Below are 576716 nucleotides of genomic sequence, written 5' to 3'. Positions count from 1 at the left end.
TCTTTTTTGTTCTTTTTCTAATTCATTTAGGTGGAGGATTAAGTTGTCAATTTGGGATCTTTCTTCTTTTTTGAGAAAGGCCTGTATTGCAATAAATTTCCCTCTGAGCACTGCTTTCACAGCATCCCATAGATATTGAGAGGTTTTGTCTTCATTATCATTTGTTTCAAGGTAGTTTTTAATTTCCTTCTTGATTTCCTCATTGACCCATTGGTTTTTTAGTAGCATGTTGTTTAGTCTCCATGCAGTAGGTTTTTTCTCTTTCCTTTTCCCATGGTTGAGTTCTAATTTCATGGCATTGTGGTCAGAGAAGATACTTGAGATAATTTCTATACTCCTAAATTTATTGAGGTTAGCTTTGTGTCCCAAGATGTGGTCGATTCTTGAGAATGTTCCATGAGCATTTGAGAAGAATGTGTATTCTGCTTTTTTTGGATGTAGTGTCCTGAAGATATCAATTAAGTCTAACTTTTCTATTGTTTCCTTTAGGATCTCTGCTGCTTTATTGGTTTTCTGTCTAGAGGATCTGTCCATTGATGTGAGGGGCATATTAAGGTCTCCTACTATGATTGTATTCTCATCCATATCTCCCTTTCTGTCTGTTAATATTTGTTGTATGTATCTGGGTGCTCCTATATTTGGGGCATATATGTTGATGATAGTAACATCCTCTCCTTGGATGGATCCCTTAATCATTAAGTAGTGTCCTTCTTTGTCTTTCTTTATGTATTTTGTTTTAAAGTCTATTTTGTCTGATATGAGCGTTGCAACTCCTGCTTTTCTGTCTTGTCTATTGGCATGAAATATTTTTCCCCACCCTTTCACTTTCAATCTATATGTATCTTTTGCCCTAAGGTGAGTTTCCTGTAGGCAGCATATTGAAGGTTTTTGCCTTTTTATCCACTCAGCCACTCTGTGTCTTTTGATTGGGACATTCAGTCCATTGACATTTAAGGTGATAATTGATAGATGATTATTTATTGCCATTTTGAACTTTGTGTTCCAGTTGATTCTATGGTTCTCCATTCTTCCTTTCTTTTTTTTTTTTTTTTTTGGTTGTATGGTCTCCTGTTATTATCTGCTTGAGTATTTTTTTTTTCATTTTTTGCAAATGCAATATTTGGTTTTGGCTTGTGGTTGCCTTGTTTTTTAAGTATGCTAACCCCTTCCCATAATTGTGTGTTTTAGCCTGATGGTCCTGTAAGTTCAAACACTTCATTACTATATTAAAATTAAGAAGAGAAACATACAAACAAACAAACAAAAAGGGTTATTTATTTCCTAACATCCCTTGCCCACATTTTATGGTTTTGATGACTCTTTTTTATTTTTTTCTTTTTAATTTTATTTTGTTTGAAGCATGTTCATGATTAAATCTGTATGCTGGCTTATTTGAGTGACTGCTCTCTGATTGCGGTTTCCTCAGTCCTAGTTCTTCCTCTTCTTTTTTTTTTCTTTTCTTTTTTCTTCCCTTTCCTTCCTTTCTTTTTGGTTTAGAGAAGCCCTTTCAATATTTCCTTTAACCTGGGTTTTGTGTTGCTGTATTCTTTAAGTTTTTGTTTGTTGGAAAAAATTTTTATTTCCCCTTCTATTTTAAATGATAGAGTATTCTAGGTTGCATATTTTTTCCTTTGAGCACTTTAAATATCTCTTGCCATTCCCTCCTGGCCTGTAGTGTTTCTGTAGAGAAATCAGCTGATAATCTTATGGGGGTTCCCTTGTAGGTAACATTCTGCTTTTCTCTTGCTGCCTTTAGGATCCTCTCTTTATCACTAACTTTTGCCATTTTTATTATGATGTGTCTTGGTGTGGGTCTATTTGGATTCAGTTTGTTTGGGGCCCTCTGTGCTTCTTGTATCTTGAACCCAGTATCCTTTAGATTTGGGAAGTTTCCATCGATAATGTCTTCAAATATATTTTCCACTCCCTTATCTTTTTCTACTCCTTCTGGAATTCCTATTATGTGTAGATTGGCCCACTTTATATTATCCCATAGGTCTCTTATATTGCTTTCCTGTTTTTTGATTCGGTTTTCTGTCTGCTGACCTGATTGGGTGATTTCCATTATTCTATCTTCCATATCACTGATTCATTCTTCTGCATTATTCATTCTGGTTTTTACTGCCCTTAGTTCAGTTTGCATCTCTGCAAATGAATGTTCTAGTTTTTCTTGGCTCCTCCTTATATTTTCTAGTTCCTTTCTGAGGGTATCTGCATTACTGTTCATATCTTCTCTTAATTCCTTCAGTATTTTCACTATTTCTCTTGAACTCCAGGTCTGTCAGACTGCAGAGATCTGTTTCATTGTTGACTGCTTTAGGTGAGTTCTCCTGTTGGTTTGACTGGGGGTAGTTTCTCAGCTTCTTCATCTTGCTTGTTGTTTTCTCTCTCCTGAGGGAGTTGTACTCTCCGTTATTGGGCAGTGTTTGCCTTGTCACTGCCATGGAATATTTCCTGAGGGCTGGCGTTGTTGGTCAGTCTTTTTTGAGGCAGTGTGGCTTTTATGGAGTGTTGATGGGGCTAACAGTGTTTCTTTGAAGCAAAGGAGGACTTCCTGAGGGCAGACAAGACTGGGAGGTCCACACCACGATGGTAGCAGCTTTCACTTGGTCAGGCAGAGCTTGCTCTGGTGTTTTTAGGCTGTGGGGCTCTTGCAGGGGGTTGGCGGTGTTGGGCAGCTGTTCCTCAGGAGTGCAGCACCCCCTGGGGGCTGGAGCAGCTATCTGGGTCACTGAGACCCTAAGAGGCTCTTCCCTAGGGCAGCCCAACTCAGAAGGACGGCCTGCGAATGTAGTGGATCTTTTCACAGTCTGGCCAAGCTTGTTGCAGCTTTTCTTGGGCTGCAGGGGCTCCTCCAGGGGGCTGGTGGTGCTGAGCAGCTATTCTGCGGGAGTGGGGCACCCCCTGAGGGCTTGGGTGGCTAGCAGGGCCGCTGAAAACCCAAGAGGCTCCTCCCCAGGGCAGCCTGACTCAGAAAGACCGTCTGAGATCTTTTCACAGCTCGGCCAGGCTTGTTGCAGCTTTTCTGGGCTGCAGGGGGTCCTGCCTGGAGCTGGCAGTCCTATGCAGCTGATCCACTAGGTCTCGGCACCCCCTGGGGGCTTGGGTGGGTAGCAGGGCCTCTGAAAACCCAAGAGGCTCCTCCCCAGGGCAGCCCGACTCAGAAAAACCATCGGAGAGTTAGGCAGATCTATTCACTGGCCTGGCTAGGCTTGTTCTAGCTTTTCTGGGCTGCAGGCCTTTTCTCAGGGGCTGGTGGTGTTTGGTGCTGCTCTGTGGAAGTGTAGCCCCTCCAAAGGGCAAGCAGGCCTTTGCAGGGACAGCCCCTGCGGTGGTAGGCTTCAGGCAATTGTTGAAGCCAGCCCTCCTGGATGGCAGGCAGCCCCAGGTTCTGCGAGAGCGTAGGGGGTGGTGGGGGTGGGGGGGAGGGGATTCACTGGGAAGCACAGCTTTCTGCTAGCTAGCCGGCCTGTAAGCTTGCTGTGGCATGGGGAGTATTCTGTGGGGACCCACCCCTTCTTCTCTCCTCTCCCCAGCACAGGCGCAGTCCAGGCTCTTCTCTCAGGTTCCCTCTGATGCGGCTTTCCACTTCCCCGCCCCTAGAGTATTGCTCCCTTCCTCTGTGACAGCTTTGTTTTCTAGTCTCCCAGGCAGTCTCTGCCCCGTCAAACTTGACAGACCGGTTTCTAGACCTCCCAAGCAGTCTCCACTCCGCCCTGCCCCCCAAGCCCTTTCCCGGGGACTAACCTTCAGGAGCCGAGGTCTCAGTGCCCAGCCCCCACCCAGGCGTCTCAATTTTTGGTGACTGTGCCCGTAGTTCAGATGGTCCGTTCAGTTCTTGATCGGCTTTTCCGTACTCCAACTTACTGCTACACTCTTCTCTGCATCTGGAGATTCCTCCGGTTCGTTTGATCTTTCCCCAGAGTAGGTGACTTTCCAGGGTGCGGGATCCCTTTCTCCTCCTCAGTTCCCTTTTGGGAGCGCCCGTCCCACTCGGATTCACCTGTCACTCTCCTCTTTTCTCCCGTTCTGCCCAGTAATGTCACGAACTTCTTGCCGTTATTGGAGTTTAGGTTCCTCTGCCAGCGATTGGTTGCTGTTCTGTGCGAGTCATTTATTCTGTAGATGTGCTTTTTTTGTTGTGTTTGTGGGAGAGGGCGAGCGTGTCCCCCTACTCCTCCGCCATCTTGTCCTCCCCTCTATTGCCATTTTAAAACTTGTTTTCCAGTTGATTCTATATTTCTTAGTTCCTTTCTTTCTCTGGTTGGATGATTTCTTTTTATTTTATGCTTATACCCTCTTTTTGTTTTTTGTGAATGTATTGTTTTTTATTTGTGGTTGCCCTGTTTTTCAAGTATGTCAACCTTTTCCTATATCTGCTTCCTTTAGCCTGATAGTCATATAGGCTCAAACACCTTCTTTTTTTTTTTTTTTTTGTCTTTCTGCCTTTTCTGGGGCCACTCCCATGGCATATGGAGGTTCCCAGGCTAGGGGTCAAATCGGAGCTGTATCTGCCAGCCTACACCAGAGCCAGAGCAACGCAGGAACTGAGCTGCATCTGCAACCTACACCACAGCTCATGGCAATGCCGGATCCTTAACCCACTGAGCAAGGCCAGGGATCGAACCCATGACCTCATGGTTCCTAGTCTTATTTGTTAACCACTGCGCCATGATGGGAACTCCTCAAATACATTCTTAAAAAAAAGAGCGTAGATTTTCTTACTCTCCTTCTTCCCCACATTTTATAATTTTGATGTCCTTTTTTATATCTTTATATTTATCCTTTTACCGTTCCTTGTGTTTATCATCACTTTTACAAATAGGTTTTTTTTCTTTCTTTTTGATCTGTATACTGGCTTTTTAAGTAACTACTTTACAATTGTGATTTCCTCCATCCTCTATCTTCTTACTTCTTTCCTATTTAGAGGACATCTTTTAGTATTTCTTTTAGAATGGGTTTAGTATTGCTGTATTCATTTAGTTTTGATTTGAGAAATTCTTTACTTTTCCTATTTTAAATGATAATCTCATTGGGTAGAATATTTTAGGCTGCATGTTTTTCCCTTTTAGAACTTTGAATATATCTTTCCACTTTCCTCTAGCCTGTAGTATTTCTGTAGAGAAATCAGCTGATAGCCTTATATGGGTTCCCTTATAATTTAACCCTTTGTTTTTCTCTTGCTGCCTTTAGAACCCTCTCCTTATGTTTAACTTTTGCCATTTTTCTTATAATATATTTTCATGTGGGTCTGTTTGGGTTCAGTTTATTTGGGGCCCTCTGTTTTTCCTGTATCTTAATACCTGTTTCCTTCATGTTTGGAAAGTTTTCAGCCATAATTTCTTCAAATATGTTTTCAATCCCTTTTCTTTTTCTTCTTCTGGAATCCCAATTATGCATAAGATTGTCCTGCTTTATGTTATCCCATAGATCTCTTATATTGCTTTCATGTTTTTTCATTTGGTTTTCTGTGTGCTATCCAGATTGGGTGATTTCCATTATTCTATCTTCCAAATCACTTATTTGTTACTCTACATTATTCATTCTGCTCTTCAGTGCCTTTAACTCAGCTTTCTTCTCTGCAAATGAATTTACTAGTTTTTCTTGGCTCCTCCGTATAGTTTCTAGCTCCTCTTTAAAGTAATCTTCATTACTGTTGATATCCATTCTTAATTCCTTTCGTATTTGCATTCTTTCCTTTTTGAACTCAGAGTCTATTAGACTGCAGTGTTCTGATTCATTGTTTGCTCTTTCAGGGGAATTCTGTTCTTTTTACTGGGGATGGTTCTTGTGCTTCTTCATTTTGCTTATATTTTTCTTATTGTGTGAGTTTAGGGCAAACAATTATCTACTGTAGTCTTGGAGAGCTATTTATATGCAGGAGCATTCCTGGGCAGCTTGTGATGGCTTACTTTTTTTGTAAGCTCCTTACTTTTTTTGATGGCTCCTCCTGCACTCTCGGGATGGTGGTGTTTCACTCCCCAGCCCATGGTACACCACTCCCTAGCCCCCTCAGGCTGTCCCCACACATTCAACCCTAGTCTTTTCCCTAGAACTGACTTCTGAAAGCTGAGTCTCACCGCCTAGCCCCTGCCTGAGTATCTCAGGCTGTGGTATCCCAGGCAGTGGTACTGATGGTCTCTGCAGCTCTCTCTGCTTTGCCCTCCTCAGTCCAGCTGCTGTACTTTTCTCCGAGACCTTGAGGTTTCCCCCTTCACCTCAGCTGATCTAGCTAGTTAGGTGACCTCCCAGCATGTAGATATTTTTTCCCTCTCAGCTCCCTCTCAGGAATGCTGGTCCCATCCTGGTTCCCCTTTCCCCACTCTCCTTTTTCTTTTCCCTTTTGTTCTGCCCAGTCGTGTGGAGGGTTTCTTGCCCTTTTTAGAAGTTTGAGGTCTTCTGCTAGCTTTCAATAGGTGTTCTGTGTGAATCATTCTACATGTAGATTTTTTTTTTATGCATTTGTGGGAGAAGGTGAGTGCCATCTTGATCCCACTCACCACACTGTTGACTGCTGCAGTTTTGTAATATGTTGAGCCCTAACTGGTAAAATATTCTTTTTTCTTAAGCTTTCTGAGTCACTTTAATTCTGTCATTTATATCCCAACAGAGTTGGGTTTTGCTTTACAAGTTACCTTGAATATCTTTTCTTTAAATAGATTAATCGAGCCCACTCATGTTTATTGGTATGTCTGATGTTAGTGTTCAGTTGTCATATTGTTATAATTACAGTATTTACTATGTTATCCCTTTGGGGTTTTTATTCTCTTGGTATAAAAAGATTGGAAGTTTTTTCTCCCTCAAGATATCATTATAATACTTTTTATAAAGGTGGTGTTGGACATCTTTCTCCTGTTTACAACTTGATTTTGTTAAGTTTAAGTGATATCTTTGACTCCTTTTTGAGTCAATGAAATTCTCCCTTTTTTCTCTTATTTTAGAAAATTGCATTGTTTTTACTTTGTCAAAATACACAAATTCTACAAATTATTCTTCTACCATTGTTTCTACTTTTGTCATAGTCTTGGATAGACAGTAAAAATATATTTAGAGGAGTTCCCATCGTGGCGCAGTGGTTAACGAATCCGACTAGGAACCATGAGGTTGAGGGTTCGGTCCCTGCCCTTGCTCAGTGGGTTAATGATCCGGCGTTGCCGTGAGCTGTAGTGTAGGTTGCAGACACGGCTCGGATCCTGCGTTGCTGTGGCTCTGGCGTAGGCCGGCAGCTACAGCTCCGATTTGACCCCTAGCCTGGGAACCTCCATATGCCGCGGAAGCGGTCCAAGAAATAGCAAAATAAATAAATAAATAAATAAAATAAAAAATAAATATATATATATTTAGAGCCCTGATATATAGTTTTCCATTGTCTCTTAGTTGAACAAAACTCATCTTTTCAGATTTTTCAGGAAGCACTTTTAACTACCATATTCCCCGAGTTCTCATATGCCTAAAAACATTTTCAATAGGTTTTTTTGTTTTATAATGTTTGCTGCACTTATGGCATATGGAGGTTCCCAGACTAGGGGTCAAATTGTGGCTGTACCTGCTGGCCTGCACCAGAGCCACAGCAATGCCAGATCTGAGTTGTATCTGCGATGTACACCACAGCTCACAGCAATGCCGGATCCTTAACCCACTGAGCAAGGCCAGGGATCGAACCCTCAACCTCATGGTTCCTAGTCGGATTTGTTTCTGCTGAGCCACGATGGGAACTCCTGCTTTTTTTTCTTTTAGTGATTTTTATTTTTTCCATCATAGCTGGTTTACAGTATTCTGTTAATTTTCTACTGCAGCAAGGTGACCCAGTCACACATACATTTATACATTCTTTTTATCATGCTCCATCATAAATGACTAGATTCTTAAAGTATAGGTTGGCTCAATATAAAATCTTTGGCTTATACTTTTCTTGAAAGTGTTGTCCTCCTGTCTTACTTTGTATGTTTTTGTGGAATTCTAATGGCAACGCAATTTTAAGTGACTTTTTGCCTAGAAGCCCTGAGGATTTTATTTCCCTTCTTCATAGTTAAATTCTAATGGTTTTAACTAGGATATATCTTGGAATTGACGAATCTGGAAACATTTCCACTTGACATTCTTTTATTTTGGAAACATTTCTCAGATTATAGGTTTAAATATTAGTCCTGATTCACTATTTTTTCTTCCTCAGGGAGTCCAGTTATTAGCTCTTCTCTGAGTGTCCTCTATGTCTATCACTTTCTCACCGATCCTTTTGCTTACTATTTTTATTTTCACTCTTGGCCTTTCATGCTTTTCTTCAGTGTTCTTTAATCTTCAGTTGAACCTGTTCTCCCTGAGTATCTTGTAATTTCATCTTCAAGATGATTTTGTCTTTATTCCCCAAATTCCTTCCTGAGTTAGTTCAACTCTTTTCTACCTTCCCGTTCTATTTTTAGTCTATTCCTGTTCAGAGTTTTGTAATTTTCATTTGAGGTGTTTTTCCATGTTATTTATGGAAGTTTTTGTTTAAAGGTATATTATTCTTTTTGGAATGTGTCTTGGAGTTTTCTTGTGTGTAATGTTTCATTTATTGGGGGGTAACTTTCATCATTTAAAATATTTTGATTCTTATTTTTACAGATTTGCATGGATACTACCTTCTATTTTCTATTTATTTTGTGCTTTTAAAGTTTTTAAAAATAGGAGTTCCTGCCGTGGCACAGCGGAAACGAATCCGACGAGGAACCATGAGGCCTCACTCAGTGAGTTAAGGATCTGGCATTGCTGTGACTCTGGCGTAGGCTTCAATTAGACCCCTAGCCTGAGAACCTCCATATGCCGCACGTGCAGCCCTAAAAAGACAAAAAAAAGGTTAACTTCAAACTTAGGTTTTCAGTCTTTTAGTTCCTCTATAAGGGCTATATTTTTCAAAAGAATATACTTATTTTGTAGAATATGCCTCAATTTTAAAGTTTGCTTGGAGTTCCCTGGTGGCCTAATAGTTAAGGATCAGGCCTTGTCACTGTTGTGACTTAGGTCACTGGTATGGCATGGGGTCCATCCCCAGTCTGGGAACTTAAACGTGTTGCAGGTGCAGCAAAAAAAAAGTTTGCCTGATGCTTCCTCATAATTAGATTCAGGTTGTGCTTTTTGGGTTTTGTTTTGTTTTGTTTTTGGGGTTTTTTGGGGTTTTTTTTGTCTTTTTGTCTTTTTCTAGGGCCACACCCATGGCATATGGCGGTTCCCAGGCTAGGGGTCTAATCGGAGCTATAGCCGCCAGCCTGCGCCAGAGCCACAGCAACACCAGATCCAAGCCATGTCTGCAACCTACAACACAGCTCACAGCAACACAGGATCCTTAACCCACTGAGGGAGGCCAGGGATCGAACCTGCAATCTCATGGTTCCTAGTCGGATTTGTTAACCACGAGCCATGATGGGAACTCCTGTTTTTGCAAAATGCCACAAAAGTAATGCTTTGTTTTCAGTGGATCCTATCAGAAGGCACATGATGTTGATTATGTTCCATTACCACTAATGTCAATGATGTCTGGATAAGGTGGTATCTACCAAGTTCCTTCACTGTAAAATTTGTTTTCCCCTTTGTAACTAAGTATCTTATACAAAGATACACTGAGAGGGATATGTTTTTGCTTACATACTTGCCATTTTTAGCATCCACTGACAGTGACTCCCTAGGTCAGTTATTACTGTGAATATTACCAAACAGTGACTTGCTATATTTCATAGTTGGAAAGAAGGAGCTTTCCCTTTTCTCTCATTGATTTATTTATATCCATACATAGTGAATAAGCAGTATGTATACTATATACTCCTAATTCTTGGAAGATATCTGTGAAGTATTTAGGTGGAAAGGTCACAATGTCTGCAGCTTACTCTTAAATGTTTCAGCTTAATAACAGTAATGATACTCAACATACACACTCAAGAATGTTAAAACAAATGTGAAAAAAGGTTATACAAGGGAGCCCACTGTACTGTGTTGCAGAACCTTTGCAGATCTGCATTTTTTCTAAATATAAGGTCCAAATATACACAGCAATTTTAATTAAGACACTCCTAAAACCTTCACAGATATTTGAAAAAAATTAGTCTATAGATTTAATTTACTGCATTTGAATGTATTCAAATTTTATTACCATTGTCTATAGAAATTTAACACTAGCAACAGTCCTCTAAGGCAGAGGGAAAATGTGACACACAAATCTTATACACTAAGATAATAGTACCATGTTCAACAAGACTGTTTCTTGACTTAGTAAACCAAACCTGACAAAGCAACCAACTCAAGATAAATGATTCCAGTCTTAGGACATAGGTGAACTTACCGCTTAAGGAAACATTACAAATAATATTAAAATGTTACATAGACTTAACAAAAGTTCAGAATTTTCCCCTACATGTAGACAGGTTCATAATATAGAAACCTGTATGTTACAGCACTCTGAGCATACATTATAGACGCATTTGCCACACAGGGCAATTTTATTGTATAAGACATGAATAATAGTGCACTTAAATCCAAGAGTCACATTCAGATATATCAAGAGTACATCCAAATACCTGGCTACTGAAGAAATACATACTTTTTTTTTTTTTCATAACTAAGTTGTGCAATTACAACCTTTTCAGTGTAGATGGTAAAAGATATACAAGGATGTCTAAACTACGGAACTCAGGGTATATTTGTGTAGAATAATCAATCCACCTCTCCAAGGATATGTACATTTGAAAAGTGAAGCAAATGTCTTGAGCAGACAAACACAGGCAGTGTTGCACAACTTTTTATTTCAAATCCCAAATATATAATCTGTATAATCACAGAGGGTTAAACAAATTGGCTCTGGAAGTCAGTAAGCTCTCATCGACAATTATTTTCCAGGACAATGTAGTGTCTAAAGTGAGCCCCATTATCTTTCACTAAATTAAGTACAAACTACAGTTCTGGACTATAGTTCAAAATAGGACATTAGGTTTATTAAAGGGACTTTAGATAACAAGTTCAGACCGTCTAAAAACCTAGCCCTGGAGTCTCAGAGGCCTCTTCTGGGCTATTGGTTTAAAGGAAGAAAATTCTGTGGACACTAGATTATACAGACTGAGTGAAGGCAGAAGTAGTTTTATTCACAGAAACGAAAATTAGCATTTCATATCATCTGAGAATAAATATTCATGTAGAAATTAGTCTTTTAATGTTTTTTGTTAAGATGGTGAATTACACAAAAAATACTACCTAGTAGTAAACTTAGGATACCAGCTGTCGGGGGTGGAAAAGAGATCTAAGTCACATTAAAGAATAAGAAATAACTAATCTGTTTTCCTGAGGTATAGGATAAACCTGTTTCAGAGGTACTGAATGACTTCATTCTCTGGTTAATTTCAAAGCTTCCAGAACAAAGGATTAGCTATTCTAAATATTGCCCCCCCCCTTTTTGTACAGGAATACCTCTCTGATAAAAGAGTGCTAATAATACTTATGTAGTTTTCATACATTAAATCTGAATATGGGTAAATATCAAAACTGTGCCTTAGGTTAAGGTCTGATAGTAGGTGAACCTGATGACTTAGTTAAGACTGACAATTAAAATAGTTAATCTTGAAACCAGGTAACTCCAGGAATTACATCTCTAAGCAGATTTTTTTTTCTTTAAATGCAGCAAATGTTGCTCCTATTTTATCCTTCAAGAGATAATTACTGGTCTTTTCCATGATATTGATTTTTTTTAACATTAAATACTGACTGAATCAAAGACTAAAATCTCACTAAATTTCATCCTTTAAAATTTAAAGCAATGACATCACCTCTACAAAATCAGGCTTCAAAGAAGTTTTAAAATTCTCCATACAGATCTTAAATGACTATTGTCTTCCAAAGCTTTCCAAAAATCTCTTCCAAAAACTTGCTTCAAAGGCCTAATTTTTCTTAGGAATAAAATTCATTTACAGGTTGTCTTAAGCCTATCAGGTTTTATAATTTCTGCTTGTTTTCTTCTCATATTAATGAAATCAAAATGAACATTTTTGAACAATTACTGAAGTCTACCACCCAAAGAGTTTCAACATTTGTATACAATCAACAAACTATTAATTTAAATCTAAGGATCCCTGTACTGATGATAGAGGACTGTAAGCAATCCTTTGTATTTTTACAATATTCTTTGTGGGGCCCCCTTTTTTGCATCCGCAAAATGTAAACCCAGCCTTCACTATAAATAAAGGCAGAAGATGCCTAATGTACATGAATTTGATTATATCTCACTCGATTATTACTGGCTTGTATGGGGCAATCTGCATGCTCACTAATTCAGCCACCATTCTCTTCATTAGAGTTTTTAAAGCCATATTTATCAAAGACAATTCTCCAAATAACCTTTAATAAATATCTCCTCATGATATTATCCATTGTATTTATTCTTTTCATCCAATAGATGAGCAACTTCATAGTATTACTAAAAACCCTCTTCAAGTTATATTGCTTTTAAAGCATTTGTCTTTGACAGAGTTCTCAAGTTTGGGTAAACTTTAGTATTTGCATCATTAGATGACCCCTTTGAAACTGCGCTGATACTATAGTTTGTTTTTACTCCCTATAAACAGCACTGAGGTTGGACAATCCCTAATTATAAATTAACACTAAAACTCATCTTGTCCAACAGTTTATGATTGCTGTCTCAATAAGAGAAAGAAGAACTGAAACACTATGCTATTGTTGTACTCTGGCTCACAAAGAAAATGTTCATCAGGAAGACAGGTATAAAAATGATAGCATACAGTTTCTCCATGACCAAGCTTAATAAAAACTCCCTCCAAAGTTTCCACCCACAGAAGAGTTATGGCCACATAATATCACCAGTGAGAGTCACTTCTAAAGCATCACTTTAAAAAAAATCTCTAGATGGTTTTCTTTATGGGCCCATTAAATGAGGGGAAAAAAGGCTCCTTCAATTTTGAGGGTCCATAAAAAAGCTAGACTGTTTCTTCTTTTAAAAAATTAATACAGGTGTTCCCTTATGTTATATCAGGTTAAGGACTCAGGCTTGTTGCTGCAGCAGCTCTGGTTGCTGCTGTGGCACAGGTTTTATACCTGGCCTGGGAACAATTCACATGCTGTGAGTGTGGCCAAATAATAATAATAATAATAATAATAATAATATAGACATTTCATATAGTACACAGATATCTATAGCCAGAAAGCCCATCTTCTTTGCGCCTTGTCTTAGCCTACAGATGAGGGCTTTAATGCCTCAAGATTCATAACTATAGCCAAGAAAATAGGTCAGGAATAAAACTGAGCTTAGAGGAGAAAGCATATAAGTTTACTAGAAAAGAGCTCTGACTATGGATCCGTTGTCCAGCCTTTTGCTACAAGTCTGAGGAAACAGAAAAAAGACCAAGCTTGGGCAACTAGAGATAGAAACCTTTCTAAGGTTTCTGAATGTGGCCATAGCTTTTGCTAGAGTTGATTTTGAAGAACTGTATTTTTAACTCAATATATAGCTCTAAAGCAGAGTTCAGTTTTACTGTTTTACAATGAAATGGTTATATACAGATGGGATGGAAATGGTATTAAAGATTATTCTTCAACTACTCTTTTAAAAGAAAACATAATTGATAGTATTTGTTAAAACGAGCAGTGCCACAAAACAGAAATGTATATGGAAAGCACCAAACCACAAACTTTTTATAGTTGCAGGCATATACCAACCAGCATAGCATCAACATAGTCATCGATGTTTCTGTAGCACTGAAGCATTTCGAATTGGCTTCTGAAGTTTAAAACATAGCTCTGTCATGTTCATAAACTTTCCCCTCCACTTAAATTATATTTGCCTAACATATAACGGACAAATCAACAGTCAAGACAAATTTTCAAAAGGCTCAAGCCAACATGAAAAATTTAAACTCCTAGAATATTTAAAAATAAAACACAATGAAACACACACATACATACACCAGTGCAATAAGAACTTTAGACAAGGGCAGTGCATCTCTGGTTTAAGGAAACCACATTTGTTGCTTAATTATAACAACCTCTATTCTAAATGGTGGTTTAATGTTACATCCAGCATTTGATACACATTTAATACGTATGGTCAAAACCCTGAAAAACCAATTCAACAGTAATATGATATCTTATCAGTAACAAATTCCTACTTTATTTCTATATTGCACATACTCTTAGTGTCTACTGTTAAAATAAATTTATCTTCTTAATGTAAATATCTGAGAATTATACCTGTTGCCCTTGTAAAAATAATTTACCTTGAGTAAATATTCAGATTTTACTTTCTTGATAAACTAGAATGAAGATGATTTCAGCTTTGTCAGTCCAAAACTGTTTTAAAGAGAATGGCTCTTTATGTGGCCAAGATATTGGAAATGGCATGTTAAACACAAAATTCTTGGTTTACTATCCATTTCAGGTTTGAAAAATATTTCTATATTTGGAGTGTTTAAAAGTCTGACCCTTTTTTAAACTAACGAATACTCCCTAAAGAGATCAATCATATCCTTGACTGGTCTGGAGCACTGTTTGGAAAAGGAGACACAGAGAAAAAGCTTATGTGTGATGAAATGGCATATAACACAAATAGCATTAAATGGGTCACCTGTTTCACATAAAATAACATGACTAGCACCTCCTTCCTGCTCCCAAAGCGTAGAGGCCTAACAGGCCACGTGAAACATGAGTAAGTACAGTAAGCGTCATTCATAAAGTATTGAGGAATCCGTTACATCAGAAGGTCCTCACATCTAAAGCCTTAAGTTCAAGGCTACTGTGTGAGGGTGAACTGAAGGGCAAGGGAGAGAGGGGGGACACTGGACGGATGGTCCTTAGAGGCCTGCAGGAATCTGGAATCAGGGACTTTCCTGCATCCCGTCCTCAGTCTCCAGTTCTGCCAACTGCCTCCTAAGGATGTTTACTTTTGCTTGTAATTCCTTGTTATATTCAATGATATTAACCATCTCCTCATATGCTTCATCCAGATATTTGGAGGATCTGTTCCAACGCAGGAAAATACCTATTGAATCCATGAAAGGAAAACAGAAAGGGAAAAGATACACACAATGGATTGGCATTATAATTGCGGATAATAATATAATCGCATGCATTATAATTTTTTTTCACAATTCATATCTGTTGTATTGTACTCTAAAATATATGGGAATCTTAAGGTACTGAAAGAGTACAAATGAAGTATTCAAGAAGTCACTGTACACTTCTAAAAAACCCACAAAATTATGAAATAGATTGAAATACTGATCTCTGATATATTCAGGAAAACAAGCTGAGCTTTTGTCTTTTGTCCTTTTAGGGCCACTCCCGTGACATATGGAGGTTACCAGGCTAGGGGTCGAATCAGAGCTGTAGCCGCCGGCCTACACCACAGCCACAGCAACTCCAGATCTGAGCCGCATCTGTGACCTACACCACAGCTCACGGCAACACCAGATCCTTAACCCACTGAGCGAGGCAAGGGATAGAACCCACAACCTCCTGGTTCCTAGTTGGATTCATTAACCACTGAGCCACGACGGGAACTCCAAAGCTGAGCATTTATAATGCCATAAACTTTCCAGTTTCACAATACAAATTTTTTTACAATTAGAGAATTCACCAGGCCGTAAGACCTCCTACATGTGTGAAATCACCTTTCACTGGAAAAGAGGCAGTTATAATAAAGGCAGAACTACACATACACAGACTGTTATTTCACAGCCTAAACTTCAGCACTCTCTCCCCCTCTCTGTTACTTAAGCCTTCCAATTCTGCAGGCAATTGCTTCTTCCCCCAAATAACAATAATTATCCTTTTATTATGGAGTAAAAAACATTTTCTCCTCTATATAGATCTAAGTTAATGATATCATCCCAAAATAATGGCTTAAAGATACTCAACTCAGGAAGGAAAACACTTTCCAGGTTGCAACATGTCAGCAGTTGGCAAGTTCACAAAGGTTTTATGATTTATTGAAACACTTTCTATAAACCAAACTGCCATGGACCCTAGAGAGTCCTATGTGTCCAGATGCTACTTATTCTGTATCAAAGATGGATGACAGAAACACAGCCTAAAGACTGACCCACCTGTGTTGATTTTTCTATTAAATTAGCCTATTTTTAAAATCCTGTTCTTCAATACAGGAATTACGTAATATTGATTGTTAACTATGATGTAAATATAAACAGCAGAGAAATGTTTTAAGGCCAGAGTAGTGTCATTACACAATCCATATACCTACCATAAGACTATTTTACCTAACACAGAATTTCTTCCAGTTCTAAGTTGAAGCGGCACTAAACATACAGGGAAACCACGTTCTTAATGGAGTAGCAGGAATTTACTCATATAACAACAGAAATTTTCTTCTATCACATAATTCCTAAACTCTCAATGAAGTTTAGTGAAAACTAGTAAAATAGGTCTTCAGGCTCTCCAACTCCCAAATCTGGCTTTCTTCCCAGGTAGCTAGTCTTTCATCTCAGTTATTAAACGTGACGGTGGCTTTAAGGTACACTGTCCCAAAAGTCTCAAGCAAGAAGCACAGCTGTAATCTCTCATTTAGATAGCATGTGCCCTGCACCTGTGACTGTCTAAACACTCAAGAAAGCAAGAAGTTCTGAGCATCTGCAAAGTAATAAAACTCTGACTCAGAGACCCTTAAGGCTGTCAGGGGCCATTTCCCCACAATTCCAATGAGGGGACCCCTCAACAGAGATGATTAGAAGCATAAACAGATATGCCAAGCAGAATAACCTATGACAGCTGACAACCAGAGAAGTGACAGAAACAGGCCAAGAAAACAAAACCAAGGAAGCAAAACAACTTGAGACCCTTTAACACATGCAGGGCAAACAGTTTCCACACCAAAACTGCCCTCAGGAGTAACATATTAGAACACGGTATATGGAGTTCCCATTGTGGCTCAGTGGTTAACAAATCTGACTAGGAACCATGAGGTTGCGGGTTCCATCCCTGGCCTTGCTCAGTGGGTTAACGATCCGGTGTTGCCGTGAGCTGTGGTGTAGTTTGCAGACGCGGCTCGGATCCCATGTTGCTGTGGCTCTGGCGTAGGCCGGTGGCAACAGCTCCGATTCGACCCCTAGCCTGGGAAACTCCATATGCCGAGGGAGCGGCCCAAGAAAATGGCAAAAAGACAAAAAAAAAAAAAAAGAACACAGTATAATAACTGCCACATATGGTAGTTCAGTTCAGTTTACCAAACAGCCACCATTCCTGTGTGCATGCCTTCTGTTTAATATAAAGATGAATAAAGATGTACTTACTACCTTCAAATTGATTAAAAAGAAAGTAAATGGTACTTTATAGGCTGTGTAATGAATGGATAATATACTTCAGATAAATTTTGGTTAATTTTTAAAATACAAGCTTTAGTATTAATAAAGGAGATAAGCTTCAGGAATTTGAACAATTAATGAAGGTAAAACACCCTCTTTAGAATAGATATGGGAGTTCCCATCATGGCGCAGTGGAAACGAATCTGACTAGGAACCATGTGGTTGCGGGTTCGATCCCTGGCCTGGCTCAATGGGTCAAGGATCTGGAGTTGTCGTGAGCTGTGGTATAGGTCACAGGTGTGGCTCGGATCTGGCATTGCTGTGGCCCCAGCATAGGCCAGCGGCTGCAACTCTGACTCAACCCCTAGCCTGGGAAGCTCCGTATGCCATAGGTGTGGCCCTAAAAAGAGACAAAGACAAAAAAAAAAAAAAAAGAGAGAGAATAGATACAGCAATTAAGCCTGGATTATTGTTCCACACAAACAGTGAGATATCTACGTTACTATATTGATGGATGGCACTCACGTACATTTATGGACCCTTACTAGAATGACTAGCTCATTGTAATAAAGGAACAAATTATCTCCTAAGAGCTTACAGTTTATTCTTGTCCTGATTATCTACCAGTTTCTTACACAGAAAGTAATATATTTCCTCTCACACCCATTAGGATGGCCACTACCAAAGGCAGGAAATACCCAGAAAATTAACAAGTATTAGCAAATATGTAAAGAAACTGGAACCCTTCTGCACTGTTAGTGTGAGCTTATAAAATGATGCAATCATTATGGAAAACAGTATAACAGGTCCTCAAAATATTAAACATATAATTAGCATATGATCTAGCAATTCCACTTCCACATGGAAAGCAGGATCTCAAAGAGGTATCTGCACCCTTATGCACCAAAATGTGGAAGCCACCCAAGTGGCCACTGACACAGGAACAGATGAACAAAATGTAGTATATACACACAAGGGAAATTACTCAGCCTTGAAAAAGGAAATTCTGTCAGATGCTACTACATGGATGAGTCTTAAGAACATTAATTATGTTACGTGAAATAAGCCAATCACGAAAGAATACTGTATGGTTCCACATATATAAGGCACCCAGAGTTGTCAAATCCAGAGACAGAAAGCAGGGTGGTGGTTGCCTGAGGCTAGAGGGGGACAATGAGAAGTTGGCGTTTAATGAGCGTAGAGTTTGCAAGATGCAAAGTTCTGGAGACTTGACAACAACAATGTGATATACTTAACAATACTGAACTGCACACTTAAAATTTACCAACTTAACCATCTTTATGTTTTTGTCACAAGAAAAAAAAGTAATGTGCCTTTCTATCTGGAGAAAATATCCAATATAGACAGCAGTATCAATTAAATAATCATGGTTCATTTCTCAAATAGGGACTGAAAAAAAAAAGTGTGACAAGATGACTGATTTGAAAGAGAACAAAGCCTACAGTGAACAAAAAATGACAATTACACACAGGTTTGAGGGACAGATCTTGCCATCTTCCAGTATTGGCAGTATATACTCAAAAGCAGCTAGAGAACATCCTAGACTATTAATAAAAGGTTTGCAAAGATGCACAACTTACCCTCCCACAGCTGAAGACTCTGTGGAGCAACCGAAGGCCAGATGACAAGATTGTTTGCTTCAAAGAGAGGGTTGGTGAACTTACTCAGTTCACTGGGTCTGTTGACCCAGGACCACAGAGACATCGTTTTCTGCTGTAGCTTCAACTTACATCTGATCAAGAAGGAAAATTTCCATTAAAGCAATTATTTTATGACAACCACTTCTTTTTAAGATTTTTTTTATTAGAGTTGATACAACCACTATTAAATGCTCGAAAAGGACAATTTCTTCTCTCTGTTATGTTAGAAAGCAGAACACAAGACTTTTAGCAGCAGAACAAAGTGTTGTAAGATAAAAATATTTGTCAGAGAACCAATCGGCATTCTGTTGTTGTTTGCTGCACCCACAGCATATGGAAGTTCCCAGGCCAAGGATCAAATCCAAGCTGCAGCTACTACAACCTACACCACGGCTGTGGCAACACCAGATCCTTAACCCACTGTGCTAAGCCAGGAATCCAACCTGCATGGGCCACAGAGACAATGTGGAATCCTTAACCCACTGCACCACAGTGGGAACTCTTCAATCAGCATTTTTAACTATCAATAACAACAAAAACAAAGACTGTTTTGCAGGCTTCCAAAGCTGGCAACAATGAGTTAATCCATCAAGAAGATATAATAATTACATGTATGTATATTGCACTTGAGCCACAAAATATATGAAGCCAAAACTGACATAGTGGAACAGAGAAATAGACACTTCTATAATACATTTGAGGACCTCACTATCCCAATAACATATAGAACAACTAGACAGAAGATAAACATGGAAATATAAGACTTGACCAAAATGTAAGGTAACTATAGAATACTCTACCCAGCAACAGCAGAAAACACATTCTTCTCAAGGGCACATGAAACAGTCTCCAGGCTAGAAAACGCATTAGGCCGCAAAACAAATCTAACTCCATACTGTTATCAAAGAAAATTTTCAGAGAAAATACCCTTGAGGGCACAGAAAAAACAGCATAAACACATCCATTAAATTAGACTGATCACACTAAACACATATAGCTGCAGTAACTAGAACCAAAGCACAATGAGAAAAATATGGTGGATGGAGAACTTTCTAGAGCAAATAGTTCTAAATTTTCCCCTACTTCTGAAGAATCTATAAGAAAATCTAATGTTGAAAAATTTGCCAATTCAGCTTTAAGTAAAAAGCATGTATTGCTGTAGACGCTTAATTTTTTTTTTTTTTAAGGCCACACCCACAGCAAATGGAATTTCCCAGGCTAGGGGTCTAATCAGAACTCCAGCTGCCGGCTACACCACAGCCACAGCCACAGTGGATCCAAGTCATGTCTGCAACCTACGACAGGTCACGGTAACACTGGATCCTTAACCCACTGAGCAAAGCCAGGGATTGGATCCACAACCTCTTGGTTCCTAGTCAGATTCATTTCTGTTGCACCATGATGGAAACTCCTCTAGGTGCCAAATATTAAACTGGTAAAAATACATTAATTCCAGCCTTTTGTGAAAGCTGTTATTTGTTTAAATTTATTATTCAATTAAATAATGCCAACCTAGCCACCAAGCCAAAGGACAAACCTTGCCTCCCATGCAAAGGAAGCCTTTTGATTGTACCCAAAAGAGAAAATTACCAGTTAAGCACCTTTAATGATCATTCTGATACGAATTTTCTAATTAACCCTATAAACTTGATGGTGTTTGGGTTGAGAAGTGAAATTATCATTCTGGGCCTTAAGACAATTTCTCGGTATAACAAAATCTAGAGCAGGAACAGGAAAACTTGTACTACAGCCACACTTCTTTTTTTTTTTTTTTTTGTCTTCTCTAGGGCTGAGAAGGGATTTGTTAGATTCATTAACCACTGAGCCACGATGGTAACTCCCTACAACCACACTTCTTCTTCTTCTTTTTTTTTGTCTTTTTTGCCATTTCTTGGGCCGCCCCCTCGGCATATGGAGGTTCCCAGGCTAGGGGTTGAATTGGAGCTGTAGCCACTGGCCTATGCAAGAGCCACAGCAACGCTGGATCCGAGCCATGTCTGCAACCTACACCACAGCTCACGGCAACGCCTGATCGTTAACCCACTGAGCAAGGCCAGGGATCGAACCCACAACCTCATGGTTCTTAGTCGGTTTCGTTAACCACTGCGCCACGACGGGAACTCCTACAGCCACACTTCTGATGATCACCTGGCTGTGTGTCCCTGGACAAGTCATTAAATTCTCTGGCTATTACCTTCCTAATCTATAAAACTAGATAGAGGACAGAGTTGCACTGTATGTTAAAGCTTCCAGATGTAAGATACTATGCTCTTATATAAGGAAATTAACATTTAAAATGGTTGCCCAATTCACAAAAAGGTTTTTAACCAGTGTATGGAGTAAATTTTTTTGTTTTTGGCCGCGCCCAAAGCACATGGAAATTCCCAGGTATTGAACCCGTGCCACAGCAGCTACCAGAGCCACTGCAGTGACAATACCAGATCCTTAAACTTCTGTGCCACAGGAGCACTCCAGTAAGGAGTAATTTAATCTAATAGAACTAAATCTAGGATATGCGCTCGCCTAGCATGTGATGGGCTCATAATAAAGAATACATTTCATGTAATTTAATTTATACTACTGTAACCTCTACTGTCTTATAAATAAGACCAATGTAGAACCAAATCCTGGTCTCCTTTAGGAAGTAACCAAAACTACTAAAAATAAAATGGCTCCCTGTGAGCAGTGTACCCACCTTTCGCTTTCATTGTTGCCCAGAAATGTTCCAAATTGTGAGGCGTAAGCATGCTCAAAGAGCATGATGAGGAAATTCTCATTAAATTCAAAAGAACAAGGGAACTGACGAAGTATCTGCCACACACAGTCCAAGAAGAGAAGAAATACAGGTGACTCCCACTTCTGCCTGCTGTTACAATAGGCTGACTGTGCACAGCGCTGCTGGAATGGGTGACCAGCCTAAGAGGAGAGATGGAAATGCGACAGTCATGTCCTGGTGGGATCACAGTATAGCACATTCTGTTAACACATTTCACACAGCTGCATCAAAACTATTATTAAATGGAACATCACATATTTTTGGTGGCTGCTCTTTAATGATTTCGTAGTTTAAGACAATCTTCAGCACCTAAGGGAAAAGACATTAATTTCCAAATACCTTACTAGCCTATGCAGTTAGCCATGAGAACTGCAGTTGTTCTTGGAATATCAAATAGAAGGACAATGAACTTCAGCGATATTAAACATAAATCTTTCGAGGTCTGTGAAATCTGGAGCAAAGTCAAAGAACATGAGCTCTTGCGGTATGAAACAGAGGACAGCTATCCTCTTCTGTCCAGCCAAAGCACTGCAGATCATTGTGAGCTGTGTAAGCCTCACCACTAAATGGAGATAAACAAGGGGTTCTCACAGACAAATTTAACAGGTCACTCCTGATATTGAACCTTTAATTACATGCAAGAAAAAGTTATGTCATGGAGACATCTGTGTGAATACTTTTATATTACAGACCAAGCTGTCCTTAGTTTTCCTCTCCTTCTAAAAGGACCTGGAAGAGGCTGCCATCTACTGACCAAAGGAAATTTAAGAACCATTAGGCTCCCTGGCCCACCTAGAACCCGAGTTTATCCCAAGAGTCACACCCTTCTGGGTTTTAAACAGGCCTGCTTTATCTTTGGGTCCTCATACCACTTTATCTGATAAAGCTAATAGCATGAATGTGAATGGGATTTTGATACCCATGAAAATGGTAATATGTTAATAAGTAAATCATACTTATTTGTCTGCTGTGCATCACATGGAATGTAGCTGAATAAGATTTGCATGAAATATTTAGGACGGTCTGACTTAGACATAAAGGTTAGTTGTCAGGGTGGGTAGACTCAGTAAACATAACAGTATTAATACATAATAAACCCAAACTGTAACCAGAAGGGCCAGAAATGATTTTTCTCCAAAGGTACTTCTACTTTCAAGATATATCTAAACATTATTTTCAATCACAATATATATAGTAAGTTACACAGTATATATACATCTATAAGTTAAACTCCAGCTTGGAAGATTTAAATCTATTTTATGACACCTTTATTTTAGCTGTTCTTCAGCATTAAATATGACAGCACTGTGTGGTATCCTAGGGATAAACAGCTGAATTGGGCAAGGCTCCCTGACTTCTCTGCCACTGTGTCTGGGTATAGTTCAGGAAACAAGGTGTGAGGAAAATGGGTCAATTTTATCCATGAAGGAAGTCAAGGTCCCAAAGACTTCATGAAAGCAGCGACATTTAGCTGGATCTTAAAGGATGAGAAGGATTTCACCTGGCTGGGGAAGACAACGGGATTGAGCCAGACAGGCAGAAGGTAGAAAGTGCTAAAGCACATGCTGCCGCCGCATATTTACAAGTCCCCACTCCTCCTCCCCACCTCATTTATGACTTTTATCTCTAGCAAGACAAGACTATGTTACCTACAGGGGAAACACAAAGAATGTAAAAGTACAACTGATACAGGTTTCTTAGGGGAATGAATGAAGCGCCAAGTGAACAATGTGAGCAAAGAGGGAGGCAAAAAGATTAGACACTAACTAAGAGGAAGATGAACTGTCCCCCAGAAAATTAAGCATACAATTTAAACATCTGAATCAATCAGAATTCCATATATTATGTCCTTTCCCACAAACCAGATCAAACATCAATTGTGAGCAAGCCATTTTTCTCACCTGCAGCCACTCTCTTTCTATCAAGGCCTCAAAGCCATGGATGGTCCTGCTTCTTGGCTCCAAGATGATCTGGGCCAGGGAGGTAACCTGAAGTGTGGAATCAGTTCCTTCTGTTCCATGAATCAATATGGATGCTCCTTCCCTGATAGGAAAACCCAGAGTACAGATGGGACATTCCCAACATGGTCAACAACTCTTGTTAATAACATGTTTGAGCCCAATATTTCACAGTCTTGCATTCTGCTCTGTCCAGTAGGGCTTAGAGGCTAAATAAGGAATATGAGGAGAGTGTCCCTTGGGGAAAATACGAAACTATAATAAGTCCCAAATTTCACATGGCGAGAACCTGTTTATTTGTAACAAATTTCATAGAACCATTTAGCTTAATTTTTTCTTTCTTTACAAAACCAGAAAGCAGACCTTATCAAACTCAGTAGGCACTGACATTTTCTGCTTTAATAGTTGACTAAAGCCTTTTCTCATCAAACTGAGAAACAATTATTTTTCTGTATCTCTCTGACCTTGCTTCTACCTTTCTGCCATCAGCTTACTGTAAAGACTGCCTTCATAAACTGTAATGAATCTGGAAAACAAGTCCTGAAACACACTTTGAAAAACATGAAAATAGGAAGAAAAATTTTTTTACATATATATATAAAACTGCCAATCTAGAAAGTCAGTGGCAATGATACTATCACAACACGCTGTATGAAGTGTCTGGGACTCCATTATTCTAAAGAATGAAAGGAAACACCGAAAACTAAATTAACTACATCTTCTCCCCTCTCCTTCTTTTTTTATTTTTATTTTTTTTAATTTTTTTTTGTCTTTGTGTTGTTGTTGTTGTTGTTGTTGTTGTTGCTATTTCTTGGGCCGCTCCCGTGGCATATGGAGGTTCCCAGGCTAGGGGTTGAATCGGAGCTGTAGCCACCGGCCTACGCCAGAGCCACAGCAACGCAGGATCCGAGCCGCGTCTACAACCTACACCACTGCTCACGGCAACGCCGGATCGTTAACCCACTGAGCAAGGGCAGGGACCGAACCCGCAACCTCATGGTTCCTAGTCGGATTTGTAAACCACTGCGCCACGACGGGAACTCCCTCCTTCTCTTTTTATTGAAGTGACAGTGAAGGAAATTGTGGGAAAAAGGAAAATAAGCTCACTACTATCCTGTAAGTTTCATGTTTGTCTACTACTATTAATTCCTTCCCGGGGTTCCTGTCGTGGCGCAGTGGTTAAAGAATCTGACTAGGAACCATGAGGCTGCAGGTTCGATCCCTGGCCTTGCTCAGTGGGTTAAGGATCCAGCGTGGCTGTGAGCTATGGTGTAGGTCACAGATGCCTCTTGGATCTGGTGTTGCTGTGGCTCTGGCCTAGGCCGGTGGCTACAGCTCCGATTAGACCCCTAGCCTGGGAACCTCCATATTGCCAAGGGAGCAGCCCTAGAAAAGGCAAAAGGCGGGGGGGGGGGGGGGAATTCCTTCCCCATGTACAGATATACTTTATACTTTAGCACAGCTATAACGAAAGGTAACTTCTTATTTCCATTTTTATTATAAACATTTTCCCATGTTTCTATGTCATCTATAGAAGTACTGTATTAATAGTTACATAATATTCTATTAAGTAATAAACTACAACATACTTAATCCTATAGTTGGACATTTAGGTCACTGCGAATTTTTCCTACATTGTAGGTGGTATACTTAGCTTTTTGTCTTCTGCTGAATTATTCTAGAGTTCTTAATTTGAAAACAAGACTCCCTGATGTTCACTTCTGGTTAACAATCCCATTCTTAGGATGAAATCTAATGAAATCTAGACTAAAGGGTATGGGCAAATATTGTAGGGCTTCTGATATATATTGGATATATAGCCTACTTATCTGTAGTATGCTCTAATTTTAATTCAGCTAACCTAAGGTCTGTTTTTACATTTTGAGTAATTATTTATAAAGAAAGATTTTTATGGAACAGTAAGTAATGAGCCAATAACGTGTCAGAAAAGGGAACCCAAACATGGTAAATTAAACGGAAACTTTCAATTCTCTAAGAGTGTGGAAGTCCCTGTTTGTTTCAGGTGGCCCAGACTAAACAAAGGTGGAGATAACAAATGCTGTTCTGCCCCCACTACCTTCATCTGCATCACCTCTCATTACGGCTGGCAACTTAGACAACATGGTTATAAGGGTCTATTACAATCCATGTTTCATAAGCAAACAGAAGCCTCTGTACTCATCATGTAATGGGAAATATTTTTAACTTAGGTGAAAAAAAAAAAACCACCCAAACCCTTATTATTAATATCTCATCATTCTGTAATATTTATTTCTCCCATATTTTATTAGATGAAAAAGTTTCACTTTCTAAAACAAAGAACAGTGACAGCCTGGGAATCCTGATACCAAGAGCCTGCCCATTTGGGATTCATGGTCCCCACTGGTAAATCGCTAAATCACCACACGATCTTAAGCAACCTCTTCCATTACCAATTTCTCACTAACCAGAAAAAAAATTACCTATATATTTCCCTAATTTAGAAGCATCAAGAAAACAAAACAAAGTCTCAAAGAAAAGTGCCATCCAACTATGTGGAGGCCACGCTTATACCTACCTACTGTTTCAGTGGGAATCCCCTTCTTAAAAAGGGCATTCTAAGCTTCTGCCATAACTTACACCAGTCCTTCTGCCTCTGTTCAAGTCTTCTGTCTCAAGGATTAGCAACCTTCAACTGAGTGAATAAACTAAAATCACTTCACATACTCCACATCACTACCATCAGGTTTTCTCAACTTGAGATCCAAATATAACTACACACTTCAAGTAACTTGCACCCAGCTAGCTGAGACATTATAAAGGATCATGTGCGGTGTGACAAAATTACATGTGTCCTTTCATTGATATTTCAAAAATTCCTAGAAGACCAAGTTAGGCCCTCTGAGGAGAAATAATAAAACTGCTTTTCATTCTTTTTCACAGTTTAATTAAAAAAAAAAATTGGCAGATTCATAATTTGAGGATTTTAGAGGGAGAAAAAAAGGTTCTTGTAGTGCTTAAAAATTTGTGTCATTGAGGACATGTTTATGTACATAGCTCATATTCACTCAAACATTATCAATTAAATGCCTGACTCTAAGCACACACTTAACTGATAACTAAGTGACACTGACTTCTATAGTTCTTCTACAGTTACGTATAAAATGATATGAACATCAGATACAGAACAGGCACAAACTATAACATAATACACAACCACAGGTGCAGATGGAAGCAAAGTCTAGCTGGCGTAGGTGCCCCACTCAGGAGCCCTGAGCTGCACATTACCTGTCGAGACACTGAGCCGCCAGACAGGCAGTTGTCAGAATCTCTTTGATGTGAGTCAGCCAGTTGGAGGCCTCCAATTTACTGAGCCATCGGTCCATGTTATGTGTTTGGTCATTACAAGCTTCCACGAGTTTGATTAAGCTATCCTGAAGAATGTGATACCTTTCAAAAACAAGAAAAGTAAAAAATACTAACAGAAAATAGAATAATGAAGAAACCAAACCAAAAACTCAGTCTCCAATATGGATAAGAGCAAACACAGCTCAAAATACTATAAAAATATTTAACTTGCTATATAATAATTTGAAGGTTAAAGATTGAAAGACTAATATTAAGCATGATTGCAAAAATGCTTAAAATGCCTATGATGGTTAAGCTGTTCCTCTCTGGATAGATGAAACCCAGGTTGCATAACTGAATTATCTGACTGGAGAGAGGGCCAGAGTATTGCATCTTGTGAGAGGTCAAAAGACAGCACCACTGACAACTGCAGTCCTGTTCCCAGGGACTCATGGCTGGACAAGCACAGCCAGCAGGTTTACCCAAGAAAGGCCAACCCACACCCCACTGTTACTAGCTCTACCTCCCACCCACCCACCCAGGAGGAGTTATAAACCACCAATCACAAGCATAAGCAAGAGACAGTATCAGAGGAGGTGCAAAAATGAAGGGTACGGGGGAAATAAAATCCCTTTAGGTCTTTTTGAATTAGGAAAACAATTATCTGTAGTGTATCTTTTTAGTAAATTTGGTGACAGCTGATCTACAAGTAGAGAAGCAGACCTCCTGGTGATGAAATTTCAGAGCAAACCTAAGAGGAAAAATACTTATTAAAACACACTTGTGGGCCTCCACAGTAAGTTTTCTGCTTACCTTTAAAAACACAAGGTAATCCAGCCAATTTTTGACTCTAAAATGCAATTTTCATTTGGAAACCTGGTATTTTTGAACAGCTAAGGGCTCACCCACACTAGCTTCAGATAAGAGTCTATTACTGTCTGCTGAATTTTTTACCTCTCAATGGACTTATGAATCCTCCTCCACTGGGGATAATGAGCTTCTTGTTCAAAGCCGCCTCCTTTGGCTCTAGCTTGCTGAGCTACGTTTAGAGGCCGCGTGTCAATGATGTAGCCACGCTTTCCTGCCCTGAGGGTTGCATTTATCAGCTTCTCATCTTCTTTGCATCGTCTGCCATTTGTGCCAGTGAGTGGCTGACCACTTCGCATAATTACCTACAAGCACAATACAGTCTAAAATTTAATAGTAGCTGCTTTTAAAGTTTCTGAAAACAAATGAATTAGCTACATTAAGAGTGTTTTGAAAAAACAATTGTGCGTCACTTTGGAGATGGATCTGATCCTAAAACGAAGAAATATCTCTATGTATTGACAATAGTTAATAATTGCAAGACAAAGGTAAGACTTGCACTTTTACACAATTTTCCTTCCTACTATCTCAACATAAATTACTACTACTATTACTTCTATGACAAAATAAACTATAGTTCCCCTTTAAGATCAAATATTACAATTCATTTAGTCAATGAATTAATTATTCAGTAGGTCTGGACCTATAATTAAGATAATAATAATTGTTTGGAGGGTGGGGGGATGTGCCTGGGCTGTGGGATGGAAATCCTGTGAAATCAGATTATGATCATTATACAACTACAGATGTGATAAATTCATTTGAGTAATAAAAAAAATAAAAATTAAAAAAATAAAATAAAACCTAGGGACAACCACTGTTACCAGTTTGGTACATACCTTTCTAGTCTTTTTTCATACTTAAATATGTACATATGTTCTGTTTAGAAGGGAAAGGAACATTCTGTGCTTTCTGCTTTAGAGCCTGTTGTCACATAATGACAAATCACGCACATATTGGCATCATCGGGAAATTTAAGTTAAATTGTTTCCTTTTCAGAGTTTTATCTATATTGTACATAACATATTAGTCAACCTCCCTTTAACATCTTGAAAAAATTTAGGAAAAAACCACCAGGAATCAACTTCAAAAAATTTGTAAGGAAACAAACGAATGAACTGATGTTGGGATGGGGAAAGATAATAATAATAATGGGGAGCTCCCACTGTGGCGCAGTGGAAACAAATTCCACTAGGAACCACGAGGTTGTGGGTTCGATCCCTGGCCTCGCTTAGTGGGCTAAGGATCTGGCATTGCCATGGGCTGTGGTGTAGGTCACAGACATGGCTTGGATCTGGCACTGCTGTGACTGCAGCAAAGGCTGGTAGCTACAGTTCCGATTAGATCCCTAACCTGGGAACTTCTATACACCATGAGTGCAGCACTAAAAAGACAAAAGACAAAAAAAAAGACAGTAATAATAGCCTATGTACAGTAAACTTTTGCTTCAACTACATAAACTTAGAATTGGCAGGTTTTATCAAGAAAAGGCATCAATGGCAAAATTTTTTTAAAGTTCATGCACTATTTAATTTTTGAAATTTTTATTGGAGTACAGTTGACTTAAAAAGTTGTGTTAGTTTCAGGTATATAGCAAAGTAAATCAGTTAAAATTTCCATTCCTTTTCAGATTCTTTTCTCATATAGGTTATTACACAGTATTGAGTAGATTTCCCTGTGGTACATAGTAGGCCCTTGTGTTCTCTTTTATGTATAGTAGTGTGTATATGTCAAGTTCATGCACTGTTATTCTTGTTTTGGGAATCGTTTTCAATATCTTGAAAGCTATTTACATTTTATTTATTCTCCAGAGGGCTCCCATTCAGGATTCTAGAATAACCACTTGTCTCCAAAGTCCACCAACCATAGATTTTGAAAGGTTTGCTTTTGAAACTTTTCTCAAGAAATCAGTATCTATTATACTGATCTCTTCCGAGTGAATGGTTTAGAATTATTTCAGCCTCACCTCATAATGTATACTGTTATCTTAACTACCTTGAATTTTTTTTTTTTTCTTTTTCTTTAAGGCTGCACCTGCAGCATATGGAGGTTCCCAGGCTAGAGGTCAAAATGTAGCTGCAGCTGCTGGCCTATACCACAGTCACAGCAATGCCAGATCCCAGCCTTACCTGCCACCTGTGCCATAGCTTGTGGCAATGCCAGATCCTTAACCCACTGAGTGAAGCTGGGGATGAAACCTGCATCCTCACAGACACTGTGCCAGGTTCTTAACCTGCTGAGCCACAACTCAAACTCCTACCTTGAAATTTAATATGATCAAGGAAGGTCTTCCAGAGGATGATAATGGCTAACTCAAACTGCACTTACCACGTAAATGGGCACAATAAGATATTTTAGATCAGTTATTAAAATGCTTTATGGTGAACTCCAGTGAAGAGAGATATTACTGTGCAAGCAGGATAGATGATCTGATTTTTAGAAATCTCTTTATTCTAAATATCTATGTTTGACTCACTACAGGGGGAAAGGAAGATGGAAGAAAGCTATAACTTATCTGCTAATTTACTATCAGATTCAAAATGAGAAGCAGAATTCACTGACAGAAAATAAGGGAAGAGAAACACATTTAAGAAATAAATACACAGAATGCACTTGCCTATTCAATTCCTTACTCCCCTGTTTACTTAAAGTGTGACTAACGACATATGTCACTCTGCTCCCTTTTGAAAATAAAAACAGCTGCTCAATTTACCTTCCACAGGAAAATGTGGTGAGAATAATTAAACTATCATACAATTATTCTGGTCAGAGAAATTTATTTTTATTCCTAAGACTGTTATTTTAAGTATCAAATGAATATTAGTTCCCTTGGTACAGAGTCCTGAAGATAAACCTGTCTGGGCTCTTCTAAGATTAAGCAGCATCATGGAAAGAATTCAAAGTCATAATCCTGATCACAGAAAACACCCTACTCCTGATTCCCTAAAGTTTAAATAAAAGTAAGTCCTAGCAGGAGAAACTAAACACTTCAATGAACAGGCACACACAAAGGGTGAACACAGACCCTCAAACCAAGTCTTTCAGTAGATCCAGCAGCAGTTGTTATTGTTCACTCACCATTCCATTTTTTTTATGATAATAGCTGAGCACTGGGAAGCGTCCTCCATGCCGAAACGTAGCTACCTTCCGAAGAGCTTCATCATCGATGGCTTTGGGCACTATGACAATTGGTGGGTAAGAGGGGCAGACAGCAAATTCCTTATTGACGTAGCTTAACCTCCATTCACTGGTCTGAAAAACACAAAATACTTCAAAGCTAAGCAAGTATCGCAATATTACAAAAAAATCTGAAAAATTTTAAAGGACTTTAGAGATTGATTTTCCTACAATGAAGAAGCCATCTCACAGGAATTTTAATAAGATACCTACCCATACTTAAACACTTCCAGAGAAAAGGAGCTACATTCTTCAGTGCCTACAGTGCTAGGTGTCCCTAGTTCCTAGAAAGTTCTTCCTCGGATTGAGCAAAATTTACTGCTCTGTAACTTCCCTATTGTTTTTCACTGTGATTTTAGCACAACTTCCCTATTTCACACATAATCCTATGGAATATATGAAAGACAGTTGCTTCTCCCTTAGTCTTCTATTTTCCAAGTTAAATATATTAAGTTACTTACGAATATCGGGGCCAACATCATCTCATTCATCCTTTTCTGGGTACCATTTATGTTGTTAATGGTACTCTTAAGGTACAGCAACAGGAAGACCAAATATGCCAGGTAATGCTTAATCAGAACAGAACTACTACCTACATAAAATCCCTTATTTACTTTTATTATTTAAAAAAGGAGAAAAACGTAGAAAGATTGCTAACATCTTTCCTAAAGCTGTAACAACTTAAGACCATGAGTCAATGAAATAATTTCACTCAGTATGGTAAGGACCAAAAGTATACAATATAAAATTACTGAATGTTTATTTCTAATATCAAAAATAAAAACCGGGGTAGTTCCCGTCGTGGCGCAGTGGTTAATGAATCCGACTAGGAACCATGAAGTTGCAGGTTCGGTCCCTGCCCTTGCTCAGTGGGTTAAGGATCCGGCGTTGCCGTGAGCTGTGGTGTAGGTTACAGACGCGGCTCGGATCCCGCATTGCTGTGGCTCTGGCGTAGGCCGGTGGCTACAGCTCCGATTCGACCCCTAGCCTGGGAACCTCCATATGCCGCGGGAGCGACCCAAAGAAATAGCAAAAAGCCAAAATAAATAAATAAATAAATAAAAACCGGAGTTCCCGTCATGGCTCAGTGGTTAACGAATCTGACTAGGAACCATGAGGTTGTGGGTTCGATCCCTGGCCTTGCTCAGTGGGTTAAGGATCGGTGTTGCTGTGAGCTGTGGTGTAGGTTGCAGAAGCAGCTCAGATCCCACGTTGCTGTGGCGTAGGCCAGCAGCTACAGCTCCAGTTAGACCCCAGCCTGGGAACCTCCATATGCCATGGGAGCAGCCCTAGAAATGGCAAAAAGACAAAAAATAAATAAATAAATAAAAACCACGTGAAGACTATAAAAAGCTTTGCATAGCGATTAAAAAAATAATGTGTGCGTAAATTTCAGTTATGTTCCTGAAAATCAGAGTTGGCCTAACATTACTGTCCATGGGTTGTACTGCCAGGAGGATAAACCAAAGGATGTTTGATATACTACAAGGAGTATTTAAAAAAAAAAAAAAAAAGCCCTTTAACAAGATACAATATCATGCTTTTTAAATTTTTTCCACCAAAGTTATTCACATCATTAAAAGAGTTTCTAAAAAGATCCATTATTTTTTTAAAAAGGAAGCTACCTTGTTCCCTGATCAACCATGATCTCATTCCCTTTCCCCAGAAACAATCATTTTCAACTCTTGGCTATTTTTAAATTTTGCGTGTTTTTCACTATTAGGTATTACTTACTGATTTCCTAGAGAATGCTACAATTCTTCACAGACCTGCATTGTCACTTCTGTCATATATTAAGTGTTCACACATGTTGGGCTTTCCATTCCACCCACTGGTGTACGGTAAGTCCATAGCTTTTAGAAAAAGTTTGGTATTTAGTACGCCAAGTCTCCTACTCTCCTCTTCCCTCCTATTGTTCTTCAAGAGAAACTTGGTTCCTCTTGGTCCTTTGCTCTTTTATAAAACTTTTAATCAAATTCCATGTAAAAATCCACTGACGGTAATGACATAGATTGATTTGAAGACAATTAAATTTTATAATGTTTAATCTCCTTGTTTATGAGCCATGTCCCTCCACATTTAAAGCTTTCTTAATTTTTTCAGTAAAGTTCTAAAATTCTCTCAATAAACATCTTGCATATCTTTTCTTATATATACTCTTAGAAACCTTACATTTTTACTGCATTTCAGTTGTATGTCTTCAAAATTGTGGTTGGTATAAAGAAATGCCTACAATTTTACGATTCTTTTAGTTTCCTATATAGACAAGCATATTATCAACAGCTAACAGCAACTGTGCTTCTTTCAATTTCAGTCCTTTATTTTTCCTTCTCGTCTTACTGAGATAGCTAGGAGTAGTGGGCATCTCTGTCTCACTCTTAAAGGGAACAATGAAAGATTAGTTTTTGTTTCTGTAGCTACCCTTTATCAAGATTAAACAAATTCCCTTCAAATCCAACCCTGCTAAGAACTTTTATCTATCCAAATTCTCAACCATTACCTATTTCAATATTGTCTTTTTCTCTATTATCTTTTTCTTATTTAATAAATATTGGCTCTTCTCCCGTTACCAGCCACGCATGTATCTAACTTCTCTACCATTTTTTCCAACTTGTTTCTCTGTTCTCTGTCCTGAGTAATTACTTCAGATCTATATTCCAGATCACTAATTGTCTTTAGTTGTCTCTATCAGCTACTTAACCTTTACATCAAGTTATTCTTTTCCTTTTGGCTTTTTGTCTTTTTAGGGCTACACCCACGGCATATGGAGGTTCCCAGGCTAGGGGTCTAATCAGAGCTGTAGCTGCCAGCCTACGTCACAGCCACAGCAATGTCAGATCCAAGCCGTGTCTGCGACCTCGACCACAGCTCACAGCAACGCCAGATACTTAACCCACTGAGGGAGGCCAGGGATCGAACCTGGAACCTCATGGTTCCTAGTCAGATTCGTTTCCACTGTGCCACAACAGGAACTCCAAGTTATTCTTTTCTTTTTAATCAACTTAATTGAGATTTTGTTATTTATATGAAAAACAAACTAGATCCATTTAGAGTACATGATTTCATGAGTAGTGACAGTTGTATACACCTCTGAAACAACACAATCAAAATAAACATTTCAATCACCTCCCACAAAAATCCCTTGTGTATTTTTGCAGTCCATACCTTCCTCTCCACACCCAACACTAGGAAATCACTAATCTGCTTTCGGCCACTTTTAGTGTCTTATCTAAGAAATCTTTGCCTAATCAAAGGTCATAAAGATTTCTTCCTGTGTTTTAAGAAGTTGTACACCTTTAGCTCTTATGCTTTGGTCTATAACACATTTTGGGTTAATTTTTATGGACTGTAGGAAGAAAAGATCTAGATCTTCAGTTGTTCCAATGCCATTAGTTGAAACTCTGGTTGAATCGCCAAGGTACCATTGGCATAAAGCGACCCCAAATGGGAAAGTTTCTTTCTTTCTGTTTGGTCTTTTTTGTCTTTTTCGGGCCACACCTGCAGCATTGGAGGTTCCCAGGCTAGGAGTCAAATCAGAGCTACAGCTGCCGGCCTATGCCACAGGCATAACAACGCCAGATCCGAGCCATGTCTGCGACCTACACCACAGCTCATGGCAACACCGAATCCTTAACCCGCTAAGCAAGGCCAGGGATCAAACTGCAACCTCATGGTTCCTAGTTGGATTCGTTTCCGCTGCGCCACGACGGGAACTGGGAGAGTTTATTTCTAGACCTTCTATTCTGTTCCATGAATACATATGTGTACCCATATCCCAATGCCACATTCTCTTGATTACTGTAGCCTGATAGTAAGTTTTGAAATCAAGCAATGTAAATCCTTCAGCTATTTTTTTTTTTCAGAGTTGCTTTGGCTATTTTAGTAACTTTACAGTTCCATGTAACTTTTAGTATAATCTTGACAATTTCTACAAAAACATCTATTGGGCTTTTGATAGGAGTTGCACTGAATCAATAAATCAATTGGAAAGAATTAGCATCTTAAGGCAAGGTCAGCAAAACAAGCCAAGTTCAGGCCCCTGCTTGTTTTTGTAAATTCAAGCATATCTTGGAACTATTGCAAGTTGGTTCCAGACCACTGCAATGACGTGGTAATTGCAATAAAGTGAGACAAATATTTTGGTTTCCCAGTGCATATAAATGTTTATACTACTAAGTGTGTAACAGCATTATGTCTTAAAAAATAAAAACATACATACCTTAATTTTAAAATATTTAAACAGTAAAAAAGGCCAACCATCATCTGAGCCTTTAGCAAGTCATAATCTTTCTACTGTGGAGGATGTGAAATATTGTGAGAATTACTAAAATGTGACACAGAGCCATGAAGAAATAAGCAAATGCTGTTGGGAAAAAAGGCACTGGAAGACTTGCTTGATGTTGGTTTGGCACAGACTTTCAATTTGTAAATAACGCAGCATCTGTGAAGCACTATAAGGTAAAGTGCAATATAGCAAGGTATGTCTATAAAATAATATTGAAACACAATACCACCCATTTACTGATGTATTATCTATTGCTGTTTTCATGCTGCAATAGCAGAATGGAGAGGCTGTAACAAAGACTTCATGACCCACGAAGCATAAAATATTTACTATCTGGTCCTTTACATAAGTCAGCCCTTTGCTTATCTTAACCATATTCTTTCAAACCATGAACATGGTATATCTCCCCATTTATTTAGATGTCCTTTAACTTCTCTCAGCAATGTTTTGTGTTTTCCAGTGTACAGATTCTGTCCTTCTAAGTATTTTATTCATTTTAGGATTGCTTGTGGCCAATACAATTAGTTTTTGTATACTTATTTCATTCTTTCAAGTTATTCTGCTCACTTTTTCCCCTAGCTTAAGTTGGACCTTAGGTTGATGATTTTAGATCTTTTTTATATTAATATGAGCACTTTACAAGTTGTACGTTTCTCTCTAAACATTGTTTTAGTTGTATTTTACAAATTTTGATATTATCATTCAGTTCAAAATATTTTCTAATTTCCTTTCTGATTTCATCTGATTCAGAGATTATTTACAAGTGTTTTGTTTAATTTAGAAATACTCTGGGTAGGAGTTCCCATCATGGTACAGTGGAAACGAATCCAACTAGGAACCATAAGGTTGCGGGTTTGATCCCTGGCCTTGCTCACTTGGTTAAGGATCTGGCGTTGCCATGAGCTGTGGTGTAGGTCACAGACGCGGCTTGGATCCTATGTTGCTGTGGCTCTGGTATAAGCCAGCGGCTACAGCTCTGGGAACCTCCATATGCCATGGGTGCGGCCCTAAAAGGACAACAGACCAAAAAAAAAGAAAAATACTCTGGGTAGTCCTCCATAGCTTAGTGTTATTGCTCTCTAATATAATTCCTTTGTGGTCAGAGATCATATTCCACATGGCTTTAATCCTTTTAAAGTTGAGATTTATTTAACACCCCAGCATATGTTCTCTCTTGGAAAACATACCATGTGCTGTGTTATATTGTCCCAAACTTTATTATTATGGAATGATGCTCTTTATTTGATAATATTCTACGTCTTGAAGTCTTTTTTTTAAATCCAGATTTAGTAAAAACTACTTCTGCTTTTTTTTATACTTATTTTCACGGCACATTTTCCCTACCCATTTATTTTCAATCAGATCCTGCATTATGGTTGTGGCGAAGGCTGGCAGCTGTAGCTCCGATTTGACCCCTTGCCTGGGAACTCCCACATGCCACAGATGCTGCCTAAAAAGCAAAAAAAAAAAAAAAAAAAAAAAAGAACAATGGTGGACCATTTCTCAATGACTATAGGCAACTGCAGGTGAGGGAAAAGAATGCTCCTGGCATCTAGCAGCATGCCAGGGATACTGCCAAATATCCTAACATGCACAGGACAGCTTCTCACAACAAAGAATTATCCAGCCCAAACATCAGTAGTGCCAAACTGAGGAACCCTGCTTCAGGCGCTGAGTTCAGTGTTATGAGAAAAGGCTGACAATTAATCTACAGAAAAGAAAACTTGATGGGGACCTAAAAGTTCTAATTTGAAGAATAGTTCATGGTAGAGGAATAAGACAATCTGAATAACGTAAGGCTATAACAGAAACATGGAGCCTAAGTATAGGTGAACTTCAGCTCAGTATTAGGACTGTCCCCACCTGGGACTTTATTGTGTGATTTTGCAAATTCTCTTGCACTACAGATTTCAAGCAGAAGCTGGACGACCACATCATGGACATGTTAGCACAGGGGGTTTCTGCACAGAATAGGAGACTGATTTGAATGCTGGCTTGTCAAATGTATATTTAGACTGGTTCACCAGTGGTACTTAGCTGTAAGATAAATCATGGACAAGTCATCTGTACAGACATTTTGGGGTAACCAAGAAAGTCATCCAGACAGCTCCCTTCCTGATCAAATTCTGACTGCCATTTTCCACCTAGGAAGTAACTAAGGATTCCTCTAAGAGAGCCATGACACAGAAAAAAGCATCATGCATTTGAGAATATTTACTACACAGTTTTTAATGCTATAAAAACCTGAATATAAATGTAAACTCACAAACTGTAAAAATTCTCCATACACAAGAATGTAAAATTCTTTCTTATTTACTTTGCTGCTATGGAAATCTCTGTTCTTTAAATTGCATGGCACCCTAGCCCCTACTTCTTAATCCTCCCAGGACATATTTACAGTATTTACAGATGATGGAAGAAAAAAGCAGCAAAAAAATGAAGAACAACAGCATCTATTTACTGGACAATTAGAAGTTCTTTCCTAGTAAGACACAGCCCATTGCTTTATTCAGGTATTTGTACTTTCCAGCCAGTTAGGAAAGAACAGGAAGGAACACTCAAAGAAAGAAACAGATGTTTCTTTTTTAAAGCAAAGAAAAACCTTTACAATCGTCCCAATCATAAGTAAAAGTGAGATAGAGAAAACTTGACTTTTTTAATCTGGCATTGATTATATCTTATTTCATATGTACTTAACAGTACAAATAAATATCAGGAAGGAAAAAAATATTAATGAAAACTAAAAAAAACAAACAAAAAAATGGCTTCAGGAGGATGGGACAGTTGCCCACAGGCACCAAGCCAGGACAGTCAGTAGAAGGAGACAGTATGCAAAAAGTCCTGCTGCCTTTCAGATCCAGAAAGAACATCTGGATAGAGTAAACTGGTCTCAGTAACCCAAATTATAAAAACACAAAAATCACCTCTGGAAACAATTTGATACATAGTTCTCTAGTGCTCTCCTAGGTACACAGTGTATTCAGCACTTTTTTAGGATGGTCGGAACCTAATTACTATATATAAAGTTGTTTCTATGGGCATTTAAAACACCCCCAAATTAAAACATGTCAGGACTATCTTTATGAAGATCTTAAGTGTTACCAGTAACTCCACTAGAAGAAAAGTCACTCAAGCTGCAGCACTAGAACAAACTATGTAAATCTCTGAATGGCAGAGGCTTCAGCACTGAGAGCTATCTTTTAGGCATGGATAAGTCAAATGCACCTTATTACTTATCAGAAGGAAGTTATCATTTTCACAAGTAAAGTATTGGGTTATTTCTTATTACCCATAGTCTCTCGAAAGTTACTTACAGCTGAAGAGTAGAGTTCAAACTCTTGCTCAGGAAGGAAAGAATGCCAGCCATCTTCTATCACTTCAAACATGGGCCGGTAAAAGAAAGGGTACATAAGAGTGATGGAGTCCAGGGTAGACAATGCCTGGGGGGAAAAGGAAATAAAGGAAAAAGGAACATACCACAGTTTTAAACACCTTCTAACTGCCAAATTGGTATTAAACAAACATGCTCTAATAGTGATGGACACCCAATATATTTCTCTAACATTGCATTTATCACTAAATACAGTTATACCTTCCTGAGGCTAATTCCTATGCCTTCAGCATCTAACAAAGTATCTGGCACATAACATACACTCAATGAACATGTGCTGAATGAACAAAAGAACAAAACTATGTGCACACCTATTAATGAAAGAACTCCTCAGAGACTGGTTTTTGTTTTTGTTTTGTCTTTTTTGTATTTTCTAGGGCCGCACCTGTGGTATATGGAGATTCCCAGGCTAGGGGTCTAATCAGAGCTGTAGTTGCTGGCCTTCGCCAGAGCCATAGCAATGCGGGATCTGAGCTGCATCTGTGACCTACACCACAGCTCATGGCAACGCTGGATCCTTAACCCACTGAGCAAGGCTAGGGATCGAACCCGCAACCTGATGGTTCCTAGTCGGATTCGTTAACCACTGAGCCACAACGGGAACTCTGAGACTTATTTAATAAAGCCTAATAAAAAGGTCCAAATATTTCTAGGGATCAGAGAACAGATTTTAGTTAGTTGGTAAGGCCTTGGCTCAAAATCCAGTTATTAACTATATAAACATATGTAAGTTATTTAATATGAGTATTTGTTAGCTGTAAGAGGTGATACAGCTGAGTAGCCAGAATCAGACTGGAGTCAGAATGCTGGACTCAAATTCCAGCTGCCAGTGCAAGGGTGCATAAGTAATGTAAGCACTCCACACCTCACTTTCCTCATCTGTAAAATGGTAGAAATAACAGTATGTACTTCATAAGGCTGTTGGGGCCATTAAGAGAGAAAATGTATGCAACAGGGCTAGAACAGTGTCTGGACATAATAAACTCTAAAATAATTTTAGCTACTATATGCTCCACATATAGTCCATGAATGTTAAATCTCCTCCCTTGCTAGAGTGATATGCTTAGTATCACCATACCTTTATGCTACACTGACCCATTCTCAAGCCAAGGCAATAACCCTGTGGTCCCAAAATGAGCCTGTATTCATCTGAAGCACTTAAATTCTGGGTAACAACACCAGGTAAACCTGACTAGATGGAGGAACAGAGAAATGGAACATCCCCTGTCACCTGGCAAGTTTCATCCTTCTGACAGGAGAGTTTTAGAAAGTATTTCCATGGCTAGAAAAAAAGGCACCAAAATCAATTAGCATAATTCAAGTTGCAGTAATTATGGAGACATTCAGCTGGAGCGGGAAGGGGCCCAATATGCTAATATCCCTAAACTCTCAGAATACAGCTACCTCCTTCTCAGTCACAGACAGATCAGGCTCACAAAAAACACACTGGACATGTAGTTTTTAGCAGTTTAACAAAAACATCCCCATCCAAAGTTATTCTTCCACCTATCCATAAATCATAAGCACAAAAAAGAAAACATGGAGAAGCATGGCTATATAGTCCATTACTCACTTCTCTATTGTCTCTGGCTGTTAAATGCACCAAACAGAAGCAGAAAGGCCAGCGTCCATGTCTGATCTAGGCCAGAGCTGTCACTGGTCAACAGAACCTTTATTTTATTTAATTTTTAAATATTACTTTATTTATTTAAAAGATACTCTTTGCAGTGTTAAATTTTTTCATCTTTACTGTGTTATAAATTGACAAAACTGCAAGATATTTCAAGTGTATAATGTGATGACTTGATACACATACACAGGGTGAAAGGTTTTCCCCCATTGAGTTAATGAATACATCCATCACCTCACATATTTACCTTTCGTTTTGTTCATAAGAACATCTAAGTTCAACTCTCAACAAATTTCAATTGTATAATAGAGTGTTACAGACCACAGTCCACGTTATACATTAAATTCTCAGACGTTATTTTATAAGTGAATGTCTGTAACATTTATCGACCTCTCCCTATTTCACCCACCCACGCTTGGTAACCATTTTTCTACTCCCTGTGAGTTTGCTTTAAAAAAAAAAAAAAAATTCCACACATAAGTGATACCATTCAGTATTTGTCTTTCTTTACCTAGCTTATTTTACTTATTACAATGCTTTCCAGTTTTATCCATGCTGTTGTAAATGGAAGAATTGCTTTTTTACAGCTGAATAATATTCCCATGTATGTGTGTGTTCTGTGTATAAATATCCTTTTCTTTATCCATTCCTCCATCAGCAGACATAGCTTCTTTCTATACCTTGGCTATTATGAATAATGCTGCAATGAGCATGACAGTACAGATATCTCTCTACGGCAATGATTTTGTTTCCTTTGGATATAAACACAGAAGTGGGATTGCTGCATCATATGGTAGTTCTATTTTTAACTTCTTGAGGAACCTCTATACTGTTTCCCCTAGTGGCTGGTACAACCATTTTTTTTTTAATTGAAGTATAGATGATTTACAGTATTGTATTAGTTTCAGATGTACGGCAAAGTGAATCAGTTATACTATACATATATCTATTCTTTTCCAGATTCTTTTCTCTTATAAGTTATTATAAAATATTGAGTATAGTTCCCTGCACTATACAGTAGGTCTTCATTGGTACAACCATCATTTTAAATGCAAGTCAGCAGCATTCTGGCAGGCAATACACATTGAGATTTAAGACTTGTCATGAGTATATTTCATGTCACTAGAGACAGAACTTTTCCTTTAAACACACTTGTGCTCAAAGACCTGAAATCATTTCAACCCTAAAAGGCAAATGAAACTACACACACAAAAAAAATAGTTCATCAGACTTCTTGCTATAATTAGAAAACTGAGGACTTGCCAGTTACTCTTCCAATGGGATTCTATTTATGGCGGCAGAATACATTTGGGTATATGAACTCCTAATGACAAAGAATAGCTCAACTACACTTGATAAGAAATTCACTTTTTATCTTTTTTTTGTTTAATTTTGCTTTAGGGTATATGGAGGTTCCCAGGCTAGGGGTCAAATCAAAGCTACAGGGGCCTGCCTATGCCATAGCTACAGTAAAACCAGATCCGAGCCGCGTCTGCAACCTACACCACAGCTCACGGCAACACCAGATCCTTAACCCAGTGAGCGAGGCCAGGGATCGAACCCACAACCTCATGATTCCTAGTCAGATTCCTTTCTGCTGCACCACAACAGGAACTCCAAGAAATTCACTTATTACTCCCAAAATATAACAAGCTATATAGAGGGAGGGAGGAAACCTGGATGCCAGGAAAAGGCTAGAGACCAAGTTCACTATGTGTATTTACTTTGCTGTTTAAAAAAAAAAAAAAATCAATAGAGCATTCACTTTCTAAGGTCAAATTACAAGAATGGCTCAGAATTTACAGCTTCTTTTCAGCCATAAGGGCTTCTATACAATCAGTCAGTTCCTATAGAGTTTTAGGTACTGTGTATAGCTAAGTAAACAACTGATTCCCGTCAGATGCTAACAAAGCTAAGTAAGTGCAATCAGAAAGTGGGGTAATAGGCTTTGCCTTGTGTCCTCACCACAGGCAACTTCAACTAATACCCACCAACCATCTTAAAGTTATGAAAGGGATAAGAAAAAAAATGTGGGCAGGTCAGTGAAGATCCAACCCCACAACCTGGGGTGGGGGGAACAAAACATGTCAACTGAAGTGGGTGAGTGGGCTTCCCTGCCCAAAGAGCAGGACAGCAGTTCCATTTAGCAGCCTAGAAGCCACACTGCGTTTCTTACTCACGTCAGTAAATTTGGCCAAATCAACATTACTGTTATTTCCAAATGATGAATTTATATGACAAACAGTTCAGCTCATCTTCTCATTTCCTTAAGTAAAATTCAGCAAAGGCAGAAAGAAAAGTGCTACATGCTATTTTCTCAGTACCGTAACGGTTGTTCCTCTATGTCTTTTTTGGGGGGTCTGTTTAAAAGCCAAACAAAATCCTAGTTTCAGATTTACACCTTTCTGCCCCCTTTTAATAGTTAAGCCAATAGCATTTATTTATATACAAAGCCCAGATAAGTCTCTCAAAGAAGGAAAAAAAAAAATCAGTTTGTCTCTACAATTATCTAGGAACTACTATAAACATAAAGTTAACTGCTATAATTTAGTGGCAATGATTTAAAATAAGGCAATTTAAAATCTGAGAGTACACCAGAATAGTTGTTTAGAATGGGAAAGAAATGGTGTGAACTCCTCAATTTAAATATTAAATTAGGAGTTCCCATTGTTGCTCAGTGGTAATGGACCCAACTAGAATTCATGAGCATGTGGGTTTGATCCCTGGCCTCGCTCAGTAGGTTAAGGGTCCGGCACTGCCATGAGCTGTGGTATAGGTCGCCGATGAAGCTTGGATCCTTCGTTGCTGTGGCAGAGACACAGGCCTCACCTGCAGCTCCAACTCGACCCCTAGCCTGGGAACCTCCATATGTCATGGGTGCGGACCAAAAAAGCCATAAGTAAATAAATATATCAAATTATCCAAGTAAAATTTCTATTATTTGTAATCCGAACAGATATTCAATATTGTCTATGTAAATATAAAACAAACATCCTGTCTCAAGCAACTGTGATATATGAAAATTCAGATTAAAAACAAACAAAAGACTAAAAACATTGGTGATAATTACTTACTTTACAAAAGAAGTAACTTTTTTAAAAGTCTTACCATTTATATACACACAATGAAATATTATTCAGCCTTAAAAGGGAAGGAAAACCTTCAACACAGATGAACCCAGAAGCATAAGTAACATACAAAACTGTTATAAGTCAATAAAATCCTATTACAATCCTGTAACAATGACTCAGGTAATGCTTTTCCTTTTAGTCTTCAGCGTTTGAGTTGAACATGACCAGTCACCTAACAAAGAAACATAAGAGCTACACGGAATCTGGATATAAGTTTCTTCTTACGATTATTTATTTTCATCAGATTTTGCCTCCAAAATACTTACCTCAATGGAACTGGCTATATTCAAACATTCCTCCATTCCAGGAATATCCAACTGAATAATTCGAAAATCCTTACATTTTATGATGATGGTACCCAGTGGTCCCACAAACCTGTAAAAAAAATTACAATTTATGCTTAGGAACATACATATTACACTCCCAACTCAAAGTATATGATTATTTCTTCAAGAAAAGGAGTTTAGTTGTAATCACCACCGATACAGGCAGACCTAGTTTTACCACACTTTATTGAACTTTGCAGATATTTAGTTTTTTGGGGGTTTTGTCTGTTTTTGCTTTTTGCTTTTTAGGGCCGCACCCGTGGCATATGGAGGTTCCCAGGATAGGGGGCCAATCAGAGCTACAGCTGCCGGCCTACGCCACAGCCACGCCAGACCCGAACTGCATCTGCGACCTACACCACAGCTCACGGCAACGCTGGATGCTTACTTAACCCATTGGGCAAGGCCAGGGATCGAACCTGCAACCTCATGGTTCCTGCGCCACTTCAGGAACTCCTGTGTTTTGGTTTTTTTTGTTTTTTGTTTTTTTTGTTTGTTTGTTTTTTTTAAAGATAAAGCATCTGTGTCGACCCTGTGTCCAGCAAGTCTACTGGTGCCATTTTTCCAACAGCATTTGCTCACTTCATCTCTGTTACATTTTGGTAATTCTTGCAGTATTTCAAAGTTTAATTATTATTATTATTATATTTGTTATGATGATCTGTATAAGTGACCTTTGATGTTACTATTGTAATTGTTTTGGGGCACCAGTAACTACACCATATAAGACAGCAAATTTAATTGATAAATGTGTGTCTTCTGACTGCTTCACCAACTAGCCATTTCCCCATCTCTCTCCCTCTCCCCAAGCCTCCCTATTCCCTTAGATACAACAATATTGAAATTAAGCCAATTAATCACTCTATAATGCCCTTGAAGAGCTCAAGTGAAAAGAAGAGTCACACATCTCACTTTAAAATCAAAACCTGGGGAGTTCCCGTCCTGGCCCAGCAGTTAACAAACCCAATTAGCATCCATGAGGACACGGGTTCAATCCCTGGCCTCACTCAGTGGGTTAAGGATCCTGAATTGCTGTGGCTGTGGTATAGGCCGGCAGCTGCAGCTCCGATTCAACCCCTAGCCTGGGAACCTCCATATGCTGTGGGTGCAGCCCTAAAAATACAAAAAGGCAAAAAAAAAAAAAACTAGAAATGATTAAGCATAGCGACAAGGCATGTCATAAGTGGAAAGAGGCCAAAAATTAGGCCTCAGATGCCAAATAGTTAACAAGTTGTGAATACAAAGGAAAAGTACTTGAAGGAACATGCTACTCCAGTGGACACGTGAATAAGGAAGCAAAACAGCCTAATTAGATAATGGAGAAAGATGTAGTGGCCTGGATGGAAGACCAACTGGCTACAACATTCCCTTAAGTCAAAGCCTAATACAGAGCAAGGCTCCAACTCCCTAATTCTCTGAAGGCGGAAAGAGCTAAGAAAGCCATGAAAGAAAAGTTTGAAGCTAGCAGAGGTTAGTTCATGAGATTTAAGGAAGAGGCCATCTCCATAACATAAAAGTAAATGTGAAGCATTGAGTGGTAATGTAGAAGATACACAAGTTATCCAAGAGATCTACCTAAGATAATTCATGAAGGTAGCTACACAAGCAACACATATTAGCAAATTAAATCCAACAATATATAAAAAGGATAATGAGGGGTTTCTGTTGTGGCTCAGCAGAAACAAACCCAAGTAGTATGAGGATGCGAGTTCAATCCCTGGCCTTGCTCAGTGGGTTAAAGATCTGGTGATGCCATGAGCTGTGGTATAAGTTGCAGATGTAGCTTGGATTCTTTGTGCTGTGTGCTGTTCCTGTAGCTGTAGCTCCAATGTGACCCCTAGCCTGGGAACTTCCATATGCTGTGGGCATGCTCCTAAAAACCAAAAAAAAAAAAAAAAAGAAAGAAAGAAAAAAAGAAATGCAAGGTTGGTTTAACCCTGGAAAATCAAAGTTATTCCCCATATTAACAAACTAAAAAAGGAAAACCATATGCTCATCTCAACAGATATAGAAAACGCATCTGACAAAATCCAAAAGCTATTCATGATTTTAAAATAAAACAACCCAACTCGTACCAAACTAGGAACAGAAGGGAATTTCTGATAAAAGTATTTACAAAAACAAAACAAAACACAAAACCCTAATAGCATACTTAATGGTGAAAGACTGAATGCTTTCTAAGATCAAGAGTAAGCAGGGAATTCCCATCATGGTGCAGCGGAAACAAATCCAACTAGGAACCATGAGGTTTCAGGTTCGATCCCCGGCCTCGCTCAGTGGGTTAAGGAGTCGACGTTGCCATGAGCTGTGGTGTAGGTCTCAGACACGGCTCGGATCCCATATTGCTGTGGCTCTGGTGTAGGCTGGTGGCTACAGCTCCAATTAGACCCCTAGCCTAGGAACCTTCATATGCCACGGGTGCCGGCCCTAAAAGGACAGAAGACCAAAAAAAAAAAAAGGAGTAACCAAAGATGTTCACTCTCACCACTTCTTTTCAACTCTGTATTAACAATTACAGTCAGTGCTATAAGGCAGGAAAAAGAAATGAGTGTCATTCAGACTGAAACAGAAGTAGTGACACTGTCTTCAGTTGCAGATGACAGGACTGTCTATTTAGCCAATGAACATTACCAAAAAAAAAAAGCAACTATTAGAATAAGTAAATTTAGTAAGGATGCAGTATACAAGGTCAATATACAAAAATCAATACCATTTCTTACACTATTGCAATGATCTTTAAAATATCAAGGATTTTGTTTTTATTCAGCAACAGTGAGCCCAGCAGGAGATGACTGTCATTAAAAGATGGTTTGTTACTCATGGTTCCCAAGAGAGGGTGTAGCACACCATGTAGAACCAATGGGGAAATATCAGGGTCAGTTGGGAGGCAAAAGGAGCAAGGGGAAAGCATGAGCCAGAACCCTTATTGAGATAGTCTATGGAAAAGAATGAGCAAGACAAGGTAGGCAAGATTAGCAAGTTTAGGATTGGATAGTTTGAATAATTTTGTCAGATTCTGGTCTGTACAGGAAGTCTTGAGCATCCAGTACCTGGTCCTGAGGTGACTCAGGGCAAAGGAATAGTGGCCCTGACTACAGGAGCCTGAGAAAAGGAGGCAGATGAGAGGAATGGATTTAGGACTGGGTGGTTTGCATACCAAAGGCACACTTACAGGCAAATTATTTGTTATCTCTAGAAATTAGCTAACCTTAAGAGGGGCATTCCCTCCCCAGGTCTGCAAGCCCTAAGATGACAATGCATCAAAAAACACAAAAAGTAAAAAAAAAAATATTAAAACAGTAAGCAATTAAAAATTGAAATTTTTAAAATATCACTTGAAAGAGCATCAAAAAATATAAACTATATGGGAGAAATTCTGACAAAAGATGTGAAAGAGCTATAAGCAAAAACTGTAACACAAAGCTGAAAGAAATTTTAGACCTGATAAGATAAATGGAGAGAGATTTGTTCATGAGTCAGAAGACTCAAGATATGAGATATCAGAGTTCCCTGGTAGTTTGGCAGGTTAAGGATCCATAATTGTCATTGCTGAGAGTGGGTTCAATCCCCGGCCCAGGGACTGGGAACTTCTGTATGCAGTGGGCATGGCAAAGGAAGGAAGGAAGGAAGGAGGGAGGGAGGGAGGGGGGAGAGAGAGGGAAAGCAAGAAAGAGGAAGGAAGGAAGGAAGAGGGAGAGCGAAAGGAAGAAAGGAAGCAAGCAAGCATAGGAGAAAATCTTTGTGATCTTTGGTTAGGTAAAGATTTCTTAGATAAGATATCACAACCCCAATCTATAAAAGAACTAACAAATTGTACATCTTAAAAATTTTATAGGTTTGTTCTCTGAAAGACACAGTTAATGAAAAGACAAGCCACAGACAGAGAACATTTTCAAATCTTATATTCGATAAAGGACTTGTATCAGAATATACATTAAAAAAAAAACTCAATAAGAGAAAGAATTCTGGAAGATAGTGGAATAGGAAGTACTAGGAGTGTCTTCCCACCTAGACAACAACTGCACCGGCAGAATCTCTCTGATGTAACTATTTTGGAACTCCGAAGTCTATTAAAGGCTTTGCAACCTCAAGGGAAAGACGGATGATAAATTGTAGTTAATTTTGGATAAAGCCAGCAATTCAACTCTTAGCAAAATAGCAGCTACCTGTACCCCACTCCCAGTCATGTGGCAGGCAGCTGTGTACATGTTCCTGGAGCATCGTGCACACAGCTTATAGAGCCAGGGTGTGCAAAAAGGACCCTATCCTCCAAATATCAGGGATCTGTGCTGTGATTGTTGACTGCTGATTCTGATCACAGAGGTGCAAAACGGTAGGCAGCCAGTGTTGCTGCAATTCCTCCCACGGTTGCAATCCACCTCCTCTTCTACAACCAGTGACTTCCAGTGGATTTTAAACACCAACTCTCTCCCCACTCCTCTTCATTTTTCACTTTCCCTTTACAGGACACAGACATAAAAGATCAGGACACACAAAAACAGCTTCAGGAGTTCCCATCATGGCTCAGTAGAAACAAATCTGACTAGCACCCCTGGCCTCACTCAATGGATTAAGGCTCCAACATTGCCATGAGCTATGGTGTAGGCCACAGACATGGCTGAGATCATGCATTGCTATGGCTGTGGCATACACCAGCAGCTGTAGCTCTGATTCGACCCCTGGGGACCTTCATATGCCATGGGTGTGGCCCTAAAAAAAAAAAAAAAAAAAACTTGCATACATAGGGAAAATTAGTAAGTGACTGAGTACACACACCCAGGGAAAGGCTCAGAAAAGACCTGAGAAAACCTTTAATTTACACCTCAGGCTGATGACTGGCACAGAGATATCCTACAACAATCAAAAAATCAAAAATACTTAACAAAATAATGCCCCCAAAACAAACCAAAAAACCGAGAAAATCCTGGAGATGGGAGAGAATCTGATTTCTAGAGTTACCACATCATTAGATTGAAATGTCCAGTGTTGAACAACAAAAATCACAAGGCAGAGAAATAAATAGGAAATTATGATCCAATCAAAAGGTAAAAATAAATCAACAGAAACTGTCCCTGAAAAAGATCTAATGGCAGATGATATACTAGACAAAGACTTATTTAAAATAAGTCTTAAAGATGCTCAAAGAATGAAAGGAAGATTTGGAAAAAGTCAAGAATAATGTGGGAACAAAAGAGAAATATCAATAAAGAGATAGAAAACCTAAAAAGAAACCAAAAAGAAATTCTGGAGCTGAGCAGTATTAAGAAGTGAAATGAAAAATTTACATGAAGGATTCAAAGGCAGATTTGAGTAGGCAGAAGAAAGAATCAGCAAACTTGAAGATAGGACAATGGATATTATCAAGCCTGAGGAACAGAAGAAAAATGATTAAAGAAAAGTGAACAGAGCCTAAGGGACCTGTGAGGTACCAACAAGCTGACTAAGACATACATAGTGGGAGTCCCCAGAAAGAGAAAAGCGAAAAGAACACAGATATTTGAAAAAATGACAGCTGACAATTTCTCAAATTTGATGAAAGATATGAATATAAACATCCAAGAAGTTCAATGAACTCCAAGTAAGATGAACTCAAAGAGACCCACAGTAAGACACATTGTAATCAAACTTTCCGAAGACAAAGACAAAGAGAAAATCTTTAAAGCAGCAAGAGAGAAGCAAATTGTCACATACGAGGGCTCCACAAGGTAACAGGCAGATTTCTCATCAAAAACTTTGGAGGCCAAAAAGCAGTGGGCTGATATATTCAAAGTGCTAAAAGGAAAACCTGTCAACTAAAAATCCAATATCCAGCAAAACTGTCATTCGGAAGTGAGGGGGAAATTAAGACAATCCCAGATAAACAAAGGCTGAGGGAGTTTGTGACCACTAGACCTGCTCTGCAAGAAATGCTCAAGAGAGCATTCGCCTACAAGGTGAAATGAAAGGACACTAGACAGTAACTTGAAGCTGTACGAAGACATAAAGGTCTCAGAAAAGGTAAATTCCTGTACAGTATAGTGGGTTCAGCCCTAGCCTGGGAGCTCCACATGCCACAGGAACAAGCAAAAAAAAACAAAAAAAATCTCCAAAAGGTAAATACATGGGAAAATATAAAAGCTAGTATTACTGTAAGAATGGTTTGTAACCACATTTTATTTTCTATATGATTTAAGAGGCTGATACATTTAACAGAATTATTAGATTATGTTTTCAGGCACAAACGCATAATAATGTAATTTTATGACATCAGTGGACAGGTGTGGGGACAGCTGAAAGGAGAAAAGTTTTTTATGTTTTTGAAGTTAATCTGGTATAAATTCAAATTAGAATGTTATAATTTTAGGATGTTATATTTAATCCCCATGGTAACCACAAAGAAAATATATACACAACAGTAAATGAGAAAAAAAATTAAACATTTCATTACAATAAAATTAAGTATGCACAAAAAAGACAATAATGCAGGAAATTAAGGACAGAGAATAGCACAAAGACCCAAGTTCCCCCTTATTAATAGTTACTTTAAATGTAAATAGATTAAACTCTCCAATCAAAAGACAGACATTGGTAGAATGAGTAAAAATATATGATCCAACTATATGCTATCTCACAAGAGATGCACTTGAGATACAAAGATGTAAACAGGTTCAAACTGAAGGAATGTAAAAAGATTTTTCAAGCAAATAGTAACCAAAAGACAGCAAGGACAGCTATACTAATATCAGACAAAATAGTCTATAAATCAAAAATGGTTATAAGAGACAAAGAAGGACATGATCTATTAATAGAAGATTCCAACAGCAAGAAGGTATAATAATTATAAACATTTACATACCTAATGACAATCAAAATATATGAAGCAAAGCCTGGCAGAAGTGAAAGGAAAAAAGACAATTCTACAATAACAGTCGGAGACTTTAATACCCCAGTTACATAATGGATAGAACAACCAGACAGATTTAAGTAAGCAAACAGAGGACATAACCAATACAATAAACTAACTAGATCTAACCAACATATACATGCTACCCAACAATAACAGAATACACATTCTTCTCAAGGGCATACGGAACACTTTCCAGGATAAAAAAATCAAGTCTCAATAGATTTTAAAAGATATCATACCAAGTATCTTCTCTGAACACAGGATAAAATTAGAAATCAGTAACAAAAGGAAAAACTGAAAAATTCACCAAACTGTGGAAATTCATACACTTTTAAACAACCTGTGGATCAAAGAAGAAATCACAAGGGAAATTATAAAATAAAGACAAACAAATGAAAACGAAAACACATAGCAAAGAAAAAGAAAAAGAAAAAAGCACAAACCATAAAGAACTGATGAATTTTGCATTAAAATTAAGGACTCCTGTTCAACAAGAGTTAACAAATAGGTGAGAGATGAGGAGAAGGTATTTGCAATGTCCAAATGAAGAATTAAAACCTAGAGAGTATACAAAGAACTGGAGCAAATCAACACCAGAAGGACAGCAAACTCAGTTCTTAAAAGTGGGCCAAGCAAATTCACAGGCACTTACGGATTTGCTAACAAGTAAGAGATACTTAAACTCACTGGTAATTAGAGAAATGTAAGTTAAAACAAAGGGATATCAGTTCACAATCATCAGATTGGCAAAAATTAAAAGGACAGTAATACCAAATGTTGGTAAGAATATGTTGGAATTAAGGATCGTGTGGGAGGGCAAAGTGGAACAGCCTTTTTGGAGCACCAATTGGCATTACTTTGTGAACTGTGCATTTGTTTTCTGGCTCAATCCCATCTTAGGCACAATCTCAGAGAAACTCCTGCACAAGACTAATGGGACCTGAATGAGTATATTTACTAGCGATGTTTGTTTGTGATTGCAAGTAGTCAGAGTTACCTAAAGGGTCAGATAAGTAAACTGCTGCAGGCACTCGGGAATTCCATACTGCAGTCAGAAGCAGGGAAATAGATGTACATTCAGCAAGGTGAAGAGATCTTAGAGAAAGAGTACTGAGTTAAACCGCTGAGAAAGAGAACAAGATCTATGACATAATCCTACTTGGGTAAATTAAACTCACATGCTCATGTGTATACACCTACACACAACAGGACTATGTATTTTACAGTGATATACATAACATCCAAGGACAAACAGCAGCACTTAACACAGGTGCCTGCGGGGATGGAAACAAACTGGAAAATGGGAGTGAAAACTAGGGCTGAAGAAGAATAAACTGAGAAAACCTTGTAATGAATCAACCACGAAAATGATGTCATCACCTTCTTTCTACCGTAAGAAGAAAAAGTAAATACAACCGTAAAACTTGTGTACAACCTTGTCTGCTGAAAGGATGGAGTGAAATTATGTGTGCAGTGTACATGAAAATATTCTCCAGGCTTGGAAAACACTATTCAAATCTAAGTTACTACTAGATATGTGAGGGGGGTGTCTCCCTCATGTGACAGAATTGGGGTTGAGGGAGGTTAAGCAGCTCACCCAAGGGCACCTATCTCAGAAGAGGCAGAACTGAAGGAATCACCTTTAACACTGCTCTTCCTCTCCGACCCACTTAGAGTTCACCAGCAAGCATGAAAACCATATCCCAAACCTAACTGCTGCTGAACACACTACTACTGCTTCCACTCTAAGCTGCTACCACCTTTCATCTGAACTACTTGACAGTCTCCTAACTGGGTGTGCAGCTTCCACTATTGCCCCCCTACAATCCATTTTCTGCTGGCGACCAGAATCCTCTAAAAGTCTACCGACTGCTACTTCCTTGCTTTCAACTCTTCAGGGCTTCCCACGAAAACCATCGCAATGGCATATAAGGCCCTCCACCCAGTTTCTGCTGTGCCCCTAGCCTCCCTGCACACTGGCCTCTTTGTTCTTCCTCATACACGCCTAGCAAGCTCCTGTCTCAAGTTTCGGCATTCACATGCCCTTTGGCTGAAATGCTCCTTCCTCCAATATTTGATATTCACGTTGCAGGCTTCCTCTCTCCATTCATTCAAAAGTCAGTGTCTTCTTGGACATTCTTTCTAAATACATGCTGCCTCCAGGCATTCTGTATCCTCACATCTTCCTTTATTTTCCTTCCTGGCACTTATTACCCGACACCATTAGATATTTGTTGATTTATTTGAATATCCATCTCCTCCACTAGTACATCAGTTCCTCATCTGTCTCAGTCACCACTACATCTGCACAGCCCAGACAGTGCTCAGTACACAAAAACACACAGAAGTAACTCTTTTCAGAAATGGACACTTCAACAAACTCCGATCTGACCACCTAGCTCATGCTATTTCCATTACATCATGCTGCTTCCCAGGAAAAAGATAAATGTGTATTTTGTCATTTCTCCCCTAACAGAATAAAAGGTCCTTGTCTTACACATTTTTTTAAGCCCTACCAGGCCCAGCATGTAGTAAATGCTAGGTAAATACGATGAAACGAGAGAGTGAAAAGGCCTCATAAGAGGTAAAGAAGAAAGAAAAGAGTGGATGGCATGAAGCTCTAATATGTATTCTATAGCACCGCTGACCATTCAGTGGTTATTAATCTTTTTAATTTCCTATATGCCTATCTGCCCAAGCCACAGTTAGGAGTTTTGAAGGAGATGAAAATTAACCAAATTTGAAGTCCCAGCCTCAAAGAGCTAACATATATGTAACTATCAAAATGTAAATTGTAATATATACTTTTGAAAGAGATATAATTAAGGAGCTATGGATTTCAAGGAAAGGGAAATTACTTCTAGATGTGGGATTAACAGAAGAACCTGTGAAGAGGTGGCACCTGAAACGGTTAAAATGAATATTGAAAGATGAGTAACAGCTGGATGATAGCCTATAAACCTCCTGAAAGACAAGAGCTATAGTTTATTCATTTTGGTGTCCTTAATGCCTCAAAAAATGTCTGAAATGTAACAACATTCAATAAATGTTTAACAAATTTGGGAGGAGCAAGGCATTCCAGGCAGAAGGAAGAGAATGTCAGTAAAATACAGACATCAGAGAATGCAGGACAACGATGAGCAAATAAATAAATAGTGAGGACTGGCTGGTAAAAAGAGTTCAGGAAAGGGAATGGCAAGAAGTAGGTAGGGCCAGAATAAGGAGTACCAGCAAGACAGAGTAAGGGGTGTCGACTTTATATGCAGGCAAGGAGAGAATATTAAAAACTTTTACACAGGAGAATGTGATTTCAGGAGTTCAGCAGGATCCCTCTGTTTGAAACCATAACTCTATCACCACTTCCTCATATAGTGTTTAACTTCTATTGTTAGATAGTATTTTCCCTTAAGGTGTACCCTCTCTAGGAATCTTAATATCCTAATTCTCCTGAGAGGTAACTGAAAAAGCTGATGTCAATCATTTATATCTTAGTGTAAATTGGATAACCAATTGACCTTCTTTGGGCTACACTAAGTACACAGAGCTTCTGGGAATTGTGATGATGAAAGATAACTTTATGACTCTGAGACACTACCCTGGAAGGACAGAGTTTGGGATGCAAAAAAGAGGTTAATTAATGCCTTGGTTTAAGAACCAATTGTGTTCTTTCCAAAAGCAGATCAAAGATTAATAGAAGACGTTATAATCTCCCATAATGGGAAGTGTTAAGTTGATGACTTGGAAAATAAAAGTAAGGAGAAATATGATAAACTGAAGATTTTTAAGAGGGGGGAAAGGTTTTGTGGCATTTATACTGAGTTGAGTTTTGCTCAGAAGTGGCAAGTAAAGATTTCACCTAAATCACATCAATCACAACTTCATGAACTATGATGGACAATTAATATTCAAGGAATATGATGGTGAAGAAGAAATTTAAAAAGAAAACGTTGCAAATCCACCCAAATAGTGGTATATACCAAAAATGGCAATCAGGATTTAAAAAAACCACGTGATACCCCTGGGAATTCCAGTTAGATTTAATAGAAACCACGTATCTCATTTGGATGGTTTTCTGCTTTCTAAAACTCAAATCCTCAATCTGGACTGGAGGGGGCTCGTTCTGCTGGCTGGCTGGGCGACAGGAGGCGAAGAAAACACTGGGGCACATTCTCGCAGACGTGCACCTGATGACCCCACTTTCCCTGCAGAATAGGGAGGGGGTGGGGTAGGCACTCACCGCTTGTCGATGGCGTCGATGTTTGAATGGAGGAGCCACAGCTCCTCCGTGTTGTCCTGCCTGGACGACAGGATCAGGTGGTGACCAGTCAGACACAAGGTCCCCTCGACGGCCGGGTAGAAAGGCCGGTGCAGCACCACGTTGTCCACCCGCGGCGTCTTAATCAGCTCCGCAAACTCCATGTTCCCCAGCGGCCGGAGCCAGGGGACTGCCGAGTCCGGGAGGTGCGAGAAGGTTACACCGCCGCAGGGCTGAAGGGAACGACCCGGCACTGGGCAGGCCGGAGGGGCGGGAGCCGGGGCGGGGTGGCCGCGCCCCGCCCCAAGCCGGGGTAGGCGCGGCGAGGCCCCTGGCCACCGTCACTGGCCAGTGAAAGATCTGGGCTGGGCCAGGCCGAGCGTCTCTACCACACCGCTCAGTCCCCGCCCCAGGCCGAGGACTCGTGTAGTGAGGACGCTCCGCGACAGACCCAACAGCTACCGCCGCACTTGGGACCCGGCCTCGGGTGGGAAGGATGCAAGGAGAAGGAGGAGGCCGCCCTAGGATCAGAGTCTAAAACCGAGACCCTAAGGACTCCTGGCGGAAGTAGCTGCTCGCAGCGGGAGCCTAGAGCAACTCCGGGCGGAAGCGGCGAGCTTGAAATTCATATGACAGGAAGTCAGACTCGGACGTCCGACCCCGCCTACGTCCTATGAAAATGCCTCCGGATATACAGCCGGAACTGAAGATTTGTGTTCCTAGTAGGAAAAAGCTCTTTGCCCGTACGCCCCCCACTGCATCCGCCACCCGCACAAATATTTCGTAGGAGAAAAGGCCGAGGGAAAAGGGACGGTAAGAAGAGGTCCCTGATCTGCCTTCTTCCACTTGAGTAGTAATTCTTCAAGTAATCGTCTTCAGAGCGGGAGGCTGCTGTTAATTGTGACGATTTTCATCCATTCGCGGTGAAAAGGCGGCAGGTGGGATCGAACCGGTGATTGTGATTCCAGAGACGCTCTGGGTGTAAGGGAGGGGCAAGGCCGGATGCCGCAGATTCCCAGCGGGCGCCGCGCCAAGGGGCTGTGACCTTGAACAAACACCTGTGAGAGGGGGGACCTAGGAAGAAATACATACAATGCACAGAAAAGGAAGCGATGTCCTGTACGGAAGCTCCAGTGACTTCCAAAACACAGCTAATCTGTAGCGGCTCTTTCAATCTAGGTCTATGAAATCCAAGGCACTGGGCATTGTTCACCACTGCACAGTTTCGCCATTGAATACGATCCAACGAAACTACTTCCAGACGCCTAAATTATGCCAGGAAGCAACAGAGAAGGGAGACCGAGGAGAAATGATTTATAAAGCTTTTTTTTTTTTTTCCTTGACTTGGAATTTTTGTTGTTTTTCCACTGTGTAGTTCATAATAGCAGTTACCAGTTGTGGACGGGAAAATTTACTTCCAAAATGAAAAATTAGGGAAAGTGTTATGGAGAAGTTAGAGTAACATTTACAACCCGTATGAAGTGTAGCCAAGATAGCTGACGAGTTTGATGATGCCTACTAGAACTAAGGAAAAATTCTTTAGAAATTTCGTGACTTCTTCCTGAAAAAGAGCCTATGGAAAGAATATAATATCATTAATTTTCTTTTTCTTTTTTTTTTTGGTCTTTTTTTGCTATTTCTTGGGCCGCTCCCGCGGCATCTGGAGGTTCCCAGGCTAGGGGTCGAATCGGAGCTGTAGCCTCCGACCTACGCCAGAGCCACAGCAACGCGGGATCCGAGCCGCGTCTGCAACCTACACCACAGCTCACAGCAACGCAGGATCCTTAACCCACGGAGCAAGGGCAGGGACCGAACCAGCAACCTCATGGTTCCTAGTCGGATTCGTTAACCACTGCGCCACGACGGGAACTCCGTAAATTTTTAAATGTTTAATATTCCATTAAGGCATAAACTCTTTTTGCCCACGAGAGAAAACTGTCAATATTATGCTGGGCTGTAATAATGAAATACCGGAAACTATTAGAAAATGACATCTTCTCTGGGTTGAAACTTCAAGCATAGAAAGCCCTTGTGATCTGAAGAAAACATTCAATAATAGAGACTAAAGGAGGTAGGGAGCAAAATAGGTTAACTTACTATATGAACAGTAGATGGCAGAGTTCAACAGTAATGGGATAGGCGTTCGCTCTTAATTAAGTGAAGCTGTAGTCAAGTAAGTTACAATCTGAACTCCCGGGTATAAGGGTCTCAGAGGATTCTTGATAAACCAAATAAGATGATGGCATTTATAATGTACAGAAAACAGTCGACACCTTACAGATATGATTGTTATCATTTTATCTGATAATAAATGGCACTCATATTTACGTAAACATTGAGGTGTTAACTAGCATGTCTTAAGTGCCAACTTGATCATCACCACTGTGGGGAATGGAGCATCTCAGCTGGAAAAGGCACTGCCTCTGTGCGCCATTGATGAGCAGCTGTTCTCCTTGAGCTTTGTAATATATGTTGACTGTACCCAGCTGAAAGGAACTGATAACCTTGTTCCTTGCCTTTCTTGTGTTCTCCATCCTCTTCCTCCTCCAAGCAAATCAATCACTGAAATGTTGATCTTCTAACAGGTCTTGAATTCCCCCACTTCTCTCCATCCCCGAGGTCACTGCCATAGTTTGTACCATCATTTCTCACCTACTGTTACTTAACAGGAAAGCCTCTCAGCTGGTCACTTTTCCTGGAGTAGGGTTCTCCTCCAACTCACATTCCACTTGGGAGCTAAAGCCCTCTTTTGCCGCTCTAAATTTCTCTTTTCTTAACTCCAAATCCCTTTGTGATTTAGTTCCTTAGGCAGTGATCAGCATGGCAGACCTCACCTCTCCTACCAAGTAGAAGCGTAGAATAGGGACCAGCATCATCACTATTGCCCAGGAACTTTGTCAGAATTCAGAGCTACTGAATCAGAACCTACATTTTAACAAGTTTCCTAGATGATTTTTGTGCACATGAGAGTTTGAGAAACCACTCAAATCTGACTATTCTTTCTGTTTGGTATATACTTATCTCACTCCCAGTACCTTGTCCCTTGACCTGCTAATGCCTATAATCCTTCAGGTTTCATCTCAGGTGTCACTACCTTTGAGAAGCCTTCCCTGATTCCCCTCCAAAACTATGAGCTCCGCGCCATACAGGTTCCACAGCACCACATCAGAGTAATAATAATTGTTCACACTTGTGTTTACTCTGTGTTCCAGACATTATGTTAAATATTTTATGTGCATTGGCTCATGTAGTCCTTCCACAGGTCTCTGAGATTGGTTATTATTCTCGGTTTACTGATGAGGAAAGTGAGGCAGAGATCTTAATGTTTCCAAGGCCAGACTGCAATATTGCAGTGGAATGAGGATTCGGACCCCAGCATTCAAGTGCAAACTCTGTGCTCTTCACCACCATGCTTCATGGCCACCCATCAGATCTGAGGCCATTTTGGTTACTCTCTCAGTTTTCCCCTCTTAATAAACTGAATTGAAATAGACTCTTTATGTGTCCATAACATTCCACTAGACAGTAAGCTCCTTAAGAGTGAGGACCATTTTTTGATTTCAGTATGCCCATCATCTAACTTAGCACCAATACATAGTAGCCACTCAAGATGTATTTTTCTAATAGAAACCCTATGTTGGAGTCCCCATCGTGGCGCAGTGGTTAACGAATCCGACTAGGAACCATGAGGTTGTGGGTTCGATCCCTGCCCTTGCTCAGTGGGTTAACGATCCGGCGTTGCCGTGAGCTGTGGTGTAGGTTGCAGACGCAGCTCGGATCCCGAGTTGCTGTGGCTCTGGCGTAGGTCGGTGGCTACAGCTCCAATTGGACCCCTAGCCTGGGAACCTCCATATGCCACAGGAGCAGCCCAAGAAATGGCAAAAAAAAAAGACAAAAAAAAAAACAAAAAAACGCTATGTTATTTAACTATTCCACCCCAACATCTCTTCCACCCCACAATCTGAGTGATTGTGGATATTGCAGATGTTCCTAGCAGCATTTTTATGAGGGTAGAAGAAAGATGGCATTATATTGTTCCCACCTTTCAGATGAGGAAGTTAAAGCAGATGAATAACTTCCCAGTGATAATGATATTGATCATTCTTTAGTTACTGTTTTGCAAATCACAAAATGTTTTCAAATAGGCTGTCACATAGAGCTTTCTCAATGACATGGTGAAACAGATAGGAGAGGTCCTGGTCCCTGCTCACAGAAAAACGGAGACTCAAAGGATGCTGCTGTTAGCTTTTTTTTTTTTTTAAAGTTTGCACCTTTGGCATATAGACGTTCCCAGGCTAGGGGTCAAATCAGATCTGCAGCTGCTGGCCTACACCACAGCCATAGCCACAGCAAAGCCAGATTCAAGCCATGTCTGCAACCTATCCCACAGCTTGCAACAATGCTAGATCCTTAACCCACTGAGCAAGGCCAGGTGCAAACCTGCATCCTCATGGATACTATGTCAGGTTTCTAACCCACTGAGCCACAATGGGAACTCCTGATGTCCTTTCAATGACAAACCCAGCAGGGAAGCAGAAATTCAAAAGCAAAACTTCTAAGTCCAAAACCCAGTCCTTTGCCACTCTGCTAATTTGGATTAGATTTACTTTGCACTGCATTTTTCTGTTAAGATTCTGAGCTACGGGTGTCAGGAGACGATAGCCATTCTTGAGTAAGCAAAGGAGGGCTAAGATTTCACTGCACACAGCAACAAAAGGAAAGCTCTGGGGACAATGATGTGGTTAGTGGGTCTGTGTTCAGATGCTACATTCTTTTTTTTTTTTTTTTTTTTCAGATGCTACATTCTAATAGCCACCTCCCTGTGTCTGTCACTGGTCGACTTCATTTTTTTGAGAGTAATCAGAAGAACAGGAACCCAGAACTTTAGAAAAAAAGGAACAAACTGGAAGGAAGACTCCTGCTGTTGCACATAAAATAAATCAACCCAAACATAATTGCTTAAAACTACATCTGGATGTTGAGAGCTAGAGCTGGAGGAGTGGGAGGAGGAGAGGCTGGTGCAGTGGGCGCTGCCCAGGCCTCTGCTTCTGCGCCTCACACTCTCTTCTTGGGAGTTAGTTCCATGTTCCTGCCAGTACAGTTGTTACAGGAAAGAACAAATCTGACTCCATATTGGGATCTGTTTCTTTTACTTTAACCTTTGTAGTCTATTGCTTTTGCTACAAGTTAAGAATGCTGCCTATAGCCTGAAATATACAGGAAAACCCATTCTCAAGGCTCTAGCCTTTAAAGGCATAACACTTTTCCATTCATATAGAGGTAAAAGGTTGCAGAAAAGCAAATAACATTTGCTTGATGGAAACAAACATTAAGCAACACACATTTAAGCTGATAGAGTGTTGTAGTCGAAGTGTGCTGGGTCCATAACCCAGAGGTTGATAGAATAAAACCACCCTCTGCTATCAGGTTTTATACTTGCTTCCTTTTTGCTAAACTTTCTTCCAACTAGGCTACAAGTACACAAACCAAATTGATTTCTAGATCTTCCAAGGTGATACACACACACACACACACACACACACACACACACGAGTATTACTCAGCTATGAAAAGAATGAAATAATGCCATTTGCATCAACATGAGTGGACCTAGAGATTATCACACCAAGTGAAGTAAATCAAAGACAAAGACAGATATCAGGAGTACCCACTGTGGTACAGTGGGTTAAGAATTCAACTGTAGCAGCTCAGGTAGCTGAGAAGGTGTGGGTTCAATCCCCAGCCTGGTGTGGTGGGTTAAAAGATCTGGTGGTGCTGCAGCTGTAGTGTAGGTCACAGCTGTGGCTCAAATTCAGTCCCTGGCCCAGGAACTGTGGATGGGAACATAAATTAAAAAAAAAAAAAGACGGAGTTCCTGTCATGGCGCAGTGGTTAACGAATTCGACTAGGAACCATGAGGTTGCGGGTTCGGTCCCTGCCCTTGCTCAGTGGGTTAACGATCCGGCGTTTCCGTGAGCTGTGGTGTAGGTTGCAGACGCGGCTTGGATCCCGCGTTGCTGTGGCTCTGGCGTAGGCCGGTGGCTACAGCTCTGATTCGACCCCTAGCCTGGGAACCGCCATGTGCCTTCGGAGCGGCCCGAGAAATGGCAAAAAAAAAAAAAAAAAGACAAACATCATATGACATCACTTATGTGTGGAATCTAAAATATGAACAAATGAACTTATTTACAAAACAGAAACAGGCTCATAGACATAGAACACAAACTTATGATAACCAAAAGAGCAAGTGGGGAGAGGGATAAATTAGGAGTTTGGGATTAACAGATACACACCACTATACATAAAATAGACAAACAACAAAGACCTACTATAGCACATGGTATATTATATCTTGTAATAACCTATAATGGAAAATAATCTGAAAAACTATACATATACACAAATGTATATATAACTAAATCACCTTGAAACATTGTAAATCCAACTATACTTCAATTTTTAAAAATTTCAAGAGCGTCCATATTTAACCACTCTAAAAACACACATGCACATATACACACAGATTTATTCTCTTACAGTTCTGGAAGTCAGACATCTGAAACCATTTTCACTGGGCTGAAATCAAGGTATTTGCTGGCAGGGCCATACTCTCTCCAAGGCTCTGGGAGGGGGGGAGGTTTCCTTGCCTTTCCATCTTTTGGGGCTGTGCTTCTTGGCTCGTGGACCCTACCATCATCTTCAAAGCATCTTGCACAGTAGCCACATTGCCTTCTTCCTCTGGAGTCAACACTTTCTCTGCCCCTCTTAAAAGGATCTTACCCCCCTTTGGTCTTCTTAGGCCCATACCCATGGCATATGGAAGTTCCCAGGCTACAGGTCAAATCAGAGATGCAGCTGAGGCCAATGCCACAGCCACAGCAACACCAGATTCGAGCTGCTTTCACAGCCTATGCCACAGCTTGCGTCAACATGTGGATCCTTAACCCACTGAGCAAGGCCAGGGATCAAACCCACATCTTCATGAATACTAGTTGGGTTCTTAACCTGATGAGCCACAATAGGAACTCCTTATGAGGATATTTATGATTGATTTTAGGGCCCACCCAGATAAGCCAGGATAATTTCCTCATCTCAAGATCTTTAGCATTGATTAATGTAGGTTCAAAATTGGCCCCCATACACAGAGGGCAAGGAGAGACCAAAGAAGAGGCAGACCATCCCAGACTGGAGGGTGGCAGGTGTAATAAGCAAAGGAACTTACATAGGAGGCTGTCTTGGGCAACCACAGAGGAGCAGATCTTTGCATCCACTTGCCAGGTAAAGTTCACATAGAAGACTTACCTGGCTTCAGTCATGTATACCATTCAGATGGTCTCACAAACATGTCACTCTCTCTCAAGGCTCCATCCTTGAAGATGGCACCCACTGAGGGAATGACAGGCAGAACTACATGCCAAGGACAGGGGAGAGGGTGAAACGCATCCAATTGGCTGGGTCCAGCTTCAGAGGTCCTGGTGGCCGTGTCCTCTTCATGACTTCCTCCAACAATCACATCTGCAGTCTCTTTCACCATATAAGGTAACATTTGCCAGAACCTGGGGTGAGGAGCTGATTTCTTTGGATCCATTATTCAGCCTACTACACACATCATTTTCTCTAATCCTCAAAACAAGATTGCAAGATGATTTGTATTCGCCCCGTTTTTCAGATAAAGGAACCGAGACTCAAAGAGGTTCAAATGATTTGTTACAGACCACGCAGCTGGTCAAGGAGTTAGGATTTGAACCCAAGACCATCTGATTCTCTTTCCCCTTCATCAGATTAAACTATAATGCCTGTCAAAGAAAGCCTGCTGGTCACAGCTCACAAAACGTCCATGTGAAGCCATTCTTAGTTCCTTTCCCAGATGCAGGTGAGAAGTCCAGCCTCTGAATATGAGAGGGTTATTTGGAAGACAGAATATAAACAGAGATTAAGTCAGGTCCTTGTCAAATTCTTGGAACACCTTGAGTAGACATAGATGATTACAAACAGCACTCCAGGCCCATTCTTTTTTTTTTTTGTCTTTTTTTTGCCTTTTTTTATGGCCGCTCCCGCAGCATATGGAGGTTCCCAGGCTAGGAGTCGAATCAGAGCTGTAGCCACCGGCCTACGCCAGAGCCACAGCAACGCAGGATCCGAGCCGCGTCTGCAACCCCCACCACAGCTCACGGCAACGCCGGATCAGTTAACCCACTGAGCAAGGGATTGAACCCCCAGCCTCATGGTTCCTAGTCAGATTCGTTAACCACTGCGCCACGACTGGAACTCCATCCAGCCCCATTCTTAAGATAAGAGCAACTACTTAAACTTGGAGCCCTCACTGTGGTTCTTTTTAAGTCAAAAAGATTATTTAGGAACAACGTCTAGGCAAGGTCTTGAAGATGGCCTTAAAAAGCCATTTCCTGGGGCTGTTAACTAACCTTATTCTGGCAGTCATCTCCCAGTATAGACATGCATCAAATCGCCACATTGTACATAAACTTCCATATGTTATATGTCAATACTATCTCAATAAAACTGAGGGTGAAGCCATCTCCTTGTAAGATGAAGTCTCTGAAGCTGCTATTACTCTGGGTACTCAGCCAAGCACAGAAATGGGAAAGGGAGGGAGAGCAAAGAACTAATGTAAATGTGACTATAAAAGCCGTCAGAAGTATGTAGTTATTGGAATGTCTCTAAGTTAGAACTATGGAAACACTATGACAAATGGTCTGTGATATCAGCAAGGTAAAGGTAAATAAACACGGGAATCTTTTGTAGAGAGAGGCAGACAATAAGGAATATCCAGGCTCCAGTGCAGGAAAAAAGGAAAAATAGAATACTGAACTCCTATCACATGGATATAACTTACTTATGATATTTAGGTTGTAATTAAATAGTGTTCTAAAAAGGATAGAGGGTAAACTTTTCTATTCCAATCCAAGGGTAAGAAGGGCTTTCAAGGTTGGCTATTTTGGGAGTTCCCTTCGTGGTGCAGCAGAAATGAATCCCATTAGGAGCCATGAGGTTGCAGGTTCAATCCCTGGCCTCTCTCAGTGGGTTAAGGATCTGGACTTGCTGTGAGCTGTGGTGCAGGTCATAGACGCGGCTCAGATCTGGTGTTGCTATGGCTGTGCTGTAGGTCAGCAGCTATAGCTCCGATTCGACCCCTAGCCTGGGACCCTCCATGTGCTGCGGTTGCAGCCCTAAAAAAAAAAGTTTGGATATTTTAACCTTTACATAGATGATAATCTTCATTTAGTGTTTTCTCATTTCTAAAAAGTTTATGCATTGTAATTTAACTCTTTCTATAACAAAATAACCCCTGAGTTCCAGAAAATGGCTTATTTATTTTTATACTTACATATATTTATATATTTGATAATTCAAAGAATTAGGACAACTCAAAACTGGTAGGAATGGGATTCATTCCAGCTTCTGAGTTTCTGTGTTATTAGATGGGGTTGCCCATACTCAGTCCAAAACCCTAAAATCTATCCATCATCCTAATCGCCCATCTTTATTCAGGCTCCACCTTCCTGGAAGAGTCAGGCATAAAATAGTGAAGAGCAAAAAGTAGATCCTCACTGATGAAGCTTCATTAAATGAAAAGCACATTAAATGCACAGAGTAAAGCACTATTAAAAAAAGAATAAAGGTCATTTAGAACCATTTGTATCAAAAAGAATCAGGATGGGGTAGGTAGCAGACATTAACCAAAACTATGAAAACCATCTGTTATTTACTTGATATTTGCTTTTGTGTATCATTTCATCCCCAAAGCTGAACTTACAAACTTCCTGAAACACTCAGTGCCATTTTCCATTGTTCTTTTCCTTTCATGTTGTTTGAATCTACAGAAAAAAATGTTACCTTACCTCAAACTAATCACAAACATAACTTCTGGCTGAAATAAAGCTCTAAGTGTAAAAGCAAAACAAAATAAAACTATCACCTTCCATTTTTAGCAGTATGGCAGACTACAAGTCCAAATAACACTTTTTGTGTAAAATGCCTGTTAATTATTTTTAAAACCACAAATATTTTAAAATATTTTTTAAAAAACCCAACATGTTATTAAATGCATAGCTGGCCTGGCAAAAAAAGTAAAGGAAGATTCTTAAAGACCAAAAATAACAGGAATCATGAGTTCAGAATGTGAGCAAGGATACAGAAGCAGTTACTGCCCAAGGAATGTCTTTGCGTTCCATGGTGGCTCAGTGGGTTAAAGATCTGGCATTGTCACTGCTGTGGCTCTGGTTACCACAGTGGCACAGGTTTGATCCCCAGGAACTTAAGCATGCTGCAGCGTGGCCAAAAATTAAAACAAAGAAGCAAAGGACAATCTGGGACCTGGAGTTCCCATTTAATAGTTCAGTGCCCCACATGTGGGCAGTCTACCACCTGAAGACATTTGTTATGTGGGACCTTAAAAGCTGCGCTTTAGGAGTTCCCGTCATGGCGCAGTGGTTAATGAATCCAACTAGGAACCATGAGGTTGCGGGTTCGATCCCTGCCCTTTCTCCGTGGGGTAAGGATCTCGCGTTGCCGTGAGCTGTGGTGTAGGTTGCAGACGCAGCTCGGATCCTGAGTTGCTTCAGCTCCAATTGGACCCCTGACCTGGGAACCTCCATATGCCATGGGAGCAGACAAAGAAATGGCAAAAAGACAAAAAAAAAAAAAAAAAAAAGAAAGAAAAGCTGAGCTTTATTGGGTAACCCAGGAAAAAATATCCTTCCTTTCATAAGGAGATAGTAAGGAAACTTGTCTCTCTTGACCTAACCACTGAATGAAGGGGAGGCAAATATATTAAAGAATTTGCACTTCACCCTCACACAGGTTTAGGGCCAGAATATATACTGAGAATCCTGGGAAAAACAAACTGATAAATAAGACATTCTGGATTGCTCCTATAACAGGTACCTGCAAAAGCAAATGTAAATATTTGCTCACAGAACACACTTCAGACTGAATTCAAGGAATAGTTAGAGATGGTTCCATGAGACACAGTCTCACAATACAATTTATAAGACACAAGAGGAAAGCAAGTCACAATAGCAGAAGTGAGGAGAAAGAAGAAATAGTAGACACATTCAAGAAAGACTGAAGGTATTGCAAAAGAAAGTAAAACAAATATTTTAATACATTTACAGAAATAAAAGGAAGTGTTAGAAGTAGGACTTTGGAATATCAAATAAGAGAATTTTTCAAGCCTTATCGACAATAACTTAGATCTGCTGTAATCTGTGTTTAACAAGTAGCGCCTAGAAAACTACAGAGCATCTACTCAGTTGACTGCAAAGGCATGCTAAGATCTGTCCACAAAGTCTTAATTAATACTCAGACCAATATAACATTTTACATGCAATCACTTTTGCAAACAACCTAATGTAAACAACTTAATTCTGCCTTAAAAATCCCTCTCCCAAGAGCCTCAGGTAATCTGTTATTTGACCGTCTACTACACATACCACAAAATTTTAACAAGGCTCAATTCTGTTGCTCCTTCGTTTTTAACATATTTGGAAGTCCGACAGAGATCAACCAATATTCAGAGCCTGACTCTCTGGACAATTCTGGACTAGGGGACATTTTGGCAGCATGACAGAAGGTCTTTGTGCCTTTGACTTTCTTACCTGAGAGGCCATTACAAACCAGAGTCCAAGTTATTGCAGTGATCAGGAACCACTGAGTTACCACTTGTCAAAACTCCTACAGGTGGCCATGAGATTGTCGAAGCTGAAGATGAGTAGATGACAGTTCATCATATGCTGCTGCTACTTTTTATGCATTTGATAAAGACTTTAAAAATAGATTCTGCTGCATCTATAGAACACTTCTCTCAACAACATACTGTACATTCTTCCCAAAGGCACATAGAATATTCTCCAGAAAAGACTAAAGATTAGACCATAAAACAGACCTTAATAAATTTAAAACGATTGAGGTAAATATGTTCTCGGACCAAAATGGAATTAAATTAGAAATCAATAACAGAAAGAAATTTGGGAAACTCATAAAAGATGTGAAAATTAAACTACACAATCCTAAATAACCAATAGGTCAAAGTATAAATAAAAATAAAAATTTTTAAATATTTTGATACAAAATGAAAATGAAAAATCCATGGAAAATGGATTTTGAGATGCATGAAAACTCATGCAGCTAAAGCAGTACCTGAAGGAAAATATATAGCTGTAAATACCTGTGTGAATAAAGAACAGATCTCAAGTCAATAACCTAACCTTCCATTCTAAGACAATGGTGAAAAAGGCAAATTCAATACAGCCCCTATTTTGATGGTTTCTGAGAGTTACAAAGAACATAAATAAGATAAAGAATCTCAAAGACACCCCAAACAGCGAAAAAGTTTTAGAAATTATGCCAAAACAACTAATGCTTTAAACATGCTGGCCCTGTAAGAAAAACTCTTTGGCCACAGTAAATAAAATATGCAATTTGCCTGAGAGTCTGCAAATTGTATACTGTAACCACCTATATGCATATTTCAAATAGTTTAAAGAAGTCAATCTTCTAGAGACTGAAGCATCCAATAGTCTCTTTTTTGGAAAGGATGATTTCCAAAGAGAAGATTTTTAAAAAGTTAACATAGGCGTTCCCGTCGTGGCGCAGTGGTTAGCGAATCCGACTAGGAACCATGAGGTTGCGGGTTCGATCCCTGCCCTTGCTCAGTGGGTTAACGATCCGGCGTTGCCGTGAGCTGTGGTGTAGGTTGCAGACGCGGCTCAGATCCCGTGTTGCTGTGGCTCTGGCGTAGGCCGGTGGCTACGGCTCCGATTTGACCCCCTAGCCTGGGAACCTCCATATGCCGCGGGAGCCGCCCAAGAAATAGCAAAGACAAAAAAAAAAAAAAAAAGTTAACATAGTTGGAATTCCCGTCGTGGCACAGTGGTTAACGAATCCAACTAGGAACCATGAGGTTGCGGGTTCGGTCCCTGGCCTTGCTCAGTGGGTTAAGGATCCAGCGTTGCCATGAGCTGTGGTGTAGGTTGCAGATGTGGCTCGGTTCCTGCGTTGCTGTGGCTCTGGCGTAGGCCGGCGGCTACAGTTCCGATTCCTGGGAACCTCCATATGCCACGGGACCGACCCTAGAAAAAAGGCAAAAGGACAAAAAATAAATAAATAAATAAATAAAATTAAAAGTTAACAGTTATTAAACATGGATCAAAAAATATTTCTCAAAACAATGAGAAATATTTAACATTGATAGCTGTATACTTAGAAATGGTTACAATGTTTTTTTAAAAGACATATTACCTAATTAGTAAAAAAAATTTAAAACAATGTCTAAATAATTCATTAATAAAAATGTACTAATCCTTGACAAAGGAGGCAAGAATATAAAATGGGGAAAAAAAAGCCTCTTCAGCAAGCAGTGTTGATGAAACAAGACAGCTGCATGTATATTAATGAAACTGGAGCACCCTTACACCATGCACAAAAATAAACTCAAAATGGCTTAAAGACAAACATAAGACGAGACACCATAAAACTCCTAGAAAAGAAGATAAGCAAAACATTTGCTGACATCAACCCTACAAACATTTTCTTAGGCCAGTCTCCAAAGGCAATAGAAATAAAAACAGAAATAAACAAATGGGACATAATCAAACTTACAATCTTTTGCATAGCAAAGGAAACCATTAAAAAAAAAACAACCTTTGGAATAGGAGAAAATAGTTGCAAATAATGCAACTGACAAAGGTTTAATCTCCAAAATATACTAACAATTCATACAACTCAACGACAACAACAAAAAACCCAATCAAAAAATGGGCAGAATACCTAAACAGATATTTCTCCAAAGAAGACATACCGATGGCCAATAGGTACATGAAAAAATGCTCAACATCACTGATTATTAGAGAAATGCAAATCAAAACTATGAGGTACCACCTCACACCGGTCAAAATCACTGTCATTAATAAGTCTACAATTAACAAACGCTAAAAAGGGTATGGAGAAAAGGGAACTCTCTACTGTTGGTGGGAATAGAAATTGTACAACTACTGTGGAGAAAGTATGGAGGATCTTCAGAAAACTTGATCTAGAACTACCACATGATCCAGCAGTCCCACTCCTGGGCATATTATCTGGACAAAACTACAATTCAAAAAGACACGTGTGGAGTTCCCGTTGTGGCACAGTGGTTAACGAATCCAACTAGGAACCATGAGGTTGCGGGTTTGGTCCCTGCCCTTGCTCCGTGGGTTCACGATCCGGCGTTGCCGTGAGCTGTGGTGTAGGTTGCAGACACGGCTCGGATCCCGCGTTGCTATGGCTCTGGCGTAGGCTGGCAGCTACAGCTCCGATTAGACCCCTAGCCTGGGAACCTCCATATGCCTCCGGAGCAGCCCTAGAAAAGTCAAAAAAGACCAAAAAAAAGACAAAAGAAAATGGAATAAAAAGAATATCAATACCTACATATATATGTACAATCAATTCACATTGCTGTACACCTGAAGCTAACATAATATTGTAACCATACTTCAGTAAAACTATAGTTCAATAAAATTTTTTAAAACTATAGAATAAAATGAAAAAACACTAATAAATCTTTCAGTCCATTAACAGAATATCTTTCATTTATTTGTGTTCTCTTTAAGTTCTTTCATCGCTGTTTTAGTTTTCAGTGTACAAGTCTTCCCCCTTCTTGGTTAAGTTTATTTCTAGGGTTTTTAATTGTGATTTTTTTTTTTTTTGGTTTTTGTTATTTCTTGGGCCGCTCCCGCGGCATATGGAGGTTCCCAGGATAGGGGTCCAATCGGAGCTGTAGCCACCGGCCTACGCCAGAGCCACAGCAACGTAGGAACCGAGCCGCGTCTTCCACCTACACCACAGCTCGCTGCAACGCCGGATCGTTAACCCACTGAGCAAGGGGCAGGGACCGAACCCGAAACCTCATGGTTCCTAGTCGGATTCGCTAACCACTACGCCACGACGGGAACTCCTATTTCTAGGGTTTTTAAAAATGCTATTGTATGAGTTCCTGTTATGGCTCAGCAGTAATAAAGCCAACTAGAATCCATAACCATAAGGATGCGGGTTTGATCCCTGGCCTCACCCAGTGGGTTAAGAATCAGGCGTTGCCGTGAGCTGTGATGTAGGTTGAAGACGCAGCTCAGATGCTGCATTACTGTGGCTGTGGCATAGGCCGACGGCTACAGCTCTGATTAGACCCCTAGCCTGGGAACCTCCATATGCCTTGGGTGCAGCCCTTAAAAAAAAAAAAAGCTAATGCAAATGGGATTGTTTATTAAAGAGAAGCAGAGCTGCTTCAGTCTGCGGATGGATGCAAAAACCAGGACTCTAGGGGGAGGGCTCCCTGCTCTCATATAATCCATCTGCAGGTAGCCACAGACTAATCAGACTGCAATCTACAAGGTCTGGGCCCAAATTCCCTTCTGCCTTTACAAGGACTTCTCTCCACTTGTTCCAACATCAAGGCCCCCACTCTCAGGCTTCTGGAAAGGGTCATAGCAGAAGCCCTTGGAAGCAGAGTGCTGTCAGATGTCCCAAGGCTGCAGGGTGGGTAAGCCCTGGGCTCTGGAGTCAGACTGTCCAGTTCCAATCAAGCTCTGCCACCTGTGATCTGGGCAAGTTACTGAATCTCTCCAGACCAGGGTTTCTTCATCTGTAAAGTGGGGCTGGTAGTAATAACAGTCTCTGCCTTTTAAGATTGAGGGGAAGTGAGGAGGAAAGGCTGGGGAGTTATCATTTCAAGGGTACAGAGTTTCCGTTTCGCAAGATGAGAAAGTTCTGGAGAAGCAAGGTGGTGATGGCTGGAGGACAATGTGAGTGTACTTACTGCCATGGAACCAGACACTTGCAAATGGCTCAGCTGGCAGGTTCTATGTTATGCATATATTGCTACAGTTTAACATAATTTATAAAAAAGAAAAAAGCTGGGGGGAGATCTCAAGAGTTCTCACGCTGTGTTTTAAAATTTTTTGCCGAGATACAATTGAATATGAGATTGTACTAGCTTTAGATGTACAGTAAAATGATTTTATTATGTGTATATATTATGAAATGATCACAAGAAGACAAGTTAACACCCATTACCAGAGTTACAAGTTTTTTTCTTGTGATGAGAACCTTTCAGTTCTACTCTCTTAGCAACTTTCAAATGTGAAAAAGAGTACTGTTAACCACAGTCACGCTGCTATAGCTCACATGCCCAGTACTTATTTATCCTATAACTGGAACTGTTTTAAAGTTTGAACACAACCAAAACCCCCAAGCTTGTATCATGTAGAATGACACAGGGGGCGTTAACTCAAGACCCACTCCTCTGTCTCTGCCATCACAGGTTATCATGGTTTATTTTGAATCTGCTCTTTCAGCAAGTGTTGGAAACAGGTGCTGCATAAGAACAAAACTCCCAGCTCTCAGTGTTTCTGAGTCAAATGGAACTAACCCTGGAAGGAAAAGGCAAGAACCTAAGTCCACAAAGCAGGAACTTTTGCACAAGGAGTTCTCTACACACCCTTCCAGATAGAATGCTATTATTAGCGGATAAATAACAAAGTGCACCAAAGTGAAGCTCACCTGTGCATTAATAAAACACAGTCATATTTGCCAGAAGCTGTTTAGATCGGCCAACAGCAAGATGTTACTTAACGGAGTATTTGTCACTGACGTTATTCAGAATGGCTGGCACGTGGTGATCTAACAAAATGAAGTGACTTTTAGTCAGTATTACTGTGTTGAATTCTCTACAAACCGCGGGTCTCCTACTGTCTGCACCAGGGCAGGCTGCTCCCACACCTCTGCCCTTTGTTTGCAGCTGGTCACAGTTTTGCAAAGGTACCCATTTGAATTCATTTAAACGAACGGTATGGAAGTTAAGTGTTTTTATTTTAGGTAAAGGGCCTCTCACGGGGAAGGGGTAAGAGACTGGAAAGTCGGCTAACTCCCTTTTCTCAGAAGGAGTTTTGAATTTGTAGAGCATGTTTTACAAACGGAGAATTGGGTGGGAATCACTGACAACAGCCTTTTCAGGTTCCAGGAGAGTGTTTGGCGCGCCCTCTGGTGGACATCGTGAAAAGAGAATGATCAGCTCCTAGATCATTACTAGAAATCACTAGTAGCTTACCTTTACTGGTTTATTAAGGGCCTCTAAGCTTCCGTCTAAGCCTTTTGGGTTCACAATGTCATCCTTACAACTGACCTAAATTAGCCATCTGATTCCAGTTTTACTGGCTATGGAACTAGCTCCTAGAGAGGCTAATTAACCACAGCTACTCAGCTCTCAAGAGGCAAAGCTGGGATTGAACCTGGTTGGTCTCATCCCATAGCCCAAGCTCTTGTTCACCATGGACTGACTCACTACCAGCTTCACATCTGAGAGCCTGGGGGCTTGAGGAGTGCCTACCGCAAACTGTGCTTCCAGAACGATAGTTACTTGCACAAACTGTGGTAGTTTTTGATGTACACTTCAAGGTTGTTATTTGCTCTCAGAAAATCACTGTGGGAGTACCCGTTGTGGCCCAGAGGGTTAAGAACTCGACTAATATCTATGAGGATGCGGGTTTGATCCCTTGCCTAACTCAGTGGGTTAAGGATGTAGCGTTGATGCAAGCTTCAGGGTAGGTCGCAGATGCAGCTCAGATATGGTGTTGCTGTAATTGTGGCCAGTCAGCAGCTGCAGCTCAGATTCTGCCCCTGACCCAGGAACTTCTATATGCCACAGGTGCGTCTCTAAAAAAATAAAAGAAAAAAAATAGAGCATGTTTTAGAAACCGAGAATGGGGTGGGAATACTGACAACAGCCTTTTCAGGTTCCAGAAGAGTGTTTGGCGCGCCCTCTGGCGGACATTGTGAAAATAGAACGATCAGCTCCAGTATAAATTAGTATAACAGCTTACTCCACCGGTTTATTAAAGGCCCTGCTTCGGCTAAGCCTTTTGTGTGCACAATCTCATCCTCACAACTGACCTAAATTAGACATCTGATTCCAGTTTTACCAGATATAGAACTAACTCCTAGAGAGGCTAAGTAAATTGACAACAGCTACTCAGCTCTCAAGAGGCAAAGCTGGGATTGAACCTGGTTGGTCTCATCCCACAGCCCAAGCTCTTTCTCTCCATGGACTGACTCACTACCACCTTCACATCTGAGAGCCTGGAGGCTTGAGGAGTGCCCACCCCAAACTGTGCTTCCAGAACTATAGTTACCTGCACAACTGTGGTACTATTTGATGTACACTTCAAGGTTGTCATTTGTTCTCAGAAAATCACTGTGGGAGTTCCCCTTATGGCTCAGCACCTTAAGGACCCAATGTTCTCTTCCTGAGGACTGGAGTTGCCAAGATGTGGGGAGGGAGGGGATGGACGGGGAGTTTGAGGTTAGAAGATGCAAACTATTACATTTAGAATGATAAGCAGTGGGGTCCGTACAACACAGGGAACTATATCCAGTCACTTGGGAGAGAACATGATGGAAGATGAATAAGAAAGGGAATGTGTATATATGTGTGACTGGGTCAATTTTTGCTGGGTCACAGCAGAAATTGGCACAACACTGGAAATCGACAATACTTGAATAAACGTTTTAAAAATAAAAGAAATTATACTTTTCCCTGAAGCAAGTGTGCAGATGTAGCAGGACGCCAGAACACACTCACCCCAGGGCTTTCAGGGGGTCTTGGCTCAGGTGCCTGCCCCGCCAGCTGTCGAGGAAGCTGCTGTTTGTCAGGTGCTCTGACAGCGTCTCAAACGGGGCCTCCTTAAATGAAGGAAAGGCACCTGAAGGGGATGGGCTTGGCCTTAGACCCACATTAGGAAAGTAGAACCTGGTCTCCTCTGGCAGGAGGGCAGGAGGGGGGGGGGCGCATCCTTGGAGCTGCTCCTCGCAGCCCAGCTCTGCTCTTCCAGCTTTCCCAGAGCAGCATGCACTTTCCTCACAGAAAAGCCTGGCTTTCTTTCCTGAATGGCTCTCGGCAGCTGGAACCTCCCAGAAAGGGAGGTGGAAAGCTAGTTATTTGGGATTTAAGACCCAGGCGGACCTGCTCTCATTGACACCTGGAGTGGATGCTTTTTTAACACTTTCCCTCTCATACGCAACAAAATTACTTTTAGTAACAATCATGTAATATTCAGCAGTTATTCAATTTTAGAACATATTTCATGGATGTGCTAAATTTGACTTGCCCTTAGAAAATATTGGATCTCACGATTCTCTGTTTCAAAAATAATTGAGATATAATTACATCACATTGTCTGTTCAAACAGGCATCTGAGTTCACATAGCGGGAATTTTTGCACAACAAGGAGTTCTCTGCACCCACATCCAGAAAGAACATAATTATTAAGGGATCAATAAGGAAGTGCACCAAATCGAAGCAGACATATGTATTAACAAAACAGTGTCACCTGCCAGAAGCTGCTTAGAACTTCCAACAAGGAGAGGCTTTTTGTTTGCTTGTTTGTTTGTTTTGGGTGGAGTATTTGTCACTGACGTTATTCAGAATGGCTGGCACGTGGTGATCTAACTATATGAAGTGACTTTTAGTCAGTATTACTGTGTTGAATTCTCTACAAACCGCGGGTCTCCTACTGTCTGCACCAGGGCAGGCTGCTCCCACACCTCTGCCCTTTGTTTGCAGCTGTTTCAGCAAAGCTGCTCTAGTGCTGCAAAGTTACCCATGTGACTTCATTTAGATTAAGAGTCTGAAAGTTGAGCGTTTTTATTTTAGGTAAAGGACCTCTCACGGGGAAGGTGTAAAAGAATGGAAAGTCTCCCAACTCCATTGTCTCAGATATCCATTAGTGCTTCGAATTTTAGAGCATGTTTTATAAATTGAGAATGAGGTGGGAACACTGACAACAGCTTTTTCAAGTTCCAGGAGAGTGTTTGGCGCACCCTTTGGTGGACATCGTGAAAAGAGAACAATCAACTCCAGTTGATATTACTCATAGTTTACCTTAGCATTTTATTAAGGGCACTGCTTCCCTCTAAGCCTTTTGTGTGCATAACCTCATCCTTAAAACTAACATAAACTAGGCATCTGTTTCCAGTTTTACTGGCTATGGAACTAGCTCCTAGAGAGGCTAAGTAAATTAACCACAGCTACTCAGCTCTCAAGCAGCAAAGCTGGAATTAAACCTAGTTGGTCTCATCCCACAGCCCGAGCTGTTACTTACCATGGACTGACTCACTACCAGCTTCACATCTGAGAGCCTGGGGGCTTGAGGAGTGCCTACCCCAAACTGCTTCCAGGACTATTGTTACTTGCACAAATGTGATAGTTTTTGATGTTGCTTGAAAGTTGCAATTTGTTCTCAGAAAATCACTGTGGGAGTACCCATTATGGCTCAGCAGGTTAAGGATCCAGTGTTGTCTCCATAAGGATTGGAGTTAGATCCCTGGCCTTTGCACAGTGAATTAAGGATCTGGTGTTGTGGCAACCTGCAGCATAGGTTGCAGGTGCAGCTCTGATCTGGTGTGGCCATGGCTGTGGCAGAGGCCCCACCTGCAGCTCTGCTTTGAACCCTGCTCAGGAACTTCCGTATGCTGCAGGTGTGACAGTAAAAAAAAACAAACAAAAAAAACAAAAAAACAAAAACCTCAACATAAAACTACCATATAATCCTGCAAACCCACCCCAGGGCATATATCCAGACAAATCTACAATTCAAAAAGATACATGCATCCCTATGAGCACTGCAACACTATTCACATTAGCCAAGACCTGGAAACAACATAAATGTCCATTGATGATGAATGGATTAAGAAGATGTGGTCCATATATACAATGGAATATTACTCAGCCATAAAAAAAGAATGAAATGTCATTTGCAGCAACATGGATGGACCTAGATAGTCTCATACTAAGTGAAGTGAGACAGAGAAAGATAAATACCACATGATGTCACTTATATATGGAATCTAAAATATGGCACAAATGAACCTATCTATAGAACAGAAGCAGACTCGCAGACATAGAGAATGACTTGGGGTTGCCAAAGGGGAGAGGGAGGGAGGGAGTGGGATGGACTGGGAGTTTGTGATTAGCAGATGCGAACTATTACGTTTAGAATGGATAAGCAGGAGTTTCCATCTTGGCGCAGTGGTTAACGAATCCGACTAGGAACCATGAGGTTGCGGGTTCGGTCCCTGCCCTTGCTCAGTGGGTTAACGATCCGGCGTGGCCGTGAGCTGTGGTGTAGGTTGCACACGCGGCTCAGATCCCGTGTTACTGTGGCTCTGGCGTAGGCCAGTGGCTACAGCTCCGATCCAACCCCTAGCCTGGGAACCTCCATATGCCGCGGGAGCGGCCCAAAGAAATAGCAAAAAGACAAAAAGACAAAAAAAAAAAAAGAATGGATAAGCAATGAGGTCCTACTATATAGCACAGGGAACTATATCCAGTCTCTTAGGACAGAACACCATGGAAGCTAACATACAAAAGGAAATGGGTCACTTTCCTATAAAGCAGATATTGGCACAACATTGTAAATCAACTATAGTCTAATAAAAAATTTAAAAATAAAGAAAGAAAGAAGAAAGAAACTATTCTTGAAGCAAGAGTGCAAAGGTAACAGGGCACCAGATCTCACTCATCCTGGGATTTTCAATGGGACTTCCCTTGGCAGCCTGTCCCGCCGGCTCCAGGAGGAAGCTGCTGTTTGTCGGGTGCTCTGACATCTTCCCAAATAGGGCCTCTTTAAAGGAAGGGAAGAGCCCGAGGTCATGGGCTTGGCCTGGAAAGTGATCATGGTCTTCCCTGGCCTGAGGGCAGGCGGGGGGGGGGGGATGTAGGGGGTGGGAGGGGGCAGAGAGTGGAGCATCCTCGGAGCTGCTCCCCCTCCCCTCCACCTCTGAGCTACTCCTCCCAGCCCAGCTCTGCTCTCCCAGCTTCCCCAGAGCAGCATCCACTTTCCTCACAGAAAAGCCTGCCTTCCTTTCCTGAATGGCTCTCAGCAGCTGGAACCTCCGGGAAACAGAAGTGGAAAGCTAGTTATTTGGGATTTAAGACCCAGGTAGACCTGCTCTCATTGACACCTGGAGTGGATGCTTTTTAACACTTGCCTTCCCATATGCAACAAAATTACTTTTTGAAACAATCATGTAGTATTCAGCAGTTATTCAAATTTAGAACATATTTCATGGATGAGCTAAATTTGCTCTTAGAAAATATTAGATCTCACAGTTCTCACTCTATTTTACTCTTTTAAAATTTTTTTCTTGCGATGTAGTTGAATATATTGTATTGCCTTTAGTTGTACATCATAATGATGCATAGATGGATATATTTTGAAGTGATCCCCACAATAAGACTAGTTAACGCCCATTACCAGACAGAGTTACAAGGTTTTTTCTTGTGATGAGAACTTTTCAGTTCTACTCTCTTAGCAACTGTCAAACATGCAAAAGAGTATTGTTAACCAGTCACCCTGCTGTAGCTCACACACCCAGGACTTCTTTATCCTATAAATGGAACTGCATTTTTTTAAAAGATTTTTTATTTTTTTCTATTGTAGTTGATTTGCAATGTTCTGTCAGTTTCTGCTGTACAGCAGCGTGACCCCATCTTTTTCTCACATTATCATCCATCATGTTCCATCACAAGTGACTAGATAGAGTTCCCTGTGCTATACAGCTGGTAGAACTGTTTTAAAGTTTAAACACAACCAAAACCCCCAAGCTTGTATCATGTAGAATGACACAGGGGGCGTTAACTCAAGACCCACTCCTCTGTCTCTGCCATCACAGTGTTTTCACGGTTTATTTTAAATCTGCTCTTTCAGCAAGTGTTGGCAGCAGGTGCTGCTCAAGAACCAAACCTCTAGCTCTCAGTGTTTCTGAGTCAAATGGAACTAACCCTGGAAGGAAAAGGCAAGAACCTAAGTCCACAAAGCAGGAACTTTTGCACAACAAGGAGTTCTCTACACACACACTTGCAGCTAGAATGCAACTGTTAAGGGATAAGTAACAAAGTGCACCAAAGCGAAGCTCACCTGTGCATTAATAAAACACAGTCATATTTGCCAGAAGCTGTTTAGATCGGCCAACAGCAAGATGTTACTTAACGGAGTATTTGTCACTGACGTTATTCAGAATGGCTGGCACGTGGTGATCTAACAAAATGAAGTGACTTTTAGTCAGTATTACTGTGTTGAATTCTCTGCAAACCGCGGGTCTCCTACTGTCTGCACCAGGGCAGGCTGCTCCCACACCTCTGCCCTTTGTTTGCAGCTGGTCACAGTTTTGCAAAGGTACCCATTTGAATTCATTTAAACTAACGGTATGGAAGTTAAGTGTTTTTATTTTAGGTAAAGGACCTCTCACGGGGAAGGGGTAAGAGACTGGAAAGTCGGCTAACTCCCTTTTCTCAGAAGGAGTTTTGAATTTGTAGAGCATGTTTTACAAACGGAGAATTGGGTGGGAATCACTGACAACAGCCTTTTCAGGTTCCAGGAGAGTGTTTGGCGCGCCCTCTGGTGGACATCGTGAGAATAGAACGATCAGCTCCTGCAGAAATCTCTAAAAGTTTACCTTTACTGGATTACTAAGGGCGATGCTTCCGGCTAAACCTTTTGTGTGCATTATCACACCTTTAAAACTGACCTAAATTAGACATCTGATTCCAGTTTTACTGGCTATGGAACTAACTCCTAGAGAGTTAGTTAACCACAGCTATTCAGCTCTCAAGAGGCATAGCTGGGATTGAACCTGGTTGGTCTCATCCCATAGCCCAAGCTCTTGTTCACCATGGACTGACTCACTACCACCTTCACATCTGAGAGTCTGGGAGCTTGAGAAGTCCTTACCCCAAACTGTGCTTCCAGAATTATAGTTACTTGCACAATTGTGGTAGTTTCTGAAGCTTGCGTCAAGGTTGTTATTTGCTTTCAGAAAATCACTGTGGGAGTACCCGTTGTGGCTCAGAGGGTTAAGAACCCGACTAATATCCATGGGGATGTGGGTTCAATCCCAGGCTTTTGCTCACTGGGTTACGAATCCTGTTGCCATAAGCTGCAGTGTAGGTTGCAGATGCTCTTGGGATCTGATGTTTTTGTGGCTGTGTCATAGGTCAGCAGCTGCAGCTCTGATTCTACTCGACCTAGGAACTTCCATATTCCACAGGTTCATCCCTTAAAAAAAAGGAGAAAAAGAAAAAGTAATATAATATGTTTTGTAAACTGAGAATTGGGGGAGAACACTAACACCTTTTTAAAGTTCCAGGAGAGTGTTTGGTACGCCCTCTAGTGGACCTCGTGAAATTAGAATGATCAGCTGCAGCATAAATTAATAACAGCTTATTTTACTGGTTTATTAAGTACCCTGCTTCTGGCTAAGCCTTTTGCGTGCACAGTCTCATCCTCACAACTGACATAAATTAGACATCTGACTCCTACTTTATTGGCTATAGAATTAACTCCAAGTTAGGCTAAGTAAATTGATCACAACTACTCAGGTCTCAAGTGGCAAGGCTGGGATTGAACCGGCTTTGTCTCATCTCAAAGCCCGAGCTCTTAACCACCAAGGACTGACCCACTGCCCTTCACATCTGAGACCCTGCAGGCTTGAGGAGTGCCTACCCCAAACTGTTCTTCCAGAGCTATAGTTACTTACACTCCTGTGGTAGTTTTTGATGTTGCTTAAAAGTTCTAATTTTTTCTCAAAAAATCACTGTGGGAGCCCCCATTGTGGCTCAGAGGTTTAAGAACCCAACATAGTGTCTGTGAGGATGCTGGTTCTATCTGTGGCCTCAGTCAGTGAGTTAAGGATCTGGCATTGCTGCAAGCTGTGGCACGGATCGCAGATGCAGTTAGGATCTCGTGATGCTTGGCTATGGTGTAAGCCAGCAGCTGCAGCTCTGATTCACCCCCTAGCTTGAGAACTTCCATATGCCTCAGGAGCAACCTTTAAAAATCCTCGTAGATCAGTTAGTCATTCTTTTCTTCTTGTATTTTTCTGGCTTTCGTGTCGTAACATGTGCTGGCCAAGTCATGGCAATGTGCTTGGACATCTAGCAATTGTTGACTCTCAAACTTTACAGAACAGTAGACCTCTACCTCCTTTGTGAGGCCCCGGCAATCTTAGAACCACAGAACTGAAGAAAGCTAGTTCTGGGGCATCTTGGCATCATCCAGTTTATTGGTTTCACAAGGTGGGTTTCTTGAACACCTATGGAGGAGACTTTGGTGATGGAGGATGCAATGATTGCAGGGTGCTAAGTGGGAGGCACACTGTAGGTCCTGCAATGTCCAGAGAGGTCACACAGGGAAGAGTTTACCCGGGTCCCAGAAGACTTTCTGGTGTCCTGCCGATATTCTGAAATAGAACATCTGCTTCAACCTCTGATGGGACTTCAAGATCTGAGATGTCTTCTTGGTGCTATTTCATCCCTCCCACATCCCATATCATCACTAGGAATGATTTTGTCACTGCACTTACACATAAAGCCCAGATGACTTGCCAGGAAGCCTTTCTTCTTTTTCTCTACAAACTATAACTCAGCTTGGCATCTTATCCCTACTTAAGGTATTTTCCTCTTTCTCCTGCCATGTACAGTTTGTTCTGTTAATACTTGGCACTAACTCTTCTTATTCATTTGTCTAGCTGTTCTTCAGCTTTCTCATTCTCTGTCCTTCTAGGAAATGGCTCCTGGTCTTTGATTGTTCTTAAATCTCAGCTTATTTGTTATGAGCAGGGACAATAAACTATTTCCTAATGTCTTGCAGCATAGTTCTGTTCTTTAAATATAGTGTATATTTAATAAAAAATCTGAGGGCCATTAAGGCCAACAGGACAAGAGACAACTGCTATTGAAGGGATCATTTGTCACTCACAGTTCCCAAGGGGAGGGGGGAAGGCCACACCATGGGGGTGGGCACAGGGAGGCACCAGGATGGGTCTAGAGGCAGAAGAATTGAGGGGAAAATGTGGGAAAGGGTTTTATTGTGTTTTCTGTGGGAAAGAGTGACTGAGACAGGGGAAGCAGGTGTAGGATTGCCTAGTCCGAGTAATTCCAGCTGGCTCTGGCCTTCAGTTGTCCCTAGTGCTCTGGTACCTTGCCCTGGGGAGACAGGGACAGGAAAATAGTGGCCTATGAGGAACGTGAGAGCCTGATAAAGGAAGCTCTTGGGCTGTGGGTCTGGACTGGTTTGAATGTTAAAAGCCTGCTCTTGAGCAAGGTGCTTCCTCTCTCCAGGAACAGGCTCACGGCCCTGGGAGGGGCACTCTGTCCAGGGTCAGCAAGACCCCAGATGTCAGAATACAGACAGTAGAAGACATAGTTAGTGCACTGCCGAAGTCTTTACAGACTAAAATACATGTTAGTACAACCACTGTGGAGAACAGTATGGAGGTTCCTTAGAAAACTGAAAATGGAACTACCATATGATGCAGCAATCCCCCTCCTGGGCATCTATCCAGACCAACCCATAATTGGAAAAGAGACCTGCACCCCAATGTTCATAGCAGCACTATCCACAATAGCGAAGACATAGAAGCAACCTAAATGTCCATCAACAGAGGGATGGATAAAGAACATGTCATGCATATATGCAATGGAATAGTACTCATCCATAAAAAAGAACAAAGTAATGCCATTTGCAGCAACATGGATGGACCTAGAGATGATCACACCAAGGGAAGTAAATCAGACAAAGATGAATATCATATGATATCACATATGTGTGGAATCTAATAAGAAATGATACAAATGAACCTATTTACACAATGGAAAGAGACTAATTTTGAAAACAAACTCGTGGTTACCCAAAAGGAAACATTGGGGGAGGGATAAATTAGGAGTTTGGCATTAACATATATACACTACTATGTATAAAATAGATAACCAACAAGGACCTACTGTGCAGCACAGGGAACTCTACTTAATACACCGTAATAACCTATACGGGAAAAGAAACTGAAAAAGAATGGATATATCTGTATGTATAACTGAATCATTTTGCTGTATCCCTGAAACTAACACATTATAAATCAACTCTAGTAAAAGTTGGGTTTTTTTTTTTTTTTGGTCTTTTTGCCTTTTGAGGGCTGCTCCCATGGCATATGGAGGTTTCCAGGCTAGGGATTGAATCGGAGCTGTAGCCACCGGCCTACACCAGAGACACAGCAACGCAGGATCCGAGCCGCGTCTACAACCTACACCACAGCTCACGCCAACGCTGGATCCTTAATCCACTGAGCAAGGGCAGGGACCGAACCCGCAACCTCATGGTTCCTAGTCGGATTCGTCAACCACTGAGCCACGACGGGAACTCCGTAAAAGTTTTAAAATATATATTATTTTGTTAAAATCTACTGACTTGAATTTCCCACTTAAATTACAGTAAGGGCATCAGAGCAGTTTTTAGAAATTATATTTGTAAGTTATTATAGCTCTAATTTTCATTTTAGAACAGCAAAGGAGATGCAAATGTTTATTTCAAAATGGGATGTAGGGTCTGATGAGACTGGGAGCCACAGATGCTTTACAGATGAGGAAACACTCCAGGGACCCCATGTGCTCTCCCAGGGCCCACGGTGGGTTTAGAGGAAGATTTGGTCCCAGGTCCAAACCCCTAGTCCTCCAGGGCTTTCTTTGGTAAGAAGCAGCCACGATTAAGTAAAAGCTCTTAAAAGGTAGTGTTAGCGTGCTCTGCAAAGACCCTCCATGAACACCTAGGATAAGGCTAGCGTGGGAAGGCCAACCATGAATGATGAATTACAGCAAAAATGGGCCAACCAAATTGAGTCTGTGTTTCATCTCTGGGTGAGCCTGGGGTCGGGGGGCAGCTGTGTTCCACAAGCTGCCTCCTCTCTGCCTTTCTCTTCTTCCTCTGCTTCTGTGTCGGTCAAATTGAAACAGCGGTATGCTCTGCCTTTAGACCCTCTTACAGCCCAGGTTCTCCACAGTCTTTCCTGACAGTGAGACCCTCAAGGTCTCCCCAGGATTTCCTGGGCCTGGAAATGCTCCATACTGGTGCTTCTCAAACTTTCTTGTCAAGCCTGTCTGGGAATCCTGGGAAGATGCAGGATAGCTGTTTCTCACAAGTTCCCTGGTGATGCTGAGGCCGCTGGCCCAGGAACACACACAGGAAGACAGGACTCTCAACTGTGCTTCATCGCAGGCCTCTGAGCAACTTTTGAAAATTACAGCTTCCCAGGCCCACTGCTATCTGAAGCACGAAACCCACAGCCTGGAATCTGAATTTATAAAACAGTCCCCAGATCACTTGATGAACTGATCGGATTTGGAAACCCTTTCTCCACAACCACCACCATAAAGTGTTGACCTAATGTCTATGGCTACTGCACTGACGTTATAACTGAATCTGAAATTGACTTTCGGAAGTAAGCACCTTGCAGGCTGCTGCAAAGCTGGAGTGACCCTGTTGTGTTTTCAGGCCAGATTTCAAGAACTATACCTTCTTGCGTGACTACAGGACCAAACCAGATGGGGAGATGGTCTGAAACAATCTTGCCATGATAATACCTTATTTACATGTATTTATACATCTCTTAAGATGATCAGAGTAGTTGCCAGAACTCAAATTGAAACATTTTACTGCATTAGAATTTTAAAACTTTTGCACAGCAAAGGAAACCATTTTTAAAAAACACAAAAAGACAACATGTGGAATGGGAGAAAATAGTTTCAAACGATGCAACTGACAAGGGCTTAATCTCTAAAATATACAAACAACTTATACAACTCAACAGCAAAAAAGCTAACAACCCAATGGAAAAATGGGCAAAAGACCTGCATAGCTATTTCTCCAAAGAAGATATACAGATGGCCAACAAGCACATGAAAAAAGGCTCAACATCACTGATTATTGGAAGAATGCAAATCAAAACTACTATGAGATACCATCTCACACCAGTCAGAATGGCCATCATTAATAAGTGCATGAATAGGAGTTCCCTTTGTGGCTCAGCAGTTAATCAACCTGACTAGGATCTATGAGGACATGGGTTCGATCCCTGGCCTTGCTCAGTGGGTTAAGGATCTGGTGTTGCTGTGGCTATGGTGTAGGCTAGCAGCTGTAGCTCCGATTCGACCCCTAGCCTGGGAACTTCCATATGCTGTGGGTGTGTCCCTAAAAAGAGAAAAAAAGTACACAAATAAACGCTGGAGAGAGTGTAGAGAAAAGAGAACCTGCCTACCCTGTTGGTGGGAATGTAAATTGGTACAACCACTGTGGAAAACAGTATGGAGGTACCTTAGAAAACTATATGTAGAACTACCATATGACCCAGCAATCCCACTCTTGGGCATATATCCAGACAAAACTTTCCTTTAAAAAGACACATGAACCCCTAAGTTCATTGCAGCACTATTCACAATAGCCGAGACATGGAAACAACCTAAATGTCCATCCATACATGAATGGATTAAGAAGATATGGTACATATACACAATGGAATACTACTCAGCCATAAAAAAGAATAAAATAATGCCATTTCCAGGAACATGAATGGAACTAGAGACTCTCATAGTAAGTGAAGTAAGTCAGAAAGATAAAGACAAATACCATATGATATCACAAATCTGGAATCTAATATATGGCACAAATGAATCTTTCCCTAGAAAAGAAACTCATGGACTCAGAGAACAGACTTGTGGTTGCCAAGGGGGAGGGAGTGGGATGGATTGGGAACTTGGGGTTAATAAATGCAATATTGCGTTTGGAATGGATAAGCTATGAGATCCTGCTGTGTAGCACTGGGAACTATAGTCATTTGTGATGAAGTGTGATGGAGGATAATGTGAGAAAAAAATGTATTATATATATATATGTGTGTGTGTGACTGGGTCATTTTGCTGTACAGTAGAAAACTGACAGAATGCTGTGTACCAACTGTAATAGACAAAATAAATATCATTATAAAAATTTTAAAAAATTAAAAACAAAGGCATTGTTGTGTATTTCACCAGAAGCTCATGTTTGCATAATTATGGGTGGCCTGCATTTCTTGGGCCCATCTCTGTGTCTTAGTCAAACACTTGAAGCCCTCCTGGTCTTGGTCCAATCTAAAGGAGCACAATATTTTTCCTTCCAGAAACATTAACTGGACACTTACTTATTTGGCTGATAGTATACTAGGTCCTAAAGATTAATAATAAATGAGGCACAGCCCCAACTATATGACTCTTACTAGTCCAGTGCAGGGCTCAGCAAACTACAACCCATGGACCACATCAGCTTAATTTTGTAAATAAATTTCCAGTGGAACATGGCCACACCCACTTATCTACATATTATTTAAGACTATTTTTTTTGGTTCCCTGGACAAGGATTAAACCACGCCACAGCAGCAACCCAATGCCGGATCCCTAACCCACTGTGTCACAAGGGAACTCCCATCACAGAGGAAAATTCTTAAAACAGTCTCTTCACCACCTCTAGAGAAGGAGTGAAAACAGTGGAGAAAACCCCCAAAGGAACATGCTGCTAAAGACTGAATGTTTGTGTTCCCCTAAAATTTGTATGTAAAAGCCCAATCCCCAGTGTATTTGGAGATGGGACGTCTGGGAGGTGACTAGATCTCGAGGTTGGCACCCTCTACCTTTCCTCCACATGAGGACACAGTGAGAAGTCAGCCATCTCTGCACCAGGAAGCCTGTCTCCCCCAGCCCCCAGATCTGCTGGCGCCCTTGATCTTGGGCTTCCCAGCCTCCAGAACAGTGGGAAATAAATGTCTGTTCTTAATAAGCCACCCCTTCTATGGTATTTTGTTACAGCAGCTCAAGTGGACTGAGACAAATGTTCTTCCAAGCTATGGAAACACTTAAAAATTTTTTTTCTTTTCCAAAAGAGCACAGCAGAGAACTGCAGTGATGGACTCTGCCAGCTGCTGACAGAATTTATGCAACTGGATAAAGAAATGACGTGGAAGCCTGGTGGGAGGATTCAGACAGGTCCTCGGGGCTGTGGGGGAAAAAAACTTTGGAAATGACTCTGGTGGGGACAAGGAGCTCCAAAGGGCAGGGTCTCCCTTCCTGCCCAGCAGCTATGTCATCAGAGGTATGTATGCAATGTCTTCAGGCCCAAATGTTCCCCACAGAAATGCACATCCAGTTTCAAGTGGCAAATGAATATTCTGGGAAGGGGGGTGGGAGGGGGTTGTTATGCTCCACAGGCAGACATTCAGGACTTCACAGAGCCGGTCCCGCATGGGCTCCACCCCAGGCTCCTTGGGGCATGGCTGAGTCTCTTTGGTTCACCCCAGCATCCAGCACAGTGACAGGTACCCAAGGAACACTTAGGACTGACTTGAGAGCCAAATGCTTTTTAGTTCCAGAGGTGTCTTAGCTGATACACCGCCTCAATTCCCTGTTCTTCTAGAGCTGCCTTCAAAGTGAGATGTTGCTTTTATTTGACTTTGTCTTAAGTAAGTCTTTTTATTCTGATGGTTTGGCATCCAGGGCCTTGCTGACCCTGAAGAGACAGCCTCTCCCAGAACCAGCCAGCTCTTGTATATAGCAAAGGACTGGGCTGGGAGCATGCCACTCCAGTGCAAATCAACCAGTTCCAGCCCACTCCCCCAGCCACCTCCTTTACCCAGCTCTCACATGCTCAGCCACCATCCACCTGGCCTACTCACCACAGGCTCAGGTGTCAGACAGCTAGAGGCAGGCTTATGCCCCAAAACCCGCTGAAATTATTTAGACTACCCCTCCTTAGCCTGCCTCCCCTGCCTTGCCTGCTCTCTCCTGTGGAAACAACGATTTCCCCTCATACCCTCTGCTTCCTGACAGACCTGGTGCTTCCCCATGTGCCTCCCTCGTATGGAAACTCTGAGTCATAAACTATTATTTCAGTGTCGGGCTGCTCCTGGTCTGTTAGTCTTAACATACCTGAATCATAATAAAACCCACACTTGAAAAAGTAGACAAATTGTGAAGTTGCACAACATCAGACCCATGTACATTCAAGTATAGGTTCCAGGACAATTTCCATGATCTAGAAGGAATGTCTACTCTGGATGCTAAATAGCATACCTTATTGAAACCGTGCAGGGGTCCAGCCCAGGCAGGGTTCAATCAGAGCAGTAGAGGCACTAGAAGTTATAACTCACTGTACCAGGGTGTTTTTATGGCAAACCGCATAGGGAGCGAGTAGGATGTGCCCTCTGCAGCCAAGGGCAGGTGTTTACTGTCTAATGTGAGAGAGATAATGCTCCCCCCACGGCCCCCCCACCCCTGCCATGGAGCAGAATTCAGACAAGCTTCCTGTCCATTGTAAACCACTTGGGCTCTCAGAGCTTCTTCCCTGTAAAGCCACCCTGTGACTTTGCAGGTAGACCCGGCTCCCATCACATTACCCCCTGGGAATTAGGTTGGGGGAGACAAGCACAGATGCTGATCCCCTGGGTCCTGCTGTAATAGGATCCTTTGTCTCTGAAGTCTCACATCCTCTGACCACAAGTGGGAGACTGTCAGGCTAACCCCCTGGTTTGCGGGTAAAGTAAATCTTAGACCCCCTTCCCCAGCTGTTGGCCTTCCCTACCCAATAGCATCTCCCGAGCGGGTGGAATGTGGTCTCGCTCCTCCCTTTGTCACAGGTCAGTGAGGACAGTCTCCTTGAGAATGGCTCTGTACCCACTCTGGGGGCACAGGCATCAGGAGGAAACAGAGCCAGGCTGGCTGTGCTGACCCAAGGGAAGTATCACGGACCGCTGGGCCACAGAGGCCCACAGTGACCAAGATGGGTGACCAGGTAACAGAAGGAACTCCCTTCAGGAAAGCCCCTCTATCAGTTGGCTCGGGCTTCCATCACAAAACACTGGAGACTGCGTGGTTTAAACTACAGAAATGTGTTTTCTGGAGTTCCCGTCGTGGCGCAGTGGTTAACGAATCCAACTAGAAACCATGAGGTTTCGGGTTCGGTCCCTGCCCTTGCTCAGTGGGTTAAGGATCCGGCGTTGCCGTGAGCTGTGGTGTAGGTTGCAGACGCGGCTCGGATCCCGCGTTGCTGTGGCTCTGGCGTAGGCCGGTGGCTACAGCTCCCATTCAACCCCTAGCCTGGGAACCTCCATATGCCGCGGGAGCGGCCCAAGAAATAGCAACAACAACAGCAATAACAACAACAACAAAAGACAAAAAAAAAAAAAGAAATGTGTTTTCTCAGTATGGAGCGGGAAGTCCCAGGGCAAGGTGCTGGCCGCTTTGGGTCCTGATGGGAGCATGCTTCCTGGCTTGCTGATGGTCACCTTCTTGACAGTCCTCTCGTGGCCTCTGCTCTGTGTGTGTGCATGGGAAGAGAGTGAGCCAGTGCCTCTTTCTCTTTTTATAAGGACACCAGCCTCATCGGATTAGGGCCCCATCCTTATGACCTCTTTTAACCCCCACTTCAAACACAAGTACCTTGGGGTTTAGGGCTTCAACATATAAATGGGGGGGGCACAATCCAGTCCATAGCAGTGGCCAAATACCTGCGAGGTAATTCAGCCACATTTACACTCATCTTAAAACATGACCAAGCCCCTTAAACCATCTACCTGGGGGAGGAGGAGCAAAGGTAAATAGGGCCATAGGCACTTTACTGTGTTTGTTTTTACTTCATTCTTAAATTGTGGCTAGATAGATGGACATAAAATTTACCATAATAATCATTTTTAAGTGTACAGTTCAAGGCCACTAAGTGCAGTCACTCTGTTACACAACCATCACCCATCTGTCCACAGAACTCCTTTCATTGTCCCAAATGGAGACTCTGTGCCCCTTAAAACGAACTCCCCATTTCCCCTCCATCCAGCTCCTGGCAACCTCCATTCTCCTCTCCGTCTCTGTGAATCTGACTCCTCTAGGAACCTCACGTAAGGGGGAGTATACAGTATTTGTCCTTTTGTGACTGGCTTCTTTCATTGAGTATAAAGTCCTCAAGGTTCTTTTATGTTGTGGGCTGTGTCAGAATGTCCTTCCTTTTTAAGATAGTGGGTTTTTATTTCTCATAGCAGCATGGCCCTGACTATAGTCTAGGAAGAAGACAAGGAGACAGTAAAGAAAGACAGGAGATGAGAAGGGTGAGGGTCTTGAGGGAAGGCTGGGCAGAGCAGAGGGAGGATGTGCTTTGGAGCTCAGGAGGCCTGGGTTCAAATTCTGATCTTCCTGGGGTTCCTGTTGTGGCTCAGCAGAAACAAATCCAACTAGGAACCATGAGGTTGTGGGTTTGATCCCTGGCCTTGTGCAGTGGGTTAAGGATCCAGCATTGCAATGAGCTGTGGTGTAGGTCGCAGACGCAGCTCGGATCTGGCATTGCCGTGGCTGTGGTGTAGGCCGGCAGCTGTGGCTCCGATTGGACCCCTAGCCTGGGAACCTCCATATGCCACAGGTGTGGCCCTAAGAAGCAAAAAAAAAAAAAAAAAAAAAAGAACAAAAGCCCAAAAAAACCCAAAAAACTTCTGATCTTTCTGATTCTGAGTAACTCATGTTACCTCCACCCAAACCCGCTTCCTTCTATGTGAAATACAGTCAGTGATGCCCTTCACTGGGATCACTGTGTATATAAAGCATCCCACAAAAGGGAACCGACATCTGACTGTGCCCTCCGTGGCTGGATCCTTGCAAGGAATGTCTTATTTAAGGGAGTTTTGGCCTCATTTTACACAGGAAGAAACAGAGGGGGAGAGAGGGTATGTGACTTTCCAAGGGTCCCCCAAATGAGGAGAGAAGGAGCTGCCATTAGAGCCCCACATGTTCCTGGTTCCCAGCTCCACTCCTAGGACACCTGCCTGCCCTGCACACCACCCTGTGCAAAGCAGGGATATCACCTGTGCTTTCTCCTGCTTTTCCTTTGGAGGGAAAAGCACCACTCACCTGTCAGAGGGAAAGGGGAGCAGGGGGCAGGGGAGTCAGCTTGGAGAAAGATGTAAGAATCCCATCACTATGGGGTGAGCAGCTTGGTAGGCGGGGAGGGGAGACAGGTAGCTGCCCCAGAACCTATGAGAGGTAGACAAGGGAGATGGGTACCTGGGATGCAGTCTTGATACCAGCAAGGCTTGTGAGACTTGGAGACAGCTCCAGAAGCCACTCAAAGATCCTTGGTTAGCTGGGCTCAGCCTTGTTTGGAGGTAACCAAATAGATGGAGTCAGTTAAGACCCTTCCAAATGCCAGTGAACAGAGGAATCTGAGTAACCACTATCCTATCTTGGGCTCATATTCTCATCAGAGAAGTCAGGGAAGAAAAGTACAGAGCCTCTTGCTGCATGTCTGGAGTGTTTTCTTCATGACAGCAGCAGGGAGCTAATGCACATGTGCTGTCTTTGCTTTCTTGCCTTTTTTTTTTTTTTCTTTTTGGGCCACATCCACAGCATATGGAAGTTCCCAGGCTAGGGGTCGAATCAGGGCTGTAGCTGCCGGCCTACGCCAGAGCCACAGCAACACTGGATCCAAGCCTCATCTGCAACCTACACTATAGCTCATGGCAAAGCTGGATCCTTAACCCACTGAGCAAGGCCAGCGATCGAGCCCACATCCTTGTGGATACTAGTCAGATTCTTACTGAGCCACAACAGGTATTCCTTAGATGCATTTCTTAAATAAGTGGAGGGTTTTTCTTCTGTTGCAAATCACTGAGCCACAAAAGCACAGATTCTTGCTGGGACTGCAGAACGCTGGCAGTGTTGGCCTGAGGCTGTTATCTAAGGAAAACATTCTGCCGAGGCCTTGTGGACAACCTGGCTTCACATGCTCATTTAATTCACACTCATGTTTTAAAATAATTCCTTTGGGCTGAAAATGTATTTTCACTTAAGATAATAGAGGGAAGTTGTGAGCTGGTTATGTTTCCCCAGTGACATTAGCATATGGTCCACATTTCCTCCGAATCCCACCCCCTCTTTCCATTCTGTTTCTCTGTCTTTTTCTGGCTCCAAGGAGGAACATTTGAAAAAGAGAACATTACCTGTATAATATACCTCTTACTCACTTCCCTTTCCCCGAAATTTCTACAGGAGAAACTTCATCCTCTGTCTTTACCCATCCCTGCCTCCCCATCCCCACAGCCTTTGCCTCAGCCAAGCCCTTGTCTTCTCCTGCCTAGATCATTACATCTCCTGCCCCACCACACCCCCACTTCTCCAAGTAGTCCTGCAAGCTTCAGTTTTGCCTTATAATCCACCACCCACACTGCAACCAGAGGATCTTTCTAAAATCGCACAGTAGTACTGCTACTCTCCTGTTTCACCCTTCACTGTATTCCCATTAGTTGCAGGATGCATCCAACCTCTTTACTGAGCCATTCACCTCTCGCCCTCCACACTTCTCCATCACTCCACCTGGTGTCAAGCTGTTGTCAGGTACATGGCTTTTCTGTCTTCCCAAAATGCTTTTCCCTTCCTTGCCTACCTGGAAAACTCCTAGTTTCTCTTTGGGATATGGCTCAGGTATCTTACCTTGGAAATATCTTGGGTCCACCCAAGCAGAGATAGTCGCTTCATCTGAGGCTCCTCCAACAAGTGTGGCATGTGGCCCAAGGAGCCTCCAATGTTGTCCCTACTTGACTGAGTACCTAGCTACAAGGACTGACCTTCCTCTTCTTTGCAACTCCAGGCCTAGTCCAGTGTCTAACTCAAAATAGATTCTTCAAAAATGTATATTGAATTGAAAAGCTACATTGAACAAGTTTGGCTCACTTGTAGCAATGGTAAATTCTACCCCCTAAGATTATCGGAAGGGTCATTCCAATTCAACAGATATTTATGGACTACTCACTGTGCCATGTGTTCACTGAAGACATCTAAGTGAATAAAACATCATACCTTTAATAATGAGCTCATAGTTGATCAGAGAATACCAGCAAGGAATATACCTAATATAAAATGGCTGTTACTATACCAGCAGTAGAAGTAAAATTCTATGCCAGAGGTCCTTAATGTGGCTGTACGGCAAACTCTAGGGAGTTTTTAAAACAATATGCATTATTCCACTTATATTAATTATCTAAACTAGTCAAACTCATAGAAGCAAAGAATAAAAAGGTAGTTGCCAATCCAAGAAGAAGATATAACAATTGTAAATTTATATGCACCCAGCATAGGAGCACGTCAATGTATAAGGCAAAAGATAACAGCCATAAAACAAGAAATTGACAGTAACACAATAATATTGGGTCACTTTAGCACACCACTTGCATAAATCAATGGCCAGATTATCCAGATAGAAAATCAATAAGAAAACACAGAACTTAAATGACACATTAGACCAAATGGACTTAACTTATATTTATAGAACACTCCATCTGAAAGCAGTAGTACACATTCTTCTCAAGTGCACATGGAACATTATCCAGGACAGATCACATGATGGGCCACAAAGCAAGCCTCTGTAAACTTAAGAAAATTGGAATCATATCAAGCATCTTTTCCAACCACTGTGCTATTGGATTAGAAATCAACTACAAGAAGAAAAGAAAAAAACTGCAAAAAAACACAAACAATATGTTACCAAACAATGAATGGATCACTGAAGAAATCAAAGAGGAAGTAAAAAAAAAATCCTAGAGGAGCTCCTGCTGTGGTGCAAGGGATCAGCATCTTGGGAGTCACAGGGATGCAGGTTTGATCCTGAGCCAGGCACAGTGGGTTAGGAATCCAGTGTTGCTGCAGCTGTAGCTTAGGTTGAGACTGTGGCTCCCATTTGATCCCTGGCCTGGGAGCTCCATATGCCACAGGGTGGCCAAAAATGACAAAAAAAAAAAAAAAAATCCTAGAGAGAAACAAAAATGAAAACCTGATGATCCATAACCTATAGGACATAGCAAAAGAAGTTGTAAGAGGGAATTTTATACCAATACAGTCTTACCTCAGGGAACAAGAAAAATCTCAAACAAATAGCATAACCTTACACCTAAAGCCATGAGAGAAAGAACAAACAAAACCCAAAGTTAGTAGAAGGAAAAAAAATCATAAAGATCAGAGCAGAAATAAATGAAATAGAAACGAAGAAAATAATAGAAAAGATCAATGAAACTAAAAGCTGGTTCTTTGAAAAGATCAATAAAATGGGTAAACTTTTAGCCAGACTCATCAAGAAAAAAAGGGAGCAGAATCAAATCAATAAAGTTAGAAATGAAAAAGGATGAGGCACAACTGACACTACAGAAATACAAAGGATTGTAAGAGACCACTACAAGCAACTATATGCCAATAAAACAGACAACCTAGAATAAATGGACAAATGCCTGGAAAGGTACAATTTTCCAAGACTGAACCAGGAAGAAATAGAAAATATGATCACGAGTATTGAAATTGAAAATGTGATTTTAATTAATTTATTTATTTGTTTATTAGTCTTTTTAGGGCTGTGCCTGAGGTATATGGAAATTCTCAGGCTAGGGAGTCAATCAGAGTTGCAGCCACTGGCCTACATCATAGCCACAGCAACACAGGATCTGAGCTGCATCTGTGACCTACTCCACAGCTCATGGCAACACCACAAAAATATCTAAATTCATTATAAATGGAAAATATCTAAGTAAATTATAAAAATATCTGAATAAATGTTCTTGAATAGAAATATTTTAACATTTAATGCAGTCCCAGTCAAAATTTCAGCAAGATGTATCTGTGTGTGTCTGTGTGTGTCTACATGTGAGACTGTGTGTGTCTGTGGGTAAAACTTGATAAACAGAATTTCTTTGGAAATGCAACGAGTCAAAAATATACAAGACAATCTTTCTTTTTCTTTTCTTTCTTTTCTTTTTTTTTTTTTGGTCTTTTCAGGGCTGCACCCCAGGCATATGGAGGTTCCCAGGCTAGGGGTCCAACTGGCACTGTAGCCTCCGACCTATACCACAGTCACAGCAGCTCAGGATCTGAGCCGCATCTGTGACCTACACCACAGCTCATGGCAACACTGGATCCTTAACCCTCTGAACGAGGCCAGGGATCGAACCTGCATCCTCATGGATGCTAGTGAGATTCCCTTCTGCTGAGCCATTATGGGAACTCCCGATAAGGTAATCTTGAAGCAGAGTTGTGTGTGTCTGTGTTTGTGTGTGTGTGAGTCAATCAGTGTATGTATAGGAGTTCTCCCAGCAGGGAGTAGAAAAATGGGAGAACTTCCCTCCCTCCAACAGAAAGAAAAAAAAAAAAAAGCTGGCATTGGAGAGTGAAAGGAAAGAGCTGGCCTAACATCATGGAAGTTAGAATGTGCGTAGCATTTTCCAGAAGCTTAAATAGCTTGTGGTGTTTGGAGCTTAGGTTTAGGTTTAGCACCATACAGTGAGAGATGAGATAGGAAACATAGATTGATAGCCTGGATGTTAAGGACCTTGAAGGTCATGGGGAATTCAGAATAAAATATATGCTTTATCTAATGTCATAAGTTGTCCACATGGTCTTTTTAAGCAAGCCTGCTTTGCACATAATAGTTCATAATATTTATGACCATCCCAAGAGGTAGGTACTATTATTATCCTGTTTTACCAGATGGGAAATTTAAGACAAAGAGAGGTGAAGTGACTTACCCAAACCAAAGATGCAGCTCATAGGAAGAGAGACTTAGAATTTGCTCTCAGCAAGTCTGGCTCTAGAGTCTAGCTAGATCCTACTTTTCGTTTCCATGCTATGCTGCTTCTCACTATTAGAGCTTCATTCAAAAGTTGAATTTGGCAGCAGCAGGAGGGCTGGTTTGAGCCTGTGATGGGAGAAAATTTGGTCAGAGAGAAGAGTTAGGAAGCCATCAGGGGCAAATTTCTGAAACAGAGCAATAGCAATGGGAATGGAAAAGAAGGGATGGGTTTGACCAACATGGCTGAACTAAGAGGACAAGACTTGACAATTCACTGTCAAGACAGGGATGGGAGCCCAAGGAACTATTATCTGATCACGTGTGACAGAACATGATGGAGATAATGTGAAAAAAATGTATATATGTGTGTGTGTGTGTAAATGGGTCACTTTGCTGTACAGCAGAATTTGACAGAACATTGTAAATCAACTATAATAATTTTTTTTAAAAAAAAGAGGGATGAGTGGAGGAAGAAAGGGCAGTTAGGGACTAAGCCCTACATCAAGGTTGCACTATTTTCTTACACACTTCTTTGCTGGGGAAAGGAAGCAAATGTATTTACACTTAGCTTTGCAAGTATGGGAGCCCTTGCCATGGGCTTGGAAAAACTGGGATTTGATTTGATTTGATTTGTCTTTTTAGGGCTGCACCCAGGGCATATAGAAGTTCCCAGGCTAGGGGTCAAATCAGAGCTACAGCTTTCACCACAGCCACAGAAATTTCAGATCTGAGCCACGTCAGAAACCTACACCACAGCTCACGGAAATGCCGGATCCTTAACCCACTGAACAAGGCCAGGGATCGAACCTGCATCCTCATGAATGCTAATCAGATTCATTTCCAAAGAGCCATGACGGGAACTTCAAGACAGGGATTTTAAGTTACAGCAATGAAAATGACTTGAAGTTCAAATTTATATTGTCCAGTTCCCCAAAAGTTCCTACGTTATTTCTACCCCATGGCTCCAGCCTCCGTCTCTGCTTCTCTGTAGCCCTGACCGTCATTCCTTCTCGTTTTCTTTCTCCCTTATTTGTTTTAAATGCCAAATAGTTAAGCAACTGCGTTTCTGTTTGTTTGCTTTGTTTTCTGGGTTTTGTTTTTATTTTTGGTGCCCTCTGCATATCAGTGTCCAGTGCCACCAGGCTTATCAAAAAAAATTTCCCTCTAAGAGGGAGTTCTGGTGTCAAGTGTTAGGATTTCAGATTTGTTACTTCACTACAGAATTTCTGGCCTCTCATTATATCATAAATTTGACTCTAGAGAAGTTCACCCTGGGGTCTGATGTCTTCAACTATGAACTGTTATATTCACATGTATTTTAATTTGTAAACTGAAGCATAAATACAGAGATCTTAAACACTAGTGCAGGTTAAACACACTTGGTGAGCTTGTTGCAGTGCCGTGTTCTAAGCGTCACTCTTTTTTTTTTGTCTTTTTTTGCTGTTTCTTTGGGCCACTCCCGTGGCATATGGAGGTTCCCAGGCTAGGGGTCGAATCGGAGCTGCAGCCACCGGCCTACGCCAGAGCCACAGCAACGCGGGATCCGAGCCGCGTCGGCAACCTACACCACAGCTCATGGCAACACCGGATCCTTAACCCACTGAGCAAGGGCAGGGACCGAACCCGCAACCTCATGGTTCCTAGTCAGATTTGTTAACCACTGCGCCACGACGGGAACTCCCCTAAGCGTCATTCTTTAAGTTTCTTTTAGTACGTTTTGAGTAAGGCCAAAAAATTCTCCCCTTCTGGCATCTTATACTTGGCCCTTATCCCAGGCAGTTTTGAAAAAGGTGGTTCTGACACAGCACTGAGAAGCAATGCTGTGGTGGGGATGGGAACACTATTTTACTCCACTCCCAGAGCAACAAGCCCGTTTCCGCCGCTCAAGAGCAGTTGGCCCTCGGTAAGTGCTCTGCACAGAGGTTCATGCTCCCAACAACCCTATGTAATAGATACTGTTATTATCCTTGTTTCACAGGTGGGGACACTGATGCTCAGAATCATTCACTTGCTCCAGGTTTCACAGCTAGTACTCAGCCATTCATTGATTCGATCCCTCATCTCTGCACCACTGTATGCCTGTACTGTTCTAGGGGCCAGTAGGTGGCAGAGCAAGAATGTGAACTTACAACTCCGAGGCCATGTTCTTCACATTCTGTCATCCTAAACATTGTTAAGACAGCTCAGAGGCTGTGGATGCTGCAGGCGATGTGGTGGAGGATACAGGTGGGAAGGAGGCTTCATCTGGCTGGGCTGGTGCCTTCATCCCAGAGGATGCTGACGGGGCCTGGCCTGCAGGGGGCATCTCGTGGGTGTGGAGGTGTGGGGAGGGACCACTCCGACCCCCAGAATGGCAACCGCCCGAGCTGGGAGTGTTAGGACTGGCGGGCAGGGGTTCCTGTTCAAACCCATCGGCCTTCCCCAAACTCCTCTTCCGTCCTCCTTCTCCCCTCCTGGCTCCTCCCTCCCCCCTCCACTTCCTCTTTCCTCTTCCTTCTTCAGCTCCATCCCTTTCCACTTTTTGCCTGAACTTCTTCTCTTCTCTGGCTCTCTTGCTCTGGTCCTGGGAGGTCTGGCTGGGTTCTTGAGAATACGTGTCCCTGTAGCTCCCTTCCCTGGGAGGGCTCTTCACAGATTCAGTCCCTCCCCGGGATGGGTTGTGACAAGAGATAGCGTGAAATTGCTCAACCATCCCTCACCTGAGCTCCATTTGGGTTTAAGGACTAGGCAGGGGGCTACAAGAGAGGAGGAAAATGAAGTCTCTGAGTCCAAGACATCAGGGACACAAAACATGGCAGAGGGGAGAGGGAGACATGGGCTGAGACATAATAGAACACGGGAAAACATCATAGAGTTGCAAAGGGATTCCTTCCAAATATCGTCTCCATCGATTGCTTTTTCTACATTCTTATCACTGCTGTGGTCCCCTGTTCACCTGGCTTCCTGCAGGGGCCTCCTGTAGACCTGGCTCTAACCAGCATTACCTGGAGGGCTTGCTAAAACTTGAGGGCTGGCTCCACCTCCAAAGTTTCTGATTCATCCAGTCAGGATGAGAGCCAGGGAACTGGCATTTCTAACAAGTTCCAGGTGGCCCTACTGCTGCCTCCCAAGCACCACTCTTAGAGAATCACTCATCTTCTCCATCTTCCCCAGCAGAACCACCTGCCCATCTGCTCTCTGCTGCCTCTGGGCCCCTGAGACTTGCTTCTCCCTGGGATGCCCTTTCCCACTTTCTGGCTACCTCCTAGCAGTCTTCAAAACTCCTTTTAGCTCTCCCCCTGCCAAAAAACACTTCTTCCTGTCTTCCTCCCCCAGGCACTTAGCACCATCTTCCTGCAGCCATCCATCACGGAATGTCTTCCCTACCCTTCTGTCTGCCCCCCCACCTAGACTGAAAGCTCTCGAAGGACAGGGAGGAGCAAAAGAGTGGGTGCTTCATACATATGCCCGGATTAGCTCTTTCCTATCCCATCTTTGTCTCCCGACTCCCACAGTGGGTGTACTCTTGTGCCTATCTGTTTATTCATGACATCAAGTAACCTACACAACCGGGTACTGTTCTCCTTCTGAAGCACCAGCCTCGAGCCATTTTTGGTCTAGTCTCACAAAGACATGGGCCCAGCATTTGAGTGTCTGCCTTCGTGTGAATTCTGCTCCCGGCCTCCTGCAGACCCCTTCTAGAAAAAGCCACAGCAGATATCTTAGAATGTGTGCCTATGCCTCTGATGCGGCAGCATTTCCAAAAGCAAAACATTTCCACTTTGTGAGCCCGCTCTACCAGGCCAGCTCAACTCAGTCCTGTGGCCCTAATGAGAACAGGAATTTCAAAGAGAGGGGACGAGAGGGGAGCTGCATGCATTTAAAAAAAAAAAAAAAGGAGTATCTTTTCGCGAACATTTTCTTCAGCACAATAGCAGCAGGCACTTTTATAAAGTCTTGGATAATTCGATCTTAATTATATGGTATGCAGAGGCAGTAGTAAGTTTACAAATCTGCCAGCAACACTAAACACATATGTCTTAGAAAATGCTACCCTTTTCCTTGCTTATTGCAGAATTAGGAACTTGGGTAATTGTGAGCAATTAAGAGGGAGTGACCAAATGGTGATTCAGAGGAATCTTCCAAGACAAGGACACCCGTGGAAGCAGCAACTCTGGCTAGGGGGAGCACCTGGGACTTTGGAGGCCCAAACTGTGGATTGATCCATCACAGCTGAGTATGATCAGAAAAGCAGGTCGTGAGAATCAGGAGGAATCACACGGATACGGAGAGGTCCAGGGCCGCTTTAAAAAGGAAGATGCTATGTGAGAAACACAAGAGCCTCCCAGTGGCTCATGCCTGGAGTGGACCTTAGTGGACCTTGGGATCCATCAGATGGCAGGGCTCCCAACCGAGGTCTCCACTCATTGGCCAGACCCCATTGTGAAAGTTACCACAGGCGTCCCTTGGCATCTTCCCTGGAGAACGGGGGAAATACCTCCCTCGTGGGAATCATGTTAGAAGTAGCTGACTGAGCACATGCACAACCTCAAGCTGGGGTTGGTATGCAATTAAAATCCATGTATTTCCTTCCCTGCCTCCTTTCTTCAGGAGAGGATAAAAATTCGTTTACTAAGGTCATGTGTGATCGGTACATTGCTGGCCCATGAAAGGTACTTCATCCATACTGGCTCCAGGAAGGAACAAATGACCATCATTGTTTCCTTCTGAAAAAAAAAAAAAAAAAAAGCACAGAGAGGCTAAGTAACTTGGCAAAAGCACCCTGGGCTTTAAGCATAACAGGGGTCCAAATTCTGCACAGCCAAATTCAACATGGGAAAACCAAACTGCAGGGTGAGGCTCTACTCCTTGATCTTTATTCTGAAGTTGCACTATTTTACAAGAATGTTTATTTCAAAGAGTATAAAAAAGAAACACCCAAAGAGCTGAAGAAGTGTGAATGCCTGATTACAGGCTTCTTTGGATAAAATAGACTTTGCTTCTGTGGTATGTGTGTTTAGGCAGATTAAATTCATGTTTGATTACAAACCCCAGGGTAGGAGGAAAATAAATATGTTCATGAAGACTAGGAGTTCCCAAAGGGAGGAAGAGAAAAAAAAAATAATTTGTCAATACTCTGATGGCAGCCTTCTCTAGAAGAGGCTAGCTAGAACTTACCACGGCACCCCTGTGTTCAGAGACCCTCCATGGGCAGCTCCCCTTCTCCCCAGAATGTTGTGCTCCCCAGCATGGAACTCACGACTCTCCAGCTGTCTGAATCCAAAATAGTTTCTGGCCTCATCTCTTCTGCCTTCTCCTCTTGCACCCTCTCCAAAGCCACACAGCAGAGGGTTTACTGTGCCCTGAACACCTACTGAGCTTTTCTGCCTGAGGGCCCTTGGCCCCTCCCCCTCTTTACCTGTTGGGAGATACTAATAAATCTTTAAAGCCCAACTGAAATGGCTAAATCCCCTCTAAGTCCTTCCCTGGCACCTTGGCAGGAAATGATTTCTTCCTTTGCAGCCCCAAAGCACTTGGTAGTTTTCTCATTCCATTCATCAAAATCTGCCTTTTATTAAAAGGACATTTATTTGTGTACATGTTTGACTTATCCTCTGAATCTGTAAACACCCTGTTGGTATCCCACCTACAAGGCCCTGCACGTAAAGTGTTCAAAGAGTGCTAATTGATGGAAAATGATTTAAATAGAGGCCCAGATGAATCGGGTATGGAACAGGCAGGGATGCTTTATGCAACCACTAAAATGTGATATGTGGGGAGTTCCTGTTGTGATGCAGAGAAATGAATCTGACTGCTATTCATGAGGATTCGGGTTTGACCCCTGGCCTCGATTGGTGGGTTAAGGACCTGGCATTGCTGTAAGCTGTGGTGTAGGTTGCAGATGTGGCTCAAACCCCACATTGCTGTGGCTGTGGCTGTGGTGGGCAGCTATGGTTCCAATTCGACCCCTAGCCTGGGAACTTCCATATGCTGTGAGTGTGGACCTAAAAAGAAAAAAAGGGGGGGGGGAGTGTATATGTGCATTTAAAAGATACAGAAGTATATCTATTGGCGTTTGTACTGCCCTGGTGTTGACTGCAGCTGCTTATAGAATATCCCATCTGCTTTCGCACATCTCCCTGCCCCCTTGAAGTGAGTTAGGTGGGGCCAGGGGAGTATTTAGCCAATGGAATGTGACCACAAGTGATTATATTAAAGCAATAGAAAGCTCACGTGTGACTGTCTCAGACTTTCTTTTAAAAAAATTTTTAACAGCTATTAATTTAATAGTTATTAATATTATCTTAATAGTATGAATATACTATTAAAGTATTTTATTTATCCATTTTAAATCATCTGCAGAATTAACAATTTCATTCTTTCAGACTTTTATAGCAACCACAGAATTCTAAAGAATAGGGCCAAGCCCTAGGCTTTCTTCTGCTGCTGTGGCGACCGACTTGGCCATGAGGTCCAGGCAGTGCAGCAGGAAACAGCATTGCCTCCATCACCTGGATGCCTGAGTGACTGTGTGGAACAGATCTATGATGAATAGGTTTCAAAAGTGAGAGAGGAAACAGTGGTGTTGAGCCACTGGGATTTTGAGCAAAATACAAAGATGTTGAAACCTCTTTTATAGGCTACAGTGTCCATGAGATGAGAGCACAGTACCTGACACAGGCTTGTTATACAGTAAGTACTTGCTAAACACTGGTCCTCTCTTCTATTCTCCCATGTGATAACCTTTAAACTGTCCACTAGTAAATCCAGTTATTTAGCAGATCAGAAGCTGTGACGGAGCCCAGAACATGTGGTGCTGCACCGCTCTAAGCGTGGCCAAGATGAGTTGTCTCTGAGGAAATTTCAGTAGGATCAGTGTGGAGGTTCTGAGCTTCCAGCATGGATGTGGAAATGGGGAGCTCTGAGGTGCCCCCTTTTGGTAGCTTGAGTTCTGGCTCGTTTGCCCTCTCTTATGTAATGGAAGCAATTAATCCTTGCGTGGGTAGCACAGAGTGTGAGGAAGACAGAGGCACTGCTGTGTGGCCACCGGGATAGCCAGGGCAGAGAGCTCAGGGCCTGTGTCTGGGGAAAACAGGTTGTGAAAAAGGGATGATGCTTACTTAGAAGGCTGCTGGAGAAAGAAAAGTGTCATGTTTAATCTTATTTTCCCTGTGGGAGGTTTTCAAAGCCAGACAAAGCACATCATATCTAACGCCTGGTCACACACACACACATCCAAGGCGGCCTTCATGTTCTCTCTTTTTTTTCCTTTTCGGCTGCCCCCGCAGCATATGGAGCTCCCGGGCTAGGTATTGAATCTGAGCTGAGGCTGCGACCTACGCGACAGCTGCTACAACTCGGGATCCTTAACCCACTGTGCTTGGTAGGGGATAGAACTGACACCTCCACAGAGATAAGCTGGATCATTAACCCACTGTGCCACGGCGGGAACTCCTTCATGTTCTTTTGATATTCTGCACACAGTTGGCTGCACAGATTTTAAGAAGGACAAAAGTTGTTTTAAGAGTGTGAATGGGGGTTGATGGGCGAATCATAATCTTATAACCTAAATGGTTCACTCATTTGTGTCAGCTATTGAAAGCATAGACTCTTTCGTTGGTAGAGAAGAAAAGGATTTGAAATTGCTCGCCACCTACCTCCTCCACAGGAGAGCTGTGTGCATTAATGAGAGAACATCTCAGTGCTGTGATCGCCCTGGAAAGTAGTTGCTTTGCCAGTTGCAAATATTATTGTGACTTGCTTAAGCAGAGCTGAAGAAATGATGGGGGCGGGAGGCTGGCTACTACACGGGGTGTTTTTCTTTGGGGCTCCCAAGTTGCTTCAGAAGCAGAAGGACCGCTGAGAAAGACTCCCAAGAGATCAGAGTCCACATTCTGGACTCTTTCCCCCACAGTACACTTGTCTTCTTGGGAAAGCCTGGTCTACCACTGATCCCTTGATGTGGCTTCATGTGGCTTCAACTGCTGGCTTTCAAACTTAGTTTTAGAGAGGCACATTCAGAACTTGCAAAAGCATGTTGGAAACATGGAGTTAAATAAATACTATCAGAGTAATAATGAAATGAAGGTAGAGCATACAAATTTTGTATCATCTTCTTTGCAAAGTAGCTTGCAATACTTCCAAATGAGGATTTCATTGGTGTAGCGCTGTGTGTATAACTATGGAAGTGAAGTTGGGTGACAGGAAATAATCACAGTGATAATAACTGCCTTGTATTTGCAAAGCAGATTGGAACTCACAAAGCACATTCCATGCACTTGATCTTTGCGACCCTACAGCACTGAGTTCAAGTCACCAGGTGAACACCATCATGATTGTTTCCATTTCATAGGTGGGAACAATGAAGCTCTCTAAGGTGCAAGTCTAGGCAAAATGACTAAGTAATATCTTCTGGTTTCAAATTCCTTTTTTCTTCCACCAAACAAAAAAAGAAACATACCAAAACAAAAAGCAAAATACAGTAAGAAGAATAACAAAGACACATACTCGATGATTTAAAAAAATGAAAATAAAAAAATATTAGAAGTGATGAGGAAATGCTTTACAGAGATTGAAACAGGGCTTTTAAAACAAATTTTGGTGGGATTTTTTTTGTGTTTTTTTAGGGGAGTTTTTTTGGTAAGAAAATTGTGGTGTATTTTAGTGGAAGACAGGGGAAAGCAGACTTTTTGTTTTTTGTTTTTTTCTTTTTTGGCTTCTCCGTGGCATATGGAGTTCCCTGGCCAGGAATCAGATCCAAGCTGCAGTTGTGGCAACACCAGATCCCTTAATCCACTGCACTGGGCTAGGGATTGAACCCCCGTCGTGGCACTGCAGAGACACCACCAATCCTGTTGCACCACAGCAGGAACTCCAAAAGCAGACTTCTTCTCACCTGGAAGAAGGAAGCATGGAGAGCTCTAGAGGGAGGAGGAAAGATAGCATTTTACTAATCTGAAAATACAGCAAAACCCAGAGTGGTGCCAAGAGAGGGCACTTAGATAAATTAGTAGGGAAAAAAAAAACAAAAAAAACCTTGAAGCCCATGATTAGTTTAAATTTGACTCAGAAATCAATTAGGTAAGTCTCTAAGAAGGGGTGAAACAGGAGAAAAATACTGGAGAGGGACAATTCTTGCAGCACATTAAGCCATGCAAAAGGGGGATGTAGGTATGTAACTGGGTGATGCCATGGAGGGAGATATGATAGGGCTCTGTGACCAAAACTCTCCAAGGATGTCACACTTGTCTTTAGAGCTGTACCTGGGGTGTTAAAGACTGACAATCAGAGTCAACTAAATACTCACCGAAATGACAAAAACCTCATTCTTTATCCCACACTCCCACTGGATTCAAGTAAAAGCCTGCAGGGGACCCCTAAGTACAAAGACCCTCTATGTCCCCTGAAGTCTCCCAGGTCTCCTTTAGTCACAAAAGAGCAGGCTCAAGCAGTTAATGATGAGGACAATAGAGTCACAGACTCAGTGTCTGATGCACATTCCTGAATTGCTTTACAGATACTCTAACTGCTCCCAGAGGGAAAAAACTAACTGCAGGATGACCAAACTGCAACCATGAGATAAGATGCTCCATCTTGAGCAGTACTGAGTCTGTGGCTAGCACAGTTTCAACAATTGGCCTTTAAGAGATTGGGATAAGCCTTATTGCTTATAATAATCAATATCTTTGTAAGCATCAAAGTAACTGTAGCTTGCTCTGCCCATACATGTTAATGGCACCTAAAACTGTCAGCAAAGAGATGCTTCAAACCTATGCCAATATCTTTCATTTTTAGACCTTGATGCCCTTGTGCAGCATGAAGTAGTTACAGAAGACGGACCTTCGTTCCTAATCCCATAGAAATGGAATGCTATCTGATGGGTAGATTTGTAAGCAACTCTTTGCAGGACACCATCCTCAGCAGGAAACCTCCCCTTTTTTGTCAGTTTAAGCAAAGCTACATTGTAACTAACTTTTAAACCAGACACCCCTATACTCTATTCATCTCTAGAGTACATCTTCCAGATCTTTGATCACATGATATCTTGCCTAACCTGCTGGTTCTTTCTGTACATCAAAGAGTTAGAAAGGAAGTATAAGTAATGAACAGATGAGCAGATCTCTTCCTTGTCAGTAATCTCACAAACTTTGAACAGACTGTGTAAACAAGACAGCATCTAAAGAAGGACCATAAGAAGTTGACAGGTACATAGCGGGGAATACTGATGACTCTGACCCCCTAGTGCAATGATTAACTGAGATTACGTCCCTTTTTCTCTTTATAAATTTTCATGGCAAGGCAGAACTTTGGAGTTGTTTTGGAGGACACACGAGTCCATTTTTTTCCCCAGATGGCCAGCATTCTTATTCAAAGAACTTTCCTTTCTACCAACAATTGCCTCTTGGTATTGATTTTTTAACAGTAAGAAGCCAGACCTGAATACAGTAATAGTATACCTACCTCGCAAGATTCCAGATAGATTTTCTGGAGGTTGGTTGTGTATTGGGAGAGTCTCCTCAGGTAATTCCAACAGGAGATACAAACAAGGATGAACAATAAGACCCCAGTCTCAGGAGAGCTGAGGTCTAACACAGGAATAAGTAGTGAACTGAAACTGCAATACACCATGCCACAGGGTGTGAAGGAAGTATGTAGAGAAAGCTCTGGATACTCATGGGAAGGAACAACCTATCCTATGTAGAGAAGAGAAGGGCCACAACAAGGTATAGATGAGTTGTTCTCAACCCTGGCTGCCCATGTTTTTAAAAACCACTTAAATCAGTCTTTCTGCAAGATGGGATTTGGGCAATAATTATTTTTACACCTCCCCTTCTCCCAAGAGATTCTAGAGCAACTAGGGTTGAGAACCTAGGTTGGAGATCAAAGTTATCCCAGTCTCGTAAGAAAAGACATTTTCTAGGCAAAAAGACTAATGGAACTGACAAAGACACAGAGACATGGAAGAAGCATGTCGTACCAGGGCTGCGTCATGAAGATGATGGTGATAGTACAGGAGGAGGAAAGAGGGAGGAGGATGGAGAAGATGGGGAGGGGAGGGGGAAGAGTGGGAGATCATCCTGAAAGTGGTAAGGTGGCATGTTTTTTATAAGAATAATAAGAGGAGTTCCATTGTGGCTCAGTGGTAATGAGCCCAACTAGTATCCGTGAGGATTTGGGTTTGATCGCTGGCCTCGCTCAGTGGGTTAAGGATCTGGAGTTGCTGTGAGCTGGGGTGTAGGCCAGCAGCTGTAGCTCTGATTCGACCCCTAGCCTGCAAACTTCCATATGTGGCCCTAAAAAGCAAGCAAAAAAAAAAAAAAAAAGCTTAATAAGAGAGATCAGTTTTGTAACAATTCTAGAGGATGAGTGAGGATCGACAAAAAGAGACAAAAGAATGTTCAACTCTGTCTTAATTTCTTTTTTGTCTATAGTTGTCATAAAACAATTGTCAGCGAATCTTGGAAAGGAATACGCTTGATAGATAGACAAAGATGATTGTCTTTATTCTCCACGAAATTATTTTTTAATAGAGTGAGAAACGTTAGGGCCCACTTCCCTTCCAAAGCACCACTGTGTGAAGTATTTCTCCCTTCCCCCTCTCTGAGGATTAAAAGTGGCTTCAAGATTGCCTGTCCTTTCAGAGTAGGTATTTAACCCCCCTGCCTCAACTTTTGGTAATAATTTCAGGCAATGCCACATCCTACACCTTTAAAGGCAAGCATTTCAAAGGCAGTCTTAGACAGTGAGGCAGCTCTTTGCCCCAGGGTTAAGGGAACACTTATACCATACAAACTTTTTTTTTTTTTTTTGTCTTTTTAGGGCTGTACCCAGATCCAAGCCGTGTCTGTGACCTACACCACAGCTCAAGACAATGCTGGATCCTTAACCCGCTGAGTGGGGCCAGGGATCGAACAGCAACCTCATGGCTCCTAGTTGGATTTGTTAACCACTGCGCTGCGATGGGAACTTCTTTCCCTGTCTTTCTTTTTTTTTTTTTTTTTTGTCTTTTTGCCTTTGCTAAGGCCACACCTGTGGTACATGGAGATTCCAAGGCTAGGGGTCCAATTGCAACTACATCTGCTGGCCTACACCACAGCCACAGCAACACCAGATCCGAGCTGCGTCTGAGACCTAAACCACAGCTCACAGCAATGCTGGATCCCCAACCCACTGGGCAAGGCCAGGGATCGAACCCGAAACCTCATAATTCCTAGTCGGGATTCATCAACCACTTCGCCACGATAGGAACTCCTCCCCTGTCTTCCTTAAACAACCTTAGTATTACACTGAAGTTTTAAAATTGTCCATAGCTTTTACTGAATAATTTTATTTCTGTTTTGAAATTTAAGAGGTGATGAATAAAAGTTTATTTTTAACCCTTGTTAAAAACTTTCAACTAAGTTGATTTTTACACCTATGTTCTTGGATTGTGTACTTCTTTCCTTCTTCTTCCATGACTCTTAGGTGTTAGGAAGAAGTAGACAAACACAAATCTGTTTTCCAATGGTAGTAAAAGCTTAGGACCTAAGGTTTACAGATGCTTGATTTTCTTTTTAGACACAGATGGATTTCCTTCTTCAATGCCTCCTTCAAGTGTTCACTGAACACCCACTGAATACCCACCATAGACCTGGCCCCCTTGGGGGTTTGGGGACAGAGAGGAACAGGCAATCATGTCCTTGATCCCATCTCATTTTCCTAATAACTTTAAGATATAAGCAGGGACAAGATTAGTTTTACCTAATGAAACTGGGGCCTGGAGGAGTTGAGGGCACAGATGAAGGCTAAAGAGAAGAGGATCCAAGATCCTTTCTCCTTGCAGTGGTGCTTAAGTCAAAGCCCAACATCATGTGACATGTTTCAATAGTAACCCGAGTTATTGCAGAGGCAGTGGCAACTGATAATTTAGTTACTATAATGAAAACATGGACATTTCTATTATGTGCTCTTGTTTTGAGGTTTTAAAACATGGACTGAAAAAAATGATAGGACATGGTGGGAGCAATTCTTTAGCATTGGGAGTCAAATACTTCATCCCTAACTGTTAATGTTTCCTGTTGGAAATGAACAAAATGTTTTAATAAGACATTTTAATAAATGTTTTTTAAAAAACAATGTTTTAATAGAACATTTTCCTCGAAATCCTTTTATAATTACAAATCCTTAAAAAGTATTAATTGAGCCAAGGACTATTAAATTCCATATGATTTGGGGTTTTTTTTTTTGTTTTTTTTTGTTTTTTGTCTTTTTAGGGCCATACCTTCCGTTTACAGAAGTACCCAGGCTAGGGGACGAATTGGAGCTGCAGCTGCCAGCCTGCACCACAGCCACAGCAAAGCCAGATCCATGCTGCATCTGCGGCCTACACCACAGCTCATGGCAACGCTGAATCCTTAACCCACTGGTGAGGCCAGGGATCGAACCTGCAACCTCATGGATACTAGTCTGGTTACTGCTGAGCCACAGTGGGAACTCTAGTACTTATATGTTTTATTTTTAAAATTAAAAAAAAAAATTATGGCCCCACCCTCAGCAAATGGAAGTTTCTGGGCCAGGGGTTGAATCTGAGAGGCAGCTGGAGCAATGCCAGGTCCTTTAACACATTGGGCCAGGCCTGGGATTGAACCTGAGCCACTACAGTCAGATTCTTAACCCAGTGCACCACAGTGGGAACTCCCTGTACTTAGGTTTTTAAAATTTTAAGTAAGAGCACTGATAATGTAACTGTGTACCAGACCCTAAATATGTATGTTTTCAAGCAAAAGACCTTTCCTTTTGCTTCCCAGGCCTCCCCTCAGTCTCAAAATGCTAATTCAAGAGATAATGACTAGGAAATACTGTTACAGCTAAAAACTAGTTAAAACAGTCTCCCTTATGTTTTAATTTTACCCGCAGGTGTAAATTACCAAATTGTTGTAAATCATAAGTAGCTCAAGGTGAAGCACTTTTCTATGTCTGACAAAGATTATAAGCCAGTAATATGCCACACAAAAAGTCATATAAATTTTAATCATATTTAGCAGTTTATTTAACCTCATTAATTTGGTTTTTGTTTTGAGTCCAATTTGTAATCATTCCTTTTATTTTCTTTTTACTGTGAGGACATCAACCCTATAGCCAAGGAAAGTTTTAACCCATCAGATAAAAGTGAGGTTTGTCAGGAGTCAGGAAAAGCCAGGAGGCCTTCTTGGATTTTTCATAGCCCTGATTGTTTTACAGCTATTTTTTACCCATTTCAAATTCTCTGGTTTAGGAATAAATTGTTGCCATGTTACAAGGACATCAGGATGGCAAAAGTCTGACAATAAGGAGTTAATTTTTGTTTTTCCTGAAAAGTGGAATGGGCTTTATCTATTTACATGTGTGTTAATTTTTATAGATCCTGTTGTTACCTTTTATTTGATTATGTTCCTCCTGTAATTTAATCTGTTAAATAATCCAAGTTATTTAAACATTTTTCTGAGATGCCTCAGGGTCCTTTTGAAGTACCTCAAAATTAGCTGGAGAAGAACTTTAATTAGAATTTGACACTTGGGGAGTTCCCCTTGTGGCTTGGTGGAAACTAATCTGACTAGTATCCATGAAGACACAGGTTGGATCTCTGGCCTGGCTCAGTCGGTTAAGGATCTGGCATTGCCATGAACTGTGGTGTAGGTTGAAGACACGCTCAAAAAAACAAACAAAAAATTTGACACTTGGAAAGTTTGTTAAAAATATCCCCCCCAATTTTTTTTTTGGTCTTTTTTAGGGCTGCACACTCAGCATATGGAGGCTACCAGGCTAGGGGTAGAATTGGAGCTGTAACCCCCAGCCTACTCCACAGCCACAGCAACAGCAACGCCAGATCGGAGCCTTGTCTTCGACCTACATCTCAGCTCATAGCAATGCCGGATCCTTGATCCACTGAGTGAGGCCAGGGATCGAACCTACGTCATCATGGATACTAGTCAGATTCATTTCTGCTGAGCCACAATGACAACTCCCCAAAATGTTTTAAAACATTTGATCAAATTGTGAAAGAATACTCACTTACTTAACCAAAGTAATGAAAGACTGTAAAGGCAAATAAGAATCCGGTAAAGACAAATTCACATAATTTGTTACCAAAGGCAGCAACCCAAGAAAACTTTCTTCTCTCAACAGAGAGGAAAACATTTTACTTGTTTCATATACTATTACTGAAAACATATATTACTTGTTTCACACACTGAAATGTTTCCCTTATTACTTTAGTAGTTTTAATTACATATTTTTAACCCTTACAAACTGTAACCTCAAGTGAAAAACAAAAACAAGCAAATGTGAACTATATGTCATATTAGCATTCTCTGATTAGCAAACTTAAGAAACATATTTTATAACTTTTAAAAATATGTATTTCCCAAAGGATAATTTTTTAATGTGGTACAAGAAGCATGGTTTTTTGTTTGTTTGTTTGTTTTTGTCTTTTTACCTTTTCTAGGGCCACTTCCCGTGGCATATGGAGGTTCCCAGGCTAGGGGTCTAATCGGAGCCATAGCCATAGCCACCGGCCTACACCAGAGACACTGAAACGTGGGATCTGAGCCGTGTCTGTGACCTACACCACAGCTCACCGAAACACCCGATCCTTAACCCACTGAGCAAGGCCAGGGATTGAACCTGCAACTTCATGGTTCCTAGTCAGATTGGTTAACCACTGCGCCACAACGAGAACTCCCAAGATGCATGTTTAATAAACCCAAATATCTTTAGTTTCCCTCTCACAAGAAAGCAAAAGTAGGTAAGTTTAGATTTGTTCAGCAATCAATGTTCCAGAATTCTATCTTAAAAATGATTTAGACATTTAATGAGTTTATTACCTGTTAATTTAATAAAACTTTTTAATAAATAAGTTTCAAGTTACCAAGAATCTGGAAAAACTATTTTAAGTACACATTTCTAAAACATAATTAGAGTGTTCATTTAAGAGCTTTTATCCCATTTATCTCTCTTTTATTACTTGACAATATAATCATACCAAATACATTTTCTTGTTGACAAATGTTGTAATAGATATGGTACGAACTTATGGACTTCCAGTTAACTTAGGTACAGCAAAGGTATAATGCTTAATGACTCTAAAGATGTGTCTGTACTAATTAACCTACTCAAACAACAAACTTTAGCCAGATATTAACATTGAATACTTTCCAGATCATGTGAACCTGGAATTTACTTAGTTTCTCTTGTATTTAGAATTATTTGATCTGTAAATGTTTATTTTTCATTAACACAAGTAAATAGAGCTCATTTATACCAAAAACAAAGACACATACTGAGACATAATATCACACAGACATACATATCCACATAGAGATCTCATGGTGATAGGGGTGGAGTAGGCACAGGTAGTTGTAGAAGTCCCAGTAGAGGATCATAGACAGAGAGGGAAATCTAGGGGACTTTGGGACATCACTGTTAAGTTTAGTAAATTGTTCAAAAAAGCCATCAGAATAAGATAGGCTTGCTCCACTAGTGGAGGCACAAGAATTGCCTCAGGTTGTTGGGTGGGGCATGGGAAGAGGCCTGCATTCAGATTCAGATTTAGGGCAGGAGTTTGAAGACTGCCCTTCTAATGATTTGAATACACACATTACTGGATACCTAGAAGGGAGCTAGTACTCCCAGAAAGGAAGAGGTGGTCTTTTCCGACCCTCACTCCCCTCTTGGATGATAAAACTGTAGCCCACCGGGTCCTCAGGGCAGAGCTTTCATGCCTGCCCACGTGCATTTCTCACAAGCGTCCTATCCTAATAAATCTTGCTTATCACTTTGTCTCTCACTGAATTCCTTCAGTGAGTCTTGAAGAATCTGAACTGAAATAGAGTTTTAACTAAAGAACAACCCCCCTTGGCTAAGAAGGCAGCTGCAAGCCTTTCCAGCTGTGCTCATCACTATGCCACCCTTCTTGTAATAATGTAACAACTGTGTGCTCTCTGTCCAAGCCAGCAGCCCTGCTAATCAGGTACCCAGCATTGCTGATCAGTTCTGCTTCTGTAACCTTGCCTGCTCAGTTTCTTAGGGAGGAAGACTGTCTGCTTGGGGATGGGGGGGGGGAGGTCCGGGATGCTTACATGGGAAAATCAAGACCTTGTAGTGTATAAAAGTTACTGAGAACAAAGACCTGGTGCTCAGACTCTGGAGGTGACTCCTCAGAGCCCGCACGGGTGCTGAATAAACCTTGCTTTTCCATATCTCCGAGTGCTGTTTGTCTCCTTCCACTGCAACGGTGTTTGCAGTTTCCGCAACAGAACTACAGTGAGTCCAGAGACAGGGTGAGTGATTCTAATTTAAAACTGTGGGTTCAAGTCCCAATCCAGGTTTTGGCCAGGTTCAAGTCCTGGCACGTGGGTTCAAGTTCCAGTCTGTGTTCTGGCTAGGTTCAGGCTGTTAGTGCTGTCAGTTTCAGTAGCTTATCTTAAAATTTGCCCTAGAGAATGTTAGGGCCAGGCCATATTACAAGGAAAAAAAAATATAAAATACACATATGTATATTTTTTACATTTTATTGGTTTGTAACTGGAAGCAGTTCAATTCTGGAGACTGCACCTCAAGGGACTGCATCCAGAAGCTGAATCTGAGTTTTCCATAGCCAGCACATACATGTACACATAAGTCAAATGTAAACATACTCACAAAGAACAAAATCTGATTCCTGCAGGAAAAAAGTAAAAAAGGGTGACATCTAACAATTTCCTCAACTTTTTTTTTAATAAAAGTTCCTTCTTTTAACAATAAGCAACATGTAAATGGAAAGATAGGGAATCATGATGTACCTGCATAGCAATTTGCTTGGCAAATGGAAAACCAAAAAATGGCTGTTGGAATGGTTAAATTTACTTACTTGAATTTAAAGCCTCTTCCCTCTCCTTTTCCTCTCTTTTTCTCTTCTGCTTTGAAGTTCCACTAATCAACTCAAAGCTGAAGTCTCAAGCAAAGTAGGCTGTATTTGTATACTAAGGACATGGTAAGAGTTAACTGCATGCTTTTTCATAGGCATATATTTGTTCTCTTAGGGTCAGAACTGTGAAAAAAAAAATGTCATCAGGCCAGGTTTCTCTAACTACATATGTAAAAAGAATGAATTGGAATTTCAGAAGAGTTTTACCTCAACAAATTTTCCCTGGAGTCTAAATAATATTGTGGCCATGAAAAGACAACCCATAGAATGGGAGAAAATCTTTGCAAATGAATCCAGTGACAAGGGATTCATCTCCAAAATTTACAAACACCTTCTGCAGCTCCATACCAAAAAAACAAACAACCCCATCAAAAAATGGGCAGAAGATCTAAACAGACAAGTCTCCAAAGAAGACATACAGATGGCCAAAAAACACATGCAAAGATGTTCACCATCACTCATGATTAGAGAAATGCAAATCAAAACCACCATGAGGTACCACCTTCCACCAGCCAAAATGGCCATCATCCAAAAGTCTACAAACAAGAAGTGCTGGAGAGGGGGTGGTGTGGAGAAAAAGGAACCCTAGGACACTGTTGGTGGGATTGTAAATTGGTGCAACCACTGTGGAAAGCAGTAAGGAGATTCCTCGGAAAACTAAAAATAGAACTATCATTTGATCCAGAGAAAACCACGACTCGCAAAGACGCATGTACTCCGATGTTCATTGCAGCACTGTTTGCAATAACCAAGACATGGAAACAACCTAAATGTCCATCAACAGAGAAGTGGATCCAGAAGATGTGGTACATATACCCAATGGAATATTACTCGGCCTTTAAAAGGAATGAAATACTGGCATTTTTAGCAACATGGATGGACCTAGAAATTATCATGCTAAGTGAAGTCAGCCATACAATGAGACACCAACATCCAATGCTTCCACTGACATGTGGAATCTGAAAAAAGGACAGATTGAACTTCTTTGCAGAACAGATGCTGACTCACAGACATTGAAAAACTTATGGTCTCTAGAGGAGACAGTTCGGGGGGTGGTGGGATGTGCTTGGGCTGTGGGATGGGAATCCTGTGAAATTGGGTTGTTATGATCATTATACAATTACAGATGTGGTAAATTCATTTGAGCAATAAAAAATAAAAATTGAAAAAAAGAATTTTGTGGCCAAATAGTTTAAAATTAATTTTTCATTATTCATAGATTTATAACTAGAGGTCGACCAATTTGCCAGAATTTTTCACAAGGGGGCTATCAGGTGGAATTGAAGAAGAAGCACTACTCATCAAAATTAACCCCAGAAAGAAAACCAGAATCAGAAGCCAGCCAACAGAAGCCTCTAATCAGAAAAACAGAATCAGACAGCACAAGGCTCAAATTGGCTTCCAAGTCCAACCAAATAAGCAATCTCCAGGTGGGAACTAAGAGTTCCCCAGATAGAGCCTAGTCAAGGGGCCTCAGAGTGCACACCAGGGGACTTTCCCAGATGCTAGCTGAGGCATCTCAACTTTCCAGATGCTATGTTTCTCCTTTCCCCAAATCAATTCCTTGGAGTGGGAATTCAGGCTGGTGTGGGTGGGAGGAAGAAAGGAAGGTTCTCAAGTTGAAGATCATCTTGGCAGCTGCTAGGGTGACCTCTCTTCCACCCTCCATCCCCACCTCCCCACCCTGGAATTCCCACTGATGGGATGGCAGACTAGATATGACTGGGGCCCTTGGGGGGGCTGCCTGCCTCTGAGTCAGATCCTGGGGGAGCCCCCAAACTTGTAGCCAAAAATTTGGCCTCTGTACCCCAGCACCAATTAAGTCTCCAAGACAGAGTTGAGGAAGAGAAAGAATAGTTTTATTGCTCTGCCAGGCAAAGGAGGACCCAGCAGACTAGTGCCTCAAAACTATGTCCTATCTTGGGAGGGGATAGCAAGGGGTTTTATAGGTTTAGCTCAGAAGACAGGGTTATTGATTAAGGTGTCTATATGATTCTTCATCCATAAATCATTTCAGAGTCATCAAATCTAGCATCAGTCAGTCCAATGATAGTTTCTGATTGTCTTTGGGGTTATTGCTCCTTGACCTTCTCTCTGGAATGAAGATTGCTTATGGGTAAAAGGTGTTAGGGGGTGTTCCAATTACAAAAGAAAACACTAAGTGCAATATAACTCTAGCTGAAAAATAACCATTTGTAAAAGAAAGCAATTAATCAAGGAAGAGATCATTTGTGAAAAGCCACATACTAGGTGCAATATAACTCTAACTAGAAAAGTAACATTAGTAATAAGTTAGTGGGCCAAGGCAGGACATAACATGATGGAGACTGTTTTAACTGGTTTTTAGCTTTAACAGTATTTCCTAATCATTATCTCCTGAATCAACCTTTTGAGATTGAGGGGAGGCCTTGGAGGCAAAAGAAAAGGGCTTTTACTTCAAAACACAAAGGTTTAGGGCCTGGTACATGGTTTCAATGATAGGAGATTTTGTATTTTCATATAACTATCCTAAAACTTTAAAGTACCTTGAAAATATGAGACTGTAAAATCTGAAAAGTCTAGGCTACAAGGAATCTTTCTGGCTTAACCCATACCAGTGTTTTTTACCTTAAAAATTTCCCCCCATATCCTAAGGGATCCTGTAGTTCTTCACATCTCCACTCAATTCTGAGGTTCATTTTTTCTTAATTTCCCCAAGATAATTATTTTTTTTTCTACTGTACAGCATGGTGACCCATTTACACATATATGTATACATCCTTTTTTCTTACATTATCATGCTCCATAGTAAGTGACTAGACATAGTTCCCAGTGCTACACAGCAGGATCTCATTGCCAATCCATTCCAAAGGCAATAGTTTGCATCTATTAACCCCAAGCTCCTAATCCACCCCACTCCCTCCCCCTCCCCTTCCCTTTTGGCAACCACAGGTCTATTCTCCAAGTCTATGATTTTCTTTTCTGTAGAAAGGTTTGTTTGTGCCATATATTAGATTCTAGATATAAGTGAGATCATGTGGTATTTGTCTTTCTCTTTCTGACTTACTTCACTCAGTATGAGGTTCATTTTTTAAAAAGGCAACAGCAAAATTTCTGACCTGTTGAATGAACACACAAAGAGTTATGTGTTCCTTTTTATTTTTATTTTTTGGCTTTTTGCCTTTTCTAGGGCCACTTCTGTGGCATATGGAGGTTCCCGAGCTAGGGGTCCAATCGGAGCTGTAGTCGCCGGCCTACGCCAGAGCCACAGCAATGAGGGATCCGAGCAGCGTCTGCAACCTACACCAGAGCTCACGACAACGCCGGATCGTTAACCCACTGAGCAAGGCCAGGGATCGAACCTGCAACCTCATGGTTCCTAGTCAGATTTGTTAACCACTGCGCCACGACGGGAACTCCAAGTGTTCCCTTTTTACTCACTGCTGTGTTCTTTTCCTTCCCCATGCAATGTCTTCTTTTTTCCATTGGATAGTAGCAGTGATTCTGATAATTTCCTTAAATAAATTGAAGTAGCTGAAGCATAAATCATTAACGTCCTTTTTTTTTTCTTTCTCTCTCTCTTTTTTTTTTTTTTTTAGGGCCACACCTGCGGCATATAGCAGTTCCTGGGCCTAGGGGTTGAATCGGAGCTGCAGCTGCTGGCCTATACCACAGCCACAGCAACACCAGATCTGAGTCACATCTGTGACCACAGCTTACTGCAACACCAAATCTTTAACCCACTGAGCGAGGCCAGGGATCGAACCAGCTTCCTTATGGATACTAATTGGGTTCATAACCCGCTGAGCCACAATAGGAATTCCATTAACTTTTTATTTTATGTTTCCAAAGTTGAATGTTTTCCCATGTTGTACTAAGGAACTCATCCCATTTTCTACCTTTTTTTACCCTAACTGAGACCAATTCTGTTATTTTTCTGCTTTGCCTGCTGGGTATACTGCAAAGACCATGAACTCTTGCAGCTGACTTTTGGATGAAATTTTTACCCAGCTTTACCACTTACTGGATATTAACTTGGGGAAATCACTTAACTTCTCTCCATCTAAATTTTCTCCTGGGCAAAATGGGGATAATTTCTTGACTTTAGGAGGGTAGTAAAAATTAAATAACAATGCATGTTAAACATCTGGCCTAATGCCTGGCACAGAGAAAAATTCTTAACTGAGGTGAGTTTTCCTGTGTCTGCTTCTGTAAGCAGATAAATAAAGAGACAGACAAAACCCTTCTTATCCATAAAACTGACAACACATGACTTGAACTTAATCAGAACTCAGACTAGGACTTGAACCCACTTTTTTTTTTTTTTTAAATTAGAATCCCTCACCTGGTTTCTGGACTTACTGAGGCTCATGTTCTCTGTGTCTCAGTGCAGAATGAATTCAGCAAGAGACAAAGTGATAGGCAAGAAAAAGATTTATTAAGATAGGACAATTTTGAGAGATGCAAGTGGCCAGGCAAAGAAGCACTGCCCTGAGGGTTGTGTCGGCTACATATTTATAATTCAAAAAAAATTGGGGAGAGGGAAAAGCCTGCCTTCTCCCTCTTTTTTTGAGTAGACATCAGGCTTCCATCATTAGCTCCTCCTTCATATCTGGTAAGAGAGTATTTGACCCTATAATGTTAAACTAGGACTGTCATGGTGATTATTCAAATTGAAACCAAGCAGGGTGCTGTGGGCTCCTGGGCACACAAGCCTTATCTGTGTCCCCCATTTCTTCTTTTTTGGGAATAAATTTCCGCCTCCATGACCTTCCCTGAGTTCCAAAGGGCAGGTTCAAACAGTTGCTAATCAGGAAGGGATGCAGAGACAGGAGAGTAGCTGTCAAGAAACAATAGTGCAGTTTTGGGGCAGGGTCCTGGTCCCTCCTCAAGGAATATGGATAACAACATCTTTGAGTTCTGCAGAAATAAAACCCCCAACAAATGGGAGATGTTAATGAAGCATTCTTTATTCCAGAAAGAAAACTGCCAGACCACTGGACACCAGGTTTGAAAATAATGCAAGCTTGCCTCTGCCCTGATCCTTATCTGCAGCCCTATTTTTCCCTCCCCAAACTATAAAACCACCTCCCAATATTTCCTAAGGGGTACATGGTCTTTGAGGCATTAGCCTGTTGTGACCTTTTTTGCATGGCAAAGCAATAAAGCTATTTTTTTATCCTTCACCCAAAACTCTGTCTTTGCATTTCTATTTGGCACTGGTGAGCAGAGGCCAAGTTCTGGCAAAAAAAAATCAGCAGAAGAGTGGTAACAGATGCTAAAATATGTTGAATCATCTCAGGTTTCCATAAAATGAGGGTCTCCTACTTTGGAATGTTATCTTTCCCTTAAATTCTTGTGTTTGGTTCTAAGGATCATTATTGTGCTGAACTTGAATGCAGGCCTTGTTTTATGTTTCACTTAATGACCTGAGGCATATCGAGTGCTTTGATTTATGGTTTATAATTAAGCAAGCCTACTTCATTCTGATGGCTTTCTTGAGTGATAATTAACTTGCAGTGGTCTCCCAATGTTCCCTAGGTTTCCCTCTCTGTTTCTGGTCCCCTACTGGGACTTCTATGACTACGTGTGTAACTGTCCTATTCCATTCCTATCATTTGGACACTTCTTTCCCAGCTCCTCTTTAAGTCACAAATCACATTCACAGACTCCTCATCCTGAATGAGACATTTTCAAATGCACATGCCATGAGAGCTGGCTCTTATTTCTTATTTCTCTGGAAAAAAAGAGCCGCTATCTTAATTCTCCTCTCCTTTGGGAAATGCTAGTTTTCATTTCAGAAATCAGAATCTTAGGAGGTTGAATTAAACATTTAAGAAGTCAGCTGGGTTGCAATTTTAAGCACATTTAAGTAAGTTAAAAATAAATTTTACTATTGTTTTCTAAAATAGTAAGTACTCAAGAAAGGTGCTCTTAGCTGGGCAACCAGCCATGGGTATAAATGATCAATCTGTTTGTTCTGGACTTTTCTGGGATTTCCCCTGCCTCTGGGAACTCACCCTTCCTGGGGCTTAGCCTGAAACGTTCCTCCTGGCTCACTCTGCCCTTTGGCCCAAACATGATTGATTGGCCCAGGAGAGGGGACTTGGAGGCAGAGCCAGTGAGTACTTTCTTGGGACTTTTTGGCCCCAGGACAAAAGAAGTCAATTAGCATTTCTCTAGTGGCACAAAGGATAAGATGTGAAACTTGAGAACCACAGTGGACATATTTCCTACCCACTGGGATAAATCTGGTCAAACAAGCAGGGAGTCCTGGCATGTGGGTTCAAGTCCCAATATGTGTTTGGGCTAGGTCCAGGATGTTGATATTGTCTGTTTCACTTTCAGGGAGGGAACACTGTTTTAGACCTGCTGCCATTATCTACCCCTGGTGGGTCATTGGCTTCAGTGTTTTTTGTTTGTTTGTTTGTTTTTGTCTTTCATCTTTTTTTTTCCAGGGCCGCACCTGCGGCATATGGAAGTTCCCAGGCTAGGGGTCCAATCGGAGTTACTGCTGCCGGCCTACACCACAGCCACAGCAACAGCAGATCCGAGACACTTCTGCCACCTACACCACAGCTTACAGCAACGCTGGATCCTTAACCCACTGAGTGAGGCCAGTGATTTAACACAAAACCTCACGGTTCCTAGTCGGATTCATTTCCGCTGTGCCACGGACAGGAACTCCTCAAGTATTTGTTTAATGACCACTATCTGGGGCTTCTTGGAACTACCCAAGTGGGGATCTAAATGGCATTAACCAACTCTGTTGTAAGAAATCCTGTATTTAGGGAGTTATCAGAAGAACTAGGATTTCCTTACATATAGTAAATGTCTAATACAGCATTGAAATAAACAAATGAGGAACAACTAGTTATAAAGATAAACAAAATGTATATTAGAGATCCAAAACTTAATAGCCAGTTCTGATTCTCACTCTACATTTTTCAAGTTTTTCTCCAAGAATGTATATCCTTTTTAAAATTTTTATTTATTTATTTGTTTGTTTGTTTTGCTTTTTAGAACTGCAGGTGTGGCATATGGAAGTTCCCAGGATAGGGCTCAAATCAGCTGCAGCTGCCGGCCTTTGCCACAGCCACAGCAACGCAGGATCCAAGCCACATCTGCAACCTACAACACAGCTCGTGACAACACTAGATCCTTAAGCCACTAAGCAAGGCCAGGGATCAAACCCACATCCTCATGGATACTAGTCAGGTTTGTTACTGCTGAGCCACAACGAGAACTCCTATATATCCTTTTTTTCAATCAGAAGGACCACTCCAGGATGACTGAGGCTGAGACCCTGCCAATCTTGTAGGATTAGGGCTTGGAATGGAAATTCAGTTGCTTAATGGAGAATAAAATGATATCTTCTTTCTTCCACATCTAAACTTGAGCTCTATGATTCCAACTGATTACTTATGCTGTTTTGTTTCATGTTGACTTTGCTGCATTATATTTTGAGGGATTTGTTTTTATTCTACTATTTATTATTCATTCTTTTTTTTTTTTCTTCTTTTTATGGCCATACCTGCAGCATATGAAAGTTCCCAGGCTAGGGGTTGAATCAGAGCTACAGCCATAGCAACACCAGATCCGAGCTGGGTCTGCAACTTATGTCGAAGTTTGCTACGACATCAGAACTTTATCCCACTGAGGGAGGTTAGGGATTGAACCCGCATTATCGTGGACAGTATGTTGAGTTTTTAACTCACTGAGCTGTAATGGGAACTCTACATTCATTCTTTTTTTTTTTTTTTTGTCTTCTTGCCTTTGTTGTTGTTGTTGTTGCTATTTCTTGGGCCGCTCCCGCGGCATATGGAGGTTCCCAGGCTAGGGGTCTAATCGGAGCTGTAGCCACCGGCCTACGCCAGAGCCACAGCCGCGCGGGATCCGAGCCGCGTCTGCAACCTACACCACAGCTCACGGCAACGCCGGATCGTTAACCCACTGAGCAAGGGCAGGAACCGAACCCGCAACCTCATGGTTCCTAGTCGGATTCGTTAACCACTGCGCCACGACGGGAACTCCTATATTCATTCTTTTTAATGTGTCTCTCTTAGAACTCAGTATTTTATAATCCATTGTAAGTTGTTCAAAATCACCTCATATATTTCTCTTTTTCCATGAAGATTGGTTATACTTAATTTTGTGTTAAGTATTCAAAATTACATTTCTATATATATAAATATATTTTCTCCACAGGAAATCTTCACAAAGAAATTCCACCACAGAGATGCGACTTGGGAGAAGGGATTGGAAATCAAACCCCCAGTTTGCAGCTGATTCAGGTGATAGTAGCTAGAATAAACCAGCAATAAATAGTGAGAGCAATGGAAAAGGCTTGGAGACTTTTGTGATTTTATCAGCAGATGGCAAGGGTAATTTAATGTAGACAAACTAATAATTAATTGGAAAGCAAGGAGGTCAGTCCAGGGATGTGCCTAGGCAGAAAATAATCCTCTAACACAGAGATCAAGAAAAGGATTTAGGGATTATTCTTGAAAAATCATTAAAACTATTGGTCTAGTGCATAGTTCTGGGAACAAAGGCAAACACAGTGTCAGCAAGGATAAAGCACAGACACTGGAGGTGGCACCTGTGAGTTTGAAAAGGACTTGTTTGATCTAGTCAGGAATATCACCATGTTGGCCATTATTATGCAAGAGTGTGGTAGAAAAATGATAAAAACTCAAGAATCAAATGTGTTCACTTGTAGAAGAGGGACACAAACTCAAATAACCTCCAAGGACCAAGCAGGTAAAGAAATGAGTGAGCTGTCTGGTAGACTCTGGGGAAGGGTGGGAACTGGGTCAGAATGGAGGGTGCTAAAAGGCTTTTAGATTCACACACACACACACACACACACACACACACACACACACACACGCAGAGTAGGTGCCAAAAAAAAAAAAAAAACCATGTGCGCCTGCCCAATACAGCTCTTTGGATCCCTGACTTAGAAAGTTTTATTTTGTGCCTCTTTTCTGACTTCTCCCTAATCTGAAGGTCCCTGGAGGATAGGGCTGTGTCTTACCTAACATTGTATCACTTTATCACTTTATTAAGCAGAGTACTTGGCTTCAGGAAGACTGGTTGAGGAGTTCCCGCTGTGACACAGCAGGTCTCTGCAGCAGCACAGGTTTGATCCCTGGCACAGCATAGAGGGTTAAGGATCTGGTGTTGCTGTACCTGTAGCATAGGTTGCAGATGTGGCCTGGATTCGATTCCTGACCTGGGAACTTCTGTATGCCATGGGTATGGCCAGAAACACACACACACACACACACACACAAAAACGGTTGAAAATTTTGCAACGAGGAAGGAACTCTATGATGTACACAGCAATAAATGTTACTGCCAATTGCTGTGTCTGTTCCTCAGTGGCTGCTGCCTGAAGCAGCGTATCTCAAAGAGCTTGTGAGTGGGCCCGAAAGCCCACTCTGCACTTGGCTCAGCCTCAGAACCTGATTTGCATTCGGTGTGTCAATTATTTCTGTCTCTGTTATGTATAATGATGCATTTTCTCTCTTCTGCCTGCTCCTTCCACCAAGCCCAGACTGTCTTCATCCCAGATTTTTCCTTTCCCTTTTTTAGCAACATAAAAATGAATTTCTCAGTTGTTTTTTCCTTTTCTGTCTTCTCATCCAGGTTTGTTTTGCTTTGTACTCTTTCCTTTTTCTTGTTAGACCTACACTACGAAAATGAGAAATAAAAACCCTCTCTGTAAATTCTGTCCTCAGGGAGTGTGATATCCTGGCTAGTAGAGTGAGTTTACCTGATATTCTACTCTTTCAAATAGCACAATCCTTTCATGGTAGGTAATAGAAATAAGTTAACAATTAAGAGGGATGTTAGGCCAATGTTAATGTTTACTTATATTTTATAATGGGCACTGGTATATAAAAAAACCTATATGACGTGTGTATGTAAATTATGAAGCATAATAATAAATGAATAAATGTGAAACCTACCTCTCAAGAACGGAAATGTTAAAAATACCATGGAAACTTCTGTGCTTTACTTGGTGTTTCTTTGATGCCTTCCATTCCTGCTTTGGGTCCATTATTATGAGCATCAGTTACAGCTGTACAATACTCTGGATGTACAGGGTAATGAGTTTGTCAAACTATAAAATGAGACTTTGACTTATTTCTTGCATCTATCTCCTCTTCCCCTTCCAGATGCCACTGCTGAAGCCCAGGCTTGAGATGTTCATCCAGACCACTACACAAGGCCCTCCACTTGTCTCTCTGTCCCCATGCTCACCTACCATTGAACCAGCAGCTGGATGAAGGGGTAAGTCAGTAAGGCAGTTGCTTGTGGAGGGATTTAATCTATAAGAGGCATGAATATATTTGAACAAATTAGAAATATGGTACCAGTTAATGGAATTTTTATACAACTCTAATTAGTGAAATGTGAATTGATTCTATCTACATGCTGTATTAGTTTTCTATTGTTCCATAACAAATCACCACAAACTGAGCAGCTAATCCACGTTTATCCTCTCCCAGTTTCTTGGGGCAGGAGTTGAGGCACAGGTTATGTTGGCAAAGGAGGGAGAATCTGCTGCCAAACTCAGGTTGCTGGCAGAATGCATTTCCCTGTGGTTTTATTTTTAAATTTTTAAAAATTTTTTGTCTTTTTGCCTTTTCTAGGGCTGCTTCCATGGCATATGGAAGTTCCCAGGCTAGGGGTTGAATCGGAGCTGTAGACGCCGGCCTGCACCAGAGCCACAGCAACGTGGGATCCAAGCAATGTCTTTGACCTACACCACAGCTCATGGCAACGCCGGATCCTTAACCCACTGAGCAAGGCCAGGAATTGAACCTACAACCTCATGGTTCCTAGTCGGATTCGTTAACCGCTGTGCTTCGACAGGAACTCCTTCCCTGTGGTTTTAACACTGAAGGCCCTAACTTCTTGCTGGCTTTGGCAGGAGGCTGCTTCCCCATCCTTGAGTCATCTTGCCACATCCATCCCAGCTCCAGCCTGCCGAGATGAGTGTTATGTAACGTAATATAATCCAGGAGAGTGACATCATGTCACTTCCACCATATTCCATGTGTTAGAAGCAAAACGCAGTTCTTGTCAACATTCAAAGGGAAGGTATCACACAAAGTTGTGAACACCAGGAGACAAATCCTGGAAGGTCATCTTAAGGTCTGTCCACTACATATGCTAAGTAGGCAGCAATTCGGAGTAGGACAAAAAAAATCTTAGGCACATATTTTTTATAGTTTCTTCCCAAAGATTATGTATGATTATAATTAACTAAAACTTGGCATTCTGCTGAAATTTTAAAACCAAATAATGCATTGCATAGTGCTACTATTTGGAAGGAGTGACTTATTTTTGTATCTAAAATGTAAATCCTTTAATGTGCTCCCCCAAAGTTCTTCAGTATAGGAAGTCAAAAATAGAACTGATGAGTGCAAGAAAATTGTATAAAGGAAGGAACTATTTTGCCAATTAAAAAAAAGACAATTGGGATGGACTGGGAGTTTGGGGTTAGATGTGAATTATTACATTTGGAGTGGATAAGCAATGAGATTCTGCTGTATAGCACGGGGAACCATATCTAATTACTTGTGATGGAACATGATGGAGGATAATGTGAGAAAAAGTATGTATGTATATGTATAACTGGGTCACTTTGCTGTACAGCAGAAATTGACAGGACACTGTAAATCAGCTATAATAAAAATTGTAAAAAATAAAAAAAATTAAAAAGAATTGATTCAGTTTGGGCTAGAAAAATTTTGTCTGTTTCTGAATATGATTTTTATCAAAAGGAATGTTAGTTTCTCCTTGCCTGCATTAATAAATGTTGAACCAAAAAATACTGGTTTAAAGGGATGCCAGTTAATTAATCCACTTAGGACACTCATGTGTTGTCACCTTCTGCTCTAACTTCTACACTTTCATCAAAGCTTTTTGTCTAAAACAAAAACTTAATTTTGTCACCTCTGAATCAAAGCCTTTGATGATCTTCCTTGGCCCATAGCATCAACTTTATTTTTTTTATTTTTTTGTCTTTTTTTTTTGCTATTTCTTGGGCCGCTCCCGCGGCATATAGAGGTTCCCAGGCTAGTGGTTGAATCGGAGCTGTAGCCACCGGCCTACGCCAGAGCCACAGCAACACGGGATCTGAGCCGTGTCTGCAACCTACACCACAGCTCACGGCAACGCCGGATCCTTAACCCACTAAGCAAGGGCAGGGACTGAACCTGCAACCTCATGGTTCCTAGTCGGATTCGTTAACCACTGCACCACGAAGGGAACTCCAACAACTTTAAAGTTAAGCCTGGCTTTTATGTATCTTCAAAAATTTGCCCCAGTCTACACTTCTCACTTTCCTCTCTGTTCACACTTCTCCCTGCATCTGATACCATGGACACGCTGAACAGTTTTGTGAGTCCCAGTGCTACTTCGCGATGCTGCCTCTGCACCAGTTATATCCTCAACTTGGCAGGTGTCCATCCTCTTCTCTGGGGGTTCTAGAGACTTTGCTTTTTTCACTACTAGATTCCTTGGACAAAGTGCTTAATACATAGTAAACACTCAATAAATATTTCTTGAATAAGTGAGCCTCAGATTCTGCTTATTAAAAATGAGAGAATGGTTGAAATGATGGTTTCTTATGGTTCTATTTCTTTTTTTAACCATTAAACAAACTTAGAGACAGTAAGACTGCCTATAAATAAATTAAAATTTGTGGTAGAGATTCTAAATGTTGCAGGATCTGAGGGGAAGGAGGTCTCATTCTGCACTGGAATAATCAATGGTGTTTTTGCTGAAGATGGTGGGATTTGAAAGAAGTCTTAAAAGATGAGAGTGATTCTGAGCCATCGCTAGCTTAGATCTTCTTCCTAGTAGGTCTTCATTTAAAGTTTAATTTAAATTTTTGAACTGAATGATAGACAAAGAAGAGGCCAATGAAATTTGTGAATGGAAATAAAAAACAACAAAACAAGATCAGAAGTTCTAAAACAGGAATGACCCAGATATGTGTGGGCAATGAGGAGTATTCCCTAATATTAGGATATGTTCAACAGTGATTATTTATTTATTTATTGTCCTTATAGGGTCGTACCCATGGCATGTGGAAGTTCCCAGGCTAAGGGTTGAATCAGAGCTGTAGCTGCTGGCCTACACCAAAGCCACAGCAATGCCAGATCTGAGCCATGTCTGAAACCTACACCACAGCTCACAGCAATGCTGGATCTTTTAACCCATTCAGAAAGGCCAGGGATTGAACTTGCATCCTCATGGATACTAGTCTGGTTCTTTACCACTGAGCTATGATGGGAACTGCATTTTTAAAAAATGAATTAATTAATTTTTTCAACATTGAAGATTAATTTTGACTGTGTAGGTTGGGAACAAAGTTATGGAAGATCTGTAATCTAAGGGGTATGGCTTGGATTTGGTATGGTAGTCAATAGCAAGCCATTGCATGTTTTCACAAGAGCATGACAGAACTTTAGGTTTGTTAGTCTACTGATGATTAGGAGGTTAAATGGGAAAACAGGAGAATAAAATCATGGAGATTATGGAGTTCCCATCATGGCTCAGTGGAAACAAATCTGACTAGTATACATGAGGATGGAGGTTCAATCCCTGGCCTCTCTCAGGGGGTTCAGGATCCGGTGTTGCTGTGAGCTGTGGTGTAAGTCACAGACACAGCTTGGATCCTGTGTTGCTGTAGCTGTGGCATAGGCTGGCAGCTGCAGCTCTGATTCAACCCCTAGCCTGGGAACCTCTATATGCTGTGGGTGTGAAAAAACAAAAGACAAAAAAAAAAATCATGGAGATTAGGTAGGAGGTCTCAGCTTGGACACAAGTCATTCCATTTATATTTTTTACATCTCTTTATTACTTAAAAAGCATCCAATAAACCTGTAAGAGTTCTCACAACAAGCCTAAGAGAAAGGTTTGGGAAATTAATATTTTTATTATATTCAACTGTTCTTATTGTATTCAATTCTTACATGAAAATTGAGATTCAATCTGGATTTGCCCAAAGTCATAGAACTGGTAAATGACATCACTGGAACTCAAAACTACTTTGCTCCTTTTTAATCTCTAAACCCAGGATACCTATCATTAAGAAATGCAAATGAAAGCAGAGAAATCAGAAATGAAAAATGAATGATCTATGCAACTTTATAAGGTATGTGAATCAGCATAATTCACAGTGTGTAGTAGTAATGGTTCTGGCCCGAATATCAGGAATTTAAGTTTTGTTTTGTTTTTTTTTTTTCCACACTCAAGGCATATGGAGGTTTCCAGGCTAGGGGTCAAATTGGAGCTGTAGCTGATGGCCTATGCCACAGCCACAGTAGCGTGGGATCCGAGCCATTTCTGTGACCTACACCACAGCTCATGGCAAGGCTGGATCCTTAACTGAGGATACTAGTCAGATTCTTAACCCACTGAGCCACAATGGGAACTCCCTGAACTCTCATGTTTAAGTAGATTCCCTACTTAAAAAATAAACACACAAACAAGCTCCTAACTTTTGGGCACTTTTAAAAGCTTTTATAAATACTTTCTTTCTCTCTTAATCTTTGGAATTATTTACTTGTTCACTCTCACACACAACTGTAAATTCCACGGGGGCTGGAACCAGGTCTGTTTTATTCTCAGAGTGTTTGCCTCATAAGATGTCTGATGTCTACCAGGCACTTAAATATTTGTTGATAAATGAATATATTGTCATATCTCTAATTGGTAATTATTTTATAAATTTTAGCATCACTTCATGACTTATTTATAATGCTGTTTTGTTAACTGATGTTTGTAGGTGTCTCTTTTCCATTTTCTAGTGGGCCTGCAGTTTCTAGAAATCACATCTCCTATTTCTTTGCATCAAAGGAAGTTAGATACATAGTAGGTTTTCAATAAATATTTGCTAAATTAATTTAGACTTAGTTTAATTTACCATCTGCCACATTCTGAAATACTGTAATCGGGAAACATGTCTAAAACTTGCAGGAAACACAACTTGTGGATTACATATTACTTGGGGTTTGGTGGTAATATTTAGACTCTGAGGTTAGAACTGAGTGTGAGAGCTGTGCATGCTCAAAATTTTCTTTGTATTGGAGACATCATATCAGTTTGCCAAAAGACCAACTCTGCAGGCTTTTCTTCCAGCATCAGGTCAAATCTTTTATCTTTGATCGAAGACCACAGAGAGGACTTGGCTCGAATTTAGGGGCCATGTAGTAGGACAAATACAATTCTTTAAATTCTAGAATCACACAAGGTCTGGCAAGACAATTGTATAAGAAACAAAGGGATGAAGGTCTACAGTGGAAATAGCATTTTTCCATTTGCTGTCTCATACTCAACTTGGAGCGTATATTCTTTCTGTAACATGGCCTATATGATTTGATTTGGTAAGACAAAATGTTCACTTTCCTTTGGTGGAGCATGAATATAGTTGATTTCACATACATTAAGGATATGCATGATAAACTTGCACTGAATTTTGCTCTTTGGGGATTTAACGCATGGCACTCTGATTATCCTTACTTAGACAATGTAGTAGATAAACATATAAGGAAGTTCAAGAAGGGTTCAAGTCAATTCACAGCTGTCAGAGTTGTTAAGCAATAAAAACCTTTACAAAATACTCCTCAGTGATGTTACTGTCCAGAAAAGAAATACAGATGTGCCTACCCCTTCTTTCCTATCTTTGCAAACCTGTGTGTGCACACTACCTATCCTCCCCCCCAGAAACTCCTCCCTCAGATATTTATTGTCTTTCTCCCAACCTTCCCATTTCTTTTCACCACTACCACCACCCCATAAGTGTCACTTTCATTTCTTTCTTTTTTTGGGGGAGGGGTAACCTTCCTCAGCTGCCCTATGCACAAACAAGCAAATTAGAATAGGTAACCTTATTCCTTCCACTTTCTTAAAGAAAACATAGCAGGCTGTATTGTTTTGCATCTTTTTTTGGATAACAAAGTATCCTGCAACTCTTTCTATATCACTAAAAAAAAAAGGTATAAATTTACAGTATCATTGCACATATTCTGTAGTGTACATATGCCACAAATTAATGAGTGTCCCTTTAGACTGACACTTCATTTTTTCCCTCCATTTTCCTTGCTATTATAAACAATGCTAAATGAATAACGTTGGCCACATTTAAGTTCTAACGTGTGCATATTTATCTGCAGGATAAAGTCCCACAAGAGGGACTGCTGTCTCAGAGGGTGATTGCACCTGTAATTTTGATAGGTAGTGCCAAATTCCCTTCCATAGAGATTGTACTATTTTGTAATACCAGTGGGAATGTATGAGAGTTCTTGTTAAAATTTCAATTCTCGGAGTTCCCGTCGTGCGCAGTGGTTAACGAATCCGACTAGGAATCATGAGGTTGCCGGGTTCGGTCCCTGCCCTTGCTCAGTGGGTTAACGATCTGGCGTTGCCGTGAGCTGCGGTGTAGGTTGCAGACGCGGCTCGGATCCTGCGTTGCTGTGGCTCTGGTGTAGGCCGGTGGCTACAGCTCCGATTAGACCCCTAGCCTGGGAACCTCCATATGCCGCGGAAGCGGCCCAAGAAATAACAAAAGAAACAAACAAACAAACAAAATTCAATTCTCAACATCAAATATAGAAATGGAGCTTCTCAGGAAAATGGGTTTAACATGCTTACTCTGCAGTGCTCAAAGAAGTTCTATTTCTATAGAAGACAATACAGTATAAGGAAAACAATTGACAAGGATGACATCAGCCTATTGGCTTTACCCAGGCTCAAATTAGGAAAATCTGTGAAGAATTTGTAGGGAAGCCCCTTCGTAATGCTTTTGTAGGGGCAAATCCTTATTTTGGAATTCAAGTGTCTGGTCTCCTGGATGTGCATCAGCATCTTAATAGGTAGGGTCCCTCCAGTGACTAAAACAGTTAACAACGACTTCATTTCAAAGGGCCAAAGTTACCTGGCCCAGGGCAACGGTAGAGTAAGTGGTTTGAGCTTTGGATTCTCATCCGCGGCTACCCTACCTCCCCTGGGTGTGACTCTGGGTGTCACTTGGCTGCTTCAAGGCTGTTTCCTACTCCATTAAAATGGGGATAGTAATGCCCCTGCCTTTTTGGACTGTTGTAAGATAAAGTGGAATAACATTCTGGACACTGACTAGTATACAATAGCATTCAATTCTAACTTTCCCCTCTTTGCCTTTCTGAAAATAACAGAGAATCAGGAAAAACCCAAAGTTCTTTCCAAACAGCCAAAATGTGTGCCACAATTTGCATATATTAAATGTCTTACTTTACTCATAGAAGAGACTCTAAAAATCTATTTCCTATAATTTTACATGATATTCTAACATCCTTTGTGGTTCAGCTTCCCCACCCACATTGAAGTGTTAATAACATGGGCCAAAGTTGTTAACTGGCTGAACTATGAAAAATAGAGCTTAAAAATTTGTTATTTAGAGATAAAAGTAAAAACAAAAGTGACTGGTAGGACTGGGGTCGTTCCTTCGCAGATCCATAGGTAGTCAGAGGCTCTAAGCATAAGGCTACCTGAGGTCAAGTCATCAGGAAAGGTTTAACTGAGGTGGTGATAAGAAAGCAGACCACTGGGCAAGGCATTCCTTTTATTCCCTTCCCCATCCCCCATTTTCTAGAGAATTGAGATATCTCTGTAAACATTGATTGAGTTTTACGAAGGTTTACATCATAAAATGTAAAATAACACAGTGGGGAGGACACTTGAAAGGCTAAATTTCAGTTACTAGGAAAATTAATTAATCCACTCATTCAATCGATATTTACTGAGTGCTCACTCTGTGTTCAGCACTGTGCTAAGTGCAGAAATTGCTTGGACACCTAATTGCCCAAAAATTCTATGCAAAAAAAAAAAAAGAAAAGAAAAAAAAGCACCATTCATAGCACTGTCCAAATTTATGTTAACTTTCAGTGAGTCTTCATGATAGGTTTTTCACTGTTACTGCTTAATTTTAGAACCTCCTGGGTTCTACAAATTATCCCTTACAAAGAAGGTAGAATGATACAATTGTTGAAATGGCAAATGTAAAGTTGAAATCACTCGACAGTCTGCACATCATATCTACTTGAACCTTCAATTGTGATAAACTCTTTTGACACAGTCTCATTTATTAGCCTTATATGCTGAGTGTAATTTAGTTAATTTCACTAGATTATGTTCTTTCAGGGCACAGGGAAATAGAAATCATAAATATGTCATTGTTGCCTGCTTTTGTATCTCATTTCATAGAAAACACATTTAAAAACTAATTATACTAAGGGTGGGGAAAAATGTAATTGTAATGTATACATGTAAGGATAACTTGATCCCCTTGCTGTACAGTGGGAAAAAAAAAAGCAAAAAAACAAAAAAAAACTAATTATACCTATTTCCTAGGAGTATTTGAAATGCTTTCATTTATTAGATAACAAATCTCCTGGATAGTAGAATTTAAGTAACTATATGTTGGCATATGTAAACATAACAACAATAAAAGCAATAATAATGATAATAATAGTTGTCATTCATCAGTGCTTATTACCTATCAGGTATTTTGTTGAGAGCTTTGAGTAGATTAGCATCTTTAACCTGCCCAAAAACTTTTCGAAGAAAACAGTTATATTGCCATTATGTAATGGAAGAAACTGGGGTTTAAAAAGGTTAAATATTTTGTTCACATTATTCATGTTGTTATTTTAGTGGATCTAGGATCTAAACCTGGGCAGTGATACTCCATACATATGCCAACTTTTAAAGGTATTACTTTTTCTTTTTCAGCTACCCCCACAGCATATTGAAGTTCCCATGCCAGGGATTAAATCCAAGCTGCAGCTGTAACTTATGCCACAGATGCAGCAACTCCAGATCCTTAACACACTGCATAGGAGCTGGGAGTTGAACCGGCACCTCCACAGAGACAAGCTAGATCATTAACCTACTGTATCACACTGGGAACTCCTAAAGGTGTTATTAATTCAAATTCAGCAAAGAAAGAAACAGAATCTCAATATATATGTAGAAATAATCCTTACCGCTGGCTATAAGTTTTACTCCCACAGGAATAAGGAGGCTTAAATCATAGTGTGAAATAAAAGGATACCCTTATGTGACTTGTTTTCAAAAGCACCCCCCTCAAATGGCTGAGGTAAAAATTCTGAGTACTTTTTGTAAAGTCTTTACAGGTTTTACCTTGGCATAAATACTCAAGAAAAGCTGTGTATTAAAATATAGAATCTTTATCTTGCCCCACCCCCCAAACTTAACTAGGAGTTATAGTGTTAAACATTATATATCTCAAAATAAGAATACTGAAAATTTCAAAGGCATTTTTCTTCCACAAAACCTCAATGCCATATAAACATTACCTAATTTGTCCTCGGTAGTCCAAAGAAAGTTCTTGGCAAGATTAGAAGGTTTTACTGAAGGGTGAAGTAGATAGACTCAGAAAAATTAGCACAAAAATCCAGAGAGGGAATGAGAAAATTCAGAGTTAGGAATTTCTTCTTTTTTTCTAACTTCAAAATGTTCCTTTCACCTGATCAGTAACAACTCTGACCACGTAGCTTGCTCTATCTGGTTTCAGATTCACTAGAACATCATTTAATTCAAATCCATTCAGTGCTGCTTCACTTTTGTAAATTGTTAGTTAAGATTAAATAGTGTACCCTGCACTTATTTTAAGGATATAGCACATTGATAACATTTTCACTTATTTAAAGCCATGTTTACTGACAGATTCTTAGCACCAAAAAAATTCTAAAAGGCAATTTTCACACATTCTCATAGCTTAAACAAGTAATTGACACAATTTAAACTTTGGCTAGTTCTGAATTTTCCAAATTAAGGTCAGAGAATTTAAAAAGTGTATACTTAAAAGTTGGTAGAAATACATTTTAGTGGTGAAGAAAATACACTCAAGGTCACAATATACTAATTCAATCTTCGCTCTAGTTTTCAAGAAGTAAACACGTTGATTTTAAAACTGGATTTTGCCAGGACTTTTCTCAAGGGAATGGTGGAAACTTTATTGCAAAAGATGGCAAAGTTGTCAGTGCCAAGAAAATCAGGGGGTCAACAGAGGTAAAAGAGGAGGGAGTTGTCTAAACAAAAGTGAGAAGCAGTAAGTTGTGCGTGGAATCTAAACTGATTTATGCAATTTCTGAAGACCCTCAAAATAAGAGACTATGAGCCACATTTAAAAGGAAAAAACAAAAAAGGAAAAGAAACAGCCAAAGAGGTGAGACACAGCCATTTTGATGGGGGGGTAGTTGTCTACACAATGAGGTCATCCTATCTCCCGGAAGTGACACGTAATCACCTGCTTTGCACTAGCTCCGCCCCTTCCCTCAGAGGTCCCGCCCCTCCGCCAGCAGCCGGGAGGGTGTTAGGGGGCGTTTCTCCAGGAGGAAAGCTGTGAGCTGCGACGCTGAGGAAGGGGACCCCAAAACGTCTGGCACTGCCCCCTCCAGAGATCACTTTGGAACGCCTCACTCGGCCCAGCGGGATTCAGAAACGCCGAGGGGTCAACCTGATGGGTTTCGGGGTCAACGGAAGAGGGGAAGGGGAGCCCTGGCGGGGTGAACCCCCCGGCCCCCCGCCCAGCAGCTGAGGCACAGGAGGGCGGCCATCTTGGCCGGGAGGGTAGGGCTGGGGAGCTGCGGGCGCCGTGCGATTGGGGGGCTCGCCCGGAAGTGACGCCAACTACCCGGAAGCGGAGGGGGTTCCCTGGCCCACTCCCCCCTCGTTCGTTTGCTCCCCCGCTTCCTCCCCGCCCCCCTTCCTCTCCATTCGTTTCCCCCCCCCTCCCCGTTCCCTGCCTTCTCCCCCCCACCCGTCCCTCCCCCCCCAACCTCCGGAGCTGGGAAGAGAGTCAAGATGGCGGCGAAATCCGATGGCGGTGGCGTGGGGGTGGGCTTCGCCCAGCTGCACAACCTGGACGAGGCGGTGGGCAGCGGCGGCGAGGAGGACGGGGAGCCCGGGGGAGGCGGCTGCGGCGGCGGCGGCGACGGCAGCGAGCCCGGCGAGAGCAGCTCGCTGCACATCTGCCACTGCTGCAACACCTCCTCGTGCTACTGGGGCTGCCGCTCCGCCTGCCTGCGCTCCCTCCTGGGCAAGAAGCCGCGCCGCAGCGCCGCCGCCGCCGACGGGGGGGACCAGCCGCTGCAGCCGCCCGCGGCCGATGGCCGCCGCCACCCGACGCCCTCGGACGCGCGGCCGCAGCCGCCGCAGGTGGAGCGGCCGTGGCTCGACTGCCTGTGGATCGTGCTGGCGCTGCTGGTCTTCTTCGGGGACGTGGGCACCGACCTGTGGCTGGCCCTCGACTACTACCGCAAGGGGGACTACGGCTACTTCGGGCTGACCCTCTTCTTCGTGCTGGTGCCGTCGCTGCTGGTGCAGAGCCTGAGCTTCCGCTGGTTCGTGCAGGACTACACGGGCGGCGGGCTGGGCGCCGTGGAGGGGCTCAGCAGCCGGGGCCCCCCCATGATGGGGGCTGGCTACGGCCACGGCGCGGGGCCCTCGGCCACGCCGGGGGCGCAGCGCCTGTGCCGCCTCTCCGTGTGGATCTGGCAGTCGGTCATCCACCTGCTGCAGATGGGGCAGGTGTGGAGGTAAGAGCACTGCGGGGGTGGGGGCGGGGGCCTGGCCAGTCGGCCCCGCAGAGGGCCCGGCGGGCGAGGCCGGAGCCCTCCCGAGTGCGCTCCGCCCTGGAGGTGCCTCGGAGGTGGGCCCCTCGGACGGGCCTGGCCCGGGGTCTTGAAGGAGGGGTTTGCCACGCACTTCCCCGGGCGTCTCTAAAAGGCCATCCTTCGGTCTGGATCTCTGGCCACGCCTTTTGGCCCAGGGAGGCCCATGTCCCACTGTTTGTCTGTCTTCATCCCTGGCTCGCACTTAGCCGAGGACCCTCCTTATCCTTTCCCTCCCCTCTATCTCTGTAGACCTCTGTATCCCAAGGTAACCAGCCTCTGGCGCTTTTTATCTGCACCCCAGCTCGCCCCCTGGGGGGAACCTTCCTTCTTCCAACCGGTTTGCACTCGGTTTTGTCCCCTGGTGAGACATCTTCCCCTCTTTCCCCCGTCTTCTCTCCGCAGTGGCCTGTATGGGGCCCTGTGCAAAACCCCTGGCTGCCTCTCCTTTTAGCACTCCTTTATTCCACGCCCCCTCCCCCCCTTCCTGCAATCCTATCCCCTGCAAATGACTCCAAACCGCTGCTCTCCTTGAAGGAAAAATGACTGTTTTGCTGGATTAGACGTGCCCTTTTCTTAGTGACAGGTAAAATGCTATAGTATGTCATGGGTGTAAGCGTTTGTTTTTAACTCTCACCTCCAGAAGATCACTTAACCACCTGGACATCTATTTTGGTGGAACGTTAATTTTGCCAGTGCCCAGGTGATTTATGTTTACACAAGCCCCAAGCTGGGCCCTGGGGCCCTTTCCTCTTTTGTAAATTTCTCCTGTGCCTGGTGAATCCCTCAAAAACCACTTGCAGATTTTGTTTTTTTTAAACAGCCTTAACTGGCTAACCTAAGGAGAAGATCCCATTAAAATCTTGGTAAATCTGTGCCTTCCAACTTAATTCAGCTTGAGTGTATTCTGGAAATACAGTAAGAGTATTTGCAAGAGAAAAAAACCTTACTGAAGGTAAATTGTAGGAGGCTCTTCAGGTACGTTGCTTCTGTGAGAAGACATTTTGCCTTGACTGCTCAGGCTCCTTATGCCTAGTAGGAGGTTTTAGGTGCTGAGAATTTCAGTTTACTGAGATGTACTCAGATTAACTGAAATAAAGTTCCTTGTCTTTTGAATTGTTTGTCTAGGGCTCTATACAGAATTTTAAATAAAATCATTTCAGAAAGCATGGGATTAAGTTGAATCATGAAAATGAATGCAAGAACTTTGTGCTGCAGAATTTACATGCAAATTCAGGATAGAGGACAAGTGAATGGTTCTTGATTTTCCTGGTCCTGTCAGGGTTATATACTGGTGTTCCTACCTTGAAGCAAAAAAACTTTTTTTTTTTTTCCCTAGCTCTATTTGTCTGCAGATAATTTGTTTCCTGCTAATAAGTTTTTAAGAAGAGGGAGAACAAAATAGAAAAAAAAAATGATGGTTGATTAACTTTTAGCTTTTATGAGCCAGTTTGAGGTCAAGGAAAAATTTGAAGTATGTTTTGATTTGAATTCTGAATCTGAAAACATCCCAAACCATATTGAACCAAAGATAGTTTGTTTGATAGAGGGGGATACCTGTTTTGGTTTCTTGCAGGTTGGTAAGATGCAAAGGAGTGAAGGTGAGAGGGACAAAAAGTATGGGGAAGAGAGAGATCCTGAAACTAGCAAAATTTAACAGCATGTAATTAATAAGTAGGCATCTCTTGAACCGGGGATAGCAGGTAAATGAGTCACGTCTCTCCATGCCTTAGACATGGAGATGTGGGTAATCAAAACCTTGGTGCCAGGTTAAAATTCCTGAGAGAATTGTTTCTAATGTAGTCCATCCTAGATATTTGTTAGTAGTAAACTTTTGGGACATACTGAAATTGGAGTGTTTCACAGATTTTTTAGGCAGAGTAATTTCCACCCTTAATTGTATTTGGCATAGTAGAAGTCCAGGTTGTGGACAAACTGAAAAGTACATTTAAGTATGAATTTAGTTTTTATAATTGTTTGAAGCAGGGTAATGTATTATTTTTCCAGATTTTTATTGAACTTTCAGTGTCTGCAAAGGTATATGCATATTTTGAAGAGATGCCTTTGATTTTACTATGTCTAAAGTTTTTGTCTTTTTTTTTTCAAGATTAAAATATATGTCTAAATATTTTGTAAAGTTAAGGTATTAAAAGACACGCTAATTCAGCATACTATTCTTCAAAAGAAATGTTTACTGAGGAAGGATTTTATTTTGTTTTAATTTTTTTCCGCAGTATGCTTGTTTTGTCTGAAATACTTCAGGAGCCTTTGCTCTTTGATATCTGCCAGGCATGTGGCTTGCATGGAGATTACAAGTAAAAGCTTCAGAGAAAATTGTTTATTGTTTTAGTCCGGTAGCAAACTTGTCACTGTGTATAAATATACATCATCTCAGTTTTTTCTGCAGATTTTTTTGGGGTTGCAGTTGTTCCTGTAATCGTATTTGCTACTTAAATTTTGTTATTTCATACGGTCATGTGACATAAAGGTTAAGGTCTATGGATTTGATTTGGGCCACATTTCTAGGAAAAGGTGTTTGTCAAAACTGATTGCATAAACTATGAAGTATGTCTCTTCACTTTTTCTTTTTTAATGTAAAATTATTTGACTCTTGCTTGGACAAGAGCACAGTGCTTATTTAAGAAAAATTTGTTACTCTTGACCATACGTAAGTGGTGAATTTCTATGCATGTTGCCTTTTCTGTCAAGATGAAAATACTTGACATCTCATTTCACCAAATGACTTCACAAAATATAAGGAAATATTTTTGACTGGGCCAAAAGTGGGGCATGGAAGAGTAGCTGCCTGTAGGATGATTTGTTTTCATGAATCTTGTTTTGCAGGGCACAACTTGGTAATTAAGGTCTGTTTAATGCATGCTGTACTAATCACTTAACATGGAACTTACTAACTTTCTGTGCTCTGTTCAGGTACTTTTCCCAGGGATAGCAGGTAAATGAGTCATTTATACCCAGAATAGGAGTCACACCAGGCTTCATTTTAGTACAATGTGTTGTTATTAGAAAGTGAGATCATTTTCCTGGAGGGTTAGAGCTTAGGAACAGGTTTGCATATTGCATTTTTGTGTGTGAGTTTTCTCCGCCAGTATATGGGCCTTTCTTTGCTTTTATGCTGCTTTTAGAGGTTGCTTAGTGTCTTGGCAGTTCCCTGCAGTCCAGAGCAACAGTTTTTTGACTAAAATTTCATGTAATGTCTTGATGTTGCAGCCAAATCATTAATATCGCTTTTTCTGTATTTATTTTTATGGGCATGTTTTAAAGATTTTTCTTAAAATCTTAATTCTATCTGCCATTTTAAAAGTGAACATCATCTGTTCTTTATTTTGGACTGTGAGGTGGAGTGGAGGGTTCCTTTCAAAGGAGAAAAAAGAAAACATTTCACGTACCATAATGGGGTCATCAGTCTGTGAACAAGCTAAGGCTTTGTTTAAGCATTTTTTTTTTTCTGTTTTAAGACTTTGATACAATATAGGGTCATAGCTGTCTATATAACTATCAGCATATGTTGCTGGGCTGGTGAAGATGCTTTTTTAAAAAAATTATTACTTTTGACCTCTGTTTCCCCCCCCCCGCCTCCTCCCCCATGTAGGGATACTTGGAATATTATGGGGCTTTGTTCTTCAGTATTTTAGAATAGTGGTTCTTAACTCTGACTGAGACTAGAACCTACTGTAGCTTTAAAAAATGCTTGAGCATTGCTGGACCTGTTGAGGAAGAATCCCAGGATGGGACCCAAAGCAATCTTATTTTTAGAAGCTCCACAGGTGATCAGATGGGCAGCCAGGTTTGAGAAGCACTTTAGAATTGGGTTTTAGGCTTATTTCATTTGGAGATTGTTACTGGATTTGTGTTCCTAATAAATACGATGGAACAATTGAGAGTGGAATGACTTGGTACTGTGAAGTTTGGTTCCTGGACAACACCATAACAAAACAATTTCACCTTGGAAACATGAGTGTCTAACTACAGTACTTGGGGTTGTCTCAAGTGTGGGCACTTACAGTACTCAGTTTTTTCCTTTTTTTTCCTTCGAGCCTAATTATGGATCTTATTCTAAAAGGCTTCCTAAACTCAAAACATTCTTCAGTAAATGTAGCCCACTTCTTTGCCTTTTATGTGATTCAGGTAGTACTTGTGTGATTGTGTTGCATGTAAAAGGAAAATTAATTTTGAAATGATTCTCTTAAGTGGGCTTGAGGTAAACATAATTGGAATTACAAGAGGTGTTGGACTAAGTGATCTGTATTGTCCCTCTAGCTCTAAGATTTTGTGATTTAGGGATGGAAATGTTACCTTATAAATAAGGAAATTGATTCTTCTGGGGCCAGGATACCAATCATAGTCATGTTAAAAGATTGTGTGTGTGTTTGTGTGTAGGGGGCTTTATGTAGTATCTGTTTATTATGGGGTGGGAATTTCTGTATTGTAAATATCTTTTTTTTCCCCATTTGATCCATAAATTTACTGGAATTCTGGTTCAAAAGAAACTCAATGGAGAGTTCTCATTGTGGCTCAGCAGGGATGAATCTGACTAGCATCCATGAGGACGCAGATTCGATCCCTGGCCTTGCTCATTGGATTAAGGATCCAGCGTTGGTGTGAGCTGTGGTGTAGGTTGTAGATGAGGTTTGGATCTGGCGTGGCTGTGGCTGTGGCATAGGCCAACAGCTACAGCTCCGATTTGACCCCTAGCCTGGGAACCTCCATATGCTGTAGGTGCACCCCTAAAAAGACTCCCCCCCCCAAAAAAACCCTCAATGGGATTTTTTTGAGGGGGAATGAGAAAAATTGATCTGAGAAAAGTAATGTGTTTGAGTAATGTGTTTCAAAAACCTTGAAAAACAAAAATGTTGAGACTTCCTCTGTAAAAAGTGAATGTGCTATAAAGTGTCAGTAATTAGATCGATGTGCCACTGGCATAGGAATTAGGCAAATATAGGTAGTGAATCCCAGTAAAGAGAGAAATTGAAAGGTTTGTGGGAATTTAGTAGATAGTAAAGGTGGCATTTTATTCAGTGAAGGAAAAAAATACTGTTTAAGGAGTGACATTGAGGCAGTTGACTACCCAGTTGGGGGAAAAATTGATCTCTATCTAAATAAAAATACTAGGAGTTCCTATTGTGGCTCAGTGGTTAATGAATCTGACTAGGAACCATGAGATTGCTGGTTTGATCCCTGGCCTCGCTCAGTGGGTTAAGGATCCAGCGTTGCCGTGAGCTGTGGTGTAGGTCACAGACATGGTTCAGATCCCAAGTTGCTGTGGCTGTGGTGTAGGCTGGTGGCTGCGGCTCCCATTAGACCCCTAGCCTGGGAACCTCCATATGCTGAGGGTACGTCCCTAGAAAAAACAAAAAAAAAAAAACCCCACAACTAATTAAAAGTATAAACATAAAATAGTAAACTATAAAAACAGTAGAAGAAAATGTAGGATAATAATTTTATAATCTTGCAGTGGGCAAAACACTTTGGTGCCATCAAGGAAAAAAGGGGCAAGTTTAACAACATAATGCCTCTTCTAGTTATTCCCTTTCTCCTCTTCCATAGAGATCATAGAAATAGATGCTTGGTTGTGAGGGGAGAAAAGTTATATTTAGACAAAGAGCTACTTCCTAAAGGAGACTGAAGCAAGCATCTCTGAAGATTATTTTTCGTTTGTGAGTGAACAGAAACAGTTAAAACTTGATACTATGGTTAATTTTCAAGAGAAAGTGATGAAAAAAATGGTACACTTTGAGTAAAGTTGCAGCCAGTGATGAAGGAAGGTATTTCCAGAGTGATCTATAAACAAAACATCAAAATTTGTATTATAGAAGTCTAGCATTCCGGAAACCTAGTAGATACATGTCAGACATCACAAGCAGTTCATTTTTGCCTTTAGACATCATTTGCTTTGATTTTACAAACTTTATCCATAAGGTCAATTAGTTAGGGTTATGTAATGGATAAATTCTAGAGTATTGGAAAGATTAGGTAGGGTCTGAAAAGAAATAAACCACGTGTCAATTGTTTCTATTTTCATCAAGGGCTGGTTTGATTTGCAGTGTGCTTTCTGTAGACAAGTTTGTGATTAAAATGAGTTTACTCCTGGTGATACTCTGTGTACCTAGTTACTTCTAGTCAGAAATTCTGAATTTCTTATTTGGTTTTGAAAGCATTGTATTTTTTTAATCATGAAGATATAGCCTCATTCAAAAAGTTCAGTGACTTGATTTTTACCTAAAAAGAGTCTGCTGTTTATCACTTTGGAGATACTAAAAAAGAAAAAAAAAAGGCACAGGACACAGCGTGGTATAAAGGGAACACTGGAGTTAAGAAATAAGGTTTATTATTCTACAAGTTACTAAAAATCTCTGCCCTCAATTTCTTCAGATTACATTTATCAAATGAGTTAAATTGATTGATCTTTAAGATCTATTGGTTTTAGAAAGTCTGTTATCCTATAGGTATTTGCACTCTGAAGTGTGTTTTGTTTAGCTGGGGCCAGGGGTTTAAGCTGCAACTTACGGGAACCCGGATGGGAACACTAAAAAAATTTTAGTGATAGCTTCCTTGTCAGTCGTGAGTTGTTTTAGGAAATGATTCTAAGTGATTTTTTTTTTTCCGTGTGTGTTGTATTTTTTTAGATTAACATATAGGTGCTTTTTTGATTTAAGTTGAATTTGGGGCAAAGATGGGATTGGCCTTAAGGATTCAGTAAATACAGTTAAAATGATAATGTACGTAAAATTCAACCATAGATTTTTCTTTCCTTTATGTCTAATATGGGTAGATCTTGGTATATTGGATTATTTTAAAATACTTTAAAACAAACCACAATATCCTAAGGTATTTTGCATATTGCTAACAGGAAGCTTCTTCATGTGTATTGCTTGTATCCTGAAGTATCAAACAGGTATTTTTAAAAATAACTTTTGTTTTGAATGCAATATTTTGGTCATTTTATTTGTGAGGAAGCTATTTCTACTTTATCTTGGTCATTAAATTACAGAGCATGGATTTTATGTTCATTGCTCACTTTTAGGACAGAATTTGAATATTCAGTTCACAGAAGGGTAAGCAAATCATTTTCTTCACAGTGGCCTTCGAAAAGAGGTAGAGTTGATAGTTATTGTTTCACCCAGGCCATGTGCTCTCAGAGGTACATGAAATAGAAAGTTTCTCCTTCACTATTTTGCCCCCTTTTTATTCTGTATTAAACATACTGCACACATGAAGAAAGATGGCAAAGGTGAGGAAGACACCAAATCCATGGCTTGGAAAGCCTGCCCATAAAATAGAGCTGAGAGGGTATTAGGAACTCACGTCCTTCCAGATAGCAGTCATGTCCCACTAGGCTGTGCTTCTTAAAAGTGGTCAGAGAACCTCTTGAATTAGGATAGCCCGGGGGCTTGTTAGAATGCTGAATTGAGGGTCTGCTGTGGGTTTAAGGAATCAGAACCTCAGGGAGTTGGACTACAGAATGTGTATTTTTGCTCAGTCCTTATGGAAACTTTTAAGCATACCGGGAGGTAGAGGAGTATATTGAGCATCTGTTACCATCTACCTGAATTCTGTATTTGACATAGATAGCTTTGTGTGTGTGTGTGTAAAGTATATCATGAGGTTGCACCTCTCCATACTTTACCTCAAAAACTGAATAATTAGAATAATTCTACCCAGCTACAATACTATTATCCCACCTAAAATTTAATGATGATCCCTTAATCCATAATTCTAAAAAATCATCTAATAACTGTTTCATATTCAGATTTGCTTTTTTTGTCCCCAACAAGGTCTTATATAGGTTTTACTTCCTCCCGACAGGGATTAATCAAAATTGCTTAATCAGCATTACTTTTACGTTTCTTTAATACTAAAACAATTTTTAAATTTTTTTCTTCATTATGTTGACTTTTGCAGAGTCTCTTATATTTTCCATATTTTAGGTTGCCTGATCATTTCCTCCAAGTGTTATCTGCCCTCTGTATTCTGGGTAAACTTGAAGATGCCTCTAGGGGCTTGATTATATTGAGACTACATATTTTTGTCAGAAATACTGCTTTCTACTTGATGTTTGCAGCATATCACATGATAACCTGATTCATCCCACTATTAGTGATGCTATTCTATCTCTTGGTTAGGGTTCTGACTGCCACATTTTTCTCTATAAAGGTTAATTTTCCCAGTAAGTAACTTGTGGGGTAAGACTTTTGGCAAAGGTGTCAATGGTCTGCTTCCTGACAACCTTTTTTTACCTAATAGTTGTAGTGGCCTTTGAGAATCTTTGCCTGAATCAGTTATGAAATTGTTGGTGGGAGGTGAGATTTGTATTTTAAACAAGATTCCTAGTAATTCTTAGCTCTCTGAGGGTTGGAGAGCCATTGCTTGACCAGAATGAGGATCTGAGAGTTAAAGAAAAAAAAAAAAAAATCTGTGCTGAAGAGGTTGCTATGAATCTAGGCATTGGTGGGTTTTCAACTGGTTGTTGTAGACAGAGTTTAAGTTAAGCTTCATGTTACTCTTGGAGGAACAAAATTAAAATATGCCTCATGTGTTCTCTGTGTGTAGTAGCAATAACCTGAGGTCAGGACTCAAGTATATACAACAGGTTAGAATGTGTGACTCAAAAGAGAGTGGAGGGGACATACAGGAATTACTAATGTGGAGAGGAAACTATTGGAAATTCTGTTTTTACAAAAATTGTCTCATGTAAATTTTCATAAATTTTATGCTCATTTTACAGACGAAGAAATGGGCTTAGAGAGATTAAATAATCTGATAAGTCACTGACAATTGGTGGAGGAAAGTCTTGAAACAAAATCTCACTGATGGCAAAATACATGCAGTTTTCTGCATCTTATTTTTCTTGAAATGATCAGGAGACACTTTTCACTAATGACTTTGCTTTTCTTTGGGACTTTGCTGTTCTGGGTTATTGAAAGTGAAGGAATGATATTCTTGAACCACTGGGGCCTCTTGATGTCAAACTGAGGTTCTCTGAGACCTCTGATTTCTATCCTAAGGTATTGAACCCTGCAGAGAAGATGCACAAATATGCTGATTCTCTGTTCACCTGTTGGAAACACCAAGAGTAGCAGCCCTTTCCTTAAGACTATAAAAGCAGATGTTTTCAAACTTGGCTGTGTGTTGGAATCACCTGGGGAGTCAGACATTTGAGTTCTATCATAATAGATTATGATCCAGTATGTCTGGGATGGGCCTTAGGATCTGTATATTTAAAGAGTGTGTGTTTTCAGAAAGTACTCCAAGCAGTGCACAGACAGGGATGAGAACCACATTTCTATAGGTTGACTTCTGCTAGTACTTACAGTGGTAGTTCTCAAGGAGAAATTTTTATTAGAATCATTTGGGATTTTTTTGGTGGTAAATTTGAGCATGAGACATATCAGATATAGCGGGGTGGAATGAGTAAAGGAAGCTCTGGGGAGTTCCCATTGTGGCTCAATGGCTAACGAATCTGACTAGGAACCATGAGGTTTCGGGTTCGATCCCTGGCCTTGCTCAGTGGGTTAAGGATCCGGCATTGCCGTGAGTTGTGGTGTAGGTCACAGATACGGCTTGGATCTGGTGTTGCTGTGGCTCTGGCGTAGGCCGGTGGCTACAGCTCCAATTCAACCCCTAACCTCCATATGCTGCGGGAGTGGCCCTAGAAATGGCAAAAAAAAAAAAAAATAAATAAAATAAATAAATAAAAATAAAAAAATGAAGCTCTGATGATGATTTTAATAGAACATCAGTATTTAAACAATCTCTGATTAGACCTTACTCTCAGCTGGAATGGGTTGGTGTAAGTGTGTATTAATCAAATGGTAGCCATATTTGCCACAAATATGGCATGTGGGGTTATACTTAAGATTTAAAATACTGTAAAGACATTTAACATTAAAACTGTACAGCATATAATTGAATATTCTTTTGATTCAAAGCTTCTTTGGAAATTTGAAGTGCTTCAAGGTCATTATTAATACAAATTATCACTGTTAGAAGTGCCAGGTTAGAGGCATTTTATTATGTTGGGAAAATTGATATCCAATCTAGAGTGAATTTCATGTCTCAGATGTTCAGAAATGTTATATTTGTTGAAATTGGTGCCAAGGATTGGATTCTTGAAAAGAAACTGGTGAATGAAAGGGGAGAAGTGTCCTAATAGGTATTAAATAGGTTTTATTAGAGACAGGAATGAAGAGAGCACCGAAGAAAAATGACATGACTACATTTTACTTGATGGCTTCATGGGCAGGAATAGCTAGGGGAGAGGTCGGGAAGGGGATATACAGTGTTTAATTCTACTACTCCTTGTTGGTAAGATATTAATTAGTATAGTGGGTCAATAAGGACACCTAAGAGCTACACACACCAAAATAATATCCCTTGAACTCCATCTAGGAATGTGGCAGTGGTGAAAAAACTCAAGCTGCTTCTACCTGGGAAGCTCAGGGTGGGAACTCCTAGGAGAGGCAACAGCTGGCAGTGAGGGATACAGAATGTGTGGGCAAGCACACTGTAGACTGGGTTGGATCCTCTGTGATTCTGAATCAAAATGAACAGAACTCCAAATCTGTCATTTTGCTTGGTTATAAAGAACAGCTTTTGAGTAGTAAACTAAATGGTAGGTATAAACAGCCCCATATATTTCGGATGCTGCCATTTTGCCTTCTGTAAGGCCGTTTTTATCAAAGCCGACTGTAAAGGAAAAGATGATGCCTTCCAACAAGGAGATTATATATTCAAAATTTAAGCAATCTCAGATGGTTTTGCACAGACCTAGTGGGGATGATGTGTTTTGGGGTTGAAAAAAATCAGAAGCTAAAGGACTTACTACTCTATCCACAAATTAAACAAAAGTTGTCCAAACAAAGCTGAAGTTAAAAGCAATTACATTGTAAATTTGCAAAAATAGAGAGTTAGAATATGTTGCATTTGTGGACTGTATTTGTGGTTTCCACCCAAATCTTAGCACTGTAGTATGTGTGACATTTGCACTCAGCATCATATTCAGATGATTCTGGCCCTTATTTTTATCCTGGGACATGTTTTTCCTTCTTTGATATGTAGATTCTCGAAGGTGTTAGCTTCTCCGGAGGCCAGTTTCACCAGAAGTAGAGCCCTGGTCCAGGGTTTAGCTTTCGTGTGTGCCCACAGCATCACTAGGTAGTGAAAGGCATAATGGATATGGAAGACTAAACCAGCCACCATCACTTGTACCAAAGGAAGGTACTTTGGTAGGATTCTTACCAGTTGTTTTTTTTTCCTCCCTAAGTCTTTTTTATTTGTGAAAAAATTTGCCCTTGATAGCTTCAGAACATTAACATGCTGGGAAGAATCACTCTTGAACCAACACTACTTCTCCATTACACTGTTGTCGGTCTCATTTTGCCAGTCAGGTGTGAAAGAATCCATGTTACAGAAGCATGCATTGTGGCATAACTGACGTGTTTTTGAATTTGTGATGGTGTCAAGATGCAGCTCTTGGAGATGTCTAGGTTCTGTTGTTTGGGGAAGTTCTAGTTTTGGAGATACTACTGTGTCTCAAGGTTACGTGAATCTTTTATTATTCGTCTCAAGCTTTGTTGGCCTTTATCTCCAATAAAGTAGTGAAGCGCGGGACTCTTTCAGTCCACGTTTACATTTTTGCGTATTTAACACAGTCATTGGTTGGGATGAGCTAATGTCTCAATGCCACATGAGCACTTGAACTACATATATGGAGAAGGAATGGGTTTAAAGTTCAGCTCTTTTGAAATGTAGTTACAGTGCGGTTTTAAATTAAAATTCATCTGAGCAAACAGTAAATTGAAAAAAGAACAACAGTAGCCAGTTGTCAAGGAAAAGACTGATGGGTAGAACAGGCGGCTTTCAGCAATATAAACAATCTGTTTTTGTAGTTGTTTTGTTTTTGTTTTAGGATGATTGGGAGAACTTCCACATTAAGTAGAAGTTAGTTAAATGTGAAAGGCAGCAACTATACAGTGTGTATGTTAGTAGCTGTTACAGCATGTTTCCTCGATAACATTTCAGTGGCTTAACACAAGAAATGTGTTGTCTACTGTGGGTGGTCCTGGCTGATCATGGCTTTGACATCCTTTAGGGATCAACACCCTCAGCATGCAGCCAGAGAAAGGAAAAAACTATGGAGAAAGAATAACTGCTTTTTAAAAGCCTTGGCTTTTTTTTTTTTTTTGTCTTTTAGCCTTTTCTAGGGCCGCTTCCCGCAGCATATGGAGGTTCCCAGGCTAGGGTTTTAATTGGAGCTGTAGCCACCGGCCTACGCCAGAGCCACAGCAATGGGGGATCTGAGCGGTGTCTGCAACCTACACCACAGCTCACGGCAACGCCGGAACCTTGACCTACTGAGCAAGGGCAGGGATCGAACCCGCAACCTCATGGTTCCTAGGCGGATTCGTTAACCACTGCGCCACGACGGGAACTCCTTTTTTTTTTTTTTGCTTTTCTTTTTGTTTTTTCTTTTTTATTCAATGAATTTTACTATATTTACAGTTGTACAAAGATCATCACAACCCAATTTTATAGCATTTCCATCCCAAACCCCCAGCACCCCCCCAACCTGTCACTTTTGGAAACTAAGTTTTTCAAAGTCTGTGAGTCAGTATCTGTTCTGCAAAGAAATTCATTGTGTCCTTTTTTTAGATTCCTCATATAAGTGATAGCATATGACACTGTCTCACCGTCTGACTGAAGTAGAACAGGCGGCTTCGCTTAGCATGATAATTTCTAGGTCTATCTATGTTGCTGCAAATGCTGTTATTTCTTTCCTTTTTATGGCTGAGTAGTATTCCATTGTGCATATGTACCACATCTTCTTTATCCACTCCTCTGTTAATGGACATTTAGGTTGCTTCTCTGTCTTGGATATTACATACAGTGCCGCAGTGAACATGGAGTGCATGTATCTTTTTGAGTCCTGGTTTTCTCTGGATAGATGCCCAAGAGTGGGATTGCTGGATCAAATGGTAATTCTATTTTTAGTTTCCTAAGGAATCTCCATACTGTTTGCCATAGTGGTTGTATCAATTTACATTCCCACCAACAGTGTAAGAGGATTCTCTTTTCTCCATACCCTCTCTAGCATTTATTGTTTGTAGACTTTTTGATGTGGCCATTCTGGCTGGTGTAAGGTGGTACCTCATAGTAGTTTTGATTTGTATTTCTCTAATAATTAGTGATATTGAACATCTTTTCATGTGTTTTTTTAGGCCATCTATATGTTTTCTTTGGAGAATTGTCCGTTTAGATCTTCTGCCCATTTTTTGTTAGGGTTGTTTGTTTTGTTTGTATTGAGCTGCAGGAGGTGTTTATAAATTTTGGATTAAAAGCCTTGGCTTGAAGTGACACAGATCACTGGTCCTAACATCCCTCGTGGATAACCACACCCACATCAAGGGAGGCCAGGAAATGTGGTCCTGTCCAGGGTACAGCTTTGTAGTGCAGAAGAGCAAGCTTCATGATCAGAGATTGAGATACAATTCTATACTTAGATCAGGTACCCTCCAGATTAGATTATGTGTGCGTGTGTAATGTAAACTGCTATTGATTGGTGTATAGAAGAGACAATTCCTTTTTTTTTTTTTTTTGGTCTTTTTGCCATTTCTTGGGCTACTCCTGTGGCATATGGAGGTTCCCAGGCTAGGGGTCGAATTGGAGCTGTAGCCGCCGGCCTATGCCACAGCCACAGCAACTCGGGATCCAAGCCGTGTCTGCAACCTACACCACAGCTCACAGCACCGCTGGATCCTTAACCCACGAGCAAGGTCAGGGATCGAACCCGCAACCTCATGGTTCCTAGTCGGATTCGTTAACCACTGAGCCATGATGGGAACTCCAAGACAATTTCTTTTTAAAACTTTGATTTATATTTAATATTTTAGAATTTGTTAGCTATGTCAGGCCTCTGTCTCATTTTACTCTTTAAAAATGTTAACACCATTCTTAGCCTGAGGGTCATACAAAAACAGGTCAACTTTTTTAATTGGTGAGGTGAAACAAGTTAAAATTCCCTCCTAAAAGTAACAACTGTGTTAATTAATTTTAAGTGTGATCCATGCTAAATAAACTAAGTTAAAGTATAATGAAGTAATAGAACTAGGGTTTTGAATAATTTTTCTTCAGATGAATTATCGTTGAGGTAAAAATGGCCTTCATAGACTAAATAAAAAGCATTGTAGCCCTATAGCTAAGCCTTGTCAATGTTTCAAGTCTTACAAACAAAAAATTCACATCTGGTTTAGAAGAGTTTGAATCTTGATATGTGACCATAGCAGTTGTAATTTTAACAAAACCATGTCCCATACTTGCTAGTCCCTAAATAACTGCCCCCAAGAGTCACTCCTTGTTTTTCATGTTAATTCTACAGGCCACCAAATATGTAACCTAAATGTATGTGTAAAATTTATACCTAAATTTAGAAATTTACCCTAAAGCTTTATATTACTAAAAGTGATTGGGTTGTATTTCATTTGTGTGTTGATTACCACTGGAAATGGGTTATAATCATCTAAAAATTCCTTAGAAAGGTGTCAGAGCATCTCAGTATAACAAACTATAATGCTTTTTATCAAAACATCAATATATTTTGTTAAGTTCTTCTAGAAATCATAAAATATTTAAAAAATAGAGACCTGTTGGTCTGGCGAAGGTTTAACAGTCAACTGTTTTAAGATACTTGTTCTTTTAATCCCAAATATGATTTAGGTTACATTTTCTGATATTCTTAACTGGCTTTTAAAAATTGGGTTATAAAGCATAAATATATTTATATAGGGACTATTTCACAATTAAAGTTTCTCTACATAATATCACCACCAGTTGAGACTATACCAGCATCTAGATGAAAATCCTTGTTTTTTTTCTTACAAAGCCAAAATCTGTGACCTCTATGGCTAATACATAATTAATATTTTCTCAGACTATTGTACTCGAGAGATAAAACTGCAAATTATAATTAGAATAAAAACTAGACACCGAAACCTTTAACAGAAGCTATATAGTATTGCAGGTCAGATACATACTACTTGAGATAAATTTTTTTCCCTGGTTGACCTTATTAATTTTATTACTTCTAATGTATTTTCTTATATTGATGCTGGCTTAGTCTTTCACTCCCACTATTGCATCTGTTGTATCCAGAGGATATCGCCCAGACTCCAAGCAGATCTGACTCTCCAGTGTTGTATGAAGGCAGTGGGTGACCCTGTCTGAGCTTGATCAAAATAAATACTGTTACATCCAGGGATTCCCGAACTTAATACTGCTGCAGATGTTAAAATGCTTACACTGTGTTTAAAACCTTATTAGTAAGCCTTTTCAACTTTCAATTCATAAGCCCACTTGGGTGGATTCTCCAAAATCTTACTTAGTGGCAGTGTAGTAATGTTAATCAGCATATATTGTAAGACTTCTCAAGACCAAAGAAAAAAATGAATTGCTTAACATGATAATTCCTCTTGGTTCACACACACACACACCCTTAAATAATAGTTTTTTTTATTTTAATCCAACAAATAGGAGTTCCCTGGTGATCTAGAGGTTAAAGATCCATCATTGTCACTGCTGTGGTGTGGGTTTGATCTCCAGCCTGGGAACTTCGGCATGCTGCAGGCGAGGCCAAAAAAAGAATCCAACCAATAATACTTCACACTTGTTAGGATGGCTCATAACTCTTGAAACTAACATAGTATTGTAAATCAATTTTACTTCAATTAAAAAAAAAGGATGACTCCTATCAAAAAAAAAAAAAAAAAACCCAGAAGATAACAAGTATTGATGAGGATGTGGAGAAATTAGGACCCTTGTGCACTGTTGCTGATACTGTAGCCATTGTGGAAAACAGAATGGTGGTTTCTCAAAAAACTAAATATAGAATTATATATAGTCCAGCAATTCACTACTGGGTATATACTCTAAAAACTGAAAACAGGGACTTGAAGAGATATTTGTACCACACGTTCATAACAGCATTATTCATAATAGCCAAAAAGTAGAATCCACTCTCCATAGACGGATGAATGGATAAACAAAATGTGTCATATATGTATAATAGAATATTATTCAGCCTTATAAAGGAAGGATGTTCTGACACATGATACAACATGGACGAACCTTGATGGCATTATACTAAGTGGTATAAGCCAGTAGAAAAAAAGGATGGCAGTTCCTGTCATGTCTCAGTAGAAATGAATCTAACTAGCAAACATGAGGACATAGGTTCAATCCCTGGCCTCGCTCAGTGGGTTAAGGATCTGGTGTTGCTGTGAGCTATGCTGTAGGTTGCAGATGCAGCTTGGATCCCGTGTTGCTGTGGTGTAGGCCAGCAGCTACAGCTCCAATTTGACCCCTAGTCTGGGAACCTCCATATGCTGTGGGTGCCACCCTAAAAAGACCAAAAAAAAAAGAAGGAAAGATAAAAGGACAAATACTGTATGATTCCACTTTTATGAAGTAAACCAAGGTAGTCACAGTCATAGAGACAGAAAAAATGGTGGTTGTCAAGGGTGGGATGGAGGGGTGTGTGGGAAGTTAGGTATCAGAGAAGATGGAAAGAGTTCTGTGGATGGATGCTGGTGATGCTTGCACAGCAATGTGAATGTACTTCATGCCTCTGAACTGGACACATAAAAATGGTTAAGGTAGTAAATTTTATATGTTTTATCAAAATTAAAAAAATTAAACTCTTCAGATGGTTTCATTTCTTCATAGCTCTCTACTCAAAATTAAACACACACAGAGAACAAATGAATGAACAGTCTTTTTCTCTTCCTTGCCTAGTACTGTTGTCAGTTTAAAAAACAAAAGCAGTACTAATTACGTACTCACAGCCAATCCTTCTGGATTAAGCCATATTTCTTATCAGTGTTCTAGCCCACACTGCCCAGCTGGGAACCAGCCTCAATTGTTATCTAAAAATATTCTTTTAAAATTGGTCACTTTGAAGTTCCCGTCATGACTCAGCAGTTAACGAATCTGACTAGTATCCATGAGGACACAGGTTCAATCTCTGGCCTCACTCAGTAGGTTGAGGATCTGGCCTTGTGAGTTGTGGTATAGGTCGCAGACACAGCTCAGATCTGACGTTGCTGTGGTGTAGGCCAGCCACTGTAGCTCCGATTTGACCCCTAGCCTGGGAACCTCCATAAGCTGCAGGTGCGGCCCTGAAAAACAAAAACAATAGCAAAAAAATTTGGTCACTTCCACAGCACAGTGTGACCATTGTCAGGTAAAAAGTCCTGGTGTTGTCCTCCACAATGATACCCATATTGTCAGATTTGAAAAAAAGGGCCCAAGTGTTACTAAATCTGAAATGACTTCAGTCGAGGATGGGTGGTATTTTAAATCAGAAGAGAGCTCTTCCAAATTCTCTTTACTGTAGCCTGGCCTACGGTGATGAGACATTGCCTATAAGGAGGGCAGGGAAGCCCTCCCTACAAGAGCATGCCCTCTGGAGCCTGAGGGTCCTGACCAGCTATTAACTTGTACAATTATTTAGCCTCTCTGCTTTTGGGGCTCCTCATAGGTAAAATAGTGCTTATTTGGGGTAGAAAGATCAGGGGCAGCTTGGATAGTAATATCCAGGGGAGGATATTACTATCTTATAGGATTGTTTGGAAAATTAAGAGTTAATGCATGTGAAAGTCTAAGAATAACGATACACAGTAAGTACTTACTAAATGTTAGATATCAATTAATAGCTTTTTCTAACTGGCCCATAATATTGAAAATTGTACCTGGCATTGATAAGGTTTTACCTGGCCACATTTTCCTCCTTTATTTAACTCTTATCCTCTTTCTACACATAGAAATATACCTTGCCTAGGTGTTCAAAGTAAATTTTCCAAGTAAAGATACAATATTGTTAAAGCAGTTATAAATAAATATGTATCTATTAAATGATTGTTTTCATTGTAAGTGAAACTAGGGAGAAAACTGTAGTCATTTTGTAATTTATTTACATATTGATAAATGTATAAAAAGTAGATTATCCATATCCAAGAGTAGATTAGGCAGGCTTGTCTTTTGAAATACAGTCTTATCGGAAAGTCAAAATGTATTAACCAGCACTAAAAAAAAAAATCTCAAAATTTTTTTTTTTTGGTCATTTTGCCATTTCTTGGGCCGCTCCTGCAGCATATGGAGGTTCCCAGGCTAGGGGTTGAATCGGAGCTGTAGCCACCGGCCTACGCCAGAGCCACAGCAATGGGGGATCTGAGCCGTGTCTGCAACCCACACCACAGCTCACGGCAACGCCAGATCCTTAACCCACTGAGCGAGGCCAGGGATCCGAACCCGCAACCTCATGGTTCCTAGTCAGATTCGTTAACCACTGCGCCACGACGGGAACTCCAAATCTCAAATGTTTATATGAGTTTTTTTAAGATAAATGTGATTATGAAATATTATCATGCATGTATAAACTGTTCACAGATAAAGAGCTCACCACCCTTTAGTTGATAAGAAAAATACTGAGTATAAATGGTTTAACTATGAAGCAGTTCTTTAAAATTTCCTTAGCAGTGAACCAGCCATCTTATACCCTTTCCAAATAGCGGTGACAGATATTTTAGTTCTCAGAACCTACCACCAGATCAGAGACCTTCATCAGTCCCTCTTTGTTCATACAGTACACTCCAAACTTCACACTTTTGGTTTATTACTATTAATTCTTGAAGTTGCTGCAGGTTGATCCCAGAGCTGATAAACTTTTGAAAGACTCTGTTAGAGTAGGCTAATTCTTGTTGAGCATAGAAATTACTGATTTGACTGGAATACGTATCTGTGGTCTGTTTTTGGTAATTTTGCCAGTAATGGTGTTTATTGGGATAACTTCTCTCTTCATAGGATGGTTTCCTGCTGCTTCCACCTGTTGGTTGGAAGACTTGTCTCCCACCTGGCCTCTATGGCTCAGTTCCCTGCCCTCAGCTTTAGTTAGCTCTTGCCTCTGTTATAAAACCAAGTATGGGAGTTCCTATTGTGGCTCACTGGAAACAAATCTGACCAGTATCCATGGGGACGCAGGTTTGATCCCTGGCCTTGCTCAGTGGGTTAAGGATCTGATGTTGCTGCGAGTTGTGGTGTAGGTTGCAGACACGACTTGGATCTGGCTTTGCTGGGGCTGTGGGTATAGGCCAGCGGCTACAGCTCCAATTCCACCCCTAACCTAGGAACTTCCATATGCTGTGGGTGCGGCCTAAAAAGCAAAAAAAAAAAAAAAAAAAAAAAGGCAAGCATGGTAGGATCAGTTCTGTGTAGCTTACACTTAAGAAGGACCTCAGACTAGGCTTTCTATGTCAGAGAGACCTTGGTTGGGTGGTACCTTGGAGTGTATTAGTTTCCTCCTAAGATTGCTGTGACAAAGTATCACAGACAGGGTGGCTTAAAACAACAGAAATTTATTCTCACAATTCTGGAGAGATCTGAAGCCAAGGTGCCAGAGGCCCATTGATCCCTCTGAGATCTTGGCTAGAGTCCTTCTTTGCCCCTTCCTAGCTCCTGGTGGTGGCCATCAGTCCATGCCGTTCCTTGGCTTGCAGCTGCACAACTTTATTATCTGCCTCTGTTGTCACATGGCGTTCCTCTCTCTGTGTCTGTGTCTAAATTTCCTTTTCTTCTAAGGACACCAGTTCTCTTGGACTAAGGCCCAGCCTGCTCTGCTAAGACTCCACCTTCACTTATTACCTCTGCAGTTACCCTATTTCCATATAAGGTCTGAGATACTAGGGGGTAGCACTTCTGTTTCATTTAGGAAGACACAATTCAAACCATGTAACATTCATGATTTTTATCCTTAGCATTGCAGGTTTTGAAATTCTCTTTTGTGGTTGACCCAATGTCAGTCTGACTAAAAATGAAGGCAGTCTGACTGGGTATAGTAACCCTTCAAACAAGAAAGTTATGTGAAAAATATGCTATAATGAAGGTTAATGACAACTTTGCATGGGATAAGCAAGGATCTTTGTAGCTGGACTAGTATGTGTGATGATGTGCAACCTGTTCCACCTAACTTCACGACGTAATAAGTGGGAGATATGGTGGGGCTTCCTTATCCCTGCAGATAATGCATTTTACTGAGTTTCCATAGTGCCATAGGCTTAGGCTTAGGAAGGATTGCTGAGTTCTCAGCGCCTTGGTTTGCCCCTCAGGGGAGTGAGCACTCTGCCTCCTAGTAGGGTGATTTGAGGTTGGGATGAGCCAACATTGGCATAGTGTCTGGCATACCTGGCATGCTTTGCCCTCGCCTTTTTGCCATCTTCTCTCAGTCTTGGCTGTGCCGAAAGTGGCTGTCACTGGAGCAGCTGGAGTCCATTGTGCTGCCAGCAGTAACATCTTGCTGCCAGTGGTGCCAGACTTTGCCCAGTGTTGAACTGCCTAAAAATAGTAACCAGGAAAATGGCCAGAGGAGGTCTCTCACTCTGATTTAGAGGCTTTGTGGGGTTTTAAGAAATATCTTCATGCTTTATTAAGATGCACTAATTGCTGAAGGTCTTAGTCCTAGTGGATACAGTGCTCTGGGTGCCACAGTATGCTGTGGGTCTTGGAGTGGACCTCATTTGTCTTCTCATCCAGATTTTTAATAGTCCTTGGATTTTGGGGTTGCAGGGAGTACTGTGGGGGCTGTATCTTGATGTTTTAGAAAACGTTTTGATAGAAAGTTTGGTTTGCCATAATTTTAAAAAATATATATACATTTACCTCATAAGTAAAGGGACATTATAGTAAAACACAAGTTTACCAGTATATTTGAAATCACTTTTTTCCTTTTGAAGCGTCAATGTTGTGCTTAAGTTTTCTTTTGGGGAAATTTATTTTTGACATAGTAAATATGTGTAATTCTTGCTTATCTGTTATTTTAGACCATTTACTCAGCTCACCCTCAGTTTCTGACTCTCTGTAAAATGGAAATGATAGTGCTCGTTTTACCAGTCTTAAAATGATGATAAGCGACAGAACAAGATATAGGCATGTGTTGGTCAACTGGACTAGATTATTTCCCAGTTTTATTTCAATTGTGAGACTCTTAAATTTTTTTGAAATCAGATAACTTGTAAAAGTGCTTTAAAGATGCTAATTGTAGGGAGTTCCCGTTGTGGCACAGCAGAAACGAATCTAACTAGGAACCATGAGGTTGTGGGTTTGATCCATGGCCTCGCTCATTAGGTTAAGGATCCGGCATTGCCGTGAGCTGTGGTGTAGGTCGCAGACAAGGCTTGGATCTGACGTTGCTGTGGTTCTGGCACAGGCTGGCCGCAAAAGCTCCTATTAGACCCCTAGCCTGGGAACCTCCATATGCCGCGTGTGCGGCCTTAAAAAGACAAAAAGACCAAAAAAAAAAAAAAGAAAAAAAGAAAAAAAAAAGATGCTAATTGTGTAGGGCTCTGATAATAATGTCAGTTTGGAAACTCTTGGCACACAAGTTGGGAACCTTATAAAATGTATTTTACAAGATCGTTTTATATTCACAGCGTAGTGTGTAAGGCAGTCTCACTCAGGTTAGAAATTAGTATTAATTTCTCAGGATTTAAATGTAAATCAGCATTCCTCTAATTCTTTGAGAAGGATAAAATTGCAGACCTGTATTTTTATACTTGCATTCGCTATTTGTACAGTCAAAAAAGATGATGCAAAATGCTTAGTAGCATCATTGGTACTGTTGACAGACCTTGGGAGGTCTAGTGATGAAGTTGAGGTGGCTTTGGTCTGGAAGGAGAAGCATAGTGAACAGTGTTTAAAAATCATAAATTGCTTTCACAGTAAAATAATTATTTTCAAATAGAAAATCAGAATAAAAACTTTTTTTTCTTCTTTTTTTTTAGGACTACTGCAGAGTGCTCTGAGGAATAGATCTTGCAAATTCTATTTCCTTTTTTCCCTCCTATATTTTTTTTGTAAAATAAATTTTCACTCACCTGTTTTAAAAAGGGGGTGGGAGGCCCTCATCATTCTAAATTACCTTGGAACTTTGGTTAGATATTCTCCTATCCAGAACGTGGCTTTGGGGCATTTGAGAAAGTGAAAAGATCCTTTGGTTGTCCTTCCTCTCTTGCTTTCCTGAATATTTGAGGGGTGAGTTACTGAAGAGAGCTGTAGGACTAGACAGGAGACCTCAGGTGAGAGCTCGATCTGGAGGAGTGCTCAGGACAGGGTCTCAACAACTAAATCAGTGTAACCTCTCAAAGGATTAATGAGCCACCAAAGGAAGGCATGTGTGTTCTTTGCTACAGTCACAACCACTTTGTTCTTTGAATCAAAGGAAAGAACAGAATGTCTAATTATAATAATCTTCTAATAATTACAATATTTTGCATTCGTTTTCTTTTAAAAATCTATTTGAGTAACTACTAGCCTTCAGAAGATGTTGGAAAATAGTATTTAGGCAGCAGCTGGCAGCTACCAGTGTTGGAGTCCGTGCAGTGCTCGCTTGTAAAAGATTTCATTAGTTGGACATACACTTTTGATTTCCTTATTGCTGCACAAGTACAGTCTCTTGAGCAGCTGCTTTGGAAAGGAATGTACAATAAACATTTCTACACTTGTTTTAAATATGTGGGTTTTGTTGGAGTGTCACTTGCCATCTGGTAGAGAGAGGAGTGGCTTCCTCGTAGAGAGGAAGTGTCTGGAATCTCTGCATGTGTTCCGAATGCAATTTCAGATCCCCTCTTTGTTTTTCATTCACTGGGAGGAGATAATTGACAGCTGTAATTATTTTGTTCTCTTAGATCTTTAGGAAGAACTACATGTAGGATAGAATTTATAGAAATGTTTTGAATTGTACCTGGTAAGTAGTTGTTTTAATTTGAAAGCAAATGTTTTTTATAGTATTTATTGAAACTTAGCACTTAAAAGAATTGTAGTTGATTTGCAATGTCATTTTAGTTTCAGGTGTACAGCATAATGATTCAGCTATATGTGTGTGTGTGTGTATATATATATACACACACACACACATATGCACAAACATATAGGTCCCTGCGCTATATACTGTAGGCCCTTGTTGGGGAAGTTAGCATTTTTTAAACAACATCAAAAAAATTATAAGCAAGTCAGACAGAAATGCTGATGTGTGTACAAAGAATATGTCCCTTCATCCCAAATCACCATCAGCCAGAAGGTGCCACAGTCATTCCCTGCCTCCTCCCCCAGTTTTTTTCTCTGTCCCATCAATTAACTAAATATCAGAGTGATACTTGAACAGACTTCTTCAGGTAGACTCTGGCTATGTCATAACCACATTGATCACTGCTGATAAGAGCAACCACATTGGTTCTCTGGAAGCAGAAGGGACTGGTGGGTGTGGGCTGAATAAAGGAAAGTTCTGGTTCAACAGGCAAATGTCCAGGAAGGGTCATTGTTCAGGAACTTACTCATATTTAGAATAACAGCCAACACAACGACTGACTGATACTGAGGGTCTCCCAGGGGTTGGGCATTAAGTGCTCCATGTACCTCTTACTGAGTCCTCACAGCACCCCTGTGAGGTAAGTACGGCTGTCCCCATTGTCCAGACATGAAAGCAAAAGTACAGAGAAGTAAGTTGCCCAGCATCAGATGGCTTAGTAACAGGTTCCAATATAACTAGTCCAGCTCCAGAATCACATTCTCACAATGTTGTGCCATCTTTTGAAAACATACTTCTGTTCTCTGGAAATATTTTTATATTTTAAAATCATACCTTTTGGTCCCAGAATGAGGGAGATGGGAATTATAGATAAGTTAATGACTTAAATAGAAGATAAGAAAGTTTATATGATTAATTGAATACATGACTTGTATAATTAATTAAATATATGTCTGTTGTGAAGACTTGCAAGACTCCTCCTCTGGTTTTGCTTGTTAAAGTGTTTTTCCCCATAAATCTTCTGTAGTGTTTTATTCTTGATATTTTTCTTTGGGGCCTGTATGCTTTCTGGTTTTTGCTCTTGCTGAGTAGGCAAACATATCTGGAGACAGCCATAACTGTCTGTGGTTCCAAAAAAAGGAAAAACCCCTTTCTACATTAATCATCCCCTGCTGCAATAAACCAAACTCATTTTTTTTGTTGGGGGTATGAGGCATGACAGTGTGAAAGCACTCAGAACAGGGGGGATCAATGCCACTATGAGGAAAGTGTGATTTCCATGAGAAGTTATTGTTGAGAAAATGTACTTGCGCAGATGCAAAATGTGAGGGAAAACCCTCCCGAAGATGGGTAAACTGACCTAAATGAAGTAAGTACCTTAGTAAAGGAATGGTATTTTGAAGGCTGCAGCCCTTAATCTCCAGTAATTAGTGATGAAACAGGCAATAAGTCCTGGGCTGATTTTTTTCCTCTACATACACAAAGACATTTTTTGAATAGGTTTTGTGTATGTACGTGTGTGTGTGTGCATGTACACATGTCCTTAATTCTAGCACCAAGAGACTTCTTAATGGCATTTTTTGTTCTGAGGTGCACCCTGTGTAGTTGATTTCTTTGGCGGCCCATACTCTAGCAGATCCTTTCTTCTTTATGCCATCCTGTCCCCTCACCTGACAAAAGTATGTGACCTTTATTATAAAGTAGACTTCAGGAACTCAAGGAACAGTGTGTGTAAAGAGGATAATTTTTTTTTTAATTTCTAAGTTAATAAGAGTCAAGAAATCAGGGTTGCTCATTTAACTATGTAAGTTGGAGTAGGCTTTGTGAAGGGTGGTAGACTAGAATACTATTTAAATTATTCAAATCTAGGAATATCTTCCAACATTGCTAAGACTTAAAAAATAAATGAGAGTTGAGTGTATTGTATGTTCAGATGCTGTTGTTTTTCCCCTCTGAGATTTTGCTTTAGCCCTTGAAATGATGATGATCAGAATGTGAAAGGGCGGTAATTAGTTTTAGCAGCGTAAGATATAATTGACATATCATAAAATTTACCCATTTAAAGTGTATGATTTCATGTTTTTAGTATATTCACAGAGTTGTACAACCATCACTACATCTAATTTTAGAACATTTTCATCCCTTTGTAAAGAAATCCTATACCCTTTCTACACTGATTCTCCCTTTCCTACAACCCCTGGGAACTGCTAACCTACTATCTGTCTCTCTCTAGAGTTGTTGCCTCTTCTGGACATTTCATATAAATGAAATCATATAAGATGTAGTTTTTTTCTGAGTGGTTTCTTTAACATTTACAAAATGTCTCAGGGTTCATCCATGATGTAGCCTGTATCAGTGCTCATTCCTTTTTATGGCTGAATAATCCAATTGTATAGATATACACCATTTTGTTTATCCATGTCATTAGTTGATAGAAATTTGGGTCGTTTCACTACTTGGCTGTTAATGAATAGTGCTCCTAAAATTCGTGTACAAGTTTTTGTGTGGGCTATGTTTTTCTGTTAGATATATACCTGGAAGTGGACTTGCGGATCCTGTGATAATTCTGTGGTTAACATTTTGAGAAACTGCATAGGGTATCAAGTTAGCACTGTAATTTATTTTTTGTTCAGTATAAGGCACTAGGTAATAATAAGGAGCTTGTTTAAGGCTACCCTGGGGTACTAGTCACTATCCAGAGCTCATATCAGATCCAGCTAGAAGTTGCAGACTTCATTTTTATGTCTATACAGGAAAAAAATTTTTTTCTTCACTTTTTAGGCCTGTTCCCATAACATATAGAAGTTCCCAGGCTAGGGGTCAAATCAGCTACAGCTGCCACCCTATGCCACAGCCACAGCAACGTGGGATCTGAGCCATGGCTGCGATTTACGCCACAGCTCACAACAACACTGGATCCCCGACCTACCAAGTGAAGCCGTGAATTGAACGAGCATCTTCATGGATACTAGTTCACTTTGTTTCTGCTGTGCCACAGCTGAAACTCCTGTACAGGAGAAATTTTATTATACATATCTGTGACACACATCATATAGACTTTGCTTTCTTTCTTCCCCTTTGTTTTATATTTAAAAAATTATAGTGGTAAAATATTTAATGTAAAATATACCATTTTGGCTATTTAAGGTTTTTATCATTGTGGTAGAATATGCATAACAAAATTTACCATTTTAACCATTTTTAAAGTGTGCAGTTTGGTGGCTTAAGTACATTCAGAATGTTCTGTCATGATCACCACCATCTGTTTCCATAACTTTTTCATCATCTGAAACAGAAACTGTACCTATTCAACAGTTACCCCCCATTACTTCCTCTCCAAGCCCCTTGTTATTTTCTGTTCTTAAGCTTTTGCCTATTTTAGATACCTCATGTAAGTGACCATAGATTTGTCCTTTTGTGTCTGGCTTATTAGTTCACTTAGCATGTTTTTGAGGTTCATGTGTCTTGTAGCATGTTTCAGAATTTCATTGCTTTTTAAAGCAGAAAAATAATTCCATTGTACTGATATATACCACATTTTGTTTATCTGTTCATCAGTTGATGGGCATTTGCATTGTTTCCACCATTTGGCATTTGTGAGTGATGCTGCTGTGAACACTGGTGTACAAATATCTGTTGGAGTCCCTGCTCTTACTTTTGGGTATATACTTAGGTGTGGAATTGCAGGGTCATGTGGTAATTCTGTATTTTAACCTGTTGGGTAACCACCAAACTATTTTCCGCCATAGCTGATGTACACGTGTTCCAAATTATCCAGAACTTCACCAGCACTTGTTACTTTGCTTTTCATCATAGTCATCTCGGTAGGTGTGGTTTTGATTTACATTTCCCTAAAAATTGATGATATTGAACATGCCTGTTGGCCATTTGTGTATCTTCTTTGGGGAAATGTCTATTCATCTATTTAATTGGCTTGCTTTCTTTATTTGTTGTTTAGATCTGGATATTAAACCCTTAATGATAAATGGGTTGCAAGTATTTTGTTCTATTTTATAGGTTGTCCTTTCATTTTCCTAATTATAGTCTTTGATGCACAAAGGTTTTTAATTTCAAGTCCAATTTAATCTAGTTTATCTTTTGTTGCTTGTGTTTTTTTGTGTCCTAAGACTCCATTACCAGATCCAGGATCAGGAAGATTTATCCCTGTGTTTTCTTCTAAGAGTTTTATGGTCTTAGCTCTTATATTTAGATCATTGATCCATTTTGAGTTTCTTTCTAAAATTTTTTAATTAAAGTATAGTTGATTTACTGTGACTCACAAGGGAAGTCCAAAAGTATAGTTGATTTTCAGTGTTGTGTTGAGTTCACTTTTTGTATAATGTGTGATGTAGAACCCAGTGTTGTTATTTTGCATATGGAAATCCATTGGTCCTGGCACTATTTGTTGAGGAGACTTTTCTTTCCACGTTGAATGGACTTGGCATACTTGTCGAAAATCAGTTGGTTATGGACGTATGGATTTCCGGACTCTGAATTCTATTCTATCCCATTGGTCTATATTAATCTGACCTTATGTCTCTGTCATAATGATTTGAGTATTATAGTTTGTAGTAAGTTTTGAAATTGGCAAGTGAGAGTCCTAAATTTTTTTTTTTTTTTTGCTTTTTCAGTATCGTTTGGCTGTTCAGGGTCCCTCGAAATTCATATGAATTGAAGGATAAGCTTTTCCATTTCTTAAAGAAAAGCCATTGGAGTTTTGGTAGGAATTGCATTGAATCTATATTTTCCTTTAGCTCTGTTAGCACATTTAAGACAGTTGTTTTAAAGTCTTTGTGCAGTAATTCCACTGTTAGGCCTCTTCAGGGACTTTTTTGTTCAATTAATTAATTAATTAATTTGTCTTTTGTCTTTTAAGGGCCACACCTGCCACATATGGAGGTTCCCAGGCTAGCGGTCTAATCAGAGCTGTTGCTGCCTGCCTACACCGAAGCCACAGCAACACCAGATCCAAGCTGTGCCTGCAACCTACACCACAGCTCACGGCAGTGCTGGATCCTTAACCCATTGAGCGAGGCCAGGGATTGAACCTGCAACCTCATGGCTCCCAATCAGATTTGTTTCTGCTGTGCCAAGATGGGAACTCCCATTTTATTTTTATTTATTTATTTATTTGAATGGACCATACTTTTTTTTATTTTTTATTTTTTTATTACTTAAGGAATTTTATTACATTTATAGGTGTACAACAATCATCACAACCAAATTTTACAGCATTTCCATCCCAAACCCTCAGTGCATCTCCCCACCCCTCAACCTGTCTCATTTGGAAACTGTAAGTTTTTCAAAGTCTCTGAGTTAGTGTCTGTTCTGCCAAGAAGTTCATTGTGTCTTTTTTTTGGATTCCACATGTCAGTGATAGCATTTGATGTTGGTGTCTCATTGTCTGACTGACTTCACTTAGCATGATAATTTCTAGTGGACCATACTTTCTTGTTTCTCTTTATGCATTGTATTTTTTGTGTGAAAACTAGACACATGAATATTATAATGTTGTATCTCTGGAAGTCAGATTCTCCCCTTTCCTTGAGATTTGCTGGGTTTTTGATTGTCGAAGGCAGTATCGACAATCCACTTAGTGGCTTTTCTCAACTATTTTTGCAGTGATTATATTTCTTTTCATATGTGGCCATTAAAACCTCTGTTTCTTAGCTTGTGTTCAGCTACTGTTTTCACAGAAATTTCCTCAATTCCTAGGTGCTAACAAACGTACCTCTTCTAGTCTTTGCAGGTTGGCTCTGTACTGGTGGCTGTTTTCAAAAGTTAGCCAGACTTGCAACTAGCCTAGCATTCAGCCAGCCCAAGGCGAAGCTTAAGGTTTTCTATGAGCATGCATTCTGTCCCGGGCATTCATGTGGCTTTCCAGATTCTTCCATATACACTTGAGGGCTTCTGACTTCTCTGATTTCCTAGAGAAACTCTCTTTTTTTACTTTTCCTCCTAGAACTTAGGTAGAATGTTGTATGTCTCAACTGTAATCTTTTACCTTGGGTGTCTGCAGGTTGTTTCTTCACCTTACACTGTTTACAAATGAGCAATGTCAGTTATTTGTCCAGCCTGGTTGGATCTGAGTTACAAGAAATGGACTGCACCTTGTGTCAGTCCTTCAGGTAGCCCCAGACAGGTTAGAACAGAATTACATGATAATTTGCAAACAAGGTTAACTGTACTTTTTCTGGAACTGGGGAGCAGGGTCCTGTTCTGTGAACTTAGGTTATGTTTCTAGAGATGGAGTTGGGTAAGGACAAGTAAAAATGCCCCAAAGCTTTCCTACCATTTAAAGTTGACTTTTCCTTGAGTCACTGTTCACTTGGTTACTGTAAGACTTTGTTTTCTAGAGTTCTGACAAAGTTGGTTCTGACAGTTGGTGCTTTTTTTTTTTTTTTTTTTGATATTATGCTGTGGTGGAGGGGTGGGGGTTGTCAGCTTGGAGTTGCCTACTTTGCTATTTTGCTGACATCACCCACAGAAATTGTTTTATTCTACAATCTCTCACATTTTGTAGGTAAGAGATGCCTTGATGCTTGTCAGACCCTCTTCCTTTATCTCCCTGGCAGTCACCACAGTTTCAGTATTGCTATTGCCTGAGTAGTAGTGTTAATGTTTTTTCATATTAAATATTAGATTAAATAAATATTAAATACTAAATATAAGATTTTAGTAAGGTTTGATGCTTTGTGGTCTTTATATCTTAAGGCCATATTAAGGGATTTCCTCCTCCCCCACCCCCATGTAAATACACCTTTGAACTAACCTAAGGCATTGGTAAATATGATTTGATTTATAGTTTTATAGTTATGCATTTACTGGCAAAACTGAGATATAGCTTAAAATGGTCTTTTTTCTGGTTGATGGATAGTAATGTATTTATAATCAGTTCGCAAAGATGGAAAGCTAGTGTCATTTGAAAAAGAGTTAGACAATGACCACTGCGTGAGGCTTTTTAAGACCTTAGTGCCCTCTTATATAACATGAAACAGTATAACGTAAAGTATATTCAGGAAGAGATAAATTCTAGCATTATACATAAACTAAAAAGGACCATTTAGAGAAAAGTTGGAGGGCCTTGGATGCAAGAATATGTAGCATTTTTCTGCTGTTCTTTGGCTGCTTTTGTCCATGATCAGTCATTTTGATACTGGATTGGACTTCATTATAAATTTTTCAGGAGTATGACCTAGGAGTTAACGCATTGCATTTATTCTGGAGACTTGAGGTGGGTAAAAAACAGAAAACAGTTGGCAATAAGTTGCTATTAAGTGAACCTGAGGCTGCTGTGACTGTAGATCACATGTTTTTTTTCCAAATGTACCTCATGGCCCCTCACTTTGCTTGTGCAGGCTTCAACTTGAAACATAATTTAGTTAAAATTTTCCACAAAAGCATAGGAGTTAGTGGATCTGCACTTCTCAGCTTAAAAATCATAATTACCAAGGGAAAGCTTGGATGCAGGGGATTTTCTTGGACTGAAGTTACGTCTCAACCCTTTTGGAGGTGAGACGGGTTAAGATGGCAGAATGGAAGGACTGGAGCTCAACTTCTCTCATAAACACAGCAAAATTACAACCAAATGCTGAGCGACCTTCAACCCTTTTGGCACCTCTAGTTCTTTGGTGTACTTAACAACACGTATTATCTCCTTTGAATCCCTCATTAGAGTGGTAAGCATAACCTGAATGACATTAAAATGCTTCATTATGGAGTTCCCCTGGTGGCACACTAGGTTAAGGATCTGGCATTGTCATTGCTATGGCTTAGGTTCGATCCCTGGCCCCAGAACTTCCACATGCCATGGGTACAGCCAAAAAGAAAAAAAATGCTTTGTAGGTAAATGATGGTGGTGTTCTAGGAGCCAGGACTCAGGTGTTCAAGGCTGACGTTCTTTCTCATATTTTATATCTGACAGGTGGATTTTGGGAAATAGTTGGTTATGTGTTTAGGGAAGAATCTTGTAATTAGAAATTGGTGGATAGAAGAAAAGGGAGACCATCCTAATAGTGGAAGACCCTGACTATTATGGCATATATGTGTATATTTATTAACTGTACTTGGACCATATATTCCTTGAGCTTTAATGCTTGGTTTATTTGAAAGGAACAAAGCCATATGACTGTTAAAACAATGACTTAAAACAAGAATCTCTTGAATTTTCATTTCATTTTATTATTTTTACTTTTCCTCTCAATTCTTTCATTTTCCCTATAGGAATGAATAGAGGAGAAGACTTAGGATAACATAAATGTAGGAGCAGTAAAACCAAGGGGAAAAGGCTAACGACAGCTCTGAATAAGTGCTGGGAAAAGAGCCTGAACACCAGGGGTGGAGAAAAGGGAAAAGTCTAGTGAGTGCCTAGAGTAATTGACCTCATTCTAGCATGGCTGCTATGACACACAATTGCAGAGTTTGAGATTGTAAAGGATCAGAGAACTGTTGGCTCTGCTTGAGGCACTTTCAAACCTCACTACTGTATCTGAATTGAAGCAGAAGCCTGCGGGACAGTTGGCTTTCTGGCTGTGAATAGGCCAACTTAGTAGTAAGTAGTGCTGGCCCCATCACGTCCATCCTTCCTGTTAGAGACAGGGAAGATGGTAAGGGTGGCACTAAGAAGATAGTGACTTCTCTAGACAGTTGTTACCACATTTTCATACAGAAACACGTGTCTGTAACTTACCAAGGTAGCTGGGTGAAGAAGGGTGGGTTTTTTGATGTCTGTTTATCCTTTTGTTTTGCATGCATTTTCAGTGAGGACTGGGCGTGAGTCAGCAGAGAAGATTTAGAATGAAGTAAAGTAACATTTAAACACTTCATTTAGCTCTGTGACTGTGGGTACCTTGAACATGTTATTGAACTGTCTGCCTCAGTTCCTCAGCTGTGACATGAGGTAACATAGAATAAGTGAGTTAATGTGTCTCAAGTGCCTAGGCACAAAATAAGTACTACAGAAGTGGTGGTGGTGTCAGAAACTGAAAAAATGAGTGACAGGCCATGAAGATAAGAAAATGGGTCTGTGTTCTGTCCCATCATCTGTATTCTATCCGTTTCTACCAAATTCGATATGTATTTTGTTACCCACTGTTTGATTTTGAATTTTTGCACTCAAATTTTATTACGGGACTGAATTTTATCATGGATGTCTATCTCCAGCAGATGCAGGACGTAGTTTATTATGCGACCAAGTTAAGATAAGGTATGTGCCAATTTGGGTGGATTTGGAGTTATTTATACTAGGTCAGAACTCAGAAAATGACAGTGGAGACAGAAAAAGGACAAAAGTCCCTTATGTGCCAGTCACATTTCCCCTGCAACAGAAATTATTTATTAGAATTTAGTGCATATGCAAGTAGACTTAGTAATATATTATCCTGGGTGATAAATGCTGCGCAGTGCTTATACTTTACATACCACTGTATTTTTTATTTGTATTTTTTGTCTTTTTAGGGCTGCACCTGCAGCATATGGAGGTTTCCAGGTTAGGGGTCCAAGCTGTAGCCATTGGCCTATGCTACAGAAACAGCAATGCCACATCTGAGCCGCGTCTGTGACCTACACCACAGCTCATGGCAATTCCAGATCCTCAGCCCTCCAGGGATCAAACCTGAATCCTCATGGATGCCAGTCAGATTTGTTTCTGCTGAGCCACGACGGGAACAAATATATATATATTTGTCTTTTCTATGGCCGCTCTCATGGCATATGGAGGTTCCCAGGCTAGGGGTCGAATCGGAGCTGTAGACACCGGCCTACGCCAGAGCCACAGCAACGCCGGATCCAAGCCGCATCTGCGACCCACACCACAGCTCATGGCAACACCAGATCCTTAACCCACTGAGCAAGGCCAGGGATCGATCCCGCAACCTCATGGTTCCTAGTCAGATTCGTTAATCACTGCGCCACGGACGGGAACTCCCACACCACTATATTTTTAAAAGCAGTTAATGTTTAAAAGAGTGACGATTATTAGGACTCATCCTCACAGAGTATAATTTAATGTTTTCTAATAATTTTTTATTATTTGTTGATTTTTGATCATTTTAAATGGCCTTCATTTTATTAGGAAATAATTTTAGGTTATGATCACTTGGTTTTGGTATGGTATTGTAATAGTAGTAAAGAGTTCTATTTTCCTTGTTTTCATGTAAGGAGAAACAGATTTGGTGAAATTATTGCTCTTGAAAGAAAAGGTGTTTTCTTTTTCCCAAAGTGGTATTTTTTGAGGTCCATGGTCCAAAAGGATTGCTGGTATGAGAACGAGAGAACCGATAGGTCTATGAAAATATCCGTGAGTCTTAAATGCTTGTTGTACTATGTGGTTCTGCTAGGATGGAACCATTGGATGTGACATGGAAGTAAATGGATAATGGTTTGTGGTTCATTACAGGCTTCTTTTTCTGGATCCCAAGTTTCAGCCAGACAGACCATCTTAAAACTTTGAAGTTCAGTACCTTACTGGGTTAATCAATAGACCTTTTTTTTTTTTTTTTTTTAAATAAATAATGTCTTAAAATTTTTAGCTAAGTCTAAAGTCACACTTTTATATAAGTCAAAGCCAACAAAAAAAAATGAGTTTCTTTTTTGTAGTTTATGGAGAAGAAAGTAAGTTCTATAATTTTTCAGTCACAGTGTCAGTGTAAATGAGTATAAGGTTCCTGTCTTAGAAGATCAAAAGGAGCTTTTTTGTTCTTGTTGTTAACCCTGGGCATATCACTTAATTTTTCTGGGTCACTGTTTTTATATATAAAATATAATGGGGTCAAGTTACTTTCCAGATACGACATTCTGTGAAGTAAGAGAAGATGAGATTGATCCTTCTGTAGACCTTCTTTTTGCTCTTTCATTTACTCAGTTCCATGTATTTGCCATGACCTGGACAACCAAGTATAGTTCCTTTGTACAAAGGCTCTTTGTTCTTCATTTTCCTTCGGTGTTCGTTAAGTCAACCAGAAATTTGAATTGCAGGTATTCGATGATATAGTTTAATATTTCACCATTATATAAATATATTAAATATTAAGCTCTTGGCTGAGAAAGACTTGATAGCTTCTAAAGTATTTGACTAATCAATAAGGTTTTTAAAGGGCTTAAAATGCTCCCAACATTCAAGAACTCTAGGAGTCCATGAACGTGTTTACATTATAATTAGAAAAATAAAAAAATCTGAAAGAAAGCATAGTCAGGGGCTAAATTTGCTCTTTGAGTAAGTGCAGTCTTGGTATAGAGGGAGATGTGTGTTATGTATTATGGTGATTGCTGGCAGATACGAACAGAAGAATAAAGGAGTCCATCCTAACCATGGAACTGGGTATTTTGGTTGCACTTTTCAAGATTTGCAAGTTTTAGATGGGCAGAAGAGTTATTGACACCTTAGGTTTGTAGGGACATCATGAACAAAGTTACTAGACAGGATTTAGGCTGGAGTGGGGATCAGGGAAGGTTATGGAGAGCTTTGGGATGTGGACACTTGAGTAGACTCCTTAAGAGTGGAAGCTATATTAAGGTAGGTCGTGATGGTGGAGAACTTTAAGTCCCAGCCACAGGAGTTTAGATTGGAGGTAGGTGGGTATTTTAAAGTCTTTGTTTTTAAAAATGAACATGAAGAAGGGACCTTCTTCTTTCTTCTAGCCTTTAGATGTTGTTGCTTGTTGTCTTGATGCTTAATTTAGAGCTGCTGCCCTCATCTTACAACCCTGTGAAGGTCATGAATTCCACCCTCAAAGATACCTTGATTTCTCAAATTTAATTTCTCCTAGGTTCTCTGACAGTTTTGATTTGATTGTATGTTTTAATGAATCTTAACTTTGCTGTATTCAAAGCTGGTCATAATATTTTAGAATCTTAAAGTTGAAAGGGTCCTTGGAGGTAATCATATCTACCTTCTCAACAATACAGGAATCATGCCTTTAGTTTTTGGAGTTATTGTTATGTTTCTGCTGGAATGCATGAACCATTTTTAAATACAGCTCTTCCATTGGTAAATTTCATTCCTTAGGTTAAAAGTCTGTCTTTCCTAGCTTTATCTGGGGCTGTATAGAGTTTAATCCTTTTTTAATGTTCTGGCCTTTCAGAAATTTGAGGACAGTTACAATGCCCTTTAAACTTCTTTTCTCAGTCTAAATATTTTACTTGGTCCTACTTTATATTTCAAGATTCCCCACTATTATTCTGGCCTATCTTTTTTGTATTCTGCATCTAGTGAAGACTCAGAATTGAAAGATTCCTTTTAAAGAATCAATTATGAAATTTTGGGGGGGGGCATGCCTGCAATATGCAGAAGTTTTCATATCAGGGATTGAACCTGTGCCACAGCAGTGACCCAAGCCATTGCAGTGACATCACCATATCCTTAACCTGCTGAGCCACACAGGAATTCCTATGATGTTTTTAGCAGTAGCAGTTCTCATCTGGCTTAAACAATAATCAGTTTACTGTTTTCAATAGGAAGATATACCTTTTCTTCATATCTGAACATTCTTGAAATTGAGACACAGGTGAATAATAGCATGTCAGTATAGTTGATAGCATTCCCCTCCCTTGATAATTCATAAAATCATGATGCTGTCTACCATTGCTGTGTCTTACAGTTGATGAAACAGGATATTATCTCAGTAGCAGGAGGTCTCATAGAAGAGTAGATCCATGATTAGTTATTCTTTTCACCATGATTATATCAGGGACCAGTGTGGTAGACTCTTGGCTTGACTTACCCTCTCAGAGTTATGAGAGGCTGCAGCAGTTCTAAGCATCAAATCTCCAGTCAATAATATCTAAAGAAGAGAGAAGTTCCCTTCTTTGTGTTCATTTTTAAGACTAAGCAAAATTTCCAGAAGTGCCCCTCCTAGGTCAGAATTGTCACATGCCATTCCTAAATCCATCACTGACATGAGTTACAGAATTACTACTATGAGCTCAGCAGTTCTTGGTCAGTGATTCTCAAACTCATGTATACCAGAATGACCTGGAAAACTTATTAAAACACAGATTGGTGGGCCCTAACCCTAGAATTTTTGATTTGGTATGTTTGAATTAGGTTCTGAGAATTTGCATCTCTTGCAAGTTCATGGGTGATGCCAGTGCTGCTGGTCCAGGGAGCGGAGATGGGTCCAGTCTCCCTTTAAGGGCATGGTCGACTGATATCCAAACAAAATCAGGGTTTTGTTAGCAAGAGGTGGTGGGGGGGTGCAGTGTGAGGTAGGCGACTGTCCATTTCTGTCACAGTCTAGATCAGTATTTCTGTAACACACTCAGGTGTAGTTATTGTGTTTTGTACAGAACATATTATTAGTAATAAACTAAGTTTTGAGAATGACTTACTTAAATCATATAGAGTAGATCAAGTTCAAGATAATGGTTATTTCTCTCTGACATGCTTTCTTGAGGGGGATCAGAAAAGGACGGCTATTCAGTGAAGGTACAGACAATATACACTTAAGTAGTATATAGTGCATGTTAATAATAGCTGATACTAATAGTTAATAGTGTGTAAACTCATTTAAAAATCAGGCTAAATTCATTGGATAGGTATTGGTATAATCCACATTTCACAAGGCAGGAAACCGAGGGACAAAGTGTCACACTCTAGTAAATCGTAGAGCTGGGTTTTAAAACCGTGTAGTTTGGCCTCACAGCTCATACTTTTAACCACATTGTTGTGTCAGATGGAGCCTCTGTTGCGGGAAGAGCAGGCTTGAGTAGTTCATTTTATATTTTTGGCTTCTTTCAGACAGTGTGCTGGGATTAGTGTTGTGGTAATTATTCTCTCCCTCCCTTCCTTCCTTTGCTCCTGGTTCAGCTCTATGTTTGGTATAATTGATACTTTTTTAAATTTATTTTTTATTGTTATTTCCCTCAACACTTTTTTTCCCCCACTGTACAGCATGGTGACCCAGTTACACATACATGTATACATATTTTTTTCTCCCATTGTTATAATTGATACTTTTAAACATAAGTGTTGAACTTAAAAACATTGTGTTAGCAATGTCTGCCTGCTTTTTGCCATCTATGCATTTCATAAACCTGCCTGCCTTGTCTTTTAGAAGGTACTGGGGTAGGGGAAGAAGATTGTGTAGGTGTATTGAGCACAGAGACCTATGATTTAACAGTTCAGATTTTTGTTGTTGAATATTCTGGTGTGAAGGCAAATTATCTTCATAAGAGCAGTTTTGTTGGTTGGTCTTTATGACCAATATAATAAACTAAATTCAGAGGTTCTTAATAGCTCCAGATTTGTTGGGAAAGCTAAAGAAACTCTGGGCTAAACTTGGAGGTACATCTCCCGAAAGCAGACTGAAAAATTGGGCTGCCTCATTTCTTGCTGTGCCCTGCTTAGCACTTGAGAATGTAGCCATCCTAAACAACTGGCCATGTTCTCTCACTTGTTGGTCTTTGTGTAGGCTCTGCCCATTGCCTGGTATATTAATTTGCCTCCTCTTAGCACATGCTTCCCATTCTTCAGATCTCATTGTAAATTTTACTTTTTTTTTTTTCTGACTCTTCCATCTTACTCTCCCTCAGAAACCTCCTGCTCTCTGCTCCCATTGCACCCTGTATCCCCCTGTCATAGTACCTAACTGTTTATTATTGCTTGTTGGTATGTCTGTCCCCACTCCACTGTGTTCTAGTGCCTAGCACATGGTGCTTGAATAGAAGGAATTGAATGGTTCAGATTTAAAAAGTCACTAATTACACATTTGAAGCCTCATTATCACGAAGTAGATGCCAATCACTAACTTCTAAATTGTAATTTTTAATTTTCATAATTATAATTGACTTGACAGATTTTGCTTTGGCTTACCCTTTATGGCATGTCTAATGTAACTTAATGAAGATTGGACAACTGATCTGTTAGCTAATATTCTTTGAAGTTTGGAAACTGAATCTGAGAAGTTTGTAGATGAAAGTAGACTCTTAAAGAATGAACTTTATTTGTGAATCATTTTTGGTTTACAGAAAAATTAAAAAGATAGCACAAAGAGTTCCCATATGCTCCTCACCCAGTTTTCTCCAATTTCCTCCACTGTTCACGTTTACATTATCATGGTACATTTGTCCAAACTAAGGAACCAATATTGGTACATTATTGTTAACTAAACCCCAGGCTTTGTTTGGATTTCACCAGTTTTCCCATTTGTATCTTCTCTCTGTTCCAGGATCCCGTCCAGGAAACCAAATTGCATTTTCTAATCACGTTTCCTTAGTCTCCTTTGGGCTGTGACGGTTTTGATGTTTTCTTGTGTATCATGACCCTGTTTGGGGAGTGCTGTCAGGCATTTTGTGGAATGTTTCCTCACTTTGGGTTGATCTGATTTTTTTTTTTTTTTTATGGTTAGACTGAAGGTATGGGTTTTGGGAAAGGATACTAGATTTTTGTCAAGAAGGGGTGAGATGCCCTTGACACACTGTATCAAGTGGCTGGTTGAGATTAACCTTCATCATTAAATTAAGGTGGTATTTGCCAGGTTTCTCCACAGGAGAGTTAACTGTTTTTCCCTTTTGCCGTTCTGTTCTTTGGAAGCAAGTCACTAAGTGGCCCGCCCTCAAGGACTGTGTGGGGATTAAGCTCTGCCTCCTGGAGGGGGCAGGAACAACCTGTTTAGAATTCTGTAAGTAAGATTTGTTTCTTCTCTCCCTCAAAATAAATATTTCATCACTGTGCAGTCACCTAGCAAGTATATTGATGACAATTTAATAGACACTTAATGGTCTCCACTATGTGACAGATATTGTGCTGATTTAGGGAGCAGTGGTTTTTAAATTCTTTGGAGTCATATGCCTTTTTGAGAAATTGATAACTGCCGTAGACTTTTCTCTCCAAAAACAAAAGATACGTGAAATTTTGCACATATCTTTTAGGGGGTTCACAGATCTTTGAAACTCATGATTTCAATTAGGACAATCTCTGTCTTCAAGAATTCAGTTCAGCTGAAGAGACAGGCAGGCAAGAAAATAGAATGTGATGTTGTACCTGGTATCAGGGAAGTTTGAGTAGTGTTATGAGAATGCAGTCAAAGGAGTAGTTTTATTTTGGGTGAGAGGAGATACCATTTGAATTTGGCATTGAATGAGAGAGTTAAATTAACTCTCTCATTTTTTTTGCTTTTTAGGGCTGCCCCTGTAGCCTATGGACGTTCCCAGGCTAGGTGTGGAACTGGAACTGCAGCTGCTGGTCTACACCACAACTCGCAGCAACGTCAAATCCTTATTAACCCACTGATCGAGGCCAGGGATCAAACCAGCATCCCCATGGATACTATTCGGGTTCTTAACCCGCTGAGCCACAAAGGGAACTCCATGGAAAAACATTCTAAACAGAGGGAACACAATGAACAAGATCTATGCAAAAATGCATGATGAGTGGTAGGAAAGATCTAGAGTGGAAAGAGACTTGGGTAAGTTTCTCAGTTTATAAATTTTGAAGTATTTAAATGACTAATGATTTTGTCCAAAAATTATCTTCATCTTAGTTTTATGGCTCAGTAATTTACTCCTTTACTTGCTTTGTTCATGTATAATTAAGGAGCAAGTAGGAGGTGAAGAAATGCAGACTGCTTTCTTACAAACTTTTCTATGAAGAGACTTGGGAAGGAAGTGAGCTGGAAGAGATTGTGGGGTCCAGAGAAGTTTTATTCAAGTGGAGAGACTTGAGTGTATTTGTATAAGAGGAAGGTGACAATAGAGAAGGAAAGAAGGTAATTGAAATAAGGCTCCTGAAAAGGTGAGAGGGTTGATCTAACACAAAATTGATACTTTACATCAGGAAAGAAATGAGGAAACAATCTAGTTTGTCATGAATTTTTTTGCATACATTGTATTTAGAACTATCAGACTTAAATAAGACTTAGATAAAGTTCCTGTGTGGCGCAGCGGGTTAGGGATCCAGTGTTTCCACAGCTAAGGTGAAGTTTGAAGCCAAGGCGTGTGTTTGATCCCTGGCCTGGAGACTTCACATGCCATGGGCGCCAGCCAAAAAAAAAAAGAACTTAGTTGGCTTATAGGTAAATTCAGGCTGTGGCCTGACCTTCCTTCAGTTTTGCTACACTGTATTTATTGCTCTTATGTAATTCCTTTTATCAGTATATTTAAGGGGAGTTCCCATTGTGCACAGTGGAAACAATCTGACTAGTATCCATGAGGATGTGGGTTTGATGCTTGGCCTCGCTCAGTGGGTTAAGGTTCTGGTGTTGCTGTGAGTTGTGTGTAGGTTGCAGATGCAGCTCAGATCCCGAGTTGCTATGGCTGTGGTGTAGGCCGGCAGCTGCAGCTCCGATTTGACCCCTAGCCTGAGAACTAATTATGCCATGGGTTCAGACCGAAAAAGCAAAAAAAAAAAAAAAAAGTCTTTGCTAAGTTCTGGTGATAGAAGAATGTATTAGAAGGTCCATGCCCTTCACAAACTTAATTGAGATCATTAAGGATATAGGAAGGATATGTGAAAGGATCAAAAATAAATACAGGAGTTCCCATCGAGGCTCGGCAGTTAATGAACCTGGCTAATATCCATGAGGACATGGGTTCGATCCCTGGCCTTGCTCAATGGGTTAAGGATCCGACATTGTCATGAGGTGTGGTGTAAGTCGCAGATGTTGCTCAGATGGGCGTTGCTGTGGTGTATGCCGGCTGCTGTAGCTCCGATTCAACCCCTAGCCTGGGAACTCCCATATGCCTCAAGGTGCAGCCCTAAAAAGACAAAAGACCAATGTATTTATTAAGTGAGAAGTTTGACAGTTTTTTCTCATGCTTTGGGCTGTAGACTTTTGCCAGGGCAGTCACTGTCTTTTATGTTTCTGGGTGTGGTGAAAATGAAGTTAGAGTTTGTCACGGGTTATCTTGTTCTGAATAGTTTCTTATTTAGAAGTGAATCCACCTGGTTCTTTGCTTGAATCCTTGCTGAGCATTTTTCTTTACTCTTAGATAATGTTAACTGCAACTATAAAGACTAATTTTTACGGTGACCTGTTTTCCTTCTTTTAACTTAGGCCACAATGTTAATCTCTAGTTTCTAATCTGATAGATACTATTTATAAAGGAATTGAACCTCTTATGAAGGAAATTATTCCTAAATAAAGCATTAAAACGTAGCATATGTTTGAACATAGATTTGACCCTATGCTTAACAAAAGGAGGTTTTTGGTCACATTATAATGCCCTTTGGGCATGGTATTAATTGACTTTAGAAATTAAAATGAAACTTCATTAGGCAGCCATTACTCTTGCATTTATATTTTCTGCTCTAAATCCTTGGTGAAAACATATGCTATTTAAATACTCAAAAATTGTGTACTGCTTTTATTGTTGAAAAGCTCTGCAGTATTATAATGATAGATAAACTTTGAAGAAGCATCTTTTGAGAGGGCTTTTTGAAAAGAAATCTTAATAAAACTGTATAATTAGTACTAATAATTGAAACTTTTAAGGTATGTTTTATGCTTCTATACTTACTCATTTAGCAGATATATGCAAAAACGCTGTACATATTGGCAAATAAAAGTCATGGTTTCTGTTATCAAGTGTCCAGTCTGGTGGAGACTGATCATGAGTTGTAGGTAGGTGCTGTGAGAGGTAGGGTGTCTGATGTGGGCATGTGTGGGTGTTTACTTCATTTGCATTAGCAAAGACCTCTTTAGTATTGCGAAATCTGCTATCTGAGGGATGCCTTTGAATCTAGCAGAAGAGTGGGAAAAGGATACATGAGGCAGAGGGCACAGTTAGGAGGGGGTGAGTGTGCCTGGGAAGAATGGAATCCCAGAGTTCCTGTCGTGGCTCAGTGGAGATGGATCTGACTGGTATCCATGAGGATGCAGTTTCGATCCCTGGCCTCACTCAGTGGGTTAAGGATCTGGTGTTGCCATGAGCTGTGGTGTAGGTTGCAGACGCAGCTCAGATCTGGTGTTGCTGTAGCTGTGGCTTAGGCTAGTGGCTACAGCTCTGATTTGACCCCCTAGCCTGGGAACTTCCATATGCTGCAGGTGTGGCCCTAAAAAGACAAAAAAAAAATAATAATAATAAAAGAATGGGGTCCTATGCAAGCCGACCCAGAAGGCTGAAGTGTACCTCTGCAGGGGGAGAGCAGGACATGGTGACAAGGGTCACATGGTGATGGTTTTGTAGGGATTTTGACTTAACCTAAAGACTCCAGAAAGCCATTGCTTGGAGAAGATCAGATTCTTTTTTTTTTTTTTTTTTTTTTTTTTTGAATTTTGGGGAAGATCATTCTGTACTAGAGTGGAGTGGAGTGAAGCAGATTGATAGGAGATTTGAGTAAATGTGGGGAGACCAGTTAGCCTTCTATAATAGTCTGCAAGGGGATGATAGGTGCTTTGTGAGAATTCAATATTAAACTCTCCATTCTGAGAGACCACTTAAATATGTGAAAACTGTGTAATTGTGTGAAACAGCACGTGCCTCCTTTAATAAGTGTGAAGCATTTGGAGCTGTCTGGTGGCCTGGCAGTTAGTGATTCAGTGTTGTCATTCCTGTGGCTTGGGTTCAGTCCCTGGCCTGGGAACTTCTGCATGCCATAGGCATGGCCAAAAATAAAGAAGTGTAAAGTTTTATATAGTGTGTATAGTTCTTCTCAGATCTCATTTAAGGATCCTGAATTCCCTCAAGGATCTGTATCATAAAGATAGCATGCAGCTCTTATGAAATCTTTATTCTTTTCCCCCTCTGGGTGGGGGAAGGTGTCCTTTATTTCTTTTAAATAAAACTTTTAATATTCAAATTATAAAGTCTTTGGTCATACTGATTTAAAAAGCAGATTTTTCTTTTCAGTTTTAAACACATCCAACTCCAACTCTAAAATACTTGACCCTTAATTAACTAGTAAGATAGGGAATTCAGTTTGCCTAAATGTTAAATACTGCCATTTAAAATTTGGAAGTCCAAAGCCAGAAAGGCTGAGGTGACCATAGTCAAGCCAAGTGAACTCTTTTCGAGAAATGAGATAAGCTTGTTAAATGAGCACAGTTCCAGGGAGTTTGTCATATCAAGACTGGAGAAGCAGGTGCCAGTGTTTGGGGGCCTCAGGATGAAAACTTGTGCCTGGCCAGAGGATTCTTAATTGTTTCCATCTCTCATGCAGCTCAGATGAATATGAAGTTGTGCTCATAAAAATCTTCTCTATTCCCTGTCTTTCTCTTCCAGGAGGAATAGAAACTTTATATAGCAGATTTACAAGAATATAAGAAAATTTTAGGGTTCAATTTTGAGTTTCTTTTACTGAGAAAATTTGAAGAGAAGGATAGAAGTAGTCAGTGGAGAGAAGAGAGAGGGAGTATCCTCTTGTTTTCCTTTAAAAGAATGGGAGTGTAGGCCATGTTTATCGGCAGAGAAGAAGCCAACAGAAAGGAAGAGCTTACCTGTATGATAGAAAGTCTGTCACTTTGCAAGAAAACTACAAAACCTCACTGATATACCTTCCCAAAGTTAGCCAGCTTCACGGTTTGAGAGCATAGTCCTCAAAACTACCTTCACTTCTGTCTGACACTTGTTGCAAGTTCATGAGGTTCCCAGAACTACCTTAATCATTTGCTAGAAGGACTCATAGAACTCACTGAGAGCTGTTATCCTCCTGGTTATGGTTATTACAGGAAAGGGATACAGATCAAAATCAGCCAAAGGAGGAGAGTCATAGGGCAGAGTTTAGAAAGTTCTAAATGCGTGTAGCTTCTCTCTTCTCCCCTGGAGTCAGGATGGGTTCCCCTGCCAGTATCTATGAGTGAGCAAGGAATATCACTGACCAGGGAACTCACTTTGAGTTCTGGTGTCCAGAGTTTTTATTGAGGCTTCATTAATGTAGACTGTCTCTAGGTCTGTTGATACTGTGTGACCTAAAGCCTCCACCTTAATTGGTTGTTTTGGCATGGCCATTCCCTACCCTAAGACTATTGGCCATGGCCAGCCTATCCTGAGATCCAGTGTAATCAGCTCCTGCCCTAAACAAGGATATTTCTATCAAATGTGACATAGATTACCTCCCAGAAGCTGAGGCAAAGGTCACATTTCTCTCTGGACAAGGCCAACTTTACAACATAGATTTTTAAAGGATTGCTTTGAGTTTTATGTTGAGATTGATCTTGAATAGGGGCAAGGGTGGAAAGAGACCCAGTTAGGAGTGTTTGCTGTAGTCCAGAGGGAATGCTGGCTTGACCTCAGCTGATAGCAGTAGGGTAAGGTAACAAGAGTGGTTCCAATCTGGAAATATTTTGATGGAAAGGGGCAACGAGATCTTTTGGTGTAGTTGATTTATGTATGCGAGAAAAGAAGGAGGACTCCATGATACCTTGTGAGGCTTTTGGCTTGAACAGCTGCAAGGATGGAGATGCCATTACTTGAGATATTGGAGAGCCAGTTGTTCATCATAAGAATTAGGTGGCTTCTACCACTACCACCAGTTAAGAGCATAGGCGAAATACTCTGTGACGTCAGCTGTACAAATGTTTTCTTAGGTCAGTCTCTCAAAGCAATAGAAACAAAAACAAAAATAAATAAATGGGACCTATTTAGATATTTAAAATTATTTCTGAAAAGCCATAGTAATAAACTTTCCGGACCTAAAGTTATTCAACTTAGTGAAACTGGTTAGATATTCAGAAATTCTTACTCTGTATATTATACATCTATGTGCATGAGTTATGTCATATTTCTTATTTCTAACAGGAGAAATAGTTTTTTGTTTGTTTGTTTGTTTGTCTTTTTTTGCTGTTTCTTTGGGCCACTCCCGTGGCATATGGAGGTTCCCAGGCTAGGGGTCGAATCAGAGCTGTAGCCGCTGGCCTACGCCAGAGCCACAGCAACGCGGGATCCGAGCCGCGTCTGCCACCTACATCACAGCTCACGGCAACGCCGGATTGTTAACCCACTGAGCAAGGGCAGGGACCGAACCCGCAACCTCATGGTTCCCAGTCGGATTCGTTAACCACTGCGCCACGACGGGAACTCCAGAAATAGTTTTTTTATGCTCTCTGCTGGCCTAGTAAATTGGTTTCTTTGGATCAATTGTGAGCCTTTATCTAAAGGAACTGTTAATACTGAACTCAGTTCCTTATCTTCATGTAGATTTCATCTACTTTGATGGTGGTTATTTTTATACAGTCTCAGTTCCTTTACTGAGTTTACCCTCGAATGTTGATAGTTATTCACTGGATAATAGGGAATAATTAACTGTACCCTAATTTTAATTTGAAAATCAGTAATTCAATTCTTCCAAATAGCAAACTTTGTTAGTTTTACTCTGTGTTGATATTATGATCAAAAGAAAATCAACCATGGAGTTCCTGTTGCGGCTCAGTGGAAACGAATCTGACTAGGATCCATGAAGATGCAGGTTTGATCCCTGGTCTTGCTCAGTGGGTCAAAGGATCCAGCGTTGCAGTGACCTGTGGTGTAGGTCACAGACGTGGCTCAGATCTGGTGTTCCTGTGGCTATGGTGTAGGCAGTGGCTACAGCTCTGATTTGACCCCTAGCTAGCCTGGGAACCTCCATATGCTGCAGGTGTGGCCCTAAAAAGACCAAAAACAAAAAAGCAAACAAAAAAACCCACACAAACCAACAAAAAACCCCCAAACCATTTGGGTATTCATCTATTTCAGCACGTAACTTATCACATCTGTCAGCTAGAGTTTTTGCTATTCTCAAGCCCCAGTGACCCAGTGATATCTTTGCTATATTATGAAAAGTAAAAAATTAGCTGAAAACTGCTTAGGAAATTTCTCATGATTGGAAATTGCGACTAGATGAACTTAATTCTGATTACATTTAAATTTGTTTATAACAGTTCAAAGGGTTAACTAGAAAAGAACTATACTGTTCAAAAGCAAGTTGATGAGACTGTCATATTCTTGGCAGTCTGCTCTGGCTTAGTTCTTTCTTTTGGGTACTATCTTAATTCTATTCCCTTGTTTTGGAAAGCAAACAAATTAGTGAAATGAAACAGATTGGTGTTACAGAAGTTAAAGAGAATGTGAATCTTTGGTCCCCAATAAAGATATATACTTTATTGGGGAAAAAGTTCAAGTAAAGTTGTTTAGGTGCAAGAAGTTTAATCCTCAAATTGACAAGTCATTCTTAAGTGATGGGGTGCATTGGCTTCTCTGTTTCTTCCTTCCTTTGTCCTTCTCTCCATTTCTCCCTCTAACCCTGTCCCACAATTTATTATATACCTAGAGTCAAGTCTTTTAAAAAAATTAATGTAATGTTAGCGAGCTTTAACAAAATGTATTTAACCTTGAATGCTGTGGATAAGACCAGCCGTGTTCCCAGAAATTTTATGGAATCATAGTCAAGAACCTTCTCCAGAATATTTTAGAGAGGACTGTTGTAGACAGAGCAGAGAGCCATACTCTCATTTAACCTTTTCAGGGAAAACAGTCCCCATTAAGATACTGTTTGAATTCTGTATGCTTCAGCAAAAGCATATGTTTGTTTTTAATGTACATTGAAAATTTAAAAAGGCCTCTTTCTTTCTAAAGTAATTTATTAATAAGTTTGGTTACAATTTTCTTCCTTTTTCCTGTAATCTTTCTGTCTCTAGGTTGCCCTGAAACTTCAGTTTAATATCCTGTTATTTCCTGCCAACCAGTATAAGAATGATCCCATTGCTTCTGTATAGCCAAAACTGTAACTCAAGTTTATTAATTATTTCCCCTGCTGGTGGGAGCTATTAGGAACTTTAAACACAGATTTGATTTGGTATTTTTAAAGTAGGAGAAAATGTGAGGCCAAAGGGAATATGAATGGATGTGTTGCAAAAGGTAGAGAAAATTGGAAACAAAATTCTTGCTGAGAGATTATCAAATCTTAGGTCTAGATCTTAGGTCTAGATTTTCTGAAACTAGAACTCAGATTTGTCTGATCTGAATTCACCATGCTTTTCAGACTGTTCTGTTGCTTCTGCTGTATAGTTTTTAACGTGAGATTTTAGGTAAATGTCACATCGTGTTTACACAGGTAGAATTATATTAGATTCTTCCCTTACTGATCATGAGCAAAGTTAAAGTCTTGCCATTCTGAACAAATCAAATGGTAGAAAATTACAGTAAATTGTGTTCATGTTCTTTGCTCTTGCACACTTGCCCACAGTCCTACAAAATACTTTTCCAAAATATAAGTATTTTGAAATATGGTGTCTTCTTTCATACACACATATTCTTGTGATATGTGGCTGTGTGTATGTTTTAATCAGCTTGAGTCAACTTGGGTGTAAGTTCAATAAACATGGTTTAAAATTAGGAAAGAAAAATCAAGACAATTTCAAGTTTGCTCACATTTACTAGTAGAAATTTTCTTTTTTTTTTTTTTTTGTCTTTTTGCTATTTCTTTGGGCCGCTCCCTCGGCATATGGAGGTTCCCAGGCTAGGGGTCTAATTGGAGCTGTAGCCACCGGCCTACGCCAGAGCCACAGCAACGCGGGATCCGAGCCGTGTTTGCAAACTACACCACAGCTCACGGCAACGCCGGATCATTAACCCACTGAGCAAGGCCAGGGACCGAACCCACAACTTAGTGGTTCCTAGTCGGATTCGTTAACCACTGCGCCACGACGGGAACTCCATACTAGTAGAAATTTTCAACCTTTTAGGTATTCTGGGGACCAAAAAATGTTTTGCAGATATGCAATGAATATTTATATCATTTGGGGAAAAAAACAGGAACTGGAAAAAGATCTCGAAGAGATTAGGGAATGTGCCTTTTCAGGGCTTCTCACAAGGAGTCCTCTACAAAGCAAACTAGTTTGGGTTTCTTTTTCCTTGGGAAAACTTCTAACATGATTTTAATTAAGGAAAGAGAACATAAAGCTCCATTCAGTGACTATAGGATTCCCCCCATATCCATGGTTTCGCAAACTGTGGTCAATCAAGAGCTGAAAACATTAGATGGAAATTCTGAAGTAAGCAGTTCGTGAGTTTTAGATTGCATGTCATTCTGAGTGATGGAATCTGGGGCAGTGCAGCCAGGGACATGAAGCACCCCTTTGTCTGGAATATCACATCCCTTAGTCATTTGGTAGCTATCTTGGTTTTCAGACCTGTTGTCATGGTATTCCAGTGATTGTTCTCAAGTGCCCCAAAGCTCAAGAGTGGTGATACTGGCAATCTGGATGTGCCAAAGAAAAGCCATAAAGTGCTTCTTTTAAGTGAAAAGGTAAAAGTGCTCAACTTAAGGAAGGAAAAAAAAATCATATGCTGAGGTTGCTAAGATCTTCAGTAAGAACAAATCTTCTGTTTCTGAAACTGTGAAGAAAGAAAAAACTTGTGCTGATTTTGCTGTTATACCTCAAATTGCAAAAGTTGTGGCTACAGTGCATGGTAAATACTTAGTTAAGATGGAAAAGGCATTAAATTTTTATAATATTTTGATAGAGACCACATCTGTGCAACTTTTATTACAGTATATTGTTATAATTGTTCTATTTTATTGTGTTATTGCTATTAACCCCTTACTGTACCAAATTTATAAATTAAACTTTATCATAGTATGTATGTATACATAGGATTTCACACTTTCGGGATTTCAGGAATCCACTGGGGCTCTTGGGATGTATCTCCTGTGCATAAGGATCACTGCATACAATGGACAGTGCGTATCTGCATTACTGTTAAAGGAGGTAGAGAGAAGAAAAAGGAAGGGCAAAAAAATGAAAGATTTCAAGGTTGGAAGGAATTTTGATGACCGATCATTCTATTAATTCCCCCTTTTCAGCTAGTCAGATGTTCCAGTTTAAGAAATGAGGTGGAATCAGGGAGGAAATAACCAAATATGGAGCATGTGGATGTGGAGAAGGAAGTCCTATCTAATCAAATTTATTTTCACCTTGTTTTCTACAAGTGTTTTTGCATAAAGGATGAAACAGCTGTGGGCTTTTAAAAGATTTAAGGCATAAGCCTTCTGGAAGTATTTTCATCTCATTCATTTTTTATGTAGTTTTTCAGATTACGCAAGTGCGTTACATACTTACCTCAAACATAGAAGCCATTCTGAACATGAAATGTAGAGAGCAAACATCCCCCATACTTTCACCCTCATGATAACAACACTATGAAAAGTTTGTTGAATGATCCTCTATCTTATTCACTTTTATAAGAATGGGAGTATATTATGCATTTTGTTACAATTTGGTATTTTAACTTAACATCTTGATGCCTTTCTGTATCAGAATATATTAGCTCTGATTATGTTAAATGTCCAGTAGGATTCTGTTGTGTCGTACATTGTGCCATAATTTGTTAGTAGAAAATAGTTGATTTCTATTTTTTATGAATACAAAAATTATGCATACAAATACAAAAAGTTCTTCAAGGAACTTCTTGATACATATTTACCTTCTGTATCAAGTTAGTATTTAGTAGTGTAAATTTTTCTGGATCCAATCAATCGCCTAGCCAAAGCTTATATGGTAATTCATTATTGAATTTGAGTGTCCTTTTTTATTTTTTAGCTCAGCGAATTTTGATAAAGTGAATACTCCCACATGACCAGCTCTAGATCAGGAATTAGAACCACAGAAATACCCTTGGTGACCCTTTAGTCACTAAATTGCTCTTCTGTGCCCCACCTGTCACCCCAAGGTAATCTCTGATCTTGACTTACAACACTGTAGAAGAGTTTTATCTTTGTGAGAGTTTTGTATGAGTGGTATATGGTATCATATACATTCTTTGGTATCTGACTTCCTCAGCTCAACATTGTTTTTGAGATTTGGTACTATCATTGTATATGGCTGTAGACCTGCTGTTTCTCACTGCTGTATAGTGTTCAGTTGTCTGAGTTTAAGTTTACTTATCTGTACTAATATTCCCTCAAAGGCATTTGGATTGTCCTGGTTTTGGGATATTAGGAAAAATGCTGCTGCGAATATGCTTCCATCTGTCTTTTGATGAACCTATGTACCCACTTCTGTTGGGTATTTCTATAGGAGTAAAATTGCTATGTTGTAGTTTTGTTGTTTTAATATAAATTTGCTTCACTTTAACCTTTTTGTGTTTGGTTTAGCTTTCTGTCATGTTATTTATTTTTATTAGGCTTTTTATTTCTTCTTTTCTTTCTATATATTTTCTCAACAGTTTTAGTAGATACAAACATTTTTATAAAGTGGTTGTTTCAATTTGCACTCCTGCTGGCAGTTTGCTTCATATCCTTGTTAATTCCTGGTATTGTTTGTTTTATTCTTTTGAGTATATAAAACTCCATACAGTATTAGTGTACCTTTATGTTTGTTATCGGATACTTTTCTTGTTTTAAAATTTTCTGATCAGGGAGTTCCCGTTGTGGCTCAGTGGTTAATGAACCTGACTAGGAACCAGGAGGTTATGGGTTCAATCCCTGGCCTTGCTCAGGGGGTTATGGATCCAGCATTGCCATGAGCTGTGGTGTAGGTTGCGGACATGGCTCAGATCCTGAGTTGCTGTGGCTGTGTCATAGGCCGGCAGCTACAGCTCTGATTCGACCCCTAGCCTAGGAACCTCCATATGCCGCAGGTGCAGCCCTAGAAAAAACAAAAAACAAAACAAAACAAAAATTTCCTGATAAGTCTTACTTCTTTATTCATCAAGGTGAACTTTAGGATCATTTTGAAATTTACAAAATATGTTGGGATTTTTATTTAGAATTTTATTGATTTGTGAGTTGTATTGATGTGAATTGATGGCTTGCAATACTGAATCTTCCAATTCAAAATAAGACATGATTTTCCAGTTAATTTGAGGCTTCTATTATGTCCCTCAGTTGAGTGATATGGTTTCTTTATATGGATCATCCTCATTTCTTAATAAGTGGTTGCCTCATTGTTTTATGCTTTTAAAAGGGTGAGCATGGAGTTCCCATTGTGGCTAAGCAGTAACAAATCTCACTAGTAATCCATGAGGATGTGGGTTTGATCCCTGGCCTTGCTCAGTGGGTTAAGGATCCGGCATTGCCATGAGCTGCAGTGTAGGTCGCAGATGCAGCTTGGATCCCTGTTGCTGTTGCTGTGGCTGTGGTATAGGCCGGCAGCTGCAGCTCTGATTTGACTCCTAGCCCGGGAGCTTCCATATGCTGTGGGTAAGGCCCTAAAAAGACAAAACCTTTTAATGTTTAGCTATATTCTTTCTATTTGAAATTGTTTTATTTGGGTATTACTCGGTTTTCAAATATATGAGATTAACATGTCTTTTTGTGTGTGATGTGTATTTATGTGTTTTAATATATTTTTTCTTGTCTTTTGTCTTTTTTAGAGCCTCACCTGAGGCATGTAGAAGTTCCCAGGCTAGGAGGTCGAATCAGAGCTGTAGCTGCCAACCTATACCACAGCCATAGCAACATGGGATCCCAGCCGTGTCTTCAACCTACACCACAGCACATGGCAACGCTGGATCCTTAACCCACTGAGCGGGGACAGGGATCAATCCTGTGTCCTCATGGATGCCAGTTGGGTTTGTTAACCATTGAGCCACGACAGAAACTCCCTATTTTTTTCATTAAATTGTATTGACATATAATTGATTTACAATATTGTGATAATTTCAGCTGTACAACAAAGTGATTCAGGCATACATGTACACACATCCATTCTGTTTCAGATTCTTTTCCCATATAGATTAGCTTTTTAGAACAACCTGTTTTCCTTGACTGTATATAAGATCACAAATGAAATATCTGGACTTGATTTTTATTTTTATTTAATTTATATTTTTGTCTTTTTAGGGGCCGCACCCATGGCATATAGAAGTTCCCAGGGTAGGGGTGTAATTGGAGCTGTAGCCACCAGCCTATGCCAGAGCCACAGCAACGCAGGATCTGAGGCGTGTCTGCAACTACACCACAGCTCATGGCAACGATGGATCCTTAACCCACTGAGCAAGGCCAGGGATTGAACCCGAAACCTCATGGTTCCTAGTCGGATTCATTAACCACTGAGCCACGATGGGAACTCCAGTTTTTTGGGGTTTTTTTTTTTTTTTGGTCTTTTTTGGACTTGATTTTTAGATAGCTTTTTGCTTTCTTAGTTTCATATAAGATATTGCCTGTTTAGCTTTATTATTCCCTGAATCAGTTTTACTGACTTTATTCATTGGACCTTATTCTCAGATTTATCAGCATTAAGATAATAATCTCCTATAATTCTTTTTACTTTCCTGGTTTTTTTTTTTTCTCATTTTCAGTTTTGTCTGTTTATGTTTTTTTCTCTTTAACTTTTGAAATAGGCTAATTAGTAATGTGTAGGTCATATTGAATTTTATCAGAGATCTAGACTTTATTTTGGGGCAGATTTCAGATGATATTAATTCCTCTTTGATTTCCTAGATTCATGTTATTTTTCTGACTTCATTTGTATGCTTATTAATTTATTTTATTGTTACTTAGTAAAAGACATTTATACTATGAGCTTTCTCATATTAAAGATTTGACACTGACCTATAGATTTTGAGGGGTTTTTTTTTTTTTTTTTTTTGGTCTTTTCTGTCCTTTTAGGGCTGCACCCACAGCATATGGAGGTTCCCAGGCTAGGGGTCTAATTGGAGCTGTAGCTGCCAGCCTACACCACAGCCACAGCTATGCCAAGTCTGCAACCTACGCCACAGCTCACAGCAATGCTGAATCCTTAACCCACTTGAGCAAGGCCAGGAATCAAACCCGAAACCTCATGGTTCCTAGTCGGATTTGTTTCGGCGGCGCCACGATGGGAACTCCTGGTGGGTTTTAATTTTACTTACCATTTTCTAGATAATCTATATTTGTGTCTTTGATTTCCCCCTTTGGCCTAACATTCAATTATATAGAGAGTATTTTAAATTCTGATAGGTTAGTGGCTTTTTTTGGGGTGTCTTTGTTGTTGTCAGGAATTTTCAGTTTTATTGTATCATGATTAGAATATTTGAATTGTTTTTTCTTTTTATAATTTGTTAAGATGTTCTTTACTGGTCGAATGTGTTCATTCACTCTTTGTGTAGCATTGTAAATCCTTGAATAGGAGAAATTCTCTTCTTGTAATGTAGAGTTACACTGTGAATATGCATTTATATTTTCCAACTTAATATTTTCCTGCATTCTTATTAGTTTTTTTTTGTTGTTGTTGTTTTGTTTTGTTTTTTGGTCTTTTGTCTTTTTTTTAGGGCCGCATCTGCGGCAAATGGGGGTTCCCAAGCTAGGGGTCTAATCAGAGCTACAGCTGCCGGCCTACACCAGAGCCACAGCAATGCCAGATCTGAGCTGCACCTGCAACCTACACCACAGCTTAAGGCAATGCCAGATCCTTAACCCCCTGAGTGAGGCGAGGGATTGAACCTGCAACTTCATGGTTCCTAGTCAGATTCGTTTCCGCTGCACCATGATGGGAACTCCCTGTATTCTTAATTTTTTACTTACTCCATCTGTCAAGGCCTGAAAGAAATTTGTTGGAAACCCTTATTCATTTATTTATTTTACTTTATTTTTCTTTTTTGGCCACTCTGTGGCATATGGAGTTCCCGGGCATGGATTGAATCTGAGCTGCAATTGTGACCTACACCACAACTGTGGCAATGTGCTGGGTCAGGGATTGAACCCACATCCCTGCTGCTGCAGACACCATCAATCCCATTGTGCCACAGTGGGAACTCCAGAAACCTTTATTGATGGATGATTTTGTGTCCATTTTTCCTTTGTAGTATTAAATGTATAATACACACATATGTAAGTTTTTAACAGCTTCATTGAAATATAATTGATGGGGTTCCCGTCATGGCGCAGTGGTTAACGAATCCGACTAGGAACCATGAGGTTGCGGGTTCCATCCCTGCCCTTGCTCAGTGGGTTAACGATCCGGCGTTGCCGTGAGCTGTGGTTTAGGTGGAAGACGCGGCTCAGATCCCACGTTGCTGTGGCTCTGGCGTAGGCTGGTGGCTACAGCTCCAATTAGACCCCTAGCCTGGGAATCTCCATATGCCGAGGGAGCGGCCCAAGAAAAATCGCAAAAAGCTGGGGAAAAAAAAAAAAAGGAAATATAATTGACTTACAGAAAACAACACACATTTGACGTATATAATTTCATGTCTTGAAGTATCTATCCCACCGTTGCAATCCACATCTATCTATCACTACAAAGCCCTTGTGCACCTTTATAACCCTTTCTTGTTATCCCTTGCTATCCCCAGGTAACCACTGATCTCCTCTTTCACTATAAATTAGTTTACCTTTTCTAGAATTATATGTTAATGAAATTATGCACTATATGCTCCATTCTGCTTAATTTCCTTTACTCAGCATAATTATTTTCAGATTCACCCTGTTGTGTGTATTCCATTAAAGAAACCCTAGTTTGTCTGTCTGTTCATCTGTTCATTGTAGAAACTCTAGTTGGGAACTACTAGAAATAAATATGCCTTAAACATTTGTGTATAGTCTTTGGGCTTTTTCTTTGAGGGAGGTGGTAAATACCCAGTTGTGGAATGGCTGGATCATATGGTAGGTATATTTTTAAGGTTTTTAAGACACCATTACTATTTTTCAGAGTGGTTACACCATTTGGCATTTCCATGAGCAGTATGAGAGTTAAAATAGTTTCTTCACATGCTTGCTGTATCAGTTTGCTAGCCTGCCATAATCAAGTATCATAGACTGCATGGTTTAAACAGCAGCAATTTGTTTCTTGTAGTTCTTGAGGGTGGACGTGCAGGATTAAGATTTTGGCAGGGTTGCCTTCTGCTGAGGCCTTTCTCCTTGACTTGTAGATGGCTGCTCTCTTGTTACCTCTGTGTGTGGTCTTTTCTTGGTAGTTTTTTTTTCTGAATTTCCTCTTATAAGGACACCCAGTCGTTAGATTTGGGCCCCTCATTTTAACTTAATCACCTCTTTAAAGACCCAGAGGTTCTAGCATTTCAACCTATGAAGTTGGGATACACAATTCAGACTCTGACACTTGTCAACACTTGTTATGATCAGTTGTGATTTTAGCTTTTCTCATAGATGTGGTATCTTGTGATTTTCAGTTTGCGTTTCTCTAATGACTAATAATATAGAGCATATTTTCATGTGCTTATTACCATTCATGTATCTTCTTTGGTAAAATATCTTGTTTCATGCCCATTTTTAGATTGGGGTTTAATTTCTTACTATCAAGTACTGGGAAATCTTTATTTTGGACTCGAGTATTTTATCACATACATGCTTTGAAAATATATTCTCCTAGTCTCTGTCTTGTCTTCATTCTTATAACAGTATCTTCTAATGAGCAGAAGTTTGTAATTTGATGAAGTTTATTTTATTGTTTTGTTTATTATTATTATTTTTCTGTTGTTGTTGTTGTTGTTGCTATTTCTTGGGCCGCACCTGCGGCATATGGAGGTTCCCAGGCTAGGGGTCGAATCGGAGCTGTAGCCACCGGCCTACGCCAGAGCCACAGCAATGCGGGATCCGAGCCGCGTCTGCAACCTACACCACAGCTCACGGCAACGCCAGATCCTTAACCCACGGAGCAAGGGCAGGGACCGAACCCGCAACCTCATGGTTCCTAGTCGGATTCGTTAACCACTGCGCCACAACGGGAACTCCTATTTATTATTTTTTTTAATGGATTGTGCTTTTGGTATTATATTTTAGAGCTCTTTGCCAAACCCCAAAACGTGAGGATTTTTATCTGTGTTTTCTTCTAGAAGTTTTATAGTTTTAGGTTTTACATTTAGGTCTATGAGCCATTTATTTTTTATATATAATATGAAGTATGGGTCAGTTCTTTTTTTTTTCTTTGTCTTTTTGTGTTTTTAGGGCTGCGCCCGTGGCATATGGAGGTTCCCAGGGCAGGGGTCTAATCGGAGCTTTTGCTGCTGGCCTAGGCCACAGCCACAGCAACATGGGATCCAAGCCGTGTCTGTGACCTACACCACAGCTCACAGCAATGCTGGATCCTTAACCCACTGTGTGAGGCCAGGGATCAAACCCGAGTCCTCATGGATTCTAGTGGGGTTCGTTAATCGCTGAGTGACGATGGGAACTCCAGGTCCTTTTTTTTTTTTTTTAAATATCAACAATCAGTTGTTCTTGTATCATTTGTTGACAAGGCTATTCTTTCTTTACTGAATTACCTTTGTACCTTGTTGAAAATCAGTTGACATACATGTGTGATTCTCTTTCTGAGCTCTATTTTCTTCCATTGATCTTTTTGTTTATCTTGATTCCAGTACCACACTATCTTGATTACTGTAACTTTAAAAATTAGTCTTGAAACCATGTACTCTTAAGTCCTCAAACATTCTTCTTCCTGAAAGTTGTTTTGGCTCTTATTGGTCTTTTGCATTTTCGTATGCATTTTGGAGCCAATTTGTCAGTTTCTACAAAATAGTGTATAGATGGATAGGGATCATGTTGAATTTGTCGATCAGTTTGGGTAGAACTGAAATCTTAACAATATTGAACATTCTGATCCAAGAACATGACATACTTCTCTATTTAAGTAGTCTTTAGTTTCTCTCAGCATTATTTTAGTTTTCAGTGTCAGTTTCTTATGTGTCTTTCGTCAGATTTATCCCTAAATATGTTATATTTTCTGATACTATTATTAATGGTATTTTATTAATTTCAATTTCTGTTGGTTTATAGAAATACAATTGATTTTTTTCTCTTTCTTCCCTTGTAGTATCAAATCTAGCTTATTAGTATTCTAGTGTATGAATAAGGAAGGGCTCTGGAGATAAGGGCTTTTATTTATCTTGTGGAGTCAGAATTAAAAGCCTTTTTTTTTTTTTTTTTTGGGTATAGGCTATTCCCAGTCTCCTGATTGCTTTTAATAGTTATACCGTGTCATCATGTTATATAGTCATTGACTATTATGATCTCTCTTTTAACACCCATTTAATCTTAGTTCTGCAAGTAACTGTATAGTTAGTTTTTGCTCATACCAGTCTTTCTATAGCCATTTTAGTTTTCTAATGCTTGACTTCTTTTTTTTTTTTGTCTTTTGTCCTTTTAGGACTGCACCTGCAGCATGTGGAGGTTCCCAGACTAGGGGTCTAATCAGAGCTGTTGCTGCCGGCTTATATCACAGCTCACAGCAACACCAGATCCTTAACCCACTGCGTGAGGCCAGGGATCGAACTTGCAACCTCATGGTTCCTAGTCAGATTCGTTAACCACTGAGCCGAGATGGGAATTCCTAGCTTGACTTTCTGTGTAGTGGTAGCTGTCCCCTTAATACTTGACACATGAAAGGTACTTTTTCTGGATATAAATTTTTTAACTTTCATTTTCTTTCCTTAAGTAGCTTTAATATGTTTCTAGGAGTTCCCAATGTGGCATAGCAGAAATGAATCCTACTAGAAAACATGAAGTTGTGGGTTCAATCCCTGGCCTTGCTCAGTGGATTAAGGATCTGGCGTTGCCGTGAGCTGTGGTGTAGGTTACAGATGTGGCTCAGATCTGGTGTTGCTGTGGCTCTGGTGTAGGCCAGCAGCTGTAGTTCCAATTAGACCTGTAGCCTGGGAACCTCCATATGTCGCGAGTGTGGCCCTAAAAAGCAAAAAAAAAAAAAAAAAAGTTCTTTGTCATATAAAAAAAACATTTCTGTCAAATGATATTTTCCTCTGTGAATCATGTACTCTCTTTGTGCTCTTGCCTAGAAGTCCAAAAGACTTTTCTTTCAAGTTCAGTAACTTTTTAAAGAATATGTTGTTCATTCAGGGTTGATAATCTCAGACAATGGTGTATTCCTTCCGTATGTAGCTTCAATTATTTTTCATTCAGGAAAACATTCTTGAATTGCAATTTTCAGTATTCTTTTCTATTGTTTTGTTGTTGTTTTAATCAGAGATTCCTATTTTCTGTTTTAGATTTTCCTTGCCTGCCTTTAATATTTGTTATTTTGTCTTGCATTCTTTTAATTTATATCTTCATTTTCCTTTATTTAAATATTTTTCTCCTTTTAACCATCTGTTTCTCTTAAAGCATGTTTATGTTTATTTACTCTTCTGAAATAATCTTCATTTTTCTCTCTCTCTCTCTCTTTTTTTTTTTTTGCCGTGCCTGTGGCATGCAAAGCTCCTGGGCCAGGGATTTAGCTTGAGCCACAGCAGTGACTCAGGCCATAGCAGTGACTCCAAATCCTCAACTGCTAGGCCACCATGGAACTCCATAATGTTCATTTCTAAAATGGTGCTTTCTTTTATTTGTCATTCTTTCTTGAGTTTCCTGAGTCACCTTTGAATCACATCTTTTGTGAATTAAAAATTTTTGAAATTTTTTCATGCCTGTGTCATTTAATATCTTTTATCTGGCTTCGAATTAGGGCATGCTTTTATTGTCTGTAGGGATATTAGCTGTTTAATAACTCTTCCTTATAGTAATTTTGTATGGTATCTGACATCCGTAGATTCTGTTGTTCGTTTTGTTGTTGTTGTTTTTTTTTTTTTTTTTTTTTTTTTTGCTTTTTAGGACCACACCCACAGCATATGGAGGTTCCCAGGCTAGGGGTCCAATTGGAGCTACAGCTGTTGGCCTATACCACAGCTCACGGCAACACTGGGTCCTTAACCCACTGAGCAAGGCCAGGGATAGAACCTGCAACCTCATGATTCCTAGTCAGATTTGTTTCTACTGTGCCACAGTGGAAACTCCCTTTTGTTCATTTTTATGTGAAGTTAATTTTCTTCATCTCTTCAAAGGAGGATTAATTTAATTTGCTCCTCCTCCCCCATAGTACTTCTTCTGTTGTACAGCTTCTATGGTGGTTTTTGCACAGACAGCTTGCTTTCTGGGGTTTCCTAATTCCTCTCTATCAGTTTTATCTAGACCTGCTCTTTCTTTCTTTGTGGTTCCTGTTTTGCCTAATTTTGATTCCACTCAAAGCATTTTCTCCTCATTGTGGGTCCGTGTCCTGGAAGGGGGTCCTGGAGGGTCAGTTTCTAGAGTCCATGGAGGCAGACTGCTGCAGCCCTTTCAGACGTGCACTCACCTACTATTGGACTGGGCAGAGCCCCTTTGAGTTTCAGTTGCTAACCTGAGATTGGTCCATTGTGCTTTCCACTGACTTTCCAGAGGGCTCTGGGAGTTCTCCTGTTCTGCCAGCCCTCAGGCATCCCATTGCTTTCTCTGCTTTCTTTGGCATAGTCGTTAGCAATACTGTCTTCTGGCTGCTGGTGGTTTGTCCTTGCCTGCCCTGTACTGTGGAGTATGTGAGGATTCTTGTCATTGAGTTATGTCATAAATGTTACCTGTGAGTTTTTGTTCCCTAAACTGTTTTAATAGTCTGTTTTTGTTTCATTTAGAGAAAGTTCTAGTTTTCTGTACAGAAAGTGAAGAATTTTAATCTTATTTCATGGAGAAAAGAGTTTGCTTTTATAAGATAACATTCTTGTCATGAAGGCCAAGAAGGTAAATTTTAGTCAGTTAAAATTTAACAGTTTATGTTTTAGTTAGTGGTTTTACTGTGAAATCACCATAGAATGGGTTAGAAGACTAATTACTTTTATTAATCATCAAGTAACTAAAAATTATCGAGAATGTGTTAACTAGCTGACTGTATATTAGTATGTTATTGAAAATTTCAGTGGGAGGCCAATTTTTTAGTATCAGCTAATAAGTAGTACAAATACTTCACTGTAAAGTACTTCTTACTGGGGACATAAATTATCTCTTTTATATGGTTGTTCCTATTTTGAGAATATAAAACACTTCAAATAAATCTAGTCATTTATGAAGATTCAGAGAACTGGGAATTTATCTAATTGTCCTTCCTGTTATATCAATCCCAATTTCCCTGTTTTCATCAACATGAAGACCCCCTTGGTTGTAAGAGCATTTTGATTTTGACTTTTTAAAAAACTGGCTACTTCATTTGTTATATATAGAGAGGGCCCAGAAGGGAGAGCTAAAATTAAATGAGATAATTCTGCTTCTTCATACCTTCTCAGTTTAATATAGAATGGAAAAGAAATGTAGGCAAACCTTCTGAGAACCAATAGTATAGTTCAGATATCAAATCATAGCATTCATTCAGTGCAATTCAGATACCTGTGACATTCTATGTTGAATGATAATTGTTAACAGTAGAAATTTGTTTTAAAAATGTAGTTTTCTTATGTTAGGTACACAGCCAGTGTTCTGTTCCTCAAATAAATTCTGATTCTAGGAGTTCCTCTTGTGGCTCAGTGGGCTAAGAACCCGACACAGTGTCTGTGAGGATGTGGGTTTGATCACTGGCCTCTTTCAGTGGGTTAAGGATCCAGTGTTGCTGTGAGCTGTGGTGTAGGTCAAATCTGGTTTTTCTGTGGCTGTGGCATAGGCCAGCAGCTGCAGCTCCAATTTGACCTCTAGCCTGGGAATTTCCATGTGCTGTGTGTGCAGCCCTAAAAAGACGAAGAAACAAATTCTGATTCTAATTGCTAGTTATTTACAGTAATCAGAGAAGATGATGGGAAAGCCATGCCTTCCAATGTTATTTTAAAATTTAAAAAAGTTTTTTGGCTGCACACACGGCATGTGGAGGTTCCAGGGCCAGGGATCAGATCCACACCACAGCAGTGACAACACCAGATCCCTAACCCACTGAGCCACCAGGGAACTCCAGTACCTGCCAATATTTAGACATAAGACTTAACATGGATCTTTCCTAAGTATAGGCGATTCATTGTGGCAAGTACCTGTAGGATCTCCTTATGATTCTTATATTTATAAATTTTTCTAGGATGGATTTTAAGAACAGAGTTTTAGCAAGTGTTCAGTTTCTAAGATGTTTTAAGAATGTTCTTTACATTGAATAAAGTGATGGGAAGATCCTCTCCTGTCTGAAGATGGAAAGGAGTTGCTGCCTGTTTCATATAGGGCAGTTAGAAAGAAGGGGCTTACTGTGGGTGAAGGGAGAGCTGTTTCACGAAGTAAGATTTTGGACTTACGTGTTATTTTTTTAAGTATGTTTTATTGTCAGTCCTGTTTCAGTGTTTCTTTCTTTTTTTTTTTAGAGATAGTATATTTTATTTTATGCTTCTAAAAATTTTTATTATAGTTGATTTAAAGTGTTCTGTTAGTTTCTGCTGTACAGCAGTGACCCAGTTATATATATACATTCGTTTTCTCACATTATCCTCCATCATGTTCTAACACAAGAGATTAGAGTTCCTGTGCTATACAGCAGGATCTCATTACTTGTATTTCTTTGTTTGTCTTAATTCTAAAGATCGATGCCAGGGCAATCCAAGATCTTCGAATCAGTTCAGAAAGCCTGAGGTTTAAGAGGAGATGATAAAGATGAAAGAAGGACTGGAAGGAGATTCAGAGCTAACCAGTTTTCCTACTTCTTATTTCAGTTCAGTAAAGATCTCTCTGCTTGTGCTTTATATTGCTCTCCTTATGAAATGGTACTTTTCAGTTTAGGAAAAATGTTTTGTTTCCTTATTCCATCTGATCTAGAAGAGCAAGTTTTAGATCTTCTCCCTGTTTTCATTTTCTTCAAGAAAACTGGGGGTGACTGAGGTATGGTGGCAGTTTGCCTGACCCTCCCCTGGAGTGACATAGTAGAGAACCTAGGCTCAGATAATGGCTTTAAAGAAATTCTTACAAAGCCTTGAGATGTGAGGCCTACTCTCTAGGTTTGAGAGCTACACATTTTAGCATGACCGTGGATTGACTGAGCTGGAGCTATAATGGCTAATTATGCCTTGCCCAGGTTTCAGAAATAGCAGAGAGGAAAGTGGAGACATTTTTAAAAAACTCATGTTTTGTATTTACGTGTTCTACTTACATATATATGTCCACTATAATATGGCCTTTTCACCATCTTATTCTTCTTAAGTATGAATATTTAGCAATATTCTATTTATATGCTAACCCCCTTTTTTAGAAGAATACATTTGGTCATTGTAGAAAACTCAGACAATTAACACATACACAAAAAAAGAAAAAGAAGTGATGAGGTCCACACTGTGCATAGATGTTCTCTGTGTGGGCTAGGAAATAACAGATGAAATCAGTGTTTAAGTTCTGTATGTAAATCTTTAAATTTTCTCCCTCCTTTTAAAAAAATGAGCCTCTTTCACTGGCTCTTAGATACTGTTTATTGTAGGCTATACTAAGGATGCACTGGGTTTTATGTTCTAACAAAAAATGACAGTTATGTGTAAGGTGCATCATCCATTGTAGGAAATAACCCAATTCCACACGTAAAAGAATGCCTTAGAATTACTGAGATGCTGGTGATTTTGTGTTATGTAAATATAAATATTTTTAAATTTATCAGTCTTTTTCTTTATGGTTTATGCATTTGGGGCTTAAAGATTTCTCATGTTTTAGAATGTACTTTTCTGTATTATCATTATTATTTTTTATCTTTTTGTCTTATTTTTAGGGCTGTACCCACGGCATATGGAGGTTCCCAGGCTAGGGGTCTAATTGGAGCTACAGCTGCTGCGCCACAGCCACAGCAATGCCAGATCTGAACCATGTCTGCGACCTACAGAACAGCTCACAGCAATGCCGGATCCTTAACCCACTGAGCGAGGCCAGGGATCGAACCCGCAACCTTATGGTTCCTAGTCAGATTCGTTTCCGCTGTGCCATGATGGGAACTCCTTTTTCTGTATTTTTGTCTAATTTAATGTTTCCTTTTTTCTTTTGTTCATTCTTTCAAGTGATTTAGATTTTGGTCCATGTGACACTTATTTTTTGTATCGTGGTCTTTTACTTCTTCTTTGAATTTTTTCTTTTCTAATTTGAAATCCCATCCCGTATTAACAATTATATATGTGAAAATACATGTTTTTAGGTTTCTTAGCCCGTAGATCCATCCATTAGTCTCTTCTTGTGTCGAGATCACACTGTTTTAGTTAATGTGATTTTAAAATTCAGTTTGAGGAGTTCCCGTTGTGGCGCAGTGGTTAACGGATCCGACTAGGAACCATGAGGTTGCGGGTTCCATCCCTGCCCTTGCTCAGTGGGTTAACGATCTGGCGTTGCCGTGAACTGTGGTGTAGGTCGCAGACGTGGTTCGGATCCTGCGTTGCTGTGGCTCTGGCGTAGGCTGGTGGCTACATCTCCAATTAGACCCCTAGCCTGGGAACCTCCATGTGCCTCGGGAGTGGCCCAAGAAAAGGCAAAAAGACAAAAAAAAAAATCAGTTTGATATCTGAAGGGCAAGTCCTTTGCAGCGTCAAATCCCAAGTGTTTTGTCCTGATATTAGAAGATATCAGTATTAAACTATATACATCATGAGTGTGTCCTTTGATTGCTAGTGTATCATTGGGAAGATTCTAAATAAAGGGATGGAAGTGTAATTTTTTTTTTTCAATTAAAACACTTAAATACTTTTCCTATGCATGTATTGACGTGTATACTTTGTTTTTTTATTTGTTTGTTGTTTTTTGTCTTTTTGCCTTTTCTAGGGCTGCTCCCATGGCACATGGAGGTTCCCAGGCTAGGGGTCCAGTTGGAGCTGCAGCTGCTGGCCTACGCCAGAGCCACAGCAATGTGGGATCCGAGCCACATCTGTGACTTACACCACAGCCAGCTCCTTAACCCACTGAACAAGGCCAGGGATTGAACCTGAAACCTCATGGTTTCTAGTCGGATTTGTTAACCACTGAGACACGACGGGAACTCCTACTTTGTTTTTTTAAACAGACAGAAAAAGCAATCAAATACTTTGTAGTCAGCCTTTAACAGTGTAATGGAAATATCTTTCTGTATCATTAAATCTCATTTTGCAGCATAAGTTTTCATAATTCTGTAGCTTTTTATTGTGATTATGCGTAGTTTAATTAGCTGATCTAGTAATGGTTATTTATGCCTCTTCCAATTTTTGCTATCATAAATAACATCACAGCAGATATTTTTCTGTATCTTTGTGTGCGTCCGTAATTATTTCCCTAGGCTAAACTGTGTTGGGGCAGAGAATATGGATACCCCCCTCCACACACGCAAATATGTGTTCATTTAAATACCCTTCATAAAAGATTTACCAATTACATTCACATTTGCAGTAAAAAGGACCATATAATCCTCTCTCTTCAAGAAATGTAAAAATATTCTGGGTGTAGATTCTCCAATGTTTTAGTTCCATAACAATCAAAGAAATGAAAGCACTAGCTAGGATGTTTTTTTGGATTTTGAGTGCCTCTTGTTATGCCTAGTATGCAGAAATAAGAGTTATAGGGCTTACAGTTTCACTTACAGTAGTCACTGCCAAATTGTCAAACATTATATAAGGCTACCAATTTCTTTACATCCTTGCTTATCTTTAATAGTTTCAGATGTCTCAATTTTTGCTCATGTTAGCCAAAGATAAATAAGACAAAAATCCTTTTCCTTGAGGCTCTTAAAAGTATTTTGGGGGTGGGGAGGGGTGTAATCCAGACAAAGGATAAGAGGCATTATGATAAGCTCTGTGAAGGAAGTGTGTGGGGAAGGTCCTTGGAGACACAGAGGAGTGGACCTCAGGATGGACGAGGAAGGCATCATAAAGGAAGCAATTCCTGGCTGTTTTGAATGTTGAGCGTAAGAGTGCTTAGACTCAGGAACCAGAGTTGTGATGAAGGACATCTGCATAGAACAGTGTGAGCAAAGGCCCAGAGGTATGAGCTTAAAGGATGCTTTTGGGGAAGTACAGGTGATTTGAGGATGAAGCTTTTTAATAGAAGATCAGGGCAAAAGGTTGGGGGCCAAGTCATACATGACCTCATAGTCAAAGTCAGGGTGTTTAGACTTCATTCTGTGAGTGAGGAAGAGTCATTGCTAGGCTTTAAAATAGGAGATGGCATGATCTGATTAGGTTCTTGATATAATGGAATACAGTGGAAGGCATAGAGTTAATTCTCTTTTGGGTGTAGGATGGTTGTTAGACTTGACATTTCCTTAGAAAATAACATAGTTAAAAGGAAACAACCTATTGGGGACAGTGAGAATAATGGTGTTTCAGCTGCCTCCCCCCTTCCAAAGGAGGACTTTCAGCCCTGCCAGAAATACTTTTCCCAGCAATTGTTAGTCTATTCTTCTGAACACAGTTCTTGTAGGAGTCAGGTCTTTGCTGAGTCTTAGCCTTTAATGTCTTAGCATTTGTTTCTTTTCATATCTCCTGGAGAGTTCTGAGGGAGGCTCCATTTCCTCCTCGGGGTCTGCTCTGCTTTATACTTCCATAAAATAAACTTGGCATCTTCAGTTCTTGCCCCCTCTCCAGGGGAATCTTAAGGACTTTTGGCCCAAAAATCTTGAGTTAGGTCCAGGGTTCAGAGTAATGATTTATTGCTCCAGTCCACCTCCAATTTGCCTCTCTCAAAGAGGTGCTTTGCATGAAGCTGGTATCATATTTTTGTAGATCTGTCAAAATGTGCTTCTGGCTTGTTACAAACATAGCAACGATCATACTTTAGTTCTGATGCTTGAAAGCAATAAAGTTTTCAATAAATATGCATTTAAATTTCAATTTTGGGACCCATTTGCACCCTCTCCCTTGTGTGCTTGTATTTAAAACCAGTTATGTTCATATGTTTGCAGTGTAACTTGCCATTCAGTATTTTCCTTCACTATAACATTAGATGTCAATTTTTCCCTCATTTTCCTTACAGAGGTTTTTTTTAATCTCAAAAATGAGTACATTTTCTTACAACCCTTCTTTTTAACTTGAATCACTTTAGTTTGACTTGAGCAGACTTCTTGGTCCTTGGGGCATTTATTTTTGGCATTTCCACTGGAAGTTTTTTTTTTGAGGGGGGGAATGTGGCACATTACCATTACAAGTGGAGAGAAGTATTAAGTGACAGAAACTAATAAAAAGTCTACCAAGCATGTATGTAGTACGGGAAAAAACAGTATGAAGAAAGTAAAAGTTGAAGATTAGGTGATTAGCAGTAGGTATGACAGAGAGGTTTGAATAAGAGGTTTAGTTGAGAGTAAATTATTACCATTGTAGAATGGAATTGCTTAAACAGTGGCTCTTGGAACCTACCACCTATGGCTGTGATGCACTGGCTTTGACTTTGAAGATGTCTGGTTTCTGTAATAGAGTATTTGGCTGTATTAGATCAGTACTTTTCAAAGCGTGGTTGTAGCACGGCAACATCCCATGACCTGGGTGCTTGTTAGGAATGCAAATTCTTTTTTTTTTTTTTGTCTTTTTAGGGCCATACCCGCCGCATATGGAGGTTCCTAGGCTAGGGGTCCAATTGGAGCTGCAACTGCCGGCCTACACTACAGCCACAGCAACACGTGGTCCAAGCTGTACCTGCAACCTACACCACAGCTCACAGCAACACTGGATCCTTAACCCACTGAGTGAGGCCAGGGATTGAACCTGCGTCCTCATGGATCCTAGTCAGATTCGTTTCTGCTGAGCCACAATGGGGATTCCAGGAATGCAAATTCTTTAGCCCACCCCAGACCTGGACCAGAACCTCTGCTGGTGGGCCCAGTCATGTTGAAGTTTAAGGCCCAAGTATTAGAGAAAATGTGGGTGGCTCTTTGGGTCAATAGTGCTAGGAAATAATGCTGGTTATATAACTAGTACTCTGTTTTCAAGATTCTTTCTCCCTGGGGACTTCCTTTTTGTTCTGGTAATCCTTATATGTAGCTGTAATTTCAATGAGAAAAAAAATTCCAAAGACTTGATGTTATATTGAATTGAGCATTTATGTGTTCTGGTTCCACTCAGCCAGTGTCTTTCATTTTCTGTATCTTTATAGCTCTCAGCCTTTCTGTGTATTTGTTATGCAGATGGTGTAACTGTAGCCTCTTTTTATTTCTTTTAGGTTCTTAATCTGGATTATGCCTGTTTAGATTCTGTGTGAAAATGTGTGTGTGGTTTTAGGAACTGAAGTTTACTTGAAAGATGTAAGTAGAAGAGAGCAGTAATTAGAATAGAGGATTGATAGAAAACATTTTTATTGAGTTTTTCTTTTAAATTTATGCATGAGAAAGGAAAATCCTTTAGAAACATAGTTCAGTTTCACGATCTAACTAAAGTTAATATTTAAAAACTTTTAAATGACGTAATAGTATAAAATACCTTCAAGAGGTAAACAGGTACACAGCCTTCATTCCATAATTTTCCCTCAGCCACTGATTTTCTTCCCATGAGGCAGCCAGTGTTATTTACCTGTCCTTTTATATGTACACACACAAACACTCATACATATATTACCATTAAAGTATATTTATTTGTTGCCATAAATAGTAGCATACTTTACCTTATGATGGGCAATTGGTTTTTGAAATCTTTTGCTGTTAATAGATACATTAACATATATAATATATAAAACTGAATCACTTTGCTATACACCTGTGTTTATATGTGTTACTATATCTGCAGAATAAGTTTCTAGACGTTTACTGGTTGTGTCAAAGAGTATATGTATGTGCAGTTTTGATAGCTGTTGTCAGATTGCCTCCATAATGGCTGTACCATTTTGAACTCCTGCCAGCAGTGTGAGAAGGTGCTTATTTCTCCACAGCTTCACCAACATACTGTTCTGAATATTTGCCAATCTGGTTGGTGAAAAGTAATTTCTCAGTATAGTTTTAATTATGTACAATGTGGATCATCTTTTTATTTGTATTTCTTTCCCATGAATTGCTGACAGCTTTTGAATATATCTCTCTAACTTTTCATTTACTCATCAGAATTCTTTGAGGAACTTGTGTCTTCTGAGACTTGGGAGATACCAGAATGAAAAATTTGCTGTAGGGTTAGTTTTTGTTTTTAAGATGGAAGGCATTTTAAAATGAAACATGCTGAAGAAAAGAAGTCAGGGAGTTCCCGTCGTGGCTCAGTGGTTAACAAATCTGACTAGGAACCATGAGGTTGCGGGTTTGATCCCTGGCCTTGCTCAGTGGGTTAAGGCTCCGGCGTTGCCGAGAGCTGTGGTGTAGGTCGCAGACGCGGCTCGGAGCCTGCGTTGCTGTGGCTCTGGTGTAGGCCGGCGGCTACAGCTCTGATTACACCCCTAGCCTGGGAACCTCCATATGCTGTGGGAAGCAGCCCTAGAAAAGGCAAAAAGACCAAAAAAAAAAAAAAAAAAAGAAAGAAAAAAGAAAAACAAAGAAAAGAACTCAGGAAAAGAGGGTGTGCTTGAAAATAGATGAAGCAAAACGACTGGTCGATAGATGATTTAGGGAAACAAGAAATACCTATTTAGTCAGAGATGCATGTATATTGTGTGTGATGTCATGACATCGTTTCTGGGTTTTCTGCTCAGAATTCAGATAGCTTGACCACAGAATCTACTATTTGGAAACACATTTGTGTTTCCACATGACTAGTGTTAATAACATTGTTGCTGTAAAGTGGAGTATTGAAAAAGACTGAAGGTTATGATGTTATGGTGATTCCGTGTACATATGTGGATCCAGTGTTCTTTATAAAGGCTCCCTAACTTTATTTTACTTCTCATTCCATTCCACTTTCACATTACTTCTCACTTTCTGGACATCCCATCGCTTGTGAGGGAAGGTCCAAAGCCTACTTTGTTCTGAAGGGGATGTATATAGTGTTTTATACAAGGTTCTCAGTGACCATCCTGTAGGCACAGTGCTGAGAGCAAAGCTAGGTAAGAGCAGATCCTAAGTAGGTAGGAATGAGAACGAGTTGCAGGATAGCCAATGAAAGTTTTCTTAAGGGCCAAGTATTAGCCATAGTGAGGAGACCCTAGTCATCTATTCTAAAGAATTTCAAGGAGACCACTTGGGTTCAGACTTAGAATGACCCTTTCCTTTGTATATTAGTGCCCTTGGCACTGTCTCTTACGTAATGTCCTGATCCTAGGTTTTCCCCAGATCCTGATGAATCCAAGGAGTATGAATGGATACTGTGAGGAGAGGAGAGAGGAACCCTGAATTTCCCTTTAAAGACCTGCAATATTACTACATTGCTGTAGAGTGTAATACCATTGTAAAACACTTGTTCTTTGGGAAACTTAATAACCTCAGATGCAGGTCTTGACTAGAAAGTGAAGAGGAACTGGATTTTAACTATTTCCTTTAAAATATGTCACTTGAGAAGCATTAAAAAAGTTAAGCTTTAAACTGAGAGTAAGCAGCATATAGCAACCCCAAAATAAATTAAAAAATGAAACCACCCAATAGTTACAAATACATAAAATAGATAAGCAACAAGGATTTACTGTACAGCACAAAATTATATATTCAGTATCTTGTAATAATCTATAATGGAAAATAATCTGAAGAATATATAAAACCGAATCACTTTGCTATACACCTGAAACCAACACAATATTGTAAATCAATTTATTTCAACAAGAACGAAATGAAACCAGCTGCTCACTAGTTTTACCTTACTTAAATGCTAAATGCTAGTCTAGTTCTAGAACTGAAAATGACTTTGTCTTTTTAGAAGTATATGTTTTGTATATGTAATGAGATTGTTTTTTCTGTGGCTTCGAAAAATTAGTTTTACTACTTTATTATCAGACCTTTCATGTAAGAAGAGTGATCAGGGATTTCTCATGCAATTGGGCACAAGAATTCAGATTGACACTAGAGCTTTGTATCTCACTTATTCCTTTTCCTTATCCCCTGCTATATATGAAATAGATGAGATTTTTTAAAGTGAAGATTGAACTGTATTCTCACATTTATTGTGAACTGGCAGGAAAATGGAAAGGATCATTCTTTGAGACAGTTGGCTTGGCTGGATAGAAAGTACTTCTGTTTTGTTTCTCTGCCCTCCTTTTTCACCATGATTTAAAACATCAGATGCACTTGCAAAATCCAAAACCAATAAATTTAGGATGAATTAAAATTCATATAGAATTAAGATATTTAGTTGCACTAACTGTATGTAATTTTTATTTTTTATTTTTTGTCTTTTCTAGGGCCCCACCTGCGGCATATGGAGGTTCCCAGGCTAGGGGTCTAATCAGAGATGTAGCCACCGGCCTGCGCCACAGCCATGCCAGATCCAAGCCACGTCTGCGACCTACACCACAGCTCACAGCAACGTTGGATCATTAACCCACTGAGCAGGGCTAGGAATCCAACCCACAACCTCATGGTTCCAAGTCGGATTCGTTAACCACAGTGCCACGATGGGAACGCCTGTAATCTTTTTAAAAATAGTATTTTAGGGTTATGTCCTGTGAATATTCTCATTTGGTTTCTAGAGTCAGTTATTAACTCTTGAAGGAGAGATGGTTTGGGCATCTAATGCTCTTCCTGTGGAAGTGGAAAGCAGACCTATATGCTTGGTAATATTTAAAGGCAAGATGAACCACTCAAGAAATATCTGATGATCAGGTTTTTCTTAAAGTCCCTTTGGTGGACTTTGAAAATCACTTAAATACTTGATTTTGCAAACATGATTGTAGTGATAATCCTTTTTAGCTTTTAACACTGGTGTTTTCCACAGAAAAGAGAATCTTCCCTCACCCTCCACCCCTGATAATCTATCTTGTTTCCAAATTGAGACATCACTTGGCAAATGAAAAGGAAGGCAGGAATTTATCTTATTCTCACTTTTGAATTGTGGTATCCAGGTCATTTAGGAAATACTCATTAGGGTGGTTGTTGTTAAGGAAAGGTTAATGTTAGTGCACTCTGCTGCAACATAGGGAAATGTGCACAAGCCAGGAGCTGGCTTTCAAGTAGGTTAACACAAAGAGCTTCTGCAATTAGGGTTATTTAATTCTGTAAGTTAGAAGAGGTCTCAGAGATCATCCAACCTAAATTATAGTTTATAGCCACAGAAACCAAGACGCAGAGCATTTAAATGGCCCATGCAGGACACTCAGCTAGTTACATAGTGGCAAAGCTGGCCTTGTATTCAGAGCTCCTCACTTGTAGTGCTGTTCAGTTCTTGAGGGCTAGGACTAACCGACACCCCCACCACCAGCCATTACCTGTGTGCATTTCACCTTGTAGCTGGAATCACCTCATAAAGCAATGTTGGCAAGAATAGAAATTTTAGGTAATAATAATATTTTTGAATCACTTGATGTGTTTACTGTAGATTGAACTTCTGAAAGACACCTACATTGTGGCTTTGACTACATTTCACGGTATTTGGTCTGTAATCATCTTTGCACTCTTCATTTCTAATTAATTGAAAATACTCAGTTTTATATCCTCTTGAATTAAAAAGGTGCTTTACATTTCCAAGTAAGGAGCTGTCCTTGAGTAACCTTTTTTTTTTTGGATTTTTTTTTTTTTTTTTAATTTTCCCACTGTACAGCAAGGGGGTCAGGTTATCCTTACATGTATACATTACAATTACATTTTTCCCCCAGCCTTTCTTCTGTTGCAACATGAGTATCTAGACAAAGTTCTCAATGCTACTCAGCAGGATCTCCTTGTAAATCTATTCTAAGTTGTGTCTGAGAAGCCCAAGCTCCCGATCCCTCCCACTCCCTCCCCCTCCCATCAGGCAGCCACAAGTCTCTTCTCCAAGTCCATGATTTTCTTTTCTAAGGAGATGTTCATTTGTGCTGGATATTAGATTCCAGTTATAAGTGATATCATATGGTACTTGTCTTTGTCTTTCTGGCTCATTTCACTCAGTATGAGATTCTCTAGTTCCATCCATGTTGCTGCAAATGGCATTATGTCATTCTTTTTTATGGCTGAGTAGGATTCCATTGTGTATATATACCACCTCTTCCGAATCCAATCCTCTGTTGATGGACATTTGGGTTGTTTCCATGTCTTGGCTATTGTGAATAGTGCTGCAATGAACATGTGGGTGCATGTGTCTCTTTTAAGTAGAGTTTTGTCCGGATAGATGCCCAAGAGTGGGATTGCAGGGTCATATGGAAGTTCTATGTATAGATTTCTAAGGTATCTCCAAACTGTTCTCCATAGTGGCTGTACCAGTTTACATTGCCACCAGCAGTGCAGGAGGGTTCCCTTTTCTCCACAGCTCCTCCAGCCCTTGTTATTTGTGGATTTCTTAATGATGGCCATGCTGACTGGTGTGAGGTGATATCTCATGGTAGTTTTGATTTGCATTTCTCTTATAATCAGCGATGTTGAGCATTTTTTCATGTGTTTGTTGGCCATCTGTATGTCCTTGAGTAACCTTTTGTTGTTAATTTCCAGTTCCCTTTCAGTTTGGCTAGCAGGTTTGGCTTGTGGTGGTGTTTTTTTTTTGGTTTTTTTTTTGGTGGGGGGGAATATGTTGAGATTTTCTTCCTGGCCTAATAATACATGATCAGTATTTGTTTATATTCAAATGTATGTTTGGAAAGAATGTGTATTCTCTGTTAGGTACAAATATATATATTTAGTGTCGCTTATTAATGAGTCTCTCAAATCCTTTACATCTTATCTTTTTGCCTGCTTGGTATTTTGATTTCTCAGAAACGTTTTGCTTTAGTCTGAATGTGTCCCTCTAAAATTCTTATGGTGAAACCTAGCCCCCAAAGTGATGATATTAGGAGGTGGATCCTTTGGGAGATGAGTAGGTCACAAGGGCAGGGCTTCTATGAATGGGATTAGCGCCCCTATAAAAGAGGCCCTAGAAAGCTTCCTTGCCCCCTTCTGCCATTTAACTATGCAGGATCTGCCAGCGGGAAGAGGGCCCTCACCCAACCATGCTGGCACCCTGATCTCAGACTTTCAGCCTCCAAGCTCTGGGAAATCCATTTCTGTTGTTTATAAGCTACCTATTTATCCAAAATGTCCATTGGTATTGTTACAGCAGCCCTAATGGACTAAGATTTGTTAAAGCCTCCCTCAGTGAATTTAATTTGCCAGTTTTCTGATTTTTAACCAGATTTATATTGGTGGGTAAATGAAATTTATTATTTTTATCTTTGGTGGTTAATTCCATGTATTATGAAATATCCCTTTTTGTCTTATTTATTGCTTTCTCAAGTTCTACTATGAGACTAATATGATACACGTATTTCTTCTGGTATATCTTTCTCCCCCAACAGTCTCCTGCACCCACAACCCCTGCTTAAGTCCCAGCCTCACAACCTTCTGCCCCTCTCTATCTACTCATTCCTGTAGTCTGCTGACATCTTGTCCTTCATTGCCTCTTAACGTCATATCACGCAAGTCTGTTTATGGTCTGCCTCCCACTTTAGAGTGTTCGATTCAAGAGCAAAGGTGATGCTTGGTCCCATCCCCCACCCCCATCTCTGTCTTAAATATCTTTCAGAGTCCTGGCATATAGTGGGCATTTCATGAATGTTGAATGAATTAATTGGGTAATGGTTAGCGTTAAAAAAAAAGCGGTTAGCAGAAGGCCTTGTTGAGGTTGGAGGGTCATTTGTGTGTTTAAAATCGTGATTTTGGAGGGAGTGCAGTTGTTGGTGATGGTGGGCTGTGCGCTGACCCGGCACTGGGTGTGGGGCAAAGTGTGGAAGGGATGACTAGAGCCATGAACTTGAAAGGCCTGATGGCTGGGAAGGGTTATTAGTTTGGGTGTAGAAACCCCTGAGAAAGATCACAGCTGTCATTTGGCTTCTGGCGCAAGGAAGGTGAAGGAAATGTTCACCTGCAGGTGCTGGGTCCCTGTGCTCCATGTGTTTCAAACTGTTTGTGGCCCTTAGCTTTGGAGGCGCTCTTGGAAAGTAGTTTTTAATGTTCTCAGTCATACTTTCTTCTTGTAACTAGAGAGATGTTGCTCTGTTGCCTTCTGGCTTGGAATGTGGCTATACAAAAGTCTGAGGCCTGACTGAGTTCTCTTCCTCCTTGTGGGAATTGCTTTCTGCTGCATGCTTGAAGAAGTCTTTATTTATAGCCTGTCTCTCCCTTTCTTTTGAATTGAGAGCAGTGTATGTGAAAAAAGACAAAATGCAGCTACATTAGGTAATTGACCTGTGAGCTCTCTTAATTAAATCTTGAAGTGACTTGAACTCTAGTGTTTCTGTATATTTATTCCTTTACTTGTATGAGGCTCCTGGCCATCTGCAGAGATTAAAATAATTATTTTAGGTGTGGGCTGCTTCTTCCTGCAGTGACTGAGCTCTCCCTTGAATGGGCTCTGATTGTGACCTGAAGCCCAGACCATCCTTGAACCAACAATTGTATTTCAACCAAGTGTAATCAACATGACTCCATTCTAGAATTAATCCCTGCAGTCTGTCTAATAGTGCACCCCAGTGTTAGAGTCTGATTTATCTTTACAGTATGACTTTTGGTTAATTGCATACCATCTGAAGTTGCACTCAGTTGGGTTTAGGATACAGGAGAACTTAGGACCCTAGAGTTTCTTTTGGGGCTTAGAAGCAGCCAGGTATGTATAGTGGATGGATGAAGGAGCTTTGAGGTCATCCTTGACTAAGGTCAAGTCCCAGAGGTGCCTCTGAGTAATTTGATTCAGCACAAGGTGCTTGGCAAAATGGTGATCTTACTTGGATGTTATGAAAAGTGCAGATAATATTTATAAACTATGTTGCATAGTACCTACCATAGAGTTGGTTAAGTGGGTGGTAATTTTCATCAGTATTTTGTTAATTTGCATAGTTGTATATTGAATTTTTAAAAATTACTCAATGGATTTTATTACATTTATAGTTGTACAATAATCATCACAACCAAATTTTATAGCATTTCCATCCTATGTTGTACATTGAATTTTAAGAACATTTAAATCAGGACATGTTAAATCTACTTAGTGCTACCTCTAGATGGCTAGTTTTATATGTTGGATTGTGTTATTCTTTGATATAAGCATATTACTATAGTCAGACTCTAGTTTTGTTACCCTCTGTTCATTGGGATTAAAGCTTGAGATGGCATAATAGTTGGCCAGCTTCCTGTTTTTGCTCTTGAGTACTTGGGGTTCTTAAGTTTATGACATCAGGAGAGTGGCCTCTTTTATCTCCTGTAATCTTTCTTTAGTCCCTCTCACTTTTCAAGCTATTCTTGAGTGCAATGTTAAATCATTGACTAGGGCAGTGGGGATAATTTTAAGTATGACTCTTGGCAAGTTAGGTCACCAGAGAAGCCAAAGGAGGACAGTTTGCAGGTGTGTCTTGACTTGGATTCCCCCTCTCTCCATCTGTACAAGACAAGCGATTGAAAATATTTTTCACTGCCTCCCGGAGACCCATATTCATCTTGGGCCTCCAGTCTGAGCATTTTCCCATTGGTACTAATATAAAAAAGATGGCTAATTTTTTATGCATAGCGCTTTACAAAGTATTTTTATTATCATTATCTCAGTTGCTTCTTACAACAATCCAGTGAAGGATCTTCATTTTACACCTGAGAAAACAAAAACAAAAACAACCAGAAACCTGCAGAGCTGAAGAGACTTGCTCCACATGGTTTAGTGGAATGACCTAATTCACCCACATGCAGTGGTTTTGACACAAGATTTTGTGTCGCCTGAGTGGGATTCTGTTTCGAATAATACAAAATAAAATCCTTTTGCGGAGGAGGGATGAACTTAACATAACATAAAATTAATCATTTCAAAGAGAACAATTCAGTGGTATGTCATACATCCACAGTGTTGAGCAACCATTACCTCTGTCCAATTCCAAAACATTTTCAAGGCCCTAAAAGAAAATCTGTACCCATTAGGCAATCACTCCCTATTTCCCCTTCCCCCAGCCCCTGGCAGCCACCAGTTTTCATTCTGTATCTATGAATTTACTTATTCTGAATATTTTATACAAATGTGATTTTTGTGTCTGGTGTCTTTGACTTAGCATAATGTTCATCCACATTGTAGTGTATATCAGTACTTCATTTTTTAACTAAATTATATTACATAGTATAGATTTACCATATTTTGTTTAACTATTTATCATCTATTGATGGACATTTAGGCTATTTCCACCTTTTGTCTGTCGTAACTAGTGCTGCTGTGAACATTCATGTACATATTTCTGCTCTTTTACACGGCACTTATGCGCTTAGGTATTTATTCAAGGAGACCATATGTCCATGAAAAGATTTGTGTAGGGATGTTTATAACAGCTTTATTCATAATACCCCAAAGTTGGAAGTATTCTGAATCTTGATTGGGGTCTTGGTTATATGGTTTATACACTCATTGACTTGAAACACAAGATGTTAATTTCACTGTACATGAATTTCACTTAATTTTTAAGGAGAAAGAGAATGGGACAAATGAAGAGCCTTAATTTAAAACAGAATTCTGGCTGCTTTATCTTAGTCTGCTCTGGCTGCTATATATCAAAGTACCACAGACTGGGTAGCTTATGAACAACAAAAGTTTGTTTCATACAGTTCTGTAGGTTAGAAGTCCAAGATCAAGGTGCCAGCATGGTTGTATTTTGATAAGGGTCACCTTCTTGGTTCATAGTGGGTGCTTTTTCCCTGTGTCCTCACATGATGGAAGGAGCAAGGGGAAATCACTGGGGTCTCCCCCTACCCCACCCCCGGCCATGTCTGTAGCATGCAGAGGTTTCTGGGCCAGGGATATAACTGAGCCACAGCCAGGACAATACCAGGTCATTAACCTCTGAGACACCGAGGAACTCCCCTTTTTTTTTTTTTTTTTTTGATCTTTTTGCATTTTCTAGGGCTGCACTGGAGGCATATGGAGGTTCCCAGGCTAGGAGTCCAATCGGAGCTGTAGCCGCCGGCCTACACCACAGCCACAGCAACTTGGGATTCGAGCTGCATCTGTGACCTACACCACAGCTCACAGCAACGCCAGATCCATAACCCACTGAACAAGGCCAGGAATCGAACCTGCAACCTCATGGTTCCTAGTCGGATTCGTTAACCGCTGCGCCACGACGGGAACTCCTCTGGGGTCTTTTTTGTAAGAGCACTCATCCCATTCATGAGAGAGTCACTTTCATGACCCAGTCACCTTCCAAAGGCCCCATCTGCTAAGACTGTCACCTTTAGGGGTTAGGATTTCAACATAATGAATCTGGGGGAAGATACAAACATTTAGACCATAGCATATATTAATCTAGGGGGCCAGGGGTGGAAGTGGATTGGTTAGCAGTATGGCCTGGCTCAAAATGGTCGGTGGAGCTGGTAAGTGTTCAGATTCTGGATATATTTTGAAGGTAGAGCTAATTTGATCTGCTGATGGATATAATGGTGGATATAAGGGGAAAAGTTGTCAGAGGTGATCCTGAGGTTTTTGATGAGGTGGAATTGCCATATGCTGAGCAGGGTTGTAGGGGAATCAGGAATTTGTTTGGGACATGCAGAGGTACCTGTTTGACATCTAAGAGAAGCTGTTGAGTAGGTAACTTGTGATCCAGGAGACTTCAGTTCAAGACCCTGATCCAGATTGGAATATAAAATTTGGAGTTGTCAGCACAGATGGTGATTATAAAGTCCTGAGACTAAATGACTTTTGCAAGGGAATCAATGTAAACAGTGAGGTCTGAGAACTGAAACTTGGGGGTACTTTAACTTTTAGTGTTAGGGAGATAAGAAGGATCCAGCAAAGGGCAGTGAGAAGGCCTGGCCAGTAGGGTAGAAGGAAAACCAGAATACTATGTTGTCTCGAAAGTCAAGTGTGGAAAATGTTTCATGGAAAAGAATTGATCATCTTGGTTAAGTAATATGAGGACCATGAATTGACCATTGAATTTAGCCACATAAAGATTGATGACCTTGATGAAAAGTTTCTGTGGTATGTTAAGGGTGAGCACTTGGTGTGTGGGCTCAGTAAAAGATGGGAGGAAGGTGATTGGAGGTGGGGAGTGTAATGGAGAAAATTATAGCCTGTTGGTGTGCTTATAGAAACAATCCACAGGGAGAAAGAATTTGTTGAAGCAGAAGAGAGGGGAGCTTAGAGAAGGGAAGAGGTCAAGGCTGAAGTGAAGAAATGGGATTGAATCCAGAGCAACAGGCAGGAGAGGAGAGTGCATGGGTGAGCTGCAAGTCAGTGGTACTTGATGACATGAGATCTGATGGGTTTATTGGTTTCTGTTTGCTGAGTGAAACAGGAAGCAGCAGCTCTTATCTGAGAGTGAGGATTGGGGGGAAAAAGACCTTCCGGGTTGCAGAGAGAGAGGGTGTAAGATAATTACCTGGGAAACTGGAATCAATGGATTAAGGAAATGTGGTTTGATTAGGGGACAGCTAAAGGCCCATTTGAGGTTAGTGGTGGAGGTTTTGCTCTTAGCATGTTAAACTCTTCTTGGGCTGGCATGAAGTAGGCAGAAAATTGGATATGAGAGTGTTGGGGTTTTTGTTGGCCAGGTACCCTGAGATGAGAGAGGAGGGGGGCAAGAGTATTTAAAAGGAGTGATTACGTGATGGACGGTGGGATCTACGCTGGGATGAAAGGATTAGGACAGGGTAAGATTAATGAAAAGGTGGTAGGGACAGTGATCTGAAGGCTCCATTAGGGTTGAGGAAGTGTTGGAGCAGGCATTTCCAGGAAGTAAGCAACAGTCGGGATGACTGTGGTAGAAGACTAGGTGGTGGGAGATTTTAGGGTGCTTGAAATTGAAAAGGTTGCAAGTGTTTGGTAATGACAGAGTTAGGGTGTGATTAATTAACTTAGTATGTTTCCAGTCCTTTGCATATCTCCTGCTTTTAACAGGAAAAACTCAATAAAACATTTAGATTTTCTTTTATATATTAACTTCAGTTTGGCTAATTTCTTATTTAATTTGTCCCATATTAATTGGTATAGTCTTTAGGGTTTTAATGATTGCTTAACTCATATTTTCTTTTCTCTTCTAGTGATAAGTCAGACACCTGCCATTTTGTGTGTAAAAACTGGAATAGAAAAATGCAATCTAATTTTAGTATGAACTATGCCTTGAAACAGCCTTAGTTAAGAGTATTGAAGTTTTAAGATAAATTGAATTTTTCCATCAAATTTAAAATGGTCAGGGGTAAGACTACAGTACAGTAGCTCTGTGGTAGGCAGATTCATGATCCTCCACTGATGTTACATCCTAATCTCCAGAAACTCTAAGTATGCTACTTCATGTTGCAGAATGGACTTCACAGACATGATTAAATTAAGGATTTGATGATGGTGTGATTGTCCTGGATTATCTAGGTGGGGTATCTAATCTAAGGGGGCCTGACAAGTCTGAGGGACTTGAAGATGCAGTGCTGTTGCTACTGGCTTTGAAGTTGAAACAAGAGGCCATGAGCTTGTGATGCAGTGTCTAGAAGCAGCCCTAGAGCCTCAGGAAGAGTTTGCTTTGAATTCCATCAGTATTACTCCAGAGCCTGTGAAACAGACTAACCTGCAAGCCAGCTGAACTTTGTCATAGCCTGGTGGGGTATATTGTATCTAAGAAGTGGGACTGTCAGTAAATTGAACAAATGTTTTCTTAGGTCAGTCTCCCAAAGCATAGAAATAAAAATGAAAATAAACGGGACCTAATCAAACTAACGAGATTTTGCACAGCAAAGGAAACCATTAAACAAATAAACGTGAAAAGACAACTTACCAATGGGAGAAAATATTTGCAAATGATGCAACTGACAAGGGCTTAATCTCCAAAATATACAAACAACTCATACAACTCAACAACAACAACAAAACCCAACAACCCAATGGAAAAGTGGGCAGAAGGCCTAAATGGACATTTCTCCAAAGAAGACGATACAGATGACCAGTAGGCACATGAAAAGATGCTCAACAGCTCTAATTATCAGATAAATGCAAATCAAAACTATAATGATGTTTCCCCTCACACCAGTCAGAATGACCATAAGTTTACAAATAACAAATGCTGGAGAGGGTGTGGAGAAATGAGAACCCTCTTACACTGTTGGTGGGAATGTAAATTGGTACAACCACTGTGGAAAACAGTGTGGAGGTTCCTCAGAAAACTATAATTATACCATATGAGCCAGCAATCCCACTCTTGGGAATATATCTGGATAGAACTATAATTCAAAAAGATACATGCACCCTATTGTCATTGCAGTACTACTCATGATAGCCAAGACATGGAAACAACCTAAATATCCATTGACAGATGAGTGGGTTGAGAAGATGTGGTACTTGTATACAATGGAATACTACTCAGCCATAAAAAAGAAGGAAACCATGCCATTTTCAGCAACTAGAGATTCTCACTCTAAAAGAAGTAAGTCAGAAAAGGAAAGACAGTTACCATATGACATCACTTATATGTGGCATCTAATAATAGAAAATGATACAAATGAACTTATTTACAAAACAGAAACAGACTCACAGACACAGAGAACACACTTATGGTTGCCGAGGGGGAGGAAGTGGGATAGACTGGGAATTTGGGGTTAGTATATGCAAACTATTAAATTTGGAGTGGATAGGAGTTCTCGTTGTGGCTCATTGGTAACAAGCCTGACTAGTATCCATGAGGATTTGGGTTTGATCCCTGGCCCTGCTTAATGGTTTAAAGATCCAGCATTGCTGTGGTTGTGGCATAGGCCAGCAGCTGTAGCTTTGATTCCACCCCTAGCCAGGGAATTTCCATATGCTACCACTGTGGCCCTAAGAAGACAAAAAAAAAGTAAAAGAAACAATTAGAGTGAATAAAAAAACAAGGTCCTGTTGTATAGCACAGGGAGCTATAATCTCCTGGGATAGGCCCATGATGGAAAATAATATTAAAAAAGTATATATGTATATGTGTATGACTGTGCCAATTTTTGCTGTACAGCAGAAATTGGCACAACAGTGTAAATCAACTGTAACTTCTCTAAAAAAGAAAAAAAAAGTGGGACTATCAGGAAGGGAGTTGGTTAATCAGGTAATTAAGGCATTTTTTTACACTGTTTATTCAAACACTATCCAGAGTACTCTGTCTAGTACTTAGTTGTACTAGTGGTAGAGAATGATATGTGAGACTGTTTACCCTGATGTTTTAAAATATATGTTAGATAACTAATTCTTTTGCTTAGGTTTCTGTGCTTACTGAACAAATGCTTGATTATAATTTGGCTTCCTATGTGGCATGTCATCATGGGAAGAGTTCATTGAGCAAATGATTTAATTATTTGGTTTCCTTTGATTATATATTGGTTTCCAATATGGTTTGTCTGTGGACAGGGGTAGGTGAAAATACATTGGCCAGGGGGCTCTGTTTCTCTTTGTCCTCTTGACTATTATAATTTTCACTTAACATTGCTGAATTGGCATTCTGGTTTTAGTTAGTCCATTGAAAGTCAGTCTGTCCCTGGGAGATGGCTCTCTTCAATACATTTAACTGATCATTTTGCTGACCCTATGAGGATTAGTCTCTGGATCTTGGAAATTCAACAAGCTAATATAACCCTTGAAGGCTTGTGAAACGTAAGATGTTTTACCCAGGCGACAGAGCCCTGTTTCTGCAAAGCTGACAAATAAGCATGAGTGAACTTTGCTTAAATTTGAATTTCTGTAATTAAAAACCAGGTGAGTGCAAACATATTAGTTTTCAGAATCAAAATAATTTTTTAACACCTGTGTAGGTTGGAAAACTAGGCCAAAAATAAAGTGAAACATAGCATAGTTAACTGTAGAGTTTTGTATTGTATCATTAAAAAAAAAATTGAAGTTTTGGTTTTAAGAAGATAAAATATATTAGCAGTCAGAAGGGTAGTACCAGAGAAGCAACATGGTGTTAGGATGGTATAGATTAAAGTATAGTGTTAAGAATATGGGAGGTAATTAGTTTTATTATACTGGTACTAAACATTTTAAGAGAGTGATAGGCATTTTCTGAGGGTCATTGGTAAAAAATGATCACGATGGTAAACATGTAGACATGATGTCATATGCAGTCCACCCTCTGTAAATTCTGTATCCACAGATTCAACCAATCTTGGTTTGAAAATAGTAGGGAAAAAATTTCCAGAAAAGATCCCCAAAGCAAAACTTGAATTTGCTGCCCACTGGCAGCTATTCACATAGCATTTATTATTGTATTAGGTGTTTAATTATTATTATTAATTATTATTATTGTATTAGGTATTTAATAGATTAGATGATTTAAGGTATGTGAGAGGATGTGCATAGGTTACATGCAAATACTATGCTGTTTATATAAGGGCTTTGAGCAAGTACTGATTTTGGTATCCATGGGGTGGGGTGGGGCGGGGGAGGGATCCTGGAAGCAGTCCCTATGGATACTGAGTAACGACTGTAGATAGAAATGGGAATATATAACCTAGAGAAGAATTTAGGCTTGAGGAAGAGCCAAACACAATAGTATTTTGCATATACAGAATTTGTTAAGTTACATGCAAAATACTATTGTGTTTTTCTTATTCTTATCCTTAAGAATAAGTTAAGGAACAGGGATTTCTCCAGTTAGATCTAGAGGTAAGAACTAGTACCAGTAGGTAGACATTAACTGAAAGACAAGATTTTGATGTCGTATAACCATAGTAAATACTGAACACTTACATACATATGCCTGCCCTTTCCCCCCTCCCTTTTTCCTAAGAGAACTTTGATTTTGTTTAAGTAATCCACCCTCTCTGTAGAGCACTGTCTTTCTAGAGAGGCAGACCCCTACTTCAGGGGGGCAAACATGATCAGTCTTAGCTAATCACAATAGACCCATTTTCCTTGTCAGTCACTGGCCACATGTAATAAGATGTGTGTCTGGGGACTTCAGACACAGGTATTCCTCTCTAATAAAAAGATCCAGAAGGGACACCGGACATTGTTATGTCTACCTGTGAAGCCAGGAATAATAGGAGCCCTAAGGAGAGCTAAACCGGCAGGCCAATGGCAGAGTGAAAAGAAGTAAGGAACCTAGCCTTTGATGATGATGGACCACCAAAATAACAAACCTTGGATAGACATGGCTTCAGGCCTTCTTATTATTGAACAATAAAAACAAATAGGTTAATAATATGTCCTGATATTGTTGGGTTTTTTCCCTCCTAAATTGTATGGGAACAAAATGATGTTCAACCAGAGTTGTTCTGAAATGAGAAAGGTTTTTTTCCAAGCAAACAGTCTTTTGTCTTTGGAGCTGTTAAATCAACATTTAAATGACTTGGGATTCCAGCATTGGTGAAAGGTTGGATTAGATGATTTTAGCTCCTTCCTTATTAAAAGATTCAGGCTTGACCATTCTAAAAACAATGTAAGGAAGCAATCCACTATTCAGACAGAAGTTGGGACCCACTTAGCTTCTTCATGTGGTGTCCTCTTAGCTCTCTTATGATCTCAGTCCTAGAGGGATGAATGTGGAGCATTGTGTCTCATCATCCTTGAATAATAGCCCATTTCCTTTCTTTGACTATGTTGTCTGCTGCTAGATAGTTTACGGAGGGAGGGAGATCGGACATAATTGTTTCAGTCTTAAAGACCTTTTCTGTAGGTAAATTGTAGTTAAATGCCCTGGTTTATGGAGAGAAGAAAGTATCTCAGAGTAGATATCAGAAGTTTTGTTTTACTGTAGTAATTTAAATAATCTGTTGAATTTAGGTTTTTCCTTTTGGAAAATGGACCAATTCTTTCAGTGTTGTTAATAGAGGATGTTGTAGGGACAAACTGAAATGATACTATGTTGGAAAATAGTAGTAGTGGTAGGCATTTATTAGAAATGTTTTGTGATATTTGAATAGCTTATAAGTTGGGAGTACACTTTTTATTAAATTGAGGCCAAAATAAATAGCTCATTTTTGAAGTGATGTCTCTTTGGATTTCAAGAGGATAGTAAGAAGCTAAGTAATTTTAAAAACAAAAATGAACAACAAACGAATTTACCTTTATTCATTGTGGACATGATCAGAAACATCAGATTTAAATCATTCTTAATTTTTAGTTGGAGTGACTTATTTTAGAAATAAAGGCAAAAAGTTTTAACTCAGGTTTCAATTTCTAATGTGATCAAAAAGGTGATATAGAAAGAGAATTGTCCACGTATTATTGTGAAGTTTCTTTTTGAATTTAGTTTTTATTTTCTCATAAAGCATATTTGGCTTAAGCTATCAGAAAAATAAACATTTATGGTTACAGTTTTAAAAAAATACAAATCTCATTACCACATTTCAGAAGTTATAAGATGGATTCAAAAGTAGACGGTTTGATATCTGGAATTTTAACATAACTAGTAGTTTTTGAACTTTTCCCCTTCTCATTTTAGACTTCTGTTTTGTTAACTTTCCCAGGAACCATTCTGATATTAAAACTTTTGTCTTGTCCAGTCCCAGATTCCTCCATCTCCTTGCCTAACAAGACTTTTTATTTTTTAATTAATTAATTTATTTTTGGGAACAATAGCTAACTCTGAGCAATTAGTCAGTAGGGAAAAGTTTGTCTTTGGCCTTTTCTGTCCCTCTTTGCTCCATATTTTAGGTAAAATGTACAGAGCTCTTGTCTTCTGCTCTCCAGCAGCCATATTGATCTTTCTTGGTGGTGATAGACTCCAGACCTTCCTCATCATGGCCTTCCCCAAAACTTAGCAGTTCTATATCTTCCTGCCTGCTGTCTGTCCTTTGGTGACTAATCTCATTTTCAGTCCTGGAATTGAGTTAATAGAGTTACTGTGTTTAACTCCCCACTCCTTTATTTAAAAAACAAATGAACCTGGGAATGCCTGAAGATACATTTTGGCCTTGATAAGGCCTGTAAATTGTGCCACGGGTGCCCCTGGCCTTGGAGTGCATGCTGCAATGACAGGTGGGGCCTCACCTGCCCTCCTCCACTCTGGCTACTTGGAGCAATCGTAGTTGTCTTGCCTCAATACACAGGACCAGCTTCGCGGGCCAGCAACCTGTGCAGTTGCACAGGGCCCTCATACTTGGTTTAACGTTTTCCTGTTGCCATCTGGGAATTCCTACATTTTTTTTTATAAGGCATCTGCATTTTCGTTATGCACTAGGCCCTGGAAATTACATAGCCATCTTATCAATAATCTTCGGTCTACTCTCTCTCCTCCATTTGCTCCCAGCTTTCCTTGTGGGCTTTCTGTGCTGCCTCATAATTTGCTGTCTTGGAGTTCCTGGAGTGGCACAGTGGAAAAGAATCTGACTAGTAACCATGAGGTTGTGGGTTTGATCCTTGGACTCACTCAGTGGGTTAAGGATCTGGCGTTGCCGTGAGCTGTGGTGTAGGCTGGCGGCTACAGCTCAGATTCAGCCCCTAGCTTGGGAACCTCCACGTGCCGTGGGTGTGGTCCTAAAAAAAAAAAAGTTGCTGTCTTCTGCTCATTCCCATTTCCCATATACCACTAGCTCATATAAGTAGAATCTATAGAAAACATCAAACCTGAATTATGTAGCAACTGTCTAGCTGGTATCTGTCAAGAGTGCCTGTTAAGATCATCCTGTTTTAGGGTTGTTTCCTTTGGGATCCACAAGCATCTTTCTATTATATTGACACTTTCATTTTAAGACCTGCACTATTAATATTTTTAGCATTTAGCTAGCTACATATATAATATTGTGTAATATAGTCTGTCTAAACCAAGCTGATTAGAAGAAAACATTTACTTGAAAATACAGAGTGATGACAGATTATTAAGAATATGGATACTTGCCAACAGGTCAGGACTCCCAGATAGTCAGCAGTGTTTGAAGGATTCTGAAATATAATGTATAGTTGACTTCATAAACTCTAAATTTTTGTCAAGTGCTAGTTTTCATAAACATAATTGCTTATCATCCTTGTCTACTGTGGATGGGAATGTAAACTAGTAGAACCACTGTAGAAAACAGTATGGTGGATCATCAGAAAATGAAAACTAAAATTAACATATGATCCAGCAATTCCTCTTCTGGGTGTATACACAAAAGAATTGAAAGAGCTTGAAGTGTATTACATGCATGTTCATAGCAGTGTTTTTCACAATAGCCAAAAGGTAGAATTAATGCAAGTGTCCGTCGATAGAGGAATGGATAAGCAAAATGTAGTCTGTACATAAAAATGAATATTATTAACTGTAACAAAGTATACAAAAAATAAGCACAAGAACCTGGAAGACATTATGCTAAGTGAAAGAAAATCAGACGCAAAAAGACAAATAGTGTGTGAGTCAGCTTACATGAGATGCTTATGGAGTAGTCAGATTCATGAAGACAGGAGAATGGCGAGTGCTGGGGAAGTGTGGGGAGTGGGGAGTTTAATTGCTGTTTAATGGCTTCAGAGTTTCAGTTTTGCAGTATGAAATGAATTATGGAGAGGGATGGTAGTGGTGGCATAATACTATTGAATGTACACTTAAAAGTGATTAAGGAGTTCCCATCGTGGTGCAGTGGAAACAAATCCCAATAGGAACCATGAGGTTGCGATTTTGATCCCTGGCCTCACTCAGTGGCTTAAGGATCCGCCGTTGCCATGAGCTGTGGTGTAGGTTGCAGATGCAGCTCATATCTGGTGTTGCTGTAGCTGTGGTGTAGGCTGGCAGCAAAAGCTCTGATTAGACCCCTAGCCTGGGAACCTCCATGTGCCTCTGGAGCGGCCCTTAGAGAAGGCAAAAAGATCAAAAAAAAAAAAAAAGAAGAAGAAACTGAGTGAGAGACATGACATTCATTGCACTAGTCTATTTACTTTGTATACATTTGAGATTTTCCATAATATTTTTTGAATGATTGTCTTCAGTTTAGAAGACTAAATTTATCCATTAGGGGATTCTAATGGCTGTGGCAACCCTCTGTAATGGTGGGCATTTTCAGTGGTGAGAGAGGGATGTGGCCAGTGAGGAATGGAACAAATTCTGAGGCTCTCTAGAAGAATGAGGTCGCTTTTCACCGAGAAGGACGTTGAAAGGGGTGTGGCTTCAGAGAGTGTCTTAAAGGAAGTTAAAGTACCTGAGTCCCTCTCTTTTGCTTTATTAGAACAGTTACTGACTGAGACCAGGAAAATCTAAATTTTTAAAATTGTGTATCAGTGTTCTTAGTTACTGTGTTATTTCTTCTGATGAGCCCAAAAAGTGTTGTACTTGTTGCCTGTGTTGTTGGGAACTAGAAAAAAAATGATACAATTACCTGACGCTGTCAAGTTACTGTTAGAAATATGAGTGGGCAAGGAGTTCCTTGGTGATTCAGTGGGTTGAGGACCTGGCACAGTCACTCCTATAGCTGGGGTCACTGCTGTGGTGTGGGTTTAATCCCTGGCCCAAGAACTAATGCATGCTGTGGGCATGGCCAAAAATATGAATGGCCTGCACTTCATGGACAATGAATTTATTGTAGACATCCCTATATCAAGACAGTGTCATTCTGTTTTCCAACACAGGCACTTTTTTCTATTTCTTTTTCAATTCCAAACACAGGCATTTTCTTTCCTATTATGGGCAGAGTGTCTACCTAGTTATAAGATGTTTGAAATATTTGTCTGATCATCTCTTGTAGGCAACACAGTCTCTGTTAGCAGGACTGAAGCATCTCAAAGGCCTGGAAACATCTTTTTTTTTGTTTTTGTCTTTTTTGCTATTTCTTGGGCCACTCCCGCGGCATATGGAGGTTCCCAGGATAGGGGTCAAATCAGAGCTGTAGCCGCTGGCCTACGCCAGAGCCACAGCAACGCGGGATCCGAGCCGCGTCTGCCACCTACATCACAGCTCACGGCAACGCTGGATCCTTAACCCACTGAGCAAGGGCAGGGACCGAACCCTCAACCTCATGGTTCCTAGTCAGATTCGTTAACCACTGCGCCACGACGGGAACTCCCCTGGAAACATCTTAATCTACTACTAAATAAACTAGGCATCAGAAAGCAGAAACATTCTGATATGTGTATACATTAAACTTCGAAATGTACAAAATCAGGTCTTCAAGCCATTTTAAGACAGGATGGAGAGGAGAATTTTTTTTTTATCAGTTACATTTAAATTTTATAGAGTTCTTTTGTTTATAAAAGATACATAATGTGGGGAATTTTGTATGAGAACAATGAAAGTACATTTTATTTGCTTTGTGTAAAAAATATCTAATTAAGCTTAATTGTATGATATGCCGATTCTAGGCACAATTCAGATCATTCTGTAGACATAAAGGCCTGTAAAGAGCTAAAACATCTACAGCTCATGTTAGAGGAAGTATAGAAATTTCTAAAATAAGCAAATCTTATGTTTCTTCCTAGATCTGTACCAATAGTTCTAATGGAATGTGGGCAGAGCCCTTAAATGTTGAATATAACGAATTTGACATCTTGCCCTGCCTACCAGAATAAGGTGAAAATACTGAGTGTTTATTTTCATTTACTAGAACATAAGTATGTTAATTTCCTGCTAAAATCTAAAAGTGTGGTGGCCCCTGACTTATATAGCATTTCCTAAAATTAAGAAAGGAAAGAATAGTATATTCTTTAAAGTTTCAAAATTAGTAATATTTGATAATAATATAAAGGGAACATACACATGATAATTTGCGGGATATAATGGCCAGTTAGTGTGGGGTGTCATTGGATTGTATTCTTTGTAACAGACTAATCATAGTTTTCAATTAAATGTATATTTTACCTGGGTGTCTGTTATCTAATTGCAGTAATTACAATAAGGGAGACCTAGACCACTGCCTTGCACCCAGCAACTGTGGTGAGCACAAATGGATGGCACTGTGATCTGAACATTGTGTTCACAGATTAATCAAATTACATTAGGTATTTGTTTAAAGAAATTTCTTGTTTGCATTTGTAAATATTTCATCATTGCAAGAGAAAATGAGGCCAATCCCTAAGAATAGGCAGTTTCAAATATATTGCTAGTAAGGAATCTTATTAAATATGGTTGCATTCTTGTGCCGTTGTAATTAACTTTTCATCAATCTGTTTTCTTCCAAGACTGATTTGTCCACTGTGCACAATTTGAATATCTACGATGTATAAAACATTAAGTGCAATACTAAGAGAAGTGGAAGATACAAAAATCAATGACAGCTTGTGCTTTTGAGCTCTGGGTAGAAGTTATTTCAGAAGCCAAATTGTCAATTGAAGACTGAGAAGATTCTTTATGTTAGAGTAGTCAGGAGAGTTAAGGGTAAGAGAGAAACACAGGCCTTGGTGCACCTTGGCTAAAGCCACACCCTCATCAGGCCACACGAGATGGCTGGCCTGGCTCATGCCTCTGTGCTTGCCTGCAGGGTTCTCTTGACACAATGTCCTTCTTTCTGGTCCTCCAAGTCACTGTGTCCTCTCCTGTCTGGAGACTTGCATATATCTAGTTCCTTTAGCTGGAAGGCTGCTTCTCTTGTTCTTTTCCTTAACCAATTCCTGGTCAGCCTTTAGATCTCAGATTAAATGTCATATCTTGAAAGAGGCCCTGCCATTGCTGCTGCGTAAGACCACACACACACACACAGGTTGTACGGAATGGCACCCCAGTCTAAATCAAATCCCCCATTAATTGTTATAGCCTCGGGTGTTTTTCATTTGTGTCAGTTAACATTTTGAATCCATAAATATATCTGCTTATCTGTGTAATGGAATCATAAGCTGCCTGAGGAAGAGGCCTTTCCAATTTGTGTCCTCAGGCCTGGTACATGGTCACTTTGCAGGAAATAGTTTTGAGTGAATGAACAAATGTAGATCACTCTTTAAATTTGGCAGTTTGGCAGTAAAGAAGAAGAAGGACATTAGCTCAAGTCAGTGATGTGTTCAAGGAAATGGATCAAGAAGTCTGAATGTGTCTGTAGGCAAAAGGAAAGGAACCATTGGAGGGAAAACTGAAGATGTACATGATGGAGGGACTTGTAAATAGATAAAAATTCCATTGGAGCTATGTGATAGGGAAAGAGACTTAGAAAGAAGACCATCTCTCTGTATCCTTAGAGAGAAGGGTTTGGAAATAATAATCTATTAGTGAGGGCCCAGGTAAGATTAATTACTATTAACTAATCTGCTGATAAATTCCACAACACTTCCAATATCTCAAGAAAAATGCAGGTTGAAAATGTTAAAAATTGTGTATGTGCCAGGGGTGTTGCACGGTGGCTCCCAATTAGAAGAGATGCACTGTATCACATAAAATGGCAAGATTGTAATTTTGAAGGATTTAGACTCTGAGATTGCCAGAGAAGTCTAGCAACAGCACATTTTTACTGGACTGGCATTGTCTCTAGGATGGAAGGTCTGGTAAACAATCAATGACCGACTCTGAGACACACATTGAGCTAGTGGATAGCCCCATTAGGTCCTTAAAAGTAAATTCAGAACCTTGTATAACAGACCCCTAGTCTATAGGACTCAGGAGTGAAAGTGTACTTTGCATGCCACAAAACAGCACGCAGATTTAAAAACTTTAGAAGAAGCAAGTGGTGGTCACCTTCCAGAAGCACAGTGCCTGGAACCACATGGACAGTTAACGTCAGGGCTGATAGCTGAGTGCTTCTGTGGTCCTTGAACAGTTCTCACTTTTATAGGGTAGCTCATGAGACCTGACTGAAGTCCATACGTTCCTTTCCATTTTGAGAAATGAATCCATAGTTTTGAAATGCTGAAATAGCAAAGCATTCTTGAAAAGCATTTTAATTATAGAATAATTATTCATGTTAAAAAATTGTATACTCTAGAAGTTATAAAGTGATAAGCCAAAAGTCCTTCTTACATGTTTTGACAGTTTCTTGGGGAGCTTTTCATAGTTTTCATGTTTTTCTTACTCATCCTCTTGCATTGATTTTTGAAAATTATTTTTGAAATGAATGACATTATATATTTGTTCAGCGATGTCTTTTTGCATTTAATAATATAGGTATTCCCTGCTTTTTGAAAGTTCGCTTTGTGTCACTTCATTTTTATCAAAGTCTTACATAACTTTACTAACCAAAAGAATCTGGGAGAGGATTTTTACTTTTGCAAAAAAAGGGCAAAAAAGCTGAAATAGCATTTAGTATCTGTTTTATAGTGAGCTGTTACAGAGGCAGTGTGCATCCCGAGTGGTTAGAGGTTCCTTCCTGGGAACCCACTCAATATCCAGCTGCCATACCTTTGAACTGTGTGAGCATCTGTGCTTAATCTCTATTTTGTGCATTGTTAGCAAGATGTGTCCTAAGGTAATTGCTTCTTTGCTATAGGCTTATGAAAGTTTTATCGGAACACTCTACTTTCAGATTGTGGGTGAAGCCCATATATCCAGGACACTTTTCCACAGCATATGAGATGTAACCTAAAATTTTTTAACCACCTTCCTTTTGACAGACATTAGGATGGTTTTCCACATTTTCATTTTTTTGTGTATTAGTAGTACTGCTATAGTTTTGTCATTATAAATAGTCTCCCTGTACGAATATTTTAGCTTACATGCAAGAGGAAATCTAAAATATCTAGTCCTAGAAGTCAAGTTTGTGTGTCAAAAGCATGTGGTTTTCTAATTTTTTTTTTTTTTTTTTGGTCTTTTCAGGGCCGTATGCACGGCATATGGAGGTTCCCAGGCTAGGGGTCTAATCGGAGCTGTAGCCACAGCAACGCCAGATCTGAGCCATGTCTGCAACCTACACCAAAGCTCATGGCAACGCCAGATCCTTAACCTATTGAGCGAGGCCAGGGATGGAACTTGCAACCTCATGGTTCCTAGTCGGATTCGTTTCTGCTGTGCCACGATGGGAACTCTGGTTTTTACTTTTTTGAAGATATTGTCATAGTGCCTCAAAACTGTAGAACAGTGTACACCTCTCCCAGTGGTATATTTGAGCACCCTATCCCTCATATTCTTAATAATCATTGTTCATCTGTATGTCATTTTAATTTGCATTTCTTAAATTTTGAGTGAATTTGAAGTTATTTTCATATGTTTTCAGGACATTTTATTTCTCAGTGTATTGTCCATAATCATTGCCCAATTTTCAGTGGGTTGTCTTTTTCTTAGAAATTTGTAGAAACTCTGGGCATATTAATATTTGATGTAAATATTTGCCTCGGTTTATTTTTTTATCTTTGGTTTGGTTTTTGTCTTTTGTAAAATCATTTGTATCTTCTTTTTGACTTCTTGGTTTTATATCATAATTAAAGTTCTTCCTATGTTCATATGTTCAAAACTTAAGACTTTTTTTTCTTCAAATATTTTTATAGTTTCATGTTTTAGCTTTAAGTATGGTATACCTAGAATTTATTTTGGCTTAAGGAATAAAGGTAAAGATTCAGCTTTAAGTTTTCCAAATGGCTAGCAGTTGTCTCAACATCTTTTTGGAGCACTTTTCCTGCTTTGTGTAAAATCCTTGAATTTGAAATTTTTTGACTGGTAAATGTATTACATTTATAGTATCATCCAAACTAAGGGACTGATTTCACAAGAACATATTTTACATTGGGTGTTCTTAAGAAAAGATAGGTATTGTTTTTAAAGAAATTTGATTTTATGATTGTTGAAATTTGTGATTAACTCGCTGGAATTTATTGATTGTATTAAATGGGAGACCTCAACATTACATTCTTGATAAATGCAGTTTTATGATTAGTATAGGTTAAGCCTGAGTATAAAGTTACTTGCTTTAGTAAGCTCTAAAACATGTCTTCTGAATATTAAAATCTCATTGCTGGGAGTTCCCGTCATGGCTCAGGGGTAATGAACCTGACAAGTATCCACGAGGCCACAGGTTCAATCCCTGGCCTTGCTCAGTGGGTTAAGGATCTGGCATTGCTGTCGCTATGGGGTAGGTTGCAGATGCAGCTCAGATCCTACATTGCTGTGGCTGTGGTGTAGGCCGGTAGCTACGGCTCCAATTAGACCCCTACCCTGGAAACTTCTATAATGCTGGGGGTGAGGCCTGAAAAAGACAGCAAACTAACAAAAACCTCATTACTTTATCATTAAAGTCCTTGGCCAAAATGGAAGTAGTGAAAGTCGTGAAAATTTGAAGAATAGTGTCAGTTTTGTTGCTGCATTCATTGGGTTGGATGGATTGGTTCAGGGGAAATGACGGAACTATAACCTGTGAAACAAAACATGTTGTGCTTGAAGCAAAAGGGGGAAATGGTGTTGTGAACATGACCATAAATGAGGATAAAAGTTACTTAAGAGAAAGATACTGAGTTTTGGAAAAAACTTCTCTTTTTTTGCCCAATTATGCTAGCAAATATGAGTTACGAACTGTGGGCTAAATGATAGGTTTCCTTTGTTGAAGCACAAAGAGAAATTGGGGATTTAAAGATAAGTGAATATTAAGGCTCAAAGTAGAAAAAGTATATCTATCAATTATTTATTTTCTTTAAAACTTATTGCAGATGAAAAAAATGGGGGTCTATGACATATGTGATGAAGGAGGGAACATAGCCTAAACCTAGATATGTCTTCTTCTTTATTCTAAATATTTAAGTGTAAGTCACCATTTATTACTTTACAGCTTGGTTCTGAGACCTAGAAACTTCCGAGTCAGACCATTTAATCTTGTAAAAGTTGTCTAGATATTGAATGTAGTTGGACTTCACATGAAAACTTGAGAAGCTAACTCAGTCAGTCATGTTTATGACCCTTGATTTAAGACAAACATATAGCTTAAATTCAGTCGTGTATATGTTTTGATGTTTTCTGTGTTGTACCATATTCCCATAAAATTAAAGAATTTCTGTGGTATAGATCAAGCAGAGAAATGCAAAACATCAAACAGTATTAGTATAGGAGTTCCCATCATGGCTCAGCGGTTAACTAACCTGACTAATATCCATGCGGATGCAGGTTTGATCCCTGGCCTCGCTCAGTGGGCTAAGGATCCATTGTTGCCATGAGCTGTGGTGTAGGTCGAAGACACGATTGGATCCAGTGTTGCTGTGGTGTGGTGTAGGCTCTCAGCTACAGCTCTGATTGGACCCCTAGCCTGGGAACCTCCATATGCTTTGGGTGACACCCTAAAAAGACGACCCCCCCCCCAAAAAAAAGACCAATGTTAGTACAGACTGTAGTGATGATTTATGTATTCCGTTTAATGGATGTATATGAATGGTGTAAAAAATTCAAAAGGTATTTGCTTTCATTACACTATAGTTAGGGCCAACTCTTTGAGCCTGACTTGGGCAGCAGAATTTCTGAATTTTAAATTAAGGCTTCAATTGAATGTAAAGTACTCTCATATTAAGTGATTTTGAAGGCACTTGGCTGATTTAACCTTACAAAATAGTCTGAGACATTTATATTTGGGACTGAAACCACCAAAATCATGCTCCAAATGAAGGAGAATTAATTTTCAGGATTAATGTAGGATTTTGAAAACACAAGCTTCACACTTAAAAGAGACTAATAACTAGCTAGTGACTGGAGTTAGCTTGAGTGTGAGAGTTGGGCTTCTCAGTGGGTTTTTTTTTTTTTTTCCCCTTTGTTATTATTCAAGTATAGTTGATCCACAATGTTTCTTCAAGTCCTGTTGTACAGTAGGGTCCCAATTGCCCATCTATTCCAAATATAATAGTTTGCATCCAAAAACCCCCCAAAATGCCAATCCATCTCACTTTGTTTCTAGTTCTGCAGTCTTATTCTGTTGTCACATGATACATTCTGCCCTCCTCCTCTGATGGAAGCACAGCAGTACTTTTCTGGTCCCTTAGCATAATAGCCCAGACCTAAGACAAAAAGTTAAGAAATGCAAGGCTAGGACCCCACATGCTGAGGTTTGGAACTACTTTTCTTCATATTCAGCATTTAACTCCCGGTGCTTAGAAGCATTCAGTATTTGATGAATGAGTGAACTCTCTTACTTTGATTTTAGCACAGGCTAATTTTCATGTCCTCCTAGCATTACTGTTGGAATGAGAAATTCTAATCTAAACACACAAAAGTGTATTTCTTCTAGGGCCAGACCATTGTTCTGGTTTAGCTTGCACTTTCCTTTCTTGCCTGGGTTATATGTGTAAAGGAGAGCTAAGTTGCTGTTTAACATCATTAGCTTCATTGTATTTAATTCTGTAAAAATAAATGTTTCATGATAATGACAGGAGATAAATACTACTCTGGCTTTGTAGAACCACCTTGGAATTAAATTGTTATTATTTTTTATACCTGGCAGCTGATGGGGTAAGAACACCCTTTCATTCTAAATAGGGTTGTGATACTCTGGATGGAAATGCAATGTGTACATTTTCATTTTTCTTTGATTAAAAATGGCTTTTAATATTTTACATTTTAGTGTCATGTTAGAGATTTCATTCCATGACCATTTGTTCATTCACATGTATTTTTATTTTTAGCTCTAAGCGAAAGACATGAGGCCTAAGACTGAAATGAGGTTGTTTTGAGGCCATCTGATTTCTGGCTAGAAGGTGTGCGATCGCCTCGTCCTGAAACCACTGCAGACAGAATGGTAATGGCAAAGCCTGAGACAAAGAGAGGCCTTCATGTTTTTCCATGTCTGTTCTCCTACCCCAATTCCTTTCTTTTTAAGCTTAAATTTTTAAAGTTGTGAACAAAAGTTATTATACATGCTGACATATCCTAAACTGGTTTAAGTGTTTAATAACAAAAAGATTAATTATATACATCTACATGTTAATTAACCTTTTGGAGTTGTTTAAACACACTTTTAAAAAATGAGCTCTTGTGAGCTACTAAGTACCAACCAAATATTTATTATATGAAAGCACCTGAGCTATTAGATACTTGCAGATTGAAATGATTTTTTTTTTCCTTTGAAAACCAATACAGTTTGCTCTTAAAAGGGACTCCAGTCTTAATAAGTTTTTCAGACTAGAAAGTAGGGTTTCTTGCCACAACTTTCTTTTTTTTGTCATAAAGAATTTTGATGTTTTATGTATGTGTGTGTTTTTATTTTTTAAAATGTAAAGTGCCCATTAAGAATGTTAGTTGTATCCATTAACTCTGCTATAATTATTACGTGTATTTTAGTTCAAAATATATTTTAAAGTTGAAGGTAATAACACTTTTTCATAGGGGCTCTCTTTATTAAGTTTATTTTGATGGACCATGTCCTATTAAATATGTTGATGTAGCAGTGTTTCTAAGACGATTACTAGACTTGATTCCCCATCCCACATCCTCCCAGAATAGAATTTCAATAGGACCTTTGCTTAAGTTCAGGTTTTCTGCTAAGCTACTTTTTCAGATTAAGTAATTCTTCATATTATTCATTTCCTGTACTACATGTAACAGCATTAATGGCAAAAACACTATTACAAATTTACTTATATTTAGCCTAAATTATGCATCAGTTTGTTTAATTGATGAGATGCTGAGAAAATGAAATTATCATCATATTCCAGAAAGTAATACAGAGGGAATATTCTAAGGAGCTGACAACATTAAGAATTATTTTTTTTAGGAGTTCCTGTCGTGGTGCAGCAGAAACGAACCCGACTAGGAACCATGAGATTTGCGGGTTTGATCCCTGGCCTTGCTTAGTGGGTTAAGGATCTGGTGTTGCCATGAGCTGTGGTGTAGGTCGAAGACACGGCTCGGATCCTGTGTTGCTGTGGCTGTGGTGTAGGCTAGCAGCTGTAGCTTCGATTAGACCCCTAGCCTGGGAACCTCCATATGCCGTGCATGCGGCCCTGAAAAGACCAAAAAAAATTTTTTTTTATAAAATCATGCTTATTTTCATGTTTTCTTCTAGAGGCTCAGTTGTAGTGGAGTTCTCACCTCTTTTTCTCTGCAAATAGTATTTTCTTACAAACAGTATTACAAATGATATTTTACCGACAGTATTTTCTCAGATGTTGAGAGTGACTTAAAACTTATAAAATATATTCTTTTATTCATATATGTGACTTTTTGTGAGTATAGACTTATTCACATGCCATGTAAATCAAAAACTGTTTTGGTTGACCCAGAATGCAGTGATTTTTATATCTGTGATCTCAATTTATACTTAAATAATTCATCATAGCCTTATCCTAAAGAAAAACACTGTACAACAGGTTGTTTCTTTGTTTTATCATATCTTCTGACATTTTTCTACTAAAAATTAATTAAGTAGGCTGGTCTGAATAGCATGATTTTGAGGCCTATAGTAGAATTGTTCATTTAGTTCACTTTTGTTTATCATATTTTAATGAGATGAATTGATTATTTTTATTCTTAGGCATTCTCATGTATATATTTTCCCAAACAAAATTGCTTTTCTTTTTCAAATAAAGCCTGTATAGATTGACCCTCGTTTGAGGTTATAAGAACATTGAAGGTTATCTTTCTTATTTCAAGTACTAGTTAATGGGATAAACTAGCACAAAGACTTTAAAGCTCAAAGACTTTAATTAGTATTAATTGGCTGAAACATAGTTTCTAAAGGTATGAGTTATATTAGAATGAAATTAGTAATTTCATTTATATGTCTGAATGTCTGTCACCTTAATGGTAATTATAAAAAGAAAATAAAGATAAAACTAATACTACTTTAAAGCCTGAAATTATAAATGTGAAGGTATTTTGATCTAGTAAATATTAAATAGGTGATGTGTATGAGTTTAATATTTATTTTGTTATAAAGAAACTGCCTTGTTTTTAAGCAAAACTTTAACATTAGACTTAGAAGCTTATAACTGTAAGATGAGAAAAAAACATTAAAATGTCATTTTGAAAACTGTAGAAGTAAATATTGACCTTTTCTAAGAAAGTCTTTTCCTTTTGACATTGTTTAATTTTTTTTCCTTTTTGTTTTTTAGGTTTGCAATTTTTTTTGGTGATGACATGTTCAGAATCTTGGATCCCTAAGTTGAAATATATTGGAAATACTTAGGAACTCTGGAAATTGTTGTTTTTGTATATCTAATGACTTTCTAGGTGAATCAATAGATTTAATAAAAAAGTATATAAAAGAATAGGCATCATAACTTTGTATTTCTAAGTTGGCATGTGTGTCTTAAATTCTCAGCTATCAATATTACTGTCATACTCTGGTGACAGTTATCTTCTGAAGATTTGGGGGCTTTCATGGACCCCCTGTTTTCCCAGGCAATCTGTATAGTCCTCCCAAGCTGATTTGTGCAACTTCTTTTACTTTCTATCTGCCTTGGAGTGTAGCTCACTTAGATCAGAGATAATTCTTGAGCTGGAGGAGAGAGGATAAAATAATCATCAGGTGACAATCCTAAAGGTAGCAATTATAAAACTTCAACCTGGAAATGGCCTCAGCACGGTCTATGTTAGAATATGCAAATTCTACCCAATATATCCAAATACACTTGTGGCAAAATGCTGCCAAGTTTCGAACGGTATTTTAATATGTGGGACAGAAGTGCTAATGAGGAAGGAAAGAAGCTGCTCATTTTTACCTCCTCCCTCTCTCGCTGTTGTTGAAGGAACTAATTAGGAAAGTAAAATGGCCAAGAGGAGTTCCCGTTGTGGTGCAGCGGAAACGAATCTGACTAGGAACCATGAGGTTGCAGGTTCAATCCCTGGCCTTGCTCAGCGGGTTGAAGATCTGGCATTGCCATGAGCTGTGGTGTAGGTCACAGACGCAGCTCGGATCTGGTGTGGCTGTGGCACAGGCTGGCAGCTATAGCTCCGATTAGACTCCCAGCCTGGGAACCTCCATATACTGTGGGTGTGGCCCTAAAAAGACAAAATCCAAAAAAAAAATGCCAAGAGGCAGTGTGAATGAAAGCAGAAGGAACGGAACTTCCCAAGGAGTATCTCCCTTTAAAAAATAGAAAGTTCCAGTATTCCATGTACACTGTTTTAAAGTGATAGGCTTCTTTCATGTGGACTCAGTCTATGAGCTAGGGCATTCTTGACCATAGTGGTGGATGGGGAACCTATATTTGGTACAGAGTCAGACAGCCCTTGGGGGGCTTGTGCACCATTGTTGGTGGTTGTCTTCTTCTCTGGCCTCCTTCTGCTGGGATTCAGAGATTGGAGGAACGTTCAGGGGCGGATAGTTATTTTGATGGTCAAATATGATTGCCTCCCTATTTTTTTTGACCAAAACTTGGGAAAGATTGATTTTTTAAAGACCATATTCACAGAAACTTGAAAAAGGATTAAAGGGAAGGGATGAGGAGAATTCACAGAAATAAAAGATGATGTGGGAGCTCAGGATGTTAATTATCTGTTTATTGTGAGTTTTATTATTGATAGATTATCCAAAAATACAGAAATTGGTGTAATATAGAAGTTTCCATAATATTTCTATTAGAAGGCTTTTTAGCAGCTAAGGGGACTATACTATAACTTCATCCTCTCCCCTTTGCTTTTCTTGGTTTAAGAAGAATTGGCTGATACATATTTAATAAATGGCACAATGAAAACATCAGATTTTTAAAAAATCAAGTTACGTTTTATTCTAAGTATGTGTTGCCTGTTTAGCTGCTTTCCCATTACAACTGGCTTTTAAAATCTCTCCTGTGATACTTTTGTCAATAGAGGTGTTTCCTCTTAGCCAATTGTAGCCACGGTATTAACTGGGCCCAAGCATTTGATATATCCCTAAGGAATTAGGCAGGAAAAAACCTGGTCCCTACTGGAATGAGTATTTTAAAGACCTTCTTAGATTCTGAACTTTGCGAGTACAATGAAAGAGACCCAAGAGAGGAAAAATTTTTAGGGCCTGAGAATTAAAATGATGGTGGGGATAAGAAGGCTAAATTCTTATATAACTAACCTAAGGGAAGGGAATTAATTTCCTGGAGAGTACAAGGTAGTGCGTGAAATCCCTTGGATGGTAGGCATTCTGATATTAATTTGAATAGTTCACACTAGCATGCTGTAATATTTTAAGGATAGTGGCAGGTGATCTTGGGAAGTATCAGTGCATTTCCTAATAGTGAGTATGATTTTATTCTGGTAGGTTGTGAATGTCTGTGCAGCTCAAAGATTAATTCAAAATAAATATCTTAAATATTAGAAAAAATACTATAAAAATGGGTTTTTCGTCTCTGTACATGTTTAGAAATTAATATAGAATACTGAATGTAGTAGAGAATTAATGGCATGAATATAATCAGTATTTAATGGTTGCTTTCTAGAAGCTTCTAAATAAAACCTAAAATTGTTTAGTGTTAGCCTCAGTTGTACTACAGCAGCATTCCTAGTGTGTGTGTCTCATGGGAAAATCTGTCCCTTCTTGGACCACTGCACTTCACAGCCTTGCACATCCCAGTGAGGATTCAGGAACTGGCTCAGTTACGAGGGTGATTAGACCTTTGGGTACAGTCATTACACAGGGACACACAGAAAGTGAGCTTTGGATGATGGCTCTTGGTATTTTGGGAGTTTTAGACCCTGTTTGGAAAACCGGAAGAAAGCTAGGGATCGTTTCCCCATTAGAACCACCATTTCTGAAGGTAGAGGGACAGCCTTTGGTTGTCAGGTCAGGAAGCCCTGATCTAAAAGATCATCACCTTCACTTTGCTTTTGACCTTGCTCCAGCTTTACTGTCGCTTTCTGTCAACAGCTCTCTGTCGCCTTTGATTGGAGCACCAGATATTGAAGGGCACTTAGTGCCTTACACAGGAACTGAATCCACAAGTCCAGAGCTTTGTGATGTCATGGAGCAGAGAGTCTCTGCAAAGGGCCACCCCATGGGTGCTAGCGGTAAGCTAGGGCCTGAGGCATTAAGGTGTGGGCCAGTCCTCCCAGGGAGTACCTACCTCTTGCTGGTTTAGGGGAATTTATTTCATAGTTAGTTGAATATTAATGTTTTGTTTTAAAAAATGAGTAATTCTAAAATTTTTGAATTATTATAAAGCTTCTCTACTTAAATGTGACTTTTTCTCATGTTTTAGGATATCAAATTCACAGCATGAAGTATGTACTTCAAATTAACATAGTGACTGGAAATTTGGGATTCTGTTATTTTGTGACTCTAAAATTTGTAGCACGTTTTTAGGAAAATTGTCGAGATTCCCAAATATTTTGTTCTTTATTTCTTTGAAGTTTCCTGAGTGTATGGTTATTTTTGAATTTTATTAATCCATTTACAAACCTTAGAGAAAACTGCCTTCCATTCATATTTTGACACAGGGGGATGCTTTATCTTATTAGAAATGTATTTGGAGAAAAAAAAATCCATTTGTGTGGCTCTCATCTCCATTTTGGAATCTCAGTTCACCTGCTTGGTATGGCATTCATTGGGACTTTTCTGCGAAATACAGCTTCACTAAGAAGGTCATCCTTGAAAAATCAAGAAATCTGAAGAAACTAATTTGGGGACCGATTAGGAAGATGGAAGATCATCATCAGAGCACAGCACAGCACCCTCTGGAAACATCTTAGACTTAACTGCTTTTGTACGTGAAACATAATTTGAATGTCTTTGATGAATTGGACCTGTAGACAGATAAGATGTATCTTGAATGTAAGAAAAATACAACTCTAGCCTCTAAAATATTTCTATCTGTACAGTTGACTTTTGATTGCTCACACTGGCAGAGGAACCCTGGGTCATTCAGCCTGGCCATAACAGGCTAGGCATCATGTATTCTGGATTCTGTTTTGGTATTCCTTTTGGAATAGAGCATTTGGACTTTTCCAGAGTGTGCCTCCCAGTTTTGCCTGCCCTGAGGGAGGAGCCTGAGTTGATGCCCAGATGCTTGTTCTCTGTCCTTCTGTCTTTTCTGAACTGTTGACCTAAGTGGGAGGAAAACATTGAGCATGTAGGATTCCAGAATTGATCAGAATTCTGCTAAACCTACCCCGCCTCTCCTTCCTGGGTAGTTGTATTCCATTTCCTTTTCAGTTCTTCTAAATTCCACCCAATTTTAGCCCCTTCGTCTTAGGTAGGATAGAATTATCACCCCACTGTCCAGGCCTCTTCCCTCTTGCCATGCTTTGTTCTGCCTGCCATGGGAGGTTTTCAGTTGCCTTACTGTGAAAGCGTCTCCTTGTGTCCTTGCATTTCCATCTCCCTCCTTGGATTTTCTTGTGGGGAAATAGATCTAGACTTAGCAATTGTGGCTATCTAAGGTTTGCCTATGAAAGTTGACCGCATTGTATTTTAAAATAAAGCTTTTTAGCAATGGCGTGGACAGGCATCTCTGTTGGATATCTGCTCTGTGCCAGGCGCTCAGCTGGGTGTGGCTGTCCACTCTCTCACTCCACCACCCAGCCCTCTTGAGGCCAGGAATGAATCTCATCATGCCTCAGGCATAGGAAGAATCAGAACTGACTTGTGTGTAAGCTTGCTAGTTCCTGGAGTCACGAGGTAATGAGATAGTTGAAGAGATCCCTATGTTTTCACCAGGTGTTAGTAAAAATTGTTTGCAGAGAAAGTGATTATGGCAGTATGATTGTGAAAGCAAGATCTTTAAAAAAAATATGCCAGATTTTAGGTTAACCTACACGAACCCACATTGACTAAAAAGGTATGTCTTACTTTAAAAAATATACAAACTAACATAACCCTAGAAAATACCACCAAATTACCCTGATATTTTCCACAATGTGCTATTACTCTAAACATTTTTTACATGTAGTTTTCAGAAACACGTGTAAATGTGTTTTGTATAAAAGAGAATATACTGTATATGATATTCTGACTTGCTTTAATAAAATTAAACTTAAGCGGTCTCGTTATTTAAAGCCTAATAGTTTGAAATTATTTTCTGAGTAAAGTTTTACAGCATATGATACTATTTTTCTTTTCATGGAATGTACATATCTGCTTAGAAGCTGCTCATGTGTGTTTGTTTCCCACAGATTCCACTTATAATAAAAATATTATAAACAGGGTCCATGTCTCCAGTAAGAGTTTCCAAATTTTTGGCTGTTATTACCATGTGCTTGTGGTTGGGCTGGCTGGAAGTGCATATCAAGTTGTTCTGTGTATGTAGCAAATTTTGTCCAAATAAAGTAGCTTCATATGCTAAAGGGGCTTATAGTAATTATATTTTTGTTAAATAAAATACATGAGAGTTGGGAGTTCCCTGGTGATCTAGTGGTTAGGACTTAGCGCTTTCACCCCTGAGGCCTGCTTAGGTTCAATCTCTGGTCTGGGAACTGAGATCCCACATCAAGCCGCTGCATGCCATGGTCAAAATAATAATAATAGTAATAGCAATAATGAAAGTGAGAGTTAAAGGAAATGAACAAAAAAAGATCAGTAAATGTAATGGTCTAAATTAGTGATTTGCAGCCTTTTTTTATCCAAGGTAACAGTGGTGGTGAGGCAGTAGGCATGGGGTGGAAGAGGGGTATGTAGTTTGACGGAAAAGAAAGACCCCCATCTGGAATGGGCAGTGGTGGGGTCAGTGTGTAAGCTGTGCCCCAGGAACCTGGAAAGCAAGGTCAAGGATGCTTGGTGCTAGAAGTGTGTCCCTATAGTTCCTGAGTGACCAGGTGAAGAAAGGTGTTATCTGAGTCAAAATAGGAAGAAGAAAATAAGGACTTCAAAATAGTTTTTTCAGTTAAAAAAAGATCGTCCTTTAAACTTTCATGTCCTTTTCTCTAATGTAGGCCTCTATTTGGTAAAATGAAGAGCTTGCCGTTCCAAGTAAATTCTCTGAAGATATTTTTTAAATGTTGTATGGGTCTGTGAAAACAAAAGGCTGGGACCTGCTGTTTCTTGGAACTGCAATTAGCATCTTAGTTATGGGTTGTTTATCCCACGACCCATAACTCAAAGGATACTGATGAGGGGGCCAGAGAACAGATTGGGAAGGTTTAGGTATTTCCTTCAGCATTGCTGTGCGATGAGTCTCCAAAAGCCTTCTTATGGTTAGCAGTTAAAAGAATAGCTAGTATCCTATTTCAACCAGTGGTTTTCTGGAAATATCTGATTTCCAGTAGTTTTGTGTGCACAGTGAACTGATAGTGCAAGGATCTGCTACAACAGAAATTTTAAGGAAATCATTTATTATTAAGTTCAAGATTGACTTTATATGCCATAGTCTTGTGTGACTAGACTACTTTAGTTAATTAGCTTGAAAAGAACTGGACAAAAGAACCCCAAAGGAGGAGAAACTAAGGATGAATCCAGAATGTGTTTGGGCTGTATGGTGATCAGCTTCATCTTTCCCCAGAAGGTCATTTTTCAGAAAAGTGTAAGCTACATAATACCAGTTTTTATATCGCATCTATGTAATAGCCACTGAGCTAAGGGACATACACAGAAAACGTTGTCAAGGGGTGAGTTTCCCAGAAAGAGAATATACTGAGACTTCCTTCTGTTGGCAGCTTTACAAGGAAGATTGGTATCCTCCCTAAACAGGTGCTTGTAGGCAAGTTCAGAGGAAGTTGATGGTCTCCAGTCATGGTTTATAATATTCCAAAGTACCTCCCTTTATCTCTGGGGATACTGCAAAATTCTCACTGAATTGCTCATTAGGGAAAGCTTGTTATATTCTACATTGTTTTCCTTAGAGACTTTTTCTTAGGAGACCCAACTTTGAAATATTAAACCCAGGGCTATGATTGGTGAGACAGACACCTGCTTTTTGAATTCACTGGGACTTGAAAGCAATAATGAAATTACTAAATAAAGTGAAATTAGTCTGAGGGATATCTTGGACTTCATTTGCCGTATGTCACGTGTCATTTCCTGAGGGTGGAAAACAATCTGCAAGGGTTTCAAAGGTCTCACTACTGAAAGGCACTATTTCCCCCATTAAAATGTTGGAACAAATATTTTGAGCATTCTTAATTTCATAGGAGGCAAAGGATAACGGATTGAAATCATTTCACCTAAAATATGGCCCAAATTTTGGTAGACTTGCAACTTTCAATTTTGAAAAAGCACAAATTTCTTACTTTGGGCCTTTGATGACAGTTATAAGTAGGGAATTTTTTTTCTCTATCTCAGGCTTGCTCCAAACCAAGTAACGTTTTTAGTCAATTAATATACCTTGGAAGCTTTCCCTTAGGAATTAGGATTTTCTTTCGCTCTTGAGTTGCTCTTAGAAGGCCAGTCCAGGCCCCATTTTGACCTCAGAAAACCACATCACAGAATTAGTTATGCAAATTTAAAAGCCCCGTTTGCAGAACCTGCTAGGAAATGTGAAAATATTCACATCATTGTAGGCTAGTTTTCCTACTTTAAGAAGGGAGGGATTATCCTTCCTAAGTACCAAGCTAAATGTTGGTCAATGGGTGGCTGGTGGATCTCGGTCTGGGCGTCCCCTGGTTGTTGTTGGGCCTAATTCAGGAGGATTCCCCCTGGTGTGGAGGCTGAGGGCCATGAGTGGATTTTAGGAAATCTGAGGCAGGTGTTGGAGTGTGGCTTTTCACATCTATCAGCATAAGCAATTCCTATTTGCTTGTTTTATAACATCTTTCCAGGAAGTCATTGTAGCAAATTGTAATTCCTCCCTGTCTCTGGGTTTTTAAGATAATTCTGTTTAAATTGAAATTAAGAAGTAGAGTTAATTCGGTGGTTGCCATTTCCGCTAAAACATTGCCATCAGCTGCTGATCTAGAATTCCATCTTCCAAGTTCTAAATTCTATCCAAGAAAATGATAAATTTGGTCTGAGTGGAGCATAAAACCTATAATAGCCCTTTCTCTCATCTTTCCATTCTTAGTCTACTACCCCACTGATCTTTCTGGCTCCCTTTGGTAGTGAAGTTGATGACCACCTTAAGGATTTAAAATTTAGAGCGAGAAGCAGAGGTGATAAAAGGGAAGTGGCAGAGGGATGGGTAAAAGTTCTTAAAGTGCAACAAACACTGTGCTAGGGTATGGTTATTTTACCCGTGCTGGTTTATCTGTTTGGTTTTATGACTGAATGGATCAGAGCTGAGCACTGCACATTAAATTTGCCTCTTCAAGTCCTTCGTCTTCATCCTCCTCTTGTTGATGAAGACTCGAACCTCAGATGAAGTGTCTGAGCACTCGATTACCCTGGTGCCCAGGTGGGCATCGAGTTGCCAGTGGGAGAAGTTCTGTCTCATCCTTAGCCCAGTGAGTGAAAAGACCGCATTTCTCCACAATTGGAAGTTTTCACTTGCCAGTCTTGCTTCCTGTTTCTCCCTACCTTTTTCAGTATTAGAGCCTCCAGCAAAATTATTTCCTCAAAAAGCTATTCTGTAGGGTATCTTGAGAAGCACGGTACAGTTGGACATGACACTTGAGTAAATTATTCATTCCTGCAACATACTGATGGCCACTTTCCAGGTGCTGTTCTGGGCTCTTGGGAAACAGAACACACAAAGTGTGGAGTTGACATCCTGGCAGAGGTAAACAGACACAAGTCAATTATCATTCTGTGGAATAAAAGACCGACAATGTGCTTAGAACCCTGGTGAGGGATGGAGGAGTGGGTGTCGGTTTTTAAATAGGGAGATCAGGGAGTTCCCATCGTGGTGCAGTGGTTAACGAATCCGACTAGGAACCATGAGGTTGCAGGTTCCATCCCTGCCCTTGCTCAGTACGATCCGGTGTTGCCGTGAGCTGTGGTGTAGATTGCAGATGCAGCTCGGATCCTGCGTTGCTGTGGCTCTGTTGTAGGCTGGCAGCTACAGTTCCGATTAGACCCCTAGCCTGGGGACCTCCACATGCCGCAGGAGCGGCCCAAGAAATGGCAAAAAGACAAAAAAAATAAAAATAAATAAATAAATAGGGAGATCAGAGGAGACCTCCCTGAAGAGTGATTTGAGAAAGACAATGTTGGTAGAAATTGGAGCTGAGCAACGGGTTTATCTTAAGGAAGAGAGGAAATACTGAAAAATTTCCAACAATTGTATATGGCTTTTCTGCATCTTAAGAGCAGCTGTGCATATTTTTTGTTTCTGCCACTGTAATTCCTCCTGCCTAGAATTTTCTTTCCCAAGGTCCACCCAGATGGCAACCCCATGACACCATTTGTCATATAGGCACAGTCACAACAAGCTGGACTGTGTGGAAGAATCTGACACAGAGTGCCACAGGGCCTCCTAATGAAGCATGGGCTTTTAGAGTGGGTACCAAGGGACACATACTTTCTAAAGGGTTTAGGAGGACAGGCCAGGTTGATCAAGGTCAAACTTAGTGGTGGTGAAAGTGGGACATCATGGAGGACCCCAAATGCCATGCTAAGGAGTAGGGGTTCATTTCTACAGGCAGCAGGGGACAACTGCCGTCCTCTGGGGCTTCTCCTATGTAGGAGTTTCCACTGAGTACAGCAAAGATTGGCTCTTGCGGGCTCTCAGTTTGGCAGGTGAGGAACGGAAGAAAAGGTAGTAATAGTTTTCTCTCTTCTATCTCTCAATACATGGGTTTCCAAAAGGCTATAACTTTTTTTTTCTTATAAAAAGAATACGATTTGTAAAAATTTCAAATGACAGAAAAATAAAAAGCAGAGTTCCCTATCTCACTACTATTAATATTCTGATCACCGTCAGTTGTTTCAAGAGCATCAGTACCCAGAGCTAACAGCATCCTTTGCAACTGGCTATTCCATGCGGTTGTAACCTACTCTCTGTTGCTGGAAATTGAGTGGTTTACAGTTTCATTACTCAGGTTCCCTTCAGTTTTCACCCTTCTACATTCAGTTTCAATGAATATCCTTCTGTATAATACCTGCACTTACCCAATCATCTTGCTGTAAATTACGGACAATTCCCCAAATTGAGATGCTCATAACTGAGATACAGGATTAAGGATTTAGTACTTCAAGACGTTACCTTGGAGCAGTGTGCGCTCATGTGCATTCTGCGTCTGTGCACGTGCGTGCGCACGTACGGCTGTGCGTGGGCATGTGTATGTGCATGTGTGCGCGTGCCTGTGCGTCTGCGCGCGTGCGTGCGCTTTCTCGTACACCTGGGCAACGCCTCGTCTCTTCAGGCCAGCGTGACGACAGCGGCAGGTGGGTTGAAGGTGATAGTCTCTGCTTCGGGCTGTGAAGGAACAGGGTCTCCTGTCTCCTCTGGTGGGAGCACCTGTTGTTGGGGAGGCGTGTCTGCAGCCGCTTTCAGAGCACTGACCGCGAGGCCAAGGCCCGTGGGAGACTTTGGGCTGTCAAGTGATTACCCAGTGTCATAGCCATGCGCAGAACAGAACTTTCTAGCTTCCTCCAGTGAACCTGCTTTGATTCCAAGGCTTACTGTACTCATTAGGCAGATAAAATAGACAGCAGGTTTTAAGTTGAACACCATACAGCAAAACCCTGATTTTTTTTTTTTTTTTTTTTTGGTCACGCTAGGGGCATGTTGTAATTCTCTGACCAGGGATCCAACCCATGGCAGAGCTGCAGCCTGTGCCATAGTTGCCAGATCCTTAACACGCTGTGCCACAGAACTTCTCCATCTGTTTCTAAATGTCTAAATAGATATTCTAAATGATCTATTTCTAAATCTTTATGAGGGTTAGATGTGTTACTCATTTTAGTTCTTTCAGTGAAGTGCACTTTTTTTGCTGGAATTGCATTACTCTGATGATCTTCTATCCACACCACCCTCCCCAGCCACTTTTCCTCCTCAGGGTCTCTAGATTTCTCAGTGAAGCTGTGGTGCACTAAACACAATGAGTAGAACTCAAGTGGTCCAGGATTCAGTGTCTGGTTATGTGGAAGGCTTGGCTTAGATTAAAGTCATAAGGTCTATTACCTCTTCTTAAAAATGAGTGTAACTTAAAAAATTGTGGCTACGTCACCTCTTGCACTTGTCAGCCAGCCCCGTTAGTGAGTCCCACTCCTTTCTGTCTCAGAGCCTTTGCACTTTATGTTCCTTTTGCCCGCAGTGCTCCCCCAGGAGCTCATAGGGCTCATTAGCTTGCTTCAGATAGCTCTCTGTATCCTGTCTTCTCCTCAGAGAGGCCCCCTCTGACCCGCCAATCCAAAGCAGCATCTCTTGTATTATCTCCCTTATTTCCTCATAGCAACTGTCACAACTTGACATTAAAGATTTATCTCCTTCAGTGCTCACTTGGGCAGCATATGTACTAAAATTGGAACGATACAGAGAAGATTGGCATGGCCCCTCTGCAAGGATAACACACAAGTTTGTGAAGCATTCTACTCCTTTTAGAATGGATAAACAATAAGGTCCTACTGAACAGCACAGGGAACTATATCCAATCTCCTGGGATAGACCATGATGAAAAATAATATAAAAAAGAATAGAATGTACACACACACACACACACACACACACACACACGTCACTTTGCTGTACAGCAGAAATTGGGACAACATTGTAAATCAACTATATTTTAAATTTAAAAAAAGATTTATCGCCTCCACTAAAATGTAAGCTCAGAGAGGGCAACGTCTTTGTTTTTGTTTCTGGATATTTCTTCCAAACCTAGAACAATACCTGACATATATTAGAAACTGAATATTTGAATGAGTGAATAAATGAATGCCCCACTGCTCCCACCTAGGGCGTTGTGAAGAAACTTGGAGCTCTTAAAGAATCTGGAAGAAGAGTTCCCGTAGTGGCACAGCTGGTTGAGAACCTGACTAGTATCCATGAGGATGGGGGTTCCATCCCTGGCCTTGCTCAGTCCGTTAAAGGATCCCAAGTTGCCATCAGCTGTGGTGTAAATTGCAGATGTGGCTTGGATCTGGCGTTGTTGTGGCTGTGGCATAGGCCAGCAGCTGCAGCTCCAGCCCAGAAACTTCTATATGCCGCACCTGTGGCTGTTTAAAAAAGACAAACAAACAAACAAAAACCCAAAAAGGACTCTGGAAGAAGGCAAAAGACATAAAACAACAGCAACTGTCTTAAGAGGAGCTGACCCCAAGGCCAGGTCTCCAGGCAGGGCCACCCTGTCTAGCAGGTCATTCCTGCCTCCAGCTCCACTGCCTGAATGCTCCCCTGCAGCCTCTTCGCTAACATTCCTCCAGTTGGATGGTGACTGTGCTAAAATAAGTGTCAGCTCTAGAAAATATTTTAGTGGCTTAATCCCTTTCGTAGATACTTCTTGAACAGCAGCTATGGTGCCAGGCTTTGTGCTAGAGGCCTGGGTTACAAAAGTCAACTGGATAGACTCACTGAGCCTGCCCATTTCCAGAGTGTGAGTTTGGTTGGACAAGATTACCCGCCTGCCCTCCCCATGCTCAGAGAGGAGCTCTGAGGGCGGGGAGGCTTGTTCAGTGGGAGGAGAGCTGTAGTGTGGAGCCAGGTGTTCATGTCGAGGTGGTGGCTGAAAGTGTAGTGTGTGGTCCCTGGGCAGGAGGAGGGCACAAGTGGGAGAAAGATACCATGTCCACCTCAGACTTTGCTTTGCCCCCCACCCTTGGGGGCTCAGGGAAAAGGGAGGGAACTCTTGTTTTCTCCTACGAAGTTCTTAAAACTACCACTTTGTGCCTTAGACTTCCGTAGACTAAATTCAGAAGCTAATAACAATGTTAAGTATTTCTATGGGTGAGTATTTCAGAAAGTTGCTAGGCCAGAAAGTCTACTTTAAAATGACTTTTGAAACACAATGAATTTGTCTTTCTCCTCTGACTTAAGATTCAAAAGACGCAAAGAACAAAGAAGGCTATTCCTCCAACAATGGAAATAGACTGAAATGTAAGGGTACAGGCTTTCTAAGTGATTTTTCTCACTTATGTAAGCATAAATAAATAATCAATTCTTCAACTATTCTGAAAGCGGTATCTTGAGCTTTTCTGTAAGGACTCTAACTGAAAAGGAACACAGTGCAAACATGCTTGAGCAAGTAATCCAAGCTGTAACTCAGAGATTTGTTTGGAGACAGAATTTCTGTTCTCTAGTTATGAAATTACTGAAATACTCTTCTCCTGTATTTAGACATTAGAACCTATAATATTTAAGGGTGAGATGTGCACATAGCATCAGAAAAACCAAAGATTGGGGAAAATAGGACCTTGTGTTTAGTCCTGTTCACGGGGCTCTCTAGCTTACATGCAAGTTCTCATAAATAGTGCCCCCCCACTCAGTCCTTCTCAGTGTGTGTGTATGTGTGTGTACATGCATGCACCTAGTTCAGTTGCAGATTCGGATTCACTATTTCTGGAGTGGGACTTGGGAGTTTGCTTTTCTAACAGCTTGTTGGTGAAGGCAGTCTGATCGGTCTGCAGATCACACGGAATAGCCAGCCAGGCTCTTGTTTACCAAGAACTTTCACATGCATTTTGTAACTACCCTGTGAGTTGAGCAGTGCTGATGTTACCTCCTTTTACACATAATAAGGTAGGTTACAAGAGGTAGAGTGTTGAGACTTATGCTAGAACCCAAGTTTTATAACTCCCCATGGAGTCTTTTATGCTAGTTCTAATGTAGTTGTTGCATCGCGAATAGAGAACAGGGGAGGTGGTACTAAAATGCTAGGGTTTTTTGAAACTCAGGAGAGAAAATACACACCTACTTTTACTGGGGTGACGGTTTCTTGTGATGTCTCCTGTGGTGCCGATGGCCTAAGGGGGTCTGAGGGAAGACTTACCATTTGTAGGCAACAAGAAGACACAGCAGATGGCAAGCGGCCTGCTGGTGACAAACTTAACTGTGCTCAGGAAAATCGGATTTAACTTGACTGGAGGCCGCCTTCCACCTTCCAGATGGAAGTAAAGAGCTCAGTGGCATTGATTCATGGGGCAGCATACCTGTGCGATGGTACTGAGATATGCAAATCCTATGCTAGTGGCCTAAATTTCACTCAAGATTTGCCAACTGGAAATGCAGTGTCTGTATCCCAATTCTTAAGGGAACTTTCAGTGAGGTCTTGAGTATGCTTATTCTTCATATGGATTATGCTGAGAAATCTCTCAATATTGTCAAACAGAGAAAGATATGAGCATGGAAAACCAGTGTGGACTTGGTGAGCCTTGGGCCTCAGGCCCCAGCTGGGGAGAGGAGGCTGGCTGGCCCTGGGTCCATGAGATCTGAGGCAGTGAATCTCATAGAGCCTTTTACTTTCACAATGACTTTTTTCCAGAAACAGCCTGCCTAATTATTGGTGTTGGTCCATCTTCTTTCCTCTTCCAAACAGTCTCAGTCATTTGATGCCGAATAATCAGTGGTACATAGAAAGGTCTGATTCATTTGGTTTCTTATTCAGCTCAAAATTGCGAATGCCTTTTTTTTTTTTTTCCTTTCTTCTTAGGGCTGCACACACAGCATATGGAAGTTCCTGGGTAGAGGTCAAATCGGAGCTGCAGCCATCGGCCTACACCACAACTACAACAATGCAGGATTGGAGCCACGTCTGCGACCTACACCACAGCTCACGGCAGCACCAAATCCTTAACCTACTGAGCAAGGCCAGGGATCGAACCTACATCTTCATGGATCCTAGTCAAGTTCGTTAGCACTAAGCCACAACGGGAACTTCCTGCAGTGTTCTAACTGTGTCTTGTTCTAAACCTAATAACACATGTTCACTGCAAAAATTTTGGAGATGAAAGGAATGCACAAAGAAAAAAATCACTGTACTCTTACCACTCAGTGATAACTATGGTTATCATTTTGGTACCATTCATGTGCATATTTTAACAAATTGTGATGATGACACTATTAATGATTTTCTTTTACTATTAAAGTTTTGTAGCCTTTGCTTTCATGTAAGAATATTAGAATGACTTTTTTCTAAAATTTTGAAATATTATTTAAGAGGGGTTTGGGGGACTAGTTGGTCCATCAATGTGTATCCAGTTGTCCCTTATTGATGCACATTTAGTTTGTTTCCTGTGATTTAATGTTATGCAGCAAGGGAGAATCCTTGTACTGAATCTTTGTGCACCTCTCTGATTATTCCCTTAGGATAAATACTGAGAAATGGAATTACCAACTCAAAAGATATTTAAAATACTTGTTGGATGAATGATGCCTTTTGATAAATATTAACAAAGCACGTTCCAGAACGGTTTCCAATACATATGCTTAACTAACATTCACTCTGGCTCTTTGGGGGCATTGTTTTTAAACTTTACCTTTTTGGCAGTTTAAAAAGATATCCCGGAGTTCCTGTTGTGGCTCAGTGGAAACGGATCTGACTAGCATTCATGAGGATGCAGGTTCGATCCCTGGCCTCGCTCAGTGGGTTAAGGATCCAGTGTTGCTGTGAGCTGTGGTGTAGGCCCAAAGCTACAGCTCTGATTCGACCTTTCCTAGCCTGAGAACCTCCATATACGGAGGGGCGGCCTTAAAAAAAAGACCAAAAAAAACCCATATCCCTTTATTTTAATTTGCATGTGTTTGATTTTCAGTGAGACTGAATTTCTTACATTTTTTTTTCTTTTGTGAAATGCCTCTCAGGTCCTTGGCTCATTTTTCTCTTGAAGTTTTGTTTGGTCTTGTTTTTTTGTTTTTTTAATGATCCCTGAAAACTCTAAGTTATTAGCCTTTGTCACTTGCACACAAATTTCCCCTCGCTTGTTATTTAACTTCGTTTATAGTATGTTTTGACATTCAGAATGTTTTACACTTTCACTTGGTCAAATTTTTCAGTCTTTTATTTTATGCCTTCTTCCATGTTTAAACAAAATGTCTTCACAGCTCTGAAAGAAAATGATTGAAGTTAGTTTTAATTGTAGACTTAATTGGAAGACAGTGGAATTAGAAACTCGCAGCAAGCATTTTGGGGAAAGTACAACCACTAATTAAATGTGAGCTAGTCTTCCCCATATGTGTGCATCAGAACCACCGTTAGGGCTTTGAAAAATTTGCGAATTCTTGAGTCACTCCCCAGAAATGCTGAATCTGAAGCTTAAAAAAAAAAAAGGCGCCTTACCCAAGTCTACAGATTTAGGAACAGAGCCAAGTTGCACGTGATTTTTTTCTTTTCCACCTGCTTTGAGCAGTAAATTTTATTAGTGTGGTGGGTGTGTTTTGTCTTACTCTTTACTGTCTGTTGACAGTGGAGATCAGAGGGCTTTCATGACGAAGGGGATTCAGAGCAGAGTGCTGGGGAGCCCTCCCCACATTACATGGTTCCCGGAAATGCCGATCTCCCAAGTCCGCAGTGAGCAGATGTGCATGTGATTCTGGTCCAGCTCGTGGCTGACCTGCATGCTTGCCTCGGTATCACTACACTTTGGCAAGTGGACTTTTTTTTAATTGGAAGAGATAATATAATCTATTTGAAGAATATCTAGAATATATTAGAAGAGACAATGTATTTGCAAATAATGAAGGTAATACCTCACATTTGTATGTTTCTTTTATATATGATAGTGCTCATTTGAAATGAGGCCTAGGTCTTACAGATGAGTGTTTGCAACTTGGGAAAAGAAAGTCAAACCAAAAATGTTTTATATCTCTGATCAAGTTTAAGTATACTTCTGGGCGTTCCTGTTTTGACTCAGCAGAAATGAACCTGACTAGTATCCATGAGGATGTAGGTTTGATCCCTGGCCTGGCTCAGTGGGTTAAGGATCTCGCATTGCCATGAGCTGTGGTGCAAGTCACATTCCTGTGGCTGTGGCGTAGGCCAGCAGCTATGGCTCTGATTCAACCCCTAGCCGGGGAATTTCCATATGCCACAGGTACACCCTAAAAAGGAAGAGAAGGAAAAAAAAAAAGAAAGTACACTCATCTTTCTATAGCCTGGAATTGTCTCATTAAGAGGTTTTATAAGGAATTTGCCTACAAATCAACCTCTGTTTTTTCAGTGTCCACCCCAGAAATAGCATCCTGCATTTTAAGGAGCAGCCAGTCTGCTCTCCGGAGGTGTGAAGAAGGCGCAGTCTGGCCTGGGCTTTGGGCCAGGAACGTAGCATCTCAGAGCCTTGGAAATGATAGTGAAGCCACTGTGTTACGGGGCTGTGAGGAGGATCAAGCGTGGTGATCTAAGTCCAGTGTCTAGCAGCTGGCAGCTACCCCATTAAAGTTGGTGGCATCATCCCCCACTGTGTTCACTGCTCTGAATGATTTGAAGGTGGATATTTGGGGGCTAGGGGCAGGAGGCGGAGGGTCCCAAGGAGCAGCCCCTTTCTGTGTTTGAGTTTTCCCTGATGAGTGTGAGAGAGAAATTATACATGCTCCCCCAAAAATAGATAATATAAAAACACCGAAACACAAAGTGCTAAATTTTTTGTTACAGATAATACACTTATTATTTTTAAGAAATCACAAAAGGGAGAGACAGGTGTGGCCTCAAGTATACAGTTTTTAATATCAGTTTCATGTATAAAATACTCAAACCAGATTTGAATGCATCTTAGGTAATTGCCAGAATCAGAAGGAAGGATCATGTTGCTAAAAACCTCTATCCTAACCAAGAGGCCGAGCACCTATGAGGGGATTAAGTGCTCGCAGGTGAGACCCAGTCCATGGTGGGTCTCAGGGACCAGGGAGGCCATAGTTTTTCCTTCATGGCATCCTTGTGTTGTGCTGGAGGCTATGACTGGAGATAAACGGTGGATGAGACGCTCGGGTGGGGACCGTGCAGCACCTTGGCTGCCATGGGCATCCCAGCTAGTCAGGCAGCCTGGCCAGGTCTTCTCCGCTGTGAGCCTCAGTGCCAGCTGCACAGGGTGTCCTCACCTGTGCTGCCTACCATAACACAAGGGGACCTACTAGCTGATTTGCGTGGTCTGTAGGCCCCTTTCAGCCCTGACATTTCATGATGAAAAGCCAATTTATTGATGATTGTGGGCCAGGAGAATTGAAAGAGGTTGAAAGGGATCCTGAGTTCTTTTCTGGCTGAGGTTCCTCCAGAAGTAGAGCAAAATGAATTTCTTGATCACCATCCAAGAGGAAGTTTATCTTCGGACCTCTTTCCAGTCTTCTTACTCATCTTTACAGGGCAGGACCTTTGCCAGCTCATGGCAAGCTTATAAACTAAGCAGTTTCTCCTTTTATGACCTAGGATGTCTCCATGCCCAGCACAGTGTCCTTCATATCGTGACTTCTGGGGGGTACAGATCCTTACAGTCAGGGTCCCCACTTAGCCACCCAAGACTTAGAGGGGGTCTCTAGGTCAAAGCGTTTCATGTTCAGAGTCCACAGTGGTGTTTGCACAAGTATTACTTTCTGTTTTGTTCACAGACTTAACTAGTATCTTTGTGAGCAATGCCTGGTGCTGGGCTCTTGGGCAGTATTTTTCAGACTTCAGGTCACTCCCCAATAGTAGGCTTTGACCTCAGTTTAATTGGCTACAACCAGAATTCTAAAAATAAAATAAATAGAATAAAATAGAAAATATCAAAGCACCTCACATACTGTAAGGAAGTATTATTTAATAATAATAAATGGTTTCAGTTTTACGTGTGTAGGGGTGTGTGTGTGTGTGTGTGACTATAATGAGTTTCAGGTGGAAAATGTTTTTCTCACTCTGCATTGTAGTCAGAAAAGCTTATAAAACAATGCTGTGTGGGCTCGCAATCCCTTATCTGCAACTCCACATTCCAGAATATGAAAGTGTTTCCTTAAGTTTGGCATAAGTTAATTTGGCAGCAAAACATGACCTAAAATGATTTAAGGGTATTTATAGTCTTTCTTTATCCCACTTACTGAGAATATTTGTACACTTAACTGCAGAATGGAGTTCTACTTTTGACCCCATTGGGCTTTTTGCACTTAATTACTTTCCTAAGAGCCGAAAGATTCTGAACCATAGGGATTGTGGGCCTGTATAAGGGATAGAACAGTTTCCATTCATTCAGCAAACACCTAGCGAAAACTTACTGTGACCTTGGCGTTGCGCTGGCTGTCAGGTGTGGAAGGGAGAAAGGTTGGTGTGAGAGGAGTTCCTGGGGAATTTCACAACCCCGTGGGTGGAATAGATTTGGGGCCCCCAAAGCTGGCCTTGAGCACTGTCCTTCCATGTCCTTTCTCTCTGTTTGTTCATCTGGATCCTCAGCAACAGGCGTTTTTCTGCAGAAGGCTTCTCAGTCTCTTACCCCACATGTCCAACACGAGTTGACGCCTGCACTTAAGTCCAGCAGGTTAACAATCAGGCTGCAAACTCCTTCCTCCTGCATTTCTGTATCCTTAGAGGGGCCTCTGTCTCCCTCACCTGGACACAGCCTTGTCCTTGTCCTTGACCCTGTTATGCATTGGTCAGTTTCTGTTGATTTTTTCTGTCTATAGCCCCTGTCTCCTTTCTCTTCCATCCATTCCTAGCACCACCTGCTGCTACTGGTGCTAATTATTACCTGATCTAGAATTGTCTAGAAGAGTAGCTGGGGGAAGCAAGTGTCTCGGGGTCATAATGACCGGGGCTCAAGTTGTACTCCTTCCCCATTCTGGCTGAGGGGCCTCAGGCAGGTCACACAGGATCGGTTTTCTCATTTATAAAATGGAGTTGATGATAGAGATGTCATGAGTTGTAGTTAGGAATAAAAACATATACACCAAAAACAATATTGAAAGATAACCCGCAGACTGTGTGCAGAATCTGTGGGGCATGTAACTAACAAAGGGTTAGTTTTCAGCATTTATCAAGAACCTCCTTCAAACCAACAAGGGAAAAAAGACCCAGGTTTTAAAAGTGGGCAAAAGATATGAACAAGCAGTGTGTGAGGAGGAAATCCAAAGACCAAAAAATACATGAAAAGATGTTTGATCTCAGTAGTAGTCCAGGAAATACAGATCAGAAAAAGAAATAGGGTTTCCCTTCTATCATGTGGCACAGCGTGTAGGCACATACGTCAAGCAGACTCCCATTGCTGGTCTGCCCTTTTACAGAGCAAATCAGAGAAGCTGTGTGTGCCCATTCCCCAGCAGTTCTATTGCCAGGAGCACTCTTAACAGCATTGTTCTTAATGACAGGAACAGTGGAAATAACAAAAATACTGTTAAAAGGAGAAGGGATATTCATTCAGTGGAATACTGTATAGCAATTCTGTACTGCACAGAACTGCATTTGCATCATTGTGGAGAAGTCTGAAAAAAATGTTGAGTGAAAAAAATATGTAGAATATCTACAGTATGAAACCATTTATATACATGTTTAAAACATGCTGAACCATATGTATTTATATTATAGAGTTACATATATATGTATCTACTTGTGTATGTGTGAGTAAATACATATACCTAGCATACGAGTGTAAAATGTCTTTCTAGCAAAAATATTAAAATACACATGGGAACAATTAACAGCAAATTCACACAATGGTTACCTCAGGAAAGGGGAATGGAATGGAGAAAAGTACAGAGAGGGTTTTAATGATATGTTAAGTGATTTATTTCTCACAAAGAAAATGAAGCTATTCATGCAGAAATGTTAAGTTTTGACAAAGTTGGGTGGGTATATAAGCGTTTCTTGTATTCTTCTCTTTACTGATGTGCTTGAAATATTTCCTTTTTAGAAAGCACTTAACTCTAGCCTGGCACTCAGTGAGCATATAATAAATATTCCTCTGTCTCATATGGAAGATTTCTCAGATTTCCTTTTTGCTGCCTAATGGAATTCTATTCCCTCCATGTGGCCATTCCAGATTGGACAAGGTCTTGGCACCCTCATGAGGCTCTATGACCCTCTACTCCCTGACCCCAGACTCTTTTTCTAGCCTTTGCTTCAGTGCTTCCCTCGTTGGACCTGATGGTCCAGCCATGGGGCTCCAGGTCATTCTTGATGCTTGATGCTTTTCTTTCCCTTTGTCTTGACCTCTTTGGTTTTCTAGGCTGGAATTTCCTTATCCCAACTCTTCTTTCATCCATTCGTCCATCCACCCATGCATCCATTCATCTATTTGTTGAGCCTCTTCTGTGTGCAAGGAACATACAGCCTCTCCTGATTTCCTCTGCCACAAATAGTCACAACTTTCCCCAAATCCTCTCAGTGCTTTATATCTCTAAAATGGTATTTATCATATTACATTTTATTTTATTTTGCCAGATTAGGCACCAAGGGGCAGGTACCATTCTATTCATTTTTAATGTTTTGCACTTGTAGGAGCTCATTAAATATGCTTGAAGAAATACGTTTCAGATTATACATCCAAAACATTGAAAGCATTAACATTATGGTTTAATCCTCATTTGAATCTTAAGTATTTAGTGTCTTCAGCCCATTGATTTTAGTGAGCATATCATGTCCTTGCCTCTATTTGTCACCTGAAGGAAGGAGGGGCGTCCTCCCTCAGCCATCCAGGGCACTGGGTGTGAGGTCACCTCCCTAGGGACTTGGCATGTGGTTTGAGAAGGAAAACAGTGCCGCCCAAAATTAGTAACAGGACAAGACAGTGTGAGGTGTGGGTAAGTAAACAGTGCTGGCAGCATGATCTGAAACTGGCCTTAATGAAATAGCTTGTTTCATGCTTGGCTGTGTAGGACTGCTTTTGAGAGATTCGTTCTTTTGCAAAGGGATCTGGGTCAGAATTATCATTTTATGTCAGATTTGGTTTCTGTAAAATCTTTTTTTTTTTTTTTGGCTCAAATAGATATTTAACAACATCTCTGTTATAGAAGCTGATACACGGGGTGGATTTGAAGATGTCTTCTAATATCATCATTTTATGAGGTGTGAGCCTGAAATCTTTCTGACCTGACACTGAATGGAATTTTCTTAGCAGTTTTTCAAAACAGGTGTCTGTGAATTCTGAAAGCCACCAACCTTCTTTGACCCCTTGTTTTCCAGTACATTCCCAGGAAATGTTTTTTAATCTGAGGGTCACCAACTAGTCACAGGTTGTTTTCGTGCTTACGCCTCATACAGGGAGGCTCTTTGAAACTCAGGTTGAAAGGAATCTTTGGTGGACCTTGCTCTTAGGAGTCTCTTCTATGCCTTCTGTGTCAGCTTGAATCCTTCCAGTGATGGGGAACTCACCACTTCTCACTGTTGATGACCTTTACATGTGGGATTAAACTCCAGGTTGTCTGAATGTAGTGGGAGGGCTGGGCTGTCCTAGAAGTGGTGCCCACAGAGCACTCTAGGGAGGCCCATTCTCCTTGCAAAGTTCAGGATCTGCTGACAGATCCAGTCTTTTGGGATATTGGGTCTATTGTGGCTTATTTTGAGTCATGGCACCATTGGTGCCTTGGCTTCAGGCATGCGGATTCCTATTCATTTAAGATTATTGTGAATGATGCATCTGTCCTCTGAAGCAGCCAGTAATGGAACCCAATTCTGGCTGTGTGAGTGGGGGGAGGGGTGAGAAGAATGAACGGAAGGTATAGGGAGAATTTGGGCTCCTGCATTCATTTGGACAGGAGACCAGATGAGCAGAAGGAAGCTGTAGAGGCCCTGATAAAGTCCCCCAGCAGGAACAAGCTCATCAGTGCTGCAGGTATGACCCTAGAACCTCCAGGCAGCCTGCGGCCATGTCAGTGCACCTGATTGGCTGAGACCAGAGCACGTGCCCCCTCCCCTGCCCTGTTGTGTTCCCAGCAGTGGAACTGGATGGAGCTTTCTACTTCCCATATGGGTGGTAGCCTCCACCTGCTACCAAGACTGTTCACATGGGAGGCTAGGGGTCTGGCCATTGGGGAGATGGCTGTTGAACTGCTAAATAGGCCAACAAGGATTCCTTTTCAGTAATAAACTTTAACGAGGTGCTGAGGTCACCATATTGAATATGACTCCCCCCAAAAAAAGAAGAAAAAATAGTTGGCTTTTTCCTGTCCTTTGCTTTAAGCTTTGGCTTGTGTTTTATTGGCCAGGGAGGTAAACACGAGTTAGCAATGGAACTGCCAGCTTGGCCCTGCCTCATACTTCGACCAAGTTGCCCTTGGCATTAGGAGGTATTTTGCAAGGGATGGTCAAGTTCCTCCGAGACCGTAGGCCTCTCACTTGTACTGCACAGTCTCTCCCTTCTCGGGTCATCTCAAAGAGGGGCCAACATTGTTGTTGGAGTTTAAGTATTGATGTGACTTCCTAATGCTCAGAAGCATGTTTTCTCTGTCTCTGGGTTGTATGGGGTGGGACAGAGCTCTTGGAGACCCAGGAACCCCAGCTCCTGCCCACCCTGAGCCCCTTCTACTTGACTGAGCCCCTTCCCACCCTGGCTCCCTGCCCGAGTGTCTCCCTATCCCACCGTCTTGGCTGATTTCTGCCTGGGTTCCCCTCTGCACCCACCTTGCTCCTTGCCTCCTGAACACACATCCCTTTCTGCTTTGAGCCTCACAGGTATTCGATCCACCACTTTGACCCAATAGAGAGGTCTTTAGGATTGATGACTTAGATTCTAGAAAGAGTCCAGTCTGGACTCCCTAAGGTGTACGGACATGGATAATGGTGCACTCTTTGTGATGTTTTGAAAGGGCCACCATTGTAAACACAACTGAGGCTTAAGAGCTAAAAGTCAGTAATGGATTCATAGCAGGCTTGAGTGAATGAATGGGAGCTGGTTTCTGGATAGTTAGTAGCCACAGATGACTGAGGGGAAGGATCTTATAGACAGCAGTAATGTTTAAACTACTGAAGGACTTGTAAGGCCCCTGATTCGGATGATGCTCCCTCAGTCTGGGGCCCTTGCTGGGCCAGGACAGCTCTTGAGTGCAGGACTGTGAATCGTTCTGGGGTGCTGAGGGTGGGGCGGAGTGGCCAGAAGAAAGCATTAGGAAGTTAGTTTAGAGTCATGTCAGATGGGAGGAAGTTGGTTCAGAGTCACAGCAGCCCAGCTTGTAGCACAGATATGGACAGAAATGTGGTCTGATTCTAGGGAGCTGGGATTTTTTTTTTTTTTTAATTTGGCTTGTTATTCTGTTTGGATGGATGAGAGATGGATTGTCTCACCAGCCTGCACATTGGGAACTTTCTCTGATGTCTTCTTGCTCCAGTTAAGGAGCATAGGCTCCATAGTATGAGAGATGGGACCTACCCGCCTGCCCCCACCACAGTGGTTGTGTGACATCATGGAAGCCATTGACCTCTTCGGTAAAGAGGGCCTGATGGTGCTTCCCCTTTAGGGATGTTATGAGGACTCAGTGGGATGACACAGGTGACAGAGCATTTAGCACTCTGCCAGCCGCTTCAGTTCTGTCTTGGGAGAAGGTGCTGATTGCAGTCAGAGCAAGTTGTTCTTCAGGTATGAACACCGATGCATTCTCAGAGGTCAGCTCACCAAGTCCCCTGAGGTCCCATAGCTACTGAGTGGAAGAGTGAGGACCAGTCCGCACACCTCATGTTTCCCAGCCCTTTCCCTCTTCAGCATCATCTGGGATCCTTCCACAAGGAGCATCACACGTAACATAAGACAAAGACAAAGGCACCAGTTACAAAGGTCTTCTCTTGCATTAAAGTGGTGCAAAAGCCACATAATTATTTTATCAGTAACCTATTGCCAGATGCAGATATTGGCTGCAATATTTTCATCTGCATATTTTTGATCTTCTGCACTTGAGTCTGCACTTTATATCAGGCAGTAATTCTTTAAAAATCAGATTTATATGTATTTTTCTTTTGCTTTGAAATTAGAGTGGTCCCTTCATGAAATGAAGTCTTCTATGTCAAGATCTTAATCAGGAGAATAGGATCTGTCCATACATCTGAAAGTCTTGTCTTGTAGCCCTCTGAGCCCTTCACCACCACATGTTCAAGTTGAGATGGAATTCCAGGAAGGGCTGAAGGAGGTGGGAGCTTCAGCCTTCCATGATTTCATGACAGCAAGCTCAGCCACCCCCCAGTCTCTAGCCCCAGCAATATTAAGTGCCTCCTCAAAAATAAGGTCACCGCAGCACCCACTACCACCAGCACATCTAATAGCCAAAATAGGGACAGATGTAATAATAATTGCTGCCAGAGTTCCTGTCATGGCTCAGTGGTTAATGAATCTGACTAGCATCCATGAGGAAGCAGGTTCATTCCCTGGCCTTCCTCAATGGGTTAGGGATCTGGCATTGCTGTGAGCTGTGGTGTAGGTCGCAGATGCAGCTCGGATCTTGCGTTGCTGTGGCTGTGGTGTAGGCTGGTGGCAACAGCTTCGATTTAGCTCCTAGCCTGGGAACCTCCATATACTGCGGGTGCAGTCCTAAAAAGCAAAAAAAAAAAAAAAAAAGAAAGAAAGAAAGAAAAAAAGCTGCCATTTATTGGTGTCCTCCTATGGCCCTAGCCTCATGCTGGACAGTTTCATACATCCTCTCCAGTAGCCTTCCTGACTCCATGAGACAGGTTTGAGTTCCATTTTAAAGATGAAGAGATAGAGACTCAGAGAAATTAACTGGCCTGAAATTACATAGATAGTAAATGGTGAGGCTGCCATTCAAAGCCAGTCTTGTCAAAAGGCCATGCTTCTTGAGAGGAAGAGAAACAGAAGGCTTCTCTTGGTTGACCTTGGTCGGGCACAAATGTGGCTGCAGGTTCCGCACTGTAAACCTTGCCTTCTGAACTTTGTAGGCAGTAGACAGACATGCCATTATTTCTTGGCACTTTCAGGTAGGGTTAGACAACCCTGCCTGCCTTTTCCTCTTGTAGATGGGCACCACTTCCCCAGGATGCCCTTCCTGACCCCTCCAGCCTGGGCAGTGCCTGCTCCTCGCACTGCCTTGCCTGACAGCACCGCCCAACAGCATCGCCTGCTGGGCTGTGAGCGCCTGGAGGGCGGGAGCCACCTCTTATTCCCGCATCTCCCTGTGGTGCCCAGCACCTAGTGAGCTCTCCTAGATACAGCAGCCATTGAATGACTGGCCAGCGAGGATGTGGCCAAGAGGAAAATATCATGGAAATGTTAACCCAGAATGGGATTTAGAGCCTCCCTCACCTTACAGAAATGCAAGGTGGTCTCATGACTGGGGGCAGTGTCTCCTTCCTCTCAGTGTGGGCAGAGCCAAGCCTGGCATCCCGTCTCCTTAGGACTCCCAGCACATGCGCACCTCATTGCAGCCCAATGCCCCTGCCTGGCCTCAGGCTCAGCCCATTGCTTCAGCATCCCCAGTGCCATCATGTTTCACTGGTCCTCTGTGTTCAGAGTTGCCATTGTGGCTCAGCTGTAACGAACCAGACTATCTGTGAGGATATGGGTTCAATCCCTGGCCTCATTAAGTGGGTTAAGGAGTTGGTGTTGTTGTGAGCTGCAGTGTAGGTCAAAGACTCGACTCAAATCCTGTGTTGCTGTGGCTGTAGTGTAGGCTGGCAGTTGCAGCTCCAATTCCACCCTTAGCCTAGGAACTTCCATATGCTGCAAGTGCAGCTGCAAAAAAAAAAGCAAAGACCGCATTGAGAAGACAGACGGCTAATCACTAAGGGTGCTTTTGGCTACAGGTACAGAAAATGCACTTCAGAGTAGCCTATGTAATAAGAAAAATGTATTATGTCATTTAATAGGAGGTCACTAGGTAATCACTCTAGGATTGGTGAATTCAGTAGCTCAAAGATGATGTCATAGACCCAGGCTCCTTCCATCCTATTGCTCTGTCATCCTCAGAACATCAGGCTGGGTCCTGTTATGGTTGCAAAGTGGCTTTCACTGATCCCAGAGTAATTCTGCAATATGACAGTGTCCAGAGGAAGAAGAGAAGGTCTCTCTCCACATGTCCCTCTTGAGAAAGGAGGAAACTTTTCTGTAATTTCCACCAGTAGACTTCCACCATATCCCATTGGCCAGAACCTGTGCCTAGAGTTAATCCCACAAGAAAAGGGGTTGTTGAAATTGATGCCGGCAAATTAGAATTCACCCTGAGCCTTGAGATCCGTCACTTCCCCCCGGGGAGGAAAATCATCACTATCAGTGTTCTGTTAGCAAGAAAAGAGGGGTGGAGGATGTGGTGGGTGACCAGTAACCACAGCCCCAGTGTTCTTCGGGGAGACCCTTGCCTCACACCTCTTCCAAGGGTAGACTCAGCAGTATTTGAACAGTGAGGCCCCATGCAGATTTGATTGGAGGGACAGAAGCACACTATAGAGAAAGACCTCTGGATCTGGGAGCAGAGGGAGGAGGGGGCAGGACAGAGGAGAATGAATGTATGTTGGGAGGAGAGGGAGCTGGGTTAATGGGCTCCACTCGTCCGCACATCAGCCCTGGAGTGAAGGCAGGTACCTGTGCGAGGCGGTCTTGTCTCCGTTTCCTCACCGTCTCTAAGCAGGGCAGGACCCATCCCTGCGGGACAGGACTGGCCAAGTGACCTCCGAGGCCTCTGTTCTGTTTCAGATATTTCTGGCGTTAAATCTTCTCAGAGGACACAGCAGCCGCCACGCCGCTGCCTCTGTTAGTAGCAGACCAAACTACTGCACTGACTCTTTATTTGAAGTCTCCCCTTTCACTGAGGAGGCGGCAGGAGCTAGAAAGCAGATGCTATCAGAGCAGGACACCAGAGACCTGGGTATATTCCTGCCTCCGCTGGGGATTTACTTTGTAGCTGAGGTAAGTCATTTAACCTCCCCATGCTGCTTTCTAGTGTGCACAACTCGACTTGATGCCACTGAAAGCTTTTTCCTCTTTCTGGCATTTCAGATGTGTCTGTCTCGGGTCGCCTTTCTGAGGGCTGGGCAGCATACAGTGTCTTATCCCGTTCGGGTCCTTTTCAGCGACTGCAATAATAATGACAGGCCACAGCTCTGATGAGCACCTCCATCACCTCTGACACCCGCCTCGGCCCAAAGCTGACGGTGACAGATACCGACGATGACAGCTAGCACTGCTAGAGCCCCTACTGTGCTGAGTGTATTTGCAGCCAGGGATTTGGGCCCTGGCTATTTAGTGCTCAGACTTCCAGAGTCTTCCACAGGTCAGCCAGGTTCAGCCTCTGTGTTTATCTGCAGTGTGATTTTCTTGCTCAAGTGCTTTTATTTATGCAAACATTTATAAACCACCAAGGCAGTGTGTTGGCGAGAGCCTGGGTTAAGGATGTTAAAACCCATTTGGCTTCTGCCCCTAATTCTACCCCCAAGTGGGTCGCAGTTTGGGAAATACCAGACATGCGGAGTGCCCGCCCATGGAAGTGACATCTTGACACAACAGCTGGACTGGGGAAGACTGAGTAGCTGAGAGCTCTAGAGCGAGGGCACGATGTAAACGGCAGAGGGGTGAGAGCTGAGTCAAGCCCAGTAAGCCTTTCTGTAGAAGATGCAGTGTGAGGTCAGGTGTGAGGGAGGTGGGGGGATGATGGAGGCTGCTGCTGCTCCCAGGTCCACACTGGCAGCCCCGGGGATGGGAGTCTTCGAGGAGCAGTCTTTGCTGGCTGCCCTAGGGACAGTTGACCCAGTGGCTGGCCTCTCTCCCTCCCCTCTAGGAGGGGTTACTGGCAGCCTAGCCTCTGGTGGACTCTTTCCTGGGCCCCACGCTGGGTCTTCATCCACCCTGGTGCCCCCCTCTCTGTCACTGGCCCCTCCCCCGCTTCCACCCCGGCCAGTGTCATTCTGTAAAATGAGGGAAACTAGCTCTTCCCTTGGGATGGCTTTGAGGATTAATGCAGTATACACACCCCCTTCATATCTAACACACATGTGCTCAGGCACTGTCATTGGGCCAGCTCCCCTGCCCAGGGCTGTGGGCTCCTTGAGCGCAGGAACAGTGCCACCTGGCACCTGGCAACACTGGGCAGGTGTGCCACAAATACCTGTTGAGTCAAAGGATGAATGTGGCCTGTGCCAGGGATATAGAGATGGGAAGACGTGGCCTCTGCCCTTAAATAGCTCACCTGGCACAGGGGCTCCTGGAGGTCAACTTGTAAAGGTCCTGGGGCGAGGCAAGCACTGGTGCTCATGGAGCTTCATACAGGTGGCTCTAGGGTGATAGGGAGGCAGTGCCTGAGGCTCAGGAAAGCCAGAAAGGAGAGCTTGGAAGCGGGAGAAGAAGGTGACGGGGACAGAGGAGGGTGGGGATGGAGCAGTGAGGCTAGCCCCCACGGGGCCAGAGCTGGGAGATGAGAAGCAGTTTGGGGTGCAGCTGGGGGCACTAGACCCCAAGGACTTGTTTCTGAGGTGCAGGAAATTGGGATTTGCCTCAGAGATAGAGGATGAGTGTCTTGTGGATTCCATTATTGAGCAGACACTTCATTGCATAGCGTAAGCCAGTGTTTCCTTAGGAGCTGACCTATTATAAATTTGTGAGAAGACAAAGGATGTTACAATTCTCTTCCATCTGGGGTGTGAGTAACCCCCCTTCCTATGAAGCTGGCAGCAGTCCCAGGACTGAGGGAAAAAAATGGAGAACCTTCTCTGAGCCTTGGGAAACAGCTAAACTGTTACTGGCAAGTGCCTCTTTGTAAAAGGGAGAAAATAAAACCCACACATTAACTCTGAAAGCTGGTGAAGTCTGGAAACTTATTTCAAACAGATTTGGACTGAATCAGAAATCCGCCAGGCTGGTGGGTGGAGTTCTAAATTTACACCTTCATCTCACCATTAAGACCGGATAGATGTTTCATTAGCGTGAGGTGCTATGTAAACATGCAGAACTTTCTGAATAAATATTTTCTTTTCTCCCCCCCAGTTGGGATATGCTCTGTGGTAAATAGTGTACCTCTTAGAGACAGGAGAGCTTTATTTTTAAATGATAGTATCAATGCTACCTAAATTCTGGGAAGTGCTGAGTGATCGAGGCTTGAAGCAAGATAGTAGCCTCTGTTTGTGCGCAGCAAAGTCAAGCACGGCTGCAATCGGATGTGGCCAATTGCTCTGAGCTCTTGAGGGCAGTGCGCACAGATGGTGTTCTGGCCAGATTTCCAACTCCCTTGGTTTGGTAAATACTGATGGTTGAAACCATAGTTTAATTAGGTCAGTAAGCACTGTTTGTGGGTGGGCCAACTGTAGAAAATCAGAACTGGAAGATAGGCTGGCAGTTACACTGTGTTACTTATTACTCAGTGTATGTGTGCAAACTGAGGCTCAGAGAGGCCCGTGCAAGGACCTGTAGTGAGACCTGACAGAGACAGGACAAGGGGCTGGGACTTAGGGACCCCCACTGAGGCCCTTTTTGTGCCAGACTCTTTGCTTTCTCAATGTTATTGGTTGTAAAAGTAATATGTTATTAAAGGAGCTTTTTTTTTTTTAAAAAAAAAAAAGCTTTAAAATATATATTTTATATTAATATATATTTCTGCATATCTTGACAAGAATTTAAATTATGTAGTTATAATCATAGTAGGCATATACTTCTGTGTTCATCTTCTTATTATATTCAAACCACTTTCCCTTGTGGTTATGTTTTTCATAATGATTTTTAGGACAGTTCACCAGCATGCTCGTCAATACTAAACCTTCCCTTCTTGTTTGGACACTTAGGTTGTTTTCAAATTGTTAACTTTGAGCAAGTTCCTGGCTCTCTTCCTGCATAGAAACATCCCCAGGCCCTGAAAGGGAAGCCCACACAGGTGGAAAGGGAAAGAAAGCTTTGAGCTATTTTGGGGAGAGCCCACTGGGGAATGCAATAAAAACATGTAAATAAAGCCTGAGTCCTAGGGAGGAGGCTGCAGCCCTCAAACCCCACAGTTCAGGCCTGTGCACCCCCTGCTGAGGTGGGACCCTCAGGGAGGGGGAGTTTGCAGGAGGAGCAGGGATAACAGGGTGCAGAGGCAGCTGGGCTTTCCCCTCTACCACCACCAGGTCTCAAAGAGGGAGATCCTGAGAGTGGCCTGTTCTGTGGTGGCACCTGCATGTGCCTGCTGGGACAGGCGAAGGATCTGAAACTCTGAACCCAGGAAGCCTGGGAAGCCGGGGATGTCTCCCACCCCCTGCTTAGTAGAAAGAGCAGTGGGCAGGAAGCCTGGCCTTACTTGCTCATCTTTTTGATGCAAAGCTGGATAGACACTTTCCAAAGCCCCCCCCCCCCCGGGACCCACTCTTATCCTTTCTGGCTTCTCCAGCTCCTTTTCAGTCTTTGAATCCTGAGTTTTCAGAGTAGCTGCATGGCCCAAACCCTGTCCAGTAAATCCTGGGTTTTTTCACATCTTGGCAGAGTGTCCCAATCCAGAGGGACTCAGGAAAGCTGGGGCGCCAAGGGCAGAGGGGAACTTGGCGGCGGGGGTGTGTGTGTGTGTCAGTCTTGGGGCCAGGGCCCTTTCTGTAGGTGGAACCCACCTGATCTCAGCTCAGATTTTGATTCACCAGCTGTTTAAACTAAGCCTTGCTGGACTCTCTCTCCTGCATTACAACACGGTGTGAACTGCTTGCATTTTCTTGTTTGAGCCCTACAACACCATGGTGACAGGTTCTGGACTCCGAGTTGTTAGTGAGATCTTACAGAGAGGGAAGCTGGGTTTTGTAGACACCCCCACTGTGGCACCTTTCTGTGTTCAGAAAAATCCTCTCCTCAAATTTCCTTCTTATGGAACACAGTGGCACGTTCCAGAGGTAGAAGGAGCTATCCCCAGAGCCCAGAGTGCCCTGATCTGACTTCTGGCTCCCCTCCACCTGGGGTCCCTGGCCGTCATTCTTTCCAGGTCTTAGCAAAGAGAACAGGCAGGCAGGAGCATCCTTAAGTGGGTTCCCTGAACTGTGCACAGCCTCTCTGGCCTGTTGGTGCCCCATTTGGCTTTGAAGGACAAGGAGCTTGTGCTTCTGCCACCTTTGACTGAGGCAATGAGACTGCAGGCCGAGTGACACTGGGGAAAACAGTGGGACTAACATTTACTCCTAATGAACTATTGCAAAGTAAGTCCTCTACTAATTAATGCACATTAAAGCTCCTCTCTCTCCATTAAGCCGACAGGGCTTATTCTTGTTTACATCTTCTTTGATTGTAAGGTTCCTTTTCAACTTGACGGTCCGAACTCCGGGTGGAGGGCTGTGGGGAAAAGAGAGAGAATCTAGGCTTGGCGAAGCTGCCACCAAGGGCTCATCTGAGCCTGCTGACGTGGGAATTCCTGCGATGGAGCAGCCCCAGGACAGGAAGCAAGGCAGATGCATTTAATTTCTCTATTAAAATGAGTTAAATGCCCACAATTTTGGTGAGTGATCAAATCATATTTGAAATACACTGGGCCAAATATATTTGTGATGAACTGCTGTGCAGACAATGGAAATCATTTCAATAAAACTCTCATCCATGCTAGGACCTTAATCAAGGGATAACCTATTTGACATTGGATCACAGATAACTGAGTAATTCTGCCCCTGCAGGAATACATTTATTCCATTTGAGTCATTAATGCATTAGGAATCTGAGGTCATGCTAAAGTTAAAGTCTGTCTTCTGGATTTCTCTGGCACCTTCGCTTTTCTCAGAAATCTTAGGTTTTTCAGAATTTGGCCTTTTGTGCACTGAAACTGTGCCATTTTGAGGAAGATAGCCTAGAAAGTAGGGGCTACCTCTCCTGGTCCCCTAGAAGTTCCCTCTGTTACTTTTACCTGAACTCAGTGCTGTCAGCTTTACCAAAAGTTTTGCCTTGGAAAGCTTCATCCGAAGTAGTTACAGGCCCCTGAGTTTCCTTCACGACTATGTGCCATTGATAGGTCCTGTTTATTCTGTTGTTTTAATCTACGTGGATTAGTTTCCTTGTTTGTAAAAGGAGGGTGAAAATAGCTCTATTCTCCTCTGCAAAGAGCTGGGCAACACGAACGAGCCAACAGTGCCTGAGAGGCTGGCGTGAACTGCACAAAACTGGTCTCTCCAGGTTCCCTCTGGCTTCTTCTCTTTCCGACTATATTTTGGGGGGCTGGGGCTGTCTGTCTCCTCCCCATATTATTTCCTGGCACGAGCCAGTGCTCAGCAGAGACTTCTTGGCCGGGCAGCTGCACAGAGTGGGTTGTGTGGATGGCTCTGGAGAGCAGGCAGGGAGGGCTGCCTAGCTCGTCATCAGCACGATGAGCTGGACACAGACTTGAACCAGTGGCACACGCTGCCTTTACATCTCCAAAGGTTTGATCATTACATTCTGCTGGGAGAAACAGATTAATAGTTAAACTGCTAAAATGAGCCCAATAATGAGGTCAGTGGAATTGCAAGCAATATCTCTTTTGACATGTTCTGATTTCTTTTTTCCTCTTTCCTTACCTTCGTCCTAAAATCTGTCCTTTCTTATAAAGAGACAAATCCCTGATTTGGCATATGCTGTAGCTTGGACAAATTGTGTGAGAGGAGACCTCTTTTTGTTAGTTTGTTAGAAAGCTGTCTTATTATGGGGACAAAAATGACAGAAGAGGCTGGGTTCTTCTAATTAGACCAACAACAACAACAAAATGTCAATTAAAAAAATGCAAGTCAGAGTCCCCGTCGTGGCTCAGTTGAAACAAATCTGACTAGTATCCATGAGGACGCGGGTTTGATCCTTGGCTTTGATCAGTGGGTTAAAGATCTGGCGTTGCCCTGAGCTGTGGTGTAGGTCGCAGACGAGGCTTGGATCTGGTGTTGCTGTGGCTGTGGTGTAGGCCAGTGGCTACATCTCTGATTCCATCCCTAGCCTGGGAACCTCCTCATAGCATGGGCACGGCCCTGAAAAAAAAAAAAAGAGCAAGTGGGTAGTTTTTCTTGCTTTTTGATGTGAGTTTCTGCAAATATTTCAGGGTATTGCTTGCTTTAGGAAGGGTGCTGATCTCAAATGTGCACTTCTTTGGGGGTATTTTGGGTACCTTTTGGATTATTTTTTTAACTTTATTTGTTTTTTTAATTACAAAATGTTACTTGGTTTTGTAACAAAATTCAAAAAAAATGTATAAAGTAAAACCACATTCTCCCTTTTGTTCCTTGCCTCTCTCCCTGCTCCAGGCCCCCATCCCCTCCCAGAGGTGACAACTATTAACTACTGATGTGGCATCGACTTGCAGACTCTTTATGTTTAGTCAAACTCATATATAGGACACATATTTTATTTCACCAAAATAGCATGATAGGAGACATATCATCTGCAACCTGTTTTTCTCACCATGACCATATCCCAAATCAGAAATACAGATCTACTTCCTTATTTTTAAAGACTGCATTTATTCCTTTGTTTGATGTAATCATAATCAAACTATTTGGTGATGCACCAGGATTTATCCCTTTATTCCCTTGCCGATACATGTTTAGGTCATATCCCCCTGCCCCTTCCTTCTGTGGGTGCTGACCAGCAAGGAGAAGCCACCCTCGCACAGCTGTATACACTGGGTGTCTGCTCAGAGGTCAGTTTTTCTGCGGGGGAGGAGGTCTCTCCCTGGGGGCAGGGTGGAGGAGGCCGGGGCTTGGCCCCTGGAGGAGCAGTGTTCAGGGCTGCAGAATGGTCAGAGTTTTAAGGTCCACTGGTGCCCTGTTTCTCTGCCTTGCTCATTCTCCCCTGTGGTCCTTTTGTGGTGCACGGGTCTCTTTGCCTTGGCCATCAGCCAGGGTTGGTTGCAGTAGGCTGCCACAGGGACAGAGCCCCCATGCTTTGGGGGCTGGATAGAAAGGCTGGGTGTCCACTCTGATCCCACATGCAGGGCTGGCTGAACAGGTGTCCCCCTCCTCACTCAGCATCTTTGGCATGCCAGGAACCTCCAGATGGGCTCCAAATGGCCAAATGCTAGGATCTTCCCAGTTGCTATTGTGATTAGCCCATGCCCCTCATCTGGGGCAGCCTCTGTCAGGCACAGGGGACCCTGGGCCAGCAAAGCTGGGTGACTCCCATCAGTGCCATGTCTAAGTGGGCCCTTGGATTTGGGGGAAAATAAGCAGGGGCTCTGTCAGAAGACACCGAGGTGGGGACTTTGCTAGAGGAGGTGGTAGCCAGCACGTGTTGAGCTAAGGGAAGTGTGTTCCAAGAAGGGTGTAGCAGGTGCAGAGGACCTGAGGTGGGGAGATCTTTAGGCCAGGAAAACAGGGGGGCTCTAGGACCTGGCAGCAGGGTGGGAAGCTGGACAGTAAATGAGGAACAGCTTCAAAGGGGCCAGATAGCCAGAATGGAAGGCCAATGGGCTTGTACCGCTGTCTGGCCCAATATGCATCCCACCCTAATGCACTGCCAGGTATCAGACTTCCTCTCGTACGAAACTTCTTCATTTGGGGATCTTGGGGGTGGAGGAGAGAAATACACACTGCTGACTCTGAGGCGAGAGTGCTTGTAAGCAGGACCGGGGTGGGGACATTTATGAGAGCTCTCTGGGCTTCATTTCCTCATCTGTGAAATGGTGACTCCAGTCCACAGACTTATGGTACCCATGAAGTTGATGATGTTGATAAGGGCTTGGGGTGCATAGTAAGAAACTCAGTATGTGCCAGTTCTCCTTTCCCTCTGGAATTCCCTCCCCTACTTTATCCTTACAAATGAAGTTTTAAAAATAGGTCTATCTTCCAAGTAGACTCAGTAAGACTCAGTAAATCCTAGAGTAAGGTACCAAGAGAGGTTGCAAAATACATTTCCCCAGAGAGCTTTGGCAACACAGCATCTGGAATGGCTTGGGGTCAAGAATAAGGTCAAGGGTGAGGCCCTTGCACCTGAGGGCAAGCACTCTCCACACTGTCCCAGGGCCAGCTGGAGCCAGTGCTCTTGAATGCTCAGGCTGCCTCCAAGCTCAACTTCTCTCCTCTGCATCCCCTGGGGTCCTGCTTCTGAGGAGCAGAAAAGGCTGAGCGTGCGAGGGTTCCCCCCTCCTTTAATTTTAGCAGCAGCAGACTACGTTTTTTCGCATTGACACAGATTGGAGCGGTTGCCATGGGGACCAGAATCTGTGCCCAGATTCGGTCTGGACTGGGAAGACAGCGGAGGATTCCTACTTCATAGAGGGGGCTGGGGGGACACAGAGCCCCAGGCTCCTTCTTTGGCTGTTCTAGCAGCTTCAGCCAAAGGTTACCCAAGGAGGACTGGGCCTAGAAGGTCACCTCCTCCTTGGGGTGCTGCCTGGTGCAGTGACATACCAAGCCGTCACCCACCCGGAGCCACTCAGCTTCCTCCCACTCTCCCTTCCTGGCATTCTTTGAGGACAAAGATGAATGGTTTATATGGGGAGGGGGGTGCAGTCTATAATTCCCTGTCAGAATGCTGGGGCCATTTGTGTTTCGGATTCAGTTTGGGGGGTTTCAAAAGGTGACTTGTGCATGTGTGTATTTTACACGACTCAGTGTGAGGTTTCAGGCAGCACCTGCAATGAAACCTGTGAGTTTCCAAAGCAAAGAATGAGAACATGCACACACGTAAGGTTACAAAGAACCTCCTATCAGTCAAGGGGAGATATCCCTGCCAGGAACTGTGAGAAAACTTCTGGTATCTCGAGCTTCTTGGATTTTGGAGTTGCAGATGAGGGTCATAGTTCACAACTATTTCTGCTTTGCCAGCACTTTCACATTTGTCATCTTGTTTTATTCTCTCGCATACCTGGGTGTTACTCTGTTGATTTAACAGATGGTAAAACTGGGTCTTAGGATAATGGACCTCTGGGATCACAGTAAGTGAGTCCCAGTGTGGGGATTCAAACATGGGCCATGGAACTCCAAATTCAGTTTCTTTCGATCATACTAGGTTTTATGGAACTTGGCAGAGAAATAGTTTGCTTCTAAATAATAATAATAATAACACTTAATACTAGGAACTAACATTGATAAAGCTTGTAGGACAAGCTGGATGTTATGCAGAATGCTTCTGTGTGGAGTCCTGTGTTACTCTATGGAGGATGCTGTAGACTAAATGTTGGGTCCACCCAAATCCATATATTGAAATCTGAACCCCCAAGGTGGCCCTATCTGAAAGTGAGGCCTTTGAGAGGTGATGAGGTCATGAGGGTGGGGCCCCCATGAATGGGATTAGTGTCCTTTATAAAACAGACCCCAGGAGTTCCTGTCATGGTGCAGCGGAAACAAATCTGACTAGGAACCATGAGGTTGCAGGGTCAATCCCTGGTCTCGCTCAGTAGGTTAAGGATCTGGCTTTGCTATGAGCTGTGGTGTAGGTTGACGATGTGGCTTGGATCCTGCATTGCTGTGGCTGTGGTATAGGCCAGCAGCTGTAGCTCTGATTGGACCCCTAGCCTAGCAACCTCCATATGCCACAGGTGTGGCCCTAAAAAAGGCCAAAAGATAAAATAAATAAATAAAGCAGACTCCAGAGAGCTCCCTGGCCCCTTCTTCCTTGTGAGAAGATGGCCAGCACCTTGATCTTGACTTCTAGCCTCCACAGCTGTGGGAAGTAAATGTCAGTTGTTGATAAGCCCTTCCATCTGAGGAATTCTGTTATAGTAGGCCGAATGGACTGGGACGGAGGGGTTTATTAGGTATAGTGATCAGCTTGGGCCTCATGAGAAGGAGACCTTTGATGGAGGAGATTGGATCAGCTCTCCAGGCCTGTCCTCCAGCATAGTAGCCGCTGGCCACGTGTGGCTACTGAGCACTGGAAACGTGGCATGTCCACACTAAGATGTGCTGCAAGTGTGAAATGCACAGCAGATTTCAATGACTTAGAATGAAAGAAAAGAATGTGAAATAGCTCATAGGTAAGTTTTGGTTTTATAAACCAAAAATTTATGTTGGTTACATAGCAAAACAATAATATTTGGATATATTGAGTTAAAGGAAATTAATTTCATCTTCTAAAAAACTTTTTAAAAATATGGCTATTAGAAGATTTAAATTTACATATGTGGAATGTCAGTTTAAAGTACATAGTGTGAAAATAGTTACATCTGAGACTGGCATTTGTGGCTAACGTTATGTGTCTGGTGGACACTGCCGTGCTAGGTGGGGCCTGCTGAACTGGGAGGGGCTGGAAAGAGGACTGGCGTGGGTGGATGCAGTGAGGGGGGTAGGGGGGCAGAGACTCCTAGGATTATGAGCAGAGAGATGACTTGGGGCTAGTGATATCCTGCTGGTCAGCTCTGGCTGCCATGACAGAGTAACACAGACTGGGCGGCTTAAACAACAGACTTTGAGGAGTTGCTGCTGTGGCGCAGCGGAAACAAATCCGACTAGTAACCATGAGGTTTCAGGTTCGATCCCTGGCCGCACTCAGTGGGTTATGGATCCAGCATTGCTGTGAGCAGTGGTGTAGGTCACAGACACGGCTCGGATCCCACATTGCTGTGGCTCTGGTGTAGGCTGGCAGCTGTAGCTCTGATTTGGCCCCTAGCCTGGAAATTTCCATATGACGTGGGTGCGGCCCTAAAAGCAAAAAAAAAAAAAAAAAGTTAAAAAATTAAAAAAAAAGGAGTTCCCGTCGTGGCGCAGTGGTTAACGAATCCGACTAGGAACCATGAGGTTGCGGGTTCGGTCCCTGCCCTTGCTCAGTGGGTTAACGATCCGGCGTTGTCGTGAGCTGTGGTGTAGGTTGCAGACGCGGCTCGGATCCCGCGTTGCTGTGGCTCTGGCGTAAGCCGGTGGCTGCAGCTCCGATTGGACCCCTAGCCTGGGAACCTCCATATGCCACGGGAGCGGCCCAAGAAATAGCTAAAAAGACAAAAAAATAAATAAATAAATTTAAAAAAAAAACAACAACAGACTTTCATTTTCTCTTGAAATTCTGGAGACTGGAATTCCAAGATCAAGGTATTGGCAGGGATGGTTTCTGGTGAGACTGCTCTCCTTTGCATTTAGGGTCCTCATGCATGCATTCCTCTATCCACAAATTCCTGGTGTCTCTTCCTCTTCTTATAAGGACACCACTCATCATGGCTCAGGGCCCCACTATTATCACCTGATTTAACCTTAAGTACCTCTAAAGGCCCCACCTCCAGATACAGTCACATTAGGGGTTAGGGCTTCAGTACATTTCCGGGAGAGGGGGGGACACATTCATCCTGCAGCTCACCCTCAGCAGCCATGTGACGGTTCTGCCATCGAGCATGGGGGCAGGTCACTTGCAGGCAGGACCCTCCTTGGCTCTTCTTCTTGTCTCCACTTTGGGCACACAGTCAGCCCCCAGACATTCTCCTTCCTGCACTTGTGGGCCCTGGACATCCCCCAGAATCTTCTAGGAAGCTCTCCATCGTGCTTCTTAAATGGGATAACCTTACCGACCCCTCTTGTGTGCACATGCTCAAAGCTCAGGACCCCATCTAACTCTCTTAACCACCCTGAGTGGGGAGTCCATCACCACACATAGTTTCTAGGTAGTGCTGAAAGAAATGCAGTGACGTGCCCATGGTTACACCGTGAGAGAGGCTGCGCTGAGACCCTTGGGTCCTAAGCCTGTGCTCTGGCCACTCATGTTGCAACATGGATGTCCTGGCCACTGGACATAACTTTCCACTCTTTGGAGCAGCAAGAGAGTCCAACTCTGACTTGTCAAGGACTGACCTTCCTCACCCCAAGGGGCTGGGAGGTGAGGTTGCCCTGGGTAAGCTCACAAGAGGTTGCTCACGGGCAGCAAACACCATGCTGACCGAGGCCCTGGGTCCCGGCTGGACATAACTGAACCCATCCTTACTACCCTCTTCTGGCTTTCATCAGGTGCCTGCTCAGTGCTTGGGGCACTTTACTTCATTATTGTGTTTTAACTTCAATTTATAGCTTAGAAAATTGAATCTCAGAGAGGCAGAGGCCAGGTCACAAGACTAGTGAGACTCTTACCCAGTTGCTGGTCTGATCTGGTCTGTGTCTCTTCCTAGTGTCCGTGGCACCATCACTCCTCAGCTGGTGGTGTGAAGATCAGGCCAGTGACCTGGTGGTCAGGACATCTGGGTTCAAGTGACTTTTTACAAAAAGTTTTTTTTTAGTTCCCTTATTGTATTTTGCATCTCTGCTTGCTTAAGTTTTACATTTTGTATTTCTTTGCTCAGTGTTTCCTGTAAGTTATCCATCTTTGCCTCCGGTTTATTTCCAATGTCTTGCATCATCTTCAGCATCATCAGTCTAAAGTCTTTTTCCTGGAGGCTGAAAATCTCTAGATCACTTAGCTGTTTTTCTGGGGTTTTTTCTTGCTCCCTTATCTGAGTTATAGTTCTCTGCCTTTTCATTTTTATAGGTTTTTGGTGTAGTCTCCTTTTTTTTTTCTTTCAGACAATAGAGTTGTAGCCTCTCTTAATTCTGATGTCTGCCCCCCTTGTGGCTGAAGTTGGTGCAGGGGCTTGCTGTAGCCTTTCTGATGGGAGAGACTGATGCCTGCCCACTGGAAAGTGGGGCTGACTCCTGTCCTTCTGGTGGGTGGGGCTTTGTTTCTGGGTGAGATTAGCGGTGACTGGGTGCCTGGGGAGTCTTTAGGTAGTCTGTTTACTGATGGGTGGGGCTGTCATCCCACCTGGATTGTTGTTCGGCCTGGGGCTTCTCAGTGCTGATGGGTGGGCCCAGATTTTCCCAAAATGGCCACCTTTAGAGGAAAACACGCTGATTCCCAAGAGCTTTGCCTCCAGTGTCCTTCCCCTACAACAAGCCACAGTCACCCCTTGTTTTCCCAGGAGATCCTCCAAGAACTGCAGTCAGGTTCAACCCAGATTCCTGTGGAGCCTCTGCTTTGCCCTGGGACCCAGTGCACATGAAAGCCTGCTTGCACCTTTCAAGAATGGGGTCTCCTTTTCCCCAGTCCCGTGAAGCTCCTGCACACAAGCCCCACTGGCCTACGATGCCAGGGCTCTTTCTCCCAGTGCTAGATCCCCAGGCATGGGGACCTGACGTGGGGCCCAGAACTCCCACTCCTGTAGGATACAGTTACTCTCCAGTCTATGGGCTTCCCACCAGGTGGGTATGTGGTTGCTTATATCACGTAATCACCCCCCCACCTCTTTATATGGCCTCCTATTTGTCCTCTGGAGTAGGATATCTCTTTGAAAGTTTACAGTCCATTTGGCTAAAGGTTGTTTGGCATTTGATTGTAATGTTTTTTTTTACGAGAGAAGGTGAGCTCCAGTCCTTTTCTTCTGCCATCTTAGTCCCGACAGGATTCACAAAAAGTTTTTTTGAATTTAAATTGTAAATACACATAACAAAATTACCATCTTAATCATTTTATATATATATATTTATTTATTTATTTATTTTTATTTTTTATTTTTTTTATTTTGTTGTTGTTGCTATTTCTTGGGCCGCTCCCGCGGCATATGGAGGTTCCCAGGCTAGGGGTCGAATCGGAGCTGCAGCCACCAGCCTACGCCAGAGCCACAGCAACGCGGGATCCGAGCCACGTCTGCAACCTACACCACAGCTCACGGCAACGCCGGATCGTTAACCCACTGAGCGAGGGCAGGGACCGAACCCACAACCTCATGGTTCCTAGTCGGATTCGTTAACCACTGCGCCACGACGGGAACTCCCACCATCTTAATCATTTTTAAGTGTACAATTCAGTAGTGTTAAGTAGATTCACCTTGTTGTACAAGCAGTCACCACCACTATCCACATAGAACTCTTTAATCTCAAAAAACTGAAACTCCATACTCTTTAAACAATAACTCCCCATCTCCTCTCTCCCAACATCTGGCAACTATCCTTCTACTGTCTCTGTGAATTTGAGTGCCCCAGGTATTCCATATATTGTGGAATCATGTAATAATTTGCTTGTGTGTGTGTGTGTGTGTGAGAGAGAGAGAGAGAGAGACTAGCTTGCTAGGTTCATCCACATTGTAGCATGTGTCAGAATTTCCTGTGTTCTTAAGACTGAATAACATTCTGCTGCATGGTTGGACCACATTTTGTTTAGATGTCCATCTGTCGGTGGTGCTTGGTTGCTTCCACCTCTGGGCTGTTGCGAATAGTGTCATGATGAGCATGGTGTGCGCGGATTTCTTGGAGATCAAGTCACTTCTTTTAATTGATAAACGTGGGATAATAATAGCTGCTCTTCTGTCTACCTCCCGAGGATTATTTGGAGGATAAGATTGTGAGTGTGTGCTGAGTCCTCTGTGAGTATAAAGGACCGTCTAATGGGGGGAGGGGTCATTATAGTCCTTTCATCATCAACCTTGACTGGCAAGAGTCAGCTTTCACCAGGAGGAACCAAGCTGGGGTATTTTCCTTAATCCTAACCCTGGGAGGGACTTCATTTGGCAGAAGAGGAAACTGATCTGGATCCTAGTAAAGGGGTTGGCTTAGAGGGCATCCGACTCTATGCCGTTTCTGTTTATTTCCCGAATAGGATCAAGCAGGCAGAACTTGGCTCATTTCTAACCAAGGGACCTGTGGCTGGTGGTGGCCCCACCGTTTTCTCCCAAAGGCTTGGCAGGGTTCCCACATTCCACCCAGTCGTGATGGGCCACCTTGTGGGAGCCCCTGCAGGGCTGGGCAGCCTTTCCCCACTTCCCTGCCTTGTCCAGTGCCTTGGCTTCCAGGAGGCACCACAGGCCACGTCCTGAGGGTCATTTGGAACCTCTCCTATCCCCAGGCTCTGCTCCATGCCCAGAGCTGGCCCACCGCCCTGTGGGAACATGACTGTGGTTTCCGCTGAACCTCCAGTGGTTTTTCCGAGGGCTCTGTTACCACTCCTCCCTCATCCTGGGTCTCAGCACTGTGCTCATCCTACTCCTGGAAGACTGCTGCCTGCCGATGCTCCAGCATTAGAACTTCATCCTGGAACAGTTCATTATTGCCTTGCTGGGACCTGGCATGCAGCCTCCACTTGGCAGTTTCTCCTTGGGGGCCAAAGTCCAAGGCTCACCCCTCTTGTAGCACGTACATTTTGCTGTCTTTCCACTCATCTCCCACACTGGGCTGTGAACTTCCTGGGGCAGAGGTGGTGTCCCCAGGTGCCCAGCAGTACTCTGGGACAGAGCACAGGTTCAGAGAATGTTTGCTGTGGGAATGCAGTTCTCCTTTACTAGATTGTACTCTCCAGGGCAGGGCCCATGAGTCAGGAATCACCTGCACTTCCTTCTCCATCCCCCACATCCGGCGTAGTGCCTGGTACACAGCCAGGGCCCAGGAAATGATTGACTGAGTAGATGAATACATGAATGAATCATGAGGCCGGAAGCTCTGTGCATTTGCACAGGCTGGGTGGGACTGGGCAGGGCCGCAGCCTGGATCTTGCTGCCACATCCTCAGATGTTGTGTCTGAGGACAGACAGTGGGTCACGGGCTGTATGGGTGGCGCTGAGGTGGGGGAGCCCTTAGGTGGGAGAAGGGGTGCAGCTTCTGCTAATCATAGCTCTGCCTGCCCTGGCTCCGTGCTCTCTGTGACTGCTGGAGTTGGCACAGAGTGTGGCTGTGGCTGTGAACCTTCTTTAAGTCTTACCTTCCTGCTTAAATGCCCTGAAAGTCTAAAATTCCTAGTCTTCCACAATGTCATCCAAATCTGTGTTTCAGCATTTCTTTCCCTCTTCCAACTCTTTTCTTCAAACAAGCTAAACAGACCACTGGCTGTTCTCCATGTGTCTGGCTTATTTCCTGGCAGCATACCAGAATTTACTGCTCGGACCCTGGGCTTCTTGAATGGGCTGCAGAGCTCAGGTCACCTGCCCAGTCGTGGCTCACGGGTGGCCAGCAGAACAGACCATCCACCTCAGGGCCTGTAGCTTTGCTCTGAATTCTGAGGTCCATGCCGGCTATTCTCCATCTGCCAAGGGTCAGCAGAACAGCTTCTTGGCAGGGGTTTCTACTTCTTAATCTATTTTCACCACCTGTGATTGAACCCTGTGCAATGAGGGCCTCAGAATTTAGTGGCCTCTTTTAATTCTCTATTATTGATGAAAATTTTTGTTCTGGAAAGAAAAGCTGGCTTTGGGATTGATTTTCATCCGTTTAATTCATCTTCGGTATTGATCGGTACATATGTTAGGGGGAAGGACAACATCTGGGCTGTTCCAGCTGGATAGGGAGTGTTCTTACAGTGTCTGTGTGCAGGGGCAGTGGTGGGACTTCTGTCACCTTCTCACATGTCCCACTTTCTGCGTTGTACAGCAGTCCTTCCCAAACTGGTCTCCTCCCCCCATTTGTCTGTGGGTCCTAATGGGCAGGCCGTGCCTCTGAATTACCCTTCTAACCCCTCCCAGACCCAACGCAGTACCTAGCACATAGCTGACTCTCAGCCAGCGCGTGTTAAACGCATTTGTTTAAACACAGCCTCCAGAGTTCCTGACAGCCCTTAGGTTCTCCTCATCAGGAGGGAATCCCAACACTCAGATCATGCAGGCGTGCGTGAGTTCCGTAGGGACTGGGATTCTGGGGAAGGTACTGGATATCAATCACACAAGCTGATGAATGATTACCCTTCTTACGAAAATACCAACAGGACCCTGACCTCACAGTGCGCCAGTCACAGCGCATGGCGGCAACTCCAGCAGGTGGGTCCAGGCACAATTCATGTGTCTGGCCACAGCCATCCCGCCTCTGACTACCTACCAGCATCCCTCCCACACCACCCTGATACCCACATGCATCGCCTGGTAGGTAGGGACCACTGTCCCTGTGCCCGGAGTCCTGGGGGCAGAGTGGAGGTCTGAGCGGGATTTAGGGTTCTCTGCCTCCTCTCTCCACTCTGCACTGGGCTCTTGGCTCCACCAGCCCACCTTGTGTCTCAGGGCACACCTTAGGCAAGTCCCATGACCTCTCTCTGAGCTTCCAGCCTCCCCTTGTGAAAGTGGCTGTTGAGATTGGTCCCTGCCTCTGTGGTGGGACCAATCACCTCCTTGCGAGGAGGTGGTGCACGTGCCAGGCTGGCACTGGTTGTAAAGGGTACTTGTCGTCACTGATGTCAGTTAACTGGGTGTTGGAGGATTAAGTGGAGGCACGGCCACCATGGAGAGAGCTCGTGGCTTCTAGGGAAACAGATTTTGGGTTCAAACAACTAACTTGCAAACTGACTTTCAGACACAATGTGTTAAAAAATGAAGTGCTTTCTTTGTATTCATTTTGGCAATGTGTTTCTGTCTTAATCTTCTACTACATTTCCAGCTGTCTGGAAAAATGTTACATCTAGTCTGACTTTCTTGGTATGATGCCTATGTTAGGAAAGGAAGTGTGAACACCCTGTGGTGTCACAGAGAGGGCGTTCATGTGGTTCATTGTCTGGTGGAGAGGGTGTTTGGCTACCTAACATTTCCTTTTTGTGTCCACACCCTGACCTTGGGCCTTGTGTTAGTCAGCTAGGACTGAATAACAAAGTACCACAGGCTGGCTTCAGGGACAGATGTTTGTTTTCTCAGTTTTGGAGTCTAGAAGTTCAAGATCAAGGTTGGTTTCTCCTGAGGCCTCTCTCCTTGGCTTGTAGATGGCTGTCTTCTCTCTCTGTGTGTCTGTATCCTAATCTCCTAATCCTTCTTGTGAGGACACCAGTCATATGGGATTAGGGCCCACTCACATGATCTCATTTAACCTTAATCACCTCCTTAAAGACCCCATCACCCCCAGTCCAGTGCTTGGTGTTAGGAACTTCAGCATCTGAACTGGGGCGTGTGACACAATTTAGCCCATACAGCAGGGCTTATCCTTGTCTTTATTAGTATTCCTTCCATACCTCCAAGGCCCTAACTACTGACCCATGGACTCTTAAGGCAGCTGGACCTACCGCCTGAGAGCAGGCACCCAGTCTCTCTATGGTGTCCAGCCAGGACCCAACGTGGAGAACATGGACATGGGTTTTCATGCACACACTTTTGCTTGTACACGATCCAATGTGTGAGATGAACTTGCCAGGGAGGGGTGGGCACCCCTGCGTCACTCAGGCCTCAGTGCTGTGCTGTCGTCATAGCTGTGCCCCTGCATGCCAGTGACTGTCGAGCTTCTTGGGATGGCTCCCCATGACTGGTTGGTTGATGCATTTACTCACTTTTTGGATGTCTTTGCCCTCCACATGCTCTTAGTCTAGTAGGTTCAGCAGGAGAAACTAGAGGCAGTGGGCAGAAAGGCGGAAGGTTTCTTTCCATCTTGGTCCTTGGGAGGTCTTGGGCAAGCCACTTTGTCACTGGTTGCCAACCCATAAAACAGGGGTCTTTCCTCTGAGCGTCATGCAAGGATGGCAAGAAGATCAAATGGAGTCACGTGCATGAACGTGTTTTGTAAACTGGAAAGTGCTGTATGAACGTGAGGAACCATTGTGTTCCCACCGTTTATCCTGAGCTCCTGCTGTGTTTTCCCTTTGGCGTCTAGCAGTGAGGTGCTGCCCTGTTTAGGATGGGACTGGCTTAGAGAGCAGCCGCGAGGGGAACCTCCTCACTCCATCACCTGTTTTTATTTTTGTCTTACGACCATCACCACCACCCCAACTTGCCATTCTCTGATCTTCTAGCCCTCCCAGAAAGAGGTCCTAAATCCTCATAATTGTCTGTTTATATATATGTGAAATCTAGCAAAACCATTCCTTTACAGTCATTGAGGAAATTAAAAAAAAATTCTCCGAGTGTACTGGTATAATCCCAGCCCCATATATTATTTAAATCTCTTCTTGGGGGTTACGAGGTGTAGACTGATAACACCCATATTCTATGGAAGTGTAAACCAAGACACAGTGAATGTATGAGTGGATGACAGTAGTGGGGCCTGTGGGAGACCCTCCCACACCCCAGGCTGGGAACTCTTGGACTCCAGGACTGTGCTGTCTATCGTCTTTCCACTTCTCCACATTCGTGTTGCCGGGACTTCCATTTCCAGTGCCTGGAAGCTGGAGCTGAAGGACCTAGAGGAATCCAGGGGGAAAGAAGGGTTTGAATTAATTCAGGACCTGACTCAGAAGATCCTTTTGGGAAACACCTGCAGAAGACTGAAAGTCTCGCTTGCGTTTTAATAATCATAGAAGGAATATCAAGGCCCTTCTGAAGGGATTCAGATTCCCATGGTTGACTCAGGATGGTGTTTCCTAGAGAGGTCAGCCTGCCACTGAGCCTGGGCTCCTCCCTCCGTACATCCTCTTCCAGGAAATTCACAGTGCACAGCAGCACATTAAAGGCTTGGGGAGGTTTTGCAGTAAAGAAATCCTGATCCTGGAACCCCAGCTGCACCCCTTTGTTTTGTCTGCTTATTGATACCCTCAGAACACTTTTTGGGAAGTGGCTTTGGGGTATCTCCTTTACATCTAGTGCAGGGCAGGGGAGCCTGTGCTTGGGGCCTGGGGCCCATGTGTACCTGTCAAGAGAGTCATCTTGGGCAGTGGAGAAGGGGAAAGAACTGTGAGGCAGCCATCTGACCTGAATCCTGTGTGAACCTGAGGCTCTGCCTGTCAAAACCAGCTCCAGCAGGACTTGGGGCACCTTGCTGAAGAGATGCTGTAGGTGGAGTCTTGAACAGCTGGGGCTTGTGGGGCTGCTGCTTCTGCTTCAGTCAGAGAAGAAACCAGGGTACCTGTCAAGGTTGAGGGGCAGAGCGAGTTTCCTCTAAAGGCAGAGTTCTCTGCTGATTTTTTCAGGTAAGAGAGGAGGATGATCTTGCCTCATGAAAGTTGGTGGGACCTCTACTCTTCATCCCATTAGGAAGGAAACCTAGAGCCATTTTTATTTATCGAGGAGCCACAGTTGCTGGCAAAGACTGTGTGGGGTGAGTGTGATGACCCCTGCGCTGGAGAAACTAGCCAGGGCAAAGACCGTGGTATTGGTTTCTGCCCTGCTGATGGAGAAGAGGAGACCAACATGCAAGGATGGTGACTGCTGTGAAGTCAGCCGTGATTAGGGACAGATGGAGCTTTTCAAGGACTGCTCCCTTGAAAAGTGGCAGCCTGGGGTGGGTGACATGTGAGAGACTCTAGGCATGAGCAGGAATTAGTGTAAAAGTAGAGGAATTGCTGCCTCTTTGATGCCTTTTCTGAAGGAGAAGTCAGTTATTACCAGTGTGGTGGGCACCCAGGGATCCAATGCAAAGAGTAGTGCTTCTTGCCAGCACATAAATGTGTGTGTGTGTGTGTGCGTGTGTGTGTACACGCGTGCGCATGTGCTGTGGGACGACAAGGGATGCAGGGCCCCACACTAGCCAGATGTGGGCTGTCGGCTGATGGTGGCCCATGTGGCTTGGTGACTTAACCCAAGAGAAGTTTACTTCTTGCTTGTGGAATGGTTGGTTCATCCACATTGTAGTATGTGTCAGGGTTTCCTTCTTTGTAAAGGCAGGGCTGAATGATACTCATTGTACCTCGGTTTTTGTGTGTGTAAGGATCAAAGGGCAGTGTATGAGAAAGTGGTATGTAAACTCTAAAGTCCGTGCACATGTTTCAGCAGAAGAGCTCTTCACGGGATTGGCCTCGTTAGTGGGCATAGATTGTGGGGTTAGGGGCTGACTTGAGCTGGGCCCAAGAAGTAGCAAGGAACAGAGGGAGGACATGCAGAAGGCCACACCTCCAACACCATGGTTTCATTTAGCAACAAAGAGACATCCCTGGCATTGTCATCCCTACAGGATACATGTTGAAACTGAGGCTCAGAAAGGTTAAGCCATGTTTCTAACATTTTGGAGCCAATAAATAGGTAGAACTGTGGGTAGAATGCTGATCATCGTCAGCCCAGTGCACTGCAACTTGTGCACAAAAACAAGATTTATGTTTATATGGGACAAAAAAATGTCAGAGTTTTCCTGAAGATTCCATAGAAATGGAAGGAAGCAAAGAAATTGAGCAGAAGAAGTGGAGGTTGAAAATAGTCTGTGCACAATGAGCAGATACTAAGTCTGGTTTTTGGTGAGGAACCGGGGACAGAGGACTGTTCGGGATGCCATGGGCAGAAGGTGAGGAGCTGAGAGCTACACACCAGAACAGCTACTGCCTGCTGAAGAATCCACTGGAAGGACACTTCAGTGGGAAATACAGGGCACCCTTACAGCAGTCGGCAAGAGGGTACCTCAGAGCGGGAGAAAACATGGGGTCAAGATGGCAGGGACCTCAGAGAATATGAGGGCCCACTTCACTGTTGTTTTATAGTTGGAGAAACTGAAGCTTGCAGATGACTTACCCAAGAACCCAGGTCTGCCCAAAATTCAGTGCTCAGCTGTGACAGGTTGCCATGTTTATTGGGCACCTATTATGTGCTTAGTTGCTAGGGAATGTACACTAAAACTTACCATATGTTTTAGGATATCTGCCATGTAATATGGTGGGAATCAGAATGAGTGCTCTTGGAATTCAATGGAAACAAGTCCAGGTTCAAGGGTGATACCAGGAATAACTCAATGGGGAAGGTGGGACTTGAACTGGGCTTCGAGAGAAAGGTGAAATTCAGGTGGAATGTGAGAAAGGAGGCGGTCGTTCACAAGCCAGAAAGGAATAAAAAGGCTCCCACTAGCTGCAGACAGGAAAGGAGGATGTCAGCTGTGATGGTTTCTGAGACTAAAAGGGACAGGCTCGGGTGGAAGCTGTAGAGAAACGTTCTCTGGCAAAGGTTTCCTTATGAACTGTCTGGGGACAAAGCAAAGAGGAAGAGAGCCAGTGACATCAGGCTTGCACTCACAGAGTCTCAGGAACACTATTTGTGTTTACAGGCATTTATCTAATGTGTATTAGGGAAATAATCCTGCAGCTACCATGCCAAAGCTGTGATTGCCTAGGATGACACAAAATTTATTAAGTAAAAATGCAAGTAGAGGTAAAGAAAAAAATGTAGACAAGGCAGCACATGGTGTGGCTGATAGGGTGCATGTCAAGTCATGGTGCCCAAGTGGCTGGGAAACACTGAGTCAAAAGGATAAAGTCACGTTGGGCAGAGAGTTGGGTAAAATGATGAGAACATTGCATAGTGGAGTACATCAAGACATTTGAGGATGATGTGATTTTAAAAACCCTCAGGAAGTTCTTTCTAAAGATTAAATGAGGTGATAACTTCCTGTCTTGGTTCCTAGTGAGAAGGAAACCCTTTCTGTAACTGTAGTTAGGAAAAATCCAGCTCTGTAATATCCCCATGTTTCTGTCTTTGCCATGGGTGCTGGGAAACTGCTAGCTAAGTTCTACACTCCAATTATGTTCATTCCCTTGAGTCTAGCTTTTAAAAGAAAGTTATAATTATTCCTCCTTCCACATCTACATCCCCATTTAGCATGTCTCTTGTCTTTATATTTATGATAATTATTTTTGTTTTATGCTGTGTCATATTCTTTTAGCAAGTAAGAAATATTTTTAAGTCTTTCCGAGACTTTATTACAGGAATAACAAAGAATATAGTATGTACAGTGTGCTTTCTGACACTAACCATTGAGATCTTTGTTACCCGTCCCCTTTCCTGTTCTGCTTTGTCCTTAACTCTACTTATACTGAAGTTTAGGGCTCAGTTTTATGCCCAATGACAATAGGAATCCTTAGTCTAAAGTACACAGATCCATAGATCTTGTGGGGTTTATATTCTTTCTTAAGTTATTTTATTATTTTTGTGCCTTCTTGTGATCTGTATTTTTGGAAGTGGAAGAAATGTAAGTACCTGGAGAAAAAGGGTATGGAAGGATGGAGGATGCAAGTATTTGAAATACAGAAGGAGGTTTGATAGACATTCATGTGTATTTCTTAAGATAGCAGAAAATGAAGTGTTTAAAGAGGTAACAGTTGAGAACAAATCATGACAGTTCTTGCAAAATATTTTTGACCAAGTAATTAGTTTTCTTCCTACAAATTGTTACACTTCCTTTCCTGAAAGGTAGAGGGTTTCCCCCTTTAGCATGATGAGAGATTAGGACCTGTGAGATCAGAAGACAGTAGGCCACCACCACAACAGGTGGGAGAGTAAGACTGATAATGGCCAACTCATTTGTTAAATAGTTAGCAGCATGTCTCGACCTAAGGCAGAGATGAACAAGGATCAAAAGGGAAGCTTTAACTTTTTTTCCTCGTCTGCAGATTAACAGGAGGGAATGTGTCTCAGAGAGTAAGTGGGGCTGTGGTTGGAATGCTGGGAAGAGAGGAAATACGTTGAAGATGAAGGAAACCATTTATTTGAAAAGAAATGCAAAACAGGGCCGAGCAGAGAAAGAGATTGGAGGACTTGAAGAGGCTGGGTAGGGAAGTGAAGCGTGAAGGAGATCTAACCCCAAATACAGTGTAAATGGAAGGGTTGATGGGCGTCGATATAAAAGGGAGCTTTAGAAGGTTGAGTGAAATTGAGGGTTGGAGCCAGGCACTCAGACCCGATGGCAAGTTCAGAAGATTTTAAGGGAAATTATTAGCTCAAGAAAGAAGTTTGGAGAGAAAGCAATGTAGTCACCAATCTCTAGTTGAAAAAGAATAGAGACATCAGGTAAGTCCAAATGTCTGGCAGAATAGTCACTAAGGGGGAGAGTCAATGAGAGGTGATTAGTGAGTGTCTGTGGCCAGATCCACGTTGCAGTTGGAGACTGCAACGGGGTGGGGAGTGTTCCAAAAATGTGCACTAAGCCAAGTGTCTTTGTGGATGTTCCTGGCATGGCCCCTAACACATTTATTTGAATTTGACTCTTACTCCCTACCCTATCCTGGCCCAGCTTGCTGTATGCTATGCACATAGTAGGTGTTTCTGATAGTTAGGCTAATGTTGAATGTTGTAATAGATAGAGGCCGGAGTGTCAGTAGCTTAACAAGATTGAGATTTATTTTTTTTGTCCATGTAGGAGTACAGTGGGGTAATTTATGGATGGCCTTCCATGTGGTGATTCAAGAACCCAGACTACTCTTATCTTCCACCTTCAGAGGTGCTAGAATCCATCACTGCTAGCCATGGGTAAAGAAGACAGACAACTGCACATGGGAGCATTTTATGCCAGACCTGAAAGGGATGCTCACCTCCCCTCACTCCCATTGGCTAGAACTCAGTCACATGACCACACTGATTGCTAAGCAGGCTGGGAAATGCAGTCTGACAGTGTGCCCAAGAAGAAAGAGGGAGCTGTTTTGGTAAACACATAGCTGTCTATGTCATAGTATTGAAAAAAAAGGTTTGTTCCATAAAATATATGATACTCAAACTTTGAGTAGGTCTCATTAGAGGAAAATTATGTTTATTACTGTGGGATGCTTTGCTCTTTTGAAGGACTCAGCAAAATTATCTTAAAAGGAATTCTCCATCTTAGTGCATTTAATCAGTTGCTTGATTGTCATTTTGGTTGCGTCCCATGCTGTACCAAGCATGTAGAGGAGATGGTGTTGATGAAATGACTCCTGACTCACGAAGCTGGAGATCTTGGTTTCTGCACATGTGATTTAAAAATTCTTGCTGGGGGATTGAGGGAGAGGGGGATTATGTGAAGGAAGGTAGAAATCAAGGCATTAGCCTCATTGGAGATCTGATTCCTGTGCCTGCAAACATTTGGCTTATAGATCACATGTTCGCCCCCTGGGTCTCAAGAAGCGTAGCAGCTTGTCCTCACCCTCTGGCCTTGGCTCCCCAGAATTCCTGGGGTGCCATAGTTGGTGTTGCTTCTGTAACCCACATCCCAGCTGGTGGCAGGCACCTCGCCTGCCCTCAGCAGAGTGCCTTTCCATCCAGAAGACCCCATCCAGTTGAGCCTGGGCAGGGGTGATTGAGGATGCAGGTGGGCCCAGTGCAGACACCTCCGGATCGGCTCTAACTTGCTGTCTGCTGTCAGGTCTGGTTCCTCTCAGCATCCTGGTTATCCCAGCCTGTATGTGTCATGAGATTGTGTGTTTTCAGATTGCTTTCCTCTGGATGTATTAGCCCGTTGCTGTCCTGGTTTCACCCCGTTACAATTCCTGCCTGTTCTTCAGAGGGTGGAGTGCCGCTGAGGGACACAAGCCAGGAAGCTAAGGGCAGCAGCATCTAATGCTGGCTGTGTCCTCGCCTGACCCATGCTCCCCGACTCAGACTCATTTTAATGGCCTCGGGTTAGGTCCTTGCTCCTCGGCCGACAGCTGTCCTCCCACCTTCTCTCTTCTGCCCAGCCCCCATCATTCTTCTCAGTCTACGGGCCCAGGAGGTTGAATGTGCCCACTCTGACCTCTGCTACCTGCTCGTTGAAAGAGGGGACTGGGCATTTAATCCTCTTTCCTCCTCTGTCCTCCCTCAGCACCCTGGACAGGTCCCTTACACCCTAACCTTGTGAGGAGTGTTTCCATCTCCTGATTGGGGTTGGAGTTCTCCAGGCACGACAGTTTTTCAGGTTGGTTGAATGAATGAATGGGATGAGTGGATCTACACAGAGGGCGAGTGAGGAGAGGCTCCTCTTTACCTACCCAGACCTGGTGGTGGCCCAGATGGGATTGTCAGACTGTGGCTCCTAGTCACATTTTTACTGGTTCAGTATTTTAAAAACAGGCTCCCCAGGTGGACTCCTATTCTGCTTTATTCTCAACAAAGAGTCTTAATCATCCATGATTTGAACATGCTGCTATAACCCACCTGTTGCAACTATAACCCTCTAGTTCCTGGAGGCGGGCTATTTGTACCCCTTCCCTTAGGAGGCCATTGCAGTCAGAACAAAGCTTTGGACCTGCCTCCAAACCTCAGTTAGAGATCTGGGGTGGGTTTTCTCCTCTTTGAGCTATTATTTCCATATCTGTAAAATGGGTACCATCATTCTTACCATTCAGAGTTGTTAGCAGGGTTGGTGTCAGGGTTAAAAGTTATTTCCCTGATGGTACATGTATTGTCATTGGAATTAGTTTTTATTTTATTTTTATTTTTAAAATTATTTTATTTTATTTTTTTACCAGTAACTGCAATCTTTTTTTTAAATTGTTATTTCCCCAATACAATTTTTTTCTATTGTACAACATGGTGACCCAGTTACACATACATGTACACATTCCATTTTCTCACATTATCATCCTCCATCATAAGTGACCAGACATAGTTCCCAGTGCTACACAGCAGAATCTCATTGCTAATCCATTCCAAAGGCAATAGTTTGCATCTATTAACCCCAAGCTCCCAATCCACCCCACTCCCTCCCTCTCCCCCTTGGCAACCACAAGTATATTCTCCAAGTCCATGATTTTCTTTTCTTTGGAAAGTTTCACTTGTGCCATATATTAGATTCCATGGAATTAGTTTTTAAATGCTTCTTTTGATTACTCGAGACTTGTTCTCTGCTCCATCCTTAAGGCCCAGTGCATGGCGCAATAAGTATTTATTGAGTGATTTGCTAGAGAAACACCAAACTGAGCACAGGGTAGGTAGACCGTGGATAGTGGTAGGTCCCACTGCTTCTGTCTCCCCCTCCTAGAATGTGAGTCCTTTTGAGGGCAGAACATGTGACCTCCTCTTCATCATTGCTTTGTAACCTCTTCAGTCTTTTGTAATGGAGAAGAAAACCAAACCAACCAAACAAACAAAAAACCCCCCAAGCAAGCCAATACTCATACAGAAGCAATCCCCTGGGCACTGGAAAATCCAGGACAAGCACTTTGCACCTCTGTCCCTTGTAGAGCATCATGCCCAGGTCTGGCACCAAGGAGGCCCACAGACCTACAGAGGAAGCAGGAGGTCTAGACACAGGCATTCTCTGGGGAAGGTCTGTAGTAGAGGCACTGAGGAAGGGTATGGGGGTGTGGGGGGTAGTTGGGGGCTGGCAATTTCCCATAGCTGTCCCTCCAAAGCCTTGCTTTCAGCCACCACTGCCCAAAGCCATTTGGAACCTGAGTGATCACCCTTACCTTTGGGTGAAAGCCAGCTGCCACCCCCAGCCCTCACAGACCTGCACAGAAGGGTGGAGTCTGCTTGGGGTTTTTCTCCTTAATTGCCTTTGCCACTGTCCCCAAGCTCTGAGCTCACCCTGGGGCTGGTGGTGACCAGGTGGAATGGCAGCCACCATTTCATAGCATTCCATACCATAGGTGAAGTGGTAACGCTAGGCATGCACTTATGTCAGAATGATCTTATTTTTTAAAATGAATTTTTTTTCCCTGAATCAATTTAAATCGGAGTCTTGTTATCTGCACCTGGCACTGTCTGAAAGGGGATTCCTGAGTTGGGGGATAAATCGGACTAGGGAGACATTTCGTAAAGTGCCTAAGACCCATGTATCATCCACAGTGACTCTAGAATAGCTTAATAAAGTGCCACTGTGTGCATTACCTCATTTAATCGTTACCGAGCTCTGATCCGTGTTGCGGGTGGGATCGCACGGCTGGTTGGAGGGGGAGGGCCTTGGACCCCTGGCCTCGCTGGTGGGTTGGAGTGAGGGTGGGAGTGGAGATGCGGAAGGGGCAGCGGGCTGGGCCTCCGCACCCAGTACGGGTCCGCGGTCCCCGGTCCCCGGTCCCCGACGGCCCCTCCTCCCAGGCTGGCAGAGGCTGCCGAGAGCCTGGAAGAGGAGCGGTGTTTCTCTTGCGCGCAGAGCCGACTTTGTAAACAAACACTGGGGCAGGCGCGGCCGCCCGCGCAGCAGATGGCTCCGCAGCTGCCCGCCCGGGCGGTCCCTCCCTTTTGCTGCGACGCGGATGCGCGGGGCCAGTGGCGCCGCCCAGTGCCCAAGGCCCAAGGGACACCGTCCCACGTCCTCCCGAGAAGCTTGTGCCGGGGGTGGGGGCGTGGGATGCCAGTCTGTTATTTTGTTTATTCAGCAAAGATCTACAGTATAATATGCAAGGACCAAACTGTTCTCTGCCTTTACGACATTGAAGGGAGAGGGAGTAGATAGGTCATTGCCGGTCAGCATGGAGAGGACCATATTGGGAGAGGGACATTGTGTGAGGCCAGAGAACACTAAACCCCAATTGATGGATCCAGGAAGGCTGCCTGGAGGAGGTGCTATGGGACTGAGGCAATGAGCAGCAGTTAGGCAAAGTGGGAGGAGGATAGGAAGAACTTTTCCAGATGGAAGTAAAGAGAGCTTTCTGGACATTTGAAAGGAGAGTCTTAAGAGGAGGAATTAGCTTGAGAGGGGATGGACTTGTGCCAGACAGCAGTAGGGAGCCAAGAAGGGTTTAATACTCAGGGTGAGACCCTTCTGGGTCTGGTTCTTACCCTTAAAATGATGTGATCCAGAAAATAAAATCATGGACTTGGAAAATAGACTTGTGGCTGCCTGATGGGAGAGGGAGGGAGTGGGAGGGATCGGGAGCTTGGGCTTATCAGGTGCAACTTAGAATAGATTTACAGGGAGATCCTGCTGAGCAGCATTGAGAACTATGTCTAGATACTCATATTGCAACAGAGCAAAGGGTGGGGGAAAAATGTATACATGTAAGGATAACTTGATCCCTTTGCTGTACAGTGGGAAAAAAATAAAATGATGTGATCCAAAAGGTCATTCCCGAACAAGGCTGGACCTGGAGTGTCCAGTAAAAAACAAGTTCCAAGCCATACCCTAGATCCTTCCAGTCAGAGCTTTCTGGGTGGGCTCTGGAATCTGTATTTTTAGCAGTCTCTCCTGGTGACTCCTGGTGGAAGCTTGAAGTCCAGTGGTCTGAGGAGATGGCAGACACGGGGTGAGTAACCACACTGTTAGATGAGGGTGAGCTGTAGGTGATCTGTGGGCAGAGTTCTGATTGTCCGGGTGTTCAGCACCTGAAGTAGATCACAGAGCAAATGGTGTCTGTTCCTGGACAGTATCACAACTGGGCCAGAGCTATGGATGGAATAGGCAGAAGTATCAGGTTGGGGCCCCAGCTCTCTCTCTGGGCCTCTGCTTCATGAACAGTAAAATGGGATAGTTCCCTGGTGGATCGACAGGTTAAGGATCCAGTGTTGTCTCTGCTGTGGCTCAGGTCTCTGCTGTGGCATGGGTTCGATCCCTGGTCCCAGAACTTCTGCATGCTTCTCCCCCAAAAAAGCCCCAACAGGCAGAAAAATGGGGATGATGAGAGTGGCTTCATGGGAGTATTGGAGAGGATCCAGTGTGGTAAATTAGCCCAAGGGGCTGGACCACAGAGGATGCTCTGAGTACGTGGGCAAACCTTGGCTTATTGTCAGCTTTGCCAGTTGTTCTCAGACTCTGGTCCACATCTGACCACCTGTAGGAGCTTTGACATATGCCGGACCCTGCCCTGAGATTCTGAGCCAGCAGAAGGACAGGCCTTTAGAGGCTCCATAGACGATCCTGATACCCACAAAAGTTCAAGAACACTGAGCATGCTGTCATTCATTGAAGGAGTTCGCTGAGCTCTTTCTTCAGTGTCGGTGCCTTAGGTCCACTCAGTGAGAGTGGTAGCAGAAGTCACTGACTGGGAGCACCATGAAAGCATGAATGGCTGGAACCTGGAAATCGTACTAAGTCTCACTGTCTCACCATTTCTGGGTACTGAGTAAGAAATAGCTCTGTGTGGTGGTTCTGGGCCTAACTCCTGGCTCTGCTGCATACTGGGTGTGTAACCCTGCATGGATTATTTAACTTTCCCATCTTTAAATAAGTATAAATGTCCTAAGGTTTTATTGTAATTAAATGAAATGATGCACACCAAGTACCTAGATCAGGGCCTGACGTTGTATAAATATCTGCAGAGTAAATAACCAAATGAGAGTTGATTATCATTTAATTTTACTATTTTGGCAAAAATTCTTATCTTGCCCAGTTCCCCCAAATCCATCCTCTTCTTTCTAGGCACATGGCTGGTTACTCAGCTAGACTACATTTCCCAGCCACTCATGGGCATAGTGTGGCCATAAGGCCAGCTTCTTATCATGAACTCTGAACACAAGTGATGCTTGCAACTTCCGCATGTGGGCTTTCCACCCTTCCTGTCCACTGGCTGGGAAGACGGCAAGTTCAGCCACCTTGGAAGTCATGGAGTGGAAGGGCACAGCTGACCCAGGAGACTGTATCTTGATAGGATGACCTCTTTTTTTTTATTTTTTTAAAATAAAAAACATTTTAAGCATGTAATTCAGTGGCTTACCACTGATTCTAGAACATTTTCATCACCCCCCAAAGAAACCCTGTCCTCATCAGCGGTCACTCCCCTTTGTTCCCCCACTCCCAGCCCCTGACAACCACTAATCTACTTTCTGTCTCTATGGATCTGCCTGTTATGGACATTTCACATAAAAGGAATCAGGAGTTCCCACCCTGGCTCAGTGGTTAATGAATCTGACTAGGAGCCATGAGGTTGTGGGTTTGATCCCTGGCCTTGCTCAGTAGGTTAAAGATCCAGCATTGCCGTGAGCTGTGGGGTAGGTTGCAGATGCGGTTCGGATGCCATGTTGCTGTGGCTGTGGTGTCAGCCGGCGGCTACAGCTCCGATTGGACCCCTAGCCTGGGAACCTCCATATGCTGCAGGTGTGGCCCTAAAAAGACAAAAGACAATAAATAAATAAATAAATAGAAATAAAATAAATTAATTAAATAAAAAAATGAAAGGAATCAGACAATACATGGTCTCTTATGAATGACTTCTTTCACTTAACATAATGTTTTCAAAGTTTTATCCATGTTGCAGCATTTGCTAGTACTTCGTTTTTTTTTTATGGCTAATAATAGTTCGTTGCATGTGTGCATACTACGTTTTGTTTATCCATTCATTAATTGGTGGACATTTGGGTTGTTTCCACTTTTTTGGCCATTAAGAATAATGCTGCTTGGGAGTTCCCATCGTGGCTCAGTGGTTAGCGAACCTGACTGGGAACCATGAGATTTCGGGTTCGATCCCTGGCCTCGATCAGTGGGTTAAGGATTCAGCATTGCTGTGAGCTTTGGTGTAGGTTGCAAGACGAAGCTTGGATCCCGTGTTGCTGTGGCTGTGGTGTAGGCCGGTGGCTACTGTTCCGATTGGACCCCTAGCCTGGGAACCTCCATATGCCGAGGGTGTGGCCCTAAAAGACAAAAAGACTAAAAAAGTAAAAATAAAAAAATAATGCCGCTGTGCGAGTTTTTGTGTGGACATGTGTTTTCAGTCCTCTATGGTACAGAACTAGGAATGGAATCGTTGGGTCACATGTAACTCTAGGTTTAACTTTTCCAGAACTTCCAGACTGTTTTCCAAAGAGGCTACAGCACTTTACATTCTGATAGAACCTCTTGGAACAGAGCTGCCTACACACCTGGATTATCACATACAAGAGAAGGCAAATCATATTTCATTGGAGCCCTTGCCTTTTCGTATGTGTATTTTTTTTTTAGGGCCACCTCTCAGCATATGGAGGTTCCCAGGCTAGGGGTCAAATGGGAGCTGTAGTTGCCAGCCTACACCACAGCCACAACAACATGGGATCTGAGCCACATCTGTGACCTACACCACAGCTTACGGCAACACCGGATCCTAACCCACTGAGTGAGGCCAGGGATTGAACCTGAGTCCTCATGGATACTAGTTGGGTTCGTTACCACTGAACCACAAATGGGAACTCCAGTCCTTGCCTTTTGGGATGTCTTTGCTACATCAGCTCCTCTGTCACCCTCATATACTACCCTACTGAATTTTCCTACCAGTGGGAATAAAAGGACCAGAGCAACATGTTTGGTCTGGTATGAAACCTACATATATGGAACGGTCTTGCATGGTCTCCACAATCCATGCATCCATTCGTCTATTCATCCATCAAAAATTTGTGAGCTCTGATGATTTGCCAAACATTATGAACCAGGGTCCCAGCCTTCAGAGATCTTACAGTTTGGCTAGAAAGCCAGGCAGTTTGACCACTGGGATAGATTCGGGGCTTGCAATTCAGGCAAAACTGGGTGGGGTCCAGATTTCTGCCTCACTTGCTGGATGAAGTGTTCTCAGCAGGTTGCTTCAGCTCTCTGAGCCTCACTTTGCTCATCGGTAAAGTGGGAGTACTAATGCCTATTTGCAGGGATTAAGAATTAAGAATAATGTGTGCTAAGTGACTGACAGGAGGTGTTTGCTTCCAGTGGTTGTTTTTAATAACCCCTCACTGTGGGGGGCACAGTGGGTTCTCCTCTGGAATTCGGGCAGGGGTGGGGGGAGATCCAAAGGCCGCTTGGTTCAACTGGATCTGAGGGCTGGGGGAGGCTTTACCCGGTGAGGAGGTGTGGGAAGGGCAGAGGGCAGCCAGCGCAAAGATGAGAAGTCTGGAAGTTCAGGGCCTGGTTGGAAAACAGTTCTGAGCCTTCAGTGGGTAAAAAGCTCTGCCTCCCTGCCCTCCCATCCCCGCACTCTTTGCCCTGCTCTGGTCCAGCCCTTGCAGGAGGGGTGAGGGAGGCCCTCTGGAGACCTAGGTTTCTCCCTCTTTTCCCCGCAATACACCCCAGAGACTTGGAGCTCTGCTCATTCAGATGCAGGCTTTAATCAGAGCTTAAGACCAGTTGAAGCCCCAAGGATCCTGGCTGCCTGACCTGATTTTTTAAAAATCCAGCCTCCATCTGGGTTTGGGGGCTGCAGTGCTTCCTTACTGCATTAGTAGGAGCGGGTTTTCTATTTGCATGAAAGTCAGGAGGAGGGTGATGATGACGATGACTGTACTGGTGTTAATAAAGTAATAATTTTCTGTTCAGTCCCTCAGGGTGGTAGGGCAGGGAGAGCACAGCAAGAGTTAACAGGGGATCTCACTTTGATCCTGATCCCGAGTCATTCTCAGCCAGTTTCCTCTTCTGAAAAATGATGGGCTTGGGCTGGATGCATTTCCACGAGCCCCGCCACCTGACATTCTGAGGCTCTGTGAAGGGACCCTGGGCTCTGCGACCCAGTTTGCTGTCTCCAGGAGCACCAGTCCTGTGCCTGTACTTGGCATCCACCAGGTGACCTGGGCGAGTCCTCCCTGATCTCTCTCCCTCCCAGAGATGGCCTGGGGATTGAAAGCAGGTGTGTGAACCTGGAGTGGAGGCCTGAGGAAGCATGTTCCTGGAGGAGAGTGGGGCCCAGGTCTGGTGTGACCAGGTCTAATGAACCAGCATCTTGAGCTAGAGAGCGTGTCTCCCCTCTTGGGGCTATGTTACTGTCATCATTTGTCTGTATTTTGATGCTTTGACATCTGGGCCTCTGCTGACCTTAGAGGCACTGCCTCTCTTGGGGTAGCTGATTCCTAGAGGGGAAACAACATCCCTGCTGGTGCACTTATCAGATACAACCCCCTCATCCAGCTATCACATTCCTGGCCCTGCGCCCCCTGACCTAATCACTCCAGGGCCAGGTACCAGGGACAGCCCCTGTCCCCCAGTACCTGCTGAAATTATTCAGACTAGCTGATCCTGAGGCTGCTTGTCCTGCCCTGCCCTTCTTTCCTGCAGAAACCATAATAAAGCCTCTTGCCCCTCTCCTTCTGCCTCCTGACTGGTCCTGGTTCTTCCCAAAGTGACCCCCTCATGCAGAGCAGGCCCTCCTATTGGATCTGTGAGTAGCAAGCCATTTCGTCAGTGGCAGTTGTCTCCGCTCTGTTGGAAACTCTAAATTTCCCAGTACACTGTATTTTAAAACGTGGGCCCCCTGTGGCAGTGTTCATATCCTCAGTGCTTCCTGCGCTTTCAGGCAGCAGAGTTCCTTTCTGACTCTCAGCTCTGCAGAAAGCCAGGTGTCCTCAGGACCTCCTGGTGTGGGGCGCGGTCACGCCAGGCCAGCCTATCCGAGGCAGCCTCATCCGCCGGTCCCTTGAGTCAGAATGTACAGTGACGGGTCGTCAGCATGCTAGTACTGATCTCAGGGTGATGGGATCCAAGAAACATCAAGGTGTTTCTGTTTTCTTCTGTATACTTCTCTGGGTTTTCTAGATGTCCTAAAGGGGAACATACATTTCTTTCAAAGTCAGGGGAAATGTTGCAGAATATTTATTTTCCCTCTATATTTGAAGAAGTGCCCAATTTGACTGCAGGCTACTGCCCCCTACCAACTACTCATGCTCTTTGCTGTTGGAACACAAATGGAATGAAGAAACCATACTCCCTGCTCTCAAGGGGTTTTCAGCCTTGGAATATTCTAGAATGATGCATAGGAATAAAAAAATAAGTTGGGGAATGAAGATGGTCATTTAGAGTTAAGGCAACACGCATGTCACAAACACGTGATGAGACACAGGCAACAATTTTTTAAGTTTTTTGACCACCTTTGCCTGTTTTGTCCACCCCTGCCCCTGTACCAATCTTCCAATTTTTAAAATTGGATCAAAGCAATGTTTTTTTTTTTACTATTGGTCAAGACAGAAGTTATTTCCACTGACATCCAAAATATGGGTTTAAGAGAATTATCTAGATATTGAAGAGGAATGTCAGGATTGAAATAATTGAAGGGACAATGTCATGCAAGGTAGTAGTTACAAGTTATCATATAAATATTCTTAAGAACTTATTTAGTAACATTTGCAGCCTAAAGTGAATTTTAATCTGTGAAAATGCAAAAAAGGGTTAAGTATATTTATGAAAAATGTTGTATTTATTTAATCCATTCAGCTGTATCTGTTGCTATCCCCAAGATCTATTAAGCGCTGCCTTGATCATGGTTTAGTCAGCTCAGACAAAGCAATTTCAAAGCTCTCTTCTTTCCCCTCATTCATTTAACAAGTGTTTATTGCATGTTCATTATTTGTAGGATGCTGTATATACTCTGGGCTGCAATTCAGATCCAGGCTTTGTGTCACCAAGAACTTGACATTTAGCTGCAGGAGGTGGGAGTGCATAAATAACAGTTTTTAAGTGATTAAAAAGCTCAAGGTCCAGCTATAGGGATCAGGAAGAGCTCCTTAGAAAAAGTGATGTCTGGCAGGTGGTGGGCAAGGTGGGGACCAAGCATTAGGAAGGGAAGAGGTTCGGGGCAGGTGGCATATGGGGAGTGGGGCTCGGAAGCAGGGGGTGACATCTAAGAGCTTGGGCCCTGGAGTCTGTCAGGCCTGGGTCCTCCCTCATTCCCCCGAGCTCAGGGACTGTCATGATGAACAAAGCTACAATGGGCTCCAGTGCCACCCTGCAGACCTTGTGACTTGGAAATTCATCGAACATTCTTGCACATCTGACACGAGGACAGTGACAGCTCCTATATCATAGTGCTGTCAGGAGGCTGAGATGAGGCATGTGAAGAGGGGAGCTTGCCGGGCATGTGCCACTTCTTGTTGTTGGTTCTCAGTGTTGGCTCATTCATTCATTCAACAGGCAGTGTAGGTGCCCCTACTGGGGGCCAGGCCCTGTGTGGTGCACAGCAGTGAGCAAAACAAAGATCTCTCCATTGTGGAGCCTACGATCTTGTGTGGGGTGGGGATGGAGAATAGGAGACATAACTAATGTGCAGTGGGCTAGGTAGTGACCCGTGGCAAAAAGACAATTAAGGCAGGGGAGGGAAGAGGCCCAGGGGTGCCATGAAGGGGAATTGATGTTGTTTTTGTTTATCATTTCATTTGGGTGGAAGACAGGTTACATGGGGTAGGGGAGAGTAGCAGGCAAGGGCTTTTGAGAATAGGTCGGGTCTCAGGATGTGGAGCAAGGCCTTTCAGCAGCATGGGACTTGAGCTGTGCTTCTTGTTCCAGGCTTGAAGGAGTGGGGCCAGGCAGTGAGGAGACCTTGGCAGTGGGAAGAGAGAGAGTAGGAGAGGGACCGAGCAGCCGAGGAAGAGGCCCAGATCTGGGTTGGTGGGCCCTAGAGTGGGCAGAAGCCACCTTGCCCATGGGCTGGGCTGGGCTGGGAGAGGGGAGGCCAGGGGAGGGCCAGGAGAGGTGAGGAGTCACACAGAAAGCTTCCTCCTCTGAGCTGACCCCCTGCTGGGAGCCTGGGAAAGTGAGAGAGAGGCAGGAAGGTAGACCCAGGAAGCCTGAGGAACACAAAAAAGGGGTTAATGTCTTACTTTTCCATTGAAAAAAGCTGGCAGGTGACAAAGAGGAGGGGAAAGTATCCCACAGATCATCAGAGGTATTCATTGTTGCCTGGCTGTGGCTTCTACTGTGGATCACTTCTGTCCCAACACCCCATCACAGGGAAGCTGGGGTCTGACTCTGACCGGGAGAGATGCTTTGACGAAGGTGGTTCTCATGGCGGAATTGCCTTTGGGGGAGCCTCTCAATCAGGAGCCAGGTTATTTATAGAGGAACTTCTACCCCCTCTTCCGCCACTTTCCTGGTGAACTCCGGGAATATTTACCCATCGGTTCTCAGAAGAGCCTGTGAGCTGCAGGCTGTTGGGAGCAACTCGGTAGTTTAGCATCACAGAGAACAGAAGGGATCTGGGCAAGCAAGGAACTTGTGGGGAATGTAAATTACAACAATGTAAATAAAGAACCTCCCAGTAAACGCATAAATAAAAAGCCGGCAATCTCCAGGGAGTAGCAATCAGGCTCGGCCTGGTTCTGCCTTCCCCGGGTTTGATGAGGGCGGCGGGAGGCCTCCTTCTATTTTTAACAGAGGAATCACCTCCATGTAAGGTGACTGCCTGAGACACAGAGCAGAACTCTTTGGGCAGGAGATCTGTGTGTCTAGGGCACAGTTCTCTGCCCACAAACCTCCAGGCAGAAGCCCTGGCTGCGTCCCCTCAGGCTGCCCTTTGGCATTCCCCTTTTATCAAGGTGGGCACAGGCTGACCCCACCCAGGCCTCCACAAGTCCCCAGGGCCTTTGCACGAATTAGAAAGGGGGCCCTGCCTTGAGTAACTCTTTTACATTATTCGTGAAGTACATAATTGCCTGGGGAACCCTCAGGACCCGGTAGACAGCAACCCTGGAAGCCCCCACCTCTGACTCTACACATAGGCTGGCAATGTCACACCCTGTCCACCGCCCCCCCCCCCTTCCACCCTCCACCAAGGTGAGGCAACTCCTCCCTGTTCTTTCTGAGGAAGCAGAAATTGGGCTTCCTAAGGGGCAGGCAGGAAAAAGAAGTGACTTCAGGTCCCTCCCAGAGCATAGCTGGGGAGATGGTGCCATGACATGGGCATGTGCTGATGAATGTTCCAAGTGGGTAATCTGTAGGAGGGCTCTTTCTCAGAGTCCTGCTGCCATAGAAATCAGCCAGGAGGCCTGGAACTGCATTGCCCACCCCCATACTCTCAGATAGCTTGATATATGTTTACAATGTAAATAGCACCCCACCCTGAGACATTACCTCCTTGGGCAGTGCACAACCTGAACACCTGTACCTGGGTGACATTTTTGTCCAGGGCACATAGCTTCACACTCAGGCCTCGTGGCTTCTAGTGGTTATCAGTGGAGAATAAGAATTTAGGGATGAATTCCTTGAGCTATTGTCCTTCTTTGATCCTGCTTAGCATTCACTGCCCAGATTGCTTGCCTTGGGCCAGTGGGAAAGGCCATGTCTGGTGAAAGGAGGAGGATATGGCTCCCATCACAGTGCCTCTTCCCTGTGGACCAGGAAGGCAGCTTTGTTCCCTTAGGCTACTAACTTCATTAAAAGACATGGATTTGTAAAGTGTCATTGTCGGGTGTTACCTCCCCAGCAGCCACAACAGTCTGCATTTTTGGAACTCAGATCTTTTGAGTCCCCATCCTGCTTTATTTCTTATAAAACAGTATGACTGGTGAGTTCCTTATGTGGCTCAGTGGTAACAAACCCAACTAGCATCCATGAGGATGCAGGTTTGATCCCTGACCTTGCTCAGTGGGTTAAGGATCCGGCATTGCCGTGAGCTGCAGTGTTGGTCACAGATGTGTCTCAGATTCAGTGCTGCTGAGGCTGTGGTGTAGGCCGTCAGCTGCAACTCCGATTCGACCCCTAGCCTGGGAACTTCCACGTGCCGTGGGTGCAGCCCTAAAACAAAACCCAAAAAACCAGGAGAAACAGTACGATTGCAACATCAGAGAGAATTTAAAGGAGAAAAGTGGCCGCCGTGATTCCTCCTTTGTAGCACAGTGGTCTGGCGGCTCTTTCCCTTCCCTGCGTTCCCTTACCCATGTGCACACGTGTTGGTATATGTTTGAAGATGCTTTTAAACTGCTGAATTCCAGAGAGGAAGGAGCCAGGGACTATTCCCCTCCACTCTCTGCCTGGGTGGGTGGGGATGCCTCCTCTCCTCTGGGGTGGGATGTGTTTGTTGGAGGGAACAAAAGGAGAGAAGTGAAGTTCTGTGGATGGGGTTTTAAAAAATTTTTATCTACAAAGCAGAGCAAATGAATCTTGGTTCTTGTGGAGCTACTCAGAAATGGAAGATTAGGAGTTCCCGTCGTGGCGCAGTGGTTAGCGAATCCGACTAGGAACCATGAGGTTGCGGGTTCGATCCCTGGCCTTGCTCAGTGGGTTAAAGGATCCGGCGTTGCCGTGAGCTGTGGTGTAGGTTGCAGATCCGGCTCGGATCCCGCATTGCTGTGGCTCTGGTGTAGGCCAGCGTCTACAGCTCCGATGGGACCCCTAGCCTAGGAACCTCCATATGCCAAGGGAGCAGCCCTAGAAAAAGCAAAAAGACAAAAAAAAAAGAAAGAAAGAAAAGAAACGGAAGATTAGAAGTAGAATTGATCGTCGAAAGTGGTTCTGGGACCGAGCTATTGATAATTACCGCATGCCTGGGAGCGGTGGTGGGGGCAGCTGGAGCTCCCATGTTTGTGGGAGTCAAGGAGCTGGGAGGAGGGGAGAGGCACAGGTGGACTGTGGTCCTGCCTGGGAGATGCTGCCGCCCACCGCATCCCCTGTGCTCTCTGAGAGTGAGGAGGAGCTCCAGCTCCCCTGAGCCAGCTTGCTTTCTCATTAGCAAAGGGAGGATTGGGGCTTGATCTCTGCCTGCGATGACGGGTCCCCCCAGGATGGCCCGGGCAGCTTTCGGAAGAGGATGACGTGTGGAGTTACTTAGAAGTCAGATGTTCCTACCTTCTTCGGGTGGCCCTGATTGTTGTGCTCATGAGGAAGCTGGATGGAAGGAAGCCAGGCGAGACAGGTCTGGGGACAGGTCTGGGGACGATGGTGGTGTCGGGTCCCAGGGCATTCACTGCACGGGACACCCCTGCTGGCCTTCTCATCTCCTCCGGCATCGGGCCTCTCCTGTTGGAAGTCTAGACTTTTCTGTCCTGCTGTTGGGCTAAGTCTGGCCAGAACCCGTTTCTGATCTTTGACTGGAGGGAGGATGGGTGTGCTCAGGTGCTCTGCCTGCCTCCAGGGAATATTGTGATAGTGGGATGGGTGGGCCTCCCTCTGCTTCCCTTCTCTCTTGTCACCTTCTAGTTCCCTGAAGGGTATTCATAGGCAACTTAGTAATCTCCTCTTCATTAATTTAAGAGCTGGTTACAGGGGTGTGTGCTAAGTGCCCAATGCTGGGGACACCGGGGTGAACAAGGCCGATACAGCCTGACTACCTTCTAGTGGGAGCTTCTGCTGGACAAGCAGCTAGTGATCAGATTCATATGCTAAATAGTTAAACTTTGTCGTGACTGCTGGGAAGCAAACACCAGGAGCGTGGGTGGTTGGGGAGGATCTGCTTTGCATAGGGTCTGAGTTTCCTAGACCAGAGGGTGGGCAATGTTCCTCAGCTCCCTCTACCTTGCTCTGCCCAGATAAGTAGCTGATTGAGGAGGAGGGCGCAAGGGCACCGGCAGAGCACGGATGGCCAGTCAAGCTTGCGGGGTTTCAGCAATGGAGATGTCTTCAGCCCTGCCCAGCGGCATCAGAGAGCCCAGAGGCTTCCTCGAGAGAGCAAGCGTGGAGTGATGGGAGATTTGGAAGCAAGGAGTTACACCTGCTTGGTGGTGGGGGGAGGGGGTGGGGATGGGGCAGCCAGGAGCCTGGTTCATGGAGGTCCCAGAGCTTTCCCTCTGTGCCAGCCCCAGGTGGGTGAGGCGATCTTGACTGGAAATGGAGAGAAGGGAGGAGAGAAAGCGAACAGTGACTGAAGGTCGGGGGAACAGGTGAAGAAATCCAGAGTGAGAGCAGAGTGGGATGGGCTGGAAGAGACGCCCTCTGCCCTCAGCACATCCTTCCTTTACTCATCACTTCTTCACGTACTTCCTGGCACCATTTGTGAGCCAGATGCTGCGGAAGCACTGGGTGGTGGTGACACCTTCTTGGATTCCCAGAGGGAAGACAGTAAACAAACACAATAGATCATTTTAATCTCCAATGATAGTAAGTGCTCTGGAGGAAAAAGCCAGAGAGCCAGAGAAGCGGAGGCACCTGTGGGCAGGGAGGTCAGGGAGGGCTCTCTGAGCCCTGACATTTAAGCCAAATCCGCAGTGATGGGAAGGGACATGTGAGATCTCAGAAGATCTGGGGATGAGCCCTCCAGGCAGGCAGGGGAACAGCAATGTTAAGGTCCCAGAGTGGGCACACGCTTGGAACGTGTGAGGACCATCAAGGAAGCCAGTTTGCTTGAAGCAGAGCGAGTGAGGGGGAGAGATGTAGGGGTAGAGAGGCCGGCCACGGGGAGCACTTTGGGTTCTGTGCTAACTAGAGTAGGAAGCCATGGGAGGGCTCTTACTGTAGGATGTTTTCTAGTTTTCCAGATAAACAGAACCAACAGGGAATGTATAGATATGGACAGAGAGATGTATTATGAGGGATTGACTCAGGCCACTATGAAGGCTGAGTCCCACCGTCTGCCACCTGCAAGCTGGGGGTCCAAGAGAGCTGGTGGTGTAATTCAGTCCAAGTCCGAAGGCCTGAGAATGAGGAGCACCACATCTTAGGGCAGGAGGGGATGGGTGTCCCAGCTCAACCAGAGTGAAAGAGTTCACCCTTCCTCTGCCCTTTCGTTCTATTCAGGCCCTCAATGGATTGGATGATGCCCACCATAAACCCTCCCCAAAAATGTGATGGTTAGGAGGTAGGGTCTTTGGGAGATGCTTAGGTCCTGAGGGTGCAGCCCCCACAAATCGGATTAGTGCCCTTATAAGGGTCACAAGAGAACTTCCTTCCTCTTAGTCGCTCTCTGCCATATGAGGATACAACCCAGAAGAGGGCTTTTGCCAGAACCCAGCAGAGCTGACACCCTGATCTTGGACTTCCAGCGTCCAGAACTATGAGAAATAAACTTATGTTGTTTATAAGCCATGCGAGCCATGGTATTTTTACCATAGTTGTTATAGCAGCACTAATGGACTAAGACCCTTGGGCAGACATAGGGCTTGGAGACATACATTTGGGAGTCTTCAGTGTGTAGGTGATGTTAAAAGCATGTCTGGAGATTAAGCCCTTGTCCATTGCATCGTTTGAAACTATTTTCTCCCATTCTGTAAGTTGTCTTTTTGGTTTCCGTTGCTGTGCAAAAGCTTTTCAGTTTGATTAGGTCCCATTGTCTTATTTTTGCTCTTATTTCTGTTGCTTTGGGAGACTGACCTGAGAAAATATTCATGATGTTGATGTCAGAGAGTGTTTTGCCTATGTTCTCTTCTAGGAGTTTGATGGTGTCCTGTCTTATATTTAAGTCTTTCAGCTATTTTGTTCATGGTGTGAGGGTGTGTTCTAATTTCATTGCTTTGCATGCAGCTGTCCAGGTTTCCCAACAATGCTTGCTGAATAGACTTTCTTTTTCCCATTTTATGTTCTTGCCTCCCTTGTCAAAGATTGATTGACCATAGGTGTCAGGATTTATTTCCAGGTTCTCTATTCTGTTCCATTGATCTGTCTGTTTTGATACTAGTACCACACTGTTTTGGTGACTGTGGCTTTGTAATATTTCTTGAAGTCTGGGAGAATTATGCCCCCTGCTTGGTTTTTGTTTCTCAGGATTGCTTTGGCAATTCTGGGTCTTTTGTGGTTCCATATAAATTTTTTTAAATTTTTTATTACTCGAATGAATTTATCACATCTGTAGTTGTATAATGATCATAACAATCTGATTTCACAGGATTTCCATCCCACGGCCCAGGCACATCCGCCCACCCCCCAAACTGTCTCCTCCAGAGACCATATGTTTTTCAATGTCTGTGAGTCAGCATCTGTTCTGCAAAGAAGTTCAGTCTGTTCTTTTTTCAGATTCTACATGTCAGTGAAAGCATGTGATGTTGGTGTCTCATTGTACGGCTGACTTCACTTAGCATGATAGTTTCTAGGTCCATCCATGTTGCTAAAAATGCCGGTATTTCATTCCTTTTAAAGGCCGAGTAATATTCCATTGTGTATTTGTACCACATCTTCTTGATCCACCCCTCTGTCAATGGACATTTAGGTTGTTTCCATGTCTTGGCTATTGTAAATAGTGCTGCAATGAATATCGGAGTACATGTGTCTTTGCGAGTCGTGGTTTTCTCTGGGTAGATGCCCAGGAGTGGGATTGCTGGATCAAATGGTAGTTCTATGTCTAGTTTTCTGAGGAATCTCCATACTGTTTTCCACAGTGGTTGCACCAATTTACAATCCCACCAACAGTGTACTAGGGTTCCTTTTTCTGCACACCCTCTCTAGCACTTATTGTTTGTAGACTTTTGGATGATGGCCATTCTGGCTGGTGTAAGGTGGTACCTCAGAGTGGTTTTGATTTGCATTTCTCTAATCTTGAGTGATGTTGAACATCTTTTCATGTGTTTCTTGGCCATCCATATAACTTTTTGGATTGTTTGTTCTAGTTCTGTGAAAAATGTCATGGGTAATTTGATAGGGATTGCATTGAATCTGTAGATTGCTTTGGGTAGCATGGCCATTTTTACAATATTGATTTTTCCAGTCCATGAATATCTTTCCATTTCTTTACATCTTCTTTAACCTCTTTGATTAAAGTTTTATAGTTCTCGGCTGTAAGTCCTTTACCTCCTTGGTCAGGTGTATTCCAAGGTATTTGATTTTTTGAGGTGCAATTTTAAAAGGTATTGTATTTTTGTATTCTCTAGACTATATAAGCAACTTATACAACTCAACAGCAAAAAAGCCAATAAACCAATGGAAAAATGGGCAAAAGACCTGAATAGACTGTTTTCCAAGGAAGATATATAGATGGCCAACAAGCACATGAAAAAATGCTCAACATCGCTGATTATAAGAGAAATGCAAATCAAAACTACCATGAGATACCACCTCACACCAGTCAGAATGGCCATCATTAAGAAATCCACAAATAACAAGTGCTGGAGGGGTTGTGGAGAAAAGGGAACCCTCCTGCACTGTTGGTGGGAATATAAACTGGTACAGCCACTATGGAGAACAGTTTGGAGATACCTTAGAAATCTATACATAGAACTTCCATATGACCCCGCAATCCCACTCTTGGGCATCTATCCAGATAAAACTCTACTTAAAAGAGACACGTGCACCCACATGTTCATTGCAGCACTAGTCACAATAGCCAGGACATGGAAACAACCCAAATGTCCATCAACAGATGATTGGATTCGGAAGAAGTGGTATATATACACAATGGAATACTACTCAGCCATAAAAAGAATGACGTAATGACATTTGCAGCCCACCATGGATGGAGCTAGAGAATCTCATACTGAGTGAAATGAGTCAGGAAGACAAAGACAAATACCATATGATATCACTTATAACTGGAATCTAATATCCAGCACAAATGAACATTTCCACAGAAAAGAAAATCATGGACTTGGAGAAAAGACTTGTGGCTGCCCAATGGGAGAGGGAGGGAGTGGGAGGGATCGGGAGCTTGGGGTTATCAGATACAGCTTGGAATGGATTTACATGGAGATCCTGCTGAGTAGCATCGAGAGCTATGTCTAGATACTTATATTGCAACAGAACAAAGGATGGGAAAAAAATGTATACATGTAAGAGTAACTTGGTCCCCATGCTGTACAGCGGGAAAAAAAAAGTTATAAAAACAACAACAACAACAAAACAAACAAACAAACAAAACCAAGCATGTCTGGATGAGACTACCCAGGAAGAGAATAAAGAGAGAGAGATCCGGGCTCAGATTTGTGTGCACCAGCATTTGGAGGACAGGAGGTGGAGCAGGCAGAAGAGAGGCCAGGACTGGCTAGTGAGCTAGAAAAACCTAAAAAGCTGTCTGAGAACCAAGGCAAGAAAGGCTTTCAACAGATAGTGGCCCACAGATTAAATATTGCTACAGGGCCAAGTAAGATGGGCACTGAGACTTGGGAAGATTAAGTTCTGTGCTGACTTTTGGTGGGAGGCGTGGACAAAAGTTTGCCTGGAGAGATTGGCACGTGGTGGCAGTGAGCATGGGTGGTTTCTTTAAGATGTTCTGCTCCAAGGGGAAGATGAGGAATCAGGGTGGTGGCTGGAGGAGACTGGTCCACTGAGGTTCAAGGATGTTTTCATTATTGATGGTGGGAAGTGGTACTGAAGGCTGGTATGCTGATGGGACTCCTCTAGGGAGGGAGGGCCCTGGCGGTGCAGGAAAGAGAGGGGAGGGCCGCCGGGGAACATACTCCAGCAGGTGCTGGGGAACAGGGCCAGCTCAGAGCACAGCTGTCCATCCTTGGGGACAAGAGGGGAGGTGGGGGACGGGGCATGTGTGAATGGTTACAAGGGAAAGAGAGGTTGTTCTCCAGGAAAGAAAAAGGTCTGTGTCTGTTCCTTCTCCCCTAATTACTTCCTTCCTCTTCCTCCATTGTTTTGCTGGGGATCCCAAAGTCAGGGTGCACTTTTTATAAAGAGAAGCCCCTTCTTGCCTCTGTTCCTCTCCCTCTCCTTACTTTTCTGTCCCTTGAATTCAGCTGGGGACATAAAAAAGTATTTCTGTCTACATGCTTGTCTTTTCCTCATTGTTCTTCATAGACATGTTGACTGGCAGAGCTGGGGGGACCTCCAAGGCCACCTGTCCAGTTCTGCCCCCTTATTTTCTTTTTTATTTATTTTTTTTATTTTTAGGGCTGAATGTGCAGCATATGGAGGTTCCCAGGCTAGGGGTCGAATCGGAGCTGTAGCTGCCGGCCTATGCCATAGCCACAGCAACACCAGATCCAAGCTGTATCTTCGACCTACACCACAGCTCATGGCAATGCCGGGTCCTTAACCCACTGATGGAGGCCAGGGATCGAACCTGTGTCCTCATGGATGCTAGTCAGATTTGTTTCTGCTGGGCCGCCATGGGAACTCCTGCCCCCTTATTTTCACAGATGAAGAGCTCATGGTTTGGAGAGACCAAGTGACTCCAGCCAGAGCTCTGATGTGGACGCCACTGTTGCTGAGGTCAGCCATAATCTCATGTGAACTGATGGGTGGTCAGATGCTGTACCCAGCATGTTCCTTTGTGCTGGTTAGGCCAGCATCATGGGTCAGTCCCAAACGAGGCCCAACACAGAGCTCGTGGACCAGACAGTGGATGTGGTGCTGGCCCCTGCAGCCCAGCTCCAGAGGAGGGTGGGAATCTAGACCTGGTATTCCTTTGCAAATAGTTCCATTCTGCAAGTAAAAATCCTGAGGAATAGAACATACTGTTCAAGGTCAGCAGAGCAACTACCAGCAGAAGTCTGATCTCTCGATGGTTAGAGCAAGGTGCCCTGGAAAGGCAACAAGTGCTGTAGTTCCTATTTGGTGATGGTAAACTGAGGCACAGAAAAGGAAACCTTCCTTTCAGCTTCTCTGCAAGGGCATATGACCAGGAGGATGCAGTCCCTCTGTGCTTGCCCTGTGTTGACTCCATTTTTTCCCTTGGTGATTCTTTTCCTAAAATTTTTTTATTATAGTTGATTTACAATGTTCTGTCAATTTCTGCTGTACAGCAAAATGACCCACTTATACATATATACACATTTTTTTCTCATATTATCTTTTATCATGTTCTATCACAAGTGATTGGATATAGTTCCCTGTGCTGTACAGTAGGACCTCGTTGCTTATCCATTCTAAATGTAATAGTTTGCATCTTCTAATGCCAAAATCCTAGTCCATCCCACTCCCTCCCCCTCCCCCCTGGTAATCACAAGTCTGTTTGTTTCTTTTCTGTAGATAGGTTCATTTGTACCAGACATTAGATTCCACATATAAGTGATATCATATGATATTTGTCTTTCTCTTTCTGACTTCATTTAGTATGAGAGTCTCTAGTTCCATTTATGTTGCTGTAAATGGCATTATTTCATTCTTTTAATGGCTTAGTAGTATTCCACTGTGTATATGTACCACATCTTCTTAATCCAATCATCTGTCAGTGGACATTTAGGTTGTTTTCATGACTTGGCTATTGTCATGAATGACATAGCCAATGAACATAGGGGTGCATATATCTTTTTCAAGGAAAGTTTTGTCCAGATATATGCCCAGGAGTGGGATTGCTGAATGGTATGGTGGTTCTGTATTTAGTTTTCTGAGGTACCTCCATGCTGTTTTACGTCGCGGTTGTACCAGTTTACATTCCTAGCCCCTTGGTGATTCTTGAAGGGTTTTTAAAGGTAAATAGAAAAATGTGCCCATCAGATTTGGCTGACCTTTTCTTTTTCTTTCTTATTTTTCATCCATTACTAGAGGAAGGCGTTAGCCCATACCCTCTGGGTTTTATCAGATGGCTGTTGCCCCTGCAGCCGTCTGAATGAGCCCTTGGAGGAGGTGGGGGTGTCCAGCACCTGAGCAGGTATTCGGCCCCGCAGAGGAGGGTCTGAGTGCCACAGCTGCCATGCTTAGTCTCCTTCTCTTAGCTTCCCTAGGAAAGAGTCGGTGATGGTGGTGCTGGAAGATCTGGGGCCCTGCAAGGCTTGGGGCTTCAGGCCCTGGATGATACTAGCCCGCAACCCCTGCAGAGAGGAGCAGGGAGGGGGTTGGGGGGGGGGCGGGAAACAGCCAGCCCCAAGCCCAAGGCTGTATTCTGATTCTGCTTTAGGTATCCATCTCTCTGCAAATACACAGGCTAACACCCAGCACCCACCTAAGGAGAGCTCTGAGCCCTCTGCCTGATCTTGTCCTGAGAAAAGGAGGAACGGGTAGAGGTTTTGGCTGCTTTCCAAATAAAAATAAAGTGAGGCAGTGGCAGATGCCAAGAGAAGATTTCACGAAGCCAGTAGGTCTGTTCTAGTCACGAGAACCCCCGACAAGACTTTCGCTAGAATAAGCTACCCCACAGCAAACTGGCAAACACAGGCCCATCATGGGGGCAGGGATTGGGGCGGGGGGACACTTTTGAGCTTCCCAAAGCCTAGAGAAGTTTCCTGTTGCCAAGGTCAGCCACTTCTGCAGGGTGACCTCCAAAATGCTGGCCAGGGCAGCCTTCACAAGGATCCCATCCTGACTCATTCCCAGCAGTCGCCCTGTTGATCCCATTGATAAAAGCCTACAGCTCCCACCGCTGTGTGCCAGGCAGCCAGCCAAGCCCGCTTCATTCACTGACAGGGCTGGGGGAGTGGGCTAGGGAGGTGCATGGGGACGCAGGCCACAGAGGAACAGAGCAGAGGCCAAGGTCTGCCCCAGGAGAGGGTAGCCAGGGGCCCTGGTGAGGGGTGGCTACCTGGAGTCAGGGTCCACGGGTGGAGAAGCAACTCAAATTCTGAGGCCATGGGCCTTGAGTGAGTCTGAGAGGAACCCAGGAAGGGTGCCACCCTCCGTGGATCAGTTTTTCTCAAACCTTGGGGCTCATCAGAACCCAGGAAGGGTATCACCCACCTGGATCAGTTTTTCTCAAACCTTGGGACTCATCAGAACCCCCTGGGGTGCTTGAAAAAACAGATTTCCCAGCTCCACCTAGAAAATCTGACACTGGGGAGTTGGTCCCAGGAATCTGTATCTTCAGCATATGTTCCAGTATTTCTCAGGGTGCATGCAGTCCTGGCCTGGCCTTTGGCGACCCTGATGCAGGCTGTGCTCCCCTCTAGCCACCAAGGCAGGACTCAAATGGAAGCCAGCTCAAGAAGCTGCAGGTCTCAACAGGGCTGCACTGCGGGCATCTGCAGACTGTTCAACTTAGATTCCCAACCATCTCACGTGGCTGTAGGGGGACAGGTGTACAGACCACCCTGGTGGGGGCGGGGGATGGCTTCAGTCACTGCCCGTTACTCTGTCACATCACGTGGTTTTCTTTTATACACAGCGCTCATCCCTCTGAGACCGTCTTATTACTACTTACCTGTTTGTCTGTCTGCTGCCATTGTCATTGTGTTTCTGTGGGAGTGGGTCTTGGCCTGTTTGCTTACTGCTCTCTGCCTCTTACCCAGAAACAGACAGGCACGTCCCCGGGCCTCCATTCCTGCTTGTTTGTTGATTTGATTTGAGGTACAGGAGGCTCTTGGGAAAATTCCCAGTGTCGTCGAGGTTTTCAGGGAAGCTCCTGATGAGCCGGGTCCTGTTTCCCCTTTGTCCCCTCCTTCCTTAGGAGGAGAGCAGGATAGTGTCAGGGAAGAGGGAGCACGTCAGCTGGTCTCAAGAGTTGGGACGCCCCAGTAGGGCCTGGGGGGGCGTGTGTTTATTTGATTGTTTGTGTTTATAATGAGTCTGCCTACAGATGTCACCTTTGTCTCATGCAAGTCTATAGATTCAGCAATGGTCCCGGAACAGATAGTTCACAAGTTGCACAGCCGCTCTTGGAAACCGATAGGCATGCGAAGAGATCTCTGTGGGTTTCTGCTGGCCTGAAACCAGTTCACTGGAGGCACAGGGATGCTGGCAGGTGAGGAGCGAGAAGGCAAGGCTTTGATGGAGACAGTAGTTCCCTTCCTGTGGGGGAAGGGCTGAAATTCCTCCCAGCGTGATCTGCTCTAATGGCGTGTTCATCCAGAACTGCAGGCCTGTTCATTGTGATCAAGAGAACGTAGGCTCTGGAGTCTAATAGCCCTATGTTTGAGAACTTAGGAAGGCAATTAACCTCTTTATCTGTAAAATTGGGACTCCTACTACTAGTCATAGAGGACAGGGTTCTGCCCTCCACCTGGTCATTCGGGGAGGGGTCACCACATCCCTGCAGGGCATGAGTGATGAGGGGTGCACTTGTGTATAGGGCGTGTGCCCTGGGTGGAGTGGGCCCAGCTGACAGGAGAGTCATGAGGAGGAGCCTCCTGGACTCGTCCTCAGTCCCAGCCTGGGGGGAGGGGGCTCGGCTTTCTGTGTCAGCAGAAAGCCTGACTGCTAGGTGGCCTCCATCTCCCAGACCCTGTGCTTCCCTCCTGTGGATCTGCTGAAGACGAGGGCTGGATTGCTGGAGCAGCCCCTGTGTGTGCCCTGAGCGCTAGAGATGGATCACTTAGTGTAACCCTTCTAGGAACCAACCCCACCAGGTAAGTAGCAGCAGTATCTCCCTTATGTGGAGGCTTAGAGCCCCACAGACCTAGGAGCTGGGAGCTGGGAGGACCTGCCCTTCCCCACTTCTTGAGATACTGGGATGGGACATTCAGAACTTGATGGATAGAATTAACATTTGTAAGAGGGATCTCAGGGTGGGAAATATAATGCAAAGAACAAAGATGTTTTTATGGAGAAGCAAAGACCACTGGAGTTGAGGTTAGTAAGCTAATGTTGCTCATCTTCCCCAGGCCTCAGTTTCCTCATCTGTAAAATGGGAAAACCATAGCCCCAGCTGCTTACAAGACAGAGTTGGTGGGAGGGTGTTGCGAAAGAACATTTGTAGACATGTTTAATAAGCCACAGAGCGCACTCCATGCTGGCTGTGGTGACAGAGAGAGGCCAGGAGCCCAGGCCATCAGGGATGGGTTGGGGGTGAGATTTTTTGGGGGCGGGTAGGGAAGTTCATTCATTTGGTAGATGTTTCCTGGGCGTACTCTGTCTAAAGGAGGGTGGCATTCAAAGATGTATGAGATCCCATCCTTTCAGGAGCTCTCTGATGGCAGGCAGAGAGAGCAGGGCACACAGAACCAAAAATTAGTTCCTCAAGGCTGAGAGAGTGTCTTAAAGCCAGAACTTCCAGAGAGCCCTATGTAGGTGAAGGAGGGAGAAGTCCAGGCAGGCTGCATGGAGGAGGCAGGCAGCTTGGGAGGAGGAGGAGGGTTGATTTCCCATTTCCTGTTTCCGTCATGGCCTGCCTGGGAGACTCTTTCCCCAGCCCTGTTTCCCATCCTTGTCCCTGCTGTGGGTCCTCCCGCTTAGAGTGTTTGTCCTTTTTTTCTCCTCTTCTTCCGCAGAAGGGCATTGGGCATGTATTATTTATGATAATTAAGTTAATATTTTATGTTTTATGGACTTAAATCTTTCATCCTCTTATAATGCATGGAAACCCTGGGAGGCCATTGTGCCCCGGACATTCCAGGGAGGTCCCACCTGAGAAGGAGCCCCTTGGCCTCCCAGGCTGGCAGGGGCATTCCTGCACCTGGGGACCTGGGTGTGGCTACGTCCACCTCTGGGCTGCAGTCTGGCTGCCTGGCCAAGGTCAGCCCCAGGTTTGGCAGGGTGGCTGGTCTCCTCTACTTATGAGACCTGGCAGGGAAAGGCATGTGTAGGGCCTCCTGGGGGCCTGAGAGCCAGGGGAGCCCAGGGAAGCTGTCTCATCCCTGCAACAGCAGGGGTCACGACAGGACCCACAGTGGGGACCCTGGTGTTTGGAGCGTACGGCCAAAGTGGTGTGGAGTGCAAAGGGCAGAGTACAGGGCTGTGTGTCTCAAGTGCTTCCTGTTGGTAATAGCTGGGGAGATCAGACTGTGCGTTCATCTTTGCTGATGTGCACATAAAGGGGCTCTGAGGGACTAGCATGTGGTACTCGTCCATGGGGCTGGGTGGTGTGGCCAGAGGACCATACACACACGTATGTGTACAATGTGTGTGTACAGTTTTTGTATTTATATATAATTTTTTCTATATATATTTGTACATGTATATAATTTTTGGAACAATTTGAGTATTTTAAAACCATCTTTAATGTCTTATTCTACCAACAGTATGAGGCCCCAGAGTTTTCCCTGGCCTGGCCTGGGCTCAATGGAGGTGGGCTTGCCTTCAAGCCCCTCCCAGGTCCCCCACTGCCCAGGGCTCTGGGCCCCACTCCCTCCTCCCCTTGCTCCTCTGCCCTTGTCCTCAGGTCCTAGCCTTCTCCTGCTTTGTGATTTGCATCTTCCATCCCATCTCCCCTGTCTCCTCTGGCTGCTCAGCTGGTCTGTTGAATCTATTTGCTCTGAGATGTTCACGTGTCCACACCAGACCATGCCCCCACCCCCAACTGTGACAGCGATATGTTCTCACATGATGCAACTCAGAAAATATCAAACATTGATTTCTAAATGACCCACAACCTCCTGGCTAGAGAGCATCCACTTCCGCCTCTCATTCCTCTCCTTTGCTTTGTTAACATTCGCATGAATGCTCTTTTAAAAGATAAGTTGATATTGTGCTTGTCCCTCCTACCCTTTTCTCTTCTGCCTGTTTCCCCCGAATAGTCTGTTATGAGCCTCCCTCGCACACACCCCTAGTTTCTACGCTGCATTTACACTCCAGGCCTGGCTGGGGAAGTAGCTGCTAGCTCAGGTGCTTATGGAGGGGACAGAATGTGCCGATGTCTGCAAAGGGCCGGAGCAGATGTCCAAGAAATGCCTCGTGTGCCTGCCTGACCACCACGCCCACCTGAATCTAGGCGTCCTCTCTAGGCCCCCAAACTTGGAGGTTTGGTTTCTCCTGTGAGAAAGCTACAGCTATGACCAGCGATTCCTATTAGACAGGAGGACAGGAGCCTGTGGGAGCCCAGAAGGAATGGTGGGGGAAAGGGGGGAAGGGGGAAAGAAGGAAGGGAGGGAGGAAGGAATGAAAGTAGGAAGGGAGGGAGGGAAAGAGGAAGGGAAGGGGGAAGGAGGGAGGGAGGGGCCTGTTTCTGAGGAAGGACAGTGGAAAGTGCAGGCTCCTTTGCCCACCAGCTGCCCTTCCAGTGCTTCTCATTGCCAAGCCCAATTTCTAAGGAATTGCCTGGATTACTCTTTCCTCATCCTTCCTCACCTCCCTAAACTGACGGAGGTAGAGGGCTGGCTAAAGCCAGGATTGAAAAGGGGAGTGATTGTTGAAAGGTGGGAAACTGCAGCCATGGAGGCTTGAATAATTCAATGCATCAGCAGTTAGCAAGTTATGCTTTTAAGGAGTGAATGGGAAGCTTGTTCTGCTAACGGGCTGACATCCTTTTGCTCTTGGAGAGCAGCTTTCCCGTATTCAGTGGATTCCGCATGAGCGCCCTAGTCTGCTTGTTGAGTAGGCGCACATGCACAGGGAAGGCCTTGGACAATTGCTTATTAATTCAACAAACATGTATTCAAGCCCCTGCTGTCCTGGGGGCGGGGACGGTGAGCACAACAAGAGTTGGCGTGGGTCCTTGTGGAGGGTGTGTGATCCTCTGGCGACCTCTCTTCTCCTCACACCCAACAATCCCTTTCCTCCTGCTCATCGTGGAGGCTGGGGTGGTCTCTGCTCCAGGGGTTTTGGTGGTACCATCTACATCCCTGTCTGGGTTCCACTGCCTCCATCTATGTCCATAAAAGGACATAGGTACACAGAGGTTCTTCTGTCCTTCTGGCCCATCAGCACTCTGCTCCCCCATGGGCAGGTCCAGGTCCTCGAGGCTGCAGGGCCTCTGTTTGGTTTCACCTGCCCAGTGACCGCTTGTCACCCCTAGGTCCTCAATCTCTTTCCTTCCACGGTGCTCCCCCTGCCTTTTTATCCACACTTTACCTCTTCTCTATCTCAGACTTGTAAGTTGGATCTGCAGTGGGTTTTTGAGACTTGAATCCATTTGCCTGTTTCCTCCTCTTGGCTTTTCATTGGTAAAGTGGAATTGAGTGATGAGCTTTCCTTCCTGGCCCTCCGAGGCCGTTATCACACTTCATGCTTCTTCCTGCCCAAGTCCCCTTGGATCTCGCTGCCTCCCGCTATGCTCTGGCCCTCCCTGAACCAGTCGCTGTGCTGGGAAAACAGGAGCTCCCAGTGGCCAGATCTGAATGACCTGCCTTCCCTGGAGCGGATAGTGTGTGTGAACTGAGAGCTGGGACTTGGGGGCTTCCGTAGTGGAAAATGGGTGAACATAACCAGGTAGCTAAAGCAACAGAAGCCCACCTAACCCCCTCTGGCCAAACTGAACAAAACTAGTTATTTCTTCAAATCCCTGAAGGATTTATTAAATAACTCAAATTACTTCCCTGAGTCCCAAAGTATGTTCCTCCCCTCTTCTCTCAATTTACTAGTGTCCCCATACAACAAAAGTTTCCCTGCTCCCTGGTTTAATTATACTTTAAAATACCTGTATGACCTTGGGTGAGTTCCATGACCCCAGGGGATTCAGATCCCTTGTCCATAGAGTGAGAGGGTTGGCCTAAATTAGTAATTTTCTAACATTTTAAATGCAGAGGCATCTTTTTCTCAAATTAAATCTGACACAAAGTCCCAAAATACAAAAAAAGATACAAAAAAAGTGGGGGGGGGGAATCCTACGTTAAGACTCAGAATCTTCACTTTTTATCAAATCAGTAAAAATGAGAAAAATGTGTCCATTCTGACAACACACAGCTTTGGAATTAGGAACTATAGTTAATATACTTACACATAAGTCTTGGCATTTAATTATATACATTTTGCATGTGTGGAAGTGTATTTAGAAAATTTTCATCAGCTCAAATCAGTAGTTGTAAATAGTAAGAGTTTTCTAACCACTCAGTGTGAAACAGATCCAGAAGCATGCATAATTTTTGTTCCACAGTAGAATCACTAAACATCCATTCTTATCATGCATGTGAACAGGATAATAATCAATACTAAAGCCTATAAAAGTCATGGATAATGAAAACATGATGGGTTGTGCCTTTTCTGAGACTGTACAGCTGCCTTTCACACTGAGTCTGGAAGGCGTTTCAAACTTATACATGCCTGGGTGTACACTGAGCACAACCTGTGGGAGCCTCTTGCACTTCACAGGACTTCTGCTCTATGCTTATAGTAGATCTCCACACAGCCACAGCCTTGTTCCAAGGATTCAAATATGAGGGGCTTCAGGGCCCAGATGCATAATGGTGATGTAAGCCTGTGGTCCAAGTTAATGGTATTGGTGGCCTCTGAGGTACCATAACTTAGAGCATAAGGATTGTTTTTTTAATTGTAGTTTAAAAGCAGTTGTGTCGACTGAATGGAACTTGCCTTCTTCTTCTTTTGAACCCCCAAAAGAACACCCTAAATCTTGAGAGCAGTGTTTCTCAAATTTTATCACGTCAGATTTAGTGTGCTAAATTTTCAAAACTTAGTGGGTAGTCGCCTGGAGGGTTTGGTAAAGTTGTTTCTTGGGCTACATCTGCAGTGATTCTGACTCAGCAAGTCTATATGGGAGCCTGAGAATTTGCATTCTTTTTGTTTGTTTTTTTAGGGCCGCACCTGTGGCATATGGAGGTTCCCAGGCTAGGGGTCTAATTGGAGCTACAGCTGCCAGCCGACACCACAGCCACAGCAATGCAGGATCCGAGCCATGTCTGCACCCTATACCACAGCTCAAGGCAGTGTGGGATCCTTAACCCACTGAGCGAGGCCAAGGATCTAACCTGCAATCTTACGGTTCTTAGTTGGATTCATGTCTGCTGCGCCATGATGATGGGAACTCCAGAATTCGCATTCTTGACAAGCTCCCAGGTGATGCTGGCGCTGGTCCACACTGAGCGGCGGGCTTGAAAGTGACCCGGTCAGAGATCTCTGTGGGTTCCTTCTTACTTTAAACATACACGATTGGCTCAGGCAGGGCACAGAGGATATTTCTCTATGTAGGTCCCCCTCCTTTCATCTAGAACAGATAGTCAACTCAGAGATCAGACTAGAACTTTCCTGAAGATCCTGTAAGCTCTGAAATGCTCTTCTGTCTGCCGTTAAAGAAGGCACTTTCACAGGTAACTTCTGATCAGGCCCAGAGGAACACTAGATGCAGTCAGGCCTGCCTTTTTCCTTGATGTGAGCTGCAGCACTTCAAGGAAACAGCTCACCTCCCCGTCCTCAGTTTCCCCACCTGCAACATCAAATCACTGATCTCCTCCCTGCCTCACCCATAAGAAGATGGGTCTGAAAGTGTTTTGAGTGCAGACCCACCATTGTCCACATTGTGTGGGAGATGTCACGAGCAGTATCTATGAAATCCTTTCTCTTGCTATTTCTGGCCAGCACGGGACCTTTCAGGCCTCTGAATTCTTTCTTTGTCCAGAGCCCCAAGATGCAGCTCATGTTCCAGGAGTTTAGCTGTAGAGCAGAACCCGATTTCAGGCCTCTGGGGTCCCTCTGCAGGCCACCCTTTGTGTGGGTGCACTGAGCTCAGCTCACTCCACTTGGATCCTTTGACCTTGGGGTTCAGACAAGCCTGTCTGAGTGCCGACATCCTGCCTTGTGCTTCATCTCCCTCACAGCAAAGAACTGTGTTGGTGTTTTGATCCCTGGCTCCTGATGAGGGGCAGGAGCTACTGAAACAAAGATGACTTGATAATACTGCTGATGCTGGTGGTGATGCCGGTGGTGTGAGCTGGAAATGGGGTGCTAAGTCATCGTTGTCATTGTCATCATCATCTGAGCAGCCACCGGATGGTGGGGCTGGGCCCTGGGCTACCCTTGTCATACTTTATCTCTTAACCTCAGGGCGGCCCCTTAAGGTAAGTGTCATCATCCTCATTTTACAGATGAGGAGCCTGAGGCTCAGAGAGGATCTGTAACTGGCCCAAGGTCGCTCTACTACTGCGTGTGTATGGATCTGAAACTCAGTGTCTTGGGGGCACCAGTTGGTGGCCAGCACATCAGCCGTGAACCCCAGGCGAAGCTTGTCTTATTCTTTACTGCAAGGGAACAGGCAAGGCTGGGCTGGGATACACGAGGATGGGTGTGCTAGGGCCATTCAGTGTCACACATACACCTTGTAACCTGTCAGTCCTGCCGCCGTCATAGGCCAGGGGGGAGGTAAGAGTGTAGACGGGTCTGGCAGCCACTGGCCTCCGTGGGTGCTGGCACCTCTAGAGGCCTGAGCTCAGGGCCAAGCTCGTCTCTCATGCTATCCAGTTTTAAGTTGCTATCAAGCTGACCTTCCTAAGATGCACACCACTCCCTCCTGTAAAGCCTCCCAGGGCTCCCTTTGCTTATCAGGTAAGAGCCAGACTGTCCAGCCCAGCGTGAGGCCTGTGTCTTTGGATCCCCCGTCTCGTGCCTGCTGTGGCCCCATCCCACGTGGAGCTTCTTCCTGTTTCCCATACATGTCCTCCACATTTTGCCTTTCGGCCTTTGTTCATGCTATTCTCAGTGTCTTTTCTGTTTATTTTGTTGGGCAAAGTCAGCTCATCCTGCAAAAACTATCCTATTCCCTGTGCTCTACAGTAAGACCTTGTTGTTTACTTTATGTATAGTAGTGTGTATCTGCTAATCCCAAGCTAATTTATCTCTCCCCTCTCCTTTCCCCTTTGGTGACCATCCGTTTGTTTTCCATGTCTGTGAGTCTGTTTCTGTTTTGTAAATAAGTTCATTTGTATCAAATTTTAGATTCCACATGTAAATGCTATCATATATTTGTCTTTCTCTGTCTGACTTATATCACTTAGTATGACAATCTCTAGGTCTGTGTTGCTGCAGATGGTGTTTTTTAATTCTTCGTTATAACTGAGTGCATGTGTTCTTTATTCACTCATCTGCTAATGGACATTTAGCTTGCTTCCATGTCTTGGCTATTGTGAGTAGTGCTGCTATGGACATTGGGCTGCATGTATCTTTTTCAGTTACAGTTTTTCTGGGTATATACTTAGGAGTAGGATTGTTGGATCATATGGTAATTACTCTCCAGCATTTATTGTTTTGGACTTTTCAATGATGGCCATTCTGACTGATGTGAGGTGGTACTTCTTTATAGTTTTGATTTGCGTTTCTCTGATAATTAGCCATGTTGAGTACCTTTTCATGTGCCTGTTGGCCATTTGTGTGTCTTCTTTGGAGGAATGTCTTTTTAGGTCTTCTGCCCATTTTTTGACTGGGTTGTTTGTGTTTTTTTGTTGTTGTTATTGAGCTGTCTGAGCTGTTTGTATATTTTGGAAATCAAGCTGTCAGTTGCATCATTTGCAAATATTTTCTCCCAGTCCATAGGTGGTCTTTTCATTTTGTTTATGGTTTTCTTTGCTGCGCAAACTTGTAAGTTTTCTTAGGTCCCATTTGTTTATTTTTGCTTTTATTTCTATTGCCTTGGGAGCCTAATCTAAGAAAACCTTCCTACAATTTATGTCAGAAAATGTCTTGTGTAATAAACTCTTCTGTGAGGTTTAGGGTGTCCTGCTTTATATTGAAGTCTATAATCCATTTTGAGTTTTTTGGTGTATGGTGTGAGGGAGTGTTCTAACTTCACTGATTTAGATGCGGCTGTCCAGCTTTCCCAGCACCACTCGCTAAAGAACCTGTCTTTTCACCCCGTTGTGTATTACGAGGCAGTCTCTTTCTGAGTCTGAGGGGCTGGTAGAGCTGTGAGAGAAAGAAAGGGCTATGGCACAGTGCCCACAGGAGGCGAGGTGGGAGCCATCATCGTCATCACCATCATGGTCATTATTATCATCTTTGTCATCCTCACTGTCATCACCTTCACCATGGTTATCATCACTATTACCGCTATCACAGTCATTATTATCATCGTCATCATGATTATGACCGTTACATCATGACTATCGTCGTCATCATCCCCATTGCCTTCATTTCTGTTGTCATCATCACCATCCCCATCATGGCGATACCATCACCGTCGTCCCTAGCATCATCTCCATTATGGTCATGATCATGGCCATCACCATCACCATCCTCATCATTGGCATGATCATCACCATTATCACTGTCACCACCACCTCACCATCAGGATCATCTTCATCCTCATCACTGTCGCCACCACCATCAACATGAGAGTCACCATCAGCAGCAAAGCCACCATCACTCCTCAGTGCTCACCAGGGGCCATGGCTTTTGCTAGTGCTCTTTTGGGCATTATCTCCTTCAGTCTTCTAAGAGCCTCCTGAGGTAGGTTCAAGGAGGCAGGGTTCAAGGGATGCCTGGCCATGCCCTGGAGCTGAACCTGGGTGCTCCAGTCTGTGGATGGCCCAGGTGCCAAGCCATCCTGCTGTGGAATGAGCCTGCACCTTCTCTGGTGAGCCTGGAGAGAGCCAGTAGGGTGCTGGCCCCTAGCTACCCATTCCTTCACACAGCACAGCTCTATTGCAAGCCTCTTTTGCACCAGATGCCAGGTTTGAATTTGATCCAGGCCAACATTTTTTTTTTTCCCGTTTTCACAAAAGAAAGACTTTATTTTTCCTTTCCCCAACCTCTCCCTCCCTAACCTAAACTCCTGTGAAAATAGCATGCGTAGCTGAGCCTCGGGCCAATTTGTGTCTTTGTGCTCAGTACACACACTCCATCTTTCACACCACAAACAGCTTTGCTCGGGAGAAATATGTTTTCCCTCTGCAAAACTGCCATTTTAGGCCAACACATAGAAGGCAGAGAGAGACTGTTTCACTTTTTCTTCCTCTGGAAAAACCCACCAAGATGTTGTTTTCCCTTGCTTTTTCTGGAGGGGAGATATTTTTTGACAGCTTTCGTTGCTAATCTGGCTCTCAGCCCTACGTCTAGTGCCAAGTTGTGAAGGAAGCAAAGGAGAAACTAGATGAGCAAAGGCAAGATTTTCCTAGAGGGGCACCAGAACCTGGAATTCAGGAGTTGTAAAGGGTAAGCCCAACCCCCTCACCCCCCACCCTGCCCATGGAGCTCCCTCTCAGAAACCCTGGGTGGGGACACAGCTAGGGCAGGATGTGGGCTGCTGGCTGGGGATCCTGAGATGCATTCATTCAGCAACCATCCTGCCACACTTTGTTTGTGTAGGCTGGACACCGAGCCAGGTACTCTAGGATTACAAAAATGAATCAGTTGTGAATTCTCTTTACCTCCGGGTCTAGTAGGGAGTGAAGATTTGTACATTTATTTACTGTGTCATTGAATGGAAAGTGAGACATATTGACTGGGAAGTGTGAATAAAGTCCTAGTTTCACATGGGAGGTTCCTTTTAGCTGGGGGAGTGAGGGAGATTTCAGGGAAAGGGTGGCATTTGAGCTGAGTGCAAACTTCCCAGCAGGGTCCTTGCTGGTGCACTGGAATCAGCCTGCATGAGCCTTGCCCGCATTTGCCTCTCTCTTCTCCCTGGCCCACCTCAGAGTGAATCCCTCCTTCTGCACTCGCAGGTCTTTGGGTGCTGGTGGGCAGCTACTTCGAGTCCCCAAGTCTCCACTGCTCTGGGCTTACTTCCTGGTCCCTCACAGCCTGTTCTTATGGCCCTGCTCCATGATGGGAATGGAGTGATCCTTTCCACCGAGGAGCCAGCTTCCTGGGCTGGAAGCCCCTGTGGGCCATGCTGGTCTTTTCAGGGCTTGTGTGGTCAGACCTCACTTCTCAATAGTCTCCTAGATATAAGAGACACCACGGAGCTGGCACAGCCTGAAGACCCAAGGCAAGAGTGCAGGTGGGCCTTGGGGTCACCAGGGATCAGGAGGTCAAGGCCAAAAGATCCCAGGCACTTCCCTTCACCTGGTCCCTTGGGTTTTCTCTGTTAGTAACATATTTTGTTGGGCTCAGCCTGGGTCCATTGCTCTTCCAGCGAGAGGGACGGATCTGGGAAGGGGCTGCTGATTGGCCCCGTCTGAGTCAGTCCATCTCTGGTCCAACCAACAGTAGCCAGTGGACAGGGTCTTCTCCTCAAGGCTGGCAGGACCCACCCTGGTAATGGGGGAGGGTCAGCGAGAGGGAACGGAGGTTCACTGTCAGCAGGGGAGATGGCTGCTCCGTGTCCCCTCTGCCAACTCTGCTTTTACTAGCTGTGCCACCCTTCTGGGTCTCAGTTGTCTGGTCCTTAAAATGGTAACAAGACAGGAGCTCCCTTTGTGGCTCAGTGGTTAACGAACAGACTAGTATCCATGAGGACATGGGTTCAATCCCTGGCCTTGCTTAGTGGGTTAAGGATCTGGTGTTGTCGTGAGCTGTGGTGTAGATCACAGACGTGGCTTGGATACCGCATTGCTGTGGCTGTGGTGTAGGCCAGAGGCTACAGCTCTGAATCAACCCCTAGCCTGGGAACTGCCATATGCCATGGGTGATGCCATAAAAAGCAAAAAAAAAAAAAAAAAAGTAACAAGACCACTTGCTTTGTAGTATTCTTGTAATAATTAAATGGGACAGTACTTAGAGCATTTCCACAGGCCTGGCACGTGGCTCACATCTGTGAAGTGGCAGGGACCTGTGTGCTGGATGATAAGTCTGAAGGGGGGCTTTCCCTGGTTGGTCTCCCCCCCCCGGTGGCTTTCAGGTGAGGGCATTGAAGTAGGAAGGTTTCACCTTCTTCTCCTCGGATATCATTGTTGTGAGTGGTTACAGTCTGATGTGTCCAGGAGGGCCCTCTTCTCTTCTGTCCAACAGGAGGCAGGACCAGGGGAACCCTGTCCTCTCATCACAGCTCCCACCGCATGGCCCCAGCAGGAAAAGTCCTTCAACTTGCAAGGTCTCAGGTTCTAAGGGACCCTTGCAGGTGGCCATTGCTGCTGGGTTGTCATTCAGACACAAGCCACATTTCTCAAAAGGAAGTTTATATTTTACTGAGGGTTGTCACCAGGGTTATTTTTTACTTTTGAATTGAACAAGTTATTCAATCTGAGAATTTCTGGATGCCTACTCCCTGAAAGGTACCCTATTGGTGCAAGGGGATCCCAGCTACCAGTGTTGGGAGAGAAGAACAATAGCAGCACAGGGTTCTTGCTTTGGGGAGTTTGGAAGGACTGATCCCTCCGGGCTGACATTACCAGGACAGTCGTTCTTGCATGACTGGATTTGGGACCATTCTGGAAGACCTGTTGGCATCCAAATGGAAAGGGGAAAAGAATGGGAGTTCCTGTTGCGGCTCAGAGGGTTAAGAACCCTCCTAGTATCCAGGGTTCAATCCCTGGCCCCACTCAGTGAATTAAGGATCTGGCATTCCCATGAGCGTCATGTAGGTCGCAGATGCAGCTCAGATCCCGTGTGACTGTGGTGTAGGTTGACAGCTGCAGCTCCGATTCAACCCCTAACCTGGGAACTTCCATATGCTGCAGGTGTGGCCCTAAAGAAAAAAAAAAAAGAAATAAAGGGAAAGTGTTGAGAGCATTACAGACCAGGGAGCAGTATGAGGAGCCACTCAGAAGTAGAAGTGAGCCCAGCAGGAAAGAGAGAGGGAGTTGCCTGGCCTGGAGTGGAGATGTGTGCAGGGTGAGCTGAGATAGGCACAGGATCAGGGCCCGGACTGCTGTAAATTGTGACTATCAAATCAAGAATGGACTTAATTCAGTGAGCACTTGGGAACCATAGCAGGTTTTGAAGTAATGTGTGTGGCTTGGGTGTTACTGTTGCAGATTTGTGTGTAGGATGGACTGGTAGACCAGTTAGACTATAACAGTTATTCCAAAGTGGATGGAAAATAGTTCCAATCAGCAAAGTGCAGCAGAAATGGAAAGGGAAGGATTAATTCAGGAGAAGTTTTGAAGGGAGAAATTGAGAGGTGAGAATCTGAGTAAGAGTGAGGAGTTAGAGAATCCCGGGTTTCAGGTAGACAGAAGGGCAACAAGAAAGCCCACTGAGGAAATGGGGGGGAGCGGCTTGGCAAGGGAGACCATGAGGTGCTTTGCTTGATGTGTTGGGACTTTTAATCCATTGGGGCTGCTATGCTCAAAGCCATAGATTGAGGGGATTAAACAACAAGCATGTATTTCTCATGTTTCTAGAGGATGGAAGTCCAAGATCAGGGTGGCAGGATGGTCGGGTTCTCATGAGAACCCTCCTAGTTCACAGACATCTGCCTTCCTGCTGTCCTCATTTGGCAGAGTGGGGGAGCTCTGGTCCCTTGTGACCTCATGGAACCCTGATCACCTCCCAGTTACCCACCACCAAATCCCATCCCATTGGAGGGTAGGGCTTCTAACCATGAATTTGGGGGGACATGCAAATATTCAATCTACAACAGTAAATATGAGGGGGAAGCCAGGGCCTTCTAAAGGGAGAAGTGCCAAAGGTGGTCAGAGATATAAAGGGGGTTGGAGGTCTACACTCAAGGCCAGGTTGGGAGTAGGACTTGAGGGTCATCTCCATCCAGAAGGAAAATTGGGGCTGTGAGGGTTCAGCGTCTGGGAGGAATGGGTGTGGAAAGAGTGGCAGAGAAACAAGATGGGATTCTTGGGGATAGTTCATGTAGGAGGAAAGAGCAGTGCCTGTGGCACAGGACTGGAGGGTCACTGAGGGCTCAGCTAGCATCTGCTGATGGCTGCTAGGGAGGCACCAATTGCAGGTGATTTCAGGTGAGTGAGGTGTGGTCCTGGCTCTTATGGAGCTCACAGCTGAGAAAGATGGAGAGACGCATACTAGGGGCATCCCAGCCCAGAGTCACTTGCAGAGGTTTCGAATCCCACCACTTCTATCCACCGGCAGTGTGACTTTGGGCAAGCCAAGGACATGTCGGAGCCTCAGTTTGTACACGTGTAAATGGGAGAATGGCAGCCCCACTGACAGAACTGCTGATAGGACTAGTGGGCTGGAACATGGGAAGAGCTTTGCCTGGTGCTCGGCTCTTGTTAAGTGCTTGCCATTAGCATAGCAAAGGTACATGGTACACTGAGTGCTAAATGCTGGCACCTACAGAAGCACCAGTAAGATTGGGTTGCTGGAGTTGGGGCTCAGTAGGCAGGGAACACAAAGGTAGAGCCCCTAAAAATAAGAAAACATGGTATCAGCTCATCAAAAGTATTGATGGTCTTGGAGTTCCCTGTGTGGTGCAGCAGGTTAAGGATCCAATGTTGCTGCAGCTGTGGTGTAGATTGCAGCTGTGGCTTGGATCCAATCCCTGGCCCAGGAAATTCAGTATGCCACGGGTGTGGCTGAAAAAGAAAAAAAAAAGTACTGTGGTCTCATCCACTGCTGGTGGGAATGCAAAATGATGCAGCCACTTTGGAGGACAGTTTGGCAGTTTCTTACAAAACTAAATATACTCTCACCATACGATTTAGCAGCTGTGTTCCTTGGTATTTACTCAAAGGAGCTGAAAACTTACGTTCACACAAAAACCTGCACATGAATGTTTATAGCAGCTCTATTCAAAATTGACAAAACTCGGAAGCAACCAAGATGTCTCTCAGTAGGTGAATGGATACATAAACGGTGGTACATCCAGACAGTGGAATATTATTCAGCAATAAAAGTAAATGAGCTATCAAGTCACTGAAAGACATGGAGGAATCTTAAAAGCGTATTACTGGGTGAAAGAAGTCAATCTGAAAAGGCTACATTTTTTATTTCAACTATATGATATTCTGGGAAAGGCAAAGTTATGGAGGCAGTTAAAAAGATCAGTGGTCATCAGAGGCTGGGGGAAGAAAGGGTGAACAGGCAGTTCACAGGGGATTTTTAGGGCAGTGAAACAATTCTGTGTGTTGCTGTAATGCTGGCTGCATGTCATTGTGCATTTATCTAAACCCGTAGAATAGACAGCACCAAGAGTAAACCCAAATGTCAACTGTGGACTTTGAGTGATAGTGGCGTGTCACGGTTCTTCAGTGGTAACAAATGGACCCCTCTGGTGGGGGATGGTGACAGTGGGGGAAGCTGTGTGTAAGGGCACAGGCTCCCTATGGGGTTTTACTATGAACCTCCCATAAAAACTCCCATAGTTTTGCTATGAACCTGAAACTGCTCTAAAAACATAGTCTGTTATTTTAAAAATAGTAAAAAAAAAAAAGTGTGGCTATGCAGAAGGCCAATAATCAGTTTAAATAGTGAATCAACTAAGGAATCACTTCGCATGGACTGTTCAGAGACCGCAGCATCAAACACAGGGGACGCAGGAGCTGCTTGCACTGAGTGGGTGATGCACTATAGGGGTTACCATGAAACAGGGGCACAGGGTGGAAGCAGCACCAGGGAGAAGGGGGCTCCCAGCCCAGCCTCAGGAGCTATAACTGTGGGCTTTGAAGGCAGAAGGCCCTGGGTGGAGGGGTTCTTTTTAGGATGTGTCACAGAAGGCTGACTGATCCCCTTGGAAAGCCAAGTATGCATTCTCTTGTTCTTACTGCACCATATCAGGCAGGTGTGAACCCCATGGTGCAGGTGAGCCCTTGAGCCACTGACCCAAATGAGTTGTGTGCTGTGACCTGGGCCAGATCACCACTTCTCTGAGCCATGGCTTTACAATGGGACTAATGCTGACTTTGTAGAATCATGGTGAAAATGAAATGATGTAATGGATATGAATGTTCTAGATCCATGCTGGCCAATAGAAATATAATGTGGGCCGGAAATGTGAGCCACATTTGGGGCTTGACATTTTCTAGTGGCCGCATTCAAAGAAGTGGGTTAAATTAATTTTAATACCATATATGTAAAATGGTGTTTTATTTAACTCAGTATATTTTAAAAATTATTATTTAAGCATGTAATCTGTATAATGTTTGGTCATGACATATTTACATTTAAGTCTTTGATGTCTCATGTGTGTTTACTGCTCACAGCACATCTCAATTCGGACCAGCCATATTTCCCGGGCTCACTAGCCACATGTAGCCAGAGGCTGCCATACTGGTGAGCACAGCTGTTCATAAATACAGGCAGTCTATATTGCTCCCTCCACAATATCACCCCTGCGCTTCACTAATTACTCATCCTGTCACACTCTGGCTAGTGTGTATTAGTATTATTAGATCAAGAGCTTTAGTTCACGCACCATGGTTGTACATTCATAAATTCTAACACAGGAATTCACACATTTGCAATCATAGTCCCGTGCAAACACAAGAAGTAGTCTTTTGTTCCTAAAGCAATTTGTGTTCACCTCTTCTGGAGTCCTCCCCAAGCCAGGCAAGTGTTTGGGTTAGTTTTATGAATGACTACCTCCTGCACCGCTGCCCCGACTCCAGGCTTCTTGGAGGGAAAAGATGTGTCTCCCATATCCCTTCATCTCCCCACCAACCCCTCCCCGCATCCCAGGTGTCTTGCTCCTAGCCAGCCCTGGCAGGTGTTCAATAGGCGTTTTTTGAATAGACTCCATCAACCAAAGTATCAGTTCCTTTTAAAAGAGAAGCATATTATAAAGAAAAGGCTCTAAAGTCAGATTATGTAAAAATGTGTTGAAAGGCAGCAGGGACATGAAATGGAACCAGGGAATTGAAGTTTTTATTGGAGCAGACATGAATCTGGCAGAGGTGAGTACAGGGTTCCAGCAGATGGGCGTGTGTTTAGGAGATGAGGCTGGAACAAAAGTGTCTGGAAATTTGTCACAGGCATTTGAACTTCTGATGAAATAAATTCCATCTCACCTCCATGTGACACACTCTGATCAGCTCAGGGGCCCTGGAGAATGTGGGAGATCCCTGCTTTCCCAGTTCAGGTTAGAGCCTCACCCAGAGGAGATGGGACTCCTTGGCCCCTCCTGCAGCGTCAGTTGCCAGGATCCAGGGGGACTTGAGGACAGGCATGCTAGGGAGCAGCTTTTGACCAGTTTAGTGTGACCGTGTGACTGGGCCAGCCACAGCTACTACCCCAACCCAGGACACGCCTGCAGCCCCAGGGAAGGTGGGATAGCCCTGTTCCAGGCATTCCCAGGGTTCACAATGCTTGTTTTTCGCAGCCATCTGCTCATCTGTAATGGTCTGTTTGAGAAGCATCAATTCTAGACTCTCTTCCGCATTCTTAGACCACCAGGGTGCCCAGCAGAGAAGTCACCTGCCAGCAGGTGGTGGAAATGTGGGAGGGCATCTCCAAGAAATCTGGGTGATCCAGCCTCACGGGCAGAGGTGTGACAGTGCTGGAGGGACGGTGGATGAAATTCCGGAGTGAGCAAGGTCTGAGGCCGGGCTGAGGATAGCAATATTTAGCTCATTAATAATAACAACAACAACAAATTCATACTGTCATTTATTCAATGCTTATCATGTGCCAGACACTTTATTGAGCACTTTATCTGGATGACCTTCCCTGATCCTTGGAGCATCCCTACAACCAAGGTTCTGTCTTATTCCCATTTCACTGACAGGAAACAGATTCAGAGGTTGAGAAACTTGTCCCAGGTCATCCAGATAGGCAGGGGGTTGAGGGGCCAGGGGGACAGCAATCAACAACCCAAAGTCACAAAAGCAAGAAAAGGCTAAACATTTGAATGGAGAATCAGACAGATACACACACACACACATACACCCTCTTAATAGACACGTTGTCTGCAACAAGGCAAAAATAATTTATCCACATTTCACGAATACTCTGCGAGAGGGGTTTCCTGAACCACTTTCATGGAATGAAGGGTGGAAATTGGAAGCTAATTGTGCATGGTCTTTCATGACTACTTTAAGATGTGTAAACGTCTTTGGGAGAGGGCTGTGTGTGTGTGCAGCAGTGTGTATGTTGTAATGAAGATAAAGATACAGTTATGAAGGCTTCCTAGCATTATTTGCAATCATGATTCTCCTCTTCTTCCTGTAAGGTCTTAAGTTCCCTTTCTGCAAATGTTCCCACTTGCCCAACCCTCCTAGCTAGGGAAAGACATGTGCCTCAGGAGGGAAGGAAGGTCCAGAGTGACAGGCAGGCCTCGGGAAGGAGGGGTGCAGCTCCAGGTAATGCAGAGGCAGGGGCAAAATTTTCAGCTGGAGGAAGGCTCTTATGGAGAGGGTACCTTTGGAAAAACGCTAACTGAAAGAAAAGTGTCTCTGAAAGATACTGAAGGCATCTTCTCTGGGTGTGGGTTTCCTCAATCCTAAATACAGCAGGGGTGGCCCGGAAGATCTTTACGCCCCTCCCAGCACTCCATCCCCAGGGGACCATCATGGCTTCTGCTAGAAAGCACCTTTTTAGAAAGTAATCCCCACTGGTGTGACGTCCCCTGCCACTGCCCTCCCCGCCTCCGTCCCAGTCCCTCCCACCCCAGTCCCAGGCTAGAACCCCGTCTTTTCAAACTGGAGCCTATGGACCACCAGAATCAGGTGCCTTGGCGGGGTGGGGGCTTCCGTGAGGCACCTCAGCCACCCCCAGGGCAGAGCGGGGTGGGGCGGGAGTCTGCGGGTGATTCTAGTGCAGCCTGGGCCTGAGAGCAGTGCCCCACTTCAGCAGCGAGGGAGGGATTGCAGGGGTTGGGGTGGGGTGGGGGGGGTGCTCGGTGCCCAGGAGAGGGTGCAGGAAATGGGGACACTCTGCCCACCCCGCTGTCCTCCCCGCCCCAGCACTTTCTCACCGCTGCTTGACTCACTGATTGAGACGAGTTCCTGTCTGCGGTTTTTGTTCAGCACATCAGAGGCTGAGACTGAGCCTTTGGTCTGGAGTTTGAACAAATTGGAGCCAAAATTGCCTCAGCAGGGTAACTAGGAGCTGTACTGCCAGCTCCGAAGCAGCTGCGTGTGGAGAGGGAAGGAAGGGCTGGCCTGGCAATACAGGAGCATTCCATTAGACACACCTAGCTGTGGCCCCAGGACACTGAGGATGTTTAAGAGGTGTCTATTGAATTAAATATTGATCAATTCAATATTAATAACAAATACAGGAATGGAAATTATTTCTATTTTTTGTAGGCTGCATAATATAGTGGAAAAGGCTTAAGCATTAGGGATAAAAAAATTGGGGTCTTGGTTCTACAGCTTAACAGCTGAGGAAGAAGCCTTGGGCCAGATAACCCCTTTGAGCCTCAGTTTTTGCATCTGTAAAAGGGGAATGATCAACCTTAGTTATGCTGTAAGGACTAAAGAAGAAAACACAGGTGGAAGCATCTGCATTCTCCTCTGCTCCCACTGCCCACTTCATCCCTTGATTGCTGACTCAGTTTGGCATTTTGATGTTCAGTCTTTGTCCCATATATGGTACCCAGGACCTGACTATGGCCTTTACCTAATATCATCATGTGCTCTTGCACTTGGAGTGGACCTTGCCTTGGACTCAGTGGGACACTTGACTACTTCTTATCTGCAGCGGTTTTGGTTCACTGTACTCAGAGGACAAATACCTGAGTCCAGGTGTAAAAGTGCCGCTTCTCCTAATGATGGCCATGGTAACCTAGGCAGGACCGGGGGCTTGGTCATGACCTACAGGCCTTTCTCAAAAGTGCTCATAGGTGCACTGTTGTACAGCACCTTTTTCTGACTGCTTGTGCTTTTGGCCCCTCCAGTCTTTCCGTGTATGATCACATGAGTGAGATGGGTTGGACTCTTTTAAGAGAGGGACACCATTCTGTCTCTAACACACTGCCTGGACAGGGCAGGGGCTGCTTTGGTTACATTCCTTAAAAAGTTCTCCAGTGCACTGTAGGCTCCTCAAGGCCAGTGGCTTTGTTTCTTTTGTTTGTTTTCTGCAATGTCCAGTCCAGGTGTTCAGCTGGAGGCAGGGGCTTAGTAAATGTTGTTGGGGATACGGGAGCAGTCAGTACCAGCTAGTGATTATGGTGGTGAGGAAGGCAGGTGGGAGGAAAGAGGTCCCTATAGAACAAGGCTAAGTTCAAGGAGATAGGCTTACCCTAAGAACTCCTTGAAGGCAGGGATTCTGTCTTATCACATTGGTATCTCTGAAGCCTGGCTCCATCTTAGCATAATAGAATGAAGCAGTATGTCAGGGAGGAAAGATCTGAGGATCTGATTGAATGTTATTTGGAATACAAAGTACACCAGGACCAAGAATACATAGCAGTAATGAACTCTGATGTCTTGACCACAAAGCCTCTTTGGTTTTAGAGCTTTGGGGATCCCATGTGACCTTGGGCTCCTGGTTGCAGCTTCCTCTCGCTCTTTGAGCTGGAGCTGTTTTCTGCTTGAGGGGGCAGAAGGCTTGAAGCTACTATGAATTGTGCTTGGCTCTGAAGAAGTAAATTACTATTGATTAATGTTTGTGTTATGAGTGGAAACCATTACTTAAACAAGGCAGTGCTTCTGCCCATGGGTTTGTATACCAAGAGCATCTTTAATCTGATGGAATGTAATGGAAGCCTGCAGCGTCTAGAAACTCTCTGCTGTCCGTACTTTGTTATATGCCTTGTTCTTCCCCTCCCTATCACAACAAAAATCCAACCTTTTCAGCCACTTGACTGTAGGAAGAAGAAAGACAGTGTTTTTTTCTGTGATTGTCCTTCCACTGCGAGAGACTCTGTTGTGTCTTCTCTCAGAGGCTGCTGAGACTCTTAGGACTGAGTCTCTAGGTTGAGTTTGTAAAAGAGTCCCAGAGTGTCCTCCCCAGGAAAGTTGTTGAATGGAGGTGGGTTAAGGCCTGAGGAGACCAGGGCTTGATGTATCTTTTGTGCACCAGGTCCCCCAGGTCCTCTGTAAAAGGTTAGCCTGAATCCTCCTTTCCCACCGGAAGATCAAATCATGGTCCTAAGTACCCACTGCGTGCCAGCTGCTGTTCTAAGCAGCCCACATAGATGAACTCTTCAGAGCCTCCTATAAGATAGTTACTCTTATTATCTCCATTGTACAGATGAGAAAACCGACACAGAGAGTCAACTATTTGCTTAAGTTCATACAGCAAGTTTTAGGGGAAGCATACTTGTTTAAAGGTCTTGAAAACATATTCTAAATCCTCATATTAGGAGTATGTACAAAGTTGGCCTGAGGAACTAGCTCATAAATGCCAACCAAGAGCTCCTTGGCTGGGATTGCAAGGACCCAGGGAGGGGAAGGAGTCCCTGAGAGGCTGGAACTTTCCTTTCTTGGAAGCACCCAAAGGGCTTCTCCCTGTCAAAGCCACACCTCATAACATTCCACAGGCTACAAGCACATGGCTTTTGTTTTCTCACAAACACCCTATGAAGCACAGCTGGAACCATCCCCACTTTACAGGGAGTGTGGCAAGGAGCTTAACACAGAGCTAGGTATAGAGCAGGGACTCAGTTCTTACTTGTTAATTCTTTAACGATTAGATATTTGGATGGCTTGGATGTTAGATGAATTTCTATGTGGATGAATGAATGATAGGAGAATGGGCTTGGGTTTCTGGGTTGGTGGGCACACACAGGGCATCCACTCCGTGCGTTCAACTGCATTAACTAAGGTCCCTGCCTCCACCAAGAGCCCAAACTCAAATGCCCAGACCTTTACTTGAAGGTCCCTTTCCTCCTCCCCACCCTGTGCTCCAGGAGGCAGGGCAGATGCAAACCCTTCTGAGACAGGCCAGGGGCCCAGGGCTGGAGTGCGTGGGAATGTGGCTCACTGTCTCCTGTCATCTGCTCTCCTGTCATCTCCTCTGGAGAGGTGTGCCATGCCCCGCCTGAGAAGAGAGCCATTCCCCCCACCGCCATTGATTTCTCAGTGGTTGCTCCTCCACTATTTATAACTCACTCCTTTCTGCTGTGCTTCACCCAGTTGGGAAGTGAGCACCATGACCTCTGATTGTATTTCTCTTTTCTGAGTTCAGGCTTATAAGGAAGTGAAGCATCCTCAGAGTTCGCAGCTTCTGAGCCCCACGGGTGCCCAGTCAGTGCTCCTACTCTTAGCTGAAGGTTGGAAGCAATTAACCGCGTTAGCCTTGCCTTCAAGAGCTGTGTTTGCAGGCTTAGCTGGGGCCTTTTGGGGTTGCAGTCACAGCCTTGGTCAGCTGTGTCCTGGAGGCCAGAGCCTGCTGTCCTGCTGCATACTCCACCGCTAGGTGGGATCCGTGTCCTGGGGCTGGGTCCAGGTGTAGCTGTGCACCTTCCATGAATTCTAGCAGGCTATTCCCTGCTTCCTGGGCCTCTTGCCACCTTTGCCTGATGCCAGGGAACCCTGACTGTACCCTCAGAGGAGAAGGCTGAGCAGCCCATCTCCCTTCAGGCATCTGTGGCTCTGGAAAGCTGGGATGGAGGCAGTGCCACTTTGATTGGTGGTCCAGAAGTCCAGGAATGAGGGATCTGGCCCTTATGCTCCTGTGGGGTGGAGGCTTCCATGCTTGAGTATGGGATGATTGCCTGACCAGGATCTCCTCATTTATCTTTGGTGAAGGTCTTCAAAGCCCATTTAGAGAGGAGAGAGAGGGTGAACCAGTGCCACACAGTTCCCATTTATTTTGGCCCATTCCAGGCCCCTGAGTGGTGGAGGGATAGGAAAATAAACAAAACCACATGTTTGCCTTTCAGGGGTGACAGATACACTCAAGTCTATGAAATTCATGGCAGACTCTGTCTTCTAGTAGGTCCACAATTGCAACCAGGAAGAAGGAAAGGGGGATGAAATTTTAGCTGGGGTAAGGGAGGGGCCGGGGGCCAGAGGGATGAGGCTGAGCCTAGAGGCTGAGGATGACTTGATGAAGTAGGACGCAGCGAAGGCCACCCAGGCAGAGGTCAGCTTAGGACAAGCATGGCAGCTGGAGAGCCTTTGGGAAGCAGAGACTGGTCTGCTGAGGCTGTGGCCTTGGGGGTGGGGGTGGGGGCAGCAAGGATGGTTACTGGGGAAGCTGAGAGAGGATTTAAGAGGGAAGCTTAGGCCAGGGTGAGGAGTTGGTTTGGGTCTTATTTCTTGGCGCTGGGGAGCTTTGCAGCAGAGTAATGGAGCATGTTCCAGCAAGAGCATTTTGGTGCTGTGTGCATGTGTGTATAACTTTGATGAGAATGATAACAGTTGACATAAGCATGTGTCTCTCTCAAGTGTATGCTCCAAGGATACACATGTGTCAGGATTGGAATAGTGGAAAATCCTGTTTCTTCCCCAGACACCAAACTCGACGGGAGTGCTCAGCTCCTGCCTTCGTGTGCTTTGTTCCCCTCTCTCTGGAGACCTGCATCTTATGGAAAGAAATAGCAGCCTAGCGTCCCTGTGGTGGAGGCATCTGTCATCAGTCTTCCCCTCACCGCCGCTGCACCCATCCTGAGCTCGTGCCAGAGAGGAGGACCCCGAGATGCCACCTGGCAAACACCTCTGCAGGTGAGCAGCTGTGCCCAGGCCTTCCTTTTTTGCAGTGATGTAGACACCCAGGTCTTGTTAGAAAAGACAGCTATGAACTGGGCTCTTTGCAATCGCTAAGGTAACCAGTCACACATGTCAGCTGGCGGCAGGGAGGGAGCCAGGTGCTGAGTCACCCTGAGGGGGAGGCCAAACCTGTTGGGTGGAAGGATGTTAGTCAGACAGACAGAGGGCCTGCTGACAGCAGTGGGACCCTGTGACATCCAGTGCTTCTCCAGTAGGAGGGCTGATTAACTTTCGAATTGTCATGTGTCCATAGTATGAAGATCTGGCCAAGAGGCCTGGAGGTTCACCTTATGTCCCCTTAGGTGCCTGGGGACAGGTCTAGCAGAGGACACAGGTCCAGAAGAAAGAGGCTGGTGGTCATGGCCCCTCTCATCCTGGCCTTAGCCAACCCTTTCCTCTCCAACACTGTCTTCTACCCATCATCACCTTAGGGCACTGTGACTGGGTCCCACCAAACTGCTTCGCATCCTGGGAGAGACTGGGCTTCTCCTGTGAGTGCATCCTGCCTGAAAGGTCTTCCCTTCTCCTGGAAACACCCAACCCACTCTTCAAGAGCCACATCAAATATTTCCTTCCAGGGTTTCAGAATTCTCCATCCTTAACCTCTCCAGGGCACCTGTCACATGAGAATTACTGAGAAGGGCTCTGATAGCCACCAGCATGTCAGCCCCTAGTGAGCAGGCACACGCCCTGTTGGTCTCTGGGTAACAGGACCCAACGGTGGGTGGCTACAGTAAGCTCAGTGGATGCTGGTTGACAGAGTGGAGGAATTAGTCTGGTGATGTCGGAAGGCAAGCCTGGCAGAACTGGAGTTGTGCCCAAGCCATCCGTAAGCAGAACTTGGGTTTCCAGTTTAGCACTGCTGTTGAGGTTAGTTAGAAAGGGGCTTAAAGTACTTTACAGTTTGCACAGCTTAGCTGGCTGGAATGCTACTGCTTCATTTTCATTAAGCAGGTTGTGAAAACCTGGGTACTGTCCTGGCCAGACTGGGGTCCTGGGTTGTTCCTTCAGTATACATTCCTATATCTCTTTATATATCCATCCATCTATCGATCTACTATATTTGTCTGACTATCTATCTATCTATCTATCTATCTATCTATCTATCTATCTATCTACCTACCTATCATCTCTAGAGTCCATTTATATGCGTCATTTATCTATCTCTATTGTGTATCTGCCTAACACCTATGTATATGTCTCTATCATCTGTAATTATCCATTATCTTTGTATATCTATCCATTCCTTGATCATCTCTCTCTCTCCCCGCCCCCATCTGAAAGGTGACTTGCTCAGAATTTGAGCGCTGGAGGGTCTGAAAGGAGGTGGAAGCGCAGAAGAAACTGAGAACCTAGAGGAAAGAAGGCTAGACTGGTTCTGGGCCGTCTGGGCTGCGTTCGGGAAGAGATGAGGTGGTGGGTAGGAAGATGCGCTGGTTCCCAGTGGAAGTGCGGAGGACTCCGACAACGCAGGCTGCAGCAGGCGAAGGCGCTGGGGCGAGGGCTCCAGGGGGATGACGTCATTCCTGTCCGTGACGAGGGAGGCGGGGGCTTTCGGAACGCTAGCGCTGAGGGCTCCGCGCATCTGCAGCCAGCCCCGGGGCGGCGCCCTCGGGGATGTGGACTGGAACTTATCGGTGACAGCCCTGGAGACACCGGGCGGGAAGACGCGAGCGAAGAGCTGAGCCTGGAGGAAGGGTCACTGGGCTCTCTGTGCGGAAGTTCAGGAGCGAGTGGGGTGCCCGCGCCCCGCGCGCACACACACCCGGTCGTCAGCCCCGGCGCGCGACGTCGCCCGCGGCCGCGGCACTGACTTGCTTGTGCAAAGCGCCGACTCTTTACACCCGGGGCGGGAGGGGGGCGAGCGGCGAAGGCGACGCGCTGGCGGCGGAGTCAGATCCCATCCAGGAATCGGGCTCTTCGTCCAGCCTCTCGCCCTTTCCCCATCTCCGGGGAGCGGGCCCGGCTGTGACGAGGGGAGGTGCCCACCCCGTGGAGTCCGAGGAGGCGCCACGAGGAAGGCGCACGGGACCGAGGACAGAGGCCCGCAGCAGAGGTCCGGTTGGGCTTCGTCGGGTCTGTAGGCTGGGGCTTGATGTACGTTGGGGCAGCAGGAAGGGCAGGATGTTAGCGACAGATGTGTTGAGAGTCCGAAGGTCCGAGTTCCTCTGCCCTCCCCAATTGCCGCCGCCCCAGCAGCCCACCTGGCCCTCAGAGCTGGTGAATCCCCCCACCCCCAATCTTCTTCATTTTCTTACCCCTCCCCCTCGATCTCTTCATCCCTCCACCTGCCTCCTCCTCGTCCTCTTCATCCCTCCCCCTGCCTCCCTCTCCCTCCCCCTGCCTCCCTCTCCCTCCCCCTGCCTCCTCCTGCCTCCCTCTCCTCCCCCCTCCCACCCCCTCCCTCTCCCTCTTCCTCCCTCCCCCCCCCCCTCCTCCCCAGATTTCTCTCCCGGCTCCTTCCTTCTGGCTCTGAGCTCATCCAGTAGCTGGAGGGCCTGGCAGTGGGTCTCAAGTTCAGCCAGCCCTGCATCTTGCCTGAGGCTGGAGAAACCCAGCGCTGCGTGGCCTGGCGCCCATTCCCAGCTTCAAAGACACTCGACAGGGAGACATCCGTCTTTGCCAGACCTGGCTGAGTTTCTCTGCCAGCTACTCCTTGGCCCCTCACTAGGTACCCTGCTCTAAGCCGGTGTGGTTTCAAGCAGGTGAGGGAGTTAGGGAGCAAAGATGGGCAAAGAAGCAAAGAGCTGTCCTTGTTACTATGAATATCCCCTGCTTTCTAAGTCAAAAATCTGGACAAATGAGGAGTGAGTGACCCTTTATACATAGTTGGGCATCCAGGTTAAGTGACAATGCAGCAGCAGGGGATTTGAGGGCAATGCTTGAAGAAACTGGGGAAGTTGGGCAATGAGGAGATTTTGATTAACTCAGAAAAGAAATGAAAAAATGTATAGTTTCATGCATTTCCCCGGAATGAACACACCCAGGTCAGCAGCACGTGCCCCATATCTTTTTTCCAACCCCAACCAACATCAGGGTAACCCTGGTCCTGGCTTCTTTCATCACAGACTTGTGTCTGTTTCATTCTGTAGGAACAAATTCACACAGTATGTACTCTTCCGTCTGCTTTCTTTGACTCAACATTGTTCGGGGGAGGCTTCCATATGTGATTGTTGTAGGTGTTTGGGAATTTGGATGTCCTTCCTCACAGGACAGAGCCTTTTTCCATCCAAGAGACTGGGCTCGGGGGGCCGCAGAGTGGGTCTTTCTTGTCTTGGATTCATCTCACTGGGGGCTTTTTCTCACTATCCCCTGTGGCTTTCTTCTGGTGGCTGCAGGAGTCAACTTTCCTCTTGCCCACTGGGCAAAGGCTTTACCCCAGATCTGTGCAGAATAGTCCACAGTTCTGCCAGCCACATTTCTTTAGGAAATTGCCTTTCCTTTCCACAGAAAAAGCCTTTGAGTTGAAACTAAACCTGGAAAAGTGATCCTGAAAAAGATGGTCCGGTGAACCTGTGTTCTTTGTAGCTCCAGAAGGGAACCAGTGCAGAAGGGGGGTGCATGCTAACCTTAACTGAAGCATTTGCAGGGGCCAGTGTGTAATTAGTACCCCTAGGAGCTCACAGGGGAGTTTCCTGCCTTCAAGGAAAGAACATTTGCAGGCCTACACAGGTTAACAGCTTCCCTTTAAATATTTTCCTTTTGTGGTTAGCTCTGTGCCTGCTTCTGAAAATGTGGTCATTTTTAAAAACAAGAATCAATTCTCCCAGAAGGGATGTGAAGGGCTGCTACACTCCTTGGGAGCCTTTTTCTTCCTTGCGCATAATAAAGATTGAGATTAGGAAGGTAGAACAAATGCTTAGGGGCTCTGAAAATATGGATTATGCAAATGAGCTATTTAAGGACCTTTAAAAATGCTGACTGGGTCCCAGAGTATTTACTGGCTGTTAGAAAACGCAGATTGTCTAAATGGGCATTGGGGGACCTTTAAGCGCTCAGATTATGATGCATCTGGAGAGCCTAGCAAATCCCTTCTGGCCCCTTAGGCCTGTCTGCTGTGTGAGGAAAGGAGTTTTGGGACAAAGCTGAGCATTCACACAGTGGCCTGGGATGGATTTGGGTCTGTCCTGCTGGCCTGAGTGTTAGAGGAGGTTAGTGGCCTCATGGGGACATCCCCCCCCCACAACTCCCACGTGAGTGGCTTGGGTACAGGTGGACTGAAAGACAGGGACATGGATAAGATGACTTTAGAGGTCCAGACTTCATATAAAAAATCCCTACTACTTAAGGAACTCCTCTGAAGTAGGTTTTGATTTTTGTTTAATTCCTTCTTCAAAGCAAGGGTAAAGGATCAGCATAAATGTGTGTGCACTGGTTTCCACATGAATTGTGGGGGCCGCTCCCCTCTGTTCTGAATTAATGGATGGCATTGGTTCCCATCAGCAATACAGATTCGGGGCCAGGTCTAGGCACTGCAGCTTCACAAACAGGGGTCATATATTAAGTATCTTTCTTGATGAATCTGTGCTGAGAAATTGTTGGTAGGAAGCAATGTCTTTTGCCATCTGGAGCCTACCTCTGCCAGGTGGACCCAGGCAGTGCCCCCAGGCAGGAATGCATCTCCAACAAATTCACAGCCTTCTTTCCTCATGTGTCACCTCTGTGGCCTTAAGAGTCTGTTTCCCAAGAGCTCACTTTGCCAAGTGCTGTAGTACATTCTCCTCCTACCCTTCTTTTCACAGCCCCCCTTTCCCCTGGTCATTGACTGAGAGACTCCTAGAAGAACCCTGTGGTGGATAAGGTCAGTCTTCTCGGCCTCCTCCTCCAGCATCACCTGTGTCTAACAGGAAACCTTGGGCAGGTCCTTTAATTTCTCCAAGACAAAGGTATTGATGGTACCTGCCCGAGGGTCACTCGAGGATTAAATACCTGGTGTCGTAGTAACACATGCTAGCTGGGAAGCCCAGGTTCCCATTGACTTGGTGCCCAACCTGTTGTGTGACCTTGGAAAAAGGTCCACTTCCCCTCTCTGGGCCTCATTTTTATCTTCAATCTGAGAGAGAGGGTGTTCTACACATATATAAGGACTTGTATGGCTCTTATAAGCCCAGATCCTGCAACTCAGCAAGGACTGCCTCTTTCCTGGGGGCAGGGGGACAGGGGATGTCAGCGAGGCCTTGGATGAAGGATGCTCTGGGTGTGCAGAGGATTGTTAGAATGGAGTTGCATTTTCCATAGTAGTTGTGGTAGTTAATGAGCTGCTAATGTACTTCCAAGGAGTTTCTGGGGAAAGCTATCAACCCCAATAAAAGGGGGAGCACTGGATTAGAGGAGAAGGAGTGGATGGTGGAGGGGCTATGTAAACTAGGGAGTTGAGGGTGAAAGATAAATGGAAAGAAGGGGGGTGTTTTATCCATGGTTTATATTTCTCCAGCTCTTCTCCCTCCCCTGTGGTCCTGAAAACTTTTAGGTTGACTCCTAATGTTGTTTGGGGCTGCTGTCAATAATATTGATGATAATGATAATAATAATAACAGCAGTAACAACTACCCTAATGATGGATAGCCACTCCTGTTATGTGCAAATGGTATTGTGGAGACTATACATTTATTAAATCATATCATCCTTCCTGTAAAATAGGTGTCCTTATGATTCCCATTTCACAGATGAAAAATAGAGGCCCAGGGAAGTTGAATAACTTGGCAGATGAAGTTTACCTACATAGCACTTCTCTAGGCGCTGAGACCCCACAGAGGCTTGGGTCATTGCATTCCCATGTGTCACCCTGCCAGCAGTTAGGCTTGGGTTATGGGGTTGTGTTGGGGGTCCTGGGACCTGGAATATCAAGCCAGGGGTGACTCCTGCAGGGATGGCCCTAGGCATAGTCGAAGTACGTAGACACCTTCACTGTGTGCTCTGCTAGGGGTTTCAAGGCCCTACTTGCCGTGCTCCAGATTCATATCACAAGGTTCCTTAATGAGTGTGAGAACAACTGAGGATCTCGTCACTGACAGCCCATGGTCCCAAAGCTGTCGGCATGGTACCTGGCATGATTGTGCCCGAATGGCTTCATTGTGCACCTAGAGATAGTGTGCTGCTCCCCTAGGGCCAGTGCAGCCCCTCAGCGGCCCTTAGCCAGTCACTTCTGCTGTTCCAGCCTCACTTTACCCTTCGCCTTGGCTGCTTCCTCAACTGGAATGTTCTTCCCCGCCTCTCTCACTGCCACCTCCTCCCACTCCCTTCTTCAGATCTGTACTCAGATATCTCAATGAGACCTTTCCATCTCTTGAAAATCACAGCCCTCTCACCCCAGGTAGTCCCCGTCCCCTTGGCTTTATTCTCCCTCTCTCTGCACTTACCACCATCCACATGGCTTTGCTTCTTTGGCCATGCCTGCAGCACATGCAAGTTCCTGGGCTAGGGACTGAACCCATGCCACAGCAGCAACCCGAGCCAGAGCAGTGACAACGCCAGATCCTTAACCACTAGGCCACCAGGAAACTCCCATGTCACTTATCTCTTTATTAGCTCCTTCCCTGTTAGATTGTAAATTCCATGCGGCCAGAGGTCTATATCCCTTTGGTTCTCTTCTGTATCCTTAGCATCTAGGACAGGCTTGGTATTTGGTAGAAGCTCCATGAGTATTTGGTGAGTGAATGAATGAATAGAAAAAGGAATGAAAACTTTCAGAACCTTCCTCAGCCTGGGGCCCACCTGCTTCCCATCTCATCTGCTGTGCACCCATGCGCCTCTGCAAAGGCCCCTCTGCTCTGTGGCTGAAGGCAGGATGCCGCCTCCCCCGCTCCTCGGCCTGCCTGCCCCTGCCTGGGAAGGCTCTCTGGTCTCCCCCAGATGCCACGCTTCCTTTCCCTTGGCTCCTGGGTACCCCTACTTGGTGGTGCATTGGCATTTTGTATTGTTGTAGTGGCTTGTTTCCGTGCCAGTCTCTCCCAGTAAATGGGGGCTTCCTGAGAGAGAACTGTGGTTTTGGGGAAGGAACCAGAGTTCTGAACCAGAGTTCAAGTCCCAGCTCTACTGGTGACTGCCGTAGGACTTTGGCAAGTCACTTCATGTTCTGAGCCTCAGTTTTTCTCGTCTGTCAGATAGACGAGACGAGACTTGATAGAGTTGCTGAGAAAAGTCAAGGCAATGTATACAGTGTGCTTAGCAAAATGCGTGGCATATGGCAGGCAGGGCGTGGCATAACAGGGGGTTATGAGTGAAAAATGGCCACATCACTGCAGCCAGATTTCAGCTACCGCTCTGGTGGGAAGCTTCTGTTCTTTAACCTCCTGGGAGTGTCTGGTTTAAATTTGTGTCAATGTCATGAAATTAAAAAAAAAGAAAGAAAGAAGGAGGGGACCACTGTTTTAGACTAAAGGACATTAAAGAGGCATGATAATGTGATGGAATGCATGAGCCTTGATATTGGGCTGAAAAAGTAATAAAGGACATTGTGGGAAAAACTGGAAATTTTAAATATGGGCTAATTATTTGCTGTTACTGAATCTTAAGTACATTTCTTGGTTGGGATTTTAGAAAGGAATGTTTAATGAGTATGAGTCATGTGCTAGGCATGGTGTTAGGAAAGCATTTTACACGTGCTACATCACCCCCATGAAGTGGAATTATTATCATCCCATTTTATAATGCGGAACTGAAACTTAGAAAGGGGAAATAATTTTCCCAAAGTTATACCTCTGTTAAGTGCCTGGGACCAGTTATTATTTATTTATATATATATATATAATAAATATGTGTGTATATATATATATTTGTCTTTTTAGGGCCACACCTATGGTGTATGGAGGGTTCCAGGCTAGGGGTTGAATCTGAGCTGTAGCTGCTGACCTGCAGCACGGCCACAGCAACGCCAGATCCGAGCCACATCTGTGACCTTCACCACAGCTCACGGCAGCGCTGGATCCTTAACCCACCAAGTGAGGCCAGGGGTCAAACCTGTGTCCTCATGGGTGCTCACTGGGTTCACTAACCGCTGAGCTACCATGAGAACTCCTATTATTATATTTTAATAAACATTTTATTTCAGAACAATTTTAGATTTACAGAATTATTGCAAAGGTGTCAGAGTTCCCATGTACTTCATTCCCAGTTTCTCCTCTTATTAATACTTCCTTCACATTAGTGTGGAACATTTGTAACAACTGAAGAACTGATATTGAGACATTATTATTAACTAGAGTCCATACTTAATATATTTATTCAAATTACCTTAGTTTTCTCTAAGATTCTTTTTCTTTTCCAGGAGCCCATCCAGGTCATCACATTGCTTTTAGTCCTTGTATCTCCTTAGATGCGTCTAGACTGACACCTTCTTGGACCAGTTTTTGGTGACCTGGACAGTTTTGAACAGTACCAATCAGGTGTTTTATAGAATGACTGAGACCAAATCTGAACCCAAATTTGTATTATTCCAAAGCACATGCTATTTTTATCAGGCCCTGTCTCTTTTCAGAGAGAAAGAGAGAGAGAAAGGAGATTGATTGATTTACCCTGGAGTGGTTTGCCAAAGGCCAGGAGCTACAGAAGAGGACCAACCCACAACTACTGACTTTTGGGGAGAGGTGTAATTTGGGGCTGGGCTCCATGTCTGTGCTAACAACCCCCCTATACAACTTTAGACAACAGTTTAAGAAGACTAGATCCTCAGGCCCGGGCTCTTTTTGCATGTAAGCTGCTGTCCCTCAGCTCAGGGAGCCCCACTGGGCCCTGCCGTGAACATGGGTGCTGTTTTCACTGGGCATGGACGGGGCAGGGGGTATGGTTGGAGCAGCTTGGCCTGGAGCTCAGCCTGGGGCTCACCCTGGACTCCCAGCAGCACCTCAGCCCGGATGTGTTACATCAGCTGTGGCGCCCCTGTGGGCTGCGAACTGGAAGTAGTGAAGGACGCTCTCTGAGGAATTGAAAATCAAAGACACCTCTGGGCTAGTTAGCAGGGTTTTCAAGGGCTGCCCCCCCTGCCTGAGCGCCTGCACCAGCCTTTGGCCTGCAGGCGCACACTGGAGCCCAGTGAGAGACAAGGCCTGTGTGGCAGGATGACATTGTGGAGGGCCAGGCGAAAGAGATTGGGCTGGATTCTGTAGACAGCAGAAGCCACTGAGGGTGTTTGTTTGAGCAGGACAGGCACCATGAGAGGGTAATGAAAGCCTGGTTGACTAAACCAGGCCGCTTCTCCCCAGGTGTTTCACAGTGATGTGCCAGAGCCAAGCTGCAGGACCTGCTTGGTGCCAGGCTCCATGTCCTGCTCTCTGGACAAATGCTTCTGTCAGAAATGCAGTGTAGTTTTTGAATAAGGCAGATAGTGCATCCCTCTCTTGTCTCCCAGGCCACACCCACTCAGCCTGTGTACTTTGCCCCAGGCCCTCACACCCCGGCTCTGCCATCCACCCCTGTGATCTCAAGCTTCTCTCCTGCCAGTTGGCTCTCACCCTAGTTTTACCTCTTCTCCCTCCAGAGAAGAGGAGCAAGCTTACAGGATGGGGCCTAAAAGGAAGGCAGGGCCTCTGAAGATGGAATTCAGCTACCCCTGGTGCTGACAGGCCCACCCTTGCATCCACAATAAGTAGATGAAGGCTGGGTAGAGTTTGTTTTCCTTTTGTTTTGTTTCCTGCTTCTTCCACTGAGTGTGCTTTGTTTGGGGGAAAGGACGATCTGACCCCATCAACCCGTCTTCCTCTGTGGGTTTGCTATAATCTGTTCTGCATCCAACTCATCAATATTGACAGCAGGGATGATGATAGCCGGGCGGAAAATACGTTAATGTCTTTATTTCTTTGTGCATGTAAAAGGCTGCAGGGGAAGTCTGACCTGATGGAAGGGAAACATTGGCTTTCACGCATCAGATGATCATTGGGACCCAAGCTTTACTGCCAGACCCATAGAAGCTCTCACATTACCTTTGGCTTTTGAGGCAGGCATTTTACTTAAGACACATTTGGCGGCAGAAATAGAATAACCACCTAACGGAGGCTTAATAACAAAGGCATTTAATTATCTTACACAACATGATGCTGGAGATGGGCATTTCCAAGAATAGTCTAGCTGTTCAAAGCTGGCAGGATGTTGGACCCCTATCTCTGGGACTCTCCTGGCCTATCCCTCATGCTCATAAATTGGTTGCCACAGCTCCAGGCATCAGGGCAGCATCCCAAGCTGGATCTGAGTGGACAGGTATAAAATGAACCTTTTCCTTAGCAGCACTTTCCACCTGTTGAGGAGCAAGATCCTAACCAGAAGCCACCTACCAGGGTTCTTCTTAGGGTCCACTGGCCAGAATTTGGTAATGTCTATTTATCACTTCTCCATTAATCACCAGAAAAGGGAAGCAGGATTAATTGCTTGACTTAAACCAACCATGTTCATCCTCTGGGTTAGGGGAGGAGCCTACTTTCTCCACTTTGCAGCTGGAACAGATTTGAGCTTCTATAAACTAGAGGAGAAGAGGGAGAAGGCTGCTAGATGGGTAACCCACAGAGGCAGCCACAGCAAACCCCACATCCAGGTAGACAGCAGTGTCTGCTTCTTCTATGAGGGCTTCAAGGGAGGAAACCCTGCAAGTTCTGTCAGAAGTATACTGCCAGGCTCTCTGTGGCCTCTGAGCCTTTGCACATGCTGTGTCCTCTGCTTGCAACACCAGGCTTCACTCCCCCTGGGCCTGGCCTGCATGAGTCTGCAGCCATCAGCTTGCAGAGATGTCCCTTTTGGCTTGGCTCCTGTGCCCCAGCACCTTGTACCTCTGCAGATGCCTTTCTTCATACCTCTTAGTGGCTTCTTTTTCTGTCTCCCGTCACAGAACATACATTCTGGAAAGACAGAGAAGGTATCTTGATTACATTGTTGTCTCTAGGGCCTGGATGTCGTAGGCATCCAGCATACAGGTTAGGAATGAAGAATGAACAATGACCAAACGCTGCCCCACTTGTCCCTAGGCAGGTGTCTTCTTCCCTAAGCTAGGGTAGCCCACAGTGGGCTCTGAATGAATGAATGAACAACGTCCTGCTGTAGCGGCCACTTTGCTAGCTCTCCTGCTTCCCTTCTTCCCTCCCCAGCCCATTTCTCGCTCCACTCCCTAGTGAATCATCTTGCATAGTTTTCTTCGGTCTTGCATAGTTTTCTTTTCTCTCTTTAATTGAAAACACTTTTTATTATGTTACAATGTCCATTGTAGAAACCGAGAAACAGAGATATGCAAGGGACGAAAATAATATGTAATCTCACAGTTCAGAAATAACCACCATTAACAGTTTGATTCATATCTTTTAATTTTTGTGCTAAGATATACAGATATGTTTTAAAATACGATTGTAACAAAATATATTATGCTTTTCTTTAACCAACATGTTATAGCATATTTCCAAGGTAATGTTCACCCATATCTTCATTTTTGTGGTTAAATGCACATGATATAAAATTTACCATCTTAACCATTTTTAAGGATACAATTCAGTGATGTTAGGTGCATTCATATTGTTGTGTTGCAAATAAACACCATCCAGCTCCAGAGCTTTCTTATCATCCCAAACTGAAACTCTGTCCCATTAAATAATAATTCTTCATTCCACCATTCCCTGCCCAGCTCCTGGAAACCACCATTCTACTTTTCATGTCTGTAAATTTGACTACTCTAGCTACCTCACGTAAGTGGAATTACACAGTTTTTATCCTTTTGTGTCTGGCTTACTTCATTTAGCATAATGTCCTCAAGGTTCATCCATGTTGTAGCATGTGTCAGCATTTCCTTCCTTTTTGAGCCTGAATAATAGCCCATCATTGGTTTATCCATTCATCCATCCACAGACACTTGAGTTGCTTCCACTTTTTGGTTGGTGTGAGTGATGCTGCTATGAACACAGGTACACAAATATCTGTTTGAGTTCCTACTTTCAATTCTTTTGGGTGTACACTGGAAGATGAATTGCTATATCATGCATACCACCATTTTTAGTGACAGCAGGGCGTTCCATTGTATGCATGAGCAACAAGTTCGCTTAAGCAGTTCTGTGTTCCCGGCCTGGTAGGCAGTTGCCACTTTTATAAACATCAGACTAATAAACATCCTTGTCAATATATCTTCTCCCTGCCATGAACTTTGTAATGTAGATTTGAGTGTTTCACTGCCCTGGCCCAAGACTTCCAGGTTTCGTCCTAACTCACAGGCTTGCCTCCGTTTCTGTGGCTCAGGCAGTGTGGCCCTCACGCCCTGGTCCCAGCCTTCACTACTCTCCTCACTCACTAACCACTCATTCCTGCAGTGTTTCAGGACTGCCGTGCCCTGAATGCCCAACACTCCTTCCCAATCTCCTTGAAACACACGGCCACCCCTCTTTCCACTAGGACTTGAGAGTTCTCCTAAGGTTCACCTTGACTGTATCCTCCCTTGTGAACTTCTTACTCGCCATTATAGTGGAATTAACCACACCCATCTCTGTGCTCCCAAGGCTCCATGCCTATGTCTGTTAGGACATTTATTACGTGTTAGCAGAGTTATTTGTTGACGGAGGTGGCCAGCAAGAGCAGAAGGATGAAGGGTTTTGCAGTCCAACACACCTGTTCCAGAATCCCAGTTCTTATGTATACTACGACTTTAGGCAGGCTGTGTGCTTTCTCTAAACCTCATTTTGCTCATTTGTAAAGTGAGGATTATAATTCCCACTTTAAAAGGATTAAAGATGATGAATGTAACCCACAGTGCCAACACAGATTAGGTGTTAGCGTATTAGTATCGTAATGGTAACCGCGATGGCAAAGCTGTTGATGGTAATTATGATGATGTTGGTGTTGGTGATGGTGGGGCAGTGATGACAGGGTTGACGGGTAGTGGTGATGGTAGTGATGATGATGATAATGGCAGTGATGAGGTTGGTAGTGATGATGACGATGATGATGATGATGATGATGACAGGGTGGTGGTGGTGGTGGTGGTGATGATGACAGGGTGGTGGTGGTGCTGAAGATGGTGATACGATGGTGGTGATGTGATGAGGAGAGGGTGATGGTGAGAGGGTGGTGGTGATGATGGTGGTGTGGTGATGATGACAGGGTGGTGGTGGTGATGATGGCAGTGAAGATAATGCTGTACTTGTCCTTTTATTAGAATGTGATCAGTACTCTGGCAGGTGCTGTACAGTTTCATCTGCTTCCTCAGTGTCTTGCATACAGCAAATATGTAGTAAAAATAAATCAATTACTTCAAGGCTTATTTGCTTTGGAGTGTGGGGGTGTCCTTCCTGAATTAACCTGTTCAGTCCCAGCCGAACCTCCTTTGGGGCCCCCCTGGCTGTGCATTTTGTTAGCCGAGGCAGCACAGTGGGTAGAGCCTGACCCTGGAGCTGCGCAGTTGGGGTCTGCCCTCAGCACTGCCCTTAACCAGGCCAGTCACCTCCCTTCTCTGGATTTTAGGGCCCCCATGAGGACCTCCTGTTCAGATCCCTGGTTTTCTTCCAGAGGTGACTGCTCTGTAACTGTATCCAGATTATTCCCACAAATAAGTTTTCTACCCCCAGCTGGAACAGGCACCAGTACCTGAGGATGGAGATGGTGCTCTGTTTCCCCTTTGCCTCCTTTTCCTGGCACTCCAGATGCCCAGCATGGTGCTCACGTCTTGGCAGTGATGGCAGGGGGCTGAGTGAAAGGAGATAGCAGTTAAGGTACTGAACTCACACAGCCACCAAGGCCTGGGCTGTCGCATGGTCAGGCGTGGAGAGAGCAGCTGTCACTCATGCATCACATGTTGGGGATGGTGCTGGGTGGGAGGGGAGACAGCCTTGGGATGCGGACAGTTTCCACACCTTGATCCTTTCCACTTGCCATGGTTATCAGTCAGGTTGTATTCTCTACAGTTCCTTTGTCCCACCTCCTTTACTTTGCAATGGAAAGAACTGCAAACACCCAGAACTTGGTCTTTGTAAGGATTGGGAAACCGCTGTGCATGTGTACTGAGTGATTCTCCCCTTGCAAGCTCAGGCTAGGAGGGAAGATCTCTGTGAACACAGTAATTACCAGGCAAGGGAAGGGCTGCAGCGAGAGTGCTTTGGAGTTCAGTGGCGGGGGCAGTGAGGGGGGCGGGGGTGGTCTTGGAGGAGGATGGTGTGGACCCTCCCAGGACAGGGGTGGGGGAGGCATTCCCAGCAGTGGCAAGACTTGAACAAAATGTACAGAGGAGGAGGTGGTTGGAAGTGACTTGTGCTTTCCAGGCAGGAATCTGGAATAAGTCTGCATATTTGGGAACCCACACAAGGAACAACATGAATTTGTCCGCCTACTAGGGAAGAAGGGTAGAGTCTTCCTCCTAATCCCAGGGGGCTGGCTGAAAGGATGTGCTGTGGGGAGCAGGGGCTGATGCAAGAGTGAGTGGGGACCGGGCTGCCTGAAGTGCCAAGGGATACGGATGCCCAGAGGTCACAGGCATGGGTGAGTGGACCGTGCTTGCCCCTGACTGGCTACGAGTGGCCCATTGGGGCTGCTCTGGTGACCTGCAGGGCCAGAAAGTCCTTTACTCAGTCCCAGTTCCTCTTCAGCACATGCGCGCTTTCTTTGCTCCCCCTTCCTAGCCCTGGCGAGCTTCCGAGGTGCAACAGTGACAACAGCCTGACCCAGGGGGACCTGGAGTCAGTGTCAGAGCCAGCCTGGCTGGCCCAGAATTGGCATCAGGGGGCAGGCTCCAGGAGGCAGAGGGGTTTTTTCTTGACGTGCTAGACAAGTTGCTGCTCAATTGGAATCACCCCATGTGGCTGCCGTGAGTTAATAGCTTGAGTGTATGGGCATCAAGGCTCTCCCCATCCTTAGCTGCCTATGTCAGCTTCTATTGGAGGGAGCTTCAGTGCAGTGCGTTATAAAGAGGCCACTTCCTAACTGGGGGACTCTGAGCAGGTGACTTTTTAAATCTCTGAGCTTCAGTTTCCATTTAAAAAATGGGGTTCTTCTTTCACAGGGTTATTTTTAAATAAAGAGGAGAAAATATGTGTATGGCATCTAACCCTTAGCCCATGATCAATAAATGTTAGCTCTATTTCTCATTTCCCATGTGCTAAATCACCATAGAAAGTCAGTGACTGTTCTGTTCTTTCTTCCCCCTAAATCTAGATATCAGATATGTATAGGGTTTGTTTAATGTTGGGGGAGGAATACACCTTCCTAAATGAAAGGCAAAGGCTTGAGGAGATGAAATAGCTGAGACAATCTCTAGGAAAGAATAATTATTCTCTAATACATGTAATGTATGTATATCCAAATGCAACTCCATGCTTGGTTAGGAAGAAAACAATATGTTGTGATGCATTGTTTCTTATTTCTCATTTGGACACCATTTCAGCCTTGTACACTGTTTAGATGCAGTGACCTTGTTTCTTCACTAGAGGGCGCTAGGGCAGCAAGGCTGCAGGTGGGCTCTGTTCTCACAGAGCCTTAAACCCATGGCTTCCTGACTCTGAAAAATCACTTACCCTCCATAGGTCTGTTTCTTCATCTGTAACCTGAATGTGTTGGGTTAGGTGCTCCTCAAGGATCTTCCAAGGGCAGAGATTTCTGGGTGTCCTCACAGATGGACATCTCTATTCACTAAACCTGTGGTCTGGGCAGTCCCATGGAGATGGGGCAGTCGCCTTCCTCTCTCATATTTCTTTTAATCCTCTAAATTGTTAGCTTATAAGCCACAAAAGAGTTCTTCTGGTTTGCCTTAAATCCTGGGGTTCTGGGAGAAGCCTTCTTGACCCTGCCCGTGACCAGGAGCTGAGCATCTCATATTGTCCCAGGAGTGACAGATAGGGGTCCATCCACACACATTAAAGCCCCCTCTTCCCTGCCCCCAACCCTGACCTGTAGAAGGAGAACCAGTTACTTTAAAGCCTCCTTTCAACTCATCTATACCAACCAAACCAGACGTAGAATGAGACTGATTTCTCCATCTCCTTGGGCTATATAGCATTGTTTGGTCAAATATGGAAAACAGCTGTTTTTCTGAACTTTTCATTTATTTTGTTGTCTACGAAGAGCATTTTTGCCACTCATGATGTTGGCTCAACTCTTCTCTTTTGAAACAAGAAATCTGGTGGCCATTGATTTATTTCTTTAAACATTTCTCTTCTTGAAATAAAAAAGCATAAATAAAAAGAAAACTATCACTGATAAGTCCTCTGCCCAGAAACTGTCTATCAGCATTTCACCTAGTTTTGTTTTTGTGTTTTCATTCACATTAATGAGATCATATCATAAATACAATCTGCATGCTGTATTAACATCATGTTATGAGTGTCTTCTCATGTCAGTAAAATAGAATTTGCAATAGAACTGGAAAAAAAGAATTATTTTATAAAATATGCATTTAAATAAGAAAAAAAGAATTTGAATGCTTATGCACAACTTCATAGAAGAGGGGAATCATAACCTAGCCATTTGCTCAAGGTTGGATGTTGAATTTAACCTCAGTTTCTCAGCGTCATAAATGATGCCATAGTTGAATCCCTTCTTGAACATGGTAATTCCTTCTGACTGAAATTCCCTTACTTACTGTTACCAAAGTGTGTTTGAAAGAGTAAGATAGCTGGGCTTAGGAAGGGGAGGAAAAAAGTTCCTATTGCCTTTCATCCTGGAGTGTAGGGTTCTTTGTACTTCACATTTATTCTTAGAGCAGTCATGGGAGCCGGGTCTTAGAGATGGGAAACTGAGATTGCCAGAGATTTGGGAATTCGACTGTCAAGTCACATGGCTAGTTAGCAGCTGTACAGGACTTGACCTTGAGTTTGTCTGCCTGCAGAGCTGGCTTCTCCCTTGCTGCCATGCTGCTCAGAGGCAGAAGGAGCAGAGTCTGGGGTCTGGGCCAGGCTGCAGGGAGATAGTGGGCCCACCACCAACAAGTGTTCAGGTCTTAGCTGTTGGGGTGCTTTTCTGCGAGGGCTCAGGGCAGCTGGAGCCTGGGAGGTGGAGGGCAGCTTGGGGAGCTGGGGAAAGTCAATCTCTGGAGCTCAGGGGTGAGCACATGCCAAGGTTTCCAGCCTACTTTGCTGGAAAACCAGCCCTGCTTCTTCAGCCCTTGCTCTTGTCCACCACTTTTCTCTACCACTCCTGATAAATCTGAATCACAATGTCTGGCTTTGTACTCATAAATTTGAAGTGGAGTTTTTACCAGGCCTGTCACTAAGACGGAAAAGGTTGAGTGAGAGGGAAAAGTGAATTCTAGGAATGTGGACTATTTTTAAACACATCCTCGTTATTCTAGATCTTGCAGGTCACTGGTACCAGAGAAGAATTTTGCAGACCTGACAGCTGGTGTTAAAACAATTAGGCTCAAAATGACAACCAAGGGGTGAGTGTGTTCTGGGGGGGCACTCTTCCTCTTTCTTCTCCTTGCATCATGGGAAGGCTTTCCTGGGTAAGTCTCAGGGAGGGCCAGCTGGTTCAATGGGAGGGTCAGTGATTTGGGGAGTGAGCTCTGGTCTGTGTTTGGGGAGAGGTGGTGACACCCCATCTGCTGTGCACACAGACATCACCCCAGCCCTGTACTCCCCTCCCTGGCCTCAGCCTTCTCTCTTATTAACTGCAGTGCAAGGGTCAGGGGGTGATTAGAACCTCTCTAAATCCCCCTTCATCTCCAGATCTGGGTCCTGTGATTGGGGTCACAAGTGCCTCTTGGCATGCTATTTTGTGGTCATTGTGGGGCCCTTCCTAGCTATTTTCTACTCGCCCTGGTCATTCTGCTCTGAGAGTCTAAGGCTTGGCCACTTGTTAGCAGGAATTCTCCAGGAGGAGCAAGAGGCAGCTTTATCTTATTCCTTGTCCGTCATGATCTCAATCACTCTTCATTACCTGGACACAGCTTGCCTTAATTTTGTTCCCCTAGCACTTCCCAGGGTTCTCTAGAGAAACAGAACCAGTAGAAACAGAGATAGATAGTTATTCTAGATAGACAGTTCTAATTGTCTCACACAATTATGGAGGCTGATGAGCCCAAAGTTCTGTAGCTGGTAAGCTGGAGACCCAGGAGAGCTTATGTGTAATTCCAGTCTGAGTCTGAAGTCCTGGGAGCTGATGGTGTAGTTGCAGTCTGAAGTCTGGCAAGCTCAAGACCCAGGAAGAGCTTATGTTTCAGTGCAAGTCTGCAGGCAGGACCAAAGTCATTGCAGTTCAGAGGCTGTTGGGCAGGAAGAGTTCTCTGTTATTCGGGGAAGGGTCAGACTTTTTGTTCCATTCAGACCTTCACCTGATTGGGCAAGGCCCACCACATTAGGGAGTCTGCTTTACCTTGTCCACTGATTCAGTGGGCAAGGCCCACCACACTAAGCAATCTGCTTTACCTTGTCCACTGACTCAGATGCTAATCTCATCCAGAAATGCCCTCACAGAAATACCCAGCACAATATTTGACCAAATGTCTGGGCACCCCGTGGCTCAATCAGGTTTACACATACAATTAAACATCACACCACCCAGAATTCTTTACCCAGCCATGCACTCATGGCCTTTCATGCCCCTCTTCAGATGTTCATGTCCATAAGCCATTGTGAGTGCTATTCTCTCCACCTGGAGCGGCCTCCTCTCTGTAACCCTCATCTATTAGAAAAAAATTCTACCTGTGGTACCTTAATTATTTTTTTCAAATGTCATCTCACCAGCTAGAAGGAAAGGACAGGGTCTGCAATATTCTCAGGTGGTTCTGCACATAGATTTTGGGTTGACATCTTGGCTTTTCCACTTACTAGCTCTCTGGCTTTGGGTTAATCTGTTATCCATCTTCTTGATATGCACAGTGGAGATAATAATAGTACTTACTTCATGGGGTGATCATGAGGATTGAGTGAGCTAAAACATGTAAAGCTCTTAGAACAGCAGCTGATACACAGAAAGGATGAGATACTTATAGATTATATTGTTCTCATTGCTGTGGTCCCTGGGCTAAGTAGGGTGCCTGACATATACTGGATGCCCCATAGTCTTTGTTGAGTGGAGTCATTTATAGTAAAGTATATATAGAAGATACGAACATCAGTACAGATCAGGTGCTTTGAGAGACATGGGGTGGCCTCTCTGCAAAGAATATGTGTATGATTAGAAGGGTTACAGTGTGTGTGTGTGTGTGTGTGTGTGTGTGTGCGCGCGCGCGCGCGCACGTGTGTGTCTGTGAGTGCGCGTGTGCATCTGTCTGGTTGGTGGGGAAAAACTTTATTTTGCTTTCCCCTTAGGCCTGTCCCTTTCTTATGGACAGGGCTGTCTTTACACAGCTATGTACACACATTTCCATGGACACTGCCTCCATATACAGAAGGCACAAAGCTAAGAACATGGGGATGGGTGGGTGTCATGTTTTTTTCTTTTTCAAAGAGGAAAATTGTGAAGGAAACCTGTAATTGGGGAAATTCTGTTTCTTGCTCTTGGCAGAATAGAGATGTGCTCTGTTCCTTCACACTTAACTTCTGCCATATGTGAAGAATGTAAGAAAAAAAGCAGAGTCTATAGAAAAGCAACATAAAGCCTTTCCTCAAATTAGCTGGAGGCCATCAAAGAATATTGTCAGCAGAGGACAGAAATCACTGACAAAGGAAAGTGACGTCTAGAGCTTTGGACACCCAGTTATCATAAAGCTCAGCATGCGCGCTGTTCCGCACACCCCCCAGAAGTGCCTCTTTAACAGAATAGAGAGAATCTCAGAGAGCTACAAAGGTATATTTCAGTGAGTAGCTATGAACAATATTATTGGTCTGAGAAGTTGATAATAGGCAATGATGAACGAAGAAAAATATTTAACTTTGTAGGCCTTGCTTCCTTTAAAAGTTCTCTCTGCATTTAGATTTATGTGGATCTGTAGCAGTGAACCCCAGAACTTTAGTCCTGAAGGAGTTTCTGAGAAGATCTATTTCAAACTCCGTGATCCTGTAGGTGAGGAAACTGAGAACCAAGAGGGTGACTTCCCTGAGGACACATGGCCAGTGTAAATCCTGCTTTTCGTTGATCTGTCACATTCACCTAGTCCTCACCTGACCGTATTCAGCAAAGAGAAGAGATGTTGTCAGATTGATCCCAACTCTCAGAGCCAAACTGGCTAAGGAAAGGGTGTGACATTTGGGGCTAACTGATGAACACTGCGTGAATGTGCACAGATGTGTAACCTCTCAAAACTTCATCCCACAATGGAATGATATGCTAATTCCTAATCACCAGGACCCTGTCTTTATGGTCCAGCAATATGGTGCCCAACACCACTGTTACACCGGCTTAGGAGGAGAATTGACTCGGGAACAAACTAACCCGTGTCGTTTATAGGCTGTGATGGTTAATTTTATGTGTCAACTCGCCTAGGCTAAGGGGTGCCTGAATAACTGGTAGAGTGTTGTTTCTGGGTGTGCCTGTGAGGGTGTTTCCAGAAGAGATGAGCATTTGAATTGGTGAACTGAGTAAAACAGATACCGTCCCCAGTGTGGGGAGGCCTCCTCCAATCCAGTAAGGGCTTCAGGAGCACAAAAAAGGCAGAGGAAGAGCAAATTCTCTCTCTCTGCTGAGCTGAGGCTTCTCTTGTCTCCTGCCCTTGGACCTCAGCCCTGCCTCCAGTTCTCAGGCCTTTGGCCTCGGACTGAGTGAATTACTGCTGGCCTTCCTCGTTCTCCACTTTACAGCCAGCAGATCATGGAACTTCTCAGCCTCCGTAACCACAGGAACAGTCCCTAAAGGCAGCCCCCTTTTCTGTATATCTACCTATGTCCTACTAGTCTGTTTCTCGAGAGAACACTGACTAATACATAGACACAGTGCACTGAATCCTCACAACTGCTCATGCAGTAAGTAGAGTGGGTCATCGGCCTTTCCCAGGCCCTGTCACAGAGCTCAGTTGCATCACACAAAGTATGTTCCTGGCACTGAATGTCATCCAGCCTGGAAGAAAAGTCATTCCCACCAGTGTCTCAGGAGGTAGCATGGATCCCTGGTAGATGTAAGGAGAGAGAGAAAGGTTAGAGCCAAAGCAGATTAAAGCTCCAAGCCCAACCCAGATAGAGTCCTGGTTTACAGAACTGGGTCCTGCTCCCTGGTACTGCTATTCCTGGGCAGTCCTCTGAAGCCTGACAATCTCTGTCCGGCTTGGTCCAGGAGCATTTCCAGAGTAGGGGGCTCTTCCGTGACATCAAATATAAATAGGTAGGTAACTGTGCCGGTGCCTTTTCCCACAAAGAATGGCCACTCCTGCTCTAGGGTTCTCAACAGGTGAATGACCCCGTAAAGATGCTAGGGACCAGGTCTGGGTATGCAGTTTTTCAGTAGTGATGTGAGCAGGGAGGTAGCCCTTTCCCTTGGGATGTGGTAACCTCAGGGCCGTCAACTGTGGGCCCATCATGAGGAAACATCTTGAGAAATCCTGAGGAGATTGATCGTGGAGGATGTGGGATGCCTCCAGAGCCCTATCTTTGAAGGAACCTAGAGGATAGCTGGAAGGACACTGCTGAAGCCAACCAGCTCCTACCCATCCCTGGAGGGAGGACCACACATCTGGTGGGCTCACTGCTCTCATATTCATAGCATCTCCACTGAAAGAGACTCCTATTCCTCCAGTAATTTCACCCTCTGATGTGCCACAGCCTCCAATTTCCTGATTTCTGGTTTAGCTTTGTGAATCAACACACCAAATTTAATAGCTCAGAATTTGATTTTTGTGATCTCCTGTCTCTTACACTGGTGGCAAAGACAAAAATGCTTTCTTGTCTGTACATCTTGCATGGTCTCTGTTTGATGAGGCATATGGCTTCTTGCAATGTTGGTGTAGCCTAGGGTTCCCTTTATTGCAGAATTTACTCAGAAAATCCTGTTTAAATACAAGGAGACCTTGCCATGAGACTGGTGAATGTAGCTCAGAGGTTGAACTTATGTTTTAAAATGGCCTTAGCAAAGATGTGACTTATGATAAAGGAAGTTTGTGTTTTCTGTGTCTCCATTTTCTTTTCCCTCCTCTATGCTTTTTCTGTCCTTTTCCTGGGTTAGGACAGGAGAAGACATCTGGAGCTTTGGAATTAGACAGGTTATTATTTGCATTCTGTCTCTACTACTTATTAGTTCTTGAGCTCAGACAACTTACCAGAGTCCTGAGTTAGTTTTCTCATCTGTAAAATGGGTATGACTTTTCTCTTGTCTGGTTGTTCTGGTCATTAAATGAAGTAATACGTGGGTAAGTGGAAGATAGATGCTTAATAAATATTAGTCTCCTTTAGCCTCTGAGGCACCTGTGTGTGCAGACAATGTGGAAGTAACACAGAGGTTGCTTTTAACCCTGATGGTTGAGTCTAGCTTCCATATTTGGTTCCTAGAGTTGCTGTGGCCTCATGACCAGGCTGAGGACAGTCACCTCATGGAGCCTCCCTCTGCCCTCCTTCTGGCAGGGATTCTTCTTCTGGTTTCCCTTGAATGCTGAACTTTGATCCCAAGTCCTCCAGCCAAGTCCCACCTGGGAAGCATAAAACTCTAGGAGGCTTAGCTGAGGGCTGAGCCAGGAACCATGCCTGGGGATCTGGCCTGGTGAAGACAATACGGTCATTCAAAAGGATGTGTCTGGAGGTATATGACGAGCTCAGGCTTGAGTCAGATGGGTGCTGATTTCCTGGAGCCCCTGGTATGGTGATGGTAGGTGGCCATGTTGTGACATCAGTCCTTCTGGGCTCCCAGCTAGAGGTCAAGGTCAGGGCCCAAGGGCTGGCAGGGCTTTCAGGGGCCCAGCCAAGGAGATGGCAGTTTCTAATGTTTCTAGCTGCAGCAGGTATGTGAAATGCCAAGTGGGCCCTAGACCTTACGGTAGGGACTGTCCAAGCTGGGCGGGCACAGTGCTTTGCTGAGCTCAGAATTCATCCCAGGCCCCAGCCTGATGGCCTGGGGTAGACCGAGCCTGTAAGTGTGGGGCTGGGTGGCGAGAGGAGCCCTAACCCCCTTTGGAAGAGCCTGGCTTTTGGATGATTGAAGTTCCAGTGGCAACATTCCAAAGGACCAGCCAAGGCGCGTGAATGGGGCAGAAGTCAAGTGGGCTGGGGCAGGGCTGCTCCTTGATAATAGGACTCCCAGCAAGGGATGGGATAAGGCTGAGGCAAGATAGGAGGAGTAGAGCAGAGGGAGGTGCAGGGACAGAGTTTTGGCCTCCCTCCTACTCCACACTCCCTTCTATGTCCCTTCTACTCTGCACCTTCTATCCTCCCTGTATCAGGAGCTTCAATTGCAGAGGCACCTGCTCCTTGAAGCAGAGCTTTGCAGTGTGTACCCCCGAAGACACGGCCCAGCTGCCTCACAGTTCAGTCTCCACCTGGCTGAGTGTGTCACACCTAGGAAGGAGGCATCCATTCAGAATGAGGGAGGTGGAGGCAGAGGGGCAGGACAGTGGGCCTCTGCCTCCTTTCCCACCTCAAAGGCTTTCTCACTCCTTTCCTTCCTTCCTTCCTTTTATGACGTCACCTCTCGCCACTGCCCTCACACCCCATCCCCTCCTGCTGTCTGCTCCTCTGCTTCCTGACTGCAGGGCTGCTGCGAGTGGTAGGTGCTGATTAAGATGGATGGATTCGTAAGAGGCATTCAATGTGACTAGAATAAAAAGCACCACAGCCTCGCCTGGACGCTAGGGCATGCAGCCAGAAAGTAGCATCACTCAGGAGATTACTTTACGACTGCAGCTTGTCCTTAAAATAGCATATGCCCCTCCACGTTCCATTTTGGTTGCTATTTATATAAATGTAGATACACGCACATATACATTTTTAAACAGAATCTTTTCTCGATTTCCCGCCTACCCTCTTCTCTTCCTCCTTATTTGTTAATGGAGACCAGACACCACCAATTTTTAAAAGAAGTATAAGAATCCAAGGTTACTGGGGAAAGGTGACATTCTTCAGCCTTCTGGAGTAGTCTGCAGCTTCAGGTTGGCATGAAGCAGCACCATTTCAGGAAGTTAGTGGAGCTGGGCTTGAGATCACATATGTCCACTTGGGGATGTTTTCCTAGGGGCTGTAGATATGCCCCAAGGACCACTCCCTCCTCCTGTCACAGGGTCGCTTGTTCTCTTGGAGACTTGCTCTCCAGATACAGAATTGACTTGCTCGATACACAGTCACTGCTTGGTTAGCAAGATGGAGTAGGTCAGGAAATTAGTTCAAGGTCATATGGAAGTAGAGGCTCCACTCCTCCTGGTGTCCAATCTAGGATTCAGTTTATGATAGGAACAAGAGGGATGTGTTCACTTCAACACATCACATTTATTTGAAAGGTTCACAGATTGCTACTCATTCAAGGTCGGACCCTGAGTTTCAAGTTTCTCACTATTTGAAGAAATAGAGGCCTTATTTATAGACAGTGCCAGTGAATTATTGAGAGGAGCACACCTGCCTCCCCAGGCAAGGAGAGGGTATTAGGGGCTAGTTAAATTCAAGATCTCAGCATATAGTCAGAGGGGTAGGCTAGATGAATTCTTCATTCTAGTACATAGCCACCAAAATCTTTTGGTCTGTGGTGTGTGTTTGTGTGTGTTTATGGTTAAATGGTGCTGTAGAATTTACCACCATTTATTAATTTTTTTGTAGGCTCTTTAAAAAATAATTGATAGCTGAGAATCAACAGGCTGGGAGATGATGATATCATCAGCCTGCTATTTATAGATCTCCATTCCCTGAAGAGTGCAGATCTTGATATTTAGATTGTGAAGGCCTGTGGGTAGGACTCCTGCCCAGTTCTATGCTTCCTGCCGTATGCATCACATGGCTGTCTCAAGACATCCGTTAACCACCTGTTTATAAACAGGAAGCTAAAATATGGAGCCAGGATCTAAGCAGAGACTGGAGTCTCCCGGTTCTATTTTCTCAGTTTTATTTTTTTTCTACCAGGCTTTACCCAATTTATACATTTGGAAGCAAAACCAGGGAAGAACAGTTTTTGAACCAGATCCAATCTAGATTTACAGTCAGGAGTAAAAAGAAAAACGCTGTCTTACACAGGATGAGAAAAGAAAGCTGAGTGAATAGGAGATATATATTAAAGATAAACTACTGAAGATAGTAATCCTGAGACTAATGAAATGTAGACTAGAAACCATGGTTCTGGTCTGGTCCGGGTCCAGAGGTTCAGCACCGGACTGCTCACTCAAGTCCATAAAGAATTTTGCTGGAACCTGGGTCTTTATGTGGAAGGCCCCCTAGAGCCTGCTTTTATATTGATTTGGGCTGTTGTTTTGCTGTGGATTGAGATCCGTAGCAATCCTGAGGACCCAGAGAAGATAGACTCATCTTGTTCAGGTCTTAACATCCAAATTAATCTTGAAATAGAAGCTGGTTCTTTGAATTGTCTGAATCAGAATGATCTCCAGGCTAGTCTGTTAGCAAGAGAATCAAGGAAGAACTAACTAGAACTTTCAAAGGGAAAGAGGAAGGCAATTTCAGCTAGAACAAGTCTGAGCCACAGTGGGTTGTGACCAGGGGCAGCTACTGTTTGAGCCAGAGAAGGCTTTTCAGAACCGTGGTCAGCAACCCCCCCCCCCACCGCCCCCGCTAGTAGTGGTATGAGAACAGCTGTAAGATATTCCACCGCTGCCCCACACCACCCCAAGTCTCTTAGCCACATGGTCTTGTGACTGTGGCCGGCTACTGTGAGGTGGGGGGTGGGGCAGAGCAGTTTTTTCTAGAACCTTGGCCAGCAGCAGTCCCCATGCTACACTCCCCTGGATAACAGCTCCTTTGTCCTGGAGCAATTCTTTGATAACACTGCATTGAAAATCACTGCCAGTTTAACTGTTGCCCATCCAGATACCAGGCTGTTTCAAAACTTAAAAAAATACATATGTATGTAGTGGGCCTGTCACTTTTACCTCTTGTGTAAGGTGGAGAGTATCATGATCTCAGTCAGTGTTTTACAAGGAATTCTACTGCTAAGAAAGAATGATACCTTCCTTCTTCCTTTAGATCACACTGTGCAATGGTGGCCATAACCTGATTCCCAGTTTGTGCTCTGCTCTGCAGACCAACTGATCATAATACTGACAAATCAAGACTGAATCATAACATTTTATCTGACACTATCACATGTAGCAAATGAAAGTTGGTGAAAAAAATAACAGGAGGTAGGTACTGGCTTGGCTAGATTGTTTCTCACATAACCTCTGTGAGACCACTGCCCATTCATAAGGAAGCACTTTTTCCTAATAGTCTAGGACCTAGACAGGATATTTGCATTTGTATTTTGCTCTCTGCATCATCAATATTATTAATAATACTTTTTCAGTGCCTGCTGTGTGCTAGGCATTATGTTAAATGTTTTACATGCATGATTTCATTAATTTCCATAACTTCAGAAGTTCCCTTGTGGCTCCTGCTGGTTAAGAATCCAGTGTTGTCTCTGTGGAAGCTTGAGTTTCTACTGAAGTGTGGGTTTGATCCCCAGCCGGGGAACTTCCATATGCTGTGGGTATGGCCAAAAAAAAATTTTTTTTTTTCCTAAACTTCAGTTTGGTGAGATACTGATATTGGCCCAGTTTTATGGATAAGACTGAAATTTAGAGAGACAGAGGAACTACTAAATGTTACCTATCCATCAGATGGTGGAGCCAGGACTGGAATGTATTCTTTCAGCCACCCTGCTGTATTGAGAGCTGTTATTTTAGCCTCCTCTCTCTTCCTCTTGCCTTCTTTCAATTATTGAAATGGATTTGGTGTTTAGAATTAGATCCGATGTAGATATTATTGACCTCATGTCTCTCACATGGTTTGTGATTTGGCATAACCAAGTTTCAGATCTTTCTTTTCTTTCTTTCTTCTTTCCTTTGGCATCCTGAGTTGGTGCCAGTTTCTGTGACTGTGATGAACCTCTTGGCTCTGAGTTACTGAGGGACCTCAGAACAGGCCGAGGGTTGTTTCCCTTTATATGAAATATATAATGAAATCTGTATTACCCTGCTCCTCAATAGCTGCCTTGTCTGTGTGCACCTTTCATGGAAAAGCAGAAAAGTGATGGGGGAAATGGACCTGAGTTTAGAGTCCCTGCTCCTTCAGATTGTGGGTAACATTTGCATGACAATGGGATTATCAGCTCTTCTGGAAACAGTGGTGATATCTGTATGTCTACGTAATGTCTATAAAGCCTGCTGGGGACTTCCAAAGAATGAAAAGCAAAAGTTTCCAAAGAAGACCAGGGTTTACCAAACAAGATCACAGGATGGCATAGAGTTTCACCTTAATTTAAATTTTCATTATTGTAATTCACATGTAAGTGAGATCATAAAATGTTTGTCTTGGAGTTCCTGTCGTGGCGCAGTGGTTAACGAATCCGACTAGGAACTATGAGGTTTCGGGTTCGGTCCCTGCCCTTGCTCAGTGGGTTAACGATCCGGCGTTGCCGTGAGCTGTGGTGTAGGTTGCAGACGCGGCTCCGATCCCGAGTTGCTGTGGCTCTGGTGTAGGCCAGTGGCTACAGCTCTGATTCGACCCCTAGCCTGGGAACCTCCATATGCCCAAGAGTGGGAGTGGCCCAAGAAATAGCAAAAAGCCAAAAAGCCAAAATAAAATAAAATAAAATAAAATGTTTATCTTTCTCTGCTGGCTTATTTCACTTAGTGTAATGCCCTCAAGGCCCATCCATGCTGTCACAAATGGTAGAATTTCCTTTTTCTCATGGCTGAGTAGTATTAAATTTATATATAGTCGCCACATTTTTCTTATCCATTTATTTGTTGATGAACACTTTGGTTTTTTCCATATCTTGGCTATTGTGAATAATGCTACAGTGAGCATGCGGTGGGTACAAATATCTCTTTGAGATAGTGATTTCATTTCCTTGGGACATATGCTCAGAAGTGGGATTATTGGATTGTATGGTAGTTCTATTTTTAATTTTTTTTTTTTGTCTTTTTGCTATTTCTTTGGGCTGCTCCCGCGGCATATGGAGGTTCCCAGGCTAGGGGTCGAATCGGAGCTGTAACCACTGGCCTATACCAGAGCTCACGGCAATGCCGGATCCTTAACCCACTGAGCAAGGGCAGGGACCGAACCCGCAACCTCATGGTTCCTAGTCAGATTCGTTAACCACTACGCCACGATGGGAACTCCTATTTTTAATTTTTTGAGAAAGAACTCCCCATACTGTTTTCCATAAGGGCTGTATCAATCTACATTCCCACCCACAGGGCACGAGGGTTCCTTTTTCTTCTCATGCTCACCAACACTTGTTATTTGTTGACTTTTTGATGGTAGTTGCTCTAAACATGTTTCAGGTGATAGGTCATTATGGTTTTGATTTGTGTTTCCCTGATGACTAGTAATGTTAAGCATCTTTTCATATATCTGTCGGCCACTGGAATATCTTCTTTGTAAAACTGTCTATTCAGTTCCTCTGCCCATTTTAAAATCAGATTGTTGTTATTTGTTTTGCTGTGGAGTTGTATGGGTTCCTTATGTGCTTTAAATATTAATCCCTTATCAGATCTATGATTTGCAAATATTTTATCCTCTTCCATAGGTTGCCCTTTCATTTTGTTGTGGTTTTCTTTACTGTGCAAAAGTAAGGACTTTGGATTTTGAAGTAAAGTCTCTGGATTTTAATCTCAGTGAAATGAGGAGTCATTGCAGATTTCTGAGGAAAGAGACAGGATGATTCACATTTTAACAGGATCTCTCTGGTTTCAGTGAATAGACTGTGGGGACAAGAGTAGCAGTTTTTTCCTGCAGGAAATACCCACTGCATGGCAGTAATCCAGGTGAAAGAGAAGGGGATTAGATTAAGGCAGTCACATGAGGACAGGTGGGAAGTGGTTGAAATATGAATATATATTTGAAGCCTACAATATATAATAATAGATGTGGGGTATGAAAGAAAGACAGAAATCAAGGCTGACTCCAAGGCTTGGGGCCTGAACAGCTGGAAGGATGGGTTTCCCCATTTTCTCAACTGTAAGTTGGTGATGCTGCTGCTGCATCAAATAATGATCAAATGAATCAAATAATGATCAGATGATCAAATGATAATCAAATGGATTATTGAGAGACTTTGAGTGAACTGATTAACTAGTGATGCCATCTTAGATTCCTTGGACAGAAGGTACCTCTTCAGGAATTGTGACTCTCAACTGTTCACCTAGACATAGATGCATTTCCCTATCATATTGTGGAGTTGTTTTTTTTTTTTTCAAAGATTTGAAGCTTCTTAAATGTTCCTATCTTAATACATAGATAGTATTTGTAGATTACTATATGTCATACACTTAGCTAAGCCTGTCACATACATTTCATTTAATCCTTAAAGCAAGCCTGTGAAAAAGACCTTAATTATTCTTACTTTGTAGATAAGAAAACTGAAGTTCAGTGAGACTAAAAGGAATATTGCCCATAATCACTCAGTTCATATGTGGTAGAACCACAGTTTAAACCAAGGTGTATCTAATTCTAAAGTTTTCTCTTAACTCTTGACACTCTACTGCCTCCTTTTCCCCCCTCAAAAACCACTTCCCTTTTTTATTGCTCAAAAACCGCAAGTCTCTCTCTCATTGATCAGAGTTCCATCACCTTTTTATAGTGAAAAATTCTTTTAAATCTTCTCAATAGTCTCAAGATCTTGAAATATAAAGGTGATGGAGGTCTTTTTATCTTTAATAGGAGTTACAAAATTTTTTCCAACTGGTTGTTTATCTTGATTTTATGGTATTTTTTTCATGAAAAAATTTATTTTAAAAAATCACATTGTAGATCTTTTTTTTTTTCTTCTTCCTCTTCGGTTTTTAGGGCCGCACTAGTGGCATATGGAAGTTCCTAGGCTAGGGGTTGAATCGTAGCTTTAGCTTCTGGCCTACATCACTGCCACAGCAGTGCCCAGATCCAAGCTGTGTCTGTGACCTACACTACAACTCACAGCAACATCGAATCTTTAACCCTCTGAGGAAGGTCGGGGATCGAAGCCGCATCCTCATGGATACCAGACAGATTTGTTTCCACTGTGCCACAATGGTAACTCCTGTAGATCCTTTTCTGTAGGGGTGGGGGCATAATGTCATATTTAGAAAGCTGTCTGAATGATAAGAGTATAAACTATTTTCTGGAGTTCACATTGTGGCTCAGGAGTAACGAGCCCCCAGCTAGTATCCATGAGAATTTGGGTTCGATCCCTGGCCTCACTCAGTGGGTTAAGGATCCAGCGTTGCTGTGAGCTGTGGCACAGGCCGGCAGCTGCAGCTCCGATGCAGCTTCTAGCCTGGGAACTTCCATATGCCGCACCTGTAGCACTAAAAAAGCAAGCAAGCAAACAAACAAACAAAAAACTATTTTCTGATTGGTTTTCTAATTCTAGTATAATTTCATTGTATGTTAAACTTTTTGCTCAATTTGAAATTTATTTACTGTGTACTGTGAAGTAGTATCCACTCTTCATTTTTCCAGAAGTCTAATGATCTGTGTTATCATCAAAGAATAATTCCTTCTCTTTCCCTGACTGACTTGAAAACACCACCTTTGTGGTTTATTATATATCCCAATATGCTTTTCAGTCTATTTCTGACCTTTCTAATCTCTTTGGTAGATCTGTCTGTACCTTATGTGTCAGGATTACAGTATTTTAACTAATATGTAGCTTTGTAATATTTAAAAAAATTATCTATTAGTAGTCTCCTCTTATTACTCCTGTTTTTTTTTCCAGAGATTTCCTAAGTATTCCTATTTGTTTATTTTTCCATGTGAATCTAAGAATCTGCTCATCTAATTAAACAAGTATCTGTTGGTATTTTTCCTGGAGTCAAGTTAAATTTACAGATTACTTTAGGGAGAATTTTAGGCCTTTGCGATGTTGGGTCTTTGGATCTAAGAACATAGTATGCCTTTTTATTTGTTTAAGTCTTAGTCAAGTTTTAGTGTTTTCTTCTACACACTTCCTGGTGAGTATATTTCTGTGTATTTTATCTTTTGTGTTACTCTTATATCGATACTTTCTTTTTTTCACTGGTTGCTTTTACTCAGAAAGCTGATAATTTACTGCTTATTAATTCTATACTCAACAACCTAGTTGGCTTCCTTTACTTACTGGTTGATTTCTCTGAAATTTTCACCTGAAAAGAATCATAATTTTATCTACTCCTTTGCAGCGTTTCAGTTTCTTTCTCTGTCTCTAGTTGAGTTGACTAGTACATTCAGACCAATGCTAGAAGTTAGTGTTGTGAATAGGTACTCTCAGGACACTTATGGTGTTTCTCAAAGCATGATACAGCCTTTTGAGTTGAGGGGTGTTGTATGTCATTGTATGTGTGTGTGTGTGTGTGTGTGTGTGTGTGTGAGATTGTGTGTGCATGTAAGTATTTTTATTATAATTTAAGATAAAAGCAAGAGTTTCGTTTTGATTAAGAATGAATGTTGAATTTTATAAAATGCCTTTTCAGTTTCTATGGAGGTGATCTTATGATTTTTCTCTTTCTATCCATTAATATGGGAAATCATGGTAATAGACTTCTCAGTACATACCTGTGTTTGTGGAATAGGTGACTCATTTGGCTAAGATGTGTCTTCCTTAAACTATGCTGTGGATTCTTCCATCCTTCCTTCCTTCCCTTCCTCCCTCCCTCCCTCCCTCCTTCCTTCCTTCCTTCCTTCCTTCCTTCCTTCCTTCCTTCCTTCCTTCCTTCCTTCCCTCCCTCCCTCCCTCCCTCCTTCCTTCCTTCCTTCCTTCCCTCCTTCCTTCCTTCCCTCCTTCCTTCCTTCCTTCCTTCCTTCCTTCCCTCCTTCCTTCCTTCCCTCCTTCCTTCCTTCCTTTCTTTCTTTCGTCTTTTTGTCTTTTCTAGGGCTGCTCCCTAGGCATATGGAGATTACCAGGCTAGGGGTCTAATCGGAGCTGTAGCTACTGGCCTACGCCAGAGCCACAGCAATGAGGGATCTGAGCCACGTCTGTGACCCACACCACAGCTCACGGCAACACCGGATCCTTAACCCACTGAGCAATCCTGAACCTGCAACCTCATGGTTCCTAGTTGGATTCGTTAACCACTGTGCCACGACGGGAACTCCATGGTTTTGGAAATTTGTTTATATAAAATAGGTTTTGTAGATTTAGCTGTGTAGAATAAATAAGTATATTATTCCTTTAATATCTTCTGTGTCTGTGATAGTTTGTTTCCCCATCATGTTCCTCATTCTGTGTGGTCCTGCTTTTTCCTCTTAACTATGATAACTAGCAATTTATTTTATTTTCTTCTCAAAGAAGCAGCCCTTGAATTTATACATCAACTCTACATTAAAAATTCTTTTGATTCATTTTTTATCAATATTAATTCTGCTCTTTTATTTTCCTTAGGTTTATTTTATTATATTATTTTTTTCCCCAGACCTACCTAAGAGCTTCTGTCTGTACAGTTTTAGTTACAGATTGCAAGACATATTCATATATGTTATTTCCTCTGATTCTTATGAACCTGTAAGATAATTGACAGGTACCCCCACTGACAGATAAGAAAACAGGCTCAGGGAAGTTAAATGGCTGGCCCAAGGTCACACAGCTAGAATAGAGCAGCAGTGGGGTCGGCCCTCCCCAGGGGTTCTTTTCCCAGTTTGTCCTTGGACCTGCAGTCACACCTACAAATACCTCCTTTCCACCCTCCTTCAGCTGTTTCAGCATCTACAGCCCCTGCAGGTGGAGAGCACAGCATGGGGAGGTTTTGAGAAATACCAAGGGCTCTAGTTCTAGCTACACATCAGTTTCTGATTTTTTTTCTGCACCTGCACTCGAATCCTTGCCTATAATCGCATGAAACTGACTCCTGAAGGATCTCTCCTGGGCTGTGGCCTTTTCACCCATACTAACTTGATGGCCAAAGAGAACATTTTACATTTTTTTTCTTCATCACAACAAAGTCACTAAAGTTCCTTCTCACCCTTGGAGGTGGCTCAGATACAGGTTCATGGCCCTTGTCTGGAGCCGGGGAAAGGTAGATGTAGAGGGAGTTGCTTGTAAGGGCACTGCATGTCCTGTTTCATAGAGGTAGTCTACACCTGGCAAGCTGGTGTGCCTGTCACTTTCACATACATGGTACTTGGCATCTTGGAGGAACCAGGACACGTGGGACATCTCCCCAGACTTCCTTCTTTGTTGTAAAAGTAAACATTTCATTTGCTCTCTTGGAGATGGTTTTCAACTGGGAGAAATCAAAGGGAAATTGCAGTTCTCAGTGTATCTTTTATTTCTCTTTGCTTTGCTCCACATATTAATTTTGCCACCTGCCATTTGCCTTTGAAAGAGGGTTGATCGGAAAGATGTCATAAAGAGTGGAGTTGACATGGGCAGGCTTCACAGGGATGAAGTGATTGCATCTCCACTTTAAAGCCCTTCCCTTGTAGCAGCCTCGTTGTGGAGCCATAACCAAGGCTTCTGTGCTGACTACAGCCTTTAGTGCACTGAAGTTTGTTTGGATGAGATGAGCCTTCTCTATGTAGGCTTAGCGGCTGGCTTTATTCCAAGCCAGAAGCTTTTCCTAAACAATTAATCTTTGGAATAAAAGCACAATTCATGGATTTCCCCATTTTCTCATTAGCCATCCTTTGGATTTGAGCTGTGACATCTCTACATAATAATAGTTTTTTTTTTTTTTTTTTTTTTTGCCACTTTCACAGCTTGTGGAAGTTTCTAGGCCATGGATTGGAAACACACCACAGCAGTGACCCGAGCTACTGCAGTGACCCCAGATCCTTAACCTGCTAAACCACAGGAAATCTCCAATAGTTCCTATTATTAACCATGAAGTGGTGGCACTTCCACTGGAGAAAAAGGAATAATCCAAGAAAGACTTAACTAGAGCATGAAGGATAAAATTTAGTTATAAAGAAGACATTGCTGGATATGGTGGTAGTCAACCACTAGAACCAGTTCTAGAAGGAAGCTTGACAATGTCATAGCCTGTCCATCTTTAGAAGAAATTTTGTTATGTCTTATTACTTGAGAGAGTATAGTCAATACTAAATTTGGAGGTTTATCCTAGATCTGTTGGGCCTATAATTCTGTTAAGTTTTATTATTTATTTATTTATTTATTTATTTATTTATTTATTTATTTATTTATTTTTGTCTTTTTGCTATTTCTTTGGGCCACTCCCGCAGCATATGGAGGTTCCCAGGCTAGGGGTCAAATCGGAGCTGTAGCTACTGGCCTATGCCAGAGCCACAGCAACGCAGGATCTGAGCCGCGTCTGCAATCTACACCACAGCTCACGGCAACGCCGGATCCTTAACCCACTAAGCAAGGGCAGGGACCGAACCCACAACCTCATGGTTCCTAGTCGGATTCGTTAACCACTGCGCCACAGTGGGAACTCCTGTTAAGTTTTATATTCAGGATTAGAAATGATAAACTGTCTTTTGCTCTTAAACCGCTGCTCTCTGATCCTCCCACCGATAGGCTTCAGCCAGCCCCGGGCACCTCCTGAAAACCCATCCTCCTCACCTCCATGTCTGGTCTGTCACCGAGGCTCGCTGGTTCTGTCTCAGAAACACCTCCTCTCCTTGGCCCTCCCTGCCACACCCACAGTTCTGTGCTGTACCTTGGTTCGAAAGACCACAGGTCCTCCTGCAGTACTGCCATGGACACCTCCCCCCACCCCCTGCCGCCGGCCACATGGATGATTGATGGAATTAATCCTGCCATAGGTGCTCTTAAGGATTTCACTCTCAGAAAATCAGTTTACTTCCTACTTGTGCACCCAGACCTACATCCCTGAGCACACAGGTCTGTCTCCACATTTGCGCGTGAGCTGTGGCTCTGCCCTTTACTCATTCGTCCCTTACCTGGGCCTCCCTGGCAGTGGATGGGCAGTAGCAAACAACATAGGTTTGGGGGGAAATGGGCTAGGAATTGAAAGTTGGGAAAGTGGCTGCATTTACCTGGTACTTCCCCCTCTGAACTTACTTTTGAAATCTTTTTTTGCTGCAACAATGTATAGGGTCCTTCTGCCACCCCGAAGTGTCCCTGTGCCTAGTCCTTCCAGACTCAAGGTGGCCAGAGTGACAGGAGTCTTTGTGTAGGACCTGGCTGGCTGGAGAGGAGATGGTGGGAGGGATTGGGTCTGATGGGTGATGCTGCTGGCTCATCTCTTTGGAAGTAGGCCTGGGTTCCAGACAGTTCCCCCAGGGACCAGAAACATGCTGGCTTCCGGGCCAGGCTGAATGTGCCCAGGGCCGCCAAGACTCTTGAACCTGCCAGTGCTCCTTTTCCTGCAAATACATAGAAGCATTACTTGGTTTTCCTTATGTGTTATTTCAGCAAATGCACCTTGAGCCATGCTAGGCCCTGTGGGGGTGAGGGAGGGGCAGCATGAGTGGGGCTCAGTCCTTCAGGGAGGCCTTCCTGGTGGAAGAAGTGAGAAGAAGGGCAGGGTCAGATATGCCATGAGACCCTCCAGGAGACCTGCAGAGGAGGACAATCTCTCTTCTAGCTGGGGATTCGGAGAGACTCCAGAGAGGTTGGGGATGGGGCTGGGCCCTGATACTCAAGAGGACTTAGAGAGGAGGGGACAACAGGTGGATAACAGGCAAGCAGAAGCACAGGGTTGGGTGTGGAGGTGGGAGGCCCAGCCAGGTCTGAGCATGAAAGCAGGGTGTTTTGCCTAGAGGGGACCTTCGGTGTGGGGTTACTTAGAGCCAGGGATATGGCAGGATGACATTTGGGAGGCCTGAAATGTTCCGCTAGTGAGTGTGGCCTTCCTTGTCCAAGGGCCGCAGGAGCCACCTGATTTCCTGGGCAGGAAGTGGCAGGACAAGGCTGTGTATCAGCCTTCGGTGGGGGACGGGGGATGTGTGAGTCAGGGGAGAGCTGTTTGGCCACCTCTGGGACTAGGAATGGTGGTTGGTGGGCAGTGGCCCCACAGTAGCACCAGCGCTGAGCCTTAGCCACTGATCCGGGTGGAGAAGCCTGGGGTCAAGGCCTGAGGATGTGGGTATCCATGGAGACTAGGGGTGAGCACCTGAGTCAAAGTACAGACGTGATGCAGAGGGGAGAGGAGGGCCAGGGCAGAGCTGCGCAGACAGGACAAGAGAAGTCCCCTTCCCTTCCGTGTTGGGTCACAGGCTAACACTGCAGCTAATAGCCACTGTGAGCAGGGTGCCCCAGGCTCCCACTCTCTTTCTTTGGAGGAGGATGCATAAGAGTCCCTAATAAAAAGCTCATAAAATACACCTATTTTCCTATTAAATCAGGCTTTAATAAATTGTCCTATCCACCCCTACCATATCACAAGCATTATGTTTTTTCACATGGATTATTTAATTTGTTTGAAATGGAGGATATTTCCCAGGATATATAAATCCATGGAAATTTATTAAGTTGTGACAAGAGTTATTGAATGTTATATTAAGCTTTTCAAATTGGCAAATGTTGGATGGCTTAAAAATTATTAATTAATGCATAACATTAGATACCAATAAATTGCATTGTGTATTTATGAACTATCTTTGAAAGTGGTTAAATATGCATACCAGGCAATAAATCTGTTCTCTCCTATAAATCTGTTCTGAATTGGGTTGAGTTATGGTTGAGGTGATGGTGGGGGCGGGAGGTCACTGGAAGTCTCTGGGGCCCAGGGGGAACAAGGGACCAGTTTCCTTCCGTTTCCATCAGTCCCTCTAATGGAACGGAAAGCAGGATTCAGTCACTGGGCCCTTGAAGTTTCGGATGTGGAATCAGAAGTGCAAAAATCCAGAAGTTGGAGAGATGCAGGTGACCCTTTCTGTGTGAAAGAGCTAGGTCTTCAGTCACCACCTGCATCACCATCAGCTGCCAAAAAAATAGCTGCCATAAGCTGAGGGCCTGTTGTGCGCCCTGATAGCACTTTTCAAAAGTCCGCCTGTCTGATCCTAACCCAGTCACAGAAGTTAAATGCCTTTCCTAAGAAACGTGCTCATTCCAAAGCCCCACCTCATTCCATGATCCTGCACTGTCTCCATCCCAGAGCCTGCCTCAGTTGTAGACCCTCATACCCTCTCTGAGGCTGGTGACAAAAGCAGTAATTATTTAGGGTGCACGGGCCCATCTGTCCTGGTGCTCTGAAGGCTGTTGGTGCCCATTGGCTGTATTTGTGTAGGGTCAGCTGTGACATGTTTTGAGTCACATCCAGGGTTGTCATTTGGTCTGACTCCGAATTCCTTCAATGATGGGACATCACCCCCTCGCAAGGTCCACAGCAGACTGCTTGTATTATTGTCTCACCTGTGCAGCAGGTGAGATCCTTTCTCTAGCCATTCACACAACTTCTTCAGGTGCCCATCAGAAGACAATGGGGAGGGAGGCACGCAAAGAAGCCAAAGCAGGGGTCCTAGGCTCTGCTCCACCACCGCCCACCTGACCAGGTCACATTCCCCGAAATGCCATCCTAGTCTAACGAGAGTGCTGGACCGGACAACCTCTGCACTTCCAGCCAGCCTTGGGAGGCTGGGAAAATGCTCATGATGGGAGCTTTCAAGAGATGAGGCCTCATGGTGGAAGCAAAGGGTCCTGGGCATGAGCTCAGAAAACCTCACTAGCTTTGTGATCTTGGGCAGGTCACTCGACCAGGTTGACGTCCGTTGCATTTTGGGGGCATCCTAAGTCCCCAGGCACCATTCAGCATTTCGTGGCCCAGCCTCAGGGAAGTCGTGTGTTGAGTGGCACCAGCAGGAAGGAGTCACTGTCTGGGGTCTGCCAGCTCAGACACTGATGGCGTGTGTGTGGAGACCCCTGCACCCACACACACATACACGTTCCTCGCTCCGTTGGGGCAGATTAACTGTGGGGGCAGTTTTAGGAAGGCTGTGTCAATGTGGGAGAAATTAAAATGAAGTTGCCTTAGGTAGCCTGGTGTGAGAGCAAGACAGGGGGCTTGGGACAGAAACACAGGCAGAGACCAGGGGTGAGAAAGTCAGCAGGTGAGCCGCCTAGGACTAGGAGGGCTTGAAGCCGCGTCACTGGTGCTGTGGCTCCCACCGGTGGTGCTGTGATGCACGTTCACCCAGCAAACATTTGTTGGACCCTCCAGTGTTGGGCACAAGGATAAAGAGAAAGGACACACACCATCTCTGCTGTTGCTCAGCCTGGATAGGAGCTGTCTGGCTCTCCTAGGGAAGGCTGTCCTTTCTCATCTCCTGAGCTCACTGCTGGGTGCCTCGTGGACACCAGTAGCTGCTCCCTGGACACTGGATGAAGGATAACAGGATGCCGTCTGGAGCCAGAGCAGTACGCTGGGGATGGCCTGCGTGCAGATCCCCCTGCCAGGCTGGGTCGGGGCAGCGCAGTCACACACCCACTCCTCTGGCTCGCAGCCCCTGACTGCACATGGGGCCTGGACCAGCTGCCACTCAAGGCTGCCTATGTCTTCCCTGTAGCAGTCTCCTATGTGTAGAGCCTCTGCTGTTCACAGGAGAGAAAGGCCCATAGTGGCCCTCCCATCTGCTCACTCATTTGACAAGAACACCTTTCCATTTCTGCCTCCTGGATCTTCCCACAGCGCTGGGGGCAAGTTCTGGTGCTTCCCTGTTCCCAGTGATGGGGACTTAGAGACTGATGGATTTGAACCCAAGTCTCCCTGCAGGTCATGGTGGAGGCAGTGAGGTTCGGAACAGAGACCATCGGCTCCCCACTGGGACATGCATCCTGGCCTCTTGACTCCCAGACCAGGGCTCCTACAGGGATGGCACTTGAACAGCTCATTGGACCAGATTCTTCACCTTTTCTCCAGCCCACAGAGTTGTCCCGTGGATCCACCAGGCCTGCGTGGGCTGAGCAGAGCTCTCCCTCCTGCCAGCCGTGTGCCTGCAGCGGGCTGGTGGCCAGGCCGTGGGAAGACGATCCAGAGGGAAAGCGCCAGGTCCTGCCCACTCAGAGCTTGAAGGTGGGAATGCATTGCTTCTCTGTGTCTGCTTCTTGGTGCAGCTTTAATTGAACCTGCGCTGGGGGATCCTCCCAGAGTTGCTTTCTTTCCTGGGAGCAGTTGGCTGACACCACCGCGTCTGTGACAGAGGGCTGTCTCTACCTACCAGGATCATATGGTGGAGAGTGATGGATTTGGGTCTAGCACTCGGGTCCCATCCCCCAGCCCCCCCTCCCAGTACTGCGCTGCTGCCAAGGCCTCGTTCCCTGACCTTTTAGGATAGCAGATGCATCTGGACAATCCTGGAACGTGTCTGTCTCCCTCCTGCCTTCAGAGCAGCACGTGGGTAGGTGTGGAGTCACATCAGCAGGAAATGTGGCTCTAGGTGTCTGGCTTCAGACCCAACATCTCTCTCCCACCCCCTGAGCAGAGAGAGAGGGACCAGTGATCAACCCAACCCAACCAGGTCCTTGTAAGTGACACCTCTCTATGGGAGCACTCAGGTGTGTCATCACCTGGGCAGGTGGGCCTCCATGGGCTTTGCGGGCATCAGGGCACAAATGGTATTTCTGTAAAAAGCCCACATGAAATCAAGGGGAAGCATTTGCCTGTTTCCCTCATGCAGGAGAGAGGCTGGAGGGAGGCCCCTGGCACACCCTGCCTTTGGCCTAACTGCACATAAGCCGTCCCTGCCAGATGAGAGTCAGGCCTGGTACTGGCCTCTCTGGCAGAAGCACCCTCTGCCTCGTCAGTGTCCCCAGGGCAGGGTGAAGGCCACGTCCCTGAGTGCACTTGAGTTCTGCCCTCGTCGAAAGGCTTAGGTGGTGCTTCCATGTTCTCCTCAAAGGCCCTTTGTACTCAGGGTCCTGTTAAGTTTTTGTCTCTGGGCTAAATTTTCAGGGTTCCGTCGACCTTTCCTAAGGACCCCTGTCTTGCCCTCACTCTGTTTTAGCTCTTTCCTGTGGGTTGAACCACAGTCTCTGTTTCCCCTTAAGCTGTGAATTCTGCCCAGAGGTGCACGTGTGGGGGGGGGGCCCACATTTGTCTTGTCCTGCTTGATTCTTAGGGAGACCATTCGTTTACTCATTGACATAATCCAAACCTGGTTTGTGTAGCAAACCTATTTTACAGATGGGTAAACTGAGGCTTGGAGAAGACGAATTATTTGTTCATAGGTCACACTTCCAGTTGGAATGGGTAGGGGGGTGTCTCTAGATCAGTGGAATGAACTTATGCTTAACTGTGTGTACGGTCACTCAGGGATCTCCTTGAAATGCAGATTCTGGTTCAGTACATGAAGGGCCTGAGATTCTGCATTTCTAATCAGCTCCTTCGTGAGGCTGACACTGCTGGTCCCGAGACTGCATTTGTGTAGCCAGGCTCTAGACTGGGTGGTTTTCAGGCTTGGCTGTGCATTGTGATTACCTGGGGAGCATTAAACATGACAGGGGCCTGCATCTCACCCCCAGAGATCAGAGTGCAGCCTGGGCCCTGGATGTGTTCCCTGGATGATTCTGATGAGCAGTGAAGGTTTAAGAACCACTGTCACAGCCCAGCGCTTCTCAAACGTTAGGGTACATCAGAATCACCTGGAGGGCTTCCTCAAACCCCGATTCCGGAGCCCCACCCCCGGAGATGCTCTTCTGGAGGTCTGAGAGCAGGGCCTTAGAACTGGTACACTGACTGGCCCTGCTGGTACAGGTCTGTGCTTTAAGTGTCAAGACTGTACAGACCAGTGTCTCAAAGGGTGGAGACTGGACCACAGGCATCAGCATCCTTTGGAAACTTGTTGGAAATGCAGCTTCTCGGACCTCACTCCAGACACACTGAATCCAAACCTCTGGGGGTGGGGCCCAGGAATCTGTATCTTAGCAACCCTCTCCTCACCTCCCAATACTGATACACTCTGAAGTTTGAGAGCCCCCACGATAGACCTCTTGGTATCATCACACCTGAAAAGGATCCCAGCTTAGTCTCCTCGGTCTGGGCTGAAAGGTGAGCGTGGTGCCCTAGAGGAAGCCTGCACTTGGGATGTCGAAGACCATCCTTTGGTTCCCAAGATGCCAGGCGGCCCACACCTGCTGGTCATGAGACACTACCACATGGAAATCATAAGTGCCTCTACTTGGCCCAGACCAGATGCGTCACAAGCTTCTCCCCATTGCGTGAACTGTCGGAAGCAAGAACATCTGTTAAATTGTTCTCACTTTCGTGTTTTGTGTGGAGTAAGAGTTAAATTGCTGAATCCTGTCAGACAGCCTTCTGTTGCCCCGGCAACGCCCTGCAGCTGCTGGAAAGGGAGAGATGGTGCTTTCAGGCCCCAAGCCCTCACCACCACCCCACCACGTCTCCAGTGAGCTGTTTGCTGTCTTGGTTTTCCTTCTGGAAAGAGAGTAATCCAGAACGGCTCCCACAGGGCTCCTGAGTGCCTGCGATTATCATGTAAAATCACTGGAAAGCTAGGAGGATGCCACATTCTTGTATCCCTCCTTCCTGTGTCCATGCAGCAAATTGATCTGTGTGCACAGGTGCTGTGCTAGGTCCCAGTGGTCTACAGCGACCCTGGCAGCTCCACATGAGTGACCCCCTCAGTGTCCTCAGGAGACACCCAGCCTTCCGTTATAGCTCTGTTCCCTCTGCAGGGAGCAGATCCAGGAAATGTGTCTAACCCAGAGCCATGCCACTGGCCTGTGCCACCTCAGATCTCAGCATAGCCACCGTGGGCTTGCTCAGAACCAGGAAGGAAGGGTTTAGGGTGCACATGTGTCCACTGGACCAAGGGACCTACTGTCTGCAAGGCCAGGCTTGCTAGTGTGTGGATCCGGCAATGTGGCTCCTAAGTGGGCAGCTGAGAGCTCAACAAGCTGGCATCAGTGTGTCCAGACCCGTGGGTGGCCCTTGGGCAACCCCTTCAAGGAGGAGGGGTGGGAGGGAGCTGCAGGAGCTGTTGGCCCCTGTGGAAGAGAACTGGGGAATCCGTGTAGGGTGACAAGGACTGCAGGCGTCCTGGGGTCCTGGAGTACTGCCCGGGCATTGAGTTGGATGGAGGTCCTGTGGATGAAGGCCATGTACAGGGACAGGGCCCTGGAGATGACTGTGGACCCTAGCCCAGCTCTTCCTGAGCTGTAGCTGATGGAGAGGCTGAAAGGGATGGCAGTGCTGTCCTGAGTTCATCTGGCTCTGGGTCAGGTGGGGAGCACTCAAGGTGGAGGCCACATTGACAGGCAGTTGTGCCTTGTTGGGAGGTATCTAGGGGCAACAACTATGGTTTCCTTTCATTTTTATTTTATTTTTAAAAATTAATTTAATGTATTTTTTATTTTTTAAGATTTTTATTTTTTCTATTATAGGTGATTTATAGTGTTCTGTCAATTTCTGCTGTACAGCAAAGTGACCAAGTCATACACACACATTCTTTTTTCTCACGTTACCCTCCATCATGTTCCATCATAAGGGATTAGATATAGTTCCCTATGCTATACAGCAGGATCTCATTGCTTATCCACTCCAAATGCAATGGTTTGCATCTTCTAACCCCAAATTCCCAGTCCATCCTGCTCCTTTCCCCTCCTGCTTGGCAACCACAAGTCTGTTCTCCAATCTGTGAGTCTGTTTCTTTTCTATAGATAGGTTCATTTATGCCATATATTAGATTCCAGATATAAGTGATATCATATGGTATTTGTCTTTCTCTTTCTGATTTAATGAGAGTCTCTAGTTCCCTCTATGTTACTGCAAATGGCATTATTTTATTCTTTTTAATGGCTGAGTAGTATTCCATTGTGTATATGTACCACATATTCTTAATCCATTCATCTGTCAATGGACATTTAGGTTGTCTTCATGTCTTGGCTATTGTGAATAGTGCTGCAATGAACATCGGAGTACATATATCTTTTTCAGTGAAAGTTTTGTCTGGATATATGCCCAGGAGTGGGATTGCTGGTTCATATGTTAGTTCTCCTTTCATTTTTAAGACCAAGACAGTGTTGACCAAATGCCTGTGAAGGCTGAGGTGTAATTTTCCCTGATTGAAACAACCAAAGTCTGGGTCCCCGCCAGCTCCAGGTGAGCCAGACTCACTTGGGGGAGGGGTGTGTGTCACAATTGTTCTCATGCTTAGAATGTGGGAAATCTGGGGTCCTATGACTAGGACCCCTTCCTCCACCAAGGTTTGGTGCCTTTGGGTCTGAGCTCCAGCTCTGAGTAGGGCTCAGTGTCAGCGGGACAGGCTCAGAGTGGTCCAATGTGCTTAGTCCTGAAGAGCTGAGAAGACCGGTGTCCTGGGGGTCCCAGGACATGCAGTGTAGGTTTCCTAGAATCTACCACTCATTTCTCTTACGGCCTCTATGCAGGCCATCCCCTGGGATACTTAGCGGCAGTCCCGTCCCCCAAAGGTCAGTTGGGGAGTAAATGCAGCCCTGGGCTCAGGGAGAAGGTTCTCGGGGTTCAAAGACCCCAAGTGGTACCCTCAGCTGATGTGCAGTTCTGAGAGCTGGGACACTTACCTGGGATTCCCTGGCAGTGCCCCACCTGGGTACCCTGGGCTCTTACACCACCACTAACTCTGCAGCCACTGAAATGTGGGGTGGGGTGTAGCAGGAGAGGGCACAGTTCTAGGATTTACTGAATATTCTCTGATGCTCATTGTGTGAGGTGGTTCACTCACAGCCCACAACCACCCTCTGACCTGGGGACTGTCAGGTCAGACATTTTAGAGATACAGAAACAAAGGGTTCAAGAGGGCCAGTAACTTCCCTGGTGGCCCATGACTGTGAGCTGGGATTTGAATCCTGGACAAACCCCAGAGTTCATGTTCTGCTCACTTCATCCATTTATTTGATGAATGATTAAGGGCCTGCTTTGTACCAGGCCCTATTTTCGGTACTGGGGATTCATACTGAACAAGGATCCCTGCTTTCGTGCCGTAATCATTACTAGTGAGAGTAGCCAGACTGTAAACAGATATCTCAGTGAGGTGGTGTAGAACAGTTGAGATGGTAAAAATGACTTAGAGAGAAATGAAGCAGAAAAGGGGAGGAGGCATGTTTGGCAGGAGGGCTGCTCTTTTAAATGGGGTGGTCAGGAGAGGCCCCGCTGATAGATGGGCCTCAAGGGGAAAGCCATGTGTGTCTGGGGAAGGAGCACTGCAGGCAGAGAGAGAAGGTGGTGCAAAGGTCCTGAGGCAGGATCAGGTCTGATATGGCTGAGAGCAGCCATGTGGCTGAGTCCAAGTGAGCAAGGGGGAGAGAAGGGGAAGTACAGAGAGGAAGCAGGGAGCCTTTGTCAGGACCTTGGCTGTGACTCTGAGTGAGTGGGTGACTGTATTGGGTATTTAGTCTGCTGACTGTAGGGGCTCAGGGTGGTTGCATGGGGGCCAGTGAGCATGCCCAGGCTCCAAGGGCCATCAATATGTGGAAATTCAGACATGGCCAAACTGAGGTCCAGTCTACTTCAAAAGCAAATGAGCCAGGGAGTTCCCATTGTGGTTCGGCAGATTAAGAACCCAACTAGTATGCATGAGGATGAGGGTTCCATCACTGGCCTCGCTCAGTGGATTAAAGATCCAGTGTTGCCGTGAGCTGTGGTGTAGGTCGCAGATGTGGCTCGGATACGGTGTTGCTGTGGCTGTGGTGTAGGCCTCCAGCTGCAGCTCTGATTCCACCCCTAGTCTGGGAACCTCCATATGCCATGGGTGTGGCCCTAAAAACAAACAAAAAAACAGATCAAAAGTAAGTCCCTCTGTGCTCTCAAGATCCCCCCCTCCCATACCCCTGCCAGAAGTCAAAATAGTGGTTAGGCCAAGATCTTTCATTGTACTTCAGAGAACAGCAGCGCAGTCAGGGCAGCATTTAAGGGACAAGGTGCTTAAGGCTTTGCCCTGAATAAAGGTATAGCTTTTACTCTGTAAAGTTGGTTGTAATTTGACACGCACTTGTGTCTGATGACTACGAAATGCCCCCATTTTATTGCCAATGGAATAAGAATGATTCTTGTGGCCCTTGGCGTGGTGAGAGGTCCCAGCCAGTCACTGGCCTTCCTTCTTTCCCACAATAACCCCCCCACCCACAACTCAACGTTTGAAAGGTGAAAAGAGACAAACCAGGGTGCACATGCCCAGTTTCTGACCCCCGGGTGAGGATGATGGCACCGTGGAGCTGTTTGCATCCTCCATCTGGGTGGGTTCCCATGAGCGAGGTTCTGCCCAAAGGAGCAGTCTTGAAATTCTCCTGGATTTCTTCATTCCTTTGTTCACTCCTCACAGGCTTATAGTGTCTCCCTCTGAAGGTCAAACGGTGTCTGGAATCTGGCTCTGAGGCCTGTCCCTGATTCCTGCCGCTTCCGCAGGCCCCAGCCAGGCAGGTGGGGAGTGACACTGCCCTCTGTCTGAAAGCTGTCGACATCTCTCCACCTCGCCACCCACTGTCACTCACCCACTGCCCTCTCTTTTCTGGAATGTGGCTGGTAGCCACTTGGCTCCCCCATGGCACCCCAGGCTCCCAGCTGGTCTGCATACAAAATCCAGGACCATCTTCCTCATTGGTAAATTGTATCTGGCTGCCTCACTGTTTATGTAAATCTTACCTGTGGCTTCTTTGTACTTAGAAAAACCCCACCTCCTTATGAGGGCTCATCTCTGCTTTCCTCTGGGACATCGTGCCATTTGCTGTCCCCTGCTCACCAGGCCCTCCCCCTGCCCTCTTCCAGGCTGTTCCTGTCCTGGATCTCTGTGTCACTCAGCTCTCAGGACATGGGTCCCTTCCTCAGGCCTCTGGACTGGTCAGTCCACACTGGCCAGTCCCTGTCACATCGCCCTGGTTTTGTTTTCTTGATAATACTTACTGTTCATTTATGTATGTCTTTCTTCCCTGCCCACTGCTGGAATGCCAACCATATCCACAACTCCTGAAACAATTCCTGCTGCATAACAGGCCTTTAAATACTCTTTGTTGAAGGAGTGAGTTGTTGAGTGGATGAGGGAGAGAGAGTGAAAATTCAGGCCTTGGAACTGGAGGCAGCTTTGGTGTCAGACCCGAAGTTCCCATTCTCTGTGACCTTGGACAGATCTTTTTACACCTTGGAGCCCCTGTTTCCTTATCTATAAATTAAGAACCAGCCTCCCTCGCTGGACAGTTTTGGGGATCAAATCAGATAACCATGGAGTTCCTGTTGTGGCTCAGTGGTTAAACCAACTAGGAACCATGAGGTTGTGGGTTCGATCCCTGGCCTTGCTTAGTGGGTTAAGGATCTGGCGTTGCTGTGAGCTGTGGCGTAGGTTGCAGATGCGGCTTGGATCCCATGTTGCTGTGGCTGTGGCGTAGGCCGGTGGCTATAGCTCCGATTAGACCCCTAGCCTGGGAACCTCCATATGCCGCAGGAGCGGCCCAAGAAATAGCAACAACAACAACAACAACAACAAAAAATCAGATAACCATGCCTCAGTGGCAGTCCGTCTGACCCATGCTGGAAATTCATGAGTTTTCTTTCTCCCTCTCAGCAGAGATGCGGATTTACTCTCTGGTCAAAGGAAAGGACTCAGCTCTCACTTTAATCCATTTCTCTCCCGCTTTTGGGAGCAGGTGCATCCTTCCCCGGGGACTGGGCTGTCAAGGGTATGCCTCTAAAACTGCCTGATGTTCATGCGTTAATGGGCTTAAGGGGTCCCTTGACATCCTGGAAGAAACTCTACCTGGGCCCACCTGGCTGGGAAGAGACCTCTGTGCCTCCCCATCAGGAGCAGCTGGGACCACGGGCAGGTTGAAGACAGGGTTGGAGTAGAGGGCCCTCACTGTCATTCTGTGCCAGCACGGGGTCGCACCTGAGAGCCAGTGCAACCTTAAAGCACCCTGTATCCCTGTATCCCTGTGGCTCCAGCCATTTGTTTGGAAGGAACACTGGGAGGGGGCTCCCACCTGTTCCTGCTGGAGCTTCCAGCTCCACGCGTGGTTGCTTCCTCTGTCTCTTCCTCCTGCCTTTTCTGAACTGGGTGTTATGGACTGAATGCTCATGCCCCCCCATTTCCCATGAGGAAGCTGTAACTCCTAACACCGTGGCTTCCAAAATTGGGACATGATTGGGTTTACATGAGGTCCTGAGGGTGGGGCCACCGTGATGGGATGGTGTCCTTATGAGACCAGAGCTCTTTTTCTCCTCCATGTGAGGCCACAACAAGAAGGTCGCCATCTGCAAGCTGGCGGGAGGGCCCTCAGCAAGACCTGAGTCTGCTGGCACCTTGATCTTCCAGCTTGCAGAACTGTGAGAAATGGTGTCTGTCTGTTGTTTCGGCGCCCAGGCTGCAGTATTTTGCTAGAGCAGTCACAGCTGAGACATGGGGCAAAACCAGCCTCCCTGTAACATCTCCCCACTGCTCTTAACTCCCCCCACCCCACCCTCCAGGGCCACAGGGAACAGCTGGGAGCAGAGGGTACCAGGTCCTCTGTCATTTCTGTGGTCTCCACGCCAAGCTCACTGCAGTGCGGGGGTGAGAAAAGCACTAAGGAAGCCTTCGGCCATCCCAGAGGGTGGTGAAGGCCGTGGGAACCCTGGTTACCTCTGCGTGAGCCCACTTCCAGGGCTACAGAGCAAGCAGGAGCCCAGGGGGACTAGGCCAGGTGGTCAGAACGCAGAGTGTCAGCACCCCTCTTCTGGTTGCAGGAGCCCTGAGGAAGGGTGTCCTCCAGCCTCTGGGAGGGCTGGGCCCTCTTCCGGGGCTTAATGTTTTCCCACTGAGTTGTAGATGTCGCTTTTGCGTGGAGGGAGATCCACTCCCCAGAGCCATGCTGCTCCCAGGCCTGGCGGCTGAACCCTCAGAACTCGATGACCTCAAGGACAGTCGTCCCTCCTGACACCCCCTCTGGATCCTCTCTCCAGAGGCTCTTTCTCAGCTGAGCTCCTCACTCCACATGAGATAGAACAGAAGGAGCGAGTGACCTCATGCAAAGATGAGAAGTGGCAGGTGACATGTCAGCTTGTCAGCTAAGACCAGAAACACGGGTGGGCAGTGGCCTCAGCCCTTTCCACCTGGCCTCCTCGACTCCTGCCCTGACGTGGCAGGCACACCCCTTCCCAGGTGACAGACGCCTCTGAAACTGCCCATCTCGCCAGTGCATTTTCAGATCTCAGGATGACCCCTGCCCAGAACAACTCTTCATGGGCCCTTCTGGGAGCATGGCCTCACCCACCAGGCAGCTCATTGTCACTTTTGATTGAACCACATGAAGCACGGTGAAAACCAAGATGAACTTCCTAATCACATAATTACATTAGTGCCGGCTCCAAAGAGTCAGCAGGCTCCCTGAGTCCCAGGGTTCAGTCCTGTTGCCCAGGCTCCTCACAGATGGCACATGTAGAACATTCCTTTTCCAGGTGACTTGCCTTGGTTATCATCCTGGCAGAGGATTGAACTCCATGGAAGGGCTTGTTCAGAGGCCATTTGGAGACTATTTTGGGATTCAGGGATGAGATCAACAGGGCTAAGAGTCATTTAGATCCTCCAGCCTGACACCAGTGAGGGAAACTGAGGTCCAGAAAGGGTGAGTGACTTACCCAAGGTCACACAGCACATCCCTGGACCAACAGACTACAAACTGCCATGATTTCCTCTGTATGTTTTGATTTAGTACATGTAGAAAACATCCATGGTTAATTATGTCTAACTATAATTCACCAACTTTTTTTAACAGTTAAAAATCAGCTTTAAAAAGAACAGTAATATTGGGGAGGCATTCTGAAGTCAGGTATACTTGACGGTTTGAATTTGGCTTAGTTCAAGTTCCTGGACCAGACACGACCAATTCTGATCTGAGTGGATCTGTCCGTTCCCCAGTTTGGCTGGTTGTGAGAAGGGAAGGAGGGCCCTGCCCTGGGTTAGGGTGCAGGTCCGCACTGCCAGCCTGTTACTGGGACTGGACGCCAGGGAGGGATGGGAACATGCTGCCTGGAGGTGGCGCAGGCATCGGAGCGAGAATCAGCAGCTCTAGGCAGGTGGAGTCTCTGTCTGTCCCACAGCACCTCTGATCCTTTCTTCGTGTCTCTGACCATGGCACTAGGACCCCAAGGCCTGCCTGTCTATCTCCTGGGAGGCTGCCAGACTTTAACGCTCGATCTCCCAGTCGCTGAGAGCCTGTCACTGCCAAGGGGAGTGAGTGGGGTGGGGGGCACGCAGCAGACCTGCTTCTGGAAGCTCCCTCAGGCATGAGATACCCAGCTGAGTGGAAGGACCTGTCCAGAGGGAATGGGAGCTTCCTTCCGAGGGGACGCTGATGTGAGAGAGGCCTCACCTGCGCGCAACAAGCTGAGGTGGTTTGATTCCAAATTCTAGTCCAGTCTCTTGCCCCACTGGCAACTGCGTGGAGGGTGGCATGGGAGGTGCAGAGGGGCAGCTGGCATCTTTGCCTTGATCATTGGCTATGGCCTCTGTGAGGTCACTGGCCTCAGCCGCCCCTTTCTTTGGTGCCTATTGATTTCTCCAGGCAGCCCCCCTCTGCCCCTGTGTGGCCGAAGACCCCTCATCCCTACACTCACCTTGGCCTCGGCACCATTTTTCAGGTGGTGTCTGCACAACACTGTGCCTGAACGGCCTTCCTCACTGACAGCCCAGGGCTCTCGAGTCGGGGTGGGCTGCCAGCCTCTCCCACCTTGAGGAGCCCTCTTCCTCTGGGTGTAGGGCAGGCTCGGTCCTTGCTTCATAGGAAGGTCCACCCCCACTGTCCACCTGGCAGGGCAGGAAGTAAAGGGGAAGGAAGCCACGGAAGCCACTGCGTTGAGGCGGGTGGTCTGTTCCTCAGGCCAGAGGGAGGCTCTGCACGTTTCCTTTCCAGCTGGAGGCAAACTGTTAGAGTAACACGGTGGCCCAGCCCTCCTGCCTGCACCTTCCCACTGCAGCACCGTGCCCCCAAGGAGGACCTGTGACGGAGGCTGCAGATGGCTGAGGAGATGCAGACCAGGCAACCCGGCAGGTCACAGCCAGGCTCACAGCTCTTGGGCCTCAGCTTTCTTGTCCTTGAAGGAATTGGTTGGATTCCTGCCCTTCCACCACTAACTTTTTGTTGCTCTTGCAAAGTGAGAAGGGACATGTTACCTCACTTGGCTTAAGTCCAAGGCATGAATGTCTCACATCAGGAAGGGGACTGGAACTTGAACCCCTGAGTTCAGAGCCCCTTCACCCGACTCTGCACCCTAACAACCTCCTTGCCAGGCAACCACCAGGCCATCGCACAGCAACCATCAGCTGAAGGAACAGAGACTCCCTTCCTCCACAGATGGTCTTAGAACTCCATCCACGAGTTGGCCAGGACTTCATAATGAAGTGTCACAGACCAGAGGCTTAAGCAAGAACAGCTAATCTTCTCACTGCTCTGGAGGCTGTATACCTGAGGTCAGGTGCTCGGGGCTTGGTTTCCACGGAATCCTCTTCTCCTGGCTTGTAAATGGCCGCCTTCTCCCCGTGTCCTCATGTGGCCCTGCCTCATGTGGTTTGCACACAGCGAGAGATTTCTGCTATTCTCTTGTCAGGATGCCATTCCCATCAGGTAGGGATTTCATTTAGCCTTAACCACTGCCTCCTCAGTGCGCTGCCTCCAGATACAGTCATTGCAAGGCTTAGGGCTTCCACATGTGAACTGGGGTCACGAGGGGCACAGTTCAGCCCATCACAGCTGCCTCCTTACTATGACCTCACATGGTCATCCCTTGGCCTGTGTGTTACCTGTGACCTGATCTCTGCTTATAAGGACACCAGTCTTATTGGATTAGGACCCACTCTTGTGGCCTCTCTTTACCCCAGTTACCTCTTTAAAGATCCTGTCTACACATTTACTCGCAATCTGAGGGTTTGGATTTGGGGGAACACAATTTAGCCTGTAACAGATTCCTAGGTGGATGTTTCTGGGAGCGAGTTCCCTGCAGACAGGATGACAGCAGTTCAGGGGGCGTATGGCCCACGAAGCTGAAGAGACCTAGCAGGTCCAGGGAACCAAGTCACGTGGCCGTGGAGGGTGGTTTGGGGGACCCCCAAAGAGCAGCCTGGGCTGCTGCCCATGACCTCAGGTTCCAAGGGGTGAAATTCAATGAGTTAGCCTCGTGGCTTCTGTGTCCTCACCTGTAAAAGGACAACGGACCTATCTCATCAATGCCGCAGACTCGAAGTAGACAACAGGACAGGATGCACTGTGCACGCTGCTTGCACTGCCTGCTTGGGGGACGAGTATGTCTTTTGAGTCTGAGGATGTGTTTTTGTGGCTGGTCCGATGGACCTCTCCCTTTAGAAAGGTGGCTTTGAGGGAGAAGGCAAGGCTGGTCCTCCCATAGAAAAGGGGTGGAGGGGTGGTCCATGTTGCAGCAGGATCCCCTGGTGTTGCCAGGAGCCACCATCCCTTTTATTTGAAACATTTATCTCCCTTGTTTAGAGGGATAATACTTTAAGCCACTATCATCTTAGTGTGAATTAGCTTGATCATGTTTTCTCTTCTGTGACAGAAGGGATTTGAGGAGTGAGTCCTGACTTTGTGGGAAGAGGGAGGGGTGGGGAGGGGAGAGGGAGGCTCCTGGGAGGAGGGGTTGGGAGGGGGAGGTGGGCTCCTGGCTGACTCCTGGGGGCTCCTGCAAGCATGCCAGGAGCCTTGCTGAGCTATGTCAGCTGGGAATTTGGGCAGCAGTGATCCAACAAACTGCCGAAAGACCAGCTTGATCAACTGGGTGACTTTCCCAGCGCTGTCTCCAGGGCAGCCCGCTGCTCAGCCATCTATTGATTTAGTCATGACTTGCTCCTTCATTCAGTCATCAGCAGAAATTAACTGAGCACCAGCCGCGAGCCTGGCCCTGTGTGAACAAGGCCTTGTTCTAGGAACTCATGGTCTTGCGAAGGAGGTGAAGGGAAAACAAGACACAAACTACAAAACTATAGCTACATTAGAGTGTGCTGAGTGCCATGGTGACAGGTGCTGGGGCAGGAGAGGAACAGAGGCACCAGCCTCTCCCCAGGGGTGTGGAGGTGGGGAAGCAGTCAGATGGAATTCCCAGAGGTGACGCTGGGGCTGGAGCTTGATTAACCAGGAGCCAATCAGTTAAAGGGAAGTTGCTGCAGGTTCAGAAGGATGGGGAATAGGGCCACTATACTCCCAGAGCTTCCAGCTGGTGGCCCACGGATGGTACTGGACACAAAGTGATGGGGGCGGTAAGGTGGGCACAAGGACCCCATGCAGTCCCTGTTTGGGCCCCTTACCCTGCAAGAAGGATGATGGATCTGAGTAGGGCTGGGCCCAGCATCAGGGCCCCCCTCTCTTGTCCAGAGGCCAAGGGAACCTCTGCATGGCCACTGTGTTCCCCCAGCATTTTAACCAGGCTATGTCACATTGAAATGAACATGCTGGGCCGCGTGGAAAGAGGAAGTGGCCAGTGTGGGCAGAAAGCAGGATCTCATCCTGTCTCAGTTACAGCGAGCCTCGGGCACCCCTATCTGAACATGGGGAGACCCAGACAAGCTCACACCATCTGACATCTCTCCGGGTGTCTGTCAGCCACGTGGCTCAGGTTCCCCTTCCAGCTCTGCCGCTTACCAATTGTGTGACCTTAGGCAAGTTACTTGACTTCCATGTGCCTCAGTTTCTCCATCTGTAAAGTGGGACTGTGGTAGAGCCTACTTCACAGGTCACGCTAAGTGGGTTAATACACTCGATGCACTTGGACCTTGTCTCATAGATTTCCACTCAATAAATGTTAGAAGCCAGTGAGAGAGAGAACAAGAGATGCAGTCTTGGAAAAGAATGACAAAACTGGAGTGATTAAACTTCCTGCTTTCCAACCTTACTATAGAGTTGTAGCTATCAAGACAGTGGTGCTGTCATAAAGATAGACGAGTAGGTCAATGCAACAGAATTGTCCAGAAATAAATCCTTACATTTATGTGCAAGTGATATTTGTAAAGGGTGCCAAGACAGTTAAATTGGGGAAAGAATAGTCTTTTCAGCAAGTGGTGCTGGGATAGCTGGCTATCCACAAACAGAAGGACAAGCTTGGGCCTTACATCACATCTTACATAAATTCAGCTTAGATGGATCATAGGCCTAAACATAAGAGCTAAAGCTATAATACTCTCAGAAGAAAACATCGAAATGAACCTTCATGATTTTTGCTTAGGCAAAACCTTCTTAGATGTGACACCCAAAACACAAGTGACAAAAGGAAAAATAGACAAATTGGACTTAATCAAAATTAAAAACCTCTGTGCTTCAAAGGACATCATTAAGAACATGAGAGAAAAAAAAAAAAAAAAGGAATTCCTGCCATGGCACAGTGGGTCAAGAATCCAACTACAGTGACTTGGGTTGCTACAGAGGCATGAGTTTGATCCCTGGCCTGATGCAGTTGGTTGAAGGACCCAGCATTGCCACAGTTGTGGCTTCGATTCAGTCCCCGGCCCAGGAACTTCCATATGCCATGGGTTTGGCCACAAAAAGAAAGGAAGGGAGGAATAGAGAGAGGAAAAGACAATCTACAGAAAGGGAGAAAATATTTGTAAATCATTTGTCTGATAAGGGACTGGCATCCAGATTACATAGAAAACTCTTACAAATCGGTAGTAAAGGGATGAAGAAGCTACTGAATAAAAGGACAGAGATTTGAATAAACATTTTTCCAAAGAAGATACACAAATGGCTAATACGCCCAGGAAGAGATGCTCAACATCATTAGTCCCTAGGGAAACGCAAGTGAAAATCACAAGGTGCCACTTCACACCCATGAGCCTAGCTAAAATTAAAGACAGATAATAACAAATGTTGGCAAGGATGTGGAGACATGAGACCCCTCCCACATTGCTGGAGAGGATGTAAAATGACACGGCCACCGTGGAAAATAGTCTGGCAGTTCCACGAAAAGTTAAACTTAGAGTTACCATGTGGCCAGCAATTCCACTCCCAGTTCTGTACCCAAAAGAATGGAAAACACATGTCCACACAAAAATTGGCACATGGCTGTTCACAGTAGTCTTATTCATGGTAACCCCAAAGTGGAAACAAACCCAATTGTCTATTAACCAACAAATGGTTAAACAAAAGGTAATGTATCTGTGTAATGGAATATTATTCAGTAATAGGAACAGAGTGCCTTCTGCAGCGTGAATGGACCTTGGAAACCTTGTGCTAAGTGAGAGAAGCCCAGCACAAAAGGGCATGTGTTATATGATTCCCTTTGTAGGAAATGCCCAGGCTAGGCAGATTCATATAGACAGAAAGTAGACTAGTGTTTTGCCTGGGGTTGGGCTGAGGGATGGGGAGTGTCTGTTAATTGGGTTTGGAGTTTCTTTTGCTGGTGATGGAAATGTTCTGCAATTAGAAGTGTGATGGGGGAGTTCCCGTCGTGGCGCAGTGGTTAACGAATCCGACTAGGAACCATGAGATTGCGGGTTCGATCCCTGCCCTTGCTCAGTGGGTTAAGGATCCGGCGTTGCCGTGAGCTGTGGTGTAGGTTGCAGACGTGGCTCGGATCCCGCGTTGCTGTGGCTCTGGCGTAGGCCAGTGGCTATAGCTCCGATTTCGACCCCTAGCCTGGGAACCTCCATATGCCGCGGGAGCGGCCCAAAGAAATAGCAAAAAAAAAAAAAAAAAAAAAAAAAGGAGTGTGATGGGCTTGTAGGCATGGGGACCTGAGGCAGGGTGGGGGCTCTGGAAAGGCCTGAGAGGGCTTCAGGGAGGCAGCAGAAGGCTCTTCTTAGGACCCTGTGCTGAGCCCAGGGGAGAAAGAGACACCTGGACACCTGGGCCGGCTCCTTCCCAGCCACCCAGCCCCGGCTCAGAATCGCACTGAAGCTGATCCCAGCTTCCTCCCAGCCCACTGTGAAGGGCGAGGGGCCGGCCCTGGACTCTTGGTTGGTCTCTCTTCCAAGTGTCGGGCGCCAGATGCCGGCTTCTGGCTGCGACTCCCTCCCATGCCCGTGGTCCTCCAGCACCTCCCCACCAAGGCACCCAGCCACGCATAGGTGGGTTTCATGCTGGACCAAGCTGTGGCAGACCATGAAGGGGCATGGGGCTCCCAGACATCCCTGCTCGCAGACTTGCATCAGGTCCACTGCTTAGGAGATGCTCGGTGGCGCCACCTGCTGGCTGCACCTCTCCCTGGGACAGTCACCCCAATAGGGAGCACAGTTTGGGCTGCATGTCCCCTGGCCTCCTCCTCACCCCCAGGGGAAGATCAATTCTGGTCCCTAATGCCCACTGATGACCATTAAGCATGGAATGAGATAAGGGGTGGAATAGGTCATGTGGGCCAGGTTTTCATTTTACAGGTGAGGACATTGAGGTCCTGAGAGGTTGAGGGACCTGGGTAAAGTGGAGAGGCCAGAGCACAAAGATAAGAAGGAAGCAATGCAATATGTGATGTACAAGAAGCTACTACTGTTATTTGGCACTAAAACCAGGTTCTTCCATGACGAGCCCCGGGTAACCCTGTCTCCACACGCACCTGCCCAGCCTGCAGAGCCCCAGCATCCCTGCAGCTCCTGCTGGAGCCCATTCTGGGCTCTGAGCTGTGGACTCTCTGTTCCTTCTGCAGGGCTCAGCCCCTGGCTCCTCACAGGCCTGTGCTTCCACACCCACGCGCACTCCTCCATCTCCATCCCTCCAACAGCTTTCTCTGCCTGTAGCACTTATCACCCCGGGTATGATGTTACATAATTATTTGTTCCTTTGTTTATTATCTGCCTCTGCCTGGAACATGAGTTCTGAGGGTGGGGGCCTGAGATGCTGTGTTCCCCGGGCTTCCCGAGTACCTGGTACAAGGAACTTGCCCAAAATAGCTATCCCTGGGGAAGTTGGTGGACTCTGGGTAGCACTTGGCAGTTTTTAAGGCACCTTCACAGGGAGACAGTAGAGCCTGCTGGGGAAGTTCTGAGGCTCAGTCAGTCCTGGGTGTGAATCCCAGCTCCTCCAGCTTTGCTGTGTGATCTTGGGCATGTGATGCACTGTCTCTGGGCCTACTTTAGGTTGCTCCTGTATAGAATAGAACAATACTTGCCTAAAGGGGCAGCCATGAGGGCTGCATAAGCTGGCCCATGAGAAACTTCAAACAGACTTCCTACCTCATAGAAAATGTTCAGTAATTCCTCACCGGCGACCTTAGGAGGGGGATGGTTTGGCTAGGGAATGAAGGGTCTTTGGTGCTGGCCAGCTGTATCATATGCTCTGGCATCTCAAGTTCTGTTCAGAATGTGCTGAGTTATGAATTAATAAATTATTAAGCATTCTGTGTCTGAGGGAGAAGGCTAGGCTTTCTATTCTTGTTACTCATTCTTAGACTGAGACTGTTGTACGGACACATCACTTTCTTCACTTGCACCTGCAGGAAGTCAAAAGAGTCCACTAGGGAACCTTATCCCCATTCTATGGATGACATGATTGAGGCTGGAGATGTTGATGTGATTCTGGCCACCTCAGGCCTGGTCAGTGGGGATGACAGAAAACGTCTGGGCCCCTGGACCCTGGTGTAGCCACCCTTGGCCCTGCCCAGGGCTGCTGGCGCATGGTGGGTGCTCTCTGTTCTAACAGGCTCCTAAAAGGAGTGCATGCTGCCCCCTGGCCTTGGGAGCCCTTGGAAGATGGGACATCTGAGGCTGGAACTGGGCTGGGAGAGGGCTTTGTGCCACGCTGGCTTCAAGGGAAGCCCTGCTAGCAGGACCCGGAGGGGCTGGGGGCTGAGGACAAAGAGGATGCCCCACACCACCCAGTGTCCAGGCCATGACCACCTGCAGGAGGAAGTGGAATCCCACCCTCCCCTGCTCAGAAGCCACTTCTCTCCCTCAGCATTGATCTCTGGTCCCAGTCACCCCTTTTTTATCCATCCTACTGCCCCATCCATCTATCCATCCAACCATCTATCTGTTCTTTCCTGGGCTAGAGAGGATGGAAAGGACCCTCCAGCTCCTGACCTCAGAAAGCTTCCAGTTTCAGCCCCGTGGATTATTTATCATTAGAAAGATCGAGGAGGAGTTCCCGTCATGGCTCAGCAGTTAACGAATCTGACTAGCATCCATGAGGACCCAGGTTCGATTCCTGGCCTCACTCAGTGGATTAGGGATCTGGCATTGCAGTGAGCTGTGGTGTAGGCTGGTAGCTACAGCTCCAAATGGACCCCTAGCTTGGGAACCTCAATATGCTGCAGATGCAGACCTAAAAAGACAAAAAGACAAAAAAAAAAAAAAGAGAGAGAGAAAGATCCAGGAGAGAACCGTAGGACCGTAAGCTCAGCCTGTGTGCCCTGAGTCATGCAGGCATGGTTGGGAAATGGGCTTATGACTGTAGAACTGGTCTCCTAAGTATCTAAGGTTCTGCTCAGACTTGACCTCCTCCTGGAACCTTTTTCACTGACACCCGCATTGGGTTAGGAACTTCCTCTTCTGTGCTCTGAGCCCCTCACGCTTTGGGGTCAAGCCTCTTGCTTTCGGTTGGGCAGCATTGGATGAGTTATTTTTGCCCATTTGTCTCATCTGCAAAAGGGGGTAACGATAGGTGTACTGCATCCTTCTGTTCAGCACTAAGTCACTAAGTGCCCTTGCCCATCTCCCTGCTGGATAGGAGCTCCTTCAGGGCAGGACCCACACCTGTCTCTGTGTCTGGCCCGTGGGAGACCTCCTGCAGTCCTGTCACATTCACCTTCCCAGCCATAAGAGCGTGAGGTCAGAACCCCAGGGCAGAGACTAGGCCAAGAGCTGGCTCCTGCACTTACTCCTGTGTGGGCCCCTGCATTTGCCCTGACTGAGGGCAGATTCCAGACCACCCTGCTGGAACCTTGACAGGGCCCTGAGGAAACGTCGGCGTAGATGTGTCAGAGGGCTAGGCAAGTGTACAGAAACAGAGAGATGCTATAAAGTCATTGTACTGCTTATTATTATTTACACCCATCTGGTGTGGGCCTGAGATATGGTGCTGCTGCCTGTAAACAGGGGATTGGGTGGACTGACCTCAGAAAGGCCCTGCTGGCTGGTGATCTGAGCTCAAGGCCAGACACTGCATCTACCCCCCTACCTCCACCCCTAGCCCCGGGGAAATGGCCAGCTCTCACTCTTGCTCCATATCTGAGGTGTTTCCCCAGCTCTGTGACCTTATCTGTGCACTGCCACCATGGAAGAGGAAGGCAGGCGGTCACCAAGATGGTCCCTTCCCGTTCAGGCCCTGGGCAGTTAGTCCACACGGCTGTCCCCTTGGATGGGGAGATTTGGGAAGAAGTTAGAAACAATCATTCAACTCTTTACTCTATGGATGGTGAGGCTGGGGTGGGGCCAGAGGAAGCATCCCAGACCCTGAAGCCCGTCACTTGCAGAGGTGGCCCTGGTGGCCAAGCGGCCTGACTCTCAGCCAGTGCTCTCCCTGCATCCCCTTGTTCCCAGCAGCGCAAAGGGACACTGTCAGGGTGAGCACAGCACCCACGAGAGACTCCTACAGCGACTCTGGCCTGGATGCAGGGGACAGTTCCCCCCAGCCCCCGGTGCCATTTCTTGTGTCTGACCTTGGGGGCGTCCCGGGGAGGCTGGCCTGATCAGTGCGCTGGCAAGCAGGCCTGGCCTCGGTGTCCCCCAGAGATGGGACCTAAGATGCGGAAATGTCACCAGCCTCACTCCTAGCACCACACAAACTTGACTACATGCCTCCTTCTATTTCAGTTTCTAGTCAGTTTCCCAGAGAGGCTCTAGGAAGCAGCACACATGCTATTGTCTGAAGGATAGGGCAGACATATCCTTGCCATAGAGGACAGCTTGGAGGAACTGCGGCTAGTTTCCCAGTGACCCCAGCCTCTCCCGTGCAGGGGGCCAGGTGGGGCTGCCCTAAGAGGAGATGGCCCAAGTCCTCCAGGGTGACCACAGATCTGGAAAGATCTCTGGGACACAGACCAACCTGCAAGATCTGCGCAGTTAATGTAGTGCCAGGACCCGAGAGCTCATTTGGTCTTATTCGCTCATTTCACTAAGAAGGAAACACATTTTCAAGGTGGCAGAGCCAGGAAGTGATGGCAGCAGGAAACGGCAGAAGAGTCTGGAGGCCCGGGTCAGATGCGCTGGTGACTGGTCATCTGGATTCCTCCTTGATTCATTCCTTACTCTCCAAGGAGAAATGAATGTCATGGCTGGGAGGCACCTTCCAGAGCCTAAGTGACTAAACACGCCTGGTGTGGATGTAGTGGTGTGTCTTCCGTGGGGCAGAGAGGCAGCGTGGTGCAGAGGAAGGAGACAGGGACTTGGGCTGGGTCCCCCATGCCTGGCACAGTGCCTGGTGCACAGGAGGGGCATAGTCGGGAAGGGGCTGGATTGCAGTGGTGGAGCACTCATGAGACCTTCAAGGGGGCAAGTTCATGGAGTTCCCTTTGTGGCTCAGTGGGTTAAGGAATGTGAAGCAGCCTTTCCTGGGGTGGGCACCGCAGCGGTTCCAACTCCAAGCAGAAAAGCATGAGGGTGGCTCCAGTGATGGGTTTGTTTGCTTGGTTGGAAAGAGCCTGTGGCCACTGGAGAAAAAAAAAAGACAGTCACAATTTCCTTCAGGACTGGGGACTCAGCTGGGCTAGAGGGTGAGATTTGGGGACAAGTGAGCAGGCAGAAGAGCAGGGAAGAGCCCCAGGTCCTGCTCTGGGCTCCAATGGAGACTCCAGGCAGACCCCAAGCCTGGAGAAGAGGGAGGTTTTCCTTACCCCCCCCCCCGGGAGGCTAGTCTATAAACTTCCAAGAGCTCAAGGACTTTGCCAGCAGGCTGCCCTGTTGGTTCATTCGTTCATGACCCCTGGATGCCTACCAAGTGTCCGGCAGCATGCCATGCATCAGGTGTGCAAAGATAAACCAACACCTCAAAACTTTGGTCTCTGTCCTTCTAGGAGCTTATACGGGGGAACAAAAAGCATTTTTCCAATATGTAGGTTTGCAGGGGTGTTTTGATCTTTACAGTCAAGTTTCCTGTGAAATCTCAGAGGAACAGTAGCCTGGGCCCCACTGCCCCTATTCTGGTGGGGAATAGGCTGGCAGGCCTGTTCCCACCCACATCCTGCTGTCCTGAGCCCTGAGATGTTGAGGGATGCTTAGGCCACCTTGCCACCAAGACCCTACTGCAAGGAAGTCTACGGGGTGACCCCGCTGCAGCCACCTCCGTTCCCTGAAGCTGTGTGGTGCTTCCCCTGCTCTCTCCCCTGGGCCCCGGCAAAGAAATGCCATTTCATGCCTGCTCTCAGATGTGTGCCCCAAGCCTGTCGCCACCACTCAGCTGATGTCAGAAGCTGGAGAGAAGGGCTAAAAATAGCTCCGATTTGATGTGCTGCTCTCGGGGGCTGAGCTGGCAGCTGGTCCCTCCACCTTTCCTCAGCACAGAAGGCACCTCAGCTCGATGAGGGGGGAGTATGGGATTGGAAGGGCATCCAGGCAGTCAGGCAGTGGAAGGTTTCAGAATCCATTCTCAGACTCGAAAGAGCCCATGACCCACAGCCAGGGCTGCGTTGGTGCACCACTCCTGCTGTGCCAGCTTGGGGGCCCCTTGAGCCTCCCAGACCTTGCATTCGGGTGGTTTGAGGGGATCCTCAGGTAGGACTTGTGTTTGGACACGCATGTGGATATGCCCGCTTGGGCAATAGGTGCACGTGCCTTGCCTACTGTAAATTGTGGAGGCAGTTCCAGCCCGTGTGCCATGAGCTGTGATCCTGTGATGTCTGACAACCCTGTAGCTTTTCTTCTCTCTGAAACTGTCCAGTGAGGGGCAAAAATCCCATCTCCTTGTAGTATGTTATCCTGCTGGGCTGGTTGGTAAGTTCTGTATTGTGTTCAACCCCAATCATTCCTGCTTTAATTGCGCTCCTACACCTATCATATCATCTGCTTCAGGGAATGTGCATTTCATGTATTTGAAGGTGGCGTTGCAGGCATCCCTGGGTCAAATGAGAGCATCAGAGCAGGAGATAAACTCGCATTATCACCTCTGACTGGATATTCATCATGGCGGGCTGGGGGGACCGGCTGTATGGCGCCCCTTCTGGGGGTTAAGAGCTATAGCTGGAGAGGCACCTCTATATGCCGGTATCTCCAGTACAGCGCGGGCTGCAGGGATAGCTATGATGGGGAGGGGAGAGGCCGCCAGTGGTGGAAAACGGGCATGTGGCACAGCCAAACAAATGGAGGCTGAAATCTGGCTTTCTAACTCAATGTGCTTTTTAACCCCCGCGCCTCAGTTTTCTCATCTGTACAACGGAGCTAATAGATGATTTAATTCATAGAGTTGTTGAAAGAAATAAATGAAGTGGGGAGAGAGGGAGTGAGAGAAAGATAAAGAAGAGGAGCCTGGAGGGGACCAGGTTGGAAGACCCTCTCTGGAGTCCAGCCCCCTGGTGTGTGTCATGGTCCTGAGTCCTCGGGTGTCCTCTTGCTTCAGTTTCTTCCCCTGCAGGTTCTCAGGTGAAATGACTTCATATATGTAGGGTGCTTGCATGGTGCCTGGTATGGAAGGAGAAGCCAGGAAATGGGAGCTGGTGCTGTCCTGAGGACCCAGTGTCTAGGAGGAAGGAAGAACCTGGCCTGAGGGAAGGCGCTGAGCTCTACCCAGGGGACCGCAGTTCAGGAAGTAGGGGCAGCAGAAGAAAAGACATGGAGGTGGCATACGGCAGAAGGTCTGGGAATGGAGTGCCATCGGGTGGGGTGGGTCAGGGGGCAGGTGTGGGAGAGAGAGGCGGGGAGGCAGGAGGCTGGATACCTGGCTGCACAGCTGATAGGGAGCCACCCAGCTTACAGAATCCAGATGAGCCTCAATTTTCTCATCTGTGAAATGGGCCTGGTGGTAGCAGCAGAGGCTTGCGGGCATGGCAGAGGCTTGCGGGCCCTACCCTGATCTTGTCTGTGACAGCTCAGGTGTCAGTGCCCCTGAGACCTGGAAGAGGTTGAAGGATTTTTCTCCATGCTGTTGCTTGCTCCCGATCTGAGACCCCAGGGACAGCCACAGGGGTTCCTACTTCAGCACAGAGTCAACATGACACAGGTGGGAACACAGCCTTTTTGACACAGGAGCCCTGGATCCTCCTGTTAATGCCTGGTGACCCAGCTCAACAGTCTTCAGCAGGTGACATTCCCCAGAGCAGCAAGGTTCCTACACAAGCCCCACACAGCCTGAGACCCTGAAACTGCCCCCACCTCCCTTCGGGCCACTTCCTCCACAGCTACTACATGGCCACCTGGCCGTGGAGGTTCCTGCCCTGGGATGTAAGAAACGGAGAGGACTACATGGGCTCCTCCCCACCCAAGGATGGGCCATATGAGGATGCAGATCACACAGCGTCACAACAGCCCTCAACATCTTACTGTGACCACGAGTCGGGATCGCCAGATCAATCAGGCGCGAGTGGAGGCAAAGTGGGCCAAGTTGAACAGGGCCAGAGGCTTCGCAAGTCCTGGTGTCAGCACACTCTTGGGTACTTTGGTGGCAGCTGGCCCAGCCCTCTCCTTGATGTCCTCAGATAGGGGAACCCCCTGCCTTGCCTCTCCTCATCTGACTGGTAGTTGCAGTGCCCCGTCCTCTCAGCCGGTTCCCAGCTCTGGGGAAGCGATGGCCATTTGGCTTTTCCTCTGCCTCCTCTGTATCTGTAGCAATGACAGTGAATGGCTGAGGCAGGCAGGGACCCACCCCTGGGATCGGGGTCGGATCATGTGGACACAGGGAAGTGATCATGCGCTACACGTGTCTGCACAGGTGGGGGCCTGGCTGTGCGCAGTGCGTGTCTGTGTGCGGTAGTGTGTGGGGCAGCTTGCAGGCGGGGTGCGTCTGAGGGAGGGTGCGCCACGCCCACCCAGGGTCAGGGTCAGGAGGCCCCCGGAGGCGTGGCTGCTTGTGCTGAAACACCACAAAAATACGAAGTATTTTTCTCATTGAAGTATAATGACTTAAAGTATTAGTTTCAGGTGTGCAGCAGAGTAATTTGATGTTTTTATAGATTATACTCTGTACAAAGTTATTATAAAATATTGACTCTATTCCCTGTGCTGTGCATTGCATCCCTGTGATTTAATTATTTTATACCTTGTAGTTTGTCCCTCTTAATTCCCTTCATCTATCTTGCCCCTTCCCTCTCCCTTCTGGTAACTGCTAGTTTGTTTTCTGTTTCTATGAGTTAAAGGAATTTGTTCAAAGCAAGGAGCCCTTCAGATGAATAATTTTATTATTATTATTATTATTATTATTAGCTTCAGAAAAGAAGCGTGACTTGCCTTTGAGATCAGCTTTCCAGGTCTTTCTGAAAAGAGCTGGGGCAGTTCTTGGCCATGGAGGGGTCAGAGTGCAGTCCTGGCTGTGACCACCCTGCAGGACTGGCTGCTTATGGCAGAGGCAGCCCTGGGTCAGGGGCCCCAGTCCTGGTAGGGCCAGGCTGGGTGCTGCCCACCTGGTTGAAAGGTGTCTTAGGTGTGATGGGTCTTAACTGCAGCTCCCACAAATACCCAGTCGGTGGTGGCTGGCAGCAGGGATTCCCCCAGGGCCCCACCACGAACTTGCTTCTCAGCCCTGGCAATTTTGAGAGTGCTGTACCTATTCTGGGTACAAGTTCTTGTCAGATACTTGATAGGGAAACATTTTCTCCCAGTCTGCAGCTTGTCTTTTCATTCTCATAACAATACCATTCACAGAGCAAAAAGTTTTTAATTTTGTGAAATCCAGTTCATCTATTTTTTCTTTTATGGATCATGCCTTTGCTGTCCTAAGACAGAAATGCAAGATCACAAAGATTTTCTCCTAGGTTTTCTCTTAAAAATTTTATATGTTTGCATTTTAATGCATGGTATGTTTTAAGTTAGTTATTACGTATGAGCGACTAATTATTCCCACGTCATTTGTTGAGAAGACTGTCTTTCTTCCATTGAATTATCTTTGCGCCTTTGTCAAAAATCAATTGACTGTATATGTGGAGGTCTGTGTCTGGGCTCTCTGTTCTGTCCATTGATCTGTGTTTCTCTCCCTTGGTCAATACCACACTATCCTAACTACTGTAACTGTATGGTAAGTTCTAAGATCAGGTAGTGTGTGTGCTTTAAATTCATTCTGCTTTTTCAAAATCATTTTGGTTCTTCTAGTTCTCTCGCTTTTTCCATGTAAATTTTAGAATCTGCTTGTCTTTATTTGCCAAAAATTCTGCTGGGATCTTTAGTGAAATTCTGTATAATCTATAGATCAGTTTGGGGAAAATTGCCATTATATTGTCACTATATTGAGTCTTTCAGTCCATGAACATGGTAGCCCTTGCTATCATTTTGATTTTCTTTGATTTCTTTTAGTAACATTTTGTAGCTTCAGCATGCAAATCCTGTACTTTTTTTTTTTTTTTTTTATGGCCATACCTGTGGCATATGGAAGTTCCCAGGCCAGGGACTGAATCCAAGCCACAGCTGCGACCTATGCCACAGCTGCAGCAACGCTGGATCCTTTAAACCACTGCACCAGGTCAGGGATCAAACCTTCACCTCCACAGTGACCTGAGCCAGCACAGTTGGATTCTTAACCCACTGCGCCACAGTGACAACTCTGAAATTCTGCACATTTCATTAGGTGTATTTCTAAGTATTTCATTTGGGGGAGCTAATTTAAGTTGTATGTATTTTAAAATTTCCACTTCCAATCATTCATTAGTAACCTGTAGAAATAATTAATTTTATATGCTGACCTTGTATCATGAAACTTTGCTAAACTTGCTGATTAGTTCTGTGAGCTTCTTTATATATTCCTTGGGTTTTTTTTTTTTTTGTCTTTTTTCCTTTTTTTAGGGCCGTACCCACAGCATATGCAGGTTCCTGGGCTAGGGGTCTAATCGGAGCTGTAGCCGCCGGCCACAGCCACAGCCACAGCAATGCCAGATCTGAGCCATGTCTGCGACCTATACCACAGCTCACAGCAATGCCGGATCCTTAACCCGACGAGCAAGGCCAGGGATCGAACCTGCAACCTCATGGTTCCTAGTTGGATTCATTTCCACTGTGCCATGATGGGAACTCCTGGAATTTTCTATCTAGACCACCATGTCATTCACAAGTAGGGACAGTTTTACTTCTTTCTTTGCAATTAGCATGTATTTTATTTCTTTGTTCTGATTTACTATACTGACTGGGACTTCTAGTATGATGTTGAATAAAAGTGGTGAACATAGACAGTTATTGTCTTGTTCTTCTTTTTTTTTTTTTTGCTTTAGGGTTGAACGTATGGTATATGGAGGCTCCCAGGCTAAGGGTCAAATCAGAGCTGTAGCCGCTGGCCTACGCCACAGCCACAGCAATTAAGGATCCAACTGCCTCTGTGACCTAAACCATAGCTCATGGCAATGCCGGATCCTAACCCACTGAGCGAGGTCAGGGATGGAACCCACAACCTCATGGTTCCTAGTCAGATTCATTTCCGCTGCAGCACAAGGGGAACTTCTGTTGTCTTGTTCTTAATTTTAAGAGGAAAGAATTCGGTCTTTTACCATTAAGTGTGATATTAACTATGGGTTTTTGTAGATGTCTCTCATCCATGTCAGGTTAAGGAAGTTCTCTTCTATTTATAGTTTGCTGAGAGGTTTAAAAACAAACAAACAAACCATGAAAAGATGTTGAATTCTATCAGATGATTTCTTTCTGCATCAATTAATGTGATGTGTGGTTTTCCTTATTGATATAGTTGATTACATCAGTGGACTTCTGAATATAGAATCAGCCTTATGTTCCCAAGGTAAACTCCAGTTGTCCGTGTCTTGTCATTGTTCCTGTATATCATTGGACTTGATTTGCGGTATTTTGTTGAAGATATTTGCATCTGTGTTTATAAAGGATAGTGTCTGTAGTTTAATTTTCTTATATGGTGTTTGTCTGGTGTAATGCTGACCTCATAAAATTAATAGGGAAATAGTCTTTCCTCTTATTTTCTGGGGAAAAAAGTGTGTAGAATTGATGCTACTTTAAATGTTTGGTAGACTTTACTTCTTTTTCTTGATGAAGATTCTCTAAGCTTCAGGCCTCACAAAACCTCAGCCCTGTTTGAAGCTTCTGGGCTGGGCGGGGGGTGTTGTTCTCCACAGTCAGAGATTTCAAAATGCCGTATCTGAGGGTGTCATAAGAAGCAGCATGGGACTGTAGGTCTAGGCAGGTGAAACTGCTCAACCTTCTGCTTTTTTAAGGGAAATGACTTATCGCCCTTCATTTCAGGCAGAGCTATAGCTAACTCCCAGTGTGGCAACATAGTTTGGGCAAAACCTCTGATTCACCTGAGCCATGATTGGCTATGTGACTTTGGCCAAATCACTCAGGCTCTCTGAATCTCAGATGAACCAATGGGTAAGATGACAAATGTGTCTCCTTTAAAGCGCTGCTGTAAAAGTGAAAATGTGTTCAGAGAACTAGAGAGTTCTCCTAGAGGTATAAGGAGTTTTAAACAATTCTATAGTTTACAAAGCAAGGAGAGGACCTAGCCTTGTAAGGAGAATAAGCAGAGTGGGCTGAAGGAAAGGCAGGAGGAGAGCCCCTTGATGAAGGCAGGGAGGCAGTAATAGCTGCCATAAGTGGCTTCTGGTCTCCCATCTACTCTCACAGGCTTTACCTCATTTGAGACCCTCCAAGGGGACATGGTGGTGTACATCCATTCATCCATCATGTCCTAGGGTCCTACTCTGGGCCAGGCATCGTACGGATGAGAACACTGAGGCTCCATGAGGGTAAGAGATGTTCCCAAGGTAATATAGCCAGTGAGAGAGCTGGAAGAAAGCCCAGGTGTTTGGGGCAAACAGTGATTTTCCACTGTAGTTGGACTAAATTCAGAGAAAAGAGACAACTGGTCTACCTCTGAGAGGTGTGTGGGCAGGAGTTGAGAGCACTGGCCCCAAAGCAGGCTGCTGGGCTTGAAGCCCTCCCCAACCCCTTACGTAGGTGGGTCTTAGCCTTAGTGCTTCAGTTTGCCGTCTGTAAAGTTAGCGTAATGTTGCATCTACCTCCAATATTTGTTGCAATGATTAAATGAGTTAGTAAGTACAAAATGCTCAGCACAGTGCCTGGCACATATGAGTGCCAGACAAACACCAGGTACTATTTGTAAAGATACCAGGCCATCCTTTAGGCTCTGAGAAGCCACAGAAGGACGGGGTTATAAAACAGAGGCAAAAGCTTAGAGACTCCCCCCCCCCCCCACGTCTGCCCCTCTCTGAGGGGTGAGTAGAGCAGACCCAGCCTGGGAAGTGACTTGCCCAAGGTCACGCAGCCCTGCAGATGGCAGATCAGACCCAGCTTTCCTGAGTCTTCGCCCCTTTGGGACAGGCTGCCTCCCTGATTTTATACGCATTCTTCATGATCCGATGTTCTTCAGAGAGAAATGGTGTGACAGGAGGTGACACAAAATCCAGGTAGAAGCACATTAGAAGGAGGGGTGTTGCGTGTCTTCTCTCCAGAACTACCTTCCCTGGGGGAGGTGAGTTTTCTGGAACCTGCCAGGATAGGGGAGAAGGTGAGGGAACAGCAGGCCACCTTATGTCTCCTGCATCAGGAGACCCTCCTTTCCCCTGGGACACATCTGGGCCTGCCTCTCAGCTTCACCGCTGCTGCCCCCTGCATCCCAGGCTGCCGCATTGGAAGGTGCAGACCTTAAGAGGTGGCAGGCTGGGGATGAGATCACCACTGAGCAGCCTTCCTGCGTGGCTTAGGGTCTGGCGCCACCTTGTGGCCATGGGCCAAGGCTGCCTATGCACAGGGGCTGAAGGCTTAGCAAGAGGCAGCTGGCTGCGCAGCCCCAGAGGTCACCTAGACCCCCTCTGGATTTTATGTAGTCTACTAGGGACTCAAGGACTTAAGGAGAGAAGAAGAGGGTGCAGAGCCAGGAGTGGCAGAATAAGTAGAAGGCCATTGACTGGGAATTCTGAACTGGACTGTGACTTAGCTCCCACTCCAGGGTGGGGGGTTGAGTGAGCTGGTGTCCCAAGAATCATGATTTCCAATTTTAGTCTTGAATTTGGCCCTGGTGCACCATGGGCTCCTGGTAGCTTTTGCTCGTTGATGGTGTTGATGGCGGGAGGCTCTGGCTTGGCCCATTCCCCCCCTCGCCTCCTCCCGTACCTTGGGATGTTCTCACAGAGGAAGTTCGAGGTTGGCTTCTCTGGCAGATGTTATGGTTGAGCCAGCATTTTGTGGGCTCATCATCCTCCACTGCTCTGACCATGATAGGCAGAGGGGCTTGTGGCTTGGGGAACATGGGGCGGGAGGTCAGATGGGTGAGTCTGGGTGCTGGTGTTGCCTTGGCCTGGGACCAGATGCAGAGGCTTAGCTCTGCCACATAATTGTCACTCCACCTCGGGCCACCTTGTGAGGCTGGGAGAGGCAGGTATCAGCCAGTACGATATTTGCACCCAGGAGGGTGGTCCACTGTTTTAGAACTAGAGAGGAGCATCACTGTCCAGTTTTAAATTATTTTACAAATGTATGTTTTTGCATCTTTGCTTCTAAAGCATGGACTTCTGTAATGTCCATGTAAGGTTCTTTGCCAATGCCCACTTCTCCCATTGCCCCTGGGAAGAAGAAGAAATGTGGTGTAAATGTGGGCGTGGGCTGCCTTTGCCCTGCTATGGCAGTGCTGGCCTGTAGGACTCCGAACTCTGGGGGACAGAAACCTTCCTTCTGCATCCACAGGCACTGAGAGGGTGGCGTGAACACTCACAAGCTCACACATCCATGAGAGACAGAGCAGATATGAGAAGTGGGCCTGGAGGGGAAGGCATGGCCCCACGAGCCAAGGGAGGGGACTTGGGTTTTATCCTGAGCATGATGGGATGCCATGGGGGGTTGAGAAAAGGTGGTGATGTGATTACATTTAGGATTTTCATGAAGTGTTCTGGCTGCTGTGCAAAGAATGTGTTGTCCTGGGGCAAGAGTGGACCCTGGGAGGCCAGTTAAGAGGCTTCTGCTTCAATCCAGGAGAGTGAGTATGGGGATGTGAACAGAAAGAAGAGACCACCCAGCAGTCCTAGATGGACCCCTGGCAGTGCTTGGGGTTATACAGAGGGTCAACCATGCTCTCAACCTCTGTGACGCTGGCTCAGTATTTTAGAAGGCACAGTGATATACAGTCCCGGGAGTGTGGTTCTGTCCTGTTGGCTGTGGCCCCAGTTTATGGTTCATGTTCTTGACCCTAACTGACCCCGCAAAGCTGTGCTTTCTGAAGCTGCCTTTGTCCTGGCACTGCCACCTCCTCTGGGCCTGGCCTGTCTTGGATGGCGCCTTCCATCCCCTCCTTGATTGTGGCTGGGAGATAGCTTCCAAAGTTTAGGTGACAGTGAGGTAGACAAGTAGGCTCTCTTACCTCGACCCAAGATATATACCCAGCCCTCGAATTTTTTTCCCCCATCTTCCCATCAGCCCTGTGATGCTGTGATTCTTTCCCCTGTGTTCCAGAAAAGTAAGAGAGAAGGACACAGAGTTGGGGTAATTAATCCAAGGTCCCACAATTAGCAGATGACAGAGCAGGAGTTTGAACCCAGAGCCCATCCACCTGTGCCTACTTCCTTTGCCCCTTGTCCCTCCTGGATGGAGTGGGCTCAGTGCATCAATGTGACTGAGTCCGGGACCACATCTAGACGGAGGCCTCATTGCAGGCGCTGTGTCTCCCTCGTGTGGAGGGGTCACTCACGAGTTTTGGTGTCGTTGGCCTGGGGCCGGCCCCTGGTTGCTCCATCTAGTTATGGAGCCCAGGCCAGTGAGCCCCCGCCCCCATCTGTCCTACATGGGAATCACACCTGCCTGGCACCTGGGACCCAGGCGACATGTGGCAGCAAGCAAGTGATCTTAGCAGGAGCTTCATAAATGTTAATTCCCTTCCTCCTCCTCCTCCAGAGAGGTGAGAACACTGCTGGAAGTTTCTTCCTGAGACCCTGTACCTGAGCAAGCCCACCTGCTCTCTGAGATTACCTGTAATGTTTGCCTGGCGGGCCTGTGAGGTCGTCTGGTCCCCATGTTTCATTTCCCATATTACAGATGAACAATCCGGGGCCGGGAACGGAGCAAGTTGCCTGACTCCTTCCCTGAACTGCCCCTCCCCACCCCTGCAGAGCTTAGCCTGTTTCCATGGGCTGGAAGAAGCCCTCGAGCTGGTCCAAACACCTGGCAAAACTCAGGGGAAAGAAGAGGACCCGGTTTGGGGGATGGCCTGGCCCTTCCACAGCCCCCACCCCAACCCACGCTGTGTTCTGTCCCATCTCTTGGCAGGTATATCCGCACCATGTACCTGGGGATTCAGAGCCAGCGGCAGAAGGAACACCAGCGACGCTTCTACTGGGCTATGATGTACGAATATGCAGACGTTAACATGCTGCGCCTCCTGGAGACCTTCCTGGAAAGCGCCCCCCAACTGGTGCTACAGCTCTGCATAATGATCCAGAAGAGCCGCGCCGAGACGCTGCCCTGTGAGTGCCCCGCCCCGCCCCGGGCTGGGGCCACCTTCTGCCCTGAACCCGTGTGCAAGCCTGCCCCGCCGTCACAGCAGAGCAGAGCCAGGTCTCAGTGTCCAAGGAAGAGCAGGACAGGGGCCCTGGCCTCCTGATCGGGGTGGAGGGTGGGGCAGGGGGAAGGCCCCCTTTCTTGGTGCTGGCCTGAGCTGTGGTGTTTGCATGTATGTGGGATGGGGAGATGCCTCAGAATGGCACGTGCCCAAGAGGCTCAATCGTGTCAGGCTGCATCAGCAGTTTTAGCCAGTTTTAAGCTGTGGTGCTCTGGCTTCAAACCCATTTATAACATGTAGAAGCCCCATTTATACAACAGGCTCAAGTACCTCTGGTCTAGGTCTTTGGGGGTGGGGGTCCGGAGCCCAGTGCACCCTGCTCACTGGCCCCCTCCCTACTGCTGGCCTCTGTGGCCCCAGGGGGTCTCTGAGGAGCCCAGAGGTGTTCAGGGCCAGATTGGGACAGCACTGTCTCAGCAGCAGCAGGAAGCCTCTGAGGGCCTCCTGGCTGCCTGAGCCCTTTCCAGGTTGTCCTCCGCTGGTCAAGGCAGGGTCTTGCCCCAGGACAACAATGTCAGTCAGACCCCAGATCAAATCAGCCTGCAAGTGTGGTGGTCAGAGCATGTTTGCTGGGGGGGAGGGGTGCTGGAGCTCCAGCAGGGGAGAAGCTCTAGGATGAGCAGGGGCTGGAAATCTGGGGAAGACCCGGGCTATGTGACCCCCCACATGTGAAGGGACGACGGGGAAGAATGGTCGTTCCAAAGGGTGAGGGGAGCCACAGGGGGACCTCATCAATTCAACGTGTGGGAGACATTTGAAACGGCAGGAGCCATCTGGTGATGGAAGACTGTCAAGGAAGTAGTGAGTTTCCCGTCGTTAAGAATATTCGAGCAGAGATGTTGCTGAAGGGACTCAGCCCAGAGGTTCCTGACTCCAGAGGGCATGAACAAGTATGATCTGGGGGAGTAAGGCAGCTGGGGGAGGGGGTTGCCTCCTGGCCTCCTGGTCCTCACCTCTGGGCCCATAGCTCCTCCAGCTGCTCTTGAGGGCCCTCAGTGCTACCATGTTCATGAACACCTACAGGGGGTGCTCCAGGGGAACCCCCCCCCCACACACACACACAGGCCCTTCATCCGACTGCATTGCCTCCTTCCTTTTCCAGACTGGCCGGCACTTTACGAGCTCCAATCCCTTAGTCAACTGTGTGGAAAGGGGGTTTCATCTTCAAAGGCCGGTCAGAGAAGGCTGAGCTGTTCAGGCCAGTGGGCTTGACCCTGGCATTTAGAACCCAAGGACTGAGTTCTGAACCCAGCTGTGCTGCCTATAGGCCCCCCCACCCAGCGGTTTTGGCTCTTGGGTGAAGGCCCCTGCCCACCCTGAGCCAGAACAGCCCCAGCTTCAAGTGTCCCCAAAGGAAAAGGCACCTCAGGCACCCCTCTCTGTGCCACAGTGCACTGGCTGCAGAGCCACTGGGCCAGGAGTCTAAGCACCTGCCCCATCCCACTGACTCACTGGCATGCAGGTGTGCTGGCTGCTGGCAGGAGGCAGGCCCGGCCTCCACCTCTGGGAAGCAGAATGCAGGAGGGATACAAATTGAAATCCTCTAGGGCTCGCACTGGCAACCTCAGCTTTCAGGCCTCCAAAGCCCCCACTGTCGGGAAGAGGCCTTATGCAGCCCTGGGGTGTCCAGCTGCTTGGAGCTGGAGCCCAGCCGGTGTCTGCAGCTCCAGCAGGCCAGGCCAGGAGAGAGTGGAAGGTGCTAACTAGATGTCTAGCTCCTGCTGGGACGTCTGGATGCTGAGCAGGACGCCAAGCTAAGGAGGGCAGGGCTGATGAGCGCCTGGTATCGCCTCTCCCATGCACACACTCTGCTCATGCGCACACACTCCCACTGGCATCAGGCAGGACTGGGGAACACAAGGATCCTTGCGGAGGCCTGTCTTTGGGGTACATGGGCAGCCAGGCCATCTGCTTGGGCAATGAACCGGTGTGACCGCCTGCCCTTGGCTGCCCGACAGGGGCCCTGGGAGTTCCTGTTTCCCGCTCTTGGAGGAAAGACCATGGGGCGGTTTAGAGGGTGCAGTCAGTTATCAGCACCAGGAGCCTGGCTTGGTGATTCAGTCTGGAGGAAGACCTGCATCATGGGGTGACCTCTGAAGTGCACATCCTTGCTCTGCAAGCCTTGAGGGAGCCCCCATGGGCCCTTGGTGCCAGATGAGGTGCCCAGTGCCAGGCACCCTCCTTGCCCACCCGCCAGAACCTCCACACCCAGCCTGCCCTCACCCCACGGGCTGCAGCTCCTGAGCCCAGGCAGTGTGTTCCACGGCAGGTTTGCTGGGGCCGGGGCAGGGCCCTTCCCTTCCATCCAAGTCCTCCGTCTCTCCCCGTTGCTGTCTGAGACCCCATCTAAGCTGCCCTTTGCTGCTTCAGTTTCAGGTCTTCCCCCACCCCCACCTTATCGCCTGTGTGGCCAAGTGATCTTTCCTCTTCCAAACTTTGGCCACATCCCTGCCTCCTAGTTGAGGCAGGTGGCAGGGTGATGCAGGTGGCAGGGTGACGCAGGGGGCAAGCTTCTGATGGATACTCGTTCTGTACCAGGGTCCTGGTAACCACTTATACCTGCTGTGATTTTGCATTCTGCCCCTCACCTTTTGGAAGTCACCTTTCCTCTTTGGTAAAACCGGGGAGATGATGGTCATACCTGGTTTGGGAGGGGATGCAGTGGCGTACAGCACATAGAGCACTTTATTACCTGTCAAGCACTGCAGGCACCCACAGGGCTGTGTTTCTCATTTCTGGGGCAGTGGTGTGGGCAGGGTCCTAGGGGGACCCATGTTCAGCCCCCCGGCTCATCCTGCTCTGGCTCTCTTGCCCAGCCCACCCTTCCTTCTTGGATTATAAACGCAGCGGCTGGATGCTAAGTTCCTGGATAGGAAACTCAAGGGGCAGCAGATATTGCTTCCCAGGGGCCAAGGTCAGAGAAGGCCAAGGGGCTGCCCAGGGACCCTTTGTGAGCAGGAGCCTGGAGGCGATGAGAGCCATGCTGCTTATGCCCACTTTCCCCAGGGAAACTCACCCTGGCTCTTCTGCCCACGCATCCCTCTTTTTTGTGCCAGTAGCTCCAAGGTTGGGGGAGCATTTCCCCACATCTGTTTGGAGTGTAGAGTAGGTGTTTCTTGAAATAGACTTTCACAGTTAAATACATTGGGAACTGCTGGGCTCAACAAATGTCAGCAGCAGTCTTTGTCATTGGGTTCTGAGTCCCCAGGATGAGGGTGGGTCTGCAGGGCTAGCTGGGTTGGTGGGAAGGAGGGAAATTTGCCGTCACCATCACGGAGGTCAGAAGCACGTGGCGTGTTCCTCTTGCCTAACTTCTAGAATGTCTGCTGGTCACCAAAGCATTGTGTTATGTGGGATAGATGCCTTCCTTCTCTTTTCCCACAAAGAGTTGCAATAAATGTATGTCCTTTAAAGAAAAATCAGTTTAAATATTAGGCATTGGTGAGAGAAGAGAAAGCCTGTGACCTTGGAAGGGACCTGTTGGTGACACGGACTCTGTGAGTTCTTAGAGGGCAGCAGCCTGTAAAGACAGGTGACTCCACCCTGCTGCTTGACAGCTGTGTGACCTGAGGCACGTTACCAAGCCTTTCAGTTCCTCAGTTTTCTTGTTTCTGAAATGGGGATAATATCAGTGCCTACCCCAGAGGGTTGTCCTGACAAATGTCAAAGGCCTTGGGCAGCATCTGGCCATTTTGTTGTTGGCAACGGTAGAGCTTTTACTGCAGATACATTTTTTGACTTGAACCCCCAGCTTTACTAGTGAGATTGTGGCTAGTTGGCCTTGTTTGGTGGACCTTTGGTGACACCTGACGGCTTTATACCATTTGGTGACACCTGACGGCTTTATACCATTAATTCCATGGATCTTGCCCAGTGCTAGCCTCTTCCACTTTTGCTACTTGCCGTCTCTCCACCTTTTATTCCTCTTTTATCACTGGGTCAACCATATAGTATTTAGTCCATAGGATGGATTTGTATCCAATTTACCCATAAAACCAGAGTCAGGTCAAAATATAATAGTCATAGGGAGTTCCCGTCATGGCTCAGTGGTTCACAAACCCAAATAGGATCCATGAGGACATGGGTTTGATTCCTGGCCTCCCGCAGGGGTTAAGGATCCGCTATTGCTGTTAGCTGTGGTATAGGTCACAGATGCAGCTCGGATCCCTGTAGGCCTGTGGCTACAGCTCCAACTGGACCTCTAGCCTGGGAACGTCCATATGCCACAGGTGCGGCCCTAAAATGACAAAAAGACAAAAAAAAATATATATATATATAATAGTCATAGTAATAATAAGTCACAGACATTATGCTAAAGTCATCTGGGTACCTTTGGGGGAGTCTTCCTTAAATCTGATGTCTTGAAAAGTTTAAATAAAGATAAAACTGATGATGTAGGAGTTCCCGTCATGGCGCAGTGGTTAGCGAATCCGACTAGGAACCATGAGGTTATGGGTTCGATCCCTGGCCTTGCTCTGTGGGTTAACGATCCGGCGTTGCCGTGAGCTGCGGTGTAGGTCGCAGACGCGGCTCGGATCCCGCGTTGCTGTGGCTCTGGCGTAGGCCGGCGGCTACAGCTCCAATTCGACCCCTACCCTGGGAACCTCCATATGCCGCGGGAGCGGCCCAAAGAAATAGCAAAAAGACAAAAACAAACAAAAAACTGATGATGTAAAGGGGTAAAGGGAGCAAGTTACCTGATGTGCCGTTTACACTGATAGCAAGCCTGTGTCTGCTGAAAGCTTTATGAATCTTCTGGACTGTGACAGAGATTGGAAAACAGTTCTGAATAGTGACGGAAGTCCAACAGAGCCGTGTATAAATCCTGCCTCTGCTGATTATTGGCTTTATGGCGTGGAGCGAGTCCATGTCCTTAACTGGGCTTCTTCATCTGCAAAGCAGGTCTAATGGCTACTTTGGGTAGTTGTGAAGGTCCAGCAAGATGCATATAACCCCCTACAGCATCTTGCCTGGCGTATTATGGTCACTTGATAGTCTGCCATTCAACAAAGATGCATTAAGTCAGGTGCCATACTCTGTGCTGAGGGCAACAGATGTGGTCCAGGCCCTCACAAATCTTCTGTTCTCTCTTGGGCGACATAATAGAAAGAGGTAGATAGCCAGCATGTTGTGCTAAGTGCTTTAAGTGAACAAACATGGTGCCAAGACCACAGTACAGGGGGTGAGGTGTGGAGAGAGCTTATCTGGGCAGGGGCAGAGGTATCAGAGGAAGTGTCTCTGGAGAGCTGACATTCAGGTTGACTGTGAACAAAACTATGGGAAGAGTGGAAACTGCCTTCCAGGCAGAGGGAGCAGCATGTACAAAGGCCCTGGGTTAGGAAAAGCCTAGCTTGCTCCAGAAAGTGAAAGGACCCAGCAGGGCTGGAGGGTGGTGGTGGGAAGGGTTACTTGGAAAAGCTGTGTTATCAGATCAGTTCTTAAAGAAGCTGCTGTGTGGGGAGGAAAACCAGAGCTGATCAAACCAGTGAGATGTAGCTATAGGGGGTCAGGGGTGAGTTGAGGGGCTGAGAAAGCGTGACGGACAAAGCTGAGCACACAGATGGGAGGGCTCTTCTGGAGCAGAATCAGCAGTACTCAGCAGGGCTGGTGCAGGCAGCAGTGTAAGGGGTGGGGGCTCTAACTGGTACGTTGAGTTGGAGGACAGTCTAGGGAGTGGGTTTTGGGGGATCAGGTCAAGAGTTAGTAGCTCTATCACCTTTCCTGACTTTTGGGTTTTTGGAAGCTTTCACATGAACATTGGCAGGGGGTGGGGGAGCGCTTGACGCACACGCAGCACTCGAGCCTGCCTTTTGCGTTGAACTCCTGTGGAGGAGTTATCCTTCTTATTGGCTCTGATGCCCACTTTCCCGTGGCCTCACACCCCCACTTGCCAGGACCCTGCTGTAGGCCAGACGCTGTCGGGAATGGGTTTGCACAGACACCTGCCCTTTGGCACATGTCCTTAAACACCAAGCCCCAAAGAACTGAATGTTGAGCTCTCAGATGCAACTAGGGAGTTCCCACTGTGGCTCAGTGGGTTAAGAACCTGACTGGTGTCCATGAGGACGTAGGTTTGACCCCTGGCCTCACTCAGTGGACTAATGATCTGGCTTTGCTGCAAGCGGCATTACCGTGGCTGTGGCTATGGCTGTGGTGTAGGCCAGCAGCTACAGTTCTGACTCAACTCCTCGCCTGGGAACCTCCATATCCCTTGGGTTCAGCCCTAAAAAGAAGAAAAAAAAAAGATGCAAACTAGGCCTCTTGTCTTAACATCCTTTTGGTGTGAACCTCCCTAATAGTTTCCTTCCTTCCTGCCCTCACTTGGGGGCCCCTCTGACAGCAGAAGCCTCTAGCGGCGTGTGCCTCGGTTTCACATTTTCTCCTTTCTCCAGCGCAAGCCGACTGGTGACATCTGGGTGCCGCAGAGTGGCAAGTGTTCACCCAGTTTCTCTTGCGCCCTTTTCTTCAGCTGCCAGCCCAGGGGCCCTTCCTCCTTTCCCACATGAGGACGAAGGGCATCTTGGGGGGTGCTTGCCAGGCTCCTGTCGTGTGAGGACCAAGCTTCCAGGTTCCGGTTCCCAAGCAAGGGAAGCCCAGGGCTGCTTCTCTCCTCTTGGGAGATTTCTTTTCTCTGATGTGAAAACTGCCTTCCACTCTCTGTCCAGTCGCCGTTAGCCGTTAGCCTCCAAGTCTGGGATGTGAGAGTTGGTTACTTGATCATGTAGAATTTGGGTGACACTTTGGTAAAGTGATGGTGATCTGGTTGTGTGGCCCGTGGGTGACAGATCTGTGCTCTTCACCAGACCTGTGAATTTACTACTCAGTTTCCTCCTTACAAAGAAGTAAATTTGTTATTACAACAATCATTTCAGGAGTTCCCGTTGTGGCTCTGATAACAAACCTGACTAGAATCCGTGAGGATGTGGGTTTAATCCCTGGCCTAGCTCCATGGGTTAAGGATCTGGCATTGCCATGAGCTCAGACGTAGCTCAGATCTGGTAGCTGCGGCCCTAAAAAAAAAAAAAAAAAAATCATTTCACTGAATCAAACACTATCAGAAAACAAACCCTCCTGTGCAGAGTTATAGGGGGTCTTGGTGCCTGACCTAACCCTAACCCTGGTGGAGTGGCCCCCTTCCCCCCACCTCATCCCGGGGCTGAGTTGGGGCCGCAGCCTCTGAGAGAAACGATGGGGTCTCAGACCACGTGGTACCAAGATCTTCCAGCCCCTGATCCCAGCTTCCAGGCTGCTCATCCCATGTCTGTGTCTCAGCCTCCTGAAAACACAGAGGAGAAGATGTGCAGTTTCCTGTCCACAACCTTCTGCCTCTCTTGTGCCTTCACTGGAATCTGAAATGAAGCCGGCAAGCCTGCTCCTCCCGCCTGAAAACAGACTTGGCCTCCCTCGTTTCGCTGGAGGAGGAACTCCCTCCGCCTCTGTTTCCATTTATCTTCTGAGACATCACCCCTCCTCCTCTCCCATCAGATACCTGCTCAGTGTCTACACCCAGGTCCCTGAACAGCCACCTTCAGGTCACAGTCCTCCTTCAGCTCCCAGTAGCCTCTTGTCACACAGAACATTAAAACCTCACATTCCTAAACAGAACTTGCAAGGACTCTAGGCAGGGACATAAACCTTTTGGTGCTTTCTGTGCAGCTTGAACTTGCATCCAGTTCTGAGGCCTTTTGGCTCAAGTTGCCATGACAAGTGAGAGAAAAAGCAAAGAGAGGGAAAGGTTTTTTTTTTAATTGTGATAAGAACACTTGATGTAAGATTTTCCCTTTGAACAAATTTTAAGTGCAAAAGAAAGCATGTGTATATGCGAGAGAAGGTTCTTAAAGCGGCAGGAAAGATGCGAGGGAGGTACTGCAGTCGATTTCACTGCAGTTAACACAGATGAAATAGCTCTTGGCCACCTGGAAATGTTTGTGCATGAAATGCTGGTACGAAAAGGGATACAGAGGCAGGCTGACCAGTGGGGCTTCTCGGGGGGAGGCTCTGCGAGCTGCCTGTTCAGAAGCTTGAGCAGAAACTGTAATGGGGACATGTATTCACTTATTCAGTAACTATTAAGTGCCTATTATGTGCCAAGCACGGTACTAGGAACTGGGCGCAGAAATGAGCAATTAACAAAACAGTCAGAAAGCCCTGCTCTCATGGGTAGGGAGAGACAGGCAATGAACAAAACAAATATTTGATCTTATATATTAGAAAATGGTAGGCACTTGGCTCTGAAGCTGGGAAGAGAGAGGCGGGGTTGGGGACAGAGCTGTGTCCAGCCTTTGCTAGGGCAGCAGGAAGGTCTCCCTGAGAGGTGACCTCTGAGCAGAGATGTGAGGGAGGGAGCCAGCCCCTCAGATCTCTGGAGGTAAGTGTAAGAGGAAGGAAGAGCCAAGGGCAAGGCCTTGGGCTCAGAAAGTGGCTCCAGTGTTTGGGGAGCAGCCGGGAGGCTGGGATGAGGGGAGTGGGGTGCCCGGGCTGCTTCCATAGCTCAGTCTTGCCCCCAGGGTCCTGCCAGCAGGGTTTCTCTCTCCTTCTTTGTGAAAACTATTTAAACAGCTTTATTGAGCTAAAATTTACGTTCTGTACAATTCACCCACTGGAAGCATACAGTACAATGGCTCTTAGTATATCTGCTGAGTTACCACTACCATGACTGGTCAGGACAGTTTCATTCCCCCATAGAGACACGTCACCCTCTTAGATTTGCTCTCCTGTGAGGTCTCCCTGCAACTTCCCCACATAGGGAGGCAGCCAGCTGAAGGAGCCCTGGGTCCTGAGTCTGCTGTGCTAGATTGTGGCGAGTGATGCTGGGAAAATCTCACCCACCTCACCTTCTCTGGGCCTGGGTAACGTGAGTGAGGGCAGAAGGGACTTTCATTCTGGCAGGCTGTGACTGTAAAGAAGAGAAAAGTGGGGGAATCTGAGCAGGACCTGGGCAGGAGCAATGTTATTAGGCTAGGCGTGCACACTGGGGACAATTGTGAACTTGAAGCTTCATGGTGACCTCCAGTTCCAGGAAAGACAGCAATTAAATGACCTTCAAAAGATTTTTTCTGGTTCTTAAGATTTCCAAGGAAAGAGGCCTACAGATTTCATGAGTGACATCTTCCTGTGTCAAACATCTCTCATTCCTGGGAATGGGGCAGAACGGAAGAGACCCTAAAAAAGAAATGTGGGGTGATCCCTGTATGCTGTTCCACTTCCTTTCTAAGCCTCACCTTTCATCTTATCCTCAGGGACCCACTGAGCTCTGGACCCCTTAGAGGTGTAAGTTGGGTCAGGACATCAAGAGGAGTTCTAGGGCTGAGGGGCTCGCTCCACGGCCAGCCTGGGGGGAGGGTTGGGCCTAACGCTGCCCAGAGGAAAGCCTAGTGCTCTCCATTGCAGGCCTTCTTGTGCATTCGGGCCCAACAAGCTCCAGGCGGCTGTGACAACATGGAGCTCCTTCCCACCTCCTGCCGTCACTGGGCTGCAGCTTCTCCTTCTCCCCTCACCCTGCCCCAGTCATGACGGAGCACTTTGAGGTCCTCTCTGCTTGTCCCCTTGGCAGTCTCCTGAGACTGTCACTTGGAAGACAAGGTGCTGCCTCCTGTTTTGCATGGTGGAAAGCTCCTGGTGTGGACCAACAGGCCTGGTGTCTCACCCTGATTTGTACCTAGCTGCATCTGTCCTTAAGCCCTTTGAACCTTGGGTTCTCGTTTGTAAACCCCAGCCAGTAACTCCTGCCTTGGGGAGTTGTGTCAGGAGCAGATGAAATATATTTATTCTTGGCACAAAGGGGACCACCCTACCGATCCTCAACCCTAGGCACGCGTCGCTCCCCTGTGTTCAGCAAGCCTCTGATTGGGTGACATCATTCTTCTGGCAGGCTTTTCTTTCTTTCTTTCTTTCTTTCTTTCTTTCTTTCTTTCTTTCTTTTCTTTTCTTTCTTTCTTTTTCTTTTCTTTCTTTCTTTTTCTTTCTTTCTTTCCTTCTTTCTTTCTTTTTCTTTCTTTCTTTCTCTCTCTTTCTTCTTTCTTCTTTTCTTTCTTCTTTCTTTCTTTCTTTCTTCCTTCTTCCTTCTTTCTTCTTCTTCCTTTTCTTCCTTTTCTTTCTTTCTTTCTTTCTTTCTTTCTTTCTTTCTTTCTTTCTTTCTTTCTTTCTTTCTTTCTTTCTTTCTTCTCTTTCTTTCTTTCTTTTCTTTCTTTCTTTCTTTTTCTTTCTTTCTTTCCTTCTTTCTTTCCTTTTCTTTCTTTCTTTCTCTCTTTCTTTTCTTTCTTTCTTTCTTTCTTTCTTTCTTTCTTTCTTTCTCTTTCTTTTTTTACTTTTTTAAAATTACTGAATGAATTTTATTACATTTATAGTTGTGCAATGATCATCACAACCCAATTTTATAGCATTTCCAGCCCAAATGCCCAGCCCATCCCCCACCCCCAACCTGTCTCCTTTAGAAACCATAAGTTTTTCAAAGACTGTGAGTCAGTATCTGTTCTGCAAAGAAGTTCATTGTGTCCACATGTAAGTGATAGCATACGATGTTGGTGTCTCACTGTCTAACTAACTTCACTTAGCATGAAAATTTCTGGGTCCATCCACGTTGCTGCAAATGCCATTATTTCTTTCTTTTTAATGGCTGAGTAATATTCCGTTGTGTATATGTGCTACAGCTTCTTTATCCACTCCTCTGTCATTGGACATTTAAGTTTTTACCATGTCTTGGCTATTGTATATAGTGCTGTATGAAATTGGAGTACATGTGTCTTTTTGAGTCATGGTTTTCTCTGGATAGATGCCCAGGATTGGGATTGCTGGATCAAATGGTAATTCTATTTTTAGTTTTTTGAGGAATCTCCATACTGTTTTCCACAGTGGTTGCACCAGTTTACATTCCCACCAACAGTGTAATAGGGAGGCTTTTCTTTTCTTTTAAATTTTTTTATTATAGTCGATTTACAATGTTGTGCCAATTTCTGCTGTACAGCAAAGTGATCTATTCATACATACATACATTCTTTTCTCGTATTATCTTCTATCATGTTCTATTACAAGTGATTGTATACAGTTCTCTGTGCTAGGCAGGCTTTTCTCATCCAGGCCACTGGTCATTGAGAATTTGGACCAAAGGACAAGAACTGCTCCAGGGTCAGCCCGAGCACAGGCTCATGCCAACTTCACCTTCTCTGCCACGGTCCCTTCTGGGGCCCAGGGGGCCGTTCCTCTCAGCTACCAGGCTTGGACCCCAGACAGCACTCGTTCTGGCCCAGCATGGCGCCGGGTTGGGAGGGCGGACAAGGGCACAGCAACAGCAGCAGGGTCACTTCTGGGATGGCCAGTCTCATTCCTCTGTCCCCCATTTCTCTGCTTCTCCCCCTCCCCACCCTTCGCTCCCTGGTGAGGGTGGGTGGGGCCCCTGCCCTTGGCCCAAGCCCTTATCCTCCAGGATTTCTTCTGCGGTGGTCAGGTGGTATGCGGACCTGTCAGGGAGATGCAAAGCCAGTGGGCTGGAGGAACAGTTTGAGAGGGATGTGACAGGAGAAACTGGGGTAACTCCAGTTAAATTGTCTTTGTGTCTTAGAATCAAGCAGGCTCCTCCTCTTTCTCCAGCTGGGAGACACTCTTGGCCCAGCTGCAGGCCTGCTTCTCTCGTGCGAGGGTATGCGTGCATGAGAACCATTAGGTTAGGTCTTGGTCAAAATGTTGTAGTAAGTCTTATGGCTGATGTTAAGACCTTACACAGGCTGCCTGGATCACAGCTGCCCTGAGCAACTGTCCCACACCCAGCCCTGTGCTGCCCCTGAGGGTACAGAGGTGAACCAGGGGGGAGGGTCCTCTCTCTCTCCAGGGCCCTACATTTCAGTGGGGACAGGCAATAACAAGTAACCAATGAATAGTACCATTTCAAATATAATTAAGTCTATATGTATATATGTGTGTGTGTGTATATATATATATATATATATATATGGGAGAATATAACATGAAGGCACATCTCTAGTGCTATAGAATACTATATATATTCATCATATATGTATACACTATACACATTCTATGTATGTACACACACACTATATATATATATATATAGAAATATATGTAGTTAGTATGAATCAAAGATGTATATACATCAAATATTCATTGAAAATTCCAAATCCACATTCTCACTCATGGATCATAAACAATAAACTAAGGCCACACCTGCTTATACCAGAGCCTGTATCCTTTCCAGGGTATCTCATGGCCTCTGTTAAAATGCAGTCACTCTGGAAACATCAGGGCATTGGGTCTGGCTGGTCATTTGGTCTTCAGTGCGGATGCATTTGCTGGAACTTTCCATTGATGGCAGATAGCTTTCTTCACCATGTGCTCCAGGCCCACGGAGACCCAGACACCATCAAGGCTTGTGCCACACCGGCTGAGTGGCTGACATTTGTTCTACAATCTCTAAAGTTTGCCGGATAATCCAGCTGGCTGTGAAGATGATATTTTGATAGCTCTGACAGCATCTTAGAAAGAAGAGGCAACTGGAGCAGAGGGCTGGACTTAGCTTTCCTCCTGCTGGCTCCTTTAAATACCAGTATTTGACCTTGAAGCTCCTTGAGAGTAGAGCTGCTCCCTGCCACCATGTTCCCAGAGTGACTGTCACCTCCCAGTGGGGCTGCTCAGATGTGGCTTGTGGGCCAGGTATCAGACCGTAGAGGTACTGTTCTCATGGCCTCTCCCAAGGTTACTGATTTGTGCCCCTAGGGCCTCTTTCAGGATATTAACACTCCTCAGGAAGAACTCTGGAAAGGCTGAATCTCCAGCTGCTAGACAGGTGCAGGTTCACAGTTTGTTTTGTAACTTGAGAAAATTGAGGAAACAGACACACCCTATCACAGGGTCTCTCAGCCTCAGCACGAGAATATCTGGGGCCAAATCATCATCTGTTGGGTTGGGGAGCCGTCCTGTGCACTGCAGAATATTTAGCAGCATCCCTGGTCCTTACCCACTACATGCCATTGGTGCCCATACCCCGAATGTCTGCCAACTGTCCCCGGGGGGGCAGGACAATGGGAAGACCTTTGCCCTGCTGTTAAATGGGTGAGTGTGGGTGTGGTCTGCTGAATGTGCCCCCACCAGATGTCCACTTCCTGACCCCCAGAACCTATACATGTCACTTTATATGCAAAAGGGACTTTGCAGATTAGTTTAAGGGTTTTGAGATGGGAGATTATTCTGGATTATCCAGTCGTACCTGATATAATCATAAGGGTCCTTAGAAGAAGGTGACAAAGGAGTGGACGGACAGAAGACAGTGAGACAGTGTAAGAGAGTTAAATAGGCTGTGCTGCTTTGAAGGTGGGGAAAGGGGCCCTGAGCCCAGAGGTGCAGGGAATGCAGCTCTGGACGCTGAACAAGGGGACAGGTGAGGGAACAACTTCTCTTCTGGAGCCTCCAGAGTGAGCCCACACCTCTGTCACCCTGGATTCGGACCAGTGAAGCCCATTTCAGATTTTGACCTCAGAACTCTAAGATAATACATTTGTGCTGTTTTAAGCCCCTAAGTTTGTGGTAGCAGTGGGCTACTAATACACCAGGTAAAGAAGATCTTTTACTCAGCTGTTGAAGTTAGCTGTGTACGAGATGTGGTCAGGACAGCGGTAGCACGCTCATCTGGGGTTTCCATTTGTGGCATCACTTGGAAAAGCGTAACTGTGCAAGCGACACATTTGGTGGCAACTTTGTCCCAGGCCTGGGAGTTACAGGAGTGGATAAGACAATTTTTCTACCCTCAGGAGTAAATGTTAGTTCTGTCTTCAGGGAAGTCACAGTAAAGGAAGAAAGACGGAGAGTCCCCAGAAAGTATGACTATAAAGAGTGGCCATCAGAGCGAATGCACAAGGTGAGGTGGAGAGCACAGAGGTGTAGCAGTGCATCCTGAGGGAGTCAGAAGAGGCCCCAGGAGGAGAGGGTGCTGACCTCAGCCCTGGAGGATGAGCATCTGGCCAGCAAAGAAGGGAAAGGGTAGAGGGACGGCATGAGCAAGGGCCAAGAAGCTCGAAACAACATGGTGCATGTGTGGGGATCTGAACCTCCACTCACACCCACTCTTTCGTAGGCATCATACTTTGCCAAGGGCCAGCTGCTGAGCTAAACTCTTGTATAGCTGCTTGTTTTATAATCGTTATGGTCAACTGATGAAGGGCATTCCATTACCACTGCCTTTTACCCAGGTGAGGAAATAGGCATGCTGTCCAGCATCCCATGATAGCAGGACGGCAGATGCTAGTCTGCTTCCAGAACACACGCTCAAACCCACTGTGCTCTTCTGCCTCTGCAAGTGGGTTCACATCACTGGATCCTGCCCACGGGCCTGGGAGCAGGCCCCAGACTCAGAGGCCCTGGGCACCGTGAATGGGAGCTCGGATTCTAGCCTACAAGAGAAGGGGACTCCTGCAGGCTTTAAGCCTTGTGACCCCAAGGCTCTGGGCACTTTGGAGCTGGATGAGCTGGGTTTGAAGCTCCCTCTTCAAGAGTGTGATAATCTTGTCATTATTTTCTTTTAATTGGAGTATAATTGATTTACAGTGTATTCATTTCTGCTGCACAGCAAAGTTATTTAGTTTTATATGTATATAACTAAATATATATACATTCTTTTTAAAAATATTCTTTTCCATTATGGTTTATCATAGGATATTGAGTATAGTTCCCTGTGCTATAGAGTACTTGTAACTGGTTTAAAATACAGGTTTTATTATTATTTAGGAATCTCAGGACCAACAGATCAGGAGATGACTGCCATTGAAAAGATAGCTTGCAAGTTCTCTTGTGGTGTATAGGCTCAGGTCTCTGCAGTGGCACAGGTTTGATCCCTGGCCCGGGAACTTCCACATGCTGTGGGTGTTGCCAGAAAATGAAAGGAAAGGAAAGGAAAGGAAAGATAATTTATTCCTCACATATCCCAAGAGGAGGGGGCATGCCACACCATGAGGGGGCCATCTGGGAAAGCAGCAAGGTCCATCAGGAGTCAGAGGGGGTGAGGGGAAAATATGGGCAAGGGCCTTTATTGTGGTTTCTCAGGGAAGGGACAGGTGAGGCAGGGAAAGCAGGTTTAGGGTTGGCTAGTCTGGATAATTTCAGCAGGCTCTGAGGCAAAGAGCTGTCCCTAGTGGTCTGGCACCTGGCCCTGGGGTAAGTAGAACAGGGGGATAGTGGCCCAGAGTGTCAGAGCCCAGTGGTGGAGGTATGATGGGTTTTGGGCTGGTTGGTTTGCATATGCAAAGCACATGTGGTTTGCTACTTTTAGAATTTGCTAAATCTGGGAGCTGTTGTCCTTCTGGGATCAGCAAGGGCCCAAATGGCAAACCATCAAAACAAAGGAGCATGATTAGTGCAGTAACTGGACAAATCCTTTTACCTCTCTGAGCCTTGGTTTCCTTTCCTGGAAAATGGGGCATCAATAGATATCTCATGGGATGATTGTCTGATTAAATGAAATAACTTACACAAAGTATTCAGCATAATGCCTGATGTGTGGAAGACATTCAGTGAATGTTATTTCTTCTCATCTGTCCCCTACCCTCAAGGTTTTCTTCTAAAGGACACAGGCATAAATGGAGGTTCCCAGGGCATTCCTCTTGCCTGCCTTTGGGGTTAATGGTGGCGGGGGCGCCTTCAGGGGTAATGGGGGAAGGGTGAGACAGCTGGTGGGTCGTGGGCTCCTTTCCCTGTGGGCCCCTTTGAGAATCAGAAGACAGTTTTGTGCTCTCTCATGAGAAAAATGCCCACATGGTTTTACACATAGTTTCAGAAGGACCAGACCAAATCACTGCTCTGCCCTTGGGGGCTTGGCATGCACCAGGATACGTATGAATTTAGGAAAAAAGAGAACAGTAAGGGAGTTCCCTTCGTGGCACAGTGGAAATAAATCCTACTAGAATCCATGAAGATATGGGTTTGATCCCTGGGCTCGCTCAGTGGGTCGGGGATCTGGCATTGCCATGAGCTCTGGTGTAGGTTGCAGACACAGCTTGGATCCCAAGTTGCTGTGGCCGTGGTGTAGCTCTGACTCGACCCCTAGCCTAGGAACTTCCATATGCTACAGGTGCCTACCCTAAAAAGCAGGGGGAAAAGAAAACAACAAAAAACAGAGAGAGAGAACAATAAGAGATAAGCTATAGGGAGGTGGTGGGCAGTGCCAATGTGGTAAATGAAGCCTGGAAGGTGGGAGGTGGTATTGAGGGTTGAAGTTTCCAGTGTGCTGCCCAGGGGTGGCCTGGCCAAGCAGCTGAGCTCTGGTAAAGGCCTCAGTGAGGTGACCCTTGGGTACCTGGGGAAGGTCCTTTCAGGCAGAGGACAGAGCAAGCGCATGTTCCATGAGGTGGAGCTGTGCCTGGAGCATGTGGGACCGAGGGGGTGAGAGGGGCTGGTGTGGTGATGTCAGAGAGGGCGAGGGACTGCCTCGTGTAGGGCCCAGAGTGAAAGCCAGCGCGGTTGGAGGAGCTTAGGTGTGTGCCCGTTGGTGGAGGGAAGTACTGCAGGAGGTGAGTGGGGACCTGCCGGGTTACATTGGTAATGCCAGGGTAGTGTCACACGGGCCCTGCAGGCCTCATAAGGACCACGGCATCAACCCATAATGAAGCAGTGTGTCAGTCCAGGGAGGCTGATGATGCTGTGGTTTAGGGGCCTGAACCACTTCCATGTCTTAAAACAACTTGGATTCATTTCTTGCTGTCACATGTCTCTCATGGGTCATTGGTGGGGCAGTGTCTTCCGGGAGAGTGCCCTTCATCTTGGAGGTGACACACACATTCCTGCTCATGTTTCACTGGCCAGGGCAAGCTACAGGCACAGCGGGGTTCAACAAGGCGGGAATGTATGTCCTCCCTGGGAAAAATCCAAAGCCATCCAAAGATCCAGGGACCATTGACATGCTGCCATGCCTGGGAGGCCACATGGGGGGATGTCCCTGAGCTTAGTCACTTTGGCTATATTGTGAGCGGACTGTTGGGACAAAGGCGGATGCAGGGAATCCAGCTAGGAGGCCATCCCAACAATGTGAGCAAGAGAGATGCAGAGGGCTGTTGCCACCTCTGTACTTACGGGTTACTTCCGGCCGAGTCCTCCAGGGTGGTCCTCAGCTTCACAGGACACAAGTTTGTCATCAGAGCTCACAGAGATGATTGGATGGCTGACGCTCAATCACCAAATTGATAAGGAATTTATGGAGACATCAGAATGTGAGTTCACTCATCTGTGAACGGGGATGGGCAGACAGCCTTCCCAGTGATTAAAAAAGCATCTGGGTTTTGGAGTCAGGCAGCCTGTGTTCAAATCCCAGTTCTGTGATTTCATAACTACTTGATACAGAAAAGTTGCTTCCTCATCTTAAAGCCAGCCCGCTGCCTCAGATATGTTTGTATGGAAGAATGATGGGGTTCATGGATATCACAGCATAGAGTCTGGGCCAAGGTCCAATAGAGGGGAGGTATGATTGTTATTGAAAACTTGTTAGAGGGGAGCAGATGACAAGATAAGCCTGAATTCAGAGCCAATGAAGAGATACAGCACATAAACCATGGTAAGACATGGCCCTGTAACAGAGACTACTGCTGTAACGGACAGATTTGAATTATGTCCCCTTTGGACGCTGTCCCATATCTTAAAGAGCTTTGTCTTCAGCCAGGGTAAGGTATAATTTCTCAGATGTCAGCTCTCCTGAAGCTTCCCATCCTCCCTTCCTATGTTTACTCCTGGCCACTCTGATTGGCCTTGAGTTTTTTCAGATCGCCTCGGCCGCACACATGTATGTCCTGAGGGCTGCAGCCACAGATGATGGGCCATCTTCTATGCTGACCCTTCCTAAAGGTCAGCCTGGAAATGTCAGGGGTGTTTAAGGGGACCCCATGTGATACCTTTGGGTGGGGATCACACTCTCTCCAAATATAGAAATGGGGCTAAAATGAGTATGTCAGTGCTTGAAAGACTACGGCTCAAAGAAAACTGTTAGACTTTGAATTATTTACTGTGGCTGTATTTCCACTGTAAGTTTAAAAAGGAGATGGAGTTCTTTGTTGCTGTCACATCAGACTTACAGAATATAATTTGACTGATCACCAGGCAGTGCACCTGCTTTGGCTAGAAGTAGAGAGTAGGAATGTGGAGGGGCTTTTATCTAATTTGCAACAACACTCACCACTCTTTCCAAGGAGAGTTCATCCCACCAAGTGGTGTGCTGGAAAATGCTTAACAACCAGTTCTCCGCAGGGCTGGGGGGAACCCTAATTTGTAGCCTCTGCCAATTTCTGTGGTGTAAATATTCCTACCACCCCACTTCCAGGCCTCCCACGTGACATCAGCCAGCCCACGGATCGTGAGTGAGGAGTGAGCTAATCCCAGGGGTCAGTGTTCACCCTCTTGCTTTCTCCTGTGTCACCTTGGCCAAGTTACTGAACATCTCTGAGCCTATCTCACCAATGGCCTCCAGGAGGCTGGTTTCCTTCCCCCAGTTGCCTGGATAGAAAAGTACCTTCATACTATCACTCCCTTGCTGTGTCTCCCGGGTGGAGGTTAGGGCAGGAGACGGCAATGCTCAGAGCTGTGCCTGCAGCTGCCTCATCTTCTTCTGCGAACATTTCCAACAACAGACTGGACTTTCAAAAAGGTAGGAAGATGGGGGAAGTTTTATGGGTGGACAGGGAAGAAGTGCCCGTCTCATGGGAACTCAGTCGGGGGAAATGCACAGGGGGAATTAGAAGAGCAGGCGGTGGAGTCTCCCAAACTTTAGCTTTAGTGGTGGGAAGGGAGGGGGCAAGGGCTGAAAGAGGCAGATGTTGACCTTGACGTGCAGATAAACAGTAGCTAGTTGAGCCTTGAGAAATCTCCAGGGGACCGGCCCATGGGGGTCAATGCCATATGAATTAGGTAAGTAGACAGTGTCAGAGCACGATGGTGGCCACCTCCACATCTCTTAAATTCAGGTTTGGTCTCCTCATCTGTAAAATGGGGATAACAGCCCAGCAGGAAAGGGATGTTGTAACTAGGGGAGAGCTAACAGTCAAGGATGAAGACAGAGTGGATTCAGATGACGGATGTCATAGAGTCGGTAGAGACATATGGGCCCAGCCCCCTGAAGGCCACACTTAGGAATCAGCTGTCAGCCTCAGTGAGACATGTGGGTTGGGACTGGGGGGTCAGGAGTAAAGGGAGGTGGGGAGAGTTAGTGGGGCAAGGAGTATACGCTTGAGAAGTTTGGAGGAGATGAGACAAAGAGAGGTGGGCTCTCACTGGCCAAGGGCGCAGGGTCCAGGAAGCTGCTCTTGGTAAGCTGGGAAGCACTTGACCTTGACTGTGGTGACATGCTGATGAGAAGGAGCCAGGAGAGATGGAGCTGGGAGTCTGCATGCCGACTTCTTGCCCCTGCCCCATGCTGCTCAGCATCCCATCCAATCCCTCTCCCTCGAGTGTTTTCCAACCTGCGCTAAAGCAGTGGGACCAAGCCCTCTGTGGCAGAAGGGTAGACAGCTGGTGACAGACCTGGCCGTGCACATCCCACTCTAGGAAACAGAAGCTGGCAGTGGACCCCACCCGCCCTGGCTCACAGTGCCATGGCCAGTCCACATGCTTCTGCGGCTTCTCCAAGACTCCTTGAACCCACCTGCGGCATTGTCCCGGCCAGACACTCTTGTATTCTGGTTTCTCCTTCCAGGCCTCTTTCTGGTGATGGGATGGGGCTTGCACATGCTGGCCCCAGTGCCACTCTGCCCTGATCCATCCCCAGTCACCTCCCTGTTTCTTCTTGCCAGATGTCAGCCTCCCTACCTCATCCTGAGGACTGAGACCACCTTTCCTCCTGGTTCCTCCACTTCACACTCCCTACCCCTCTCTGATTTTAGGGTCCCACCCTCCCCCAGGTACCCTGTCTCTCTGCTTCTCCCATAATGGGACATCCATACTAATTCTTTGCTTTGTTCTCCAACTGTTCTTCAGCTGACAGTAGCCCTTGGATATTGCCCTAACACCACTAAATTGGTGGTGATGGTGACTCCCTGATGATGGCCCCTCCTTGGTCAAGGGGTCCACCTGCAGGCTATAGCCCCTCATACTCTGTTCCATTGTCTTAAGGAGTGGCCATTCTATTTCTAGAAACCTTAGGCACCCAACCCGGGGATGAGAGCCCAGGGGATAGCCCCCAAGCAGCTCTGGCTTAGTGACTTCCCAGCTGGACGGGCTGGACTTGGGTCACCCACTGGTCCAGCTGCAAGCCCCACCTCCTGGTCTGCACCACCAGGAAGAGTGAGCCATCCGTGAAGGTCACTGCATGGAACTTGTCACAGCCAAACGTGGGGTGTTTAACAATTTCCAGTCTGATCTTTGAAATGCAGAAAGTGATGAAGCAGTAAGTGGGAGGAACCGTAAATGCACCCAGGCCCATCCGATAGTTTCACTGAGGGCCACCAGGCTGCTTCCACAGCCAGTGGCCGTGGGCTTGAGTCTTGGCCAGGATCATGCATTGACTTCTGGGTTGACCTCCAGCCAAACAGAAATCTTCCAAGTGAGCGGCTGCAGAGGGAAAGCCCTGCATGTCTTCCCTCTGTAATGAAATGTGCTGCAGACCTTTGAAGATTAATCACTTAACAGAGAGAAAGTGATCTCAGTTAATGCTGCTGGAGTCACTTCTTTCTTTGTGGCTTGAATGTTACTTTCCTGAGGAAGGAGGAGTAGAATTCAGATTTGGTTTTCAGCTACACAGTCAGGGGCCTCTCTCAGGTACCCATGGTACTCCACTTCCTGTCCATGCCTGGCAAAAGATTCAGATCCCAGAGGGCCTATATTTTCTTTTCTCTCTCTTTGCCCAGCCACTTCTAAGGCCACAGCTAGAGGGGCCATTGGTGCAGTGGTTAGTTTCAAGGTCACAGCGTCAGATTCTGAGTTTGAATCCTGATTCTACTTCTTGATGGAAAAAGGATTTTTGAAAATCAGCTTGTTTCTTTATCCAAAAAGGGGGGGAGAAGGATTATAACACTGTATTAGTTTTCTAGGTGGCTAAAACAACAGACTTTCATTATCTTATAGTTCTGAACGCTGGAAGTCCAAGATGAAGGTATGAGCAGGGTTGGTTTCTTCTGAGGCCTCTCTCCTGGGCTTGTAGATAGCCGTCTCCTCCCTGTGTCCTCACATGGTCTTCTGTATGTGCTTGTGTCTTCATTTCCTCTTCTTATAAGGACACCAGTCATATTGGATTGGGGCCCACCCTAGTGACCTCACTTTACCTTAATGACCTTTTTAAAGGTCCTGTCTCCAAATGCAGTCATATCCTAAGGTCCTGGGGTAGAGCCTCAACATATGAATTGGGGTTGGGGTGGGGGAGGCAGAGACACAATTCAGCCCATAGTAAGCACCTGCATCACAAGGTTCGTCTAAGGAAGATAAGGGGAGTAGTACTCAAGGATCAGGGTGCATGTGTTCTCTGCGACAGCCTCTGCTTCCTGTTGGATGAGTGGGCTGAAGTGCATGGTCTGTGATGCTCCTGAGGAAATAGTTTGGGGATCCACAGCTTCACCAAGTTGGGAACAGATGGAGCCTAGAGGTAAGACAGGGGGCTGGACATCACCGGGCCCACAAGCCTCGGCCAAGTGCTAATTTTCAGTTCTCCTTGCAACCGTCTCCTGAACTCTCCTTGTAATTTAGCAGTGACAACTTGTGACAGTTGGGGAACACTGGTGCCACATCCTAGAGAGAACTTCCAGAAGCACTGACCATGCACCAAGGCAGTGCTCAGGTTGGCTCAAAGGAAATTAGTTTCTGCAACATCCTGAAACCACAGGAATGGATCTGGAAATGGCTGGCATAGGTGGCCCGGAAGACAACTGATGATGAAGAATTGAATTTGGCTTCACCACGTGCAGTCAGTGGACATTCGAATTCCCCTTTGCTCATATTTGGTGCTGACAGGGCTAATGTCACAGCACACAGAACAGTGAAGTCAACATGGTGACAGCTGAGAATCTGTCCTGCTTCTGTACCCCAAGTTTGTTCAAGAGCACACTCAGAGTTAGACTGGATTAGACCACACTTCGGCAGAAGCTGAGCTGATTTTCTTACTTCATGAGCTTGGCACTTAAGCTTTTCTGTGAGCTGGGGAAGTAATACATTTTGCTTTCTTAGAAGGAACCAAAAAATCAAGCCTCCTTCCCACTCAGCATCCATAGAACTGCCCTCTGATTACTAAGGATTGGTAGCACCTCTAAGATGTATCACCTTCAACATCAAGAAACACCAGGAGAGGGGTGATGTTGCAGAGACACTTTGAGGATGCTCCAGTATTGGAAAGCCTGGCACAGATGATTGCACATTCCCTGCCCTCCAGAAGCTATTGCCTAAATCACGTGACACCTAAGGGGACCCATTCCCCTCCCTGCTCCACAAACACAGGAGGCCCTGAAAGGTTAGCATAACCACTGTGACATGGTTGCAGAGCCCGCATGGCCTCAGCAGAGGCTGGTGGCAATACCCTGTGCATATGAAGGAAAAGCAAGACACACATATGTATTGTGTTCAGAACTTGCCAGAAAAGTGAGAGGAAAATTGTCCAGCATTTTCAGGACTGGTTTCCATGGGGAAAATGAGATTGTTTCTCCCCAGTTTGTTTCCTATCTTGGTTGTTATTATCACAAAAACAGCACATTCTCGTTGCAACAGTTAACCATCCAGGGCTTTTCTGCTTCTGCCAACGCATTGGTTTTTGTTAGCACACAGTAAGGTTCTGTTAGCCTTGAACCAGCACCTCTCCTTGAAATGCTGGAAGGGGAGGGCTGCGTGGGATGGGTGAGGAAGGTCAAATGCAGGGGTGTGAAGTGACAGAGGACTTTGAGCCTTCACTGAGGTTTGGAGAGGGGTAGAAGGGTAAGCAGGGGCCAGGGAAAGACAAACAGAAAGCTGGAGCCCTGGGCCAGTTTAATTAGCCTCTTGATGAAAGGGGTTCCTGGATCTGCCCTTTGCGCTGAAGAGAGAAAGTGACCAGGTGACTTTGCTGTCATCCTGGAAGCACCGTAGGGGAACCAGTCATGCTGTGGGGTGAGGGTGGGGAACTGGACTAGGACGTGGTTGCCAGTGGGGCAGTGTTCAGGACTGCAGCTGTGTTTAGCTGCATTGAGTTCGGAATTTCTGGGAGAGGGAAAACGAAAGAGGAGCTAGACGAATGGGGTGGAGATAAGACCCAGAGGAGCAGAGGGGCCATGGAGAGTCTTGCTCTAGAGGAGAATATATGACGACTCGTGATTGCTCGCTCATGGGCAGATTTGGAGAGGAGACTCTAGTCACTATTTATGTGTTTAGTTTGATTTAGTTACCTATATCAAATAGGCAGTGTTGGCGTTCCCATTGTGGCTCAGCAGGGTATGAAACTGATGAGTATCCCTAAGGGTGCGGGTTCGATCCCTGGCCTCACTCAGTGGGTTAAGGATTCAGCATTTCTTTGAGCTGAGGTGGATGCGGCGTGGATTTCATGTTGCTGTGGCTGTGGCGTAGGCTGGTAGCTGCAGCTCTGATTTAACCCCTAGCCTGGGAAGTTCCATATGCTGCAGGTATGGCCCTGAAAAGAAAAAAATAAAAAGGCAGTGTCATGAATACAATTACTGTACAGTGATTCAGGTGCCATCTGGGATCAGACACATTCACTTGAGGAGAAATGTAGGAAATGACATGCAGAGGCCTTGGAAACTTCACCAAGCTAGGGAGGGAAAAAGGCCTCCCCCAAAGCATGAGTTACACTGCCTCCTCCATTGCAGGATGGAAGCAGAGGACAGGGCCTCATCAGGTGAGGCCTCAGGGAATGGAGCAATGGCAACAAGGATCGTGGGGAGGCCAAGAGAGAACAAGAAAGGCAGCCAGAGAAGCAGACAGGCTTTCCCAGGCTCCTTGACTGGGGTGACCCGAGAGAGTGGATGGAGACATGCTAAATGGAAGAAGATCGCCTTAAGGTCTCCTTGGGGCAGTGAGTGAGCTGATGAGAAGAGTGACTCCAATGCCTTCTCGAAGGAGAACAGTTGTGCAGCTGGGGCGGTGAGCAAGCTCTCAGTCTTCACAACTGATGATCCCTTCTAAAGACGCCTCTGTAAGCACAGCCTGCTCGTGACAGGGACACCAACCCCAGCCTCAAACTTGTGTGCAACAGGGATTCCTGTGAGCTTATACTTTGTTAAAATAGAACACATGTGGGAGTTCCTGTCATGGCACAGCAGAAACGAATCCGACTAGGAACCATGAGGTTGCAGGTTTGATCCCTGGCCTCGCTCAGTGGGTTAAGAGTCCGGTGTTGCCATGAGCTGTGGTGCAGGTCGCAGACACGGTTCGGATCCTGCGTTGCTGTGGCTCTGGCGTAGGCTGGCAGCTGCAGTTCCCATTTGACCCCTATCCTGGGAACCTCCATGTGCCGCGGATGCAGCCCTAAAAGGACAAAAGACAAACAAACAAACAAACAAACAAAAAACAAACAGAAAAACAAAAACAAAAACATGTGGTCCCACCCAGAACAGAGGAGGTGAGCCACCATGGTGGTCCTGGCTCTCCACTGCCTTGGCTGGACATGTCAGCCTCAGCCTCCTTCTTGAGCCCTGGATCTCCAGAAGTTCAGGACTGGGTAGTTGACACTAACCAGATTCCATAAGCTGTCAGCTTGGGAGCAGCCATGACCTCCAAGTTTGGGTCCTGATTTTGTGTTTCTTTCTCTCTCCTTGCTTTAGATGGTGGTGTGTGCGGGCATCTCCTCTGATGGCAGCCCCACTGTACCTGGTGGTGATGTCCATGGTTTTGACTGTGTGGGTTTGTGTCTCTCTGGCAGGTGTCTCCTCTGTGACTTCCCTGATGTCCCTGGCTTGGGTGCTAGCCTCCTATCACAAGCTGCTGCGGGACTCCAGGGACGACAAGAAGAGTATGAGCTACAGAGGGGCCCTCATCCACCTCTTCTGGCGCCTCTTCACCATCTCATCCAGAGTTATCTCTTTTGCCCTCTTTGCTTCCATCTTCCAGCTCTACTTCGGGATCTTCGTGGTGGTTCACTGGTGCGCCATGGCCTTCTGGATCATCCATGGCGGAACAGACTTCTGCATGTCCAAGTGGGAGGAGATCCTCTTCAACATGGTGGTAGGGATTGTGTACATTTTCTGCTGGTTTAACGTCAAGGAAGGGCGGACTCGATATCGAATGTTTGCATATTATACGATAGTCTTGACCGAGAATGCTGCCTTGACGTTCCTTTGGTATTTTTACAGAAACCCGGAGACCACTGACTCCTTTGCGGTGCCAGCACTGTGTTGTGTCTTTATTAGCTTTGTGGCTGGGATCTCAATGATGCTCTTATACTATGGTGTGCTGCATCCCATGGGGCCACGAGCTAAGATCCTTGCCAGCTCCTGTTGTGCCGAGCTGCTCTGGGGCATCCCTTTGCCCCCCGATGTTGAGCCCATGGCGCCTCAGACCCCTGGGTACCGGGGGACCCAGGTCACGCCTACCAGAGCCGTAACGGAACAACAGGAGGATCTCACGGCTGACACTTGCTTGCCCGTTTTCCAAGTGAGACCCATGGGGCCCACAACCCCGTCGGGGCGTCCTTACCACCCAGAAGGGCCCCTCATTAAGATTGACATGCCAAGAAAGAGATACCCAGCTTGGGATGCTCATTTTGTAGACAGGAGGTTGAGAAGGACTATTAACATTCTGCAGTATGTCACCCCCACCGCGGTAGGCATTCGGTATCGAGATGGACCGCTCCTTTATGAGTTGCTACAGTATGAATCTTCACTCTAAGAGCATCTTGACCCAAGTTGAGAAGGGGACCTTAAGTTTGGTTTGTGGTAAATGCCGCTTGCAAGAAATATAACCCTCCCTTCTCCCAATACACAGAACCACCACCACCACCACCACCACCACCACCACCACTACCACTACCACCAATGCTTCAAAAAAAGAGAAAATAATAAGTCACAACCCCTTCAAATAAGCTTTCTTTCCAGTCGCTGTATGTATACAAAGATATTCTCTATGTTTTGTAAGTAAAAACAAAAAGAAAACCTTCCTTTTGTTTTTTACACATAAGTAACAGTATTGAAAAAAATCCCACACTATGGTTCATAGGGTGGAGAAGGCGGAGTTGTCTCCACTCCAAAAGAAAAACAAAGTTTTATACCTTACACCAAGTGTAGATCATTTACGGGATTGGTGCTGATTGAAAGAACAAAACAAAACAAAACAAACACAAACAAACAAACAAAACCTTCAACTGCCTTATGCCCTTAGGTGCTGAGTTTCATTAAGTACTGTCACGTTTTCTCATGCAAAACTCTCCGGTGATTTTTGCACTGGGAGAGGGAAAATTAACAATCAAATGAAATAAATCTAGAAACAAAACAGAAACCAACCAACCAATAAAACACAAAGCAATCATTCTTCCTATCTGATTATTTGTATTGAAGAAAACAAATTGACCAAAAGCAAAAGCATAGAAAACCCTCCCTCTTTTCAGTTTCTCTCCCCTTTCTCCTGTCCCTGTCCCCAACTTATCAGCCCCTTCCAGGAGCCAAAGGGCCATTTGAAACTCAAATGGCTGGGAAAGCTCCTTGAAGGCTAACTATGTGCCATTTTAGCGTTCACCTAGTAAGAATCACATTTTTTTCCTGTCAAAAAGCAAAACAGAACAAAACAAAAAGCCACCCCAATAATTCGATAAAAATAAAATATTCTAAAGTAAACTTAAGGAGATTTCCATATATGTAATCAAAGAGAATCAGTAATAATAAAACTCAGCATAGTAGCAAAAAGAATGACATCAATTTAAAGGCACAATACTTAATCAGTGACTGGCAAAAATGATTTGTTCTGTCATTTTAAGGCCGTGAAAGGTATACATTTATCACATGTGATATTGTGTAAGGCCTCTTCTGTTTCCATTTGGTGGGAAGCCTTAAATTGATCTGGAAAGAATTCATTTTTCATTTGTGCTTTTTAAAAATAGTAACACAAAGAGGAAAATTAGAACATACAAAATAAGTCAAATTGTAATAACTGACCCATTTCAAAGACTGTTTGGTGCTTCTGTCTTTCACCATTGTGGTTGGCTGAACGTCATTCAGCTCACTTGGTGCATCTGGGTTGAGTGGGAAATTTCGTGTGTGTGCCCGCGTGCTTGTGTGTATGTGTGCCCACAGCACGTGTGTGTGTATGTGTGTGTGTGTGTGTGTGTGTGTCTGCTGCAAAGTCTTGCCAGAAATGTAGAAAACTGGTAGAAGACAGACTCTGGGTATGGCTGAGGTGGAGTGCAAGGGTCTGGGGAGGGGGAGCCAAGGGAGGGGAGAGGGTGGGGCTTGACCCTGAGCCCCTATCTGATGGCAAGACTCACACCAGCAGCATACTCTGGGTCTTAGAGGCCGTGGCATTTAGGTGAAGATTTGATTCAGTTATTTATTTTCTCATTGTACCAAGTTGAATTTCTGGAGGTGTTGCAAGTATGTTCAACCATTTTTTTAAATGTTATTTTTCCAAGTATTGCTCCTGTAAGGAATATTCTGTTCTAGGGCATCGTTTCAATCCCATCGTTATCTCTACTTGGGCACAACAACAACAACAAAAAAAAAAAAAAAGGAAAAGAAAAAAAAATCACAAAAAGAAAAAAAATCTCCACAAAAAAGATATATATATATATATATATATATATAAGTCTATATATACACACAATATTTTTAAGTAAAAATACTGTTAGTCTTTGTTGTGTGTAGCTGCGATTTTTTTCTTAATTCCAGATATAACTGTTTAGGGTGCAAGATCTCACATTGAACTACTCTTAAGAGAAGTTCAAAAACTGAGGAATTTTTTTTTATGTTTGTGTGTTTTTAAAAAATATATATATATTATTCAAAGAGGCTTCTCCTCCCCCTTTCATTGTTTATCTAAATCTGTAAAAAAAAAAGAAAAAAAAAAGAAAAAAACAAATTTTAAATTTCAGTTTCGTTGTAAACCTGGATGCTCCTTTCTCTGCTCAGAACCCTTTGATTTCCTTTATTATTATGAAATTGCAGTGCCGTCCCGGCCCCTCCTTCCCTGACGCGGCTGTCCCCTTGGGGGAAGGAGGGCAGAGGAAAGGAGCAGTGTCCCGCTGTCCAGGAAGCCCTCCGCACAGAGCACACCCGGGCCCTGGTGAGGACCAGGACCCCTCGGTGGTTAATTGGGAGTTCCGATCTGGTCAGGGGTGCTTTTCCTTTGTTTCTGCTTCCCTACCAAGGGCTTAGCTCATGGCTTACTCTGCAGAGGCTGGAGGAGGTGAGGCCATTTGAGGGGGTCACCCCCATCGCCCCCACCCCAGCTCGCTGGGGGTCCCAGCTCTTGTCTGCCCCAGCTCTGGGGCTTCCCAGGAGTGGGTCCTCGACACTGTCCTTTGTGTATCCCTCTGAGACGCATCCCTCTCAGCCACTTGGGCTTGTTCATCTGTTCTGGAATTTAGTTCCTTTCTCTGTCATTTCGACAAAGTCCCAGACTTTAATTTGCCACCTCTGTGTTACTCATACATGTTCGGTTTGTGTGTGTGTGTGTGTGCGTGTGCGTGTGCACGTGCGTGTGCTTACATGCAACTGAGAAAACTGCTGACGTCTGCTGCCCTGGAGCATCAAAAGTTGGGGCGACTCAGGGAGGGCCCTCTGGGGCCTTAGCCACTGGGAACAGAGGACAAGATCATGGGACGGGACGTTACAGGAAGCCTTTCTTTCAGCCTGTGCTGGGCTGGGCTCCGCAGGACTCAGGCAGGATGGCAGCCTCCCTCCCTGACGTGTGCCTGGTCCTCCATGGTGCCTGGTCCTCTCCTGAGGATGAAAACAAGCATCTATGTGCAGCTGCAGGGAGGTCCAGTTTTGCAGAGAAACAGGAAAAGTAAGAAAATCAGCAAAGAAGAAGCGAGCACGGGAGGGAGGGAAACAGAGTTTTCTTCTGTCTTCTCAGCCCATAGACATGGTGGCCCCAGCCCACCCTGGGGAATCCCACCTTAGTCACTGTTTGCCTGACCTCTGACAAACCCCTTATGGGCCATGAGGCACCAGCTTGTGCTGCCCCAGCTTCTTCCCAGGGGGCTACTTCTGATGTTTGAAAAAGTCTCTGGGTCTACTTCTGGCCCAGGAACCCCTAATGAAAACTAATTAACACTCAGTATTTAGGGTAGGAGCTAGGCACACTGTCCCAGGAGCTAGAAAATAAAATAGGAAGTGATCTTGCCTTATGCACCCCCATCAGATACACACACAACCCTCCATAGGAAATTTGGCCCTTGTTTTCATTCTCAGAAATATGGTGACATCTCTCAAATTGGGCTGGCTTTGTTGGCATCATTTCTGTGAGCTCCGTTTCTCCCTTACTCAGTAGGTCTGCCTCTTCTCTGGGCCTCTGCATGAAAGGAAACTTCCGTCCCCTCAGATAGCATGGAGGTGATGTCCCCTGAGCTCATTGTCACAGGCCTCTGACATCCCAAATAAGAGCATCATGTCTCTCAACCCGGATGAGAGAGCTAAGAGATTTAAATTCATCAGATGAGCCCCCATGGACCTTACCTACCAGTAAAGTTTTTCATTTCTCATACACACTCCTTCAGTCTATCTCCAGAAGGTTCCCCTTGCTCTGTGGAGTCAGACTTGCCCAAACAGGCTGAGAACCCGGGGGTGCTGCGGGGAGCAGGCTCCGTTTCTGTCAGCATGTGATGCTAACACGTCCTGCTTCCGTCAAGAAAGACAACACTTCCCGAGAGCCCAAGGCTCCACCATCCCTGCCAGATCCCCCAACTCTACCTCCCCAGACACAAAATCACCCAAGACACTTGGGGCCCTAACCCACCCCTCAATAGCCACAAGCCCCTTTGAGTCCCAGGCTGGTTTGAAAGAGTACAAATACCTGTCTGCACCGAGGTCACGAGGGTGATTCTCCTGGCCGAGTGAAGTCTCCTGCCCTCAGCACCAGACCCTTCTTCTCAGAGAGAAAAGTCTCCAGGGTATGAGAAAGCCCCAGATGAGATCATTTTCTCCATTCTCCCTCTACTTTTACCCCTCCTACACCGTCATGTGGGCAGGAGAAGAGGTTTCTGATGCCAATCTTGCTTGGAGGATCTTGGCTGGGCCTCACCGTGTCCTCGAGACTCCCCTGGAAGTATGGGCCTGCCCAGTGGAGAATGCGTACTTCCTTCTTCCCTTTCTATCCTGCTCCTTGCTTGGGGTGGGGGAGAACTCTAACGAGTCCCAGGCCCTGAGGCCCCCAGACCATAGCACAATGTTCTCTCTCCATTACCCTGGGACAAAGGACAGGACAGCAGTGTCCAGGCTCAGACCCCTCAGGCTGGAGAAAAGGATGTCAGGTCCTAAAGCGAATGGGGCTGGGGCGTATTCCACACCCAGTCTCCATACCCGCCCTGCTCCCAGCTCTCAAGTGGGGCTGAGGGGCTGGGTCCCCTAGCACACACTTGGCGCACGTGATGCCATTGTCTTTGCCAAGGAAAGTGGCTTCTTACTCAAAACGAGGCTTTCAAGGCCTCCAGTGTGTGATGACAGCATGAGAAGTGGGTGCTCCTTGTGTACAGTCATTTGATTTCCTTATCAAAAAAAGAAAATTCCTTCTTTTTTTTTTTTTTTTTTTTTTTTGCCAAACTGAAAACTGTTAAAATAACAGTCAGATCTAGCAGGGGGGGAGGATGCACATTTGTAGAGTGTGGAGGGAAAAGGGCTTGTTGCAAAGAATGTCCCATTTCCATCCACATTCCCAGTGTTGACCAGAAAATGTTGAAGAGCTCAGGGGCAACATAGAAGGGGCTCTGCATGAGGGAGAGGGGAGGACACGGAAGGCAGACTCATCTCTAGGGGCTGGGTCAGCCTCAGAGGTCGCAGTTTTGTTCATTTCCTTCTCAAACATCGATGGATTACTAGCTCTGGTCTGATGGCCTTCCTCGTGAAGCACACATAGGTGTCCTATAGGAAGTGAATCTAAATCCACAGCAGCTCCTCTTGTTAAGATCCAGCTTATCCTCTTCATAAGCTCCGCTTAGTAAGCATGAGAGGAACAAAAGGGGAAATTCCTCAAGGTCCACGTGTATATCATGACCTTCTCCCCCAGGACTGGCTGTTGTAATACAACCATACCGTCATACACATGGTACAGGAACAAACATTCCATCCAGATAAGCAACATTCCATTCTCATCCACAGCCCAACCTCCTGGATGTGGAAATTGCAGTGGCCAGCCTAGCTCAGGCTACACAACCCTAAAATCGTAAGAGGACTCTGCCCCGCAGCATCCTGAATCAATGCGCGCCTTTCGCGCTTTCAAAACTTGTGAAAAGGCAACCCCGCCCTCTCAGAGATGTTTTTCTAAGCGCCCCCCTCCCCCCACTGGGGAAAAAGGTGAAGCCTAGTCTTATTTCCTGCAGTAGCAACCTAAGCCTCTTTCTCACCCATCCTTAGCTATTTTAAAAGTTTCATTTCTTCCTTGAAACACTGCATCTTACGCTATTGGCCAAATATCAAAAGACAAGGGCACTGCCTTGATCTGCCTGCAGCTTTATTCCTCTACCCGCCTGGTTCTGTCTGCCTTACTTGACTCTCCTGGGCACCATCTGCTTCTTCCCCTCCTCCTGGGAAGGAGCTGTGCCTTCTTACTCCCTGTACCTTTCCTCACAGTGGCTAGCAGGACAAGGCTGATATGTGCTGGAGCCAAAGGTCAGGTGTCTATTAATGGCAGCTCCTGAGGGCAGCAGACGGACACTGTAGGAGTTCCCCTGCACACATCCAACACTTGGTGTCAAGGGCTAAGAATAGACCAAATCAGAAATGAGCAGGCAGGACCTCAGGGGCTCCTGCCCTGGTTTGCCCCATCCCATGCAGAACAATATACAAGCTCCAGTAGGAGAAGCCTGCCCTTGCCAGTCACTAATGTGGATCCCAAGACCCCACACCAAACACTGAAGTCAGTCAGCTCGCTTATGCTCATCCAGGAGGGACTACTCCTAAAATTCATCCTCAAACCAAGGAGGACAAAGGAATGATTTCCTCTGGGTGTAGTGCCAAGTGGTAACACAGTGACCATCCCTCTAGAAGCAGCCTTTGGCCGTTTGACGTGGTGGATACAGACAACTGGTCACCTAGGAGATGCACTCCCTTGGTCAGTTTCTCCAGCATCAACAACGTCCTGGGGTCCTCAGACTAGAGTGGGGCTGGGAGATTTGTTTCGGCTGTAGGCCTCCTAGAAGCTCATCCTTAGACCCAGAAAGATCAGGAAGTATCACAGGCTGATTCAGGGTCCCCACTGTGATCATGGATAACTCACTTCACCTCTTGGTGCCTTGGTTTCTCCATCTGTAAAGTGGAGAGAAAGAAGGCCAGCTTCTTTCCCTCCTGCTCAGGGATGCTGTGAGGACTCAGTCATTATTGCCTGTAGTGAAGGCATCATCTAAGGACTAGTGGTGGCCTTGGGAAGTGGAACCCCAGGAAGACAGTGTGTCTTCCGGGTGCAGGGGGGCCTGGAGGCCCCCAGGATGCACAGTATGGTGGGACGGGGAGAAGGCTCACATAACTGTAGTTCTTACTTCACAGCACTGTGAACTCAGCACAATGGGACCCCGGTCAGGTGACCAGGGGTCACATGGCTCAGGCTGGCCACTCATAATTCCAAAACCAAATGTCCTGATGTTAATTTTTCCTAAACTTTTGGAGAATATATAGAAGGATCAATTTGAAAACTGATATTCATTGAGCTTTGGGCAGACAAGAGAGTGGGTGAATGGGGAGCATCTGGAGATTGTTTTTAAGGTGGTCGAAAGCTCTTTAGGAACTGTCTCTCTCTTGTGTTCTTCCCTACAACAATCTTTTTCAACCTCTGAGGCTCATCTCATCAAATGGACTGGCCTTCTCTTTGCTTCTCTGCAGAATACAGAAACAAAACCTTTGTGTTTTTTTGAAAAAAAAAAAAAAATCCCTTCAGCCAAAAAAAAAAAAAAAAAAGTGGGTCCCAATGGTGGGTCTTCATCATTTCCCTGGTGTGCATTTGCGTGGAGGCCAAGATTCAGAGACAAACAGGGGCTGGGGAATAATGGTTTTTATCCAAATTTGGATTTTTTTTCCTTTGTCATTTGAATTGGAAAAGTTTAATTGAGTTTCTTTTTCTTTCCTTTTTTTTCTTTTTACTCTGGGTTGACTATTATCAATTCAGCTATCAAGATACCCTTTGAGCAAGAAAACCGACCCATCCTAAGAACCTCCATGTACTTCTTAGGATCTAAACCAGAGTGAGGGCAGGTGGGAGCGGTGGAAAATGACACTAGCACTCCAGGAGGGCCAGCTGTGACAGAATTTTTATTGGCTTTGAGAACCAACTCGAGAGGATAATTCTAGAAGCTTCACCGGTTGTAGCTCAGTCAACCTGGCTCTGGCCCTGGTCCCTTTCCTTGGAGTTAGGTGTATTCTGATGTAAAAATTCTCACCAAAACAAAGGAAAACAACAACAACAACAACAACAAAAAAAAAAAACCTCCTGAGACTGTCCTAAAGGTCCAGGTGCTGCTTCAAATCCTTCTACTCTTTGACTGGGCAGCCCTGACGAGAACCTCTTTCCCACCTGCTCTGACTCTGCTCTCCCAAAATTAATATTATTGTTTTGACAGCACAAGGGACCAGATCAGAGTTGGGAATTCAATAATGACTTCTGTTTGATTTTGTATCTGATCGTTTTGTGGATAGGCCAAATCGTGCCGGGATTATTTCTTTCCACGTAAAGTATTTCTGATGGTACCCAGAAGGAAGGCGTAATAAGACCTCGCTTCTCATCGGCACCCCTCTTTTGACTGAAATGGATGGAGGCTGAACTGTATGGCATTTATGAATGAGAACTTTGAAGATGGCTGCGTGGAGCCACAGAGAACAAAATGACTCAGTAGATGGGCAGGAAGAGTGATGAAGAAGAGGGCCCCCAGGAGCCTTTGGAAAGAAAACAGTGGCCACCATCTAATCGTTAACTTTCTGGGGCAGAAATATCAAAGCATATTCTTTTCAAACAGAGGAAATTGATTTTACGGAGTGACGTATTTAAGCATTATTGTTTCACTAAAGGCTCAGAGAAAGCGTCTATGGAAGAGAAAGGCACGCTGTCATGAACAGATCTTGTCATTGGGAGTAAAAGACCCAGGACTCTCCTTCTGTGGACCTAAGTGAAGTCACTCTTGGGGCCAATTTCTCTTTCTGTAAAATGAGAAGAGTCTTGCTTACTTACCTCACAGGGGTGTTGTGAGGATAAAGTAGTTAGCGTCTGGGAAAGCGCTTTGAGGATAAAAGTATGACTGTTGTCAAGTTTGTTTCCTATTTAAAAATCCTTTTTAAACATTAATTGAGCACTTGCTGTGTGCAAGGCACCCTGCTAGGTGCTGTGGAGAAAGGAGAAGGTGACCTAGTTCCTCTTCTCTTTTTTGATTAACGGATATTTTAGAAATGATTACAAGAGGACAGAATAACGGAGTTTGCTCAATGTGGGTCTAGAAAGATATTCTCCATCTTTCTGTCCCCAAAAGGCTGCTCTCCTTTTTCTCCCAAGTATTTGGGCAAGAAGGGAGAGCTTTAAGTCCTTTTGGCTTCCATCAGAGAATACCCTTCTGAGAAGCAAACAGATATGTGTTGCTCTTCTCCCTTTGAGGGCAAATGAAGGCAGCTATCTATCAGTTTCACCGGTTGAAATCAGTGCGCATGTCCTGTGACCCCCTTGACCAGCAGCTGCAGCTCGTGTTGTCTCTGTCATTCCCCCAGGCTCAGCTTCAGTTTGTCCTAGGCTTCCTCTCTCTCCAGACCCAGAGAACGGTTGCTTATGCTGTGCTGAAATAGCTGGGCGCTTTTGGGTTGGTTTACATCCTCGGAGAGTCTGGCACACTGTTGTTTGCTGGAAAGTCTTGGCTTCCAGAGACAAGGGTCTTCACTAGAAAACAAATCAGAACATGAGACTACCTTTTTTTTTTTCTGTGATGGTGGTGGTGGTGGTGGCAGAGTGGGGAATTTTCAGTTTCTTCACTGCCTAACATAAGACAAAACCTTTTGCAATTTTGCATTTGTTTTTCCACGTGCAGAGTTCTTCCCTTCCAAAACACATTCAAGGAATCATGTCTGGATCCTAAAATATTCTAAAATATAGCGCATTTCAAATCATTTCTCAAGTGCTGTGCCCAAGGCTCACTAGTTTCTACGAAGAGCCCAAACCACCCACTAAACTAAGCAGGTTGGAAACCCGGCCCCAAATCGAAGCTTCTGGATGTGCCCTGAGAGCCATGAAGTTTTAGGAATGCTCTTTCAGTATTGTTAGGGCCGTCTCCCTGAATGCCCAGAAATCTTTGTGTCACAGAAAGAACATTCTCAGAGCTCAGAGGGGGCTTCCTTTGGGTCCTAGCACCAGAGTGAAACCTCTTATTATCCTGAGAAGTATTAGATGATGCCAGTCTTTAGGGAAAGAAGAGAATTACTTTCTCTACCTTTCGGCAGGAAGAGGGGACAAAGACAAAGGGGAGGTTATTAGACTCTTTGGTTGCTCAGCGGACCCCAGTGGTCCCCTCTTCTTTGGACAAGGGATTGGGAGGCTCCATGTGCGTTCCTTCAGGAACCCGAGGGAGCCTGGGGCTCTGAGTCCCATCTGTCCAGCCCAGGACCCACCTGAGGAAGGGAGGTCTTCAGCTGTGGCGCTGCTTGGCCCCAGGTCATCCTGTGCTCCCAAGCTCCCCCTCTGCCCTTCTCTATCCTGTGCTCCTGACGGCTCCCAACCCTGGCATGTATTGCAAAAGGCCTTCCTCCCATGAGGCCAGTCCTTATACGCACACAGCTTCTGGGCCAGGCTGCTTGTCCGAAGGTGGCCCCTCCAGCCTTTCCCTTGCCTGGACGTCCCCACTGTTGCGAGTTTCCGCCACACGCACTATCCACCACACAGGGCTGAGTTGTAGCCCCAGCCTCTCCACTGACCCAGCCTGCCTGAGGTCAAGGGCAGCTCCCTTCCCTCCTTCACTTTAAACGCATGAGCCTTTAAAAGGCACAGCCCTGGGTCCTGACTGAGACTTGGGCGATGGAGAGCTGGAGAGAGGGGCTGATTGTATTACTTAAACATTGGGGGACACTCAGTGATCACTTAGTAGGCCAGTTTGGGCCTTTAAGTGAAAATACAGGGTTTCTCAGCCCCTGGCCTATCCAGGGCATCTCTCATCAAAAGAACTAGAAAGAAGCCTTTATGCAGTGATTGCTCACAGCTCAGTAGGGTCCCCGCCAGCCTCAGGGGGAGGCTAACTTTCTCGTTATTAGGGCTTCATCTTTATTTGTTTGAAATTACCGTGATGATGAAATGTGAGGGGAGGGGCACTGGAAACCACATAAACCATGAGATGATCTGAGGTTTTGAGATTACGGCGAACTGTGCAGAAATGAGGAGTCTGATTGAAGCACATGACTGTATACCTGTATCCCAAGCTTATTAACCACATTGAGATACAGAAATACGCCACTCTTGGGCCACACACATGTGTACATATACACACACATATATTTGTATGTATCTTTTTCTTAAAGGGCTTAAAAAGTTGCTGAAACAGAGCATTTTGATGTTAGGGCTCTTGCTGGACTTGAAATAGACCTGGCCTTCATGGGCTTTTCTCTCTCCCTGCCTGGGGCCAGGCAGGCTCCCCTGGACTGGGATGCGCCTGCACCTCCCCCACCTGGGACGGGAAGCCAGTAGCAGTTGTGCTGGGAATCTTCGGCTCTCCAGTTGCCCTCAGGAGTCTCAGCAGGTCCCTAGAGCAAGCTGAAGGCTCTGGGCCACAGCTCACTAAATAGCTCCCACGTTCTGTTCTGTTAGCACGGTGGTCGCAGCAGGAAGGGGAGGGAGGCACGGGTGAAGGGAGGTGGGAAGTGACTGCTGGTGGCCCAGTCAGTGTTAGGTGCCATTTAGGTGCTGACACTGGTGGCTGGGCTATTCACAACAGGCCTCTGCAGATTGTGTGAGGCTGCCTAGCAGAGCCCCCTGGGACTCGGGGAATGTGACTCCCTTTCTGGTGATTCTACCAGATGGAGATATTTCAGAGACATCACCTTATAGGAGGCAGAACCAACTGTAGAAGAGGGCCACATACCTCCCCAATGCAGTGAAAGTCACAAGTCTGGGGGCAGTCAGAGCTGGGAAGAAACAGGTGCACATGGTGTGAAACAGTCACTCAAATTCCCACCCTCTCAGGCCACAGAATGTGTAAGACCTGAAGTGCCAGGGTATTTGCTTATGCTGGGAGGGTCCTCCCTCCGAGAGGAGAGAGCTTTGAGGGTTACCCAAAGGGCAGAAGTGCTGATGAACACTTGCGTTGAGTCACAAGCATCTCTTGACCCGCATCATGTTCTGAGGTTTCTCCTTTGACCATGGCCAGAGATGCAGCCATGTCCTAAGAATGTTTGGGATCCAGATAGGCGCTGTCACCCAAAAGGCCTGCACTGGGCGGGGCGGGTGCGGGGAGGAGACCGTAGGATTTGGACAAAGCCCCTGGAAGCCCTTTTAAGCCCACTCCAAATGAGCAGCTTCTGGGGTCTCCCCAACATGTCCCATACACAGGTCTATACCTTCTGACCCCCAGTGGGGTGGCAAGCGGCTAGCTGCTGTAGACTGCCATGCCAGGAGCACACATGACACCTCCTTCCCCATGTTTATGTCCCTTCTTCCCCAACATATAGTATTTCCATTATCTTTTACCCTGCATGGACTCTTGTGATGAGATGTGTTTCCAAGAAACCTCCTTTTCTCTTGGTGTTACAGGAAAGCGGCTCCTTGGAGTATGGGGGAAAATAGGGAGGAAGGACACGGGAAGATGGGAGTATAGTCCTGGGTTGCTCATGGGGTGTTCTTTTACTGAAAAAAAAATTGCACATTTGAAGATATATAAGCAGGAAAGGAAGGGAAGGGATGGAGGAAGGAAGGAAAGAAAAGAGGAAGGAAGAGGGGGAGGGAGAAGGAGGGAAGGAGGAAGGAAGGAGGGAGGAAGAGAGGGAGGAAGAAGGTAGGGGGAAGCTGGAATCCAATCTTTCTTCCTCGGGTAATGGTTACTTTTTTAGGACTTTTTTTTTTTTTTTTTAGCATTTCTTTAGTTTTTCTACTCACCATTCCTCCAGTTTTAACCCAATGAAGCTGATGACTTGCTAACTGACTCTTTATAAGAGTGAAACTACTTGAAATTCTCAGGTAATTCAGAGCTTTGAGTGCATAAAATTTGTAATTTCCCCTAAAGGGCTAACAAACTATTCCCTTTGCTACTCTGTTAGCTGTGTCTGAGGACCTGATTTGGATGTATATTTGAGGATTTAAGGGAAGCAGAGTCACAGACACCATTAATTTTGAGATTCCAATTGTTGACCTCCACTGAACAAATGATCAGACATGCATCTATAGAAGGAAAGTTCTAGAACTTGGCACTTCCAAGCTGATGGTAAGTGCCCTAGTCCCTCTTGTTTCAATGAGGTGGGAGTTTGCTGCAGGAGCTTTAGTCCCTCCTGAGACCTGCCTTTGTATCCTGCTGGGAACCTTGTCCTCCCTTCTGTATGTATCCCACCTTCATCATTCGTTCCTCTGTTCTGCGAAGCAGCTGTGTGAGTAGAATACGGCTTCTGAAGCTCAGACCATGCTTTCTTTACTCTTGAGTTTGCTGGTCTTAAAAATAACTTACAGTGAACTATAGGCTGAAGATTAAGTTGACCAGCTGAACCTCCCAAATACACAGGATTATGGCCACCTTGCTCTTCACAAAATTCTCCACCTAAGGGAATTTAAATAAGCCTATTTCCAGCCCCATCTCTCAGGAGTAGGTCAGTATGGAAGTGGCTTAGCTAGAGAAGGAGTGGGGAAGGGCTAAAGACATACCCTCACCTTTTATCACACCTGACCTGCATAGGTACTTCTTACATGAAACTGTGTTACAGGCCAAGGAGTGTCTTTATGCATTTGGCTGATGACCTTGGCTGTGTAATGAATGGACTCCTTTGGATAGAAAAAGAAGCTCTTAAAACAAAATTTAATTTCATTAACTGAGCACCTGTTATATGCAAAACAGTCCTTGCCCATGGGTGCTGCAATAAGGGAGGAAAAGCATTGATCCAAACTGTGGAAGGTGTAAAGGCTAAGAATGACATTCCACCTAACAGAATAGTGTAAAGACTTGCAGTAGGAAATCAGTGTGACCTTGGGCCAACTATTTAGCCTCTTCCATCCTCAGTTTTTTTGTTTCCAAAATGTTCCTTTCAGCTCTAACATACTCTGGTCACTATGACTCAGCTGGAAACTCAAAGAACTCTAGTGAAAGGCAGGATGATAAATTCACAGAGGCACAGGGCGAATGCTGAGAGGCTCCAGCAGAGGGAGCACTTGACTCTGAAAGTAAAGAGGGACATCTGAGCTGAGCCCATCAGTATTTCCCTTCTCCAGAGCTACAGACCAAAGCTCCTGGCTGCCGCAGATGGCACCTGGCCCTTGGTCTCATTTAGGGAGCAGTAATAATGGCAGATTTAGGTTTCCTCTCTCTGCCCTCTGCCCTGGCTGGCAGCAGCAGGAGGACCTGGGGAGGCTAGAGGAAGGCAGCCCGCCCTGTCGCAGTAGCTCAGAACTGCACTTTCCCATCTAGACTCCACCTGCTGTAGCTTCTGGGACTGCAGTCAGGACATTAGCGACCTTAGGTCAGCAGGAGGTGGGGACTTGGTGGTCAGCAAAGCATTTCTTGTCCAGAAGGAAGTTCTAGGAACCTCTGGAAGGAACACATGGGCAAAGACCACTCTCCTAAAACCACAGGCAGACAAACTCCCAGACACCCAGGTCTGTTACTGCAGGAGGTGGTGGGTGGAAAATAGCAGGAAACAGGTCTTGGGGGCACGGGGGCAGGTGGTTTGACCTGGTGGCTTCTCTGTGTCCCACGAAGGTGCTAGAGGAGGCCCTTTCTGGCAAAATTGGAAACGGAGGACTCTTCTAGCAAAATTCTTTTGTTTGCTCCTGTTGTCCATGCCCCCAACGTAGGTTTGGGTAAATAATTCAAATTTCTGGAAGGTGGTAGGAATAATTCATTTTTCTTCATACTGAATTAGGAGTATTGTTTTCAGTATAGAAAAGCATCTGAATTTGAACACCAACTTAAGACAAAACAAACAAACAAACCCATCCAATTGGAGGAACCAGAGGGAAAAGCAATAATTTAGTTTGAATAAGCATGCCACTGAGACTGCAATGTTAGTCTCCCTGACCAGCCTCCTGTGTTGTTGCACTGATCAGAGCTTGGGAAGAGGGGTCTCTGCAAGTGAGCCTTTTAATCCTGGTCTCAGCCCACCCCCTCAACCCTGTCACCATGAGCTTAGACAGCAGGTTCTGAGAGCCTTGCAGATCACAACAGCATGGCCAGTTGGTTTCCCTTCTTCCTACTCAGATGGGACACGAGGGGAGGAAAATGGCTGGTGAGGATGACTCGGCACCCCTCACCCCATGTTCAGACCTTCCTGCATCAAGGACAAGTTCCCCGTCCCCAGGTGGAGTGTGGCCCCCACCTGGAATGAGAAACATAGGAAGGGGTATTTCAAGGCCGGCAAGTCACTAATAAAAATTAAGATTCCACTTACCACGCACTCTGCAGTCCTCGGCTGTCCTCTCCTCCTCTGGTTCGTCAGTGGCACATGTCATTCTTGGTGCTCCAAGTGGCCAGGACTTCCAGGTTTCTTGGCCAGATTATAAGGTGGAGTAATTCTAATCCAACACTCATGGTTCTCAGCTCTCTGGACAGATGCGCACATTTCTGTGTTCTCACTAATACAGACCCGGTGCTATTTGTGGCTAACAGTGCCTACGGATGTAATTCCTACATTTTCTCTTTTTTTCCTAATGCATTGCCACCAAGGAATCGCATTAGAAAGACAGATGTCCATGGAGGATTTTCCATAGCACAAGATCTTTGTTCTTATTCTAAATTTTTTAGGAGGGCTTGGTTTCCAGTGTCTGAGTACCACCCCCCCCCTTTATTTTTAACAATGGAAATGTTTTCCTTTCCTATTAGCCAAAATGAAATTTCAGTCAAAAGAACCACATCAGGCTCTCGCTTCCCTCTCTCCCTGGTGAGTTGAAATGGACAGAGGTACATGGGTTGGGATCATTTTTGAATCAGTTGCTCCAGGGTTCTTGCTAGAGATGAAAGACTTTTCTGTTCCTCCACCACAGTGAGGTCAGGGCAGTGACAACAAACATTTAACTTCTCGAAACCTTGTGGTGCCTTTTCTTGTGGTGCTTCTCTCGTGTAACTCCAGACAAGGCAGCCACTTGCAGCAAACAGCAATGCCAGTGCTTTTCCTTGGTATTATGTGCCAGTGCAGTAAAAGACTTTAATGTATACATATATAAATAGATATAGATATAGAGATATCACTATAGTTATATAATTATATAATTGAGGTTCTGATGCAGCTTTGGTGGGAGTTGATCTTTCCTCTGCAAAAATCGACACTACTCAACTGGAACTAAGAGCTCTGGGGAGAGTTTGGACTTCCGGGAAGGGCACCAGTGAATGAGATGGGTTACTCCTGTCACAGGTTTTCTTCTCCTCTCTTGTGAAAGTTGCTGTCTCCATAACATGATGTGTTTGCTAAGGGAGCAAAGAGCAGCTTCTTTTGAACTTCCTTTGGTGCTGATATTTTAAAAATTATGTGTTTGTTTTGCTTCCTCATCGGTGGCCAGTAAGCTGCTTTTCCAAAATCTCAACTCACCGATCAAAGGTGACAGGGGACAGTCTGGGAATAAGAGGCTAGAGGTCAGGAATCCCTGCCTCTTAATCCAGATAGTTTCCTCTGTGACCTGCACATGTTTCCCAGACTCAGTCTCCCCATCTAAAAGAGACATTGTACTTCCTTACCTCATGGGGAAGGGTGACCTGAAAGGATTCAGCAGAGGCACGAAAATACAAAGTCATTATTAATCTGGAGACAGCAACTTGACATGTGTTTAAGATTTTGTTTGTATGTTTTGCTAAGATTTTGATCTTGGGGTTTTGCTTTGTTCCTCTCTTGCTCCTCCATCTCCACCATGTGGTCCGTCCTCCCTTCGGCAATACCTTTGAAAATTGTGTAACTGACAGACGCAACCTAAAGGGTTGGGTAGTGCTATTTCTCCCATGGGAACAACATCACTAATACTGTATAAGGTGCTAGAATCAAACCTCATTTTATAAACTTTGGTTCTTAGAGAAAAACAAAACATGCAGAATTCTTTCTGTGAAGCCTTACTCTAGATTGTTATAGCCAATTGTTTATCCAAAAAGAGAGAGAGAGAATAGAAAATAAAGATAAGATGCAGTGATTCTATATAAAATGTAACTAAAAGATCTTTGCTATTTCCTATATTAATGTAAACTATCATATATATATATTTGTATATATATATGCTTGAGGCAGATAGAAAGAATGAAAAAAAATGTAGAGTATGTTCATCTTTATTTTAATTTCCAGTCGGTTCACAACTTTTAGTATGTGAGCAAGTGAGGATGATGGTAGGATGGGAGGGGATAAGGGATTCCTGGTATGATATAGGAAATGACTCTTATTTCTGTTCTGTTCTATATGTTATTAGAAGGAATTTGACTGAATGAGGAGAAAGGGAAATCAATGAAAACATAAACGTGCTTTCTAAATGTTCTGAACATGGACATTATGCTTTGGTGTTGTTTCTTCTGTATTCTAAGGTTTCTGGAGGGCGCTGTAAAACATGTCTGCTGCCTAAGGTGTTAACACATAATGTTTACCTCAAGAAAGCTTAAAAAAAAAAAAAAGGAGGCAGTTGTTTTCCCCCATCTCTTAGAACCTAGGGAACCCTAAAGAAAAATGTGAGGCATTTCCACAGTTCAGTATGAGAATAGAACCATTTCTGGTGCTTTCCTTGGGGGCCCTGTTCTCACCCACCCCTCACCTTGCTGAAGAGAGAAATCATCCAAGAGATGAGTTTTTGACAAGAAATGGGGTTAGGCTGTAGCAAAATTGTATCAGTGAACACAGACTTTGCCCGAAACAAGTGGTGTGGGGTCCTTTAAGTACGGCTGTGTAATTCAGGTGTTTAGTGCTAGCATGTGTATGTGTGTGTGTGTGTGTGTGTGTACTGTATATATGCTTCCATGGGTGAAATGTTTGATGGACAGAGAAAAATACCGTAAACAGACATGAACAGAAAAAAACATAATCAAATGCTATTTTATCAGACGACGCACTTGTTCACCTTGATGAGAAGCCACTGTTCACAACTATGCAATCCCTCCCGCCTTCACCTCCTCTCCATTTCCTGCACAGATTTTCCTTTGTACAAGAACCACAGTATCCAACCCCTGGTTCAAGGTGAGCATGCTACAGTGATTCTTTTCCTAAATTGAAGAGCTCCCGAGAAAAGTTTTCCTTTTCTTTCATTTCCAGTGATTCAGTGTAATCCTGTTTGGTTCTATAAGTGAACTGATGCGTATTTTCCCATTTCGGTTACATGTTTACAACTGGTTTCCATCCTCTTCTTGAATCGAAATGATTATCTCCTTTATGAAGTCTAACTTTTGTAGGATGTTTTGGGGATGTGTTGACTTAAGGCAAGAAAAAAATTTGGCTTAAGTGGAACAATGAGCATGTGACCTCTGGAGTTGGGGGGTGGGGCAGGGAAATTTGGGGGACCTGCAGCTAAATTAGCACCTACACCTTGCTTCTGAATAAAGACCTTGGCGGGGAGCTGGCTACTCTGGGAAGGATTTGACCCGGGAATTTTGATTTCCTTCTTTGTGGTCATCTATATGAGTAACCCACCCCCAGAGGGTGAGCTAATATTTCCTACCAAGCTTTATGCCAACCTCATCCTTCCCACCTCTACATTCTGTACCCAGTGCCAAATCCTAGTTCCCTGCCTTTGCACTGCCTCCCGCTGACCCTTTTCCTTCCCCGGCAGCCACTGAGTAGGGTTACTGCATCTGCTTTCAGTTTGAAAGTTAAAGTCTCTAAGAGACTGCCACCCAGAGCCCTGAGGAAGTCAGCCCTGAGTTTGCATGTCATTCAGAGGGTTTTGCCACACGCTGTCGGCTACAGAGCAGAAGAACGGGTCCAAGCGCATACACATACTACCCTGGCACCAGCTGGGCTGAGCCAGTCTGGCCTTCATGAAGTGTTAGAAGGGAGTTGCTGGGAAGAAGAGCGCTTACGGGGTTAGACAAAGCACAACTTAGCGCAGAAGGCAGCTTCTCAACCCCTCTGGTTGTCTGCACAAGTCTGAGTTTTGCACATGGTTTACAAATCTTGCACAAGGTGGCCGAGCCATCGGAGACAGTTTTTAAAAGATAAATTCAGACACTGCCTACCTGCTCCAGCACAACCCGCTTCCACCCAACAGCTGGTGGGAGCTCGGATGGAATTTCTCTGCAATGAAGAAGGTCCGTCCTTTGACAAGAATGCATTTTCTCTGTTGGCCTCATTCCTTGCCTCCCATCCTGCACATGCTCTTAGCTACTCAGGGGATCTTACTAGAGTGCTGTCCATTTGCTCTCTGTCCTGTTCCATAGGTCACACCTGCGAGGACCCATCCCAGGATTTATCACTCATTATTTCTCTTTCCCTCCTGAAAAGGAGTTCTCTTACCCTTGGAGGTACTAATCTGGAGGCCTTTCCACCTATTACACCCAGCAGTCTTTCCCCGAAGCCTCCTTGTTCTTAGGTGCAGCTCAGAAAATATCGTGGGAATGGCTCCAGGAGACCATGAGATTTCCCTACTCCTGGCCCTGCTTTAAATGGGCCTGGGTGCTGGAGGGGGCCTCTCAATGACATGACCCCACTTATCCCACCTGCTCAGTGAGGGAGCAGCCTTGGGGACCCAGAGGCTCCAAGGCTTCCACAAAGTTCAGTTCAGGGCAACAAACAAGGGCCAAAGGGTTATTTGGAGTGGTCTCCATCCCCCGCCCCTCAACTGGGGCCGAGTCAGAGTGTCAGACACCTCTTTGGGGGCTGTGACAACCTGCTTCTCTGAGAAGGGACATGCCCACCTCTGTGGGCCATGGCATCATTGAGTTTCCACCGGAAACACAGACCCAGGATTGTGCCTGTCCAGAGGTGACCATTCAGCCCGCAGCATGAACAGAACCTTTGCTGGGGAAGCCCTCCCACTTGAGGGGCGGAGTCCCACCCCTCTGTCAGGTGGGCTCTGGCCATTGATTGGCCCCTGAGATCCTGCGGGGCCTGCAGGTCTAGAGTTCCGGATGCCACAGCAGAGAAAATAGGTGCAGCCTGGAACCCTCCCAGGGGGCTGCTTCTGAGGCAGGAGTCTGGGCAGAGATGTTTGTGTCCTCCTGTGGGGGAGGGGACCGTTGTTTTAGAGGAAAGGAGTGTTCAGGATCACCGGGGTCTCAGGAACATCGGGGGTATCAGAGCCAGTCTGGCATGTCCTGCACCAGTGACTGGGAGCCCTTTGGGAGGACGGGGGAGCTCAGAGGCAGCTGACATTAACTGAGGCCAGGGATGCGTAAGGCTCTGGCTTGGCGCCTCCATCCGAAGATCCCATCTAACCCTGACCTAATCTCACAAGGCAAGAACCCGACTCTGTTTTACAAATGAGGAAGCAGAGGCCTGGGGAGCTTCCATGATTGCACGGATGCCTGAGGCCAGTCAGGGGACAAGTGGGAGTCAGACCTGGCTATTGGGTCCCCCTGATTTTCAAGGTCCAGGCTCCCTCTCATGTTTTTTTCCCAACGGCCCACAGAGGCCTGGTAGCTCAGAGTGCCCAGCAGGGGCAGCTTGGGACCAAGGCCGTCTTGGCATTCTTGTTTCCTTGCAGCTGGCCACAGAGGCTGGGAGAAGAGTGAGGTTTCAGGGTACTTAAAATTTAGTGACGATTTACGAAATAGGGTATCCCCATGGGAAAGATCACCCCAAACATGGCCTCTTTGTGTGGGTTTTTGGAGAGCTCTGTATGAGTTCGTCTTGCAAGGGCTGTGAGATGTCTGTTTTGGCATCCTGAGACCTTCTATGCCTCCTTCCCGTGTCGTCATGATTCTCGCATGTCTGATCTTGAAAAGTGAGATGACTTCCAGATAAGTGGATTCTTTCTCTGAGGATCCATTAGAACAGAAAGTTGAGCTTCACAGGGTCAATTTTTAGAAGGTTTTTAAGGATAATGGCTGTGACTGGACAGAGAATTCTGGGCAGGACACAGCAGTAGACAGACTGGGCTGGAGTGAGGGGCACTGACCTCCTCTTCCTGTCCCCACTTCCTGGCCAGATACTTGCCTCTGTGAGCCTCCATTTCCTCATCTCTAAAACTCAGGGGTGAGCCTGGTGACCTCTATGACGGATCCAAACCAGAAAGGCAAGAAAATAGTGAGACAGGCAAATGCATTTGAGGAACATCTTGACAACTGAGCTGACACATGGAGATTTGGGCTGATCACCATGGGGAGCTATCTTAAGTTCCTGAGCCAGGACATGACATGACCAAAATGGAAATACGGGGCTTCAGAAAACGGTATTCACTGATTCATCATGATTCAATCATGTGAACTGGTGAAGGGAAAAAAAAAAAAACAAGATAAATGAGAGAGGAAGGGCCAGAGGGAGAGGAAACAGGCAGGAAACAGAGAGAGGTGGAGGAGGGGAGAGATGGACCCTTGTGCTCTTTCCCCACAAATGTCAGTCAGTCACCTTTGTTCACAGTTATGTCGACTTGATGCCAACTGGGCAGCCTCTGATTGAACGTGCACACACACACACAAAATCACACACACACACACACACACACACACACACACACTCTCGCAGTCTTAATCCTGTTACGGTCGCAGCAGTTACCAACTGAGAAAAATCCCTCAGTCCCTGGGCAAAACGGGGGCTTCTTCAGAGCACAAAGGAACAATGGAATCTCAGGGTTTTACGGAGACTCAGACACCACCTAATTTTTGCTTGTCCACAGAATCCCAGACAAAAAGATACCAAATTTTTCCCAAGGCCTTGTCTTCCCTCATTGTGTGCTTGGTTGTCAGACGGCCCTCCCTTGTCTCTTGCTCACGAGTCTGATTCCTTTGGCCCTGGGTCTCCCAGGGGACAGGGATTTAGTCCCTGGATTTGTGAACCCTTGGCCTCCCCTGCCAGGAACTCCCATAGAACAAGACTGGGATTCACTGGAGAGTGACGGTCACAAGCTCACCTTGTCTTGGCCTCCTGAATTAAGTGAAATTAAAAGAGATTGCACCCTGCCCCCCACAACTTATTGGCCCAGCCAGGGCTCAAGACGGCTGCCCCCTTGGCTGTGACCTCAGTTTCACACCTCCTGAAACTGAGGTCAGATGATTTTTAGTTCCTCTCCCACTGGTCCTGCTGCTGTATTATTCCTTTTCACTACAATTTTTAATGTTCCAAATTCAGTTGTGACTCTTCACTTGAGATGCACCTAGGAAGACAGGAGGAGGCTCCTGGTTACAGTCTTGGGGGGAAGGAATAGAGCATCTTCAAAGGCCTTATAGCACCATGGACACTTTCCCTTCTTCCTCACACCATCCTCTCCTTTCATTTTCTAAAAATCCAGCCACTCTGTTGCCTTCCATGTTCCAGGCGCTGCCCTGGGGAGGCAAAGAGGAGAAAGGTGACCCACACACAAATTGGACAGTACAGTCAACACTCTGATTCTGGAGAGCAGGGCTTGGCCCTGCCCTGCGCAGGCTGATTTCAGGCTTCCCTGACACGTGCTTGCTTGGGTACAAGACTTCTCACCCCATCCCGTCCCCCATCCTGCCATTATTCCCAACTCCCCAGGCATTCCTCTTAGACATCCCCCCTCCCCTCTTGCCTGAGCTGACACCGTCTACGCTATTCCCAGCTATTACCCAGTAGAGCAAATATCACCAAAAGCACGATCACATCCAGAGTAAAAATAAGCTTGATTCAACGCCACTTTTAGCTCCATCAGTGTCTCTGAGCCTCACTTCCTCTGCACTTTATCTAGCGTCTCCGAGATGACTGAGTCACTAAAAGCCAAGTTACTCCTTGGCTTTCTGGTTGGAGCCCCTTATCTCTCATTGGCCATCTGCATGTGTCTGAGCTGACCCTTCTTTGGTTGGTCATTTCATGGCTCTGTCCTCCCACCGCTGCCTCGACCAGCCACATGTCCTCCCCTGGTCGCTTTCTCTCACTCCATCCTCCTTTCATTCAAGACATCAGACTAGGATGGGCTTGGGTTTTTCATCAGCTACCCCTGCCTGACAGTTGCATTTTACAGTGAAAGTGCATTTAGAGTAAAAGCTGAGGCTGAAGATGGCTTTCTTGGTGGCCTTTTAAGCTCTCCCTTGGAAAGGCTGTAAATGGGAATGACAAAAGGAAAAGGACGAGCCCAGCAACCCAAACCAGCGGGAGCTCCTGGCCTTACCCACTAGGTGAGCAGACGATCCTAGAAAGGTAGAGTTATGCCAGAGATTTCATAGCTGAATGGATTTCCAGCTATTTCCAGACACATGGCAAGGGCCCTCAGAGGCTAGTGGTCCCCTGCTCAGTAGCTGCAGAGGTGAGGGTCCCAGTAGGGATGGTCACTGTCAACCCCCAGGTGCTGAGCTCCCGAGGCTGCCCCAAACCCACCCCCCCACAGGGATACAGAGAAGAGCCCTATGGGAGAGGATACTCCCAATTAGGCGAAAATTATGTACATTCCCCACCACCATCCTGGGCACAAAAGCAAAAAACAAAACAAAACAAAACAAAACAACCACTTTATTACACCAGGGCTTGTAATTGAACACATCTGATTCCCTGACTTTAAAAAAAAAAAAATGTTTTTTTCATTTTGAAGCAGGTATTTTTTAATGGGGCTTATTTTTTGGGTTTGAGATCACTGGGCTTCTTGCCCTGTGAATCAATGCTTGCTGCTGTGTTGAAAATGCATACATTGGTGACCACAGTATTAAGCCAAATTTAAACTCTTTTGTCTCCTCCATCTGTAAGTGTTATGTATCTACCTCATTATGATTTTTTTGGTTTCCTGTGCTTTCGTGTTGTGTACAATGTCAGAGGTGAAATGTAGATAAAAATATATATATATAAAAATATATATTTTTTGCTTTGCAATAAAGTTCAAAGCTATAACACAGAATATTCATGAAATGTCATAGCCTTTTATTATGCTCTATCTTCTTAGTTGTGAATTGTCCTGGGAGCCCTTTTGCCTATTCACTAGAGTCAATATTATTGTGTTTGTCATTTGATGAATTAGTTTAATTATTTTAACTGTACTTTTTGACACGTTGAATAAGACACTAGGATTCTTGAACAACTCTTGGTTCCAAAGGTGCTTTATTTCTGTGGACTTATGTGATCAAATGGAAGGGAAATGTCTCTGCAGACTTGAATCTTCCAGATAAGATTATTGATCTCAGTGCCACTGGGTTTAGAACTAAAGGTTTGTGCGCAGGGGGAAAAAGGAAACATTGGTTTGGCTTTGACTTTTTGAAGCTTTCGATATTGATTTATGTCCAACCTTCTTTTTTTTTTTTTAATTTCAATCTCTTGGCATGGAATGTGTTACCAACAGACTCCCTAGCATCCTCATCTAATTGGGCTGCTTTCCACTTTTTGACTTGATTGGTTTCTCTAGGTTGATTTTACGTATTGTGCTGTTTGGTGGTGAACCACCCTGTGCCCAGCCCTCACATCTCCTCTAAACCTTGTGAAACCCTCTACCTGACCATGTGTTAAGAGGGACAGTGAGTTGGAAACACTTGTAGTCAACAAGCCAGCGATGCCATAAAGACCCAAATTCTTCCGAAGAATCCTGTTCAAGTACAGTTCAGGGCGAAGGGATCTTGGGTAGAAATTGCAAGGTGGATTGTCTGCAGTTGATTCTATGATTGGACAGAATGATTTTCATTTAACTAAACTTAGGCCGTGAGTCCTAGATACTCTGTATGGTTCAACTGCCCTCGTTTTTGTGTCTTTTGCCAAAATGTGTAAAACATTTCTCAAATTCATTACATATGTTTTAAATGGGATAAAGAAAGGTCTATACGTTGAAGAGACTTTAAAATGATACTTCCGTGAAACTCTGTATGTGTTTTTGTTCTTCCCCAGCTCCAGAGAGCTAGGGGAAAGTCGTAATCGAAGGGGGGAGAATGTTTCTACAAACACCATGTTTTCCCTTCAGATACATACAATGACTACAGAAAAGAAAAACACTTATGATTCAATTTCATAATATGTCCATTTTCCCTGCCTTTTTTTCTTCTGATGATCACAACGAATTGCTTGTTTGTATTAAGAATAGACATTCTCAGTTATATTGGGGGAGGTTTGCTTTTCTCCTTAACAAGGCTGAACCGGCATTTAAAGAACTCTGGTTGGGTTATCCTTTGCCTGTTCTCAGCTATTTCTCTCTTTTTATGGTATGATGGTCTGTCTATGAATTGAAATGCAGATAAAATATGTACTGAAGGTGGAACACGTGAGTGTTGACTTGAAGGGGGAAAAACTTTAATGATAAATATATACTGATATATCTCTATATATACCTATAAGCAGGTGAGTGGGAATATATGATATATTCACACACCCACACCCACAACACACACATAGGCACAATGACGATATGCTTCCAAAGTTGGTTTTCTGATTCTGAGGCATTTGCCACCTCACTGAGCTTCCCAAGCTTCCGAAATTCCTTTTGAAATAATCGTTTAAAAAATGTTTTGCTTTGTGTTTTAGGTACTAGAAAGCACAAGCTCTAATTATTCCCTGTTCTTTGGGGGACGTAAGTACTGTAGATTCAGAGGAGCCTATCTTTAGGTGGGTTTCTATGGGACCCTTTCTTGCACCACCTCCTTCCAGCCCACCCAAGGCCGAGAGAAAGTTATCTGCAGAGCCATCCACACCCTCCCATCTTTGCTGTGTCTTTCCATTCATCTCAGGTCTCCAGTTTTCCCACGGGGGAGCTCTTGTTTGCTGGAGTCCTTTCTGAAGTTTGGATCCCAGGCTGACTTCTCTCTCCATGTAGGCTCTGGGCATTTCCATATTTGCTGCCACCCTTTCTGGATGACCAGACCCTTCGCACCTCCAAATCTCTACCAGGACACAGGTAACTAGGAGATTCCAGGCTGAACAGAAGGAACGTCTTGCTGCGGCTCAGTAGAGGCATTTTAGGTAGGTGTATTGTAGTCCTGAGCACCAAGTTCAATCTGTTTCATGTGGAGGAAGGTTCCAAAAGGACCAGACTCTAAAGGTAACCTCAGGAGAGGGCATGACGAAACTGCTGAGCCAGACCAGCCGGTTTTGTCCATGTGGTGCCCCCTGCTGGCTCACAGGAAAAGCTCCCTTGGTTGAGAGGGAATTCTTCAACAGAGCAAGTGTGGGAACGGGGGTGGGGAGGGGGGGTGAAGGTCTCTGGCTTCACCTCATTATGAAAAGGGATTGTCTTCTCTGCCGTTCATTTTCTGCCCAGAGACCTTGTCTCTGCAAGGCGAGTTGGTCTTTGGTCTTGACCGTTGTTGGGCTGTTGTGGGAAGTTTTTTTGCTGCTGTGAGGATGCGGTCTTGTGTCGCTACTAGTCTGGGCACTTCTCTGTCCCCATGAAGGGACAAGGCACTGTCCTGGGATGTGATCATCATGTCCATGCTAGATGGACATGCTTTCAGCCCTGTCCACGGTTTTTCATCACCCTTGAACCTCGGGGGGAATCTGCAACTGGGAACCCACTTCTGACTCTCTAGCTGCTTTCTGAGTAGCCTGTTTTGAGACAAGGACAACTTCTATGCCTGAGGAACTGTGAAATCACTTTGAAATTAGAGGCAGGAAGTGTACTTCAATGGGATGTAGCAAGTGATACAAGAATTTCTCCTACCCTGAATTTGAAGTGTGGTACAGCCATTGTAGAGACTTTTTGACCTTGGACTTCTCAGGCCGCTGGGTCTGCCATGCATTGACGCTCCTTGCAAGGACAAGGTGGTGGATAACTTATTTGACCCCCTGGAGCCTCCTGCCGGACAGTATTCCCATTTAAATTCAGCTAGTCACTTGGCTATCAAATATTTATCAAACGCCTACTATGCCAGTTGCAGGGCTGGAATGGTAGGGGCTCTAAAGAGAAAACGAACCTCTAGGAATTAAATATGAGGGGCAAGAAATGTCCATAAATAACCATAATACAGTGAAAAACAGAGCCCCAAGAAGGTTCAAGGTGCTATGGGCAGCCAAAAGAGGCAGCAGTACTTCCAAGGAGAGATAAGGGAAGACTTTAAAAAGGCTGACATTTGACTTGGGTTTTGAAGGCTCCATGGATGAGATGCATGAAGGGTGAATTGGGTTAGCTGTGCCTGCAGTCATGTGACATCATTCATTCATTTGAGATGTTGATAGCCTTCTAATGAGAAAGGAAGACAATTTCCAGCAGTATCTCTGTTGTTAACATTCACCCAACTTCCTTGGAAGAACAGTCCTTCAAGCTGCAACAGGTTTCTCTTTGATTGGTAATATGACTCAGAGAATGGCATTCCCTTGTGGATAAACCCTCTCCCTCCACAAAGTCGTCATGGCGCTCCCAGAGCTGGGCTTGTGGGCATGCATACCTGTTCATGTGCAGGGCTTTGCTCACAGTTTAGTTCCCTGCAGCTTTAGTGTCTAAAGCCCATCCCTCTGGTCCTCCCGTCTCAGTGGAAGCAGGAGGAATGAGGCCTTCAAGTGATGGTGGCTTGCATATCTCCAAGGTGAGGGCAAGTCAGAGGATTGGAAGGTGTCCATTGACCATTCCAGGTTTGATTTAAGGCCAAAGGGGAGGAAGATTGATTAATTAATGGGGTTTCTTACAGCGTAGTACCAACCATGAGACACAGAAGAGCCCAGTCTCTGTTTCTTATAAAGTTTCAGTTCAACCCTGGTCTCAGATTTAGCTCATATTTACTAAGCACTTGCTTCCTGCCAGGCACTTTGCCCAGTGCTTTTAGTTTATCTAACTTATTCTTCATTGTGACTTTATTATCTGAGGGAATTTAATGTTGGGCTTTATTTTATAGAGGAGGAGAGATACATAGGGGGGTTGAATGGTTTTGCCCAATTTCCCTGGATTCATGAAAGACAAACCACGATGTGGGCTCAGGTGTCTTGAGCCTCCTCACTTAACCTGGTGGGGGTGTCTTAACTTTATTTTCTTCCTGCTGCTTAATTGAACTCTGAGGGTTCACTCTCTAGTGACACATCTAGGTCTGCATCAGCCCAAATGCTTGACTTGTGTAGAAACGACTTATACTGAAAGTGGCTAAGGGCCATGGCCTCTGGTATCATCTTGAGTTTGACATATGGAAAAGAAACCCTTTCCCTGATTTCCAGTGATCTTCTCTGAAAAAAGGTGCCTAAACTGTATCCTATGAGCACTTACTTTCTAAATCAATTGGTGTTCCTCTGGTTTCTCCCAAGGGACTCTTTGGGCAGGATCCACCTATGTTGTAGAGAGGAAATCAGGGCATTGAGTGACACCATTATCTTTCGGAGCCCAAACTGCTAAAAAAAAAAAAAAAAAAAAAACCACAAAAACAAAAACAAAATCAAAATGAAAAGAACGGACAGCAAAGCTCTGCATCCACAAGGGTTGATGCCTCCAGATAGACCACCCTGCAGACCTGGGAGAATCCTGGCTCTAACTCTGCTTTGGGAAGCTTGTGAAGACCTGGCTTTGCCTCCTGCCAGCTGTCCAAACTGAAGCAGTCTCTCCTTGTGTAAAGGGGAGCCCCTCCCTTGAGAATGAAGGGCTCAGGACTCTTGGCTCATGGCGTCTGTTCATTCTGTTCATTATTTAGTCTCTTTACCCTCATCCTTAAGCAGAAAATATCCCAGGCACTAGACTTGACCCGTCCTCAAGTAATTCATAGTCTGTACATCAAGGGCTGAGGGGTAAGACTGAAGGTGATGAGTCCAGACACAGCTGTTTGAACTCTAAGGGAGAGGTGATGACTAGGGCATTGTGAGCTCTTGGCCTCCACCTGTCTTTCTGAAAGACTTCTGAGCATTCCTCATGGCTGGCAAGCCTTGGATTTAGGACCTTAACACAATGTGTCCCCTACTGCTCCTCTCTACCCCCCAAAATTAACCCCCAGTGTGTGCCAGTATATTGGCTCCCTTGATCACCATTTTTAGCAGATACCTCTTGCAAGATCACCAGGAGTCCTTCTCAAAAACAATGCTCTCTTAGGAAAAATGGCCTGACCAGAAAGAGGAGACAAAGAAAGAGGAGAGTAATGAGAAGAGTTCTCTTTCCCTAAGATACATTGCCCTAGAAAGAAAACAGGTTTGCTTCACCCATAATCCTGTTAGCCTTGATCTGGAGATAAAAAACTGATGCAGGTCAGGAATTTAGGAAAGGACTCTGTCTTAGTCACGTTGGGTTTCCATAACAGAATAATGTAGAGTGGGGGGCTTAAATGAAAACATCTCGTTCTCACAGTTCTGGGTGCTGGGAAGTCCAAGATCAAAGTGCCATAGATTTGGTGTCCAGTGAGAGGTCTCTTCCTAGGTTGCAGATGGCCACCTTCTTGCCGTATCCTCATGTGGCAGAAAGAGAGAGCACTGGTCTCTTCCTTTTCTAATGAGGGTAGTAATCCCATCATGGGGTCTCTACCCTCATGACCTCATCTAAACCCAATTATTTCTCAAGGACTCTGCCTCCAAATACCATCACATTGGGAATTAGGGCTTCGACATATGGAATTAGGGGTGGGGGAGACACAAACATTCAAGTCCAGAGCTTTACTGCCTTGCCTCCAGAAGGGAAATACCAGAAATTCAAAATTCCTACCCAATTATAGCTATTGTTCTTAGCCATCATTTCTTCATATCATGAACACATGCCTCCATCCTGAGTTTATAGGTTTACAGAATCTAGGTTAAGTAGTATGTCATGAGCGTGTACATGGGTTACAGGGCACAAGAGAGAAACAGGGCACAATGGCATAACATCGGCCTTGTATCCATCAGCCAACCTTCAAATGTTCCTGAGAAATAAGAAGCCCTGGGCTGATCTCCCCAAAACACTCACAGTGCCCCTTAAGGCCAATAATAAATTGTCATGAATTCCTCTTAAGAATGATTTAAAAAAAAAGTTTTATTATAGTTGACTTACAATATTGTATTAGTTTCAGGTGTGCAGCAAAGTCAATCAGTTATACCTATACATATATCCATTCTTTTTTCCCATATAGGTTATTGCAAACTATGAAGAATGATCCTTTTGGAGGCACTGTTCTATTCTCATGGTCAATGCTGAGATATGCCTTGAGGTGCATTATCAAAAGTGTTTCTGAAATCAAGACATATCACATCTATTGCATCCTTCACAAACCAGGTCCCATCTCTAAAATATTACATATTAATCTCCAACTAAGTTCATTTTAAAGCTACATATTTTTCAATAGGTGTTAGTTTTTTAAAAAGTCCTCCACAGTGATGGAAATAGTTGGCTTTTAAAAGTTACTGTTTATTCCTGAATCTCCTAGTTCAAGTCAGCAAACTGGACCATGAAAAGTCTACCAGTAGTTTATCCAGTGTTTTTCTCTAAGCATGGCTGGGAGAGGGAAGGGTGGAAGGAGTTCTGAAGTAGAAATGCCAGTGGTTTAGAAAGCTGTGCTGTTGCAAGGGCCTGGAAGAGCTGTCCTCCGCCTCCTACCTCTGCCCCCCGGCTCCAAGCAGAGCCCACCTCCCTGTAATCCATACACCACCAACCCACTGAGCAAATTCAAGCACAGTGTTCTCTTCTGCAAAAGGACAATGACACTCCCTCAGGTCCCTTCCCATCTTAAAACTCTGTTATCAATACACCTACTCATCCAACAAAGATCTACAAAGCTCTTAATTGTCTCCAGAACTACTTCTAAGAGCTCCAGGAGAAAAAAACAAACAAACAAACGTGTAGCTTTTCCTTTTAAACCCTTCCTCATGTTTATGAGCATAGCAACCCAGGAAGTCTTCCTTAAACTGAAGATAAATGTCTCTTAAGTCAATTCAATTATAGTTTTCTCTTGCTTTAAAAGACAAAGCCAACTTCTCACCATCCTAATAAACATACTCAAAATACATACCTTGGAGGTAAAAAAAAATTTTTTTTCTTCTTCTCCCAATCCCTCTTTTATTGTTGATGTCAAGGAATTTAAGTATGTTGTGGTAAAGACCAGAGCATCTGCTGTCTGCTGTACTGGATGTTCAGTGACTATTGACCAAACCCACTTCCACCCTTGTCCCTGGGCTGACTGTGCCTGTTCTCTGAGATCCCATTCCTGGAAATCTCTCTCAGATGGGGCAGCTCCACAGTTAACGGTAAATAGTATTAAATCATTTCAGGAACCAAGAATAGGACACCAGAACCCAGTTCTGGACATTTCCAGCAGGCTTCACATTTGCCTGGAGACAGCAATAGGAACTCAAAGCACAGAGGAATTTGGGGGCATTTCTTTAGCCTTTAAGCCACACTGCATATCATCTCATTCCCTAACAGGTGAACGTCCCTTCGCTCATGGAAATACAGCGGTGATCACAAATCCTAAAAAGTTAGTTCAGTGGCCACCTGCCAGCTCAGAAACACACCATTTGTAAAGCCCAGATCTAGCTGGGCAGAGCTTTAGGGATTTATCTCAGAAAGAACATAGGCGTTTGCTAAGGCCGTTCAAGCAAAGCAGCTTGCACTTTTAAAAACCCCCATTGGGAGTTCCCATTGTGGCACATTGCTAACGAACCCGACTAGGATCCATGAGGACGTGAGTTTGATCCCTGGACTCATTCAGTGGGTTAAGGATCCGGTGTTGCCATGAGTGCAGTGTAGGTTACAGACACAGCTCAGATCTGGCCTTGCTATGGCTGTGGCATAGGCTGGCAGCTGCAGCTGCAATTCGAGCCCTAGCCTGGGAACTTCCACATGCCGTGGGTGCATCCCTAAAAAGGAGAAGAAGAAAAAAGTCCTCCACTGGAGGAGAGACCTGGGGACAGCAGTCCGTGTAGACCACAGCTGGCTTGGAGATGAGCAAGCACTTAGTGGCACCCAGAGCAATGAACAGAGGGCTTGGAGCCCCACTGCCTCTGGACCCCAAAGGACCAGGGCTTGGGCTGTATGCTGAGTCAGAACTGGGGGAAGAGCACAGGGAATGCTTCTAGGGCAACCAATTTACTCTAATGGGTTGGGGTTGGGTGCTTAGCTCTGGGAGGGCAGGGTAGGAAATGAGACTGGGAAGCCCAGTAAGGTGAGGTCTCTTACCGCCAAAGGGAAGAGGACAGGTGAAGGCCCTATGCCAATAGCAAGGGACACACACACAGGTTCTGCCTGAGTCCACAGCCTGAGGGGCAAAAGAAGCCAGGGACCCCTGCTGGGGGAAGCAGTGCTGAGTGGGATCCGCCAGGGAGCAGAGCCTGCAGTGTCCAGTGAGCTTTCTTTTCTTCTTGAGGAATATAGCAAAGTGTGCAGAGGAAGCCCTCATTTCCTCCAGCGGCCACATTACAACCCGGTAACTGAGTGCTTCCTGGGCTCCCAGCACCTCACACTGTTTCAAAGGAAGGAGACTTTCTAACAGGACAGAGGAATTTGTGTTTCTTCTCTTTCTCGGGGGTGGGGGGTAGGTGTGAGTAAAGGGGTGGTTCGCCTATGCAGGTCACTCATGTGAGGCAGGGGATCCTACCACCTGGCCACACTCCAGGATGGGAGCCGGGGCTGTCCACACCTTACATAGGACTGGCGGATCCCAGGCTCTTGAGTGGCAGCCTGGGCTGTCTGAAACTGTCCCCTTTTAATTTCACCAAACCATGAAGAGTTTGCCCTACTCCGTTAGGAAGAGCGAGTTCTCTGTGGGTCTGGGCCCAGGATGTGGCTGGAGGACAGCTGGAACAGGGGTTCTGTGAGGCCCCAACTGGCTTCTGGCCTGACATTTGGGCCCAGGGCCACCAACATCTGCCCCCTCCTCTCAGAACAGAGAGAAGAGCTCTTTGAGGCTCCCCAGGATGTCTGCATCTTCCAGCCTGATGGGTTGGTTCTAGAGTGGAAGAGGTTGATTCTTTACCCTTCTTCCCTCTCTTGTCCTGCAACGTGCATGTGAAGGCTGTCGCCTTGACACTTCATTCAGCCACATTTCTCTCTTTTGGCCACCTGCCCCACTTCCAGAGGAAAGCTCTGCAGCAACAGTGGTTCTTCCTCTCAGATGTAAGTTGCAGTTCTTGACTCTTCCCTCTGCTGTCTTTTCCAGTACACAAAGCTCTGAGAGTGGCCTTGGCAAGGGCCTTCCTTTTGCCAGTTCAAGGCCCCTCAGTCCCCGCCCCCCCTTGCTCCCCCCCACTGCCTCTTGCTTAGTGATTCCATTCTCCTTTCCTGGGGGTGACTCTGGATGGCGCAATGGTGGGACCTCCATCACGGTTTCCTTCGATCCTGTGAGGTGGTGCTGCTTCCTTTCCCAATAGCCTGGGATGGGACAGGGCGTGGGGAGGGGGTGGGGGGGTGGGGGGGGTGGAGCTAAAGCACAAAGCAGCATTTTGCCCAAGAGGCTCATGCTAAAACAACTCTTCTTATCTTTAAGTCCAATGGGAAAGCTCAGTGACACAGGAAACTCCTTCAGATGCTTCATCCTTCAGCCCCAGATTTCCAGTCCTTTTCTTGTTGGAATTTTAATACCATCCGTTATTATCGTTATTTTTATCAACAGAGGAAGAAACTCGTGCTCATGAGTTGTGCAAAGGATACCATCTTTTGTTACTGTTCAAAGGGGTAAAGACCATTAGTGAACTGTGTTTCTGTTCAGATATCCATGTCTTGTGCTGGGTTGATTTCAGATTGGTGCATGCTTACTTATCAGGGACCTCTGATTCTAACAGAACAAAATCAGCTACTTACTCTAGTTACTGTAAGCAGACACATACCTTTTACTGTAATTTGAAAAACCTTGCACTGTAATGGTTTAAAAACAACAAAGCAAATCTTATCGAAACTGGTTTTGTATTTTTGATTACATCTGACTTTTCACATTTTTATATCCAACTGTGACCACGGTAGTGCTTCCATAGCTTGTGTTCAAGGTCCTGTTTCTTTCCAGGTTGAATTCTTAGGGTTGTGTTGATGCCAAATGATTCAGGGGCAGGACTGGGGCCTGGCTAGCAGACCTGTCAGGGGGTTGAGTGCTCCTCCGCAGATCACCGGCTGGCAGCAGGGAGCCTGGGGACCCAGTGAGCCGACGTCGCATTCCATTGCGTGAACCCTCACAGACAGCTCATATCTCCAACTGATTTAAGGCCAACGGCTTTGGCCAGACCTTTGCCAAGGACTCTTCGAACCTGAGCTGCCCCCACCCCTGCACTACCCAGCATCCTGGGTAAGGGAGGACATTTTTGCAAACAAAACTTGTGAAATTAATTTGTGATTATGGTTCGTTTGTTTTTTTGTTTTTTTTTTCTTCTTGCTGGAAACGTGCTGGGAACTGGACAGCATGATGTTAATCGCTCTTTCTGCTTTTCCAAACCAATACACCTGTTGTGCTCTTTTGCTTCTTAGTGAAGAAAATTCTAGACACAGACCTAACAATGAACTCTTTTCCTCCTGTATTTCTGATTAGCAATTCTCCCTATGTATTCCTACCTTGTTGAAGTGTTTTCCTTCTTAGCATTGCTTCTCATATTTTACTTTATTTTTTTACTGAACAACAACAAACCCACAAAGGAACAAATAATCTCTTTCTCTTTTTCTCTTTCTCTCTCTGATGTGTAATGTTGTGTTGTCCAGATTCTGTATAAAAAATATGTATATGATGTATCTGATATTTGGCAGCCACTGGCTGTTACTTTAACCAATATAATTAACAAAAAAATGCATAATGTTGGTGTTTGATTTTTTTTTTTACAAAAAAAAAAAAAACAACCTAGTTAAGATGTTTGTGTATTTTTGCATGGTTAAAATGTACTTAGTGCATTGAGAAACGTTGTGGAGGTACTCAGTGAAAAGGCCGGTTTACTTTTTGATTCTAATGGTGATTGGTTGTTGACCAGACTATTCCCTATGATGTCTGTCTTTAATTTAGCATAATTCTATTTATAACTTGTTTTATTACTCAAGATTCAGCATAGTGTACTATCTATCTCTATTGTATTTACTGTTCCTTAAAACCAGGTTGTGGAAGTTCACGTCGTCTGGCACAGATGTCTCCATTGCCGATTTCTCTAAGTTATGTTCCATTTAATTTGCTGTACAGTCCAGATCTGAAGCACCCCAAGCCCAATAAGCAAAGGCTGTCACCTCTCCTTCTGGAGGTCTGTTCCTCTGAGCAGTACTGTGGTTTTTCCCTTGCCACGGAACATCTATTTTTTTTTTTTTTCAAATCTAGTTATGTAAAGGAGGAGAAAAAGACAGGAAGTTAGGCAGAAATCTAAGAATTCTTTATGTTTTGTACATAATAGTACATATATTATAGATAGACAGGCAGGCAGACTTTATGTGTGTATTAAGCAGAAAGGCAATTGAAGTTATCCAAAGACTCAGAGAGAGAGAGAGAGACCCTGGATTTTTCTCCCTGGTGTGTGTCACTAGATCAGTATGAGAGCTGCAGAAAAATTGTTTGTCCTTCCTGTGCCTCAGTGTCACCACATGTAAGATGAGGAAGGGCAGTGTTTGGGAGGAGTGGAGAGGAGAGGCAACTATACTTTCCTGAGTCTTCAGTGCACTTAGAGCAAGAGCAGGGTCTTTACCCGGGAGATGTAATCACTGTGTGTCTGGAGACCATGCTGTCAGCATCCTCTTTCCTCAAGATATTCAGGTCCACTCGGGGGCCACCTTGGATTGGCATTATCCTGACTTCCAAAGTCTTCTCTTTGGCCAGGTGGCTCCTGCACAGCTTGGAACGAGGTGGGATTGGTAGACACTATCTCTGGCAGATGGAATTGACTTTCTGTCTCCTGGATTCCTATCTTTTCTATAATCCAGTCAGAATCACGGGCTTGCTTTTCCTCAGGCCCACAGAAGTTTGACACTCTGTATTTTCCCACCGAAAACTGTTAGGCCCTCCCCACCCCCACCACTGGGAACCAACATGCACCTTTGATACTAGAAGCACCTGCATTGCCAGCATTTGTGGTCTTGCAGATGTTGGTCTTTGGCAGAAAAGTTCACCTCTCTCCAAATGGTCCTGTCTTTCTTCCTCAAATCCAGAGGATAGGCTAGTCCTCTGAGGTCTTCAGGCTTCTTGACACATCAGTCCTGATGGCCAACCAGGTGGAGACGAGGACTTACTCTGTCCTCACTCTTTGAGGCTCTTGTCATCCTACTGGGATGTATGTGGCTGTGAGCACTGAGCTCATGGCTGGCCATTGCCAGCAGACATCTTTCAAAATACATTGACATTTTCATTAGGTTGAGTAGCACTTGCTATGTTTCCTCAGAGTCAGGGTTGACTGCAAAGTGGCAAGATGAGGAAACTGAAGCCCAGGAAGAGAGAGGAAGTGATTTTTCCAAAGAAACATAGCTAGAAATTTGTGGAGCTCCTGCACCACAATGCTTCTCTGTCCCTCTCTTGACTTGTAATGGGTAGCTAAGAGTCCTTCGAATTTTTGAAATTTATATGGTATTTTCCAAAGTGTCATGTTTTATATAACTTTCTGGGAAAGAAAACAGTCTATTTTCTTAGTTACTGCAGTCAATGTGAACACACAGATCAACCCCCAACCCCTCAAAACCTGGCTGTCTATAAACCAAATTAGGAGGGTTGGGATTTTGAATAAGAAATGAGCTGATGTCTTATTTACCTATACTTTCAGGGATGAGGAAGAATAATGAGAGTAAGAAATGGCAGGAACTAAATCTATAAACTTACTAAGTCTCTTGCTAGAACAGATCTTTCTAAAATAATCCAAGTGGTCCGTTCATCCACCCAGCCACCCTATCTCTTCTTCAGCTGTTACAACTTTCTTGGGTGGCTTCCACGCCCAAGGCATCAGATCCCTCCAGAAGAATATTCCACAGTTCCTTTTAGCTGTCTGTTTCAGGAGGCCTACAACTTTTAAGTCTTCCTAATTCTTACTATAAATTCCCCCCCTCCATTCTGCACCTCTCTCTGCTAAATTTTATCTCAACTGAGCCACCAGAACCCAAAGTGTAGTTTCCTTGTGTAGAATGGTGTGCCTGGAACTTTCCTGGGTGTCATTCTTCTAAAAATGGCACAGGCCTACCTACCTCTCTTCCCCCTGAGGGGTTGGAAGTGCCTGGCTTATGGGGCCTCTTTTCCTTTGGGAAAACAACCTTTGAGGTGTGTCCTCATAGGCTTACAAGGACTTCTTATTGCTACCAGGGCCCGTTGTTCCCTACTAGTGTCATCACTGGGAAAAGCCCAGTGTCCTGCCTTCCTTTCCCTAGCTTGCAGTTCTTCAAATTCTTTTTCTTATTAAAAGGAAAAATGTCTTTGATTCCAATTAGATTACAGTGCTGTTTCTCTAAAGAGATCGAGTAACTTGAGCTGAAGATTTGTAAAGGATTGATTCCCTGCAATGGCTGTTCTATAGCATTTTACCCCCCTACCTCGTCAGCAGGCCCCCAGTCAGGCTCCAGAGAAAACTAAACACGGCCAGGGGCTCAGGAAGGACATCTGGTGTCCCTCCTGGTGGTGGTTCCCCTGAGAGGAAGAAGCTACCATGACTACATTGTCCCACAAAACCTTAGGGGAGGGTGTCTTCTTTGAACTGTTGGGGCTGAAAAGAGATTTTGAAGAATGTGCCCCCCTTGGCTTGATGGAGAAGGATATTTGCTATTAATCATGTTCTCAAGGCTAACTGGCAGGATTTAGAAAAACAGCTCACCTGCTTTACAAAGTGGTAAGAGCAGAGCTGAAGAACATGACATTGACTTAAGGATGTAAATCCAACCAAAACATCTTAATCCCTGCAGAAAGAGTGCTGGGTTCCAGTTCCGGCCCTGCATGAACTCCCCATGTGACTGTGGGCACTTAACTGCTGGGTACTGTCTGTAAAATGAGGGATTAAGCTAGATAACCTCCCAGGGGCTTTGTTTTGTATTGTAGATATTTTCAAAACATATGTTTAAACACATATGAAAATAGAATTGTACAATGAAGTCCCACAGAGCTACCAACAGACTTCAACAGTGATCAACTCCTGACCAGGCTTGTTTTCATCTGTACCCCCGTCAGCCTACTGATCACATTGGCTTTATTATGGATTTGTTATTATAATCTTTGGGTTCCTGGAAAAAATGTTGCCCCATTTTCTTAGGACCAAAATAAGATGGCTTCCACCAGAGGAAGATCAGGCAGGGCACTGGTCCCTAGACAGCTGACCATTGCAACTGGCATTTCTCCTTCTGCACATCTTATCCCTATGAATGCTCCTTGTTGAGGTGGTGCTGAGTAATTGGAGCACAGCCACCCCTGGATCCAAGACCTTGCATCCTCGGGCCCCACACATGGAGAAATCTTGCTCAGGCTGCAGCCTAGTGTGACAGGATGGAGGGGCCATTATCTCATTTACTGAGCCCACCTGTGGTTCACCTGCTGGAGTGAGGAGCTTTCCCTTCTAGCAATGCCTGAGAGCTAGTTACTCAATTCCAGGGCCTCAGCAGTCAAATCTCCTTCATCTTGCCAGAAACCTGCCCAGTATGGAGGCCACTCTTAAGGTTTATCCTTCCCATGGCATTTCAAGGTCTGTTTCCTTCACTGCAGAACAAGGGCAAAGGAAAATGTTCTTCCACCTGCTCTGTTCAGTCTTTTGTACATTTCCTTGTGATTCAGGTCAAAGGAGCTTCTTTCACTCCCTTAAAGATCCAGCCATGCGCTCACAAACCTTCCCATGACCTCACATTCCCATGGACTTCCCATCTGATGTAGGGGGAGCATTCCTGAACCCAGAAGGGCTAGCCCTGGTCTCCAGCTGAGCCAAGGTCTCCCTGGGGCATTCGGCCTCGGGCCTTGCTTTCCAGGACGCAGGGTGTTCAAGGCCAGAGGGGCCAGATGGTCTTTGGCAAAGGACTTGCCTGAACTCTGCATGAACCTTGGTGCTCCCACTTTTCACTCAACAGTGACCATGCCTGCCCTCCTGAAGGGACCTCGGGAAAGAGAGTCTGGAGCCTAGAAACCTGGGTCCTGTTGCCCCAAGCCAGAGATATGCCTTCTCTTCTGTGGAGCCTTCTAAAGGGCAAACCCTCTGCTCCTGCACACTGTCTGTATTTTCCGAGCTTTGTGAGCCAAGGCCTCCGGTGCTGGGGGCTGGGAGGTAGCCGAGGACAACGGGACTCCTTCTTACCTTTTGTTTACCTTCAGTCTGGCTGAATTTAGCTGCCCTTAACTTCTAGTTTGCTAACGTCCTTATTGCCTTAACAGCCACCTAACAGTTAGAACCAGAAGAGAAAGCCCCGTCGGCAGCATTCATTGTTAAGCCCCACATTTGTCACTGGCTCCCCTTCCCCTGTGCTGCTGTGCCTGAAAAGAGGCCCAGCCCTGTCCCCTAAGCGCTGGGTTGGCCTCTTGCTGAGACAGAAACAGTTCCCAGGTTGAAGGCAAACCCAGAACTGCTCAGGCGGGGCTACCCACTAGCGTTTCCCCTCCTGCCCCCCTTGCTCAGCTTCAGATCTGGACTCCTCACGCTCTTTGCGCCACCTCTTGCTCCAGAGACCCTCCACACCCCATCATTCTCCGAGCCGTTCCTGAGGACCATCTAGACTTTCCGTTCTCCTGAACATTCTATCCACCTTCAGCTGCGGCATATCCTTTAGCCTCTCCACCAAGCTCTTTAAAAACACAAGGCAGTTGCTGTCTTCCCATGGACAATAATGAATGTATCTACTGTTAAGTGCAGACCATGTAGAGAAGTGGCTGGGTTAATCAAAAAGAGGATTTTTGTAAAGCCTGTTTATTTTTTTAAGTCAGTTTTGAGCATTTCTATTTTATCACCCTTCACATGGTTTTGGGGAACCCAAATTGTATCAAGGTCTCATGCCAAAACAAGCCAAAAGTTGTTTTCTTTACCTTTTTCCTCCATGCACCATGATTTAAATGATTGTTTCAGTGTCATTTTAAATGTTTTCTTGTAACATGTACTGACGATAAAAGTCATCTTGACAAAAAAAGATTTATACATGAATCAGAAAGTATTTATTTCAATTTTGTACCTTTCCATTTTAATACATTATAATGTATTGACTCAACTGAGATACTATAAACAGTTCATTTTAATAACACATGTGTAGTGTGCCTTTTCCTTTGTTCATGGTCGGGGAGGGATGACAGATGATTGTGGAGTGGAAAATTCTGGGGGCTTATTGGCACCGGTGTGAGTAAAGTACGGACTCTGATGGGGCCAAAGTCTCCTCAGAAGCAGCTGGAGAGCAGAAAGAGGACATGATGTTCTGGGGGAAGTGAGGAGGTAAGTGGGTGGGCCCTCCAGGCATGACTGACATACCCCCTCACAGGTAGGAAAAGCCCGGGACACCAAGCTACTGAATCCTGGAGCCTGAACACAGGCTGGCAATCAAAGGCTGGGATAGGAGCCATGGAGGGGAAAACCCAAAGCAGATAAAATGAGAAGAGGCTAGAGAGACAACTTTGTGTTAAAAATTGGAGATGGGGTGTTGGAGGGGGACAGAAAAGTTCTAGGATGTGTTTCCTGGAGAGAGTCCTCTGTCCCCACCCCACCCCCAATACTTTATGCTAGAAATTCTGCAAATGAGTCCCTGGGGCAAGATGCCTTCAAATGAAGCCCACTGGCAACTGGCAAAAAGGTTTCTCATCGCTCCATGAGGACAAGTCCTTACTGTTCTACTAAGATCCGCACAAAATCGAATACAATAGTCCCCACGCTGGGCTTTTTACTGCAGCGTGAGGGCAGGTGGAAGCAAGAAAGGGGGATCCTGGACAGAAAGGGAGGTGGCCTCCAATGCAAGGGCAGGTGGGTATGGTTGGGGGCTTAATTAAAAACTATCCCAAGCAGATTTGGCCAACAGGGTGGTGACCCCACCAACCCCATGACATTAATCTCTACTCTCCTCTGCGTGTTTGGACAAGTTCCATTTTTTAAAAAGTGTCATCTTAGAGAAGAGAGCAACACTGCTGGGAAGGAATCCTCCAGCCCTTTCTTCCCCATAGAAGTTTAGCCCAAGTGGGCTTCCTCTGGGGTGGGGGCTGGGGCAGAGGACAAGAGTTCATCAGCTGGGAGTGCCTCCAAGACTCTGAGAGGCAAGATCAATCAAATTACCATTTGACTGATCTCCTTCAACACCCTTGCTCTCCAACGCTTCCCCTGACCCCTCCCAACTTTTAAATATAGAATGCTCTACACCTGCCCTTCTCAGGGTTCTTCCCTCTGGCCTAGGTCACTGGAGGCAGCCTTGCCTTAACCTGCTAGCAGAGCACATCAAGGGAAGGAATCCCTGGAGGTGAGTCAAGGGGCCCCTCTTGACTTCCTTAATCACCCCAAACCCATCTTTCTCATCTTATTTCTGAGAACATTTGTGTGCCCCTGACAGGAGACAGATTAATGGGTCATTCAAGTCTTTCCCATCATGGCTCAGTGGTTAACGAATCCGACTAGGAACCATGAGGTTGTGGGTTGATCCCTGGCCTTGCTCAGTGGGTTAAGATCTGGCACTGCCGTGAGCTGTGGTGTAGGTCACAGACGCGGCTGGGATCCTGCATTGCTGTGGCTCTGGCGTAGGCCGGTGGCTACGGGCCGATTAGACCCCTAGCCTGGGAATTTCCATATGCCGCATGGGAGTGGCCCTAGAAAAGGCAAAAAGACAAACAAAAAAAAAGTCTTAAGCCAGTACTTTAGAAATGAATCAGTGGTCAACTCTCCAGCCTACAAAGGGCCGAGTTTGGAAACTCATCTACTGGGAAAGAAGGAGAAAACCCGCTCCCACCCACTCCTCTCCCAAAAATCTTTTTTCCAAAACTCGCATTAAACTGATGCATAATCTTTAGTGTGCAGAGGATTCAGCTGTTGAAAAGAGTTTGGTTTCTGAGGAAAGGATGCAGGAGGCTCTTATATTAAAGTCCTTTCTGAATCGAGTTTATCTGTTTTGCTAAAAGGTTTCATCAAAGGCAATACGGAAGATCCTTTTTAGATGCATGGGGAACAGGAGTCCAGAATGTCAAGTGCCAAGATGGATGTACATTTGAGGATTTGTGATTCTGGACCCCTTTTTCTCTGTAACTCATAGAAGTTCTGGCTGCCTTGGTCCCTAGCAGTTGCTTGGGTGAGAGGTATCTGGGTGAACTGCTGTCCTGTTCACACTTGCTGGCACACATACACCCCATTCCCAGAAGGCCCCAACACACCGCCCATCAGTCCCAGGCCCCAGATATCCAAGCAAGCGCTGCTGAGGCTGGATTGAGTCACTTCTTCAGGCAGAAGTTCAGCCATCCTCCCTCTGTGCCTGGACCCTCAGCTTTTCAACCTTGCTTTCTTCCTTCCAGCTCCTTCTTTAGCTTCTACTCTGGTCTGGGCCTGGTCTGATCTCCTCTGCCCCTAGATTTTCAGTCCATGAATTTGACTTGTGGTCCTTTTCAGTGACACAGAAGGGAAAGGTCACCCTAGGAAGGGAGTGGCTTTCCTTACCCTCTCTGCCCCAGACTTGGGCGGAGTGGAGGGTAAACCCCTATGGCATGGGTCTCCTATATTACTTTGGCTTCCAGACCTCAGAGGGTAGAATTGTGGCCACTTCCTTGCCTCCAGCACTCTCCATCCTTAGGAGAGGTTTTCTGACTGGTGCAGAGGGCAGAGGTGGTGGGGGGAGGGTGGTGGGGGGGGTGTGTTCATGCAAGTAAACTTATACTACTCCCCTAGTGACTTCTTGAAGGGGACAGAGCCACATACCAGCTCCTCACCTGACATACACCAAGCCCAGGGAGCACAGGCATTGCTGAGACACCTTCAGGAAAAAGACCTCCTTCCCCCGCCACCCACTTCCCCACTCCCCCCACACACAGTGATGGCAAAAATGTGAGGCTTGCAGTGGGCCTAGGAGAGACATATAGAGAGGAAGGGAGGCCCCAGAATCTTCGGTAAACATCACCCACCCACCTGGGATGCCCTCGTCCTTCAAAGCCGCTTCTCAGGTCCCTTAAACACCCCCCACCCCCTTGGATGTGGCAGAGGGAGCACTGATCTAACTTCCTTGAATTCTCAGACCAGACTGCAGCCTTCTTAGCTCACAGCCAAAGGGAGCTGTCTTGGGAAGAGAGGGGCAGAGTCTTCAGAGGCTCCTTCTAAAGGACCCATGAAGCAAAGCTTAGGAAAAATGTGGAACACAAAGGAACAGTCAAGCATTTTCATAGTATGTTGAAAACCCCCAACTCTACTCAAATTTTAGTTTCATGGTGTTAAGCAAACTCTCCCATCTATCCGCTGCGGAGGAAGGGCCTTGGGAATTTGGGGAGGAATTTTAGAAGATGCGCCAGGAAGGTGGAAAATCTGTGTCTTGCCATCTACCTGGAAATAGCATGTAAACATGAACAGAGAGAAGGAAAGAAAATACTTGGAAATGTTTTCATTTTCTGTTTGTTTTCTGGAAGTAGCTGATCTCTAATGGACCTTGAGCCAACAGCTCAGAATAAAATGATGTTGAATGACCTCAAGAAAACATTGATATGCCTCTAGAAAATTAGCCCTGCTTAGAGTCTAGACTCCCAATGGGTTTTTGTTTTTTTTTTTTCTTTTCCCTCTCTGATTCCTACTTGGTGAGGAAGATTCCCCAGATTTGCTGTTGATTGGTTGTGGTCCAATTATGGCTTCAAATACAAAAACGGCAGGCCCTTCTTGGTTTAGCCCTAGAAAGTGAATCTCCATGGGGTCCTTCTCTGAACCCCCACTCTCTTCCCTGCACTTGCTTGGAGGCACAGCTAGGGTGAGTGGGAGCTTTCCAAATGCCCTTCCTAGATATTAGGTAAGAGCAAAAGGCAACAAATAACTAATAGACAATAAAATGCAAACAAGCCAGACCCCCACACTCTGCCCTCCCCCACTTTCTACATGGGATCTGGGTGATTCCAGCTCTGTCCCAGTAGACTGGTCTGTGTGCTGCTTATTTGGAGAGCAGCAGAAGCCAGAAGATGCTGGAAGGAGTCAGGGAGAGCCACTGGGAGGCTCGAGAAACCTCCTTAATGGATCCCAGGATGTCCAGCATCACTGCCACGATTGAGTCCCTGCCTGATGTGATGATTTCCCATCCTCAGGACACAGGTCCTTGACCCCAGCTCAGGTTGGGAAACCCTCTTGGTGGTGACCAGGCCATCCCCTCCTCCTTCCTCATCCAACTCCCACCCTTTGCAGGAATCTCCCTGCCCCATCCCCACCCCCTTTTCCCACCACCACTGACAGCCCAGGAACTATCTCAAGATAGAGAAACTGAAGTTATCAACACCTCCTCCAAGGCTAGAGAAGGCTAACCTAAGACAATAAAGAAAACGATCATAAGGCAGTGAGGAAATCAGATTTTTTCCCTTTTGATGCCATTATGTGAATTTGTTCTCCAGACCCATTTTCCACTGTTGAGCTTTACAGATTTTGTGGAAGCTAAAGCTTGAAGTTAGAATATTTTGATAGGAAGGATCAACAGAGGAGGAATGGCAGGCCAGAACAGGTGCCAGGAAACTAGGAGGCATTTCTGGACTGGGATCCAGAGAAGCTTCCCTGGGCACAGCAGGTAGCAAGGGTTTGTCTTCCTATTTGAGTTTTGATATCAAAGACTGAAAGAGAGGACAAACCACTCAGGAGGCCTGGATGCTGCGAGCCCTGAGCTGGTATTCCCTGAGCCTGTCAACTTAAGCAAAACAGTTATCATGGACACACTGTCCTATTCCAAGGAATAAGCCACAGAAGCAGGGTGGAATTTAATGCAGATCACAGGGGTAATAACCCGGCAACACTGGGCACTCTCCCCCCTACCCCCCAGCCAGAATGGGTAAACAATTATCAGCAAGACATCTCATCAAGCATCCATTTCTAGTGCATTGGATCTCAGAGTGGGGAGGTGCTCCTCAACTTGTGTTCCTCATGGTGCCTGAGGAAGACTTGCGAGGACCGAGGGGGACATCCTCCAGGGAGCAATGAGCCTTCCATTCTTTGGGTAACAGCAACTAGATCTGATTAAAGTAATTCTCTAAAAGTTTTTCAGACTTGGAAATAATCTCAGAGGTTACCCTTCTTCATATATTGGGATGGTGCTATCAGAAGAGGTGAAATGACTCGCCCTCAGGCTCACTCCAAGTTGGTGGCAGAGTTTAGGTTCTGTCCTGTGCTCTGACTGCTCCCCCCGCCCCAGCCCTGCATTGTATCACACTGGTGCCTCTTAGGAATGCTATGTTTAACTTAACTAACGATACTCAGCTTTATTTACTTTAGTTTTTTTTAGTGCCACAGGTGCAGTGTATGGAAGTTCCCAGGCAAGGGGTTGAATTGGAGCTGTAACCACAAGCCTATGCCACAGCCGCAGCCACGAGAGGATCTGAATGGAATCTGCGACATACATCACAGCTCACAGAAACACCAGATCCTTAACCCACTGAGCGAGGCCAGGAATCAAACCCACATCCTCATGGATACTAGTCAGGTTTGCTACCTTTAAGCCACAACAGGAACTCCTAGGTTCAGTTCTTTTAAATATTTTGAAAGTATTTATCACCATCACCTAAAGTGTTCTTCGTAAATCATTTTTATTCATAGGAAAAAAAGAACAGAGTATATTTCAACCCTGAGTTCATTCATACCTTTGGTTGTTCCCACAAAGTAAGGCCATCAGCATCCACATCCTTGGAAGTTTGTTAGAAATGCAGAATCTCTGGCCCTATCCCAGACCTGCTGAACCAGAGAAATGCATTTCAACAAGATTCCCAGGTGATTCACGCGAACATTAAAGTCTGAGAAAGCCCTGCTCTATGCGAGTCTACCATGAGCCTGAAGAATAAGATAGAATGTCTTGGAGTTCCCGTTGTGGCTTAGCGGCTAACGAACCTGATTGGCAACCATGAGGACGCAGGTTCGATCCCTGGCCTCGCTCAGTGGGTTAAGGATCTGCAGAGGCGGCGGGGCTCGGATCTGCCATGGCTGTGGCTGTGGCTTAGGCCGGCGGCTACAGCTCCAATTGGACCTCTAGCCTGGGATCCTCCATATGCAGCGGGCGCGGCCTAAAAAGGCCAAACCCCCCCCACCCCAAAAAACAACAAAGACAGAATGAGAATGTCTTACACTGAATCTTTCTAAAAGTGCACTATCTATTCCTAGCTGACAATTTAAAAATACCAATAAGATTCTGTAATTTAAAAAAAATTCAAAACTCAGTAACAGTTCGTTTTAGTAGATTATACTCATAGATACTTCACAGACTCGTGGAATTCTGGAGTTGGAACAAACCTTTTAGTAAAGCCCGCCTTGACCCAAACGCAGAGTCCCAATGCGTCCGCGCCCCGCTCACCCGCTACCGCGGGAATTGGAAACTGGTCGCGTCTCACTGACGTCAGCAGTGCGCGCCCTCGCCGCTGCAGTTCGCCCGGCGTGTGAGTCCTGTGGTTCTAGGTTCTCAGTAAGTCGGACGCACCGGAGCCAAAGTCGCTCAGGTTTCGAAGCCCTTGGCGTCACAGGCTCGGCGACATGTCGATGCTGGCTGAGCGTGAGTGCTGGGCGCGGAGGGTGGACCACGGCCCATGGGTGAGGGTTCCGGATAACGCGACGGCCGGACCGTGTGGCAGGGGCGTGGGTTGCTGGCGCGCCAGTGGATCGGGAGATTCCGGGAGCCGGGGTCCCGGAAGCCCGGTTTGGCTGGCCCTGGCTGCCGAACCCAGCCCAGCCTTCCCCGAGTTAGCTACATGTCTGCTGGTGAGAGACTTTGAGGGTCCACTTGGGACGCTCATCTTCACTCTCGGACCCGGGCACTCGCGCGGTAAATTCGAACGGGAGTCAGGACACCGGGTGTGGGAACCCAGACTGGCTATTTCATTTCCCTAGGCCTCAGCTTCCTCTGGATAAAAGAGGCGGTTGGGCTAGCAGTGAAATCCTGTTCTCGATGTATTGAAGCCAGAGAAAGAAAAGCAAAGGAGTTTGAAACAACAAACACTGGAAGTTGGCGTTTTTTAGGGGAGGCAGGGCTAATGAGTGTTTTTAAGTAAGATTGTGGCAGTTTTGATGTTGTTAGTTGGAATTATGAACACTTCTTTTAGAGAAGTGTTGGCTGCAACGCCCGTCATGCCTCATTTGCCTTTGACATTTACCGTCACTTGGAGTGAAGCTGGTTAATTCCCTCCATCTGGAGAGGCTTTTTAACTTCTGAATGCTACCTGTAGCTAAGGCCGCCGGCCACCAGATGGCAGTCGTGTGTTGGTCATGAAAAGCTGGCCGGTAACTTTCTTGAAAGTGAACTAGGACCAGAAACAGCTTGTTTATCAGATCAACAGCCATTGAACAGGGGTGCCATGCAGTAAATGCTGTCGGCATCCTTTAATCTAAGAGGGTAGGGGAAATGGAAGCACAAGATGAAGTGGGTAAGGCAGCATTCAAATTTTAGAGGGGCAGAGATTGAGGTTCAGAGGAAATATAATGCAGCTTAAGTCATGGAGGTAGAAAGTGACAAAATTCATCTAGTTATATATCTTTACGTTCTTGTCACTAGAGTCAGCAATCTTCTATTTTCTTTTTTTTAAATAGAGACTTACAGAAGAGAGTATGTTTTAGACTGTGACCCTACTACATCTATTTTCTCATTTGTATATCCAGCGTGGCTAATATCTCCTGGTTTTAATGTTCTTTGGTGTAAGCTTAGTTCAGCATACACTTGGGAGCATTGGCCCTGGCTCTGCCATTCATTTATGTCTCTTTCCATAATCAGTTTCCCTAGAGCTATTAAAAATTTCTTTGAGTGGAGTTCCCGTCGTGGCGCAGTGGTTAACGAATCCGACTAGGAACCATGAGGTTGCGGGTTCGGTCCCTGCCCTTGCTCAGTGGGTTAAGGATCCGGCGTTACCGTGAGCTGTGGTGTAGGTTGCAGACGCGGCTCGGATCCTGCGTTGCTGTGGCTCTGGCGTAGGCCGGTGGCTACAGCTCCGATTGGACCCCTAGCCTGGGAACCTCCATATGCCGCGGGAGTGGCCCAAGAAATAGCAAAAAAAAAAAAAGACCAAAAAAAAATTTCTTTGAGGAGTTCCTGTTGTGGCGCAGTGGAAACAAATCAGACTAGTTTCCATGACGATGCCGGGCGGGGGCGGGGGCAGGGTCCATCCCTGGCCTTGCTCAGTGGGTTGGGGATCCAGCATTGAGCTGTGGTGTAGATCGCAGACGCGGCTCTGATCCCGCTTTGCTATGTAGCAGGCCGGCAGCTGTCGCTCGCATTCGACTCCTAGCTTGGGAATTTCCATATGCCACATTGTGGCCTTAAAAAAGAAAAAATGGAGTTCCCGTCATGGCGCAGTGGTTAACGAATCTGACTGGAAACCACGAGGCTGCAGGTTCGATCCCTGGCCTTGCTCAGTGGGTAAAGGATCCGGCGTGGGCATGAGCTGTGGTGTAGGTTGAAGACGTGGCTCGGATCCCGCGTTGCTGTGGCACTGGCGTAGGCCGGTGGCTGCAGCTCCAATTAGACCCCTAGCCTGGGAACCTACATATGCAGCGGGTGCGGCACTAGAAGAGGCAAAAAAGACAAAAAACAAGAACAAATTTCTTTGATTATGTTCATCACTAGATTGGCTTAAAAAAATCAATGACATGGTGAAGATGAAAACAGTTAAAAGTATATAAAGTGATAACACCGTTGTGAAGTTCCATATGTGGACGTCAGTAATTCAGATTGCTTGATTTGAAGAAAATATTTTCAGTTCTCCTCTCCCCACCCTGACTCCAGATTTTCAAATCTTTGGAATGATAATATATATTTTGGTTATTTTATTTATGTACTTATTTTTTTGGTCTTTTTTTGCCTTTTTTAGGGCCGCTCCTGCGGCATACGGAGGTTCCCAGGCTAGGGGTCTAATTGGAGCTGCAGCCACCAGCCTACGCCAGAGCCGCAGCAACGCGGGATCCAAGCCATGTCTGCAACCTACACCACAGCTCATGGCAATACCAGATCCTTAACCCACTGAGCGAGGCCAGGGATCGAACCTGCAACCTCTTGGTTCCTAGTTGGATTCGTTAACCACTGTGCCATGATGGGAACTCCCATATTTTGGTTATCTTTTAAAAATTTTGCTAAATTAATGTTTATGGCATCTTTTCTAATTAGATGCTTAGAACTGGTTTTCTTATTTTAGAAATGAGAAAACAAAAGCATAAAAAAGTCCCAGTCCCATTATTTCATTACCTAGGAATTATTTTATCTGATAGTTTATAAAATTGGGGCAATTCTGTAGGTATGGTTTTATAATTTTTTCTTCCTAATTAATGTTAGTGAACTTTTTTTCTAAATTAGGTAGACTATTTCCTTTGTTTTCTCTTGCCATATAGACTATATTTTGTTTTCTTTTATCTTCTCCACAGATGCTTACACGAGTCTTAAAATCTAGTAGTTTTCTTTGTTTCTCAAAAACATTCTTTATCCTACATTTAATTATCAAATATTATTTTATCAGTTCTTCCCTTTGTAAGGTAATAAATCTAGACTACAACAAACCTCCCTCTGTACAAGAGAAGGATTTCACTTATTCTCATTTCCCAGTCCTTATTTAATTTGGAGTCTTAGACCCATATTTTTATCAAGATACTGCTTTTTTCATAGACTTTTTCCTTTTCAAGATCATTTTTTGACACTTGCAATTACTACATTTTCTAATCAAATCACACTGTTGTTAAGGGATTTTAATGGTATTGCATTAAGATTTTATGTTGCAGTTTCCTTAATATTGAATGTGTCTTGAATAATGATTTTAATAAGAATACATAGGTGATATATTTCGTATTAAATATTGTTTTAATAAGAGTACATGCTTGAATATCTGAAAGTGTCCTTGGGCAAAAACAAAAGGACGAAACTTCTGTCCCTGGTTCTTGGGGCTCAACATATTTTTTCAGAGTTAGCTGAACTCCTGGTGTAAATGTTGTGGTATTAGGCTAGCAGCTATTGTGTGGAGGGTGGTTTACTGGGGCCACCCTGGAGTGTCCTGTTAGATCTCCATGCAGGAGGAATCCCTGCCAGAGGATGGCTCCCTCGTCATCCCAGAGAGTCATTCTGCAGGTTCAGGGCACTCTGCCTTGAGCTCCTCCTTGCACCTATCAGCCTCATGTGGGAAACGCTGCCCTACTCCATTGGTTGAGAATTGTTGTCTCTGGGAAAGAGGAGCTGACCTGGTCTGGCTCTCCAATCTCTTGTGTCAGCAATATAGTTCCCCTGTCCATACGTTTGTGACATAAACTGTGCCGTCTTTGTTGCAGGGTGTTGGTGTGTTCATTCTCAGAAATGTCTCCTTCATACAAGCCCCAGTCAGAGACCCTTGGCAGACACTGCTGTGTAGAGACATGAACTCTGACACACACCAGGAAGCAGCCTCAGAGAGAACCCTGGTTATCAAGGCCCATCTCAAATGCCACCTATTAGCAGAGGCAGCGTTGGGCTGTGTGTTTCTTAAGATAAGTAAAGTGGTAGCTTAGTCATGTGTAGCATTTTGGGGCCACCTTTTCCCTGCAAAGCACTGTAAATTTGAGCCCTACTTGCTTTGCTTTATAAGGAGTCTTTTTCTACCTATGTGCTAGTAAATGTTGATTTATTTTTGCTTGGGTATAGATAGTTGTGGGTCTCTTTATTGATTTTCCATGCAGTACACCGAGCCTCTGACTGGAAGCTGTGTTACTTTTTCATCTGCTAGGAGACTGCCAAGGCGTGAACTGCTGTTGGCAGTGAGGTACTTTGCTTTGCTTGGTGCAGGAGCTCAACAATAATAACCCCTGACCTGCAAATTTCCCACTTGGCCACAATTTGCTTTGGGGTCTCATATGCTCGTTTAATAAACTTTTGGTTTTTTTTTTTTTTAAATCTCTACCATAATTTTCCTTAAAATTACAGTGATAAACTTGAGTTTCTAATGGTCAGTTACTTATATATGTTTAAAAAAAACTTGTAGGGACCCAAAGGGGTTCCCCCAGTTATCTTCCTTCCCTTTTTTTTCTTTGCCCTTTTCTTCTCTCCTTTCTGCATCCTTCCCTCTCTTTTTCTTTCTCAATTATTCGTATATTCATTCGTGTTTTTCCTGAATTCCTGCCATGGGCCACGTGCTTTTCACTTCCTACAGTGAAGCATAAGGAAGAATAAAGCATGAAGGTGAGCCTTTAGGAGATCATGGCCTAATAGCAGACATCAGAGATATAAATAGCCATCACATGGAAGAATGTTAATAAGTGCCAAAAAGGAAGCAAGTAATTTACTGCCTAATTCAGAGAAGGGGTCAAATGGCTTTCGGGTGTTTCAGTGGGAAGAGATTGTTAATATCTTTTGATTGCATGGAGGTTGACAGTCCCCAAGATCATGACTATGGTATGCTGTGGATTAAGAATATAAGCTTGGGAGCCGGTAGGACCTTGGTTTGTATAAAGGCTCTGGCTTTTGTGTGGGGGACATTAGGCACATTCTTCCCATAGGCCTCAGATTTTCTCATCTGAAAAGTGGAGATGAGAATATCTACTCTCATTGGGTTGCTATGAAAGTTGAATTTGAGAATGTTTGGATTTGGTATTGTATGGCTGTGATGACTGCTGCTGGTGACGATGATGCTGATGTCACAGGCACTTGAGGTTGCTGCCGACAGCTGAATTGGAAGGCCCAACTGATGGTGGGCCCAAAACATATAGTTTTGGGGAAACTAGGATAAATGATCCTGTTCCATTGGACAGTGAATCTGATGTCTGTATCTAATAAAACATAGCGGATGTCGTATTTCTCTGGGTATTGTGTGTCTGGATTAAGTACGTGTGTGTTTGTGAGGTGTTTCCTGGTTTTGAAAGATAAGTTGCTGATGAGATACATTGTCATTTCCAGGTCGGCGGAAGCAGAAGTGGGCTGTGGATCCGAGAAACACTGCATGGAGTAATGATGACTCCAAGTTTGGCCAGAGAATGCTAGAGAAGATGGGATGGTCTAAAGGAAAGGTATTTTGGGGGTGAGCAAAAGACGATGGAGCAATGCAGAGAGATTGTGGATCAGTAGCTCACCTATTTCTTAGATGGCTGGGAGAAAGTTATTTTGGATCAATAAGTGATTTTGGAGAAATAACTAAATTGTAATGACCTTGTGACGATAAGGTTAGAATTGAACATACCTGTGAGCTGTCTTTGTCATTTAACCTGCTGTTATTTTCACAGATAGTAAGTACCTTTTGATTAGTTACATTTGAAATCATACTTAACCATCAAAGCTGTCTGTTGCTGAGAGTGAGAGTTCATTCCCCTTGATAGCTAGACTACACATTTTCTCTATTGCCTCACATTCCATTTATTCCTGACTCAAGTAGGACTTCTACTGTTATTGCTCTACTTAAACGGTTCTTGTCAAGGTCTTTATAAAGATCTTGTTGCCAAATCAGCGGGTCCTTTTTTGTTCTCACATTACTTTATCCCTCAGCAGCATTGGATGTCGTTAACTACCCTTCCTTGAAATGCCTGTCTTGGCTTCCACAGTTTTGCCCTGTTTCTCCCTTCTGCCTTACCAGCCACTCCTAAATCTGTTGCTGGCTCTTCCTCCTCTAGATTTCTGCACTTTGGAATTCCTGAGTTCAGCCCTAGGCCCCTTTCTGTCCTCAGCTCGGTTGACTCATTCATTTCATACCATACTTTGAATGACCTAATTCCCGAGAACTGTCACCACATCTAGTCCAGATCCACATCTGTCTTCTGAGCTCCAAAGTTAGAAATTCATCAGTCTGCTTAATGTTTCTCCTTGAGTTAACATCTCAAGTTTATAATTTTTGTTATAAAACTCTTGATCCTCTTGAATCTTTTCCTTCTTAAGTTCTCCCCATTTTTGCAGATAGTATTCTATCAACTTAAGCCGGGAACCTAGGAGTCCTGCTTGATTCCTTGATCTCTCTCACTCCCTCATCCCCAGTCATCATTCCTCCCCATCTTGGACCAGCCCCTGCCATTTGTTGTCTGCCCTGATCAATGCAGCAGCCTCTCAGCTGCTTCCCTGCCTTCCTTCTTTTCATCTGGACCATTTGCCATACAAATGAGCTTTTAAAATATAGAAATTATATCATGTCATTCCTGTCTGTAAAAGTCCACTGGTTTCCCATTGTTTTAAAACATAAAATCCAGGAGTTCCTGTTGTGGCTCAGCAGGTTATGAACCTCACTACTATCTGTGAAGATGTGGGTTCAATCCCTGGCCTCACTCAGTGAGTTAAGGATCTGGCATTGCTGTGAGCTATGGTGTAGATTGTAGACACGGCTTGGATTCCGAGTGTCTCTGGCTGTGGCCAGTAGCTATAGCTCCGATTTGACCCCTGGCCTGGGAACTTCCATATGCTGCAAGTGCAGCCCCTAAAAGGGGGGGGGGGGCAAAAACATAAAATCCAAATCACTGCCATAATTTCCAAGGTCCTGTGAGGTTTAGCTCCTTTATATCATCTTGTTTTTGCTCCATGCACTCTGCTGGAGCCAACCTGGGTGCCTTTTAGGTTCTCCAGTGTAGCAGGCTCTCTGGGACACCTTACAAAAGAGAGTTAATGATTCAGGGAGCTTGGACTCTCCTTCCTCAGTGTTGTTTTGTAAAATTATCTAACGGAAAGTGCCACAGTAACACCCCTGATGGACTTCTGTTAGTTTGGTAGTAGTACTCTGCTTTCGAGCATCAGAAAAAGGTGTGTTCTTCTTGGTATTTCCATGGTCCTTGAAGGGGTCTCAAGTTGAAGAATTAGCGTTCATTATCATAAGTGCATCCTTGGTATTACAGACATATCTTGTCAGAATCCATTAGACTGTGCCCTCTTTGAGAGCAAGGATAGTGCCTCCTGGGTGGTTAGTGATTAATCAGTTGATGGAAAGGAAAGAGGTAATCTTTTTTTATACCTAATAAAAATGCAAACTCTTTGTGCTTACCCTCCACAGGGTTTAGGGGCTCAGGAGCAAGGAGCCACAGATCATATCAAAGTTCAAGTTAAAAACAACCACCTGGGACTTGGAGCTACGATCAATAATGAAGTGAGCAACAGTGTGTCTGGTGGGGTTTTCCTTGCGTAATTGTAGCTCTGGTCAATATAAAAATTTAATCCATTCACATTGATTGATTGGTTCAAGTGTGTATCATCCATGTTTTGGGTAACTAGCGAGCCACCCTACTGTGCCGTTGTGTTGCCCTAGAGGATTCTTTACTTGCTTGTGCCTAAGAGGTCCAAAGTAGTTTTATTGCTAAACTTTGGATATATTCTTTTTAAAGATATATTCATTTCAGGACAGAAGGGGATTTTCACCTTAACCTGTATTGTAATATTAGCTTATATTATTAAAATCAGCTTAAATTATTAAATTATTATATTATTAAATTCCTTTCAGAAATACTGCAAGAAAGTGGTCTTTTCCTGACCTGTTTTCTGGTGCTGACTGTTGGTTTATAGCAGTAGAATTTATTCACATTTCTTCTTAAACACTAACTCTTTGAAAACATGACATTGTAATTAAAAGTTCCATCGCTTAGAGTTGCCATAGTGGCTCAGTGGGTTAAGGACTCCACATTGTCTCTGTGAGGATGCAGGTTTGATCCCTGGCCTCGCTCAGTGGGTTAAGGATCCTGTGTTGCTACAAGCAATCTGAGGTGTAGGCGAAAGATGTGCTCGGATCTTGTGTGGCTCTGGCTGTGGTCTAGGCCTCAACTGAAGCTCCGATTCAACCCCTAGTCCAGGAACTTCCATATACCGTAGGTTTGGCCATTAAAAAAAAAAAAGTTCATGGCATACCATGCCTTTCATTTTCAGCACCATTGTTCACTTAAGAAAATATCTAGGCTGAAAGCAGTCAATAAAATCTGGTAGAAAATCTGGAAAATTACTTTAGGTAAACTGAATTAGTTTGCTTAGTTCAGTAGCTCTGAGTAGTAGACTGGGGCAGCTATAATTGTTTGGGCCAATGGCTAAAATCTTAAGTCAGTAAAGGAAGAGTTTAATATATATATTTGTCCGGTTATCATCTTGTACACCTAAAACTAATACAGTGTTATAGGTCAGTTATACCTCAGTAAAACTGAACCAAAGGGGAAATATGCTATAATTTTCTGATAACAAAATCCAAGACCATTGCTCCAGAATGTTTGGAATGTCACACACTTACAAGATGGAATGTTTAGCATTATCTTATGTATTTTCTTCAATTAATAAACACACTCTGCACAATTTTTTAGGAAAGAGTTTGTATAAGGTTGATTTTGAAGGTAGTTGTGAGAGGTGAATATACACATGCACTTAATTTTTTAGGGGAAGCATCATCCCACGAATTTCTTTAATCTGCCCTTACCTTAAGCATTCTTTAAAAAACACATATGAATGGCCACTGATTAACATTTGTGGCTTAAGGGCTCCCAGGAGTAACACCCCCACAGGCCTTGTTTACTATAGGGAGGCTACCTACGGCCAGGTGGACATTAATCCCTAATCCCCTGTAACTCTGTTTACTGGGAAAAAAAGGACAAAGAAACTCTGAGACTTATGGGACATTTCCACCCCTAAGATCCTATTGGACAAGGACTGATATAGGTAATTGAACAAGGCGAGTGGAAGAAAACCACATCTTTCTGGATCCCACATTGGTCCCCCCTCACCCATCTTTAAGGGATAAAAATTCTCTATAGGACAATAGAGAAAGGGGGCTCTTCTCCCCCCTCGTATTAACAACCCTGGAGCTATCTGTTTTTCTTTAATGAAAACTTTGCTTGCTTTAAAAAAAAAAAAAAAAAAAAACACATATGAGGCCAATTCCTAAAATGAAACCCTGCTTTCTACAGGTTTATATTGTTTTGGAGATGTTCATTCTCTTTTATCCAGATTCTCTTTGTTTATAGTGAACTTATTACCTGACAACTTTATAAACAGGTGCCGGTTGACCAGGGGGCTTAGAGTCTGAACTCTTCTCTTTCCCAGGGGTGTTTTCTAAAACTTGGGCAAATGCAAGCACCTCAAATTGAGCAAAATATTTTAAGCTCAAATGAGCAAAGAAGAGAGCCCTCACATCTATCACTGTTATTTCCCTTTGCCCTACATAATTTTCCCTTTGCGAGAAGAAAAATCACTTTATTTTGCTTCATTTTAATATTTAGGACACAGGTTGCCTGTTGTTTATTTGACCATAAATTGGCTTGATAAGTTACATACTTAAGCAAGGCTTAAGCTTCTAAGGTGCTCATTTTTAATAATGAGACAGATAAATTGCATTTCAAATTTATACTGTTCCCTCTTCGTTCAAATTTATAAAATAATATTTTGGTGAAACATTTAAAAATTCACATTAAGTACTAGATTCCCTTGATTCCGCTATATAGCTTTTTTTAGTGTAGATAAACTACAGGCTTGCCTCTGATTGTTTTTGTTTTTTTGTTTTTTTGGTTTTTCTTTTTTGTATTTTCAGGACAACTGGATTGCTCATCAAGATGATTTTAACCAGCTTCTGGCTGCACTGAACACTTGCCATGGGCAGGAAACAGCAGGTAGGGAAATCTTTGCTTTTTATGCATTAGACTTATAGAATACATAATCTCAATTTAAAAGATTTTTATCAACTCTTTTTACTATAAATATCATATGTGTGAAAATTAGTTGACTGAAGCTCTTACAGATCGTCACTTCTGTTTACATTTCAGTGGTACTCTTATTGAATTAACCTTAGTCATCAGCAAACACTTTTTTCCCCATTAAGGGTTTGAGAACAACAAGATCCTCTCCTATTTGCGTCCGTCTCTTGTGACTCCTGTATCCCAGCCTTATGATGCCCAGGGTCCTGTAGTTCAGGCTCTGGCCCTTGTTTTCATCTGTACTAACTCTTACTGTGCCATCCAGTCTCGTGGGGGGATGTGTGGTGACAACTGCCAGCTTTTCTCTGCTGCTTCACTCTCTCCCCTGAGCTCCAGTCTTGTATTGACCCCCCTACTCGATGTCTGGTGACAACTGCCAGCTTCTCTCTGCTGCTTCACTCTCTCCCCTGAGCTCCAGACTTGTATTGACCCCCCTACTCGATGTCTTCATTCGGGGTGTCATCGACTTTTGGAACTTAACAGGTCCAAACTCCAATTCTGCACCCTCCACCCCACAAACTGTCTGACCCTCATGCCCCACAACCTGTTTTACCCACCATCCTTCCCATTTCCATTGATGTCAACTTCATCCTTCTATTTCTTCCACCCAGAGAATTATGTCCACTAGGAAATTTTTTTTGTTGGTTCCACCTTCAAAATATATTCCAACCATACTGCTTCCTGTCACCCGCTCTGTAACCAGTGTGATCTGGGCAGCTGTTGTTTCTGGTCTGGATTATTATTTTTTTGTTTTGTTTTTTAATTTTTTTTTGTCTTTTTGCCTTTACTAGGGCCGCTCCTGCAGCATATGGAAGTTCCCAGGCTAGGGGTGTAATCGGAGCTGCAGCTGCCGGCCTACACCACAGCCACAGCAACGCGGGATCTGAACCGCACCTGTGACCTACATCACAGCTCATGGCAATGCCAGATCCTTAACCCACTGAGCAAGGCCAGGGATCGAACCTGTAACCTCATGGTTCCTAGTCGGATTTGTTAACCACTGAGCCACGACAGGAACTCCCTCTGGTCTGGATTATTGTGAGAGCCTCTCAAGCCCATGTTCTCAGCCATGGCACTGCTGATGTTTGGGGTTAGGTAATTCTTTTTTGCTGTGAGGCCTGTCCTGTGCATTTTAGGATGATTAGCAGTATCCCTGACCTCTGCCCACTAGATGCCACTAGCACCCCCCCCCCCAGTTGTGGCAGCAAATACTTCACCAGATACTGCCGAGTGTGCCCTGGGGAGATTTCCCCTGACTGGGAGCTGCTGCTCTAAATCGATCTCTCTCCGTCCACTGTAGACTCCTTCAGTGTGCTCTCGGCCTGGTAGCCAAAGCGGTTCTTCTGACCTGTGGATCTGTTTGCACTGTTCCTGCTCATGACTCCCTGTTGGTTCTTCTTTTTTGTTCAGGATAAAAGCTGAAGCCCCTGCAGTGGACTTGCAGCCTCGTGATCTGGACCCTTTCCCTTTCTGACTTCATCTCTTATCCTTCCCCCGACCCCTCTTCTCACCACACTGACAACACTGACTCCTGTATATGCAGAATGCAGGTGTGAAAGAGGAAAAGATGGAGAATATGAAAGAGAAGTTTAGATGGAGGATAAAGGGAGATCTAGTATCTAGCAGGTCAGTAGCGCAAAGAAGAGAAAGAATAGAGTAGCTGCAGTATTTAAGGAGATAAGAGCTGAGGACTATCTAAAACTGGTGATAAAGCAAGTCCACAGAATTAGAAAATTGAGTGTGACTCCATGCAGATTACATTAAAAATTTTCACTTGCAGATATAATAACAGTGTGACAACATGCCATCAGAGCAGACCATCCTGAACATGAGAGAGAAAGAGAATTCTTAACGCAGTCAGAGAAAATATAATTATTATATTCTTTGCTTTTGCAAAGAAACAGCAGTTATAAACATAAGCAGAGTTATTAACAATGGGAGGCGAAAGATATTGGAATTATATATTGAGGCAGATATAACTGACAGACTAGACTTTTACATTCAGCAAATATATCTTTCAAGGATAAAATTTCAGACAAAAGGTTTACCACCAGTAGACCCTAAACAAAGGAAATTTTCAAGGGTGTACTTCTGTTAGAAGGAAAGAATACTTAAAAGATTATCTGCAGGATCCCAGGTGTCCACCACCAATAGAATGGAAAAGTAAACCCCCATGTCTGTAAATGCAAAGAAATGAAGAATAAAATATAGTTACTTGTGCGAGTATAGAGCAAGGGTCAGCAGGCTTTTTCCACAAAGGGCCAGATAGAAATGTTTTGCAGATCATAGCATCTCTGTCGGAACTATTCAACTTGGCTGTTAGGGTGTGAAAGCAACAAGAGACAACTATATAGACAAGTGGATGTGTCTGTGTTCCCATAGAATTTTATTTGCAAAAGCAGGTGGTGGGCTGGATTTGGCCCACAGGCTGTAATTTGCTTCTGGTATAAAAAAATCTCATTAATTTAATGTTGACTGGAGTGGGACATGTAACATGTAAGATGACTCCACTTAACACAGACCTTCAGAGGGCAGGCAAAAATCTGATATTAGGTACCATACTTGGGTGGTAAATTTTTAAAACACAAGGACCTGAGTACTGTATAGTGAAAATCACAATAGTGATTACTTTGGGGAGATGGAGGGCTCTGGATAGAGAAGGGGCTCCTGGGAACTCCTGGGATGACATTCATGTTCTGTTTCATGACCTAGTTGGCATTACACAGGTACATTGCGTACTAGGCACTATCTGTGGCTGCTGCCCAGTCCCCCCCTCCTCTCCGAAATGGTTAAAACCAAAATGAAAAGTGAAGGGAAGGGTGGTTACCCTCCAAATCAGGCTAATGGTTACTGTTAGTACAGTGGCTTTCAACCAGGGGGATTTTTGCCCCACAAGGCTATTCTGCAATATCTGTAGACATTTGGTGATCACAGCTGGAGGTGTTAACTGACATTTCGTGTGCAGAGGCCAGAGATGCAGCGAAACACCCTACAAGGCACAGCACAGCTATGCCTCTGCCCCTTCCCCCAGATGCAGTAGTTCAGAAATGGAGAAACCCTGTTGCAGGAGGAAGGGGCACAGGGGTCCTGGATGCTTTTAGATACAGGCAATGTTGTGTTTTCTCATCCAAGAGGTGGTTACAGGGAGTTTGCTTCATAAGTCATTGTATAGACTTCAAGTACTCCTGTGTATGTTGATATCTGTCATAATAAGAGATTTCTAAAAATTGCATGGGTTCTAGTGGACTTGAGGTAAAACATGGTAAGTGTAGTTTGTCATGTTAAACCTGAAATGAAGGTAAAGCGCAGCAGGTATAGCAACTTGGGTGTCAGGAATCAACTTCTACCTTAATGATTATCTGGGGTATTGTATAAATGGCACTCACTTTTCCTAAACGAGTTCAGTGATGTGATTAAGCTTTCAGACTTGAGGTGGCCTTTGCTGTGGCCACAGTTATTGAGGCAGAAGCTTTTGAGTCTGGTCTCTTTTCCTTAGAGGCATCCACAGTTCATTCTTGAGCAGGGACAATTCTCAACTTGTTTGGTATCATAACTTTCTCGTTTGATGTACTGAGTCAGAAAATGCATTGTAACTTTTCAGCGAATAGGGATACCTAGGAATTATCAACTCTGAGATTCCATAAAGGAAGGAATTGTGAGAATCATTGTTGAAGCTATGGAAAAGGAAGAGCAGATTGTTGAGATTTGACAGTGAGAGCTGGAAAGTTACTTTTTTCCCAATTTGATGGTATCATGATTGCTGTTTCCTAACTGGGAAATGCCATTGGAGTAGCTTTGAAAACTGGTTTAGGACGGGCCCGCTTAGTGTTGACACCCAGATTGAGCACAGTCACTGTGGCTGGGCCTTCTCCTTCTTGTTGGGTTTCTAGAAGCATGGTGGTCAGTGAAGTGTTGAAAGTGACTCACAGAACCCTGTGTTATTTGTCAGGAAGGAAGGTGGTGAGTGCAAAACAGATTCCAAGTGGTGGAATCTGTCCTTGTGCAGCCCTGTCCTTCGGTTCCCCTACACAGGCTATGGTCTCTGTACGTAAGAAAGGAGCATCATTGACAGCTAGTTACTAATCTATAGGTTAAGTTCCACCTTAAGACCAGTAGAGGGTGCTAGTAGCCTTGTGATATGAATGATGCCCTTGGCTGCTCTGTCCCCCCACCCAGCTCATGTTTATATTTCTTTATGATGTAACTAAAGGGAATTTCAGTCTCTTTTATACCATATATGATGTTCTCTTTTTGCTACCTGAACTTGACAGGTAGATAAAGATGAGAGAATACAGACAGCTAGTTATAATACTTAGACTCTTACCCCAGATCCACTTGCTCTGATATTTCAGGCAAGGGACTACTTTCTGGGTCACGTTTTCCTCTTTTGTCAAAGGAATAACCACCTGAGTTTATTCCTCAATGATTTGCTTTTGTTATTTTTGCCCTTGAAGGCGAGCCTTCAGTGAAATCTGGTGTTTGAGGCAGTGACTCAGTGCCAGCTCTGTGCCTTCACACTCTGCCTGATTATCATATCTGATCTGTTTTTTTTTATCATTAATTGTCTTACCTTTATTCACTTTTTCAAAGAACTTTTTATTTGATTTTTTGACTGCATCCGTGGCATATGAAAGTTCCCAGGCAGATATTGAACCCATGGCACAGCAGTGACCTGAGTGGATGCAGTGACAATGCCAGATCCTTAATCTGCTGCACCACAAGGGAAGTCCAGATTTTTTAATTTTGAAGCAATTTTAGGCTTACAGGAAATTGTAGAAATAGTGGTAGAAAGAGTCCTGAGTACCATTTACCCGGTTTCCCCCAGTGGTGACATCTAATATGGTTGTAGCATGATATCAAAATCAGGAAGTTGACACTAATGTTGACTGCTAACTAGATCACAGATCATTATTCAGTTTCACCATTTTTTTTTTTTTAATCCTTCATCCATTCCTCTGTGTGTGTGGTTCTGTGCAGTTTTATTAGGGGTATGGTTTCATGTAGCCACCACCAAAATTGATACAGAATTACTTTATCACCAGGCAAGAGCTGCCTCATGTTGCCTCTTTGTATTTATACCACTTTCCACCCCTCCAACCTCCTAACCCTGCTTTCATCTTTGTCCTCCAAAACCCTTCATTTCTTCTCCATCACTGTAGTTTTGTCATTTGGGGAATGTTATGGTCTGAGTGGATCATGCAGTGTGTAGATTGGCTTTTTTCACTTAAGCATGACACCCTTGAAGTCCCTCCAGCTTGTGGCACAGTATCAATAGCTTCTTCCACTTTAATGCGGAGTAGGTTCCAGTATCTGCGCAGCCATTCACCCACTGAAGGAATTTGGGGTTATTTCTAGTCTTTTACTATCACAAATAAGGCTGTTGTGAACATTCATGTGAGAGTTGTGTGAACCCAAGTTTTCATAGTTTTCATTTTTCTTCCTCCAGGATGTTATAAACTTCTAGAGAATAGCCTTGCCTGATCCACAGAACACAGTTTAAGAATATTTCTATCATTTGATTAGAATTCCATAAGCGATAGTGTTCCTAAAGATTTTGTTTAAATAAGACTATGTCACTGCAAGAGAATGAAAATGGGATGCCAAGGGTTTAACATAATGCTTTTTATCTTTTTTTTTCAAAGACTCCTCAGACAACAAGGAAAAGAAATCTTTCAGCCTTGAAGAGAAGTCCAAAATCTCCAAAAACCGTGTTCATTATATGAAATTCACAAAAGGTAAAATTAAGCATTTGTTTGTTTGAAATGTGTTCACACTGGGTTTCTTAAAGCATTTTTAGCTCTTCGGAGTTCCCATCATGGCTCAGTGGAAATGAAGCATCCATGAGGATGTAGGTTCGATCCCTGGCCTTCCCCTGTGGGTTAAGGATGCTTCATTGCAGTGAGCTGTGGTGCAGGTCAAAGATGTGGCTCAGATCCTGTGTTGCTGTGGCCGTGGTATAGACCAGCAACTACAGCTCCAGTTCAACCTCTAGTCTGCGAACCTACATGTTTTAGGTACAAAATAGGGAAGGATGAACCACTAACTGGATTGATCCAGAGTGGTGCTGGGTTGACTGGGTCAGTCCAGAGTGGCCCTGGGGTGACTGTGGCACACAAGTTGCCATGAGAAGTGCAGATGGAGATTGATCTGCTCTGAGACAGACCCTAGATTCAGCTTCAGGCCCACGTGTAAGTCCTTTGGCAAAGTTGAATGCAGATGTTAATTGACTGTATAGCAGAGTGAAGAGACTTTGTATGGTTAAAGCAGAAAATAATTTAAATTTATTGCTCAGCATTTTTAGTTACATTTTCCTGTTTTTCAGAGCTTAATGTTGGTATTGAATAGCTCCTAAAAAAAAAGTGCCAATGTAGAGAATTATGCTCTATATTGAGATAGCCAGTGTGAGATATCTCCCTCCTGAGTTAACTCTCATATTTTTCCATAGTGTTTGTCCACTTCCTGTAGTGTTAACTCAGACATTCCATGGGCCTTGCAGATAGCGTTAGAAAACATGCCTTCCTTCTCCTCCACCTCCCCACTCCCTTCACAGTGCTTTGGGGGGGTGGGGGTGAGCAGGAATCAATGGTGGGTGCATTTGTCCTCTTTAACCACCAGGTGGCAGTCTTGCATTGGTAAGAAACCATTTAACTTGGACTGGTTAACTCCCCAGATGTTTTCCTGTAGAACAATGTTACACAGTAAGGGTGCTCTCCAGGCACAAAACTCGATTTGTTACATAATATACTTAAAAGTGTAAGTATGGTGATAATTATGTTATCTAGTTACCATCTGATGCTTCATCTTTGGGAGAGTTGGTGTGTGTTTCTACCTCTATGAGCCAGGAACATTACATCTCTTTGCTCTAGTCTTGTTGCCATGATTGGGAATTCCTTGACTCCTGGATGCTGCGAATAGCAGTGTTAGCTGGAACTCCCACTTCTCTAAACTGTTAATGGTGATTCTCATTTGGAGTCAGGATCCCAAAAGGTAGCCTAGGCTTGATTTGGGGAAGAGCTCATGGCAGAGCTGAGGAGAGTTGAGAGCTGACTGGCTTGGGCTCACGAGGGGGGACTGGTGCTTCCCTTCCCCTCTCCCCACAGTGCGTGTCAGCTCCTCTGCTTTCTCTCAGGAGAGAACCTTTGTGGTTTTCATAGCTTCTAGGCAGGGTTTCTCTCTAACCCTTACATGTTGCAGAACAGAAAACAGTCCTTGTTGGCCCCTGAGCCCTTTTCAGGAGAAGCTAAACGGTCACTTCATACCCAATTCCTTAAATATCCCTCCTTTTCATTAGTCCCTATAGAAAAAAAATAGATAACAGCGGAAGAGTGCCCTCTAATGTGTAGATGGTTTGGCAGCCTTTTGCGCTTTCACTTTTGCAAGTAGAATCTTCTCATTTTCTTTTAGTAGCTGACTACATGCATGACTTCATCTGAAGCTTTGCGGAAGCCGGGATAAACCTCTTTAATCTACTTTAATCTAATGGATGCCAGGAGCATCCTCTTTCTATTTCTGTTTACACCACCCCCTTGCCAGGTGATGTTGTCAACTTGCTTGGTATATTGTGCCTTCATTTTCTCTGTTTTGCAGTGAGATTTGTTTGGAGTTCCCTGGTGGCACAATGGGTTAGGGATCAAACCCTACCAGTGGCTCGGGTTTGATCCCTGATCCCAAAATTTCTGCCTACTGTAGACATGGCCAAAAAATAATAAATAAAAGATAAAATGAAGTTTGCTTTTTTTAAGCCTTGCTTGGGGAGAAGGGGTGCATTGGTGTGCATGGAAGATAATTCAAGATATATTGTCACAAAGGTAGCAGGGGTGATTGAGTGGGAAAATAGAGGAAATGCAGATTGAGAATAAGCAGAAAAGATTGGAGGAGGCAGAAATGCAGGTAGTGAGGAAAATAATCACTTCCCATCCATCTTAACAATCCACAGTGAAAGTTTATTTTAAAGTTTTTTCATCTACTAGAAGAAATCTTTCCTTGTAGAGCAGCTGTCACTGGATATGAATGATAAACTCCCTGTTTCCTCCAAGGTGGACTATCTTAGGGCACAGGAAGCTGTGTTCTGGCTGTGACTCTCTCAAATCACTTAACCTCTTCCCTTCTTTCAGCCCCAGTGTCCTTTTCTGTAAAATGCAGAAAGATTTTTAAGTCATTCTTGAGTTCTAAAATAGGTTCTGTTTTAGAACTTAACAGAAAGGGTGCCAAATGTGGAAATTTTGGTTTGTTCAGCCTAATGGACAACAAGGGTTTTAGCTCATGAATATGCTGGTAATTATTTAAAAACTCACTTATTTGATGATGATGATTCACTCATCAGATTGTAACTTCATTAGTGGTCCAGGAAGCTAAACCATGGGAAGATGGCATTTTACTTAACTTGGTGTGAAGAGTGAAGATAAAAGTTTCACTTCAGCAGTTCCCATCATGGCTCAGCAGAAACAAATCTGACTAGTATCCATGAGGGTGTAGGTTCGATCCCTGGCCTTGATCAGTGGGTTAAGGATCCAGCAATGCCATGAGCTGTGGTGTAGGTTGCAGACACGGCTCAGATCTGGCATTGCTGTGGCTGTGGTATAAGCTGGCGTCTACAGCTCCGATTCTACCCCTAGCCTGGGAACCTCCATATGCCCTAAAAAGATTAAAAAAAAAAAATTTTCACTTGGAGAGAATACAGTAGCAAATAGCATTGTAAAATTTGCTACTGCCTAAATACTAGCTCTAGTATTTTAGTTCTGATACAGAATTATTCCTTTCTCTAATCCCAAATTTATCATTTAAATTTGACATAATTTTTTTCACAATTTCAAAATGTTAATTTCATCCATATTTGTTTAAATGGTGGTTTCTTTTTATTTGGAAAAATGTTTGGTGAGGTCGTATCTTCAGTGAAGGAAAAAAAGGGGAAATATCAATTTTTCCGAAGCCATTTTGGGGTTTTTAATGTTATACAGTGAGAAGTTGTCGAGAGAGCATTGCTTTTTCCCCTCAGTCGTGCAGCAGTGGAAGGTTGTATAGACTGTACTTGGGCAGCTTCATTGTGATTACTTATCAGACTTCTTATTCCGGTGACGATTTGTGATATTTTGTTTCTTAAAAAAAGGAAACTACACTGCTACACTCACAGCCTGTGTCCCTGTCGTTGGCCCTAGAGTCTAGACCAGACTAGTGTTCCTGGCCTGGCAGACTCCCCACAGTCATTCTCTGCTGGCCATGGGTGTTTCCTCTTCTGGTTCTGGCTCTTTTGACATTTAGATGTAAATAAAGTAGCTCCTTCGCAAGCTTGTAAAAAATCCCAACTGTCTTATTATTGGTTATGAGGGTCTCATTTCACCCTCTATTTGGATTCTTTCAGGTTTCCTGGTTTATTCACATCATTAACCTTTCCGTGGAGTTGATATAACCTTCCATCCTCAGCTTATTATCTGTCTGATGTGTTTTCATTTAAAAAAGATTAAAATAGAATATTTTTTAATCCTTCTTGATTGGAGAATGCAAAAAAAATTGTAAGTAAGCGACGCTACCTACAGAAACTGTCAGTGTTTTTTCTTTAACGAACATATTTCTCAAACCTGCATTTCCTTACCCTTGCCCTTTTACTCTGCATAGAAAAACTTGGGTTTTTTGAACCCTGGTTATAATACAGTGCTCTAATATAGTTTCCACCTTATGGCATGTTCAGCTCTATCTCACTTTTGCCCTTGAAACTAAAAGGCTCCAGATCTCCATGATTTCAAAGTTCTTAGATTTATTTTTTATGGTTTTATTTGCTACCCATGTGGGCTGTGTGTGTGGCTACAGCGGTCATGTTCCTTTCTCCCGGTTTGCTGCTCTGGTAGACAGGAACACTTGATAGTCCTCATTATTAGAAAAACAGCCGAAATAATCATAAATGAAGTGCTCTTCTCTGAAAGTATTGGATCATCCTTTCATGGACTTTGTTATATCAGCTGGGCTACTGGCATCCTTTTTTTTTTGGTTCTTAAAATGTTATGGCTAATTGAAGACTGGTAGGTTGATAAACCAAATCCAGGCAAATAACATGTATTTCCCGTTCTCTTCAATTTTTTTGATTGTCATTTTCTCTAAGAGACAAGTTTATCAACAGTATTTGCTGTGATTTGACCATCATTCAGAACTGAAGTCAGTGACTTTCAAACTCATTATGTATATTTATTGAAAAGGGGCTATAATTCTATAACACTTAGAAATTAGCCAGGACCATTACCTAATAACTGTTTCAGTATCGCTTCCATCTTCACATTTTTATCTACCTTTAAGTTCCTTTCCATTGGTCTCTGACTCTTAATTCCTCTCTGTGTTTTGTTTTCCAGATCAAATCCAGAGCAAGGCCTGTAACAATCCTGGTTTCTACATTTACTTAAGTGAACTTTGCTAAAGGATAAAATTTCTGACACAAGAACCCATCACCAAAACTTTAGAAACACTTGCACCTTCCTTGGTACATTCTCCAACAGCTTGGCCGCTTTCCCTTTGATTTTTAGATTTGTTTTTAATCTCTGCGCATTCATGTTTTGACGTCCTGTTTTAGAATCATCTTGCATGTATCCTCCCCTAATCCCACCAACATTCTTTTCAGTTCACTTGCTATAAAAGAGATCTTAATTTGGTTCCTTTTAGGGTATCTGTTCCAATCCAGAAGCTAGCTTATGGAGGGGTGGCTGCTACATGTTTTGACCTCCGTACAACTCCTTTTTCTGAACTAGATACTGCCTTGCAGTGAGGGTTGGGTTATGCCGATGACAACTCAGAATAGATCGCTAAACTTCCTGGGGTGATCTACTTCCTCCCACTGTGGCCAGTTTTATTCCCTGCTTTTCTGGCTCATTTTCTGAGTTCCTATCTGGATCTGCTTTATTTTGTTCTTGAGTAAGTTTCCTTGGGGGTCTTCTGTCTGGGTCCTACTTCATAACCAGCTAGGACTGGGCAGCTTCATTGCAGCCCAGGAAGAGAGGTGAGAGCAGTGCGAAGGCGCCCAGGCATGTGCACTCCTGACAGGAACCGGTCTCGCTGGACCCATGAAATCTGGTCTGCAGCCTAGGAAACTGGTTTTGGCACCTGGTTTTGCGTTAAACTGGAGGATGTTGTTTTTTTTTAATTTCATGGACTCACTGAGCAGTATCATATTTGAATACCCCAGTGATAGTCAGTGAAGTCAGTGAACTAGAACACTCTGGGTCATGGCATTACTTTCCCGAGTCAGTTTGCTGCAGGAAGCCAAGATGACAAGTGAGTCTGTGCGGTGGAACTCAGGCTTCCAGCTTAAAACAAAAATGCCTGCATCTGACCCGGCACCTCACTCCCCCAGAGCCTCAAGACTTTGTATGTAGTGGTTCCATTTTAAAACGCATTTACAATGAAGTTGACAAATGGGAGTAGATTTGGTCCACTACTCACAGTGTATTATTGGTAGAAGTGGAAATTCCAAAGAACTGAATTTTAAATTAGTTGGTTTGTGGGTTTGAAATGAAGTTAAAGAGTTTAGTGTTTTTCATAAAATCATGGATCCTTTGGACACCACCTTTGCCAGAAGCTGTTTAATTTCCTGCTCTTATTATGTATCCTTTTTATTTTAAAATGGTATCACTATAGCATAAGAAAAATTAAAAAAAAATCTGAAATCTTTTCACCGTAATACAGTTTTGTTTGCATTTATTTAAATTTTTTTCATTCATTCAATTAATGTTGAGTTTCTATGTGTTATATACAATATATTCTCATTCATGGTGCATGTGAAGTTTTGGAGCTATCTATCTTAGCATTTTTTTTTTATTCTGCATTTTATAATCCTAAGTAAGCAGCTCATGTCTCCTTGAACTAAATGAGAGCTGTTTTAGAAATGGTGAACCCAGAGACCCAGAAAGCATACCTTGAGGGTATACCAGGAGTAGAGCTAGCTTTAGAATTTAGTTTTCCTATTGATCTAAATGATCTAGGTTTTTCCTGCCATTAGGAGAAAGTCAGTGGTTCTGGTTCACTTATGTGATTTTAAAATTTAACTGTATTTATTAATTAAACGGTTATAATCTGTGAAGAGGAAACAGAAAGTCAGTAGTTTTAAAATTGTTTCTTTGTTTTGGAAAACCCATCTTGCTTTCAGGAGTCTCCTATCTGTCCTCCTTACTTTGGAAAGAAGGTCTTACTGACAAGCATCTTGTTGTTCTTCTAGGGAAGGATCTCTCATCTCGGAGCAAAACAGATCTTGACTGCATTTTTGGAAAAAGGCAGAAGAAGACGACTCCTGAGGTATGAAGCCCCGTGCAATTGATATGTGGAGTTTCAAAGCTGATTTTCAACACTGTGTTGAACTATATATATTTATTATTAACAGTACTTTCCAGACTTATACCAAAAAACCTTTTGCAGGCTTCATACAAGGGCTAGGTGTGATCCGTTTAATACTGGTACTTGATGGATGATCTATATTATAAGGAAACAGAGTGTGTGTTATCTGGGTTTTTTCTCCTGGTGTGAGGACTGGCCTAAACTCCAGGAAGGATGCCTGTAACTGATAGATGCAAAGGGCTGTGCCTGTCGCATCAGCACGGCTGGAAATGTTTAGGGAGGAAGACTATCAGACGTGCACTCCAGTCCTGGGCCCTTCCGCCTTAAAAGCACTTTGAGGTAGTGTTGACTCGGCATGGAGGATCTGGCAGGAATTTAGATGTTACGTTTCCGCCACTGTGGAATATTGTTTATTTCCAAACTAGAAGATTAAGAATAGAGTGCCTCAGCTACCCCCTAAAGTGGATGGATCCATCATTCATAATCCTGACTATTAAGCTGGGCTATGTGATACAGCACAAAGGTTTTTGTGCCATTTCCAGCTGTAAGAGATAACCTTGGATGTCAAAATACTTGAATTTTTGAAATTAGTATTTCTGGAGATAGTGCAGTAAAATTATTTTAAATTGGTCTTATCTACAAAAATCTGGTTGCAACAACTGTAACTTGGCTAATTTGGTGTGTCAGGCTTATGTTCCTTTACTGGTTCCTCATCAAGGCCCTGATGACTGTAGAGCAAAATAGACCTGTTCCATTTATTTCTGACATTCCTCCAGACTTGACAGAGAATTTTCCAGGATGGTAGCTATTTGTTACTTAATATTATTTTCAAAGACTGGAGAATTACCATTTATTGGAAATTTGGTGATTTCCTTTGTAGGATGGGACTAGGCTCCTAGTCCTTTAGCACTTTTCTGCCCCCACATGTTTAGCAGCGAGGACAGAGGGAGCAGGCCTAGAAAGGGACTCTGGGCCCCAAGGCGTCCTGAGGGCTGGTATCTGTGGGTCTCTGCTGACTCATGGCAGAGGTAGGTGGGTCCCAGGAAGGAGGTGTCCTGATGGCAGACCCCAGTGGAGGCTTCACTCCCAAGAGACTGTTGACAAGAGCCAGGGTTATCAGACAACCCTGCTTCTGTCACAACTCTGCCCCTCGGTGGTTGCTCTGTGACACAGATCAGGCCCCTGCCTTGTTCACCAGGAACTTCACATCTGACTTACCTCCATCTTCTCGAACCCCTCTCCTCCGACCATCCTCAGTAAACTCAGGATCCTTGGGGATACTCTCTTGCCCCTGATCTGCCTAAAACCAAACCTGGCCACCCCCTGCGCCCCCACCTCAGCCCCGCATCCCTCCCTGGATGCCTGACGATGACCTTTCTGTCCAGCTCTCTCTGACTTGCTTTCCCACTGCACTGGCTTTTCTAAATCCTTGCCTTTTTTGGTCTCCCTACTGCCAGTCTCCATTGCTTGCAACCCCCGCCTTTTCCAGCACCCTCCTAGAAATCATACAATTGACAGATCAGGAAAGAAAAATTTTTTTTTTTTATTGTCTTTTTGTCTTTTGGGCCATTTCTTGGGCCGCTCCCGTGGCATATGGAGGTTCCCAGGCTAGGGGTCGAATCGGAGCTGTAGCTGCCGGCCTACGCCAGAGCCACAGCAACGCAGGATCCGAGCCGCGTCTGCAACCTACACCGCAGCTCATGGCAACGCCAGATCGTTAACCCACTGAGCAAGGGCAGGGACCGAACCGGCAACCTCATGGTTCCTAGTCGGATTCGTTAACCACTGCACCACGACGGGAACTCCAAGAAAATATTATTTATGGGCTTTTGGTAGAACTTTAAAAGGATATATGTGGTAAGCACAGGAAAGCTTTTCGTTGTGGGAGATTAGAGATTTCTAATCTGCTGGCCAACATCTCTTTGGGGTCTTTCTGGTGTTAGATGCCATTAGGTTTGTCAACACTCTGTGGCGTTACCTGACTTTTTGGTGGTGTAGTCACTTGTGATCATGTTAAAGTAAGCCATTCCCTTATGTTTGAGGAGTTCCAGAAACAGTTCCCTAGTGGTAACCCAGGAAAAATCTGTCTTGGTACACTTGGTGTGGAGAAGACCAATCTTGATGTAATTATGTGTTTTATGCAAGAATTATATCCAGGCATATCTCTTGCTCTGATGATGCATTTAAGATCCTGCTTGTCAGTGACGCTGCATTCTCTCAGGGAGCAGCTCCTGCTTGAGGGCCGTGCTTCCCAAAAATGGTTGCACTTGAGTAGCCTCAGGAGCTTTAAAAAAATGCTGTTGTCAGGGTCTCACTCCAGGTCATCGAAATCCAAAGTTTGGATTAGGGTCTGGGCATCAGTATTAGAAGAGAGAGAATTTTTTTTTTTTTTAATTAAAAGGGGGAAAAAAAAAAGCTTACCCAGATGATTCAGGTGTTTATTCTGTGTGTAATGAGGAGTAAGGATTGGGGAGTGTCCATCGTGGCACAGCGGATACGAATCCAACTAGGAACTATGAGGTCGAAGGTTCGATCCCTGGCCTCTCTCAGTGGGTTGAGGATCTGGCGTTGCCGTGAGCTGTGGTGTGGGTCACAGACACGGCTTGGATCCTGCATTGCTGTGGCTGTGGCTGTGGTGGTAGGCTGGCAGCTGTAGCTCCAATTAGACCCTTTGACTGAGACCCTCCATATGCCTCAGGTACAGGCCTAAAAGGCAAAAAAAAAAAGGATTGAGAGTCACTAGCAGAAGTGCTGACAGATAACTTTGTAGGTAGAGCTTCTGGCCTTAGTGTCAGGAATGTTCCCTAGAGCAGGAGTTCTCAATCCTCATGTGTACCTCTGGGATTTTGTTAAGCTGTGGGTTCTGTTTCATGAGGGTTGGATGGGGCCTGAGATTCTGCATTTCTGAGGGGCTCCCCGGACACTGCTGCTGCCGCTGGTCATGCTGTGCTACAGGTACCACAGTGAGTGTGTAGGGCGTCTGCAGTAGCTCACATTTCACACATACCCGCGTGTGTCTATGAGATAGTGTGTAAATGTAAGCACATTTTTAGACACCAAATCAAGTCTGTAAAGCAGTCACTTTTAAATTTATCTTTTATACACATACGGATTTTCACATATTGAGTTTGCTTTTATTGAGGCACACCTGCACCTTCCTTGTTGCTAAGTAAACTGTTGCTAAGAAACCTTACGTATTAGTTACAACAGCCCTTATAGCCAAGGCAGAAGTCCTTTGATCAGATGTGTTTGAAAATACAACTTCTTTTGGCTCCTGTATTCAGTTGGAAGGAATATTGCTTTGTTTTACTCCCTTGACCCCATAGCAACATTGGCCTCAAGTTATATTTGGCATTGCCAAGGCCAAGGTGTGCAGCTGGAGGTCAGATTCAGAAGAGTCCCAGAAACCGTAGCAGTTTGAAATGTTAAAGCACTAGTACCTCACTGGGTGCTGGATAGGTATAGATACTGAGCTTGTTTTTGTGTCTAGATTGAGAGAACCTTGGGTGGGTGCACACTGGGCTTGGGCTGCATCATACCTCTCAGCCCAACCTGCTGATTTCTCTAACCCCTGGCTGTTAGGATCTTGCAAACTATGGCTTTTTGAAGCATCTGTGTGCCAGGCACTGTGCTGGATGGACACTTAGGATGTTATCCGTTGAATCTTCAGAACTGTCCTGTGAAGTGGCATCATCTTCACCTTGTTAGCAGGGAGGAAACTGAAGATCAGGAAGGGTTGTAACCAGCCTCCAAAGTGGAGTAAATGGGCTTTAAATCCAGGTCCTTCTGAGTCCAAAGTCAGTGTTTTTAACCCTGTACCACACTGCTGCCAGTGTTAATTAACTTTGTTTTGCATTTTTTTTAAATCTACATTTAAATGATTTAGTTGTAAGTTTTATTTGAGATTTTTGTCAGAGACATGAGTAGTTAAATACTTTATCATAACTTTGTCGATTCTCATTTTGCTAAAAATCAGAGATCAAATTTCAAAACTTCAGAGTTCCCATTGTGGCTCAGCGGGTTAAGAACCCAACTAGTAGCCATGGGGATGGGGGTCTGATCCCTGGCCTCGCTCAGCAGGTTAAGGATTCGGTGTTGCCGCAAGCTGTGATATAGGTCACAGATGTGACTCCAAACCATTCTTGCTGTGGCTGTGGTGTAGGCCTCAGCTGCAGCTCTGATTTGACCCTTAGCCCAGGTACTTCCGTATTGCACAGGTGCAGCCTTAAAAAGAAAAAAAAAAAAAATTCAAAACTTCACTACATTGCTTTCAGTCAGAATTGAACTGTAATGAACATCAGAAGTGCATTATCAAATGTCTGGGCCAGCTTTGGGAACATTTTCCTTTGTCATAGGCAAGCTGAATTAAGAACAAGCTAGCTGGAGTTCTTGGATCATAGGTGACGTGTTACCTGTGTGTTTTCTGGCCTCTCAAATGAATTTAATGATCTAAATATATTTATATCTAAAAAACATGAGCACCCCATGATTAATACCAGTCAGGAGGGTTATTTTTTGCTTTTTGTTTTCTTTAAGCTTTTTATTTTGAAATAATTATAGATTTCATGGGAAGTTGCAAAGCTAGTACAGAGGGATTACATCTTATGTAACTGTCCTACAAGGTGAAAACCTGGAAACTGACAGTGTGATCTGTGTGTGTGGCTCTGGGCCACTTTGTCACGTTTGAGGATCCTGTAACCACTGTCTGAATTAAGATCCAAAGCTGTTCTCTCGCCATAGGCATCTCTCACACACAACCCCTATTAAAGTCACCCTCCCTTCACCAACACCTCTCATACCAGCAGTCACTGCTGCTAATTGTCTGATTCAAAATAGAATAGCATGTATGTGGACTGTTTGATCTCTCACAGTCTGGTGCAGAGTCTGCTCATGTCGGTAATGATCAATACCCAGGTATTAAGGGCTGATTGTTTCCATGACCTGCCTCCTGCACTTATCTGTGCTAGATTTTATCTTCTATCTCATGGGTCTTTAGGAAATGCCTTGTAGAAATCAGATCATTTGATGTTTCTGAAGTCCAAGGCTTTCGGTTAAATCATTTATTTTAATAATTTTGGAAGTATATCAGCCTGCAAAGTGATTTCTTTTTTTTCTTCTATGTATTTTTTTTAATTGTTTGCAAAGTGATTTATAAGTACCAGGTGTCATCATGATGTGACAGATTGGGATCTGTGTCAGGATAGGGGAGTTCCTTGGGCAGTATCTGGGGACACTCATGATGAGGTTGGTGAGCTCCTTTAATTGCATGCAGAATTTGTACACATTCGCATGTGTGCATGTAAGTATAGATATTTAAAGTCCAGTGCTTTCATCTGATTTTCAAGGAAGTCTTTGAACCAAAAAGAAGCTTTAAATCCAGGACTATGCTTAAAAAAATCCCTTCCCAATAGGAAAGAAAAAAGTCACTTAAATGAAAATTTTCTTTGTGAGGGTAGTAGGAATTACTTAGGTAAAAATAAATTCACATCAAAACAAACTAACAACCCAAGATGTCTAGAATCCATTTATGAAATTTAAATTATACCTTCATCCTCTCTCTGACCTTTATACATTTACTGAAGAAATCAGTCCACTGTGTTTTTTTACATGGGGACTCTCATCTGTCACATTACTGGGCAGGGATCTACCCTACCAGTCGGGAAAAGGTCAGTCTCTGACCAGCCAGTCAGAGAGAGGACTCGGGGTGTACTCGTTGTGGGTCCCCAGCATGTGGCTGATTCAGTGCTTGGCACACAGAGGGCTTCAGTAAATCGAAGTCTCACTGTACTTCTCTTTTTGAAAAATGGACTTGTTACTCATCTTAAAAATCTTGGTTTACACTGTATGGCATCAAGGTTGATGTTTGATATTTTTTCCCTTTGTGAATGTTTTAATTAGTAAATAATTCTCTCTTCTCTGAGAATAGGACATTTTCATCAGCTAATTTCCAATCCAGTGCCAGGCTTAATCCACTGGAGTACAAAGTAGAGTTTTGAGAAAGGATTATTGAATCAGTGTTTGCTTATGCCATTTTATGTGTTGAAAAATCAATCCCATTTGCCATAAATTGCATTTCACTCTGGACTAGTTTTCCACAGGCTTCTCATTGACTGTTTTGTTTTGTTTGGTTGGTTGTTTTTTGTCTTTTGTCCTTTTAGGGCCGCATCTGTGGCATATGGAGGTTCCCAGGCTAGGGGTCCAATCGGAGCTACAGCCAATGCCAGAGCCACAGCAACACCAGACCAGAGCTCACAGCAGCACCGGATCCTTAACCCACTGAGTGAGGCAAGGGATCAAACCTGCAACCTCATGGTTCCTAGTCGGATTCATTTCTGCTGTGCCATGACCGGAACTCCTTCATTGACTGTTTTTCATTGCATGGAAGTTAAAGCCTTCCTTTCTCTTCAGGGACCATACTCTGACTTTATCAGCTCTCAGTTTTCCCTCAAGCCCCAGAGGCTGCCTGGGGCACTGTTCCCCGAGTTAAGCTGGCTACCCAGAACTACTTGCTCAGGTGATGAGAGATCATCACAGACTACCGGTTGCTCAGAAAACTTTTAATAAGCCATTCTGCCATGAGAATGGTTGGATTTCTGTGTCTATCCTTTCCCCACAGTCTTCATACTGTGTTAATGGGAAGACAGTCACTCTGGACTGGAGTGCACCTAAATTGGAGATGTATGCACTTTCTATGGAGACAAAGAAATGATCCAATATATTGAATTGAAATTACTGGGGCCCCTTGAGAATTGCAGTAGGCACTGGTGCTGGCCAGTCCCTGTCAGGATTTAGAGGTGTGTGTGTCTTTTCTCACTTGGTTTGCAAGTTGGAGTTGGAGACACTGAAAAACAAATTCCATTAGTTCCTATCTGTTTGAACTTCCTGATACTACTTTTTTTTTTTCTTTCTCATTTTTTTCCCTCCCCTACCTTCCCAGTTTCCTTCCTCTATCCAGCTTGTTTCCTGATTCAGCCTTATCACTAGAGAAAATACTCCTAAACCATATCCAGGATTGAGAGTGTGTTACCAGCATTCCGACTCTGTCTCTCTAAACAACATGCTTCTGGCAGAGGCTTTTGGCAAAATAATTGTCAAGTTCTTCACCTGTGTAGCCCGATTGAATTAGAAATCTCGTGAATGTTTCTCATGTTCTCTCAGGATACCCAGCTAATGATCACTTTTCTTGCTTTCCACTGGGGGGGGGAGCATGATTTATTTATTGTTTGTGTCCCTTTCTCCTCACAGATCCCCTTTCTTTCCCATTTCTTGCTGATTGTCAAATCTGAACTTGTAAGCAGACTCTTTGTCTTTTAGTTGTTTGAATTCATGGGGGTATTTTGGACCATTCTTTCTTCTAGTTCAGTAAACAATGCTAAGTACCTCATAGGGAAGATCGTTGGGAAGAGTCTCCCCCTTTAAAAATTTTCTTTTACTTGAAATGTCTTTGAATTGAAGGAACTTTCTCATTAGTTCTGAATTTTCATGTTAATGACCTGTATGTCTAAATTGGTGTGAATATTGAAAATGGCTTATAGGATATGGACTCTTAAATTTGAATTTCTCCGCTTCCTACAGACCTCTGTCACTCTGGTTCCCCCTTCTTACCCCAGATCTCCCGTCAACCATTCAGAAATTGAGCAGCTTTCCAGCCTAGTATTTGCTAAGGTAATCTTATAATGAAGAACCTTGTAGTTAGAGATAAATTTAAACCAAACCCTCAAACAAGCTAAATAGTACATTTAAGGTCTCTATTTTTTTTTTTGCCAGCAGTGACGACTTCAGTAATTCCTGTCATCGTTTTGACCATGGATAACAGAATCAAGATTCAAAACAGTCTCTCTCAGCTGGGACATTTGGCCAGAATTAAATAGATGAAATTTAGAGAAGATATGTAAAGTTTCATTTAAACCTGGAAAGAACTAATTTGATAGCAGTTGAATGAGAAGTGACTTAGAGGAGTTCCTGTCGTGGTGCAGTGGTTAATGAATCCGACTAGGAACCATGAGGTTGCGGGTTCGATCCCTGGCCTTGCTCAGTGGGTTAACGATCCGGCATTGCCGTGAGCTGTGGTGTAGGTTGCAGACTCGGCTTGGATCGGATCCAGCGTTGCTGTGGCCCTGGTGTAGGCCAGCAGCTTCACCTCCGATTAGACCCCTGGCCTGGGAACTTCCATATGCCACGGGAGCAGCCCAAGAAATGGCAAAAAGACAAAAAAAAAAATATATATATATATATATATATAGAGAGAGAGAGAGAGAGAGAGAGAGAATTGACTTAGAGGCTGGGACATGTGACTTGACCATGAACTTAACCTAGGCCAAAATACCCAGCATGGCAACCATCCTGAATGAGGGCCTCAGCTGCTTTAGAAGCAGCTGAAAGCAACAGGTTTATTGCCTGTTTTCTGCACTGGTGACTGTATTTGAGCTGTTCTGTTCAGGCCCGGGTTCCATATTTTATAGGAATGTGTTCACAGAATGGCATTAGGGGCAAAGGTATCTGGAAGCATGTTATAGAGGGCTTCGTAGCAAATCAGTTCTGTCTTAAACAGTATTTAAGATAAGTAATGACAAAGACAGTAATCTTCCTTCTAATATGATGTCCTGTACAATTTTGGGGAGAAGGGTAGGCATTTGTTTAGAGAGTACAGAACTCATTGCTTTAAAAAAATGAAAGAAAACTGAGATAGAAACTTCTTATCATTGTCATTTATTGAGTATCCATGGAGATGACGGTACTGAGTTTAATAAAATCTTCAACATGGATTTGATGCTGTCCCTATTCTCAAAAGATTTACAGTGTTTTAGTACCTTTAGAATTTGTTTATTTATGTAAAGATAATGGATTGCAAGGGCAGAAAGACCTGGGATCATCTAGTTTATGTCCTGTACAAAGTAGGGCTGTTTCTGTCATCATGCTGAAAATCAGTCTGATTCTGGTAACAGTAGAAAGGGAGAAACAGATTTTTAATGTGAATTTCAGAGATTAAGTTAGATATTTTAAAAGATGTTCCCATTTAAAGAGGGAATTATCTAGTGAAGTCATAGAAAATTTAACTTTGGAGGCGTTTACCAGTAGAATTAAATGCCTAACTTGAGTGACAGTCCATTTAAGAGGTAGCAGGAGACCCCTACCCTCCTCTTTCCTTTCACTGAATCATCTGAACCACCTAACATCCTTGGAGATTGGTAAACTATTCACTGTATCATCTTAGTTTTCCTGGGGTATTACATTTTAAACCCAGATGATTCTTTGTACCTGGTGTGATCTTCATTTCTGTTAATATCCCTGAAATCAGACACGAAAGATACTCTCTTATAGGTTATGTGTAGTTCTGTTTTCTTCTCTCCTACAGAAAGTATAGTTTGTCGGTACTTAATAGTGGAAAGGCAAGAAAAGCTTCAAAGTTATAAAAATTTAACCATTCTATAATGATTTATTGAATACCTGGTGTGTCCCGATTATTACTCTAATTACTGAAGCTACAAAGACAGTGGGACTCTGCCCCTTAGCAGAATTCATGGTCCTCTGCTAGAGGAGATGAATGTGTAACCATCTTGAGCATGATGTAAGAAACTCTCCCCGAGTATCAGATAGAATCTTTTCTCCAGTGCATTTTCCTCAGAGCAGCTCAAGTGGTCTTTTGACAGTGCAGTTGAGATCATGCCACTACTTTGTTCAAAACTGTCCCAAGTTTCCCTGTCACCCTCGGAATAGAAGGCCATTTCTCACAATGGCCTAGGGTCCTGCGTGACACAGCCGGCCCCGCCTGGCTCTCCCACACTGGCAGTTCCTGCCATGCTTCTGTTCTTTCCCTGCCTGCCCTGCTCTTGTCCCTCTGGCCTCCTTGCTGTCTCGCCCGTGCTTCAAGAGGGCTCTTGTATGGAATGGCTCATTCCCTGCCTCCTTCACAGTCTGCGCAGATGTCATCTCAGTTGGCCTTCTTCAGTTACTCTATTTATGGTTGAAAACACAAACAATAACAACAAAACCCCCCAAATTCTTATACCCTCTCCTTTGCTTTATCTTTCTCCTTAGCAGTCATCACCATCTGATGTACTCCATTGGTCACTTGTTCTCTCTGTCTTCCCTTAGTAGACTGGAACCCCTATGAGGGCAGAGCCTTTTGGTACTCCCTAACATGGAGTAGGTTCTCAGTGAAGCTTTTGTTGAATTGAATTTAGTTGCTTAACCATTGTGGGAACACAGACGGGGGGGACATTAACATTACTGGGGATGTCAGGGAGAACTACAGAGAACTGACAATTGAACTGACAAGGGTGGGAGTCTCTGAGTGGACAAGGCAGAGAAAGAAGACATAACATGAAAAACAACTTTTCCCCTGTCCCAAACTTAAATGCCTGTAGGGTCCAGGCATGTGACTGTAGATGTGTAAGAAGTCTGACTTCAAGACAATGGAGAATTGGGGCAACTGATATCCTGTCTGCAGGTATTCCAAACGCACAGAATAATACTGATGGTGTTGGTGGTAGTAGATCCTCTTCAGGGCAATGGAAACACGTTTGTGATCTCATTAGACACAGACCAGTAATCATTCTGGTCTGCAAGGGAGAAAGCTGGATGATTTTATGTGCTTAAGAGTGGAATTGCATAGCCAAGACCAGCTGTCTAGGCCTATCTTGTTGCATGTGCTCAGCAGTATACGAAATGTGTTTTAAGGTGTGTCTCCTGTCTCCCGGACAGGTCACTGCTCACATCTGTCCTGTGTAGGAACTTGATTCCTCTGATATCTCAACTTCTGTTTCTCTGTGCTTTGGGGCGTGTCAGGCATGGAGATGGATGAGAGGCTTAGAGAACTTAGTAGAGCAGTGGGCAACTCCTGACTGGAGTGAGATCCGTGTGTAAACAGTGCCTTGGATCTGGTGACTTGCTGGCCTCTTGTAACTCAGGTGCAGTGAGATCACTCCAGGTGAGTAAGAAGCATTACAGAGCCAGGCTTTCTATCGAGCACAGCTTTTGATAAAAGCAAGAAGAGCTCGATATTGACTTTTTGGTGCCTGTTCTATCAGTGGTCTGTTAATCAACAGAGGATAAATTATTGCTCTTCAGAAACAGGAAAGGATCCCCCTTGGCTTGAAGGCGGTCCCACCTTGGCTTGAAGGTGTTCCCACCTTTCCTTTTCTTTGTTTTTTCTCTTTATAGGTAGAAGATCTTTCCTCTAGCCATTTGCTCCTTGGGGGTTTTATTAAGGACTGAAGGGAAACTGAAGGGAGCTCTTTTGATTTATCTTCTATCCTTTCCTCTTGGTCACTCCATGGGGCTAAAATAGCCGAGTTGGCTTTAATATGTCGCCATTAGAGACCAAACATTAGCTGGAATAAACCGTCATGCCTCACAATGAAAAATGTCCCCTGATTGGCTAATTAATCAGTCAAAGGGGAATGACATGGCTCTCGGCTTGAGGGACTCGGCTGGAGAGAAACAGGCTGTTGATAAATGGTTTTCCAACAAATTCATATATCAAGGAAACTTAGTCATTTTTTAACTGTAGTTTGTGTGGCTGCAATTTTTTCCAACTTTTCCTTTTCTGCTGCTCTTGCTGTTTAGGCTGCGTTTTGTTGTTGATAGAGAAATATAGGATTTTAGATATGAGAAAATAAATGCTTTCTCCTTACTCGTGTCTGTTAGTCTGATTGGTTTTAGGCTTATCAATAGGTAAAAATCACATCGCTGTTCCCACAATAATTTTTGAATTATAAATTTTCTTGGCTTCCTTCAGAGCTGAGACCATCAGATTCTGGTCTCTGCCTGAATTTGAATCCTGACTCCATCAGTTCCTAGCAGTGAGATACTGGGCAAATTACTTAACCTCTCTCTGCTTTTATTTCCTCATCTTTAAAGTGAGGACAATAGCAGTATCATATAATAGATTGTCGTGAAGATTAAGTGATATCTGTAAAGCATTTGGAACAGTTCCTGGCACAGAGTGATTACTCATTAAATATTTTTTATTTTATTTTATTTTGTTTTACTTTATTTTATTTTTTGTCTTTTTAGGGCTGCACCATGGCATGTGTAAGTTCTCTGGCTAGGGGTCACATCGGAGCTACAGCTGTTGGCCTACACCATAGCTCACTGCAACACTGGATCCTTAAGCCCACTGAGCGGGGCCAGGGGTCGACCCCAAGTCCTCATGAATACTAGCTGGGTTTGTTACCGCTGAGCCAGGATGGGAACACCAATTTTTTTTTTTTTAGTTTTTTTTAATGATTTTTATTTTTTCCATTATAGTTAGTTTACAGTATTCTGTCAATTTCTACTGTACAGCAAAGTGACCCAGTCTATTTTTTAATCAAAGTAACACATGATGCACATAGATTTTAAAAATTACTCTGCACTAAACATCATGGAAAACAGCATTCTTCAGTCCTACCTCTTGCTTATTTACCTCCTAAGCTCCCCTTCCCTACAACACCTTCATTTTTTATTTGGTAATTACTTATGGTATTTATTGTGATATTTTAAAATAACATCTTAGATTGACTTGATGTGTTTGTTTTTAACATTATCTAGACTTTTATTTTAGTAGGTTAGGATTTAGGCCTTTTATCATCAAAATACTGATATATTATACCTATTAGTTAATTGAGTGTTTGGTGTTTATATTTTTTTGTTTCTACATAACTCTTGTACCTTGCTAAGCCAAGTAGTGTACTATAACTATGTTTCCTGTTACAGTTTTATGTTGTTTTCTGGTGGGCAACGAAAGGTGTATCCATGAGTTTTTCCCATACCCTCCTATGAGAAACTTTCTGCGGGGTCAGACATACCTGGTAATCTGTTAGCTCAGTCTTTTCCCCAGGAGACTGTCCTCCTTGGACCCCTTCTGCCTGCTCCCCTGGACTGGCTCTTCGCTTTGCTCTTACCCTGTCATCCTACACGTTCCCCTCCGCTTTGCTCCTGTTACTTCCTCTGTCCTGAACCTCCTAAGCCTCCTTCCTGATCTCCTTGCTTATCTCCCAGCAGCTTTCTGAGAAGGGGTACAGTTCTGAGAATCTCTATCATAATATCCTGGCAGATTGTGTGGGTATCGAGTTCTGGATTGAAAATCATTTTTTTTTCCCCCTCCCCTACCCAGGAATGTAGGGTAACTCCTAGGTTTCTGTCATCATTTGGATACTGCAGCCTAGAATGGGAGTAAGTTCAAAGAGTGGTGATCTTATCATAAGACTGAGGAGTGGAATGCAGCGCTGTTCCGGGCCTGGAATTTGATTGGAGTTCCAGGAGTGAAACTTGTTTCCACAGTGAGAGAGAAGTTCTGAGAGAGTTGTCTTTAGTGCGTGAGTAACTCACCACATGCAGTCTCAGGGGTTTGTCTCACCAGCCCAGGTGACCCAGGCTTCGTATCTCCCTGAGCTTATTCCTGAAGTTGTTCTGTGTGCTCCTGGGGAGGGAGTTCTTTGGACATGGATGGGATGGGATTTGTGACTTGTTGCTCTGTTCCCCCATCCCCTAAGCTGTCTTCTTATATGCTCCTTTCTTTGAAGTTTTTGGGTCCTTTCTTTATCTTTGTTGTGCATTTTTGTTTCACATTAGGGCACAGTCATGACATGTAAGGCATTTAGTGTGTATTTTCCTTCCCTTTCACATTGGAGGGGCAGGACTGTAAGTTGGCTCTGTTTCAGTGGTTTCCTTGCACAATACGATGTTTTCTTCACCACTTTCAGTCTGTCCTGCAGAGTTTCTCATAGGGCTGGAATGATCCCCACGTTCCATGATAGAAGTGCTTTTTTCTTGTAGGCAAACTTGTTTGTCTAGTAGTTACGATTCTTGAGATATGGATCACAAGCTCAGAGCATCCAGGGTCACGTTAGAGTGATAACAGTCCTTCTACTTATTAAAAGGGGTTTGGCATAGTCCAGGGTGTATATTGATTGTTTTAAAAGTCCCAGTTCTGTCACTTAACCCTAAGTGTGACTTCGGACAAGTTGTAGAGTGTTAGCCCTGAAAGAGACCATCTGACTCTTCCCTTGACTTTCAGAAAAGGAAATCGAGGTCCATAGAGGTGGAGCTCAGCCATAGGCAATGAGAGGATTCCATGCTTGACCTCTTGTTAAGGTGCCACCCTACTCTCTGGCCACTGGCTGCTCAGCACTCCTATTTCCTCCTCTGTACGGTATGAATGAAGCAGGGTGTGTGAAAGCACTTCGGAGACTCATAAGACGTAAAGCAAATTTAAAGAACATTATTATCTTTGCAATGATAAGAAGTACAAGCAGGAGTTCCCGTCGTGGCGCAGTGGTTAGCGAATCTGACTGGGAACCGTGGGGTTGTGGGTTCGATCCCTGCCCTTGCTCAGTGAGTGGGTTGACGATCCGGCGTTGCCGTGAGCTGTGGTGTAGGTTGCAGACTCAGCTCGGATCCTGCGTTGCTGTGGCTCTGGCGTAGCAACGCGTAGCCTGGGAACCTCCATATGCCGCAGAAGCAGCCCAAAGAAATAGCAAAAAAAAAGACAAAAAGACAAAAAAAAGAAGTACAAGCAAATAGTTGGATTGTATTCAATTTCTCCTTTAGTATATGAGAAATTGAGTTTGAGGTGTGGTTTTGTTTACTCCCACCTTACTTCTGTCTCTGCAGAATGAGGCATGATTAATCTGTGATATTAGGAAGAATTCACTTAAGTTTTTTAAATGTTCGGGCATTCCACTTTTTAGTAGCAGTATGTGCATAAAGTGCATTTGTCTCTATTTTGCTGAGCCTGTGATGATAAAATGTGGAGCTGGAGAGGCCTATGCCAGGCTGTCTGGCGAGGTGGTGACTACCTGAGCCTAGAATGTTCCATGTGGAAAGGAGAGTCGGGTGATTGATAGTCCACATATTTGGTTATATGGGTCCTGCTAAGTGAGTGCTTTGGTCAGGGCTGTGACCGGAGGCTGTTGCTAGGCAAGGACAGGAGGGTGGTGTCCTTTTCTTTTGAGGCTCCGGTAACCTTAAGGATATGTACTTTGTTGTCAACCAGATCATGTAGATGAACTCTATTCTATTGTTTTAGTTAACCATGTCCAGGAGAAACCCAGTTTGCTCAAAACAGCACCTGCAGTAAAAGAACCACAAAAATTCTTCTCATTGACATTTTAAGGGACGCTGAAGTGACATCCGGTTGCATCAGTGTAGTTTAGCATCAGAGTCACCCTTAAATTGGCCGGCACAGTAGTACATTTGCAATGTTGGAGAGTCACCAAGTTACAGACTCTTTCTAGGTAATGTCCCTGCAACCCAGGGTCTCACTTTGTGGAAGTGACAGTGGAAAAATGTACCTTAAATTAAATGTAGATGGAAAATGTACCTTAAATTAAACTCAGAAGGACAAAACTCTAAAGAACAGAAGTATCAAATGTGAAAATGGTGTAGGATCGTGGGCAGAGTACAGAATTGGTATGGACCTGGTCTCAGACTTGACTCAGCTTTCTGAGTATTGTGACTTCAGGCAGGAATTTCACCTTGCTGAGCTTTAAGAGTCCCAGCTCCCTGGTCAGCATTATTAGAAGTCACTAATTTGGAAGAAACCTACTTTTCTCAATAAAAGTTCTAAGATCCATATTCAAATCCATGGTCCTTAAACATTGTCCCCTGGTCCCTGGCAGCTGACTTCTTAGCCTGTGGCTGTGGCTGTTTGCTCAGATGGCAGGCGCCTTCATGCAGACATCTTGTTTTGTCCACTGCACCCCAGCTGAGAGAGGCAGTGGGTGCTATTAGATATGGTGGGCTTCTTGCCCACTCGGCTTTGTCCCAGATATCTGTGCTTTTCCCTCATAATTCCTCTGGCTTAGACCACTCACCTGTACATTTCAGATCCTATCAAAGGTGGGCTTTCATAAGCCAGGCAGATATGGTGGTAATGAACTAGAATCTTTTATGGCAGCTGTAGAACAGAGAGTAGGTGAATAGCAGAGTCAGGCTGGAGAAAATGAAGCAAGGGCAGACAGGTCCGTTCATCTCCCCAGCAACGGTCAGGCTTCTGGGGCCTCAAGCGGACTGTTCATCCTGTGATGTAAAAGCAACAACACCGAAATGCTTCAGGCAAGAACACACATTTGAAGCCTTTCAGTTTTACTGAGACTACCTTACATTGATAATGTATTCAAATATAGTTAATAGTATAAAACATAGTGCATGTTTCTCATACACTTAAGTGAGCCTACCATTTTCTGTATTTTTTCTTCCATCCTAATAGTAGAATAGATTCCAAATGCCCTGAAATTAAAAAATAGACAAAAACAGCAAACTTTTCTCTAAATATTGTAATTTTTAAAAATAAAATTTAAGTATCCTGCTGTGCTTATCATTTATCTAAAAAAATAGGAAAAGTCCTCATCGGTGATTTCTTTTATGTACAAATGTGTTTAGATACAAGCTCTCACTTTCTTGCAGTTCATATGATGGAAGGACTTTTCTTGCAAAGAGAGATTAGAAAGTGATGTGCAGGCCAAATGTGTAACTCAGGCATCATTAAGGATCCCTAACCAAGTTAACAGCCAAGAGGAGGGGAGGGATATTCCCCATCAGGGCAGGAGGATAGCCTTTTCTCTGACCACTGGTACTGAAGATTTGGGTGATGATCATGTTGTTCTAAAATCAAACAATTGATTCTCGTGCACAATTTGGGAAAACTGAGTATTTTCTGAAAAACTGACACTAGGAGGAGCTACCAAGCAGTGATTTGTTCACTGCCTCCAATTCTCAACTCCAGTTCTTAGCAGGCAGAAGAACTACCTGGTGAGCTTGTTAAAAACATGAATTGTAGCTTGGTTGAGCTCTAGAAATAGGCATTTTTAACAGGCCCCTAGGTAACAGCAATTTCAGAAACACTGATGAGGCCATTAGACTTGAAAGAATCCACCTCTTCTGAAGTTAGGGTAGTTTTCCCCTTTTGGGAGAGTTGCGAAAGCAATGGATGAGGATTTGGAAGGATTTCGGCTTCAAGCAACTCATGGCCAAAAAGGCTTTGCCTAAATGCCCACCAGTACAGCTTTTGAATTACTTGGTTGACTTTTAATAATCAGGAGTCTTCACTGCAAGTTTGAGTGATAACAGGAAATTATATATATATTTTTTATCTTCTTTAATAATTTCCATTTTATGTTTTCTTTTGTACATGTATCGATTGAAAGTATACCTTCATATTGACTTTTCCTTTTTTTAACCATGTGCTAGTTAAAAACTTGTAAAAATTATATGTAGCCACAATATGAATTATTTCCAGTTATGTTTAGAGCAGTTAGATTTGGGAGGGCATGAAAGTCAACTCTAAATAACCCCTTGAGGCTAATGATTGTGCTTCTCTCAGTATTTCAGCCATAGGCATGTGCACAAACTTAGTGGTACTGAAAGTTTTACCCAGGTCACATGTACTCTAGGAGAAGTTGTTTTCCAGAAGTTTGGCTGGCCAATTTATTCAATGAAAGCCTGCTTCTGTCTCACAGTCATCTCAGAAGCACATCTTGTAAAAGGACAAATACAGAAATATTTTTCATTTTCATTAAGTAGCTCATACTACTGAAGAATGAAGGTAAACACGTCACATTTTTCCCTACTTAAGAACACTTGCTTTGGGTTCTGAGTTAAGATGGCACAGTAGGAAGGTCCTGAGTGCACCTCCTCCTGTGGACACACCTGTACATGTGGAACTACCTCTGAGAAGGACCCGAACACTAGCAGAATGGATTTTCTACAACTAAGGATAAAAAGAAAGGGCTACATTGAGATGGGTAGGAGAGGCAGAGACGTGGTCTAGTCAGAATCAGAATCCACCCGTCTGGTGTGACAACCCATAAGCTGAAGGGATATCATAACCATGGACCCCCACAAGGAGCAAGGGGTCCAAGCTCCACATGGGACTCCCCAGCCTGGGGGACCTGCACTAGGGAGACAAACCCCCATAACATGGCTTTGAAAGTCAGTGGGGCTTACATCCAGGAAAGCTGGAGGGCTATGGGAAACTGACTGTGCTCTTAAAGAGCTCATGTACAAATTTACTTGCTCTGAATCCCAGTGCAGAGGCAGTAGATTGAAAAGTGCCCAGCTCATACAAGACAGAGATTCACTGATAATTTTAGGTCTCTGCTGGAGGGGCAAGGATCTGATGGCACTTTGTCCAGGGACAGATGTTGCTGGTGCCTTTACTTTTCTTAATTCTTCTTCCACCTAGCTGGCCTAGCACTGGCGGGTGCCATTTCTGTCACCCTCCATCAGCTTAGCTAACACAGTACACCCCATCCCAGTGTTGCCTTGAGGACCCACCCCAGCCAGCCCCTTCAAAGCAGTTCACACCCCACCCCACATGGCAGGCCACCTTGGCTAGCACTGGCACCCCTACAAAAGCAGCTTCCACTCTGCCAGGCCAGCCTCACATACCATTGTACCCACTGCAGTCACAGCTATGCTTCACAGGCAGCCAGATTGGGGGTCAGCCCCACCAATAGGCATGTCCATAGCAATTGTGGCCCAACTATGGCAGGAGGATGCACACAGCCCACATAGGTGGGAACACCTACTCTAGTGACCTGGGGGAATTGTGCCACTGGGCCCCACAGGACACTTATACAAAGCCACTCTTTCGAGACCAGGAGACATTGCTGATATACCTGATACATAGAAACAGCATGGAGAGTTGGTCAGAAGGAGAAGAGGAATGCCTTCTAAATGAAAGAACAATACAAAGCCTCACAAAAAGAACTAAATGAAATGGTGATATGAAATTTACCAGATAAAGAGTTTGGAGTAATAGTCATAGAGATACTCACTGATTTCAGGAAAAAAATGGGTGAACTCAGTGAGAATGTCAACAAAGAGATAAAAGATAAAAAGAACCAATCACATATGAAGAAATAATAACTGAAATGAAAAATACTCACAGAAATCAACAGCAGATTAGAGGATATAGAAGAATGGGTCAGCGATCTAGAAGACAGCATGGTGGAAATCACCTAATCACAACAGCAAAAAGAGAATCTTAAGGAAGTTCCTGTTGTGGCTCAGTGGTAACGAGCCTGACTAGTATCCATGAGGATTTGGGTTTGATCCCTGGCCTTGCTCAGTGGGTTAAGGATCTGGTGTTGCCATGAGCTGTGGTGTAGGTCACAGACATGGCTTGGATATGGAGTTGCTGTGCCTGTGGGGTAGGCTGGCAGCTGCCAGTCTGATTCAACCCGTAGCCTAGGAACCTCCATATGCTGCAGGAGCAGCCCTATAAAGCCAAAAAGAAAGAAAGAAAGAAAAAGAAATCTTAAAAAATGAAGATAGTTTAAGGGGTTTCTGGGACAACATCAAGAATACTAACATTTGCATTTTAGGGATCCCAGAAGAAGATAGAAAGGGACAAAAAAGCTATTTGAAGAAAACTTCCCTAACCTGGCTAAGGAAATAGACATCATCAAGTCCAGGAAGCACAGAGTTCCCAAAATTAGGTGAACTCAAAGAGACCCAAACTAAGACACATTGTAATTAAAATGTCAAAAGTAAAAGAGAATCTGAAAAGCATCAAGAGAAAAATAGCTAGGTACATACAAGGGAACACCCAAAAGACTATTATCTAATTTTGCAGTGGAAACTTTGCAGACCAGACTGACTGGCACAATACATTCAAAATGCTGAAGAAAAAAAAAAAAGGCAAACTTACAACCAAGAATACCCAGCAAGGTTATTCAGAATTAAAGAAGCAATAAAGTTTCCCAGGCAAGCAAAAGGAGTTCATCACCACTACACCAGCCTTGTAAGAAATGCTAAAGGACTTTTTTTTTTTTTTTTGATGGCTGCACCTGCAGCATATGGAAATTCCCAGGCTAGGAGTTGAATTGGAGCTGCAGCTTCTGGTCTATGCCACAGCCATGGCAACATCAGATCCAAGCTGCATCTGCAACCTATGCTGCAGCCTGTGGCAATGCCAGATCCTTAACCAACTGAGCAAAGCCAGGGATGGAACCCACATCCTCAACAGATGCTACATTGGGTTCTTAACCCGCTGAGCCACAAAGGAACTCCGTTAAGGGACTTCTTTAAATGGAAAAAAAGAAAGGTTCATAACTAGAAAATTATGAAAGAAAAACTTTTCCTTGGTAAAGGCAAATGTAAAAGTAGTAGATCAAACCACCTATAAAGCTAGTATGATAGTTAAAAGACAAAAGTAGCAAGATCATCTATATCTAAAATAGATGGTTAAGTGATACACAAAATAAAAAGATGTAAAATATGACATCAAAAACACAAAATGTGGGGGAGGGGGATAAAAATGTAGCACTTTTAGAATGAACTTGAAATTAACCATCAACTTAAACTGCTGTATACATAGGTTGTCATATATGAATTTCATGGTGACCCCAAATCAGAAACCTATAACACATACACCAAAAAAATAAAGAGAAAGGAATATAAACAACACTAAAGATAGTTGTCAAATCACAAGGAAAGAGAACAAGAGAAGAAAAGAATTATAATTATAAAAACAACCAGGGGAGTTCCCATTGTGGCTCAGCAGTAACAAACCCAACGAGTATCCATGAGGACTCGGGTTCTATCCCTGGCCTTGCTCAGTGGGTTAAGGATCTGGCATTGCTGTGAGCTGTGGTGTAGGCTGGCAGCTACAGCTCTGATTGGAGCCCTCGTCTGGGAACTTCCACATGCTGCACTTGCAGCCCTAAAAAGACAAAAAAAAAAAATTAAAATTAAAAACAACCAGGAAACAATTAAAACAATGGTAAAAACTTATCAGTAACTACTTTAAATGTACATGGACTAAGTGCTCCAATCAAAAGACGTATGGTAGCTGAAAGGATTAAAAAACAAGACCTATATGTGCTGCCTACAAGACTCAATTTCAGATCTAAGGATACACACAGGCTAAAAGTGAGGATGGAAAATGGAATATATCACACAAAATAGATTTTAAAGACAGTAACAAGAAATAAAGAAGGGCATTGTAAAATGATAAAGGATCATTCCAACTAGAAGATACAACATTTAAAATTATCCACACACCCAACATAGGTGCACATAAATACATAGAGCAAATATTTACAGACATAAAGAGAGAAATCGACAATAACACACACACACAGAGGGAGGGAGGGAGAGAACATTCCAGTCAAAAGCAACAGAATACACATTCTTTTCAGGTGTACATGGAATAGTCTTTGGGATGGATCACATTTTAAGTCACAAAAAAAAAGTCTCAATAAATTTAAGAAGACTGAAATCATATCCGGTATCTTTTTCGACCACAATGGTATGAAACTAGAAGCCAATTACAGGAATAAAACTGGAGAAAAAGCACAGGTACATGGCGACTAAACAGCATGCTTCTAAACAGCCAGTGAGTCAATGAAGACATCAAAGAGGAAATCAGAAAATACCTTAAGACAAATAAAAATGGAAATGCCACATTCCATAATCTGTGGAATATGACAAAAGCAGTCCTAAGAGGAAAGTTTCAAGGGATACAGGCCTGCCTCACCCATACAGGTTCTGTGTTTAGTTGAAAGAGCAGGACACTTAGGCAGCGTGAAAAAGATTCAGGTGATATTTGCGAATAGGAGCCTTTTTTGTTGTTTTTTGGTGACTGTTGTAGAATTTGGAATTCTCTTAGATTTTAATTTTAAGAAAATGTGAGATCACTGAATGTTAACTTTTCCTATTTAGGTAATATAGTATGCTTTGAGGGGGTTTTTAATAAGCAGTAACTATAAAGTATATCGTAAAGTTACAAGGTAAAGACTTTTTCTTTTACTTAAGGTTACATTGTTGAAAATTTTTGTTGGCACCTTTAGAAAGGACCCTTTCTGCCTCATTGATTATGGCAGCTAAGAAGGACAGCATGGGAGCGAGCCAAGTCTTTTGTCTGCAGCCAGGTCAGAGAAAGTCTGTGAACTTACTTGGCTGAGCTGGAGCTTGATAACTCATAGCCATATAGGTCTGGTGATTTTTCTTTCTTTGATATTAGTACTTTAACCCAGCCCAAGTGATTTTTGTGGTTGCTGTTGAATGAATTAATCTTAGAATGTTTTACTTAATAAAACCAAGTAACTAGTTGGCCGGTTAGCTCAGTTGGTTAGAGTGTGATGCTAATAAAACTAAGAAACTTTAGAATTTTCTGATTCTCTAAATTTATACCCACTTTCTAGGTGGGCATAACATTGACCCTCTAAATATTTGGAAACGTGATGTGTTCGTGTCTAACTCCTACCTCCTTTGTCACTGTTTCTCCTCTTCAGTAATGTTAAATTTCCCATTCTGACATGAACAAGGAAGCTTGCCCTGAATAAATACAGTAAATAAATGGTTGTTCTCTTCCTGTGAAGAATTCAGAGCAGTTTTTGTTTTTCATGTCACATACACAAAAATGCCACCTTAAAAATATTGGTGCACTCAGATTTTAGTTTTAATTACTTTAAGTTTAATTTGAAACCGTATATTATTTTCCCATTCATTTAAAAGGAATAATAGGGAAAAGATTTGATGCTTTTTACTGTAATATTTCAGCCTTAAGCAAATTTATAATATAACTACTTCTTGTGAGAAAACAAAACTTTCTTTTCTTCTTGGTTAAAGGAAGTGTTTGTGTGAATGTTTACAGAATCTATATTTTTTAAATGTATTTGTAATTATAAGTTTTAACTGGTGATAAATTACCAAGCAGTGAGCATTGATAGCTTTGGTTCTTAGGAGTTCCTTCCTAGAAATACCCTTTCATTGCCCTTCCATAGCATCCTAATTTTTTTTTTTTTTTTTGCAAACAAGCGAGCTTTTATTAAAGGAAAGCAGATAGCTCCCAGAGTTCCTGGGAGCGGGGAGAAGAGCCCCCAGAGTCCTAATTTTTGAAGAGAAAAATCAGTGGAGAGAGTTATTATCTTTTTTTTTTTTTTCTTTTTCAGCCACACCTGCAGCATATGGAAGTTCCCCGGCCAGGGACTGAATCTGAGCCACAGTTGTGACCTGTACCACAGCTGTGGCAATGCTAGAGCCTTAACCCACTGCGCAGCAGCACCGGTTATTATCTTAATGACAAACATCTGGTAGGCAATTAGCAAATCCATTTTTTAAGAGTTTACATTTGTTCAATTTTACAGTTGTTCAGATTCCTAAATCTTTGAATGTAGTTTTTTTATATAAAAGCTACCCTGGGCAGCATAGCTTTCATACACCCTGTTGGGATTATTTTGCTTCTTGTTTGAATCTGTTAATAGATACTCACTGCAATAATATTTGTTTTAAGTTTATCTTAAGTTAAATCTCCACAGGTAATAAGGAATACACTAAAGTGCTCGTAAGTGACTCATGTTACCATGATTTGTTATAACAACATTCTTTAACTGTATTCATGTTGCTGCTTTGACAGAGATCCTCGAGGCTAAATGACTTGTGAACTCACTCTACTTTTATTTTTGAAAATAGAGTCCTTTTTGTTTGGTTATTGAGACTAATGACCTTTCATAATAGAAATTAAAACGACAGCCTGTGTTCCACTAGACCCATGTCTTCTTCCTGTAGCATTAGTTTATTGGAAGCTTTTGAGAGGGAAAATTTTTGTCTAGGTCAAAACGTTTGAACAAACAGAGCTCAGGAACATAACCCTTGGCTCAGAAAACTCCTGTGCCATAAATAATAGTTTGAAATTTTTTTATAGACCAGCTCATAGAGGATTATTATATAGACAGTATGCTCATTAAAATAGTTGAGGGAGGAGTTCCTGCCATGGCTCAGTGGAAACGAATCTGACTAGCATCCAGAGGATGCAGGTTTGATCCTTGGTCTCGATCAGTGGATTAAGGATCCGGCATGGCCATGAGCCATGGTGTAGGTTGCAAATGCAACTGGGATCCCGTGTTGCTGTGGTTGTGGCATAGGCCACAGCTCCAATTTGATCCCTAGCCTAGGAACTTCCATATGCCACATGTGTGACCCTAAAAAGACCCCCCCCCCCAAAAAAAAAAAAAGTTAAGGGAATGCAAAAACACTAGTGGGTATAGATTTGAGGGCAGAAACTACTCAAGCTTATGCTTCTAGAAGCTCTTCAAGGCAGATCTTCACCCCTGGCAAAGTACTAGGACATAGTAGGCATTCAGCAGATGTTACAAGGATTGCAGGAGACAGTGCCCCAAGAACCACAGCCAGGGGAGCGTGATTTGGGAAGGAGGTGGTGTGGGAAGGAGGTGGTGTGTGTGGGGAGTCAGCATCTAGGGGGGTGTTTGGGATGCCTAACTGGGCACGAGGTTGAGCAGTAAGCTGGAATAGGCTGTAAGGTGAGAGTCTCCAGTAAAACATGGTTTATTTTGTGTAATTGTACTTATTTATATATTACAACTATATGTAATACACATTATACTGTAAGTAACAGAAGTAGACGTGTACACACACACACAAACATAGAATGCCATTTGTTACTAGTTCAGAGTCATGGACTCGGTGGGCATATATCACACATCAAAGCAATCCTATCCTGTCCCTTCATTGGTGCTTTTTTTCCTATTACATTCACCAAAAAATGTTAGTCTGAAGATCCTAAAAGTACTATTAAACCTTACATGAGTCCCTTGTCTCTGGGCTGGTCACCAGCAGGCAGCCACACACAGTTGCTCCTGGAGGCTGTATGAGTGTTATTTGCTCTGTTGCTCCACTGAAAGGGGTTGAACACCACTGTAGGCTTCACATACTTTAGGTGCAATTTGGTATCCAGAGAAAAGAAAGTCTTGTTACAGATTAGTTTTGACTTTTGTGGTGGGTGTTGGAAGGTGGGCCTAGGTTCCCCCAAGGGGGGTGGTTCCCAGAGAGCTGTCTGGAAGCACATGCTGAGAACTTAGACTGTAGTTTGTGCATGTGTTTGGGAGCAGCTAAGGTGTTTGAAGCATAGAAAGGGCATGGTTATTTTTGCAATTTAGAAAGATCCTTGGCTGCGGGAGATAAGAAAATAAGAATGAAGGCAGGAGGGGGCAAGTCTAAATAGGCAACTCAGTTAAGAGGCTGTTGTTCCAGAGAGGCGTGGGAAGCTTGAGCCGAGGTTGTAGCAGAGAGCGGGAAAGATTTGAGTGATCCTGGGGGCCTGGCGGGGAAGCCCTGGGACTTAGGGTCTGACTCGCTCAGGTAGCTTCAGGAACAGATGGTAGAGTGGGGTCCCTGGGCTGAGCATTACCACAGGAGGAGTCAGTCTCTGGATACTGATCAGTTCTGCAGGGAAACATTAGCTCTCAAAACACAGGTGTCATCTGGGCCTTCCCTGCAGTCACCCCTTTTAACTTTGTTCCCATTCTCTGCACACCTCCTTGCTTTTCATTTCCTTGCCATCACTCCTCAGTGTGTGTTTGTGTTTCACATTTCACCTAATACCATGAAGTCCTCTTCTCATGGACCCATGGGCATCTGCCTGAGCCTTTCTTCCTTTGTGCTATGTCTTCCTGATGAGCCTCCTGGGTTCTCACTTGGCTACTCTCTCCTGTCCCGTCAGCTGGGAGTGAAGGGGTGAGAGGAGAGGGAACTCAAAAAATGCCTTCAGTGATTAGTTCCAAGTCCAGGGCCAACACTGGCCATGGGACAACAGCAGTCCACCCCAGGTATAGTTGTCCTGGAGGAAGGAGCACTCTGCCCTAAGCTTGTGGGGTTTTTCTCTTTGTGTGTGTGTATAAATTTCAAATGATTTTTTATTATTATAAGAGCAGTAAATATTCATTATAGGAAAAACCATTGCATTAAGAAGAAAAAAATGCCATAATCCAAACTCCCAGAGATAACCACAATTAAAACCTTGGAGAATGGCAGTGCATGTGTGCGCATGCTAGAACTGGTGTCACCACTTCCCGTTCCCAGAGCAGAATCTCTGTGTGCACACTGTAGTGCAACATTTTAAAGATCAACACACTGTCCCTTTAGTAGCTTGCGCTTTTAGCTCTGTCTTTGAGCCTGAGAAGCAGGCTGCTGGTGGGCCCCATGCGTCCTGGCCACCTTCCGGAAGGTTCCTGCTTGGCCGCTGCTCCCTCTGCAGTGAAAGGGAGCCCGCCTGGCCTGTGTGCCCTTCAGCCCGATGTTATTCTCTTTACCTCGGATCTCCCTTGGTTCTGCTTGTTAGTGTGGAAGATAAGCCTTTTCACTCACTCGTCATGTTCTGACGGCCTGCAAGTGGCCCGGTAATCGAGGGAGAGAAGGCCCCGGCTGGAAGGGTGAGGCTGGCAGGAAGCGGACCTGGGCTGGGCCCCTTTAACGAGCCCACAAGCAGTTTCCATTCCCTGCCTCCACCTTCATCCTGTGCTCTTCTCTACCCCTCATCCTGCTTTTCCCAGTCTCCTCAGTTCCCTAGCATTACATAATATTCCTGTTAGGATCAGTTCCTGTTTTTCTAGCAAGAGGAATTGTGACTCTTTCAGGGAAAAACCCTGTTCTAACATTAGTAGTGGCTGCTGGTGGCCAATCCATGATCTCATATGGGAAACACACCGCTTGCTGGCTTCTGTGTTCCCGTCTGAGTCAGCGCACAGATGGGATTACCTTTCTGCCTTGGTTGGGTTCCCCTCTGCCTTGTTTCTTCTGTGGGACTGAGGTGACTTCTCTGAGGACAATTTAGCAGTCACTTTCACTGAGACATGGGTGCCTTGGGTCATGTACTTCACCCCCAGCAACAAGTCTCCCAATATGCTGTAAAGTCACTATTATGGAAGATGTAAAATGTAAGAAAAATAGGGAGAATCATGAGTCCCCACTGACCAGAGTCCAGCTCAACAGTGATCAGTTGAATGGTCAATATTGTGGCAGCTCAGCTCCACCCACTTTCTCTCCAATTTTTGAAGCAATTCCTAGACATCATGTCACTTCATCTTGTTTTCTTATTTTAGCATTTCATTATACATTCCTAAAAGATAAGAACTCTTCAACACACCATTGTAGTACTCTTTTCACACCTAAAAAATGAACCACATTTCCTGAAGGTCATCAAATCCAGTCAGTGTTCAGATTTTCCTAGTTGCTTCATAATTTTTTAGCTTGCATGTATGTTTGAATCAGGATCCTAACAAGATTTGTATATTGCAATTAATTGATAGTGTCTTTTAGGCTCTTTTAACCTGTGGGTTCCAATTCCTTCTCTCTTCTGTTTTCCATATTCTGAATTTTGTTGATTTCATTTCATTTTCATACATTCTTTGATGCATTTAATACATTCACAGTTTAAACTCTGTAATGAATTCTTTTATGACATAAATTACCATCCATTCTGGGACCTCCTTTTATCATTAATTTCCCTTGCATGACTCAGGTGAATGGTTCCTGCCTTCGTGTAACTCCCAATGTATTCTGAAAGACAGCAGTTAACATTGTAAGCTCTTCCAAAGTACTAATGTCAAATATAAATACTATAAAACATAATGTGGGAGTTCCCATTGTGGCTTAGCGGGTTAAGAACCTGACTAGTATCCATGAGAGGTGCAGGTTCGACCCCTGGCCTTGCTCAGTGGGTTAAGGATCTGGCGTTGCTGCAAGCTGTGACATAGGTCACAGATGTGGCTTAGATCTGGCGGTGGCTGTGACTGTGGCATAGGCCTCAGCTATAGCTCCAATTGAACCCCTAGCCCAGGACCTTCTATATGCTGTGGGTGCGGCCATTAAGTAAAAAAAGAATAAGATAAAATGTAATGTCAAATATAGGCATTTCTATTATAACACAATATATATGTTTATTAAAAAAAATTACGTGTTGCAAAATCCCGTATTAAAAATAACAGAGCTTGTGGGGAACATTAGGTAAGAGATGAACTGCTAAAATCTATGCAGTTTTGTAACTAAGACTACACGTTGTCTGCCTCTGCACACTGCCTCTTTCTCTCTCTCTCTCTCTCTCTCTCACACACACACACACACACACACACACATGCGCGCGTGCATTGTTGCCTTGCAAGATGATTTAGGCCAGAGAAACCACGTAGGGAGATTTTTTAAATGCAGGGAAAAAAAAACAACAGAATGGACATATTGGCTTGTAGGTGCTGAGTTACTAGGCCAGAAGTGGGAGTTCAGAGCTGAGGGGTTGCCATTAAGGTGACCTCACAAGCACCATTGCAGGTTGGTTCCCTGGGAAGCAGACTCTAAAATGGGGTGTTAATTAGCATGAAGGACACTTTCTGGAGAATTAGCTGGGAGGGGTGTCTGTGGGGAAGAAGTGGGATAGGGGCAGGTGAAAAGTTGGGCTGCCATGATATGGTTACATGTCCTCAGCCTGCCCCACAGGGACCTCTTCAGAGTCTCCCCAGGCCCTTCATGGCCCTGCACTGACCAGTCCCTGGAGCCAGGCCTGTCCCCCAGGAGCAGAAGTGTGACATTAGGCCAGGTGGCTGCTCCCAGAGAGACTGACCCACAAGCAAACCTTTCCTGTTCTGAAATGGACCTGGAGACACAACACAGAATTCACTGACGGAGCTAATTTTAATTTTCTGAAAATCCAGCCAAAAGGGTCCTGCCTGAGCAGCAGTCCACGTAAGAGGTTTGGGATTTTTATTTCCCTTTCCTCTGGGAGTGCGATTCTACCCATACTGCCCTGGCTCCCCGGGCCTAGGAAAATCACACAACTTCTGCATTTGACTGTGACTACTTCTCTGCTGATCTGTGATAGATGAACTGCTCAGTGTTACAGAAACAATGTCACACTACAAACTGCAAAAGAAGAGTAAAGAATAACATCAGAGCCTCTTCATTTTCCCATTGACCTCAGAAATGTGTAACTATTCACTGGCTCGGCAGTTAGTTATCAGGCTTAATGGCTCTGAGAAATTCACCTAAAAGGTAAGGCTCTTCCCAGGATGGCACATGATAAATTGTACCTAACTTAGGCATCCTCTCCCACCAGACTATCACATCACAGATGTACATTGTTAGTTACTACAGAGCAGTGGAAGAGCCGAGAAAGTAGTCGTTTCTCTGGCCATCAGAATACTCAGCTGGCTAATTACTTTCAGTGACTCTTTAAATACATTGACAAGGAAGCAAATGATGAAGGAAAATTTTGTAGGATTATAAGGCGTTTTGGATTCATGAAAATGTGAAAACATGACTAGGATCATGAACTCCAAATAGCTTTCTAGCAAGAGCTCAGACTTATTTTATGTCTTGGACTCAGTAACCTGGATTTGTTGAGGTTTCTATTTCTATAGACAGAAAAGCTGACCCAGGGAAGCTACTCTCCCTGAGTACAATCTGAACAGTTCTTGTCCCGTGGAATCTGCACCTTCAGTGATAAAATGGATGGCTCCTCTTGCCACTCACCACGCCCAAGTTCTGCCATGATAGCCATGCAGAATCCCTTAGTAACTCCAAGTGATAGGTCCAGCCTAGAATCTTTTTAGGTAACGGATCCTGTTGTCTTTCATTTCATTTCCTTGGCAGCAAATTCAAACACTTGTCTGGCTAAGGAGGAAAGAGCTGTTCACAGTACATTGTTGTTCTTTTGTAGGATGCATCACTCCATCCTCACATGCAGTATGTGCCCACGTACAGATCGAGATGTGGACATGCAGATACAAGAACATGTGTTCATAAATTGGGTGCTTAAAAGTTGATCTTTCAGCACTGGTTGGTTCAGTGTTGTGAAAAGTATTTGAATTTAAGATTTTATTTCATTTCTGATACGTGTTTGGGGATTAAGAATATTAGGAGTTCTCATTGTGGTTCAGTGGGTTAAGAACCTGACCTAGTGTCTGTGAGGATGCGGGTTCAACCTCTGACCTCATTCAGTGGGTTAAGGATCCGGCGTTGCCATAAGCTGCAGCGTAGGTTGCAGATGCAGCTTAGATCTGGAATCTGCAGCTCCAGTTTGATCCCTGGCCAGCAGCTGCAGCTCCGATTTGACCCCTGGCCCAGGAATTGCCATATGCTACAGGTATACGCCCTAGAAAAAGTAAAATTAAATAAATAAAATTTGTTCCTGAAGAAAAAAAAAACAGCTTCATTTAAACTGTCCCAATGGCATTGCTTTGATACAACCTAATTGTAATTAGTATGGCAAATATTTATAAATGAGCATTACTGAATTGCTTGAAGCTACCTGAAAGCATTTCTCTTAAGAAATTTAAATTTTATCGTAGTTCTTTTTAATTAGAACTATTTTGTAATTAAGTCATTTGGTTACTTTATCATTGAAACACTGTTGGATAGAGTTTGAGAATCTCGTCTTTGGTAGACTTTGGTTCTAAAGTAAAGTATTAAGGAAGAATCTGTTTGGCAAATTTGCTAGACCATAGAGATAATCTGAGAAGACGCTTAAACCCAGCCATAAATTAGTAGGATTTCACTAGTAGGCGTAAGCGTAGTTTAATATAGTTCTTGATGCTTATCAGTCATGAAATTGTAATGCTAAGTAATTCCATTGGAACCAGTTTATAACAGCCAAAAAATTCTGCTTAAAACTCAGTCTTTGGGAGTTCCCGTTGTGGCGCAGCAGAAACAAATCCGACTAGGAACCATGAGGTTGTGGGTTCGATTCCTGGCCTTGCTCAGTGGGTTAAGGATCTGGCGTTTCCGTGAGCTGTGGTGTAGGTTGCAGACCGGCTTGGATCTGGTGTTGCTGTGGCTCTGGCATAGGCCAGCAGCTGCAGCTCCATTTCAGCCCCTAGCCTGGGAACCTCCATATGCCTCGGGTGTGCCCTGAAAAAACAGAAAGACAAAAAAAATTTAAAAAATATAATTCAGTCCTTAACCTAAAGCTTTACAGGAATTTTCTCAGTAAATTTTTTCCTTCCTTCCATAATATTATGTTTATTAGGAGTCAGAGTGCTGTTAGGTCTGTTTGTTGAGATTCTGTTACTTCTTATCTGAAGCCCAGTGAGCCTCTAGGAAGTTCACTCCGTGTTTTATTTCTTCAAACAGCATTCGGCCTCTGCAAATAGCACAAGGCTGAAGTGGTTGGTTTTGTTTTGTCATCTGTTGTCCTTTGGCAGGTTTATCTTTTCTGCATCAGGAAGAATTGTTTTAAGCAGCTAGTAGCAGTAGGGACAGGCTGCCTGCAATCACTTGCCTCCCCTGACATTCGCTTGTCCAGGACTCCTTCTGTAATTCTCATTTCAACTCTTAAAATCACAGGGAGGGTCTCAGTTTTACTTAACTGCTTTTGAAGCATTTTGTGGGCTTGAACTTTTAAGTAGCTTTTAACAAGTGCTTAAACTTATGTCATGATTTCAGTATCTTAGATTTGGTGGTTTCTATTTTTCAAACAGAAAAGCTGACCTGGCGAAGGGACCTAAGTGCAGTCCTAACATTCATGTCAGTGGGCTTTCTAAAAGAAGGGGAGTCCCGTCGTGGCTTAGTGGTAACGAACCCGACTAGTATCCGAGAGGATGCAGGTTCAATCCCTGGCCTTGCTCAGTGGGTTAGCCTGTGAACTTCCATATGCCATAGGTGCGGTCCTAAAAAGCAATAAATAAATAAATGGTAGGAGGCTTTTATAGGAAATTGTTGAGTAGACTCTGAAATCAGACTTTAGAAGTCAGTAAAGTTAATTCACTTCTCTGTATCACTGAGACCTGTAAACAGAGCATCAACTTGAGATATTTATTTCATTCTTATTCCAGAGTTGTTAGTTTCAGATTGGAAATTGTTTACCTGCCTACTTGGTGAGTCTATGAAAATCTTTAAAAAAAATGTATGATGTACATTTAATTTTAGATTATCACCCTTATGCTCATCCCATCCCTTCACCCTGTTAACACGATAAATATATTATTAGGGAGGCAGTAATGTATTAAAGCATGGCAGTGGTATTGTTTTGTTTTTTAATGGACCCCAGTTACTCAGAATTGGATTAATCACAACACATGACACTTTACCATCTTTGGTCACAATTTATTTTAGACTCCTTTTTAGGGATCCATATAAGGATCTAGACTATTAGGCTGATACCTTTTTTAAATCAATGGACAAAATCAGCTGTCTACAAGTTGAAGTTACAGTGAGCCTTAAGCAGAGCCTGCTTTCTAGTCCTGTAAGTTCAGCCTAGATCCTGTAGCCTAGGCAGTATTGTATAATAGATTATGCATTAGAAGGCTAGAGGCTTGGTTACAACTCCCTCAGTTTGTAATCTCTTTGTTTGATCATTCTTTTCCTAAGAAATATTTTTTCAATTAGTTTCTTCCTTTCTAGTTACCCTAATCCAGACCCTTCCAATTCCTTGTTCTACTTAACTCAGATGTTTCTCTGTGCCGTCCAGTGGCATTGGTGCGTGGGGTAAGACACAGCTCCTGTCCACAGTCAAGTTGCGAAGTCACAGCTATACACAGTCAACTGGAGCAGAGGCCTCATGTGCTGTGCTAGAGGTCTCGGGGACATTAGTGATGTAGTGATGAATTCAGTGTGCAGAGGTTTAAAGAAGCTAACATATGTGTGGTTGCCTTAAAGGAGTAGCAATTCAGGTTGAAAGCTCTTGCAAGGAGGGAAGAAAACCATACCCACAAAAACACAGATCTTTGCAAAAGCAAAGAGCCTTGGGGGAACAATAAGCAAACTGATAGGGCTGGACTAGGGGCAAACACCCCATATACTTCTCCCCTCTGTTAAATAAATCCCAGAAATCATAACATTTCACCTGTGAATACATCAGTGCGTCAGTATACGTCTGTAAGAGTTAAAGGGCTTTTTTTTTTTTGTCTTTTTGCTATTTCTTGGGCCGCTCCCACGGCATATGGAAGTTTCCAGGCTAGGGGTCTAATCGGAGCTGTAGCCACAGGCCTTTGCCAGAACCACAGCAACGCGGGATCCGAGCCGAGTCTGCAACCTACACCACAGCTCACGGCAACGCCGGATCGTTAACCCACTGAGCAAGGGCAGGGACCGAACCGGCAACCTCATGGTTCCTAGTCGGATTCGTTAACCACTGCGCCACGATGGGAACTCCCTAAAGGGCTTTTTAAAGTGTGTATAGCTCTAAGACCATTAATGTACTCTATAAAAAGTGGTAATTATGGCACGCTATCATCAGTAAGTGTTCATAAATGCCATCAATTTTAGTTTTCTTTACAGTTCTTTGTTTAAATCAGGATCCAGTTATGGTTTACCCATAGCAATTGGTTGACATATCTTTTTTAAGATGTATCATATCTTTCTTTTCTTCTTTTCATATCTCTTCATATCTCTTTCTTTTCCTCTCTCATTTTTAGAATGAAATTTGGAATCGAAATTTTCAAATATTTACTGTCTGATTATCTGAAAGTAATAGATAAATATTTTTTTTCTTTTATTTGCCAGTTTTCAAATGAAGAGCTTCTCTAGCATTCTCTGAAAGGGACCAGTGAGTTTTCCTTTTCTATATCATTCATGGATTGAAATATATTTGTTGTATTTCAGTGTATTGCATTTGTCATCTTTACTGATGATCAATTTCCTGTCTGCCCAGTGGGAACCTCTTCAGGTTGATTCCTAAATTCATTTGATGTGACCCTGAATGGGTCATTCCTCCCTACCTAGTATAAGATTTTCTAGGCCCACCTTGTACATTTGGTGCTTCAGATTCAGAGTCACCCATTTCTCCCTGGTTCCTTTTGGTGGCAAATGATGTTTAGAGACCACAATCTGAGCAGTAGGGTTGTTCATTGCCACTAGGTTGGTCTTTGTTCCTAGGCCTGTTATGTCAATAGACTGTAATTTTTTTTTAATTTTAATTTTTTACTTTTTTGCTTTTTAGGGCCACACCTGTGGCATATGGAGGTTCCCAGGCTAGGGGTCTAATCAGAGCTACAGCTGCCAGCCTACACCACAGCCACAGCAACACCAGATCTGAGCCGTGTCTGCAACCTACACTACAGCTCATGACAGCGCTGGATCCTTAACCCACTGAGTAAGGCCAGGAATCGAATCTGCAACCTCATGGTTCCTAGTTGGATTCGTTTCCGCTGTGCCACGACAGGAACTCCATTTTTTTTTAAATGATAAAGTATGTTATGAGTTTATATACATATTGCTTCTTCAAATTTAGGACCATAATACTTAACCTCATTAATCTTTTATCTTTATCCACAGTAAGAATTCTTAGCATCTATCAATTCTAGAAATAGAAAGCATTAAAATACCCTTAACTCATTTATTTCCTATTGCATCTACAGTAGTCACAGATAACATCAATAATTTTCTTATCAAAAAAAGAAAAATAGGAGTTCCCCTTGTGGCCCAGGGGATTAAGGGTCCAGGGTTGTCACTGCAGCAGTTAAGGTCACTGCTGTGGCAAGAGTTCAGTCCCTGGCCTGGAAATTTCTGCATGCCATGGGTGCAGCCAGAAAAAAAAAATAGAATAAGAGATTTAAAAAAATTTTTTGACCAATTCTTTTTGACCTGAGGGTATACCCTATTAGGTTATGTACAGTCAAATTACAGGGTTTTGGGGGGGGGCGCGGGGTTGTGTTTTTGTTTTCTTTGGATTGAACAAGATATTTTTTTCTCTTAGTTTTGGAGGCTGAGAGGTCCAACTGCAAGTGGAAAGGCAAATTACAGTCATTTGGAATTTTGTTCTGTGAAGGGATTCAACAGGCTGGTTGCAAAAATCAAGTTCATGTGTTTCATTTTATTTTTTGAAATTGCTTTCTTAAATTTTAATTTTGTTATATATCCATTGATTGCTGATTATGTTCTCCATTTTTTTTTCCATGTTTGTGGTGCACTTTATTTTTTTTTTAATTTTTATTTTTAAAAACAATTTTTTTAATAGTTGGTTTGCAGTGTTCTGTCAATTTTCTACTGTACAGCAAAGTGACCCAGCCACACGTATACATATATACATTCTTTTTCTCACATTATTCTCCATTCATGCTCCATCACAAGTGACTAGATATAGTTCCCAGTGCTATACAGCAGCTATACAGCATTGCTTATCCATTCCAAAGGCAATAGTTTGCATCTGTTAACCCCAGATTCCCAGTCTATCCCACTCCCTCCTCCTCCCCCTTGGCAACCACAGGTCTGCTTTTCAAGTCCATGAGTTTCTTTCCTGTGAAAAGGTTCATTTGTGCCGTATTTTAGATTCCAGATATAAGTGATACTATATAGTATTTGTCTTTCTCTTTCTGATTTACTTCACTTAGTATGATAGTCTCTAGTTCCATCCATGTCACTGCAAGTGGCATTATTTCGTTCTTTTTTATGGTTGAGTAGTATTCCATTGTGTATATACACCACATCTTCTTAATCCTTAATTCTTAATTCTTCTAATTAATCTTCTTAATTTTTCTGTTGATGAACATTTAGGTTGTCTTCGTGTCTTGGCTATTGTGAATAGTGCTGCAGTGAACATATGGATGCATGTGTCTTTTTCAAGGAAAATTTTGTCCAAATGTATGCCTAGGAGTGGGATTCCTGAGTCATATGGTACTTCTATATTGAGTTTTCTGAGGTACATCCATACTGTTTTCCATAGTAGTTGTACCAATTTACATTCCCACCAGCAGTGTAGGAGGGTTCCCTCTTTTCCACACCCTCTCCAGTATTGGTTATTTGTGGAATTTTTTTTTATTTTATCTTATTTTTTTTTAAGGGCTGCACTAGAGGCATATGGAGGTTCCCAGGCTAGGGGTGGGATCAGAACTGTAGCTGCCAGCCTACGTCACAGCCACATGGGATCTGAGCCTCATCTGCAACCTACACCACAGCTCACGGCAACGCCAGTCCTTAAGCCATTGAGTGAGGCCAGGGATCAAACCCGTGTCCTCATGGATGCTAGAATGTTGGTTAACCGCTGAGCCACGAGGGGAACTCTCACGGACTTATTAATGATGGCCATTCTGACTGGTGTGAGGTGGTACCTCATAGTAGTTTTGATTTGCATTCCCCTAATAATCAGTGATGTTGAGCATTTTCTTCATGTGCTTGTTGGCTGTCTGTTCTCCATTTTTATAGCTCTTGATTTATTATAAGTTATTCTCTTCTGTTATTCGAACTTTGCACAGACCTTTCCATGGAACCCTATTCCAAAAATCTTTCTTCTTTACCTGATTATCCCACTGGTCAGACTGCACAGCTCTTACTGCTTGCACATAATCCTAAAAAGAAAATATGGTCTTATTGTAAGCAGTTTTTAAGCTTTATATGTACACATGTGGCATGATTTAGGACATGTTATTTCCCTGCCACCTTTTATTCTAAGATGGAAGAGTGATTTTTCTGTCTAGGCCTGGGAACAAAATATTCCCATTTCAATAATGGGATATCTAGAAAAGAGCTAGCCTCGTCTCCCAAAGTCACCTAGAAGACTCTTTGTTGGTAATGGAATCCTAGCTTTTCACTTCCCTACCAGGTGTCTGCCATTTTTGGTAAAAGGCAGACCATGGTAAATCAAAGATTTAGGAGAACTACTCACTTTATCCAGATCATGGCAATATCTATGTGAATAGACCATCTCAAAGTAAGTTCAGCCTAATGCTAATTCCATGGGATGGCAATGGATGTTAGACCCTAAAGGGTTCTAGAGTAAAGTATGTTTGGGAAATTCTGAAGCTCAACCAGTACCAGTTTCTCAGATGCTGATGTACATTATGAGTCAAAAGGAAGAAGAGCACAGGTTTGTTTCCCAGACTCGCTTGACCATGAATCCACCCCAGTTTTTCATAAGGCTGTGCTGGAGAGTAAGCCTGCTTTTAGATGTCACTTTACAGGATGGATGTGGGTCAGAGCAGCATGTTAACCCAAATCACAGGGAACCATTCAGCAGAGTACAGATACTGAAAGAATTCTATGAGACAGATGGCTTGGTTTCATCAGCATGAAACTGTAGCCTGAAAGAGACAGGGGACGTCAACTAACCACAATATATGGACCTTATTTGGAAACAGATTCAAATAAATTATAATAAGATGTAACTTAAAAGACAATAAAGTCAATGTGAACACAAACTAGAGAAATTTAGTGATTCTTTAATTTAGTTAAAGAATTTTTGTTAAATTTTTTGTGTGATAATAGCATTAAGTTGTAGATTTTTTTAGAGCTGTTATCTTTTAGAGACACTGAGATTTATAAAGTATATAATAGTTTTGCTTTGAATTAATGAGTAGGGTTGCTTATGTGTGATAATTGTTGAAGCTGAGTAATGGGTACATTGGGTTCATTATACTATTTCATCTGCTTTTCTACATGTTTGAAAATTTATATGATAAGAATGTTTTAAAAAGAAGGCTGCCAAGTCTGTATCACTTTCACATGAGTTGCTTAGAAATACCTGAGGCCATGACTGACATTTCCCTGCTGAATTTAGATTCTTCTCCAGAAGCTGTCTTTGTCCTGCCCCCCAAAAGACCAGGATTTCTGAAGCATAGCGTCCTTCTTGGATTCACAGGTGGGATTTGTTGCAGATTGAGCGAGGTCATCAGTGACCTCCTTCTCTATTTGGAGGAGTATCTCAGAGCCTTGTTTGTTTCTTGGCAGTATAGAAAGAGAATTGTGAGTGGCCCTTGGAAGCACAGGTTGTCTAAAGGAGGAAGCATTCTCTCCAAAGCCTGTGGTTTGTTTCCCCCCACCCCCTCCACCCCACCTCACAATCAGAACATGAACAAGCGGATCGGACTACGTGCCCAGGAGCCAGTAGCACAGAGCAGTTAGGGGCAGGGCTCAAAGCAAGGAAGGTGGTGATGGCATTCCAACCAGAAAGGAAGTTCTTATAAAAACGTCTATCCTTGTTGCTGCAGTTTTCGCAAAACGAGATGTAAAAATCTGTGTGTGTGTATTTAAGACAGTTTTATTTGGGCCACACCATTTTAAGATGTATTAAAAACCTCACCTCCTTTCTTCATTCTGCACCCTTTCCTGCCTCGCTCCCTCCAATCCCCAAGCTGCTTACACACCCAGCCCCCCTGAGGCTAGTTTAGTTTATTGCCAGTTGTGGTGCTCTCTGTGCTGGAAAGTAGCAGGAAGAGCTGATAAGGTGCCGAGGACAGAAATCTCTGGTCTTATCTCTCTCCCGCACACGGTGCCGAGAGTGCATCCTTTTCCTGTCCTCCAGCAAGAGACATAAACCGACCATCTCCTGGCAGCAAGGATTTCAAACAGGGCTTAGGGGCCTGCCTCTACTTTCTGTGAGAGCCAGAAAGGAGAAAGTGGGTCACTGCTGTTTTGAAAGTTGTTTTAGTATCAGTAAAAATGTATGTTGTCTTCTAATCAACAAGCATAATAACTAACATAATAAGACAGAAATTAAGAAAGCAGTAGAAAAGGAAAAGAAGTGAGGGCTGAGGGGAAGGGCTTCCAGAACATCCAAAGCTGTAAGTCACCAGGCTGTTTTGTTTGGTTAGACTTTTGCCAGGACATAAGTTTGGCCTGAAAGGATTAGATTTGGCTTTTTGTTTGTTGACAGATTAAGCAAATGATTTGAAGAGCTTTTGTGATAATAAGAAATTGACATATGGATGGCCCAGTGTTGGAGGAGAAGAGTGAAATATTGGCTCATTTTTCTTTCTGTCCCCTCTGTCCTGCCAGGAAAGCAGAAATAACATTCTCTCCTAGGTTTTTATCCTGTGATGTAATGAAAATAGGATGAAGAGGAACCTTCCTCTGAGTTAGAGCACAGCCAGTGGCTGGGAGCCGCCTCTTTGCTTTTCATGCTACAGTCTGAAGTGACTGTGGTGGGGACACCAGTGACGCAGGTCTAGGCATTGCTGTCTCCCCTCTGGGTCCTCTTTGGAGCCTCACCAGGTAGACCCAGAAGAGTCAGCCATACTCGACCTCATCCTCAGTCATCTGGATCCTCAGAGCGGATCTTCCTCAGTAAGACCTCTTGAGACTTTACAGTCTTGACACTTAGTTACCGTTTTGGGGAGACACTGGTCACTGGACAGTTGTCACAAACAGCCCATTATTGGAATTCTAAAAGTAACGACATCTTAAGAATTTTGCTCATTACATAATAGTAAAGGTCCAATTTTCTTCTGGAAAGCTTCTTAGTCTCCTGTCCCTGAGTGCTGTGAAATTATCTCGGCAACAACAAATGTTCGAATTGTCACAGACCCTAACAACTATGTTGTTGTTTTTCAAACGGTATTCTTAGAGCCCTAAGGGTTTGTCACAGGTGCCTCAGGGAGGCCTTTCAAGGGGGAGAGGGGTCAGGACATGAGCTGCGTTCCCCCAGCCCCACCTCAACCACAGTTCCTCTGATGTCTTACACACTGGCACACTGGCCTTCTGCTTAAGATTCCGTGCTGCTAAAACCACGTTCGAAAGAAGTCTCTGAATAGCCTTCCCTGTTGTGCAAATAATTCACTTTGAGGCCCAGAAAGGACAGTGACTTGTCCAAGTTTCCACATTCTCTCAGATGTGAGTCAGATTTTTTGGACACCCAGGGCATTACCACTTCTGCTTCAGTGAGTTCAGCTCATTTCTTTTTTTTTTTTTCCTTTGAATATTTTATACCAGTGCCACTCAAAGTGGGCCCACAGGCCAGCTCTTGACAGGACAGAAATTGAGAATAAGCCTTTAGAAACTTTTATAGTAGTGTGATATTAATTATTAGAAATTGGAACCTGTGTTTTGTATGGCTTTTTAAAATTCCATTTTTCTAGTGATTTTTTTTCCTTGGCCCACAATTTATTAGAGATTTTAAAAAGAAAAAAAAAAATGATCCTTCACCCCTGACAGTTTGGGAAGCACTGGGATATAGGGCATTGACTTTCCACAGAGGTTGAGCCATCTCCTGGATCCAAACAAGAGGCAGATCTTGCCTGAAGGAAGTTTTTTGGATTCTGACCAGGTAAGGAGGTAATATTACATCTTCTTTTTCATTAATATCTTTCTTATAAAATTATTATAGCTTGCATGAAACTAAGAGATTATATATTTAAGTGGTATATGAGGATTATATGTTTAATAACAATAATAATTTTTTAATGAACTCTTTGGAATTGTAATCTCAGTTTAATTGGCTAGAGGTTTTGTTGAATGGAGTTGTTTTGTAGTTGGTTTTCTTGTTCAGCTGCTGGGTAATTTTTTGTGGCTAGGACACTTACATGAGATCTACCCAGATATTTTTTATTTTATTCTTTTGTGGTTAGGACCATACAGGAGCCCTACCCAGACTTTTTTTTTTTTTTTTTTTTTTGGTCTCCCCCAGGACAGGAGTCTTGTCTGGGCCCTGCCCCTGGTAAATAGTAGCTACTGTAGCTTTTCAGTGGATAAGTTTATGAAGGCTGCTGGGTGACCACATCTTTGGACCTCAACCTCCTCAAGACCTTGTATTTTGAGTGTGTGTATAATTTACTTTTATTACATGACTCAATGATTTGAGAATTTTACTGAATTTACTCTTACTAAGATATCCTTGAAATGAAGTTATTTTGCCCTACCAGATTTACTCCTAGAATTTTTTTTCTTATTTTTTCTGCTTTTTTAGAGCCGCACCCTCATCATATGGAAGTTCCCAGGCTAGGGGTTGAATTGGAGCTACAGCTGCAAGCCTATACCACAGCCACAGCAACTTGGGATCCGAACTGCATCTGTGACCTACATACACCACAGCTCACGGGAACACCAGATCCTTAATCCACTGATTGGGGCAGGAGGTCGAACCTGCATCCTCATGGATACTAGTTGGATTCGATTCTGCTGCGCCACAACAGGACTCCCACTCCTAGAAGTATTTTTAAAACACTTTTGTTGGCTCCTTTAATTTCTGGGCAATTAAAGAGAGATCTATGTATGATTAATCTTGCATACAAAAACTGAGAGGACTTTATTAATAGCTTCATTCACTTAAATACTTTACCTCTCTTCTTTACAATCTTGACTTATTCCTAAGGACTTCATACTCTATTCCTTGTTTCAAAATACTAGGTTCTCTAAACACTTCAAAAGATGCTATGCTTTCTATAATAAGGAGGCTAAATTGAGTTATCATGATTCTCAAGCAGTTTTCAAGTCAGTGAAGTAAAGGTGGAAGATATAGACCCTTTGTTAGCCTCTGCTTCTGTTTTTTGAGATTCGAGTACTAGCCTTCAACTACTTATAAAAGCTGTTTGTCCTGCTTCCAGAGAGCAGGGAACAGAACCAGTTGACCCAGAATTATAAAATACAGTCAGTTTGGATTATTTTTAGACTTCATTCAAAGAAGTTGGTACCTATGTCACATAGATCATTTCTAGCTTTGGAGGAGCCTCGTTTATCTTGTAATGGCCAGTGTGTTGTGAAATGTTGTCACATGAGTCACTGCAGCTTCCCAAGCCTTAAGACCCTTCAGGGAGGCAGGAAACCTGCTCCTTTTTTCTTTGCTCTCTCTTCCCCCAGAGGCTGTATGACTCCTGTCAGTAATTCTGATGTCAGTTACTTGAGAGAAGTTGTTGCCATAGAGAACCATCCTCTTAAAACATGTTTGTATTGGCTTTTCTTAATGAGTGGTAATTTGAGCAGCTGACTAGGCAAGTGGAAAAAAAAATGAACTTTGTTAGCGTTGGCCTTCATATGAGGAATTTGGCATTATTTGTATTTCTCTGCTGTTGTCCAGGGAAAAGCAAGATATTCTGTCCCTTCCAGTTCCCCATTATCTTCTCTGAGATGTCCAGTGCATTTATCTGAGTCGGTAAATTCCAGGCAAAGTTCTAATTCCTAACACCAGAAAGGTGCATGCCTGCTTATAGGGGGTGTAATGTCACATTACATCGTAGCCAAACGTTTTCCTTGTCTGCTGGAAATCATAGAGCAGGTGGCAGCCTCTGAACCACTCACTAGAATAATTCAGGAAGTTAGCAAGAGACCGAGGCTGAGAATTTCATCAAATCCAAAGCCTCCAACTCTGTGTGTGTTTGGAGGGATGGGTACTTCACATGTATCTGACATTTCCAAAAAGCATATTCTACTTCATAATAAATTTGTTTATTTAGCAAATATTTGCTTAGCACCTATTATGTTTACTTAAATAGCAGAGAATAAAAACACACTTTCACACACTTTTTTACTCATGAAATTCAAAACTTATTTTGGACATTGATATTTGAAATTCATATAATTTTCACATGTCATGAAATAGTCTGCCTTTGATTTTTTTTTTTTTTTTAGGGCCAAACCCACAGCATATGGAAGTTCCCAGGCTAGGGGTCAAATCGGAGCTGCAGCTGGAGGCCTCCATCGCAGCCACGGCAACATGGAATCCAAGCCAGGTCTTTGACCTACACCACAGCCCATGGTAATGCCAGATCCTTAACCCACTGAGTGAGGCCAGCGATCGAACCCGCATCCTCATGGATACTCGTCAGGTTCGTTAACCGGGTTGCTGAGCCACTACAGGAACTCCTGATCCCCCCCACCCCCCACCCCAACCATTTAAAATGTAAAAGCCATTCTTAGCTCTCAAGGTGTACAAAGGTCAGCAGCATCAAAGGTCAGCAGCATCCAGACTTGGCCCTTGGGCCATACTTTCTAACCCTGTTCTGTAGAGAGCCTTTCTGGAACCCTTGCTCAGTGGGCTTCGAATACAGGCAGGCCATGGGTTCCTGGAACCTGTTTGCTTGAGCAGGTACATACTGTGCACACAGGGTTGAGTTGCTGCATGATTCTGGTTCTCTTGTTGTTGTCCTTGTTGTTTAATTTTTAACCCCTCTTCAAATCAGAACCTCCCTTCAGTCAGTGGAGTCTTTCCCTTTTTTTTTTCTTTTTTTCTTTTTTTCCTTTGTTCTTTTGTGGTTAGCACACTTTTGTGGTTAGCATATGGAAGTTCCCAGGCTAGAGGTTGAATTGGAGCTGCAGCTGCCGGCCTATACCACAGCCACAGCAATGCCAGATCTGAGCCACATCTGTGACCTGCACCACAGCGCACAGCAACGCCAAATCCTTAACCCACTCAGCAGGGCCAGGAATCAAATCCTCATCCTCATGGATACTAGTCAGATTCTTAACCCACGACGGGAACTCCATAGTCAGTGGAGTCTTGTATTTGTTTTTGACTCTTGTGACCTTTGCTGATATTGAAAGTGATTGTTTCCCAGGCAGATTCCATGATGCTGGTTATTTCTGAAACTTTATGTGTTTAGCCTAACTCCAGATGTGAGTGAATGACATCTTGAAAAAAACCTGATTTCACACTTGTATAAACTTCTTGTGAGTACAAAAATAGCTCTTTGTCAGTAAAGCACTGAATGTTTTCAATAGTGTGGAAACCAAAGCAGTGTCATAGAAAGCAAGAAGAGAAATGCCAGTGTGCTCACACAGTCGCAGCTTTCTAACCAGCATGTCGATCACTCCTGAGATTATCCTTTAGAGGCAAAGCATTTTGATGGCTCCCTAGAATCAGCAGCTTTCTTGGGCTGGATGATCAGCTTGAGGTGGCACATGGGCTACATCTTAATAGCCCACTGCAGGGGCTTCTAGTGGAACTTTTAGCCAAGTGTTTGTCTTCTCAGAACAAGCTCCTGCCTCTGCCTCTGATATAATCTAGTCACTCCGTTGCTTTCCATCTCTTCTTTTGATGGCAAGAGTAGTTAACCCAGGCAGGTTCAGCCTTTCCCACATGATGCACGTGACAGTTCCCATACAACACAGCACCTCCCTTTTTTCTGATTTACCTAAACTTCCAGAAGGTGACATGATAAAATATGAAATAATAGACCTGTGGAGATGTACATGGATCCTTTGAGCTCTGCATTGCTCAGAGCCACAGGGAGGAATTAGCCACTCACACTGCAGGGGTACCTATAGGGGTTAGCAAAGCAGTTTGCACTGTGAAGCAAGGTGGCATCTGCTTAGAAGGGCTTGGTTTCATCTGGATGGGAGGAGTATCCCTGCAAAATGCTGGCCCCACTCTTTCCTTCTCACCCTTCCAAGCCCCTTCTAGTCATTAGCCCTGCTTGGCGTGCAGGTGAAGCTGTGCTGACAAATACAGAGCTCTGGGGTATTTGGGGTTCAGCGGGGCTGTGATCTGCCTGGGGTTGGTGTCTTGTGCTTTCCTGGAGCACATTTGTGCTCATGAGAGAAGCTGTGCTGAGAATACAAATCAAATAAAAATGGTTTCTGCCCACAAGAAACTTAAAATTTCCTTGGAAAGATGCTTACAAAGCAAATTATGCAAAACCAGAAAGTAGAAGTAATTAACTGCTAGTCACAGGTAGTAAACAGGAGAGGATATCCCACAGGGGACCAGCTTCTTGGAGAAGGCAGTCTGGCATGATCTTTAAGGAAGTGATACATGTGACTAGGTGTGAAGGATCTAGAAGAACATCGAAGGGAGCATAGTGGGGCAGGGGGCTCTTGGCGAAGGGTTTCTTGCTCACACGCACCAGCATCTGCTTCCTCTCAGCACTGCCCTCATCCTGACAAGTCATGAAGTCACTTCAGATCTGAATTCATCACCATCCTAAATGGACAGGTACAATTCCTACTTCCCAGGACGATGTCAAGACATAATTTGTGTTTGTCAGAACCGTCCTGCTGAAAAGTTTAGAAAAAATACAAAGTGTCTTTTCAAATGACTCACTTGGCAAGCTTTGTCAGCCCATCACAGACTAATCCAGCACAAGCTGACAACGGACAGGCTGGGGTGGGAGTGAGCATGTTTTCATCATGAGCGTAGTTATCAGAGCTAATGACCCCAACTGCCAAATCCATTACCCTTGAACTCTGGATGTCTACTTTTTCTTTTGACAAGAAAAGTCCACTGCACGATTAATTACTGTTGCAGCCTAATCTCAACATGGAAATCAACAGGCTTCAATCGTCTTGTCACTTAAGATCAGCAGGGACATGTGAGAATGGCTGATGAGCTAAAAGGTTTTGCCTCTGAAACCTCATCACTGGACTGTAGACTTAGCCTAGTGGTTAAGATTTTATGCCTATGGCTTACCTGCCCCTGACACCTCACTAAATTCTCCGTCACTGCAGTGTCTCCTGGCCCCCAAAGTTCTAGCACACTTCTGAGAGTACTCAATGGAAGCCTCTTTATTTGGGCATTTTACTGCTAACAAATCTCAGCATACATGTTTGAGTGACCCCGAGGCCTGGGAACCTAGAAGAGCTGGGGCACATGGCTTGCTGAGCTGCAGATCCTCTAGAGGGAGCACCTCAGAGAAGCCAAGGACAAGTGCTAATTCTTTAGACATTGAGAAAAGGTGACGTGCATCTCTCGGGCACTTGCACGGTGGTGGTGTATTATACCTCAAGTCTTACGGAGTGCTCTCTGCAAGGTTCTGTTTCCTTTGCGTCCTCCCCCCACCCCCACCCCATTGTAATTCAAAATCACCAGAGATAGGCTTAGGCCTTAGGTGCTCCAGCTCTAGTCATGGTACATGGTGTATGTGTGGCTGTGGACCCCTAGAGAAACCAAGACAAAGCGAGTTAGCAGTGGAAGGGACTGCATGCCACACCAAATGACATGGTGTGGGACGTTCCTGGCGGAAGCTGTCTGAAGCCTATCCAGGGGGCAGTCTTGCCTTAGGTGGGAGGTTGGACTTGGATTTTGCTTCCTGCTTTAAAACCTCACACTTGGCCAAGTTAATTTACATGCCAGCTTGACAAATTATAGAACTATTAAGCCTGGCTTCAGGCTATTTTTTATCTATATGAATTACAAATTAGGTAATAGAGGTTTCTTTTCTGTTTATAAAGTAATATCTATTTCCGGTGGCATTTTTGTTATGAATGAGGTTTTAGCATCAGTTCACGCTGCCTTCTGAAGTTGAGCATAGACGAATTGATGTGTACTTCAGTGTTTGGCTGATTCCTGAAGAGAGGGGAACAGCGACAAGTGGGTCTGTGTGACAGACGGGAAGGCAGGATGCTGTAGCAGAGGCTGTGTCTGGCAGCCTTGGGCCAAATCCCACTTCTGCCAATTCCCCCATCAGACTTGAATGTTAAGTGCTTTGGGGCTGAGTCTCTACTTCTGTAAAGGTGAGGTGACACATGATATGTGACTGCCACGCCGCAGGCATCCAGGAAATGATGGCCTCTTTCTTCAGTGCACTGACTGTGAGCGCTCTAGGATCCAGGGGCAGCCCCTCAGGGCTCTTCTGGCTCTAAGGCACTGAGGTCCTGTGAGGTGGGGAACTGGCCCTCCTGGGTGCTGACCCACAGAGCACTTATTGACTGGATAGAAATTAAGGCCCTTGCTGTCATTTGGGAAAATCGATCGTCAATTTTTTTTTTTTTAAACACATGCTACACACGCTAAAGTTCCGAAAGAAGTGAGACTGTGAGGTTGTCTGAGAACAGGTAAGATTAACCTGTGAAACAGTTTTTTAGAACAACACAAGAAACTGTTTCTTTTTCTGTTCTTTTAAAAGGTAGCTTCTAAAATGTATGGGAAATGGTTCAAGATGGACCTTTGGGTCTTTCTTTTAGTTTAAAAGGCAGTGCAATAGTGGCTGTATTACCGATTTAAGGGGAGATCTTTTCAGCCGTTTTGTCGGTTCCCTTACCGTCTCCCCTCACCGTCTCCCCTCCTCACTGACTGAACTCTGCTTTGGAAAGCTACTTCGCCTTGGGCGCACTGCTTGCCTTGGATACACACAGCGCCATGGGACACGTCCCTGCCCCAGCTGGGTGAGGAGACCTTTGAACGGACGGGACATCATGGTCAATAGAAGGGTGGGGGCAGTGGGGGCGTTCCTTGGAGAAACTCTCCTTCACTGTGCCCAGTGAAAGCCTGCGCCTCTCCTCGTGTAGGCCGTGACTGACAGCCAGTCCTTGTCCTGGCTTTCGAGCAGAACTTAAGGGATCTGAGACTGTGGGGCAGGAAAGCTGAGGAGAGAATGCAGGATGTCCATCCCAGGAGCCACCACACTCCCAGTCGTGCCAGGAGCCGGAGAGCCTCTTCCTTGGAGAGCACAGGGTCAGGGCAGGAGAAGGATCAATGTGGATGGTCAGGCCCAGGGATATGCATAAAAAGAGAACCTTCAAAACCTTAAGTACAAAATGGGAATTTATTGGCATTTTAAAAGTTCCAGCTTCTTACCTTCTTCCACCCTTTTTTAGGAATAGTAGGATGGTTTCTAGGACTTAGGTTTAAAATAGATTCATATTCTAGTTTTTTGGATTTTTTTTTTTGCTTTTATATCAATTTTTTAAATGAATTCTTATAAATTATTCAGTACAAAATAGTATTTGGCCCTTTTGGCCTTCCCGAGTGTTGTTACTAGATCTGCTCTTGGGCTGTATGCTTTCTTACAGGTGGTGTAAAAATGCTTTTTTATCAATAGGCTTGTAGGTACATTGATTTCACTTTTGCATCTTGGCTTGACAGCTGGGGTGATGGTCTGTGAGCCGAGCTCATCCTGCCACCTGCTTCCACTGCCTGGCTGTCCCTCCTCTGGTCTCTGGTGTCATAGAGGAATGTCCAGCCCAAAATCAGTAAATTCTAGGCTTTCAAGTGTCCTTAGAAGTCATCTAGTTTAATCTGCTTATTTGACTTGATTAGAGATAACTGAGACCCAGAGAGCTTATGGGATTTACCTAAGGACCTCCATTAGTTAATAGTGGGAATTGGAATTTTTTCAAAAGAGGTTTCATAAATCCCTAAGCTTAAATCAAATGTTCCGTAAGTAAGATCATTAGTTAACCATACCTTCCTTGGTGGTATTTGTATGGAACAGAAAGTTTTCACGTTATTTGTAAATTTATTTTACTATAGTTTTTAGAACACTGTTAGCAAATTAGGATTCTCAAAGTTTATGAAGTAATGATAGTCACATTCAGTATTACAGATTTTTGTTTTGTGAGATTGCATGATGTGTCGACTGGGAGTGTGAGAAGATGCAAGCTGTCGCTATTTCAGAATATTCAAAAGTAACTACCTGGTGCTTTTCTCAGTACCTGTTCACTTTGAAGTAGAGATCAGATATGAGAAGTATTAGTTTTCTTGAAAAGGTGTACATTTTTCATATTCAAGGCCAAGAATATAGAAACAGGGATTGTGATCACTGTAGCAAACAGTGATTTATAAAATGATTTATAAAATCATTAAGATCTGAGCTTATAATATATGAGTCCTGGGCATTGCTCCTGCAAGAATCAGATTTGCAACCTGTTCCTCCTTTGTTTTTAAAACAGATTCATTCCCAGAATGTGGGAGGCTGCCCCTGGCGTTCACCGGCTCTCCCCAGCAAGTCATTGTTTGGCCTCCACTGTCCTTGGGATAAATAGGGTTTGGGTGCTGGCACCGCTCTAGCTTGTCTCCATGCTCTGCTGAGCTTGGTGTGCAGTGGCCCATGATTATTGAAATCCTTATCACCATAGGAGGTGATTATGAGCGTAGTTATTTTCTAGGATTAGAAAGGCCCACTGAATTCAACAAGTGACTCAAAAAGATCTTATATTTTCTAGTAATTAAAAGTGTGATTAATACCAGTAATTAATTCCTGTGATTTAACTGTTAAAAGAAGGAATTCAGAAGGTAATAAATAGGTAAACAAGGTAAGGAACCTCAGGATATGACTTGAATTTGAGTTCCAAGACACAGATACACTCCAGAGGCATTGGCCCACATAAGACAAACGCCTTTAATACTGTGAAACTAAATGAGACCTATTTTATATAAACAGGCCACCTTCACAGAGAATTGCTGTGTGTGGCTGTGTGCCCTTCCTTACATGGAAGGCAGGACCTTTCTGTCCATCCGACAGGGATTGGCTAGGATCAAGAAAGCCTTGAGAAGATTTTTTATTCTGCTATGCAAAACTTCAGCTCCTTTTCAACATCTCAGGAACTGCAAGGCAAAGTGACCTTGTTTTTGTCTCCTATGGCCACTATTTTTAAATGTTTTTCAAAATTACCTCATGGGATACAAGCCAAAGCTGAATATTGATAGATAACACTTTAAAAGCTCAGTTGGTTTATTCCACATGTTCTGCATTTTACCTTTTGAATTTTTTTAAAAAAACTACCTGATTTTGGAGTTCCCGTCGTAGCGCAGTGGTTAACGAATTTGACTAGGAACCATGAGGTTGCAGGTTCGATCCCTGGCCTCGCTCAGTGGGTCGAGGATCTGGCGTTGCTGTGGGCTGTGGTATAGGTTGCAGATGCAGCAGCTCGGATCCCATGTTGGTGTGGCTGTGGCGTAGGCCAGTAGCTACGGCTCCAATTAGACCCCTGGCCTGGGAATCTCCATATGCTGCAGGAGCGGCCTTAGAAAAGGCAAAAGATGAAAACAAAAGAAAATACATGGATCAAGAGTTCCCATTGTGGCTTAGAAGGTTAAGAACCCAACATAGTGTCCATGAGGATCGTTATTCAATCCCTGGCCTCGCTCAGTGGGTTAAGGGTCTGGCATTGCCACAGTCTGTGGCATGGGTCAGAGATGTGGCTCAGATCCACTGTGTCCATGGCTGTGGCATAGGCCTCATCTGCATCTCCGATTCAACCCCTAGCCCGGGAATTTCCATATGCCGCAGGTGCAGCTATAAAAAGAAAGAAAAGAAAAAGAAAATACATGGTCCATTTATATGTGTTGGTTGTAATGAAGTTAACTGCACAAGCAGAGCTTTGCCCACCCCATTCAGAATAATTTGTAGACTCCCAACTTGGAAGTGGATTCATTCAGAAAGCTATTTCCCCACCCCATGAAAGAGTTGAACAACCAGTCTCTTCCTGTGCAGATAAGTGAATATGATGGAAGAGGCCAGGTAATCATGCAAACCTAAGGTTAGCATAGTTGTTTAAGAGCTTGACTATTTTATTTTATTTTTTGCATTTTGCTTTTTAGGGCTGCACCCGTGGCACATGAAGGTTCCCAGGCTAGGGGTGGAATCGGAATTGTAGCTGCCAGCCTACACCACAGCCACAGGAATGCCAGATCCTCGACCCACTGCATGAGGCCAGGGATGGAACCCACAACCTCATGGTTCCTAGTCGGATTCACTTCCGCTGCTCCGTGACAGGATCTCCAGGGCTTGACTATTTTTAAAGACGATGGACAGAGTTATTCCAGCCATTGACTTTACTTAAAGTATGGTCCTTGTATTCTTCAACCTGGAAGGTGCTTCCTTTTTCACACCCACGTTTCCATCACTGGACACAGCCACAATGGTGTGACACTAGCCTTTCATTTTTCATCCCAACCTGTTAAGTTAGGATTTTTTTTTTTTCTCAAGCCTCACAGCTGAGCATATTTACTTAAAATGAGAATGTAAACCACACTTAATCCCAGTTGTTAGGTGTGAGTGATTCCTCTGTTTGAGACAGCAGGGACACAGCCTTGAGTATGGTGTTCACACTGTGGGGGGATGGGGGGGCCTCTCCCATCCAGAGGGGGTGGAAGGTTCCGTGCTCTCAGGTTCTTTCTGGGCATAGGAGGGAACACATTCCCTTCCAACCCTGCTGCCTTCTCCGGAGAGTGGCTGCCAGGGCCACACTCAGCCTTTGGAGTAAAGAAAGGCACTCTGGGCACACCAGAGTCTAGGCTGGCCCTTGGCTCCTGTTACAGGAAAGGTTAACACCTACGTGTGGCTAAGTTCGCATGTCCGTGCACAGGGACCTGAGTAATCCACGGAAAACTGAACGAGGTGTTGACAGAGTCACAGACCGGGATTTCACGGTCTTTGTTTCTGATGGGAACTCTAGGAACCTAATCACCATTTATAACATTGTTGCCAAGGAGCTGTTGGCTTGAAATTCTGGTGCCGGGTGGGGGGCTCTGAGGTGCGGGATGGAATGGTTAGCTAATGTGTAATGGGTTTTCACTCTTCTCCACACCTCAGGAGACGTCCAGCCCCGCCACTCCAGAGGGGACTGACACCTCCACCACGACCACCAGTGCCTTCACCATCCATGAGTACTTTGCCAAGCGCATGGCAGAGCGAAAGAACAAGCTGCAGGACACCGCTGAGGGGCCAGGTGTTTCAGAGACCCCCCTGCGGAGCAAAAGGGGAAAGAAGAGAAAGAAAGAGGCGAAAGACAAAAGTGTGGAAAACGGCACCCAGCCCAAGGCCAAGAAGAAGAGAGCCCGAGCTGAGTGGCAGCTCGGAGACCCTGGCAGGGACGAGAATTCTGGTGTCTCCGCTGAGGACGGAGAGGATAGCAGGGAGGTACTCAGTGACCAGGACTTTCCCCTGAAGCCCAGAAGAAGGAAAGAAAAGAAAAAGCTACCAAAGCCGGTTGAGGCAGCAGTGGCCAGTATGCTAGATGAAACGCCAGTGAAAAAGAAGAAGAAAAAGAAAGATTCTGAGTAAATCTCTGAGCCAGGGCCTCCCGACCCCTCTGCCACCGGGGCTGCCGCGCCAGCTCCTCAGGCTCAGTCAGCAGGGCTCCCAGGCGCACAGTCCCCGACATGCCCGGCCCCTGCCGTGTCTCGCCCTCGCCACATTGTCCCACATCCCATTCCCAGAGCTGCTTAATGTTCCAAGTCATGGCCCTCATAAACAGTACATTTCTTTTAGACTCTGAAACCTTCATGAACTGTGTTTCTTCATATTCGTGTGTGTGTGTGTGCACGCACGTGTGTGAAGGTCCACCACAGTCTGCATTTGCTCTTTACTTCCTTTGGTAACAATGAACTGTGCTTCCTTCTGAAGGACTTCGTCTAATTAAAGGATTAAGAGGCAATAGTTTGGATTCAGATAGTCCTTTCTGTTCTATAGCCAACCAAACATTTTTGCCAAGTCGGTATTACATGATTACATTCCCAAATCAGAGTTGGTTTGATTTTTTTTTTCTTTTTTTCTTCTCTAGGCCACCCTTGTGGCATATGGAGGTTCCTAGGCTAGGGGTCCAATTGGAGCTGAAGCTGCCAGTCTGCACCACAGCCACAGCAACACTGGATCTGAGCCGCGTCTGGGACCTACACCACAGCTCACAGCAATGCCAGATCCTTAACCCATTGAGCAAGGTCAGGGATTGAACCTGCGTCCTCATGGATGCTAGTCAGATTCGTTAACCACTGAGCCACGATGGGAACTCCTGATTTTTTTTTTAATTGAAGTATAGTTCATTTACAGTGTTATGCTACCTTCAGAAGTACAGCAAAGTGATCCAGCCATACATACATATATATCTTTTTTTTTTTCAGGATTTTTTCTGTTATAGATTATTACAAAATATTGAGTATAGTTCCATGGTTTGGTTTTGATAGGCAATTTGTGGCCCGCTCTCCCCCTAAGCAGTGGTGTCCATATATTTTGAGGTCTTCTCCCCAGGACTACAATGTTTAAGAAGTGAACTGACTTTCTAGCTCTCATAGGAGGCCTCTTGCAGTTCCTCAGTGAGAGGTGGTCAGATTATTTCCCTTTGGTGTTGTTGAGGACAGACCCCTGAGAGTGGCCTTCTCCTTATCTGGAACAATCAGGAGAGCCTCAGAAGGTTTAAAAAAAAAAAAAGAAAAAAAAAGCTGAGACTCCCTTCACTTATGAAATTAATTTTGTTTAGATTTGGCCCACCTTGTGATGGTTCTTAAAAGTATAAATATTTCATAAAGAGTAAAAGATACTTTCAGTCTTGCTCACACCACATGGTATCACCTCCCCTGTTTATCCTGCCGCTGCCACACCCTGGCGTGTCTCCCTGGGAGCTGGTTAAACTCTCCCCCTGCGGCTTTCCCCGGAAAACTGCAGGCACCTTCACACTCAGAATGAATTTTATAAAAAAAATTTGCTGAAGATTTAAATTGTTTCCTCTCTATGCTATTCTTTGCTGTCTTGATCTCTTCTTTCTCATCCTTTTGCCATTTTTCTCCCTCTTCATTGCCCCCCCCCCCACTTTATTTTCACTTCCCGGTTTCCTCTTACCCTCCTTCTGACTGCCTGTTCCCACTCCTGCTGCCGCAGGTGGCCTGCTCCTGATAGACCTTTCAAGGGCCAGGGGTGTGTGGCATGTGGGCGGGCTGTGTGCTGCCCTCCGCTTGATTCGTAGATGCTACTGGATAACAGAAGGAAAACTCACCACGATCTGATGAGCTTTTGCCCTTGATTTTAACTCTGGGGGTCATACATACATTAGATACAAAAACATGGCCCTGAGATTCTTAAAACTGAGAAAATATATGAAGATGGTTTTGTTTTTAGTCTCCTGAGAATTCTGAATGGTGCTAATTGTTTAAAAGGACAGGCACAACCTAAAGAGAAAATTCTTATGAATTCAGAGCCTGGGGTCTTAGTTTCTGAGTTTTATTGTGGCCCTCAGACTTCGGAGGCCCAGGCAAGGTCCAATCTAGTGAAGCACCCAAGATTTTTAAAGTCACTTTTCTTCCCAGAGGGCACATGCCCAAGTTACCTCTGCTCCTGCTTGTCCTATCTTGTATGTGAAGCTGGAGTTCCAGAAGAGGGTAGGCTGTGTGAAGCCTAAAGGGAATTATCTCTAAAATCCATATGTATATAGACTGGGTTTTGTTTGTTTTTTGCGTTTCATTTAACTTTGTCAATTAAAATAAGAGCCAGGAGACTATACTGAATTGTGTGCAGGCGGAAACACATGAGCCTATAGGGAGCAGACGAGGTGCCTGTAGGTCTGATGGGGTGAAGACCAGAGGAGGGAGGTGCTGAGGCAAGGTCCTGGAGCTGAGATGCCAGCACAGTCCTGTCGTGAGACTCTCACAGAGGAAGCTTGTAGACGGTGATGATTCTTACTTTAATGGGCTGCAGAAAGGATTCCTCAATTATTTTAATCATCAGGTGAGTATAGCCTGAGAAAAAGGCACATGTTCAGCCAAGAGCAGACAGTGGGGGCATTGGCTTTGCATGGCACAGAATCTATTTTCTCTAGAAATACTCAGCTTTCGTTTTTCCCAAGTGTCTCTTTTGTCAGGCCTTTTAGTTTCCTGGATCTCAGTGGAACACAGAGCAATGAAACACATGCTCTCTGCACACTTGTATTTCCTAGGCATGATATTTCTTAAAGTGTTAACAAATGAGCTGTTTTTTTGTCTTAAGTTATCTCATTCTTTGAAAATATGCTAATTCTATATTTTTCAGTGCTTTTCTTGGCATCCTTCAGTTTTAAGAGGGAAGCAGGTTTCCAATTTATCCAATGGAGAGGGTCTTGAATATTGACTCGTAGTGCCCTTCTTTCCTTTTCTGTTAATTGTAATAGACAGTAGAACTGTATGCAGTTTGAGGTTGCTGACCTGTTCCAAGCACTTTTTTTAAAATTTATTTTTATATTTTTGCTTTTTTAAGGCTGCACCTTTGGCATATAGAAGTTCTCAGGCTAGGGGTTGAACTTCATTGAAACTGCAGCTGACGGCCTGCGCCACAATCATAGCAATGCCATATCCGAGCCGCAACTGCGACTTAGACCACAGCTCATGGCAACACTGGATTCTTAACCCACCTAGCAGGGCCAGGGATCGAACCCACATCCTCATTGATACTAGTCAGGTTCTTAACCTACTGGGCCACAGTGGGAGCTCCCCAAGCACTTTAAATAAATCCATTCATTTAGTCTTCAAACAACCGAGTAAGATAACCATTATTGTTATCCCCTTTTACAGATAAAGAACCTCTTTTGATTTTTATGACTAAATTTATGCTGCTTTCAGAGAACCAGCTATCATTGGCCCCCTTCTCTACCCTGACCACAAACCCGTGCTTTTTTATTGGCACACCTGGTTTCTCCTGTCTTTATAGCAAGATTGCTAAAGAGAATTATCTGTTTATTGCTCTTGCTCTTACTTGACATGTCACTGTTACTTTTAAATGGGAATATATTTGAAAGCACCTGGTGAACTATAAAGAGCTGTATGGTGAACTTGAGTTACTAGTATTTATATGAACTGTACAAAATGGTTTCAGATACACTGCAGCTTAGAAATTCTCAATGGATATTCCCTTCCAAAGTGGTCAAGAGTTCAGTGGGAAACTGGGTGAACAACTCTGCTTGGTAAAACCTCTTTGCCAGTCTCTGAAACAAAGATCGGGTTCCTTCCAATTTGTAGAAAATATGGATGCTTTTGAAACCAAAGCAAGTATTTGTTTCATGCCATGGTGCATATCTCTGCTTCTCTCCTCACCTGCTAGCTGACTGGCAGGAGCAAGTTGGGACCTGTGTTTTTTTAGGAACAGCATCAGAGAAACCTTTCAGCACTGGTCTCCCAAGTGATCTCAGCTTCTGGACCAGCAAGCAGCGCCGTATTTAGATTTGAGTAAGAACTTCTCCATTGCTACCCTGTTTACCTTGCAGGGTTCTACAGCCACTGCACTTTGGAGCCTGTTGCTCTGGCATGTGGAGCTGGGGAGGTCAGATTGGGTGCTCTGATACCTGACTTTATAGCGCTCAGTTATTAATGAGCAAATTAGTGTCATGTTCTAATAAAGAGGATGACTAGACTCATTGCATGGAAATAGACTCTGCAGTTAGGAAATACTGGCTATGCTAAAAGGACACGCACAAAGCCTTAATGGGAGCAGTCAAGGAGGCAGAGAGGTGGCCCATGGGAAAGAGTAGGTGGGATCAGGGGTGCTGGGGTTGCCAGAGCATGGTGGCTGCAGGGTTCAGGCCAGCGCACACGTGCCCACCGAGTGCTTTCCTCTTGCCTGAGCTGAACTTTTGTGCAAACACTAGCAGTCAACGTTTAAGGAAAACTACAGTGAATTATTTGACCAAAGGAAGAATTCTATAACCAGTTACATAGTAAATTTTCTCTAAGGATTTCCTTAGAGAAAAGTACATGGTTGCTGAAAAATGGTTGTTAGTTCTAAAAACATTCACTGAGCCCCAACTGCAGACTGAGCCCAGGCCAGTTCAGGATGGAGAGACAGATAGATGCATGACAGGGTCTACCCACCTTAAGACCTGCCAACTTGGGTCATTTAGAACAGACTGCCAGGAGTTCCTGCTGTGGCTCAGGGGGTTAAGAACTAACTAGTATCCATGAGGATGCAGTTTCGATCCTTGGCCTCGCTCAGTGGGTTAAGGATTTGGCGTTGCCATGAGCTGTGGTGTGGGTCGCAGATGCAGCTCGGATCTTGCGTTGCTATGGCTGTGGCGTAGGCCAGCAGCTGCAGCTCTGATTCAACCCTTAGCCTAGTAACTTCATATGCCAAGGGTACAGCTATAAAAAAGAAAATGTGAAATGTAGCCAGGCCCTACACTGGCTGGATGGTGCTGCATCTTCCGCATTCATATGGGTGTTAATCAAGTTGGGTGACAAGCTGTGAGAACGTCTCTGCTAACTCACTCGACTTGAACCTGAGGAGTGACTTTCTACTAAAATCTCCCTCTTAGCACATTTCTAACCCTGTGACAAATACGCAGAATTATGTGGACGTTCTTCCACAGAAAGTGAATTAAAAATGTGTTTTGCGTAAGTGGGGAGGAAGAAAGACAGATGCCAGCTTCTCTATCCTAACCCTCACCACCAACCCCCCTCTCTCAGCCTGAATGCTGCGGAAAGCAGGTGTGGAAGGACCGGGGGAGCGGCCTGCCGGAAGCCTCACTTCACCTGGCAGCCAAGGCACCCTTGGAGCACCGTCAGAACAAAAGCAGGAACGAACATTGGTTAGGAAAATGGAAAACTGCTGAAGGCAAACTCAACCTGAACCTTCCAAGCTGGGGAGATAAGGACTCCAGGGGCACTGACAAAGTCGTCCCTTTTTCTTGTCCTCAGGGCTCCCCCACCGAGGGGCTTTTTCCAGGCTGTGTCCATCTCCGCCTACAAGCATCCCAGACCCCCTAGAAGGCCCTTCCCAGCGTTCGCTCCCAAATGCTCCTTGGCTCCCTCTGTCTGCCATCAGCTGAGCCTGAGGAGGAGGCAGGGGGTCCTTGAAGGTTTTGGAGTCTTTTGCAGGCTCTGGCCATATTCTGTCCTCTCTCCCTGTTCTCTCTACATATGTATCCACAGCTTACATAAACATATCCAAGTTCCTGGCTGCATACATATCCATGGCTGACACGTTTGCTTATTTCTGTGCAAGTCTCAGCCCTGTGTCTTCAGCCCTCACCAGTCAGTCTCAAGCTTTCGGACACCATCTCCAGTGGCATCCCCAGAGCCCCCCGAATTCAGTGGGTCTGAAAGGAACTGGTTCATCTTTCCCAGGCCATCTTCTGTACCCTGACTCACTACGGGCACCCGTGCTCTCAGTCCTGGCTTGAACACCTAGCATTGTTTGCAGTGGTTCAGCCTGATTAAGTGACAGCTGTCAGTGTCCTAGGGGCTCACAGCCTAGCGCTCCCTCCCTCCTGACCCCTCTGCTGGTCAGTCCTGCCCCCACGGCTCTCGGCCCAGCCCTTCTTTCCACTCATCCAGTTCACTCCGTAACACTCCTGCCCTGGACCTTACACCCACGGCACGTGTGTCCCCCCAGCCTCTTGGTGTAGTGGTCTCTTCCCATAGCCCATGACCTTGGATCTTCCGTATCACTGCCCCTCCCCCCTCCTGCTGGACTGCCTTCCTTCACCTGTGGGCCTTCAAGGCCTGTCTTTGATGTCATCAGCAGCTTCTCCAGTCTTTTGTCATTGGCTCCCAGAAGCAATCTCTTTTTTTCCTGAATTTTCATTTTGCTCCCTGACTCATCAAAGTCCACCCTACTATTAGGACTTTGGGATGAATCATTTTCCCCATTCACGTCTAGAGCCTCTGAAGGTGAAGGACAGAGCCTAGCACACAGTGGGTGCAGGAGGATTCTTAATAAAGAAGCAAAGGACAGCACAGCTAGGCAGAGACCCACGCCCTTGAAGGCCTGATGTGCACCCCAAATGAAGATGCTTAATCAGGGGTGTACTGATGTGGCCACAGCCCCCACTTGGAGTTCCTTCTGATTCTCCACATTAGGACCCAAATAATGGGAGACCCCCCCCCCCTTACCCATGACAGCTTGATCATGCATCCCTCCCCGCTTCACTTCTAGGCCTTCCTGTGCTGTCACTTTGCCCCCTGGGAATTCAAAACAACCCCCTCTCAGGGCCACCTTTTCAAGGCTTCTTCCTCGAGCAATGGCTGTAGGATTAAAAAAAGACAAGACCTAGCAAAACCCCTGACAGAAGGCCCTCAATACATTTCTTCCCTCCTCCAAGCACCAGGAAGAGAAGCAAACTCCGTGCTGCTTACACAGAGGTGGGGGCTCCAGTCATGGGAAAGTGCTGGCATTCCCTACGACGAGGAAGCGCTGTTGGCAGGGTCCTTCTAGTGCCTTGCAGAGCTGTCACCAAGGCTCCCAAACCACAGCTTATGCTTTTGGCCGGCAAGCTCCAGGGTGAGAGGAAGGTGTGGCCGGTCATCCTGAAGACACCAGAATCCCAACAAGGCTTAGGGTTCCACTAGCAGGGGAGCTGGGCCATGGGGCTGTGGTCCTGTTGACTCAGGCCTCTTGGGTGACTTTGGGATCCTGCCCTCCCTTAGTGGCTCAAGTCAATCAAGTTGTTGCTGTCCCGCCTGGAGGGATTACAAAATCCTGCTGAGATGCGGCCTGGTGCTGCCAGCCCAAGATGAACAAGGCAGGCAGGGGGAGGACAGGTGTGCTGGGGCTAACCAACCTCAGGATCCTTCCAAGTGTCTGTCCCCAAGACCAGGGATCCTGCTTACCTCAAGCCTGTAAGAGCTGCGTCATTAATTCCTCATCTCAAAGACGACGAAATAGGCTCAGAGTTTCTAAGTATTTGACCAAGGTCACCAGTTCACAGAGTGGCAGATGAGTGGTGTCTTTCCAGCTCCAACACTTTTTTGATCCTCGAAAGGTTACAGATACTACGTGAGATTTTTGTTTTGAGTAGTTGACTTTATTTTGCTCAAGGCATGATTTAGTCCATTTAGGGATAGAAGGTGGCCTCCTAGCCCCTGCAAGTAAGGGGCAAGTGTGCAGGGTGATGGGACAGAGCACACTAAATGGTGTGCCCATTTAGTTCTTTCACAAACCTGAAGCAGCTCAGGCTCTGAGAATGCAGATACAACAAAGACATGGTCCCAGCCCTCAGGAAGCTCATCATTTAGTGAACTGTGTCATGAAAGCTGGGAAAACTGCCATGTGCTTGCTTTGGATGGTCACCATACCCACATTCAGAAGGAAGCTGTCAAAAGATCCTGTAAGCCAGGGTCTGCTCACTTGCTGTGCATGGGCAGCAACACCCCCTGTGCAGGAAGGCATGGGTATGACAGTTCAAAGGACCTAGTGCCAGAGGATGGTCGGGAGTGATGTCCTCATATCTCTTTGCTGGAACTAGACCTGCATTTTGAGTTTTGCTTTATAGATGGTGGAGTTTTGTTTTTGTTTTTGTTTTTGTCTTTTGGGGCCGCACCCACAGCATATGGGGGTTCCCTGGCTAGGGACCTGAATCAGGGCTATAGCTGCCGGCCTACACCACAGCCACAGCAACACCAGATCCGAGCTGAGCCTGTGACCTACACCACAGTTCATGACAACGCCGGATCCTTAGCCCACTGAGCGGCGCCAGGGATCGGACCCGAGTCCTCACAGATATGAGTCGGGTTCGTTAACGGCTGAGCTACAGTGGGAACTCCTGGGTGGTGGAGTTTTAGAATTGGAAGGAAGCTTAGAAATTTCTACTAGAAAGATGCAAGTCAGAGCAGCGATTTGGTGCAGAACCACCTGGGGAAGCAGAGAAGGGACAGGATGCCTTCCTGTGTCCTCTTCCAGTCCCCAGTCCGGGTGGGGCCTTCTCCTGGCGGGCTCTTGACAGTTACCCCACCCCAGCTCCACTGCTCAAGATATTCTGAGTCTTGAGTCTAAGGAGCCCCAGTCCCTTCTTTCCTCATCCTCGTGTTTGACCAGGGTGGTAGGACGAGGTTTATGGTAACCAGGGAGGAGGCTGATAGGTGCACCTCATCATCAGTTGCTAATGACATCCTTTATTAAGCTGGGTGCTTTGTTAAGTATTTTATCTTTTAGTCTCAGAACAACCTATAGGTAATTAGGCTCCCCCTGATTCTAGGTGTGGAAAATATGAGATTCTGCTCGATTGACATTTCTGCAAGGTCATCCAACAAATCAGCAGCCAGACCAGTCGTGGAGCCCACATCTGCCCGACTGGAAAGCCCCCACTGTCTCCTCTGTGCAGCAGAGGCCCCTGGCCTTCCCTGAGGAGCATTATGTGAACACATTTGGAAAGAAACACAACACATTGATGACTCGAGAGTCAGCTCAGCCACCACCTGCGTCCCTGTCTGACTGCCTCTCCTGTGCACCTTTGCTGCCTAGAGTGCACCTTTTTCCAAACATCAGGGAAGAAGTTGGTTCCACTGTATCCCCAATACCTAACGCCATGCCTGTTCCCTAATACGTGTGTAAGAAATATTTTGGAATAAATAAATGATAGAATTAATAAGTAAATGAAGTTATCTTCTTATTCCACATTTCTCTATTTTGGGGGCCGTGGGCACCTGTAGCCCAAAGAAATATATGCCTAGCACCCAATATTGTATGTTTCAAGTCAGACCAATTCAGGTGTTATTTACAAACAAATTCACCAGTTTTCCGTGTGCAATTTGATGAGCTTTGAGAAGTGGATACAGAGTGTAATCAGCACAACTGTTGTGACTAGAACCTCTTCATCGGCCAGTAAGTTTCCTTGTGCTCCTTTGCAGTCAATTCCCTTCCCCATGCCTCCCCCGACCCCCGCCCGGCAACCACTGATCTGTTTTCTGTCACTATAGCATTATTTTTTTCTAGAATTTAATGGAAGTGGAATCATCCATTGCTTTTGAGATTGAACAATGTTATAGTATTTATCAGTAGTTCATTTTTATCACTAAATAAATAACATTTTATGGATAGACCACAGTTTATCCATTCATCAGATGACCGTCTGGGTTTTTTTGCAGTTACGTACATAACGCTGCCGCGAACATTCAATTACAGGTACTTGTTTGGATATAGACTTTCATTCCTCATGAAGAAATACCTGGGAGTGAAATGGCCAGAGTATCTGGTAAAAGACTGTTTAACTTAGAGACTGCCAAACAGCCCTCCAAAGCTACCACTGTACATTCTCACTAGCAGTTTATGAGAGCTCTGAGTGTCCCACATCCTCAGCAACACTTGGTATTTTCAGCCTTTTAAATTTTAGTCATTCTAGGAGTTCTCTTACAGTGTAGCCGGTTAAGGATCCGGCATTGTCGCTGCTGCGGTGCAGGTTCAATCCCTCCCCAGGGAACTTCTGCATGCCATGGGTGTGGCCAAAAAAATAAAAATTTTTAAAAATTTAAAAATAAAATAAATAAATTTTATTCATTCTAATAACTGTATAATATTATCTCATTGTGCCTTTAGGGTGCATATTCCCCGGATGGCTAATAATGTTGAGCATCTTTTCATGTGCTAATAATACCTTTCTTTGTAAAGTTTCCAAATTCTTTGCCTACCCTTGCATTGCACTTCACTCAATATTGAGTTGTAAAATGATTGTCTACCTAGAAAACCCCTAGGAATCTACCCCCCAAATCTCCTTGCACTGATGAGTTTAACAAGCTCACAGGATACAAGGGCAACACACAATTGTATTTTTTATACCTTAATGAACTATTGGAAATAGACATTTAAAACACAATACCAGGTCAACTCACTCAGAGGAATTACATACTGGGGATGTTAGCAAGGTGACAGACTCAGAGGCTCCAGGCCCTAGTTCTCCCATGAAAACATCAAATAAACAACTATACGCTAACTAAAATAACTTTTAGAAGTTCTGGAAACCAGCCAGTTTGGGAAGTTTCTTTTGACATGTAAGCTTACTGACTCTTTGCTCAGCCGTGTCCAGTCTACTAATGGACCCATAAAGGCATTTGTCGCTTCTATGGCAGTGCTTTTTGATTTTGAGCATTTCTTTTGGATTCTTTTTTAGAATTCTCATCTCCCTGCTTACATTAACCATCTCTTCTTGCGTGTTATCTAGTACTTCTACTAGAGCCCTTTGCACATTAATCATAGTTATTTTTAATTCCCGGGCTGGTCATTCCAATATCCCTATCATATCTGAATTTGGCTCAGATGCTTGCTCTTTCTCTTCAGACTATGTTTTTTGCCTTTTAGTATAATTTGTAAAATTTTTGTAGCTGTTGAAAACCAACATCATGTACTAGGTAAAAAGGAAACTGGTGCTGTGTCCTGCGGCGGTTTCTCCTCAAGGGTTTCTGCTCTGCTAAGTTGTGATTCTGTGTCTACCTGTGTGTCTCTCTAATCTTGGGAGCAGCAGTTCACCAAGATTAGAGAGACACACAGTTATGTTTTGACAAAACCTTAGTTTTTCTTCTTCTGTATAAGAGAAAAAACCAATTCTTCCCTACTGTATGTTTCTTCCCTGTTAATTTCCTTTACTACTCACACAAAACTCTTCATTTCTGGTCACCAAATGCATGGAGGTTTGGGGTTTTGTTTTGGGCTGTTCCTGTGGCATACGGAAGTTCCAGGACCAGGGATCAAACACAGATTGAATATACATCACAATAGTGACCCAAGCCACAGCAGTGACAACACTTGATCTTTTGCCTGCTGAGCCACCAGGGAACTCCTGAATGGAGTTTTTCACCCAGCAATTTTCTGCAGCACCCCTGAGTGTCCTACAGTTTAACTCAGTTCTGATACCATCTACCTGGAGTAACATCAGATCCCACAGGTTAAGGGCTCTGTCCAAAAAGACTGCCCCCCCCCCGCCCCCCTGCCATATACACACCCACATCACACACTTTAGACACCAGTTGCAAGCGCAGGTTATAACCTGAGCTTCTGCCCAATAAATTATAGATCAGAGGTTCCAGCAACCCCCTCCTTGGATTTGATTAATTTGCTAGAGCCTGTCACAGAACTCAGGGAGACTCTTACTTATGTTTACTAATTTATTGAAGGATATGATAAAGGTTATATATGAATAGCCAGATGAAGAGATACACAGGGCAAGTTCCAGGAGGGTGTCAAGTGCAGGGACTTACGTCCCCATGAAGCTGGGGTGCCTTGCCCTCCTGGTGTGAATGTTTTTACCCACATGAGGGCTCTCTGAACACTGTATTTTGGGGATTTTATGGAGTCTTCCTTATGTAGGCACAATCAATTATTAACTCCATTTTCAACCCCTTTCCCTTCTCTCTGAGAATGGAGGGTGGGGCTGAAAATTCCAAGCTTCTAATTATGGTTTAGTCTTTCTGGTGAGCAGCCCCCATCCAAGAGCCACCCAGATGCCCATGCAGAGTCACTGCAATAGAACAAAAGATGCTCCCAGTGCTCTTATCACTTAGGAATTTACAAGGGCTTCAGGAGCCCTGTGCCAGGAACCAGAGGCAAAGACCAATATATATTTTCTATTATTTCACATCCTGTGACCTAATTCTCTGATGGATGCAAGAAGAGTTGTTGATTTTCATTTTGTTCATCTTTTTTGTTCGAATGGAACTGATGACTTCTAAGCTCCTTACGTGACAGACTGGAAACCAGAATTCCCATCCTTTTACTTTATGTTTACAGTGTCTTTATGTTTATGTTTATGTGTCTTTATGTTTAAAGTGGATTTCTTACAGGCACCATATAGTTGAGGCTTGCTTTTTTATCCAATCTGACAATCTGCCTTTTAAACGGAGTGTTTAGACCATAAATGGTTAATGTGATCATTAATATGGCTGGATTTTAATCTAACATCTTACTATTTGTTTTCTATTTGTCCCATCTGTTTTTTGTTATTATTTTTTTCTTTTTTTTAGGGCCACACCCACAGCATATGGAGATTCCCGGGCTTAAGGGTCGAATTGGAGCTGTAGCTGTTGGCCTACACCACAGACACAGCAACGTGGGGATCTGAGCCGCATCTGAGACCTACACCACAGTTCACAGCAACCCCGGATCCTTAATCCACTGAGCGGGGCCAGGGATCAAACACTCGTCCTCGTGGATACTAGTTGAGTTCGTTAAACACTGAGTCATGACAGGAGCTCCTGTTTTTTGTTTTTAATCCTCTTTTCCTGTCTTGGACAGATTGAATTAATTCAATTTTTATGATGCAATTTTATCTACATTAATAGTATATTAGCTCTTTTTTAAAAAATAGGTCACTCTCGGAGTTCCGTCGTGGCGAAGTGGTTAACGAATCCGACTAGGAACCACGAGGTTGCAGGTTTGATCCCTGGCCTTGCTCAGTGGGTTAAGGATCTGGCGTTGCCATGAGCTGTGGTGTAGGTCGCAGACGCGGCTCAGATCCCGCATTGCTGTGGCTGTGGCGTAGGCTGGTGACTACAGCTCCGATTCGACCCCTAGCCTGGAAATCTCCATATGCCTCGGGAGCGGGCCTAGAAATGGCAAAAAGACAAACAAACAAACAAAAAAAAGTCACTCTAGGGTTTACAGTATTTATCTTTAATGGATCAAAGCCTATCATTAAATAATATGGAACAAGACCCCTAACAACACTATATTTTCCTTTCCCTCCTCCATGGTCTTTGTGCTATTATCATAACATTCTACTTCTACATGTTATAAATTCCATAATCTATTGGGTTTTTTTTTTTTTTTTGCTGTAAACTATCAATTATATCTCAAAGCAGTTTTTAAAATGGAAAAAAACCTCTTTTATATTTACCCATATGTTACCATTCCTTTATATGTATCCAAATGTCCATCTTGTATCACTTTCCTTTGCCAGAAGGACTTCCTTCAGCATTTTTCATAGTGCTGATCTAGTGATAATGACTTCATTAAGCTTCTGCATGTTTGAAAAGTTTTTTTTTGTTTTTTGGGGTTTTTTTTTGCCTTTATTTTAAAAGATATTTTGGCTGGATATAGAATTCTAGGTCGAGAGTTTTAATTTTTTTCTTTCGGTGTTTTAAAAATGTTATTGCATTTCTAGGTTTCATAGTTTCAAGGACAAAGTCTACTGTAATTCTTATCTTTGTTTCTCTGTATATAATGTGTCCCTTTTCCTATGATCGCTTTTAAGATTTTTCATAAATGTGATTGTTATGTGTCATTATGTGGTTTTCTTATGTTTCTTCTGGTTAGAGATTAAGATTTTTGAATCAGTGGGTATAGTTTCCTTTTTTTTTTTTTTTTCCGCTTTTTAGGGCCACACCTCCTGCCTATGGAAGCTCCCAGGCTAGGGGTCAAATCAGAGCTGCAGCAGCCAGCCACAGCCACAGCCATGCAGGATCTGAGCCTTGTCTGTGACCTACACTACCACTCACGGCAACACCAGATCCTTAACCCACTGAGCAAGGCCCGAGATTGAACCTGCCTCCTCGTGGATATTAGTTGGGTTCGTTACCACTGAGCCACAACAGGAACTACAGTTTCCATTAACTTCAGAAAATTTTCAGCCATTATATTTTAAATATATATTTTATTCCCTCCCTTTCCCCTGGGATTTCAGTTACTCTTATGATTAGGCCACTTAATATTATCTCACAGGTTATTGTTTCTTGATTTTCTTTTTCCTGTCTGCTTTTTATTATGAATATTTATCTCATGTTCACTAATATTTTCTTCTGTAATGTCTAATTGATGTTAATGTTAGCTAGTGTATTTTATATTCCAGATATTGTACATTTCACCTTTCAATGTTTGATTTGGGTCTTTTTAAGATCTTTTCTTTCTCATTCCATCATGTTTTTGTTTTTCTCTACCTTCTTGAACATATGGAGTATATCTAAAATAGCTCTTTTAACATCCTTATCTGCTAGTTCCATTATCATTTCTTGTTCTATTTCTATTGGCTGTTTTGTTTTCATCCTGGTTATGGATTGTATTTTCTGTATTTTTTCCCCAAAAGGCAATGCCCTCCTGAGGATGCTACCTGATGTGTCACGTATTAGGAAGTTTTCACCATCACTGGTGGTGATAGAAACTCATCAGACCCTATTTTTTCCCCAGTATTTTCCTCACAGTGTCAGCACTTTTTTTCACACACACGTGTAGATGAGGACTTAGCCAAAGATTCGAGGAGCCCCTTCTGCAAATCTCTGAGGATCCTTCTTTGCTTTGTCCTCCCTGAACTTGGAACACTGCCTCCTCAACACAGCAAGATCACTGGTCTCTCTCTGTTTTAGTTTCCATTCCCTGTGCTGTGGCCTGGAAACTTTGTCCGGACACTGAGCATGGGAACTTATTGGGTTCACCTTGTTTGTTTCTCTTTTCTAGGATTATTGTCTTGCACTGTGTACAATGTCTGAAAACTTTTTTCTTCTAGTTTTGTAGTGATTTGAGCTATGAAGACAAATCCGATCCCTGTTTCTCCATCATGGGCAAAAATGGAAGTTTCTATAATTTCAAAGCTTATTTTCTTAAGTAATATTATTTGGACTCAGCCTCATTTCATTCGAGCCCTGTATCTTGTGGAGAATTAAGCAATGCACAGGTGTCCTTCAGAGAGCCTTGGAATGAGTCATTTTACCAGTTCAGCCACCCACGAGCTGTCATTTGCTTTTGTTTTGTTTTTGTTTGTTTGTAGCCATACCCACGGCATGTAGAAGTTCCCAGGCCAGGGATTGAACCTCTGCCACGGTAGTGACCTGAGCCATGCAGTGACAATGCTGGCTCCTTAACCCAGTGCACTACAAGGGAACTCCCCACTAGCTGTCATTTCATTTCAATGGGCCACAGTTCCCCATCTACAAAATGAGGATAAGAATGAAATTACTGTTACTCCATTTCTATTTCTTTCTTTGGGAGAGCTTTGAAAACCCTTTTGAAGGAATGGCATTGGATAATATGTATGTGTAAGATGTATAAGATATGTATATTAAACATAAGTTTATTAAACAGCCATAGATAACTAAGGCACAACTCTTACCTAATCACTGTCAGCTGTTAGCAGAAATGCAGGGTGAATGGTTCAAAGACCAATGTATAAGATATGAAGAAGAGGGGAACACTTTGCCTTGACATTGGTCTTGGGATGGGAAGGAGTATTGTTATGAGTTACTTAGTTACTTGTCAGTTTTAGACCTCTGATGGTCTCACCACCACCATCAGACATACCCCTCATGGTGGTTTGAAGACATGGCCACAATTGACATTTTGTATATTGAGAACTGGGGATCTACGTTTCCATCCCTGGAATCTGGCCAGGCTTGTGACTGCTTTGACCAACAGCATCTTGGTCAGAGGTGATGCCATGTGATTTCTGAGCCTAAATCATAAAATAACATGCAGCTTTTGCCTTGTCTGAACCCTCAGTTCTTGGAGCTGAGCTGACTTGTAAGAAATCAACCTATTCGGAGGCTACCATGCTTAAAGGAAGCCAAAATAATATGGAAAAGCCATGGATAGACACTCCAGTTAATAGTTTCAGCTTAGCCCAGGCTTTGAGTCATCCCAGCCTTGGTATCAAACATATGGATGAAGAAGTTTCCAGATGGTTCCAGCTCCTGACTATTCAAGTTACTCTTGACTATTCATATCTTTCCAGCTGAGACCTCAGACATCATAAAGCAGATACCCTCACTGTACATGGTCCAACACTAGCCCGCAAAGTCACTGAGCATAATAGCAGTGGTTGCTTGTACTGTTACGTTTGGGGTAGTTTATTAAACAGCCATAGATAACTAAAGCACAACTCCTACCTAATCACCGTCAGCTGTTAGCAGAAATGCAGGATAAATGGTTCAAAGACCAATTTAGACAGGTAGTCAAAGTGGATAGGTTGAGTGAGAGGTGTGTTTCCCAGCGAAGTCTTCATAAAGGGCCGTCCAAGCCCGGGAGACATTCCGACTCTCTGAATGTAAGTCCAGAATCTCTTGAATGGTGTCTCTTCACATGAGTTGCTGTGCGCAGCTCACTTCAGCGCTTGTGGGGAGTGAGGCTACTGAAGTCAGCCCTCGGGCTGCCCAGCTAGCCAGCCCACTGTACACTGCTCCCTTCTGTCCTCCTTTCCTTTTTCATTGAGTGCCCATTACAGGCAACACATTATTGTAGGTACTGGGGTATCAAAGCTGAGCATATATTAACCATGTCTTTTATTGTCTCTGCTGGTGCTTTGGCATTGGGAGCCTTGCTGACTCTGGAAGGATTGCCTTTCCCAGGGCTAGCTGATTCCTAGAGCCATAAACAAGTCTCCTGCTAGTGCACTTTTCAAATACAAATCTGCACCCTCAACCACCTCTTTTATGGCATCTCACACTCTGGACCACTATCCACCTGCCTAATTGCCCCAAGGCCAGTTACCAACAATTAGGGACAGCCCTTAGACCCCAGAGGCCACCCAAATTATTCAGCCAAACAATCCTAAGCCTGGCAGCATCCTGTTCTGCAGTATGAGCTCTGCTCCCAGCAGCATCTGCATCCTTCTCTGTGGGCAGGCTGCGCCCCAATGAACATTTTATTAAAAAAACAAAATAGGGAGATAATGGTAGCTTGAAATCCACCTGTTAAAGCAATCTCCTAAGCAAACAAACAAGAAGCACTCTCACCTTCTCACCAGGGATTGCTGGCTGATGACAGAGTTGTCCACAGTGAGATCGCCATCAGCACTGCCTCGCAGCATCGCTCACCATCCCGATGTGTGTGCGCGCAGCCTCAGAAAAGACATCTTCTCCATCCCCTATTATTTATAGGCAGTTTCTAGTCAGTTTCTCTTCCTCCTCTTAGGCATTTGGAAAGAAGAGGCAGTAAGACGAAAGAGATGGAAACATACCTCCTTAAACCAACAGTTAATTTGTCCTGTCGTTCATTGGTTTTTCCACTTAAAATTTGAGTTTAGCTTCTGACCAATTAAATATAGATCATTTCAGTGCAGTGATCCTATGCACATGCTCCCTACAGAAGGAAATCTGATTACTATTCAGGGTGGAGAAAATTGAAGGAAAAAAAGGTTCGTTCTTGGCTGAGAACTCTCCTGGCCCTCAGCGCTCAGAGGAAACAAATGCAAATCACCAGCTCCCAAGCCTTCCCTCAGTACTGTCCTCGGCCTGCACACAGTACAGGCCAGGCCCGTCTTCAGTTCACTGGGCCTCCCGAGCCTCTCTGCCCTATGCCCTGGCTAAGCAGCTTGCTCAGATGTGCACAGCCAGTAGTGGCACATGGCCTCCATTCACTGAGAGACATGACTGATGGTGAGATGCATGCTCATGTGTAGAGGGGCATCCTGTAGTAACCAGAAAGTCTGATCTGGGGAAGCCCAAGAAAGCTTGGGTGTCTCTACCCTGGTGTTTTGTTACTATTAAGTTCCTCTCACAAAAGGGTTTTGATGTTGTCAGGGCGCCTACACTACCCACATTCAGGAGCAGTGTCATCTGAAAACTCTATTCATTCCCCACTCATCCCCTATAAAAAGCTTCTAAACCTAAGATGCCGTGAGACTCTGTCCAGGTGTCCTTTTGTGCTGCTTCCAGTCCACTCAGGTAAGCCTCCAGCTATATCTGAAATCCCTGCTGTGTGGTTTAATCCCCCCAAATTATTCTAATCAGAGTCCTTGATGAGTTTCTCCAAAATGACCGTGCAGAGATGTCTGTTGGTCAAAAGACAGGAACTCTGCTTCTTGGAGGGATGTCAGGCCAGATGGGGAAAGGGCAGCAGGCAGGTCTGGGCCAGTCTCTTGGCTTTCCAGCATGCACCTTGTCTGTGGCCAACAGGGTTTACCCATTGACTTTTCATCTTACCTTGAACTTCAAGTGCCCTTTGGATGAGGCAAAGTCCAGTGGAACTTGAGTGATGGGTCTGGAGAGGGCTTATAAGCAGGGGAGACACAGCAGCAACTGGTTAGGAGTTCTTCTCTCTGGCCAGGGGCTCTGGTTAGAGCAGGGAGCTGACCTGGGGTAGCCCCAGAATGGGGGAGCAGAGGCCTGAGGGCAAAAGATGTGTGTTCAGGTCTCTGCCACCTGCCTCATCTGGGAAGCGGCTTAGTACAACAACTTGGGCTGCCGATTCACAGAGCTGTATGGAAGCCAGGATGAGCCGGGAATGACCTTTGCAAGAACTGTCAACCAAGTGCAGATAAATCAGTGTGAGCAAAGATGGTGGTGATGAGGATTTCAACCTCCAGCCTGGTGTGAGGGACAAAAAGAACCAGCAAAACCCATGCACAAACCCATCGTCTCAGAGTGGAGGGCTGCAAACCGGGGCTCCCCCAGGCCAGTGCAGCTGCCCAGAGTTTAGTCCGGGAGGGGCTCCGGTGCCGGGTGCCAGGGCTGCCTGTCCCAGTGGGAATGTGCGCCCTCTTGCTTTCTGTCTCCATCCCCAAGAGTCACTGAAACTCCTTAGTGTGGAATAGGAAAAGGAAAGCTCCTTGAGGGGAAAGTGTTGTGAAGGCACTTTCACAAACATCATATCAGTAATCTTGTATTATCCTCATTTTACTGGTGAAAAAAACCCAGGCTGAGATCATGTGAATAACTGTATCACACCAACTATAACTCGCAGCAACTGAGTGCTCAGGGTTTCTCACTTCAAATCCTGAGTTCCTGGAAACCCTGTTCATCAAACTACAACCTAAAGGAAGGGGGGAAACGAGGAGGGGAGGAGTAGAAAGGGAAGGAGGGAGGAAAGGAAAAAGAAAACGTCTTGAGAAAGCAGAGTTCACACAACCAGAAGAATGTCTCAGTCTGAGGGCAGGCAGGTCCTCTGTGCCCCTGAGTCGTCACACACCGGCCTGCTGCTCTGACTCTGCTGGGAACCAGTATCCATCCCACCGTGGGACTAAGAACCCACCCGACAGTTGTTGGCGAATTCACCGGTGAGCCTCTGCCATCACCTGACCGCCGTCCTGGGCCCAGCGCTGGCCACAGCAGGCGTCTGGGATGCGTCAGATGCCAGCCGGGTTCCTCTTGCTCAACCCTCTGAGCTCCGGGCTTCGGGGATGCTTGAGCTCTAAGTGGAGCGCCCAAGAGGCAGCAGGGTCACAGCTGCCCAGCACCCATTAGCGCCTCCAGCACCAGGGCACACTTGCATCAAGTTGCGCAAGTGAATCAATGCGTGGATGCAAATTAACGAAGAAATAAAGGAATGGAGCGAGTGAGAGAGCCTGGGTTCTCTTCCGGGACAGTGCCTGTGGGGGCGATGTGGCGTTTAGCGCCCGGGTCCTGGACAACCCAGGTTCGCGTGCACTCTCCAGACTAAATGCAAGATATTACTATTGGAGGCAACAATTATAACACGTATTCTCTCTGCCCCCAACCCCCACTGTTTTCTCCATCTTTGCCATCGGATTTTGGAATCCACCTTGACCGCTCTGCGCGCCCCGGTGCCTGTGCAACTTCCTAACGTGGTGCCTGGGCTCAGTCCTCCTTGGGGACGCCCGCAGCCGGCAAGGGGGCGCTGTCCCTAGAGGCCTCTTCGAGCATCGTCCCGCCATGGAGCGGCGGAGGGGTTAGAAAGGGTCGGAGTCGAGTAGTTACAGGGGTGCTGGGCTGCTGCGCAAAGCCCCCTGCGGGGATCCCCTTCTCTCCCCCCCCACAAAGCGCCACACCCCTGGCCCGGCATGGCCCTAGGTCCTCACGGTTCCCCGAGCTTTTCTGGCCTGGGGATTTTCCTTAAGGAATTTCTGGCAGAGGGAAACGACCTAGGCTTCCGGGAGTTAGGGAAGTCCGCGTAAAGCGCGGACATGTTCTCTCCACAAACCAACCCCTTCCCGCCCGGTCCCCAGTGCCAGTCAGCTCCGCTACTCCACGTCGGGTTCCAAGATGCTCACCTGGCTCTCGGGACCCATTTTCCAGCCAGCGCTGCGCCGCACCCCGCGACCTTCGCTGGTCAGTCTCCACAGCGAGAGCAGCGGGTGAAGGCCACCGCCTAGGTCGCTGCTATGGGATCCCTGCTGGAAGACAGAGGAAAACTACACACTCTATTTCATGGGTAAAGGCTGTTCTTGGATGAACATCATCTGGGGCTCTAGAGGTTAAACTTGGGATTTAAAACATCGAAGTGCATTTCTTCATCCACTTGCAGGGTCTTTGCTGTGGGGCCGGTCCCAGAGGGCGTGTTGCCCAAGAGGCACCTATGAACTCAGTTACTGCAGGTGGGACCCTGAAAACCGGGCCCAGATCTTCCTGACTGTATGTGTAGAGTTGTACTAGCATCAACTGGCATGTATAGAGTTTGAGCTTTCATATAAAGCTCTGCGAGATCAGTCTTACCATCTTCCTCATTTTGGGATTGGGAAAGAAAGCCTAGCGAGATGCCGGACCTGCCCAGAGTCATGCACTAAGTAACCCCAAAACTTAAGACAGGTTCTGACTCCAGACCTCACGTTCCTCCTATAATGCTACCTCCTTTCAGGGTCTCTTCGGTAGAGCCCTGCATATGGTCAGTGCTCAATAGATATCTGTGGATTGGATTCCATGATCTAGTCAAGCCCTATAAGTGCCCTGTTTTATACAGTAGGGTGTGTCTAAGCTGCATCTGCTCACTCATTTATTCATTCACTTATTCAGCATTTCCTGAGTGCCTGCTGTGTGCCCGCAAGGAAGTGAGAGCCAGGGGAACAGCCCTATTCACATGAAATGGCTTGACACAGAGCTGTCCTCTGAGCAGGGGGTTTGCGTCTGCAAGCGACTGCCCTGAGCTCCCAGGCTGGAGCCCTTCCAGTTGAGGGCAGGCCCAGAACCCGGGGGTGTCAGAAGGAGGGGAACTCGGGAGCTCCCAGGTCGTGCCAAGGCCTAGGGACACGGGTAGGAGAGTACCTGACTGACTCTGCTCCGATCCTTCTGTTCAGAGGGGAAAATACAATGAGAAATGAACTGCGAAGAGAAGGGCTCTGAGGCAAGGAAGCGGGAGACCGAGACACCACAGACCAGCGTGCGGGGCAGGCAGGGGTGTAAGAAGAGAGAAATCAGATGGCATGGTGAATACGGGAGAACTGGGGACGCAGACATGCCCTCCCGAGAGCCAGGGAGCTGCGGGGCGTCGAGGGAGCCCCTGGGTGGACACCGCGGAGAAACCGACGTGGGACCCAGCCTTCGCCAGCCTCTCTCGTTGCCCAAGTTGTTTGGGGGCCAGGTTGTCGCCGCCCGGGGGTCTTTTTAGAAAAGCAGTAGGTGTGTTCTAGCAAGAACGCCTCACGGGCTGCTCTGGGGGAATTCATGGTCAAAGCCTCTCGCTCGGTCATTCCCAGCGAAACCTGTTTGGCTTCGGTTCTCCGTACGATTCCGCCTGCGGAAGGAGCTGGCAGAACCCGGCCCGGGGAGGCCTCGTCCAGGCGGGACAGGGGTCTGGAGTCCGGCTCTCGCTCCCGGGCCCGGTGGCTGCGGGCGGCGCTCGCTTCCCGGCCCGTGGCACCTGCACGGGGAGCCGGCGCAAAGAGGGGCGGCCCGGGGGCGGCCAGGCGCCCATCTCCGGGAGGGACCTGGGAGGCGGAGGGGCGGGCCGGGGGCGGACACGGGAAAGCGGCCCTCCCTCCTGCCTTGCCTCCCGGCAGGTCGGAGCTGAGACTCGGCGGCCCGGGACGCAGGGAGGGGGCCCGCGCCGAAACGGAGGGAGGGGCCGCGCCGCCTTCGAGAGTCATTGGAGGACGCGGTCGCACGAAGCTGATAAATAAGGGGCCGGGCCGCGGCTGCCGGCCAAGTTGGACGCCCCGACCGGTGCGAGGGCCCGGTCAGCGCCGGCCTGACGACGCAAGCTAGGCGACCCCCGCACGGCCATGGCCTCAATGCTGGGAGCTTACCCGTGGCCCGAGGGGCTTGAGTGCCCGGCCCTGGAAGCCGAGCTGTCCGACGGCCTGTCGCCGCCGGCCGCCCCCCGCCCGCCGGGGGACAAGGGCTCTGAGAGCCGTATCCGGCGGCCCATGAACGCCTTCATGGTGTGGGCCAAGGACGAGAGGAAACGTCTGGCGGTGCAGAACCCGGACTTGCACAACGCCGAACTCAGCAAGATGCTGGGTGAGTGAGCGGACGGGGCGCGCCCCGAGGTCGGCGGACTGGGGGCTGGCCGCTGTAGGCCATGCGGGCGCGCGGGGCGGGGGTGGGACGGGGTACGCTCGAGGGGCGCGGGCGCGCGCCGTGCCAGCCAGGTTGGGCATCTGCGCGAGCGTGGGTGTGCGCGCGGGGGCCGGGATTCCGAGCGGGGACGCCTGGCCCCGGCCCAAAGTGAACCGGCGCGGCCCGCCTGGGTGGCCTGGGAGACCCCCTCGGGAGGACCTGAGCCGAATCTGGGACCCCGGGGCACAAGTGGGGCTGGGTAGCAGCCCGGCCCGGGGGGCCCGGCGACGAAGACCCGCGAGCATGGACAGGCCCGGACAGTAACACCGGGCCGGGGGGAACGACCGTTTGCTAGGAATACCAGGGCGGGAAAACCCATCATTCGCTAAACCTCACCGCGGGCATAATCACAGAGGGAGGTCGTAACATCAACATAGGTAACGAATGGTCCTGAAGAGAGACCTTGTGGGAACGCATGCTGCTGCAACTTAATTGTTAAACCAACAGCAAAATAGCCTTGATTCGAGCCTCTATTTCCAGTCTCAGGAGTGTTGGGAATTTGACTCACATACTTAGGGCGGCCAGTGAGGGTCTGTCCTGGAGCCCCACCGCTTCCTGAGGGCTGCTGTGCCGTCCCAGCCCCAGCTTTGGGACTGGGGATGGGGACGATCCAGGTCGCCGCGGAGCGGAGAGAGGATGTTCCCGAGCGCCGGTGTCAGAGGTTTCCTTCTTCTCTCTCCCTTGTCCAGAGCTGAGCACTAATCACCTTTGCCCCACTCCTAACCTCTTCACCCTTCGACCTATTTTTAAAATTCATTTTAACCGATGGGAACTTTTCTCAGCACTTTGTGTGCCCAGTGGGCGCTAGGCCCTGTGAGAAGGGATAGTGCGTGGTCACCCGAGGCTGGCCCTGCCCTCTCCAACCCCACCCGGCCCAGATCGAAGGAGCTTTTTCCCTTTTTTCCGTTGGAGCTCCTGGCTCCTTCCCCAGATTTGTGGAGTGACAGCTGACACCCACCTTTGTACTGGCTAAATCCACAGGCCCTCCTGCAGGTGGAGGCCCTTTCAGAGCTGATGGGGTGTGGGTTTCCAAGAGCCTCCTACCCATGGACCAGGCCCCTGGCTAGCTGCACCCAAGAACCAATTAGTGGGCTGGTGTCTTAGGCAGCCCCTTCCCACATAAAAAATATTTAAAGTCATATTTTATTTATACTTTATACTCTAAAAATATTTTAAAATATACTTTATAAAATGTTTAAAATTATACTTTAGACTTGAGACAAACGTATTAACATATATAATAATAAAACGGTTTCTTCAAACAAAAAGCTCATGCTTTTCTTCAGATTTCTAAAGAAATGAAAATACTTTTTAATGTGTGGGCCACTGAAAGTTTATTTAGTGTGTCCCAGGTCCCCTGCCTGTTGGCCAAGTGCAGCTCTTGTGACCAGGAGAGAGCGGACCCAGGCCAGGGTTGGGAGAACTCAGGTTGGGGAGCCTTGTGGGATTGAGGCTGCCTGCTCCCAGAGAAAAGACAGGCAAAGGGACTTGGGCGACAGATGCCTCCTGTGAGCTGATCCCAGTTGGCAGTTGGCACTTGGGCTTCCAGAGGTTACAGTGCATTTTGCAGAAAAGACACTAATTCCTTCCTGCTTAACCACACAGCCCCTGACACTGGGCAAGGGAAACCAACAGGGTGTTGCTTTGTGAAATGTAGACTTTCTACACCTGCTAGTAGAAGGGCAGCAGGGTGATCCACTTCCACCCCCGGGATCTCTTGCCCAGCCCTTCCTTTCTGACTTAGGAAAGGGAAAGGGCTGAATGTGAGAGTCCAAGTGTTTTTTGACTTTGAGCCCTCCAATCTTTAACATTAAAAACTTCACTCAGTAGCACCAGTATTTTTTAGTATATGATGGATGAGAAAGCACATAAAGACAGTTAGACATTTAGTGGTTTTTAAAAAATGAACCTAGGAGTTCCTGTCGTGGCTCAGGAGAAAAGAATCTGCCTAGCCTCCATGAGGACGCAGGTTTGATCCCTGGCCTTGCTTAGTGGGTTAAGGATCCAGCGTTGCCCTGAGCTGTGGTGTAGGTGGCAGACTTGGCTCAGATTCTGCGTTGCTGTGGCTGTGGTGTAGGCCAGTATCTACATCTCCGAGTCAGCCCCTAGCCTAGGATCCTCCATATGCTGCGGGTGTGGCCCTAAAAAGACAAAATAAAATAAAATAAAATGAACCCATATTTTATGAATATCCAGGAACACTTAGAAACTGGAGTCACATTTTATACCCAGTCCATGGGTAGGGTGTGGGGGCGTCTGGAATCTTAGGCCTCTTGCTGCGACTTTTTGACCTCAGCACAGGCTGGAAACTGCTGACCAATCCCAAATCCAGAGTTCCGGACACTTTTCAAGTTGCCTTTTTAAGTGAGAGCTAATTGTATTAATTGACAACACTCAAAATAGTTATAAGGTCTCATCCCAATGGTCGAACACCTTAAAAAACTGCCCTCTTCCAGCCCCCTCTGTGGATCTTGCATGGAGGGCCAGCCAGCACGGACATCCAGGGCCGCCCTTTGCTGAGTGCTTTGGGTGGGAGGTGTGGATCCTTTCCTTCCAGGGTTTAGCAAGGGAGTAGGGTAGAGCAGAGTCGTGGGTAAACGTGTCAAGCTGTGGAAAGCCGATCCCACCCTAGGAAGTAATAACCTAAGGGGTCCAGAAGTGTCCTTCAGAAAACCTGCAGCCAGAAGGATATGCAGTGTACTTTGAGAGAGGAAGAGACACTAAAACAATTTACAGAAAAAAGTAAGGATGAACAGAAAATACAAGTGAGACCAACATTTTTGCACCAGTGGAATACATGCGCGGACTGTTTCTTCAGGAGAGTTTTGAGTTGGGGAGCCTCAGAGTCTATTTTTATAGTAAGGGAAATGGAGACCCAGGGAAGGTAAGGGATTTGCTTCTGAATGGAGAATCAGTGGGCTGAGTAGGTGTCCCCTGCTATGGTCACAGGTCCTAAGCAGACAGCTGGAAGCCATAGCTTGTGTACGTGTGCATGTGTTGTAGGCAGATGCTAGCATTCTGGCCTCAGTGAAGTCTTCACACAGTAGGGTCATATTTGACCTTCAGATATAAGGGATAATCCTCCGATCTTGTAATTTATGTCCATCTGTGAAACTATTGACTAAGCCTGCGTGCCCTCACAAGGCCTGTGAAACTTATGCCACAAATAAGTATTATAGTATCATTTCCTGAGAGGCAGTGATAACCAAGGAAGCCAGAATTTTCATTAAAATGCGTGGATGATTAGAACTGACCCTCAAAGGGTAAAGGGAGCCCAAATCAGCTTTGTAGTTGTTACATATTTTTGTCCTGCAGCTGACATTGGGCAGGGCAGGCCTTTCACTGTGCATCCTACTCTATTTTCACGTTCTTAATATCTGCGGCTTTGATAGGAGAGATGCGGGGGACCATGTGTGTAGGTGACAAGAGTGCTTTGGGACCCACAAGACAGAGAGTTTGGTTTGGCCTCACTGTGTGCACAGGATGTGGGCTAGGAAGAGGAGCGAGGAGTGCGGGTCGTCCTGTAAGGAGAAGGGGTACCCCGCGGGGGCCTGGGGACCGAGGCGGCGCGTGCGCGTGGGATGCTCCGAGGCCCGGGTCGGAGACAGGTGCACCCGCCGCCCAGAGCCGCGCCGACGCTGAACATGGCCTTCTCTGACTTGTGTGAGCAGGAAAGTCGTGGAAGGCGCTGACGCTGTCCCAGAAGAGGCCTTACGTGGACGAGGCGGAGCGGCTGCGCCTGCAGCACATGCAGGACTACCCCAACTACAAGTACCGGCCGCGCAGGAAGAAGCAGGCCAAGCGCCTGTGCAAGCGAGTGGACCCCGGCTTCCTGCTCAGCTCGCTCTCCCGCGACCAGAACGCCCTGCCTGAAAAGCGGAGCGGCGGCCGGGGGGCGCCGGGGGAGAAGGAGGACCGGGGTGAGTACTCCCCTGGCTCCGCGCTGCCTGGCCTGCGCGGCTGTTTCCACGAGGGCCCGGCCGGTGGCAGCGGAGGCGGCGGCACCCCGGGCAGCCTGGACACGTACCCCTACGGGCTGCCTACCCCACCGGAGATGTCGCCCCTGGACGTGCTGGAGCCAGAGCAGACCTTCTTCTCCTCCCCCTGCCAGGAGGAGCATGCGCACTCCCGCCGCATCCCACACCTGCCCGGGCCCCCCTACTCCCCGGAGTACGCCCCCAGCCCCCTCCACTGCGGCCACCCTCTGGGCTCCTTGGCTCTCGGCCAGTCCTCGGGCGTCTCGATGATGTCCACCGTGCCCGGCTGTCCGCCGTCCCCTGCCTATTACTCCCCTGCCACCTACCCCCCTCTCCACTCCAACCTCCACGCCCACCTGGGCCAGCTCTCCCCGCCTCCGGAGCACCCCGGCTTTGACGCCCTGGATCAGCTGAGCCAGGTGGAACTTCTGGAGGACATGGATCGCAATGAGTTCGACCAGTACTTGAACACTCCTGGCCACCCAGACTCTGCCGCCGGCGCCGGGGCCCTCAGTGGGCAGGCCCCGGTCTCTCAGGTGACACCATCAGGCCCCACAGAGACCAGCCTCATCTCGGTGCTGGCTGACGCCACGGCCACGTACTATAACAGCTACAGCGTGTCGTAGAGCCTGGGGCTGCCCGTCCGGTCCTGCCTGGCCGCCGCCGGTGCTTCCCACCTAGCCAAGCGAGCGAAGCGGATGCGCAGCGCCCCGGGGTGGGCAGGTCTGCACTGCAGGCGGCGCACCAGCTCTGCGGATCCCAGGGCCCCTCCGCCCCTTCCCCGCCCGCCCCGCCCCCTACAGCCTGCATTTTGGGTATATTCCTTCAAATGAGTTTCCACTGGCCGCACCCTGGGAATAAGGCACGGTCGTTGCTGAAACATGCCGTTTCCCCGGTAGGATTTTCACTGACCTCTCCTCCCAGCCCTCATCCCGGAAACAAATTCAGGGGAACCGCAGCAGCCACTGGCACCTCTCATGCTTCTGACACAGCCGCAGGGGTACAGCCGTCCTTGACTTTCGGTTCATGCAGGTGAGGAGAGCCCTGGGATCTGGGATCCTCAGAGGCTAGTGAAAGCCAACTCGCTTCCCCTCCTATTCAGCGTCTTCCCACCTGTAAAGTGAGGGACGGATCGGACGACTAGGGTTTTCTGATTTAGGATTCTCTCAAGGCAGGCAAAGGAAAATGAAGTTTGCCTCACTCAGTGTGCTCAGTGATATGCAACCCCCCCCCCCCCCCACGCCCAACAGCTCAAGGACACCAGGCTTGTTGCACTTGATCCTAGTTTTCTAACATGATCACAGTCTTCCAAAAGGACACTGTTCCAGTTTGAGAAAAAACACTCATCTTGATTTGGGAAATTAACCACTGACATCAACTGCAGCACTGAAAATGAGTTTGAATTCAAGCTGTTTTTTTAAAAAAATATTTTTTAGATAAGTTCTTTTTCATAACACACACATTTCAAGAGAATATATACAGCCTGAATATATGCAGTCAGTGTGTGTGAGACCCACACAACACGCACACCTTCATGTATAGCCTGAATCAGATACTCTTGCTGACCTTGGCATCTTCTCATCAACCCTCTGTTACTAACGACCCAAAGAGCAGGAAACTGGAAAAGAAGTTTAGCAGAGCAGCATCTTTCCTTCAACCTGGATGTGTTGATTTCACTGCACTCTCCCTTCTGCAAATGCAAAAGGATCTTCCCACTGTCTCCATCTCCCTTTCCTGGAATTTCTTTTTTCTCTGCTTCCCCGCTCTTCCTCCACTCCTGAATTTGCCACTAGTTCAAAGATCCCTTGACTTAAAAATCCCAGGCATGATTCCTGTGGCAGAAATGGGAACTTGTCCTCTCCTCCCCAGCCAGCTGGTTCTTCAGGTAACATCTTTGGCCAACACATCAAATTAACTTCCCCTTTATTATACTTACTTCCCCCAAACAGAGATGCACTGTGATTCAGAAAATGTTTCTGAGCCCTGACCCCCATCCCCAAACATTTCCATCCTTCCCCGAAACCTTCTTTGAAGGGACATGCCTATCAATGAGCTAAAAGACAGTTGTTTGTCTTTTGATTCCAGCATATTATTGCCTGTATGAAATATGTGTTTTATATATTCTCCTATTATTTTCACCTTATATTTTGTATTGTTGAAAGATTCTTTTTTTTTCCCCTTCCAAGGAGACCTCTTGTAAAATCTCTTATAAGATATGATTAATCCTCATGCTATCACTGTATATGACATTTGGTAATAAATAGTAAGTCATGGACAATATGATTGGTGCAGTCCAGAATGCGTATTAATAATCTTGTAAAACATTATCACAGACATTAAGCTAAACTGTTCCATTTTTTCTATAAGAACCACATGTGCTTTGGAACGGTTGTAGATACTGATTTGTCTAAAATATTTAATTTAAATAAACATTTTTGTACCGTGACCATTCTGCTGTTTGAAATATAGTTTTGCAGAAAGAAAACGTTTCAATTGAGGCATAGCTATAATGCCCAGTGCTCCTGCCCGTATTGGTCAAAATGTTTTCTCCATCAACTTTTTTATTTGAAAATGTTATCTTGTAGGAGTGGTTGATTGGTATGTTATGAGTTCTGGTAAAAAGATAAAGCCTGATTTGACAGATTAGAAACAGTGTTGCTGTCCCTGATACCGAAAGAAAAGACAGACTCATAGCCTGCTTGCAAAACAGTTTTCTCCTCAGGAGGGATGACTCCACACTTGTAAAGTGGGAGGAGGTGGTTATTTGGCTGTCTGAAGATGGGAGGTCAGTTATTTGCTTTCTTAAGGCTACCGTGGGGTTTCCTTCTTTTTGAAGTAATCTTTGTAAACATTATTTTTATTAGAATATAGTTGATTTACGGTGTTGTACCACTTTGGGCTGTATAGCATAGTGACGCGGTCATACATATATATGTATGTACGTTCTTTTCTCATGCTGTCTTCCATCATGTTCTGTCTGAAGAGACTGAACAGAGTTCCCTGTGCTGCACAGTCGGACCTCACTACTTATCCATTCTAGATGTAATCGTTTGCATCTACCATTAAGGCTACTTAGATTGGCCTCTTTACTAGGCATTTTTGGATGTGGTATGACAAGACCCATGGGCTCTCAAAACTCCATGGAATGTTGCGGAGAGGAGCGGGGAGCAGGAGGATGGGTAATTAAAGGATATAACATCTTGTGAGGTTTAGGGTGAAAACTCCAGCCAAAAAGTGCCTGGAAAAAACGGATGATTACTCAGTCCCCAGGCGGGTCACCGTGTCTGGCTTCTCTTCATGGGGAAGCGGTTGTAACTTGTCTTAGTCAAGAGTAGCCTTGTGTTCTACCAGGGCCTCTGGGCCAAGGAGTGGGTCTTGGGAGGGCCCGGATGGGCAGACGTTCATCCTGCAAATTGGATCATAATCTCCAATCATTACTTTAATAGCACTTTATAGATGTCGGGAGATGTACAGCAAGTTTTATGGTGTTTCTCATCCACAGCCCCAGGTGGGGCCTGTCGGCCCTCCACCCCATCGCACAGCCAGGGACACTGAGGCCCAGAGTGAGGGGTGACTCCGTGTAGCTCACCCCACTGGACCGGCGGAGGTTGAGGCTTCAGGTGCGTTTGCCAGCAGCGTCAGTGGACAGCCTCTCAGCTTTTTGCAGCGCTTCCCCAGGCACGGGATTCCATGTGGCCCACCCGTGCTTCTCACAGCCCAGGGAAAGAGGATGGATGAGGAGGAAATGACAGGGCCAGCCTTAGAGGAAACCCGAATTCCTTGCTGCCCAGGCCCACCATCGTGGCCAGCTGACGGTGGCCGTCTGTAGGGTCATCAGCTGGCTGGAGGGATTGTCCGGCAGCATCTCCTGGCCATGTCGGTCTGTCAGTGTCCCTCCCACCCTGGGCGCTGCCAGGTGGGCGTGTTTCATTCCAGGCCCAACGGTGGGGGCGGGGTGGTGTCCCTGCCTCTGGGAGGCAGGAAACAGGCAGGCGACAGGGCTGCTCTCTTGCTTTTGCTCGGCTCTCAGTGAAACAGTTGTGCCCAGAAGCCAGGTGTGTTTTAGAGTTTTAGCTGCCCATCCTGGGACCCAGCTGCCGCTGGTGACAAGAGGGCTTTTGGCTTTGGTGGATAAGATTTAGTGGGTGTGCACAGTTGTGAGCTGTTTTTCTAAAACGTAGATGTTACCATTTTACAATTTTTCCTTAAGATTCTTCAGTGCCTATACATCGCCCCCCCACCTCCACCCCCACACACGGGGTGAGTGCGGAGGTGGTTTAACATCTACCCCACTCATCCAGGGTCCTGGGAGGGCCCCTGGTACTGCGTTCACAGGGCCAGCCCCCCGCCCCTCCCCCAAGGTGTACCTCCTGCTCAGAAAGCCCGTTGTTCTCTGAAAATGTTCTCCTTCCCCAAGCTTCTGTGCTTTTCACAGCACTATTCCCCAACCAGGGAGATCCTCACTCCCAATCACTTGTCTGATGACATCCCACTCACTGTCCAAACCTGGCTCAGATGTCCCCACCCGTGCGCTGGGAGGGGGATGGGTCACTCTCCTCCTG

At 44.1% G+C, this 576716-nt stretch overlaps 4 protein-coding genes and 1 non-coding gene across 9 annotated transcripts; 4 read left to right on the top strand and 1 right to left on the bottom strand.

Moving 5' to 3' along the window:
* Window positions 1-10094: 10094 nt before the first annotated feature.
* Window positions 10095-55300, bottom strand: MTMR9 (myotubularin related protein 9). Its single transcript, XM_047760836.1, has 10 exons — window positions 54938-55300; window positions 43755-43863; window positions 38651-38776; window positions 30953-31126; window positions 27962-28179; window positions 26948-27109; window positions 23624-23765; window positions 21642-21862; window positions 18887-19038; window positions 10095-15007 (listed from the first exon to the last, which is right to left on the bottom strand). Exons 1-10 carry the CDS (start codon window positions 55117-55119, stop codon window positions 14844-14846), a joined length of 1650 nt encoding a protein of 549 aa, XP_047616792.1. The 5' UTR covers window positions 55120-55300; the 3' UTR covers window positions 10095-14843.
* A 77358-nt stretch (window positions 55301-132658) lies between these two features.
* XKR6 (XK related 6) lies at window positions 132659-428072 on the top strand. Its single transcript, XM_047760377.1, has 3 exons — window positions 132659-133947; window positions 400207-400403; window positions 425304-428072. Exons 1-3 carry the CDS (start codon window positions 133214-133216, stop codon window positions 426266-426268), a joined length of 1896 nt encoding a protein of 631 aa, XP_047616333.1. The 5' UTR covers window positions 132659-133213; the 3' UTR covers window positions 426269-428072.
* On the top strand, window positions 242265-242371 carry LOC125117092 (U6 spliceosomal RNA). The gene has a single exon (XR_007132469.1). It is a non-coding gene; the product is annotated as a U6 spliceosomal RNA (small nuclear RNA).
* A 43900-nt stretch (window positions 428073-471972) lies between the features above and the next one.
* Window positions 471973-545963, top strand: PINX1 (PIN2 (TERF1) interacting telomerase inhibitor 1). 5 transcript variants are annotated; one of them, XM_047759945.1, is made up of 10 exons: window positions 471983-472126; window positions 475870-476336; window positions 476724-476752; window positions 477467-477576; window positions 479532-479624; window positions 482037-482115; window positions 487842-487934; window positions 494393-494469; window positions 534128-534199; window positions 545118-545963. In XM_047759945.1, exons 4-10 carry the CDS (start codon window positions 477544-477546, stop codon window positions 545586-545588), a joined length of 918 nt encoding a protein of 305 aa, XP_047615901.1. In that variant the 5' UTR covers window positions 471983-472126; window positions 475870-476336; window positions 476724-476752; window positions 477467-477543; the 3' UTR covers window positions 545589-545963. The 5 variants fall into 5 exon arrangements, with proteins under 5 accessions (XP_047615900.1, XP_047615901.1, XP_047615898.1 ...); XM_047759942.1 differs by lacking the exons at window positions 475870-476336; window positions 476724-476752; XM_047759943.1 differs by lacking the exons at window positions 475870-476336; window positions 476724-476752 and having other exon boundaries at window positions 472103-472164.
* A 21683-nt stretch (window positions 545964-567646) lies between these two features.
* SOX7 (SRY-box transcription factor 7) lies at window positions 567647-574573 on the top strand. Its single transcript, XM_047759941.1, has 2 exons — window positions 567647-568078; window positions 571849-574573. Exons 1-2 carry the CDS (start codon window positions 567841-567843, stop codon window positions 572778-572780), a joined length of 1170 nt encoding a protein of 389 aa, XP_047615897.1. The 5' UTR covers window positions 567647-567840; the 3' UTR covers window positions 572781-574573.
* The last annotated feature ends 2143 nt before the right edge of the window (window positions 574574-576716 follow it).

Source organism: Phacochoerus africanus, chromosome 15, assembly GCF_016906955.1.
Source record: "Phacochoerus africanus isolate WHEZ1 chromosome 15, ROS_Pafr_v1, whole genome shotgun sequence".
NCBI classification, from domain to species: Eukaryota; Metazoa; Chordata; class Mammalia; order Artiodactyla; family Suidae; genus Phacochoerus; species Phacochoerus africanus.
This window is presented reverse-complemented; position numbering and strand designations above follow the sequence as displayed.

Excerpts from the sequence above, each read along its gene's own strand:
- PINX1 (XM_047759942.1), top strand. Across the intron at positions 482,116-487,841 it reads CCATGGGCAGGAAACAGCAG|ACTCCTCAGACAACAAGGAA; the intron begins GTAGGGAAATCT and ends TTTTTTTCAAAG. Across the intron at positions 494,470-534,127 it reads AGAAGAAGACGACTCCTGAG|AGGTTGAGCCATCTCCTGGA; the intron begins GTATGAAGCCCC and ends GACTTTCCACAG.
- SOX7 (XM_047759941.1), top strand. The coding sequence starts at position 567,841 with ATGGCCTCAATGCTGGGAGCTTACCCGTGGCCCGAGGGGCTTGAGTGC. Across the intron at positions 568,079-571,848 it reads CGAACTCAGCAAGATGCTGG|GAAAGTCGTGGAAGGCGCTG; the intron begins GTGAGTGAGCGG and ends TTGTGTGAGCAG.
- XKR6 (XM_047760377.1), top strand. The coding sequence starts at position 133,214 with ATGGCGGCGAAATCCGATGGCGGTGGCGTGGGGGTGGGCTTCGCCCAG. Across the intron at positions 133,948-400,206 it reads CAGATGGGGCAGGTGTGGAG|GTATATCCGCACCATGTACC; the intron begins GTAAGAGCACTG and ends ATCTCTTGGCAG. Across the intron at positions 400,404-425,303 it reads CCGCGCCGAGACGCTGCCCT|GTGTCTCCTCTGTGACTTCC; the intron begins GTGAGTGCCCCG and ends TCTCTCTGGCAG.
- MTMR9 (XM_047760836.1), bottom strand. The coding sequence starts at position 55,119 with ATGGAGTTTGCGGAGCTGATTAAGACGCCGCGGGTGGACAACGTGGTG. Across the intron at positions 43,864-54,937 it reads ATCGACGCCATCGACAAGCG|GTTTGTGGGACCACTGGGTA; the intron begins GTGAGTGCCTAC and ends TTTTTTTTACAG. Across the intron at positions 27,110-27,961 it reads ATTCATAAGTCCATTGAGAG|GTATCACATTCTTCAGGATA; the intron begins GTAAAAAATTCA and ends TGTTTTTGAAAG.